Source organism: Corvus hawaiiensis, chromosome 26, assembly GCF_020740725.1.
Source record: "Corvus hawaiiensis isolate bCorHaw1 chromosome 26, bCorHaw1.pri.cur, whole genome shotgun sequence".
Classification (NCBI taxonomy): Eukaryota; Metazoa; Chordata; class Aves; order Passeriformes; family Corvidae; genus Corvus; species Corvus hawaiiensis.
In genome coordinates this window covers 39,678,201-40,174,331 of record NC_063238.1, presented here as the reverse complement: position 1 = coordinate 40,174,331, position 496,131 = coordinate 39,678,201, and the positions used below count along the sequence as shown (strand labels likewise).

The window sequence follows — 496,131 nt, the reverse complement described above, 5'->3', positions numbered from 1 at the left end:
TGGGTAAATGTGATGGTAATGAACAGGTGTTACAGAGGTCAAACATGTTAACTGGACCATGCAAATATGACATTTAATTCCTGTCATGATGGTGACTCCTTCATCCCTACAGATTCCTTCTCATCATGTGTGTCATGATGTGCCATGCTATGCATGGCATCAATTTCGGTACATTCTAGTGCACCATGAGAAGGCAATATACATAATGATGTTCTGTTAAGCAAATTTCAGAGTCTTTAACTCCTGTGATGTCATGGAATCACAGAATAATTTGGGTTGGAAGGGAACTCTAAGGGTTATCTCGTGCAATCCACAGTAGGTGAGATGGTGCAGTGGCATCCAGTTGAAGGAGATCAAAAGGGTTTTTTTGATAGCCCTTTTCATTTGAATGTCTGTGGGAGCCATTTCCAAGAGTCTGCATTCGGAACACACGGGACACACTTGCATCTTTAATAGCAATTGAAAAATCTTCATGAGTTAGGACTACATCTCTGAACATTTTCCACACATAAAAAGGGACACAGCCTAATTCCCTTTGCTCCAGCATATTCCCCAGCATACGGCTATCTGTTCAGTCTGTTCTTAGAGACACCCCAGACTGTCTCTGTGCCCTGAACTCACTGGGGGCCATTTCCCTGCTTTTTCTTAAACCTTTTTTTCTCTCCAGCCAGTTAAATGACATTTACCAGGCAGAATCTGTCACTCTGTTAGTGAGCAGAGTACAAGACATGAGCTGCAGACCCAGATCAAGACCTGTGTTTGCACTCACCCAGATTTTGGTCATCAAAGGGAGGTTCCTATAGCTGCCACCTCTTGCAGAAGCAAGCCCTACAGGAATGTGCCTAAAAAGTCACCAATAACAGGTAAGAATGGAGGGTGTATCTGGAGGATTTTGAAAACTGCCACAGTTTTTGCCTCACTCTGTTTGTATGTATTTGCAGTCTTCGGAAACGTGGTCTGAGATTACTTTCCAAAGTAGGTCTGCCATCTGGGAAGCCAGTAAACCTACAAGTACAGCCCTGGGCAAGGTCAGAAGCTGCCCTCCAGAAAATGCAGGTGCCTCTGTGCCTGAGCAGGTGGCTGTGTGTATTGTCTGTCCAGCGCTGTGCAAGGTGAACACCCAGGCAAGAGGTGGCAGGTAGGGCAGGGACAGTACTGGTGGCTCTCTCCTAACTGCCCTTGAATAAGGGAAAGTTGTGGCTTTGGAATCTCTGTGTTCCTGTCTCTACAACCAAGTGTTTGGTAAATCACCATACAGTCTGTTCACTGAGTCTGAGGTTTAAACCTGGGAATAGGCTTATTTTTTGTTGGATTTTGTGTTGGCCCTGTGGCAATGTTCTGTTAAAATTGCATTAGAGAGTCAGACAGTATATTATTCACATTTTTAAAAGGTACACATGAGATTTATGACACCACTGTCAGTTGCTCTTTTTTCTCCTTTTTTATATAATGTGTAAATTACTGTAATTATAGCAAACAGACCATTATTTCATTCAATTTTTTGCTTGTCAAATAAAAAAATTACAAAGACAGAAGAAAGTGGGACCATTCGGAGAAAATATTTTTTTTGGTGCTAAATTATTTAACACTTGCTACTTGTTTTCTAAACAGTTTTGAATTAGCTGCTTCTTGGAAGCTGTATAAAATGCCTGTGGGTTTTTTTCTTTTTTTCCAGAGAGACAATAAAAATTCTGTGGCAGCTAAGCCCAAAGTCTGTGCTCTGACCACAGAAATGGTTGGGAGACAAACACAGATTTTACATTCTGGGCAATTATTAAAAAACAAAAAAGTTTAAAAATTATATTTAAAAAAACCCCTAAAATAGAGTCTAGTGATGGTTCAGTCTTTTAATGTGGAAACTGGCCAAGCTTTTAAAAATTATATTTAAAAAAACCCCTAAAATAGAGTCTAGTGATGGTTCAGTCTTTTAATGTGGAAACTGGCCAAGCTTTGCCCGGTTAAAGATTGCATTTGACACCTTCTGTAACAGGACTTGGTGCCTAGGAATGGCTGGGTGTCACCATCCACACTGTGTGGGGCCAGAGACAGTGACAGGAACTGGCAGGTATGATGTAGGACCTAGGGAAGCCTTTCCAGAGCTTCAGTGGGCGACCCCGGAGAGATCACGTCAAATGATGTAAAATGTTTGTGTCTGGGTACATCAATCCTGTGCTCAGTCTCTCCCAGTGAGATTCAGAGTCACAGAACATAGAACCATAGAATGTCCATAGTTGGAAGGGACCCACAGGGATCATCAAAGTCCAACTCCTTGACTTTAAGGAGTCAAGCCTGGTACCTGCACTTTGGTGGCTCCAATGAGAGCTGGAGAGCCTGGAGATCCATTCAGTTTATCCTAAAGTATTCAGCTGCAGCATTCAGAGCTATGTTGCCTACATTAACTACATCTCCGTGGAGAAAAGATCTGGTAGCTGTCTTTATCTTCCACCATCAGTAACTCACATTTCCCCTGAGCTGGTGTGGGGAATGTTGTCGCCAGCAGCCAGGCTGTTCAGGGGGAGAGGGACAAGGTTATGGCAGGAACTTATACTGTCCTTGGGCCATGAAAATGTTCTTAAAATGACTGCAATAATTCAACAGTTATCATATAGACTGAAAAAAATCTACTACCACCCTTTCAGCCTCTATGAGTTGGAGCCCAGTGCTGGTGAGGGTTAAGGTGGCCGCTCCATGGCATGGCAGGAAGAGCGGCACAGGGATGAAGCCAGTCTGGAGTTGAAGGCAGGCTCCTGGCCCAGTCTGCAGCCCTGTGCAGGGGTGACCATCCATCAGAGACCACCAAGAGTCCTCCCTGCTGCTGTTTCTGCAGAGCCAGAGCTGATGGAGGAAGAGTCTCTTTATCAATTGCCTACCACATACTAAATTTGGCACCTGAAGTCCTTGGGGACATAAGGGTCCATCAGGGTTTGGATTTTTCTTTCAACACCTTTATAAATTATGAAGATGAATCAAGAAAAAGCCTGCTTAATTTCCTTGATTTGGTTTAAACCTGGAAGTCACATACATAGTAGATATTTGTCTTCTGACTTGTGAAATGGGAATAACTGATTAGAAAAGCATGAAGATGTGATGAAGAGGAGACTAGTTTTGGTAGTTGCTTTACACAGCAGATTTTTGTTGTAAGGGTTAACATCTGAATACTTTTTCGGGCTTGGCTCCATAATATTGATGCTGGCAATGTTGTTGAAGTTTGTCTGAACTGAGAATGAGACCATCCTGCTGGGTTTCTAGGGGATTATGTGTTGAAAATGTAGGCTCTTTCTTGCTATTTTACAGTTTGTGACATGAACTTTATTTAGAAAGCACAAGGGGACAATTAGGAACATTAATCATACTCTGACATTCCTGAGGAGCCAGCTATAAGCATCAAGAAGAAGGATGTCCTGCAAGATGGAGCAGAGAAGAACCTGCCACCTTTGTAAAGGAAAATACAGGGTCAAACTCCAGGCTTGAAAAAGTGCAGCAAGAGAACAGTGCCAAAACCCACAGAAACTACTTTTTGACCATAGCTTTGTCTTTGCATGACATGCTGTCTGAAAGACTCGGGTTTGGATTTGAAGAGAAAAGCATGTTCAACCAGAAGGCAGCACATAGAGCAATTTGGTTTATTTCACAGGACAGATGTATTTGACAATGTGTTCTTAGAGACACATTTTTCCCCTTAGCAATGTGGGGGATGGTTTTCACCCAAGACTGAAATTATTGTCAGTGCAATAACTTCTTCAGCACCTTCTTGATGGGAGTTGAGTCTTATTTTTACAGTTATTTGTGAGGTCTGTTGGAAAGCAACCTTCCTCTGCAAGTGAAAATCTCACTTTTCCTTGGCTGCTGCATTCAAGGCTGATGTACAGATATTTCTAAGTTATTGTACCCATTCTTGCTTATGAAAAATTATTAGACTCTCTCAAGTTCTGCTGAATCCTTTTCATGTAACATCCATCTCTGGAAGGTTTCAAGGCCAGATTGGATGGGGACCTGAACAACCTGGTCTAGTGGGTGGCATCCCTCCCCATGGCAAAGGGGTTGGAACTAGATAATATTTAAGGTCCCTTGCAACCCAAAGAATTCTGTGATTCTATCCCAGGAGCCTGTAGTGCCTAAGCAGCTTCACAGGCAAGTGATACAGTTTTCTCTTACAGATGCTGAAAATTTATCTGGAGGAAATCCCAGGCTTGATTTTGATATAGTTAGGATATTTGCACTCTGAATCCAAGTCAAGGGTGACAGCTGGTATATGCCAGGCCTGAAAAGCTGTATTTTCAGGGTAAAACCCAATTAAAAATCATTAGCATCTAGAATGTAAGCTCTGAGCGTTAAACGAGAATCCCCAAATCCTCTAGCCAGCATTGACCGCTACTACCACTCACCCCAATCTGTGCAGCCACACGCTCCGCTGGTGCTGGAACACAGGTTCCAGCAAATTCAGGACCATCCTGGCCTGAGATGATCAGAACTGAACAGATAGGGAAAGCAAAGCTGATGTGCAAGACCTGACCTTCACAAGACCTGACCTAGTAGACCAGCTTAGACTCTACCTCTAACATACTGTCTTCTACCTCTAATGGCCTGTGGGGTGCTGCGGAGACCTCTCTTCTTGAGAAGCATTTGAAATGGCTCTCTACATCACTCACTGTGCTGAGTAGCTTGGGATAAACCTGGCATTTTACACATCTCCTACAAAACCTTTGACATCAAGGAATAAAAATTTGCTTTTATATATGCCAGAGCAAGTGCAACACAAGAAAAATGGTACATCTATGGTGTAGGGGTTCATGCACTTAGCAGGAGGGAAGAGGACTTCCAGATTTCAAAACTGGTCCTTTATTGTGTTTGCTGAATGTTAGAGACACAAACTAACTTGAGGACAAGGTATGTTCATGGTTCCCAGTTCCCAGGCCACCAGCTATGGCTCTGTCTTCTTTTTGTCCCATTTACCATGTTCTTGTCCCATTTACAATGCGCCTTATCTACTCTGCCTTGCTGCTTCCATTGTGATCCCAGTCAATGTGAATTCTTCAGACAAAGGCACCCTTGATGCTCCAAGAAGGAGAGCTACTCACAAGCAGTGTTTTTAACACATCTGCTGAAAAGCAGAGGCAGATCTTTCCCTTTCTGACCACTGCTCACTGGTTGCAGCTGTGAGAGGCCATGTCACAGCCCAGGAGCTGGGTTTGTGTACTCTGCAGAGCAGGAGGGGAAATACCTGATCATATGAGAACACCAAATATTTACTCAGTGGGATGTATCTCAGCAACTCAGACACTCTGCATGTCTGGTGTGTTGGTAACGTGCCCAGCAGAGCAGAAAGCTGACAGAGAACCTTGATCCACCAAAAACCTCAGAGGCTGCCTGTGGAGCATGCAAGTAAGTGTGACTGACAGTTTCCATTCAACCAGCCACTGTTCCGGTGGGATATGGATGCAGTCACCTCTCCCAGATGTGCCTGTCCATGTCCTAATCCACTCTGGAGGTACCTTACAGAGTATGATCCAAAATATGAAGGGAAGAAGAAACTCAAGATCTCTGGCCAGAGAGCTGCTGTCAGTTCCCATACAGGTCTTTGGCTTGGACCAGATGCAGGTGCTGGAGATGAGCCTGGAATGAGAGAGCTGCTGGATGGAGGTACTGGATGGAGCTGCTTCCCCAGGAGATTGGCTGTCTGAGGAACCTCACCTGCCTCTATGTGGACTCCAACAACTTGAAGAAAATCCCAGCTGAAATTAGCACTTTGAGTCACTTGGAGAGGCTCACTGAGCAACAACAGCCTGAGCTCGCTGCCCGCTGAGATGGGGTCACTCCAAAGGCTGCACAGCCTCCACCTTGCCAACAACAGCCTCACCGAGCTGCCTGCACCCCTCTGCCAGCTGAGGAGCCTCACCTTTCTGGATGTAAGTGACAACAAAATAGATACCATCCCCTCCAGCATTCAGCATCTGGAGAAACTGGAGACGTTGCTATTACTCTTTAACTCACTGGAGAGCCTTCCTGAGGATGTCTGTCTTCTAAGGAATATGCACACACTTTGGTTGGGAAACAGCCATCTACAGTCCCTTCCAGCAGCCTTTGCGGAGGTGGTGAACTGGACTGGGGATACAACTACTGTTCATGCAACTTTGAGGGGAATCCACTGGAGAGTCCTCCCCCTGAAGCCTGCAGCAGAGACCCTGAAGGGATCAGACTATTTCTTGTCACTTCGTAGGATTTGGAGAGACTAAACCACTGGTGTCAGTCCTCTTGAAGTGACTGTGATGGATTTATCTGGAGCAAATCATCTGCACAAGCAAAATGTGTTTCAGACAGAAAGGCCTGGTGAAATCACTCTGTGGAGCTCAAAAGCTTCCTCTCTGCTATAAGGTGATTTATCTGGCCGTCTTCCTTTTTTTTTAAACGAGTCTTGAATGGTGTTGTATACCTTTCAAAAACTCATCCAGGGACAACTGTGATATTTTTTCTTATTTATAGTTGCATAGACTTATCTCAGGAAATGTTGCAGACAAACATCCAGTCTGAGAAAATGAGCAAGTCTGAAAGGATAGAGTCAGGTAAACAACTGGTATGTAAATTGCAATAATCTGTACTTTGTTTGCACACTGGGCTGGGGCTTGAGTCTGGACTTGAAGTAAGGGCAGGCTGAGATTTCTGGAAGTGTTTAAGGTCATACTAACTTGTGGATTTGGCTTTGCTTCAGGTAGCCCAGAATCTCATCATTTTCCCTGATATTTTTCATCAAACACACAGGTTGAATCCGCTCAGGCTTCTGTGTGGCTCTGGATAAAAAACAACCTGTATCCAGGTCCCACAAGGTATTGTGCAAACAATGTCTCCATTCCTTTGGCAGGACGTAGTGTATTTCTCTGGAAGAGCAGCATCAGCTGGCTCTGCAGAGTACACCGTCAGGGCTGTCACACTCTCTGGAGGCAGCATGGACCTGGACTTGATGTGCCAGCCCATCCAGAGCAGACCTCAGAGATACAGCTCCCTGGAGCTTGGTGATGCACAGGGGTAGCCCTAGAGCAAGCAGCACTAGCAGAAGAAGTTTCCACTTTTACTGAGTCTGGGAAAGTGTTCAGAGCTATTAAGATATAGTATGCAAACTTCCTGCAAGGGAACATTCTGAGGACCCCTGTCATATTCATAAAAGGCTTCATCAGTGTTACATTATGGAAATTTGCTGAGACTCCTTTCTGTTTCATTTTGCTCTCTCTTCCCCCTATCATCAACATTTTCCTCCCACCTCTCCTTAACTTTTGCTCTTCGTGGGTGTTCTCTCTGTGGCTACTCCCTCTGACATTTGTGTTTCATTATATTCTCATCAAAAGCCACTCATTCTCTTATAAATCCTTTTCTTTTCCCTCTGCATCCTTTGTTTCCTAGTTCTCCTTCGGCCAACACACAGAAAGATGCAGTTTTGTGTCTTTCCTGGGCAGAAGGGCTGAGTCAGGCCTGGTGGGAGCTGAGCATGTTCTTACAGCATTCACAGAAAAAAAAGGAGAATGGGCTTGAGATACTGATACACGGGCCATTAATTCTCTTGTTCCGTCATTTTCTTCTCCTTATAGTAAAGATCAGCACAAGGAGATCTGAATCAATGCTGAAATTTTTCTGGGTGACAGAAGCACAACTCCAAATATGCTTAACATGAACTGATTTTTACATTGCTCTGCCCCTGACCTCTGTGAATTTTTCAAACCAGCTGTGACGTTTTGGTGTCATGGTAACCAGATTCATTATATCAGTGGGCTATCACACAGAGATAAATGAGTGCATGGCAGTAACGGGCACACAATTACATCACACCAGTTCGTTCAGATTTCCTGCAGCTGATTATTTCTAAGATGTGTGACATAGGAAAGAAAGGAGTAAAGGGACCATAGTGCCTTGCTCTGTTGGCTCTTTCTGTGGAAGCATGGAGAACTGGAGAGGAAAGAGCAGGAAAGAGAAGGACAATGAACTGCAAGTCCTTTGCAATTCAGGGTTTTTTCAGAGGAGATTTGGGACTGTGTGTGAAGTAGCTCCTGAAGCTGATGCCAGCTCTGGCAAAGGCGGTATCAAGGTGACAACATTAAAGATGTTGAACGACTGTGGTCTTGTTCCTCATCCTGTCATTGATGCGTTCTTCAGACTCAAAGAGGTCTTATTTCCCCACTTTTTCTGCTATTTCCCCATTTCTGTTACCCCATTCAATATGTGCAGTCATCCTGCCTTTCTAAAGCTTGGCTGGTATAGGACATGAGGTTAAAGGCAGTATGAGCAGCGGGGCCCAAGTAAAGACAAGTCTATCACCCTGCTTTTGGACATGTGTGAGAATTAAATTCTAGTAACTGTGGTCTTTTTAGAGGATTGTGCCTAACACACAAAATCCTTCCAGGGCATCATCTTAACACAGGTGCCAAGAGGGACATTTTCTCATGTCCCATGTCAAACCCTTCAGATTCAATGTTGTTGTTTTTCTTCTACATTGCACAGGGTTTGAGCTTAAGGTTCCATTTCCAATTTTCAGTACGTTTCACTTCTGCATCTTGGCTGGTGATTCCTGAAAAGCAAGCTGACTTCACCTTCTTTGGGGACTACATCTCAAAGCTTTCACTTTTGGTTTTAGTCAATCAGGTTTCATGTTTCATTTAACTAATCCTCTCTCCAAACCCCACAAACATAATTTGTGAAGCCTGATTGTGTCTGTTAATAATATACCTGTCATAGCTAGGAGTGAATGGAGCTAAAAGGGGGTTAAAGAATGCAAAAAAAATGGAGTCTTTAAAAAGCAGTGCCAATATCTCCATTATAATTCTCTAGTCTGTTGGGAACAAGAGAAATTCTGTGAAACTAATGCAAGTGAGGGCACTTTGACCATACCATCAAGCTGCTTGAGCAGACTTAATATGTTACTCAGATTATGTCCTGACACTTTGCTCTCTGTTGCCCCTTCCTTTCAATTTGTCCTGATTGCTTCCAAAATCCCACTTCCCAAAGTGGAAAACCCAATAATTCATATACTCTGCAGTATTCTGGCATCTGTGTTAATGGCATAGTTACGCAGAGCAGTAAGTAGATCTGGTGTTGTCATTAAGATGTCATTAAAATCTAATCTCAAACTGCTTATCCTGTATTTGTTGTACTTTCTATATTGTTGCTAAGCATCCTTCTTTGCCTGTGCTCATTAAAACTTCAAGTGTTAATATCAGAGAACGGCAAACTGCTCAGATATAGGCCCCTGGTGAAGAGAGATGGATATAATCCATACTCAGGGGTGAGGGGGAGAAGGGAGAGGGGGGAGTTGTTAAACCTGTCATTCAGTATTGATGGGAGTTGTGCTTGGCATTTCCCTTTACCCTGTCTTGCCCTGCTGACAGCCTGGCCTAGGAGAGCACCATTCCCTGGAACCACACAGGACTTCCATCTGAAAACTTTGAACTCTTGCAGCAGAGCAATAATGAAATGTAAAAGCAGTGAGTGGAAATAGCTCCAAATAGAAATTCAGGGAAATACTATATATAAGGGCAGAGGGCTTTATAATTTAACATACAAATACATAACACTTCACAGGCTGGTAGCTCAAGCTGGACAAGTCCTGACTACAGATAAGCTGCATATTTTTAATGCTGGAGAGTTCACCTGAGGATATGGCAGAGTCTCCACTCCTTGAAATCTGTAAACCCCACAGTCTCATTCACCTGAAGGTATGACTGTATAACACTTGCCTTGTTTTATGCAAAGTCAAACTTGAAAAGGCTCCTTCTGTCTTTCAAGTATATGTTTACAATCTATGGCTACCATAAATCTAAAATATTAGATCCCAGCACTTAGTTACTTCTCCCTCAATTTGCCTTTACGTGAAATTCAGCTTTTTAGTTTTTAATGCCTACGATTGGTACTTAAAAAGTTGAAGGTTCTCAAGTTTCATGATCAGGGCTCCTGTGGTCAGTGATGGAGTCTCTGAGTTGGCAAAACAAAAATGAAAAAGCAGTTGCTGTTCTACCCATGCCCGTTGGAGTTGGCAGCAGGTTTCCAAGCTAACAAATGAAAGGCTGGTCCTAAATTCACCTTGAGTGGACTTTAGCATCAACCAGTTTTCCAAGACCTTGAAAAGTCTTGAGGTTGATCAATCAGACATATTGCATATTAGCAGACTTCAAAGGAAATGTGACTTTGCAGACTGGAAGAAAACAAAGGACAATGCATGTACTACATAAATTACAAACATATTTGGTATCTGAGAGTGGTAGCTTGTGAATGTGCTGTTGTTGGGGAAAAGGCCATCCCCATCAAGAGAGGCCACTGTCCCTGCTGGCTGGAGGGACCCCAACACCACATGCCTTTCTGTCTTCCTCTGGGCTCTGCAGCCTCATCTCAGAACCTGAGAGTCCAACTTCAGTAATGACAATTTTTGGGTGATGCAACACTGAGCCAGTGCAAGACATGAATCTGACATGAATCCAGAGGATCAACAAGTTTAATAATCATTTAATCAAATGATAAGTCACTGCCTGAGGAACCACATTCAGTGGAAGAAGTTTCCCTACACTTGGGCAATGGTACCACAGGAGAAACAAAGTAATCTATCATGGACAGCTGCCATATCATTCAGCACATTAAATTGCAATGAAAGCCTAAGTAGCATATCTAATGAAGATCACTCTAAGCCATACAAAGAATGGGTTTTGACTCCCCAGAGTGTTCTGCCCACAAACCAAGACACAATGGCGCTTAAATAAATGTTATGTCCAAGCCATGGATTTCTCGTGTTCATTAAAAATCTCAGCAGTCACCAAGAAGCTTTTTATTTTTCTACCACCCTATGAAAACTATGAAATGTGTTGCCATTCTCACTTCCATGCAAACAACTTTCTTTGAACAGTTCAGGCAGCAAGAGGAGGAGAGACTGATACCACAAGCAAAGCACAGATGGAATAACCCACATTGAGACTTTGTACTGAAACTCAGTGGGTTTTGTCAGACTTGAGACAGAGCCAGTCTGGAGCTCACTACTGCTGAGATTCCCAGAGATCCCATTTCCAGTCGTTTGGTGTGTGAAATTTATGAGGACTTGCTTTCAGCAGGATGCACTGACTCCTGCATCAAAGGTATTGATCCAGCTAAGGTCAGGCCATTAGCAAAGTTGTGTCTAAAAAGAAATCTTCCAAGTGCTTTGCAAGTCTCACTGTTGAAAAATTCAAACTGAAACTTCTAATTGTAAAGAAAGCTGCTTTTTGTTTGTTTTGTTTCCTATTCCCTGGAGACTTAGAAAATGGATTATTGTACTCCTGTTTGCAACAAGCCTTTTAAATACATGAAGCTTGTTGAAGAGCTTCTTGTGAGACTTACTAAAGTTAAATAAACACTGAGCCTGCAAGTCTTTCTGCTCTGGCCATGTTTTTTACATCTCAGGTAGTCCTCTTCTCCTCTGAACTATTGCTGCACACCTTTTTACTGAGCTGATACATTCAAAATGGAATATGACATGGTATCTGAAGTCTTTCTAGTGACAAAGGAAGGACTGTTGCACATCTTTAATGTTATAACCCTGTTTTTTCACTCCTGCATGGTGGCAGTTTCTTTTTTTAACAAGAATTCACCTTGTTATCCACACTTTGCTACAGAGCTGCTATTGGCAAGTTTTGGTATTTGTGTATTGTATAAGTTGAAGTTTGTGGCCTTGCACTTGTCCCTGCTGAATTTCAGCTTCCCCTTTCCCACCCCAGACATCTTATACAATTCTTCCAAATCATTCTGAATTCAAACCCTGTCCTCCTGTGCTTACGATGTCTCTGAGGTTTATGTCATCTGAAAATTTAATAACCATACTTTCTTTTCTATCATCTAATTCATTAATGAAAGCATATGCCAGGATTGTATCCAGAAGAGACCTGGCTGAACTCCATTTCTGCATCCTTCCACTCTGACAAAGCACCATTGATAACCTTTCTGATATGTTATCAAGCCAGCTTTGCACCCAATAGATCACAGTCTCATCTAGACCAGGCTGCTGGGGCTCACTTATGAGAATGTCACGTGCAACCCTTTTGAAAACCTTAGTAAGGGGGTAAGATTTGTGACAGCTACTTCTCCTTTATTCTTAAGGCCTGTTACATTGCTAAAAGTGGAGATTAGATCAGTTCAACACAATTTATTCTTGACAAATCCACATGGGCTACTTGTCCTTGCTGCTACATGAAGCAGCTGTTTCACGTTTCAAGCTGTGACTTACTTGTTATCTTCCAAGGGCTTATGAAATGTGCCTTTGTTCCAGAATCTGTGCAAGTCTCAAAGGCAGGTGAGGATCATTCCCATCCCTCTCTCCCAACAAGAAACTATTATTAATGCAACAGCCACTTGCTGTTTCAACCTCAGGAGAGAAATTCAGGGCTGGTAAGGGACCAAGACTGCAGCAGAGCTCAGTAGAGTACAAGCACATCCAGGCTGGAAGGATTTGGCAGGGTCTGTTGCATGTCATGGCCAGTCCTGATATGCTCTGGGTGGCCCCATAGTGGGAGTGGCGGGCTACAGCTCCTCTTGCAGTTAGGGAAATGCAGCTCAGAAACATGTGGGGTAACACTTATTTCCATTTGCCTACTTGGCTACTGTGCAGAGGACTTCAGCCTGGTCATGGCTCGGGGAAAGGCAGTCACTGGGAGGGGGAAAAAACACAAGTCTTGAGATACCTAACCCATTTTGGTCTTGTCCTATCAGCTGGGAGCTCTCCTTGACTTTTTTCCTGTGTCCTACTTTCAAATGGATGTGCTTAATCCTATTTCTCAGACTCAGAATGGGCCTGAGCAGCATGAAATTTCTCAGAAGGCAGCAGGAAACTGAGAGTTTTGATCCTGAAGTAACTGGCTTCAGTAGCTCACAGCATGTGTCTGTGTGTGTTCCCTGGGCAGCTGTGTCAACTGGAGGATATCTGCACCCTTCCACTTGTAAAAGGGCTCAGATCAGCTCAGACATCTTCTTTTGATCTAGATGAAAGGAGGATTCCTTTTTGTTCTCAACACTAGTGCTGCCTGCTAGGAGGATGTCCCTTTGCATTGGGTCTGTATGTTCACAGAAAGAATACAGGGAAAAAAAAGTCAGCTCACATGGTCTAAATATCTGCCAGACTGATTGCTCCTGCATCATTTTCACACATAAAATACTGTTGCACTTCAGCTATTTCTAAACATCCACACAGTGATAACAGCAGGGTTCTGTGTCTGGTTGCTATTGGCAAACTTTCCTTTTCAGGTCTAAAGTAGGTCTTACCCAGACTGAATAACTGATTTGTTCCTAGAGCACTAATGAACCTAAATTATCCTTTTTTTTTTTTTTTTTTTTTCCCCAGCTGTGTGATTCCAGCACTTTGGCTATGCTCTTGATCCACTCTTCCATTTGGTGGTGTCCAGGTTTGCACAACTGTGAAGGGAATATGGGACTGAGAGGCAGAGCTTCTCTGTAGACTCTTTCTGAGCTGACAACTCTCAAAAAATCTGCCGACTCTTCCAAGGACGTAGACTAGATGATCCTGCTTGTTCTTTCCAGTTCTGTGTTCCGAGTTATCTCTTTGTTTATTAGATGATGTTGTTTGTTGGGAACATGATAAACTGATGCTTTGTATATCAAGACTTTTTCTGTTTGAAATGTTGTTTTTCTTTGGCTTTTTGTTCTGTTCTTTGTATTGTACAGGCTGACCAGTTCTGCACAGTTCTGACACATTCTGCACAGTCATATACACTGGGACTTTTTGTTGTTGTTTCCTAGAAAACTTTTGACTGAAACTAGAAAACAAGTTATACGATTCCATGTATATGTGTGTGTAAGGATTCTGCATCCTTATTCTGCAGAGCCATTAGGCAGATGCCCAGTACAGATCCCGGTTCTTTGTCCTGTTCTAATATTCAAAGCACTTTATAGACTCTTCTGGATGTCACTGTGCTCATGCCAGACCTTCAGAGAGAAAGGATAATAATGGTCTGACATTATACAGGAAAACAAACATTTGCTTTATTTGACCTAGGTAGATTGTCACTGGAAATGTCTTGCATTTCAGACTGCTAGAAAGAGCATGAGCCAAAATGATTTTTCTGTCTAGAGAACAGCACATAGGATATTCTGCAATTAATTTTCAAAATCAAATGTGCTTTTCAGTTTAAAAATCTTCCCTTGCCCCCTCCCAAATAAATTTAAATAAGAACAGTGCTTTATTTCAGAATTATAAGAAGTTTGTCTGTAATTTTATTATTGCGAACAGTAGCAGCAAACCTGCATTTTTTTTTCTATGAATGTGTTTTTTTTTCTGTGGGCAGGTATGGTATGGCAAAATATAGAGGTTGTTGTTGAAGAAAAAGATGCAGATTTTTTTATCTAGTTCCTTGAATAAAAAGAGTGTGGCTACAGGCATAAATTTAAGTAGATGTTTTCAGAGCTGGAGCTGTTGAGCTGCAGCATCGTTCAGGAATCTGCAAAGACTGATTCCCTCCTATCTCCAGGACAGATTGTTAGTCTGTGACACTGTTTGCAAAATTTCCTTTGGCAAATGGCCTCAAACCATTCCCACTGAGGACCCTCCATGTGACAGCAGTGCTGCACATTGCCAGCCTTGTTGGTGCTTCTTGGAGAAGGTGAATTTGCCTACACATTTTTCTGAAAATTAGACTCCCCTACCCCCAAAATTCCCAACAGAGAAAAAAAGCTGTGTTGTATTACAAAAGGAACTCTGGCAATAATAATTTTAAACCCAAGAAAGCTCTGAGTGGGAAGGAACAAGTTCAAATTCATTTGTAAACACAGCTCTGTACTGGCAATCCCGTCCTTTATATGAGATTTGTTGTCTCTCCAGTATTTTTTCTGTAGTTTCTGGGATCACAGCTTACTGCACATGGTACCCTCTGGAGGGGTTTCTTTTCATCCCATATTGGTCCTGACTGCCTGTCTCTGGAAGAAGAACCATGTTGATTCAGATTAAGGGTTATCTTGGACCATCTCTGCAGCATTTGCCCTCTAATTAGGGCTGCACAAAGTAACCTTAGGAGAAATAAGATCAAGGAAAAACATTAAACACTAACCCTGTAAAGCTCTGCCAGTTCCTGAGTATTTATAGTTCAGGAGACACCCTAACCTGACAGAGCTTCTCTGCTTAACAGATAATCCTGGGATCTCTCTTTCAAGTTCTAGTCCAGTCTGTTTCGAGCCCACACAAACTTCGTGCATCCACACAATCTTTGGCAAGGAATTTCCTAGGTCTGAAGTCAATTTCATAAAGAGTGAGCTCCATTTGAGGTCTCCACTGACTTCACTTCATGGTACCCTGAACAGTCAGTTCCCATCCACCCTCTTTCTGTTGCTTGTGAGATATTAAGGGGGCTTAAAAAGAAGGAGGGAGAGGGACTTTTTATCTGGGCAGATAGGAAAAGGGGCAATGGCAGAGGAAGGAGGGCATGTTTAGATGAGATGTTAGGAAGAAATTCTTTACTCAGAGGGTGTTGAGGCCCCTGGCACAAGTTGCCCAGAGACGTTGTGAATAGCCCATTCCTGGAAGTGTTTAAAGCCAGGCTGGATGGGCCCTGAGCAATCTGATCTAGTGAACGACATGTCTGCCCATGGCAGGAATGTTAGAACAGGATTATCTTTAATGTCCCTTTCAACCCAAACCTTTCCGTGATTCTTCGATTTTACATGGGCACCTTCTACCTCCTGCCCAGGCTGCAGCTCCCTCCTGGCCAGGTTTCTTCTCTGCCCATTCTATGTCATCTTGAAAACTTTTCTCTTCCAGGCATGTTTAGTTATTCTAAGGAAGGTACAAGCTTCTCCCTTCTTAGTGCTTTTACCCGGCCAGGTTGTTGCATCCACAGCAAAAGGAAATCAGCTGGGCTTCCTTCTTACCCCTCACCAGAACCTTTGAAAGGAAAACACATAAACAACATGTGAGTTTTTCTCTCAGTGAGAAATTCTGAATCCCTTCACTTTTTTACAGCCCCCTCCACTCCAGCAGATTTCCTTGCTCTAAAAATAGAATTTGCTTTTCAATTAAAATCAACTAATTTTTGAGCTAATATGTTAATTAAAACTAAACATGTTTGAGACTGAATTACAAGTCTCTGTGGGATAAAGGGCACCCCAGTACTAAAAAGGAAAGATGCAAAGTCATTTGAGTATGAAAGTGCAAGTTTGATCTATAGTGAAGTCTGCTTTTGTTCCACTTGCTTCTGTACAACTGCAGCAATTTACTGCACTTGACCTTTACCGTGAGATTTAGAAAGGAAATGTTTGATATTCTACTCTGTTTTCAAGAAACCTATGAGGCAGATAAGTAATACTGCTGCCTTTTACAGATTGTTCCCTGAATAATTTCTTTGATACACAGTCAGAATTCAGAGACCTTGATTTCTTGCTCAAGGAACTCTTAGGAAGTAAGAAACTGGCACTGAACGCACTGAATGTTGACATCAGAAGTCCATACACTCCTGTTTTCAATGGGGGGAAATCTGCCTAGCATTCTGACTTTGTTTCCTCTGTAGTTTGTATGACTTGGGAATCAGCTATAATTTTCACATGAAATTACGTCTACAGGAATCCCATCAAAAACCCACACAGAATCTTCTGCACAGAAGTGGATCTTTTCTGCCCTGATCACTGGTGAGCTGTACTGGCTATATATGAAGTGGATGGATCATGGATGAGAAGGGCATTGATTTAATTCTTTCCATGTTCATTTTACTCTCGAATTTCAATATACATCTCTAGATACCTGCACAGAGCATTCCAGCAGTATTTCTGCCTTTTTAAAAGACAGGGTTGGAATGGTATTTCCAATTCCCATTAAAGCTTTATGTCCTGAGCTTTGCATCACTATATTAGAGCACTATAAAATATCTACCCAATATCTATCCATAAACAATTGGATGAAGCTCCTGTACTGGGAGTTGCTCTAAGAGAGTGCTGCAAAGCTGCACATACAGTGTTTTAGGCCATGATTCAGAACTAGGGGATGATGATGAACACTGAGGGAAAAGGACTGATTTTTAGGAAGGAGCCTTTTGAGGGTAGCATCCAGGTCTTTAAGAAGCTGAGTTCCATTCATGCAGTGAAGTACATAATTCCAGACTCCAGTCTGTGGTACGTAATTCCAGAATCCAGTCTGTGGTACTGGCCACTTTGTATGGTCAAGACTGATCTTTCTCACAGAATAACATCTCATTATTAATGAAGAACACAGGCTTTCTCTTTAACCCTCCTACTCACTTCTTTTTGAGTGATACTTACTGAATAAATCACAAACACATTTTTTTCATTATTATTTTGTGTCTGCTTTCATTCCTTGCCTACTTTCCCACTAAGTGAGTCCATGAGGCAAGGTGCAACCAACAGTAACCCAGGCAGTGGAGTTTCAGATTGGATTTTGTTGCACCTATTGAAGGATGCTTTTGTACACAAATAGCTTTTCCAAAATGGTCTCCAAAATGAAAATGAGATTTCACAACAGCAGGTATTCTTGTACCTCTGTATTACTGGTTTTTTTTTTTTTTTCCTAATGCAAAAGAATTTTTTGCAGTGTTCAGTACACATTATATTATGGATTCATAAACTCCCCACAGATAACAATGCTAGAGATAGCAGCAGGGATCAAGAGCTGCAGCATATTTGTGTGGAAAAATTCTATAAATGAACAAGTGCCATGAAAATGCAAGGCATGATTACATTGCAGCCTCCTCAGCTTTCAGATCTGTCAAAGGTCTCAGTAAATGTAATTACATCAGTCACATGCTTTCTCCATGCCATGTTAACAAGAGAGAAGGAAGACATAGAGTGGCTGATAAACTCCTTGATCCAGATTTAATTCTGTCATTCACATGTGGAAAATAAATTGCAAACAGAAGTATTTTTTGCTGTCTTTATGGTGAATTATCACAACAGTATGTATCCTGGGCCATTATGTATCTGCTTCAATAATGGAACAGAAAAACACACCCTTGCCTCCAGAAATTAAAATCAACTTAGTACAAGACTATGGTCAATGAGCATTCATGTTCACACTTGTCTGCCTGGGCTGATGCCAAGGGCTTTGAGAAAACAGCCAGTGCAGAGAAGATATCAGATTGCAGGGATTTCTGTTAAGTCTCTGCTTACTGGACCAAGGCTTGAAAAGTCATCAGGTAACATGGTGAAGAACAAGTCCAGCACAGTAAGGGTCACAGGATGCTTGTCTTTACTAAGGGAGAGGAGTGATGTGCTGAATTAGGTACAGAGGAAGACAAGGCAATGACATTACAGAGGCTGCTTGATTTAGCTGCTGTTCACTCGCCCATCAAAGGAGTCTCAGGGTAGACGAGATCCTGTATGCTGGCCCACAGCAGCATCTCATTTTATATAGATTTTTCTGGCTGCTGACTGTTTTTATCAACATCTCTAGAACAACAACAAAAAAGAGCCAAGTCAGTAAGATCGTGTGCAAGTTATTGAAGAAGCTTAAATCCTTTGGGTTAGCAGCAGTAGTTTCTATCCATTTTTTATATAATGACTGTGGAAGTTGTCTGTGAGCACCAGAAAGTGTTTTCAGAAAAGATTGCTTTTATCTGGTCAACAGTCTTCTATTTATAGTTGGCAAATATTTCATGGTTCAGGTTTATGAGCACACTAGACTTTGGTGTCATGGCTTCAGCTTAAGCCACTTACAGCCATGCAGAAGATTGCACATGAGGCTTTTTGCTGGGGGGTGCAATAGAGGATGCAGCACTTACATTCATTTCAGATATTTAGAGCTGCTAGCCACGAAGCCCAATAATGAAGAGAAAAATGTGTAATGCCTCAGAAAGTTAAGCTTAATACTCTGCTTTGTCAATAAATAACAAAAACAACAAAAAAATAGAAGTAAGGCACCCAAAAGCTGTGAGTGCCTTTGCTTAAATACATTCAAGTATAATGCTGAGGAAAAGGATCCCAAGCAGAAAGTCAACAGTCTACATCTCAAACTATGGGTCCTTGCTTACTCTAATCACTGATAAAGATGCAGCTATCTTTGGGATCTGTCCCATGGGATGCCTTACCCAGAGTACCAAAATACTGTTGGACAGATCTGGAGAACAATGACATTACAACGGTGTGTTCTTCCTTGGATGCAAAGCAATACTGAACTTCTGTGCCAGTCAGACCCCTAAGGGAAAAGAATAAAAAAAAAAGTGGCGTAAAACTTAAGCAATGTGGAAGGGATCTTTTTCAAAGCTGAGACAAGAATAGGGATGTGAGTTTTCAGTATTTCCCACTCAGAATTGCAGGGCTTTGCATGCTATCCTTAGTAGTGCAGGGAATACCTTTTCCCAAAGAGATTAAGCTGCACCTGCATCTGTCATTCAGATCAGTCCATTATTTATGACATGGGAGCTGTCAGGTTAGATCTTAGACATGTTCCCTGCAGGCTTAAGCCTTGTACCCCAGGCAAGCACACACAGAGAGTGTCACTGACATCCCACGGGAGTCGGGATTCACCTGAGATGGATTATAAGATTCTTTCAGAGTCGAGAATAAGGGATAATAAGGAGAATCATGATGGCAATCTTTGGAATGTGTATCTTACACATGCCTTGCACTCTATTTAATATGTCCACCTCTTTGGGAAACTTTCTTTGGGCTATTAATTAGTGTTGAAATAATCCCACCTACAAAGCTATATTAACATTTTTAAGGGTGGATATATAAAGCTTGTGGGAGTTTGCCAAGGGTAAGACAAAGTGCACCATAACTGTTAGTGTCTCTTGTTGCTGGAGTCAGTTTAAGAAACAAGGAGACAGGAATTTTTACCCTACTTCATTATCTCAGACTCACACATGCACTTTGCCACACAGTGTTTACATTCATCGGGATTCATCTTTCATTCCCTGCAGGGAGGTTGCTGTTGGCCTGGGATACTTAGGAAGGAAGTGATGTCAGTCTACACTGAGATGGTGCTCACACGTACAACCCGTGGGCGTCACTGGTGAGGTCCCTGGGAGTCCCCCTGGACTTGGCCTCATGCATCTTTCCCACCTCCAATGCCTCCCTCTATTATCAGGGTCTTTTCTCCAGTCAGGGTCTTCACCTTCTTCTTTTCTGGCCCCCAATTTCTTCTCAAAACCACTCATTTTTTCAGGTATAAGTCTTCTCTTCTTTCCAGACTGGGAGCCCTCAGTTTTGTAGTTCTGTACCTGGACCTGAATGGTCCAGGTACAGAACTACAGAAAGTGACCAGCCTCCTATCTGGTGGTCCTTTTTCATATCCCTCTACTGATAGGAGATTCAGAATGTGCCATTTCTGTTTAGATCTGAACTTAAAAAATTTTACAGCCAGCATCTACTGTTGCAACAAACAGGTTTCTGCTTGAGAGTTCAGTTCGATTTCAGACACAAACATAGAATCATGGAATGGTTTGGATTGGAAGTGACTGGAATCACTAGATGAGGAGTGTTGTCACTTAGGATGTTTAAGCAGTCTTAAACTGTTGTCCCCAGAAAGTATCACTAGAGTCAGGTGTTACCATTTTTGAAATTTCTGTGTATGGATTAATAATGAAGTGCATCCACTTCTATCCTCTCTGTTGCAGTGTTAGGTTTGGTTTAGCAAGCTGCAGCTTTCCCTGAGAGCTCAGCAGGGCTGCTTAGGGCAGTGTGACCATTTTGCCATCCCGTAGTCCTTTTCGGATGGCTCCGCGCTCTTGCTCGGGCCTGCTATCAGCTCTACAACCCAGTGATGGCAAGGAGGCGAGAAGGATCTCTCCATTGGGAACCTTTACTCTTTCAACTTGGTCCACTGGTTCCCAGAAGCAGAGTGACCTCATGATCTGGGGTCACAAGGGGGGGTTTCTCAGATTGCAGGGGCGGTACATGGGTGGAGTTGGGGTACAGGAACCAGTAGGGAGAACTGGAGGGAGTGGCCAGGACGAGGGGCAAGGGAAAGCAGGGGGGCAACAGTGTAGGATAAGAAAAGCAATGGGTGAACAGATCACTGCGCCTCTCATCTCAAAAACTGCTTAAATTTGATACTTCCATAAGTCCATCAGAGATCCTTCAAAACCAAACAGCCCTTACTCTTCTTAACTCAAGCATATTCTACTCCCTTTTTTTGACACACAAATTATGACAGGCACTGTTTTCCCCCATGCTCTGTGTTTTCAGCTACAGAACTGATATCTCTGACCATAATTCACTCACTTGTTGCTAGAAAGTTGAGCCCAGAGCAGGTCCTGTCCCACATACACTTGGAGAGCAGAAAACTGAGGAAAAGGCAGAAATCTTTGCTGATTTTGATTTTGATTATAAGCTCCTATAGACAGAGCAGAGTAGCATCTCTTCAGTTTGTTATTTCCACATATAGGAGCCTTGAAAATTATTAAATAATAATGGTTTTCAATATTGTGTAAAAGCTTTAAAATTGTATTAACTGTCAGGTTGTTGAGATGTTTGAGGGTGCGATTTCCGGCATGGAGTGGTTGGTCTCTCTGCCTTGTCCTCACTCTTCATTGGCAGCAGAGGCCAAATTGTTCAGTGTGAAAGTAAACATTTTAAAGTTCATAGCTCAGCAGCTAGTGAGTCACTCCTGAGCCAAGGGGAATGTCAATAAGAAGAGATGCTCTGTGAGAGGTGATTATTTCTGTAGAGAGATTCAGTGATTCATTATCAGGTCTGGCTGCATTTTAATTGCAAAGGTTAGAAAACTGTGTTTTGACCTAGGGATTAATAGGGAAAATAACACGTTTTGGATGACTGCAATGTCTTAGCTTAAACTTTTGCTAAGATCTGCTTGTAGCCATTAGTTGTACATGTCTTTCATGTCTTTTATTTGTATCTGTGCACTGGCATTTAAATGAGCCTTGTGCAGGGATTGTGTTGGAAAGCTGTGGGAACAGAACAGAACAGTGGTCTCTGACCCAAAAAGATACTATCAATGTAGAGCATGAAAAAAGATGGAGGTAACTAGGTATGTACAGGTGATGGGGAAGCACAAGCAGAAAAGAAACCAATACAAATCACATGGAAATCTCTGAAGGAGGCAAGGATTTGAGAAGCAGTAATGTGGGTCACACAAGGGTAACCTAAGAGGAGGTCAGATGGAATGAGTGGAATTCTCTCAGCTGGAAGAGATGAGAAAAGACTGACTTTTCATTTATTTAGGCAAGAAAAGCCATTTTTTGCTTTTAACAGTAAGGGATAAGAACAAAGAATAGGATTCTCTTTCCTTGAGAAGTCAGTGAAAACATAGAGGAGGAGAAAGAACTGTGTGTGGTTGATTGAAGAGAAGTTTTTATTATCGTAACTGAGCTAGTCGAGCCAGATAGGGTTAAGATTATGCAAGAATTGTCCTCATTTCTGTTACTTGTAGCTTTGCCAAATTTTAATTATCCTGGCTGATTTTTTCGTGCTGGGTGTGTGCCTAAAACTGAAGGGTGTGTACGTCTCTCTGTGTGTTTTACTATTTCAGTCATTCTGAAAACTGAGAACCGAAGAAATAATTTTTTTCTGTGTGAAACAGACACCAGCCTATTTTATTTCCTCAAGAAGCTCTAATGCACAGAGTACCTGAAAATCCAGTTGTTAATATCAATGTCAGAGATGTGTCTTTCGGCTGACTGGAAGCAGATATCCAAGTTTGTAAATTTTGGAAAACATGGTAGAAGCAAAAAGGTCTCGACATGGGAGCTCTCCCAGCACCACCATAAACAGGGGTAGCACCTGCACTCCCACACATTGAGCAGGATCTTCTCTTCATTGACCCTATCACAGGATTATCACAGGACCCAAGGTCTTTCTGAGAGTCAGCATCCATCTCAGTTATGTGAAGGTTCATCCAGAGAAGTGTTAACATGCACAGATAAACCTAGAGGAGAGATGAACTGTTCTCTAGGCTTGATTGACTAATTGGCCAAATCTCTGTTAACTTCAGGGAAAGTTGGACACCTACGTGTTGACATCTATATGTAGGTGCTTGAATCTGGAGTTCAATCCCATCCCTCCTATCTCTGGAAAACTGGAGATAAAGGGTGTTGACAGCAGAAGGTGTTGACAGAGAATGAGTGCTGACAACAGAAAGCCTGTGGCTTGTGTTCAGGGCTGCTTTTTGTGCAGGGACCATGATGAAGGGAAGGAGATCCTGGTAAAAGCTAGCAATGGAGGGTTGCAAGCCAATAAATCTGAGGGCATCGTCCAAGGACCCCAGGTACCAAGGGACGTCAGACTGGAGGGGGTAGAGTGACCTGAGCAAAGAGGTGTGGAAGGAAAGACAGTTAGAGTGAGCAGGCAACAAAGCAGATTAAAACAGAGCCAGTAGTAGAGGACTTTTTATTGAAGGAAACTACTTTCTAGAGAGAAGGATAGGAGCAGCTTTTTTTTTCCCCCCACAAGAAAAGCACAATAAGACTCAAAGGATGCCCTTGTATAACATGCCACAGAAACAAATTCCTAAACTTGAGAATATCTATGTCATAACCTCATTTCTTCATAAAATGAGGGACAGATGGAGGAGAAAATAACTTTTAGAATTGTGGGTTTCATTAAAAGCTAAACAGAAAAAAGATCATCAACAACAAAACATGAAAAAGTCTTGACAAAACATCTTTCACACTCTCCATAGCCACACAACACATGGTGCTCCCAGCTGGCAATGATCCTATGCAGGGTTTTGTACAGACAAAGTTCAGATCAGAGGCTGAGAAACAGCACAGATCTGAGCAACTCGTCCACTTATCTCTCCATCATTCCAGAGTGAATCTTTGGCCAATCTACATTTCTTTCTTAGTCTTTTGCAAAGAAATCAATTAATTTCATTAACTAGTTGTTAACAACTCAGCAAAGCATAAGCAATTATTTTGCTGAATTACAGCAAGTCTTACCTAACATTTCTGCAAACCCATTAGCACTTACCCAAAACTTGACTTCAGATAGCTTTGTGGAACCCTTACATTTTAGTGTTTCAGACTGTGGTTCATTCTAAATGTAAGAAAGTTACTGAGAAGTGCTTCAGCTTGTGTTTTTAGACTTGGCTTGTCACATAGATGGATTTTATAATTAGTATTTTGTAATGCCCAGGAGTCCTGGTCATGGATCAGGAACCCTCTTGCCTTAACAGCTGTACAAACACAGGCACAATGAGCTCTCTATCCTTGTGGGTAGCATCCCTTCCCCTTTAATAAGATGTAGTTTTGTTGAAGGCAGGTCAAACTCCGTTGTCAGCTACCCTGGAGTATATCTAAAGTCCCTTTGTTGTTATTTCAACAAAAACACAGAGTACACAGCAAGGTTTTCCCTTCAAAGTGAATGCCCTTCATCAGTGTGAAATTGCCTCCTACAGCAGAAACCTCTCTGAGCTCTGCTGCTGGATCTGCCAGGCACTGACAGTTGATGCACTTGAGTGCCAGCAGTGCCAACTGGCAGCCGAGTCCTTGGGTGGATTAAACCAATTACTACTGCTCTCTGTCTTCCTGCTTCGTGCTCTCCCCTGACTTCCCGGGTCTTTCTGTTTACACAACTTTATATGAATGCTGTAGAGTTTTGTTGTCTCTGTGTAAGGATGTTCAGCGTGGCTCAGTGCTCCTGCATACACCGTTGCTGTTGTGCAGACTGACCAGACAGAGGTTCTGGTGCACTGGAAGATGCCCTGTGTGTGGCTTTCTGCTTCCCTTCCTCTTTCAAAACCTGATGTTAGGTTGTTTTTCTGGTTCTGAAGGCTGAACTGCCCAGTGATTACTCTTGCTTGGATGTTCCTGCCTCTCTGGGTGTTCCCAGAGTCAGGGTACTGCTGAACGGGAGTGTGGATGTTTAAAAAGAGGTTGATTTCTGTGAAGGTTTTAGGTCTTCTTTTCACCTCTGGTGGGGAAAAAGGGGTGTTTCCTAGTGAGGGACTGGGGAGGGTGGTGTGGTCTGCCATTGTGTGTGCACTGCACTGGGCACCCTCACCAATTCCTCCTTATGATCCACTCACTGTAGACCTTCAGTGGGCAGAAAAATCTTCCCAGTAACACTTAGAGATGGTTTAAATATTTTAATATCTGAAAAAAACCTAGATTGGCAGAAGTATTCTGAAGAGTGAAAAATTAACTGGTTTATATGATAACTTCCATTGAATGCTACTGGGGCTGTTTTTCTCACAAATAAAACCAATAATGATCCTGGGACTGTGCTCTGCTTTAAATGAACATTTGTGCACTGGACTGTGCAAAACTAGTTTATATATAAAAAAAAAAAAAATACAGTATTCCATTGTATCTTCATTTCCTGTCTTCAAGGCATTATTCTGTAAGCATTCAGTTACACAACCTGTGGCTGAGCTAGAGAATATTAATGAGTTTATCAGTGCTACATCAATCTGATGTCTCTAGGCCTTCAGCAAATAGATTTAATCATGTTTGTAGGTACATTTAGTTGGAAAGACCAAGAAAGTTACTCCTCCAGCTCTCCAGCATGACAGTCTTCCAGAGCTTCCTGCCAAATGGAATGTTTTAACATTGATGAATCCTTGTGATTTAACATGAGCCATACCAGGTCTTCCAGAAGCAGCAGCAAAAACATGTTCCTGAAAAACCAGAATATTCCACCTACACATGTCCTGTGTCTCTTTGCCATGCAAATAGAAAAGTGAGGGCTCATACCAGACACAAATCCCACAGAAACATGAGAACTAATATTTCACACTTCTGAGAACTTATTATAATTTTTTTCACAGTCAAATCATTTTATCAAATGTTCTCCAGTGGACAGATCAAGGATTGGAGGGTTGGTTTAGAGCTGATTCTGTACCATCACTGCTACAACATGACCTCAGGATATGTCTTCATCCTAGCTCCTCCTTTTCCTAGATAAAAGTCATTTAACATATACTGCAGTGAGTCAATAAGTGCTGCTGTAATTTCGTATCTTCATATATGTGGCAACAAAATGGGGGAAAAATGGCATGATTCAGGATTTTTCATCAAACATTAAGACTTTTCAGGAGAATGTCCTACCTACAACTGTTATGGCTTACACATATGTAGTATCTTGTAGTCTTGTTAATGGGAGTAAAAATTGAGCAACAAAGTTCCCATGGCAGAGAACCAGGGGACTCAGGATTCATGATGGACCCTTTAACTTTACAGTTTCTACTTGTCTGGTCTTCTTCTTATCCCAAATGACCGCCCCTGTGGAAAAGGTGACAAACCAGGCAATGTTCCAGCTGAACCCACAAGTTCAGCTGTCATCTGTTTAAGCTCATGCTCCAGTGTACCACCACAGAATCATAGAGGGGCTTGGGTTGAAAGGGACTGTAAAGATCACCTTGTTCCAACCCCCTGCCATGGGCATGGACAACTTAACACTAGACCAGGCTGGTAAGAACCTCATCCAACCTGAGCACTTCCAGGTGTGGGGCATCCACAGCTTTTTTGGGCAGCTTATGCCACAGCCTCACCACTCTCACCCGATTTGAAGACCCCTGTATGAAGCACCTTTTTCGGCCACAACCTCTCCTCTCGGAGAGAGATGCTGATCTAATCCTATGCTTGGACTGCACATAAACTGCAGAACAAAGAGAAGTGAATGCATGACATCAAGGAGCTGTTAAAGTGATGGTACTGAGCTGGCTGGTGATCTTTTCCTCAGTAGCCTAATGACTGACAACAAGTTGCAGCTGTTCGTCAACATTTACAGGTGAGACCTCAGTGCAAAACATCTGAAGGATTTCCTCCAGGTACAGTAATTAGAGCACAATTAGAGCCATTTACAGAGGAAACATATACTGTTCTCTCCTTGGGAACGGGGAGATCTCTCCTCCCTGTGCTACAGCTCAGCTGCATCTGTCAGTGCAGGGGCTAGGCTTCTCATTGCATTTCTTTCCTATTTCTGACTAATTGTTTAAGACCTCTGCTGCACAGAGAAAATAGAAACATAAAAAATCTGGAAACATGAGATTGGCATCTCTCAGTCACTCCCCTTGCCAGGTGCTGAGCCTTTCCCTTTGCTCTGTGTCTATAGGGAAGAGGCAGCAAGTTTTCCATCTGTGCTAGCTTTAGGCCTCGTTAAATCATTTGAGTTCACTGTTTCCTGTATATATAATGAGTTTCCAAAGGAAATCCCATTAACAGTGTTAGCAGCTAAAACTAGAGGACCTCTTCCATCTCACCAAGTAAAGCCTCCTAGAACTAAATTTTTCTACTCTGGAGGTAGATTTCTAATCCAATCTCCATCTGGAGAAGACATCTTCTATGTTTTATGTGTTGCTTTGGTCTTCATAATGGAGGAGATGGGTGTTTTAATAGTCAAAAAACCTTCATCTTCAGCCTGATAAAATTGCCATACTTCCAGCTGGGGAAGACCAGAAATATTCCTGGTGTTGGTGAAGAGGGTGAAAATCACCCTGTGTTTTCATTTGCACTATAAGCACTCTCTTGCTTGAGGGTATTGGTCCTACACAATTCTGTTGGTGACATTTGCTAAATCCCTTTGAGTGCTCAGTGATAACAGCAGCTCTCTCAGCACCAAGAGTAGCCTGGGAGTTTTGTTGGGTGCCTTTTGATGATTAAATGGCTTTCAGTGTAAAAATGATCCTTTTTATTGACGTTTTCCTCACCTCAAATGTAAGGCAAAAACTTTCTGGAATATACTTCAGGGCAGCCTGGTACAGATTGCTCTTGCCCTTATCTAATTTTCACTTGACAAATTGTCTCAGATTTTCATTTTCCCTCAACCTTACCTTCCCTTCACTTAAACTGCCTAAGTCTCTTTATGCTTCCTCTCCATTTCATCCCTTGCAGGCCTTTTACCACCTGTGCTATGGATGATGCTTTATTTTAAGCTATTTTAAAACTTCACTCCTTCAGTTTCTTCAACTCTGAGCAAAACACTAGCATGCAGACATCATTAGCAAGATTAGATCAAAACTATCCTTTCATAAGGGGATGTTGCAGACAGAAGCATTCAGCTCCCTACATTTTTCAAAACAGGTACTACTTGAACATCAGAAGAGGAAGTTATATAAGGTGTTTTCCTTCTCCAACATGTTGCTTTTTCAAATATATAGCCCTGGCAGGCATGCTAAACAACGTGCACAGAACAGTATTGATTAGCATGTCATTAGTTTCACAAGCAGAGCCTGGGACTGCAGGTATGCTGTGAGTAAGCCCGGAGATGCTAATGACAGCTGTGAGCAGAATGAAGATGAAGATGGACCCTGCTCAAACATCAGCTCTCAGCAGCAGCAGTGGAACAGTTCAGATGTACAGCTGGTTATGAATGGGAGCCTGTACTTAATAGGACACACTGTGGCAGCCTGATTAAAATCTGTGCTGATCTGGAGCAGCCGCACTGAATTTAATGTACATGGAATCATAGAATCATTTAGATTGAAAAGGACCTTTAAGATCATTCAGTCTAACTATTGACCCAGCACTGCCAATTCAAACACTAAACCATGTCCCCAGGGACCACATCTACACATCTTGTAAATATCTCAAGGGTTGGCAATTCCACTATTTCCTTGGACAGCTTGTTCCAGTGCTTGACAACCTTTTTGGTCAAGAAATTTTTCCTAATATCCGATCTAAACCTCCCCTGGTGCAACTTGAGGCTGTTTCCTCTTGTCCTATTGATTGTTATTTGGGATAAGAGGCCAACCCCCACCTGTCTCCAGCCTCCTTTCAGGTAGTTTGAGAAAGCAAGAAAGTCCATCCTGAGCCTGTTTTTCTCCAGAGTAAACACCCTCAGCTCCCTCAGCTGCTCCTCATCAGACTTGTGCTCCAGACCCTTCCCCAGCTTTGTTGCCCTTCTTTGGTGTCACCTGAGATTGTTTGGTTGAAGGAGCTCTTTCCCAATCTCACCGTCTTCTCTCTCCTCACCCTCCCCTGTGCTTGGCTCTTGTAGGGAAGGTCTTCTCCTAACCAGATTAGATGCTCTATCTTCACTTCTGCTTTGAAATTTTCTGTAACAGGGAAGACCAGAATGCTGGAGTAAATAGGACTCAGCAGAGAACATTTATTAGACCAGGGAATAAGGCTGAATCAAAGAAAGAGAGTGGACCTGAGAAAAGACATGTCCCTTTGTTCTCCCCAGCCACAATCCTCCTCTCCAAATCTGCACACAGATTAAGGAGGTTAACACAGAGGAAGAAACAGAAAACAGAAAGTAACACTCCAAGGAAGTAGTAATTTTTGCTTTTTCCATGATGACAACTCAGACTAAAATATTTCAGGGATATCTACAGTGAAAATGATGGTGTTATTTCAGGTTTAGCCAAAGATGGCAACTATTTGTTGTGGTCTTTTGCACTAATTCCATGGCAATTCATCTTCCTGAGAGGCGGTGACAAGCCCTGCTCTGCTGCGGGGCGCTTACAGCACGTCAGCTGTCATGACAGGGGAAATGTATGCTTCCTACCTATCATTTAAGAAAAAACCAAAAAAAGGTGATAATTAGGTCTCTTTAGGAGGTCTGGGTGAACATCAGGTACCTTGTACACAGGCCGCTGGGAAGTTTTTATTAGGAACAGATTTAGTTCATGACTAATCTGAACCATACTTAAACCATGACCTCACTTATTCATTAATTTTTATCTCAATAGGATGCATTGGCATGAGGAAAATCATCCGTGTGCTATTTCTTCACATCACTTGTTTATATCTGCAATTATCTTTTATCATGGAAAGTATCAGCCTACAAACAAAAATTGTAGACCTTGAAAGAAACCCCAGCTGTAAATCTGAGTCTTGTGGGGCCATAGCGCTTTGCTTCCCCTGGAAGCACTTCTTTCCCTTTTTGGTGTAATCATGCAGGAAGTTTAACATGAAAACCAACAAAGGAAATCCTTATTGATTTATTCAACACTATAAAGGTGTAACAGCAAGCAAGAAGATATCCCTGAAGTGCCTTTTAAAGATGTACTCTGCATAGCAAATGGATTTTAAAGTGAAACTGTGGAAAAAATAATTAATTCAAAGTTTGTTCATGATACCTGAAATAGAAATACATAAAAGAAGAGAAAGTGGAAAAAAAAAGTTTATGCAGGCATTCCAGTGTAAGAGCTTCCTGAGCTTCCTGCTGTGGAGAAAAGGAAGAAATCAGAAATGGTAATATCCACAATCCAGAGTAGAATTTTATGATGGTTCATGAATTTACAGAAGTTTATATCCTTAAATCTCAACTGTAAAAATTAATGACTCATTTAAAAGTCCAGATTCATACTTCTGGATTTCAGATACTTACCTGAAACCACTGCACATGTCTGTTTGGCAAATGTTTCTTCTATAGAGAGACAGAATCTTTAGAGTAATTTATCCCATCCTGAGGTCTGGAGGACCCTGGCTTTCCTCACTTGCTACACAGGCTCCTTAGAGAGAGAACAGATCCATGTTTTTCTGCTTGTTAGATAGAATCTGGACCTCGGTATTACTCTGGGTAGTATTTTTAAGAGTTCACATATTAATCCCAGATATAAAGACATTGGTTGTGGACTGGAAGTATTCATCTGATAATGTGAAGTTTGTTTTTTTCAAGCCTTGATGTAAAAGTTACTCAAATAGCTCACATAGATCCTGTCAGATTCTCAAAATCACATATTTTCTAATGCAAATGGAGTCACTGGAGCAACTTATAAAGGGAAAAAGCAACCATAATGAGAGTGGTAACCTTTCAAATAAAACATTTAGCTTTATCTATTTGCTTTGGTTCATGGTAAGAACAGGTGAGTTAGAAAAGTAGTGATTATGAACCCCTGTGTGATTACAACTCTACCAGTGTTTAAATGCGATGCGATGGCACCTAGGCATAGCAGCACTGAGGAGCAGCAAAGCTGGATCCCTACTCTGGCAGCATCCTGCTCATCATGTCAGAGCAAGAGGTGGATGCCATCACTTGCAGGAAAGCTGGGAGCAGTACTGTACTTCCCTTACTGCCTTAGTGTTAAGTGGAGGAACGGCAGCAGAAATTGGTTTGGTTTTGAGATGTTAAAGAGACAGTTAAATGGGATGAGGCATAAATTATCAGTCTGCTTAAAAGATCTTGTTTCTGGTGTGTAGAGGAAGATTAAATGATCAAAGGGAGCTCAGTGAGAGCAGTGTGCCCAGATTAGCTGCAACCAGGTGAATGTGCAAAAGGAAACCTGTGGTAGCCAAAGAGCAGAAATGAGATGAAGAGAGGGAGGTTTTCACCTGTGTGCACAGCCAAGGGTGTGGAAATACCATTTGAGAGGGTTTTTTTAAAGAAAGAACATATTTAGAAGGAAGAATTTCTCTCCTGGCTAAAATTAAAAGGTAACAACCCTAAGTAGCAACCAGCTGAGCGCAGTTCTGCGTCAGAGGCAGGATGGAAAGAACGATCTGATCAACATTGGACCATAAGTTTAGCTGGGATCATTATGAAAAATGAATGATAATCAGCCTTATGGGATAAAACCTCAGTAAAGCATGCTTCTTAACACCATATCCAGCTTTCCTGGTGCACAGCTGAGAAGCTGCTTTCATTCCCACTTTCCCAGGACAGTCACATGGAATAACAAGCCAGTAAATACCACATAAATACTGCCAAATGGGTAGTAGCGTAAGGTTGCTCTTCATGATAGAACAGTATTTTCACTCTCCTCGGATATAAGGCAACTAGTGTAGAGATGTATTTCTGTTAACAGCATATAGCTACTTGAAATAAACCACAAAGGCAGAGGGACCAGCTCTGGAAAACTAGTGATGGACAGAGACAAGGGAACAGAAGGACTTTGGTGAGTAAACCTTGCTACCTGCTTGCTTTGGTGTGCCTGCTCAGTAAATCTCTGCTTAGCTCCCTTACTCTGGAAGTACCAAGGTTGCAGATACTGAGTTGCAGGAGGTAAATTACTAAGGCAGTCCCTACTCTTCTCTTGAATGTGTTTAGAAGCATCCCAGTTTTGTAAATCCTGATTTACTTATATGTTTAACAAAATCAACAGTCTCTCAGGGTGATCATCTCTCTATATCTCTCAGTCTGGTAGAAAGGCTTGGAGTATCCCTTACAAAAATGTCCTGGAACATGACATACAGAGATGTTATAACATCCTTTCATCCAACACATCAGTAGCTAGAGCACTCACAGAGGTTTGGGAGATTTAACTCCTTCTTCTGCCTAAAGGAAACAGAATCAGAACTCCAAATCTGAGGAAAAGAGCTTAAGCACCTGCTATTGCTCACAAAAGCACTGTGGAGTAGCTCCCCTTCTGTAGTTTACTGAAGCAGTTTCACTTTGATTTAAATAGTGATCAATTCTTTATGTTAAAAGAGAGTGAGTGTGATTGTTTTGCTTAATGGTAAATCTCCCCTTGGGACGAAGAAGGGAAAACCTTTCCATCCTATGTTTCACTGAGCACCTAAGGGAGAAGATATAAATTAATGAAGTGTTGGGGGCACGTGGACTGAAGTTCTGTGTAGTCATTGGGTTCACATAATGTTTTTTTAGGCTCTCTATTCCCAAATACTCCAACATGAGGTGCACACTACTTCCAAAGGTACTCTTAGTATTTCATGGAACAAAACCCTGTAGGCAGATTGAGGCAAGGAGATGTGGATTAAGATCAACAGAAGCAGGGCAAGGGAACTAATCTTGAGAGTCTGCCATGTGATTGTGAATAGTTTATTCATTGAGTTTTTGAATGAAAGACATCACTGTGACTGCTCCAGCTGTGCTTTGTAAGGAGCCTGGAAACAAAATACAGTTATGAAGTGCTTATGTTTCCCTTGTGTTTTCCCCATGAAAACCTCTTTGGTAACAATGGAAGATGAATTGCTAACTTCTGTGTCCTCCCTGGGTTAGATATCCTTTAGACGTTCAGCTACTGATCCCTCAAAGCAAAAAGCTGTACACAGGATACACATGATGCAGTGAGTTAAGTGCCTGGAGCAACTCCTGTTATTTCTGGGGCATCATGGATAAAATAGGAGCCAAAGAAGGAATTTGCAACTTGTGATTTTGGGGGCTCTCATCCTGAAATCCTGTTGGCTCACAGTAGAGCATATGCAAGCACAGAGCACATTGTTGGGAATTATATGTATCTTATGTCCAACAAAATACAGGAATGTGTAGGTAGCTGAAAGGAAATACCTGGTCTGTTCAGCTCAACCCAGCACTCTGAACACCAGGAAAGGTCACATCAGTGTTGCCTTTAGATGAGTGTGCAGAAGGTTTCTGGCATGGATGCAGTTGCTCTGATACACGTGTGCGTAGGTACACATGGCTGCACCTGCAGTACCGAGGTACCAGTGCCTGAAGTCTTCACGTGCAAAAGAAAGGGATCAGAGCTGGTGTTATCTTGAGCTCCTGCAGGAGGAAGGAATCAGCTATTGGAAAATACTGCTGGATGAGGCTAGCAAGAGCTTCTAGTTAATAATATGTTAGGCACATCTTAGCCATCAAAGATGGATCGTATGTAACTAATGATGGGTGAATCAGCTGCAGGGGACAATTTTAAAGAGAAAAAAACTGAGAAGGTACACAAGAGGAAGCCATGTGTGGTCCAAAAGTCATTCTGGAGTAATTCTACTGCTGCAGTGTAACCTGCTGCATTCCCCCACTCTGCAATGTCAGTGATAAAAATGCTTTTAGTTGTCTCTTGCTTGTTTCTGCTGTAGGCTCAACCCCACAAGATACGCAGGAGAAAATGACAAAATGGCAAAACTAATTAACCAGACCTAGTAAAGAAACATGCCACTTGAAAATAAAGTTTGATCTTTATAAAGTTTAATCCAATAGCAGCTAGAAAACTAATCTCCTCAAAGTTCAAGAACTAAAGTTAGATGTGTTCAACTTTGTGCATTGCACTGGGGTTGCTAATTTTTGCAGTAACAAAGTTGCATGAATTTTTTTTTTTTTTTTTTTGTCTAAGCAGGAAATGAGTTTTAGCTCTACCTTTGGGCATACAATTGATTTCTCACCATACTGGTGTTCCTATCAACCTGTGCTAATTGGCACCCTAAGAAGTCAAATTAAAGAGGGAGGAGGTTTATTCTGTCATGCCTGGGAGCAGTTTCCCCAGAATCAGACCAGACCCTGCTGGCAGAGCAGCACGATCGAGGCAGGATGTACCATGCCTGTGCTGTACCCGTTCTGAAGAGCTACAAGGTGGGTCCTCAGGGAGCCAGTATATTAATTTGCCCTGCCCTAAAAGGATTTCAATCTGTTTCAAGGTATTATTGATCTGAATGTTAAAGTCATTAGCTACAGCATTTAGCTGAGGATATGAAGAAGTACATTGAGGTTAACACCACCAGGTCATAGATACATGTGAGACAGAAACCACTTCTGGAGTTCCCATGAATTGATCCAAAAAAAGATACTATCTCTGCATTGAGTCCTTGGTTCCCACACGTCACACTTGTTCTATATACAGTCATGTCTCCATGGTAAGCTGCTTTGAATTTTTTTTTTTTTTTTTTACCAAGTCAGTAGCACGCTAATGGGAAACCAAGCAGGTGAGAAGTTTTGAAGAGAAGCTATTTTGAAGAGAAGCTAGAAATTCTTATGTCTGAGAGGCCAGCGGGAAACAACTGGATATAGTTTATCTTTTATTCTGGGCTTTGGGCTGACAAATAGTCATATACTATTGCTCATGGAAATATATTTTGAAGTAATGAGTAGCAATGTGTCCTGAGAACGTGCAGCTCTTGGATACTCTGAGCACAGGTACAGCATGGTTTGGAGCTCAACAATTCCAATTAGCTCAAGAGAAGAAGAGGCCCTGCCCCATTCATTTGAAACCATGGGGTAGGATGGAAATGTTACAATTAACAATTGAAAGATGTGAATATTTGTCTCTGTGAGCTAGGACTCATCCAGAGCCTGTAATATTTGGAAAGTCTCTTAAGCCCTACAGATGAGATTTAGTATCCTTTCTTAATATTTTGACAGGATGAATTATTTTAATTAAAAATTTTAATCATCAATAAAAATAACTGTGGATGCTTCTGATATCTGTGTAGATGTTCTGTCTAATTTAAAATTATGCCATTTTTTTGCCTCATCCCCATCCTGTAGCAATTAATTACAGTTTAATCACATGGGTGAATTAAAAATGACATTACTTTGATCTGCCTTTCATTCCTCACCTCTTAATTTCTTTGAACAACTATCTGGACTCATGAGAAAGGAAGAATCTTCTCCAGAGCTTTCATTATCCTATATTATTTTACCACATCCAGTCCCAGCCATCTGCTTTCTTAGATACAAAATTGCAGCCTTTCAGGGGTTAGAATTTAGAGTAGTCTGCAATGTCCTTTGAAAAAAATGGATCACTCACACTTGGAATCTCTTTTCCCATGAACAGAAACTGCTGTTATATTCATTGGTGAGCTACTGCATGTATTTGCATGCTGCTTTACTTTAATCTTCATGTTTCTCACTCGTCTGGGTCGTTTGGTTGGAAGGGATTTTGGTGCTGATTTACAGCAACACTGAGGCTGAGATTCTCTCTGATTTAGACGTTGGCTCTCATTGCCTAAACTGCTCATCACAATTTGCTATACCTCAGGCTTCTCCAGACGCAGAAATGGGAGTGTGCTGGTTATTTGTTTTTGTGCATAGGGACCTTCCCTGACAGAGACCTCCACTCCATAGCAGTGCCCACATCAAAATCAATGAAAAACCTTAAACAGAGCAAATGATTTAACTGTTTCTCTCCTTCCTGGCTCTGCTCCCATATGGCTGAGAAAACCTTAAATAAAGCCCATGACCCAGGAATTACTTTTAAAGCAAATGTTAAATCCATCACTTAATTCACACACACACCTGGAAGTGCTCAAGGCCAGGCTGGATAGAGCTCTGAGCAACCTGGTCTAATGAAAGTTGTCCCTGCCCATGGCAGGGAGGCTGGAATGAGGTGATCTTTAATGTCCTTTCAAACCCAAACCATTCTGTGAGTCTGTGATTCAAGTTCTATTATATCGCTGAAGGTTTGAAACTATGTAGGAATAGTGCCAATAAAAGGATGCTGTTGTGGGTTAGAGTATTGAGCTGTCACCAGCTGATTTGGGACTGTGAGTGGAGTTACTGTGGTCCTGCAGCTGTGGGATACAGAGCACCCATGATGTGCTTTCTTTTGAAAGCAGATAGTGTGGGTCTGGGCTGTGCCTGCTGAAGGATCAAGAACAAGAGAAGGAAACTGTATGGCTGCTTTCCTAAAACAGGAGAGCTCATCCACGCTCTTTCCCAGGTCTCATGTTAGATGGAGAGCCATGCTTCAGCCCTCAGTTATGGAGCTATGAAGAATAGGATGTGCAAATACACTAAGACAATTGGGAGTCTGAGACCTTGCTTAATGAAATTAGGGTAGAGATAACTGCCTATAAATATACTTGGAAGAAAAGAAAGGTAGCACCACAGAGGGAACAGAGGTATTTAAGCTAGGTAATAACACACATTAGTAAATAAATGTTGGAAGTTAGAAGGATGGGGTTTTGATTTCTTTTTAAACCAGTGAAAGTACACACAGGTAACCCTCTCTGAAATTACTCAGAAGAGCATAGTAATGAAGAAATTAAATCCTGCAGAGGGATAAAAATTGACTGATTCATCTTCTCTGTCCTTCTGTTTGTTAAAAAGAAAAAAAAAAAACACAGAACAAACAAAAAAAAACCCCAAACCAATCTGCTTCTATGTGACTGCAACTTGAAAAGCTAGGACAGGGATAATGAGGAGGGGCCAGGAAATTGTTTCAGGAGCAAAAATAGAAGAGCTAAAGGTTAAAAAAAAAAAAAAAAAGTTTGAAATACGCTTCTTTGGAAATATGACCTGCCCTCACAGCAGGGAACAGAAAGGAAAAGCTCAGCACCTGAGATTGGAAAATGCAGGAGAAACACAACAAATGGCAAGTCCTGACACGAGGCACTTGCGTGGTTCTGTGAAGAGAGGGCAAGAGGAAAAGTCACATTGCCCGGGAGCAGAGCAGCTGATACCATCGGTGTTTGCACATCACCTCATTAACACCAGCAGGTTCTTGCCAGGTGCTGTCTTGTTTCAGGGCTGGAGAGAAGGGCTGGATGCAGCCCTGTCACCACAGTGATATTTTTTCTGTAAACAGATTTCTGAATTAGAAAGGACTTCAGCTGGCAAAAGGTATCACATCTCTTTGATTTCAGGAAACACAGCAGCTCTCCTGATCCAGGTGCAACAAGCAGCTCTAATGCTCGTTTTATTCCCCAAAACCGCTGCACATTGTTGAAAATGCAAAAAATATTATAAAATACACTAAAATCTCAGTGTATTGTTTTATTGTTGGTTTTTTGGTTTTTTTTTTGCTTTTCCAGAGGAATGAATCACTTATAGCTCCAACTTCAGAAGTTAGACTTTCAGTTTCTCAAATATCAGGTCTGACACATAAACAGAAAGCAGAATAGTTCTTTTCCACATAAGAGAAAGAAGAAAAAAAACCCCAACAAACACACCTGAATGCCATTTTTCCAGATCTAACTCAGGCTGATAGTCACGGTGGTCATTTATATGTTTTACCAGAATCTCATTATTGCAAAATGTAGTTATCTCAAAACAAAATTCTATTCAGCACTATCCCCATTGTTCATTTCAGAAGAAGAAGCAAAACAAATCCAAGCTTCAGTATGATACACATAAATTAAATGCTTTGACATGAGCCAGCACCTGCAGCAGGACGAGCTCACCTAATGCTGCCAGTGATGCTGTGGGTGTAAATGAATATGTATGCACATGTTTGGGATCTTAGTCCTTCCCACCACTTAACATAATCTAGATTGTGGTGGAGCTTCTCCTATAAACACTCTGCCTCCTAAGGCACGTATTTTTATTTTTAAGAGACGCCACCCAGAAGAGCAAGCTTGCTGAAACTGGTAAGTTATTTGAACTAGGAAAGCATGAAGATAGAGAAAAACAGATTTAGAAAGGAAAAAAAAAAAGTTATTTTGCATTAGAATAGGATAAAGGGATAAAGTAAGGGTTGAAAATAGATGTTGCAGATCAATATTGTTCTCTGTGCAAGGAGACACCTCAAATCTCCAAGCTGTCTGTCAGTCTTGACGTTAGCTCATTATTGTGCAAAATTTTGGTTATTGTCTTCCTGTAATTGAAATGCATTGAAGACTCCTCTTTGAGTGAGGTGTCAAGATCAGCTGTCAAAAGCTGACAAAAAGGAGGTGAAATACCACATAATCAGTAACTTCGTTAATGTATTGTCTTCCCGTGATGATGGCATTGTGTTCTCACCATCCTATTGTTTAATTGTCTAGTTGAGACAAAGGTAACAGTGTAAGAGATTAACTGATAAATAAGGGTTTTATGGAACTTCCAAAATATTATTTCTTTTGTACTGCATGTGGAAATTGTGATGTTAGTCTGAGCTTTCCTTGAGGACCTTGGTATATTAGTATCCATAATGAGGCATGATGTAATAAAGCCTTGTTGAAACAAATTATTCAAACAAAATGAAAAGAGTAATCTGTTTGTTTATTTGCTGATTCCCTGCTTGACTTTCCAGCTCAGTGGCTTGTGTAAAGTTGCCCTGTAAGTTATGGGTTTATACACAGTTGTATTATGCTAATCATAGAAATGGAATTAGACTTTCTAATATGAGACTATTCAGATTTGTTTGGGGTTTTTTTCCCCTCTTCCTGGGAAAATTATCTATGTGTCTGCTGCTTCTGGAGCAGCAAAAGTTATTCCAGAGAGTAGCTGGAAAAGGAGGATTTCTGTAGTGGTAGATTGTAGTGAAGAGCTAAGGGAGGAATAATGATGCAGTCTGTGGAAGGGTAGGTTGTATGTCTTGGTGGTTGAATTTTTTTAGGGTGTTTTTGTATGGCTCATTAGAATTTCCTGGAGTCATGCTGGGAGAGCCATGGCAGAATCATTTCCAGAAGGAACAGAACTGTGGGCAGGTACTCGGATGGTTGTACAGGCTGGTTGTGTCAGCAGTGCTCACAGAGGAACAGGATGTGGGCAGAGGGGTGGGTGGCATCCGAAACAGACCATTAAAATGTTTTTATTGTGGAGGGGTGTCCCACAAGAGAGAGATGACCAACTCTGCTCCCAGGGAAAGCATCTTCTCACCTTCCCCTGCAGCAGAATGACTAAACCTTACATCCTGTTTGACTCACCTGAAGTCTTGGCCTCTGTGGAGCTTTTGCTTACCCTTTATCTGGCTTGGCTGGAGTCTAATGGTTCACTCATTATGGGTGAGCTCCTTGCTGCTGTGAACTCAGGTAACTTTTTCCACAGACCCTTCAATGTGCATAGCTCTTGTTTGCTGGACTTGGTACACACCCTTCTAATCAAAGGCAATGTCAGGGAGAACTTGCTGGAGTGTCTGTGGTGGTTTAAACACAGTGAAATGTGTGTGAAAGGAGAGACTTCAAAGGATGTTTGAACTGATGAATGTTTTGAGTGTTTACTGATGTTGTACATCAGAGAAACTGCCAGAGATGGAGGGGCATGGTAAGAGCTACTGAAGGAAGATAGAAGGTTCTGGGTGCCCTCCTGGGTGTTTGGAATGTCCATTAGTGAGCTGGGATGCTCTGGCATCTAATCTTCTAATCTTGCCTTGCTCTTTTTAACTCTCCTCTGGAGATCAGACCTTCACTGATAAGGTATTCTTTAGCCCTGCCATCTCTCTTGCTGATATTTATTTACAGATTCATTAAGTACTATTTTCCATCGTTAGCTTGATTGGGGACTGCTCAGCTCTGATAGAAGATTATATTAAAGCTTATATAATCCCTGCCTGGCTTATTTGTTTGCAGGATAATTCTCCAGTCATGTTAATGTAATAAGACATCTTTTAATATTCCGCTCCTCCTGTGTTTCTGTGATCCTAGTGGAAGGCTCTGCTGGGAAACTTGGCCAACCTGTGGGAAAAGAGACTGCTTCAAGCTCCAGATTCTTGCACTTGTTTCAGACTCTCTGCAATTTCCCTGTAACACTGAAATCAGTGGAATGGACCCTGATATTGGAAAGGTCCGGGCGCTTCCTAGAGATGGGATCTACACTAAGCACTTGGATAATTTTGGTTATTGCTTATTTTTATTCATGATATGTACTAGGTAAGATTTATGTGATGAAATCCTGTCATCTGAAGACTATTTATTGACTCTGGTAGTGGCAGATAGCATTAGCTCTCAGGCCCCTCACTTGGGGGTTGATTGTTCTGTGAGTTATTCACACAGAGCTGGATATGACACAAGAGCTGTAGGGGCTCTGATCTCCTCTGGAGTAACAGCTGGAGGCCAGCAGGGAAGCCTGGTGCATCTTCAGTGGCATCAGACATCTTCATGTAGGCAGGTGTACCCTGCCATGGGTGAGAACCCCTCTGATGTAAAAGCACTCCCTCTTTTGCCATAGAAGAATCTTGTATTAAAGCAAATTCTATCTAAATTCAGTAGCTTATATTTGAGATTGCATGCACTGTGAAGAACAGTGCTTCTGATGGCACTGTTGTGGGGACTAAAAGCCAACACAGCTCTTCTGGAAAAACAAAAATGTATTAAGATGTGAGGTTTTAATACCTTGACCAGAGTAAAATGTGTTCCAGTATTAAAAGGGGCTTACAAAAAGGAGGGAGAATGACTTTTTACACAGGCAGATAGTGATAGGACAAGGAAGGCTGGTTTTAAGAAGAGGAGAGATTCAGGTTAGGTATTAGGAGGAGGTTCTTTACTGTGAAGGTGGTGAGGCCCTGGCACAGGTTGCTCAGAGAAGCTGTGGCTGCCTCATCCCTGGAAGTGTTCAAGGCCAGGTTACATGGGACCCTGAGCAGCCTGATCTGGTGGCTGTCATCCCTGCTCCTGGCAGAGGTTTAAAACTAGATGATCCTTAAGGTTCTTTCCAACCCATACCATTCTATGACGATTCTATGATTCTGTGTTATTCGACATTTCTGTGCATGCCTTTTTAATTTAAAATAGCAAGCAATCGTATAATCAGAAGACTGTGTAAAATTCCTTTCTTATCTGAAGTTTCAGAAAAGAAAAAAAAACCCCAAACACATGGAAAATAATATGAATAAGGTAGGGGAAGCAGCTGAAACCCTGTGGAGTTTGTTTGTTGGAAGGCTTTCCCCAGGCACTATACTTTTAGATGCTTTCTTGCATAAGCATCTTGTAATGCAAGGTTGGGCTGTGTTGTCATGGAGACTTTCAGGTTACCTCGTCATTTTGCTAGAAAAGACAAATTTCAGAGTGGCTGTCATTGTACTAATTTAGTCACGGGACCTGACATCCCACTGATTCTATGCCTTCAGTCCTCGTCCTTGTTTACACTGAATCTTGTTTATGCCATTTCAGGCATAAGAGTGGTTGCATATTCTTTTATGAAGCCGTCTTCATGTGAATTCACAGTGCACAGCACAATAAATTAGTGTGAAGAGGGATTTATGGACAGGCTGAGAAAAGCCTGCAGAAAGACTTCAGTCTGAGGAATGGAGAAATTTGCACTGCCATTGTCAGAAAGCTGGTGGACTGTTTGCTCTGTCAGGCGGCACTGACTACCCAGAGCCTGGGGAAAAATCATCCAGACACTGTATATGTGATGTCTAAGCTAAAACCTGGATAGCATCATTATTTGTGTCTGTGGTGACTCCAGGTTCAGTACTGTGACCAAAGGATCTCCTACTGACACTGGAAATGATGAATTTGAATGCATTCTGTTGCAAAGTGGTTTGTGTGTATTGGGCTTTTTCTGCTCTCTGCCTACCTCTCCTTCAGATGGGATTTATCCTGCAGTTACGTGGCAAAATGGATTTTACTCCTGGTGTCTGCAGGGTTGGCCTCAGGCAGCTGCCCACCTAAAAGGATTTAAGAGAAAATCAACATCTAACCGCCACAAGCAGCTTCCAAGCATGATTTTTGCTCTGACTTGCTTTTCCACTTTTCAACTCCCCTCACCTCAAGGTTTCTGTAACATCCACCCCAACCCTCATTTTTAGGAATTCATCAATCCTTCCTTGCTTCATCCCCAGCTTTCCCTGCTCCAGCTTCATGCCCCCTTCAAACCTTCATGATGCTCTTGCTTTCTCTCTCTCTCTCTCTCTCTCTCTCTGTTTTGCCTGTCATCTCCCTTCTCCAGGAAACCATGGAGGTTATCAGATGCTGCTGGTATTAGACAGGTATGAAGAATTTGCAGAGATGCCAGTCTCTATCTGTGCCCTTCCCTGGGAATTATATGTAGGTGGAGGTGACAAATGACATGAAGCCCTCACAAGGCTATTTCAGACAGACAATGTGGGAAGAAAATGGACCTCTGGTTGTCTAGGTTGTTGTGTCCTGTCTGCTGTCCCTCAGATTTATTTCACCTTTGTAGGATATAAAAATTACGTGAAACCTATTTCAGGCTGATGTCCTGAAAGGACTGTTTGTCCCTATGACTGCTGGGGTTTTTTTGTTTTGTTTTGTTTTTTGTTTGTTTGTTTGTTTTTGGTTTTTTTTTTTGGGTTGCTTTTTTGTTGCTGTTTCCTTGTCTCTTTTTTTTTCCTGTCCTCACCTAGAGGCAAATCAAAATGTTTCTGGACTGTTGTAAATTGTCAGTGCACATCCTCATCTCATTTTTCCACGTCAGTTGATCTCAGGACTATATAAGACACCCCTACCCTCCTGTTTCATGGAGCATAGGGATTACACTTTTTTTATATATACTTGATAAAACAAAAAAGTCTCTGCTTTGCCCTTCTGAATGATATTTTCTTCCATGTTAATCAATTAAGGGGGAACCAATAAAACCCTAACTGACTCTAGAGAGATAAAAGGTTCTCCAATGGTCAAAGGCCCTTCCCTTCCTTTTTTGTCTTCTAGTCTTCTCTTTCAAACATTTCCCCAAATGTTTAATCCTCCTTTGGATTTTTCCAGCATCCCAGACACACCATGATGTAAGAGGGGAGCTGGGTTATTTGGTTGTGATTGCTGAGGTTGGAGCAACACCCAGATCTTCACTGTTCAGGGCTAAGGAAATAAGGAAAAATTTTGCCTGCTAAAGAGATGATACATTTTGTGAGTCTCCCTGTGGTTCCTTCTTAGCTTCAACCCCTGGTGCTGGATGCATTGGCAACGCTGAGGGAAACATCATCCTTAACATAAGGATCTAGGAAGACCCTGCCATTCTTGAATCTCGACTTGATAATCTCCCAGGAAATGACAAACTGCTATTAAGTCTTCTCAGATCTGCTGCTGGTATTCTCACACATAGTTTCCCACAGGTTTGAAATGGCACCAAATGCCTAGAGGAGGTCACCTCCCTGGGAAGGAGAGTCAGGTCTAAACTGTCAGACTGATTGCTTTTGTAGATCACCTTGACTTCTCCCAGCTTAAGTCAGCAGATACCTGTCAATTTACATTCCCTGGGAATAGATCCCAGAGAATGCCATGTTCTGCTGAACGGCCTCATCCCATTCATCTTTACATCAGGGTTCAGCTTCAAGAAATACAATGAGGTAGGAAGAGAAGTATTTGATATCTGTCCTGACTTGCAAGTGTGTTGTGCTCTGAGGTAGTGAGTTCCTACAGAGGATGGATCCCTGCATTTCTTCTCGAGAGTAACCAAAGAGCAATCCAATTACTATGTGTTCTCTCAGTAGTAGGATGCAAAAGATTTTATGCCTTTATTTTATTTTTTTGGTGATTCTGCAGGGATTTTCTAGCAGAAAGTGTTTCCGTTGCTGCTTTGCTGTCACATGTCTAAAACAGTGGTTTTCCCAAAGCCAAAGAACCGGATATACATCAACAAGAGGAACCGTAATGACTGGTAATGGTCTCACTGCAAGAATCTAGGCAGATTATTGAAGGCCTTTTGACATGATACTGTTGAAAAAGGCATTCTGATTTTAAATGCTTTGAATTCAAACGTGTTGCCAGTCCTTTGTCCCACTAAAATGCTTCTAGGTCTCAGGAAAGCTAGGCTGGGCTAAGTGCTTGGTGATTATTTTAAGCAATCTTCTGCATTTAGCAAGCTGCCATAAATCTTACTTAGAAATGCCAGCATACACGTTTGTAAAATACAGACACAATGAAGCAGGCTGCAGCTTTTAAGAAGTGACAGAAAAGCTACCTCATGTGGCTCTTTACCTGACCCTTAACACATTAACCAAATTATTCTACTAATGCAAGGTGTACGTATGGAATAGGCAGAGATATTTCATAACCCCTAACACCATTCCTCTGCAGGCAGAGATAAAAACCCCCTTAAAATATAAAAAATCCTGCAGTAATCTGTTTCTTTAAGAGATCTTTAAATCTCTTGTATGTAGTTATTGACTAGAATGTCCCTTTTGCCTGAAAAGAGCTTGGAAAGAATGGATTAAATGATTTTGTTAATTGCCCACCCTGCTTGGCTCAGATGGGTGCATATGTACCAGTTATAGTTATTTGGCAGGCGTTCCTTTCGTCTCTGTTCTTTGGACTTCTTGTTCCCTGCTCTGTTAATCAAGGCTTATAGAAAAATGAATAAATAAAAGAAATGAGTATGATGCTTGAGCACTCTGTACCAGCACAGCAGTGTGGAAGGTACACAAGGAGCCCTCAAGAGCCCTGAACATCTGACCTCTCCTTCAGGTGCTGCTGAACTCCTTGCTAGATAGGAAAGCTGAGGTGGAGAAATTAGGACCACAGCAATTAAAGGATTATTTCACACTCAGAGTTATTTATCTAAATGCAGAATTTAGGTAACATTTAGGTCATCATACCTATGCAAAACTCATTAATTTGATGTATGCTCTACTTCAGAGCATGCCTACAAAGAATAGAAGTTCTTTTGCCACATTTTTAAAGACTGCGTGTCATAGTATGTGACAGAGAAGTGGCTTGGCTCATATGAGCAAAGAAGTCTGGCCTGGGCTGGGATTCAGAGCTGTCTCTTGAGCAGTGAACAGGAAACTGCTACCTAGCAGATTGCCAGCTCTGACTTCATGTCATGGAATACGGCAATCAAAGCTAAAGATACCAGCCAAAGATCCTTAGAAACCCACTGTGAGCAGACACAAGTCCTGTGGCTCTCTTAAGCCACCTCTGCAAACCACTGAGTTACCAGAAACCTTGAGCAGAAGAAAGACAGGTTCAGGCATGTCTTGGGGTGACTTTATGATGTGTATTCCATATCGCTGTCCTATGCCCAGAAATTAATTTTTGTGCCTTTCTATGCCTTTAAACTGAGCCTGAGAGGGGGGAGGAAAAACTGAGCAAAACTTTTTCAAAGCAGTTTGCAGCTTGTTCAAGGTCACACAGAGATAGAGACTTTTTTTCAACTGCGGGAGGAGAGCGAGAGGGAAGGGAAACACCTGGCTTGCTTTTCTTTCCAGCCAGCTTTTGGCAGTTTTTTCCTCAGCTCTTTTTCCTTCGGAGAGTCGAACTTTTGCTTTCCTGGGACTTCATTTTTTTTCCTTTTCTCTCTGCTGGATTATTTCAACATCAGAATACATTGGGAGGACTTTCCAGCGAGGCCTTGGCCCTGGAGGTGGGCCCACCACCCTGTCCCAGCTCCAAGGAGGGGGAGAGAGAGACACTATGGAAGGACTCTGAAATTTTCCCAGGTTTCTCTCAGCAAAGTGAGAAGTTTTATTATTTAGCATCATTATCCCTTTTCCCATGTGTTTGTTAAATAAATAGTTTTTATCTCTTTCACTTTCCTTCAAGGAAAATTTATTTTTTCCTGAACCTGGTGGGGGAGGGGTGGTTATAGCCTGCCTTCTCTCAGAGGATATATTTCTAGATTTGGCCAAACCAGAACAAGGCAGGATTCGAAGAGTTAACTTCAGACACAAAGATTGTGATGAATGGGATGTGTGGATGAATCCCCAGATGAGTTCTGATTTTATTAGCCAGTGGTCTGAGACTTCACTATAGAGCACATGCAAGATCACAGTGTTGACTTCTGTCCTTTCCTTCCTTCTCTATTCCCAGGATGAACATATATCTGTAATTTACTGAGACAGGTGCTTTGCTGCCATAGATTATGGCAGCCCAAGGAAAGTCTTAGAATTGCATGTATAATACCAGCTTACATCTCCACAGCCAGCTCTGCCAGCTTGTGTGGGTGAGGGTTTGACCTTCTGTTTTGAGATGCCATTCTGGATGCCAGAACAGAACACCTGGGCACTGTGATCATCCTCAGCCTCTTCTGAGATGGAGAATAATCTTATACCCTCCTGTCCTTTGGTGAATGAAGCCGGCCAGACACTCTGGCTTCTGTCACCTGAAATCCTGGGAAGATTGCCATAACACACTCTGTTTCATCTTCCTTTCTAGCAGTCAGCTTTACTGCTGCCTGACATAGCACACAAGACACTTCAAAGTCAGACAGCTCTCAGGCAGTCACACTGGAGAAGTAGCAATGACATTTCTGTGGTCCCACTGATGCCCCTAACCTAATGATCAGTTTTTTGTGTGTCTACGTAAGTTGTTTTAAATATCTGATGCTATTATGAAACACCTACCTGCCAACCTCAGTGGGACATCATAAGGCTTAATTAAATGCTTGCAGTGTATTCTGCCATGCTGAGAGGCAAGGTACTGCAGAACGCAAAATATTATTACAAATAAAAAGTCTATCACAATCTGGAAAATGGATAAAAAAATAAAACCAGAGTCTAGTACAATCACTTTCTGTTGCGCTATGCAAGCACAGTGTAACTCATGAACTCGAAGAGATTCTCCCCAAAGGCAGGTCCTTCATTGATGTAAGAAGCTGTCTCACACAAAGCAAGTAAATTGTGAGTGTTAGACAGATACAGAGCCAGAAATTGGGAATAATTCTACTTTTGCGCTTTTTTTTTTTTTTTTTTTTTTTTTTTTTTGTGGTTTTTGGTTTTTTTTGTTTCAAATGCTTACCTTGCTGTGCTCAAGATCTGAGTGATCCTCTTAACCTCTCTCTCTAGCCAGGGCAGATAACTGAGTTCTTTTGCCACAATACCCCTGGCTGGTTAGGGCTCTTTTTTTAGAGCAATATGAATTTTGACATAGGTTGTAACTAGAAAAGTTTAGGCTTTCAGTTGTATTTGTACACATCTAAATAGTCTGTGTCTGGAAACATGGATTCAGTCAGCCAACAATGCCGTAGAAGGATTTTGTATCTGAAGTGTTCCAGTATGTCAAAATATCTTCAAAAAAGGTGAAATCTGGCTCATGCTGAGACCCTGAAGCTATCCTTATCTCAGCCACTGAGTCTGAAAATGCCTTGCACAGAACTTGTCACCCAGGACATGAGGTGGACATCAGTATGCTGCTCAGATAGTCCTGGGGTTTTTTTCTGCTGATGGAGATCTTCAGTTGTTGTACACCATATCAGCAAAATGCTCAGCTTGCTAAGGATGAGACCCATGGATTCTGCTTGTTCATTCACTCTCCATGCTGTGACTTGTTTTGCATTTGATATCCTTCTCTGGGTAAAGCAACTGGCACTTATGTGTCACTAAGTGGTAGGCATAAAGAAAATCAGCTACGCTTGTCTCTGCTGTCACCAGAGGGGAGAAATCCTAAAGGCAAAAGAAGATAGTGTGAATCATAAGAAAATAAAATGCCCATCTCCTTCTGCACAGTCTCCAGGCGTCATTTGTACTCCAGCACAATCACAGCCAGTGGGAAAACTCTAGATATTATTACCACTCTTGTTTTTATTAGCCACAATCGGAAATTAGAGCTGTAGGTAGTGCTATCTGTCACAGTGCTATCTGAGAACAAATTACAGGCATCATGATGGGACACCGGGGCAGATAAAGTGAGGATCATTTGAGGCATATCTCATGTGCTCTTGCTGGGACAAGAAAGCTTGTTTTGATCTTTAATATCTTTCAGGTATAGAAGCCAACAGGTTCATGTTGCTCAGAAGGCATTAAATGAAACTTTTTCCTATAGCAGCAGTGGAAAGAGATAATGGCTAAAATGGTGGGGTGTGTTAGGGGTAAATAGACTTGGACTAGTTGGTAGAGTCGGAAAAGCATTAAGATATGATGTGTGATCAGTGATGTTGAGCTCCTGTTTGTCCGGCACAAACTTCCTGAAAGAGACTTGATTTGAATGGGGAAGCTTCCTGATGTTTACTGAAAACTGATCTTACTAAATTAATTTGATTGGGTTTTATCAGAACTTCAAAACATCTGCCACTGTTGGCTCTACCAGTACTTAGGAGTTTTATAGGACAATAAAGGCACAAAAGCAATTAATATATGCACTAATGCAGAAGCTGTAAATGTTTTCAGTCCAGTCAAGGTAACTTAAATAGCACTTACAGCATTGCTCTTGGTGTTACTCCAAGAAGACAACTATAATTCATGTCAATAGGTGTTAAAAGCATCAGTGCTTTTGGAAGCATTTGGAATTATGATGATTTGTTCTTCTACCCTGGCCTTAATTTTCTGCTTTTTTCACTAGTATGTGTAGTCTAATCCAGAGTACCCATCCTATAAAGCTGCAAATCTTGCAGGTACAATGCAGGCTGGTGGGGCTCGATAGCTCTGCTTGCTTCTCCCTGCTTTTTCTTCCTGTTCTACCTCCACTGTTGTCTTCATTTCTCCAGGGAGGAGGTGGGACTGGGACTGGGAATGATTTGCTATGGCAGCTGTGCCATGTCCTCACGCAGCCCCCACCTCTGCTTAGCCAAACACCCAGCCCCCAGTTAGAGCCAGCCCAAATCAGGTGAGCTGGAGGTACCTGCAGTTCTGTGCTTTCTGTTCCTCTGCCCTCATCTCCACTGATATCCAGCATCACCTGCTCATTTTGGAGGTGAGAAGAAAACAAAGTGTGGAAGAGAGTTAGTGTTCTGGGGAGAGGATGTAAATCAGGAGATGAACCTGCTGAGACAGAGATGGTGGGAGGAATTGGGATGGATGGACTTCAGACTGATAGAAATAATGGACTGTTGGGGAGATTTTCTTTAAAAAAATTGGAAACCACTTTAAGAGTTTCTTTTTCCCACCTGGGATGTAGAAATATTCCAGTGGTGTGCACCATGAGTTTTTACCAGAGATGAATCTTTTTGTGAAAAATGCATAAATAGAGTTATTTTTCTTCTGGTCTGAGTGTTTGTAAAAGCAATCTTTTTTGACAGGTGTAGTAAACCAAATTTTTAAGCTCTTTGAGTCCTTCACTTCAAACATTTGTTTCTAAATCTCTTTCCTCTTTATCTTTGTGTTCAATTCAGCCTGTTCACACACTAACTGAAGTATATTTTATAAAGAGATGGATCTTATAAAAATGTTTTCCATGGTGTGTTGTGCATCCTCAACTTGGGACTGAACTGAAACTTTAACCATTTCAAGAAAAACTTGAGAGTTATTCTTAAGAGTTCATCAGTAGCAAAGACCAGCTAGCGGAGATGAAGGCAAACACATTGAAAAGGGACAGAAATCAATGAGCACATAGATACCTGTGTTTGTCTGGGGGGGGATTTCTTTTAGAAATAGTAGCTGTAATCAAATGCTCTAATTTCAGAGTGGTCAACATAAAGTGTTAAAAATTATCAGAGCCAAATTATCCTGGGTTCTTTTTCTATCTATTTTTTTAGAGATTACATTTGAAAGATTTTTCCCTACAAATAAGTATTAAATATGCTACATGAGAACAGAATTTTCACTTCAGACCTCTGTTTCTATAGTGGAGTATTTTAAGAAAAATGGCAAATATTGTCAGATTCTAAAAGAATATAGATAATGTGTGATAATAGTACTGCAGTTTGTTTGAATGTCAAGAAAATAATTACTAAATAATGCTAAACTATATGTTTCATCAGTGCCAGCTATTAATGATGCAGAGGAATAGCTCTCAATGAGAGTATGTGCATGTACAGCCATGTGCCCTGGAGACCAGCTGTGTCACAGTAATGACCAACACACGAGCTGTGCCTGTGGTGAGCTCAACCTGCATTTAAATAGTAATAGTTGCTACAAAGTTATCATGGTAGAAAAGCAAGTCAAAAGCTGAAAGCTTGGTTGAACATATGGATATGTGAACAAGTATGTGAATGAGGAAGACAGTCTTCTACACAAAATTTGTCACTGTGATAAAGGCACCAGTTCCTAACTTAATAAAAATAAAAATTAAAAAAAAAGAAGCCATGTAAACAACAGTACTTTTTTGATAGCTACACCTTCATACAAATTTGATATGACTATCTAATCTGTTCCAGACATCCTTTTATATTAAATGTCTCAGTAATGGTGATTTCCATTACTGCTGTGAAGATCTAGTACATAATCAATATGAAGTAAAAGCAAACCAATTATTAATGACCATGTTAATGAAAAAAAAATAGCCACAAATATGGAGATTGCAGGTGTCCATTTATTTTGCATGGATGCATCATGGAAGCATCTTTCAGAGTTCTCTGGAAAAAAAGGAATAGAAAAAAAATTGAGGGACTTGAATATGACTTGGGAGATTTACTATTTACTATAGTCAGTCATTCATAACTCCAACCCAGTCTCATTTTTGGGTGAGGAAGATGTTTCATTGTCTTATATCTGTGAGGAAGAAGAGTGGGGGTCATGGTTCAGTTCCAGGACATATCAGAAAGAGCCCCAAAAAACTTGATCCCTTTGTCTTTGTTAAATTGTTTGTTGGGAAGAAGTCATTATTAGAACCACAGCATTCCCCTTAACAACATTATTTTGCAAAGCTCAAAGACTAAGGAAAATGCTGACCAAGCATCTTTTTCAGAGTTAATCTGTCTCAGGAAGTTGTCTGGAATGTCTTTTCCCCATGGATTTTCTTCAGAACAGTTTTTTTGTGTTAGTTAACATATGTCTGCTTAGGATGAAACTTGGAGAAGCATTGAAAGGTCACTTGGAGCAGGAAGAGCATCAGTGGAGGAGGTTGGGAGTGATGTACTGGCTGTCCGTTCTGACTTTCCCCTTGAAATAACTTTCCTGTACAGCCCAAGATCTGACCATGGACAAAAGTAGGTAGTCTGGGAGAAATTTGCTTTTACTATTGCAGGCACAAGGAAGACACCGTTTTCCATGTCTATTCATAGAATAGAATAGAATAGAATAGGATGGTTTGGGTTGGAAGGCACCTTAAAGATCCTCTCATTCCAATCCCCCTGCCATGAGGGGCACCTTCCACCAGACCAGGTTGCTCAAAGCCCTGTCCAACCTGACCTTGAACACTTCCAGGGAAAGAGTGTTCACAATTTCTCTGGACAGCAACCTGCAGTCTTCTGATTTCATTGCATTGTATCTAAAGGTAGCAAGAGCCCCATTAGTTTCTATATTTATCAGAACTAAAAATGAGTTTTCTGCATTTTTGGGGCCTCTTTGAAATCATTCAGCTGTAGGTGTATCCTTAGTGAAATAAGAGTGGGTTTAACCTTACCCTCAGACTAATAGTTTGTATGTGATAGATTCTTTCACTCTAAAGAAGTATCTTTGCAGGGGGAACTCTTTTGAAAGAACTCATATTTCTTGCACAATTTTTTCATTGCATTGTTCTGGCAGGGGTTCTTTTACTACTGTATCTCAAAGGTCTTGAGAAAGTTAGTTCTAGCTGTATCATGCTCAGTGCCTTACCACAGGTGGTAATCCTGTGATAGCCTGAAATTCATAAGTCTGTCATGCACCAGCTTAACATACCCAAATATCATGGGAGTTCCAAGTCTGTGTGTGGGATAAAGAGCAGATGCAAAATGAGATGGTATCATTATATGTTTGTGTTGCAAGAACTCACACTGATATACAGGTGTCTTAGCACAAGGCTGTGTGAAAAGCAAAAACAGTTCTTGAAACTTCAATTAAAAAAAAATCCCCTCTTTTCACAAATTTACAGAACATATTAGTTACCTTGCTGTCGAGCCTAATAATCTTTTCTGTTGTGATTGTAAAATCAGCTCCCTCCTTGAACCAAAGCTAAAATCCTTCTCACAGGTGAAAAAGCATAAGCTTTAACAATATGAGAAAATTCATTTTGTATTGCCATCTGCTTCTGGGATGTGAAGAGGAAGGGAGTTGATGCTGTACGGACTCTGCCTTTGTGGTTTAGATAATCCTGCTGTGATAAGGTCCCACATCTGAAGTAGTGACTGTCAGCAGTTCCTCTGCAATAATGCACATTGAAAAGCAGGTGAACAAAAGAAATACAAAGCCAGAGGAAAATGAAAATGCAGAAATTTCAGTAGTAATACTGCATGTCAGGTTCCTGAGAAAATTAAACCTTCTCTGTTCTCATGCCCACTGCTGGTTTTCTACATTCAGTAGACTTTCATAGGAAATACAGTCCAGTGCTGTGTGGAAAAATGGGAGTTTGACTCATTTCTGTGTCATGGGCTTCTGCCATGACCCCTGGCTTGTCACTCAGGCCCTCTTGCTGAGGACAATGACTTAATTACCTTCAACCAGAATGAGATTTCATCAGCAGATTTGTGTCGCAGGCTTCTTCATCCAGAAAATAACAAGCCTGTGTATCCACGCTTAACCAGGATGCCATGAGATGCAACTGCCCAGCAGCTGTTAGGGGAGAGATATAGCACAAGTTTCTGTTATGTGCACTTAAACACATCTCTGTACATTATATATCTGGATCTCTCACATAGAGATATACATATAAGACCATTAAAAAGTATATTTTCTTCTTCCATGAAATCTGAACTGATTTCTGAGACTGTAATCCTTTGTTTCAGTCTTCCAGCCTCTGTGCAGCATGGAAGGAAAGAGTCACCACAGGCATCAAAAATTGTTCTGACTGTTGTGAGAGATGCTTGGCACTGAAATTTGAAAAGTCAGAAGCTTCATTCTTCTCAAGGAAAGCAGATGGCATTTTGGTCAAAGACAGGGCAAGATCTTGTGACAAAAAAGCTGAATTTTTATACCATTGTTTGAAGGTGCTGAACTTTAGTCTTCCTGAAAACTGCCACACAAACTGAGAACAAAAGATCATGAACATTTATTTTAGAAAGCTCTTTGTATGAAACACCAGACTTGGCTGGCCCAGATGCAATCTTAAATAGGGTCAGTACCATATCTCTTAGAAAATATTTGACCTAGTTCAATGACAGTTTAAAGAATTCAGAGGTAGGAATACATTAAAGAAAAAGGGTTTTCCCTGCTGCACCGAGTTAAAGGGTCTAACGTCATGGAGTAGCTAAGAATAGATGATTGCATTGTTCCTTCTGGTCTTATCTTGGAAACCACATATGCCTGCAGTGGGAGATCTGTGACCTTTGCTAAACTTTGTAATTCTCTCTTAAATGTAGCCTCAGAGTAGCTACTACTCTGTCATATTTGTTAATATTGCACTCAATTCCCATCAAAAAACTAAGTCTGTGTCAATGAAAAATATATTTTTAACAGATTGCAGGATCCTTGTGTTAACTCTTGTAAAGGTTAAAAATGCAGTCTTTGATAATCCAAGGACACCAAACTTTAAAAGTAAATGTGAATGTTTGGATGAAGGTTGACTTTGGACTGTCTGCCAGGCTTGTGTGCCCAGCACTGAAGACGTGCTTGCCAGCAAGTCTAGGCTGGGAGATGGTACCTGCAGCAGGAGACACTTTTGCCTAAACTGGAAAACATCTGAGCTTTTTGGGCATGCTGGGCCTCCTGTGTGAAGAGCAGGAGCTGGGAGGTATCCCAAAGTGCTGCTTGTCCTCTTGGATTTGAGCCTTATGGCAGAAAACCTTCAGTGCTTTATGGTTTCTAGTGCTCATGGTGACTGTGGGATCATGTCTGAAGTGTCTCTAACTGGAGCTCCGGCACAGCTGGGCACTCTGTACCTGGAAAAGGGGATTCCATATGCCTGGCTCTTTTAAATTATATAGTGTGGTTACTGGATAACATGAAACATAAATTGAAATAGCAATACATATTGTTAAATTGACACTAGAGTTGACTCAGGGTAGAATTCACAACTGAGGGCTGATTTAGACATCTTTGTGCCGTACTCTCTCTGTTCAAGAGACTGTTTCTACCTTAACCAGCAAAAAAACCCAAAAACTGAATGGTATTATTTGTTTCTTTCACTGGAAGCATCTTTCTTAATTTATTTTAACCAGTTGGTGTCAGATACTGTCCCTCTATAAGGATTGTGAAAGGCAATAAATATCTACCATGCAGACAGCCAACTCAGCCATGGCTGTTGATTTATTTTAAACAACAACTTTGATTTTTTCCTTCAAGATTTACATTGTAGTAGGAGGTGACACTGTTGTCTTGTGCTATTAGTGTTCTTCTCTTCCAGTGACACAGCCTGTTAATTAGAGAAAGGAGATAAATTCAGAGCCAGGTGGAAATCAATAGATCTTGATTTTAAAAGATTATTTTCTTTGTTTCAGGCTGAAGCACCTTTATTTCAGGACAAAAATAAAAAGAAGTGTGTTTTTTATAATTTTTGATAGCTGAGTTTCAATACTACTAATGTTACAGTAGTGTTTAAACCATCTGACCTCTCAATGCCTCTTATTATTTGGTCATGGTTTTTCTTAGGTTCTTTTTCTGACTTAGAGATTTCCACATGTTGCTTTATATTCTTTCAGTTTTCCTCACAGTGATTATTTTTCTAAAGCTGCCTGATTTTTTTTTTTTTCTTTTTCCTCAGATTTTTGAGAAGTGCAGGAACAAATAATTTGGTTTGACTCCAGTGGAAAGCATGAAATTCTGCTGCAGGTCCTTGAGGGTGTCTAGCTGTGTCTGAACCGAGGAATGTTATTTACTGCTCAGTGATCCTTTAGGTCAAGAGAAGATCTATCCATTTAAAGCTATACCTGAGCAGTAGTGTGAGAGCTGTGATGGGAGGAGGAAATACAGGAGCAGTGATCCAGAAATCATTGCTGCCCTGACTCATTCCTCCTTTTGGTTCGCCTCAGAGCCAGAATTAGCTGACCACTTGGTCAGAGCACAGAAAAGGATGATTGCAAGTGGGAGAAGGCACAGAGAGAAGGATTCTTGACCTACTGTGGAGACTTGGTTGTGTGGATGATTTTTTTGATGGACTGTAAGCTCTCATTTTCCAGCACATTTGACTCTGACAAGTTTAGTGTGCACACAGAGACTCTCCAAGCAGGCTGTGGGAAACTGAAGGAGTGCACAGCAACTCTTTGTTGGCTAATATACCCAGCAGACACCTGTTTAATGAGCTGGCAGGCTGAGCATTAATATGCTCACCACAGTGCTCCTGTTGGCCAGGCGCTCATCAGTCAGGAGGGGAAGGGCTCATCTCCATTGCTCCCTGGAACAGCCTGGTCCCTGCTGCTGCCATCTTCTGATTGCCCGTTTTTTAATTAGGGTCTCATACCTTTTTGGTGTCAATACTTTTTCCCTCTTGACTACTAGCACTGCTAGCTAATTAGCTATTATTTTTCTGTCTTTGTTTTCACCTTTCTGGTCTTGCATGGTTTTAACTCTTGGGTGTTCTCACCATGAGGATGGACTTATTCACTACCACCTCCCAGCACTTTTGTTAGGAACACAGAACCAGGGTTATGGACCTGTTCTGCACCAAGATGGGTCTTGGTTCATAAATAGCTGAGTCTTTCAGCCAAGGGCAATAAGAGCCATCAGGAAAAAAGGAAAAACCTGGCACTTATAAATTAGAATGGGTAAGTTTCTACAAAATCTTCTAATAGCTCTCCAGGCTGCAGCAGATTTTGGATAACTGAAAGAGAGTAGGTTTAGAGTAGATACTACTCTAAGGGTGGAGAGGCGCTCAAAGAGGTTGCCCAGAGAAGCTGTGGATGCTCAGTCCCTGGAAGTTCAAGGCCAGGCTGGATGGAGCTTTGACACTGGTCTAGTGGAAGGTGTCCCTGGCATGGCAGGGGGTTGCAACTGGATGCTCTTTAAAGTCCTTTTCAGCCCAAGCTATTCTAAGATTCTATGATTCTACAATTATATGATTTTACATTACAGTATTTAAGAATAGGTTATGGACAGATTTATAACCTGCTACTATTGGAGGTGCAGAAGAGGTCAGTGAACTCTAATTTATTTTAACATTTTGTGTGTGTACACTGCTTTATGGTCCATTCTTGCCACAATCAATTTGATGATTTGCTAATAGACTGCTTTTAGGGTTGTATCTGTAATACCATGGGATCCATTTGAGCTGTTTCTGTTCACTCAGAGCTCTTTGAAATTGGATCTTATAGAGTTGAGGAGTGGTTTCCAGTTGAAAAGGTAATTTTCAAGTTGTTCCTTTCTCCTATACCATCTGTCTTCTTGACAACAATCTAAAATGCTCTTTGTGTTAAACTTGGAGTAAATACTATGGATCTGATAGCTGTGTGCATAAATCCTTGCTGCTTTGCTGACTTGGATTTATGCTTGGAGTTACTGTATTGATCGCTTAAGATGACATCTGATTTGTTCTTTGAAAATATACTGTAAGAAACAAACAGAACTGGTCTGCAGCTAAAGGCTGATCTCTGAATCTGTGCCTCTGTCCTCTTCCTCTCAGCATTTTCAGTTCAACATGTATTAGGTGGGAATGGACTCACTGTAATGTGTTAAGAAACCATGCAGATACAATGCCTGGCAAAACAGCAGGTCCAATTGCACCCTGATCTTCTTTTTCTATATTTTTTTCATTTACCTTCACTTCTGATCACTGGATCCTGATGTGAACAGCAACTTAGTGCCTTGATTCTTGGCTGTTCCTGTGGCTATTTTAGTCTAGAAAGTTACACACAGTTTATCACAAATTAAAGAGGAACAGGGTCCACAGTATCATATAATGGTTTGGACTGGAAGGGACTTCAAAAATCATGTCATTCCAACCCTCCTGCCATGGGCAGGGACACCTTCCATACCCATGGTATGGAGGTTGGCATTAGGGTTGCTACAGCACTGTCAGAGTGAGACTCTTGGCTTCCAGAGAGCAGCCTGTATCAGCTCCAAAGCAGGAACTCCAAAGCCAAGGAACACCATTTTCACAGTGGGAAACAGATGTTTTAATACCTGTAATCCTATTTCTGCGTGTCAGAATTAGAACCAAATTTTGTGGCCTTAAATGTGTTTAGTGAGTTGGCAAAATGTTTAGAGCTACCATGTTGAGCTAAAATTGAAACCTTTTCATTGCTGCCCTGAATCAACAAATCTTAACAGGAGTAGAGGGCCCAGAGCTGTAAAATGGGAAGCAGAATTTCTACATAACAGATTAGAGAGCTGATGATTTCAAATACATCCAGAATGCACTGTTTTTCCAAAGGAGTGAGGAAGATGCACTTAAGCACTGAAGTTCTTGCTGACTTTCCTGTTTATGCCCTGGTCTGGCATCACACACATCTGAGGCCATGTCAGGAGCTCCCTGCAGGAAAGCAGGATCCTCTCTGCAGAAAGAGACCTTCTGTGAAACTAAGGTTATCTCTGAGATAATTCACCTTTTGGGTAATTCAGGGGCTGCCTCACGGGTTCTGCTTGGGTGCAAAGAGGCAGCTGGACTTTAGATGTGTCAAGGTAATTTGACCTTCCATTAATGAAATCCCTACATACTCCTGGAGGCAGAATGTAGGCATGAACCAGGGTTTGGTGGAGCTGCCCTAAGACTGTTGAACAGAGTTTATGATCTCTGTGCTGGACTTTGTGAAACTGAGATTTTTTTTGTTTCCTGTGAACTGGACGTAAGATAGTCAAACACTGGACAAATGCAGATTAAAGCACACTTTTCTAACAAGAAAGATACATTTTGAAAGGGGTGAAAAAAGCTATGGCTATGTAGTGCACCCTGCAAAAGCATTCACAGATGGGATATTTTGATGAAGCAGCTGTCCCGTCCAAATGTAGCTGAAGCAGTTGGTTAGTTCCCACTGAGACCAGAGACACACTTGGCAGGATTCTAACAAAATGTTCATGTATTGTGAATGTATCTGCCAGCCAGCCATTTGAACTGTCACCATTCTTTGTTACGGGCTGCAACACAGCAAGGGCAGGGCCACGGGCACTGAATTTCAAGGCATTTGTCAGAGCTGTCGTCTTGGTGCTGTCTCAAAGAAGAACTCACGCCAGCAGCCAAGTCTTGCTCAAAGGGAACATCCAACTGCATTAGTGTCAGCCTCTTTGCAGCATTGCAGGCTGGCTGTGCCTGTCCCTGGGTCATTTGCTGTCTGAGGAGAAGGCTTGCTCACAGGGAAGGAGGGACACCTGATGATCCCTATTTATTGATCTATTTTTTTAAAAGTTTTAGGCAACTTGTAAATGAGGAAGTTGTACTTTCTGAGCAGCAGTGATTTGGAGGAGATAAGAAGCACAGTGTTAGACTTCACTGGCTTGTGCTGTACAGCTATTAAAAGACTGGATCACAGCAGGAACTTGGGCATGGTGAACGGATGCATCTTGGAGAGGTGGAGGGGACCTAAAATAGGCACAGCATTTGATGCAGCTCTTCATGACACCCAAATTAGAAGAGTGGTGGGTGTGTGCCTGACAGGTTGTCCCTGCTGAAGATGTTACTGTACCACTGTCATCAACAAAGATTGAAACTAGGTAGAAAACCTGGAGGATAATTGTATTTTTGAGAGATGGCTGGAATGGCTTAAAGCCTAGGAGAAGGCCACTCTGGTCAGGTGATGCCATGTGCTGCAGGCATCCAGAATTGCTGGCACTTCCAAAGGGTGATTCCTCTGTTGAAATTTTACAGAAGTCTGTGTAGATGTGTCTCCAGTTGAAGTTCACTGTGTACTCTAATCCATGCTCTATCCTGTGGTGTCCTACAAGGTATTGCAACATTTAGTTTTAGCATGATCAGCTCCCACTGTTCCCAGAAATGAGACTAACCTTGATGCATAAATCCATGCTCATTTTATCTGAGCTCTCTAAAGCAGCATTGTTGCATGGCACCATATAATTTTTTAAGTACGCACCAAGAATGATTGTAATAATGATGCTGGTTGCTGCTCAAACAGGTAAAGAAAGCATGTTTTGTTGCTATTATTGTGGATATTGATTCAAAGGTAGGATGTCTAGGGTGAAGTAAATGTGGGCAGAAGAGCAGAGGCTTTGCAAAGATTAAGCAGTTGAATTTTGATAGAATAATTGCTTACCTTTTCTAAAAATGAGACTTATACATATGTATTAGGATTGAAGAATCCCTTTGTTGGAAGCATACTCAGGAAACTGAAATTACTGCAGTACTAAGGCTAACATACCTTCAGCAGTTACTAGTGCCAATATAACTAACCTCTTCTTTAATTAATGTTTGAATATAATTAAGCAACAGCAATGGGTAAACTTAATGGTGAATTTATCATTGAAGAAACTTTCACTTCCTTGAAGGACAAGAGCAGAGATAAGAAGAATAAAAAATATATAAGTCCTCTGAGGTTATGTGAGTGTATTAATCTGTATATTGCTTACCATACCTCCTTTTCTGAAACAACACCAACAGAAGGTTGTTTTCCTTTCTGTCCCTAAACACAGTGAGCATCATTAAATAGTTTGATGCAATTAATAAAGAAAGTAGCTTTATCTTAATCATTCTGTATCTTCACAAAATATCCTTTCAGTGTCATATGAATTGCCATTACAATATGGAATGAAAACCAGTGGGCACAAAACATGAAAAGTTAGGTCATGCAGCTTCTGAGATAGAAGTAGCAATATAGGAAAAATAAAAACTTGTGTTTTCAATTTTAAAAGGTCCTAGAAAATTCCTTTATGTGAGTTTGTTGCTAGTGCAGAGGAGACACCTCTCTGAAGGTCAAAATACTGTGAGTTTCAGGGTGTCTGCTTAAAAACATAAACATGTATTTATTTTAAAATAAAACATGGATCTTCTTTGACTCAAAGTTGTCATGTGTACTGTTTGGATTTGATTTTCAATTGAATCAGGTTATGTTTACAAGATAACCATGTTTATTGTGTTGTGTTCTTGTGTTTTTAATGAAGAAGATAGATAGGTATACACTCCCAGAATACATCCCTGTGGTAGAACACAGTGGGATGTCATGAGAATGATTCAGGAAGGAGCAGTGAAGAAAGATAGGCAGGCTCAGAGCTGCGGGAGCAAAAGTTTGGGGAAGAAGATAGAGGTGATGCAGGCAAAAGGAAGACCATATAAGTCAATAAAGAGTTTGGATGACAAATACTAAACTTTGGGCAGGAGATATGATTCTTACCTGAATGATTATTCCAAAACTGTTGAGCTGAGGTTTAAAACCCCAGAAAGAAGCAAGGCCTGCAGTAGCTGCAGTGATGGAGAACACCTGGCCAAATGCTTAACATGGAAGGTCCATGTTTCCAGATACTGCAAAATAATCAGAGAATTTAGATATGCCTCAGACATTTGGAAGGCAACACAGAGGATATTCCATCATGGCTGTGGAAGAAAAACAGTAATTAACAGACATTATTAGGGAGGAAAAGGCCATTAATGTACAAATTTAAATTTCATGCACAGAAATGCCCTTGATCGCAATCTATAACTATTTTACCCAGTTCCTGTCTGAGCTGCAATACACATCTTAGATGGAGATGTCAACTGATAATGAAAGAAGTTTGGAAAAAATAGTTGGGAGGCATGGGGTTATTTATTTTCTTATGCAATCTTGTTGGAAATTTCTACTGAAAATTATATTTGATTTCTCTGATCTTGCCACACAAGGCTGTAAATTAATCTGCCAGACATGAATGAAAAGTGTACTTCTTGTTAGATTTGGCTGCTGGATAGTCCCATAGAGATGTGACAGCAAAACTGGGCGAAGGCCAGTGCAGCTTTTGGGAACTGGCAGGTTGGGAGGCAGAAATGGATGCTGAGTGATTGCTTGTCATCAAAGGAAAGCCCAAACATGTTAAATAAAGGGGTGAAAGGAGGGCAGATCCTGGAGGGACATGACCAGTGGTGATATGTACAAGAAGACACGGGAGTAACAACACAAAACAACTGAATGGTGGTCCAGTGCAGTAGCTGAAGGAATTGTCACTACAGGCAAATAAGACCCATCCACCAGCAAATGGACCCATCAATATGATTGTCAATGGCAACAGAAGAAACCTGACTGCAAGGGTGCTGCTGCATTGCTAAATAAAACAGGTTAGGCATCGATCTCCAGCCCAGAGGTCAAATGGCAAGAGGTTGCTCCTCCTCTCCTTCCCTCAGCTCACACTGCCTTCAGGAAATGGTCCCTGGCAAGTGCTCATCCTAAACCTGCCTGAAAAGCTGCTAATTGGCATTCTAAATACACCCCAGCAAGCTTGTGCTAACAATTAAAAGCCAAGAACTACAGTTAACATTTAAGTCCATATTTTTATGTACTAACACATCTCACCCAATGAAACAGGACATTGAGGACATTAAAAATGCGAAACAGGTCATGCCATCAAAGTTTGAATGTAGGAAGAGGGGCTTATATATTCAAAGATGGGGGGTGAATAGTATGTTCCTGCTGTACCTGGGAGACAGGCAGGAATACAACAGGCATTAAATAAGGAGAAGAGAATTAGGCTGAAAATGAGCCAGTCAGAAACCCTGGAGTGATGGGGTCAAGAGGGCAAGCCAAAGAAATAGAGATCAAGGACAGGGGAGGCAGCTCTGAGTCAGCAGCACTGGAAGGAAATCAAGTGAATTTCTCTCTTATGGCCCGGGGTCCTTTTACATCATTTCTCTTCAGTGCTAGCAGCAGCAATATTTGCTGTAGCAGATGTGGATTTAATTAATGTACAGCTTCTTTCTTTCTTTTGGTCACTCTGAAACCTCAAGTGGAGGGCAAGAGTGTGTATGGGGAATTGCTTGCAAATATAGATGGGGTAAGGGAAAACTGTAGGGTCAGTCCTGGAAGTCAAGGGGTAAAGGAAGCAGTGACTGGTGCTTCTCACCCTCATCTCTCTGGTGAGGTCAAGAGTAGGAGTGAGACGGTTCTTTTTTCTGAAATTGGAGCTCTGGACACCATGGCCAGAACAGTCTTGAGGGACTTTTACAGCAGCTCATTAACCTCCAGACTGTCACGTTTGCATGGCTGTGCAGATCACAACAAAATACATTTTCCCCTCAGTTTTCCTGAACCCACAGAAGTCCCCTTCCTCAGGAGGTGTTTCTCGAGAGAGTGCTCTGTGATAGCAAAGAGATCTCACAGAAATTGATTGAAGGGTTAATGTCAGCAGGAATGGTCTACTTTTTTTTCTGCATGTCTCCCCCTTGTCTCTTGCAGGCATTTTGACAGAACTGCCACAATTGGCATCTAAAAATATGATTTTAAAATGATACTGGAAAGTTAAGACCCTGGGGGAAAATACTAAAATTTGTCATTGTCAAATTTTGTGGGAGTAAAAGGTCAATTTTTAGAACTATATGAAGATTCTTATTTTGACAGATAGACATATCTCTGTTGAATGGGATTGCAAAAAATTTTAATGGAAAAATTCACTGTATAGGAAAGGTTGGAGTGTACAGTGAGACTGGAATAAGCATTTCTATTTAAATGCCATTCCTACAGGGTCAATGTCTGATCTTCATGGCAAAGAAACTCTGTAGGCAATTCCATCTCAGAAAGGCTGAAGCAGAGGTAGCTGGGCTTTCTCAGAAGGGATTGAACATTTCAAATATGTTTTTGACTGATGCAAGATTGATGGAGTGTGGTTTCAGTTCATGTGTCACTGAATGGAAAATGACAGCAGCACTGCAGAATTGCTAAATAGGGGGCTGAGAATAAACTGGTCAAGTAATACCAGAAGTTGGAAACATTGATAAAGAGGGGACAATTCAGGATGAAGGCTTAGGTGAATCTGTAGAGGCAGTATAAGTGAAGATTCTTCTGATTCCTCTGCTTGTTACTGTCTGCATTCTTGACATCATTTTGCAGCTCACACTCCCTGCTGAGCCTGCTTCTGCTTCATAACCCTTCCATGATGACAGCAGGCTTTGGCCAGGACCTACAGATGTGCCTGCTAGCCCAGATCTATAGGTTCATAATCTGACATAGTGTAAAGGAAGCTTTGCAAAGTCCATTTCCAAGCTCTGATGTGAGGCTCCAAAGAGTGACTGATTACCTTCTTTTGCCAGTAACTTCATAAGGCACATTCTGCTGTAGGTGGTTGGCATAATAATTAGTTGGACTGAATTTGGCTTGGCTGATTTATAATAAGAGAAGACAATAAAGTATTTTGGCTCCAGCTATGGGGTCATTAGTTTTTTAATTCCCAAGGCAATGCAGAGCTGTCTCTGATAACTGATTTCTTGATCCCTCTTTCTTTCTCTTTAGAAATATCTCATTTGTTAAGTGGCTGCCCTGCTCTTGAAGCTCAGCCAGGTAACAACAGAGAGATTATATTGAAGTGTTCATATTAAAAGAAAGTACTTAGAGCTAAAAACACTGCCAAGGGCTTGTTCAAACTCCAGCTTTAGGAGGTTGATTTCTCAGAGAGGATGGGTTGTTCCCTATTCAGATCTCAAATGTGAAGCAACATTTATGAAACCCAAAAATGTCTAGCGTCAGAACAGAGAATATCAGTCCTACTTCATAGATAGAAATGAACTGTGTTCATTTTTAAGGACTTTAGGGACATGGTTTAATGCTGGTCTTGGCAGTTCTGGGTCAACAGTTGGACTCAATGATCTTAAAGGTCTTTTCCAACCTAAATGAATCTATGATTCTAAGACTGATCTTTATAATGAGGTCATTCATTTTGACGGTGGTTTTGCTATGGAAACTCCTCTCTAAGGTTGGAAAATATTTCATATAAAGAGAGAGAGATGAATTAGTATTACTTACCAAGATAGACAGCCCTCCAGGCACAGAATTCCTTTTAAAAAAGTGACTAAATATAAATTTGTGCCAAAGAGTTTCCTGCCAAGCTGTGAGGATACAAGTGGGTAGATGGATTGGAATGGGACACTGGACACAACATAAAGCTGAGACTCCTTTATGGCTAAGCAAGGACCCTTAGGGATGTTTTCAGGGCATCACCCACACCCTGGGATAGGTGTCCATGTCTTTCTATCAGTTGTAATAACACTAAAGTGACCCGGCAAGCACTGTAAAACCTGCTTGTCTTTGACAAAGCAAAGGTGCTTTACCTCCTCACTGGCAAAAGTGCTGTAAGTCCTAGAGGATCAGATCAGGGAAGATGCCACAGAGCAAAAACAGCTCTGTCCCTTTATTCCAAAAGTCCTTTTTACACTACCAGTTGGCTCAAGAGAAAGTTCAAATGCACCTTCAGTGTTCCATCCTCTTTTGTGAATGGGTCGTTCAGAACCAATTTTTCTTCAGTAGGTGCATCAGCCCTGTTTTTTTCACTCCATGTGTTGAAGTATCAGCCATTCACTAGACCCTCATAGTCAAGCTGTGCAAGATCAAAGGTTCTGCTGGGCTGAGTTTGAAGTGGATATCCAAGGGAGAATAAAAAGGGGTGAGTATCCTCGTGAAGTTCTTCCCTGAGGTTTCTCTCCCAGTGTTCTACTGCTTTCCCTGTCAGAGACTTCCTGAGTCACAATTTGTTGCTGTGCCTCCTCAGTGCATTTCTTTTCAATTGACTTATCTCACTTTGACACCATGCAGACTTGTGCACTCAAAATTAATCACTCTTTCTCTGCAGTTCCCAGTACCCCTGTTCAACATTATCCCACAAAAAAAAACAAAAAACCAAAAACCAAACCAAGCCCTCAAACAAACTCCTCACAGAATACAACAAACAAAACCCCAAATCCCAAATCCACAATTCTTTGCACAGACAAAGTAAAGCAACGTGTTTTCTAACTAAGATCTCTAAAAGTCTGGATTTTTGCAAACCAGGAGGGATTTTTATGAAAAAAGAAATCTTCAGAGCTGTAGGTGTTTTAAATCAACACCTTTGGCAACTTCCAGGACCTGTTTACCTAAGGGGTAGGAAGTGATATATTACAAAATGTCTATTGATGCTGTGTTCCCCCCTGCTTTGTTTCTTGGAAGCAGAGGGCAGATGGTGGCCAGGCTGGTGGTGAGAAAGGAGAGAGATGTTCCATTAGCTCTTCCCATTGGGTTGTTCTAGAAAATGGCAAAGAGTAAGAAGAAACAAATCTTGTCCATTTCGGAGAGAGTCTAGAAGAGGCTCCAGCACCACTCAGCTGCAAGCCAAGAAAGCAAGGGTTGGTGAAGCTTTGTCGTTTCCATTCTCAGTTAGTGTCCTGCACGGCCAGAGATACCAAGGAATACGGGATAAAATTTCTTCATTGAATAGGAATTGTGGCAATAGCAGATTACTTTTTGTGGGATCAGATGGAATTATACCTTTCTGTCAAGTTTTCCCAATTGGACAGTTCCTTAGCAAAGTTTGTGCTTATTTCCCACATACATTTAACTGGGAATGTTCTAACTTTTCTGACACATACAGAGTATTACAAAAAAATCCCAACAAATATTATGAGTGAGGAGAAGGTAAAATCTGATTGACTCCGTGGCTTTTTTGACTGAAGAACTTGATTCCAGTAGAAGAGATTTTTATCTTGGTAAGCCCTCAAGAAAAGTATCAAGTAATCAAATTGGCTGAAACAAAATCAGCATCTCCAAAACCCTTCTCCATTTTATTTCAATGATTTTTGGATGTTATAGCATTCTCAGGAATTTTTTAAACAGTTGCTTCTCTTTTATTCTCTTGAGAACTCTTCTGTTGCTTCTCACCAGATTTCTAAACTCAAGCCTCTGGCACTTGGGATCCTGCTCCAAAACAAAAGCATCCATACAAGCTGGTTTTACTCAACTTGCATGGAGATGTTTTCCACCTGCTTTGAACCTTTTCCAGCCTTGCCATCTCTTCCATACTGTGCTGTTAGTTTGTGTGTCTCTGGAGTTGTTTTTTTGTACATTTGAAATTGATGAAACTTCCTGAATTTTTGTTGTCACATCACAGGATGACTGTGAAATGCTCAAGAGACCAGAAAAGGCAAAATTAAACCTTTGCATACCACTTGGTCACTATTCTTTACTGAGCTGCCTGGTTGCCCAAGTTGGAGGACCACCAGTGTGTAACAGCGACTTTTCCTTTGTGGACACTGAAATTGTAAGGGACCAACTGTATCAGCTGTGTGTTCACAAGTCCAAGGGCCTGATGGGATTCATCCCAGAGTTCCGAGGGAGCTAACAAATGTTATGGCAGGACATAACATTCATCTGCAAAAGGTCTTGGGAGTCTGGAGAGTCCCTGTTGACTGGACACTTGCCAGTGCTATTCCAGTCTACAAAAAGGCAGGAGGAAAGACCCAGAGAACTACAGATGTGCTTTTCTAACCTCAATTCCTGTAAAAAATTTATGAAGAAGATGATACTGAGTACTGTTGAAAGGCATTTAAAGAATAATACAGTCATCAGGCACAGTCAACATGGGTTCAGAAAAGGGAAGTCCTGTTTAAATAATTTGATACCTTTCTATGTCAGTCACCCTCCAAGTGGTTGAGGGGAAGGAGGTGTTTTTGGGTCCTAGTGAGGCTTTTGATACTGTCACTCATAGCATCCTTGTGGGTGAGTTGTCCAGCTGTGGGATGAGGGGGTTCATGGTGAATTGGCTGAAGGGCAGAGCTCAGAGGGTTGTAGCGAATGTGGCTACATCTGGCTGGTGACTGGACACCAGAGGTGTGTTTCTCTGAGTTCAAACCTAGGTCCAGTCCTGTTCAATATCTTTATCAATGATCTGGATGCAGGAGTTGGATGTGCCATCAGCAAGTTTGTCTCCTCTCCTCAATTACATATAAAGGAAGAAAGTACATTGATAGTTAAGTGGCTAAGATTGGTGATACTTCAAATCTACAGGAACCTGGTGAATCATATGTTGCTCTCTTCTGACCTCAGCGGTGTCTACTATATCGAATAAACCAATACGTCAACTGTGCTGACACCTGGTTGTCCAATCACACAGGAAATTTGAATTACTCTCTTTCCTATCTGCTTTGCTTCATTGAATTGATAATGATGATGTAGCTGTTTGTAAAAAGTATCCGGTGGAGGTGTTGCTCGATTCTTTATAGTTTTCAAACTAGTGATGTATGAACCATAGCTCTATATCCAGTACACTCTCAGGAACAGGCTCTGAAAGATTTGTCAGCCTTTACGCTAAGCCAAAGGTATTGAGGATTAATTCAATGAGAGCTGATGATACCAGCATATATCTGAAGGTTGGGTTAGAGCTGTGGGGCTGGGTTTCTTGGAGGTCGGTTTCTGGAACATTTTTAAGAGCATTACACCTTCAGTGAGCCGAAGAGTTTGGAATATGCCTTAGCTGTGTGAAAGAACAATGAAGACTGCAAAAAAAAAAAAAGCTGGAGTCTTTGTCTTTCAAAAAAATGAATATAGCTTCTCACCTTCTCTGGCAAAGACATCAAGGCAACCTTCTATTTCTGACATCTGTGTTTACTGGAGAGTAGTATGAAACTGTAATTCTTGAATTGAGAGTTTTCTGTATTTTTCTGTATTTTTCTTTTCCTTGGTTTTCTAGAAGATATCAAATACTCTCTCAGTTTGCTAAGCCCATCCTGCAGGGCTTAGCCCAGGAACTAATTTGCCTATCAGTCACTCAGTCAGCTCTATATTTGTGTTTTCAATGGAGACTTGATTGCATAGACTCAGTGTGGGGTAGATGGTGTCTGGCTCTCAGTGATATACTTGGAAGGATTCTGTATGTGAAAGTATATTCAGTGGGTGATGAAGTGAAAATGCATGATTTAATTCCATCCTTGTTTGATTCAGTGTTTGAGTAAAATGGTAGGAAGTGTTGAATGCAAATCAGCACAAGCTTTGCTATCCTGGAAAATTCCATGGGGAGAAACATTTGTCCTACTCTGCTTCATTGGACATAGAAGGGCTTTATTACAACAGTAACTGTTATGTTAAAAAACCCCCACTGCTTATTATTTTAGAGGAGAAAGTGTGGCATTGGGATTCTGCATCCAGGGTTTATTGCCTAACCAGAAACAGCCTTGTTAGCTTTTCCCAGTGAGATGGAAACCTGATCTCCTGATGAATGCCTACTAAAGTTTAGACTGAACCCATGTGCCTGAAACCGGCAGGGTTTGGTCATACTTGGTACTAAAACAAGATAGTGTGTGATACTACTGCACAGTCCTTTGCTTTTAACATCATTCCAGATATTTCTGGGTTAAATTTGTCTCTTTAGTTCCTCTCTTTTGTTTTCAAATGACTAAAAGGGAATTCTCTAGAGAGCCAACCTCACTTACTCCATACGACTTCTATTTATCAAGAAATTCTAGTGTTTTGCTATGTCCTGCAAAATAGAAATTTTCCTTGGAGGGAAAGACTTCGAGGTTAATTGGAAAAGTATAAAGTGTGACAATAGCCCATGTGATACAGACTTGTTAGAGTAAAGACTGTCATGGCCAAGTGGATTACCCTTGTGTTTTCTGTAGCTTAGGAAGGAAAAAAGTTGGGAAGATGTGAAGCCTATGATCCATGAACAATGGGGCTGTAAAGGTTCATCACACCTATTTAACCCAACACTTTCCAAAGGGCAGATGGAAGAATTTCCCACCATATTTGTTTTAGAGTCCATTTTCCTGTAATTCTCCAAGTCTTGTTTTTAGGATTCAGGTGCCGTTAAGTCCTATGCTTTTTCTTCTAAACCATGCAATGTTTGTGAAGTGCTTGACAGAAAAGGAGGTATTTGAAGGAAAATAATGAGGTAGCCCACTGCAAGTTTCTGGAAATTTCCTTGAAGGCAGGAGCTCAATGGTAAGACGAGAAAACAACATTTGAAAACATTAGCAATTCTCACTAGCTCTGAATGAGGGGTGAAGTGAGGGAAGTGCACAAAGTGAGGTGAAAGGTCAGTGTTCAGACTGGTTTTGGCAAAAGAGGACAGCTTAATGAAACACAAAATAAGCCTGTGGCAGGCCAGGAAAATGTCCTTTGAAATCTCACGCCGAGCAGGCAATGAACATGGCAGGACTGCATTCCTCAGGGACAGGGAAAAGGCTGTTCCTAGTCAGAGAGGGATAAGGGGGGCAGGGGATGAGCTTTAGGTATGTGCAGATAGCAAAATTCCTGAGAAACAAACCTGCCAACATACAGACAAAATGTAAGGACCTGAATGTTTGCATTTGAGTTCAAGACCTTGCAAGATTAAACCCTGTGTTTCAGGCGGAGAAATTATTAAGTCCATAGTGATGAAGAAAGCAAAGGAGGTCAGACTTTTAGGGGGAGTTTGCCCCTAACTAAGCAGAAGCTTTAGGGCTGTTGACGTGTATTGCCACATTTTTAATATAAAGCAGTACATAGAGAAAAACTGTTTCTAAATGTATTTTATGATTGTGTGTTTTTACAGAAAAAAATTTTGGAAGGGATTCTGAAAACAAAAGAAATTATTAAATATTTTCAAACAAGATTTGTAATTAAAAACAGTAAAAACCAAACATCCCCTCTAATTCTCATAGAATCAAACACAGCCTTTTACAGTAACTGTTTTTTTCCTGTTTAAATCAACAGTCATTTGATTTGGGAGGAGCATGCAAAAGGAAAGGAAAAATGTTGGCTTTCACAGAACATTGTGTAGAAGTCATGGAGTTCAGGGCACTCACTAGATTCAGGGCAAGGATCTTCTAATCAGTCAATAGAATGAAAATAAAAATACCTTGATACTTCTATTTCTTTCAAAGCAGTTGGAATCAGACTATAACAAGACATGTTACAGAAGAAAAAACTAAAACTTAAAGTGATGGTGGTGGGGTTGCAAGAATTCCGTGTAAAGATCTCATTTAGAGACAGAAAGCCAAGATGACCTTCCCAAATAACATTCCTCTGATAGCTGAAATACCTATGTGAAAGATCCATGATGATTCTCTGAATGTATTTTCAGGCAAGACACTGTTGCTGTATTAAGTCCCGTAAAAGAAGCTCAGGGTTGAGAATGCAACTCAAGAAGTGTTTAATAGCTTTTTTATTATACCCCATGCGCATTGGCTGGCAGAACTCTCCCAGATGGATTGTGTTCAAAGCTGCCACAGGGCGCATTTTGCAATTTAGCAGTGGACTGAGCTGTACTGAACAGTTTCCTCTGCAGTTGGTAGTGTTAAATGCTCTGCCACTACTCTGAAAAAGCAGCTTTTGTCTCTGAGATGATCAGGACAATCGCATTTTTGTAACGGGAATATTTTTACAATCACTTTGTTTTTCTTATCTCTGGCTACTGTTGTGTTGTAGTGATAATGGTGTTAGCACTGACTTGGGAAGAATGCAGAAAGATGTTTGGGACAAAGGCAGTCGGTTGTCTGAGTAGAGTGAGTTAGCTCAGGAAAGATAAGCCCAGGCAAAGATCCTGGTCCTGGCTCTGCTGGAAGAACTGATTCTGATTGATATTTGAAAATCAGTCCTCTCAGTTGCAAAATTTTTCAGGAAAGCATTTACAGGTTTCCACGAGGCTGAATGCTTATGAGTCAGCTGCTGGAGAACTTTTCGTAACAGAGGCAGGTGAATTCTAGCAGTTTCCCCTTTCCCTTCCTCCTTTTCCTTTGCTATTCCATAAAGATTTGCTCTGGGAAGACTGACCAATCTCCTTCTTATCGAATTGCAGATGTATCAATATTGGTGTATCTGGGAGACTGGCTGCACCAAAGAGACTCTGCTGCAGATGATCTTTGCTTACCCAGCTCTCACTCACCTTTGACAAGCTTGGCTTTGTGGTCTCACAGCACGGCTCCAGAAATTGCAAGTGCTTATCTACTGTAAGAAAGATCCAAATCCTTCCAATTCTTCACTCTTAACATGATTTCAGAATCTTTTTGAGAAGATTATGGGAACCAGAATTAGTGATAAATATTTTTGCAGCCAGAATGGGGGAAGAACAGCATGGGGAAAATATTGTGGCAGTGTTGTAAGAAGGTCGAATTTGCATTTTGTTACTGTGAAAACTGCATTTTAAAATGGGAATTTAAAAATTAAGATGATATCCTCTACCAATTTTATTTGGAACTTTTGAAATTTCTGTTTAGAAAATATCTTAAATTTTTTGTCTTTGATATTTCCGTGACCTGCTTCTCTGCCACACACTTCTGAAACCCTAACACTGTAGGTTTATATTGTCTCAAGCATTTGTACTTGTGTGCATTTCTCTCTAGAAAATAATAATAAAGTAAATATAGGGATCGAACATTCTTACTGAAGCAGAGGTGCAAATGAATAACCCAGACAACCCGAGAAGTTTAAAACATTAGAATCATAGAAAGCCTTGGACTGGAAGGGATCTTAAAGATCATCTTGTTCCAACCCCTTGCCATGGGCAGGGACACCTTCCACAGAACAAGTTGCTCAGAGCCTCATCCAGCCTGGAGCATTTCCAGGGATGGGGCATCCACAACTTCTCAGGGCAACATTAGGGAAAGGGATTTTGATCTTTACTGATGGTGGAACTGCAAACATGAAGAATGATGCTTGTCACTTCAGGCTCTGGTGTGATAAAAGAAGAGAAGCAACCACAGGAGGTGCTGGTGAAAGCAGATAAAGTCAGACTTCTCTCCTGTTTATCATCCCATGGCTGGAAGGTGGCTCTTTCCTTGCCTGCCTCGGAATATCCTGGTCCCCCATCTTCATCACCTCCTAAATCCTTTGCTTGTATCTGTCCATAGGTGGAAGATGATTGCTTTAATTTCCGTGGTATGTGTTTCCCCTGGTTTGCTTAAGACAATATCCTGTGGCTTTCATGAGCTTCCACTTTGGATACCTCCTTGTGTTCACTGCAGCATTTTTATTTTCATATCTGCTGATGAAATATGTTGTCCAGAAGCTTCCTTAGGGAGTTTTCCATTCCCTACTCCTCATCCCACATTTTATTGTTGTTTTTTATGCCCGATGAAATTTGATACCCAAGAACATCCAGTTGTCTGTGTTAATTTATTGTCTCTCAGCCCTGAATACCCCAACAACACCACAAAGTATATTAGCAACTTTCAACAACCTAGGCTTTAAACTTGAGTTCTGAGAATTTGCATGAGTGTTTAACCATGTTATCTAACAAGTGGGTAAGAAAAACTTTTTAGCAAGACCACACTGCTGATCAGTTTTGTTTCTCTGCAGTACCTGAAGGCTTAGGACAATCGTGGTACTGTGCAGCTTCCTAAGGACAGTCTGGTTTGCAGGCCATACTTGTAATAGGGATGTATTTTTCCATTTAATTGGACTGATGAAAAAATAAAGAGCCAGGACAAGAGATTAAATTTTAATTTTCTTTCATAAGAAAATTAATTTCTCTTGGTACTTTTTGGTGATGAGAAGGGCATGTTTCTGTCTAATTATGTAGCAGGACTTCCATAATTACAATTTAGCCCTTCTGGCTTACATCAAAAACTATCCATCCCTCCAATGGCTCTTAACATTGCTTCTAATGGGCTTACAACCATGTTAGAAGGTTTGTCTTTTCCCACACAGATAACTTCTGCTGAACATGGGGTAAAACTCATTGCTAGTGCCCTGCTGCAGAGACCTTTGGCACATCCCAAAAGTCCAGTTCATCTAGAATCTTCAATCAATTTGCAGTTGAAACATAACAAATAATAATAATAATAATAATAATAATAAGTTGTGATTTCTTTATTTTGTTGTTGATGGGGATCTTTTGATTTACTATGGACGAGATTATGTCTGTGTTGATTTTGATTTTTAACTTTGATTAATTCCTCACTGTTTCCTTTCACCTCCACAAATGAACTCTCTCACATCTCTAAAAAGATGTCTGTTGCATCCACACTATTGCTATTTTTTACCTGAAAAGAAAGTTAAAAAAAAAAAAAAAATCAAATTTAGAGCTATGCAAAGAGGAAATAAAAACAGAAATCAAGATTAATTTTGTGCCCTACTCCTGGCAGTTAGCCTTTGGTTCCCACCTTTCTCTCAGTGCTGTCTACAGGCACTGTCCAAAATACAAACCTAAGAGAAAGAGATTAGAAGAGACAAGATGGGGGGAAAAATCACTTCTTTTCTTCCATTGGCTTCCATTATTCACATTCAGCAGTACACTGATGAGTTGCAGATTCATGGTTTCTTTTGCAATAGCTCAGGCTTTCACATGGAAAGGGAAAGATATTTCAAAAGCCAGATAATATGATTATGAAAGCATAAAGAGTGTCTGAGAGAATGTGCAGACAGAAGTAGAACTCAGAGTGATAGACTTTTTTTCCCCAAGAAGGCTGAATTTTAAAGTTTCCTTTTATGTTGTAACTGGAATCACAGTTGGTGTAGGGAGCATTGGAAATCAACTTTTACATGTATTTAAATGTATAAACAATATCTTTTACTTTCTTGAAAAATATCTCAAACAATCACTTGGTCCAAAGTGGGATGGTTATCATTATGTGGAGAGAAAAATGAGACTACCTTTACAGTTTTAATTGCTTCAGAATAAGTTTCATTGAACTAAAAACCGCAATTAGGTTTGGTTTGGTCAACTGCAGAGTTAAACAGCACAGCAGAAAAATACATGGTGTTATATATGGAGTGTGCTAGCGGTTTCTAAGAAAAAAAGTGCATTTTACTTGAGATACTATGCATACAATGATGCCTTATCTCAAAAAAGATATTTTAGACCTCAGATGAGTGCAAAGAAGGGTGATGACTCTAATATAAAACACTGTGAGGTCTTCTTTGAAGCAAAGCTATGAATTTTAATACTATTTTTAAAAAATACCACTATTTTTGAGGAAGTAGATCAAGAGCTTCTATGTTTTCCCTATATCTGAACATTTGGAGCTAAGCACAGTCACTGAAACTAAACAGGAGTTCAGATTCAACCAACAAAAATACTTTTTTCCCCAAAAGCTTGTGATTAGGATGTGCAAAGTCCTGAGAACAGCAGTGAAAGTCAATTAGAAAGGGATGAGATGTTTGTACAAGGATAACAAGAGGCTCAGTAATGTTGCTGGTGAGTTTTCTGAAGCCTGAATCTTGTGTTTTGGCATATAGAAAGCTGATTAAGATCAGGTGAGATGGATCAAATTTCCCCCTTGTGGGTTTAAGTGTGTCATCCCTTGGTCCTGGATGGCATTGGCTCTGTAGGACACAGGGGAAATTTCAGAAGCTGCCCCCAGAGCCTCCGTTTGCCCCAAACCTGCCCACACAAGCTCAGTGCAGTACCTGAGGCTTCCAGCTGAGTTGGCACATGATTCAGCAAACCACAGGAAATAAGAATATACTTGAAATTAAACACTTATCCAAATGTGTTGTTGCATAGGAATGTTTACTGCCTAGAAAATCTTCCTCTTCACAAAATGCTATAAGAGGAAGCTGTAAAAAAAATGAACGAAGTCAGCATGAAATTGAAGTTTTCCACTGAATGTTTTAAACTGCATATTCAGCCCTAATGCTTTTAAAGAATATTTCAGGCAGGCCTCAGGTTTCTTCTGCTTAGTGAAATGTTTTCATTGCTGCAATGGCCTCTCCATCACAACTGGCTGGTTGTATGCTTAATTCTTTTTTATCACAGTAGTTCTCACATTCAGGAGCTGCATTCTAAATAGATCTGCCCACATCTGTACCAAAACAAAACCTTCAAATGGCTTGTGAATACCTCTTGCTCCTTTGGTTGCAATTAAAACCTAGCAAACTTAATCCAAGGTGGGGATTTTTTGTGTCTAATTAGCTGTATGTAGTCCTGCTGACCCACCTCTATCTCTATGAAAATATCAATGAGCAATAATAAAGCTCAGGTGTTCAATTAACCTGGTGCCTGGAGTTTGGTACTGTGTGGATTCTGTGGGGCAGTAAAGAACAGTTTAAACTGCTCTAGGTTGATATGTGCCTTTTGAGAGATGTGGGGCTTCTTTTCCTGTTTGTACAGCATTTGATACAGCACAGCTACAGGCTGAAGCATGTACAAGTACACCTATATATCCTTTCTCTAGAAAAGTATAAAGAGGAGAAAACACATAGGAGGTGCTGTGTGTTGAAAGTATATTTCTGGATGCACAACTAATTTCTCTGGTATTTTATATTTTAGTTTCAACTTGAGGTAAATATTGTGGACAAGAAAAAATCCTTGATGTGTTTTTGCTCAAGAGCAAGGTGTATGCTCCCTTTTTAATGGATTCATAAAGGGATGGTAGCAGTGTTGTTTCAGCCTTTCCCAGAGTCCAAATCTTGATAAATAATTCAATAAAAGTCATCGCCACAGTGAATAGTAATTAGGTTTATGAAAGAAAGAACAGTTGCTTCAGATAAAAGAATGAGGGCCCTGTTTCTCACACTGCCCAGACAAACATCCATCACTGTTCACTCTCAGTGTAACAGCAGGTCACACGTTTCATACAAAGCAAGCAGGGAAGTTTCCACTTGAGAAAATTAAGGTTGAAATATATCCTTGTACTTTTTAGCACAACTGCTTAGTGTCAGTGCAGATAGCCTGTGCTAAAACCAGCTGAAATTTCAACTGTGATTACACAGGAACATGAGATTTACTATGACCAGCTCTTAGAAAAATGAATCTCTGACCTGTTCTCAGGTATTAGCCAACTTTTTCCAGTTTAGATGATTGAAGTGTTCAGAATAACTAATTGAATTTGTCCAGCTAGACCACACCAGGTGCTCTGTGCACTGTTAAGCATTTAAACAATGATCAAGAATATTTAAAGGCACAAACTTTATGAGAAGTTCCCAAACTTCTCATTTATAGCCCTGATGTGGGTTTGTCATTCAACCATCTACTTTTTTTAGCCGCTCACTTAAATAAGATGTCCCTGATTTGTAGTACATCATATGCTGTCCAGTTTCTTTGACTGTTTTGAGTAGTTCACAAATTTTCGAAGTTCACTGTGTTCTTGAACATCTACTGCTGTGGCTCCTTCTTTAGGCGGTCAGATGGAGGGCAACATAGTCAAATAAATTTTTGTACCAAAATAATTGGCATAAATTCTATTTAGTTTGTCCTGTCAAAATCCTTTCAACTTTGTGAAGATCTGCATTTCAAGGGATAATAGACCATAAAAAGACCTTTTTTTTCCCATCGGAAACATTAAATAAATAATCACAAGAATGAAAAATACTGCACTACACTCTTAACATTCTGCAACCCGCCTGACTCATGTGATTTATCAGTCTCTTACAACTCCTTTTGCTGCTAAAGGAACTGTTCCATGAACAATATTCTGTAGAGTTGGAGAGATGTGAGGAGATTTAGTTACATCTTATTTTTATGACACACATCAGTATAGATTCATTAAAATTGCAGAAAAAAAGCCCGCCAGTGACAGAAATCTTTCCTTTGCTTCCTTCCATCCTTATTTTCCACCAGGGTTCCCCACATGGGGACTACGCCCTCCTCTTTCCCTCTGAACCACTGAGCCCAGAGCTGCATGCCTGCAAGGAACTCAACGGTTTTCCTTGCTATACACTTAATATTTAATATGTAACATTCAGCTCCGTGTTCTAACTTAAATCGTTCAATAGATTATGTATTATTCAACAGAGGAAACTTAAAATGTTAAATAAGCAGGAATTTCAGATCCATTTATATGAGTGGGCCTGATTATGTAACATTTCCTTGCTTTATTGTAGGTTCGTTATCACTTTTAATTCTTTCACTATTTGATTAAGTTTAAAGCAAAGCAGTTTGCCATCCAGGACACTTCTAGCACTGACCTCCTTTCTTCTAGGTAAGTACAAATATGCAGTTAGTACTTAGCCCAAGTGCATAATGCATGCAAAATTAATATATGAGCAAGATTCGCTTGAGTGTTAAAAAACCAGGACAAATGAATGTGCTGGGATTTATTTTCTCCCCTCCATACAGCTTCTTGCAGAGGTTTAGAGGTACTTTTGAAGAGTATCCTTTTATTAAAGAGGGTGGAGGATTCGCTCCTGCTGGCACATGTGAATTACTTATGCATTCCCAGCTCCTGTTGTTATTTATCTCACAATAATGTGCAAGCACATACTCTGACTAAGGTGTCTTCAGTGAACCACAGAGCTCAAAACTGAGTCTAGAGAAAGGCCAAAGAACAGCAGCACAGATTTTCTATGTTATATTTTTTGACCAGGGATTTATGTATGAAAAAAAATTTAGGGCCAGTTTTACTGAGGCATTTGGTTGCCTCAGTTCCATTTAAATAAATGGGAATTAAGCACCAAATTGCTGCTTAAAAGACTGGCTGACAGTGATATCTAAAAAAACCAAATTATACCACGTCTTGGCTAGAGGCATAAAATGCCTTTAAGTTTTCTGACACCCATTCCAAAACAAACCCATTTTTTAGCACAATCACTGGGATAATTTGATGCCTGATAAATAATACTAATCTTCATACCTCCCAGTGTGAAACCTGGGAAGAGCTGCTATGATATGATTTCTCAAGAAGTAGGAGACGTGGCTGTTAGCACTTATCCTACCTTCCTGCAGCAGTAGAAATTCAATCTAACAAACTCCCTCTGAGATCTGAGGAAGAAGATGAAGTCGAGTAGTACAAAGAGAAGCAACTTTTTTCTTTCTTCAGTCCATGACAAACCTTATCAATCTTGCCTGGGCAAAACCACCATCCCTGGATTGCTAGAAATCATCTTGTAATTTTCCAACCTAAGTCTATTTCTGAACATTATATATCCCATTGATCTTGTGCCAGTATCATACTTAAAGTTAGCTAACTCTTCCATTGTCTTGACATTCAGCCTTTACAAGTATGAGTCACCATATCCTCCCACAACCTTTATATTCCTATGCCAAATTGAGCTTTTTGAGTATCCTTGTCCACAACGATCGTAGTCACCTTTATAGTTACTCCTTCCATTCCCTTCTTTTCTCTTGAAAACAGGTTCTTAGGAATTCTAAACACAATTCCATCTGATGCTACAAGCAGGCATTTTTTTAAAACCATGTGGGTAATTCCTTACCTATACTGAACCAAATTCAGAATGCTTTGCCATTTGTACCCGTACTGTGTCCATGGATTCACAGAATATCCTGAGTTCAAAGGGACCCACAGGGATCATCGATTCCAGCTCGTGGCCCCATACAGGACAGCCTCAAGGATCGCCCCAAGTGTTTGGAGCATTGTCCAAATACTTGAACTCTGTCAGGCTTGGGGCTGTGACCAGTTCTCTGGGGGGCCTCTTCAGTGCCCAAGCACCCTCTGGGTGAAGGAACTTTAACTAATGTTCAACCTAAATCTGACACGGCTTCATTGCCAACCCCTCTGGTCCTGTCACTCTTCACCAGAGAGAAGAGATCAATGTCTGTCCCTCTGGTTGTCCTCGTGAGGAAGTTGTAGAGTGCAGTGAGGTCTCCCCTCAGTCTCCTCCAGGCTGAACAAGCCAAGTGTTCTCAGCCACATTTCATAAAGCTTCCCCTCTAGACCTTTCACCATCGTAGCCCTCCTTTAGACACTCTCTAATAGGTATATATCTTTCTTATGTTGTCCTGTGAGGAGCTCACTCATGGGCTGGGCTCCCCCAAGCACAGAAATGGAGCTCGTTGGGCAAGAGCGAAGGTGAGGCCCATTGGAATGTGGTAACAAGGAAGAGCACGAAAGAGATATGTTAACTTTGAAGACACAAATTGTTGTTTATCTCATCTCTGGGGGATGCAGTTTTGTCCTTATCAGTACATGATTTATTATCCCCTTGCATTTAGGTCATGGAATGGAGTTTTTGCTTTCCACACTGACGTGTCACAATAAAAACTCTGCTGAATTCACAGCAAATTCACAGCCTTGGAGAGCCCAGGCAGCAGCATCTGTCCCCAAAGGGCTGCCGCCTGGGGAAAGGCTGGACCTGGAGCAGAGAGACAGGGGAGGAGGGAGGGGCAACCCGGAGAGACTGGGAGGGACCAACCACTGCCCCATCCCCCCCCTGTCAGGGGAGAGGAGTCAGGAGTGAAGTGCGGAAGGGAGGTCTGGTGAAAGGCTGGGTGGAAGGTGGTTTTTGTGCTGCTTGTCTTTCTTTCTCAATACCAGAATATATTTTAATTGTGAACAAATTAAATTAATTTTCTCCATATAGTCCTGTTTAGCCCATGACAGGAACTGGTAAATGAGCTCCTTGTCTTTACCTCTGTCCATGAGCTCTCTCATTCTGCTTTCTCTCCTTGTAGCTCTAAGGAGAGGGAGTGACTGTGTAGCTGGGGGGGGTGTTTGGCCCTTTAGCAGGAATGACTGTATTGTCTGGTTCTTTTAAGGCTTCTCAAAGGGAATTTTTCTGGTTCTCAATGTCCATTTTGTATGGTTGAGAGAAGTGTCTTGGTTCTCTAGAAGATTGGATGCATGAAGGTTGTGGTCTGCATTTCTGCATGCCTGTGAGAGCTGACCCTGAGCCAGAGGCTATATAGCATGGGTACATGTGTCTGCACCCCGAATTAGTAAGTCCTGAGAGCCCCTGATGTGTATCAGTTCAAGCTTTGAGCACCACTAATGCAGCTGCATGTCTCTGTCTATACACTCAGGCAGCAGAGCCTGGCTATTTTTGTTTCCCCTGCCAAGGGGTAAACAAAAATCCACAAGATACATTCTAGATGACCCTAGCCTGAGGTATGCCAGGAAAAAAATGTCTTGAAGAATAGCAGATTTGGTTTTTATTTCAGCATTTATGAGAAAGCAGCTTCCCAAAGCATCTAGGCGTGATCTGCATAGCAGTAAATGTTGTGTGTGTGAGGTACTGCAGAGGCTGTATTTGCATTTATGCTGAGAGAGCAATGCTGCACAAGGAGGTGTGTTTGTAAATAGTTCTGAAGCATCCCTCTGAATTACAGCAGTCTGCCAGGCTCCTGGTGGAGAGAAGAGACATGCTAAGGATGTGCAAAGGAGTTAAGCATGATTGCTTCATCCCAGGTGTGATTCAGAGGTTTATGTGAGGCCATGACTGACTTTTTAAAAAAGCATTTGCTCAAGCTGTCCTGAGATAGGAGTGAATTGTCTCAAATGTTTAGACACTGACTGTTCCTGGCAGCATGAGGGATGGGGGCTTATAAAACAGAGAGAGAAAGATTTTTTTACATGAGCAGATAGTGCTAGGACAAGGGGGAATGGTTTTAAATTAAAAGAGGAGAGATTTAGATTAGCTAATAGTAGGAAGAAATTCTTTATTGTGGTGAGGCACTGGCACAGGTTGCCCAGAGAAGCTGTGGATGCCCCACCCCTGGAAGTGTTCAAGGTAAGTCTGGGTGGAATTTGGAGCAACCTGGTCTAGTGGAAGGTGTCCCTGCCCAGGGCAGGGCATAGGAACAAGATGATCTTTAAGGTCCCTTCCAACCCAAGCCCTTCTATTATTTTATGATTCTATGATAACCCCTCTTATATTTGTAAATGTGTGTCACTTCTGCTGTGCATGTGAGTTCTGCCTCTCTACCAGAGGCTATCAATGGCAGGGAGTGACAGAAATCCCATCTTTTTCACCTAAATGCAGGAAACTCAGTGTGTGGGGTTATAGGAGGGGGGACATGTAATTGGACAGAGTGTTTACAGGGGTGGAAGAAACAAAGAACAAGACTGCAGTGAGGAAAAGCACAATAAAATGAGAGCCAAGCAAGTGAATCTCATTTTTAATACAAATGTATTAAATGTGTAGCCCTAGATGCTGGTCACTGTAACTCAGCGTATGTACCAGTTTGGTTTGCTCCAAAAATCCCTCTCTATATAGAGAATATATTTTTGCCATGGGTTATTTCCCACTGGCTGCAGTAACTAACAGCCCTCCAATCTTGAAGTCTCAATGTGATTTTTCTTTTCATGAAGATGAAAATCACATGCAATTATGACCATTGGCACAGATATTTTAAGTGAAAATAATCACAAATTGCTTGTAGAATGAAAAAACAAAAGAGTAAAAATTACTAGAAGAAAATTTTTATTTCAGAGACTGAATGATGAGGGATAAACTTGATGGTTTGTTTCTTATCTGCCCTCTAGTGTTCAGGACTCCTTTTCATCTGGTGCATGCTCATGTCCAAGGAGTTCTTTGAGCATGGGAAGTGAATAAAAAAAGAAAACGGCAAAACAGTTGAGTTAGTGGAAAAAAACTTTCTAATGTCCTTCACCATACGAGTTCAAAGGATTTGGTTTATTTATTTGATTTATCATATTAGAGAAACAGGAGGACAAATAAGTAATCAATCTCATTTCCAATCTCATCTCAAATTTCTTAGTCTTTTTTAGAAGCTGACAAAGTCCGTGCAAGTCTGTGAAACTGGAAAGATTGAAATAATCAGAGATAATTTTCCTTGTGATTGAAACAGATTTGTTGAAGTTTCACAGGAATGCTCTTTGGGTAATTGAAAATGTTAATTTATGGTAATTTAGAACTTGAAAAATATAAATACGAGAATATTTTAGAAAACAACTTTTTTTTTTGAAACTGAGCTTATCCCTTAGAGCCAGTGTTGTATTTTTTTAAATTTCAAATTCAAGAGGAAAAGAGGTTTTACATTAAAAATTATTAACTTATTCTGGGAACTTGGATTGAACCTTATTTATGCTAAATGTGCACTAAACCTGTGTGTAATTGGATTAGTTCTGTAATACCCAAAGTTATTTCTGCAGAAGCACACACACACACATAAAGTATCTTGCCAACATGTGATTATGCTCTAATTCATAGTGTGTGTGTGTGTATACTCACATATTTAATGTCTGTGTGCATTTTCGTAAATTCATATTTAAAGAAAGAATGTATTTGTGGATGTGTGTATGAATGTATATATATATGTATATATTCAAGTGTGGTTTTAGGTCATTAAAACATAAGGATTGAGGAAACCTGGACTTCTGAATTATTTTTGGAGCAAGGTGCTCAGATGAGTTTCCCACTCTGGCACTTAAATAATATTTAATAAAATTTAATTGACTCTCAGCACCTCCTGGAAGCTGGGATGTGCAGTGCTACTCCCTCTGTCCCAGGGGAGACCCTTCGGAGCCTACAGTGCCTCAATTCCCCTTGCCTGCAGCCTGCCCAGACAGAGGGTCACTGAACAGGCAGAGAGGTCACTGTCTTGGGTGAACACTGGTTTTGGTCTCCAGGAAAATCTCTTGGAAGCTGGGAGCCCTCACAGGCCTCCAGGGCAGAATTCAGTCTCCTTACGATGAAGTAGCTCAAAATGATTCTTAATGCTGATATCTTTCCTAGCTACTGCTGATACTAGGCTGGAGATAAACTCAAATGGGTGTCCTTTGAGGGGCATTTTGGAGACCCCCCAGGTCTCTGCTGGAGAGAGGGAGCTCTCCTATCTAAGCAGACTGAATTCCCTGCTGGGTTTTATTTTCCTCAGGGCTGCAGTGAAGATCCTGCAGCAGGACTAACCACAGCACACAGTCCTGCTGTTCAGGGCTGATATTGACAAAGCCTCCCTTTTCAATCTCTACCTGAGCAGAGTCACTTCCAACTTCTTGTGGGTGACACATCATTATTCTGCATCCACCATGACCCTGTTTGTTCCTTATGTCACAGCTATACCTCAGCAGAGGATTTACTAAAGTTCACCTGAAATGAGTAATGGTGCTGCTTGGTGACAGAACAGAGCTAAACAAAAACCACTTTTTTCTCCATTTCAAACAAAAATACAGGTGGTGGTACCTGGCCACATTAATGAATGAATCTGCTTTTGCCTGGAAGGGAAAGGTACAGCTGCCTTCTGAGGTGTGGGATCCTGGAGGAGCCCATGTTGTTCCTAACAAGACAAGGCAGGGTTGGGAAGATCCCTCAAGGTTTTCCCCACTGTGTGTCCAGTGACATGCAGCACACAGGGTGTTGTGATTTCTGGTAGGAGGCAGTGCTTGTCGTGGTCTGTGCTGTGGCCACTCAAACATAAGCATCCCATTAAAATCCAAACATCGTGTGCTGGTTTGGGTTGTTTCTGTAGATTGCAGAGAATGATGCTGAAACTTCGTTAACACAGAGGGGCTGTGTTAATGCAAGAAGGGCAAACAAGGGCCTGCTCTGTGGTGGGAACTGGACAAAACTACAGATAAGGGTTCATCTCTTCTCAACAGGCAGGCTGTGAGAAGAACTTCTGTGCTTTTCACCTCAATCTATTCCTCTTTTCTCTTTCGTATCTCTCATATCTGGGTGTTGGCAGTGAACTGGGTCATGCAGGCTTTCAAGGCAGAGGGAAATGTTTACTTTTCCCTTTGTGTTGAAGAGACTGAGCCTCTGTCTTGCCCCATTTAATTTCATACCTGGGTAACGAAGTCAATGGTATTGCTGTGTTTGTGACTGGAGAAGAAAGGATAATAAAAAGAATGTGATGTAATGCTCTGATAAATTCCATGATTATCTTTAGCCTCCTTTTCTTTTCCTTTTTATTGGCCTGACATGTACCTGCTGTGCCAATCTGTTAGCCAGGATGTCGTCACTGGGAAGTACACGAACATATAATCTCTGCTTTTCCTTTCACAGGCTGAGTGCAAGGGAGGCTACTAAGGGAAGATTTGGAAAACTGGGGAAGTGACTTCTGTAGTGAGACAGGTCACAGGTATCACAGAATAATCCAGAGGGTCTTTAGCTCAGTTCTCTGCTTCTGGATTATCTCTCCCAATAGGTAGTGGGGGGCTGCTGACCCTTTAACAGTCCATCCAAAGCAGTGCCTTATCAAGACTGAAGAATCTGGTCCTCCACTCTCTCCTTGCTTGGAAAGTTCTTCAGATCCCTTCTTCTCAGTAGTCCTCTATGCTCTGGTTTATCCAGATTCCCCTTGTCTTGAGGGGGGCAAAGCTGGGTTCAGTATTTAGGTGTGCTCCAAAGAGCACTGAGGCAGGGAAGGATAATCTCTTCCCTTTATTCACAGACTGTAACCTTGTTGGTACAGCCCTGGAGGATCATTGTCTTTGCTGCCAAGTCTCGCCTCCATCTCACTGTCCAGCAAGGACCCCTGAGCCTTTTCTGCAGTCCATCAGCCCCAGTGTTTCTTCCTTCCCAAACCCCTACACTGAATCGGGGATTCTGAGGGCACAGCAGTTGGAGCCACATTTTGCAGTTCTCCTCACTGGTTGCTGGATCTATATTTAACAACATTGTGGATGTTTTGCCATGATGTTGCTGTGGGTAATGCCAGGTGCCTCATGCTCCCATTTGCACTGTCTGTGTAGGCTGTGGTGTGTGCACGTAGAGTTTTCTTTTAGCACTTAGGTGGCAGGGAAGACCATAAAATACACTCTGGTGATGGAGCTGTGCCCAGGGTTTTGGCTCTGTTCAAGGCTTGGTTGCTGATTGTGTGTGTGGGAATTTTTTCTGCTAGGGTGGAATGGCAGAGGAGAAACAAAAACATGTTTCCCCTTCCTTCCCCCAGACCTAGAAAGCTGAGAAGGAAAAGAGAGTGCCCTTCCTTCTGTCACATGTGCATCCAGCCTTTGCAGTCATTCCCCGGACTCTGACCATGCTAAATTATATAAGGTGCTCTGCATCTGTTCCTCAAGAATAACTGGGGCAAGCTACAGGGAAAATCCTCAACAGTTTTCTTTTTATTCCCTTTCGAGAGGGATAATGTCTTTTCTTAACATTTTTGGTAAGAGCATGTAGAAGGATATTCTGCTTTGACTGAACACTGAATGTGAGTTTTGCTGGTGGGGTTCAGTTCACTGGGAAATCAAATCCCTCTCTGTTCCTGTCAAGCCTCCAGCTGAGAAGCTACTGAACACAAAGACCCAAATCCTCCCATCTTTAGTCATTCAGATCTCTATATCTGTCAATATCCTGGCTGTTTTGTCTCAGTGTTACAGACATGCCTCCATGGCTGGGACATGCAGTGAGTATGTTGTCATCATCCCAGATCAGCTCTAACTCCATATCTACTCAGTCTTTGTCCTCCCCCTTGACAGAAACCATTTGGTGGCTTGTGTTATCACTGACTTCTGCTGTCATACGCTTAATCGAGGCATTAAGAGGAGGAAATGTTTTTGAATTATTTACCTGTGGTCTTCAAGATAAATCCTCTTCTATCACAAATCCCTGAAGTCCTGCAATTTCTCTCTGCACCTGTGGTTCACCTCTTTAGATGTGTAGTAGTTCTCACTGTCTCTTCAATAAATAATAACCTTTAAGAAGAACAGCAGATGTCTACACAGGTGCTAAGACAGGGTTCCTTGATTTTTTATCCAGTGTAGTATCTTTCAACTTTCTTTGAACTACCATGACCCAAGAGCACCATATAGCTGGCATAGTCCCCTTTATGAAAATCCTTACTTTTCAGTTTATTTTAAAGTTACAACATGAGTATTTCATAAACACTCTTTGCCTTTCATTCAAAGACAGAAGGGGTTTTTTTGGCATTAAATCTACAAAGTAGGTTGGTTAATTTCTTCTGATTAACTTTTCTAGCCACCTAGAAGACAGGTGAGATCTGGTCCTATGTAGCCACAATCTATGGGATTTCAGAGGTCAGTAAGACTGAAGTTCTTTCCAAAGCAATGTAGACATGTCTCAAAAGTTTTCTACACTAAGCTCCTTCCATCTCATGAACGACCTATTTGCTGAAAACAAACATAAATGTGAGGTAAGGAAGTGTCCACTAGCAACCACTGTCATTACCTGGGGTGGTGGGAAGGCTGAAAAATATCCTATTCTGGTTTTGTTGTAATGAAGTCTATAGACCTGTGGCAAAAGGTGGGATTCATCAGCCTGGATAATGACTCTTTAATTTGTTTTGCCCAACTTTAAAAACCTGTTAAGAGCTTGATTTTTCCCTCATCTTATTCCTTCCTACCCTTGCACTTCAACCTTGAGCCAGGGAAGATTATAGTGCCTCTAGCAGTTTCTGTCTTTCCCATTTAAATGGGCTTTGGGGTGTCGTTGACCTAGAAAGCAAAATGGTGGTTGGAAGTTATAGGTCAGCACTTAGAGCAACTTTAAGTAGGTGTTCAAATCTCAACCATGAAACCTCCCTCACTCCTAAAAGTGCTGGTTTGCCACTCACTTGGGATTTGCCAACAAATTGCAGTCCTGTGGCTGAATAATTTGTTGCATTGAAGAATATCTTGGAGTAAGTTGCCTGCTCCCCTGTCCTTTTCCAACCTGTAATACACCCTTCTCCAAGCATATTTAGCTTTTCTGCACCATGGTTTACCAAGACACAAATGAAGATGATGTTTCTCCTCTCCTTGCAAGGCTGAAACATTGTGCTTATTGTAAACAATGCCAGACAAGGGTTTGGTTCAGATATTTTAAAATAATCTTTATACACAAACTCCAGTTAGTAGTTAGGTACTACTAGTACTGCCTGCCAGCTGGTATTTTGCATTGTAAAAAACATATATAAAAAAAAGAAGAATCTGAAAACCTCTAGGGAAGAGTCTTAAGCAAACAAGCCCATCTGGCTGTTTAGTGAATTAATATGTATTTTAGGTGGTAGTGATACCAGTGAGCGTTGTTAAGGTTGTCCAGCATTTCTTATAGTAACACCCTAGCTTTTATTGCTTATCATTTTGCTGTATCTTAATTGCTTGAGCTGAAACACTTTATGCAGGAGCATCTTCCTTGGACTGAATTAATTTGGGAACACTGCAGCCAAAATAGTTTAGATATTTCCATAGAGGAATCTAGGAGAAATAATAGGTTTTGCCTACATTAGAAATGGATCATATGCTCTTCTTTGGAAGACTGCACTTATGTGCTTACGAACAGATACTTCAAAGAGAAAAGAAATGGTCTTTCTTTTTGTTTTTTTGAGTCCATCTCTCAGAACTTCTATAATAAGACAGCTCTTAAATGTTTGAATAAACACAGCTGGTTTTGAGTGCTCAGCAGCAACTAGATATAAACAGCTAAGTTCCTCTGACATGATGAACGCACTGGATGTTTTCCAGTCAGTGTCAGAATTTCTTTGCAACTTTCCTTCCTTTTTCTGCGATGCTGTAGGTTAGGTCAGATCTAAGGTGAGACACAGGGTGGGAGATGCAACACTCAGGGTAAGAAGAAAGCTTGCACTCTGCCCAAGCTAAATAGGGGAGGAAGTCACCCTTATGATTTACTGCACAAAATTGGCAGAGGGAGGTCTCAGAGGAAACAAGGGGCCTAGGAAGGGTCCAAGTGATTTAGGTTTAGGATATTGTAGGTTGACTGGGATGGATGAGTGAAAGGTGTGACTACAGGTGTATGGCAATATGTTTGTGTGTGGAGGAAAAAGGATGTTGTGTGTAAAACCAAGGAAGAGGTTAGGAGTTGGTGAACTAAGGGGGCAGAGATCAGGAATCTGTGGAATGCATGCTGGGAGCAGTGGGGTATGGGACTTGTTCATGATTTCATAGAATGGGTCATATCAGAAGTCACCTTTTGAGATCACATCATCCCTGGCCCTGCCCAAAGCAGGATCAGCTAGAACAGGTTACAGAGGACAATGTTCAGTCAAGTTTTGAATATTTCTAGTGATGAAGACTCCACAGCTGAACAGCCTGTTCCAGTGTTCAGGGAGTTCGGCATTGACCTCCAGAAAACCTCAGCTGCTTGTGTGAGTGCCTCTGAAAAAGTCCAGGACTTGTTTTCTGAAATAGATGGCAGTGGCAGCCCTTTTTCCATAGGAGTGTTTAGAAAAATATTGATTGTGATTTTGTGAGGTACTGCAATAGTGAGCTGTGCTCTGCAGCTCCTAAGGCTGTCTGCAAGATGATGTTTTGGGCCCAGGCTATGTTATTCACAAAATCCTTCTTCTTTTTTTTTTTTTTTTTGTTTTGTTTTGTTTTGTTTTGTTTTTTGAACTTCTAATACTGCAGTAGTTCCTTCAAGTCCTATCAGATGTTTGTGTCATGTAAAACATTTGAAGTGTGCTTATTTACTCTCTATTTTTTATCCAGTATGCAATCTTCCAGAGCCCTGAATGAGAGGACTGCAACCTGAGGTTTCCCACTGCCTTCCAGGTAAGGGAAACACTGGTGGGTAAATGTAGATTTTTGTTACTTAAAGCAAAGCTGTTTAGTTGGCTGTAACAAAATGCTGGACTAAAACTGAGTGGTAGAATGAACAAAATATCGAATGGATGGCAAGTGAATGAGGACTCTGTGGCTTGAGGACAGGATAAATGTAAAGACTTGCAAGAAGAGGTGTAAGATTTTCTTGGATGCAGCTATTAAAACAAGCCAAGTCTTTATGATCCATTTTATATTATACTGTGTGGGTTTTGTGTGAAATACATACTTAGTAAAATGATAAATTATACTTTATACCTTTTCTAGTACTGTAGACTTTACCTTTAATTCTCCACTATGATATGTGAGAATACTGCATGATTTTAAATGCTGCATGATTTTTTTTAAATCCTGTATTATTTTAAAACACCTTTATACTGTGGTACTCCCTAAGAATCTGTTATATTTATTAGAATCATAAAATGGTTTGGAGATCATCTGGTTCCAAACTTCTTGCCATGGAAAACAATAACTTTCACTGGATCAAGTTGCCCAAAGCCCCTCCAATCTGACTTTGAATGCTTCCAATGATGGAGCATGACTGACTGTCAACAGCTGCATCAAAATAAATATTGATATATTTTAGTTGACACTTCTGGTTATATTTTTCTCAAATAGCTGTGTGAAAGGCATCTTTTGATCCTTTCTCCTGTTTTTCTCCTTCTTTTGCTTAACTGCTTCTCTGTTGCATAGCATGAAACCGGATTATGTGAGACTGTGTAATTCATACTAGAGGGTGTTTCAAATCCTGCTATAACAATATGGTGCATTTGCTTCCTAGAAGGGTCTTGCCATCTGAAGTCTCCTAGAGCACAGAGGATCCATAAGTAATCAAAGCCCCAAGACTGAGAGTTCTGTTTGTTTTTGTGTGTCAGACTTTCCCTTTGGACCTTACCCTTTCCTGAAATTATAAAGTAGAAAGAAACAGCGCCTGGAAGCTGTGTTGCAATCAAAAGTCAGATTCAGCTTCTCAGGTCATTGAAAGAGAAGCTTAACTTTCTCTGTCCATTACCTACAGAGCTGCTGTGTTCCTGCTGCTAGCCTGGAGCACACATTTAGCCCTTCCTTCTTCTCCCCAGCCATGGTGTGACCTGTTACACATCCACGGGGAGCTTTCACAGGGGTTTCCTGCAGCAAGCTGTGTCCCAGAGCTCGAGGAAAGCTGTTGCAGCCAGGATGAGGTCTCTGCCTGCAACTACTCATTGTGTGCTCCCGGTGGAAGCTGAGGGTTGTGGTCTTTCCTTGCTACGTGAGACACACTCACTTCCTTGCTCTGTGTGTGTGTTTAAATCACAAGCTTGTGTAAGGTTTTATGTGCTGACATTGAGATGTCAGAGGAATCACAGAATCATAGAATGTTAAGGGGTTGGAAGGGACCTTAAAGATCATCTGGTCCCAACGCCCTCTGCCATGCCAGGGACACCTCCCACTAGACCAGGTTGCTCAAGGCCTTTTCCAACTCGGCTTTGAACACTCCCAGGGTTGGGGCATCCACAACCTCCCTGAGCAACTTGGTCCAGTGTCTCACCACCCCCACAGCAAAGAATTTCCTCCGAATGTCTAACCTAGATTTGCCCTCTTTGTACGTATTACTCCTTGTCCTATTACTACAGTTCCTGACAAAGAGTTCCTCTCCTTGTAGGCCTCCTTCATATAGTGGAAGATTATGAATTCTCCACACAACCTTCTCTTCTTCAGGCTGAACAGCCTCAACTTTCTCAGCCTGTTTTCATGGGAGAGGTGCTCCAGTCCTCTTATCAACTTTGTGGCCTCCTCTGGACTAGCTCCAACTGTTCCATGTCCTTCTTATGTTGGGAGCTCAAAAACTGTGCTCAGAACTCCAGGTGGGATCTCACAGAAGCAGAGCAGAGGGGCAGATTTACCTCCTTTGACCTGCTGGCCATGCTCCTTTGGATGCAGCCCAGGATTCCATTGTTTTTTCATCACCCATCACCCCCAACTCCTTCTCCCAGGGCTGGTCTCAATCACTTCTCCACCCAATCTGTGGGTGTGTCTGGGATCTGTGTCTGTCATGACCCAGGTGCAGGACCTTGCACTTTGCTCTGTCAAACTTCATGAGGTTTGACCAGCCCCACCTCTCCAGCCTGTCCAGGTCCCTCTGGATCCATCCCTTCCCTCCAGTCTGTGACTGCACCACACAGCTTGGTGTGGTCAGTGAATTTGCTGAGGGTGCCTCAATCCCACCGTCCATGTCACTGACAAAGCTGTTGAACAGCATCAGCCCCAGTACTGACCCCTGCGGCACTCCACTCATCACTGGTTTCCATGTGGACAATTCACTGTTGGCCACAACTCTTCGTGTGCACCATCCAGCCAGTTCTTCATCTACCAAGTGGTCCACCCATCCAATCCATGTCTCTCCAATTTGGAGACAAGGATGTTGTGTGGGACAGTCTCAAATACTTTGCAGAAGTCCAGGTAAATGATGTCAGTCACTCTGGCCTACCCACCAGTGCTGCAGCCCTGTCATAGAAGGTCACCAAATTGGACCAATGGTCACCATTGGTCAGGCATGAATAGGCAGTAAGAAGTATGTAGTTCTAAGCTTATTTCAGTTATTTTAAGAATTTTTTTATTTAACCCTGCTCTTATCAGAATTTGTACAATTACTATTACTCTCAAGCTCTGGTAGTGTAGAGTAACAGACTGAAGTGGATTCTACAACTTGTAAAAATGTTTACCAGCCCAGTGTGTGCCCTGCAGCATGGACTGCTCCACTGAACATCTATTAGTTATCCTGCTACCTAATAAGAATATCTGTTTCGGGTTATTATTAAATAACCAGAGACTCCAGACAAAGAATCTGGAATATCAATGTTTCCGCCTATGATGGGATATAGGACACCAAGCATGTCCAAGGATGTCTGTGCCATAGGGATTCCAGCCAGTCTGGGAACATTCAGCAGCTAAACAGGCACTGGGGCGTCCTCATTGCTGAAAGCTCAGCCTGCTGTGGGGCTCAGGTGACAGTTAAGGGACATTTCCAGAAGGTATGTTTTGGTTTAAAACTTTGTTGACAGGCATCAGATGTCTGATTTGGTGGGATAGTTCTTCCAAACTGGAGTTAGGGATAGGATTTGCCTTTGCCTCAGGATGTTGTAGATAAATGCAACTAATTAAGTCAGCCCTCGTGTTTTCCTATGAACAGGGAGAGAAAAAGAGGCACAAGGGATAATTTAACTGATTTTTTTTAGAAATCTGTGTTAGGATAAGTTGATTTTCCTGTCTTTAGTATTTAAAGCAAGAAGTTAATCTAGATGTGACTAAACATAGGTCCCCAGTACCATCTGAGATTCCCAGAGGGGTCTGTAATTCCTTAGCAGGTCTGCAAGGTATGACATAGGTTTTACCCTTAAAAACTAATGCTGTGCTTAAAAACTCAGCCTTTCCTCTTGGCTCTGTCAAATACATCTGTGATGTGCCCTTTCTTTATTGAATCATATCTGCATATGAAATCAGCATGCTTTACATACTGTAACACCACTTATCTCCCTAGTGAATGATGCAAATCATCGATCCCACCACGCAGGACCTTCTTGCATGGCTGAGGGAAAACGAAACTATTTTACCTCTCTTTTTCTTTTTTTTTAAACTTTTTTTTCCTGTGCTTTGTTAGACTTTTTATATCCACTTTGTCCTCACTTGGCACAGTTGAAGATGCCTACTCTGCAGGGTACAGACAGAGAGGTATCAAAGCCATTTGTTTTAAAGCACTCTGCATCTCCTTTGAGGTGGGCTTTTCCTCAGTGTTGCAGCTTAGCACCAACAAGAGAATTAAGGTGGGCAACTCCTCAGTGGTGAAATACAGCCATGCTGAGCCAAAGAACATAAAGCTAGAGGCCACCTCTCTCCTGCTATTCTTATGTGTCTTCTTGAAATCAGAGCTGCAGCTTTCAAAAAATAGCCCCAATAAGCAAAGTTGGAAAACACAATCTTGCAAACTGGTTACACACACCTCAGCAGGTACATTTTGCAGTACACATCCTGATTTAGCAGAAATAAGATCTGTCTGTGGTCTCAGTGATCTATTCAGAATAACCATGGGGTTTTCTGTCAGGTAGATAATCATGGAGTGGGTGATTTAGATGTGCTCACCGTCATTACTGCAATGAGAACTTCTTGCCCTGCATTCAAAATTACAGAAGGGAATCTCATGCAGCAAATATTTTTTAGCTCTTGAGAAGGGTTTCAGGGTCCTGTCTAATTTTACATGCATTACATTTTTAAAGATTAAAATAGATAACATATTTCTTATTTCTTTTTAGAGTGCTAGAAAGTCCCTTTGAGTCAGCTATTCCATATAATCCCTGAGCAGACATCAAAATTGTTGCCTGAAAGAAGATTAATTAAAAAATCTTCAGGGATAATGGTTTATAAGATACATGGAGGCTGTGAAATCAGAAGCAGCTCCAAGGAGGTCTGACAGTGTATGCTGGCTGGCACTTTTCCCTCCTCAGTCAGGTAGTTCCAGGTTCTCCCACAGTCATGAGATATATAGAAAATGATTTTATATGAAGCAGATTATGACTCTGCAAATGAACATGGTGTAGAGACTCTGTCTTCTAGAATATCTTGAGAAATGCTGCCAACAGCACATCATAGAATCATAGAATTGCTTGGGTTTGATGAGGCCTTAAAGAACATTTCATTCCAGCCTCCCTGCTAGGGACGAGAACATGTTCCACTAAATCAGGTTGCTCCAAGCTCCATTCAGCCCGGCCTTGAAAACTTCTGGTGCATCCATAACTTCTCTGGGCAACCTGTTCCAGGGCCTCACTACCTTCACAGTAAAGAACTTTTCCCTAATATCTGATCCAAACCCACTCCCTTTCAGTTTTAAGACATTTTTCCTTTTCCTCTCACTACTTGCTCTTGTAAAAAATCCCTCTCCATCTTTCTTGTAGGCTCCCATCTTCTATAACCATTTATCCAGGTTTGATACTTTAATAGGAAATACCATCCAGCACATTTTCTTGGTGTCTCAAGCTCATAGATTCATATCATCTGCAGCATACAGGTTGCAAGCAGAGATCTGGCAGCAGGAAGCAAATCCCTTTAGAAAGTTTCCACCAGTGATTTTTCTTTTTTTTTCCAGTATTTTTTAGACAGGGTTTCACAATGTCCTGCAACAGTACCAGCTCCTGAAAGAACTGTCATGGCTTATGAGCATTACGTAGCTTTGCACTGACATTTTGGGATGGAAGTGACATCTGATTGTTGTGACCTTGTTGTGACTTGTGATGTTCCAGTGCAAAATGAGAGCATCACGACATGCCTCTTTGATAGATAAACGGCAGGTGAATGCCTTGATTTCACACACCTCTCTCAGTTAATACTCCTTTATTTTGATCATGTGGCACCCCATTCACCTGAGGTCTTTTTTCTTACTTATTATTTTCAGATCATTAGACAAAGGCAAAGTTCAGCTTGTTTGCTTCATGCATGAAAGAATTAGTGTCCTGTGCTGTGCAAGTGGGTTCTTTTCTGGAAGGATTTTTTCTCACTGTTTGGTGGTTAGAGGCAGTTCTCTCTCACACAAGGAATTCACTTCTAGGGAGATTTTTCTATGCACAAAAACCTTTACACAATAAAACAGTAAAATACCACTTGTAAGTCCCAATTTAAAGGCTGAGAGTTGGCCTTTAGTTTTAAAAAGAAAAAGTTTAAAATTGCATCACAGTGGCAACTTTCAAAGTCATTCCCTTCCTCAGCTTTGCTGTTTTGTTCAGTTCTTTATAAAAATGCAAGAACCCCCTAAAAAACGAAATTTCTGCCTCCTGGAAGCTGGTGTTTGACCTTTGCAGGGCTGCAAGCTCTTTGCCCACAAGTGCAGAATGCAAACATTTCAGATGCATCACTCCATCTGTTTTCCCAGAGCCCCAAAACCATGCCAAGGAGTGACCTCCATCCTCCCGGCTGCCACTTTCCCTATGGAGAGGGGCTCTGGGGTGACACCCCTGTGCCTGTACATCGAGGGCTGCTTGGCAGCCATGGGTTCAAGCAGATCTGGGTGCTGGGGCAGCTGTTGCTCTGAGCGGTGCTGCCGCCAAGTTGGGTAACCATGGCAACAGCATCACCGCCAGCATCCTCCTCCTCCTCACTCGGCTCTCCTCCTCCTCGGCATCATCAGGAGCAGCAGCAGCAGCAGCAGCCCTGGCAGGAGCCAGAGCCCGGCAGCCGAGGCTGCAGCCAGCTGCTGCCAACCCCTACCCGTGCCGGCACCCGGTCACAGCCCCGGCCCCACTGCTCCCGGGAGAAATAGGGCAGAGGGAGCTGAGGGAGCTGCACTGCAGAGGGATCCCAGACAACCCAGGTAAGAGCTGTGGGGCTGCTCACAAACTCCCCGGGATCGATGTGCTGTGTGCCTGGCGTGTGTTTGCGTGTGAGTGTTGGCTGCGAGTTTTCCGGCTCGCTCCTTCCAACAGCAGTGTGATGACAATTCCAGGCAAGCATGTTTTCCGGCTTGTGTTCCCCATCTCTGCCATACTGTCCCTCTCTCTCTCCTCCACTCAGATATGTAAGGAATAATAAATAATATTCTAAAAGGTTGTTAGAAAATGGGATGGTGGGGGGGCCCAATGTGATCTGAGTGGGGAACGGCTGTGCTTCTAAAATAAAAGTGGGCAGCAGCAGTGGAGCAAAGGTTGACATGGTAATTAATAACCCTTAAAGAAAAAAATTATGCGACAACGCACTTCTGTCTCTACCCACTCTACAAATAAATCTCTCTCATCATATTCAGCAGAGAGCTGTAAAGCAGAGAGGTATATGAATAGTCGAGACTAGAAACCTCACTATAGTCCACAACTGTCAGATTTACCTTAAGTGCTTTAAAATCAGACTAAATTATTACAATATCAATGCAGTCATACCTGAGATATATGTATGTATAGAATTGCAAAAATACTTCTCCTAAACCTTTACAACTCCTAAGAGGCAAAAAAAAAAAAAAAAAATTTATCCTAAAGATGTGGGTCTGATGGCCACACACTCAAAGGTGCTTGCTTCATCTGTTGTGAGGAAGCAGGTACTGGGTACATTCCAAAAGGTAGGAAGAATAGTTCTGATCCAAAAGCACCTGAGGACAGTCCTTGGCATTTTATAAACAGAAGAGATACAAAGCTGTGGAGTGTCCTTGTGGAGGCAAATAGATGTGGATGAGTGCGTATGTCTGAGGAGCACAAAGGGGGGGACAATAAGAAGTTTAAGCCAAGTGTTTAAGCTGTGAGTGTTTGCTATGTAATGACTGCAGAGAGCTCTTTCCACTTCCACAGAACTATTTTTATTTGTTTATTTGTTTGTTATTGTCAGCAGTAAGGAGAAAGAGATCTGACGCTGCTGCTGTCTCTGTCTCCTTCTCTAAAACCCTGTTCTTCCTCTCTGGTGTCCCTTGTCCTCTCCAAATCATCCTTGTCTGTGTAGCTGGAAATGCTTCCTAATTATAACATGGGGATGGTCTGGGTATGACCCAATGCAAGTACTGATATATTTGTGTGTGTATATATATATATATATATATATTTATTTATTTATATATATATATGTATATCCTTGTACATGTAGTAAAGGTTAAGAAGCACCTGTCTCTCATGTTCAACCTGATTTGAAAATCAGCATGGTTTTTGGTCCCAATCCTGCATTTTTCTATGTCTGTACATCCTCCTAAAATCAGCAGGAGATGGAATATAATTTAAGTTTATAGGTACAGAACAGACAGCAGAATTGCACCCACCTTTTCTCTATGTTTATAAACATTCTCCTCCTGCAAGCTATAGAACAAGGAATTTGGGTAGGCAGGACCTCATGTCCAGTTCTTATGCAGAAGTGCTGTAAAAATTACCTGGGAATTATGCTCCATCCCAAGGGAAATTGATAAGGTAAGGGATACAAAAGGAAGATACAGGCAGCTATTTGGCATCAGTGCTTCAATTTGAAAAATAATTTCTTGAGGAACTTGACCTCATCACAACAGGTCTTCTCTACAAGGGGCTCTTTGATCCATGGTAATAACAGTGCTCACAGACACCAAGTTTAACTGAAGAGGATGATTTTGGATACTTACATTAATTAAACTAAAGCACTGTAGGGCTACAGTCCTTAAGAGACTGGGCACATTGCATGGTGTATTTCTGCATGAGATTTGGTGTTTGCTTCAAATCCAGAGAATATTTAAATCTTGAGACTTCTTTGTAATAACAGAGAGGGAATAAAAGTGCCTGTCAAAATGCCTGTAAAAAGAGCACAAACCTGATCCTGTGTCTGACACTGAGACACCAGTAACAAAGCCACAATCCTGTTTACATGTGTTGCAGAGATGTAAAGTGCATAATCCAGGGGCAGCTCAGTGAGGCGCAGAGCAGTGACCCCTCTCATCAGCACAAGCAGATGATTGAAGGTGAAAGGGCTCTGGGTATTACACATTAACACCCTGCAAGTATTCCTACACAGTCCCACTTTGCTGCTAGCGGTGGGCAGGTGATTACGGAGAAGCCAGAATTCATACATGGACTTTTGATTGCTACAGGGCTGAAAACTTCTGTTAGAAAGGACTCAGGGTACAGCAGGGAAGCTCGATGTTTTCCTGAGCACTGCTTGGCCACAGAAACCCTCTGTGGAGGGCTGTTCATGGTAAGTCAGGGCTGATATCAGTGGAAACAGCAAGGATCTTCCCCACCTCAGATATCCAGTATTTAATGCTCAGTGTCCCCCACTCTGGCAGCTTTTTCCATTGCTTAACCTGGAAAGCTTAGGAGAGATTTTTTCATTTTGCCTTATGGCTCTTTCTATTGTATTTTATTAGTTTAGTAATGGAAGGGAACACAGTCTTTCTTTTGTTTTGTGCGTGGCTGTTAAGAGCTGCTCTCTCAATGCTCACATTGCTCACAGCATCATTCTAAGGGGAAAAATTTATATCTCATGATATAACTAAGCATCTTTTAAAATTTCGCTCCTTATTTTCATTAGTCACCCACTGTGGCTTTCAGAGCTCAGAACAAAAGAAGACTTATACAATAGTTGCTGTTCTAAAGTCAGCTTTTCCCAACAGGTTGAGGCAGGAATTTTGGAAATGCTGCAGCCAGGGTTTTGTGGTTTTGGTGTTGTATTGGTCTTTTTGTTTTGTTTTTTTGGTTTTTTTTTTCTTTTTTTTTTTTAAATAAGGAAAATGCTTTTTTCCAGATCCTGATCTGTAGTAACCTGAAGCAAGAGATGATTTGAAGAAGAATGTTGTACCTTGCCTTTAGTTTAACAATGCTATTCACTTTATTTTGAGCCTATGTGTACACTGCTGTTTATTATTCTATTCAATAATCAGTGTTATTTTCTCTCCTGCAATATTATGTTTTTTCCTTTTACACTCTGTTGTGATTGGCTAGATTCACTGTTTAATGAGGCAGACACTTAACCATGGAAAAGTTTTCCCAGTGAGGAGGGGGACAATGAGATCTTTACATTAGAAACTGGACACTTCTCTGTCTGTTTGGTTCCCTTAAAATTATGTACCCAATCCACAATTGATACAGAAATAACCATTTTTTTGCCAATTTTCATCTTCTTTCAGAGTCAGACTGGTCTTGGCAGTCTAAATGATACCCACGATGATGCAATGGGAACCTTTGTGTCCGCTGAGCAGATACCCCATCAGCACTTGGGAAGGTTATAATTCCATCCTGGTCTATGGGCTCAGGTGGTGTAAGCTTTGGGTCTCTTTACTCTGTAACCCCTGGGGTCCATCAGCTTCCTTGCTCATGGTTTGAAACCTTCTTCCCCCACTGGTGAGACAGTCTGAGAGTGCTTCCCCCCAACACAGCTCTGATAGAAGTGTGTCCACCAGCACAAACAGCGCAGGAGTCTCACTTTGTGTGTATTTCTTGTGGTGTCCCCTGTACCCAGTTCCCTCCCTTGCACGCTGGCAGTGCCTGACATGCTGCAAGAACCTCAGGCCTGTGATGAAGCATGACCTCTGCTAACACTGCTCACGGAGGGGATGGGCTGAAACCACCTGAGCAGTTGTGGCTGCTGGGCTGATCTGAGTCCTCCTTCAGAAGGTCAGCACTGTGACATGCCTGATCTCAACTTGTTGGGAGAGTGAGTCAGAAGCTGGCTTCCTCCAAATGTTCCAAATCCAAGAGGATATGATTTTATTCTCTCTCTAATCCTATTATTAGTGCCTGCAATGTTAAGGACTCTGTTATTCAGCAGTTTTATTTCTTCCCTGCTCCACTGCTGCAGATGGAGCATCCAAACAAAGTGTAAAAGGAAGACTTTCTTTTGTACATTCAGATGCTGCTGACATCCATGTGCTGTCCCATACTGAAAGAGAATAGCTTTGAGGGGGGTGGGTGCTCTCTCTGGTCCTCCTACAAATCTGCCAGAAATCTCATGGCATTTCTGCTTCTCTCTTGGGTCCAGACATGCCGTGGTGTGGATTTTTTGTTTCTGTAGTCCCCACACATCTGACCTGTGTATGTTTCAGTACTAAGATCATTTTCAGTGGTCACAGAGGGACCTACAAAGTTTACTTACTGCACACGAGGCACTCTAGGTAAATGCAATATCCTGATATGCTCTTCCTACCTGTTGTGTTTTCTCATCCTTCAGATCATGGGAATAACACAATCTAAGCAGTAGTTTGACCTTTTCCTGCTAGATATGCCTACCAAATTCTTGATTTTACAGCAGTGTATCTAGTGTATATATATATATATTTTTACATGTATATCTAGTAGTTACATTCATCATAATTTCTTTTTCTTTGTTCTTAGCTATGTGATGTTGTCATGGATAGGTAAGACCTTGTGCACCCTGTTGGAATTTAGAGGTGAAACTGCAGATATTAAACAACAGACTTGTACTGAAAATGCATAGCAATGGTGTGACAGTAAATTGATGTTTGTCTTATTTGCATGGAAACTTCAAATTCTGGCCACAGTGTGGCTTTTGAGGATTCACAGAACGCAGCACAATAGCAAGTGGGAGTTTCTTATTGTAACTTGGCTTGGTAGCGACCACCTGTGCTATTAACACCCTGATGCCACCATCTAGCAGCCTGGGGACGACCAGGCTCTTTCTTGGTCCAGCTAGTTGGGCAAAAATATCTCCCCTATTGTATTCCTATGCAGATCTGCATGACTGGGAGAGAATTCGGCTCTGCACCAACTTCTAATGCGTAATTTTGTTTTCTCTCATTGCTAACATTGCATTTGTTTCTGAGGCTGGCAAGCACAGTCCCATAACCTTTTTATGGCCCTAAAGAATGTGAGTATTACTTGGAGGATGTGCCTTGAGTGAAATGTTGCTGGTATACCTGTCAATTTGTCAACCCATACTGCCAAAACCATTGTGGCAGTAGGAAAAGCAATCCTATTGTATGAGAATGATTTCTTAAAGAACAGAGCAAAAGGACCAGCATTTCCATCCACTGAATCCTAGACAAGAGAGGTGTTTCAGTAAGAAAACCTCCATCTCTGTTAAATTATCTCCTCCTTTCCACTCATAGCCTCTTGTTCTGCTCAGTGGCTTTGACTTGACCTCATTGAGAGGAGATGATGCCTATAGATGATGTAACCTCATATTCTTGCTAAATAGGCCCTTGGCTTGTAAGTGTCAGCTTTGAGGTGTCTGCATGAAACCACTGATTGTATTTGCATGAAAAAGTCTCCCATTTGTTTCAGAGGTGATGGGGCAGCATGGGGCAACACCCACTTTTGGAAGATCCCTTTATATGCCACTTTTCTGGATTTGCATGCTCAAAAAAAAAATTGGGTTCTTACTGGTATTTTGGTTTCTGCAGAGAACTCTGGGCTACAGGTTTTGAGCTGGCAGTCTGCCAGTACCTGTAGCAACTGCTCCCCCTCTGTGTGATTGAGCACCTGAGTGCTGCAGGTACTGGCTCACATCTGCACAGCTCTTCTGCGCTATTAGGGCCCAACTATCCCACGTCATAGGACATGAGGATCTCTGTGGGACAAGGCAGATGGATTTCATTAGAGCTGAGCAGTGTCTGCTGCTGCAAGTGACTCTTCTTACAGGAGTTTACAGAGTACATTGCCCTGCACAAACCTGTTCTACACCCTGCAGTAGCCCAGCACTATTTTCTTTTCCTGCCTGTCTTGTTTTAAAGTCTAAGCTGAAAACTTCTCTTCTCTGTTTGTGCCTCGCTGTTTTCTCTCTGTTTCCCTCTCCCTTTGCAGCTGTGTTTAGGCTGAGCTGTATGAGGGTACAGTTTGCCAGGGTAGATGTTAGAGGAAATAAAGTCTCATTGTGTGATGTTCTAGAGTGCTTTGCTCTGCAGCCACCCAGCCCTTGCACCACTGGAGGCTGTGGGATGTTTGCCACTGACCTCAGGAACAGCAGGAGTCATCCCTGTGCACAAAAGTCTTTTCAGAAGGAAAGATAATGCACAAGGCTGTGAAGGGATTGTTGTTTGAGAAAGGCGTGGAAGCCTGAACCCTCTCGGTTGAAAAGCTTTTGTTGGCAGCCATGGATGGATCAAAGTCAAGCTGCTGTTTTAGCCTGGGATGTCACAACCACCTGAACATTATTTGTCTTTGCTTGGGGAACCAAGCAGCAAAGTCAGGGGCATTGAGAGGCAGAAGAGGGACAAGGCAGAAAGACATTATGTCAGCAAGGCTACTCTTTTTTGAAAGAAGTCCATATGGATGAATGGTTGATGTGGAGATGAATAATAATTCCAGAAGGTTACGTGAAAAGCCCTTAGATGTGTTCTTTCTTTTATGATGGGGAAGGGAGGAATAGATTTTGGATTGCATCAATTCATTTGGATTGCTTCAATTCTTTTGGATTGCATCAATTCTTTTGTCTGAAGAGGGAAGAAAGATTGTTGAAAAAAAAAAACAATGAAAAAACTAGTGAGGAATGATCAGCAGACTCTTGCTAATTTTTAGTAGCACTGTAAATTAGGCCTTGTTTTCTTTAGGTGCCTTGCGTTGGTAGCGGGTGACATTAGTGCTTTATTAAACTTGCCGTGCTGAGGAGCTCATCATCTGGTGCAGCTAATAATAATACCCTGATCGAGAAACAGAAGGTGGGATAGCTCAGCATCAGACATTGGAGTGCAGAAATAGTCGCTGCTAGTTGAACTAAAAATACCCACCAGCATAACCCTCTTGCCTACAGCAGCACATGCTGAACACACTTTGGGCTCTGGCAGTGGGGGGAATGGCTTCCCTTTGTTTTTGGCAACTGCTGGATCAGCAGTGCTCTGTGGTGATTCATATGTGTGACTGCCTAACGCTACCTTAGGTGTGCAAGGCCCCTCAGAGCAAGTTAATTAATATCCTTGGATATTAATCATTATCCAGAGTCATAAACAGACTTTATAGGGTGAAACAGGCTGCATCAGATGACTGTTAATCCAGTTTGTCCCAGGGTGGGACTTTGTGGTCATGGAATCACCCAATGACATGGCAGTGACCGGCAGCAGCGACCGAGATGTAACCATGGCTACTCTGTTCCTCTGCTCCCTGCTCCTGCTTGGGGACAAACAGCAGATGTCAGGATCGCTGCTGAATTATGAGCCTTGGAGTTACTGCTGCACAATGTGGTCAAAGAGATTTACCTAATTTTTTCCTACAGCCTCCCAGGGTTTACCCAGCCTCTCCACTTGGGCTCTACAAGGGTGAAATTCAGTTTAGCATGTACCTGTTTTTCTGCTATGAGCTACAAAATCTCCATGACAATAAGCTAAAAGTGGCCCAGATGTAGTGGGGATAGGGTACCCTGAAATAGGTTAGTTAGATGAAATTAGGACACCTTGAATGCCAGAATCAGCAGTGAAACATGGATATCTGCTGCACTGTCAGATGGTAGATCAAAGGTGAGGAACGCCTTGTACATGAATCATAGAATCATAGAACAATTTAAGTTGGAAAAGACCTTTAAGATCATCAAGTCCAACCTCTAACCCAGCACTGCCGAGACGAGGAAAAGTGTTCGGTGTAAAGAGAGAGTTAATTGACTGTGTTGGGCACAAGTGATGAGACATTGTCTGCAAATAAAGGATACAAACATGAAGTGCTGAGAGAGCGAAGACAAGAAGCAAGGCCTGAATGCTCTAATTTGAAATACTGCATTATGTGTAATAAAAGCCAGCTGTGGTGTGACTCCTTCACTTGTTTGAATACAGAAAAACCTGTGGCTGGGATAGGAGAAGGTGACGGTATGGCTGTAGCTACTTTGGTCGTCACACTTGCAGGCAGGAGGAATACAGGGGCTGCAGCATCACTCCTGCCTTGCTTCCCCTCTCAAAGTAAGGTGCCTGCTTCCTGTACAAGCACAGGTGCTTCCCTCAGAGCAGAATGAGCAGAACGTGTCAGGATATTGTATGAAGAAATGTCATTCAACAGAACTGGTTCTGTAAGATCCAACACAGAGGGAAGCCCTTCCTCAGTGCACCTGAGGTGTCTGTTTGTTTGGGGTTTTTTTGTGGAGTTTTTGTTTGTTTGTTTTGTTTTGTTGGGGTTTTTTTGGTTTTTTTTTGTTTGCTTGTTTGTTTGTTTTGGGATATTGGGGGGTTGTTTTGATTTTTTGTTTTGTTTTTTGGGTTTTTTTTGGCTATATTACAACCAGGAGATCCAAGGACATCAATCTCCTTTGTGTCTCCTCTGGGACTCTTTGGAGATTGAGGGCTCATCTGGAGACAGAGCAGGTAAAGCACAGAGGTTATTTCTCTTGGGATAGGTGTTTCTTGTACGCACTTCTCTGGGTTGAGGTTACCTTAGTAAAGGGAGCACCAGGACTGATGAGCTTCCCTGCCTGTCTTTCTTAGCCAGTCTTAGCTTCTTTCTGGGACTGCTATTGTACTTATTCTCTGGTGAAGGGAATAGCAAAAAGCTATTTTTGTTCACAGAAGTTTCATTGGATAATTCTGGTTGGAAGGAACATCTATTCCAATCACCTGCTAAAATGAGGGTCACCTGTAGGATCAGACCAGTCTTCTTAGGGTTTTATCTAGTCCAGCTTTTTACCCATCTATAACAGAAAGTGAGTGGCCTCTAAAATTTTCTGAATTGTCAGGACCAGGGTCATCAGGAGCTTTCAGAGAGAGTTTTGAGAGAGAGACGGGAGGTCTGGCAGCACGTGCAAAGAGCATTTCCATGAGGACTTCTGACCATGGAGAGATCCAGGGGAAACTGCCAGAGACTCTGAGAGGAGAGTGGTGTGCAGAGCATGACAGAGGTGAAAATGAACTTATCAAAAGCCTTCTTGGGCTGTCAAGGGCGGGTTTATTCCTCAGCATAAGTGGCTTCCTCTGGGGACCTGTGGAATACGAATTGCCGTGGGGAAAGAACTGACATTCACAGGGAAGAGGGTCTGGCTTGCCCTGTGTCTGTACATGGTAGATGCCTGTTCTGGGAGATAATGCCTCAGGTCAGTGATTTAATTATGTCTGGTTTGGAGACCTTTTACCATACCTGAGATAACTCAAGGCTTACAGGTTGGAGTTTGGAAGAATCACCTTGTTCAGCAGCAATAATCACCAATTACTAAGAAAAGATCATCTTACTTAGTCATTTCCCACTGCTCCCATCTTCCCACCAAATGCTCTGTTTATAAAAGCTTTGCTTTCAGAACCAGTGCCACTGATAACCAGAAGCCTCACATCACAGGAACATTTTAAAAAGAGTTTGAGGGCCAATTATATAAATGTTTCCTCTTTTGTAAAACAGCTTGGGACTTGTAAACATATTAAGTCCACACATATCTAAATAATTCATCATGATGAATAATTTAGTTGTGTAAGCTGTATTTTAAGTAAGGAAATATTTTTTTCCAAATAGGAGGGAAATAAAGATATTTTAGATAATTTTGAAATATGTAGATGCCATTTCACTCTTTTGCATTATTTTTTTTGTTCCAATTGATTTTTGTTATGAGTGTGTTCTTCAGGAGTGGCTGATAACAGGTCTGTAGTGTGTGAAGGTGACTTCCTCAGCACCAAAATCCCCAAAACCTTTCAACAGAATAAGGCTTATCAGAAATCAAGGAGTCCACTTCCTGTTGTAGACGTGCAAAGGGCACATTTTAGAACTTAGGATTTTAGAATCATTGTTTGTTTTCCAGATGAAATTGAGGATGGCAACTTCAATCCATGTAAAGTAAAGGTGAATGCTGTTACTATGGAGTCCTTTGTATGGTGTTTTTGGATTTGAGCCTTATTTGTGAGATTATTTTGACCTTTGTTCCTTTTATATATACACTTGAATGATTCTGTTGCATTTTATTTTCTCTCCCCTTCCTTTTCTCTCCCCTTCCTTTTCCTCTCTCAACAACAGAAGATTTTGAAGACAGCATGAATGAAACAAAATGTTGGCATGGTCTAGCTGAATTTCCTGACAAGATAAACATTAAGTTAAATGTGAGACATATGCCTTAGTGTGTGACTGTCATTTTATAGGTTCTTTTATATGTTATGGTTGGCAACAGAATCCCTGTAGCCTATTCTGGCTAGAAAGAACAGTATTTCTTAGTCTTAAGAGAGATACATGATCTAAAATCTGTATATACCACCAGCTATACTGTGTGAGTGCTGAAGAGTATCTTGGTTATAAATACTGTCCATTCCAATACATCTCATAATCAAGGATGGTTATTCAACCATGGTGCATTTGTGATGGGGATAATGTTCTTATCAGAAGTCCTCTTTTCTGCCTTCATCTCACCTTTGGAGTTAAACTGTCTGGAGGTGATGCACCTCCATTTGCTCTCACTGTGGAATGCAGGCTTGTGTTTGGTGAGAATATTTCCTCTGATGGCTGTACAGGTACAAAGTTGGAGGGATGTTGGCTCTAGCTCATCCTGTGAGACTTTAATTTGTGGAGCCAGACCATCAGAGGATAAATCCCATGCTCCTCCCCATCCCCCTTAATTTTGGGGACCACTCACATAATCTTGGAGTAGTTTGAACTGCAATGAAAATTGCTCATCCCCCTCACCTTTTTACACAAGGATCCCCATGCCCATGTGCAGGCCTAGGAGTGCATTTTGTCTGAGATCCTGATCATGAATGGAATTTATTTTCCTTTACTTTAGTAGAGTTAGATTCATGCAAAGTAGCCACCAGCTTTCTTTTTGTGGACAGGGCAGAGAAATAGATATTTCTAAGGCACTACGAAGATAACTCTTTTAAAATGCATGCTATAGGACAGAAAAATCATGCTCAAGCTTTGTCTTCACTGTCTGAACAGAAGCCTGGACAAATAGTTGAGGAACAGCCATTTACACTGTAGATGTCTGTCCTTTTACTGAGTGTAAACTTATTTATTGTCAAAATATGGAACAGTGGAGAGACATCCCGAGCCTTATCCCTCTTTTCCAGACACCCTTCCTACTTGTCTTTATGTCATAGTGATCTTTTTTTGCAGAAGGGATCATACACAGTCCTTCTGCTTTTGCCATTCAGGTTTCCAGTCTGTTCTGGCATTTTGCATGGCAAGACCACCTTTCCTGTGATCTGGCATCACGTTCCTCTGTGTGATGTCCCACTCTGGACTCCTGGCTCGTTGCTGGACTAGCACAGGGAAAAAATGGTGAAGCAATATTTTAGCATTGCTTCACACTATGAATACTAAAGGACTTTGGTTGTAAGAGACAATCATGGAATAAATAGCATATTTGGCAAAAATATAGCCTGTTCAGAAACAGCATTTGACCTTGAAAGATGCAAAGATCCATGAGCCAGCTTGGATAACAGAGGCACTATAACTTCCTTAGCCTGGTGCCCAGCTGCAGCAGGACATCACTGGGATGCACAGCTGTTGGGAAGGGTGCTTCAGCCCAAGCAGAGCAGCATCTGTTCCTTGCCCCTGCGAGAACTGGTTCAGAGATAGCTCATGCACACCTCTGCAGTGGTTCAGAGATGCAGTACCCTTTGTTTGGAAGAGTAATTTAGTGCTTTGTGTGGGTGCATTTATGGGAACACACAGATCCTCTTAAAGAAACAGACACGCTTCTCGTATTTGCAGAGGTAACGGCTGCACACTAAGAGAAAAAAAACTAAAACAAAACACATTTAGTGGAGGAAATTTCCATTATTCACGAGCAGTTCTTATTTGTACCTTAATAGCTTATTCTGTGTGGGGAAAAAGGAGTTGGAAGCTGATTTCCAAAAGGACACAGTATGTCTAGTACTTAGTAAATCAAAAACCTTGTGAAAAGAATTGCACCTGAAGGTCTAATTCCTACAACTGCTATTAGAGTGGCAGTAAGTGAGGCTGAGGATGTAAGGATATAGAGCTATTGGAAAGTGTCCAAAGGAAGGCCATGAAGATAGTGAAGGGCCTGGAGGGGAAGCCACACAAGGAGTGGCTGAGATCACTTGGCTTGTTCAGGCTGAGGAAGAGGAGGCTGAGGAGAGACCTCATTGCAGTCCACACCTTCCTCATGAGGGGAAGACGAGGGGCAAGCACTGATCTCTTCTCTCTGGTGACCAGCAATAAGGCCCAAGAGAACAGCATGAAGCTGTCAGGGGAGGTTTAGTTTGGATTTTAGGAAAAGAGTTTTCACGAAGAGTGTGGCTGAGCACTGTAACAGGCTCCCCTTGGAAGTGGTCACAGCACCAAGCCTGAGAGAGTTGAAAAAGTGTTTGGACAGCACTCTCAGGCACGTGGTGGGATTCAGGATGCCCTGTACAGGGCCAGGAGTTGGACTCAATTATCTTGTTTTGTTTATGAATCTTTGTCAAGTCTCAGCACATCTACTGTAATCTTCAAATCAGTGTTGAATACATCCTTTTTTTTTCAGATAATTGATTTAATGATCAACAAAGTAATAAAGATGGTAGGAAATGCAGAATTATTATGCTTAGGTGAGACTTGTGGCACCTTAACAAAGGTCTCTTTCAACTCAGGACATTCTATGATTCTGTGCTTCTATGAGGCTTAGCCACCACTGTCTCTATGAGGACTCTCCCAGAATTTGTTACTCTAGAGCCTGAACTTCCAATGTGTTTGGAGATTTATCCTGCCACATGCACTGCAAGTCTTTCTGACTCTTGCTGAAGTCAAGGAGAGGAGCAGTAGAATGCCAGGTGAATACCTAAAGCCTGAAGTGTGTAGAATTGAGAAAAAAAATTAAAGAATCCAGGGAGTAAACTAAGCCCCTGGCCCACAGCTGTCTTCCTCCACTCGACACACAGGCCTGTCACCCTGGATGATGTCTGTAGGACATGGTCGCTGTGCCTCTGTCTCCAGATCCTGAGTGCCACACACCAGAATGTCTCATGGCAGCCACTCTCCACCTGGGAATGTGCTGTGCCAGCCCAGCCTGTGGTGCCTTCACTGACTGTGGCTGGTGGTGCAGAGGGGTGCTGAGATGCTTTGCTGCTGCAGATGCTGACATGAGTGGCTGTAGCTGTCAGTGAAATTTGTGACCTTTCTCCAGCCTGTGATTAGACAGTCCTGCTGCATGACTGTGCTGGTCCTGCTGATCATCCAGTTGTTCCTCTCTGTAGAGGATGATGTGTTCTGGAAACTTCTTCCAGAAATTTCCTGTGTCCTCTTAGACATTGCTGACAATAAGTTAAGAAGACAACTCCAATGGTTGTTTCCTTCTCTCTCCACCACTGTGCAATGCACTGCCCAATGACTGGTGTTCACTTGGTTTCTGTGGTTGTTCTGGTAGGATCAACCACAGAATCCTAGAACAGTTTGAGTTGGAAGGGACTGTAAAGATCATCTCTTTCCAAACCCCAACACCTTCCACTAGACCAGGTTGCTCGGGATCTGCAGGTCAAGAGGGTGGGTTATCACCAGGAACCTGAACTATTCATTTAAGTACTGGAACTGCTGAGGCAGAAGACAAACTCCCCCCTTTTAATTTTAAGGGCAATATTTATCTTGTTTTGTTTATGAATCTTTGTCAAGTCTCAGTACATCTACTGTAATCTTCAAATCAGTGTTGAATACATCCTTTTTTTTTCAGATAATTGATTTAATGATCAACAAAGTAATAAATATGGTAGGAAATGCAGAATTATTATGCTTAGGTGAGACTTGTGGCACCTTAACAAAGCTGTCTGAAAGAAGATTAAATTCTGTTGATGAATACAAAGTAATGTACAATGGAAAGAACTTAAATGATTCATAGCCCTTTCTGGCTTAAAAATAATTTCTGACTACTTGAGAGGAAAGAAAACCTTCAGAAAACCTTTCTAGGTGTATGAGCACCTTAAGAAACAAAATCTGCTGTGAATAAATAGAATATTTGGTGTATGAGAACTGGGATTGTTGCCTTTCCCTGTCTTAAAATTAAGAACCAAACATGGTTTAAGGGAAAAGGGGTTTTTACCTCAGTATTTATTTAAGGATCTTTAAGGTGCGCAACTTCATCCAGGTGGAATACACCGAAATGCACACCCAAATGCACCCTGAAATGCACCCCGAAATGCACACCGACGATCGATCGCGCATACAATTCATCAACCTTCCAAATTAGCATACCTATCAAAGATTTCCCCAATGAGAGGCTCGAATGAACCCCCCCATCCTGAGGAATCCGCCCCTGGATGGGCCTTAGTTTACAGGATATTCTAGGGAAGACCTTAATTTCTCAGGATAGCATAGGATTTTCTGGCCCCAACTGCAAGGTCTCCAGGATGTTTGGTCTCCTGGCTTAATGGAATATTGAGTCTAAACTAAGTTATCAGACTTAAGGAATTACAAGTATGCATGCTAAAAGCACTGAGGATACATAAAAGCTACATAAAAGGGTATATAAAAGGTATATATATAAAAAGGCAAAAAATCATTATGGCATAAGGATGAAGATTATTTGTGAATATAAAAATTAATCATGCTTTTTTGTTTTCCCTACAGTAAAATATCTGGCTCTTAATTAACATGAACCTGTGGGAAGTATTGATCTAGAATTTGTTTAGGGAAAAATCTGGAAATTAAGGGATCCAGTTGGAAAGTTCAGGGTGTGTTTTGTTTTGAAACACTTTTTTTAAATGTCAAAATGCAATTGTTTTAGAAAAAAACCTATTTGCATGAAAAAGAAATCTAAAAAAAAAGTGTTGATTCCCTGAGGTGCAGTGTTTCTGGTCCATCAAAATATTTTTATTTCTGTCAAAAAGTTTTGGGGGAAATATAGGACTTTCATTTGGAGTCTGAACACAAACACACACCCACTCACAGCCTGAAATTTCTTGCTACAGGTCCCATGGGTGTGTTCTCCAAAACATTGCAATGTTTCACCAGGAGCATGGCCTCTCCTAAAGTGCTGCATTTTAATTTGGTCATTGGCTCCCAAGGGTCCATATCACAAGCAGGAGGCTGCAGAAGCAAGTGACCAGAATTCATACTGGTTTCTGTGCTTTGGATTTGAGCAAAATGAATGTGTTATTTCAGCTGAGAATTAAGGAAATGCTTAGCTGAAGGGTGAGGTACTCATGTTCTCAGTTTCTGAGAAGTTAATGGAAAAACTTCCCATTGGATGGGAAAGTTTTTCACTCCTGGTTTTGATATCAACAAGGTGGCAAACTGGCTGCAGTTGTGCTCTGCAGAACTAACTGCTGAGTACCTAGAATAACATAAGGTGAAACAATTTACATTTGTCTCTTTTATTTTCCTAAATATAGGAGAAAGATAGCATTCTGTGAAAGTCAAAGGCATTACTTTGAATGTAGATTAAAAAAAAAAAAAACACTTTTAAACCATGTAGCTCGCAAAAAAATAAACCAAATCAAACTAAACCTAAACAAACACCCCAAAAACTAGGAAAAAATATCAGAGGAAAATTTAAAAAAAGATGGAGAAGAGAGGGAAAAGTTCTCCATTTGTGGTTAGAGGATGAGAGGATGAATGTGAAATCAGGTTTTAAACAGAGGCTGAGGCCACAGAGGCTGAGAAAATGGAAAGATTCCCACCTGCTTCATTTCTGCATCAAGCAATATCTGAGGGAAATTATTACAAAAAGTACCTGCTTGGAAATACATTTTATAACTTTTCATTATCATAGAATAGCCCAGATTGGAAGAGATGTCCAAAGTTCATTCAGCCCAGCCTTTTGTGGGAAGGGGAGCCAAGAGGGGATCATGTAGGAACCTGCCCAGGCATATCTGAAAAACATCCAGAGATGGGGAGTCTGCCATGACCATGCAGAGGTTGTTCCAGGGAATGATTATTCTTACTGTAAAAACTTTCTCTTATACAGGGATGAAACCTTTTCTGGTGTGAATTGTCCATTTCCCCTTTCCTTCTCCACGTGGCTCCTCATATAGAGACAATCTGTCCTCTTTGTAGTTACCCAGGAATAGTTACTGGAATAATGTGATGAGATTCCCCCTCAGGCTTCTCTTGTCCAGGGGAGAGATCTCCTTTTGTCATTCCTCAGAGGTCAGGTCATGGCACTCCTTTGGAGCCTCTCCAGTCTTTCTGTGTCTTTCTTGAGCCGTGGGGACCAGAGCTGGACACACTCTGATCCCCACTCTCTGAGAGCAGCCTTTTAGCTGATTTCCTTCCCATCTTGCAGACCACCCACCGAGTCTGTATCTTGCCAGCTTGTCCCATAGATGCAGTTTGTCTAATTTGTAATTTCAGGATGATTTTCACCTTTTCATTGAAACCTCTGTCATTGGTACTGCAATGTGGTATTCGTCTCCAGTATTCTGAAGTGAAAAGGTGAACTCCAGCATCTATTTCTTGGGTCATGATCCCCTATCCTTACGTAGAGATGCTTCTAGGGTTTTATTTTTTTTATGTTTGTTTCTATCAGTACTGAAATTCTTAGGTCATAGTGCACGTAACACTAGGCTTTAGTACATAGAACACGATCTGTATTCTGCTTTGCTTTTTAAATGTCACAGTGCCTTCCTTGCTCAAAGCATTCAGAAAGCCTGGGTTTCGTGCTGCATACTGTGTTATGCAAGATTAGGGAAAAAAAAGAAATACTCAACCCAACCTGTTAATTAACTTACTTAGGATTTTTTTAGGCTTTGGGTTTTGGGTTTTTTTTTTTTTTTTGGTAAAAATTAAAGTTCCATTTATTCAATGTGTAAGAAATAAGAATGTTGAACTCTATGTGAAAAATAGAGGGGAGGAAACACAAAGGTACTGCAGAATGCCAGGGCTCAGTATATGCACAGAAAAGTAAGATACTTGTGACAATGGAAAACAAAACTGAAAATATTCTTTTCTCTTCTGTCTGCATGGCAAAATTGTCCTATAATGAATCAATTATTAGCAACCTCGTCTTCAGGGATCAAAGGAGAGCCATCTGCATTGCCACAGTAGGTTAAAGCAGTCAGTGTCCCTCTCAAGAAAAAACCCCATTGTGCCATAATAGGATTTAATATTTTCCATCACCGTGTAGCATGGTAGCCTGTTAACCCCCTGATCCTGTGATGCCATGTTCCCCCTGTTCCTTGACCTAGCCTTGGCCACTCCCTCAGTTTCTCCCTATTGGCTCCTGTACCCCAACCCCGCCCAGGGACCGCCCCTGGGCCCCTGACAAAACCACCCCACACCCAGACCATGAGGTCTCTCTCTCTCTGCCTCCAAGGGCTCTGCGACAAAATGTGAATAAAGCCATGTCACCACCCTCATGGAAGACCCTTCTCTACCTCCTTTATCACCACTGCATTGTAACACTGCTGGCTGCCACAGCCAGATCACAGGGCTGTCCGAAATGGACTCCGGGATGTGACTGATCGCATGGCCCTAGGAAACCCCCACTGTGCTCACAGGGAGCTGCAGCCTGCTAGGCAGAGTCCAGCGGTTACAACAGCATAGCTGTGATTGTAAAAGGTAATTGATAAAAGCCACAGTGTTCACAACGACAGGTTTAGAACAGGAAGGCTAAAAGTAGCAAAGTTCCAATGGGCATTTTCCTTTCTTTTTTCTTTCAGCTTAGAAACACCTCTTCACATCTTGTCCTCCCTCTTTCCCCTCTTTGCCAGCATCTTCCATGGCCTCCCCTAGGTCACATATAAAATGGAAGCAGAGTCGTGTAAAATACCTCTCAATATAATGGACTTCTCGTACTGCTTGGGCCAGTTCTTATCCTCAGGTCCCATAAACAGGTTGCTGCATAAACAAGGAAAATTGTTTCATAGCCACTCCCTGAAACCGTGTGGTGCTATTGCTGCTTTGTGTTAATGTGCCCAGGCATAATTTCTGACTGAACACGTCCTCAGTGGTGCTTCAGCAGGTTTGTCCTGCCCATCTCCAATTTCCTGGACATGTGCTGACCATTGCCTCCTGCTGTCTTGCATTCGTCTCCACTGTCCTTTTCTCTGCTGTCTCTGCATGGGAACCTGCCACATTTCTGTTACAACTTGGTGTCGGTTCCAGCAAACCATCGTGCTGACTGCCAGGTAATGCTCCCAGGGATTTGCCTTTTCTTTTCCCTTTCTTCCCATTAGCCAAGAACAGAAAGCTGTGGTGACCTGTCCCTGATTTTGGAGGGTAGTTCTTCCCTTTCAAAATTAAATCTCCTTCTCCCCTTTTGTTCAGTTTGGGAGGGATGTTCTTGAGCTGGGTCTATCCTTGTGCTTTTTTGGGTCAAAGAGGTTCATCTCCTTCCCTCTGTTGGTTAATGTGTCTGTCTCTGTAAGCACATTCAGCTCTGAGTGCTGCATAGGTCTGAAGTGATGCAGAAATAAATATCAAATCTTTGCTGAAATCTTTATCTTAGGTGTGCTTGAGATTGCTGTATTTTCTGGAAAAAGAAGCTGGATTGTCCATGTTCTTCTTTCATTCACTTCCTTCCCTCCCCATACCTTCATTCCCTTACCTTCCAACCTATAACCAATCTGTGTTTATCCAAAATCTCATCATCTTTCCTTAGGAAGGTGGGTTTTTTTCTATCCCTCTCTCTTCTCCTGTAGAGTTCTAACCATCCAGACCCTCTGGAGCCAGCAGGGCCCTTGTGGCCAAGAAGGCCAATGAGATCCTGGGGTGCATGAGGAAGAGCATTGCCAGCAGGTAGAGGGATGTGATCCTGTCCCTCTACTCAGCCCTAGTGAGGGGCATCCAGGGTGCTGTGTCCAGTTCTGGGCTCCTCAGGACAGAAGATACATGGAGTTCCTGGAGCAGGTCCAGTGGAGATAATGAAGGGACTGGAGCATCTCTTATGAGGAGAGGCTGAGTGAGCTGGGACTGTTCAGCCTCAAGAAGAGATGACTGAGAGGGGACCTGATCCCTGCCTGTCAGTGTCTGCAGGGAGGGCTCAGAGCATGGACCAGGCTCTGCTCCTGGTGCCCAGCAATGGGATAAGAGGAAACAGGCAGAAACTGATGCACAGGAAGTTCCATCTGGACTTGAGGAAGTACTACTTTATTGTGCAGTGACCGAGCACTGAACAGATTGCCCAGAGAGGGTGTGGAGTCTCCCTCATGGGAGAAATTCCAGAATTATCTGGCCACAATCCTGTGCCATGTGCTCTGGGATGACCCTGCTTGAGCAGAGAGGTTTGACTAGATAACCCCACTGTGGTTGCTTCCAACCTGTGATTTTGTGATTGATTCTGTACTGAGGTGGGGACCAATTTTTCCAGGCGGGAGCATATTCTTATCTCTGCTGCAAGCTATCTTCTGGAAGGACCCCATCCTCTTCTAAGCCAGGGAAAGAAGTGAGAGGAAATGGCAATATTTAAAATTGTTCTTGTCTAAATGGTCACAACTAATTATGAAGGCTACAGCTACTGTGAGATGAGCTATTAAATGCCTTGAACTGGTTTCTGAAGTCTGTACTAGAATGGGATGAGTCACAGTTGCACCAGCTGACTGCAAATGAGTGGGTGGGAGGGGAAGAGGCCCTGTACTTTGTACTGGCAAGGTAGGAACAAATAGCTATCCACAGGCCTGGGATATGATCCAGCGTGAGTTAGGACTGACAGCTCTGCAGCAGTAAGATGGAGGCAACAGAGTGCTCGTCAAAGAGGTAAAGCCTGGGCTTTCAAGTTAAATCACACCTTGAAACCATTCTGTCTGAATGAAGGAAGTGGGAGATCAGCAGAGGATTGGTCAGGCTGTGAGATGCTGTGTAGCATTTAGTCTCTGCTTCTTAGTCTGACTGCTTGTATATAGCTCCTCGATCACCAACATTAGGAAAAAGAATGTGCTGTGATTTGAGTCAAATCAGAAAACACATTCAAGCTTCAGTGTTTAAGATCAATATGATGGAACATGGGCAGATAGTGACAGGACTATCTGTTACTAGGAGTAACAATTTTAAACTAAAAAAGGAGAGATTAGATGTTAGGAAGAAATTCTTCACTGTGAGGGTGGTGAGTCATTGGCACAGGTTTCCCAGAGAAGCTGTGGATACCCCATCCCCGAAAGTGTTCAGGGCTAGGTTGCATGGGGCTCTGAGCAACCTGGCATAGTGGAAGGTGTCCCTGCCCGTGGCAGGGGGGTAGAAACTGGATGGTCTTAAAAGTTCCTTTCAACTCAAGCCATTCTGTGATTTCTATGAGTCTACAAAACTGTCTGCATCTGTGGCCTGTTACAGAGGCTCCAGATGCAAAATTCAATTCTGAACCTGGGTTTATGCCAAAGATTTGGTGAAATTGTATTGGAGGTTTCTTATTCGCCACCATGATCTTGCAGAGGCCAGAGTTTGTTGTGGCTGATTTACAGCAAAACTGTGTAGCTTTGAGTGAGGAAAACCCAGAATGAAGGAAACTGGAGAAATGATTTTGTGCACTCCATGGCAGCCAGATCCCCTGCCTTTCCATGTACTGCTGTTCAGCCCAACTGCTGCTTGTGTGTGGCAGCACTGGGTCAGAAAGGGTTTGTCAGCCCTGTGAATATCAGCCTTGGCCTCTTGTTGCTTTCTGAGATAGAGCAGGAAGTACCACCTGTGTGGACAACATCTTCTGCAGGCACTGCCCTGCTTATGGATGAAGCTTCTTGTGGGTCACAAAAGCAAGTGTCAGTTCCCCACATTCCACTGAAAATGGCTGTTTGTGCAGTGGTGTTTTTGAAAGATGAGTGCATCCCAAAGGATTTACAGGATTGGTTTTTACAGATGGCAGTACTGAAAATTGATGCAGGGGTTAGAGGGGTGACACAGGGCACACAAGATATAAATCTTATGCTTTGTCATTGAATGTAGTCTTAGAGTCTACAGAATCATTCAGGTTGGAAAGGACCTCCAAGATCATTGTGTCCAACAACTCAGCACTGCCAAGTCCACCACTGAACCATGTCCCCAAGTGCCACATCCATACAGTTATTGAATGCCTCCAGGGATGGTGACTACCACTTCCCTGGCCAGCCTTTTCCAATGCCTGACCACACTTTCCATGAAGACATTTTTTCTAATATCCCATCTAATCTTCCCCTGGCACAACCTGGGATCATTTCCTCTCATCCTATCACTTGTTGCTTGGGAAACAAAAGCAACCCTCACCTGGCTACACCCTCATTTCAGGTAGGTGTAAAGAGTGATAAGGTCCTGAATGATAAGACTCCTGAGTCTCCTTTCCCAAACTAAACGCCCCCAGCTCCCTCATCTGCTTCTCACCAGACTTGCGCTCCAGACCCTTCCTCAGCTCCGTTCCCTTCTCTGGACATGCTCAAGCCCCTCAATGTCCTTCTTGTCACCAGGAGTCTGAAACTGAATGGAGGATTCAAGGTGTGGCCTGACCAGTGCCCAGTACAGCGGCACAGTCACTGCCCCGGTCCTGTTGACCACATTATTGCTGGTACAAGTCAGTGCTGCTTATTTTGGAAAACTCACCCAGCCTAAACCAGGCATGGTGTTTTCTGCTCTGTCTGATGAGATAATGCAGGAGATAACTATTTTTGGCACATCTTACTTAAGTTTTTGAGACATCATCTGGCCTTTTGAGGCATGCAAATTGACTTGCTGCTTTCAGCATGTCATAGGCTAAACAAAATGGGATACAGCCTTGCAGGTGGATAGACAGGGGTGGATGGAGAGTCATGAGTCAGGTTTAGCATGGGGCCAACAATGAATATTGGGAAATCAGGAAACTGTGGGCAGCTCATGCCAGGAGGATGAAGATAGTATGAGAATGTGGTCTCCTTGCAGTATGAAAAAACAATCTGTGCTGACTGATCTAGTTAAAAAACCCCAATATTCTAGAGAGTTTTAAACAATTCAGCCAGACACATCTTCAATAACTGATTATTTGCAGCTAAAATTAGACCTGGAATTGGCATTTTGTATCTTAATTAAAACAAAACAATATTTATCAATGAGCTATGACAACTTTGAGCAGACGTTTCCTGGTGAATGTTAATCCCTCATTCTCTTTTGATTAGTAGATGGGATTACATTAAAATTGATCCTCCTTCCGAGGTCCATTTGTGTGCTCTGTCTCAGTATTGAATTACATGGCTGGCCCTGTGCCAGGCACAGGTTCCCCTTTGGGACAATGAAATCACAGCCACAGTGATGCTCATTTGTGTTTTACAGTATGCCATTTATTTATTACAAAGGGCTTGGGAAACTTTATGCCTTGATGAGATACTATTTAGGCTTCAGATCTCTGCCAAACTTTATTACTCTCTTCAGTTTGCTTTGCACAGAGAAGGCTTTTGAAGATAGGAAGGGAAAGGGTAGGGAAGAAAAACAATGTCATATTTTAAATCTAGCTGTAGTGGTATTTTTCCAGTAGTACAGGCTGTTCTAAGGGAATTGTTGAGTTTCAACCTGGGAGAAAAGATCACTAGACAAAACATGACTGTTCAAGCTCAGAGTAACAGGTATCAGTTTGGATCTGTGTGGATCTCGGTAAAACATGAGTCCCTCTGGCTCATAACTGAGCTTCAGACAGCCGAACCCTGAAAGAAGCTGTTCCTAAATTGTGCTGACCTGTTGCAGTTGTTCTCCGAGGGTCCCTATGAAGCTGGTAGGAGTCAGTGACATGATCCTTACAAAATTCAGGAGCAGAGAAGAACTGCTGTGTCTTTGTTTTCTGTTTCAATTTTCTTTCTTAGTAATTGGGAGTAATTAAAGCTATGAACAATTCTCCCCAGGGGAATTGAAAAAAAACTTCACAAAAAATAACAGAGAAGAGCTGTTGACAGTCTGAAAAGCTGGACAGCTTTCCGTTTAACTCCCTCCCACCTTTTCCATCTGTAGCTCTTGTCATCAGCCAGCAAGCCGGCCAGGAGACGGTGATAGATAAATGGTGTGCAGTCCCCTAAAGTTCCAGATTACATCTTTCCTTTCCTTCCCTTCTTTCTCTTATATCCTTTAATAGTCAGCTTTTATAAAAGGTGCTGTGTTCCTTGGCTTGTGCTGTTGTGATCAGGAAGCTATTTTCCATCATCTGACTGGTTCACTAGGGAGTTACATGAGCATTTTGTAAGAGTGTGAACTGATGCCTCAACTGAGCTAGTAAGCATCATTCTGAGCCTGCCAAGGCTCAAATGTGAAGTGGAAATGTGTATGTGTATATATATATGTGTGTGTGTGTATATATATATATATATATATATATATATATATAATTTAGGCAGAAAATATAAAACATTATGGGATTCCATACAGTGTTGTAAACAATATTCTGTTCCATTTTGCTTATGTGATTTGGCATTTCTCACAGAACTAATGCTCTGTGATAGCAGTAAGAAGGATGCCGTGCTTGAGTGGAAATAACATGGGATGTGGGTGATTGATGTTGCTTGAAATGAGAAATATAAGAGACTCTGGATTGCAGACTAATTAAGTTGCTTGTTTATTTACCCAAGGAAGGTCTCATTACTACGATTGGTGTCAAATGGAGACGAGGGATCAGTTATTCTTGTCTTGTTTGTTTATTCTTTCATCTGCAGGTCTTTGAATGTGTAGAGATGGGCTCGTAAGGGTTTCAGAGAAAAAGAGATGGATACAGTATGGCTATATTTTGTAAAAGTGAATCTGTGGGGAGGAGTCACCTTGAATCCACAAACCCACATTAAATTTCTTTTTTTCGGATAGTGATAGCCATACCCAGGTAGATTATCATCTTTTATTGTGCCTCAGCCAATATTTCTCCTGCAATGTCTCCAAGTTTTCCCAATACATGAAGTGCTACACAGCATTGTGTGCTTCTCAAAACTCTACGAAAAATTGGGAGATGAGGCATAGGTGCTGGAAGTTTTTTTTTTTTTTTTTCTGCAATCTTTCCACTCAGGAAAAAGCAGCCTTAATTAGACTGGTTAAGAACTGATAGCAGCCTTTATCAAGTGAAGTTGATGATCATAATTCTGTCTCAGAACTATAACATGAACATGAACATATGTAGCTTTAAAACAGTCTCCTGCCTTTGTAGTGCACTGAGACAAGAAACTTCTAGAGCAAATCTGAAAAAGAAACGTAAGATACCTCCAGTAGTATAAGACTGATTTAAAAAAAGAAAAAACCAACAAGCCCACTGATTGTTTTCTATAATTCAAATGTCTTCATAATGCTGTGGGGAACATTCATAACGCAGTTTCTTCTGTTTTATCTGGACATGTGCAACATAAGGAATGACTTCTCCATGCTGCTGTTTTCCTTCAGAATTAGGGCCTTTCCACCCTATATGTCCAAAGACACCACGCTGTCAGTTTGAGCTGTGTTATTTTGAGACACTCCCTTGTCTTACTCTGCTCAGGATAGTCCATTTTGTCGTGATAGCTGACCAAAAAAATGAGGAATAGTGAATATTTTTTTTTGCATTTTGAGTGTTTCTTCAGTCTCATGTGGCCAAATCTCTTTGGACAAAGGATTGATTCATTTTATTTAATTTAATTTCATTTTTCTAGTTGTTAGTGGCTTTCTCCCACCATAAAAGAGGCCTGTGCAAAGCAAACCAGTTCTGTGTTTTGCCTACCTAACTGCATGCAATCTGGAAGTTTCTTCTTTATGCAGCAAGCTCCCTACTGTTGTATTGAGCCTTGGAGAGTCTTGGCTTTCCATCTACCCAGGCTCCATGGCTGTGCTCCCCATGCTTCTATTACCAGAAGTGACTGTTAGACCATAATGCCTCAAATGCTGTTTTTCAGCTCTATGATTTCTTTGCATGCAGGGAGAGCCTGCAGATCGTTTGACTACTACCAAAAAATCAAATAAAGTAGTAGATCTGTATATATTTTTGAAAGCAAACTGAGCTGTGGTTTAAATTTGTTTAATTTTGCTAGAAATGTGAGGAAACGTTTTGGGAGCAATCAATCCAGCGGTACCAGCTCCAGGTTTGACAGACAACATGAAGACTTACCACAAAACAAAGCAGAGGGATTTGGAAGATGATGTGGGTAGAAAAGTCTAATCCCCTGAAGCTTTGTTTATATGGATTTAGGCACAAGTTTGCACTATTAACGTGTACTCTCTCTACCCTGGTTGTTGTGCCTTCAAAATCAGGTTGGACTGCAAATGGACTTGAGCTGCTGTGCATCCACCTTGACCTCAGTATCAAGATTTGTCTGGAAAAGCCGGTTTTGTTTTTATAGGTGTTTCAAACAGGTTCACTGTATAAATCCTCTGTACACAACCACTGAGACCAGTTTTTGCAGGTGGTACTGAGAGAGAACACAGAAGGCAAATCACACCACCTTTAATTAGGTTTTTTTCATTAGTGGAAGGGTGTTTTTACTTAATTCCTTTTCTAGAGAGACAGCATATCAGTTGAGCTCTCTGGTTCAAGTTAAAGAACAGGCTGATTTCTTCATGAGTTCTAGTAGACAACAGAAAATAATTCCCTCACACATTTTTTTACAGTGTCTGAGCTACAGCAATGCTGTTCTTCTTCTGTTGGTGGTACAAATAGTTAACCACTGCAGTAAACAAGGTTGATCCCATCCCAAGTCATTCTTTGCTGCAGGTCACTGTCCTCCATAGATCGATGCAGAATGGGGTGACAGAACTTTGTGGCAAATGGATTGCCAAAGAGACTCTAATGATATTAGAGGATATGAGACAAAGCAAAAATTTCAGGGCCTGCTTCAAAGCAAAAATTCATCTTGATTTGAAATATGAGTATATTCCAAAGAACATGATGAAATTTTAAAGAGTTTCCGCTAGTTCTGGGTATTTTAAGCTATTGAAGCTGATCTCCAAGCACAGAAGCAGAGAAGCCTTTTTTCATACCTGCCTTTCCCATAAAAAGTTGCTGAAGCCCATGGAGAGGGACATTTCACAAGAGCATGTAGAGATAGGTCAAGGGGCAGTGGCTTCAAACTGAAATGGAGGAGCTTTGGATTAGATATTAGGAAGACTTTCTTCACTGTGAGGGCGGTGAGGCACTGGTACAGGTTATGCAGAGAAGCTGGGGATGCCCCATCCCTGGCAATGTTCAAGGCCAGGTTGGATGGGGCTTGAAGCAACCTTGTCTAGTGGAAGGTATCCCTGCCCATGGCAGGGGTTTCAGAACTGGATGGTCTTTAAGGTCCATTCCAAATCAAACCACTCTATGACCCTATCTGTACATAGCCAATGATTGCAGTCAATCATTGTGTGCAGACAAGGTGGCTTCTTGAGGTAATAAAACAAAAAACAAAATCATCTCTCAGTGCCTAAACTCAGAAAAAATCACCATAAAAGCTAGTCTCTGTCCTTGTTTTGACTGGCATGGAGTAATTTTCTTCCTAGTAGCTAGTATAGTCTGAAGACAGAGACCCTCTGATGTCAGGGCAGTGTGTTTATTGTATTGAATAAGACCAGTGTTTCACCTGCTAGTTTTTCAGAACAAAGCTATCTCAGGCATACTGCTGTGTGCATTCAATAGCTGCTGCAAGAACAGTATCCACAGATGGAGGGTGAATAGCTCTGTAGCAATTTCAGATATGAAATTTTGGTTTTCAGTTTATCAACATTTAGCAATTTCTTAATTATAGTACTTTGAGCTCTTTACCTTTTCAAAGCACTGCACAATTATTAACAAATTAATTGCTGCCTCATTGCCCTGTGAAATATGATGATAGTTATTTGATTATCTGGTTCTCCAGTAAATGAAAATAACCATATTGCTTATAAGAGTACATATTTTAGATATGTCTATACATAGTAATATATATGACCTATATATATATATATATATATATATATAATTCAAAGGAAGTTTTGCTAAGTGAGGGCACTGAAGCCACCCATTATAAATTTGTTTATTGCAAAGGCTATTCAGTGCTACAGTAAAATTTCCTGTATTGTGGTAGATTATATGGGGAGAACAGGAAGAAGGAAAGGAAGTTTGTCCTGTTACGGAAGCAAAGAATCTTCTTTTGTTCATATGGGAATCCACTGTGGTGAGAGTGTGACTTAAGAGGCAGAGAATTATAATTTCTGCAAGCTTCTCCTGAGAAAGGGGAAAGGAAATAATATCATAGAATCACAGAATGGTTTGGGTTGGAATGGACCTTAAAGACCAGCCCCACTGCCATGGGCAGGGACACCTTCCACTAAACCAGGTTGCTCAAACCCCAGTCCAACCTGGCCTTGGACATTTTCAGGGATGGGACATCCATTTCCCTGGGAAACCTGTTCCAATGTGGGTGAAATGAATAATGTTTGAAGTATTTCAATTAGGGGGACTTTAACTGGACAGAAGATCTGAACTTTTTTTTTTGAGAAAGAGGATCTCCCATTTTGTTGATATTCTTTCTTTACCTTCTTCAAATTTAAGCATTTCTCTGTGAGAAACTATGATCTAACGTGAGGATTAATTAAACATCTAACCACATTTCTCTCCTTTACACAAGAGATCATTCCCTGATGGGGGGTGGGGGGAGAGGGAGGATAAAGGGATGTTTCGTAACAAGTAATGAAAATATGGCAATTTAGGGAATTAACATAGTGTAGTGGCTGACACAAATGTTTTTTCTATTTATAAGACTAAATATGTTCAGCTGTCTGAGCCTCGAGAGCTAAACATTGGGAATGATGGACCCCTAGTGCCAAGGCTGTACAAAGAGGCAAGGGGAAGGGTTACTTGCCAAGGGCAAAGAACGGATCTAAATGACATGGGAACTATTCAGTGCCTAATAAAGCTTCACTTTTTGCGTCCTCTTTACAAAGTCTACCTGTTTTTAACTGCAGGTGCAAAATATTAAATGTATTTATCATATTTAGGTATCTTTAGGGGTTCCTTTGATAACTTTGCTTAGTCTTTTTGAGGATTCAGGTATGTGTTTAGTCTTTGTGAGCAATGATGGAGGTATATTTAGACTGTTGGCATGAAAAGTCAGCTTCTCTGTCCAGTAGGTTTTTTTATGTTTCTTTGCTGTGTTGTCCAACAGGTCGAGGCTGATTTGGCTTAATAAAGTGAGGGCATTAGAAATCACCAGTTGTGAATTATGCAACCATACATTTATTGAAAGAAATATACTGCCTTTATACCTGTTTGACTTCTGAAGCCCTAGGAGAAAAGAACACATTCCTGTTTGAAAATTGCCCTCCTTTTTTTGTTTTGTTTTGTTTTGTATTTTTGTTTTGTTTATTGCCAATGTGTTGCGTGAACCACAACTTTGAGTTCCAAAGGTTCTTAAGGCAAATGCATTTGAGTGGTGCCTTGTCCATTTGATGCTGCTCACACAATTTTATTTTTCTTGGAGGTACAATCCTGTATCATGACACTTTCAGACTTCAGCTTTGTTTTTCTTCCATAGTTTATTCATGCTCATCTCAGGATCATGTTTCAACTTTTTGGGAGCCTCAAAGAAACTGAAGATTCAAAGTTTGCAAAGGAACAAGGGATAGGTCCTCTTCCCTGACAGAAAAGTACCTGGAGGTTATGGAGGTTAGAGAATAGCAAATGCCTGCTTAGTTCTCATCACTTTTGAGACTGTGGGTTCTCTGTGTGAGGCTGTGGGACCTCCTGAAGAGGACTTCTTATTTCCTTAACCATTCTTTTGTTCACTGCTCTCATTTCTTGGTGAATTTATTCACCTTCCTTGGATCATTTGTGCTGTTTTTATTTTTAAAACCAGGTTATGAATCTATTTTTTAATAGCATGTCCCTGTTCTCCAGGTTTTAGCTGGAGGTTTTTTGATAGAGAGACTGAGTCAATGATTTGGCCACTAAATTTTGGTGCCAGATTTGTCCCTTGCCATTGCAATAAAACTGGGAGCATGTGTCTGGGTTTTTTGATCTTATTTTTGGTTTTTGGTGTTTTTTTTCTTTAAATGAATTAATATTCCCAGCTGACAAAACCCTCTAGCAAAAAGGATTGTTAACCTGTGAGCCATGTTTATGCCTATGAAATTATCTCATTCTGAAGATGTAATTAATATTCTGCTTCATGGGGTTAGGAATAAAGTCCTGAAGGTTTTATTTATTCTATCACTTTAAAATTTAGCATTTAGAATCTCCTTTCAAAAGATTAGTGCAGTTTTGTTGACTAAATGGTTCAGTACATCCTTTTTATATAACCCTTTTGCTGGGCTGGATTCCAGATTGTCTTGATTTCATATGTTTTATATCTTCTCAAGAGAAATTAATTCTATGTTAATTACCATATTAGGGTCAGCTAAGTTAACAAATATGATTTGTGACTTATATAACTTTAAAAGCACTTTACCTAATAACTTTTTTGTTGAATTTGATGTTTGAATACATTTGAGAAAAAGTTAATTTTTTTTTTTTTTAAAGATAAATATTTTCACATAGTAATATAAAGATCCAGGCTTTAATACATGTTTTTTTATTCTATGGCACTTTGTTTTAGGGGAATTGCCAATACTGAAGTATTAATTCTTCAGGGAAGCTCAGAGACTACCACTGGCAGACTTTATTCTGGTTTCAAAGAGGTTACTGGAGAAATTAAGGGATTATAAAAGAATTTCAAAACTTTTAAACTTCATGGAAATAATGAGAGACTTAGAAACAGTCTACTCAGGTGACTGACTTCAATTCTGATTTTCCTGTTTTAGAGTGCACTGGAAACCCTCCAGTCTTCATCAATTCTATTGGCTGCAATGGGGAGAGTACCTAAGTGCAGACAGAGTCACCTAAATTCATAAGCACAAATATAGAGCCGAATCCCACACAAAGAAGTTCTTTCAGTGTCCTCTGCCATTGCCTGGTGTGCTTGGTGTCAGCCCTTGTGCTGGGTCTCAATGTGGTTATTGAGTGTGTCTTCCATGTTCACTCTCGCTGCCATGTTTTCTGGGCATTCCATGTGATCTTCATACCATGATGTGTCCAGTGGTCATCTCATCTCTGTTTTTATATTTGTTACATGTAAAGATCACTACAAACACAGTGCTGCATGTGCACATTCAGTTTTTTTGTTTTTTCTGAGAGGCTGATGGATTTTTATAGCTGAAAACACTTAATGGGAATGGAGTTTGTGACTCTTCTTTGAAGCTACTGCTGCTCAAACTCATTGTTTATCATCCCAGAGCCACTGGCCCTGGGGAACCTGCCTTCTTCATAAGGCACTCGGTTCCCAGTCTTTCAAAAAATAAAGTTCTGCTTTTTGTCCCTTCCTACCAGAGCTAGTCAGGCTGTATAGATATAACCATGCCATTCTATGCTGATCATTCTTTATTAAAATTTAATACATTTAACCTTTAAAATTATCTTTCATTCTTTAATAAAGTCGTTTGGTTTTGGTTGGTTTGTTTGTTCATTTGTGTTAAATCCCTTGCTCTTTGGCTGTGCTGTCAGGCAGAATCTATTTGAAAACTACAGTTGTAGCAAAAGTTAGCGTTAAGATCTCAGGCTAGATCTGCCTTTGAAGTGATAAACTGACCAAGTCCAGGATGTTTCCCAAAAAAGTCATGCCATGTGCAATATTTTGTATATATTTCACGAAAGGGACATGCAGGTTCCTGTCAGTCTACAGCTCCCTCACAGAAGACAGAGGGGCAGGCACTGATCTCTTCTCTCTGGTGACCAGTGACAGGACCCAAGGGAATGGCCTGAAGTTGTGTCAGGGCAGGTTTAGGTTCGATATTAAGAAAAGGTTCTTCATTCAGAGGGTGGCTGGACACTGGAACAGGCTCCCAGGCAAGTGGTCATGGCACCAAGCCTGCTGAAGTTCAATAAACATTTCGACACCACTCAGGCACATGGTGGGATTGTTGGGGTGTCCTGTTTAGGGCCAAGAGTTGAACTCAATGATCCTTGTGGGTCTTCCAACTCAGAATATTCTGTGATTCTATGAAGGCTTAAAAAAGAGGTAATACTTGATCAAAGCATTAAAGATTTGGAAAGACTCCTCTTTTCCACCTGTAATCATTGCTATGCAAAAAAAGTTTCAAAAATATTCAAGGAGAGATTTCAGGTTTAGACAAAAATCATGAGACTGCAGTAAGAATAAATGTGGGTTCGTAGTCATTTGCCAAGATCTTCAGCCAGGTTTCCTCTTTGCCAATTCTAAAGCTCTCTTGTTAAATATGAGCTAAAAAAGACCACTTGTGGCATGCAGTAGGAATGCTTGGTGAGCCTTTATGGAAATCAGTTCAATATCTGCAAGCTGCTGAAGTACAAATTGCCTGGTGTGTTGGAGGAAGAAGGAAGTATTTGAAATAGAATGAGAAAAACAGTATGTGAAGGAATTTGCTGGGATGTGAGCTTTAATGGTAGCCCTTGGGTCAAGTGAGTGGTATTGATTCTGTGGATTTGGGGTGAGTTTGGTTTTGTTTTTCTGTAAAGGGAGTAAAACCACAAAGAAACTAAAAGGTATCCAAACACAGAAACAAATGCAGATCACAACACAATCACAACGTTTCCCAGTGTACATGAAATCATTCTTCCACCTTGAGATAGGAGCAGGGTGCCAGGCTATTTTGTATTGAATAGATATCTATGCAGGAGTGAGACTGTGAAATGAAGTTTTGGAAAGGATACAGGGACCCCTGCAAGCACAGATTGGAAGAGCTGATCATGGTTGCTCTGGATCCAGCCAAGAGACAATTAGTGGCAAGATCCAAGAGCTAACTAGATAGGTAATTTCATCAAAATGTTTAGTGACTAGAGCATCCACTGATGTTCAGTGAATAAAAATGATGCTTATAGTAAGTCTCTGTCTCTTGACCAATTAGCCTGGCTGAAGTGACTGAAGAAAACAGGCAGAACTCATAGTAGGAAAATTCTTTTTAGAATTCATAGGGGAGTTAAACCTTTATGTAGTTTCATTTGGTTGGAAATGTGGCTATTTAATTCTTTGAGCAGTTACCCCAAGCCAAATGAAAAGCCGCTCTATACCCACAGGCAATTAACAGACATTAATTTAATTTCTTCTCAGATGAATTATGAAAATGTGGTATTTCTGTACATAAACCCTAGAAACTCCAAATTATACAGAACAGTGAAATATGTATCTTCAGAGATATCTGGCAACCAACCCCATGCATATACTTTATATCTTCTGTCCAAGAATATCTGAAACATTTTAGTCTTCAGTAGCATCAGACAACCACACCTTGGAGATCAGCTAATGATGATGAAAAAGGTAGTTTGTTGGACAGTTCTTCTGATCTGTTTGAACTCTATGGAATAAAAGCTCTTATGTGTGTAAGAGAGGAATTTTTCAGTGGAATTCCACATTGACCTTCTACAGGCAGCAAAGGGTTGACATATGTCTCACTGTTCTGTCTGTGAGAAATATTTGCTTTTAATGCTCTTTAATTCAAACAGTGACATGAATGCCTATTAAGGGCTACTTGAATGAAACATTAAAAAAAAAAAAAAGTCCAAAGCAAGAAATATTCCCTGTGATTCTGGAACAATAATCACATTTGTGAGATTTATGCTGGTTTTGAGGAGAAAGGCAGAGAGTCTGGTACTGACAAGGCTTGCTGCAGGAGCCCAGGCTTTAGGAGAGATGTACTTTGATTTCTAACTGATTTTTCTTCTATAACTTGTTTCAACATTGTTCATTTTTGTCAGGGTCATTAAACTTGAGGGTGCCCTTTTAAGGGGTTGGATGTGAACCACGATTTAAAGGGCTGCTCCCTCAGTGGCAAGTACCAAAGCTTGGTGAAGTGAGAGATGAGGCAACAGGCTAACAATTGGCTGCAGTTTGGAACATTTTCAGCACAAATGCCAAAAAACCAAAAAATTCTTAAAACTGCAGGGTCTGATTTTCAGTGTTGACGTACGTTTGTCATGTTTGTACAAGTCTTCATTCACCGTCTCTCAATGCTTTGGGAAAGCACTTGGGATATTTTCAGACACTCTGTGGCTGAGCTGTGGAACAAAACCCTAATGTTATCACTTCTGTCATGGGCATTGCTAGCTGTGCTCGTAAACAACAGGAATATGGTCCTCAAAACATTTAGATTTTGCCATTAGATATCATCAAAGCAACAAGCATGGAAATGACAAAGAATTCTCCTTCACTCACATTATGTAAATTAACGTGGGTGTATAATTTTGTTCAGGTGTACTTTTGGCTGTATGCACGTGTGTTGGTAGGAATATGGTGTGAGAAGCTGTGGCTGATCCATCCCTGGAACTGTTCAAGGACAGGTTGGATGAGGCTTTGAGTAATGTGGTCTGGTGAAAGGTGTCCCTGCCTATGGCAGGGGGTTGGAACAAGATGAACTTGAAGGTCCCTTCCAACCATTCTGTGATTCTACATTTCTTCCTTTAGTCTGTAACAAACAGACCTTGAATAAGCCTCATTCTCAGCCATAGCATTTCTTGTATTCCTGTGCCTGTGGTCTGTTGACTAAGGAAATCTTTAAATTCTAATGTATCTTCACATCTTACTTTCAATTTTTAAATACGCAGCTATTCTGTCTGCCTCCCGAGGACTGAAGAAGCAAACACTGTTTCCTATTAAAACATTTAGCCACCTTGTTGTAGTGACAGAACATTCTGGGCTGTTGACACGCAGAGAGGAATGAAGATGCTGACCTCACAAAGTGCAACACGTAGATCCCTCCTGTGTGCACTTCTTGCTGCATTAAAGCGTAATAATCCACTCACTCCACACAGCTGGAACTTTATATGTTTTAAAATATAAGAACTTTAGGTATTTTAGTATGAAAATCCCAGGAAGCAGGGGATGGGAGTTGCTTTGTTGCTTTCAGGTGTTGACTGTGTATGGAAAGATTAAGAATTTAATTATGAATTTACCTAAACCAGAATTATAGTGGGTACTTCAAGACAAGCTCCCTGATGTTCCATATCCCATATTTTCTGGTTAGATGCCTGAATTCATATCACCATATTGGCATTCCAGGTTGACACAGTGCCTGGTGCCAGGGCTAAGCTTGGCCTTCCTCTACTAAAATCCTGGTTGAAGCATCAAGAATGGATTATTGGGTTTGAGATTACAGATCAGGTTCAGTCCATGGCTGAATATTGATTTCTCACATACCAAATGCACTGAAAAGGAAGAATTTCTTTTTCTTTTCTTCTTCCTTTCTTTCTTTTCTGATTCATCTAGGCAAGAGGTGGCATTTCCTCGGGGTGGAGGGAGAATTTTAGCATGGAGAAAGGGGGAAACAACAACTCATTTCTACTCCCGTACAGAGCCCTTTTTACCCAGTTGTGCCATTTGTGTGCAGGCCAATAAAGTACAGCTCCTAAGGTCAATTTTCATGTGTACCAGAGCCAAAGAAGGATGATATCTTTCAGATCTTGTTCCTGCAGATCAGGCTGGGCCAATTTTCACATTTCCTGTTGTCTCCTGTTGTGTCGTCTTGGTCTGAGGGTTTCAAGGTGGATAGCTAGCAATTTTCCTGTCATTTAAAATACAGTGTTCATATGTAAGGGAAAGGTTGAAGGGACTTGAGTCAATTCCTTTAAAATCTTCATTTTTGGTGTGGTGCCTTTATTCTGTGATACCAGTTTGTCAAGACTGTGTGTGCAGCCTTCTGTCTCTCTTGTCCTGGAACTGTCCCTGCCCTCTGAAATCATCCATTTTCCTGAGAATATTTCTACTATGCTGGTAATAAAAGTATAAAAATGGTCTGAGCTGAAAGTCAAGAAGGGAAGAAAAATACATTTCTCAAAGTTTGATTCTGTAATGTATTATTTTCACATACCTTTTTTAATATTTTTGATTTCTAATTAGGGAAGTGGTTGTTTATTTTAATCTTTCATGCAGCAATAGGAAATAAAAAATAGGACTTAAAAATTGGAATTCTTTTATTAAAAACTCTCCAAAATGAACATTTTTTAAAAATTATTGGCTTTTCTTTCCTTTTTGAAGTTTTTTGTTTGTTTGTTTGTCTCCCATTAAACCAGATCTTTTTAGATCTTCAGATGGCAACTAAACAATAAGGAAACAACGATAACAGTAGAGCCAGCACCTCACAACAAGGAAACGAAAAGATGCTCCTATAATCCTGTTTGTAGTCATACAGGTAGTATGTAGGCATACAGGCTATAGATCACAGAATCACAGAATTTCTAAGGTTGGAAGGGGCCTCTGGAGATCATCCAGTCCATCCCCCCTGCCAAGACAAGGTCACCTGAAGCAGGTGACACAGGAACACATCCAGGTGGGTTTGGAATGTCTCCAGGGAGTGAGACTCCAAGACCTCCCTGGGCCATCTGTATCTGAGTTCACAGATGGGGGAATCATCCACATGTCAGGTAACACACTGTGCCTTTCCAGTTTCTCCTTTAGCCTTCTTCACTGCTCGCTTTAAATAAAAAAAAAAAAATATCTCTTTGTCTTTACCCTTGTCTAAAAAAAACCCTACCTATTTTTAAATAAATGTTGCACACCTAGGTAAGTAATCTACTAAGAAGTAAGGTTTTATATCATAGATCACGACTATATTAAAAGAGATGAGCCCCATGATGTTTGCTTTATGCAAGAAAAGTCAAGTTCAGCACTTTGCTCTGCATTCACAGCCCTTATCACTTTAATGTCCAGTGTTGATAGGAAAGTGCCAGTATGCTTAAAAATCCTGGGGGAATTTCTGCCTCCTGACAATGCCACAGATGCTTTCAACTCAGGTAAAATGAACAAACACATTACTGTACAAATCTGAAGTCATGAAGATCTCCTTAAAGCAGTTTCAAAATGCATTGCTAAGTGATCTTGGCAGCTGGGGAAACATGCAACAAGGAAATCTACCTTATGAAATATCCAACATTTGCCACGTGCAGGTACACATCAGTTGGAACAGAAATTTGTGCACCATCCTTCTCTTGTGCAGACACAGTAATGTTGTGTATGTTAGAGCTGATGTGATCCCACATTTGTTACGTAGGTAGCTACATGCCTGTTGTAATGAACATCAGTGCTCGTGCTGCGTTTTGAAAATCGTATTTTATTTCCTAAATGAGACTAATGGTGATTTATTGGCTGCACTAAAACAGCTCATTGGTGGATTTGTTTAGAACAAATGCCAGTTCAGCTGACTAAATAACATTGAACTTCTAATGGGAGGTTTTAACAACAAAAGAAAATATCTTCTATTGTTCCTTTGATTTAGACCATGAAGCTAGACAAAAAATCCACTGAAACATTATCCTCTTATTCTCTACCATGCCTGGTGCTGGCTAACAGTTGTGTTGATGTCCTCTTAGCAACAGTGAATAGCTCCTAAAATGGCTTCATCAGTATTTCAGTCTATTCCTGGCACAAAAATTATACAGAGGGGTGCGAGTAAGTTCTGAATTGGTGGGTTGTTTAAAAAAAAAAAAAAAAAAGATGTACTACAATATAATTTGTTTAATAGCTTTTTGAAAAAGCAGATGTGCAGATAGCATATTAAGCTAAATTGGATGTTGAAAGAGTGAGGCATTTGCTTGCTTGGTATTTCAGCAATAGAAGCCTTTCAGGCAGGCTGTATACAGGTGGTTTCCAGTAATTATTAGTTATTTAGATTATTAGTGACTTGCTGATGTTGAAGTACCAGAGTGCTTCATTTTAATGCACGTTGTTGTGTGGGCATTGGGGCTGATTTCCAGACTGGTTTGGCTTCCACAAATTGCAGTTAATGTGAGCTGCAGGTGTTTAGAAGCTCTTTAAAGGAGAGGTGAGCAAAGAGAGAGAAAAACTCTGCTCTGCCTGCAGTGCTCTTACAGCTGCAGCCCCCACACCTCCCCTCGCATTTAGAGTTAAGTAACATCAAAGCTCAAGTGCCATCCATGAGATTTTGGGAATTTTAAATTCTCTAGTCAGGTGGTTTGATCGCTAGGGAAGGCTACCCGGAACAGAAATTAATCTCCCTTCTCCCAGGAGAGAGGTTTGGCAGGGTTGTAGAAGGCTTCAAGTTTTAGACTGGCTTTTTATTGATTTAATAAAATTGTCCTGTCTTTGTATTTAAAAAATTAAACATTAATGACAGTGCAGTTGGAGACAATGTATCTTGTAACCTCTCCAAATTTGTTATTTTATATGAAATAAAGATCTTGCTTCTATTAAAACCTCCCTGGTGTAGCAGGTTCAGTTTGTAAACCGGGCAGAAACACCAATTTAGTGTAGTCATTTGGTCCAAAATACTCATTACTGTTTACCTTCTGTGAGATAAGAATCAGGAGAAAAGCAAAGCAGGCACCAAACTTGAAAGAATATACAGAAGTTTATTAATAGACCTAAGAAGGTCTATCCTAAGAAGAATTTCCTAAGAAGGAAAAAAAAAAAATTAAATCATACCACACCTTCAGAACACTTCTCCTCCCCCCACCTTTCTCCCTTCTCCCACTGACAATGTAAAAAGACAACCCTTGAGATGTTCAGTCTGTTTACCACTTCCATAATAACCTTGTTCAGTCCATTTAGGAAGTGGAGTCTCTCTTGTTCACACTATGGAGACATTATCATAATGAGACAGCTGCCCGGGTTGGTTCTCTGCTTGCGTCATGTGGGAGTCCCTTCCCACAACTTGCAGCTTTTCCACAACTGCTTTCGAAGGTCCAATCTTGAGCTAATGGGGTACAATTTTAAGGTTGAGCTGTTCAGAAACAAAAGTTCTCTTCACCCATCTCTGGGAGCATTTTATCTCTAAGAACAGAGGCCCTCCTCCTTCCCTGGGAGAAAAAGGGTTCTCATCATCTTCATCTATAAGACCATCTCTGGGAGCATCTCTAGGAACTGAGGTCTTCTCCTTTTCCATTTGGAGCAAAAGTCCTCATCGCTTCCATCTCTCCCTGTTCAAACTTCTCATGAAATTATAGCTGCTTCAGCATCTGCCTATCTCAGTGCAGGTGCTTTTGCTCACAAGTACAAGTTGAACGCTCCACCCCCCATGCTTTCATGAAATTACAACGGGTACTCTGATATATCACAGCTTTACAACAGAATTTTAGCTTTAAACATCTCCTCTTTCTCTTCCCTCAGGTTTTCAGCATCACTTCCATCTCTCCCTGTTCAAACTTCTCATCAAATTACAGCTGCTTCAGCATTTGCTTATTCCAGCACAGGTGCTTTTGCTCACAAGTACAGTTTGAACGCTCCACCCCCCATGCTTTCATGAAATTACAACGGGTACTCTGATATATCATAGTCCATCACCACCCATAGCTTTACAGCAGATTTTCAGCTTTAAGCATCTCCTCTTTCTCCTCCCTCAGGTTTTCAGCTCTTCACAGCACTAAAAGGGTTAATCTCACCTGGGTCTTGCAGCTGGAATTTCGCTTATCGCTGTTGGTCACATGATCTTTGCCAGGCAGCGGTGCAGCTTCAGCTGAATCTTCATCTTTGGCTGCACTGGAGAGGGGGAGCAACCTGTCTGCACATAGCAGGGCTGGGGGGCCATGGGTGGAACAGGGCCCATCGGCTCCAGGATGGCCGTGGCCCAGCCCAGCCTGACCTGAGCAGGTCCCGGCATGGCCCGGCAGGGCTGCTGGGCCCCACATGGGCCCAGCCCATTTACCAGTCCTCCGGCCAGCAGCAAGAGAGAGAGGCCCCCCGGGGTTTGTCCATTCTTAAATGTGGACCACAGAGGCAGTCAAAATTCTAAGTGGCTTAAAAAATGGTCCATATTCAAACTAGCCAGCTGATAGGTTCTGTTAGGTCACAGAGGAAGCTGTCAGAACCTCTTTGCAAGAAAATCGCTTCTGGGACCATGCTTGCTAACCCATGACACCTGGAAAAGAAAAAAAAAAAATCAGCTAGTATTTTTAATACATTGAGATATATTTTATATATTCCTATATGCAGTAAGAGTGGTGAAGGATAGGGTTCCAAGAGGAACAACATTTTCCTGTAGGTTGATCTTTATATTACCTAGCCAGGAAACTTATATCACCTTCCAGTCTTCTTATTCATCCTTCTTTAGACTCTTTGTTCACCCCTTTCACAACACAAATTTTGAGGATAACACAGGAGAAAGGTGCTGATCTTTCTGCTTCAAAGGCCAGCCTATAGATGTTAGCAGTGGAGAAAATAGTAAATTTACAATTAACATATTTAATCTAAGTTTTTATTCCAGAGATAATGCTTTCCTACAATTCAAAGCAAAGTTCTGTCAAATAAGGAAATGAAAGGTACTAGTCAGTATTTTTAGGTTTCACCTTCTCTCAATATTCTTTAAATTAGGCTGAAAAAGTAAATACAGAAAGTGCTAGAATACTGTGAAGAAGATTTTTTTTCAGGGCTGACCCAGTCTATTAACTTGTCCACATATTGCTGCAGTGTATAAGCAGCAATGGATTTAATTTTGCAACCCTAACAGTCTTTTTCTTCAGTCAGCCCTGCACCAATGACATCAGGACTTTCAGTCTCATTTCTTCCCCTCCTGCTCTTACTCCCTAAATTTGCATGGCTGACATGGGCAATATGAGGCAAGGAACAAGTTGTGTACCATGGATTGTGCATCCTGCAGTCCATCATCTCTACAGCCTGACCCCTGGGTCTCCCAGGCCAAAGACCCCTGTGCTTGTTGCAGAAGGGGGTCATCTCCATCCTGGGCACTCTCTGGGTGCTGCTTTATTTCCCCTCCTGCACCCAGGCCTGCAGGGCTGAGGAGCACTGAGAGATTCAGGTGGGTCTGTACCAGCTGTGAGTCACAGTGGGGAGCAGCTCTGTGTAGGTGTTTGCCAGGGCCCTGCTGTGAAAGCTCAAAAAGCTGCAGCGCTTCCACCTACTTCCCTCTTGAGACAGTACTTACAGCCCATCTCACTTGTCTGAGTGTTCTCAGGTTGTATTTGGGATGTTGCAGAGTCCTGGAGTATAAGGAAAGGACATTGAGGAGGTGGACCTGATAGCCTTTGTGTAACACTTGCTGATTTTTTTTCTTACAGTTATGACTGATGAGTTATTAATTTAATTTTACTCTGAAATATTCCTGCTCCTGTAGAAAGGGCCACAATAGCGCTGCTGTGGAATTTCTCCACAGTTGGTGAGTTTCTCTACAGTTGATGACATTTCTCTACATATGCCAGCAAATACAGCACAAATACCCTTTCCCCTTTTATTCTTCCTGTTGTAGCAACACAGATGTGCAGTTTTAAATGCCCTGATTTAGCTATGCCTCTTGGGAGGGGATCATCCTTATGCTATAGATTTACAGTCAGGCACCATGACTAGATTTAGCTGTCTGTCAGCATGTCATGGCAGCAAAGGACTGCAAAACTTCATCATATCATTATTAATTTGAGTTGGAAAGCACACCTGAAGAACTGGTCCATCCCATACCCAAAGCAGGGGGACCTTCGAAGATATACTCAGATGCACAGGCCCATGTTCTGAAGAGTTTTAAAATATCTCTAGGGATTGAGATTCCATCAACTCTCTGGGCAAGTTACTGAAGTGAAACCACCCAGAGTAAATATTTCCCTTACCTCTGATCATAATTCCTTTGCTGCATTTTATGCCTATTGTAATCTAAAGTAAATATTTTGGCTGATGTTACCAACTTTTTCTCATATATAAGATGATTCTCTGTTATTTATGCAGAGTTCTCAATGAGCAGAGAAACTTGTTGTAGAGAAGTTCCTTATTGCAGAAAAAGTGACAGAACTCTTATGTCAAGGATTTAACCTGCTTTTTGTATAAATCCTGAGCGTTCTGAGCAACACCTTAGTTAGACTAAAACTGTATTGGACACATACTGGACTACTTCCAGAAGCAGGTGCAGGTCTTTGGATTTGTCCATTAAAATCAAAATAACACAGAGCACCATGAAGAGTCACTTCAACTGTTGAATGCTCAGTCCTACCAAACCTAATGTAATTCCTCATCTGTGAACCAAGAAAGCCCAAAATATTAGCTTGGGGATTGTCTTGGGGCCAAACCGGAACAGGGATGTTGATATTAAAAAAGCATATGAAAAAAGCAGAGAGGGAAACAAGTGAGAAATGACTCTAGAGCTGAGTTGGAGTATAAGATGACTTTCCTATGAACGGTTAAGATGTGAATTCTTTAATGGAAAGAAGTGTCTGGTTTTGAGGGGTTGCTAGAAGTCTTGTACATTACATTACAGGTTTGGCCTTTCTTATATGTAATTGAGCATAGATCTGTTGATTTCATCTCCACTGCTTCAGGCCAGATGAAGATTTTGTTCTTAGTTTTTATTTTCATTTTCATTAAGTGTCCATTGTGTAATGATATCGCAGTTACTGAGCAGGCAATAGAATGCTGTATTGGGTTTGTGTGGTAAGGTTTTGGTAGCAGGGGGGCTTCTGTGAGAAGCTGCCAGAAGTTTCCTCCATGTCTGACAGAGCCAGTCCCTGGCAGCTCCCAAGATGGACCCACGGCTGGCCGAGTCCACCAGTGACGGTGGAAGCACCTCTGTGATAAGGTATTTAAGTGGAGAAAAGGCCCTATGCAACTGCATCCAGAGAGAGGAGCGATAATAACACGTGAGAGCAACAGCTCTGCAAACATCAGGGTCAGTGGAGGAAGGGGAGGAGGTGCTTCAGGTGCTGGAGCAAAGGTTCCTCTGCAGCCCGTGGTGCTGACATGGTGAGGCAGCTGTGACCCTGAAGCCCATGGGCAGCCACGGGGAAGGAGCAGAGCTGCACCCGTAGCTCATGGGAGGCCCCGCTCCAGAGCAGGGGACATGTCCAAAGGAGGCTGTGAGCCCATGGAGAGCCTGTGCTGGGGCAGGTTTGCTGTCAGAACTTGTGACCTCATGGGGGATCCATGTTGCAGCAGTTCATGAAAGATATGGAAAGGACTCAGGGTGGAGAAGGTCATGAAGGATGTCTCTGCTGGGAGACACCCCATGTAGCAGGGGAAGAGTGTGAGGAGTGCTCCCACTGAGGAGGAAAGAGCAGCCGAAACAATGTGTGGTGAACTGACCACAATTCCCATTCCCCATCCCCCTGCATCACTGAGAAATTGGAAGTAAATTTGAACCCGAGGAGAAAGGAAGGGTGGGGGTAAAGGTGTTTTAAGATTTAGGTTTTTTCTTATTATCCTACTCTGATTTGATTTGTAATGAATTAAATTTTTTCCCAAGTAGAATCTGTTTTGCCTGTGATGGTCGCTGGTGAGTGATCTCTCTCTGTCCTTATCTCAACCCATGAGCCTTCCATCTTAATTTCTTCCTGCCCTGTCCAGCTGAGGAGGAAAGTGACAGGCTGGCTCTGATGTGCCCCTGCATCCAGCCAAGGTCAACACACCACAAATGTGCTGAATAAATATTACAGATCAAGCTGGAGGAAAAAATTGTCAGGAAATATTTACCTATTGGAAAAATACTGCTTTTACCATGAAAGGTAGTAATATTGCAAGTAAGTGTTGATTGTGATTAAATTTTCATTTGACGGGGGGGAAATAAGTAATAGAACTGAAACCTACTGAAACACATCAGCAATGGCAGAATAATTTCTTAAAAAAAAACAGTAACAAAAACAAATACTCTGTACCTCTCAAAAAAGAAGAAAAACCTTGTCTAAGATTGCTCCAGGGAAAGTCTGCCACAGGAATCTCCTAAATTTGCCATTGATTTTGATTCAAAATCCAACTTTTTCTCTGCAGAATGACCTAATATTGCCTTTTGTGGGATCTAGTCTATGAAGAACATGGCCATGGGGACTGCTCAGGGTCCCTATTCAGCCATGTTCTTGCATATGTCTCTTTCTCTCTCTGTATCTCTAAATCCACAGGGAGAAATTTGGACCTGCAGGAGGGATTGACCAAATGGGTTTCCTTCTTGGAGATGTACACCATGCTTTGTAATTTCACCAAAGGTCTTCCAAGACACTTTATCATTTATAGACATAGAATCATAGACTGATTTAAGATAACTTCGAAAAGTCACCTAAAACCTCCTGCTTAGAGCAAAGGCACCTGCAAAACTACATCAGATTGCTCAGGGACATTTCTGGGTGATCTTCAAGTAACTCCATGGATGGAGATCCCACAGCCTCTTTGAACAACAATTCAAATCTTTGATCAAAATATATACATAGGAGTATATAAACACTTCTGTTACTTGATTTTAAACTTTAGAATTAAATAATTTTGTGTTTTACATAACCTTTAAAACTTGCAAATTTATTTTTTCCTCCTGTTTTACCTTTATGTACCAGAAGATGAACATTTCTATATCCAGTTGCATCTGAGATCTGTAATTTCAAGAAAAGAGCAAAATATTTGGAAATTAATCACATTTTCACCATTTTATGGTTTTTTTTTTTTTTTGTCCTCTCCTGTCTGTTAATCCAGGGTGTGGAATTTATCACTAAAAGAATGAATTCTCTCACCAGAAATATCTCCAGGTGAAATGTACAGATAAAAGAAACTGAAAAAAAACCACATCACAAATTCTTTCAGGCTGGAGAGTTATTAGAAAGACAGGTTAATATCTCCCCTTAAGTTTTGAACTTTGGCTGAGTGATAAAACAAGCAGAACTTTTTAGAAAACAGTTGAATCTCTTTTGTTGTTAAGGATGGCTTTGGCATCTTATTGCAGGTTCTTAACCACTTCAGTAAACATTTAAAATGTATTGTTTAAAAATTAATACAGCAGGCATCCCTGGTGAACTGAAATAATTGAGCCTCCAGGCACCCCCATCATAATGCAGCTAATTAGAATAATATCAGAGAAATGCAGACCAAAGAATAAACTTCTAATACTGGCTCCTTAGGAAATTATAATCCATTGGTTTCTTTGAGGTCCTTTGATCTTTCTTCAGATGCTGGAAGTACCCAAGCACCAAGGTGAGCTCTGAAAACAACAGGCTTGAAATTTTCCACTGCAATCATCTTCCATGTATGTTTTTTTCTCTTCTCACATGCAACTAGAGATAGGACAAAGGGAAATGATCTCACGTTGTACCAGGGGAGGTTCAGTTTGGATATTAGAAAAAATTTTTTCACTGAAAGAGTTGTTAAACATTGGAACAGGATACCCAGGGAAGAGGTGGAGTCATCATCTTGGGTAGTGTGGAAAGAATGAGTAGACCTGGAACTTTGCAATATGGTTTAGTGGGTATGGTGGTACTTGGTTGAAGGCTGCACATGACGATCTTGGAGGTCTTTTTTCAACCATGACGATTTTATGAGTTTTATCTGCTTTCTGTTGGAAAATTCAATTTCTCTTTTCATCAGCTAGGGAATTTGTTCCATTTCACTTCCTCATATAAAAGATAAAACCTCTCCAGATGTGGATGATGTTAGAGCTGTGGGTGCTACCTGCAAGGGTGCCACAGGTGTCACTTATTGTCACTGAGAGGTGTCTTGGGACAGATTTGCCTCACAATCACCACCTGTGTGTGCAGACACTGCAAGAAAGGCAGGTTGTGCCTTGGCAGGTGACACAGTACACCTGGTGATCCCAAATACCTGGTGATTGGAGTGAGTTGCAGTGGGTGAGGTACACAACCTCACTGAAGCTGGATCACTTTGCTAATGGCAATATTTTCCCCATAATTCTCAAGTAAGTATCAGGATATTTTTCTATCTCATCTCCAAGATGCCCTCAGCTTTGAAATATATATTTTCCATTTCTGGCTGGGAACATGCTGGCCCCGGTGCCCCATAGAGGGGAGGAGAATCCTGTCTTGTTCCACAGCTCTATGCCTCCAAGCAATCAATTCATTAATTCATCACAGCGGAGAGAACTCAGACTGGTGTCACAGCCCACATTCTGTTTATCCTTTTGGCCATAAAAATCCCATGGCTCTAGAGGCATATTATCTACTCTGAGACTGGATTCCCCCACCCCAGTAGTTTTTTTATTGCAAAGCCCTCTGTCTAAGATGACCTTGCCTAAGCAAGGACTTGCAGTAAATAAAGCAATAAATACTTAATGTGAACAGTCCCAGTGAGGTGACCCATGATGATTTTTTCTGGCAGCCCTATGGCATTGTGTGGAGATGTGGGTCTCTGCTCTCCCTACAATTTGGAAAGAGTGAGGAGAGACTCCACCAGCAGAAAAGACCCTCTGCTTTCCCCAGCCTGTTTAAGCAGGACTTCTGCTTCAACTCAGCAGCTTTTTTAGTGTAAGATGGGTTGCAGTTCTCCAAAAAGCTGATGTCTCTCCTGCCACCTGAAATTCCAGTCTCATCTGGACTTTTTTCTACGGTGGCAACATTCCCTCTGCATGGTCTGTTAAATGTAAGCTGGGTAGTTGGGAGATAACTGAATGTTTGTTATAGCAAATGAGGCAATAAATGTCTGATGTTATGATGGGCAGAAAAGTCAAGGTATTTATCAAATTGCCATGGGAAATAGCTTTGCCAAGCGTTAAGTAATAAACTTTCAATTATCATCTTTATGCTCCTACTGCAGAACACTTCTGAGATCAGATTTGCTTTTGGTCGTTCAGATAAGATCAGAGGTGAAGCTGTTTTGCTCTGTGGGCAGAGAGGTGATGCATGTCCCTGTGTGGTTATGTACTGTGCCTCTACAGCTCTCTGTTACTCTCTCTTTTTTTTCTTTCCCTTTATTTTGGTACTTCTTTTTCTTTTTGTGCCTGGGGACTTTCCCCAACTCTGGATTAGTTGACCTACATGCTGATAGTGAGGGTTTTAGGATAATCCACTAAATGGCTCTTTGAACGGTACTTACCTTTAGATTCTAAAAGATTATTGTACTTTGTTATTGTTGTTGTTATCACTGTAGTATCATCCTCTGCCTGGTATGTACTTCCCAGCTGTATATTGGCTTCTCTATCATATCTTCCTTATGGAATAAGAGAGGATTTTCCCTTCTGCTGACACCTGGTTTGACATGCTCTCTTGTCAAAACACAAGCTGTGTTTAATGTTCAACCTGTCCTTAATTTCAGTAAAAGTCAAGTCAAGCTCAGATGAACTTTTCTGTAGAAGCACAATTTCTGTGTCAGTTGATGAGGAAAAAAAAATCCTCAAAATCCTCAGTAGTTAACAAAACTAATGCTCTAAAGTGAGAAGTGGCTGGGGTCACTTGGCTTGTTCAGGCTGGAGAAGAGGAGACTGAGGGAACATCACATCACAGGCTACAGCTTCCTCATGAGGGGAAGAGGAGGGGCAGGCACTGATCTCTCCTCTGTGGTGACAGGGACAGAACCCAAGGGAATGGCCTGAAGTTGTGTCATGGGAAGTTTAGGTTGGAAATAAGGAAAAGTTTCTTCCCCCAGAGGGTGGTTGGGCCCTGAGCAGGCTCCCCAGGGAAGTGACACCAGCCTGACAGAGCTCATGAAGCATTTGGACAATGCTCTCAGGCACATGGTGGGATTCTTAGGGTTATCCTGTGTAAGGCTGGGAGCTGGACACAACGATCCTTGTGGGTCCCTTCCAAGTCAGGATATTCTAGAATTCTGTGATTCTATGAGAGTCTTTATGCATGAACATTCATAAATTTGCTCAGAAGAGGCCACACATGGTCAGTTGCTACTGACAGATTCCAGAGTCCTTTTAACCAACCTCCAAAATTATCTGAAGCATAGAAACTAATTTCTCTCCTTTTCAGAGTTTATACTCTTCCCATCTTATTTTTATACAGTGCTGTTGTAATTTTTAAGACCTGCTATATCTGGAATCAGCTGCACCACCTGGCTGCTTAGCCAGCAGTTCACAAACTAGCCTTGTAAAATCAGACTCTTTGAAAACATACTCGTTAAAAAGCAGGCTTCCTCACAAGCTTTCTGGTGTACTGAATTCCCACTGCAATCCAATGTGTTCTTTTATACCTCTGAAATGGCTGGTGATTTCAGAGGGAGTCTGTGATATGCTGGTTCTGTAGAATTACAACCCTAACAGCTGTAACATCACTAAAAGGATTATTCCAGAGAAAGGCTGTGTCGTAAATGAGGTGTACAAAGAGTGGAACTTGCAGCTGCAGCTTCCTAACTGTGCCTGCTGCCAAAAATGATACTCCCCAGGAAAGTCCTACTCTCTCCACATTTGTGGTTTTTCTTTCAAAATACCTCAATTTTAGAAAGTTTAGAAATAAAGGATACCAGTAAGAATTTTTGGTTTTGGCTTCTAAAGTGGTGGAGTTTCAGATGAGGAAGTTCCTGACAGATGAATGGCTGTAGTGAGATGTCTGAGGGTTAAAGACACAGTCATGCTCACATCTCCTCTGTCCCTCTGTGGGAAGCTTTTCCCCACCAGCCAAGGAGAGTAAGGCTGGGAGGTATTTGTGGTTCACTTCAGAATTCTGTTTATTAGACAAGATATTGATGAAAGTGACTTTTTTTGCTAAAAAAGTGTGTTTGAAACCCATAGCACACATATCTTCTGCAGCCTGTGCTCCAGCAGGCAAACTTCTGTTTGAGGGCTGAGTGTGACAGACAAGGCCTGCTAAACTGTCAGAGCCAAAAGAATGAATTTAAATTTAGGAGCTGCCAGGCAAGGCATAAGGTGGGGACATATAGTAGTATACGAGTGTTGACTGCGTTTAAGCCATGTATCTCCACACTGATGCTTGGGGTGTTTCCTTCAGTCCCCAAACCCTTTCCCTTTCCAGCCTTTGAAACCAGCATTTTGGGTTTGGAGTGAAAGCACTCCTAGACACTGTATTTCTGGTGCAGTTTGCTCTTTTCCATGTTCTCCAAGCATGTCCAGAAGATGCTTTTTAAGTTAGGACAATCAAGGGACATCATCAGAAGGCTGCACGTTTTGAAGTTGCCCTTTCCCGTTCCACTGAGAAATGGCAACATAGGTGCTCAGCCCAGCCAAAATTATGTCAGTGGGATTTTATCCAGAATTGCAGGTACCAAGAGAGCTCGGATGGTAAAACCTCAGGTAAGGCACTGAATGCTGTGGAAGGAAGCAAGCAAGTAGACTCATTCCTGAGCTTAATTTTAGCATAGTAGGGCTATAAATACCCAAGCAATTTTGGACGTCTGGATTTTAAATGTTTAAGAAATTTGGGCATTGTTTTATGCCAAAAAAAAAAAAAAAAAATCCATAAGAAACAAACTGAAGGTTAGTTTTTGTGCAGACGTTTCTATTCACATCAATCTGAATGGAAGAGAAGTTAAATCATGCCAATTTTTCTTCACAAGAAAATCTTGTTTGCTTCAGATTTGAAAGTGTTTTGTCAAGTTTCAAGAATTAATTACATATTGTTACTGTGTCTCCACAGGTCTTTTTACATTTGCTCTCCAACTGCAGCCTGGTACTCTCAAGACAGAAATTAATTTTTTTTTTTTCAGACAAAGACAAACTAAAAAGAAGAAAATGCATGTTTTGCAAATTCTTGACCAATACAAACTCCCTCCCATTTTTTCATCTATATGTCTAATGGTGGATCCATAACATACTTTAAAAAATAGCGGTTCATTTAAAAATTGTGTGGTTTTATATTTTTCTTAGTGCTGCTGTAGGGATTCGACTAAGGGAAGTGTATTGTTTTAGAGCACAATTCCAAATTGGCATCAAGTTGAAAGGATCAATAATAAATTCCAGCTCAATCTGTGAATCTTCTGATGCTTTTCTAAATTAAATCTGCATGTGTCAGGAGTACTTTTATCCCTCTGATACAGAAATAATGTTTTTCAGAAGCCTTGGCTGCAGAAATAATGGCTTATTATACAAAAACAGAGAAGGACAAGATATTTTAAACATATAGTGGAAAACATCCTCCAGTGGTATAAGCAGGTACCAACCCCCTTGATCTCAGTCAAACTGCACCAATATTCACTGCCTGAACACCTGACTGATGAGAAATATTCCACATGCCATGTTGTTCAGGTTCCATGCTGTTTGATAATTAATGTTCTTTGTACAGGATCAGCCCACAAACTCATTCGGCTTGACAGGTTCGTGAGAACACTCTTTGTAATTTTTCAGAGTCATTTGTATCTCCTTATCTTAATAGTGACATGTAGTCATATGCAAAAAAAATTGAAAATAGCCATTTTGCTGCGTTGGATGAGAGGGGAAACCTTTTTTGGAGAAAGTTTTAGTGATGGCCAAATTTGTAATGTTTCATAAGTGAGATGCAGAAATGAAGTTATTTTTTACTTTTACAGACACAGACTTTTTTTCTTTTTTTTTTCCCCCTGGTTTAGTATGGGCATGAAATAAGATTATGTGCAATGAGTAGGTTTCAGTATAATCATATCATATGTCTTAGTATATCCTTACTTTGACCATGCAAATAGAAACAAGCTTTCTATCCTGAAAAACAAACAAAAAATTGCAATTAGCACATAAGTTATTGAAAGTAGCTCTATCTAAGGGAGAGACAGCTGGAAAGAGGGGTAAATGTGAAAGTCTACATTGTGCCAAGGGTGTACAATGTCAAATGTGTTTATCCTGCAAAGATTCTATTTCTACAATCCTGAAGCTGCTTTTAAATTTCATAGGTATCGTATCAAAGTTCACTTGATGTTTCAGATGTTCAACAGCAAATTTCTGTGAGAATCTAGATCATGAAAATAATAATAGTATTCTGGTCTCTCCAGTGTACATAGTGTTGATAGTCTTAACACTGACCTCAGACGCAACTTTGAATAAGAAGACAGATATAGTGGTTTCTATTTTCTCATTTTTCTGATATCCCCAAATAGACGTTTAACATTCACAAAGCTGTTGTGTTGACACCAGTATAACCAGAATTTTACCCAACATCCTTACTTTTACTGCAGTCAGTATATTCCAGGAATCACTGGACTATTACTCAGTGTGTGATGTTGTCTTTGCTGCCAAAATTTTATCTCAGAAGACACACAGATGGCCCATTTCTGCATATAAATATGAAGTAAAGAGTTCTGGAGCAGCCTAAAGCATGTTCATCCTGCAGGAGCTGAGTCCTGCCAACAGGACCCTGCCCCACTCAACACTGACTCTCCTTTGCAGGATCAGAGTGAGATTCTAGACCAGGTGAAATGTCAATCCTGGCCCAAATCTGATTTTCTTGCCTAGCAGGCTGCGTGGTGCTCAGCTGTTACAAACCATGAAACACTCAGGAGCTGCTCTGCCATCATCTGTCTCTGCTGTCAGGGTGGAAACACGACTGCGTTTTCCTCATGACATGAGTGTAAATAGTTGGATCTCCTGTCTTCATCTGCTTCATAGTGATATTTATTCAAATGCAGAAGAACAGAACATTTCACAACTTGCTATTTATGGTCCAATGAAATCATGTGCCTGCCACAGTTGTGTGTTCCGTCAGTTTTCCTCATTTTCAGTGCTGTGTGAGAATTACATTTCATGGATGTCTGGCTGCTAATAGGAGGATGAAATCAGAAATCCAGGATGAATGTTTCTTCAATACATCACGTTCATGATTGTGATTAAAACTCCAAAGATGTGTTGAGAGTTTCCCCTTGATATCACACTATTTTTTCAGATTTTAATCTTTTGTTTCTTTTACAAAAAAGGGATCTTGTGCGAGGCACTGAAAACTGATGTTGATGATGATAACATGAGTAGGAGAAAATAAGCCTCTATATTTTCTTGCCTAGAATGACAGACCATCAGTCCTGGGGAAGATGTGACTTGCTGCTTTGCTACTTTGTTCCAACAATAATTCACATTTCTTTAACCCAGAGGAGCACCAAAGTGCTCTCCAGTATACATATATCTGATTACTTTCTATCAACTGAAGAAAGCAGATATTTTATAGCATCAAAACTGGAAACTAGTTTGAAACAGACTATGTGGCATCAGAAAATTATAGGCAAAAAATGCAATTGGAAGTTAGGTGAAGGGAACTTCTACCTGTAAGTGGACAGGACTCAGCTTCATAGCATAATTCCTGTTGCATCTGGGATCTTTTCTGATATTATTTAATCTTACCTTTCTTTTCCATTCAGTCCTTAGAAATTAGGAAGATATAAATACGATAAAAATTTCATTTAAACCTCTAAGAGTGATTAGTATGATATTCACCTCATGAAATCCCTACGTAAAAGTCTTGGATCCATTTTTAAATCTTGTTATTTATTTTTCTGCTTGAGGTATAAAATCTGTAGGTCAAAGTTGCATTTAGATTCCTAGCAATAGTTTTTTGTCTGATAAGTATATCATTTGAAATTCCAAGTCCTTCAAGGGGATTGTCTTGAACTGTGTTTTGGAGAGCAGTGTAATCTAGGAATTTAAAACTTAGAGTTCCAAATGAGTCTTAAGTGCTTGAAGATAGGTGTGGATATCTGGTGGTAATTCTGAGAGGCAGGTATCTACCTCTTGATCAATATCCATTTTCCAGAAGTGGGATTTCTCATCTCTCCTTAAGAAACTACATCAGAGATAAGCACTGAGATTCTCCTGCTAATCTGTGGAAACAAGTGGTGTGACTCATTGCAGTGTAAAATGGATGTAGAGAAATGGGTCAGGAGAATCTCTTTCTAAAGGTGCCTACTTGTTTTTCTTCCCCTTTCGTAGACAAGTAGCCCATATGTAGAAATAGTCAATGTATGTACCTAAAATAGGTGGGATAGATTTCAGTTTGGGAATGGGATGAATTTCCGTATTGAGGCACTTCCATTCTGTTAAGGCACTGTGCGTAGTCATCCAACTGTTCCATTACCTCTGAAATAGATGCAGTCAGTAGAGGCTGAATTAGTTCACTTGGGTGGCTGTTTCAGGCTAAGTTCAATCACTTTCTAGGCTTTGTTTCCTTGCAGATTTTAGAGGAAATACTCAGTTGCCAAATCATAAATGTGTGTTGTCATTTGAGAGGCTTTAAGATGCCTCATCTGATATTTAGCTGCTGCTTCCAAAGAAAGCAGGACTCTCCCACATTGTGGGTAAACTGACAGCTGGGAATAATTGTCTTATTTTATATCTTAGGGTGTATAAAATGACACTAGATCTCTATGTTTAGGCACTGGAATTTCTCCCTAGCTGCTTAATTGCTGTTGAAAATAGAGCTTTAATAATTTCATATCTGGTGTTATGGGTGAAAATAGTAATAGTTTGACACTGGCATTTGAGTCTGCAAGATGTCCTAAATTACCCTTTTCTCAAAGTATCTTACACAGATATAAACATTCTCAGGGGGCAAAATGAGAGGCAAAATGCCACTACTTTTAAAAAGGCAATAAAAAGACCTTGGAGGCCCTCTGTTCCTCGTGTTTTGTTGATTTTCAGATCAAATCTGAAATGTTTGCTTGCACAGCAAGCTAGTGTCTGAAATTCAAAGTGAGTTGCAAACATGAAGGTAGTTTCAGCTCTTTTTAGCTCTGCAGGCCCATCATCACTTCTACTGTGAGCTCTGGAAATAAAATTATGCCTCTCACAAAAGTCATATGGAATTTTTAAATTGGCTAGACTCTGTACAGCAGAGGTAAAATGAGGCCATAAGAAATCTGAGACATTTGCTGGGGTTTGTGAGGCTGCACGTAGCACTGAGTGCTCTGTAAGTGCTCCTGATGTTCTCTGTATTGATTGTATTTCTAATACAAAAACCAAAACCAATGAGGGTTAAGAATTTGATTGTGGGACACAAGGAATGATTAATCTGTTGCCAAGAACTAGGCTATGAAAATCCCACAGGAACAGAGCAGGTATTTGTACTAAGTAAACATTCTCTGAACAGGGATATTCACATGACAAGGACTTTCATTTAGATGTCGACATGCCTGTTTTTGTTACAGCTTTCTAGTTAACTACATTCACTTGACTTCATGTTCACACCTCACTGTCTTGTCTGGAGATGCAGGAAAAGCCCTCTGCTTGTTTTAATATAGATGATTTATCTGACCCTGACATTCATTAGTTAATTAGTGCCTCTCCTAAACTAAGTCTTCATTCTTAAGAGATCATGGATGTTCCCTATGAGGTATGTAAATACAGGAACTCAAAAAATTAGCAATGCTGGGATTTGGAAGCTAGTCCTCTATAGATAATGCAGTTAATTAGGAAATGCTGTCAATAATTTTCAAAATGACATTTTATTTCAAGCTGGTAAGAAGCAAATGATCTGGTAAGTTCCCATGTGGCAGTGGAAATCTGAACAGTATTGTTTGGCATAAAACTAAAAATTAGGGCTGCATCTCAGCCTTGTTTGCAAAAGATTCCTTCTATGAATAAGTGTTTCATACAAAATGCTGTCCCAGATTCAGCTTTAGTGATGAAATTTCCTCTGCTCATAGACAATCTCTCTGCTTCTGACTAGGTGTTTCATTCTTAAAGAATTCCTGGCCAGGAGCACCAGGAGCTGTTTTGGTTTGGTTTTTAGCTCAGCAGCTTGGTGTGAGATTGTGTAATTAGCATTGTACAAGATATTGGTGTGATATATATTTTCCTCAAGATATTCTTGTTCCTGGATGTGCAGTGTATTAGTGAAATGGGAGCAAAATTAACAAAATAACATCTTTGATGGCTGCAAATTTTTCATAGTGTTGGGTTCATTATTTCATTTCGCACAATGTAGAAAGGTTAGCAGAAAACAGTTTAATTTCATTTTTCTCAGGCAGAGTTGCACCTTTCCATCTGATTTTTTCTGGAACTTTATTAAAATATCTTGATGTCTTCATATAGTGTATTTTGCATGCATATCTAATGTTCTAAAGACATGAGAAAGTGTGCTGATAAACTTTCTTCATTCCTGAAATGACAAAGCAGGATTTTAGTGTGGGAAAGGCAAGTAACTGGGAGAATTACTCCACAACTTCCAAATTTGCAATATTTTGCCTTGGGAAGAGGTCTCATGTGATGGTTTCCTAGAATCTTTTCTCATGTTATGTTTATTTGAGTATTAATATTTATATGGGAAGTATTGGGGTTTTTACAGAATTGCAGTATTTGGTGTGTTCACAGTCTGGTTGTGGCTGCTGATTGAAATTGTGTGTCTGTATTACCTAGACCAAAAAGGAATTAAATAGAGCTCTAAGATCACTAACTTTAATCTGTACAAACCAGTAAAAGTAGTCATCATTGCCATATAGTTCAGTACCAAAACCACACTCAGTACTGCTATGTGGCAGTGACCAAAACCAAATTAAAAGTCTCGTAGTTTTTTTAAGTATCTCTCCAATAAGGCATAGAGTATCCCTGTGGGCACAGAGCTTTGACAAAGGAGGTTAAAAAACCCCAAACCCAAAACACCAATAAAACAGGTGATAAAGTTACCCCTTCTTCACTTTGTTTGTCAGGAGTAATAGTCTGACAAAAAAAATTAGAAAGGAAATAGGAGTGGATCTAAGAGGAAGAATTTCACTGCAATGTCATGAAGATGTGATATCAGTACAGCCTTGTCCTCAGAAAGTCTCCAGATTTCTATGCCTGATGGGGTTTCTTATATGAATGTTGACATGAAGTTTCTTTTACCAGCTACATCAGAAAACTGCAGTTCATTGCTGGTTTATGTACACCTGCAGTGTTGCTGCCTGTTCTGAGCTTCCCCTCCCCCTCCCCAAGACACTTGCCTCTGCCATGTGCTCTGAGCTCCTTTGTTCTAAGCGTGGGCAAAACCAAATGTAACTCAAACTCTTTAGCAGCAGTGTGTGATTGGCCGGTCACCCCGGGCCCGCCCCCAGTCCTCCCCTTTCCCCTTCTCCAAATAAAAGAGAAGATCAAGGGAGGCCCCACCCTCTCTTGGCTCTGCTGCCTTCCTGTGAGTCTCTCTTGTTGTCTGTTTCTTTTGAAAGCTTCTAACTGCGGGAAGTTGAGCGAGCAGGGAGCTATATTTCTCCCTCTTTGCTTCTGCTGGTGGTATTTGCTTTGCAGCTGATACAGGTACCGATTGCAGAGCTACTAAAGTGCTAGATTGCCCGTGCTACCTCTCTGGGTTGCTTGAGGCTTTCTAAGGCATTGAACTACAAGCGCTAGCCGGTAAAAAGCTGAAAAGATACCTCCTCACTGCAGTGTGCCATGGACATCCAGTCTGAGCACAGTCACTGCCAGGAAAGCAGAGCTTCAAGGGACATGGAGGTGACGTGGCAGGATGGTGGTACTGGTGCCTCAGAGGCTGCCTTTCTAGAAAGCTCCCTGTCTGTGTTGCCCAAGATTTCTTGGCTGGAAGTATTTGGGCACTAGAAAAGATTATTTCAGGGGAAAAGGCCCAAGCTGGATATCTTTATCATGTTAGAATCTCACCTTCTTCTTCAGACACTGTTTTACAAGTCAAGTACCTGTGTTAAAGACAACACCAAAGCTAACACTCAGATCCTGTAGAGAATCAGGAATGTTCAACTATTAATGGGTTGCCATTGCCCCCAGTACTCTAAAAGGAAATCCATCTCCATGTCCAACTGAACCTCAAAAGCTCACCATGACTCCTGCCAGCCTTTACTCATTTGAGAAGGGACCTTAGCTCCCTGAGATGACTGAGCAGCAGTAGCATGACAGGGCCAGCTTAAGGGACAGCTGTTCTGCAGCTGGAGTAAGAGCCATGGCCTTCAGGAAAAATTACAGCCCTTCTGTGAGGCAAATGTTCTTGCTGCACAAAACCTTTTGGAGGAGTTTGCCAAGATGCTGGGCTGAATTTGAGAAAGAAATATGTTTCCTGTTGTTTTGATAGACTCTGCTGGCCTCACTGTATTCAGCAGCTGTACCTCAGGTTCTGTTGTTTTGGCTTCATGTCTAGCAGTGGCGCAGTTGGCCCTTTCTATTTTTGTCACAGATCAAGCAGTGCCATGACAAATAAGTCAGCCTTTCCCTCTGTTTGTAAACCACTTAATTTAGCTTTTGCTCTATAGGAAAAACCTATTTATATCCACATGTCCCCATGCACTTAAAACAAGTCAAAATTCTGATTAAGGCTCTGCATATTTTATTGCCTGTAGCTAAATCACACTGCTCTAAAACAGCACCTGTTCCTCCCTTATCACATCGCAGTTTAATAGTTACTGCCTATCCAAAGAGCTGCTATGATGGAAAATGGTCTGGAGCTTCTTTACTTACTATAGTAGTCAATAGCCCTTGTAATAAATGTCTGATTCAAAGTTTATGTGCAATTTGTTAAATATTTTACAACTGAGGATGGTGATGAAAAAAAAATTTAACTTTTTTTTTTTCTGTGAGCCTTAAAGTAAATCCATATTGTATTAATTTCAGTATTGCAAATATTCCCTCTTCCAGTAATACCATCACCCTGGTTCTGCTGATGCTGCTCTGACCAAGCCTCTGTGTCAAGTTCCCTCACCAACATCCTTATCTTCTTAGAATCATAGCATTATAGAATGATTTGCATTGGAAGGGACCTTAAAGATCATCTAATCTCACCCCTGTTCTGTGGGCAGGGAGACCTTCCACTAGACTAGGTTGCTCCAAGCCCCATCCAACCTGGCCTTGAACACTTCCAGGGACATTTTCCCACCCTATCCCAGCCTTTAAGCATTTCTGGTGATGGTAATTGAACCACAACAGCTTGTCAAATTTTCAGTGCTCTGATTTCTGCTCTTGTTCTGTGTGTGAGAGTACGACACCTCCCTCTTGTTGTGCTGTTCTCTTTTGGTCCAGTACTGCAATCACTCAATTCAATAGCTCCTTACAAGCATCAATAGCTCCACTGACTCCACATGAAATCTTAACATCTGCTGACAGTGTCTCCTTTCTAGCAAGTTCAGATAATGGTATTGAATAAAAAGGGTCACATTAAGAGCCTTTAACTTGCTCAAAACTTGTATCAAGAGAACAAGACAACAGAGAACCTGACTTGGTAAATATGCACATATTTTCTTGGATCAGCAGAGTCATCTCTTTTTTACAGTCTCTTATCTCCCTTATAAGAAGTCTTTTGAAGTCTGAAAAGCCAAAATACCTCATCTGTAATGTCCAGATTAATTCCCCGACCTTGTGTGTCCTGAACACTGCAAGAGGCAGAAGTGGTTTTGATCAGTGTCTGATTGTAACATGATCCATGTGCATTAAGTAAGGCGATGATGGAAACTCCGTGGCCGACCTTATCTGTGACATTTCCTATCTTCTGAGTGCTGAGGACCTTTTCATCCAGTGATAATCTGACTGTCAATTCCAGCTGGATGTCTCTACATGTATGATAAAATGCAAAATGTTTTCTGGCAAAGAAAGGAAAAAGGCTGTATCATTAGGTTTTGAGGATTTGCTTTTTTATTTTTTTTATTTTTCCTTTTTAAACACATATAAGAATCATAGAATCATTAATGTTAGTAAGACCTCCAAGATCATCAAGTCCAACATAAGGTTTAAATGTATTTAGAGATACACACATTCTACCTCTCTTATCCTTTCCATGAGTGATTCTATAGACACATTAAAAGTCCCGTTTATATGTGGAATTTTGCTATAAATTACATTCATCTAACTAGATGTGGACTTGGGTCATATGTCTACACCTGAGAAAGTTGCCTTCAGCTCGCTTGGAAGCCAGCAATGGTCACACGAATCCTGTTGAGGGCATTTTCTATATCCCTATTGACTATAGTGCAACTCTGAACACCTCATACATTTGAAGACATTTCTAGTTAGTGAGATGAATCTCATGGGCAAGAGCCTGTGCTTTAAATTTTTCACAAACAAGGATAATCAGTGCAATTAATGTGAAGTATGTGCTCATTTAGAATGTCCTCAGAACATCTGAAGGAGACTATAACTTGTCCAAGAAACTGCAGTGAATTTGATCACGCAAAATGCAAAATAAGCATTAAAGGTCTGACAAGGACAGTTGAGTTTACAGCACAGTTAGACAGTGCTATGAAATTTTTCATGACCAGAAATGGAAATGCAGTCAGAACAGTGCCAAGAAAACACATAACTCAGTAGGCTTTCTCTGTCATAACTGTCACTAGTTTATTAGCTGTGACTAGTTTGTAGCATCAGGCTGATGTTCAAGGCCCTCTGTTTCCTATCTGGATTCTTTGGTGATGTCTATATGGACATGATAGTTTGTGCTCCAAAGCAGAGAGCTCCTTTACTCATGCATCAGGCAGCCCCATATCTCTTTCAAGAGGATGCATCTCGCTCATCTTCTTACCTCTCCTTTGCAGCCCTACGGAACCTGATACAGGATTCTTTACAGGGAGGATCTTGGTCAAGTTGCTGTAACATTCAGAATTCAGAAGACAGACAGAATTGACCTTTAGCTGTTGCTGAAGTTTTGTATGTGGCCAAACATTCGGATAAGCTACCCAAGACTTAGTACAGACCTATGTCCATGCAGTTTTGATTTCAGTCAGCTATGAACTGGAGTAGGACTTTAAAAAAATAATTACAAAAATAAATTGTGGGGCTCTTCTGTGAGTACATGAAAATAACATAAAGTCAGTCCCCCAAAGAGCTCTAGTTTCCTGTATGAAACCAACAAAAAGCAGAGACTGAGAAGAATATATCTCCTTTTACTGGGAAGAGGAGCACAGTCAAATGTGAGAATGATGGATAATTCTATCTGCATGTCCTAAATAGGCTTCAAATAACTTGCAACCTTTTGATGCATTTTGTGTTTCTAAGACTGGCAACAGAAATATCAGAAAAAAAGACTCAGGTGAACTGTGGGAATAAGACAGAAAAACTGCTGAAGATTGAAGACAATGATGTTCTGAGGAGTCTGAAATTTTAGCTCTCAGTTGAGAAAAAAATTTTAAAACATCTTTTTCTTTTGAAGGTCATAAGAAGGAATATAAGTCAGAGAAGGAACAGGTAGGGAAGGAATGAAGAAGAGAGGATTACATAGCAGTGGAAAGCTAGTGCAGGAGGGGGAAGTTTGTATTATCTCCTTTTTCCTTCTGTTTTGCTCTCCCTCCTCTTCTGTCTGGATTTCTCCTGCTGCTTCATTTTTTGCACAATACCAACAGCAGGTTACTATTAACTGGTGTAAGCAGATAGTGATTTGTGCTGAGCTGAACTCAGCACTGGTGTCCTGACAGGCACATACTAACAGAGGACAAATCGAGGTTGCTCTTCGTTCTTTTTTTTTTTTTTTTTGAATGATCTGACCTAAATTTGCACAGCTGTGTTCACATTTAATCCTGTGTAATAGCTCAAAGGCTTTATATCTCATAAGAGTAGCCTACTGGCACCTGACATTTATTCTGGCCCTCTTCAGATCTGCCCTAAAAATCCTCTGGCACAACCTGGTGATTTTGGAGTTCTCCCTTAGTAGATTTATTCCTTTATCTAAATACCCTTGAAATGACCAGTTTATGGAAGGTGTAATCTAGACTTTCTTCTCAGCCTTCTTGGACCTGGTGACCTGTACAAAATCACTAGTGTAGATTGGTCTCACAAACAGAATATGAAAGAAATTGATATAAGTTGTTGGCTTGTCTTCCAGAGTGATTTTCTTTGGATCCTTTAGTTACCCATGTGGTCTGTGTATTTGAAGCTGTTGATCTAGAGTGAAAGTTTTCAGCTGTGGAGTTCCAGTGGTTTTAATCTTAACTCTAATTTTGTTGCTGGAGGTTGAATGGGCATCTACCTCCAGTGAACTGGGTACTGCTGGTACTTTGTGAATTCCAGCTGTAATGGTAAAAGACAAATCACACTGGAGTTTGGAAATGCAAAAAAAAAAAGCCCATAAAATAACCCAGATCCTTTCTTATTTGCTCCACTCTGAATACTCATTGGGCTTTGAGTAATTTTTTTAAGGGATCATTTGATATTTGTCTCTGTGTCTCTAACTCATTACATTTCAGTGGTAGCAACCAACGAACCTTGGGAAAAGTGATTCATTGTGTTGCACTCTGTGAACATATGTCTAATGCATCTGAAAACATTTCGAATATTGATTTTCCTGAGAATATTAAACAGCAAATTTTTTTTTTTTTTTAATATAATATTAGAAGATTATTTTCAGGGTTTGCATCCAAACTGAGTTAGGTCTTCAGAATATAAAAACTGAATTAATCTCCTTAAATTTAAACCGGGATAAATGCTTATGCACTGGATAAAAATCACACAGACGTGACTGAGTAAGATTATGTGCCTTGTATTTGTTTTTACCTGTATCACAAATCTTTACTTTGGCTTCCATATTGGAGAAAATATGCAAAGGATTACAGCAGACTGGAAACCTAAAAACCTTATCAAAAGAGTGGCAAGGGATTATTTGCGATGCTATCTCATTCTGTAAATTATGCTGGGTAATGTTACGTGGTTGTAAAGACTGGAGATCATACAAAGCAATCCCTGAAACTTCCATGATTAAGAGAGCATTAGAAGGTTTCTCATGGTGGAAAATAACTTGGTTTCCAAGTACTTGAGACTGAAGTCTTGTAACACATATTAGAACAAACAGAAAATCACAAACATGCATTGACCCAAAAGTAAGTCTTTGGGCTGTTTTATGAGTTTTTATGAGTTTTACATCATAAAATCATAGAATCATTTAGGTTGGAAAACACTTTGAAGATCGTTGAGTCCAACTGTGTATGTACAGTGCATCCTGTGCTGCTTTTAGCTGGGAGAGAGTTAATTTTCTTCACAGTAGCTGGTATGGGGCTGTGTTGGATTTCTGCTGGAAACAGTGTTGATAACACAGGGATGTTTTCATTACCACTGAGCAGAGCTTACACAGAGTAAAGGACTTTTCTACCGTTTATACCACCCCACCAGTGAGGAGGCTGGGGGTGCACAAGGAGTTGGGAGGGGTCACAGCCAGGACAGCTGACCCCAACTGACTAGAGGGATATTCCAGACTATATTTCATCCTCCTCCACAGATAAACTAGAAAGATGTCCTGGGGCTGTTGCTCAGGGGCTGGCTGGACATTGGTTGATTGGCGATGAGCAATTGTTTTTAATTTGCATAAACTTTCTTGGGTTTTATTTCACTCTTTTTTGTTTTTATTTTTTCCTTTTCAGTACTCTTATTACTATTATTATTGGTTTTTGCTAATATTATATTTCAATTATTAAACCATTCTTGTCTCAACCCACAAGTTTCCTCATTTTTACCCTTCCAGTTCTCTTCCCCACATCCTGCTGGGGCTAAGTGAAGGAGTTGTGTGTTTCTTAGTTGCCAGCTGGGGTCGAATTACAACGCTTCATTTTAGCACCTTTGGAGCTTGAAGAGTTTGAGATGATCAATTGATCAGAGAATATGAGAAATGTTAACATTTGTGGGTCACAATATTGATTAATCTGTTATTGATATTAGTTTCTGTGATCTGCACCTTGCTCTTTTTTTTTTTTTTTTGCATTACCTTTTAAAGATTGGTGTTGGCTTTGCAGTTTGCTGTGCTCTGTAGTGATTAGTGATGTTTTGCCTGGGAGGTTTGTTACTAAAACACTGATCTTGAGTTTAATCTGGTATCTGGACTCTGACCTGAAGCCATGATTGTACTTCTGGTACCCTCTTATGGAGGCAATTAACAATTATACTTCTTCCTGAGAGGACTTTTTTTTTTGTGGAGGACATACAGAACAGCACCTTGCATGATGTTTTCTTACTCCTTACAATAACTTCTCAGTACCTTGTACATCCCTGGGTGGTTACAATACTGCTATTTCTTAGAAGTTGCTTCAGTTTTTTCTAAGGTAAACATGCAATTTAGGAATGTGACCCAGGCTCCACAAGGACATGGATGGTACAGCATGTGGAAGAATATAAGTGGGTCATTAGAGAACTTCTCACCTCCAGTGATCTGGAGCTTCACCCCTGAACAACTCAGGACACTGAAAGTGGTGGAATGCTTGAAAACACTCCTGTGCCTCTTCCAAAGAGACACAGTTTGCTGCTCTGTACTGGGCCCTGGCCGCTATCTGCCAAACACTGGTTGGTATTATGGAGCAGCCTCAGGGAGCAGAGAGGGAAAGAAAACCGAATGGCACCATAGCTAAACAAGACACTACATCAGTTGCTTCCATAACAAAAAGAAACATTGAAGCAGAAGTCACTAAGCACATTAGCAAGTGGTGAAGAAGTTTCTCCTAAGAGAGAGAAGTAGAAAACCAATCAGAAGAGGCAGCCTGTTCTGCAGCAGAGCAATCACAAGAACCAGAGGAGGAAGACACTGAAATCATAAATGAGACAGAAATCACCAGATCCCTATGCCTAAGTGAGCTGCAAGAAATGTAAAAAATTTTTGCTGTGAACCAGGTGAGCTAATTCTCAGCTGCTTGCTCCAGTGCTGAGATATTGGGGCCAGTGGTCAGAAGTTACCAGGTAAGGAAGCCTGACAGCTAGGATCTCTTTCTAAAGATAAAGCCATTGATGTATGAACTGGAAAAAAGGCAGGAGTTGTTGTGGTGGCTAAGTCCACTTTACACCCCTCAAGTTGCCCTAAAAGTGGTCTCTCCTTATAACACTGTGTTCACCCTTTGTCTGGATTCTGCTGGTCACTGGCCCTTTCCCCCTCCCATCCCTTTTCCCATTGGCCTCTGTTATGTCATTCAACCTTGCCTCTGCCCCCTAGCCCTCAGACTATAGGTTTTGGATGCTCTGCCTGCCTTTGGGAGTTTTCGGGATAAAACTGGCACAGGCTTTCAGTTTGGCGGTTCTTCTTGCCTCTGCTCTCTTCGGGCGTGTTGTCATTAAACACCTCGGAATTGCACGCAGAGAACGTTCGTGCACAGACTGTGTGTGTGAGCGGCTGTTCGCGACCACCTGCAAAGGTGAGGTTGTGTGCATGCGTGGGTGCTGGCAGAGCGCCGCCTCAGCGGTCCACAAGGAACCCAGTAGGAATAAACACGGCATCGATCCACCTAAGCTCTTTTACAATAAGGAGTCTCAGACTTTGGCAGGAACAGTTTTCCTCAAGGAAAGCCCTGCAAAGTCTCAAAGGAAATGGACACACATGGAGGGAGACATCCAGGATCTGAGGAAATCAGCTGTGCTCATTGGTGATCTATAATGATCTGACATCCAGAGACCAGGGTGAAATCTGGTGCACACAGTCCATGTGTGAAATTTTCACGAGATGTACTGACATCATACACCCACAGCCAGATGACAATGAGCTGGAAAGGCACCAACTATTGATGAACAGGTCAGAAAACTCAGAGAATATGACAACTGAGACTCCTTGGTGGAGGACACAGTTTGTTTCACATGGAGGCATATCCAGTACACCTGGACTTGACTGCCCCAAGGATGGAAACATACTCCTACCATTTGTTGTGGATTGATACAGACTGCACTGGAACAAGGTGTATGTTCCCGACACCTGCAGTACATTGGTGACATCATTTTGTGAGGCAACACAACAGAAGAAAGGGTTTAAGAAGAAAAGAATAATCCAAATTATTTTGAAAGCTGTTTCTGCTACAAAACAAAGTACAGTAAATGGACCTGCACAGGAAATTCAATTTTTAGGACTAAAATGGCAAGGTAGATGTGATCATATCTCAAGGGGTGTGATCAACAAAATAACAACTAAGAAAACAGAAACACAAGATTTCTTAGGTGTCATGGTTTTTTGGAGAATGTGTGTTCCAGGTTATAATCTGATCTCTACCGGTTATAGTCTCCCTCTCTATTGAGTGACCTGGAAGAATAAAGACTTTAAAAGTGGTGCTGAGCAGCAGCAAATATTTGAACAAACTAAATGGGTGATATTGTAGACCAGTCCAGACATGGCAAGTTGTAAAAAATGTGCTTTATGCCCCAGACAGGGATAATGGCTCAATCTGGAACATCTGGCCAAAAGAGCCTGGAGAGACTCTAGGTTGGCCTCTAGGGTTTAGAAATGGGGGATATGGGGGATCTGAAGCCTATTACACTCCAACTGAGAAAGAAATATTAGCAACATATGAAGGAATTTGAGCCTCTTCAGAGGCAGTTGGTACTAAAGCACAGCTTCTTTTGGTATCTGTTATCTGGAGTCAGCTGGATGTTCACAGAGAGGGTGCCCTCCAGGCATCATGCAGCTGATGCTACATGGAGAAAGTGGGTTGCACTGATGATGCAACAGGCTCAGATTGGAAATCCTGAGCAATGGAAATGTGGATGTGATCATGGACTGACCAGAGGGTACATGCTCACGTACCCAAGACTTGTTACACTAAAGAACTTGAAAACAATGGGTGGGTGGACCAGGCTGCTAGAATTGAAGTGGCTCAGGTGGATCTGGATTTGGAACATATGAGTGAGCTATTTATAGCTCAGTGAGTCTATGACACATCAGGACATTTAGGAAGAGAGGTAAAATACAAATGGACTTGTGATCAAGTGGTGGACTTGACTATTGATGCCATTGACAAGCCTTGTTACTTTTTGTATCTTTAGTGTTGTACTTAGATTGGCTCCTTTTAAGGTGTAAAGGAAATATCTTACTGCCACCCAAAATCTTAGAAGATAAATACTGGCTTGATATATTTTAACAAAATGAGGTGCTAACTTTTGAAATCACCTTGAAGGTGAAGACCTCACCTCTCTCATTTTGCTGATGTGCTGGCAGGAAAAACTGACAGGTTCTGTAAAGTGGAGAACAGCTAATGACAGTGTTGTAGTGAAAGGACTTACTGACATTTGTGACTGCTTTGTCTCAGGAAATTAATGTATGCTCAGACAAGGCTACTGAGATGCAGTCACTGTCGTAAGAACGGGGATCCAGTTCAGCTGCATGAGGTGAGCAATTAAAAAAGAAAACAACAATGAAAAAGAGATTTGGTCTAATGAGCTTTCTTCTTCTAATCCTTTCATCTCAGAACATATTTGTGTCTGTTTACTGTCCTCCTTGTATTTTGTTCCTCTTACTTTTCTTACTTAGAAATACAGTGGGTTAAGGCGTTAGTGGAGAGGAGTTATCTCACTTTGATTTTATGCACCTAATCAAGGAATTCTTAATAAAGAAATAAATAAATGGATATAAGGGCCTAGCTTGAAACAAATGCCAGCTTCTGAAAAAAATTGCAATAAAATAAAAGATGCTTTAAAACCAGTAAGGACAGTGGTGGTATCCTGCAGATAGTATGTGCTGTGTTTCTCAAGAGGTAGCTGTATTCTCCTAAATGAATGCTTCTAGGTTCATGAGTCATTGCCCTTGGTCACATGGCATTTCATTCTTTTGTCCTTGGTGTTTCTTATTTTTTTTTTTTTTGTGTTTTTTAAGCCTAATTTCTGAAATGGGGATGGTTAAGGATGGTGGAAACATTAAAAAAAAAAGTGGTTTATGTTTAAAAACACGGTTTATTTTTTGCTTGGATGTAATTGTGCAAATGCTAGAAGGTTCTTGGACTTTTAGATTATGTAGTGTCCTGTCCTTCTATCCAATGTGCTCTCTTCCCATCTCACCTTCCTTATCTCTCTTCTTTTGGGGTGGCAGTGATTTCTATTTCAGTGGGGAATTGTCAGATTAATTTTTATCTTCCAGGTGTTTAACAGTGGTGTGTGTGGTACATAATCAACTAATCAATTCCTGGCAGAGGGCTTGATCAGTTGACTGGATCCTTAAAATGTCATTAAGTAAAAATATTGTAAGTCAAAAAGGTTGCATTTAGCCAGTATAATTTCTTGAACAGTCTCCAGTGCAGAAGGTATCTCCACTGACAGCAACGGAGATGTGGGGAGTAAAATCCAGCCTTTCTTTAAAAATGCAAGTGAGAGAGTCTCCCGTCTTTAAACATATAGATTTTCATAGGCTTTATTTGTATAAAGGATTGTGATTTTCAGTTAGTGTGTCCTTGCTCTAAGTCAAGTGACAACTGAAATTGACTGTCTCTTGCTAGGACACCGACTCTAGCTGGAAGGACAAACTGTCACACTGGTGACCTGACTCGTGCCACTGGTGCGTGTAGGACAGCACAGCCAGTGTCATCGGCAGCACCATCTGAAGCAATCCAGTGATTCGGAGTGACGAGTGTGACCATGGGCACTGCTTTTGCAGGAGCATATGGCCAAAACACTTCCCATGTTGCTTTATTAGCTTTGCATTCATATTTATTAGTGTTGTCTTAAGGTCTCTTCTGAAAAATGCAAGGAGTTTGATATAAAAACAGATATTTTGGAAATACAAATGTACTAAAGCCTTCCCAAGAATGACCTCCGTATTTTTCTTTAAACTGCTTATTAGATAACTGATGATACTTCAATACTGGCAGCATTCCCTATTGTGTTTACAATGCTGATGTCATGGCAACCTTCAATATTATTTTTACCAACTATTCCTCTATTTATAACCCAAGGTTGTCCCACACAAGGGTTGATCAGAGGTCCTTCATGAGCCCTGGATTTTGGAGGGTTATGATAAGGTTCCTTTAAGCAGGGACCTGGTACAGAAGTTAAAAATTAGTGCATCATTTTAATGGCTTAATATTTTCCTGATCCAGTGTTGCCTGCAGCTGTTTTGTCAAATTTCATAGTTTCTTGCATTGAAGAGTGGTAGCATGTGTCTAAGCAGGATTCTTTGAACTTTGCTAAGTGCCATGAAAATAAGGTGCACTAGAGGCCCCTTTGAGTACTTGTGAGGTGTTCCCTGAAGTACCCAGCTGTAGTGCTGGGGGTGTAGATCTGTGTGATCTGATCTGTGAGTGGGGTGGATGGAAGTTCAAACTGGTGCAGCAGGTGCTTACACTTTAATTCTGGTGATCAGTGAGGGAAATAAAATTACAGAACCAGATTTTTTGTTTGCTTGTTGTTTTTTGTTTCCAGGATAACTCTTCTAGATTTGTTTTGAAGAGGTGTAAAGCTTGAAAAATATAGTGCAAATACAATGAAGACCTATGTGTGTATTTCCATGTATTTAATTTTTCTTATACCTTAGTTAATCGTAACTTCATGTCATTGTTTCTATCTTTGGCAATACTGGTACTGGTCTGAACTATCTGGCCATCCATTCACACCTCTCCTTTTTAAGCTGGTGTCTTCAAAAGCATGGAGTTTCCTTTGATCCCGAGCTTTTGGTTTAGGGAAATATGCCTCAGCCCAACATGCAAATATATTGCCAAAGGCAATTATTTTAATTAGCACTCTCCTCAAGACTAAATACCTTGTCAGAGTATTGCTTTGTGGTTTGCATGGTTTCCTGCTAGCTTCCCACACAGTCTGCTTTTTGACTCAGGCAAGACTATCACACACAGACTCACACGTAACCTGGTGGATATGTGATATTCATGACTTATAAACTACATACAACTTCCTAATCTGTGCAGAAAAGCAAAAGGACAAAGTAATAGTTTCATTCCTGTTGAAATGGGGGACAAAGAAAACAAAAAGTATTACTTTTCTTCCCCTGGACTCAGCACTGCTTAGGCCGTACTTTGAGTCCTGTGTCCTGTTCTGGGCTCCTCAATTTAGGAAGGATGTTGAGATGCTGGAGTAGGTCCAGAGAAGGGCAACAGAGCTGGTGAAGTGCCTGGAACACAAGCCTGATGAGGAGTAGCTGAGGGAGCTGGAGATGTTTATCCTGGAGAAGAGGAGGCTCAGGTGAGACTTTATCACTCTACAACTCCCTGAAAGGAGGGTGTAGCAGATGGGGATCGGCCTCTTCTCCAGGCAGCAGCAGCAGGACAAGCGGACACAGCCTTAAGCTGCACCAGGGGAGGTTTAGGCTGGATATTAGGAAGAAGTTCTTCACAGAAAGAGTGATGGGGCATTGGAATGGGCTGCCCAGAGAAGTGGTGGAGTCACTGTCCCTGGAGGTGTTTAGGCAAAGACTGGATGCAGCACTCAGTGCCACGATCTGGTTTACAAGGGGATGTTTGGTCATAGGTTGGACTTGATGATCTCAAGGGTCTTTTCCAGATTAGTTGATTCAGTGTTTCTGTGACAAGTAATAGAGTTTGAATATACCTTCAGCACACCCAAATCATGGACTGACACAAGCTAATGTAGAATTCCTTACCTTGGAGGCGTATCAGATGCGTCACTTAGCAATTCTCTTTTTGTTTCTCACAGTTACAGAAATACATTACATATACTTTACATCACATTCTTGTCATTCCAAAGTTTGAGGATGGTGAATGAAAAATTAATAACCTTTTAATGGGATTGGAATGGGGTCTTTTTGAAAAACTGTAGCGCTTGAGAGGATAGCCAGAAAAAAACTTAGTTTAAAATAATCAGTGTAATAAACCAGTCAGTTGGAAAATTACTAATCAGAAGCAATCCTTGAGAAAGCTAAAGCCTAATGCTTATCTGAGGACTTCATGTATCAAAATCCTCTTCACTCCTGCTTCATTAAAGGACTTGGTCGAATCTATGAGTGCCATGAAAATTATTGATTAGCACCTCTATAGAAATTTTTCACTTTGCATCTGAGCTACATGTCCCCTTAAAGCCCTGTATGTCTCAGGAGGGGGAATTGTTAAGAGCCCTGACATGGGTCTTCCTCAGAGACTGCACTTGGCTGCTGTCAAACAACAACTAAAATGTTGCTTATGAATACATTAATGGAAAAAATTTAATCTTTATCCTCTCATTGATCCTACAGAAAATTTCCAAGCAGCTTGGCAGATTGCCAGAAGTACACTTGCAGGGGGGAAAACAGGAGAAGAAGGGCAAAAAATAATTGAAAATCTGTCCAAAAGCTGTAAAAGTCCTTGGCTTGCCTCTGCTATAATTAGGGAAATGTTAAGGCTCTACACTTTTGTATTAAATAGGGCTGGTTTGGAAACTTACTTCCTCGAGTGAGGCATGACCTCCTGAGGTCCCTCCCAACCTGAATTATTCTGTGATTCAATAAGCACATGAGATGTTAGATGTAAATGGCTGTAATGCTTCAAAATCTTGATCTGACTGTTGTGGTCTATTAGGTGCCATGACTGTCAGCATTTTCTTTAAAAGAGTATCTTTCATTCATTAATTTTAAAAATATTCATATTCCCTCAGAAGCTTCCCTTCTGGGACTTTATTTAAGTCATAGAAGGGGTCAAAAGCAAGAGAAATCTGAATTCTGCTCTCATCTATCTGTGCTTCTTGTCTTTTTGGCCTGTGCTTTTACAGAAATGAGCTGTGCTGACCCTGGAAATCTGCCATTTCATAAAATGAGATAAAAAAAAAAAATCAATTTCCCATATAAGAGCAGCGAGTTAATTAAAATTTGCTTTGAGATTCTTGCACATAATATGTTATTTACTTTTTGCTTCTTATACTTTTCATAATATTATCATTCTGTCCTCAGGCTTAATTAGACTTTTTACCTCTCTTAATTACTGCTTTGATCTGGCTTTTAGCGAGTTTTCCTGAAGATGGAGCCAAATGATGTCATTGGAAAGATTCCAATTGATATCAGTTGATTTCAAGCTTTGCATGAACCCCAAGATGATGACTAAAATGAAATAATCCGTTCATGGATTTGTTAAGCAAAACACTTCGAAAGCTTATAATGTCTTTATATATGTGTTATTTAGGTGATGACCTGAAAAAACCATGTCTGAGGTTCAGGGAACGGTCGAGTTTTCTGTGGAGCTTCACAAATTCCATAATGTGGACCTCTTCCAGAGGGGGTGAGTTGATGTTTCCATTAATCTGCAGCTGACAACAGAGGAGAAGCTTACAGAGAAGAGTTAAATTGCAAAACAGGTTCTTTTCTGCCAAATGCAGTTATATTTCATGCAATTCCCAGGGCAGAGAAGGATGTCATTGGGCTTTCATTGCTGTCAAGGAAGATCAATGTACATTACTTTCGCTATAAACTCAGACTGACTGACTTATTTTTGCAGTACAATGTTGTAATGCTCCAAATTATTTTAAGCTCCTGTTCAGATATAAGTACAATGGCTGCTTTAAATGCTTCTGGAGTGGTTTTCAGTCTCTGTGGTAAATGATCACTGCATTGAATTATAATGCAAACATTTTCATTTTAGGGCCATAAATGTAATGACTATATTCTTTTAATGAAATTTAGCTGAATCCCACCATTTCAGAAGGGAAAATGAATACTTATGTTTGTCTAAAGCTCTGCCTCTGGTGGCCACACTGAGTTTTCACATCCCCATAAATTAGAAGAGCCCATCAAACTTTTGCCTCTATTCTTTTTGCACCACTCTTCCTAGTAGTTTTTATGACAACCTGTTGGCTGTGAAGAAGCCTGACCAGATGTGAGTTGTTGCTCTTCTTGCATATTGCACCCCACAGATGTTCTTCAGTGAAGAAAAATCAGATAAAGAAGCACTTTTGGGGGAGACCAGGACACTCAAATAGGTCAAAAGAATATACCAAATGGAAAATAGTGGGTCTAGAGGAATATTATTTTCTTTCACCTATCACAACTGATGTTTACAGAACACTACATATTCTCTTTCAAGCCTTAGCTTGGCACAGGGATGGTTCACAGCTGATTTGTCTATCTCAAGCACCATTTGCTTCACGAAAAACAGGGAATTGTTTCAGATGTTGGGATGGATTAGGTAGAGCTGTTTCTGTCAGTACAGAGGAATTTTGTCATTTGATTTACTTTGATGAACTGTGTGGGAAAAATGCTGGGAACTTGAATGAAGGAAACACAGCTCTATTTGGTTTTAACAGCTGGCATCTGTCATTCTGTTGCTCTCTCCAAGAGAATAGCCACCAACTTTATGTTAGAAAGTATTCTAACTCTGTCAAATACTGATGTCAAACTGAAAAAAATTCTCTATGCTTGACCTGTTGGGTTTAACCAAGCTATAAAAAAAAAAAAATCTCATGACCATTGTGGTCCTTATGATAACAGAAGACAGCCCTAGCTATAGATTTTTTTTTTTCCTTGACTTGTGGTGATAATTGTAATGTCTTTGATCTTCCTCACAACTGAAATCCACACCCATCTGTGGGCTGATCTTTTGGACTTAGACAAGAGGATATTCGGAGGTTAGCCAGGAATCTTTCCATGTTCCAGTGTGATGACCTGTCTGTTTTTTCTTGTATTGGTCTGATTTTGCATTCAATCATTTCTGTAAAATGCTTTCGTTGGCTTTGACAGTCAGATCAAATCTCTGGTGTGGGGGGATAAGCCTAGCACTAACACAGATAATATATTCAGCTGTCACATTAATGAGTTCCTAATTATCTTTGCTTTTTTCCCCACTGGTACTTACCTTGCTTTACTGATTAATATTCTAAACACATGATGCTATAGGTTATACTGCATTAATTTGTTTGCAGTCGTTTTTCTTTCTATGTATCCTGCACAATATTACGTTTGCTTTCCTTCCATCATTTTAACCTTTACATTTCCAGCAAAATCTGTGTGTCTCATATTTCTGGTCACTATCCTCCAGCTGACTTCATCTGCTCAGCAGGCCCTTTCACTATAGCATGAATATGTGAAGAGAATGAGTAGGAGAGCTTGCCAAATTTCATTTTAACTTGGGCACTCTTTTTATTTTGCCATTTTTATATTGCCGTTGTTGATATTGACTATAGGCATCTGGGATATCTTGGATTTACATGGTCTCTACAGGGGAGAGTGTGGTAGAATTAAGAATGATGTGTATTTTCTACTTAACTAAAATTTTTCTTCTCTGCGTGACTTGTAAATTGGGTCAATACCATTCTGTGCTGCTGAAGGTCAGAAAGGTGATTTATGAAGGGTTGTCTATCAGAAAAGCAGAGAAATTGAAATTCATCTTAATTTCTGTGGGAACCCAACATTCTGTGTTTTTTTAACCTCAAAAGCAGGAACAAAAATGAAGAGTATTAATAATAATTTATATAATCTACTTTTCCTCTTAATATTTTGGTACAAAAACAAAACAAAAAATAATAATAAAAATCCTGAATATGTATCTCCAGAAATACAGAATAGTCCTGCTCCTGTATGCCTAACTGACAAGGTTGAAATTTCTGGTTTGGAACTAGGTAATTGCAGAAATAAGGGCAGTATTTCCCAAAATGCTTCGTCTTGGCTAACTGTCCTTCTGAGGGCATTACCCTTTGGGACAGTGTGGCTGTGCCAACTGTGAGTCTTTTCAAGAAGAGCACTCTGTTCAAATAAAGGAATTAATAACTCAATGTGATTTAGGAAGAAAATCCTGGGTAAATCAGCCCTTCTGGAACCATTAGGTGATAAGTAATAATCAAGCTTGATTAAGGACATGATCTGCTGTCCATAAGTCACAAAGTGCTTTAAAATGTTAGGCTGCTGGTAATGGCCCTGTTCTATTTTTGATTTTACTGGATGCTATTTTGAAATCTATATGCATGCACAGCCAGTTGCCACCTCTACCCCCCCATGAGAAACAGTAGCTCCTTTAACTTTTTTAACAACAACCTGTGATATTTTAATCATGTTTTTTTGCCTGTATGAATAGTTAGTACTGAAAAGAGATTGATACAAAAATCAGGATTTTTTTTTTTTTTTGTGAATATTCATCATGGTTATATGATTTTGGCAAATATATATCAGGAACAGTCAGTAAATTATGTGCAGGTAGTTTGTAACAGTCAGTTACTGGTAAATTTATCTTCTGGAGCACAAATATAACTGTGTCAGTATTTATAGACATCAAAGGTTAAATGCTGTGGGTGCTGCTATAGGGGAAGAAAACCTTTTCTTTGGTCAAACCAAAGGATTTGCAATGCTGCTTGATGCCAGACTTCTAAAGGTTGAGTAATAAGTAATGCAATTTCTGGAAGGAAAAACATTTTTGAGTTTTCTGTCTTTAATTCTTTCCATCATGTGCTGCTTAATAACTGGTGACATTTTCTCTAGTGAAATTAGCTAACTGATTCTGATTTTCCCTAATAGAGTAGGAAATAAAATTATCCTTGACTGCCAGAGATCAATTAATTGATTTGTCTGGTTCTGTCAGAAGCAATCCTTCTGCACCTTTTTTTCTTAAAGCTTTTCAAAATCTATTTGACTGAGGAAAAAAAATGAACCCCACAACTACTGCATTCAGAGGCTGAGTAATATTTGGAGTTTGTGAGGAAATAGAGGAAAAAGAAGGTGAAATAGTAACTGACTAGTGGTAGGATTCTGGCAATGATGCATTATGAAACTAGGACCAATGTAAGTCACTGGTTACCGATCACAGTGCTGAATCAACTGCTTATCAGTCTTCTCAATCCTCAAATTCCAGGCTGCAATTTGTAAGCATGTAACACTTACACTGGTGGTTTATGTGCATGAGGGGTGGTGGTGATTAAAAATGAGTGGAAAAATGAAGTCCAGTTTCTTCTAAAAGTAATGCTTCATTGCCCTGAAGAAAGGATTAGTGGTCTCAGAGCTTACAAAACCCTACAAGGATCAGACCAAGGATCATTAGCATTCAGAGCTGCTGGAAACAAGATCTTCTGACTTAACAGACTAAGCTTTTATGTGGCAAAACATCCCTGTTAACTACTAGATGGACAACAGGGCTTCAGTGTACTTAGCCACGAAGTCACTCCTTTAGAGACAAAATGCAGCAGCTCCTTTTCCCAGCAAACTGGGGTTCAGCAGTCCATCAGTGCCTTTTTTGTCAGATGGGTACCTGAAAAATACACATTGTATTCAGAGGTTCAGCCCTTATTTCCCTTATTTCCCAGAGTCTTTGAGGCACAGTGTCAGAATATATTTATATATATATAAAATATAATTTGAAAGTGTAGAACAGAAGTAAGTCTTGTTATTTTGTTCATAAAAATATGCATTTCTTCAGATTTCTCACATGTAATGAAATACAACTCACTTTTGGACTGTAAATCTATGTCATTTTGAAAATACTTACCTAGTTCATTTATGATGCATGAATTCTCTTTAATAAAAATGAAGAAAAAAAAAAGGGGGGGAAATAAAAGGAAGAGGGCTTATAAGCATAGTGAAGTGATAGAAGTGATGCCTTTTTGGAATAATAAGTGCTGTCCCTTGGAACAGATGCTTTGACAGAACTGACTTTTTTCTTGCCACGATGACATATCACCTTCACTTTAATGCAGCATCCAATATTGTCAAAAAAAAAAAAAAAAGAAAAAAATGCATAAAACCCCTCAGGAGTAAGAAGACAGGTACTCCACATGGTCATGCAGTGATAGCTGAGAACCTACTGCACTGAAATGACAAGACTGGACTTAGTTTAGCACAAATCTAAAGTCATGAAAGTAGCTGAAGTGCAGGCGTGCAGGAAGCTAAACATCAATGTCCTGAAGTGTACCAAGTGGCAACTTCAGGAGAATCATGGATGATGGGTTATTGTCATGACAGCTGGTGAGGACAATTTTCTCATTTGGCTAATGAGTATAGCCGTCTTTAATTTCTAGGCACCCTGTGTCTGCTGAAGAGAGCTGGGATTTCCTGTGCCAGTGGTAGGGAGGAAACATTGAACTAAATGGAGTGGAGCCTAAGAGGTGAGACTGCTCTGCAGGTGAAGAGCAGCATGTCAGCAAACTCCATTGACTGGTAATTGATTAGTCAGTGGAAAGTAAGGTATTCTTGTGTCTGGAAAACAGATTTCACCTTCAAATAAGCAATACTCAGGCTTACCTGACCCTAGATACATCAGGTTCTGTGTCACTTGGTCACCTATAGACAACAGAGCTAAAGGCCAGCTCCAACTCTCCTAAGAGGATGGCTAACCAAGGCAATACCACAGAATTAGTACAAATTCAGAAATAAGGGGCCTGGATGGATACTATTCAAGGCCTTGAGATAATGCTTTACATGCTAGTTCATGATTGTTTTCCACATAAATTTCCCAGCAATCATTAATACAGAGCTAAAACCACGCATGTGCAACGTCAGAGGGAAAATTCTGGACAACACAGTAATTTCGAACAAACACATGTTGGAGAGCCCAGAAATGTTACAGTAATTTGAGAGCTTCTGAGAACTCCAAATGTCGTCTTGCCACTCCTCAACCCATATGGTCCAGCTTCACCACTTGTTCTGCTCCCATTTGGCACCCATGTAACACAACATGAGTTGACTGAGTCATATGTTGAGAAAGAATGTGCTCAGTTTACTTCAGCCACCCTTCACACATGGGATAGCAACTGTTACTTTCTTGGTCATGAACACTAGAATGATAACTAGTCATTAAAACAATTTACTTAAAACTACACACTGCACAACATTCAGCAAATTCGCCTCTGCTCATGGGCACATCAGAGGAAAAAAAAAAAAGTATATTCTAGTGAATCAATACATTTACTTCCTAACTCTCTTTCTGATCCTGGTCTTGGTAGAGTTGTCTTAGGTTTTCCCCACCTGCAGAAAATAAACAACTGGGACTTAAGAAAGACATTTTTAAGGATCAGTAAATGTTGCAAAGCAATTTCTGATCCAAAGATAAAAGGTGGTGATGCTTACAGAGAGAACAGTTTGGTATAGATACTCTGGCATCCAGGTGGAAAGCTTTGTACACACTGGGAAAATCCATAAATCAAAGGTAAGGATACAGACAGAGAAGGCATTCTGCTTGCTCCTGGAAGACAAACGTTAAAATACATCATATAGACAGTGCTAGCCAAGAGGAATGTCATGCAAACAGATGGGATCCACTCTCCTAGGAAATAAAATGCAAGCTGTGATGTCAGATTAAAGTCTTGGGCAAAACATTAGAGTTAACAAGAGAAGAAAAAACCAAAATGAAACTTTTGGGATTTAGCCAGCTTTTAATGCTCATCAGCCATTAGCCTGGAAGACAGCTCATTCTATCATCTATAACATTAAAAATTGACTATTACAAGATTTTCTTCAAAGCTCTTGATGTATAATTTGGCACTGCCTTTCCTATTTTTATGAATCAAATTCATAAAATAAAAATATTTCTATAAGCAGAGACCTTAAATTTAAAGTATCATTCCCTAGAGTATCACAGAGCGGCTTTGATCCCCCTTAAGTTCTGCTAAGCAAATGTATTAATTTAATGGACTAAATGCATGTCTTTGAGGTGAATTTCTACTTGAACCAATACACTTTATACAAAAAGTGGTTGCTCTTAATTCATAGGTGTTTTAGAAGTAACTGTGATCTTCATTGATGCACTTGGATCTCTATCTCCTTAATGAATTGATGACACAAGCCCCATAAATTCTTAGAATCATTGTGTCATTAAGTGCAGTATTGAAAATTGAGCTCCTCAGGATGTGACACACTTGTTGAGGAACTGGACACAGTGACATCAAGACTTAAGGCATGGAGCATTCCATACAGCTGAAAAGCAGAACCTAATTTTATTAGCAAACTGCATTTCTCAGCTAAAATCACATTTTAATGATAATCAAGTCAACCTGTTTTGTTCTGTAAGCTAAACAGCCAGGGGAGTTACTGGAGACCACCATGCTGATGATAAATCACTAAAACAGTGTTTGCTGCATGGGTTGAAACTGAGTGCAGAAAGAAGCTGCACAGCTTCTTTGTTATTTCTGTGCTGAGGAACACTATGGCCACACTCACCCTAGAGCCAGGGAATCGTTCATGCTGGAAGGGAATTTGCCTGATCTTAAGCCCAATACCTACTTAAAGCAGGACCAATTATTGAATTCAGACCACGTTACTCAAGGGCATGTCCAGTCCAGTCTTGAAAACTTCCAAGGATAGAGGTTCTCCAGACTCTGGGCAGTAAATTACAGAGCTTAAGTATAATCGAATTACTTTTTCCCTTGCAAGGACCAGGTCTAGTTGTTGTCCCAACAGCTTGTCCTGTATTTAAAGACAAGATTTGCTGCTGGTGATCACTCTGTGCTTTCCCTAGGGATATGCACACTGTGTGTCACAGAGCCACAGAATGGTTTGGGTTGGAAGGGACCTTAAACACCATCTAGTTCCAACCCACCTATGTAACCATGTGATAACACATTCCAAATACAGATAACTTCAGCTGCCTCTATTAGTTGCTGTTTGCAGAGTGCTTTAGGGAGGAAAAGTGCCAGAAGAGCTAGAAATACCAGAATCATCCTCACATGAAAATTTGGAGAACAAATTCTCGTTCTCTGAAAAATTGCACACAAGGAACACAGTGGATTTTTTGAAGCATTTCATATTTTATTACCAGACCTTCTCATTCACTAATTTCTGGCACTCTCTCTTGTTTAGAATAATTGCCCTGACACAGTCTATGCCGATGCCATGTTTCTGGCCAGTTCTAGTTAAGATCAGTGCTTTAAAACTGTGTCACTTCACTTGTTCATAAGTAATAACATCTTGCAGCACATACACATAAATCCTTTCACAAGCCTGAGGGCTTAGGCTTCCTTACACTTACATAAACAGAGAGGTGAGTGATTCCAAGCATCAGACATGGGTCCATCTGCAACTCTCTGACTTAGGAACTCTAGTCAACATCTCAGGTATAGCTGTGTATAAATATAAATCATGTGAGGTGAGATCAAAGCTACTTTCTGACATAATTCACTCAGAAAATCATCAAAGCAGCAATGTAAATGTCACTTGAACAGAGGTGATATTTGCTCAGAGGAGAACATATGTAGATATTAAGGGGCAAAGGTTTAATTTTTGGCCAGCCAAATGCAATATTTAGCCCAGTTTGTTGTTTGTTTTTTGTTTTTTTTTTTTTTTTAATAAGGGCTTGCAAAGAACACGCTTACTTTCCACTCCTCTATCACTGATTAACAACAATGAATTGTTTAATAAGTGAATGGAACCAGAAGTTAGTATTTTTTAAATATATATTTTTTAAACTGTTATGTATTTAATTATTTTTGGAGCTTTGGAGTACAACCTGCCATGGTTTTCAAAGCAACTGTGAGCATTCAAGGATTAATTGTAAATAGTACAAGACTTTCTTGTCAAATTGCCTCACTCCAGAAAATATGGTTTTAAAAGAAAGGGGAAGGATGGGCATACAAAGCACAGACATTACCAAAGTCTCAACTGCAAACTATTTATTTACAAACATGTACATAAACATGCACGTAAACACACCAGGTGACAAGTTTTATTTTAAATCCCATTCTGTATGAGATTTTTATATGATACTCATCACTAACATCTGAGCAGCCCTCAGTAATGTTAGATGAAGAAAAAAAACCCACACCAGTATTTTCTCTCACTGTTATCTACTTGATGCACATTATTTTCACAGAGGAGGCACTGCCTCATGTCAGGAGATGTGGTTCAGCTCTACTTGCCTGTCCCACATTTGAAACAATCCTGTCCCTTGGCCATACTGTTCATACACTTCATTGCACTTTTGTAAGGTAATTTTGCAAGGCATTTTAACGTAACATTTCCAAGCTGAAATAAAATATCTAACTGTTGCTATTTGTTGGAATGAGTAGTGAGTTTGGGAAATTACTTGAGGTGGGCTTGAATGATCTTTTAGCTCATCAACTATTATCTACAAACATGGGAGTAGTAATAATATCTTACAAGATTGTTCCTTATAGGGTACAGTTACAGATGCTCAGATGCTGTGATAGTAGAAAATATAATTGTGTCTGGGAAAGGCTTGTTCTGACTTTCATTTTTCAGATATCTTTGTATTCAGCTTAAAATATCCCGAAGTCTAATTTTCAGAATGGAAAACTGCACACAATCTCTTGATCAGATCCTTTTAAGATGGCTTATACTGGCAACACAAAATAATTACTCTTTTTTTGACACTTAATCCTTTAGAGTTTCCTTGCTATATTAACTGGTTTTGGAACTGTATACTTTAAATTAATGGTTACAGTTAAGCTATACGGTGTGTATGCTGCAGACAGGGTGCACTTGAGATGCAAGGAAAAAAACAGTTGTCCTTTGTCCTTGCATTAATGGAGTTCAGTATATTGTGTGTCTGGATGGGAAGATCTCTTTTAGCACTTTAATTACTTAATGCGCTTGCTGCAGCAAAAGAACCTTACCAAACACAAATCAATTTCTCCCATCAATCCATGTCCACTTTGTTATGGTGGAACATTAATTCATTTGTGGGGATAACATCTGCCAATAGAAGGTATTACAAATAAAATGCATCTGAAAAATGAACTGTTGTTTAGTAATCTCTTGTTCCTGTTTGGCTATGCATGATAAATCTTTATAAGGATGTCTTGCAACAAATGAAAAGTCAGTTTATAATGCGACTGTTTGGAGTGATGTCTGCAATCAAAACCCACCAAAAATACCAAGAAAGCTGTGGATTTTTAATTTATTTTGTAATTTTTTTGTTAACCAATTTAAAGTAATCTCTTTGGTTTCGATATTTCCAGGACTCACATGTCCTTCTCACAAGATAAACTTTGTGAAGCAGTGGAAAGGGATAAATTGATGCAGTAGGCCTACTAGAGCTTGAGAAAAGTGACTGGGTGTGAAGATTCTCAGATAAGAGCAGCCCTGGATAGTTCAATCACTTAAAACTTTATAAAGTATAAAGAAAGAAGGCTAAATCATAGAATAGTTTGGGTTTGGGACCTTAAATCTCATATTTTTCCAACTCCTATGCCATGGGCAGGGACACCTTCCACTAGACCAGGTTGCTCAGAGCCCTATCCAACCTGGCCTTGGACACTTCCAGGGATAGGGCATCCACAACTTCTCTGGGGAACCTGTGTTATGGCCTCACCACCCTCTGAGTAAAGAATTTCTTTGTAATACCTAATCTAAACCTCTCCTCTTTAGTTTAAAATCCTATATCCTGTCACTATCTAGTGATGTATAAAATCCCTCACTCTTGTAAGCCTCCTTTAGGTACTGGAAGGCTGCAGTGGGGTCTCCTGGAGCCCTCTCTTCTCAAGGCTGAACAATTTCTATTCTGTCATATTTCCAGTAAAAAGTCATTAAAATTTTCCCCTGTTCTCAGCTCCTAATGCTCCCCTCCTTGGACACAATGCTGGATTATTCTTGACCTGTTGCTCTGTTTCAGGACTCTGCAGAACTTAGTTGATGGTCAAGCCTCTTAGGATGGTCCAGTTCCAAGATTTGCATGGTGTCAGATAACATCCTTTACTTTTCAAGATTCTCTGCTAGCCAAATTAGCAAGGTACAAAATCCACTGAATTCAGGCACTGAAAGTCCTGCAAAAATTAAGGATAGTAAAGGAACTGTTAAAGGAAGCCAATGAGACTTTAAGGTAGAAGGAAAATCCATAAATGACCTGGATGATCAGATTGACTGAACCATCACCATGTTTGCTGAGGGCTCCAAGCTGGTGGTGAGGTGGACATGTCAGGAGGGAGAGATATCTTACAGAGAGACCTGGACAGGCTGGAACAGTGGGCAACAGCAACTGTGTGAAGTTTAGCAAACACAAGTGCAGGGTCCTAGCCCTGGGATGACATAACCAAAAACCCAATCTCTGAGGAATGACAGAAGGAAATCTCTTCTGACTGAAGGTTTTGTCTCCCTGGAGAGGAGAAGGCTCTGGGGGAATCTCATCACAGTATTCCAGTAAGTATTCCAGGGTAAGTACAAAGAGAACACTCTGTCTCTTCACGAGGAGCCACCTGGAGAAGACAGAGGGCAATTTAGACCAGAAAGGATTTCATCCCTGTATAGTTTTTACAGAGAGAATAATCATTCACTGGAACAACATCAGGGGTTGGGTCATTGTAGAGTCCCCATCTCTGGAGGATTTCTATATGCGGCTGGTCTAGACAAGGCTGCTGGATGATCTCCTCCTGGCTTCCATTCCTATGAAAGGCTGAATTGGATTATCTTTTGAGGTCACTTCCATTCTAGGCTATTCTGTGATTCTGTGACTCTATGAAGAGTGCTTTTTCACGGATCATGATGGAAGATAAGCGTGGGTTTCACTTCTAGCTGTTTTGGAAGTAAGCCCCCTCATACCAAGAGCAGATTTGCAAACAGCTTGGAGGCTTTACTGATGCAAAGATAAGTGGCTGCTAATTCTTGGTGTTTCCAGAATTTGGTGGCAGCTCAGGTAGACACATCATCATTTGTCTCTGCTGCTGTGTTGTTCAGTATTGCTCTGATTCTATTTTTCTTTCTGTGAATAATTTCTTCTGGGAGAAAATTTCTGAAACACAAGGTTTTGTGAATTCTTACATTATTAATACTAACATTTTTAGGATTAGTTCAAAAATGAGATCAGAGCTTGAGCAGAGGGGACAGGTTCATGATACAATTGGGAATGAAAACTCTTTTCACCTCTCTGTATAGATTTTCTGTAACGGACTGAGGACTCATATTGACAAAAACATTGTGAAGAGGTTTCACTGTAGTTGTTAGTACTGAATCCATTCAGCAGAAAATGGGATTTCCATCTCTAGAGCTGTCAGGCTTGTGCCAACACTGAGTGTACTTTCAGAAGAGAGTATTCATCCTTCTTGGTAGAGGGGGAAATGTCCCTTCAATGCTGCCAACACTTCAATGAGAAATATAGGTGGATTTTGGTAAGATCCCACATTTAGCAGTTAGTTTTGTTTCTGTGGAGTGAGTGGGTAGACATAGAGATGAACCATTTCTTGACAAAGGTTAGGAAAGAAAATGTAAAGCAGACATTGTATCATGAATCTCTCCCTTGAAACTGTTTGTTGGAAAAGGAAAGCTGAAGGGTCACTGTAATCAGGGGGGTCGGGTGTCCCTGTGCAGGTACTGGAAGCAGGGAAAGCAGGGAGGGGTCTGTGGGGAGAGGCTGGGGCTGCACCATGCTAGACACAGACGGTCCCAGGGGCAAGGAGCTGGAGGACCTGGGAATGAAGGAGTGAGGTCGAGATTGGGAAAAAGGCAGGGAGACGAATCAGGAATCAAAGGGTGTGACTGTCTGAGCTTCAAAAAAAAGGAGTCGATGCAGGGAAAATGGTTTAATTTTGTTTATCATCAGCCTACTCTGCTTTTAAATATAAATAAATATTTTTTCCCAAACCACGTCTGTTTTGCCTGTGATGGTAAGTGGTATGTGCTCTCCCCATCTTTATCTTGAGCCAAGAACTTTTTTGTTTTCCTTTCTCCCGCTGTTCTTTTGAGGCAGGGGAGTCAGGGAGCTGGCAGCTGACAGAGGTCAACCCACAGCACGCAGGTCAATCTCCAGTTTTGCATCCTCTGACCAAAGCTGGGTGATGGTGGAAGTCCTGTGCTTTTCCTGCATCTCTAACTGTCACTTCAGCTGTAATATCTTCTCATTTTTACTGATCATATTATCTCTATATTGTTCTATTTGTTTTAATAAGGCTGCAATCTCTGTTTTGTCACTAGTGCTTCCTGTTCTGCCTCCAATGGTTCCTTCAGCACTTGATCAGAGATGCCTTCTGTAGGTAGCCTTGCCTTGTATCATCCAATTTAAACTGTAAAGCAGACATCTGAATCTGGTTATTGTACTGTTGCTGTTGTAATCTTTCTTCATTTTCTTTTAATTCTCTTACTACTTTCTTAATTCTTTGTAGTTGTTGTTCCAAGCAGCTTACAGTCTCTAAGACCTCATTACTTCTGCTCTCCCGTTCTTGCATCTGTGCTCTATTTCTTTGTCAGAGGCTGTAAATTCTTGCTGGTTTTGTTCCTTTCCTAATAAAAACTTAGTGTATTCATCCATCTTCTATTTTATTTCCACTTGCAAAAATTCTACCTCATATTCTTTATGCATTCCAGAACTCTTTGATGTTACTCCTAAGTTTTAACTGTTCTTCCAATTCCTTAATTTCTTGCACTCCATTAAATTTTCCTTTTTACAGCTTGTTTATCCATCAATTGCCACTGGTTTTCAAGCTATTTTTCAAGGACTGGAATTTGCTTTCTTAGATATACGGGCTCCAATAATTACTTAGCTAAGTCCTGGTTTCTATGCAGTTGTTCTCCATGTTCTACATCCTATTTTATCATTTGAGAGGGCAAGCTGAAACGGTCCTTTCCTGCCTGGTGCTGAAGCTCTAATTTGTCCTTTGCCAAAAATTCTACTTCCAGTCCTAGAAAGTAATTATAACAGGAGCAGAGGTGTTACAGTTTTGTGGCACATCATTTTCTTTTGTTATGGACTTGTGCTGGATGTGTGAAACATCAAAAAACTGAAGTTTTGTACAAACATATATTTTTTGCTCCATGTTCTAATCTGAGACTGAAAAGTGTCCACATTTCCTAGCTATTGTTTGAGTGGTTTTTTTCTGATTCTGTACTAGGATCTTTACTGTTTCAGAATAAGGAATGCTGCTTTTTTGTTTGTTTTTCTATTTCTTTATTTGCTACATGTATGACACAGTCATGTTTTAATCTGTTTACATCTCATAGGGGCTGCCCTCATAAATAAAGCTGTCTGTCTGAATTAAGAGCCTCATTTTGAGAAGAAATGGCCCATTGCAATCCCTTTCTCTTTAACGGGAGAAAACTGTGTTGTAATGAGTTCTAGGAATTGGGTTCCAAAAGAGAACAGGATCAAATTCCTTTCTGAAACCCACCTGAGACATCCTAGGAATGGCTGTCGGCGTTCAAGGAGTGTCTGGACGATGCTCTCAGTCATGTGGTTTAGTTTTAGTTAGTCCTGTGAGAAGCAGAGACTTGGACTTAATGACTGCTTGGACCCAGTTATGGGTCCCTTCCAACTTGAGATACTCTATGATTCTGTGACCTGAATGAAAAATCATACTCCCCTCAAAATACCTCAGAACAAATAAAGCTGCACTTCAGCAGAAACCACTGAAGCAGTGTCTTTGTACCTCTGAAATAAGTTTCTGTTTTCTGACCTTAAGAATTGAACTGGACCCAGATAGAAATGCTGAATTCTGTGTTTCTCTTTGCTGTGGTACTAATCAGCCATCCCTGGGCTCAGTTTCATGCAGCTCTGCATTCCCTTGGGAATGTCCTGTGTGCTATTGCCAGATGCTCCCACCTTGCACCTGCTGATGCACCTGAGCTGAGCAAGGACCTGTGTGTTGGGTCAGTGCTGTGAAGCAGGGCCTGTAACCCCAAATTGCTTTGGGAGAGAGGTGACAGTGAGTGTGAATTCCCCTTGGGCTCCTGTAAATGTCAGGCCTTAGTGGAGGCGCTTCCAGCTGCAGTCTGGTAATGCAGCTCCTTTCTTGTTCTGCCAGCCAGCCAGCAATGACTGACATTGAGTCCGGTGATGGCAGATGAATAATAGAGCAATGGCTGTCTGGGATCATGGACCAGGAGACCATCCTGCAATTGTGAGAGGTACAGGCATAGCCATGAGACAAAATGAGTCTGAGACCACACAACTTGACCTATCTGCATGGCTTTGTTCCACCACAGGAAATGTTCAGCCTGTATGAGACTTCCTGATATTTGAGCTGACCAATTTAGTGACAGCATAATTTAGGGATCTGCTGGATGGACTAAATAACGTGACTCGTCCTGGGATCGTGATTCACTCTGTGTCAGGTCACATTGCATCTCCACTATGCTCATTTCCCTAAACTTCCTTCTTTTGGAAACTAGTTCAGGGTCAACGGCTAGATGTCTTGGGGTGACTCAGCTTTTGTATTCATTTGGGATTAGATAATTACCAGGCTGTGAATAAAGTGAAAGTCTCTCCTTGCTCTGCTGGATTAGACATTGTGATCCCAGTATTTTGCATCTTTGTTTCAAGGTCACTTTGGCTTTCAACCTTCTGAGAAGTTCTGAGATATGAAAAAAAAAAAAAAAAAAAAAAAAAAAATTTAAAGCAACAGCTTCTAAGAAGTCATTTCATGGCTATCATTTTCATTTTTCTCCTTTTTCCAGGAGTGAGATACAAAACAAAATGTAGAGTAAATAACCACATCTCCAAACCTGTTTATCCATTTCACTCCACAAGCATTACAGAAGCACTTTAGAAATCTCATGAGACATGATGTTTGCCTTATTCTACTAAAAAAAAAAAAAAAAAAAAAAGTAATATAAAGGTTTGAATTGATCTCCAGGAATATTCATCTTATTTTATATTTATTAAATTGTTTTTATAGTCTCTTAATTGCACCCAGAACAGGTGAGGGTTAATTCTCTCTCTCAGAAAATCAGAGTGTAAGTTTTTCCAGGTGCTTCAGTTAGAAGAGCACAAAATCTCTCATCTTCAACTCTTCATATTATATAAGAACAGATTGGAAAAGGTTACTACTTGACTGTGAGGCTAAATTAAACTATGTTTTCAAGGTTTCCTTTGCTTTTGAGACAAGAATGTAAGTGATCATATCCTTATTGGGGTCCTAATTTTTCTGCCCTTTCCTTTCACTGCCTTTCTTTTCCAACAATAAAGCACATTTCTATCGTTTTACTCTCTGTTCACCGTTCTACTGCCCATTCCTCTTCACCCCTACCTTGCTATGATGACTGAAAGGGAAGTAAAGGGCAAATTGCTTTAAAAGTATGAATATGGGACTAAATAAAAGACAGCATTGCTACCTTGATGAGCATAAAAGGGCAAGAGCCCCTGAGGTGAGCATAAAAGGAGATGTAAAGAGAGCTGTTTGGTGTAATTGTCAGAGAACCGCAGGGTTTCATGGGCTGGAGATTTTATGGCTTGTGGGATTGCAAGTTTCTGCAGAGGAGAGATGATCTGATGAAACTACAAGAAGCAAGATGTATAAAAATTATAAAAGTTGTGGCTTACCTGGATCCAAATGAAATCCTTGCCTGAAAAGCATTGAGTGCCAAGCGTAGGCTCTCCTTCACTGAAATACTTTTGTGGACACTAGAGCTCTGTCAGAGACTGAAATATTATAGTTTATGACTTAAACATTTTCTTAGAGGACTTTTAAAACTGTATTACAAAAACTGCAGAGAAGACACCGAACCCTGAATGGGGCCCTGACTGGGGCCTTACACCGCTCCCTGATGAAGATAAGATAAAGTAACAGCTCAGGGCTGGGGACATTCACAAAGCACAGGCTTAACACCTGCAAGGTGGAGACCACAGCCCCAGGGCTATCAGCTGCCAGGCTCCCACAGACCCTCAAACCAAAGGGTGGAGAGAGGAGAGGCTTTGGGTGTCTTGGAAAAGCCTCTGGTCAGAGGCACAGTGGCTCCCATCCTCCACTGTGCAGAGGAGCCCAGCTGAGGGGTGCTCACTGGGGGGGAAGCTTATCCACAGCAGAAGGGGGTGACATGGCCCATCAAAGGGGCCCCCCTCAAAGGGGTCCCCAGACCCTGCACCAGAGCACCAGAGATGATGCAACAGACCCTCAGTGTTGCAAGGGACAGTGTCAAGCCAGCCCCTGCAAGGGAGACACGTGGGCGTTCCCACCTGGCCCAAAGCGTGTCTTAATCCACGGGATTCTGCACTCTTTGGCCTGTGGTGTGGTGGCGGCGTGGCCACGGCAGCGATGGGAGACCCTCACCACCAGCAGAGCAGATGGAGGGGAGCAATGAGACATCACTGGGACCCTGGGATGGGTGATCTGCTTCCACCTAACCCCTGTCACCTCTCCCTGTCCCCCCACCCCCCCCCCCCCCCCGCACACTTCTTTTTCCATTTCTTTCTTTCTTTCTTTTCTCTTCCTTTCTCTTTGCCTCTTTTACTATTAAATAAAACACATCAATTTTTTGGGCATCAACATCTAACGTCGTTTGGTTTTAATCTTGTTTCTGGGAATATTTTAAACCTTCTAAGTTCTTTCCGGTTTATGCACAGAGGCTTAGCTTTCTTTGCTTTTCTGGGTTTAAACCGGATTGTAACAAGCTCATCTGCCAGAAGCTGGGTATATTTTTTTCCACGTTATACCCAGAGCACTCAGCTCTTGAGAGCTTCCAGCCCTAAATCCTGGACTCAGGACATAAGTATCCATGTTTGATCCAGGGATATGCTGAGCACCTTCTGAAGATATTAAGAATCCTTGTGTACTGTTTGCTTGCATGAGAAGGAATCACACCAAGCACTTCTCAGGCCTGCAGAACTAGGCAGCATCTGGTTTTAAAACAGGATTTTGTATCATAATAAAAATAAGAAAAAATAAAAATAGGGTTGCCATTAATTTACAATTGAACAATTTCATCTTCTCTGTATGATGCAGACTCCTGGTAGGTGAAAAGTTTGCTTTCATAGACCCACTACATCTTTTACTGAGAGAAAAGTACATTACTTACTGTACTGCGAGGAGGGTATGGCTCGCCCTCCTCACACAATTAATTTTAGACTTCCCTTCATCAAACGTTAAAGAGCCTGAGAATAAAACTGGGATGAGAATTGTAGAAACTTGATGCGATAAATGGCTGTGGAGTCTTGATCAGAGTTCTGCAGCTGTGTCTGACTGACCTGCCCTGACGTGGCAGCTCTGGGCATCACAGAGGGAGCTGCCAGATAGACCTATCACCTTGTTCACTGTGTGTAAGACCAAGGGTTGAGGAAAGCCTTCCTCTCCTACCTCTAATAGACTCCAAAGTGAGTGTAAGATTCCCTGGGCTGTCTGAGGTGTTCTTCCTATTGCTAAAAAGGTGAGAAGAAAATGCTGATAATGGGAATGGTGATGAATTCTGTGAACAACCAGCTCCTGCCTGCTGCTAGCTCCTGTGTCCCACACTCACTCCTTTTTTTCTGGGCTATTCTAAAGCCTTCCAGAAGCCTGAGGTAGAGTTAGGTCAGAAAAGCTTCTTGAAGTAATATTTAATTTTAAAATGTCTGGATTTTGTAGATGTGTCTGAAACTTTTTGTAGTTATATTGTAGGTCTTCCTCATGCACATGGTATTGCACATTGTGCTTGCTTATATAGCAATGTGGTAGTTTTTCTTACATGTTCCACAGTCTGATTAATCTGTTTTCAATATTAGGTGTAAAATTATCACCTTTTCCCATGCTCTCCTATTTGAATAGCCAAAAAACCCACAAAATATTTATATACAAAACAGAGATGGATTTATACAGTGCACTTCTGTGTGACTCATGCACTTTAGAGATCCACGAAGTATTATTGACTCTATTAGATATGTAACCTAAAGCATTATCACAAACAAGGAAAATTCTCCACTGTTTTATGCAAACTTACAGAATTTTTTGTGGCTACACCTCTGATCTGCTTCACTGAAGGGAAAGGAGAAATAAAAAGGGTCTGCTTGTCTCCTTCACCCGGGCTTTCTCCCTATGCCTCCATGATGGGTATTGCTTTTCACTTTTTACTTTTTCAGAAGGAAGCTAACTTGTTAGAAAGCTTTATTTTTAAGTTTTGGTCCCCAGAGTTTTCATGGGAAGTAATAGTGTGTTTGGAAGATTATAGATTACTCTGTTTTTCTGGGAATCAGCCTGGATGGTCACAGATGTTTACTCTGTCCTGCATAAGCTTCTGGAATATCTATCAGGAAGCCCTCAGATGGTAACACACTTGGCAATCCTCTGCTGGGGATCATCAGTACAGGACAAAAAGGTGTCTTAGTGTTTCTAGAGAGAGAATGTGGTTTTTTTACATCTGAAGACCTTGAGTTCAAAGCCCATGAAGTTAAGTCTTGCAATGAGATTTGAGCTCTCTTCTATTGCTGTTTTCATGAAGAAATCCTTCTTTTTCCTTGCCTGTAAGGCTTTTTCTCACTGACTTCCAAGACAGTGTGCTGCAGTACTTGGCTCCCTGGAAGTAGTAATTCAGTGGAGAAGATTTGCTGATAGGGGCTCCTGGAGGACAACTCCAACACTAGTCTGAGGAGCAGCTGGAACTCCAGGCTGACTCATCAGGCTCAGCACACAGCTCATTTGTTTGCTGTGTGTATTAGCTTAAAAGTGCTTATTTAAATGCAGCCTAACCTGGGATGAAATTTTAAGCCTTGGAGCTGTTCAGGTATAATTCAAAGCAGGTGGAAGCTTTTCAGTTCTGAACTTGTCTGGCTCCTATGACACTGTTACTGAGCCACAAAGGTTTGATTTCCATGCTGCAGGAATGATCAGGGAGGAGCAGTCTGGTCTGTTAGTGCTCCTAGTGAGAGTGATCTGGTTTGGTGGCGTGATGCATCAATATTATCTTACAAATTGCTTCTCTCAAATCAGTCAACCCTTCTAAACCGGGGTTTTACAGTGTCATTAGAAGCCAATCGCAGGCAAGGACAAGTAGGCAGCAACTTGCAGGACTAGATGAGAGCTGAGATACTCTGATATTAATCTGAGGGAAGGAAGGAAAGGAAGGACAGAGTCCAAAGCATCAGTAACAGGGCTGCTACCACCCTGCACTCTGTTGGTTTTGATGTAAACCCTCTAGAATTAGGTACTGTCCTGTGGTATGGTTAGATCACCAGAGATGATGTGATGAATTATCTGTAGAAAAAACATTTTATTATTCTAACATTAGGAGAGGAGGTCTGAGCACCTCAGTGTCAAGAGACTGAGAGGTGCCAGCAGCTCTGCCCCGTGAAGGAGGAGGCAAGGCCAGGGAGTGTCACCCAGCACATCTGTTAGTGCAGCCAGGCTCCTGAGGGAGGCTCACATGTCAGCAGGTGAGGTGAGTCAGTGCAGGTCAGCAGGGCTTAATATGTGTCCAGCTAAAGGAAAACAAAGAAGCCACTCAAATTATTTCATTTTAAAGATTAGAAATTCACAAACAGTCAGTGAAGGTGGAGATGGCAAATTCATTGCTAATAGGGCTACCCATGCACTTTATCTTGCAAGAGAGAAGGAACTTGGAGTAGTATGCACTGCCTGCATAAATAACATTGTCCTGCAAATAAAAAGGATCCATGTCCTATAAATCATTTGGAAATGTACTGAGCTTCCCCTACAAACAAATTGGCTTTTTCATTCCTGCTTCTGTTAGAAGCTCTTTTTATTTTATTTTTTTTTAACAGTCTTGTTCCTTTGCCAGCTACAGTTTTTACATCTAAACTGGATTTATTCACGGGCAGTTTATATGTGTTTGTTCTTGTGCCAATGTTGTACTTTCTTGTACCTCAGTCTTCTTTCTTCCTGATTATTTTCCTCCCAATATATTTATAGATGGAGAGAGGATCTGATTGCTCTGTTTTGCTGAGTTAAGTGTACCAAGTCCCTTTAGGTCTTAAAATCAGCTTGCTGTTTCCTGATCTTCCCTTCACAGTGCCTGTACCATATTAGCTGGCAATTTTCCATGCTCTCTCTACTTTACTGAAGTCTAAATAAGCTTTTCTGCACTGCTCCTCCCTTTAAAAAGGGAAAAAACAACACACCACAAACCAGGTGTTTACTCAAAAAGAGGTACTGCCTAGCTTAACTCTAATGAGCCAGCCTCAGCCTAATTGCAGTAAAACAGGAATTGTACTGCAGTTTCTCATTTATTCCCTAATTATTCTTTGCCTTAAAATCTACTGTAAAGCCTTATGTATTTCTGGGGCCACACTCAGGGGGCCAAGTGATGTCCATTCCACTCCCTTTGCAAAATGACTGTTCAGCTTCTGCTCTTCACCAGCACTTCTGTAACTTCATGGATTTCTTGGATTCACTGTAAATCTGTATTACCAAGTGTCCAATTCACATGCCACTTCTACCAAGGTTCTCTAAGAGAAATGGCTTGTTATTTTTGGAGGCAATATCTCATTTATCATTACTGTAAGCTCCATATCACTACCAGGTAGTTCTTTCTTACACATTTGTGGTGGGGGACCTCCTGTAACTATTTTGGTGGCCTTTGCAATGTCTACCTCAGTCTGATTCTCTGGTTTTAAGTATAGCTTTTGATCTCCACACCGTGTTCTGTTCTTTGTAGTTTGTATGTTCATGCTTTACATAATTTTGGAGATTGTCACTCAGATGGCAAGAGATAAAGTTGTCTGTAGGATTTCTTCCCAAGCCTGAAATTCAGAGAGCAGCTACTTACACAAAGAGGGAGAAGCCATGTCCCTACAATTGCCCACACCCAGGCAGCATCCCACCCTCAAGGCTCTGCTCCTGCAGTATAATCACAGCAAATGTTCCTCTCAGGTGAGAACAGATTATGCCAACTCTAGGAGAGCTCAGGAAACAAAACTGATCCCTCTTTATCTTGAGGGGATTGGAAGAGTCTGGTGAGGATGAGCAGACTATGAGGCTACTCCTTGATGAGAGTATTAAGAGCCAGCTGGAGATGATTCACTTGTTTTGAGGAAAACCAGGCACACTGTATGGTCAGGTGTACCTGTTGCTTCTCAGCATGATTTATGTCATTTATAGGATTTATGTCATTTATAGTTCAGAGTGCCTCACTGGAACAGATGAATAGTTTTAGCACCCCCAGGAAACATTTTCCTTCTGCCATCCTATTAGAATCATAGAATGGTTTGGGGTGGAAGGGATCTTAAATATCTTGTTCCAACCCCCTGCCAGGGAAGGAACACCTGGAAGACCAGGTTTCTCAGTTGCCCACATCCAACCTGGCCTTGAACAATTCCAGGGATGGGGCACCCATAGCTTTTCTGGGCAACCTGTGCCAGGGCCTCACCACACTCACAGTAAAGAATTTCTTCGTAATATCAAATTGAAATCTACTCTGTTCTAGTTTGAAGCCATTCATCCTTTTCCCTTAGCAGGGACTGAGGGCAGTATTCAGACATCCAACAGTGTGGTTTTTTGCAGAGGCACTGAGTAAAGTGTTTTATTTGCACTCATATTAACATGGCTTTGTTTTATATGTTGGTCTCAGTGTCACTCAGACTGGCACAACAGAGAGGTGTGGGACTGTGGGATGGGGAAGTGGAGACATGTATCTGTGTTTGCTGCTGAGGAAATTGTGTGGGACTCTGCATCTTGCAATGTATTTTATAACATATTTTATTTCCTGTATTTTGATCAGAAAAATCCTCCTCACAATGCACAAGCTATTATGAGTAACATCCAGCTTCACAGTGGGGGAGCAAGAACCTTTATATTTTTGCTTTTGCTTGGTTATAAAGTCACTGTTTGGCAATTCCTCCCTGCTTACAAAGGCTTAGAGGAAGCTCTGAGGAGGAACGGATAATGTTTGCCTGTCTAATGATTTAAATATTGATATGTGGCTTAAAAATAGGAAAAAACAAAAACCCAACAACCAGCAACCACACAACAGGTAACAGGTTTTATTCAGTTTCCTGCATGGAGGCTGCTTATTTTAACTGGACAACAACCATTCTTCTGAAACTCAAATAAGGATGTCCTTGGGTTTTTCTGGCCACCCAAGGGGAAGCTGTTCTTTGCTTATATACTGCTTGTGATATTTATCTCCTTTATTTACCTCCTCTGGAGCTGTTGTTAACATTTTGCCTGAAACTGTCCCTGAAAATATTTTCAGGAGAAATATTCATTTTTTTAAAGAATAAACTGATAAATTATGAGCACTAGTATTTCTATGTAATTTTTAACTCAATCGACCAATTTGAGCCTCTAATATTGTCACTGCCCAGTGTGTTCTTTTCCATGAATGTCATTGAGGTGTTGGGGGAATCTGAGGTCCTCTACATCTCTGTCCTCTGCCATTGATCCAACTGAGCATCACTCTCATTACCTCAAGGTGCAAGTCTTTGCAATGCACTCATATACACAACTGAACCAACAACAGGACCTTTAGAAGCCTCTTGTGTCTGCTGACTAGAAGACTATTCCCTAAAGTCTTTCTTTAGGAAGAATTATCTAATTCCATGATGATTTATACCAGAACTGCTTTATGCCATTGCATTATGAAGGCCAGACCTTTTGGTATTAGGTGCCAAACAATCTGCAATAAATAATGTATTAATAATTGTTTATTGCCATTCTTTTTATTAAGAACTAAAACATGCTTGGCCACCTAAAAATATGAGTTGCATTTTTGGCTGCAATCCTTAATAGTGCAGACCTTGCTAGTCTCTGGATTCTCTTTATAGCTGGATCTTCGGCCTCAGAGTTTGACCTTAGTCTGAGAGTTCCTTGGGTTTCTATGACTTTGCTATGCATTTTTTACTTTGACCAGTTCAGTTTAGTGGGTACACAGGAAGATAACTCTTTGTGACCCCTATAATATCTCTGCCATCCAAATGAATTTACCAAAATTTAGGGGATGAATAGGGAAAGGTTTAAATAAGATGAAGACCTATTTCTTTTATGTCCCAGCACCTAGTCCATTTGGCAAAGGACATAAGGAAGGCTGGAGCTAACCTTGTTATGAAGTCACCAGTACTGAGGTATCTTCATGTGTTTCTGATATCCAAGGCAGTGTTGTCTGGGCAATGAGGAAAAAAGGTCTGCCCAGCATCCTCTTAGGAGCTGAAGGTCTCTGAGTCTTCTGAGAATTTTGACTGCCTGGCCATCATTGCCCAGAAAGGTTTTGGATGCCCCACCCCTGGAAGTGTCCAAGGCCAGGTTGGATGGAGCTCTGAGGAACCCAGTCTAGTGGAAGGTGTCCCTGCCCATGGCAGGGGGTGGAATGAGATGGGCTTTAAGGTCCCTTCCAACTCAAACCATTCCATGATTCTATGATTCCATTATATGAAAGTGTCATCCTGGGTGCCTCTGTATAATCTCCCCAGCTTTAGGTGGCTGTAGCGGGTTCAGTTCATATCCTGGGCAGAAACACCAATTAAGTGTAGTGGTTTGGTTCAAAATATCCATTACTTACTTATTTTGCTTCTGTGAGATAAGAATTAGGAGAAAACAAAGCAGGCACAAAACTTAAAAGAATATAAAGAAGTTTATTAACAGACCTAAACGAAAGAAAAAAAAAAAATCAGACTAAACCTTCAGAACACTTCTCCTCCCCCACCTTTCTTCCTTCTCCCACTGACAACATAAAAAGACAACTCTTGAGATTTTTTACCAGTCAGTTTACCACCTCTATAATAATCTCTTTTTCCATTCACTTAGGGAGAGGAGTCTCTCTTGCTCATGCTATGGAGACATCTCCACAAGAAACAGTTCTCTCATGGCTTCAATGTCACAGCAAGGTAGCTGCCCAGGTTGGTTCTCTGCTCACATGTGAGAGTTCCTTCCCTCAACTTACAGCTTTCCCCACAACTGCTTTTGAGGGTTCAATCTTGAGCTACTGGGGTACCATTTTAAGGTTGACCTGTTCAGAAGCAAAGGTTCTCTTCACCTATCTCTGGGAGCATCTACATTTCTAGGTACAGATGTCTTCTTCTTCCCTGGGACCAAGGGTCTTCATCACTTTCATCTCTCTCTGTTCAAGCTTCTCATCAAATCACAGCTACTTCAACATTTGCTTATTTCAGCACAGGTGCTTTTGCTCACAATTGCAGTTTGAACTCTCCATCCCCCCATGCTTTCATGAAATTACAACGGGTGCCCTGATGTATCACAGTCCATCACCATAGCTTTACAAGAGAATAGCAGCTTCTAGGTTTGAAGCATCTCCTCTTTCTCCTCTCTCGGGGCTTCAGCTCCTCCTTCTTTACTGACTTTGGTGTCTTTATGGTGTTTTCTTCACGTACCTTCACCTTTCCTCTTCCTCTGACTCAGGAGAGGATTGATGTCTGCAGGCTTCATCTGTTCTGGAGAATCTTACAGCACTAAGAGAGTTAATCTCACCCGGGCCTTGCAGCTGGAATTCGCCTTTTGCTGTTTGTCACCTAATTTCTGCCAGGTGGTGGCCAGAGCTCGTTTCAGTGTAGCATTTTATTTCGGTAGCCACACAGGGAGGGGCTGGCTGAGCTGCGGGGCCACCCGCACAGAGCAGGGCTGTGGATGGAACAGGGCCATGCAGCTCTGGGGTGGCTGTCTCCCGGGTGGCCTGGCTTGCACTGAGGGGTTTGCGCCGGGTGTCCAGCGAGCAGAAGCAGCTGAGATCTTCAGCCAAGCCAAGCCGCACTGCAGCTGACCCGGCCAGGCCACGCTGAGCAGGGCCTGGCCCTTCTGGGCCGCGCTGAGGGCCCCCAGTTACCTGTCTGGGAAGCAAGAGAGATTTCCCAGGGTTGATTTGTTCTTAAATGTGGATCACAGAGGCATGTCAAGCTTCTCAAGTGGCTTAAAAAAGTTGCCAATATTCAAACTAGCCAGTTGATTGGTTCTATTGGGTCTAGAGGAAGCTGTAAGCACCTCTTTGCAAAAGAATCACTTCCGTGGCTGATGGAGCCCTCTTTAACTAAAAAACCAAACTATGCTAAACCATGACAGTGGCTTAATCAGAAGCACCAGCCAAGCCACTGGAAATCAGTTTCCTAATGGAAATATTAAGGGCTGCTTGGGATGTTTCTGAACATGAGACACACAATGAGGGAAGGCTGACATTATCATAGTGTGGTAGTAGGTACCCAGTTAGATACTCCCTGAAGGAACTGCAGCCTGTGGAAGCATCTGCACTGGAGCAGGGAATGTGTGAAGAGGAGGGACCAGCTGAGAGGTGCTTTTATGGACTGACACTAACTCCCATTCCCATCCCCCTGAGCTGCTTGGGAGGAGAGGAGTCTGAAAAAGTGAAGCCAAGCCTGGGAGAAAGGGGGTGGGCTGAAGAGAGGTTTTATTTTAATGTCTGAGTTTGTCTCTTACTACCAAATTGTGAATAAATTGAATTAATTTCCCCAAAGTTGAATCAATTTTGCCAGTGGCAGTAACTGGTAAGCGATTTCCCTGTCTTTATCCCATCCTATTTTTCAGCCTATTTTCTCCTGCTGTTCTGCTGATGAGGGGGAGGGAGAGAGCATGTGGTTGGGAATTTGGCTGTTAGCCAAGGAAAATCCACCACAATTTTGAGCAGCAAAAATCTAAAAAGAAGTGGCCAGACAGTTACAGAATATTATTCTTTGGAACTGATCTAGTGGAATGGGCACATGGTAAATCTTCAATATTTGCATATGGAGGAGTGTCCTGTTACACTAATGTGTAATACCACTTTAACACCCTATTGCTCTTATTTGGAAGTTATTAGACTTTATGAATAGTCCACATAGGGTATTTTTGTCAATTAAAAAATTGCATTGCATAAAAATGTAATGAGAATTCAAAGGGTCCTAAGGCATAATTCTTGCAATTGCTTTAGAAAAAATCAGGATCAATACCATCAATTAAAAACTCCTGCATAGTGCAAGAACAGCATAAGGGAGAAAAAGATCAGGTAGCTTAGATTTGGTTGCTGTTATGTTTAACTAGATACTGTGTGTATTTAGAATATGAACTGCTTTTATTTTCTTCTCTGAAAACTAAAATGTAAACAGAGAGTTTTCATGCCCAAGATCTTGACTGAAACAGATACTTAGAAATGTTAAAGGTTGTGCTGGAATTATATCCCAGTTGGGAAGGAGCTGCCAGTTGGAGCAGGCAGAGTAACGTGGGCTTTCAGCTGTGAAGGACATGGAACAATTGCCTCTGGAGTGGTGCTTTTTTTGTTTTGTTTGGTTTTGTTCTGTTTTCTCCCCATCAAACTCCTTTCTTCAGCTTTTAACCTCAGAAAGACAGATCTAGTTCATTCATTATTACACATCTAGCTAAGTTTTTATTGCTAAGTGTAGCCTGTGTGAGATGTTGTTCACAGGAGTTCACAGAAAATTTGGTGTTTTCTTACAGTTATAGTGATGCCTTAGGTTTTAGCTTTTATATTTTCCAGATCCTGTACTGCCTAGTGTGTAACTCTGAAACTTCATATAGCCTGTTAGCTACTGTTCTCATGTTTTGGTTAGACATAACAAGCGCTCTCTGGACCTGAACTCAAGGACACCTTGTTGTCTCAGGCCCTGAAATAAGTAAACTGAGCCTCTGGACAGGGGGAGAAAACTTGGGTTAATTACGTCATTACTTGAAATTATAATTGGAGAATTAACCCTGGTATGCAAATGGACAAAACTTATAAAAGTGTGAAAAACCTGTGACCTAGGGTCCATCTTGGGTAGAGCCTTTTGACTGCCCAAGGTGTACCTTTGAAGGCCCTTCAAATAAATACATGCTTTTATTCTCTTAATCTTGTCTAGCCTCTGCTTTCAGGTAGCCACTTCAAGGCATCAATAGAATGGTTTAGATTGGAAGAGACTTTTGCATTTAGAGACTGGGACAAAAATTGGGCCAAACCTATCTGCAGATAGTAGTGGGTCAGAGGAATTTATAAACAAAGAGACCAAAGGAGGGAAAATTCAGAAAAAGGGAGACACACTAACATGGTGTTACAGGAGGTCAGTGGGAGGTCTGCAAAGAGCTGGAGGTATCCTGAGATACAACGTCCTGGATTGGATACTGTACTGAACACTGCCTCGTTTTTCTCATCCATGGAAGTGGTGATGAAGGAAGACTAGGATGAGTTTTTTCCTTTGTTTAGACTGAGCTCATGTTTTGGGCACTGGAACAGGCTCCCAGGCAAATGGTCACAGCACCAAGCCTCCTGGAGTTCAAGAAATGTTTGGACAGACAACGCTCTCAGACACATAGTGGGGTTTTTGGGGTGTCCTGTGCAGGGCCAGAAGTTGGACTTGATGATCCTTTTGGGTCTCTTCTAACTCAGGATATTCTGTGATTCTATATCTAATTTAAACCAGTGAAATTGCTGATGTTTTCTTTTTCTATCTTCCTTCATCTAAAGCAGGGATCCCCTATGGGATAACAACCAACCAGAATACAACTGGTTTAGAGATGATTAACAGAATCACAGAATAGAAAGGACCACAGTGAGACATCTGATCCAACCTGCCTGCTCATGCAGGGTCACCCCAGAGCACATGGCACAGGACTGTGTTCAGACAGTTCTGGAATATCTCCAGTGAGGGAGACTCCACACCTTCTCTGGGCAAATGATTAATGCTAACATTTTCTTGATAAGGTAGACTCGACATAGAACAGCAGAGTGATAACTACTATGTATAATTTGAATGTTCCTAGATATGAGATTAGCACTTTTGTTGTCTTTTCACTGGCGTTTCCTCTTTTTTTTCTTTTTTTGTTTTGTATTAAATTTTTGTGATTCCTTGTATGATCTCACTGCTTTTTATCATAGATGTTTCTCTACATCTCTCTCTTACAGGAGGCCAGGTGCTTTTCACAATTCTTCCTCATTATTCACACATCAGGCCATAATGTCCACTCTGCCTGGTGTAAAATAGGAGGGGCCAGATTAAACCCACTTTAATTAATGCTAAAAAGCAGAAGAAAAGATCCTGAGCATGCCTGTTCTCTTGAGCACTTTTGAGTGCAGATGCCCAGGATGTGCTCTCACAGAATTTTAGGTTGGATCAAGAGGTCACGTCTCTAACGGTGTGTAATTTTTAATCCTTTCTCTCCAGGTATTACCAGATAAGAGCTGGACTGAAGATCCCATCCAGGATTCCCCACAGGCTGTTTGCTACGGTTGCAGGACAGACAGGTAAGAAGGTGCCAGAGGAATGTGACATGACCACAGCTGGGGTAGGATGGAGAAGGAGAGTCTGTGTGGGGAACAGGTGAGCCTGGATTGGGATCCAGACCTGGTTTTCCCTTATAATCAGTAGTTGTTCATCTTTGTTCTGGTAAGGGTTTGTGTCTGGTATTGGGCTTGTGTCTGTCAGAAAAGGAGAGGAAATTCTCACCCTCTTATCTGAAAGCATCTCTCTTATATGTGGCTCCTTGCTGACAATTTTTCAGTTTAAAATTATGTTATGTATGTAAGGTTCTCTTTTTATTTATTTTTTCTTTTATAAATAATAATAAAAAAAGTATTGTTCAATTTGGAAGTCTGATTCAATTAAAAGGTAAAATTATTAGACAAGTTTTATAAAACACAAATAGTTATACCAAAATCTGAGGGAATCACCTAAAAAAAAAATCCCAAATTCAAAAGCTGAATAAATAAATTTCCTTGGAAAATCAATGAATATATAAATAATTTAGTCTAGACTTGGAAAAACATCTCGTTGTGAAAAATCCTCATGGAAGAAACAAATTTATTTTACAACATATTCCAGTGTAATTTGACTCGGCATATCCAGAATCCCCTGGAGTTTCTTTGATCTCTGGAAATGTCCTTAAATTACAGCAGTTTCAGGCATAAGTAGTCTTATACTAATGAAATAACCTCCTTTGAAGACAGCTAGAATTTTACTTTCTTGGGGCAAAAACTACTCAATAACAAACAATAAAAAAGCCAAACTACTCCTGTTTGGAAGAAACTGGTTTATACTTACTTTTTTTCCAGAAAAAATATTTTCTTTTCCTTCATACACCTTCAGCATCAAGAAAATACTGAAGATTCTTTCACCTCTTCTAGAAAAAATTCACGCAGACACATGGGCAGGGGAGAGGCGAGGCTGGCAGTGCAGTTACAGGATTAGCAGTTGACTTTCATAGTGCTAATGCAATCCAGACTGGGCTCTAATAGCTTTATAGGGCTAACATCAAGACAAGGGATATTTAAGCCATTAAGGCTTTAAACAGTTTCTCCTTGGCTATCTTTGCAAGTACTTCCTAATTGATTTCATACATCTGCAAGAGAGCATTATTTAATGGGACTGAACTTAAAAGTACACAGGCCATAATGTGGGTTTTTTTCATGCCACTGATCTCTCTCAGTATGTGGATAGCTGGAATAGGGCTAATTAAATTGCTGTGCATGTTTCAATAAGACACTCCTATTAAAATAGCATTACAACAAAACAAGGGTGATTTAAAATAGTGAATAAACTCCTCCCTCACCAGCAAGAACCACTATAAAATAAGTGGAATTCATGAGTTTGGTTTAAATGAAGTATTTTTAATCTTTCCATTTTCAGGTTTGTAGGATCTCTGAAAACTGAGAATATATTTTGGAAATTATTATGTAAATTCATAAAGTAAAAACTGTGAATATATGCAGTAATAAAATGTATAAAATATGTAAGTATATAAAATAAAAAAGAGGGAGTATTTATCTTCCAATGCACATGGCTTTTTATTTTTATTAAATGTGCAGGATTTACAATAAAACCTTGGAAACTGACAGCATTAGCAATGTTTTCTTCCCACTAGATGTTTTCCGCAACAGAGGCAAAAAACCTGCAGTTTTCAATAATTCAACAGAGGGAAAGCTGAAGTCTGACTGGGTAGTCCCTTGGTGGTGACCAACTAGGTGTACTAGAACTCCATCCATGGCACAGGACTGGCAGGTTGCATGGGAAGCCTTGGTGACCTACCACGTGGTCCACAGTTTGTCCACATCTTGTCTACAATTTAGGAAGACAATGGGCTGTGTGGCTTAATCAAATCACAGGAGAGCTGTGTTGGAGCCCAGGAGCCCCTGTGGTGTGGTCACTCATGTCCTCAAAGGCTGACTGTTAGCTTGCATTGAGTCAGGGTGCATGAACAGGAATATGCTGTGAACATAAATATATTCATAAAAACATATACATTTCATTCATACTCCTGAGCATTTTTAACAAGGTGTGTTTCCTTATGGACAAGACAAGACTGGTGGCTGGTGAATTTTCACAGAATCATGCAATCATAAATTTTGGAAAAGACCTCCAAGATCAAGTCCAACCTTAGGTCCGAATACCACCATGCCCACTAAACCATGCAGTGGAGTGACGCTTCTACTTGTTTTTTGAACACTTCCAGGGATGGTGACCCCACCACTTCCCCAGGGAGCTTGTTCCAATGCTTACGCACTCTTCCAGGGAAGAAATTTTTTCCTTATATTCAACCTGAAACACCCCTGACTCAATTTGAGGTAATTTCCCATTGTTCTATCACAACTTGTCGGGGAGAAGAGACTGACCCTCACCTCCTTTCAGGGTGCTGTAGAGAATGATAAGGTCTCCCCGAGTCTTTTCTTCAGACCAAACCACCCCAGCTCCCTCAGCTGCTCCTCGTAGGACTTATATTCCAGATTAAGGTCCTCATTTTTGAGCAATGAAAAGGAGAGAGGGAACAAGGCTTGTTGTGTACAGTCTTCAGTTGCTGTCATGCAGGTTTTGTACCCCCACAAAATTTAGCCTCCTGCTTTTAAATAGATACCATGACTGAAGCCTGATTTGGGCTTGTGAAGAACAAATTATGCTCTCTGCTCATTCATGTGCAGCTTGTAACAGCACAAACTCCATTGCCCTCAGCACCCCTCCTACAGGGCTGCGTTAGTGCAGACATATCCTGAAGTTAAACTCTAGAAATGCCTTTCTGAGTGGATTTATGGGGCTTTGGCCTCGGATGCTCCTCAGCAGCTTGGCTTGTTAACATCACCATGTGATGGTATCTGCCTGCAGCATACAGTGGGCTGAGCCTGTGGGATCCAAGCACGAACAGCTAGAGGAGCAGGGAAGGTGAATATGCCATCTCACAATTATAATTTGTATAATTAGCTCCTTGGCTGAGTTGTCATATGACCCACTAAGTGTCTTCCATAAGATTTTAAGCTACTGTATAAATTTTGGGGCAAGGATTCATAGAAGTAATAAATATGCAGTCATTCACTGATTTCCAGGCTACAGGCACAAGCTGAAAGACTGCAGGAGTTTTTCTTAAAAACCTGTATTTAAAACATTTTTTTTTTCCCTTAAGCATGCAAGATCATTCCTCAAAACACTGGGAGAAAGAGCACTGCTAAGAAACAGTTAGGATTAGCTGTTTTATCTTCATTTTCTGCACTGTATGAAAGAGGGGAAAATGGAGACCAGAGCAGTACAGAAGAAGACTAGTTAAAGAACATGGTATGCATGGGATAAATCTTGGCAGCATTATTGCCAACAGAGGATATGAGGGTGAATTACATTGTTGAAGATGCCTGATAAACCCAGTCTCAGAAAGAATATAAATTTCCATTTCATCTGCAGTGTTTTGCAGTAGTCTACACACCACTTGAATGCATGACTGTTTTGAGAGAGAATATTCTTTAGTAGTGAAAGTTGCAATTGGGTTTTTTTGTAAGTTTTCAACCCACTATGCCTCACTCCCATGTAGTGCCACCAGGGATACTTGTTTGCTACCAGCTTGCCTACTTGTTTACCTTACAGGCCAAGGAAATTGTTTTGCTGGGTGAACATTAAGAAAAAAAAGTATTTTGCATGGCATATAACTAAAGAAATTACTCAGGACTGTTGTGTCCTGATCTCCTTTTTACTCCACCCAGAAGTACCACATTACCAATTCTCAACACTCTAAATAGACAAATGTTTTTGAAAACTTGACCTGAAAATGTAATTACAAGTAATACAAAGTGTGTAAGAAAAAATTATCACCAGCTATGCTAATCTTTATTAGACTGTAGAAGTCTTCCATCTAATTTTAGTCAATTAAATTGGGTTATTGTTTAAAAGTCCAGAAAGCCAAGGACAGCCAGGAATGTGGTTCTTTCTTAATTTTTCTCATAAAAGGCAGGGGAGATAAGATACAATATTTTTTCCAGACAAGTCAGGAAAAAGTAGCTGTGATTGCCATTACACATTAACTCTTTTTATTGGTGATGTAAAGGTGTTTCATGTACCCACAGCCTTATGCTTTGTCATAAAATGGAATACCTGACTTTAGGTGACAAGAAGAAGCACAATTTCAATTGTGGTATGCAAAGAAAAATAAAAAAGTGGGACCATCAGAAAATCATGTATAAATATAATCATTTAGGTTAGAAAAGATCTTGAAGATTGTGTCCCACCATTAACCTAACACAATAAAGTCCACCACTAACCCATGTCCCTAAAGCAAAGAACATTGCTGTCACCTCTGTCTGAACTATACAAGTTCATGATAATCCACACTGAACTCCTTTTCCTATAAATTAAATTATATTTAATTAAATTAAGTTTGTGGCTACCTTGCACCTAAGACATAATTTGAAGGGGTTTTTGCATTTCTGATATGCTCCATAATTAACTGGTTTTGCCTGTTTTTAATAAACAAGGGTTGATCTTAATCTCCTCGTTAATGTTTGACTATCTCAGAGCAGTTCTCAGTGAAGGAATTCTGCTTCGATTATTAAACAGAAACCTTTTCTTGTAAATGGCTTCTTAATGGAGTCAAAACAAACAGTTGCAGTTAGTTGCTCATTAGAGCAAGGAGAAACAGCACCATGACTTGTGGAACAGTATGAAATTGCAGTCATTAGTTTCAATAACTTTTTGAAAGGTAATTTCTTCCTCCATTAAGTGAAGGTAAGGTTACTGTTTTTGAAGTATGAGGAAAAGGGGTAGAAATTTATGCTTTAGGAAACACATGGGTTTGTTTTCAAAGCTTATTAAAAGTAATCTGAAAATAAATATGCATTTTCTATATAAAATAAAGCATACCTTATAAATACAAATTTTATCCAGAAGGGACTTCACTGTGAGAGAAGATGTTTTGGGGATAAATTGTCTTAGAAAACTTCAGCTGTGAGGTCATAAGAGATGACCCCATCCCTGGAAACATTCAAGATCAGGGTGGATGGGGCCCTGAGCAACCTGGTCTAGTGGAAGGTGTCCCTGCCCATTGCAAATGGGTTGGAACAAGGTGATCTTTAGGTCCCTTCCAACCCAAACCATTCTATGATCCTATGGTCAGACATTTTAAGAATTGTTGATTCACAATCTAAACAGAACTAATTCCATGATATTCCAAGAGAAAAGGAGAAAGAAACAGAGAAAAAAATAATGAAAAGGAGTAAAGAGAAGATCTTTCTGACTGATGTGATACTTGTGTGCATGTCTCAACCGTCTTCCAGTCAACACCTTTCATAAATGCCTCAAAGGATGGAAGCTGAAGAGTATTTGTGGCTACAAGAATTTCCATGGTAGACTGTCAGCTAAGCTGGAAACCCTCACTTTCCCCCTCCAGAAGCTGGGGCAGATCACTCAGATGAAAATGGTGTAGACCCCACAATGTTGGAGATGCTGAACAGCATCCCAACCCAAAACTGAGACCTGGTCAGTGTAGAAAGCCAAAACTGGGAAGGGTCTGCAAGCACCAGCACATGCCATGAGTCTCTTCCCCTGGACAGTGAGTCTGAAACACAAAACTTCAACATCAGTGGCCACCTGAAGGCCTGGCTGAGACAGAATCCAACTGTTCGTATGCAGAGAGCCAACACAGCATTCCTGCTGCTTGGGCCCAAGGATGAACTTCAGCTTTGGCGTTAAATCAGCCATGCAGCTGTTTCAGACCTACCACTCCAGTGTGATCTGGCCTTCACAAAGCTCTCTATTTTTCCAGGTTCACTTACGTGCCTTAAATTTCCCCACACAGTGATTCTTGCTGCCTTCACTCTGATGTAAGGTTCAGTCTTGAGATTCCTTTAAAATCCAGTACTGCTCTAAACATTGGAGAGTCATTTACACCAATTCAGAAGATAAATTCCACCCAGACAACACTTTCCTTCTTTTCTGCACTGATGAAAAATTATGTGGTGTCCTATTGTAATGTCCCGTACTTTACTCAGAGAATTTTGCTGCCTGAATTAATATTTGGAATAAATATATGGAATGTCAGCTACAGACCTATATAAACACAACAAATTAATATTTGCTCACACAAATTTCCAAAGAACAGAATTCTTTTCAGATATGAATTCTCTGACTATACAAGGCTCTTAGGCAACTAGCAATGAGTTTAGAAACAGAAATAAACACTACAAAAATAGATTCTGTTTGTTTTAACAAAGCATTAATCATTTAAGAAAACTTTCTGCTGATCCCACGCAGGTCAGTTATTCTATTGTCTCAAATTTCAGCAAGTCTGAGAAATGAACCATGGTTTATAGAACAAATCAGTGATAAGAGACTATATTTATGTTAGGATCCTAATGAAGTGAGGGCTTCAGTGGATTGATGCCACATTTGTCCCTACTGGGTCTCTCATGGACCGCTTAGGTGGCATTCTCCTGGCACCTACGTGTGTACACAATCTCCCCTTCGCAGGTGGTCGCGAACAGCCGCTCACACACACAGTCTGTGCACGAACGTTCTCTGCGTGCTATTCGGAGGTGTTTAATGACAACACACCCGAAGAGAGCAGAGGCAAGAAGAACCGCCAAACCAAAAGCTTGCACCAGTTTTATCCCAAAAACTCCCAAAGGCGGGCAGAGCATCCAAAACCTATAGTCTGAGGGCTAGGGGGCAGAGGCAAGGTTGAATGACATAACAGGGGCCAATGGGAAAAGGGATGGGAGGGGGGAGAGGACCAGCGACCAGCAGAATCCAGACAAAGAGAGAACTTTCTAGCACAGTGTTGTAAGGAGAGACCACTTTTAGGGCAACTTGGGGGGTGTAAAGTGGATTTAGCTACCACAACAGGATCCTTCGTAAAAGGAAATTAATAAGACATCTTGCTTTTATCATCACTGAATCTGTGTATGGGTAGAGAGGTAGTTTTATATAATTCTTTCCGTGAGGCTAATTCAAAATATCAAAAGGCAAGTTTAAGATAAAGGATTCATCTCAGAAATGTGCACCTTCAATCAAAAGTCACACTGAGGGAGAAAACATCCTGAACTTTTTGATCAAGGAATTTTAAAATTATGGTTTCTCCTTTAGAAATATAACATCCCAATTTATTCTAAATATAAATATGCTAAACATAATATTTCAAAACTAAAACAAGTCTCTTCAAAAATTTAAATATGAAAATGATTATGCACTGAATGAGTTCATGCCTGAAAAATGTTGTCTTTGCACTTTCCAAGTAGGCTTATTTTAGCCCTGGAGGGTCTGCATGAGTGTTGCTCTGCCAAAGAACGTGTATTTTCAACATTCAGCAACTGGGTTTTCGAACTTTCTTAAAAGCAGATTTGCGACTCACTACATGAGGCATATTCAACCCTGGTTTCTTGATTTCAGACCCTAAATTTTCAGAAGTCACTGCTTATTAGTATAGGTTTGGTTTTTATTAATTTTTTTGTTCAGTCTGGAACACTAAAGTTTCAATAGAAAAGTACTTGAAACTAGGATATCAAAATGGGCAAACTAAATAACATATCACAGCTTAAAGTCTGCAATAAAATCTAATATTACCTCTTCACTGAGTGCCAAAAAGGTGATAAAAATGGACAGCTTGAAACAAATTATGCAAATCTTGACAATTGACTGCTACAAACTAACATATAAAAATTTTATATATATATCACAAGAAGAAAAAAAACCAGAAAATGTACCCAGAATTCTGTGCAGGAGACAACTCTGTTTTATCAGCAAAGCTCCTTGAAGTTTGTCATCAGAGCCAAAACCAGGGTTTGTCCTAGTGGTTCATGGAGCTGTAAATTCCTGTGAGCTTCAAGTGCCTGGAATGTTGGTGCAGCAGATTTAAGCAGGTTAAGATTGAAGAATGGGTGTATTGGTTTGGCACAGCCTGATTTTGGGTAGCAGGGGGCCCAGAAAGATGGCTCCTGTGAGGAAGCTGCTGGAAGCTTCCCACCATGTCCAGCAGAGCCAATCTCTGATGGCTCTGAAGATGGAAATTCTGCTGGCCAAAACTGGGCCAATGAGAGAGGTTGGTAACGCCTCTGTGATGACAGATTTAAGAAGAAAATCAAGACAAAGTCACAGGATTTTGGATTCTAGTCAGAGAAGAGGAGGAGGTGAGAACATGTGAGGGAAAACAACCTGGTGGCACCAAGGTCAGTGGAGAAGGAGGGGCAGGAGGTGCTCCAGGCGCCGGAGCCGAGGTGCCTCTGCAGGCCGTGGTGCAGCCCATGGTGAAGCAGCTGTGCCCCTGCAGCCCCTGGGTCCATGGGGGATGCAGAGATCCACCCACAGCCCCTGGGGATCCACGGGGGATGCAGAGATCCACCCACAGCCCCTGGGGATCCACGGGGAATGCAGAGATCCACCCACAGCCCGTGGAGGAGGTGTCCGTGCCAGAGCGGGTGGATGCCTGGAGGAGGCTGTGATCCAGTGGGAGACCCGGTGGAGAGAGAGGGCCCTGCTCCCAGGCTGGAGCAGCCTGGCCTTGGAGCACTGGACCCTGTGGAAGGAGAGAGCCATGGCACAGCAGTTTTGGGAGGGCTGTGTGCCCATGGGAGGGGCTCAGGCTGCAGCAGGGGCGGTGTGGCTGCTGCTCCTGAGAATGGACCCACGCCAGGGAAGTTCACAGAAAACTGTCTCCCGTGGGAGGGACCCCACAGCCTCACAGGGGAGGACTCCTCTCCCGGAGCAGTGGAAGGAAATCTTGGTGATGAACTGACCAGACCCCCATGCCCTGTCTCCCTGAGCTATCTGTGGGAAGGAGGGAGGGGCTGGGGAGGGAAGGTGTTCTAAGGTCTTGTTTTACTTCTCATTATCCTCCTCTGATTCTGTTAGTAGTAAATTCACTTTGCAACTTAAGTTGAACCTGTTTCACCCTTGAAGTGCTTCTCCCGGTCCATATCTCACTCATGAAGCGTTCATTATTTTTTTTTCCGTTTTCTCTCCTCTGCCCAGCTGTGGCACGGGAGAGTGAGCGAGTGTCTCTTGTGGGTGCCTGGTGTGGGGCCAGTGTCAAACCATGACAACAGGTATATTGTCTTTCTAGAGATATGATAGATAAACTGAAAGTTTGTCCTGCATCATTTGAATTCAGTGTGAATTCAGAGCAGTATCATGTGTAACTGGCAGCTCTAACAACTCATATTCCCTTGAGGAAGGATATATCAGAGGCAATAGGACACACTGAAAAGGGGTCTAGAAAACACTAAAAGATTCTGCAAAAGAGGCTCATGTGCTGGATTTATGTTAGCTAAGCAAGAGGTAGAAAACGGAATGTTTTCATAGAATCATTTAGTTTGGGAAAGCCCCCTGAGATGACCCAAGTCCACCACTAAATCATGTCCCTCAGTGCCACATCCACGTGTCTTTTAAATACCTCCAGGGGTGATGACTCAACCAGTTCCCTGGGCAGACTCTTCCAGTGCTTGGCAAACCTTTCTGTGAAGAATTTTTTCCTAATATACAATCTGAACCTCCCCTGGCTCAACTTGAAGCCATTCTGTTTGTGCTACCACTTGTTACCTGGGAGAAAAGAGGAACTCCCACCTCACAACTTCAATGCAATTGAAGTCCATTGATCCAGCCTGAATAGATCGCTTTGTGGAGCCTTTCTACCCTCCAGCAGATCAACACTCCTGCCTAACTTGGTGTCATCGGCTCTTTTCTGCTGTCATCTTCCTGTTTTTCTAAAAGCTGCTTTTTACATTTTTTAAATAGTTAAACTCCTAAAAGAAAGGGCACAGGCATCTTTGTTGAAGGCTGTGAATCACCAGTTAAGGGATGATCTATGGATCTAAAATGCGGAAGGGAGTGCGGGATTATATGAAGGAGCATGCAGCATGCCTGTATCCAGGTGTTGGAGGGGCTCCCCAGTAACAAGATCATTTATTGTGATTTTCATTTATCTCAGCCTCTTCTATCTTACTTTCATATTTAGCAGGTAATTCCGCAATAAAGAATTTGTTACATAACCAAGGTGATAATAAAGTGTCAGCAGCATTCAAAATGAAAGACTGGCGTCTAGTAGGAGCTAAATTATTATGATTTCAGAAAGGGGCAACTGTATTTTTGTATGGGGACTACATTTAAGACTTTCTTAAAAAAAAAAACAAACTTATGGATGGTGGATTATATCCCAGTGTTCTGCTTGGCAAATCATTATGGATTACAGACATGCTGCAGGGAGTGATGGGTCCTTGAGAATACAGGTGGTCAGGATTTCATAGTGACTATGGGATGCAGAACATCTTAAAAATTAGGATTTAAGTATCCTGAGATCTATAGATGACAGTTAGATGTTGGTTTAAATAACAGTTGTTAATTAAGAAGTCAATATTAATTCATTAGAACATATGTATATATACTCTTACCAGCTAGAGGTAATGATAACTCTGCCCTGGGGAGTGTGTCTTGCATGATTTATATATTAGCTTTCTAACAAACCTTATTTCACCAAGCTTTCTATACCAGCAGGAAACAGTTGTCTTGTAATGATATGTTAGGCTATATTCGAAGGGCAGGGAATAAATCATCTGTAACCTGAGTTATGGCTGTGAGGTGGAAGAAGCCTTGGAAATCTGTGGCTAAGGGTAAAAATAATCTTATCTAAGTGCTGAAATCTGTGCTGTGGGTGTCTCTACCTAAGCTAATCAACCAGTCTCCTTTTATAGCCAGAGGAGAGAAACAGGTAATTTGAGGGAGTAATTTAACATACCTATTTTAATATTAGTTGAATCACACCTATTTCTGTCCTTTTACTATAAAAGAAGTTGCAGGAACTTTCGCAAAGACACATTTCTATTTTGCTTGTAAAAGACTTGGCACAAAAAGGCTGTGATTGCAGCCTGTGCCTTCATGTATGTATGCAAATTAGGCAAGTAATAATAAAAGATAGGAGAAGTGACATAGTCAACACAGAAAGAAGATGGTGCTCTTGTCTTTCCCAGCAAATAATCAAAGATGGCATCTTGATTAAGGATTTTACATTATGCTCCTGAAGGGTTTTCTCAGGGTAAAAAATAAGAGAAAAGAGAAGATTCCAGTGTGATAACAACTTTCTTATCCTTTTCTTAGAAATTCTGTCTGGCACTAATTGAAAAAAATCCACTGTATTATGTAAAAAATGAATTAACATTTTCCTTCCGTAATGCAATTGTAATTTATTAATTGAAAATGAAATTGTGGAAGTGGGGTAGTTTGGTATTTATATTTTCTAAGACTAAAACTATGACTATATTTTCACCATAAATTTCATAAATGAATGAAAAATGTCCTGGGAAATAGAAGCTGGGTTTGAATTTTGACAAACCGGGAATTTAATTTTAGGTTCAGCAAAGCATTCTGTACTATTAACAGATCTCTAGGACATTACTCTGTGGTCAGTACCACTGAGTTTACACTATGTATGAGACATGACCATAAACTAGAAAAATTAGAGAATTTTCTGTGCCTTCCAGTGTATATATAGGCCTTTTACAAGAATTTGCTTTATTTAGTATTCCAGCCAAGGAGTACTGGTTGGTTTAATTTCCCGTTGATATCACTGACAGGGAGTGCTCTGAAAATTCCTATAGTCTAGAGGTTAAACCAGGGAACACAGACAGCAGGACAAAATGTGTCTTATCTGTAAAATGATGGCACTGCTTCAGAGATGCAAATATTTATATAATTTAATAACCTTCCAAACATGTAAGATAAGTAAAAGCATTCAAAATAGCTAGAGACATACACCCTCCAGCAGCTGCCTCAAAATATTCCATCTGAATAAAAGCTATGTCCCAGGTAAGACAATGATGCCACAACAAGAGGGAGAAGTTATGCTGATTTGCGCATCAATTCTTTTAGGTCCAGAAAAGGCCATTTTTATAGCTATTCTGAACTGCTCTAAACCTAAGCCATAGAGCTTTAGCCAGAGCTTTGTGTGCAGGGCACAGCTCCAGTAAGTGAATTGTGACATATCTTTGTAGAAGTATGTTCAATATTAATTTTAGAAGAGGCAGGTGGTTTGGGGCTATTGTTTTTGGGTTAGGTTTGTCATTTGTTTCAGTTTTTCTTTTCCATTTCCACTTCAGAGGAAGGATTGTCCTGCTTTGTGTGAATAACTTTTTAGTGGAAACAATTGGAACATTCACTGCATTTCTAGCAGCTGCAGTCAGAGACATATGATGTCCACTCTTGTAGCTTTAATTAGTATTCATCTACTTTTTCTTTTTTTCATTGCTAAAATAAGCTAAAAAATTCAGATATAATCAGTTAGACAGGGCCTTTAGCCACATAATCTAGTGAAAGATGTCCTTGCCCACAGCAGTGAGGTTGGAATTAGACGAACTTCAAAGATACCTTCCAAATCAAACCATCTTATGAGTCTATGATTTTACGCATGAATTGCCATGATCAGACTGAGCAAAGAATATGGATTTGAATTTTGTTTTGAATTTCAATTATGTTTATAATTGCCTTATATACCCATTAAGTGTGTGAAGAATGTGTTAACAAATTGGTCCATTTATGTTGGGGCCCTCCCCCTGCCGTGGGGTCCTGGGAGAGGGGCCCTGGGGGGGAGACACGGGGTTTCCCTCGCCCCTGGTCAGCCTCCTTCCCCATTGGTTGTTTTGAACGGGCAAGAACCCTCGGGTCCCGTGATTGAGCAGTTCCTCGGCAGAGCTCCGGCCATGCGGCTGGAGAAATAAACATCTCTCTGAAACATCTATCAAGAATCGGTCCTTATATATTTCTTTTCCACTGGCCTCGTTGTTTGATACACGTGTTGCAGTATCCCCACTGTAACAAATGGTAGAGAAATGCTGGCAAGACACCGATCCCTAAGGACAGAAAATTCATGAGTAAAAACCACTCTAGATCTTTCCCTTCTCACCTTGGTTTGGATATTCTCTCTAAATTATGGAGGAACTGTGGAAAGACTCTTGGCTCTCCGAGCTGCATATGGACATTTATCTTAAACTTGAAAAGATTCTTGAACAACGATTTGTAAATTTTAGCTTGATTCAAGCTCAAAAAGAACTGAAACACTTCCTGGCATGGTTGTTTAAGAACTTTTTGTATGTTTCTTGGGATTTAATTCTTACCAAAGACTTTTGGAATACTGTTTGGACACAGTTAATTTTTGAGTCAAAATATGTGCCGATGGAAGACTATTTCCGTGAATATTATTTAATTACCGAGACTGTTGAGCAATGTCAGCTGTGTCTTGGCAAAGGGAAGCATGCCTCAGAGTCTGTGTGACCCAGGCCACATGGACCGAGCGCTCTGTGAGCAGCAGCGAGGCAGTTCCTGCGCGCGGGCGGAGCGGCGCGAGCTGCAGTGTCAGCAGCAGAGCGAGGTGCGGCGGGAGCGGGGTGACCCGGCAGTGCCTGTCTGGCCCCACGCAGCGCGTGGTGGAGCGAGCCCCGTGAACGCCTGACCAAGAGGGGCGGCGCATGGGCGGAGGCCGGTGGCGATGGCAACACGGGGCCGCGCAGAGCCCAGACACGCGCTGGAGCAGCGCCGCTCAGAGGGCGCGGAGCAGCCGCAACGCAGGGGCCTGGCCGGGACATTGGAGATGGCGAGGCAGCAGCTACGTGGGACAAGCAGCCACGACAAACACTCAAGCATGCGATAGGAGAAGTTGTAGCAACAAAATCACAGGAACTGTGAAATGGTACAATGTAAAAAACAACTATGGATTTATAACATGAGATGATACAGGGGAAGATTTATTCATCCATAGAACTGCCATTAAAAGGAATAACCCTAAAAATTACCTGCAAAGTATAGGAGATGGGGAAGTTGTACAATTTGATATAGTGCAAGGAAAGAAGGGTTTACAAGCAGCAAATGTTACTGGGCCTGGAGGTATTCCGGTCAAAGGCAGCCGTTATGCACAAAATTATAAACAATATCCATCCCAGCAACTTCCCCACCCACAACCTACTTTCCCCTTTTACCCTATACCCAGTATGAGCCCTTTCCTAAATTTACCCCATCCCCAGTTTATTCCTAATCCGTTTTTCACCCCATGGTTTCCCTATACAATTCCCTTTCCCTACAACTCCTCTCCGATGCTGAGGGGGGAAGGAAAAGGGAGAGGGAAGAAATTAAACCCTCTCCTGCCTCAGTTTCCCCACAAAGCATGCCCAGAGAGTCCTGTCTTCCTTAAGATGTTCCAGAGAATCTGTTTGGACCTTTAAAGACTCAGGAGGGTGTTGCTGCCTGTTCTGAGCTTCCCCTCCCCCTCCCCAAGACACGTGCTCCTGCCCATGTGCTCCAAGCTCCTTTGTTCCAAGCGCGGGCAAAGCCAAATGTAACTCAGACTCTTTAGCAGTGTCTGATTGGCCGGTCACCCCGGGTCCGCCCCCAGTCCTCCCCTTTCCCCTTCTCCTAATAAAAGATGGTTGAGGGGAGGCTCCGCGCTCTCTCTCAGCTCAGCTACTTTCCTGTGAACATCTCTGGTTGTCTGTCTCATTTGAAAGCTTCTAACTGCAGGGAATTGTGCGAGCAGGGAGCTATATTTCTCCCTCTTTGCTTCTGCTGATGGTATTAGCTCTGCAGCCGATTCAGGTACCGATTTTAGAGCTACTAAAATGCTAGATCGCCCGTGCTACCTCTCAAGGCTGCTCGAGGCTTTCTAAGGCATTGAAATACAAGCGCTAGCCGGTATAAAGCTGAAAAGATACCTTCCACAGGAGGGTGGCTTGTTATGTTTTGAAACTGTCCTTGTTGTTTTCAATGTTAAGTTTTAAATCTCTTTTGTTAAAAATAAACGGGTGAAATGTCGGGGTCCCTCCCTCTGCCATCTGGTCCTGGGAGAGGGGCCCTTGGGGAGAGACACGGGGTTTCCCTCGCCCCTGGTCAGCCTCCTTCCCCATTGGTTGTTTTGTGTTCCCCTGTGTGGGCAAGGACCCTTGGGTCCTGTGATTGTCTCAGTTCCTTGGCAGACCTCCGGCCACGCAGCTGGAGAAATAAACATCTCTCTGAAACATCTATCAAGAATCAGTCCATATATATTTCTTTTCCATGGGTGTCATTGTTTGAGACGCGTGTTACAGTTATCTGCACTGTAACAAACATTTAGGCATAAGAACTTTTTCTGGAATCAGATTGTCCTTCAAGTGCTTACATTTAAATCTGATGTTTAAATTGAACATACAGGGGGGTGTGATGGTACAGGACTGTGCCTAGATGCACTGGTCAGCCCTGGCACTGGACCATTTGTCCCAGGGGGAAAACCCCAGTTTTGCTTTAGTCTTTGTTGCCTGGTATCCATTTTCACAGAAAGTGAATCTGGTTGGAATGACAGCCTTGAGCCACTTGCTGCCTACAAGACTTGATCTTGCTCCCTCTCTAACAAGAAGATTGAGGGAATGTTTGGGAAGTCAATGGAACTTCAACAAACTGGGCAAGAGGCAGAGGCCCGAGGTGAGTGACACATCAGGTACTTGTGCAACATATTGAAGAATAGGAGAATGATTCAGACTCTCTTCATCCTCTTTAGACTTGCATTCCCTGTTGGTGTGACACCACAGAGCCTGCGGCCAAAGCTGAAACTCAGCACTTCCTTTCCTACAGATTTCACATGCAGCAGTAATACCTGTATGTTTATATATTTTCTTAAGTACCCTTTTTGCCTTGGGTTTCATACAAAGTTTTCACCCCTTTCATGAATTAAAAGCCTGAGCAGGTATTTACAATTTCCATTGTCTTTGCACTTGCAGAAATGATGGGATGTACTTGAAGCACGATAACAAGCCAAATGCCTCAAACAGGTGCAAGGTTTGGGCAAACCAAACCACATTTTGTTTTTTGATTTCTTCCTTTCTATATCTAGGGTCATGTAAATTTGGGTCTGCTTTCTTGTGCCATGAACAAAAAACTTTCTCCACCCCATAAGTAACCTAATATTTGTGAATACAACCTAATCTGTCAGAAGGAGGCACTGTTTGCGGTAACTGATGTAAAATCCTGTGTATAAAATGCTGATTTATAACTTAAAACTTAAAATCAATCCCGTTATCTTAAATAGATCCTGCTTATTTATTAGATAAGCTGCTGCTTAAATAGCTTATCTTGTTTGATAGATTGGGGAAGAATGTTAGGAAAACTCATGGTTTCACCTTGATTTTAAATTATGTAGCTGGTAGGATAAAAATGATGTAATAGGAAACAGGAACTAAGGAAGTTCAAAATTACATACTTGGCTTTTACAAACAGGTGGTAAAAGCTCACATTCTACTGCAGATGATGTGCAACTTACTCTTCCCCTTGCATATCTGTGTGGGAAGTCATAATGAGTAGTAAAATTTGCTACCACAACCCCCTCCACTGGTAAGATTATAAAACTCCCTGAAATTACACAGTGCCCATTTAAATGTTCCTCCGAGGGCTGCATGTAAAGTGGGAGTCCATTGGAGTAGCTGACTCACTACATCTTTCTGTGTCAGAGTAGAAAGTGATAAAATCAGTCTCCAGCAACTCTGGGCCATAATTTTTTTACTCTACTATTGTAGGCTATAGCTTCGAGAGATCCGTTTCACAAGAGTATTTTATAATGCTGTAGATAATGTAGAAAGTGTAGCATGACAAGAAAAGCGTGTAACTGAGGGATGGTACTCTATATTCTGGTTTTTCGTCTTAAAGGAATGATATTGCACATTACCTAACAGGCATCAGCTTTTAGTATTAAAAGCTAATACTCAAACAAAAAACAAAGTTAATTAGAAAAATCATACTGGATATAAAAACATTATCCCTTAAGAACAAGAATAAATCTTTCTCATTATGTTAGAAGAAACAGTCATGAAATTGTTACTCATATTTAAGTCCCCGAAAATTATTTCAGGATTTGTTGCTGTTACAAAAGAATCTCAACTGTAAGCATAGTGTAGAGAAGATTCCTGTGTTACTGACATTTTGTTTGGTTAAAGAACACACAAAAAAAGGAAACATATGTATATGCCCAACAGTCCACATCCAATCCCCTCACTCAAGCCAGTGAATATCAGAAGCAGAATGCCAGGAAAGAACTTACCAGAAACAAAAAACTCTAAGTCTTTGTAGCATTGACCTATGTCTGAGTGGTGTGTGACAGCTGGAGGAATTGAGGACCCATGAGGATTTACCAGTCCTTAATTCCTATGATTGCTGGGCTCTTTTCCCCAGCTCTGATCCCCATATGTGCAATGGGGTTAATTGTAGCTGTATCATACGGGTATTGTGAAAATTAATTACTTAATACAAACAGCTTTGATTTTTTTTGGGATATGTGACAGTGCAGGAGAGTAGATAATTATCTACGGTTTTGAAACATTTAATGGTTAGTTCACATTTTAGGGAGTAAAGCAGTGGATCTAAAGACGGAAATGTTTGACCTACTATTTCTACTACACACTGTGTAATGAGTCGCAGTGATAACAGTAATCTGGGAGTCTGTTAATGTAATTAAAACCACTGACTTTTCTTCTAGGTGGGAGGTTTTTAAATGTGTCTGATTTCCTAAATGGAAGTATGCTGCAACTTCATCATGATGCCATGAAGATTTTTGCCTTTTCTTTTATACCCCTGTTATACCCCTGTTATACCTTTTTACAGCTTCTGTATTCCTAGTGCTTTTTGCCTACATTCTTGGACTTGTTAAGCTAAGAGACTAAACATTTTAGAAGCTTCGTAGCTAGGGATCAGTGTGCCCCAGACCCCAAGGTCCTCTCCAGAAAATATTCTGTAAACCAAGATAGAACCATCCAGGGGAAGATTCCTTGGGGAGGGGGGGCTCACTTGAACCTCTCATTGGGGAATCTTTGATAGATATGTGTCTTGGGGTGACCTTATGATGTGTATCCCATATCGCTGCCTATGCCCAGAAATTAATTATTGGCCTTTCTATGCCTCTGAACTGAGCCTGAGAGGGGGAAGAAAAACTGAGCAAAACTTTCTCAAAGCAGTTTGAAACTTGTTCAAGGTCACATAAAGATAGCAGGGGTTTTTTTCCAGCTGGGGCAGGGGGGAGCGAGGAAGCACCCGGCTGGCAGCTTTTCCAGTCAGTTTTTTGGCCAGTTTTTTTCCAGTTCCTTGTTCTCTGGAGAGAGGCTGAGAGCTGAACTTTTCCTTCTCTGGAATTTCGGATTTTCTCCCTTTTCTACTGGACTGCCTGATTGCTGTAACATCAGAGCACATCGGGAGGACTTTCCACCGGGCACAGAGGGCCTGGCCCTGGGCCAAGCCCCAGCTCCGAGGAGACCAAAGGGAGGACTCGAACACTTTCCCAGGTTTTTCCTCTACAGCGAAAGATTTTACCATTTAACATTATTTTCCTTTCCCGTGTGCTTGTTAAATAAATAGTTTTATCTTCTTCACTTTCCTTCGAGGAAAATTTATTTTTTTTTCCCGAACCTGGTGGGGGGAGGGGTGGTTGTGCCTTCTCTCAGAATATATATATATTTCTAAATTTGGCCAAACCGGAACAATATGCTAATTAGTAAAGCCTATAATGTTATACCCAGTGTTGGGGGGGATTAGGAGACACGGGAAGAAGAGAGACACAGAGACACAGGGAAAGACTCGGTGGGGTGCATCTCGATGCATATGACCTGGACGTGTACACCTAAGGATCCTTAAGAATAAATACCAAGGTAAAATCCCTTTTCCCCTTCTGACTGTGTATGCCTCTTGATTTTAAGACCAAGAAAAGGCATCAATCATAGCTGCTGTACCACATCCAAAATTAGGAAAATAATTCTGATGGTGAACATATTTTTCCTTGAACCTTTACACATTAACATGTCAGAATTTACTAGTATGCTTCTGGAAAATCTTCAGCAGTGAACGAACTTCTGCTTTTGACAGCCAGCAGCTCTGGAGTTTCATCAGTTCTACGGTCCTTCACGGCAAGAAATAAGGGACAGCATGGCAGAAGGTGTAGGCCCTCAGCACTCCAGTGTGGGTGACACAGGAAGGGAGTGGAGGGAGGCTCTAGGACTTGTTCTCTTATTATGTGTAAAGCAAAATATAAAACTACTTCTTTTACTTGTCCACTAAAACTACTGTCATTCACCTGCACTCCAACATGGGAAACTCCTCTGAGAGAGTCTGGTGTGTGATGGACACCTCTGGATCCAGGTCCAGAAGATGAGTCCCATGCTGGGCACAGATGAATGCAGAGCTGCCTTGGAGCTCAGGCTGAAACCCCATGAGAGGAGGCTGCACTGCCTCACTTGCTCCAAGACCCTCTATGTCCATCAAAGCTTGGGTGCACAGCTTGTGGATATGAAACAGACACCAGCTGAGATGAGTGTGCAGTTAAGGGCTGTTAAGAGGAAAGGAGTTTTAAAACTCCAACACCAAAAATCACTTCCCCTAGCAGCTTAGTTGCATCCCTTCTGCATAGTACATGAGTAGCACAATATATGCAGCCGGATACTACTTCAGTGGAAATTTTTCTTTTTAATACCTTTTCTACCTTAGGGCTGCTCTTAGTCAGATGACACCTTCCTGTTTACTGGGCAATGCTCTTCAATTTTCTGGGAAACTTGACTTTAATGCCTGTTGTGTATAGAGGAAGATGCATATTTATGTCTTCAGAAGCATCAGGGCAAACCAATTAAAATGCGGGGGTGAAACTTTTAATTTTAAACACCTGAGATACATTGATTAATGATATTTGGTATTTTCTCATTAACAGCTACTAGGTCTTGCCACTTCTGCGTAACACTTTCCATCTGCACATCTCAGCATGTCTTGTTACTGTGAGTTAACTCAGCTTTGCGGCCAAGCTTTTGTGAGGTAAACAGGAGCTTATGTCTGTACTGCCAAGCACAAAAATATATTGAAGATCTTTAGCCTGGCTCTGTCCTGGTGCATTCTGTGACCTAATAAACACCTTCCCTGAGCTAACTTGCCTCCTGAGAGCCTGCACTTGTGCTAAATGTCTCTTTGTCTACACATTTCACATTACTCATCCTGCCTCTTGCTCTGAGAGAAGTTTGCTGGCTCTTACCTTAAGGAGGATTGGTACCATTCTCTCTTGTGCAATTATTGGTATAATGCCAAATATATTTCCCATAATTTTCACCCCAAAAATACCCACACAAAGTCCTGCACAGATGTTGGCCAATGATGATATCGTTTTGCCTGCAAGCCTTCTCAGGAGATGGAATACCAGATGGTATAACCAGAGGTCAAGTTTTATCCAGGGGAATAATGGAAACTACAGAGTGAGGTCTCTCTGAAACTCCTCTCTTCCCCTGAATAGTATAAGGTTTTCCAACAGTATTGGTGCTTTGGTGAAGGGGAAGGTCTCAGCAAGTGCAGCCAAGTTGTGCTGAGAGTACTTCCAGTCATGGAGACTAATATCATCTCCTAATTTCCTGGATTTGTCTATTTATGTCAGCCCATCTGTTATCGCTCATCTCACACTTCACCTAGAAGCCATTTACGAAGGTGAATATCACTTAGCTCTTTAGGTTTGAGTTTTGCATATGTGGGGACGTTTTCTACCATACCCCTGATAGGTATGAATCATCTCTTGCATCTCTGTCTGCTGGTCTTGGCATTGGATTCCCAATCTCAGGAGGAGGAATGAGAGCTTCTCACATAAACTTAGCAATAATTACAGACTTGGGTAGTCTTGGAGTCAGATTGAGGAGCCTAATGTTGTAGTGCAACTTTCCCTCATAAGTAACACTGGAAGGCCTTCCTTCCCCATTTCTGAAGGATCAGGTTTAGGTTACAGTGATTCCTGCTATTAGGTCTTGATTTCTTGCCTCTGATATTAAAACAAAAATCGACTGAAATTAGTTGCTTGCCTTGCCTGTGACCAAAATGAGACAGATCCCACCCTAAAGATTTTGTTGAAGGCTAGTGGGTGCAACCGAGGGGCAGTGCCGATATGAGGTGGACCTGGAGAATCTCATCAATAGTCTCTCAGAAGTATGTGGAAGTCAGGATTTGAGTTTTCCCCATGTGACATTTTCAAAAATATCAAGGGTTAGTTGCCTCTGTCTTAGGTAGTGGAAAGTAGTGTAATAACTCCATTCAAACACTAATGAAGTAGTATTATATTTGTGGGAGATGAAAAATCTCTGCTACATACAACAGAATAAGGATTTCTGTGTTACTAGGCATAATAATATGTGATTGAAAATACACTCACCAGAGTTAAGAGGCTCAAAGCTTAGATTGGAAGAGACTACAAAGGATTTCTGACAGGATCCAAGGAAAGACTGTGTGGTTCTGTACTAGTGTTACACACTGGAAGCAAAAGCAAAGGTATAGACTTCTATAATTAATTTCTCTTGTTTGTGGATTATAATTGGAACACTGTGGGTTTTTTCTATTTTTTTATTTTTTGTCATTGAATTGAGTTTTAGGTTTTAATGAGACCAAATTAAACTTCAGCTTTGAAGTGTCAGTTTTTGAAAATAAACTTCTTTTTGGTTTTTGATTTCCAATAATAGAAGTTTCTACAACACTAGGAAGAGGGGAAAAGGGAGTTCATACTGTTGCTGAACTGTGAAATGTGACTTCTATTTCCCACTCTCCAATGCTAGGCACTTAGATGAAGGTCTTCAATATCCCTCAAAGGCCTAATTTACATTGACTTAAGTTGAATACTCCTGAGGAAACAGGCCCAAGTCAAGCTCTGCCTCAGTTTCCCTGCTTTAGAAGAGACATGAACAGTACCTGCAATTAGCACTGTGAGGGGTAAAGGTGGAAAATTCACAGTGCGAAGATGTAAAGGCCATAAAAATGTTCATGTGATGCATTACCTCCGAGCCATTCAAAAATTTTGGAGGCTTTCATGTCATGTCAAAGAGATTTAATGTAGAATGTTGGTCACTGTTTATGTTGACGGTGCCTGGTTTTGGCAGCACTTAGCTGCAACAGGAAATTGAATGACTACACACAATGAAGGAAGCTCTTTGAATATTATCTAGAAGTGGTATTTCATATTTTTATTGTTGTCCTTTTGGGATGAAGGGGAAAGCCCATTTAAAATTTTCCTCTTTTTTTTTTTTTTTTTTTTTTGGTCTGGGTAACCAGTTCTTTCCCCAGACTGAAATGAAAGTTTTTTAATGTTTTTCTTCTTTTTAATTGTGAGCCAAATAGAACCAATAGAAGTTATCAGGAACTTCACCTTCATTTACATAATTACTATGTGGAAGGGGAAATTGGCTTATGCAAGGTAGCTGAGACCCATTAGTGACAAGCATCTTTAGGAGAGGGAGGGCTCCTTGCAGCTCCTTCAGCTGAAGGTTGTGGGGGTATCTGAGGAGACGTATTCCCGTTATCCAGCCAGTTAATGAAAACTCCAGTGAATTGAATGGAATCGAGGGTTTGCCTGTTTCTGTGATGTCACCTGCCTGGTGATTGCAAACAAAATCCCGATCACTTGCACAGCAAAAGAAGATGGTGAATGCACATTTGGGGAAGTGTAGGAAGAGGTACTTTGTTTTCATATAGGGTGATCATCATAGCACTTAAATAAGTGCTTTGTAGTGTGAGTTGTGATGTAGAATATACTCATAGATAAACAGGATAAAACCCTCTCCTGGATCTTCAGGGCTTTAAGTCCATCAGCAGCCTGGGGAAAAGGGGGAATGCAGACACATGAGGCAGCCAACCTATTCCTGCACAGAAGTTTGATTGCATTCACTTACACTTCTTGATTCAGATGGCTGCTCCAACATGAAGGACTGGGTAAAATAGTATGTTGGTGGTGATTTTGGACAAATGAGAAATTATCAAATCCTATTTCACCAAAAAGTTTAAGAAAGAGCAACATCTCTATGGGAATTAGTCATAACATACTTTATACTCCACTGAAAAGATTATTCTCCGCTGACCCAAACCTCACATTTAAGGCACTGATTTTGATATCACTCCCATCTCTGCCAACGTAGCTCAGCACAGGCCAAGGGGACCTCAGCAGCGTCCTTGACTTAAAAGGTCAGAAGTGGAGTTAAGTGAAAAGCTAAAAGAGAAGTAACAGCTGTGACAGGATGAGTTGGTCAAAGTGTCTCTTCTTTTTCACCAGATCCTTGCTGCAAGCCTTGAGACAAACTGAGTGCAAGGTAGACCTTAATATACAACTGCTGCTGCATGAAGGGAAAAGCCATTCTCAGCTAGGAAGGGTTCAGTCTTACAAAACATCTTAGATAATTGTAGCAGGAAAGAAACAAAATCATTCTAGTAGGCAGTTTTTGTTTTTTCAGCTCTGCAGGCTTGAGTGGAAAACCATCTCTTTTTGGTATATTTTGAGAGAGTTCCCAGAAGTGACCCAATGGCAAATGACTCGAGAGCGTTCTCAAGCAGGAAAGGCACAGCTGCACTGAAGAAAGAGCTGCCATTCCAGCACAAGCTCTCTTCAGAGGTGCTGACCCAGCTTTACACGAAATCATCTTGAAACTGGTGCACATGCAGTTCTTGCCTGACAGAGCATTTTCTCAAAAAGACATCAAAGTCCATATTAAAAGTATGAAAGAAAACCAGTTGAATCTGAGTAATTTCAGCCAGAGAAATGAAGAAAATGGCAACAAGATTAAAGAAACATTTATCAGGTGTTGCTGTTAGTGTGCTTTAAATTATTCATCCAGTTGTAGAAATCAAGATTCAGTCAGCTGTTCAGCTGTAATTCTGGCTGATTTAGACACAGTTTCTGCAGGATTCAATTTTGGAAAAGACCTCCTTGCCTTTATACTATGTAGAATTTCAGCTGCAACTAAGAAAAAACAGAGGAAGAATGTTTTTTTTTTTTCCAAAGAAAAAATGAGCCTTTTATTTTTTTTTCCAATTACTTAACAGATTACTTTTCCAAAACTCCTGAATTTCTGAAAACCATCTCTTGCTCCAGAAAGGTCTGCTGACTGAATAATGCTTCAGAGAACTGGGAGACCTTGCCCAGATTTGGGTATAGAAGAGTACTGGGTGATTCTGTGTGTATTAATGATCCTGCTTTAGGAACATGAAGCCAGGATTTTAATCCAGTCACTTGTAATTTACTCAAAACCCCAGACCAAGTAACTGATAAAGCTGTAATAGTTGTGTCTACCTTCAAGTTTAGTGCTGAGGTCATTGGAACAGGGTTAGAATTTGGCCCATGGCTTTATGTTGTCCTCAACCCTGTACTTTTTAAAATACATTGAGGAGCACAAAATCCTCTCAAAACAATGGTGTAAACACCTTATCTGACTGTGCTTGTCTCATATTTGAAGTTTATTTAGTTAAGGGGTTTCACAATAGCTCCCACTGTCACTTTCCAGCTCTGATCATTGCTACCAGGGCTGGCTCACAAATAGGTAGAGAGTTAACAGGATGGAAAATCTTGAAAAATCTGTCTGCAAAAAGTTTGTCTTTTTTTTTTTTTTTCTGCATGAAATGTTCCCCTCAAGTCTTTAAATTCCCTTTATTAATTTTGAATAAGTACAAGCTAACTCTTAGTCTCTTCCCCGTGATTCATATCCATGAGCTCTTACATGATTTCCCATAGCTCTCATTTTCAAGGACAGCTGACATTGCATGGACATTGGCATGTGGAAAAGCCTTACTCAAAGTGCACTGTAATATTTTTCTGCATCTTAATATCTGTAAAACAAGCTTAACCTAAATCACTATTCCCTGGGTAATGGAAAACAACATCTTGGCTTAAGGCATTTGTAAAAGCACTGAAAAGAGAAGAGACATTGTTTCTACTGGATTTGAATCTTACCCTTCTTTACATGGGTAGTTTCCTAATTAGTGCAATATTGGGCTGGCAGTGTGTCCTGTCATCCAGGAGGGCCAAAGGTATCCTGGAGTGCATCAGGAAAAGTGTGGCCAGCAGGTCGAGGGAGCTGATCCTGCCTCTCTACTCAGCCCTGGTGAGGCCACACCTGGAATATTGTGTCCAGTTCTGGTCTCCAAGGTACGAGAAAGACAAGTGGCTGCTGGAGAGGGTCCAGTGGAGGCCACAAAGATGATGAGGGGTCTGGAGCTTCTTTCTTAGAGGAGAGACTGCAGGAGCTGGGCTTGTTTAGTGTGAAGAGAAGACTGAGACTCAATACAATCAAATATCTCCAAAGTGGGTACCAGGAGGATGGTACCACACTCTTCTTTGGTGGCCAGTGACAGGATGAGGAGCAACGGCCATAAACTAAAACACAGGAGGTTCCACCTCAGCATGAGGAAGAGCTTCTTTACATTGAGGGTGGCAGAGAACTGGAACAGGATGCCCAGAAAGGTCATGGAGTCTCTGTGGAGACATTCAAAACCCGCCTTGATGAGTTCCTGTGCAACCTGCTCCAGGTAACCCTGCCTTGGGGGAGTGGACTAGATGATCTCCAGAGGTCCCTTCCAACCCTAACAATTCTGTGATCCTGCAATTCTGGGAATATTTTCTACTTAGGATCTCCAGTATTTGTTCTTCTCTCAGACCTTCCTACCATTGAATTCTCTTTAACTACAGCAGCAGAAATGATAATTTTTTCCCAAAGTTGTCATTTTAATATATACTATTCCTACTATCATTCTTTGGGAAAGAGTTTAAAAACTAGGAAGGGAGCTAGCTGTAAGCAGCTGCAACACAGTCTCTCCTGTTGTCTTCTGTAAACTTTGTAAGAAGGTATAATGCCTCCAGGAAATGGACTTCAATTTAAACCTTGCAAATCATGTCCTGAATATTTTCAGCTTAAACTTGTCTCCATGGGCTGCACTTGGAATCGTCACTCTCAAAATTATTGGGAATGTTGATGGATAAATTTAGACAAAGAAAACTATGATTGTCACTAGGCAAAAATATCTAAGGAAATATTGGCACAATTTATCCTGTGTGGGAGCCATAAAGGACTTGCATTCCAGGCTCAGCAGTATTTCTCAGCCAAGGTAGATACAGCAGCTGAAAGCAGTGTGGTAAATACTGAAGTAACATTCAGCTCTCCAAGTGCAAACTGGTTAAATGGGAGACAAAGCAAAGGAGAAGTTAATAGGTGGGAAACTGAGGCACAGAGCTGCCTCATTATTTGTTCCGTGTCTCTCAAGAGGATAGCACAGGGATCCAGATCTCTCTGGAGATCTGAGTGCTTTGAGATCCCTTCCAACCCAAACCATTCTATGAGTTCCTTCCCAGCTTTGCCATTGATTTTCAGGATTAACTTGAGCAGCTGAGCATAACTTTGTGCAAGATTACTGTCTATAGTGGCTATAAGGCCTTTTTTACATCTTTGTTTCACTTGGAGAGGTAAAGGCATTTAAAATTTTGAATGCAGGGTAAGTCATATGAGATATTTTGGATCAACAGGATTTAGCCCATTTCAATTATTTCAATTCAAAGTCTTAGATTTTTTTTTTTTTGTGGAAGGCAGGTGGGATTAGGTTCAAGGCACTTTATTTTATGGTGATTACTCCATTTAAGAACTCACTGCAGAACTATGATGTGTATGCAAAGTTTATGCCAAATAAAACCCAGACTGCTCAGAAAGAAATAACAGATCCTTTTCCTGAGTGACCCTTAACTCAGACTGAAGGCAATGAATGGTCTTACAAGAAAACAATCCAAAGAAAGAGAACAGCTAATGATACTTTTGGCACATCACAGGAAAGGAGAAAAGTAATGCAGTTTAGTGAAAACCTAGACAGAAACCCAAATGGCTCTTGCCTGACATGCTTTGACAAAGAAGGATCAGTCTCTTGCTGATTTATATCTGTGTGATACAGACAAAGATTGAGGATTTCAACTGAGATAATGTACATAACAAAAAAAGTTAAAAAAAAATTAAAAGTAAAAAATTACCAATGCAGTGACTGAGGTTTATGGAATCTAATTGGAGAAACAATGGAGAAGCAAATAAATAAGAAAAAACCAAACTATTGTATTTTTGTACTGAGCTGTATAGACAGCAATTAAATCACTAATCAGGCAAGAGTTGGCTGACCTAGGAAAGGAGCGATTTCATGTCTCAGCTGAATAAGAAGTTAAAATATCTGCTCAAAGGCATACTTAAGGATGCAAAACAAACAGAAGAACATTCTGGGTTTCAATTAAATTTATGGCTTATGGAAACAGTTCCTGCGATAGGTTAGCAACATGGTTTACTTATTTGGAAGCTACTTCAGAAGGATATTTGCTTTACTTTTAACAGAAATTGTTTCACACCAAAAGGAAATAAAAATCGTTTTTGTGTGTGTGTGGGTTAGTATTTAGGAGAAATTTTTACTCCTTTAGCCTCTTTAGAAAGCACATAAAATAGTCTTTATAGAGTTTTGCTTGAGTATCTAAGTATCTGACACCTGTCAGCTTCAAGGTTGTGATGACACTTGTGCTGAAAACATGAGGACTTGACACAACTTACCTGTGTTCTGACTCTGCCAGTCTCCATCACATTCACTGCCTTTCTGGAGGCTTGAGACACCTTGAGAAACCACTGCTGTACATGTGAAATGTCTCCAGAACAAGGAATGTATTGTAATTTGTAGAAGGAATTTGCATCAGAGGAGCAACATCTAATTTAGAGCACATTATCTTGACCTGGGAACTTGTAGAGTTCTTCCAGCTTTTTATGGGCATGTGAGGAGCCGGATGTGTTTCTACCCTTTCTCCCATTGTATAAAAATACCAAATCTAGTGATCAGAATCAGAGACCACCTGGGAAGTAGGATCAGGTCTCTCATGAATGAGCAAGGGGTCTGTACAGGTGCAGTGGAATGTGGAGGAAAAACATCATATGGAGGTATCCCTTTGCAGATGTGGGTGTGACAAACTCACCTTGGACATCACACTGTACATTGAACTGGCAGGCTGTAGAATGAAAGACCCTCAGCTGCAGCAGAAGCAGCTACAGCTGAGAGATCAGGTTTCTTGTATCTAAATTAACTCTGAGGATTAATCATAGAGAAGATATGAAATACCTCATTACTGGTATTGTCCACAGAGAGAAAAAAATCTGTAGGGCCTTGAAGCCTTTTTTGTGTATTTAGTGATCCAGAGTTGGTGGCTTCTTCCAGTGGAAGTCTGAAGTCCTTCACTCTGAATCCTCAGGGTTTTATTTTAGAGTGTAATATTAGGAACTACATCCTACCTCTGACAAATCAGATTTCTTCTCATATTTTTTATTAGACTGTCACAAAATGTTTTACATGTTCAATACAAAGTAATTTACCCTCTGAGTAAAGTGCAACTGGCCAAAGTCCTGAAGATAAAAGCTTGGTGAATGTACAACTTCCATCTATCACCTTCTTGAACACAGGAGGCATTGAAAAAGCACATTAGGAAGCATTTAGTTCCCAATCTGTACCATTAAAAGAGGACTTGACAGTGTTACAGACACATCAGGGAAATCTTTAATTTCCAGTTTCACTTAAGATCTGGGATTTTAACTCAGGACCTTTTTTTCTGAATCTGTAGCTGTTGTGTTGGTGACATGGTGCCAGATACACTGTGAGACACTGGGGGAATAACCAGTGGATTAATGCAATATATATGCTTGTCTGTAAAGTACAGATAGTCACACTTTTATATATGCATTTCAACTGTACATTTCTGGACCTCTAAACATTTGTGGTTTCCCAGCTGCCAAAGCATTATGTGAATAGTGGTGAGAAAAGTGGAAGAGAATCTTACCACTGGTAGCCAGAGGAAAAGACTAGTTGGAATGAAATTCTGGAAGTGATTTCTTTCTTCTGTGTGCACCACTCATTCACACAAGGAGGTTTTGGTGATTATAATGGGAAATAACTCTCTACCTGATGGGTGGAATGAATTAAAACCATATTATTTTAATTTCTCTTTCATTTTGTTTTCTTTTATTAATCTTAATTTCTGCTAGAATAGATCTTAACTTCCTGGAAGGTCAGTACAACAGTCTGAAATTGCCAGTCCTGTGATGCTGAAAGAGCTATTTAGTGTTTGGGGTTTTTAAAAGGCACTTCAACTGTTCATTTGCCATATTTAGGACTGGATTAATTTTTATCCTTCAGTGTTTTCACATTACACAGCAATGCAGAATAACATTGACACTGGAGGCAGTTATTCTGCATTTGCCTGAATGGTACAAATTGACATTTATACAAATGGACATTTATACAAATGCTCATTGGACATGAAAGTGAAGTCTTGCCCTTTTTGAGCTCATTAGGACATATATTGTTCTCTAAATAGGCTAGAATCTCTCTTCCAGAATTTAATTTTAGTATTGGATCTATCTTTGCTCCAGTTCTTCAGTGCTAAAAGCCAGGTGATTTTGTGACAGGGTTGTTTCTTTCCTCTCTTTCACTCACTGCAGCAGCACAGGGGCAGTGAAGGAAAACCCAAATCACCAAGAGCTCTGCTACAGAATGTGTCAGTGGGTATTTATTAGACACAGTCATTTTCTATCCCAAACTCAGCCCAATGTGCTTGGTGGCAGATGTGCTTTGGCTCTTACTACTTCCCCAGCTTCTTACGAATAACTCCCATGTCTTAACACAGACATGAGTGTGACAGCTGTAACTGCTGTGTACCTAAGTCCAGAAAACCAGAGAAAGGCAACCCTCTTAGAGCCTGATTTGGAGGGATTTTTATCAAGGAGAAATGAAAATTCCAGCTGAAGTTTGCAACAGTTGCCACTATTTGATTAGTATTTGTGGAGACCTATAATTAGCACTTATTTAAGAAGGCATATGGCTCCAACAGATGGTAAAGGAAAAAAAGAAAGTTAGATAAACAGGGATATTTGCACTAGGTTTTCTGATCTTCTTTGCTTGTATTTTGCAGCACAGTGCTTGCTTAGTTTCTGGCAAGACGGCCTACTGTTCATATGAAGAATACTTACATGTCTTAATTTTCTCTAAAAATACCAAAATAGTGTGACCTGCAAGTATTTAAGAATTCCAACAATAGTAGAAGACTTGAGATGACAAGGAAACTTAGAAAATCTGTTCTTTTTTTGTAGGGATTCTGAGCAAGAACCAGCTCTGCTTGTGAGGTTAGTGGGAATTTCAGATAGTAAAGGCCAAGGAACAAGACAGCATGAGGATGGGTGGGTGAGGGAGATGGTCATCCATGAGATAGATTTGGGTTATGTTTATGGCAGTACCAACCAGGATGTTGTATGCTGTAGAGATCACTCCAATTACAGGTAGGTGGATTACAACTAGTCCAAACAGATTTGAAATGCTTTGGGGAGACCTCATTGCAGCCTTCCAGTACTTAGAGAGAGAGACTTTTTACACACATAGAGATAGGACAAGGGCAACAGTTTTAATCTAAAAGATGAGAGATTTAGATTAGATGTTAGGAAGAAATACTTTCTTTCCTGTGAGGGTGGTGAGGCTCTGGTACAGGCTGCACAGAGAAGTTGTGGATGCCACATCCCTGGAGATGTTCAAGGCCAGGTTGGATGGAGTTGAAGCAACCTGGAATAGTGGAAGCTGTCCCTGCCCATGTCAGGGGGTTGTAACTAAAGGGTCTTTAAGATCTCTACCACCCCAAACCATTCTGTGATTTTGTGATTATTTTATGATACTCTCTCTACCTGTTTATTGTCACCCTCCCTGATCACCACTGTTTAATTGACTGTGTGATTTCTTCCAAGTGGCTCCAGGGCAAGACATGTAGCTGGGTTCAAACTGCCTTCTGCTGGGATTTACCAACAGCCGGTTTTCCACAGAGGCATATTCAGAGAGATCACATGAACTGCTGACACCACATGGCAGTGTGGGCAGCAACATAAGGTTCGTGGGCAGGAAAGTTTCAAAATGTTCACAGATCATTCTCAAGTGAGTGCCTTGCAGTGCCCTCTCTCCGTCTGTGCACGAGTGACCTGGGAGAATGAACCCATCTGCCTTTAAAGGTATCATCTGCCTCTGGGATTTTCCTGTGTGGAAACACAAGTATAAAGGCTATGACAGGCTTCTTGTGGCCATGAATTAGGCTAAAATAGAAATGTTTAAGTGTGCACTGTTATTTATAAAGAAATATTTACAGTAAAGCTCTTTTTACAGCTGCAGTATCTTGATTTCCCTACATTATTGAAGAGCATCTCTTTCATTAAAGCAAAACTTAGCAGAATCCTGCTTTTCCATTTATCTGAATAGCAGCATAATAATAATGCTTTTCCCAGATAGCAAGAGAGATTCAAGAAGTTGCCAGCATTTGAGTAATTATCTAATTTCCAGTGCTGTAGTCATAAAGACATTAAAGAGGCTAGATCTGAAGCTAGATCTGTTTTCCATATGGATTTTTCCTGACTGTATAAGCATTCCCTATTTATTTTAGATCTCTGACACAGTGCTCATGAAACTGCAGAGAGCTAATTCTAGAGAGAGCTGGTTGCAAAACTGAAGATGTCCTTCTAAAAGGCCAGGAGTTGTAATTTTATATTTAGAATTTAAAAAAAGTATTACTTTCTTTGTTCTCTGCCTTGCACTGGGGATAGGAAGCAATGCAATGTTTTCAGCAGCAGCGTGTAGTGACTGAATTGTCACAGGTCCTCCTTCCTTACTTTGAAAAAGTAGTAACTAATATTACTTTTATGGGCTGCAGAATAGAGGACAGAGTTCATGTAAATCCTGTCTCTGCTCTTCCTTTGTCAAACCCAGAAGTTAAACTATACTAAAAGAAAAACGTACAGAGGGGTATAAGTGTGTTGTTTCCCCCTGAAATTCTCATCATTCTGTAGCCAAGACCTATAGGTTTAAAAACAAAAGTTGTGTAGGATAAAATTTGCTGTGCAGGAGGTTTTAATGTGTTTCCTTTGGAGAAACAAATTTTTCACTTTTCATTTAAGTCTCACACTCCTTGTTGTGTGGAGAAATCTAACACTATTAAAAGTTATTCATAGTAAGATAGTAAACTTTAAAATAAACCAAAGAACGAGTTCCAAGGCTTTCTTCATGCTTCTAGTACCTGTTGGAAGCAGAGCTAGAAAGTAATGTGAAGTGAGGTAATGAAGGATTTTTAAACTTTCCTTTTCTAGCCTCTCCAAAGCAAACTGTCTTTCACTCATGGCTTTCAAGGTATCCTCCTATCAGAGGAGCATTCCCTCATGCACTAGTTCTTCATTAAGGGCTGTGCTATGAGGAATTTATATGTTTTCAAGCCTTGAAAAAATAAATATGAACAAACCTCCATTACTTCTCAGAGGTTAATACTGCTGGGCAAATCTGGGTTTGCAGACTAGGGTGCTTACCATCCTTGAAAAGGTTGTTGGTTGATATTCATTCCTTCTTTGGCAGGTAGAGACATCATGAGGAAGCACAATTAAAAATGTAATTATGGAAAGATTCTAGGTGGCGAGATTGGGGCACTCCAGTCACTGACATGGCAAACAGAATGCAGAGGGCATACGAACCAGCCAATTCTATTGCTTTGCAAACAGCAAGGGCTCATGTTACTCTGGTGGCTCTGGGAAAACCATTCATCATCAAGTTGCAGCTACACCAAGACTTTGCCATTTCAGAGTCTCTCCCTGGCAGAAATCAGAGGTTGAGATATGCATGTGTCATTGTTTGCTCCATGGGAGAGTTATTGATACAGAACAATCATGAAACTTCTCAAACCATTTTTATAGCAGTTAAAAAAATGAGTGGAGGGTTCAAATAAAGGAACTTTGAAGGAAATTGATATAATTTAGGCATGATGAAAGCAGAGAAATTATGCTATAAATGCTCAGAGTTGAAAAATGTGTAATTTGGATTACCTGGAGAAAACAATTGGGATAACTGACCACTGGAGTTTGAGAGGAGTGCTACTCTATCTGGTGTGTGTACTAGGATTACAGAAAGTTCAGGGGAACAGTTCTGACCTTCAGAATATTATCACCACCTTCCATTACTTTTCCCTAGAAATGTTTCCCTCTCCTCACAGTAATGGGAGTGGTGTGAGGGTTCTCTTGGGGGAAATGACACAAATGAGAATATTTGAAAATCAGGAAAATTTGAGTCCCTGTCACAGCTTTGCACCAGCTGAGGGATGCTGCCAGTCTGGCCAGCAACACTTTCAGCTGATGCACCAGTGGGGATTTCAAGTAGAAATGTCAATTGTTCTGGCATATCACACTCCTTCAAAACACAAATAGCACAACAGTCAACAGAAGATGATTATCATTATCAACTTCATCAAATTATACCTACTGCCAACACTCAAAGCTATGGTTAAGTGGGTTTGATCAGTGGGTTTGCCACATATTTCTGTATAAGGCTAAGGTTTCTGATGGTGTCCTTCAGGTTACAGTGCTTTTTCTAAAAGATGTTCAAACACTTTCTTATCCATTGCTTACTTCTTTCTACATTCTTCTCATCCTCTCCTCTCCTCTCCTCTCATCTGCCTCAGACATCCACCAACCCAACCCACCTCAGTGCCTTTGTCCTGGCAGTGGTCAGATTAATATGGTTTCTATTCTCACTAAATTAGGTTGTAAATATGTAACAAAATTGTTTACAGGTCAACTATCCATCAATTCCTTTCTTGTAAGATTATCTGGAAAGAATTTTTCAGGGGCCTCCAGGATCTAAATAACCTCTCTCTGAATCTTTAAAGAGATGAGTAATTTCTGTATGATGTGCTGCAATAATATTTAGAAACCTCCATCTATAGAAACTCCCAGATGGGAAAGTTAAGTTAGGTAGACTAGAGTGTATATGGGGAAGCTTGGAAGATTGCATATGGAGAGAGTGGGAAATCAGGACATGATATAGTGGCTGGTCTGTGCAAGTACCCTGTGTATGAAAGCATCCACAACTGCAAAGAGCCTTTTTCCCTTCCTTTTTAAAAATGCCATTCTTCAGTAACCTGTGAAGGAATTTTTAGGAATGATGGTGTGTTGGGGAAGATGAAACAGGAAAGCCTTGGAAATATGATTGCCTGACAAAAGATTTTGGGAATATGAAAACTACAGGCAACATCGAAATGAAAGCCACTTTTGAAATACCAGGTCTTAGTTACTGAACAACTAGAAAACAATGGTATGGCCGACTGAAGTAATCCCCTCTTGATGGAACAATACCCTCTGCTTGCAAACAGGTCCAAGGGTCAGAGCAGACCCTACTAGCTCAGCAGAAGGGGTCCAAAGAGTAGTTTTTAGAAGTTAAGATGTAACACTCTATGGTAATATAAGAACTCTTATAGGCTGTATGTAAATGCTATAGGATTTGTATCTTGTATTAGATTGGTTAGTGACAATTAGAATATTCAGTACAGAAGATGATTTATTGTATTGTAACCAGGACTTCAGACATTCTCATTCTCACTCTCTCTCTTCTACTCATTCACATTCTCATTCTCTCTCTTCCACTTCCACTCATGCTCCTACTCTCTCTCTCTCTCTCTCTCACCCGTTCACTCTCTTGCTCTCTTGGGCCTGCTCAGAGCTGAGTCTACCAGCTCTGAGCAGTGCCCCAATACCCACGCCCTTTACAATAAACCGGCTGTGTCCCAAGACCTGCCTATAGAGATCTCTCGTCTCCATCCGTCACCGTCTACGTCCGGCCGTCCCGACTGGACCCCAGAACCCCCACAACCTACAGTCTGGCGCCCACCGTGATTGCCGAACCCACACCCGTAACCTACAATGGTGGGATGGCATGGTAAGAATAGTAAGAGAAGGATGCATAAACAGGCTTTTCTCATTCTCTGAATGCCTGTGGAGCACAACTCTCCTCTTCATACTTACCATGTTTCTCACAGCCCTGAGAGCTCTTTTGCTTTCCAGATAAATTAAAGAACTATTCAACCCAAAGACAATAAGCAGTAAATGGAATAGACATTTAGGAAGAGGAGACAGGAAAACAGGATTCCTTCTAGCTTAAGGAATACTGTACATGTCCCAAATAAATCTCCTGACAGGTAAATTTACTGATCAAAAATTCACTACCACAAAATTAGAGTTCTTTTCTGTATTCACCAAAGCTCAAGCCTTTGAAACTGTAGAATAAATGCAGGTCAGTAGACTCCTAGCTCCAGGTCTCACCTGGGAATGGGAGCTCCCAGCAGTGTCTACTGATTGTGCCTGTCTCCTTTGGGCTGCCTGTGAGTGCTGAGATGTTTGCTGAAGTTGTGCTAGAAATAGATGTGGGAAAACCTATGGTTCTGATCTTCTGTCTCACACCCTCCTCTGCCAAAGGACAAGGCACTTGTGTGAACACAGGGATGCACCTGCTGTGTCTTCTGCCAGCAACCCTCTCTGAATGGTGGCAGCTGTGACAAATGCCAGCCTTAGTGCCACTGTCTGTCAGCAGACATGCCTAGGGTTTAGAGAGACATAAGTTTCAGAAGGAATCCCAGGAATAGGGGAAGTTTGGAAAAGGTTCTGGGATGATGGTGCTTTCATGGAGTAGGCTAAGGAAGGATATGTTTGTAGCAGCAACCACTTCTAGTTAGTGCAAGAAGCTCAAGCAAAGTGATGTAGCCTGGTCCCTGTCTGTACCTTAAAGCACAGAATTCACCAGTAGGTGCTGCAGCCTGAAGGAAAACATCTGTAGAGATGTTGTCATTCCCCTTTGATTTGAGAGGCAGGATCCCTGCATTGCTGTCAGCACTGCCAAGACTGCCAAGCTCTCCTCTGAGGAAATTCCTGCTGCAGCCTTAGGTCATACTCTAAGAGGGAAGAAACTGCCTGTGGCCGTTTGAGTAGGCAGGGATGGATGAGTTTAGGGGAGGATTAGTCACTCATCTGCTGTAGTTCTCTGCCAGATGTCTGCAAAGTAGGTCTCCCTGCTTAAACCAGTGATTTTTGGCCCTGTAACATCATACTCTGATTTGAGGCAGCCCCAAACACTGTAGTGTGTCATTGGCTTTGACCTTTCCAACAAGAGAAATGACTCCTTATGCCACCTTTCAAATCCAGCTCCTAAAGCAATTACACATGAGGAGTGGTCTGCTCAGGAGTGTGTTTGAAAAGAAAATGAGATTAAGCTTTCCATCTGAGAAGAGTGCCAGTATATCAGTATCCAAATCAAATAACATAAAGTTTCCTTTGTCTGCCAGCTAGGAAAGAATGCATTATACCTCTAATATGATTTTTGCAGTGTCTGTAATATCATGAGGTTTAAATTAAAATAAATATGGCTGCATGCTTTTGAAGAGCTAATCAGGCTGAAACATTCTAGCCTAACTGGTGTAGCACATGAAAATAAATGTTTATTTATCTAGGCTGCCTGGATTTATGCATAACTATTGTGCAGGATGGGTGATGGGAAGAGCAATAGCAGGAAGAAATACTTGGGCTGCTCCTGGGTGTGCTTGATAAAAGTCAGTAATAGGAAAATTATTTTAATATAGCCTGGATGACATCACTATGCTTCTGCTAATTAATTAGCTCAAGTCCTATTGGTCTTATTGGCATTTAGTCAATTCTGCCCCATATTATGTGTTTGTTTGTTTGTTTGTTTGTCTTTTTTGAGATATTTCTGTGTCCATGCTGTTCCAGTTCCAGCAGACTGGCACCACAAAATTAATAATTATAATGACAAAACTCCATTCACTTGTATACTTGTCTTCAGTACCTTTTTCTTTGGGTTTTTTGTTTGTTTTGAAGTCCTTTCTATTCTTCTATTTTTATTGCCTCTAACCAAAATTTATCTCATAAAATATTTAATCCTCTGTCAGTTTTGACTCACTGACCTATGACTGCAAATTATGTACAAACCTCAGCAGAATAGACTTGTCCTGATTTGAAACTCCTGACAAACCAGCAGCCCCTGGACTTTTATCTCACCACAGCTGGGGGATCCAAAACAATTCTTCAAAGGGGAAAATTCCCAGAAGTACCTTCTGAAAAACTATACTTTCTAAAAAGCATGTGCCTTCTGACTTCCTGATGATGATCACAGATCTGTCTCTCTCTGAAGGACTGGTTCAGGTACACCTTTTTTTAAGCACCCCTTGTCAGGAGAGTTTGAAAATACCTTTTGCTAAAGGATTATATTTCAAAAACTCAGATTCCTACAGGAAAGGGACAAAACCAGCTCTAAGTAAATTTTTCAGACCTTTGTTGCTCTGGGGTTACAAAAGTAGAATTAGCAGGGGATTCTGATTACCAGCCAAGACACACCTTGGAAGTGCCTAGCTCTGGTGCCCAGTTGTTCATTTAAAAGTCACACCATCATTGCAGGCTCCTCTGGAAGGGATTCACTGTAGTACAAATTGTTGCCTCCAATGTGGGTTTGTACAACTCAGCAAGTCACAGTTTTACTGAAAGGGGAATTGCTCAACAAGCAGTAGACTTGAAGCAAAAATTTGGCTCAGTATAAAGCATGAACTTATTTTTTTTTTAATGATATCCTAAATTCCACAGGTTCCATTGTAACCAAAATAAAATACATACACTGGAGGCACCTGAAAGTTAGGAAGGCTAAATCCCATCTGAGTTTATTTGATGTTTATTTGTGATGACGTGATACATCAGCACACAGGTGAAGCTATTGGCTGAATTTGATGTGGAGAAGCTACAGGGTTTTGGTTCTTGAGTTCCTCAGATTTATCTCAGTTTTTTGGACCAAATTGGCATCTCTCACATGTGCCAAGGACCTGAAGGATTACAAAGGCATCTTGAAAACAAAGACTATGTTTTTATATTTCTGTGTTTTAACAAGATGTCTCTGCACTTCCAGTTTCTACATTCAAGAGCTGCTATTGATTATGGTCCCCCCTCCCAGGTAGTAACTTCTGGGAGAACCAGAGATGACAAGAAAACTCCCTCTTCTGAAAGATGCCCATTGCAGATAAAAGATGAAGTTTCACAGGTGAACACCCACAGTCCCCATGGTGCTGGGTGCACTGAGTTAAGCATTTGATGCTTTAGCTTTTATTAGAAAGAAAGTTAATAGGATAAGAGCTGTCACAGGATCAAGTATTCTCATTTTGGAATCCACCCTGCCTACAGTTTAACATTTGTTTTCTTTAAATATATGTCTGTGAACCTGCAACCCACAATAACAGTCTGCTCTACTACCATTAATTATTGAGAATGCAAGTGTTTATTACAAGTACTACCTAGGTAACCCTGGAATGAAGTCATAGGATAAAAAATAATCTCCCTGCTGAAATTACACCAGGAGTCTGTCTGTGTTTTGTGCAGGTGATTCCAGCCTTTGCTCGGCCTGCGTTCATGAAAACAACGTTTACAGCAGAATATTTCAGATTTTGTACAGAAATGAAGAGATCATTCTTAATGAGTCGATGAACTTCAGAGTGCACCTGCTTCTGGATGGTGAAAGGGTGAGTTGTTTTGGGATGCACATAAAAACCAGCAGGGTTGGGATTCCTCTTACTTAACTTCAGGTGTGCATTGCACAGGTATGGCCATTTCAGAAGTTGTGAAGAGCTCCGTGTGCTGTCAGAGGTCTAATGAAGGCAGCTGGTGGAGGGAACAACATGATTTATCTGACCAATGCAGCAGCAGCTGCATTAGAAGGAGATTGACTGTCCTGTACCCATCAGTACCTGTGATTTATTTGTTTGTAAATGCTGACACTATAAACCTCTGCATGAGGTCAGACAGACCCTCTGCATCGTGCCTGCTTATGAGGAGCTGAGCCAGATCTTTCTCAGTCCAGAAGATTTCCAGAAGCCTTGTCGTCCCATCTGGGGTGCCAAAAAAATGATGCCTTGAGGTGGCCATCTAAAAACAGAGACTAGACAAAAATAAGAGCATAAAAGTAGGTATTTATTTGAAGGGCCTTCAAAGGTACACCCTGGGCAGTCAAAAGGCTACACCCAAGATGGACCCTGGGTCACGGGTTCTTCACACTTTTGTAAGTTTGATCTATTTACATATCAGGGTTAATTCTCCAATTATAACCTCAGTTAATGATGTAATTACCCCAAGTTTGTCCCTCCTCTTCAGAGGCTTTTAGTTTACACATTTTGGGGCCTGGTGTCCTTGAAGAGCAAGCCTAGAGAGGGTTTGTTATGTCTAACAAGCACGAGAGAACAGTAGCTAACAGGCCACATGAAACTTCAAAGTTACACACTAGGCAGTACAGGATTTGAAAAATATAAAAGTTAAAAACCTAAGGCATCACCTTGGCTTTCTAGTGGAATAAGATGTTGACATACACTGGTAAATCAGTATATCAGAAACTCAAGTGTCTCGAACATAATTTGTCCTTTGTGCACTGGATCACTCATTTTATACAGCTGTGCCTATCAGCCCCACCTGAAAAAACTGGGAGTCTGCTGCTTCTTTCTAGGACCAGCTACTATTGCCATCCATTATTATTACTTTTTTTCTCATCCTCTCTCTTGTGACTGAAATTTTCTACAGCTACCCAGTCCCTTTCCACCCCTCAGAGGTTTCCTGGACTTTGTCCTTGGTGCTCCTGACTGCAGGAGTCCATGGGAGAGCTGCTGGGGAGCTCTCCCTTCTTTAAAGTCCGTGTACAACCCCTTTGCTTTCTGTGGTACCTCAGCTACAATAGGTCCATCCTGAGACTCTTCTCCCCTTTTTCCGTCCACTCCTTCAGCCAATAGGAGCACCCCCACAAGGTAAGAACAAGATCTGAGACACCCATCTTGTAGAGCACCTTTAGTTTAATCTTACTGATGTGAAACCAATGTCTTCCAGCTATAATTCCTGTTCCCAAGAGCTACACGGGTGGAGCAATCTTGTTTCACAGAGAGCACTGTTTTACTGAAATCTTAAATAGGAAGGGGAGAAAGTATCACAGTAGAATGGCATTCAGGTGTGTCCAGTGTGCCATCGCCAGGCTTTGCCTGCCCAAGGACTGGTACAAAATGTATGGCATTGGTACTTGCTCTCAGTGGTGACAAGAAACACAATGTCAGCATCTTTGAAAAGTCATCTTGCCATCAAAAAGAGACCCTACGAGTTACACAGCCAGAGTGTATCATGTGCTGTGTGTTGAACTTAGAGCCAGAGATACTCACCTGTCCTTTGTATAACTTTATACTTGATCATGATGTGATTTAAAATTTTTTTTGCCCTATTTCAAAGCATATATATATGTGTTATATATAGATCTAGATTAAAACAGCTTGAGAACCTAATTTAAGCTTAACATGCTTCCTTTTCTCTCCCACTTTCTTTTTGCTGGTTTGGTTTGGTTTGATTTTTTTTTAAGATAGTGTCATTGATTTATTCCTCCCTAGAATTGTTGGTTTGTGCTTACATGAAAAATTACTAAATGCAAGTCTATCAATATTTGTTTGGAAAATGTCCCAGCATGCTTTATCCAATATTAATTCTATCCTTCCTCTATGGAATATTTCTGACTAAATACTCCTCCCCTCAAATTACAGCAGTTTCCACTGTGTTGAGCAGGGATGATTTCTGATGATTTTTGCATTATTATTTGAGAAAGTTGTACACTCACAAAATGGAAAATAAAAAACAGCCCACAAGATTCGTCACAGCTAAAAGTCCTTGTGACTCTTGATGTGCTGCGTGCAGCACCACTTGGCTTTCCATAGGAGATCCCTTGGGAAGAGGACAGCTGCCCAATTCTGTACTTACAGAGAGGTTTTGCACATAGAAAGTCAGCTTTCTCTGTATGATGCAATAGCTTTGGGTTTTCATGGATGTAGAATAAGAGGATAAACAGGTTTGTTGTTCCAGGTGAGTTGCTGAAGGCACTCTAAAGAATCAAATACAAAAACAAAGATCTGTAAAAATTTGTTTGTATTGAGCAGATTAGCACAATTCACTTCTGTTTAATGCTCTTAGGCTTCTTTTTTCTGCCTTGATGTCTTGTCCTCCACAGCTTTGCAAATCTGATATAAATGTGGGAGAGACCGAAGTGTGCCACTACTATATCCACAACAATTCAGTGACAGCTTTATATCTTTGTCGCATAATCTCCTATGTTGGATGAAATCCTTGCAATGTGGTGTTGGCAAGATACCTAGAGATTTTTAAAGTGTTTTAAGTATCATCTACGTTCATAACTCCTAATTTATTTAGCACACAACAGATGTGAATCCTTTTTTGTGCCTCTTGTGTGCTATGGTGATTTTTCTTGGTTCAGGGTGAAGGTTCTGTTCACTGTTTTTTTCTGTGGATGGAGGAAGTTATGATAAATAGACAAAAGAGTTAGTCTGGGTAATGGAAGTATCGAGTTCATACAGTCCATGCAGTTTCTGCTGTGAGAGCTGGAATTATCCAATATTATATTAAGGGAGCATTGTTCCTCCTGGTGCTCAGGTGGTTTTTCTGATGAGATGTTTTGCTGAGATGATAGACAAAAAAACCCAAATAGACAAAGACAACCAAACAGCAAAACAAATGTTAATGTCCAAATTAGGTAATTTGCTATTTTTTTTTTTATTCTGCCCTTCCTCCTCTAGCATAAGCTCCAGATAAGCTTAAATATGTAAATACATCTCTTTTTTTTTTGTTAGGAATTAAATGTAAGGAAGTGCTATTATTTGCTTTGAAGTGGCACTGAACATACTTTTCACCATATAAATGGTGCTTTAAAACTCTCTGATTTATTGGATGCCTTTTTCTATATTATCCCAGCATACAAAATTTTTTGAATTCAAGGGAAACCATATTGCAGGGCTGGGGCAGCCTTTGTCGCTACAAAGAACTCTAATTTATTTTCATAAGCTTTTGCTTTCTTTTTTATCAGAGAAGAAGCTTTGCCTCTTTCATCAAACATTGGAACAGGTAACTTGTCTGGCTTCTTTCTTGCTGGCCCTGTTCAGGGAAAATTTAGCAGGGAGAGGACAGAGTGAGGCAGGCTGGAATATGACAGTATATTAGATTGCATATTTTCCAGAGAAATTTAAGTGAGCGGGGACATTCAGATCATTCAGTATGACAGTCTGGCTAAATGGTTAAATATTAGGGAGATACATCAAAAGGATGCAGGAAGCTTCAGTTATCAGTATTATCACAGCTCTTAAAAGCTAAACCAAAGATGAAAAAATTAGCATGCAAACGTGAAATTATGCATTTGATTCCAGGCCAATCCAACAGAAATTGGAGTACTTTGCTTTGTATATACTTTTTATTGTATAAAATAATTTTACTTTTCATATGCAAATACTTCCTATTGTACATATTTTGAACAGCATTTAATAAAATGCATTTCCCTGTGAGTGCAGGGCTTTGGCAAGATAGTCAGAACTTAGGAAACAGCCTGAACTCTTGACATCACCTTCTGTAAAATTATGTGTGCTCAGAGATGAATATGGGGTATTTTTGCACATGCTATGAGGCCCAAGGTGGGAGTTTAGGTGTATAGAATATTACAGAACAGAAAAATATTCCTTGTTTAGTATGAATGTATTTCTACAAACACAGATCATAGAATAACAGAATGGTTTGGGTTGGAAAGAATCTTAAACATCACCTAGTTCCAACCCTCTGGCATGGGCAGGGTCAACTTACATGAGACCAGGTTGCTCAAAGCCCCATCCAGCCTGGCCTTGAACACTTCCAGGGATGGATCTTTATTTTCTCTTTCATGAATTGTGATTTTTCTTCTAAAAGATCAAAGAAGTATTAAAAAACCCCACTGGAATACCCTTTACAGAATATCTGAGAGGACACTACTTAGCCTAGGCATTCAAACACTAATTATATTTCAGATAAATTTTTCAGAGTAGTTTTTTATGGGATTTGATGTGAAAATTCAAAACTCTTTTTCAAGAGAAAAAAAAATCACATAGTCTATCAAACTCTTGGAAAATTGTACAGTCTGTAAAGAATAACTGTGGACAGAACTATAACAGTCTCATTAATGCTAAAATAAGCAACCAGTATTTCATTTAAGGACAATATTATTTCATTCAGGAGGTCAAGGAATGAGAGAAGTATCAGCTGCTCTTCTGTATGAGCTACGAAAAGACCATTTTGTTGTTTTCCTGTGTAAAGAGTCTTATGTCTCTAATAAGTGGAAAAAAGTAAACCAGAGGAAACTCCAGCAGGTATCAAAGCTGTATAGTAACATGCTAAGTAGTTCCTGTAAGTAATTCTGCTGTGTCTCAACCTCTGCATAAGCCTTGTAATGATATTCTCTCATGAAGAATCCACTTTTTGATTAACTGTCCCATTTTCACTTAATATTTTCACCCCCAATAGAAAAGGGAAAACGTTACCTCTGTAGTGAGAACTGTGATTGATTTTAGGTGGGGTTTTGCACTATTCTGGTCAGTCTGATTTCAATACAGTTTGGGGATTAAAAATATCCAATTCATGCACCTTACTGCATGACCCCATGCAGTGAAGAGTATCTCTTGGTCTCTCAGGCATCTGCTCATTGCCTCAAGGTGTTTTGGGAGAGTGTCACCAGCTACGGAACTTGTTTTGAGCACCCGCTCAGATCTCAGTTGCAGTTGCATGTGCTCAGCAGTGTTGGGCACAGACCCAAAATTTCATCCCTTTATTTGAAGGAGGAGGAGGAGGAGGTTTGCTTTGTCTGAAGCACTATACTGAATTCCTGGTTTAAATTCAGAATGTAGCTTCACTAATGATTACTTTCTTTGCCACTGCCAGAAACTGTGATTTTTAGTGACAACAACTCATTAAAAAGGAAAAAATCTTCTAGTTTTAAATTTTTTTTTTAATGAAAGGCATGCTTCCAGGTTTTTTGAGACAATCATAAAAGAGAAAGCACATTTTCAGTAAATAGAAGTGGGAATTTTCCCCTTACATCTCTATGCCTGTGCCCATGCTAGAAGAAATGCCACATTACTTCAGAAGGGATTAAATTTAACATCTTTCAGGATTTTGTCAAAGCACATCACATCCTTGGCTCTCAATTTTCTTATTTCAACAGGAAAATATTGTACATTGTCGATGCAGTTACACCATTGGAAAACCTGGCTTAACACGGTTTATGTTACATATTTTATGAATCCTACCCGTCAGAGCAGGGTAGATGCCTCTGATGTTGCCTTCAGTGCATTTTTAGTGTAGTCTGTGGTCTGTTGTTAAGAAGATGATGATCAGCTTTGGAAAGCAGAGTTCATCTTGCCTGTTTAAAGCCATCTAAAATGCAAGTGTATCTAGACCAAGATACTTCTCTAAGCTATATCTATGGTCAGTGGAAAGAGACAGGCACAAACAGAAATTAATTGCCCTTCTCCAATGGGTACCTCAGGATGGAGCAGGTACTCTGCTTCTTCTTGTTGCTTGTCACTGACAGAAGACAGAACCATACATCTCACCTCACCTTTTTCTGGAAAAAATTGAGTAAAAATAAGTTGTACTTATAACACCATATCCACAGAGAATACCTTCATTTTTCCACCTTTATTTCTGTGCACCTCCTGTTGTATTCTGTCATATGTTTGCGTTCACACAAAAAGACGTGTATTTTTTTGCTCATATTTCCATTTAGGTTGTTAGAAATTTATTTTTTTATTCTACTAAACCTATTTTTCTTGGCGAAGAATTGACATTTCAAAGGAGTGAATGAGAAAGTGCTGGACAGCTTAATCCTCTTCCCTTCTAATTTATTTATTTCCATTGATTACAGTTTTAACTGTGCCAAGCTTGGATGTGTTATCCAATTTAGTTCTTTCCAGGTGAAGCTAATGAACTATCAGATCCAGCACTGTCTCCAAAAATCCAATCAAACTATTTTATTGACAAGAAAAGAAGGGCAATTTTACTGATGGGACCTGTTAGATGAGTTAGAATGGAGGTACCAGTGAGTCACACATGATTTCTTCAGTGGTTTTGATGAGCAGAATTGTGCCACATGCTCAGCCATGCAACAAGTTAAACTTCTGTTTTAGTTCTAAAAACAACAAAGGCCTTAGAATTTTGGAAGGAAAATGGTCTACCTGAGAATCCATGACAAACTACCTCCATGAATCTGCTAAGGGCCTGAAAGAGTGACCGGGGGGCAGGAAAGCTTTGGTTTGCTGGGACATAAACTCAAAGATTAATGATGAGTGATAAGAAATTTCCAGAATTATTTGAGCCATTTCTGAATGTTTTAAGCTGTAAAGTTTGAAATGTGTGTTAGTTACAGGAAGGTAACCACAAGGATTTGTGGCTCTTTCTCATCCAAGAAAACCCTTGATTTCTTTCAGCTGACAAGACAACCCAAACAAAGGCTCACTCGGGGAGGGACAGCAGCTACAGAAATGCTCCTCTCCCTCCTGGTGTGCAAAGAGCAAGTATCCAACAAATGCAGAGCTTAATGCTCTCTGTTTCCTCATCTGGAGTGATTTTTTTGACATGTCAGGGCACCTGGGGGCAGATAACACCTCTGACTGCTCTGGTTCCCTCTGACTCCTTCAGCGATTATCTCGACTCACTGTCACATTTGCTTCTTTCTGTCTCTGTGCTGTCATACTGCTGTTGCTGTGTGGTTTTGCCTTTGCTCTTATCAGACAAACCCACCCAGCTTTGCCTTCTGTGTTGTAGGTGCCAACTTACAAAGGTAACCTTGTCTCTCTCTTTTTGCAGGTGGAAGATGCATTGAATGAGGCAGACTTTCAGCTCAAGCTGGACCTGCACTTTACTGATAGTGAACAACAGTAAGTGCTGGTTTAAAGCTCAATTGGTAATGTGGGGACCCGTTCAATTGGAAAATTACTTTGATGAAATGAGTCCTTTTTAAAAAGGGAGAGCTTTAATAAGGCTTCCCTTTGCCTTAGTGTTGAAGTTTCCCTGTTTCTCCTCTCTGTATTTGAAGAGTGTATCTCATATTCCTCTTTAAAGGAAAAACATTTTTTCTCCCTGAAGTGTGAGTTTTTCAAAGGTTCTAAGTGTTGCTCTATCTCTGCTGCTGTTAAAAGGAATATCATCATAGACCTCCATGTGGTCAGGGTCTGTGACTCAGGAATGCATTTATCTCAGGAGGCGATGAAGTATTTTCTAGGTGAAGACAGGAGTATGAACATGATAAGTACTCTTCTTCTACTAAGAACCGGAGCTGCCTCTATGTTTTAGGAGGAAAGAGTTTTCCCATTGAATTTGATTCCCTCTAGCTGAATTTGGTTCTGTGATCTCAGGTGAAGTGGGAGTAGCATCCCTTCCTGAGACACAGCAGAAAGTGTGATCCCAGATGTTATTTAGCCTCCCTGAATCAGGAAAAAGTGTTCCAATGACTGGAGCAGCATTTATGGGGAGTGGTAGAGCATGCAGAGAAAGCATCTGAGCTGTGTTTCATGCTGAGACTGTCCCCATGGGATTTTATTCATACCCACAGAGCACCTAAACAAATTTCAAGAACATCTTTCTGTTATCTTCAAGATACGAAAAGAGAAAACTTGTTCTCTCAGATGAGGGGTACTTGACTGTCTTATGGGTCTTGAAGAAAGAAAAAACAAACATTAAGTTACAGCCAAGAATAAAAAGAACTGAAACATTTAAGTTATTAAATTGTGCTCTAACCCATACACTTAATTTCTATTATCACCTGAAAGATTAGTGTGACTTACTATAAACTAAAGTAGTGACTTTTAGAAAATTATATTCTGCAAATATAATTGAAACATTTCTTGGGGCTAACCATGCACCACTCAACCATCTCTTCTTAGGTTTTCTTAGCTTTGGAAAAAAAAAAGGCTTCAGAAGTATCTTTAATGCTGTAAAATAATTCCTCTTTCGAAGTTTCACTTGCCTTGGGAGGATGTGGTTAGGCATGCTCCAGCTTTACAGCTCAGTCTCCTGTCTTACAGATGACTCAGATGTCATGTGGTTGACTGCACACTAGGATGGTTATTCTGGAACAGTTATAAACAAACTTTAAATTAAAGTCTTGACTTTTATTTACTAAAAAAAAAGAAAAAAAATGGAGAAGCTAATCCAACATGTACTGTTTCTCTCAGTTGCTTCACTTTCTCTTTTGAGTTTTGACCTCTTCCAAAAAGTTTTTTCAGATTGACAATCTGGAAAGGTATTCTGAATGTTTTCAGCTGTGTCTGATACAGGACTGCTTCTAACTCTCACAGATTGCTTCAGCTGATTGTTGGAAAATCACAAGCAGTGTGCTGTCCCTCACTCAAATAATCTGAACTGTTTGCTAAATGCATTCCCTTCTGCTATTTAGATCTTGATGTCCCTACTAGTGCATAGCTGGACATCAAGGGCAACCACCAGGGAAAACCAGAATTGTGTCACATCTGTTCTTCTTTTATACCATACATTAATATATAACTCTACATATATTCTTCATTTTTTGTATTTCTATTTATATTAATTATATCTATATTAGCATTAATATTTCTGTTTGGCACAAGTACAGCACAAGATGCTCTTCAGTTATGTTAACCCGTATGAAGGTAGGGAGTGATAAAATCTCACCTCAAGCTGTCTCTGTCTGCTGCCTGTAGCACCTTACAGGCTGTGACAGCTCAGCCTTTCCCTAACCCTGGTAAACCCCTTTCCCTTGCAGGCTGAGGGATGTCCCAGCGATCCCCGTGATCAGCAGCCGCACGCTGTGTCTGCACTTCCACCCCCGCAGAGGGCTGCACCACCATGTTCCTGTCATGTTTGACTATTTCCACCTGTCCGTGGTCTCCGTCACGGTGCATGCGTCCCTGGTGGCTTTACACCAGCCTCTGATCAGGTAATGGGCACAGGAATATCTGTGGAAAGGCAGAGGAGGTTCCTCTGCTGAGTTCTCTCATACAATTTGCTGATTGGGTGGGAGAAGTGGAGAGGATCATTTAATTTCAAGGTTTTTGGTCCTGGGCTGAGACTCTGGAGATTGGGGTTTGGAGCCAAACTCTGACAGGCCTCTTCCTGGGGGTTGGATCAAAAAGTAACAAGCTTTTGGGAAAGAGGTTAAGAATTTGGATTAGTGTTGATCTCTCTATTCCCCATCTGTAATGCGGAAAGTGCAAATTGTGTTCTCCTTGGTTGTTTGTCCTCTTTAGTCTAAAAGGAACTAAAAGCATTTACATTTTTCCTCTCTGATTATTTGTAAAGCATTCAGAGCAGCTGGATTCATCCATGGCCTCTGTGCATGAGCATAGTTTATAATGTGGTTTCCAAGGGCAGAGGTCAAAACCAGTGTTGTTCAGGGTGGTAAAATTCTTCAAAACAGGCAGAGAAGTATTCTCTGCACTCTGGGTTCCCACAGGAGGAGGCACACAGGAGTCAGTGCTGGATAAGGCTCCACTGGATTTTTCCTTTGCAGCATCATCTGGTTTGGCTGTGCAGCCCTGTAATAGCAGCTGCCATGGGTCTAGGTGTGATTTATGATATCTGATTCATAATGACAAGAAAATAATTAAGAACTCCTTCAAGTAAAACAGGGCTGGAGGTCAATATCCTCTAATATTTAGAGCAGGTGAAGGGAAGCAAAGGTCTTTCTGGCAATTTACTTAGTGCCCAATCTTATCAGACCGTGGGATAAAGAGACCTGAGAGGGAGGGAGCTCCTTTGGTCTTGAAGCAAAATACAGTGTTCAGATTTGTTCAGCTTCCTTTAACTCCATCAAGGTCTTGTTTCCCGAATGACCAAGAGATCTTAAGTTTGTCAAATATTGTGCAAAGAGCACAGTGTCAGAAAGGAAGATGAACCTGTAGAATCTATTTTCCTCAGGTTTTGTGTTTTGACTTAGTACTTTGCTTCAGTTCTCCTTTAGTGTAAAGGCATTGCTTGAACAAGATGCCACAGATTGAATTGGGATTGTAAGAGGTTGAGCCTGAGGTGAGAGGTTGAAAAGTTGTAGATGCTCCATCCCTGAAACTGTTCAAGGCCACACTGGATGGGGCTTTGGGCAGCCTGGTCTAGTGGAAGGTGTCCCTGCCCATGGCAGGAAGGATGAAACTAGATAACCTTTAAGGTCCCTTCCAACCCGAACCATTCTAAGGTTCTGTGGTTCTGTGAGCTGTGGCTGGGATGTGTCTCATACCAGCAGACCAGACTGACATATCTGTGTTCTGCTGATGTGATACAGGTAACTGCTGTATCTCTGATTTCCTATGTGTTGACTTTTTAAACAGTGAATTAGATTATAACAGACTGCTTCTAACCAGATAGTTTTGATCAGATAATTTGCTCATTGTTCTACTATAGACAAGGATGAAAGAACAATAGCTCAAGAGGCTTAATGACTGTTTTCAGTTGTGTATTACTCTCTAATGAATGGGGTTGCACAGCCTTGTTACTGTTATTAGGCATAAATCACATGATGAGCAACTGTTCCATAGTCAGATTACTATAGCTTTTAAAATACTATTTTGTGGACATTTGTGAAGTATACAATGTATTTATTGCAGTGGAATGAAGATTTTTGACAACACAATATACAGTCTCATTTACTTAAGCCCATAAAATCATTTTAAAGTGCGATAGTGAGGATTTATCTTCTTCTTGATAATATTCCAAACCTGAAGAGTTTTTATATTATGCGTTCTCTAAGTATGAATCAGGATGAAGACAGCAATGTAAAAATAAATGGCAGTTCCAAGTACTCTAAAACAAAACCAGCCAATTAAAACTTATTTGAGTTGCCCACAGCTCAGAACTTTCCTTTTTATCATTAATCACTGGAGTTTACTAGGAACATAAAAAAAAATTACCTATAAAATCAGTTTTATTTTTAATAACACAATAGAACCTGAATGACTAGAAAGTCTTTTTTTTTTTTTTTTTTCTGTCACATTGAATAGAGAAAAATAAACCCCAGTTCACAGAATCACAGAATGGATTGGGTTGGAAGAGACCTTAAAGATCATTTAGTTCCAACCCTCCTGACATGGGCAGGGACACCTCCCACTAGATCAGGCTGTTCAGACCCCAATCCAGCCTGGCCGTGAACACATCCAAGGATGTGGGGTTATGGTGGAGAAACTGCAACGCGCGTATCAGACAACGAGGCCCATGGAAAAGAAATATATATGGACCGATTCTTGATAGATGTTTCAGAGAGATGTTTGTTTCTCCAGCCGCATGGACGGGGCTCTGCCGAGGAACTGAGGCAATCACGGGACCCCAGGGTCCTTGCCCGTGCAGGGGAACACAAAACAACCAATGGGGAATGAGGCTGACCAGGGGCAGGGAAACCCTGTGCCTCCCCCCCAGGGCCCCTCTCCCAGGACCAGATGGCAGGGGGGAGGGCCCCAACATTTCACCTGTTTATTTTTAACAAAAAGAGATTTAAAACTTAACATTGAGAAAAACTGGATAAACACGAGATAACAAGGACAGTCTCAAAACAAAACAAGCCACCCTCCTGAGTCTTTAAAGGTCCAAACAGATTCTCTGGAACATCTTAAGGCTGACAGAGGGAGACAGGACTCTCTGGGCATGCTTTGTGGGGAAACTGAGGCAGGAGAGGGTTTCTTCTATTTGTACCTGTTGGAACTCTAAACAACAATAATTAATTTCTTCCCTCCCCCTCTTCATCCCCCACTCAGCATTGGAAAGGGATTTTTGGGGAAACAATTGGCAAAGGTATGGTTTTGTGAGGGAAACCATGGGTGAAAAAATGGATTGGGAATACACTGGGGGTAATAGGATATAGGATAAAAGGGAAAGGTGGGATTAGGAAAGGGAGACTGTAGGGGGGGCTTATAATGGAGATATTGTCTAACATGATTACAATTTTTAGCATATATACTGCCTTTCACAAAAACACCATCAAGCCCAGTGACCTCTGCTGCTTATAACCCTTTTCTACCTTGCACAATTTTGAATTCCACCACCTCTCCATCTCCCAAGCTTGGGATGCATTTTTCAGGGCTATTCTTTTTCATAGCAGTTCTATGAACGAATATATCTTGCTGGTTGTCACGTCTTGTTATAAAACCATAATTTTGTTTAACATTATACCATTTTACTATGCCTATAACCTTAGCTACAGTGATTTTTTCCTTTTTTCGAGTGGTTGCTGTTTTCTGTCTTGCTGCGTTTTCACTTTCTCTTTCGCTTTCGCTCACTACCGTGTTGGAATTGTCAGGGCTGCTCGTGCCTGCGCGCTCTTCCTGGGGTTGCATTCTGGGACGCACAGGCTGGGCCGGGCCGTGCCGCTCAGCTCCCCACCCACCATCTCCTCTGCTCTCAGCTGTGCTGCTGCTGCCTGGCGCCACGCCCTCATCTCAGCCGGGCCCCCGAGCGGCGGCCCCCCCACTCCCTGCTCCAGCGCGCTTCTTGGCTAGGCACGGATCTACTTCGCCGCCGGCCGCCGCCCGCTGCCTGTGCACCGCTTCTCTCACAGGGCTCGCTTCACCACGTGCTGCGCGGGGCCGGGTGGGCTCCCGCCGTGCCTCGCTCCACTGCCAGCACTGCAGCTCGTGTCGCTCTGCCCGTGCGCAGGAGCTGCCTCGCTGCTGCTCGGAGAGCGCTCGGTCCACATGGTCTGGGTTGCACGGACTCTGAGGCATGCTTCCCTTCACCAAGACACAGCTGACATTGCTGAACAGTCTCGGTAATTAAATAATATTCATGAAAATATTCTTCCATCGGCATACATTTTGACTCAAAAATTAACTGTATCCAAACGGTCTTCCAAGAGTCTTTGGTAAGAATTAAATCCCAAGAAACATAGAAAAAGTTCTTAAACAACCATGCAAGGAAATGTTTCAGTTCCTTTTGAGCTTGAATTAGGCTAAAATTTACAAATCGTTGTTCAAGAATCTTTTCAAGTTTAAGATAAATGTCCATATGCAGCTCTGAGAGCCAAGAGTCTTTCCACAGTTCCTCCATAATTTAGAGATGGAACAGCAAAAGAAAAACAAGAAGAGAAATCCAGAGTTTACTCACAAATCAGTCGCTGTCCTTAGGGATCGGGGATCTCTCTGCCCGTATTAACCACCATTTGTTACAGTGGGGATACTGCAACACGTGTATCAGACAACGAGGCCAGTGGAAAAGAAATACATATGGACTGATTCTTGATAGATGTTTCAGAGATGTTTATTTCTCCAGCTGCATGGCCAGAGGTCTGCCGAGGAACTGAGGCAATCACGGGACCTGAGGGTTCTTGCCTGCACAGGGGAACACAAAACAACCAATGGGGAATGAGGCTGACCAGGGGCTAGGGAAATCCCGTGCCTCCCCCCCAGGGCCCCTCTCCCAGGACCAGATGGCAGGGGGAGGGCCCCAACATGGGGATAGTTATATTATGATGGAAAAAATATCTATGCAGTGTTTCACTGTGGTTTCATTTGCTACCTTGAACTGTCCCATCATGATACATCGTGTGTGTATACATATTATTTCTACACATATCTATAGACGTGTAAAATTGCAACAGTTCTAGACCTACCCTGGAAATAATTATATAAAATTGCAATTCACTGCTGTATTGAAGTTTTCCTGAAAACCACTTTGCCTGAAGCACATCTATCAGCTCATATATGCCCTGTGGACTCAGCTTTTCATGTTTTGTCAGCTCTGTTGACAAAGTAGATACTCTTGTTCAAATTCTTCCATATTGTCTATATTTAAAGAGGAAAGCCAGCAAGACCAATTCAGGCCTTTCCCTTCAGGGTAATGCATACTCACAAATAGCTCCTGCTGGGGGAACCTTTGCAGGGTGCCTCCATTACCTCCTGCTTTTTTGACAAGTGAACATTTTGATATTGACGCTTGTCCTGGTTAAAAATTCTGATATAATAAATATTACATTAGGTTTGAGACTTTGAAGCCCTCACCTTTTACCAACCTGAGAATGAGTGAAATTCAAATTTCTGGGATCCTTTGCAGGCTTCTGGATGGAAATTTTGTGATTCGCCCTTTCTAAAGAGTATAACCCTCAGCTTTGTGATAGGGTCCAAATTCATGGCAACTGCTAAAGGCTTTGTGGATTTATTGAGAAGGTGAGAGGCTGGGTAGGAAGGTGGTGAGGTAGATTTTGAATGAACTTATCTCCAGCTTTGTTATCACAGAATCATAGAATGGTTTGGGTTGGATACCTTAAAGATATTTTAATTCCAATCCCCTGCCATGGTCAGGGCCACCTTGCACTAGACCAGGTTGCTCAGATCTCCATTCAACCTGGCCTGAACACTTCCAGGGATGGGGCAGCCACAGCTTCTCTGGGCAACCTGTGCCAGGGCCTCATCACCCTCACAGTAAAAAAATTTCATCCTAATATCTGAAATAAATCTCTTTTTCAGTATAAAGCCATTTCCCCTTGTCCTATCACTACATCCCCTTGTCAAACATCTCTCTCCCTCTTTTTTATAAGCTGCCCTTAGGTACTGAAAGGTGGTGCAATGTCACCCTGGAGCCTTTTCTTCTCAACGCTGAACAAACCCAGCTCTCTCAGCCTGTCCTCAGAGGAGAGATGCTCCGGCCCTCTGATCACCTTTGTAGCCTCCTCTGGACCTGCTCTTAGAGGTCCACAATATCCCACAGTTTCCTATGCTGGGAACTCCAGAGCTGGATGCAGCCTTGCAGGTGGGAGTCGCAGAAGGGCAGGGCAGAGGGTCAGAATCTCCTCCCTTGACCTGCTTCCCATGGTGCTTTGGATGCAGCCCAGAATGTGGTTTACTTTCTGAGCTGCAAGTGCACATTGTTGGCTCTTCTCCAGTTTTCCATCCACCAGAACCCTCAACTTCCTCTCCACAGGGCTCTGTTCAATGAGTCTCAGTCTGTATTCTTACCTGGGAATGCCCAAACTCAGGAGTGGCACTTGGATCTGTTGAACCTCGTGAGGGTTTTGTGGGCTGGAAGCTGCCCCATTTATCTCCAGAGCAGTCATATTTGCTGTTGATGTGGGATGTGGATGACCAGATGTTGTGTTGATGTTGATGTGGATGACCAGAAGCATGGTGTGATGCTTTGGTGCTTGGATCGCCGCCTCTCTTGGCTCCTTTGGCAGCTGCATCCCTCTGCAACAGGGTGGGGACTGCTTGGCTTTTACTTGTCCTTACAGAGCACTAAGCCAGATCTTGGTTAAAATCTCTTACTTTAACCCTTAGAGTTCTTTGACTTCTCTAAAAAGCATTCCAGAAGTGGTCAGGAAGCTGGAGTGCCTGGGACCAAGTCCAAGACTTTGCTTTCCAGGCAGGAGTGCAATTACAGGGGAGAACTGGCATGTAGGCCTCAGTGGTTGTGACAGCTGTTGTCTTGACCTGAAACACTGCTTCCCTCACCTGTGTCTCGCCCTAAACCCAAACCCTTCAACCAGGCACAGCGGGGCACTGTGACACCAGGGCTGGAGCTGTGCTGTGGAAGAGCAGTGACAGCTGCTGTGCTGGCTGTGGTGTCTGCACTGAGTGCTTTTGGCGCCTGCAGATCATGGAGTAGTATTTCAGGCTTTTGGGATGTGGGAGAAGCAGAGCAGAACCTACAGCAAGAATTGGATGCCACATCTCTCCTAATATGATACAAGAGACAGTTCTCTTTGGAAAGTTGAGGGCTTGCCTCTGGCAACCTCATTTTACCCAGGGTGGCAGGAGATGAGCACACTAAGCCTGTCAAAAGATAACCAGAAAAAGGGAACAGTGTTCAAGCTTGAGACTGCTCCCGTGCTGAGGCACTGGCCTCCATAAACAGCTTAAATACCTTCCATTCTCTTACCTAACATCCAGAGGCTAAATGTGAGCAGACACTTGTAAGAGGAAGGTGAGGAGGAGGAGCTGGGGATTTGGACTCGAGTTTTCTCATTTGTATGGATGAGTTTGGTTTCTGGCCCGAGGCATTGACTTCTCCCTTATCTCCCTGTCACCGGCCTCACAACTGCTCCTGTAACTGCAACCCGTGCTTATTAGCTCAGCTTCAGCTGTTAGGAAAGGAACTTTGCTCCAGCATAGCTCAGACTTCAAGAAATATTTCTGGTTTTCCCACAGGAAAATCTGCAGGTCGGTGGTGTAGAAGTCTACCTAGTCTCAGGCATGCTGCACAGTGCCTTACTTATGCTGGACTCACTTAGGAAGCAAACAAGAAACATGGTTCATTAATTCCATAAATCTCTTCACTGCTTCCCAAAAAAGTAAAAGCCCAAACCACAAAGGAAATTTTAAAAAGCCAGTCTTGAAATCACTGCAGATAAGCAGATCCACAGGCAGCTGGCAAACCTGTTTCCTCTTGCTTAGACAAGAAAGGGGTTTATTTTTCTCAGCTTTCTAGATTCTCCTCAACTTTCTATTCCTTTCCCCACTTTCACACGTAAGTTTATGTGAAAAAACAAAGTAGTCTTTCAGGATTTTACTTATTAACATTGAATTCTTAATTGCCCACATCCAAGTCACTGGTTCAGAAATAAGAAATCTTGGTGGAATCTGAGATGGGGAAATAATATACTATAAATTTTGTTGATGGAGCAACCAAGACACAGACACTCAATTTTTATGTGCCTTTACCTTGTTCTTTCTGGAAGAGGAAACAGAATCAAAAGGACACAGAGTATTTAAAGATTGCTGATCTAGCCCTGATCTAGTTCTCTGCTTCACTGCACTGAGGAATTAGGCCAACCCTGGGCATTCTTGAGCAGTTTTATCTCACCTAAACTCATTTATAATACTTCCAGGCATCCTCCTCTTCCTCAAAAGCACAACTGATCCATCTATAAATGACACATACACTCCGCTGCCTTGTGCACCTTGAATCTGGGTGCAGATTACACAGGTCCATTTTCCTGCAGGTGGAAGTGTAGCTGACTCCTACTCATGGGCAGCTTCCATCTGAAACTGCACAAATGTAATACTGGGGACTAAACTTCTTCACTTATTTTCCCTCTCAACCCTGTTTGCAAATAAATTAATCTGCAGAAATAAAATGGAATATTTACGCAGTAAAGAGCTATTCCTTCCATAAAATATTTATTAGAAGAATACTGATTTATATTATTGTCCTTTTAGAACTCATCTATAATAACTGGATGATTTTTCCTTTGAATTTTCTTTTATTTGGTAGTTTGTTATGTATCTGCAAAGATAAACCTCCACTTTGACATGCCATTCTCCTGTGCTACCAGCTGAGAAGTCACATAAGAAAAACATGACAATATCTGTCAAAAAAAATAATTCCACTCAAAAGTAAATTAAATATCACCACATGGCTTTATCTGCTTTCAAATTTTATAGCAACTAAGGTTAAGTTCAGGACAAATGAGCCAGAATTTTCCAGCAGTCAAAATCACTAAAGATTTCAAACCAGATTCCCCCCCCTGCCCCAACTCTGTTGGGGACCTAAGCAGAGATATCTATTTTCATTAAACTTTTATTATAATAAATCTTATCAGTTTTACACAAAATGCTCAGAACATTTTACAGTCACTGATTATAACCTTAGTGAAACTTCTTAGGTAAGAGAGAACCATGTCTAGAGGAGCAAAATCTGTAAACATGCACAGATTATTCTCAAAAATACATAACAGATCCCCCATGTGCCCTATGGCCTTGTGCCAGTAGTAATTTGCCAAAAGCTATATTAAAGTTTTGAGTTAAAACAATGAGGGAAAGGAGTGTTTTCATTACAATTTTCCTGATCTGTGGGAAAAGGAAGTTCCTGGTGAAATGCAAACAGATGGTAGTGGCAACTGTGAGGGTTTAATTCTGAGTATGCTATTTCTATGAGACTGACTTAAATTTTAAATTTTTAAAGCAGTAATATTTTATGTATAAGGGACTGAGAGAAAATAAGTGGTTTCTCCAAGGATCTGGCCTAAATGGGATACAAGTTAATTTCCTGAATTTCCACTCCTGATTTACTCACAAGATTATAATTTCTTGTCATTAGAAATGTGATGATTGTTAGTGGGGGGGCATTGTTTGGGGTTTTTTTTACAGTTTGATCATTTCATCTAGAGCAAGAAAGGGTTTTTTTTTTCCAAACAAGAATCAGATCCCAATTTTTTTTCCCCCATTCTCCTAAAAACTTCAATTCATTAAAAGATTGTTTTGCTTACCAAAAAAAACCCCAAATAACCAAACCCTCCCCCGTCCCTAAAATAAAAATTCTCAAAACCCCAAAACAAAATTAAAAATTAAAGAAAGGTATTTCTTTTTTGGGCAGTTTAATCTCAAAGAGACCATGGCTTTCTATTAAACTGCCCTAAAGTATTTTTTCTGATTTGATTCAATAACACATCTGAATTCACATTTATTAAGGCCATTCCATCTCTTATGCTAGGAAACTGTCATTTCATTTATATGTAAGAGAATTGTCCACAGAAGATAAAAATCCAGGGAATGATTATTTAATATTTTGTGCTATACGAGAACCTGGTGGTGCCACGTTCAATTCTGCAACATCAAGTTTAAAAGAACCAGAAACTTCAGCACTTATTACAACATGCAATTCATTCCAAAAGATGTTACAGAGGCCAAAAGTATAAATCACAAAGTCATGGACACCGATTCATAGAAGGTAACCATGACTGCTGGGAATAATTGCTTGAATATAACCTCTGAGTCAGAAAGGTCTTAAATTTAAATTGCTAGAATCTTGCAGGCTGTAACAAAGGAAAAAAAGGACTTTTCAAGGCAGTTTAGTGTACTGTGTAATAATTTAGACTGCTTTGAAGGAAAATGGCATAAAATCATAGAATATAGAATGGTTTGGTTTGGAAGGGACCTTAAAGATCATCTCGTTCCACACCCCTGCCATGGGCAGGGACACCTCCCATTATCCCAGCTTGCTCCAAGCCCCATCCAACCTGGCCTTAAAAACTTCCAGGGATGGGGCATCCACAAATTCTCTGGGCAACCTGTGCCGTGGCCTCACTACTCCTGGTCTCATGCATAAGATCATCAAAAGGCCAGCTCAAAAATATCCCATAAAACATTTCACTGAAAATATTAATAGTTCTGCACCCATGGTAATCCTCCTGGACACACATGTTACCTCTTTTAACCTTTTTTATCCTGATTCCAATTAAAAGCTAAGGTTATCATACTGGATAAGGATCTAAATGTTGATATTAAATCAGTGCTATTAAATAGATAGTCCAAATGGACACATAAATAACTAGGGTTTGTGATTCATACAAATGAGCATGTTTACATAAATATTTAGAAGAAATAAATACAGAAAAAAAGAAAAAAAAAGAGGTCGCAAATTAACCTGTTATTGCTAATAAAAATTTTCTTCAAGCAATATGTACTTCAGAAAACATTGGGGGACTCAGCGGTTTGTAAGCCTTTCACTTAAACTTTCCCTCAGCAGACTGATGATGTTTTGGCATGTTTCCCAAAAAAAGGTCTTTGTTATACAGTGCTATGTGAAATCACTTTCCATAAAACCAACAGATTAAAAATCCTTCTCTGTTGTAAAAGCAACAGATAAATAAACAAAAAAAGGAATTAAGAAGTGCTCTCCTTTCCCTTTAAACCTTTGAAAGCTTTGCTCATATTCAAATGAGGAGTTTTTCATGTGCACACAATATTTATTTAAGCTTCTCTCTCTGATACCACAGCAATCATTTTTTATTTCTGTTTCTTGAGCCTTTCCAGCAGACCACAGCAGACAACATCATTCAGTAACAGCTGAAATTACTCACAGCAGTGTATAGCTCTTGTCTGTTGGAAATAACTTTATTTATTTATTTATTTATTTATTACTTTTATCTTAAATGGTGCATGTAGGAAATACATGGAAAGGCTTCATGCTGCTTAGCAGCAACCAGCTGGAAATTGCTTTGATCACATAAATTAAAGTATACATAAGCAAGAACAGATATTTGCTAATTTCTTTTCCTCCATCCTCCCTCTTATGGAATGGCCTTTTTGTAAGTATTTATAAATAATAAGCAGCAGGTTTTTTCTACAGACAAGACATGGATTAGCATTAAACCTTCTGAAACTGGTCCAATTTGTAATTTTGCTTGAGATTCTCTTTCTGATCTTGCAGAAACTCTATTTCACACCAGAACCTCACCTTTTGTATGGATATTATTGAATGTTTCTTTCATCTTGTACCTTTAATATAAGGATCTTTCCATAGCTCAAGAAGCACCTGGACAATGCTCTTGGGCACATGGTGTGATTCTTAGGGCTGCCCCGTGCAGGGTCAAGAGTTGGATTTCGGTGATCCTTGTGAATCCTTTCTGTTGTGGGATGTTCTGTGATTCTATGATTCTCTGTTTTCTGTGTGTTTCTGTACAGCACTTGGCACTTTAATCTGTCCTTAAAAACTGAACCAGGTGTGGATATCAATGATTTAGTTTGATCTGAGCTGATGCGGCCATGTGATACACATCTACATAGAGGAATAACCTTGGACTGGAAAGTCATTGCAGCAGGAATGGCACTTTCCTGTGGCTTTTCTGGCACATTATGGTTTTAAGATTTTTTTTGTGCTCTCCATCCTGGAAGTTTTTTATTCTTTCAAGGAGACCAGGTCTCCTGGGTATGATGTGATTTGGGATGCCTGGGTGGGCATCAGATGCCTGTGGATGCTGATCCCAGTGTGGAAGCTGTAGAACAAAGCCAGTGGCATTACCTCTGCAGTTTGTTTGCCTTTTTCTCTGCAGATCATTATTTCAGTTCCACCTTTGCCTGCCTGTTTTTTAAGAACCCTTCTTGTTGCTTGCATCGCAATTTAGCAATCACGGTTGGTGATTTGACTCATTGCATTCCCCACAAGTAGCCTGATTTCCTTCTTGAAATCTTGATGTAGTTTGTGTACAGCACTTGTTATCAGAGGAACTAACAGTGGGGTTATCTCATCTACCTCCAGTTGTTGATGAAGCAGTCATCCAGCCTCGCTTTACAGTCCACAATAAGAATTAAATACTTGGAGGGTAAAATTCCTCTGATCTGTTTGATATCACTGCTTCAGCAAGAGATGACTCATATGCTGGGAATGCCAATTCCTCTCCAATGAATATAAAGGCAGCCCACATCATTAACTGGGGTGTAACTACTGCTCAGTTTAATCCAAAGTATGACCCCTGGCTGCACATCAGTACTCTGGTGGGCTTGATGCTGAGTAGATTCTAGACAGGATATTCCACCCTTAATGGGTTCTTGGTCTTCAGTAGGAAATGTACATATATAGCCAGAAGGAAGCACTGACCACAGGAGTCAGCACTGAGAATGAAGCAACTTACATTCTGTCATTTTTTTGAGGAAGAATTTGGATAACAGTGAAATCATGTTGCACCCGGAAAAAATAAATGTAGTTTTTTGGCTGAAGTCTTATCCTTTTGGTGCTGAAAGCTAATGCTGTGGGAGAGTGAGAAATGGGAACCGAACTTCCAATCTATAATAATAAGTTTAGGATAAGCTAAAAAAGATACTGGTAGTTAGGAGAGATCATGCACAACTCAGAGAGGAAGGGTGATGTGGTTAAAGCCAGGGAGAAAGATGTTGCATCCATCAAGGTGCAAGCTGATGAGAATGTGATCCCTGTGGATAGATGGAAAGGTTGTGTTGGTGAGATGTTTTGCTGGAAAAAGATCTGTAAGACAGCAGAGAAAGGAGTGAGTGAAAGATAACACTCAAACCACTGGACTGAATGCCTAGAAAACAAACTTCATCCACATTGCTTGAGCTACTGCACACAGGATAATGATCATTTTCAAGGAAAATATTAATTTACAGTGCAACTTGAAAGAAACAAAAGCAAAACCCGCCAAAATTGTAAATCTTTTCTAAGCAAGGAAATTATACTGGGACAACAATGATTCTTCCCTAACAATGCTGCTATGATTACTTTTTTCTTAATTTTTCTCCTTATAGTTTCGCTCGTCCAGGGAAAGGTTCATGGCTTGGTAAAGGCAACCTGGAGGCGGGACCAGACCAGTCCAGTATGTCATTAGAAAATCTAGTGTTTGGAGCTGGCTACTGCAAACCCACTTCTTCAGAGGTAAGGAGGATGAGAAATGATGTCTTCAATTCGATCACACAAAGTGTCCACATTATCTGTGGAGAACATGTCATGGTTTTATATTTCCTGTAGAGGGATTTTGTTGGAAGAAAAACCCTTCAAACATTTCTGCATGAACCACCTGACACTTGGGCACACAATTCCTGGGTGTTCAGCCCCCACCTGCATGGACCATTTCATGGTTCAAGATGTATGGATATATCCCCCCACTGACAGTGACACTTTTAAGAGGGGATTCACCTGAGTAGGTGTCTGCTGTAAGGTGAAGTTAATTATTCAGGAAAAGGTCCTGGCTTTCGGGTCTGATGTATGACAGTCAGAGGACATGAGTCATTATTAAGGATGTTGTGAAAGAAGGTTTTGTGTCCAGAGTATTGTGCATGTAGGTGGAAGGGTGTTACAACGCCTTACTCATGGCAGGTCCCACAGTTAGTGTGTGCCGTTGATCTTGCTGCTTACCGCAGGTAAAAAGGAGAGCTCTTGGTGCAATTTTTGGTAGAAAGTTGTTTGTTTTAAAAATAATGATTAATTGGTTTTTTGTGGTTTGTTCTTTTTTTAAATTACTTTTTAATTTCTTTAAGTGCTAGATTTGGAATGTTTGGGGTTTTTTTTCTTTTTCGTCAAAAATGTTTCCTCAGATCTAGAAACTCACCCCGGAATATTGCAACCATTAACCTGTTAAGAAACTGTGATTCAAGGCTTGATTCATTCAAGCAGCATGATTAACATGCTGCCCTGAGCTTCCCTCAACATTTCCTGTCAAAGCTTTTCTGTATAAACATTAAAAATATGCAAGCCTAGAGCTCCTGGTGCAGAGGAACTACCAGGGAATTAACGAGGGCTGAGAGAAAGTTTGGCCTGAGGCTGCTATCCAGTGTATGCTTTTGGCAAACAAACTGACCTCAACCTCTGCCTCTCTGGTAGACAGTCACACCATAGACATTTAAATAGCTGTTTGTATTTTAGACTAATCTCTGTACATCTCTGTACAGCACATGATAGAGGCTTCTTTGAAGAGTGGTGCCTATTTTCATTATCCTCTGGACAAGTCTCTGTTGTAAGAAAGAGAGATGGAAAGGCAAGCTCTCCACTCCCATTTTTGCTTTTAGTCTCCATGGAAAAATCTTAGTCTGTTGTAATTAGAAAAAACCTTGTTTCCTTCCCATATTTTTCCCTTAGATGGAAACCCTTTCTTCTACCTATCTCTGTAATTTTTTTTTTTTTTTTTTAATTTTAATGATGGTATAATTTTGATGAGTTTACCTTGACTGGAAGCCAGGTGCTCACCAAGCCATTCTATCATTCCCCTCCTCAACAGGACAAGGTGCGATAGAGAAAAATTGTGGGTAAAGACAGAGTAAGTTTAATGTGCAGAAACAAAGAAAAACAAATGATTTATTCTCTCCTTCCCATCAGCAGGTGATGTCCAGTCACTTCCTGGGAAGTGGGGCTTTGGTATGTATAGTGGTTTCTCTGGAAGACAAAAGTTGTAATAGTGAATTCTCCCTCTTCTCCTCCTTTTTCTTAGCTTTTATTGCTCAGCAGATATCCTATGGTATGGAATATCCCTTTGGTCAGTTTGGTTCAGCTGGCCTGGTTGTGACCCCTGCCAGGATCTTGCCCCACCCTACTAATGGGGGAATATTGGAGAGACAGCACTGGTACTGTGCCAGCTCTGCTCAACAGGAGCCAAAACACTGAGGTGTTACCAACACCTTTGTAGCCACCAACACCGAGCACAGAACTGTGAGGGCAGCCATGGGGAAAGTTAACTCCATCCCAGTCAGAACCAATACAATTATTATTATTATCCAAGCAGGTGACCTATGAAATACCAAAAAAACCTGCTCTACCAAGAACTGGCTTTAGCACACTGCTGCCCTGCAGTCATCAGAATGCCACACACCAAACCATCATAAATATAATGCTGCACAGTCCACATGGCCAGATGTGCATTCGTTCAGCTTCAGAAACCTCCATAAGTCATGACATCTGTTCTTGAGCTGAGTGTTTTAATTTAATAGACTCTGATGGTGTTTTTGCTATGCATGCTGTATGATAATGAGAAAAGGCTATTTCTCTTGGCTTAACATAAAAAAATAAAAATTCAGAGCTAGAAAATAAACAGTTGTGGGTGTAGACCTAACTCCAAGCAAAGGCCATGTGACTGACTGCTGGTTTATATGGGAGTTTATATCAAACCATAAAGGATTGAAGGAAGAGGAGTAGTATTAGTTCTTACTGTGCTGCAGTACTTGGCACTGAGTCAAGTTTTTCCCTTTAAAACTTGTAGATACTATTCCAGGTTGTTCGAATGTGTTTGTTAAACTTCCATTGGTTTGGAGAATTTTGCATCATTGCCAGTGGGCATGAGAATGGATCCTACCCTTTTCAATAAATAAAAAAAAAACCCCCAGAACCTGCAGACCTCTCTGATTACATATATTTATTTTTGTTTGGACCTTGCCTACTGCATGTCTGAATTAGTAACTGTTGAATACCAGAACTCAAAATATACCACACATATTTCTGTTTGTAAACTGTTCTGATTTGATGAAACTGGCTAAAGCTAGGGTGGAACATTAATAGATCTGGTCTTCCAAGGCTGACAAAGCTTCACTGGGAGGCAGGACATGGGAAAATCAATTTTATAGGGACATTGGTTAGTTCCTTTTTATGTCATAAACTGCCATGAAACACTTAGTGTAGGTCTATCCTGTTTTTAATTTTGTTTAGTTCTGTTTTCATCTGCTTCTACATTTCATGTGCATTTCTGTGTTTTCCTTGATCTAAGAAGTCTCCAGGCTTAGCTCTTAAAATGCACCTCCTGGGCAAGTGCCTTCTGTTTAGTATCTTTTCTAGGGAACCAAATTTGATTATTCAGTTTACTGTAAGACTGCAAACAGTCAAGACTTTTCTTGTTTTAGCTTTAGCTATTGTGAGTAAACCAAAAAGAACTTTTTTTTTCCCCTGACAGCTGCAGATAGATTATTTTTCCAGAATACTTCCCAAACTATTACAAATGAGCAGAAGTTTGTAAAGGTAGGAACTCTAAATGATTCCTATTGCATCCTTTTCCTCAGGTCTAGGCATAAAACCCAAGGAAAGTACTAGTTTGTGGTGTCTGAAGCACTTAATAACTCCACAATTTATTCAGTTTTATAGGTTTGGTATAAATCCTACAAAGTCAAGAAGCAGATTGTCTCACAAAAGTAAATTTTGTCCTCACTAGTGTCATCATATGCAACAGATGGATTAGTGGCACAGTGTTTTGGGTTTATGTGCCAAGGTTTTTGGTACCAGAGGGTGATGGAACCAGGGGAGGCTTCTGTGAGAGGAAGGAAGAACCTTCCCCTATACAGACAGGGAAAATTCCAGCTGGCTCCAAGGTGGACCCACTGCTGGCCAAAGCTGAGCCCATCAGCGATGATTGCAGAACTTCTGTGATATTTAAAAAAAATAAAAACAACTGTCCAGCAGCTGTGAGTGAGAAAATGGGAAACAAACAACTATTCAGGCACCAAAGTCAGTGAAACAGGAAGAAAAGAGGTGCTCCAGGTGCCAGAGCAGATTTCCCTTCAGCCTGTGATAAAGACCCTGGTGACAAAGCCCTGGAGAGCCACATGCCAGAGCAGGTGGCTGTGCCTGGGAGGAAATGGCTTTAGATTTGTTCTTATATCTCATTCTACTCTATTTAATTGGTAATAAATTATACTAATTTCCCCGAGTAGAATCTGTTTTGTCCATGACAGTTGGTAAGTGATCTCCCTGTCCTTGCCTTGCCTCTTGAGCTTCTTGTTGTATTTTTCTGTGTTATTGAAGAAGGGGAGTGGCTTGGTGGGCACCTGATGGCCAACAAAGGTCAGTCCTTTTCTGAACCGTACATGGTTCAGAAAAGATTTGAACACAGTAGAGTAGTGGCTGGATTTACAGTAGTCTTAAACCCCAAGAAAAGCCAGAATTGTGCTGAAATATGATGATAAAACTACCAAGTTACGTTTTCCAGACATCTCTTGAATACAAAGTAGAAGACTCCTACCTTGATATATCATATATAGATAATGCTTCCCATTTCCCCTCTTTTTTCCTGATAGAACTTGGATGCATCAGAGAGTTAATGCTCTTTTTAGGCCCACAAGTTGACTGTGGAAGTGCTCATCCAGTTTATGTCACTGGTTTGCTTTTTCCTTACTGAAAAACAATTGACTGCCTTAATTTCTAAAGATAGTCTGCATCAATCAGCTCTTCTTTCCACTTCCTGACCTAATCTTCTGTGTTTGGGTTGCTGAGGTGCCAGTGCTTAATGACACATCCTGAAGGCTTCTCGTTCTGCACTTCTGACTTCTCACTGTGGAGACTAATTAAATGCCAGCAGCTTTGGATTGTACATGTGCATTTTCCCTAAATCTCCCCAAGTGGCTTCTGGACATCACTGACACTTTCCTCATCTCCTGGCTTAGCAGAGTAGTTATAATAATTAATCCTATTTAAACCTTGTTTGTTTGGGGTTTTTTAAAGTTTTCCTGTCTCTTCCCATTCCTCTACCTAGCAGAGATCTTCCCTTTCTTCTTTCCTCCTTCTTCACTCTCTAATATTTTCTCTCTATCTATACTGCACTTTTCCTTTCAAGCACAATTAAGACAACAAAGATATTTATTATTGAAAGAAGATATTTTTTGTGTAAAAATAAAAGATAAATATGAAGGAACAAAAGGCCAGATAAATATGAAGGAACAAAATTTTGTGGTCAACAAACTAGAAGAGAATAATCTACAGAATAATAAAATCTACTAAATAATAAGAAGTGCTAGGACTTCCTCAAGTTCTCTTTAGCCCATAACCTATAGGGAATATATATCACAGTAGATGTGTTCAAAATAGGATCATATCTACTGCAGTCTTGGGAGATCCCAGTGGGATGAAACAGCCTCATGAGCTGTGTGTGACTGGTTTCCCTTCAGGGACCCTGAATTCCCCTTTGTGTCTGCTAAATTGCTTTTCTATGTGAAGAAATTCAAGGGTTTGTTTGGGATGTACAAGGCCTGTATCTCAACTCCACACTGACTCTTTCAGGTGATCTCAACAGCCCTAAGAGCTGGATACTGGAAAGCTTCAGCAGCTTTATTTATATAAAATAAAATAAAATAAAATAAAATAAAATAAAATAATATATTCCTTGCAGATCTGAAAATTGAATGGTCACTTACACTTCAGGATTTCTGTGCCTTATCCAGTAGCATAAACCTCCTCTGTATCCACTGTTGTCAGGCTGGCTTAATGTCTTTGTAATATTGTGCATCACATGCCTGCTGTGTTATAATCAAGTTGAATCAATGACATACTGAGGATTATTAATAAACTGTACTCACAGTAATCTTATTTTCATTTGGCTAGCAGTTGCACTACAGATAAATTGACTTCTAAGTAATCAGATTGATTAATCATATGATTTCTCATTAATAAGGCACTGGTGTTTGATGAGAAGTGTTCTTCTTTTATCTAGCATTGATGTAGCAATCTCAAAAGACATGAGGTTTATGCCTGGCATAACACAAGAACCAGGAGTGTTATTCAAATAAAATTTTGTTGATGCTAAGAGTTCTTTTCCACAGACAGTTTGCTAATATTTTCATCTTTTCAGCAACATATGCAAAAGCCAGGCTGTTCTAGCCTGGCACCCAAACATTATTCAAACCCACATTTTTATGTCTCATAGCAGTCATCTGTGGTTTAGTCTTCTTTTCTTCTCTATAGTTATGGTTCTTTGGCCAAATAGTTAACCTTTTCAGCTCTTGAAGTAGGAGGACCCTGGATCATCTCAGTTCATTGGAGCATGGGGCTAATAACCCCAAGGTTGTGGGTTTGATCCCTGTACAGGCCATTCACTTAAAAGTTCAACTTGATGATCCTTGTGGGTCCCTTCCATCTCAGAATATCCTTTGATTCTGTGGTGATTGTGCATCAGAGAAGAGCCCACGTAGGCTCCATTGTGGGAATTGTAATGTGTAATATGATTCTGTGGTTCTAAGACAGGTGATACATATTATTTATGTTTTTTAAACCCATTTTTAAAAAATCCCAGTATTTAAATAGCTTTTACTTATAATTGTTCAATGTAGCTAATCCAGACTGCAGAAGTGTCGTTTACATCAGAATTTCATCTGGAATTGTTAATTTTACATGGAAATGCCTTTAGTTTTCATCTCGGACTTCTCTGCTCCGGTGTGAGTGTGTAATGGCAAAGACTTCTTCTGTGTGTAAGCATGTGTTGTAATGGGTGGTTTTAAAAGATTCCTTGGGTGTCTTGCTGGTGCAAATGATGATTAGCCGTGACTGGGACTCCAGCAGATGTCCAACACATAATTATTCTGAAATAGGAAGAGAGCTGATATACTGCTCTTTATAAGGTACAGTGACAAGTATCTTTAATCAGTATGTTCAGGGTACCATTTGTTATAATTACTGATGAAGTCTTTAATCTTTGGTTGCCTGAAGATAAATGGCTGATCTCTAGAAAGAACAAAATGATTTCCTAGCTGTAGCAGAAAACATGTAACTAATACTGTGACAGTAACTGGTTTCCTTAATCACTGGAATATTTCTTTTCTGTGGTTCTAACTTTTTGATGTGACATATGCAGAGTATAGCAAAGCAATGATCTGAATTTTTATAGAGTTCAAAGCTGAGATTAATTTGGGTTTAGGCCCTGAAATATGGTGGTGAAAAAGCCTTGCAATGTTTTTGCTATGGATCTTCAATGCAAATGTTATGAAAATAACTGGAGATTCTTGTGAGACTCCAGACAGGAGGGTGATGGAGACTTGTTATGGAGAAAATCCTTGGGAATTGCTCATATTGGACTGATAATTTATTCCTTTTGTTAAGCAATAGAATTTGAATAGGAAGTTACTCTTTTCATACATTTTTTTTTGCTGTCTTTCTGCATTGTTTATGTATTGGAAAGAATCAGATTGCTGCATTCTTTTTCCTAATCTCTCCTAGACTTATATAACTGAAAGAATTTTTATTATGGCTAATTTAGAGAGTTGTGAGTAGTGTGGTAAAAGGCAGACTAAGCATGGAGGATTTATTTCTCTTTCACAACTACTATTACAGTTATATACTGAAGAATTTATTTGGCTTCCCTCACCGTAATTTCTCACTTTGTCTGAATCCATTTATGTGGTTTGTACAGTCATTCACTTGGCTGACATTCTTTCAATTCAAGGTTTTCCTTTCTGGAGATTTCAGCATTGATTTTTCAATAATTTTAGAGGAAGGGGCTTGGATGATACCTTTTTCTTTTTTTCTCTGTTCCCTGTAGTTAAGTGCAGGAGCAGCAGGAACAGACTTTTTACTCCTCACTTCAGGAATTGGACTTGGCTGCTCTTTACCTTTTGAAAGAACACTTTATGATTCGCTTTTTCTTTCTTAGTTTTTTTTCCACTGATACTTTGCTTAAAAACCATGTTCATATCCCTTAGGAACACTAATGCTTAGCTCCTAAGGAACAATAATTCCCACTGACTGATGATGAGAGTTCCTGAAGGGAGACCAAATCAACTCTCACAGCTTCTGAGCTGACGGCCTTTCCAGCACGAGTGGAGATGCCAACAACAGCAGAGTTGAGATCCATCATCTGAAAGCCAACCCTTTGCTACTGGCAAGTGTCCCAGACAGCAGCTCAGAGACTGGGGAATGAGAAATAAAGATTCCCTCTTTTTCCAACTACTTTGTTTCCACTTGTTTTGTGGAAACAAATCTCCAAGTGACAGAAGAAGCCTACACATCTGTTCACAGCTATCCTGTCAGTCGTAATGACCCAAGAAACAGCTTCACAGCTGATAAGAATTAAAAGTCTTGGTGCAGTGCTAGGGAGGAACACTTAGAAGTGCAGCCCCAGCAATATCAGTTTGTGCAAAACCAACTGACCCCACTCAAATGGTCTCGTATTTTCTCCAAGGATCAGACAAGATTCAGCAGTCTGACAATCAGAAAAGAGTAGACTAAGAGAAAGAGATGGGTCAGTGTGTTATAATTTGCAAAAGCATTGCCAGACAGAGGTCAATAGCATTAGACAAAAGTTTTGCCAACAAAGCACTTTTTTGTAGCTTTATGGCAAAATGAGAATACTTTTAGAAGCTCTTCAGGACAAGAATAACTTCTTCTGAAGATGACATGACTTAATCACATATCCAGAATCTATATTCAAGTGTTGTGATGAGTGCCAGAAAAAAAAGATATTTGGATCAAAATTGGGTAATGCTTCAAGGAAGCTCTTTGCATAACCAGGAAAAGTGTGTGAATATTCATGCAGTTACACATATGTGCAATTACACATACTTGGGTGAGAATATAGATCTAAAGACTGATTTAGGGTAAGCCAGACACAGTCAGAGGCAAATGAGCTTACACTACTTCTTTGACTGGCATAAACCTTGAGAAATCAAGCTTCTAGTCAGCCTAGTTTTACAATAGTATTTTACTCTACTGTTCCCAGCTTCACAGTATGGTATTCAAATAGGGTCTGATGTATTGTTAATATCTGTGCACTCAGTCACTGCATGATCCCAGGTTAGCTGGGTGTGTCATGAAATGTGAAGGAGCTGCAGTATTGTTGGTCTTTTGCGTCTGGTTGCTAGCAAATCAGATAAGGCCAAGTCAGATAAGCCTCTTCCCATCACTTTTCTTCTTTATCTTCTTCAGAGACTCATAGAATGGTTTGGATTGGAAGAACCTTTAAACATCTAGTCCAAACCCCCTGCAATGAGCAGGGACACCATCAACAACATCAGGTTACTCAGAGCCCTGTCAAACCTGGCCTTGAGTGTTTCCAGGAATGGTTCATTTACCAGGTCTCAGGGCAATCTGGCCCAGCATCTCAGCACCCTCATCACAAAAAATGTCACCCTTATATCTAGTCTGAATCTACCCTCTTTTAGTTTTAAACCGTTACCTCTTGTCCTATCTCAACAGGCCCTGCTGAAAAGTCTGTCCCCATATTTCTTTTCTTATAAGTTGTCCTTAACTATTGAAAGGCTGCTATAAAGTCTCCCAAAATATTCCCAAACTCTTTCCAAGGGCTGGATAAAACCATAAAGTTTGTTGAAGGCACCATATATCTACTCTTTGATGACCCAAGGCAAAACTGCCATCTCTCAGGTTTTCGTTAGGCCTAGATGCAATCTGCAATGTCTCTGCTGGAATTAGGTCTTCCTGGCATTGGCAGACAGAGTTGGCTGATGAGAAGCAGGGGTGAAAGGCTGAACAGGACAGCGGGGCACCCCCAAGGCAATGTTAAATAATGTTCATGTAGGCGGTAAAGCTCTGGATCTGCTCTAGATATTGTGTTTCTTTTGTAAACAAATACAGTTCAACTCTCCAGAGCTGTCAATCAGTCTCTTTCTCTGCTACTGAACTCATTAGAAGTATTTTATTTAAAACCATAAAATTATGGCCTGCAGAATAAATGGTAAGCTACCCAGAGCTCATGAAATTTTATTGTCTTTGAGTGTAAATTACTTGAGGGCTGGTATATGTGCTATGCATAATACAGGAGGTATCTATGGGGCTGTGAAAATGAACCTGTGAAGATGTAATAGTTATGCAAATTTATACAGTTCCAGCTATTCAGAAGTTCCCTATTTTGTTGCACTAAATTATAACATATCAATGTAATTGCTTAAAGTAACATACCCAGGAAATATTCTTATTAGCCATTATTTCAGTCTCAGTGTTAGAACAGAAACTGTGGATTTCTGCAGTGATAAAAAGGACTGTATATTATTTTATCATTGGCTTTTCCATTTGATGTATGTTTGCATGCATGTGAAAGACCTATAAATGATTCATTGCCTGAGAGTGTCATAAGTGAAGACTTCAGGAATGTGGCATAATCACAGGATTAGACATTGCGCTGTTTCCTGGCAGCAAAAGGCATAGAAGCCACATCCCCCACATCAAACAAACCAATCCAGCATTACAGCACCTGGGCCAAAGAGGAGCAATTTTTGTGCAGACCAATTTTTTGCAAGAAGGAGGGTACCTTTAAGCCCAGCTGTAAATTATTTTTCTGGGAGTGATTCTGGGGTTGAAATAAAATAATACTGATTAAAAACAGGTTTTGAAACATTTCTAAAAGAAAAATCTAATGGATCTCATTGGGTCACTTCGATTACCTGAGTGGTGGGACTTTCTGAGCCGCAGAATTATCTTCAGCAAAATAAGTAGGGAAGTAATGGAAATTGATTTGACTTGGTTTTACAACAGACCTTGGAATATATTATTGAGACAGATTTTCTGTTGATTATTTTTCACAAAACAATAACGGACAAAATTCAGGTAACCTGAAAAATAGCACATTTGGACCCAATAAAAGGATTCGTTTTCTCCCCATTTCTGTAGACCACGAGAGAGCTGGGATAACACGTTGCTGGAAGGCGCTTCTGTGAACTTTGTAGGATTTGACACAATCGTGCAAAATGACAGCACTGACAATTCCTGCAGTCCTTGTTCTGAAAGGATGGGAACTGTGAGGGCTGTGATATAAACCAATATTTGGGTAATTTGAAGAAGACTTTGCTTGAAGGCATTCAGTTTCTGAAGCTGTCAGGGCTTAGGCTTTTATTTTGCTCTCTTTGTTTACCTGTCTCCTCCATGAGTATCAAATACTTGACTGTGATTGCCTGCAAAACACAAGACTTGTTGGATTTCTCTTCTGATCTGGTTTGACAAAGACTATACAAGTCAAAATCTTTTACTCACCTCTCTGGGGAAAAATGAGAAGTCAATCACGAACCAAGTAGAAAGTCTGGGATACACAGGAGCATTTACAAATAATAATAAAAAATAACAGTCCTGTCAATAGGGACATGATTTCTTTTCACTTGCATATGAATCATAGGAACCTACTTGGTAACACTTGTGGCTGTGTAACAGACTGAAGGAAACAATAAAATCAGAACTCTGCCTTGGTAACGAAATGTCAAACTGCTTAAAAAATGAGCTCATAAAGGTTAAAGTAATTTGTCACTGTCAAAAGACAGTTAAATATTTCCTCTTTAGCCATTGTTTGACATTGTTGCTAATGTTTAAATTTGCCAAGATGAGGAAAAGATCAGAAATAGTGTTGAGATTGTTTTATATTTTATCTCCATTTTTTTGTGAAGACAAAGGTAATTAATCAACATGCAGCAACTTCTCTGATTATAGACATTTCAACAGTGAATTCTGGGCAAAGCTCTCAATAAATTGATTTCAGTGGGCATGGTTGGCACCGTTATCTCTTCCCTCCTGTGAGATGCTCTGTGATCAAGAATCAAAATAATCCACTAGGAACATATTTTTAGATCTTACCTATAATTTCAGAAGCCAAGCCAGGGATAGCAAAATGACAAGATTCAGTGATCTTGGCCACCTGCTGTAGTAGCCTGGAAAGCAAACAGTGCAATTCATAAACATCCTGCTAATAGGCAGGAGTATCAAAAATCCCAAGGAGCTCATGTCTATACCCTTGTTATTAAAATAATTCACAGTTCTTGGTTTCTTGATGGCACCATGCCATGCTGCAAGACAATAGATGTATGTTCCCCACAAATAATACCAGTGAGTGTTGATAAAAGCAAAGGCTCAGCCTGTCAGATTGATGTGGAATGTAGTCAAATAGACTTTTTTTAATGTACATGGCCTCTTTGAATTTTAGGTTTTCCCAGAAAAGGAAACATATCCTATTTTTTTATTGTATTTCTATGATGCATGAATAGTGGTCCCCAGATTTTGCTTGTGGCAGCATCTAACTCATAAAGGTCTTTTCTACAAAATGTGAACAGAAAATGAGGAATTCGACCTCATTTAAGTGAGACTTACTTTTTATCATCTCTTTAGTATCCCTTCTGCACTTTTCTTGCGTCTGGTTCTTTTTTTATTCCTTTCTTTGGACAGGAGGATCTCTGTCTTTGCCTTTGATTCTTTCTTTCTGCACAAATGGTGCTTCAGTGTTTGAAGTAAACAATTCTTCCTCCATACATGGACATATTTGTAGCTGAGAAAATTTTATCTTAAATTTTATTTTAAGAGAGTAGCAGGATGTCAAGTGGTTTGATTTTTGGCTTAAAATGGCAGCTTTGTGTGCTGTTGTCTCAAGGTCTTCACACAACTCAAGCACAGTTTGTTGGGAAATTTCAAGTAGCCCCAGATAAGTTTTCATTTTCATGACCTGCTGCATAAACAGAGCGAGATTGGCCGCCATAGGGACATTTCATTAATGAGACTGTTCACTAAATCCTGTGCTTAGGGGCAGGATATGAGTCAGGATAACCCTAACCTGTCTGATTCCAGTGATAATATTGTACCTTAGAAAAAGAACCCATCAAATATTTGATCACTTTGATATTCAATTTTGAGGCAGTTCCTGTCAACATTTTGGAAAGGTAAAAAAGAACCCAAATTTCAGAAAGCCCATGTGGAATATCAGTGGAACAATTACAGTGAGACTTGGCTTATTTCTAGAATCTTACCGATGTGTAGAGAATGCAGTGTCAGCCTGGTTCTCCTCCTGTATATTGTAGCCCACTGAAATGCCATTTTCCTAGCAAGAGAGAAACCCAAAACACTGTGGTCAGAGACAGGAAGGAGTGGTGTGGCTGCTGAGTTCAGTCCACCACCTCTGTGAGAAACTGAAATAGGCATATACTATAATAGGTTGGAATATGTTTTCCATATGAACATCCTCTCTGCATCCTACTCCTTACTGTTCCCCACATTAAGTAATTGCTATGGCATCCTGTGCTATGTAACATGACTCAGCACATGGCAATTTGTCTAACTTTGCAGTGTACAGGTGAGTTTAAGGTATGATTTAATTTGTATCTGTAGCTCATTAAGAGGTTGTAAAAGGTTTGTTGTGGTGCTTAAGTGACAAGTCTTGAAATATGAAGTCACAATGACTAGATAGCTTGTAATTGCTAAGAAAAAGGTCTTGGAAAAAAAAAGGAGAAAAGCCAAAAGAAGGGTGTTTCATTTCACTTTGAAGAAGGAAATACTTCTTAAGCTGACTTAACATGTTCCGTTTTTCCCCATTTGGGCACTGAACTGCAAAATCAATTATTCCTGTAGCTCTTTTCATACGTGAACAGAGATCCAAGCCTGAAGTCACTTTCTTTCTGGCAGTGACTGTCAGTACATAATAGACCCTGGCATTTCTAAATAGGAAACTGCAGTCGTTGTTGCTTTTATTAAATGAAGAGCATGTCAGAGTGACCATTTGCTTCGGGTCTGTGCTTCAGAGGGCAACACAGAGCCGAGTAGTTTGGTACATGGCAGTGTGATAGAAGTTCACTGTGTTTAATAGCATATTCTGCCAAACACCATGAGAGAAATGGAACCTGCAAGAGAACTGAGTTTAATTTGTTTGTTAGGGCCAAACCAGCCCACATGCATTGGCAAAGTACCTTCAGCTGGCTCATGTGTCAGCTGTGGCCATTCTCTCTTGTAAGGACAAGATGAGGCCTTCACATCCCTGCACACCACTTCTATCTCAGGTTCCTTCAGCTCCTATTTTTTCCCTAAGAGGATTTCCAAGTTCACATTAGACCCAAAAATACATGCTCTGGGACTGATTGTCAGCTTCTTGGAGTCAGCAATTACTGCTGATTGAAGAATCCAGATCATCATATCTGAAACATTTCTCCTCTCTGAAGGAAGAAAATACCTATTTGAATTCAGGATGCTCCACATTTATTTTTCTCTGTTCAAAACTGTGTGAAATATTATTTTATATATATATTTTTTAATAAGCACTGGGGTGGAACTTCTCTGCCCATCTCTGAATTTTCTACATCTGAGCTTCTAGTTTAATTTTCCTTCATACAAAATCTGTGGAAAGCAAGAAGAATTTCTTGGGAATAGTGCATTATAAGAATGCAGAAGAGGGACTTTCTGCAAGGGCATGAAGTGATAGGACAAGGGGGAATGGTTTTAAGTGAAGGAGGGTAGATTTATATTGAATATTAGGAAGACGTTGGTTCCTGTGAGAGTCATGAGGCACTGGAACAGGCTGCCTAGAGAAGCTGTGGATGTCTCAATCCTGGAAGTGTTCAAGAGGAGGTTGGTTGAGGCCCTGGGCAGCCTAGTCCAGTGGAAGGTGTGGCAGGGGTTTGGAACGGAATGACCTTTAAGGTCGCTTTAAACTCAAACGATTCTGTAATTCTATAACATCAAGATCTGAAGTAGAGGGGATGAACTGTGCTCCAAAAATTCCTGTTTCTCTCTGTGTGCTATGAAGGGAGACCAGGGTGATGAGCTGAGATGGACATGTTTATGATCTAAATATAAGAGATTTGCTAGACACTAATCTCACCATTCTTTTGTAAGCAAACTAGGACATTTATTAGAGTTTGATCATTAATCCCTATGTAATTCACTGCACATTTTTGTAAACAAAGCCAATAATGTTCTATAAAATCCCGGGAATTTTCTTTTTTTAATTATTTAGCTATTTATTCATATACCTAATATCAGACAGTATACAGCATTGATATAAAGAGAAATACTCTGCCACCTTCTAACCTGTAGGATTACATAGCATAAAACCATCTCCACCCCAGCCAGAGCCACAGCTGAACACATCCTTCTGTGTTGCTAGGCATAAAAGTTGTATCAAAACATTTTTGACATTTTCTGATGTCCTGAATGCCAATTGTAGTGGCACAGTTGTGTTAATATCATTGAACAAGGTCTACCTTTTTTTATATGTGTGTGTACATACAGGTGGGAGAGACAAAAAGATGTTAACAAGTGTTCTTCTAAAAACTGACTGGTTTTATGCTGCTGCCTGCAGTGATGAGTAATAACAAGGCAGCTCTTCAGCTCAGGGGTCCTTGTTTGATCACAGAAACAGGAGTGGATTTGCTTTCCTTATCTGTGAGTAGGCAGCATGGACTCCCTGTAATCAGAAAGGACAATGTATTAAGGAACTTTTTGATGTCTCCACTGTGTTATTTTTGTTTAGGAGATCAGAATTTGCACCATAAGTGTGTATGTATTAATAAATGTTTAATTTAAAATTACATATAAAGACCAGCTTTAGATAGATAGGAAGATATTTATATAAATCTATGTATCTAATCTGCCCCCCTTTTTTTGCATAAAAAATTATTCTCAAGTATTTTGGGTTTTTTTTCCCCATAAAATTGTAATTATTCAATGTTGCTGTACCATCTCTTAGCCAAAGGATATCTCAGTGTCCTTTGTGAATGTTCCCTACACAGACTCTTAGTAATAACAATTTGAAGATATGGTCTAACATGTCATTTTCAGACATAGATGTACCAGAGGGAAAGAAAAGCACGCCCAAAGGATTGTAGTGAATAGGGTGACATCAGGCTGGCAATGCAAATAGCGGGATTCTGCAGGGCTCCATCCTTGTCCCAATTCTCTTCAGCATCTTTATTAACAGCTGGAATGCAAAGCTCAAAGGAATACTAAGTAAATTTGTTGATGACACTAAATTGAGAGGAGCTGTTGACTCCCTTGAGGGCAGGGAGGCCCTGCAGAGAGACCTCAAGAAATCAGAGATGGGCAATAACCAACTGTATGGAGATTAACAAGGGCAAATGCCAGATTTTCCACCTGGGATGGGGCAGCTCTGGATGTAGGGACAGACTGGGGAATGAGAGGCTGGAAAGCAGCTCTGGGAAGGGACGTGGGGGTCCTGGTCAATGGCAAGTTGAATAGGAGTCAGCAGTGCCCTGGCAGCCAGGAGGGCCAACCCTGTCCTGGGGGCATCAGGCACAGCATCACCAGCTGGGCAAGGGAGGGTGTCCTGCCCTGCTCTGCACTGGAGTGGCCTCACCTCAGGTTCTGGGGGAAGTGTTGGGTGCCACAAGGTGAGAAAGATATAAGGCTATTGCAGAGTGTCCAAAGAAGGGTTATGAAAATTGTGAAGGTCTATGAAGGTAGTGAAGGGTCTAGGGGGGAAGATACATGAGAAGCAGTTGAGGACTAGGAATTGTATTCAATAATCCTGATGGGTCTCTTCTAAATCAAAAGATTCTATGATTCTATGACACATGATTCATACAACTTTTCTTGTGCCAGATGATTCAGTGCTCATCTTGGAAGAAGGATGCCTCGTGTCAGACACTGCTCTGACTTTCATGAGACATTTTCCCCAGTGCTTAATTTACTGCTAAAGCAATGTTTTTACAGCTTTAATTTTCTGTATAGTGATGTATAACCCTAGAGATCAGGGGGAGAAAAAGGATTTTTTTGCCTTCTTATTTATCATAATCAGAATTTTTCAAAAACTTCAATAGAATACCCTATTTGTGCTTTTATATGAAGAACCATTGTGATTGCAGACACTTGTGATTATACATAGGATGTAACATAACCTCCAGTCACTAGGTTCAGTTTTTAAAGTGATGAGGGAAATAGGCTTCAAACAATTGCATAGAAATTAAAAAAATGTGTAATGTACCCTAAAGGAAAAATCTGGAAAAAACCCCACAAGAAACCAAATCATCTGTGCATGAAAGAAAGTATTTTGGGGTTTCTTTTCAACCTTTAAATTCTACAATATATTGCTATATGAACTTTATCTTGATGAAAAAGAAAATAAGAAAAAAGCCAGAAATTTTTTTTTAAATGAAAAATCTTTTTTTCTTCTAGGCAGGTCAGTATGAGACATTTGGAACATGGTCAGTGTTTTTTCTCCTAGAATAACTTTAAGGGAAATCAGTGTAATCTGTGAAACATTTTTGCTTTACTAGAATTGTATTTTTAGATGGTAATTTTCCTGAAAAATACTCTCCTGGCCACTTCTTCCTTGGCCAATTGTAAGTAATAAACCTACAGCCTGCATTTAGAACAGTAACTTATAGTATTGAAACAATAATCATTAGAGCTGACCAGGAGAATTCTCTTCTACCTGTTCAAAGAATGCTCTTTTTCAGGCCTGATGGTACCTATTTTTTAAGGGTATCAAGTAAAAAACTTCCAAACTGCTAATTTTCTACAAAGTGTAAATTATCACTGAACCTGTCACTAAATCTGACTGCAATGTCAAATATTTTTCCTACTGCTCTTTTATCCCAGGAGTTTTGACAAAATAGCTCTAACTTTTAGAGGTAATATAAATGTCAAATTGTATTTATGAAATACCAACCTACATTTTCTTACATAACAGATTTAGTGAGAGGCATAACATAAATAGTTCTATATATTGTCAATGCCTTTCTAATTATTGTCCTTTATTGAAGCTTTGGATTAGTGTTATTAGTGTCACTGAAATAGAATTTAAATATATTATAATGATTTTACTTTTATTTTAGAGCTTTGGATAATGAACCATCATAGCAAATACAGACTAGTAAATCAATACAGGCTCTCCTTTTCTATGCAATTTAATAAGTTGATAGAATATATACATTCAAGTGCATCCTAGTTATATACATCTATTTATCTTAAATGTTTGGTCCTTGGTTTTACTTTTTAAAATGGAAAATATTAATTTTCCTAGTTGTCCATAACTGTTCCTCCCATAAGCATGCTGTCTTCCTGTTAGTGAATGTTAGAGGAAAGAGGTTTACAGGAGCTGGTTTATGTGGGTGTCACCTACCCTCAAGAACGTTCTGTGTTCACATATCTGCTGTTGACAGATGAAGAACAGAGATGAACAGATTTTCTGCCAGATAGGACCAAGATTTGTGTATCACGTCTGTTATATGTAGTCTGTAGTTGCTTAATAAAAATAAAAATAATAAAAATATTCCAAATTCCAAAACTGGGCTGGGAAGAAACAGTGTCACCACAGAATGGCATCCACAGTTTGGCAACTGTGGGCTTCCATGTCTTTAAACTACAGGGGTTTTTTTAGATTTTCTGATAATTTTTCACTGCCTGGCACAGGGATTTAGAAAATGTTTGTATTGATGAATGAATTAATGAGGGGGAGTTGTTTGGGTTTGGCATTTTTTCATAGCTGAATGGAGATGTAAATAGACATATACATATACACACATATAGAATCGTTAGGGGTGGAAAAAACCTTTAAGATTATCAAGTCCAGCTGTCAGCTCAGCACCACCATCACTTTCATCATTAACTCATGTCCTCAAGTGCAACATCTACAGGAATTTTGAACACTTGCCCAGGGACAGTGATTCCACCACTTTCCTGGGCAACCTGTTCCCATGCTTGACAACCCTTTCCATGAAGAAATCTTTATTAATATCCAGTCTAAACCTCTACAATGATTACATGTGTATAAATTTGTTATATATATATACACCATATATATTTATAAAAAAATATTCTTAGTCAACCCAAATGCAGAATTTTTGCTTTGTTTTGTTTTGGTTTTTTGTTGATTGGTTGTTGTTTTCCTCATGAAATATCATCATTAAAAGTTTTTCATTTTAAATAATCTAGATTATTTTTTTCTCTTTAATATAATTTCTGTCATAAGAATGGCTCAAAAGATATTCTTTTCCTCTTCAGTTTTCTCTGAGTGTTCATTTTAACATATTTACATGATAACCTCTTTAAGACAAAAATAATTTCTGACATGCAACCAGTTTCAGAAAATGGAGTAAAAACTTGTCCTGCTCCCATCACTGCTCAAGCACTTTCACTAATGAAGTGGAAACACTAAAGTTTTAGCTCACGACATAACTGTAATTTAATTTCCAACCACCAAATAACAGGAAATCTCCTATCTTAGAAAACAGCATCCAAAGTAGAGAGTAAAGCCTTGGTCCTTGATTTTGAAGCCAGAATAAAATTTTCATCTTAGGTAATCAAAATGGGCTTGCAGGCAAATGGGCAGATGCTGTGGACTCAGAAACTGCATTTATCTTGGGATGCTGAGATTTATCCCTCAGTTTCAAGCAGTTCTCTAGATCTTTCCCAGAAGCAGGTAAAGTAGGGTAGCTCTCTCTGCTACTGGGAAATATTTGGAGACTGCAAAACTTGTCTGTTTACACAGAAATGGCTTTTTTGTATATTGAAATTCCTGACAAGCAATTCGAATCTGAATTGTGAAATGTGTTAAGAGTTAGATTAAACATGATTTCATTTACCAACTGTTAGTGCTACTGTTGAACATAGTTAACATAGTTCATGAAATTGCTTTAATACAAAACAAATACAAGCTACTTAACTGTACATTACAAAGCATAAAATTCAGTTGGTACCTTTTGATATTAGACAGATGTAGTACACTGGAAGTGAATATCCACAAATTGTTCTCTGCGTTTGAATAATGAATTGACGTGAACCTTATTTGATGAAGATGTTTGCTTTTTGCAAGTAATTTTCCTTTCTCTTGTTATAAAGGAAAAGTACATTTATAAAGCAGTACAGTCTAATTATAGGAGGAATCTGTTGACTGATAAGAGCATTGCACAAGTAACCCATTAATTTAAAAGGCTGATTTACTTAAATGTATTCAGCAGGGATATTTCCAGGAGTGTTTAGTTTGTTTAGGGTTGTTGATATTGAAGGCTATTTTACTTGTCTGGGTAAATCTAGCAGAAGACCAGCTTAGAGGATAGATGGAAAAGGGTCAGTGATGGTCTAGTGTTGGGGTCCAGCTTTGCACATCATGATCAAAGTGAACTGAAGCTTTTACATTTCCAAAACACTAGGAAGTAGTTTTTATCTTTCAATTGTCTAGGTTTTTCTTTATGTGATCATCTAGTGTGAGGTCTCCCTACCCATTGCTGGGGATTTGGAAATAGATTACCTTTAAGGTCTCTTCCAATCCAATCCATTCTATGACTGTGATCGATGGTGATCACAGTAAACAGGGAAATGGAGAAATTAGGCCTATATGCCCAGGATTCTTTGTGAGAAAAAACCTTCAGAGCTCTTTAGCTGGAGAGAGTTTATGACCTTTGGAAGAAGTTATAGGAAACTCAGGAGGACTACAAGGGTGTTGTGAGGTTATTCAGGGAGAAAATTAGAACAGCAAAAGCTCAGGTAGAACCTAACTTGACTACTGCTTAAAAAATGCAAAATATTTGTATGAATACATTCATAACAAAAGGAGGGCTAAGGCAAATTTCCATCCTGTATTGGATGAGTCTCTGGAATGCCTTTTTTTCCAATGTATTGACTTTTTGACCTATTTCCCTTTAATGATGTTGGCACAATGGAAGAAATTCTTTTGTGTCAGTACTACTAGCTTCTGTGCTGTCATCCATCTTTACTATCAGAGTACTTTTAGGTCTTAAGCCTTGAAGTGAGATTTGTCAGGCATTCATGTCCTACCAAAATTTTCAGAAATAGAAAAGGGCAAAAGCTAGAGATGCAGTCTACCATTACAGACAAAAGGGGTCTTGGAAAAAGAAATCTGCAGATGCGTTTTACAACCAGCATAGAAGAATCTGTCTACCTACTAACTAATGAAATTAAAATAACAGTAGGCCAAATGAATTAGCTCAACAGGTCACGAGAATCTTTACAAAGGAAACCAACATGTACTTTTACAATGGATATTACAAGCCCAGAGCAGCCATCAGGCTTTGTGAAAGGTGGGATTGTCAACTTCAGTATCATTTTTTGGTTTAATGAGAGTTTTGTCTTAACCAGAAGCAAACCAATATCTATCATCCTGAGTTGAGAAACCTGGAAAGCTGAGCACTTTATAGTTGCTTAATGGGTCAGAGCCACTGTTTCTCCTGAGTGTTGTTTTTACAGCAGTGTTTTCCCTTAGAGCAGCACGTGACATTTGTTACCAAACTTGATTTGTTGGTATTGTAGTCTGAGTCCCCGTTTCAGGCTATTGACAAGGAAATAGGGGAACACCTGAATAATTGCACAGAAGAGGAAATTAAAATAGCAAATGTGAAAGGTCTGCAATTTTTAGACCATCCCAAAGGACAACATTTCTTGACATTTCTCAGCTTACTGAGCAGTGATGGATAAGCTGATTTAGCTGCAGCAGTTTATAATGGCATCATCTGACAGATGCCTGCCCTGCTGGGGTCCCTGCAGATGAAGATGCACAGACCTTAGTTCACATTAGTTTAAACTGTCCCTGAGGTGGGTTTAATAATCTCTGTAATGTCCTGCTCTGTATCCAGAGATATGTACATGTGTATGTGTGTGACAACTTTCAGAAGAGGCAGTCCTGTGAGAGCAGTAATGTCTTTAAGTCACTGAAGAACCAGAAATTTGGAGCATGTCGCCTTTTTTCTGTCACACTCACTTTCCACCTCGACAAAAAGATTTTTCAAATTGGGATGGATGTTCCCACTAAACAACAGGGTTTAAAAGCCAGTCGCCATTTAATAGAATTTCATCAAAATGCTTAGTGATATGCCCTCTTACTCCTGCACAGCACAACCTGGTCTGTGCAGCGTGGTTCCTCTCATGCAATGGCATTCTCAAAGCACAGCACCTTTCTTTGGCACAGACACTCTTCCCAGAGAGCTGGAACAGGAAGAGGAAAGAGAGCTTGGAGCAATGTTTTCAGCTCTCTATTCACACAGGTACACCATCCATATCTTACAGTAATTTGAAGAAAGTTTACATTGCAATGGAGAGAAATGCTAGAGAAAATTTTTCTTGCCTGTTGTGGTTGTACTCAGTGCTCCTAATTCTGTGTCTACAGTGTAGAACATGTACAATTGTCCAGTGTAAATCAGCTGAGGACAAATTTTAAAAAGCACCATAAGATAGGAAACAAACGCTAAAGAATTTAACACTGGACTAATTGAGTAATATTTTGAATGCCTTTAATTCACACAAGTTTTGAACCCACTTGCAGGTGCATTTTCCTGTTACTTTTTAAGTTTATGCTATAATCTATGCCAAGGAATGGCTGAAAATAGACCTATTAAAGTGTAGTCATGCACAACACCATGTTATAGCATTCATATAAACTATGAAATTAACTCACTTTCTTCCTTCTGCTCATCAGTGTAGCATTTAAATGCCAGAATAATTTTTACCTAAAAAAAGTAATCAGCATTGGATAATAAAGGAGGGCATATTTTCATGACATTGTACATCAATCCACCTCCAATTTTCTATTGTTTTGAGCAGCATTTCTTTATGCTCCCTTTTTTGTTTTGGCCATGGTGAGAGTAAAAAATATTCATGCTGAGGCTGGAGATTTTGAAACCTTTGAAGAACAGCCAACTCTGTCAATTATCATCAGCTGTTTTTCTGCAGGTCTGGAGAGCATTTCCTTTTGTGCCTACCACAGAATTCTAGTTAACTTCTTGAAGATTTGCATGAGAAGCTGAGGGAAACATCCTGGCTCAGGCCAAGAGTTGTGAAATACAGGTTTTAGGGAAGTCAAAGGGAGAAAAACACAGGAGATGCACTGGTGTGTGGTTGGTTCTTCTCTGTTGCTCCTGGAGATGCATAGCTTTTGGGACCGTCCAGAAAGGCAGTCAGCACCTGGCTGGCCTGTAGGAATTGTATTCTTATCCCAGGAGTGATAAGCAGTGTACTAAGTTGCAAATTGTCCATGTTTCACAAACCCAGGGATTAATAAGTAGTTCCATTTTAAACCTAAGCAGTGTAGCTTTCAAGTATCAGTAATTTATACAAGCATCTTTTGACAAAAGTGGGAATTTCTGATTTATGGTACCCTAGTGAAAACTCAGCTTGCATTCTAAGTGTAAAAGTGTTGTTTGAGAAATATTTGTAGTAAACGTGCTGTGATCTGTCCTGTTACATTCTCCCACAAGAGATATACTAGCACAGACATTGATCCTGGAGTACAGAGTGGCTCATATTTGTTGATGGGATAGCAATGCCATCTACATTTGTTCACTAATATGGATAGCAAAGCATACCATGGTACTATCAAGCTATCACCTTTGCAGGAGGTGATAAGGAGGGAAAAGGAAAGTGAATGTAGCCATCTTTATAGGTCTTTCCACCCCTCCCCTCCAGCTGAGAGGGTGTATTTTGCACAGCACTCTCTGTGTTGTGGGGAGAGACATTGGCTCCATGGTGGGACATGTGGGATGGACAGAGATAGATTACTCTGTTGGATTGTTTGGTCTGAGGGTCTTTGCATGTGACAGCCTTGCTGAGACCTAATGGTTTTGTTATGGTTTGGGCAAAATGAACATGTAGAATGAGATACTGTTGGATTACACATCTAGCTAGTTGGGTGGCTGGGAGATTGGGATGGTTAAAATCTCTTTGGTGCCATCTGCTTGATTAGAATTGAAGAATCACAGAATGGCTTGGGTTGGAAGGGACCTGAAATACCATCTAGTTCAAATCCCTTGCCATGGGCAGAGACACCTTCCACTAGACCAGGTTAGTCCAGGCCCCATCCAACCTGGCACTGAACACTCCCAGGGATGGGGCAGCCACAGCTTCTCTGGAAAACCTGTGCCAGGACCTCACCACCCTCACAGTAAAAAATTTTGTTCCTAATATTGTGTGTAAACCTACATTGTTTTAGTTTAAAGCCATTACCCCTTGTCCTATCACAATATACTCTTGTAAAAAGACATGAATCCACATCTGGGTGGAGACTGTCCACAACTGGGTTTTTGTGAAAACCTGTTGCACAAATGGAGACCATGAATTTTAATTTCTGTACTTTATTTTCTTGACACTTTTGCTACACAGGGCAGCTTTTATGTCCCATCTGAAAACTGCATGCAACATGCATACAAGTGGCATAAGGATCTCTGTCTTCTGCTCTTGAATGCTCAAAGGGGTCTTCACACATACTACACCCTCATAATGAATGAGATTCCTGATTTACCACAGCTGAAGCTGGGTAAGTGAAAAGACATTTAAAATCATTGAATATTTTAGAGTGCTGCATTTTTAAACACACACTTTAGTACCAAAATTCTTGGTCTGTTCAGAGACTTCAAGGGATTTTCAGCTGTGTTGTCTGATTAGTGTTTATTTTTGCATGCTGTTAAAGATGACTGACTCCTCAGCTTATGTGAATCCTTTTATAGGATGTGGCCTGATGTGTAGATGGATAAAATATTTTGATACATTTCTCAGAATACTTCCCTTTCAGTGATTTTTGGCCTCAGCTGCATTTTGAAAATTGTAACTTCCAGTTCTGAATGGCCATGAACTCTTGGAAAGACTCTTAATATATTTTTTTCTCTTGAGCAAACGTTTTTTTATAATTGAAAAGAAAAATCTGAACGGTGATGCAAATGGGTTTCTTTGTAACTTGCAATATATTTCTCCCCTGCCAATTACAACTTGCTCTTCAAAATTATTCTGATTTCCTTTCTAATTCAATTTTTTAATAGATTTTCTGGTTTTTTGGCAGAAGGTTTTTTTGGCTGGTCAGGCCTGTCGGGTTTAATGTGCAAGTGCAGGCTGGCTGGATTTGCAGGATGGAGCTCTGTAATTTGTGTTTAGTAATCTATGTAATGAGAGCATGAGGACCTATGAAAATGAGACTCATTCCTGACTAAATCCTGCTTTCTCACCTGTTTCTTCGAATTAAAGGAATGTGGCTCATAATTTCACATTTCACATTGTGTCTTTGTATTTCTGTGGTGTGCAGGTTTTGAAGTTATCAGTTTTGTTATGTTGCAGAGATAATTACATTAGGAGTGTTGATTGCATTGGCCAGCAGGTTTTAAAAGGGAGTAAAATTTTCCAGTATAGTTCTTGTATATAAGAACTATCAAACACAATGCATTGTGCTTCACTCATGGACTTGATAGATCCTGTTTGCCACTTCATGTCTTGTTCCCCAACATCTATTTCCCTTCAAGACAGTCTAAAAGTCATAGGTAAGTGATACCCTGTGTTATTCAATCCAACTACAAGAGAAAAAAACCAAAAACCAACATTTTAATTTGCAGTTTACGAGCTCTGAGACAGACTAGAACATGCAACAAAACTGCTTTATGGATCTTGGTTAACAGGTATAGATAATAGATGATTTATGGCTCGCCCAGACAGGGTTATAGGTTGTGAGATAGCGGAGTTATGCATGGAGTCACCACAACTGCAGGACCACCCCAGAGCACATACTGATGTTCTAAACACCATTTGTCTGGTATTGAAAGGAACACTGGTACTGAAGCAGGCACTTCATTTGCAAATGTACTTCTTGTAATGCATGAAAATTTGCTAAATGCAAATACCCTTTTTAGCGTCTTCAGCAGAGTACTATTTGCATCATTTTATTCAGAGTCTGAAAATCTACTAAAGATTTGGTTTTAAGGCTGATCTTCTGACATCTGTTGCAAAACTCAGTAAAATTATGGGGTGTAAGATTCACGCAGTAAGACAAATATAAATCAAATTTTTATATCTGTGCCTTACGTTCATTAGGGTGAAACATCCCCATTTAAAAATATGTTATTTGACACAGGTAGTGCTTTCTAATTTGGCATGGCATAAACTACACCTTGTACTTGCTATATTTCTCCACTGACCAGGGGAAAAATGTAAATGACTCATTCAGTTGTACCATTTATATTGGTCATATTAATCTCATAAGTTTTTACAGAAGGTTAAGATAAATCCAAGAATATAAATCTCTGCACATTTCCTTAATTCTTGGTTTTTTTCTAGCTCCCTGAGTACTATATTTAAAAAAAAAGTAGCTTACTTTAGACATTAGAAGTGGGAATGGTTATTTCTCAAATTTTACCAGCTAAGATTGCATCCTTTCAAGGCACTTGGTCTATCCTTTCCCATTTATTAGTGCTATCTGAGAAGGGACATTTGGGGATTTGGAAGGGGATTGTTCTGTGAGTTATTCTGCTTTGTTCATGCTTTGTTTCTTTATGGACACCATTAGAAAAATCCGCATTGCAAAATCGAGCTGCCAAAGTTGGAGAGTTGATCAATGTCCTCCTTTGCCTGATAGTCTGCGGTGCATTTAATGTGGGGTGTCCCTGTGCTGGGTTGTCTCAGGAACACTTCAAAACCCTGCTGCTCACAGTGGTGAGGTAATTCCAACATCACAGGGCAGTACAGAGATGCCCAATCTTTTACTAGCCAGGATTTGATGTTGTTACACAGTCCGCAGGGACAACTGTTACACAGCACAACAGGGACAACTATTCCTTGGACATCATTTGCTCAGACTCTGTATTCAGTTCTACAGTTGGCCATAAATACCAGAGGCTAAAAATCAAACTTTTAGTAAAAGAGAGTAAACAAAAAGCCAAATTATGTTTTCTTTGTCGCCACAAAAACAACAGCTTCTACTGGTTTAGTGGTCCAGGTTGCATAAGCAGAAGTTGCACCTGCACCAGTGCAAAGTGGATTGCAAAGTGCCCATACCCAAACAGAAACTTGTCTGTCAGGCAAGGATACCAAATTACCAATTTCTCTCATGAATAAACAGCAGAGCATTAATATTTCACATCCACTGTTCTCAAACCTGATGTCTTTCTTTGTGTTTTTTCCCCAGAGGAGCTATCTGTGGAAGAGACATTATCCCAGCTTTGTATGGAGCTGCAGGTATTTCCTTCATCAGAACCTGCCCATATGTTTTTCAAGTCTATTTTTCAAGTGCTCTGAGACAGCCCAGTCATGTATCAGAGCAGGGAAAAAGGGAATTTGGTGCCGTCAGAAAGTTTGTTGACTGTTTCTCTTCCACCAACTATTTCACATAACTTTGATTGGTTCCGTATAAAATGTTCCTGTCACTTTTAACAAGTCACCAGCTGGATTGTTCTAACATCCTTCAGTAAGCCTAGCTCTGAGTATCAGGATGACAAAAAAAATTATTTGGGGTAGGTTGCAATTATAGCTTTTCTGCTGACAGGAGAAAAGATACTTTGGCAGGTTGTACAACCATATATTTTCAAATAAAAATACCTAAATATGTTTGGAAGCTCATGGGGGAAAAAAAAGGGATTTTGGCACAGAAGTGACAGAACTACTCTCTTGAACTTGCTTCTGCCAAGTTTATTTCAAGTGAGACAAAGATAAGTCATCAAGAGTGCCAGGAAGAAATGCAAGCACCTGCTGATCACTGGAAAAAGTGTTTTAGAATCAGAGATTTCATATATTTTATTTATCATAGGATCATAGAATCATTAAGTTTGGAAAAGACCTCCAAGATCATGAAGTCCATCCTTTGACTGAATATCAGCCTGCCCAGTAAACCATATAAATAAAGTGCCACTTACTCATTTTTTGAAAAATTCCAGGATTGGTGATTCCACCACTTCCTTGGGGAAGTGAATTTGGTAACAATTAATGGAGGGAAGATGAGTCCAAACCAAATGAGAAGTCCATTTACACTCCTGCTACAAATTGTGAGCTAATCTTTGTCAGCCATGGCTTGAAAACTGCTTCAAATGACAAATTTATTAGTTTTAAGTCCTGACTTGGACACTTTGAAGGAAATGTGATTTCATATAAAATTGACTTAGAGAAGCATAATTTACTGGGCTCATCTCTACTAGATTTAGAAGCTGTTAAGGTTATAGGACAGACAACGCAATCTAGAGTCTCCTCTAGACTAATTTTCAGTGCAGTAAGACTCTCACAATTAGAAATAGCCCCTTCTTTCCTTCCTTCCTTCCTTCCTTCCTGCCTTCCTGCCTTCCTGCCTTCCTTCCTGCCTTCCTGCCTTCCTTCCTCTATGACAAATTCAAATATTTGACAACCAATAAACTAGAAAAATAGCTATCACACACCTAAGATGATTTGCATTAATAATGCATCTCCCTTGAAGACTGAGTCTTCAGTTTATGATGTAAGGAACAGCTTACTGACTTAACAAATGAAAAATTAATGTTGACATACAGCATATAAAATTGGGTGCCATAAATAAAATCATGCCCTGACTCTGCAAAGGGAAATGTTTGGGCAGGATCTTTTGTTTCCCAGTATCCCCCCGGTTTTACCCGTACCAGAATGGATGCTGGAGCTTGCACCATTTTGGACAAGTGATTAAAACAGAACAGCATCCAAACAGTGTAAACACAGTGACAATATCTGTTTTATCCACACACAGATTTTCTCTGCTTCTCTCACACACAGACAATTTGCTTTTAATTGTGGCTTAGTTTGCAGTGTCACCAATCTGCTAACTACCTGCATAATAAAATGTGAAAAATAAGCAGGCTTTCGGCTAGAGTGCAGTCCTAACCAAAAAAAAAATGAAAGACCTGGTGAATAACATGGAGGTAAAATGCAATGTTGGTGTCTCATTAAAGCAATTAGCAAGTTGACAAGTTAAGAGAGCTGGGTTTGTTCTTCCTGGAGAACACTCCAGGGAGAAAATTTAACACCTTCCAGTACCTAAAGGGGGCTACAGGAGAGCTGGAGAGGGACTTTTTACAAGGGTGTTTAGTGTTAGGACAAGTGGGCATGGTGTTAAACTGGCAGAAGGCAGGTTTAGGTTAGATATTAGGTAGAAATTCTTTATGGTGAGGGTGGTGAGACACAGGCACAGGTTGCCCAGAGAAGCTGTGAATGCTCCATCCCTGGGAGTGTTAAAGGCCAGGTTGGATGGGGCTCTGAGCAACCTGGTCTAGTGAAAGATGTCTCTGCATATGGCAGGGAGTTGGAAGAAGATCTTTAACCCAACCCATTCTAGGACTGTATGATTCCATGAAATTGAGAAACCAGGAAGTTTGGTGTGCAGAGACTTTGCTTTCTCATACAACTTTAGCACAGAGCTGGAGGGCAAACAGAGCCCCAGCATGTTCTCGTGTGGGACATGGGCAACAGCACAGCCTGGGCTGTCTGTTTTCATCATGTGCTGAGGACGCAGTGTTTTGGTTTGAGGTTTCTTGTTTGGTTCCCCCTCAGTCAGTCATCTGTATCCTAATGTGACATGGCTGAGAGGGCTCCTTTTGCTAACAGATCCCGGCCATGGCTTATTATTTCAGAGCATTCAGCACCATCTGGTGGATAATTTGGAACCCACATGCTTTGATGTTTTATCCCCCCAGTTACTACACTTGCAGTAAAGTGTCTGCAAAAAATTATCTGTTCCCACTTCTTGCTCTCTAATTGCATAGCTGAGACCCTTTGCTCCAAAATATGTGATTTTAAAGAGGAAAAGAAAATGTCTCACCAGCTTTATTTGGAGTAAAATAACTGAAAATGGTAGCTTTAGTAATAATAGTCCTAAATCAAGAGAAATTTTCCTTGAAAAAATTCAAGAAATTTTCTTGTTGCTGTTGTTCCTAGAAGGACTTAATCTGATTTATGAACTGATTCGTTTTCGTAGTGCTTTTTGATCTCATCATTTCCTTTCTCTCCTCCAGCTGCTGAGCAATCCAGAGAAGATAGCAGAACAGATAAGCAAGGATCTCACCTGGCTTTGCTCTCACCTCCTGGCCCTATGGACCCAGTTCCTAGAGGTGGCAACACTCCATCCAGAAGTCACAGCTTATCTGACTCAGGAACATCACATGCTAAGGGTAATGTTAAGAAGTTAAAAACAAGTTCAGTAATGGTCACCTCCTGATAAACATCGGAGATTTATTTGGATATATATTTCCAATGCAATTCTGCCTCTATGACTATTTACATGGAATGGGGTGAGCATAACAACAGTTGAAGAGGAGGGGAAGAAGAGGTGAAGCCAAGGATTTGAAATTACAGATTTCAATTTCTGGAATAAAGACTGTTGCCTTTGTGTGACCCAAGATCCTATGTAAAATGAGTAGACTTTGAACACCAGGATCAGACACAGAACAGGAGGTGGGTGGGAAGGGGTAAATGTCACCTATACTTGATAGATATCTGTAAATCATAAACACTTGTTTTAAAAAACCCAAACATCACAGTGACTAATAAAAGGAATATGATTTAATCTCTACTGGTTTCACAAAACTAGCGTAAGGAATATGGGTTTGTTTTCTTCACTGTCATATATACAGCTATTTGCCTTTCTCACAGTACAGTGCACACAACAAAATATTAATATTGTTGATGTTGAAATTGCTTCTTGTACCTGGTAATAAAGACGGCACAAAACCACTTGTCATTTGAGCGAATGTTGTCAGATCTGCTTATCTGATTATTTCAGCGAGTGCTCTGTCTTCCATCAGGACGTTCTTGGTTATTGACCAGACACCAGTTCAGCACATCACCTGAGCTGAACTCAAAGTCTGATCTAATCATTAGAGAAGGGACAGTAGAGAAAAGGGCAGGATTCACCTTGCATGCATTAGGAATGTACAATATAGGTATCGACACCTCAGCTTTTTGTTTTACACCTGTCAAAGTCAGTTGAGGTCAGAGTGACCAGGACAAGTCTCCCCTGGAGCTTGCAAAAATAGGGCATAAAATTCAGGAAGAAGTGGCTGAGTGCCTGATGCTGAAACTCCCCTGGGTTGTGTGACAAGGTCTCCCTTGCCTCTGAGGGGACCTGGGTGGCTTTCAGCCAAAGGACTCAACTTTGTATGCTCCCAGCTCCAGCAAGGTGAACCTCAGCCTGTGGTTTGTTCCAGCCTCGACTGATGCCAACTATCTTTTTGACCTCTGTTAAATTACATAACTTTGTATGCTCTGGTTCCTGCCCATATAAACTGGGCGTAATTATACTTTTTCACCTCTGGAAAATGGTTTGAGAGCCCGAGATGAAAAATCCTACTGTTAGGACACAGTCTTTTTGAAGGGATGCTCGTCCTCTGTTCATAAAGGCTGTTTGCTAAAGCACAGCTGGGATTTAGGGAGATGCTGAGATGCTCTGACATATGCTTTTTGCTGCCATTTTCTGTCCCTGTAACAGAGGTCACTTTTACAATTATTATTAGGAATGTGTGGTCTGCAGTTTAACAGCTCAGTACATTTGATTGCATATTATGCTTGATTCATTTAAACTAAAAGCTTATTCCAGGGCAGATGACAGCACTGAATTTTTTATAGCTTATTTCACAGTCTGTGCTCTGCCAGCCACTTCAGATCCATGGCTTTTTTGTAATTGATTATCCAACACTGAACAGATCCAATGTCCATGAAGGGATTAGAAGAGCTCTCAGTTTATAAGTATCATGACATAGGCAGGTGTGTTTCTACTGTGATAGGGCTTATTCTTCTCTGCACTGATATGTAAGGCTTTCTTTGCTGTCGTGGTAGTTTGAGAGTCCCTGTGGATGTTCCCATAGAAGAGATGGTCAATTATGAATTGTTCTAATTTAGTAAGTCATTCCACTACTGCTTTTTGCACAGTGGGAAAGGAATAAATCTTCCCCGCTTTAATACTACAGAGGAAAATGGTAAATTTGACAGCTTTTTAGAAAAGTAGCCAGAGGATGCAGATAACCAAACTTTGACTTATTGTCAAGGGACTCTTCTTACCTCAGAAGTAAGAAGAAGTATTTTGTTGCATATTGCAGCAAAATACGCAACAACACCAGCTGCTTTGTGCTGGACTGGGAAAATGAAACAGAATTGAACTCTTTTTTAATGTCAACACTAAGGAATCTGGTCCTGATAATCACTGCTCAGTTCTTAGACTGATGGCACTTGTCACCCTTCAGCAGATCTTAGGTTTAATTTGTGTGTGTCTCTTTCTCTCTCTCAGGTGAGGAGATTCTCAGAAGCCTTCTTCTACACTGAGCACCAGAAACCTGCTGTGCTCATGTTCCAGGAAGGCCTGTAAGTAACCCATTAACACTCACCTAACTCTGGTATGACTAAAAATTTACTTTAAAGTATTTTGCAATCAATAATGTGGTCTGTTTCTTCAGGGTATGAAGGAGTTTGGTTTGGGAGAGGTCATTGGCTCTGTTTTAGCTCTGTATTTTAAACCTATTGAAATGAATTTCAAAAGTAAGTGACTGATCAGGCAGGCCTCAGAAATAATTAATTTCAAGCTTCATATATATACATTTTATATATATATATATACACACAGATATATACACACATATATAGCAATCTTCAATTAACTTCCTAAACCAAATACACCAGATCCAGCACTTGTACTTTTAATGAGAAATACCTGTTGATAAGCAACAGCATTTACAAATTAGCTTTTTACCATCCCTAATATAGATTTTGGGGTAGGCAGTCATGGGTTGTTTTATTGTTTAGTCCAGCCTTACTCTCTCTAGCAGAAGGGATATTTAAATGTATTTAATTAAATTAAATAAATTAAATGTAGACAGGATCATTAAACAGGCAATGCAAAGCTGTGGATGTTGACTATATGCAGCAGTGAAGGGCAGGAATGGGGAATAGCACCATGTTAGCTGGAGGAAACATGGGTGTGATGTGAGCTCAGGGCTGATAAATAATTGACCAAGAACCAAACATGCAAAACAGACCAGGAAAACAAACATTGCACTGGGCTGCATTCATATGAATATGATCTAAACCATTCCAAGGTAAGTATTTCTTTATGCTGGATGATTCCTACTTGTAACCAAACTGGGAAGTATGAGGAGCCAGTCTTAAAGCTACACCTGGGCAAATCCTGCCTTTGCCTTTCCTGAGTATCATCCAAGTGCTCCACTTGGGTTCATGGGCTAAAACCAGAGTTCAAAGAAAGATGCTCAGATTTGAATTTCTGAGTAATGAAGGTTATGCAGACTATTTGTCACCATGGGCAGACCACATTACCAGTGTGAAAGGGGCTGAGAAAGGCCATAACATCAGGTCCTGTCACAATGATGATTTTTAAGTGACACGTTTGCTTCTGACCTAGTGCAAAGGAGAAAATTGCTTTTCTCAGAGCTGTCATTGGGGACATTAAGGCTGATTCAGTGTTGATGGAAAGGGCCATAACTTCATTAGTGGCTGGGTTGTACAAGGCTGCCTTGCCAAATTAGAGCAACACCATGGCTGCAAGGGCCCAGCTGTTTCACTTGGTTCTCCCATGTCAGGATTTTAGTGAGCTATGTACAAGGAAAACCCCTTGTCAAGATCCTGGGGTGAGGACACAGACACTCATGGCCCTGTTCAAACAAATATAACCCTGCACGGGGGGACGCCTAATTCCATGATGTGATTCTATTTCTCCAGGCAGCCACAGAAGTAGCCCATTTCCTACAGACAAATATAATGTTTTTCTCAGTGATTATCAAGGAGAGTAAGTAAAAAAACCCCAACAAACAAAATAGTTAAAAAATTAATTGGTCTGTGTAGAACATCTGATCTATACAGGCCTTGTGGCAGAGTTACGTTTTCTTTCTGAATTTGCCAGATGATGTAGTTGGAAAAACAGAGTCTTGTCAGAGTATTAATATTGGGAGTGGTAGTAGGGATTATCAATTGGGTCCACACAGTGTCCAGCTGAGAGCAGTGCTCAGTGTAACAGTGTGCTCTACAACCACCTCAAGCAGCAAGGTTTTTCCCCCCGTTTATTTTTTTTCCTTCTTACTGGACAAGAGCTGTTTTTTTGCCTCCCATGCTGTTGTCAGTTTGTGTGAGGCTGTGCACGTATGTACCTGGCAGCATTTGACTGCTTAGGCAGAAGAGGACACACCATTTCCAGTAGGCTGGGTATGGCACAGGTGGAGGCCTCTAGCAGGTGACATACTCACCCTAGATTTTACAGACAAAAATATTCCTCCTCACTCATTTTAATATCAATTATTCATCTTTTTCACAAGGGTAAGTAATAATCAGACAAGGGGTAATGGCTTTAAGATGAAGAACAGATTTGCTTTCAGCTGACTGTCTATGAAAATCTTTTTGCCTTACTCTTTGTATTTCATGTTTTCTCCATTTTTTGAGACAGATGTTTAAATAGGAAAGATCATCAGAAATGAAAATTATTGTATTTATTATAGCCAAACATGTATTCATCTGCCAGTTTAATGTCACATTCACTGAGGAGAGCCAGGTAGAATTTTGAGTGGCCCAAATGATGGAAACAGATGAGGGGCACAAAAAAAGCCATAGAGGGTCTTTTTACTAGGACATGTAGTGATAGGACAAGGAGGAATGGCTTCTAACTGAAAGAGAGTAGATTTAGATTAGATATTAGAAAGAATTTTTTTTTTCTGTGAAGGTGGTGGGGGTCTGGAATGGGTTGTTCAGAAATGTTGTGGCTGCCCCATCCCTGGAAATGTTCAAGGACAGGTTGAGCAACCTGGTTTGGTGGAAGGTGTCCCTGCCCATGTCAGGGGAGTTAGAACTAAATGATCTTGAAGGTCCTTTCAAACTCAAACCATTCTGTGATTCTATGACTCTGCCAAGAGACAGTGGCTGAATTAATGTGCCTTAGCTCTTCCAGATTAGTACATGTGTAAGATACCGCAGTGCTCTGAGGTCTGGTACAAGTGAGATAGAGGACTTACCATGCATCCTTCTTGGCTTTTCTCCTTCCTGTACTGCACAACCAAAGTTTTGATTATTGCCTCCTGCATCTGGGTTTTGAAACCCTGACCACAGCCAGAGTGACAGAGCTCATTTCCTGACCAGAAACCAGCTGAGTGATCCAGTCCCAGCCATCAGCTGAGACCCTTGGGAGGACAGCAATGGGCTATGGCAGATAACAGGAGCCTGTGGCAGTGGGATGTGGAATAATTTCAAAAACGCTGAGATTTTTCAGGAAGGGATTGTGCAAGTTGTAGGTATTTCTAACTGAGAGATGGAAACCTTCTAGACTGCTCGGTACCCCCCATCATACAAAACCGCTTCCCTCTCCTTTTAAACACATTGGCTGTCCTCTGCCTGCATATCTGGGCTTGCAGGAGTAGTGGAGAAACAGCACAGTAACTACTCAACCACTCAATTTGTTTTGTACTTTGCTGCCAGGATCCAAAGCCACGCACAGATTTCTACGGAAATTCGTAATTCGGATTATTTCACCAGCATGCCCCCGCTGCCAGCAGAATGCCTGGACATCGATGGGGACTGGAATACGCTGCCAGTTATCTTTGAAGATAGGTACACAGACATACCTTGCACAGGTGAGTGAAACACCACAGGGCACAGCTTCACGAGACAGCTTGAGCTGAGAGAGGTACTTCCCCAGCTCAGGATAAGTGATCTCACATCGCTTGGGCTCATGAGCTCAGAAGAAAGTGGGACCCCTTAAGTAACACAGCTGAATTTTAGTGTTTTCCCTAACAGCAGAGTATTTCTTTCACATTTTTCATCTTTAAATTAAGCTGGTTTTTTTTAAGAGCTGGAGGGAAAAATCAGATCTCTTGGATTTTTGCTACAGTACTAATTTAAAGGAAAAACACTAGACTGATATCCCCAGTATGACATCTAGTGGTAAGAAATCTCAGAACAAAACCCCACAATTTCAATGTAAAGCTCCACACTCCCCTGAAAGGCAGCATTGCCTTCCAAAAAATATTTTGCCCTTCAAGTATTCAAATCAAACTTTTAATTAAGAAATTATTTAGTTCCAGAGCTACTTAGTAAAACCTCGTAGCCCTTACTAGCTTATTCTTTTCACTCAACCATTAAGATTATCAAGGAAGTAATATGTATTAATATTATAGGTGTCCATAGTTTAGTGAATATAGCCTGTGATACAAAATCTTCACTCTTCCACAGTTATTCTACTGCCTAAATTTTGACAATGCTCATCAAAGGTATTTAAATTATTAAACCAAGTATTAAACTGATTCAAAGTAAGAGCTATACTATGAACAATATTGAATGACACCAGGGGTACAGAGAAGTATCTATTTTGTTTTGCTTACCTATGCTCTAAAAATTAGCAGTATAGGTACAGTTATACCAAGCAAAGTTTATTTATTAATATTGTTTTCTTTGCCCTAACTATAACTGCTCAGTGAGTGTAATTCTAGTTAAATGCACTCTGGCATGTACATTTGTAATATGCCTTTAATGAATATATAAATTTTATAATATAAATGTATAGAATAATATTTTAGACTTTAAATCCCTTTTTAAAATCTCACAATTCTTTGGGGTGATTTGTTGTATTCTTATAGATAATACTACTATCTTTCTTTCTTTCTTTCTTTCTTTCTTTCTTCCTTCCTTCCTTCCTTCCTTCCTTCCTTCCTTCCTTCCTTCCTTCCTTTTTCTTCCTTCCTTCCTTTTTCTTCCTTTCTTCCTTTTTCTTTCTTTCTTTTTCTTTCTTTCTTTCTTTCTTTCTTTCTTTCTTTTTCTTTCTTTCTTTCTTTCTTTTTCTTTCTTTCTTTCTTTTTCTTTCTTTCTTTCTTTCTTTCTTTCTTTCTTTTTCTTTCTTTCTTTCTCTTTCCTTCTTTCTTTCTTCCTTCCTTTCTTTCTTCCTTCCTTCCTTTCTTCCTTCCTTCCTTCCTTCCTTCCTTTTTCTTTCTTTCTTTCTTTCTTTCTTTCTTTCTTTCTTTCTTTCAGATCAGCATTTGGAAGTTTTCCCAGATTTTGAGGTTCCTTCAAATACTCAAATGGATGTAACACAGGAAAATGAAGACTGTGCATCAGATGATGCCACTGCAGTAATGAAAGGAGATTTTGGGAAAGACACTCTGCTAATACATACAGACAGGATAAACAGGAATCCCTCATGCCTACACAGCAGTACTGAAGCTGCTGCTAAAGGTTTAAACCAGCACTCCACATCTCAGGTATGTACAGCAAACAAAGAAGGCCAAAGGAAACCTGAAAATATTTTTGTTTCAAGAGAGGAAACTATTTCTGACTCAGAGCCAGGCAATACAGAACACATGTCAGAAGACTTGAAAACATCCAAGGAAGTTTTTTTAAAAGATAATAGACTTGGGGCAGATATTACCTGTGGAGGCATGGAACCCAGCAATAAGGACTCTCACAAAAGCGAGCCTGTGTTAATTGTCAGTGCTCAGTATGATTGTGGAGCATGTGGAACTGATGGCTTGGAAGACAGGACTGAAGTACATGAACTAGATGAATTTGGTCATCCTGAAACTAATTTCACTTCATCTGAGGTTGGACTGAATGAATTGACCAGTCTTGGAAAACCAGAGGATGCAGACACCAAGGCTCATCTCCCTGTTTTGAAAGCTTTGCCTTCACACAGCTGTGAAGTGAAAGCAGTGACAAAGGAGCAACGGGGTGAGGAGAGTGAAGAATTTACCCTGATGTCAGGGGTCATAAAAAGATCTTCCTCTATAATATCTGATTCAGGCATTGAAAGTGAACCAAGCTCAGTGGCATGGTCTGATGCTCGTAGCCGGGCCCTGGAGCTGCCCAGTGACCGAGAGATCCTGCACCACCTGGTCCGGAGGCACGCCATCCACCGAAATTCCTTGGAAGGTGGACACACAGAAAGCAACACCAGCTTGCCCAGTGGTATCCAAGCGTCGCTCACATCCATCAGCTCTTTGCCCTTTGAGGAAGAGGAGAGGGAAGTGGAGCTTACCAAACTGACGAAATCTGTCTCAGCTCCTCAGATCAGTAGCCCAGAAGAGCCCACGGAGGAGGTGGATATATCAAAACACATTGAAGCCACCCCAGGAGATTCAGATCAAAACTTAAGAAGCTGCATGGAAACAGAGGATAGAGATGGAAAAATAATCATGGACTTTTCTGAGTGTCGAATCACTACTCAAAGTGGAAAAATAGAACCAAGAAGACATCCCAAACCCCTCCTCAAACACAGTAACAGTAACACTGAGTTACAAGGGGTGGAAGAGAAAGGTTTTCCAGAGACTTGCTGTAGTCTGGAAAATACAGGACCACCCATTTGTCCGAAGCAGCTGCAAGATAATGTCTCTGAGTGCCTGTCACTGGAGAGCAATGGTGAGTGCAGCTTAAAAACACCAAGGGCTTATAATTACTTGGACAAAAATATAGATAAGGTTGATACATGCATTGAGGATCCAAAGGATAAACTTAAGCCGGACAGTTCAAAAATACCACAGGGCTCCTCCAATAGTAGAATTTCAGGAGAGGAGAGTTTTTCACGAAGCATAAAGGTGGTACCAGATTTTTGCTATCCTGTTAAAGCTCCTTCAGAAACCTCCATTGAATTTGGCTCACTGCGAGGAGAACGTGGCAGCTCTCTCACTGATGAGAGCCCAGCAGTGTATGCAGAAATGCAGGGGTTGCAAGAAATTGAGCTCAATGACTCACCTGCCTCAGCAGACCCTGTGGCAGGGTCCCACCAGGCTGAACGTCCTCAGGAGCCCAACAGCCAAGAGAATAAACTTGTAGCGAATGGCACCGGGTTTCCTTTGGCCACGACAGAGGGAGTAGCCCTGGAAAGCAGAAAGGCTGCTGATGTGGTTAATCTGTCCGTCTCTTGCACAGCCACCTGTCTTCCCTTTTCTTCCGTGCTCAAAGAGACCCCTGCCATGGCGGGCTCCTCGGCAAAGCAGGCTGCGTTCCCCATCACACGCCAGCCTCTGGGCTCATTTGGAGTTGTCTGTTCTAATTCAAATGAGATGGATGAAGAGACCAACGAAAGGATGCTGAAGTAAGAATGACTAATTACTTCATTAATGTAATAGTAATGCCAAGAGACCCTGAAACAGTTCAGGACCCTAATGCACTAGGCATACAGGAGGCTTGCATTTGAGACAGGTGCCTGAGGAATTTCAGTATAAATAATACAAACAGACAAATGATTCATATAGAATGAATAATCTAAATAGACAGGAAGGATTAAAACACAGAGAGACCAAGATTGCCAAAGATATTAGGTCCTTAATTCTCATGACTAGCAGTGGGATTTAGGTGTCTAAATAATCTTTGAGACCTGACCCTCCTTCATGTAATCAAGACTATCCATACCAGAGTATCGATCCCAGATAGTCAGTTCACTGTGGCAATGTTACAGACTCTTTTTCTCTTCTGCTTTAATAGCTACACTCTGTAGCTACACTATGAAATGGGGAGTTCAGATTGGCTGGTATGTCTCAACTTCACCTTCTCAAACTGGAAAAATGGGAGAATTGGAACCATGAATAGCTGGAGAAGAGGCATTATTTTTGTTTCTTGCTTCATTGCTCAATGTGAAAGTGCCACATCATGACCTTGATGTCACAGGGGCCCATTTCACAGATTGGCACTCTAGCACTTATATTTTTCCATTATAGTTTGGTGTCTCTGCTGTGCTGAGGAAAAACAGTAGCACTGAAATTTCTCAACCCATTCAGCTGCCCAAAATGTTGTCTGCCTGCATGAACACTCATTTTCAACCCAAGATTTTATTTTTATTCTTTTGAAAGAAGCCTGAAAATTTTTTTATACACCATGCTTAATTCCTGGCAAATCTAAGCACAGAATTTGTTTCTTCTTTGTGAAACAGAACATTTGAGCATGTATTCATGCACATGACTCCAAGGCTTCCAGATTCATGTTCAAAAGCTATTTTTTTCATTCTTGTGTCCCTTAAAATTTGTTGGGCTGATGTAAGCGATTTCTCACCATTGGACTTGAGTATCTTAGAGGTCTTTTCCAACCTTAATGAGTCTATGATTGTATCAAGTGGCCTTAAGATATCCCCAAGCTTTAAAGGTTATATCTCCTGAGCTGGTCATCCCAGTTTTCTACTTTATTCTACACTTACATTGTGATTATTAATTCGTAAATTATCTGGATAAGTTTTACTAAGTCAAAAAGCCACTGAAGAGTTTGGCATCTGCAGCTAGAGAATGCTTTAGGGTGAATTCAGGTGTCAAATTTTAGACCTTTGGTAGGAACGTTGTTACCTTAATTCTTTCAGCATTGGGGTGCTCTTCTAAATGCTACTAAATGTTTTCAAAAGAAACCAAAACCAAATAACCCCAAAAATACCTACCATATGAGGTGCATCCTTTAGCTCTAGCTTGAGGAAGGGGGAGAACACCTTCTACCTCACTATAAGTGAATCTGGTGGTGGCAAAATTATACATTTTGCATTTCAGTACCTTTAAGGCCAATCATATTGTCAAGAGGCAAAATTGCTAATTCTGTATCTCAGTCTAATTTTATGAGCTACCAGAAAATTACTTTTTGCTACTCTTTCATTCCTCTGGCAAGGGCGAGTTGATAATGCACTTTAGTTCTTCTCTATATGTAGCCAAATTACTCAAAAACAGAGTTTCTTCTCTTCATTCTGGCATCTCTCAGTCCTAATAGATAAGGAACTGCATCCAGGTGTCTACTTGAAAGCTTAAGACATAATTTCTTGCAAAGAAAAGCCTCTTCATTTCTAGTTTGAAGGTTTGTTGCTGAACACCCAGTTCTATTGTGATTAATTAATGTATTCTCCAGTTTTTATCAGGCCAAAGAAAAATTTAAAAAAGAAATGAAGATTGAAGGATTTCTGTACAGTGACTTATCTGTACTAGCTTCTGATATCCCATATTTTCCACCAGAGGAAGAGGAAGAAAATTTGGAAGATGGAATTCACCTGGTTGTCTGTGTCCATGGATTGGATGGTAAGGCCAGGAAGAATTGCTGTTTGTAAGTCATTTTTGTGTAAATTAAAAAAAAAAAAACAAAAAACCAAACAGATGTTCATCAAGTATGAAAGAATGGAGAATCTAAGTATTTGTTTTAGCTAAGTATTTATTCCTTATGATATTCAGTCCATTGTAATAAAAGATCTAGGGGAATATTAAATATTTTTGCTAATACATTGGTTCCTGCTACCTATTTTTAGTTTTTGGTTTTGTTTTTTTTTTCTTTTTAAACAGAAATCTACACCAAAGCACATCAGCCCTACCATGTACAGGGAGAGTGCATTACAGTAATTCCTCTTGTCTTTCCACGGATGCTTGATTGTTTTGCAGTATGTCCCCAGGAGAAAAATGTTACTTAAATCCCCAAAACACTGTTATAGATTAGATAGTGGCTGACTTTAGAAAGTGAGAGAATAAAAATCATTCTTCACTCCAGAGGAAGCAGATCCTGGGATGTTTTTATGTATATGCTTTCTAAGCAGGAAATGGTTATGTTAAATGTGAACTCTCTCTTGACAAATTAATTTATATCAGTTAGAAAGGTGTAGATGTTGACACTGAAACTACGGAGAAGAAGTGATAGAGGCTCTGAAATCTCAAAAATAAAGAAAAACGCTGGCTTCAGCAAGGACTGTTTGCCATTGAATATCCCAGCGGCAGGAACACCCTTCTCGTGAGGTGGTGGTACCTCCTTCACCAACAAAATATTTCAGAAGACTTTGGAATTTCCAAGTACAGAATGAGGCATCTCTCAAAGTATTAGGAATCTGACAGTATTTCAGCACCACCTCTGATTGTGAATACATGAGATGGGCTACTCTGCATCTCAAGGCACAGCCCTATACCTAGCACAGGTACTGAGGTGTCCCTGCGGGCCTCACCTCAGCTTGTCTTTTTTTCTTACCTCTGCTGTTCAGCAAATAGAGGACAGATTTATTCTGGACCTGATCTTTGCTCTTTCTTCCCCAATATTTATGCAGTCCCCCATAGCAGCAGGTGAGGTCTAGCCCACCTGGGGCAGGCTGTGGGAATTCCTGTTCTTTTGCTGTTTCAATGCATGAACCTGAGGTGTGATAACCTTCTTAGCAGCACTTAGCAAGAGCTCCGTGGTGTCAAGGTTATTGTGTTAAATTGACTCTATGTTGGTTGTTTTTCTGTTGAATTTCATCTTATAAAGTACCATTTGTTCCTAGGCAACAGTGCAGATCTGCGGCTGGTAAAGACTTTTATAGAACTGGGACTTCCTGGTGGAAAACTGGACTTCCTAATGTCTGAAAGAAATCAGGTAGTACAGAGCTAATTTCTGTCTTCCTTTAGATTACTGAAATAGTGCCTTCAGCAAAAGCCTTTTCACCAGCCGAGTGAAACAAAAGCGCTGGGGAATTCAGGGCGTTTTATGTAGTATTTAATGCAAAGGCCTGGTTCTATTCCTGTCTAACTTGATAGGGTGTTCAAACCTATTGGAAAATATTCCTGGCATTAAAGTCAAAGGCAATGACATTAGCAGTAATAGGACTAGACCTAAGAGGAAGAAAATGGATTTATCCTGCCAGTTTGCAAACTTGGCAGCCTGGTGCCTCTGCAACACAGCACCAACAGAAAGCAGAAAGTTTAGTGATGCTAAATTTTCCAGAGGATGTGGAATATCCAGCAGGTGTTGTCAGCTCCCTTTGCTGCATCAGCCATTGTTTCTCCTGTTGCAGTGTTTATGGGATTTATTTCCTTGAATGATAAACAAATGTCTTCCAGAAAAATTGATTACTGACCTAGACAGAGAAACAGAAATGAATCCTGTGCTTTGCTTGGCAGTGGAGCTGTATTTATGACCAAAGGCCTAACTTTATGCACAAGATAAGGATTTCCATTGTGCAGTCAGAAACATTATTCTGATTTATGAGTACCTGAAAAATCTGAGTCAAAACTTTCCAACCTTTGTTCAACAGCTTTTATATTCTGAAGTGGCTGGTTGGTGTAAGTCTGTGAACTTGCTACCTTCTAGTGCACAGCTCTGTCAGCAGCAGACCTGCATAGTGAACGTAAGCAAGGTCAAAATAATGAGACCGCTTCATACTTCCATCAAGGCCTCTTCCAAGAGAAGAGAATGTTTTCAGAGAATGAAACATCTTACAACATCTGTATTTAAGATTATCCAGAACCCATAATAGGAACTATTTAGAGGTGTTATTGTCTGGGAAGGTGGGGAAGTTCTCACAGCACCCAAAGTGGAACCTGGTGTAAAGCATCCTGTCCCTGTTTTTCCCTTCTCTGAGAACCACACCGAAAATAACTCAAGAAATTATTCATTTAGCTGGTTTGCCTTATAGAGGAAAATTCAAATCACTTTTTTTAGGCATCCATTTGTGATGCATTTGGACAATCTCAATCAGGCTGAAATGATAGTAAAGGATGGAGATACAATCAGGTGAAATATGATGCTTGACACGTTTTGTTTATGATTAACATTCAGGCTTATATTCTTTCACTTTTAAACAACCTGAAAGGTTTGGGATAATGAGCCTAGGAGGAAATCATTAATTATCAATGCAGACAAAACAAACAGGCAGAAGGTTAGTGGACTGTTTGTAGTTTATGAGAACATTTATTTTAAGTCTGTATTGCAAAGTGAATATGCTCATGTTTTCCTTTGCAAGAGCTGCAATTAGCAAGATGAATTGTGTCACAAAAACATTAATTACTGATATGTTTCAAAAGCATTAATTACTCATATGTTTGCTCTGAATAGCTGTTCCAACATTTGATGATTGTTTTGTGGTATCTCATTAGTTACAAGTTTGATTTAGAGTCCTGCTGGATCGCCAAATTACAAAGTTCTGAATAAGATCTGTCTGTAATCGTATAGACTGGAAATGTATTGCTTTTTTTATTGTCTCACAACTGGCAGTACTGTTGCGAGCAACAAATTATTTGTCTGTCTCTAGCACTTATTCTCTTACTGATGACTGTTGAATAACAAACACACGGCATTTGATTAAGATGGCCAAACAATTTTGTGATGACATCCTTAGCATCAGCATAACCCTCATGTCAATGTATAATGCTGTAAAGTATTTTATTCCAGTAATCTGTTGAATCCTAAATGCCAAAACCCTTTCTTCTATGTGCAGAGCCTGGTATCTAGAGCAGCTGAGCATTAGCAGTTCTCACCAGTGTCAGGTCAGGCTGCTTTAGCATCAAGCTTATGATTCTGGAATCACTCAGCAACCTCTCTCAAAGGAGAACTTCAATTTAAAAGAGGACCCAGAGATTGATAAAAATACCCCTTTTCTCCCCCTTGAACATGTATAAAGAAAATTTACACTGATAATTACATTTCTGCTTCATTTGACTTTGAAAATAACATCAGTGCAATAAGTGTCATATATTTTAATTCGTCAACTCATTTCATTTTTCACCAGACTGATACTTTTGCTGATTTTGATACAATGACTGACCGATTATTAGATGAAATTATTCAGCATATCCAGTTGTACAACCTCTCCATATCCCGAATAAGGTAAGCTTTGTGATAGCTAATATTCTGTAACTGTTTGAGTTACATGAGCAACATCCAGTGAAATTAGCTTTTCCTAAAGTGCTCTGTGTCAAAAGCCATTGAATCAGTAGGACTAATTTTTACATTGATATACATGAAAGAGAATCTTGTAGGCTGAAAAAACCATGAAATGATAATTAAAGGATCTTATTGAAAGCCCTGATAGAGTCCCCCCCCAGACCCATTTGTGCCATCTTTATGTTTAATTTAAAGAAAACACAGATTGGTTTCATGTTAATGTAATTCTTTCTTTTGCAACAGTTTTATTGGACATTCCCTTGGTAACGTCATCATTCGATCTGTACTAACTCGCCCCAGGTTTCGCTATTACCTCAACAAGTTACACACCTTCCTGTCCCTCTCTGGGCCTCACCTGGGAACCCTTTACAACAACAGCACTTTGGTTAGTACAGGTAAGAGTTGATGGGAAAGCTTTGACTGGCTGTGGTCCATGGCAGAGTGCATGAAAGGGCAACACATGAAGGTAGGAATTTATCGTAGCATGACTTGTACATAGATGCTGCAGAAAATATTTGCTGAAGACTTCAAACCCACGCAGAAAAAACTGCAATGAGAGGGGCTTTCAGTATCTACAGCAAGGTCCATCACAGTGCTCCCTGGAAAGCCCAGGAGTGTGCAGCAATGAGAGATGACCCTTAGTCTCCACTTAGTCTCCCACTTCATTTCCCACTTCTTCTGGCGCAAATAAAGAGAGGCATCTGCACAGCTGAAAAAAACCCCATTATTATGGAAATGGAATGTCCCAGATTTCAGTCTTCCCGAGTGTTTTCCTGCTACCATGAGACAACCACAGAATCATAGAATAGTTTGGGTTGGAAGGGACCTTAAAGATTATCTAGTTCCACCCCTGCCATGAGCAGGGACATCTTCAATTAGACCAGTTTGCTCCAAGCCTTGTCCAACCTGATCTTGAATGTTTCCAGGGATGAAACATCAGCCATATCTCTGGGCAACCTATTCCAGTGTCACCACCCCCATTGTAAAGAATTTCTTCCTTATATATAGCCTAAATCTACGCTCTTTGAGTTTAAAACTTTAGACCCTTAGACTTTTCTCCCTGTTGATTAGGAGTAAAAGAATACACAAGACTTCTACTAAAATACAGTGCTATCCTTACTGTAGGCACATGTCTTTAACTCCCCTGCATGATGATTTACAAAGGAGAAAAATATGCACCAATTTTCATTCCAGGTCTATGGCTCATGCAGAAGTTGAAAAAGTCAGGGTCGCTTTTGCAACTGACCTTCAGGGACAACGCGGATCTGCGCAAGTGTTTCCTCTATCAGCTCAGCCAAAAAACAGGTGAGTAGGGCTTGATGTGCCTTTGTAAATACCAAGGGATGTCCCACTGGCTTGTGCTGGATTGGCATGTTCTCCAGGGAGTGAAGGAAATCTGCATTTTGTTAATGATCATTCTTTAAACATACTTTTTAGAAGGGCTGCCCTGTCTAAAATCTACTATCAATTTCATCTGTGCATTTTTTTCTGTGAAAGTTATCAGAGAATGTATTTGCCAAACAACATCAAATAAGACCTTCGTGCAGCAGTAAACATGCACCTAAGTTTATATTCTGCAAGCAAGAAACATCATTCTTGACAGGCCATCATTGCTTAATTTATGCTATGAGATGAAAACCATTTTTCCTTTTTTATTATTTTTTGTAAGTTTAACATCTCTTGTCTCTAGGAAATATGACTCTGTGAGATGAAGAGAAAATTTTATTCATGTCTATTCTGACACTTCTGTACTACAGAGAGAGATGTATGGCCTCACACTAGAAAAATGATATCTGAATAGAGAATCTTTTTCCCCCTTCTTTGGTCTGTCATGAATAAACGAAATAAATCTGGCTTTTCTTAAGAAAAGAAAGCAAGCATAATCCTTCTGTTGAAGCAGTTGTTTTCTTTTAGGAGTCATTTTTAATATTGTGTGTGAAAAAACTGGTGCTAAGCATGTAGTGACAAGGTCACTAGTTGATGTTTAATTTTTTCTCATACTTTTGTACACTACTAATAAGAAAAAAAGACTATGTTAATATGAATAGAACATCTAAATTCTACAGATACAAACTACATAATCAATGACAGGAAGTTGATGTAAATTTGTGTTATTTGAATTTCCCCTTTGATTCCCTAGCTCTTATTTCTGTATAATACAGTTGATTACTGCTTTACTACTATCAAGTTCAAATAATTTTGGGTCTACACAAAAAGCTCAAATTGTAACTTTCCAAGCAATGAATTCCCAAGCATGTGCTATGCGTCAAAGCAATTTTCTTCTTGTTAGCTTGGTAGACTGGAGATATAAGAGGCTACAAATTAAGGTGTTGTCCTTGAAAATGGAGAAGGCAGAAATTTAAATGTGGAGAGAGTTGTCTGTAAAGTCAGAATCATCCAGGTAGATGCTTAGGCAAAATATCTGAAGATGTAGATAGGTCCATATGTGAATGTATCAGCAGGCACTGATTCAATAGACATGTCCCTACTCTGGCACCCTGCTCCCAAAAGAAGTTGGGAGCACCTACAGAGGGAGAAATGCCAGAAGCAGTGTCGTGCCTATATTCCCAGATGACTCATTAAGCCTCCAGCAATTTCTGACTTTCTATTAAAGTAGAAGTCCCTGCTGCCACTTTTCTGTCTCTTTAACAAATGTTCCTCATGTTTGTCTTGAGAAAAAAAAACCAAAACAACAAAACACACAATAAAATATTTTTCCCTATTGAACCTCTTCACATAAAGTTTTAGATATGGTAACACTCACTGTTGCTTCTCCTACCTTTTACTTCAGACCAAAGTTGCAAACTCAGTTGGTTTGACTGCACAAGAAGAAAATGATAAACTGCTTTAGTCAGGTTTTGGAAAGGCAGCCAGCAGGATTTTTCATTGTGGTGATGATGGTCAGATTTTCTTTGAAAGTCTAGAAATCATAGTTATGGGATGATAGAAATACAGAAAGGGGCCTTCAAGATCACCTAGTTCCAATCCCCCTGCCATGGGCAGGAACACCTTCCACTAGGCCAGGTAGCTAAAAGCCCCATCCAACCTGGCCCTGGTTCTGGACCACTTTCCCGTAAGAGGGAGGGAAAGATGAAGGACAAACCCACAGCTCTTCTATGCTCAGGACACTCTCTGGACAAGTACATTAGATCATCAGTGTCCATTTTCGTACCTTTCTGTTAAATGTAAGTGATGGAGCACTCAAGAGACCCTAGACAGGTCAAACAGCAGGGGCTTGTTTCCACAACTCATCAGTCTCTCCATTACCTCCAGGGAAGAGGGAGGATTTGGGGTTCTTAGTTGATGTACCAGCAGTGTGGATTTATTAAGTGACTGCTGAGTTCAGGAACTGGATTGACCCTAAGGCTCCCTCAACACTGATTTAACGGTGTGACATCATAGCAATGACCTTTTCTTCTCCCTCTCTCTATTTTGTTTGAGAATTTTACTAATTTGTTGTGTTATTTTTAAATAGATCCTGTTTAAAGGTATAAATATTTGTAAGAATAAGGTTTAAATAAAAGCTTTTTTTTTACAGGCAATTCTTGCTTTTCTTTGTTGACATACAATTAACCTATGTGAGTGCTGATAAGTAAAAAATAGTTCACAGAAGCAGCAGAAATGTGTTTAAGCTGTTATGAATCTTTCTAAGATTTTGTTGCATGTTTTAATAATTACCATCTATTGCAGTGTAGATTTTCAAAAGCCTTTGAACATGAAATAGTCATGCTGACACTGTATGCATTTTCATCACTGTGCTTACTTGTGATTAATGTATTTAATATGTTTGCCACAGGTCTTCAGTATTTTAAAAATGTTGTGTTAGTGGCCTCACCCCAAGACAGATATGTACCCTTTCATTCAGCAAGAATAGAAATGTGCAAAAATGCACTTAAGGACAGACACACAGGTATGTTTAAGATCTTTTATATATTCCCAAGGCTGTTGAAAAATTGCATTTTTGTGCAACTGAGGTCATTACATTAGAAGGGTTTTTCATCAGCACAATGAAAACTCAAATGTTTATTTGATACAGAAGAAAGTGTTCGCTTCCCACAGGAAATTACTGAAATCAATAAAAGAAGCTTTTCAAGAAGCTCTTTGCCTGATGAAAACAAATTTCAATCAGGTCATAATCAAAGGTTTCTTACTGCTTCCTCCCATTCCCTCTAATTTTATTTTTTTTAAAAGTGCTAATAGAACTAGCTCTTGACAATGTTTTTCTGTAGTGTACTGATTTACTTGTATTGTCTCCTCTTTTTTACACATAATGAAATCTCTCTCAACACATCCAAAGTAGGGGGGTTTTCCCTTTGTTTTCAATAGTGTTTGAATGATTGCAAGGTAATTTAAGGGACAGATATAAAATCGTACAGGTTTGTAATAAAATCTGTAAAACACATCAGGACTCACCACCAGAGGCCTTCCTATGAGCTCAGGCTATGTGTGGTCCCAGTTATTGCCTTTGTTATTAGAAGTCTTCCTCATTTATGAAATGTTTCATGGCTTCAGTTTGATACCATGTCCAGGAATAATGGTCAGTGCAATTTCATCCCCATTTCATGTATGTGATTACCTAGAAATGGAGGTATTCTTCGGAAACAGAAAGAGACACACAGGCCCAATAATCAGTGTGGTTACCTTCACACCCCTTACTTAAATGAGAGCTCTTTCTATCCTACCTCAGACATGAATTAAAAGGTAATTCTTCAGCTCTCCTACAGTGGTTGTTCCTTGGGACATGTTTGACCAAGCAGGAGCCAGATCAGTACATTTATCTGTACATGTTTCCTGAGCCATTGTTTCTGCCCCTATAAACACCTCAGCTATCTACATGATGTCCTTCCTGCATTAGCATCCCCAGAGAAGCCCAAATGGGCCTGTGTCATGCCAGACCCTCTCACACTGGAATCCCCAGGCAGTGTGAGTCCAACCCCACTACCCTTAAAGAAACACAAGCATTTTCTTCACTGACAGAGAAAAGGTGACTAAAGGCTGAGCACATCCTAGTCCTCATGCTAAGAAGCTTCAGCAGATTCCTCCTCATGGCCAGTACCTCCATTAGATGAACACCACTCTGGCACTTGGCAAATCTTCAAACTGGGCTGCTATCTCTCACATTTATCTTGGCCTTGCTTCCATTTTCCTTCTCACCGCAACTGCAATTAAACAATACTGGGAAAAAAGATAAGATCTGGGAGCTTTGGCGTGCACATGTGATATCTCAACTCTTTTTCAGGTCCTGTTTACGCAGAAATGATCAACAACCTGCTCCAGCCTTTGATTGGGGCCAAGGACTGCACTTTGATCAGACACAACGTGTTTCATGCTCTGCCTAACACCGCCAACACATTGATAGGCCGGGCTGCCCACATTGCCGTGCTGGACTCTGAACTTTTCCTGGAGAAGTTTTTCCTTGTGGCAGGACTCAACTACTTCAAATAGTGCCTGAAGTATGGGGTAACAGAGGCCAACCTTTCCATTGAGTGGAGGAGACTCCCTTAGCCAAAGGAGTGCAATGTTAGAAATGAGAGCAGGTGGGACTTTCAAACTTTCTATTTCCATTTCTCTTTCAGAGAATAAAGTGCTATGGCTTTAAGGCATTCAAGCTTCCAAATATTGGTGCTTTTGGAAGAAATAAATATTCCTCTTCAGTTTCTATGTTCTTTGTCCACATAAAGACATGAGCCACTTCTGAAGTACAGAATCAGAATAAGAAGGATGATTCTCTAAATGTGATTGGACCAATATAATTCCTGTTTCTCCTGAATATTAAATCAGGAACTCGGCTGTCCTTGATTTACTGCTTATTTATGTATTAACAAAGCTCTACATTTGTAGCACTTTTGGGGTAGTTAACACACAAGGAAACAAGTGTATATGAACTCAGGTTAAAACCTTCTTTGTGATGAACTGAGAAGTGTGAAAACCATTTATGAAAGTTTTGGTCTTTCTGTTTATTGGAAGAAAATATTTGGATGGTTCCATTACTGGTAATAATTTGTAACATACAAATTGTACATTGAAATAATGGAAAGGAGTAAAATATTTTACATAGAATGAACAAATATTGATATTTGTCTTTAGAAAGAAACCCCAACTTTAGTTTGGGAAGAATTTTGTTCCAGTTAGACGCTGCCAAACCAAGAGGAGTATATTGGATTACTTATAAAATATCAGTGTCATCTGTTAGCATTTCTTCTGTTTACATTTATAGAGGATCATAACTGACTGTGCTTGTTATGATCTTAAAGGTCCATTTTTTACTTTTACATTTGTATCAAAGTCCATTTGTTCCAACAGTTTTCATTTTTTTTTTAAATTTATTACTCTGATACAGAATTCAAAATCTTGCCAGTTATACCCTTAAAAGCCCCAAACACTTGGAAAACAAAAGGCTGGAGATCTAGAATGTGGAAAGCTTAAAAAATATAAGGATGTCTTAAGATCCTCTGCAATATTCTATAAATGCTTTGTTAATGCCTATTTGCAGTGCTATATATAGTCCTAATTATTATACAGTTACAACTGGTTGAAATATTTAAAACTTTATCCATGCAATGATATGTAAGTTGTTTTTAAGTGTTTGAAAAAGAACATATTTCCCAATTTTTAATTTTTTCATCAAATTTACATTAAGATTTTTATCAAAAATTTATCAGCTTTAAAGTGACAATATTCAATAACTTTCTGCACATTTTCATAACATTTTGATAAATTTTCAATGTCACAGCAATTTTTTGAAAAAAGAAAAAATAATAATTCTTCAAAATTATTTTTGTTTGGAAGGCAGGCAATTTTTTAAATACAAATACAATTTGTTTAAAAATACAAATGAATAGGTCTCTATATCTTCTAAAAAAGATTGTAAAAAAAATTACAAAGTTGGGTTTAGGTGTCAAGACCTTCATTAGTAAACTAAATTCAAGATAGTGGAGATTTGTGAAACAAGAGAATACAAAATGAAAACAAAAAACATCACAGCCACAGGGAAATATTTGTACTTGCAAAAAGCAAAACTAAATTTTACTTAAAAGAAAAAAGTGAAAAACTTACACAAAATTAGTTCAAGAAAAGAGTTTTTAGCAGACTGGTAAATGCTGGCAAAAGAAAAAGACTGACTTGATAACTAATGCATGTTTTTAAAATAAGAAGGAGAAAGAAGGAATATACCAAAGGGTGAGGTTAGACCACTTGGAAAGGTGCATTGCACATAAAAATCTTGGGCCCTTACAGAGGTAAAAATCATATGGAAACAATTCCATGGTGTGATTCAATGCTGACAAATTTCTTAAACAATAAATATTATCTCAGTACTTGAATTAAATAGGTATATACTATTGTCTCTCTTTCTTTCTTTTTTTTTTTTTTTTTCCCCTTATAAATTGACTGTTACCAGTCAGTTTTACCCAGTTTAAAAATGAATTCTGTCAGGAAACCTGTGGTTTCCACTTGGTTGGAAATTCTTTCTCACTTTTTGGCCTCAGTAGTCCAGTGCCAGCTACACTGACATATCACAACTTCTTCCTCAGTAAATTGTCTAGAGCATTTTAAATATAATAGGACATGGAGGTTGAGTTGTTATATAGTCCAGCATTTTTGAGCCAGGACAAGTACTTCTTTACGGAACAACAGGAAAGAGAAGCAATCTCTAACCATAAGCAGCCTTCAGTGTGCTGTACGAGGGTCTTGTCCACATGTGGAAAATGTTCAGGAGTCTGCCAACTGAAAGTTTTGAAAACCATTTATAAAGAAGTGACTTTACACTTATATACATGCCTGATGTGTGTGTTTATATAGTCTATACAAAGAATTTTGCTTATTTCCAGGTCTCACACACCAGCTTTCTCAGTCCTGACACTGACAACAAACCAGTGTAGTTGTTCTTACACTCAGATGAGACATTCTTGCCTTGCCTTGATTGTTGAACAGCATTCCCAGCTTTCTGTTTGCCTGACTGTGAGAAAAGGGGCATGGGAAAAGGTCTCTGCATTGCTACAGAAGTTGGTGGGCCTTTCCATATGTTCACTTTGAAGTTCTGTACTCCTACCAGTGCTCTGAGATAAATATACCTAAAGGTTTCAGTGTTCCTATTCATACAGATCTCTTTGATGGCTCAGTCTGATTTCAGAGTTGGAGTTGGATGTTTTATAGAGTTGGATCAGGTAACTTACACCTTCTGGGATATGGAAGAAAGCTCCTGTGGAACCTCAGAAAAATCTGGGCAGTATCACTCCTGTCAAATGACAAGACACAGATTTTATCTTCCTTCTGCTGGCAGAACATTGTGGGATATATTGGCAGTAATGGTCCAGCTGAGCTTCCATTTTAAGGAAGTGAGCCTCCCTCACTCTTTCTTCTTTTATTCTTTTTGATGGGATGTTGCCTCTCAGTACTATAAAACCACTCAATTGTGTAAACTATATTGCAAAGAAATCTGCATCGTCATTATAATATAAATAATATCTAAGTTGTTGGACTTCATCAAACTATAGCAATCAGCATGGACTTATATTTTCAGATTTTTTATTTACATAGAGAGAAATATATATTAAGAATTATCTGCATTAAAATGTAGCAAAGTAAGTGTACAGTTAGCATCTTTGTTTCTGTCTCAACCCTTGGAATTATAATATATTGTCCTTTCAAATAAAGCCTTTAAATATATTTAAGCACGTTTGCAGTATTGCTGCAAGGATTTTCCCTGCAACCTGCACAAGCTCCACTTGGCTTCCTGTATCTATGGGGACAGGGCTTAAACTCTTCAGTGAAGCTCTCACATTCATAGAGGATAAGAGAGTTTTTCAAGACCATGGACAGAGGAGGGACAAACCTGGAGTTTTTTGTAGCTTGTTAATATTAGTGTCAGCTGCATTTGAAGTGAAACTCCGTTCAAATCTGTGGGATTCTTCAGTCAAGAAAAAAAACAAAGCCAGCATTCCAGGGGTTTTTTTTAGCATCTAAAAAGCTTAAAACCAACAAGGAGGATCTCCACCAGGTAAAGTGCATTTGGCTATTGAGGTTTTCCAGTGCCAGAGGTGAAGTATGGGCTATAGCCCAGATGAGCAAATACTCTGGAATAAAGGTGACATGTAGAAAAAGAGGAGCAGAGCCAGCAGATCTCAAGGCTTTGAAAGACAGAGACAGAGATAGGGGGAACGAAGGAAGACAAGAAGTTCCAGAAGCAGACTGTAGCATTTAAAAGGACTGACATTAAATGTTTTAAAAAAATTGAAGCACTTGAAAACAGTGCAGTTACAGCAATGCAATGGATATCTATGATTCTATGATTATGCCTTTATTAATAGCTATTAATAGCTGGATTAATTTTTCTCCAATATTCTGAGTCTCGTAGTTCCCATTGCACCCCACTTTTAAAAGAATTTAATATCTTCTGAAATGGATTTTTTTTTCCTTAGAGATGGATGGAAAGAAATTGCAATATTGACTAAGTGTGAGTAGATGAGGAACAGAACAGTGAGTTCTTTCTGTATCTGGGCTGAGGATTTTCGAGGAGTTGATTTTCAATCTCCTGGAAAATGAGAATCCAATCTCCTGAATCCTTTGGAAATGTTTCTTCTTGGAGAATTGTAGAATGTCCTGTTTAATTTCATCACATAATTGGTACTTAAAAATTTATTGTAAAATGAATTTGTTCTACTAAAATAAAAGTCTTAATTTCTCTCTGTAGTCCGTGAAGAGAGGTTGGTACTGCTGAAAGTCTGAGGAGTGATCCTGTTTTCTGCTTTCAGGGTTATTTACCTCTTTTCCTTGTCCAGGGAACTTACAGTAAGACTCATTTTCTGTGTGTCTAAGACATAAACTGGAGGCCCAGAATTTGTGGTGATGCCCTGATGATTTTTTTTGTCTTTTCTTTAATGCCGCTGTTATACCTTTTTACGACTTCTGTATTCTTAGTGCTTCTTGCCTACATTCTTGGACTTGTTTGTTAAACTAAGAGACTCAACATTTTAGAAACTTCCTAGTTAGGGGTTAGTGTGCCCCAGACCCCAAGGTGCTCTCCAGAACACATTCTGTAAACTAAGATAGAACCATCCAGGGGAAGGTTCCTTGGGGAGGGGAGGCTCATTTGAGCCTCTCATTGGGGAATTTTTGATAGATGTGCTAATTAGTACGACCTATAATGTTATACCAGATCTTTTGGGAGTGTGCATTGCAGTGGGCATTGAGGTGAATTCGACCTGGACGTAGTGCACCTAAGGATCCTTAAAATAAATACCAAGGTAAAATCCCTTTTTCCCTTCTAACTGTGCCTGACTCTTGATATTAAGACCAGGAAAAGGCATCAGTGGACTGGATGACATCTTCAGTTTTCCATACTTGGGTGCAAATTTTGACAGCACACCTTGACCAAAAGCAAACACTGACTATATGAATGAGGCTCCTTTAAAATCTGGCAGGAATTGTGTTTTTTCCCAGCCTCCAATGAATGCTCATTTCTTTTTAATGAAATTCAAAATTTATTTTCAAAATCAGGTCTGTCCACTGACAATAGAGGAAGTTGAAATTTCTTAGCTTTAAAGAATTATTATCTAAAGACTTGAAACCTTAGCACAGAGCTTTGGAATTACCTACACAAACACTGAGCACTATTTTACTTCAAAACACTTAATAAATATCCACTGACCAATCCTCTTCACTGTTCCCTTGCCAGGAAAGAGCCACACTTAAGAGAGAAAGCTATCAAAAGACAACGTGAAAACTGGGAATTCAAGCCAAAGTCTTCATTAGAATTTGTAGGGTTTTTTGGTGCTTTTTGCCTGCCAAAAAAAAAAAAAAAAGTTTTCTTGCTTTCTACCTCCGCATTTAAAATAGCTGAATGGTGATGAAGGAGAAAGGTGAGAATTTCTAATAACAGGGTGAGACTCTCGTGAGGGCTTATGCAAATATCCCATGAAATTTAATATATAATGAAGAGTCATGAAGCATTTCTGAAGCATCTCAGCATGTCAATATGTGTCAGCCTAGCTAAATGATTATTTTCTTTGTGGGCTTAAATTTCCATTTATAAATTATCATCAGAACAGCCTAATATATTTCACTCCAGCTGGTATTTAGATGCTAAAGGTCATGTCCATGGAGAACTCTTATGGAGAGCTTTTTTTTATTTCAATACATATGCTCAGCAATTTTGATAGTTAATGTTGTCATGTAATTGACAGTTTCTAGTTCAATTTGCCTCCTCCCCCAAATTTTCAGTGTTTATTTAATCACTGAATTGTTTTCAGGTTATAAACCAGTATAAATACAGGTCTATTGGAGTCAGTGTTTGTCTTCTTTAATGGTTGCTTTATGGGTGTAGTAGCAGGGTCACAGGAGAAATAATCACTGAATTAAAAATTACACAATTAATGTTTGGAGTCATAAAATTCATAGTGGGGGACTTGTTTAGCTGCAGTTCACTCTCCTCTTGTTTGGTTTTTGCCTTTTGGGTCAAACATAACCAGAGCAAGGTTGTGCCTCTGCCTCTGTTCATGGTTCCCTTAATTTGCTGTTCCTTTGAGATGCCTAAATTGCCCTAAACTACTGTTCTGCTTTGTCCAGACATTCCCACATTTGCTTGGTCATCTTTCCATAACCTGACTGTATCTCCTCCATATACTGTGAAGTCAGTGCAGACAGGGATTCACAAATACATCCAGCACTGCCATTCCATTTATCCAGGAGTGGGACGTAGTGCTCACGCATTCATTCCAGTCAATTTTCTCAGCCCTTTGTGAGGACTGCTATGCACCTATCCAGACATGTTACAGACGATAGAATATTTTGTTTCAGAAGGAACAGTTGGTAGTATCCCTGTATAATTCCTGTTCAAAGCAGGATTATCATGAGAATCGTGGTAAGGTCAGCCATATCATTTTCATGCTGGATATTGAAAACATCTGGTGATGGATATACTACAGCTACTCTGGAATACCTTCTCTGTACATCACTCCTAGGGAAAACAACCAACCATACAAAAATTGAATTTAAAAAAAAAGGCAATTTAAACTTCCTGAGCTGCAGCTTCTTTCTGTCACCTTTTTTTATCCCACCTTTTTATTCCATGGGGGTGATCTGTTTTCTGGTGTGGTTGTAACTCCCTTTTCTATGCTTTCAGACAGCTCTTTGTCACTTGGTGTCTTTTGTTCCAGGCTAGACAAGCCTAACTCAGCCCCTCCTCAGAAACTGTGTGCTTAGACTCCTCACTGTCTTGGCAATCTTTTGTTGAGCCCCATCCAGTTTCTCAACCCTGAACTGGGTTTAAGAGGCACCAGGAACTGGCAAACTTCCTTGCTGCAGACTGGTGCCTTTTTCCTGTTCAGACGGGCCTCAGTGGCTGCTGGCACTCATCACATCCTCTTCCTACCTGAGGCTCTAATCCGAAGAGCTGGAGCTGTTCTCCTGTTGCCACAACTGGAATCTTCCAGCCCACTATGAATTTATCTTTGTGCACAGATAGTTAGGAAGCCTAATGTGACCAGAGCTGCTGCTGTTTCTTCTCCATTTTAGGAAGACTGTATAATACATCTGCACTTCCCTAAGAGAAATCCATGCACTGAATAGAAATGCTTATGAGAACAGTTTAATCAGTGTTAAAGAGTTAAAATGCTTTAAATGCAGATGAGTCAGGCCTTCCCCTCATAGGATAAAAGCATAAAGAATAAATATATGTAAACTCTTCTTATGCAAAAGGTCAGACTAAATTAACTTCTGTTACAACCTTGAAACTTGATTTCTCTGCTTTTGAAAATTCAATTCTCTACTTTCACCCAAAGTGCTGCAAGATGCTCTTATCTGAGTAGCAACCTAACCATATCTGTCTGAAATGGATTTGCACGCATGCATATATGTTCTGTAAGTCCAATGTCTATATGCTAATTGCACAGAGCTTCATGCCTTCAAGTATCTTCTGCCTCTGCAAATATGAAACTGTGATACAGTGAGTTCTTACTGCAATCCGTCACGCCTTCCAGTCTTCGAAAGATATCAGCTACAAACACAAACAGCTTATCCAAAGGAACAAAAAAACCCTTCTCCACATGAAAGTCCAGTCTTCAGTAATTCTCTTTTTTTTTGGAATGGGTGTTTGGAATACTGTGATGGCCTTGCTGTTTTTATGCATCCCGTAAATGGGGTTACACTAATAAGTATAACTGCTTTTGGTGCTGAACACTCCAGTATTTCATGCAACTAATTTAAGAAGTTTATCATTCCTTCCTGAAAGCATTAAGTGCTAGTAGAAATCTACCTGTTCCAGCCCTGGGGACACTTACTCTTTCCTACTTTTATGTGTCTAAGACTATGTGCATCATTCCCAGCTGTGCAAAGAGGTCAAGGCATTTCTGATACTATCAAATATGCAGCCACGCGCATGGGAAAGGCTGAAAAAGAGAGTGGGAATGCTTTTGATGTAAAATGAGTCATCACTTTCAGTAAAAATGAAAATATAAAGTGTAGCTCTTGTATGTCATCTCTACCATATCATATATACCCTAAATACATATGTATACAGGAAGTGTCCTTTCCCATAGGAGCTGTATGTTATTCCCATATGTGGTGAACGTGTGTTCCCATACACAGTGTATATACACCACACCATACCCAGGAGGAAGCTGGTGGTGATCATTCAGCCTAGCAGGTTTCTGTTGCTTTTGGGGGCAGTTTACTTAGTTGTCCTCCAGAGCTCCTGTGTTTGCTGGCTTCATCCACCTCACTGGAGGAGAGAGATTGTTTTGTACAGTGATTTGTCAGCCTCTTGGCACACCATTAACTGACTAAGCTTATCTAAGCAGTCCTGAGTTTGATGTGTGTTATCTGCCACCCCCATGGTTTCCATGGTCAATGCAAAATGCAAAACTGAGTTGCCCTATCTCCTAAGACAGGAAGCTTGTCACCATCTTTTAATTTTCCTTGACATCCATCCTCTTCAACCAAACATTCATTTTTTAAGCTGGTAGATTGATGATTTATCAGCTTTGCCACTCTTTTTACTAATTTTAATGTTCCATATATTTGACTATGCATCGAGTTTGGGAAATTAGCTATTTCCTTTTTCTGCAGTTAAATCTTCTTATGAAATATGAAGGAGATCAGTCAAGAAGTCTATATAAGCCATGGTATTCCTTTGCCACTGCATATCTGGGAAAAAAACCCATACCACTGAAAACCCACTAGTATTTGTAGAGTATTCTATGTTTCTTTTCTACTCTGTTTTGCCAAGAAAAAATATACACTGATGTTTTGTCCTATTCCTTTTTGGGTCTCCAGGTGAGTCAGAGTCTAGATATAGCTCTGTTAGACTGAGGGGAAGGCAAAGATACACCCTCCTCCTGTCTAGGATGTGACTGAGATAGCAGTAATGACAGAGAAATCGAAAAGAACAACTTCCCAAATCCTATCCAATTCCTCAAAATAAATCACTCCAGAATATTATTGGATGTTTGGTAAAAGTATCAGGTCAAAACCAAAACACAGATCAGTATATTTCAAAACACTAAGTTCAGAAGTAAATTGAAATTTATGCTGGTGTTTTTCTACTTGGATTTTTTCTCTAATAATAAGATTCCTTAGAAGTAGAACAGTTTAACCTAAAACTTGTTTTCTTGGACTTGAACAATGAATCTACTTATTATTGAGGGTCTTAGGCCTCAATCATCTTTATAACTCCCTTAAAATATACTCAAGTCCTTTAAAAAAAAATCTGATCTTAAATTTCTATCTTTCAATTATGCTTAGACAATTAGCCACAGCATCTGAGACATCAGAAAATTAAACTGTCTCTATATACAGAATTACCTTCAATTAACAGTATAAGCCTTAAGTGGGAAAGACTTGTCTGCTGGGAGATCTTCCTTCTTGTTTAGAGGAAGTTTATGTTGATGAGTCTAATTTCATCAAATAAAGTAGGTGAATTCTGTCCTCTTTCTTAGCCCTCTGTTCCATGCTGCAAATTCAGGAACTTAAACATTCTAGTTTGTGTTACAAACAAAAAACATCTCTGAGGCAGGTTTTGATTGATGTCATGTCTTTCCCTGTATGCAATGTACAAACACAGTTACTCTGGTTTTGGCACTGGAACCATATTATTGGTTTAAGAGTCCTGGAAACCTTAATGGCACTCTCTTCAAAGTATATTAAAATTGTAGCCCTCAAAATCAGGGTTTAACTTTTTAATAGTTTAAGTTAGCAACGGCAGAAGTAACCACATTTTTACAGAATCTATTCAAATGGAACAATTTACACTGCTGGATTAATTCTCAGCTCAATGGTAACACCTAAAATTGGACCTTCACTGTTCCTCAACTGACATGTGGACTAGAATTCAATGGACAGGAGCATAGTTCTGTGCAGATCCTTATCCTGTGTTTCAAAGAGTTACCTTTTACTTATTTTATTAAATATTAAGAAAATACCTCTTGGAATTAAATCCTACTGTTCCCTGTAAATAATTAGCTCTGAAAGTGGTTTTATATATGCACACTTACAATTTTTAGTTAACAAAGGCAAGGCTAGAAAATTTTTGAAAGAAATAATATGGTTTGAGGTTTTTTCAGATAGGCAACTGCCAAATGCTATTGGGCTGAGTTTCAAATGAGTAATTTCATCTTGAGGCATTTCAAATTTATGGGGTTTTTAATCTTAAAAACCTGTACAAACTCAAGTGGTTGGCCCCTGAACTTGATAACCATTTGTACTCTTGCACAGTGGATGTAAAATAATAGCATTGGATACATGCCCATGTTTGTGCACACAGGCTGCAAAGCAAAGCATCAGAGATATATCCTTCTCCAAGTACTTCCTTTGGGGCTGATTGTTCAGGGCAAGCAATATGCATGATATAACTGGTGCATGTAACAGTAACTACAGCATTCTGCAAATCTGAATTTAGACAGTAACTTGATTCTGAGGCTGAGCTTTGCAGATGAGTAGTCTATGGTATTTTTAATTATAACCCTTTCTGTGGTCTGAATATGAGTACAGCCAATTCCATCATGGGACACTAGAGGTTGGACTTTTAAATGAGACATTATTATATTTGATTGAGGCAGTTATGTTTCTGAAGAATTATTTCAAATCAGATAGAAGAGGCAATAATTAGAGGCTGAGAGCTTAGAAAATCTGTACTATTTTTTTTTAAGACACCAAGATTTACAACACATGCTCTGTCTGCCTCTCTCTAATTTACTTCCCTTTCCCTAATGAACATTTGTCAACTGCCATACACTTCAATTTTCTTTAACTATGTCTGTCAAGATTTAAGTGAGACTTACATCAAAAAACCAAAACTAATCTCGCTAAGTGGAAACATGTGAAGTTGAGTCAATTCCATGATATTTTAGGCTAAATGCAAATGCAAATCAATTTTCTTGAAATGTAGGTTCAGACTCAACAGCACTTACAAGGTCTTTACTAAAGGTCTGATGCTGAGAAATGCTGGTCAAATGCACTCTTGGTATAATGGACAAGATCTGCAAGGATTAACTTGTTGAAGACCTTTATACAGCCCCAGGATCTTAACAAATGGCAACCAGCAGCATCCATGGCATCTCAAAGTCAGACCACCACAAGATAACAAATGTTCTGGATTCTTTTTAAGGCCGATTTTCCAGTTGGTCAAATGTGTTTTAAAAGTAACGTCTTTTTAGACAAATGCAGACCTCTCCAAGGGATCAAGTCAATGGATTAGTGTGGACAGATCCTTATAGGTTAAGGGAAAGGGCTTTTAATTTTTAAATCTACTACTTTGAATCATGACCATACAATAAAGCTGAAGAAATCTGACATGGTCCCTTGTATAAACAAGATCATGAATGTAAAGCTTATAATGCCACTGTGAAATTTTAATGCTTATTTATTATGGTTATGATGAAACCTGTATAATAAGATGATTATGATGATAATAATAATATAATAATAATGAATAGTCATCAGTGCCAATATGATTCTACTATTTTTCTACATCTGCTTTATCGTGGCATTTTGTGTAGCTTGTGTTCTGTGTAAAGAAATGTCAATAAAACCTTTGCTTCCTTTTGTCTGTACTTTCTGTGGTTCTTGTTTGTTAGGAAGTTCCCCAACCCCTTTTGTCCATGTAGCTCATGGCACACATGGTAAGAGTGATAAAGAGAAGTAGAATAAAAGATGCTCAAGTACAAACAAATTGATGAGCTATATGAAGGACTCTGGCTGGCGCCTCATCCCTGGAACTGTTCAAGGCCAGGTTGGATGGGGCTTTGAGCAGCCTGGTCTAATGGAAGGTGTCTCTACGCATGGCAGGGAGATTGAAACAAAATGGTTTTAACATCCCTTCCAACCCAAAATATTCTGTGATTCTATGCTTCAGACTGTCCTTCTGTTTGAAGCATGAAAACCATCTCTGAATTATTGAATAGATAATTATTAAAAAAAGTAATCATGGTCTAAAAGGCCTTGAACATGGAGCTCTTTTTGACCATTTAAATGAATGAGACCTTGAAGAAGCAAAACCTTGAATGCAGAAAATTAGTAAATGTTAGGACATTTTGTAGGTGGCTTTGTGTTTATTGTTTAAGAACAAATTTCAGGAATGCTATTTGTAAGTAGACTTGAGTTCCTCTGGCCCTGTATAATGTGACTGTGAACTTCCTTACACCCAGCTGCACACTGTTACCAGGAAGTTAAGGAAATTGTCGGGCTGGGGTTGCAGGGATTTGCTGTTTCTTCATGACTCTATGGCAATGCCTATACAAGAGAACTAAACAAGTACAGGACATTTCTGCTTTTACTCTAGTCAAAGGGACAGGGACTATAGCCATAAGTTCTGGTCTTAACTCATAATTTCCATAAAAATACATCTGTACTTAAAATTAGTCACAGCTGTACACCAGCAACACAATCTCTGCTTATTCTTCTATCAAGGATATATCCTTCTCTCTTTGTTTTCTTCAGAGATATTTACAGACTGTTGATGACATTGGTAGTGTAATGTTATATGATGGCATACAACCCTGTGTATCTATCTTGGGAAATGGAAAGGATGGAAGTGAAGCAGAGCAGAGTCCAGTTCCAGAAGTTTCCTGGTCCTGACTAGTGCTTTACACTCTTTCAGGCAATTCTTGTGGAAAAAGAGGTGTTCAGAGGTGTCTTCCCCAGAGACTCCAAAAGACAGAAAATTCATTGAGAAGCTGATGGAAGCCCTTAGACAACCAGAGAGGGAGTTCAAAATTTAGGGCATTGCTGCCTTCCTGTAGCAAACTGATTAGCAGTCAGCAAGGTCTGTGTTGTTGTGCCTGTGTCTGTATAGACAGTTTTTTTCCTGATGCATTTCACAATCATATCAAATGGCAAAGGGGCCAGCAGTAGGGAGGGCATAATTAGTGCATTGGTTAAACGCATTTTCCTTTCTATTATAATTAAATTCCTCTCTCACAGGCAGAAAATGAATTGACCTCACCTTAATCCCAACAAGTCATTTATCCATCCTCAAAATGTTACAGCCAGGAGTTGGCACATTCTCTGTGATTTGGCAGAATGCACCTGAAAGCAATCAGGATAAGCAGGTACTGTGGTCAGTGCCAGGAGAGACTCATCACAACTGTGCAGGAAAGCCAAACCAATGCCAGTTTTATGACATCTGGTCCAAACTGGTATTTTTAGTGCATTATTAAAAAAAATTGCTAAACACCCTTACTATTCGTCTGAATCTAATTGTGGTGATATCATAAACTATATCCTCCTCGGAATCTAATTTTGTGCTGGGGACTCCTAGTGAAGAAACACCAAGATTTGATGTAAGGGCTGTCCAAAATGAAGCAGGTGTTTTCCAAAAAATCTGTGGCACAGTCTATATCCTGGTTAGGTTTTAGTCATAGACACATGGGATTCCTAGACCAATAACGCAAAATAAGAGCAACACTTTTAGAGAAGGCCTCCATTTTCTCAAGGGCAGTAAGCAGGTGCCCATAAGGGGGTGAAGGCTTAGTTTGACCCTTTGAATAAATTCTTAGGGACGTGTAACAGTAAAGGATATGTGTGCCCTTGAGAAATGGGGGGAATCACAAAGAACTCCATGACAGGCGTGAATAATATGAAGTAGAGCACAGGTGACATGAGCTTTTATAGTCTTTTCAAGCCTAGGGACAGTCTGCTTTTTTCATTTGTGGTTGGAGAGCCAAATGCAAGTAGGCAATCTGCTAAAATATTACTCTGTATAACCCAAGCAAATCTGGTCTAAAGCCTTTCCAGCACTTGGAAGCAGTGTGTGTTCGCTGTGGTTCTAGCCTTTGGATGGTTGGGCTTTGGTCCTGTTCTTCCAGATGTAAACCATACCTGTAGCTGCAACCTGTGCCCCTTCCCATAATACTTATATTCCAGTCTTTCTCTCTTTTTCCTCTAGCCTGTGTTTCCTATACAAACATATCTTCATTCCCTGCTCGTTACCAAAGATAGTAGCCACTGTGATGCACAATTGACTTTAAAAGTCAGAAGACAAATTCAAAGAGAATTTGTGCAGATCCAAGCACCTATTTACACAATTAAGACTACAATCAGCAAACAAATAAGCCAAAACTGGTCTGCTAGAATTGAGGGTTAATTACTGAAGAAAAGAGTAAGTGTGGGTTTTCTACGTTTCATCCTTCTGGGTGTCATTGGTCAGACACTGATATGCACTGAGTGCTGGTTGGTGGCTTTAGCAACCTGTTCTTCAGCTTGAATGGTTCCTGAGAGCTTACACTGGCTTGAGTAAGTTTTTATTATTGTTCTCTAGAGAGGTTTCCTCTCTGAGTCAGAGAAGGAGTGAGACCTGCATTCATACACTGTCTCACACACGCACGAACACAGAGATAGTATCATTATACTTACAGTTAATTCTACTTGTACTAGTTTGATGGAGATCACAAGTCAGAATTATAATTTAATAGGAAAATTAAAATAAATGGAATAGTACAAGAACACTGGCAGAGTCAGGATACAACCTGACACCCTGTTAGTCACGGTGGTGATAGCAGTACAAATGAAATGGTTCTGTTGAAGTAGTGACCCTGTAGAAGAGTCTGGTCTTCACCCAGAAGTCCAGTGACGCTCCCATCCTCTGAAAATCCAGTAGGTAAGGGCTCCTTGTGCTATTCCAAAACCCCAGATTGTATCCAGGTGGGAATACTTGGCTCCTCCCCCCTGGGTGGAGCATCTCACAATGGGATGATGTAATTCTAGGAGTCATGCCTTGATGGCCCATTAACAGCGATAGCCCCAGGAGGGAGTGAGCAGGGATGAGTCATGGTAAGAGATAATGAACACTGCCCCACTTGCTTTAACAGTTTGTGAAGATGATCATAGAATACACACTTTTGGTTGCATCTTACATTGTAACCTAGAACACTACTGTAGGCAACTAATAAATTCACCTTCATGAAAAATTTCCTACATATGGAGACAGATGAAACCCAGCCTGTGCTTTTCTTCCTTGAGCCATGACATTGAAAATAAGAACCAACACCCTGACTGAAAATGCTTCCATCATTGCTTGCCTTTTCTCCCCCTCACTATGTTTTCTGCATTTTGCATTCAAATTCACCCATTAATAAATAATTAGTAGCAATTTTTGCACCTGCATCTAGGCTATATTCATCCCATAAGCACCATGAGGTGCTCATTGCAGGGACTGAAAAGGAATATATAGAAACATGAGAAGTCTGCCTTGCATTGTGCAGTAGGATAGATTAGCTCAGGAATCACTGACTATGCTCCATCAATTTGTTTTATACAGACCTGGTGATTTCTCTATCAAATTTCAAATTATTTTGGGGGACTTGGACATCAAATTCATAGAATTGTCTTGCTTTAGAGAATACAAACTCCTGCCACAAACATGCATCTTGCCCAGTTGTATAATTCAAAGCTGCCACAAGCTTTTTAGCTGCAGTTATTTATGGATTACCCTGTCTGATCTTTAATGTGGGACATATACAGCAATACCTCTCTAGAGCTGTGCACTACTGTACTAACCGTAAAGAAGCAGCAGGCAGCTCAGAAAGAGCATCCTTAAGAAGCTTTGATAAATCATAAAAGCAATCTGTACATGGCAGGGAGACATAGCTAGTCAAAAAGAAAGTTATTTTAAATCTCCAGTAACAGTAATTGCAGACTCTCCCTGTCTGGATCAGTCTGGGTTACATGTGAATATACCCAAGAACATTTTGTGGTTGCGTAACTGCATCCTGCCTCATCTCCTTCTGAATGGCTTTGACAAGCAAGATCTTTGGCAGGCCTAAACAGGCAGCACATCTTTGCTCCGATTCTCAATGTTAAATTCTGAGCCCAAGCTGGCACCTGCATGTCTGTGTCATTTCTTCCACAGCTGAAATGCCGCTAACTAGTGCACCAGAGGGCTCGCATTAACCGGCCCAAATAACCTGCGGACTCATTTAATACACAACAGGAAGGCCTTTGCCACTGGAAATATTCAGACGGAAAACAGGAGGGATGATTCAGATTTTGTTACTTTTATACTGGCTTCCCAAGCTGCAAACCATTAACACTTTTAAAAAATCACGGGGATTCTTACTCCTACAGGCAGTGGAAAGTCCCAAGGGAAGCCTGAGGAAGAGGTGTCTTGCCCTTGCCAGCAGCCACACGAGGTCAGTATTGGCTCATACAATTAGAATGAGCTGTGCATTCCCTTGAATGTCATTGTGCACCTGCCAGGGCTGTGATGGGCCAAGGATATGATGCTGGAAGTAACCCCAGGTAGATGTAACACCATGCCCAAGCACAGAACCAAGTGCACCGTGGAATGGTCACAAAGGCAAAGCTGTGTGTTCTTCTGATGTGCAGTGTTGCCTCTGGCAAATACTTTCTCTTTCCAGACTACCACCATGTGTCCTGGGGGTATGTGAATCACAGTTTCCTTATGTTTTTCCCATTGTTGATGACATAAATTGGAGATTCAGACCCAGCATGTGGCTTCGTGTCCATAGACCGCTTTGTGCTTTATATCATGACCTTTTTAGAAGTTGGACATTGAGTTCTCACAAATCTGTTTTTTTCTACAGGCTGTTCAGGACTCACTGTTTCTTGTTAACAAAACTGTGAGCTCAGATTAGGATATTGCACTATCAAAAAGCATGAGGACACAGAGCCTCTTGAATTTAACAGGAACATTTCAATAGATCAAGCTCTTAACAGAGGAATTGCCATGAAGCAGTAGTCAAATACCACCTTTGCTCTTCTTACAACTTACATTAAAATGGCCAGTGAAGCTTTGGTAATCTGAAGGCCTCCCAGAAATTACAACCATCTCTTCACTGGAAGGGTTTTCAAGCATTGGACCTGCCTGCCCAGGGGAGTGATGGAGTCACCATCCCCAAAAACATTCGAAAAACCTGTGGATAGGGCAATTAAGAGCATTGTTTAGTGGTGAACATGGTGGTGGTTCTGGGTTTATGGTTGAACTTGATGATCTTAGAAGTCTTTTCCAACCTTAATGGTTCTATGATTCCAGAAGAAGAGAATATTTTTTTGTCTGAAGTTAAATGAAAGCCTGGTTGTATTTTTCCACTGGAGAATATGCAAGTACTGAATTTGAAGCAGAACAGATCTAATTGGCTGGATTTCTGCCTTCAGTTTGAATATCCCTAACTATTTTAAGGAATGATGCTCTAGAGCTTGTGTTGAAAAATTTAATCCATTCTACCGGCAACATGTCAAAGCTCAGCTGAAAGCATAAGCTGGGTACATTCTGGAAACCTTTTTAGGTTTCTGGGCTCTTGTGTTCTACACTTTCTGTTCTGTGAGATGATTCATACAGAGAAAGATTAATTCTGCATTAGAACAACTGTTTTCTCTGTTGCCATATTTTTGGTGGTATAAACACAAACAACAAAAAGACAAATCATAGTTAAATACTATAATCCTCTTAAACCTCTTCAGCAGGAAGCCAGCTGTTGGTGGTGTTATAGTTAAGAAACAACTTTCTATTTTAGTTTAATTTTAGATTTGTTTGTTTGTTTTTGCATATTTGTTTAAAAGTCTTCCAGTGTGGTTGTCTCTGGAAAAAAAGATGCAGCAGCTGGACCTACTTTTCCCTGTAGCTCTGCTACACGTTGGCTGTTCTGTGAGGATATCAGAACAGCTACCTATGTGCTTGCTTCTCTTTTTGTTAAAATGGATGGAAATTAATAGATAGAAATTGATAGAAACACTGAGGTCTTTCCAATCCAGGGTTCTCTTGAAGCATTCTAGGAAACCCTTGCTAACTCTTCTGCTTGAGATAGAACAAGTCCACTTGTCTACTTTCCCAGCTCAGGTCAGATTCAAGTGCAGTAAATAGCTCTGCTCCAGAAATGAAATCCAGGGTGAAAATGTGTCAGAACCAAAGGGGAAGTGCTTCAGCCCTTCTGGCTTCCCCAGCAAATGACAGGATCACATTGTACTACTGTTTGTCCTCTTCCATTCCCTCTTAATCCCAAGGGAGTATTCAGGGCACAGACACTGCTTTATGTTTTATCCTGGGATCTAAAAGTAGAGTGAAATTACTTCTATGAGGGTGATCTTTCTTTCAACCAACCTAAAATAGTGAATGTCTCAGCCTCCCTGGGAAAGGCTTTCAAATGGGCATTTCTCATAATCTCATACAAGGAAAATGGAAGTTCAAGTCATGGAAAACATCCTCAGACAAAATTATCCTACCTTACTTTGAGCCTACTGCAATGCCATTCAGTTTCTCTTGGAAAAAAAATTTCCATAATACAGGTCCCATGACACAAACACCAAATCATACCCCCAACTCTCTCTTCCTCTTTGGGATTGCTCTTACCAGCAGCACATGCTGAATGCCCTCCTGCCCAGTGAACTTCCCCCAGGAATGCAAATTACTTGTTAATATAAATTTTCCAGTGGGGAACTGAAGCCAACTCGAGTCTAACAACTTTTTCTACCGAGGAGTTTATCAGTTTTATTCCCATCCTCTACCACAGGTTTATTGGAAGAAGGAGATCTAAGGAGTGCAAATTCCTCATGGTGGTCCTTGGTTTGCAGAAGTCTTTGTGGTACAACTTTAGATCTGCACTGAGAAAACTCTGTTTCCCTTAAGTTTTTGTGGGTTTTTGTTTGTTTGTTTGTTTGTTTGTTTGTTTTAATAGGTAGTCTTGTAGGTCCAGCTAAGCACATTGTCCTCAAGGGTTGGGTGCAGCCTCCATGTCAGATGGTAAATGGCTGAAATAAGGTATCAGAGACCAGACCAAGTACAGTCCTAATGTAGAATGAAACACACCAAGCAGTAGAAATTAATTAAGAACAATAGACAATAATAATAATTTAATAAAAAATTTAAAAGCCTTGTTGGAGATCACTCAGTCAAGACCTTGTCAGAGGCTTTTGAAGCTTCAGACTCGTTTATCAAGACTATTTCAGCTATCTCTGCAGTGCTCATCTTTCACAGAGGAAACAATGTAGGTCTGAAGTGCTAAGAGAAGCAAGCAGGAACAAAACAAACCCAATAACTGAGAGACCCTGAAAATGCTCATATCATGTCACCATGTTTTAACCACCTGATTAATCTTCATCAGGGCAATTTTGAAGCAATATTCCTAGTAGACAAGAGTGCTTATAAGTTTTGTAGTTTCAAGGCTTTTAACAGAAATTCTTCAGTGGTTCCTCAATTAGCGCAAATATTGACCCCCGGCTTTGAACAAGGCAAAACGGAAGAGTGAAATCAATTAAACATATCCTCTGACTGCCAGTCCAGGAAGGAGAGGTTTCCAATTGATCCTAAAGGAGTAGTGATTGGTGAAGAAGTATCACTGCTCCACTTGTTCTCTCAGGGTAAAGGGGTTTCAATATTCCGTCTGCTGTATTGTAGAATATTTTCTTGAGGAAATGGTGCTTGTAATGTCCTGCTAAGCATTTCAGCTGGAGTCCAATTTCATCTAAATTTGATGGAGAGATAAAATTCACTTAGGTATTAAATCCTCACCCCTGTGCACTGTGTTGGGTTGACCCTGAGTTGATGGACAGTCTTTAAGACCAATTACGCTTCTCACAATTTACATATTTAAACCGCACGGAAAGGTGGGACTTCCCCTTTTTGGTCGGAGCTCGCCTGCTGGAAGGTGGGGGGGCTCCGAGCCTCCCGGCCCCGCTGGGCCGGGCCGGGGCCACTGCCCCTTTCCCCCTTTCCCATCGCTGCGGCACGGACCCTGGGTCACTGAGGGGGACTGTCCCAGAGCCGCAGGCAGCTAAAACCAGCCATGGACTGCTCACAGCTAAACCCATCCAGCGCGGCTTCTGGGGACAGGCGGGTCCCTCTCCTCTCCATGCGGAGCCGGCGGAGCCAGCGGGAGCCGGCAGAGCCTCCTGTCTGCAGCCAGCACACTCCGTGCTGAACTGAAGAGGACACCATGCAGCCAGCAGCACAGAGGGAGCGAGGCTTTCCCCACCGTAAAGCCCGAACAAGAACACTCTTCAACATGGCGGCTTCAGAGTCAGAGAGAAAGAGAAGTGAGTCACGTGGGACGGAGCTGAGCATGGCGACAGGAGAAAAGAGGGCGGTGCCGCGATTCTGGCGCGCAGCTTAAAAGAAACCTTCTTGCATGCCGTGGTAAGAAACTGTAATACCACAAACTGTTTGTCTCTTTAATCCATTTGAAGAACATGGGGGGGGGGGGGGGTGGAGAATCAACGTGTGCCTATGAAGTTTGTGAAGAGTGCCTATGCCAGGCTATATAGAAGTAGTAAGAGGCTGTTAGAGACTTGTGGCGAAGAAAAGCCTCTGTGTGCAGGCCAAAATAACTTATCCTTAAAAAGATGAATAACCCCATGTGATGGCCCATGTTCTGTAGTGTGAAAGAACTGTGAAATTCTTCATGGGAGAGATGTTCTACACACAGCAGACTGTTTGTTTCCGGGCGGGTCTGCTATTGGTGGCAGTTTGGGAACCACCTGCAACTGAAGGAAAACCCTTTTTTCCTTAAGCATAAGAGAGAGACTTTTCAAGAACTGCAACACTGACTAACATCCCATGTTCTGTTATCCCTTGTGTGAGCTGGATAAAAGGAGAGAAGTGCTGGAAAGAGGGAGGGGGGGGAATTTACTTTAATTTTGTTTTGTTGTTTTCTCTTTACTTTTAATTCTGTTAGTAATAAAGCTCTTTCATTGTACTGCAACTGTTTAAGGTTTGTGCCTGCTTTGCTTTTCTCCTAATTCTTATCTCACAGAAGGAAAATAAGTAAATAATGAATATTTTGAATCAAAACCACTACATTTAATTAGTGTTTCCGCCCGGTTTCAAACTCAACCCGCTACATGCACAAGACAATACATCAGAAAGAAAAAACCAAAAAACCAAAACAAACACTGAAGTGCAAACTCGGTCTTTATTAGCTATGTTAATTTGCTCATTTTGTTTTAGCAGCAGAGTAATTCAGCATCAGTATAGACTTGATTTATAAGGATTATTTATTGCTTTTGAAAGTAATGACTAACACTAAGAAATCTAAAATTATTGAGTAGTTCCTGGAGTTCTTAAGTAATAAAGTTAATTCTCCTCTTGTTCTCATTTTCCCCTTTAAATTTTAAAAGCACATTTACCCAGTCTTGCTAGTAACCCAACAATATTTTCTTTTGCCTTCTGAAAGGAGTTAGCATTAATAACTGAGTGGCCAGTGTGCTCATCTGAACACTAAACCAACCTTAATCTACACTATAAATATTGAAGGGATTAAAATCTCATGATATTACAAAGTTAAAATTTATGTGTCATGAAGATAGAAGAGGTGAAAGTTACAGGGAAAAGACAAGATACAAAATTTTTCTCAGACTGATATCCAGTATTGCTGCCTTCAGTCTGGGCTCACAAGTGGCTGTGTCTCACTCTAAAGTGAAAAAAAAAAAGGGCAATAAAATTCACCAGGGCTCTTGTTCATCCACTCCATCTTCACCAGTGGCAGAGGTGAATGATGTTCTCACTTATCAGTGTGCCACATGCATGTTGTGAGGTTATGAACAACCACATCAAATGCAAATAGTAACAAATGATTCCCAAGGTGCCTGTCTCTCAGGGAACCCACTCTCTTCACTGCAGTAGCTGTGTGTTTTCAAATACAAATATTAAATTTGTACTGGAGAAGCTGATGGAAACCAAAATCTCATCTCACATCTGGTGTCACCACAGACACGTCAGTACTGTCAGATTTATATTTATATTTATATTTATATTTATATTTATATTTATATTTATATTTATATTTATTTATATTTCTTAGCCTGATGTATTGTTCCTTCCCACTGGGTTGAGCAGGTTTTGTCCTGGAGCCAAACTAGAGCTCAGTGACAAAACCCACTCTTGTTTTGTTATTTGGTGACTGCCAAACTGTAACTGATGCTTTTTGACAAAATGCCTGTGCCTGTTAGAGCTCCCAGATGCAGAGGACTCCTGATAACTCACAGCAATGGCATTAATGTAGTGGGCATTTTGTTCAGCTTTCCTGGCTGTTACTTACTGCAATACCATAGTGTGATGAATAACCAATTGTCCGTGTTACCCTCTCCCTTCTGAGGCTTTTTTATGCTTAACAATAACTTCTCATTCTGACAGAACTAGCTGGGACTCCTCTCAAATGAAATGTTATTTGGGGGAGGATTGTAGGTGTCAGGGCTAGATCTAAATTATATGGCATGCTTGCTTCAGCAGAGCAGAATATGACACTACCTGCTCTGGCCAGGAAGCAGAGTTATTTTGTCCTGCCCCTGCTGTTACAAGGACCATGTAATAATTATAATATCTAATCTGTTCAACAATCCCAGCTGGCCCTGGCCCTCATACTGTCAAGCTTCTTGCAGCCTTACCTTTGAATACAGTGGGAAGTTCATAAGTCATTCAGTGTCTGAGGACATGTAAAGTGTGACTGTGGAGCCAACCAAACCCCAAGGACTTGCTCTGTTCTGCAGTTTCCCTCACTGGGGATTCATGATGCTTGACCAAAACCTCTTTGTTTGTCCATGCCTGTTTAAAAGAACTATTCCAATGATTTTGACAAAGGGTTCACAGAGGGAAGGAAGGAAGAAAGAGACGGAGAGAAAGAGAAGAAGGTAACAAGGAAAAGTGAACAGATATAAAGGATTAGAGCAGATAACAAAGGGATTATAGAAACACAATGGTTTGGGTTGGGAGGGACCTTCAAGATCACCTTATTCCAACCCTTCTTCCATGGGCAGGGACACCTTCCACTAGACCAGGTTGCTCAGAGCCCCAACCAGCCTGGTCTTGAACACTTCCGGGGATGGGGCAACCACACTTCTATGGGCAACCTGTGCCAGGGCCTCACCACCCTCACAGTAAATTTCTTCCTACTATCTAATATTAGGAAGATTTTTCAGTTTAAAGTAATTTCCTTTTGTCTGGTCACTAGATGACCTTGCAAAAATCCCTCTCCAGCTCTCTTGCAGACACTTTAGGTATGTTATGTAAGGTTATCCTAGAGCCTTTTTTCCTATAAGGTTATCCTAGAGCCTTCTCTTCTCCAGGTAAAATATCTCCTATCCTGTGGGTATTACATTATAAAAAAGTCTAGAAGGATGGATGTATAAAAAAATCTTTTTTGAATACTCAGGCTGGTTTTGTAACAGCATTAGGTTCTCTTTTTCCCATGGGAACAGAAAGGCAGTGGGTGAGAAGCACCTGGCCCTTCTCTCTGGTTTCTTTTCTGGTACACTGCAGAGGAGCAGGTATGAGCTGCTCACAGACTGTACATTGTCCATTCATGTCTTCCCATGACAGAAGCAAGTCTGGAGGCAGGGAAGTAACTTTGAATATATACAGATCCATTCTGATTAGCATGCAATGTTTTAAGGATGAAGAATAAAGATTGTGGAGCTTGAAAATCCAAGATAAAATTCGACAGAAATCAACAAAAAGCCAAGACAAAAATAACACAACAATTAATTTAAAAGATGGGGGAAAGTCATAGATCTTATCTGTCAGACTAGGTACCAGTGAAATCTCATTTGAAGCTGAATGTACAGTATTGGCCACTCCTGTCCAATCAATGTTAAAAAATGATTAATTGACATAAGGAGATGAAGGAATGTATAAACAGACCAATATGAAAACAGAGAAGAAGAAAAACCTTTCAAAATCTAAAGAGCTTGGCTTTAGTCTAAAAGAAATAATCATGGTTAAAGGGCAGAAACCCTGCCTGTAAACAAGAAGGAGGTAACAGGGAGAAAAAGAGAAAAATGATAGAACACAAAAATCCCAAACCCTTATGAAGTAGCTATGAATATAATTTCACTGAATATAAAAGGCTTCCAGCCACCAAACACTATGGTCTGAAACAGCCTTCTGGTGGGAATAAAGGGAAGTGGAAGCTGAACTTGCCCCAAGGTGTTGGTCAGTGATTTTGTAACTGAGATTGCAGGACTCTCTTCTCTGCAAGCTAAGATATCCCTTTCAGTCAAATATCATACTTTTATGTGGACCTGTGGTTCCAAATAAAAATTTTATTCTCATTGTGTCTCAGAGCAGTGACCTTTTCTCCTTTCAGCAAATCTTGTCCACCTCTATTAAAATAAAGGTCAAGAATAGGGAATAAAAGTGAGAGTAGAAGCTGCTATTGACTATTTATGAAAATGGTCAGGGTCTGCTATGAGTGAAGAAGAAGGAACAGAAATACTCACAGGTACAAGCATAAGAAATTTCACAAGTAAGTTGAAATCTGAGAGTTGCCTCAAGAGAAAAGTAGGATTTTTTTTTTCCTGCAAAGATATTCATGGTTTAAGTTTGCAAAATACATTAATGATTTGTCGTAAATTTCATCTTCAAGAAACTTTGAAAATCAAAGTTCCATTTTCCTTCAAAAAGATCCAGAAGCCTACATCATTCCAATACCTTAAAAAGAAGTAATTTCTCATTTATGCTTCTGTTTCTAAGAGCATCTTGAATCAAGGACGAAAAACTGTGAATATGACTTGAAATATTCCTAATCCTATTTACACTATTGTCAACCCATACTAGGGCAGTACAATGCACAAAGAAGAAAATTACTGTTCTTGCTAAAAACGTACACACCTGCATGATATTGTGGTTTTTGTTCTGTCACTTAACGTGGACACTGGACTTGCAAGTTTCAGTCTTTATCTCACGATCTGAAAGATTAACCTCTTTTTTAAATCAATCATCAGTGAAGATATAAGATTTACTGCTCAGTCATACGTGCAATACCATTAAATTCAGTCTCCAAAGCTGAATTTTGGACTCATAGTAAAATATTATGCCCAGAACTATGGAGACTCTGCAGTGTATATTCTACCAACAGCAGAATTTCACTTGCTGCTGAAATGCATTATGTCCTAATTTCATCCAGCCTTGGACCACATTGTGTTAAACACTACAACTTAACAAAGTTACAAAGAATATCTAGCAGTTTCTGCCCTCAAGACCCTGCGATATCAAAGTGTGACCGAAAGGTAACCAGGAACTTTCAGAAATGGAACAATCTGCACAGTTGAAAACTGTCAGCTTTCATGTGCTAGACATGCAATTGAATTACCTTCTTGAGTTTGATTTCACTTCCCTGAGACCAAAACAGAGAGAAAAGCCTCATCAACACAATGAAATGGGAAAATAACCCTGAAAATAGTGCTGAGGTAAAAGCCCTTCCACTCCTGCTTATCCTTCCAAATGGCTGGGGGTGAGAAAGAACATGTTGCTAACTGTGTAATGAGGCACAGATTGAAAATTGCTTAAAAGCCTGTGCACAGTATCAGGGTGGATTTTACCCAGTGGCACTCCGAGAAAATTATTGTAATTTCACTTCAGTTATTACCAACTTGGTCTCCAGGACCTTGGTAAGTGCCATTAGACATCTGCTGTGGGACTATTCTCAGCAAGTAAAGAAGACACCAAGTCCTTAAAAAATATAAATAAGTGGGGAACACACTGGGTTGGTTGGGTTTTTTTTCCTTTCTTTTGTTCCTCACAAATAACATTCTGGTTTCTTTTTTAAACTTAAATATTATTATTATTGGTGCAGGTTGGCATATGTTATTTGCTGCAATAAGTACTTTCCAGGTGAGTTACATAGCATGTGGTCTACTCATTTTAACACTTATAATAGCTGAACACCTGATTAAGATGAATTTTCCAAACAATTAAAGAAACTTATGCTATAGGTTAATAGAAGTTGAGTATTTGACTCCTCATTTTCCAGATTTCACAACCCATATTTGCTTTACTTCTGCCATAGTTCTGCAAGGCTACTCTTGTAAAAAGAAGGGGAAATAGGTAGAAAAGGGATTGAATCCAGAAAATAGTGGATGGATTTAAAGAAAAAAAAAAATCTATTCCTGATCTCTTCACCGTACGAACAGAGTGAGAAGCAGGAAAGGCCTTGGTGATGTGCAGACACTGTTCAGCAATAGATAAAATGTGAATGTATTATCAGTATGGCTTTAATAACAAATGTAAAGCACACCTCTGTACCAGCTGCTAGGAAGGGTATCATAAACTCCAGCCCAACCAACCCTCTGCAAACATATTCATAAGGGAGCGCTCAGAGGGTGACATCCTGAGTACCAGGCCTTCTTTCACTGGAGGGCTCTCATATTCTTAGGGGGAATCTCAAAGCTATCCTAGAACGTGGACAGACCCTGGCTAGAGATGCTGCCATCCTACCTGTGGATGAACCTGTGCTACTGCAGTCATATTGATGCCTATGAATGCAAAATATATGGCTGCAGAAGGAAAATGGTATGAGAGAGCACAAGCTCCTAGTGAGAGTAATCAGCTGAGATGGGAGAAGTTTTCACCCCAGCTCTTGGATTATTTCAGTTTATTAGAGAGCCTGGGTAGGGCATAGACACAGTGGAACGGCCCAACAAGCCAAATGCATTTGCCCCCCAGCAGCCTGATTATGTGCTGTAGCTATTCAGGATTGCCAGGAGTCTGTGGAAAACAGAAGTTATTCTGCCCTGAATGGACCCACCTCAGTGGAAGTGGTTCCTACATGGACCCAACTTCAACAGTCCTTAGGCTTCAAATAGTTTATCAAGCCTGGGTTCAGCAGAAGACAAGAAGCCTCTCTTGAAGATTGAGTCTTCACCTTGCAATAATCACACTGCAGACAGTGCAGAGCTGGAATGGCAGGAGGACAGGGAGAGATCCATCCTTCAGAAGAGTCTTGTTCCCTCTCCATTTACACTCTCCTTTTTGCCTAGGGAAGACAAAAATGTAAGGCAACAGCAAATAATCACAAAGTGATACTTGCAGAAATCCTTGCTGTAGTGGTTTGGTCTAAAATACTCATTGCTGTTTATCTTCTGTGAGATAAGAATTAGGAGAAATGCAAAGCAGGCACAAAACTTGAAAGAATATAAAGAAGTTTAAAAAGAAGGAAAAAAAAAAATCATACCACACCTTCAGAAGTCTTCTCCTCCCCCCACCTTCCTCCCTTCTCCCACTGACGATGTAAAAAGACAACCCTTGAGATGTTCAGTCTGTTTATCACTTCCATAACAATCTTGTTCAGTCCATTTAGGAAGAGGAGCCTCTCTGCTTGCATGTGTGTCCCTTCCCCCCAACTTGCAGTTTTTCCCACAACTGCTTTCAAGGGTCCACTCTTGAAGTTTTTTGGGGTACAATTTTAAGGTTGAGCTGTTCAGAAACAAAAGTTCTCTTCACCCATCTCTGGGAGCATTTAATTTCTAAGAACAGAGGCCCTCCTCCTTCCCTGGGAGCAAAGGGTCCTCCTCATCTTCATGTTTAGGACTATCTCTGGGAGCATCTCTAGGAACTGAGGTTTTCTCCTTTCCCATTTGGAGCAAAAGTCCTCATCGCTTCCATCTCTCCCTGTTCAAACTTCTCATGAAATTACAGCTGTGTCAGCATCTGCCTATCTCAGCGCAGGTGCTTTTGCTCTCAAGTACAAGTTGAACGCTCCACCCCCCATGCCTTCATGAAATTACAACGGGTACTCTGATATAGCTTTACAGCAGAATTTCAGCTTTAAGCATCTCGTCTTTCTTCTCCCTCAGGTTTTCAGCTCTTCACAGCACTAAAAGGGTTAATCTCACCTCGGCCTTGCAGCTGGAATTGTTCTTATTGCTGTTGGTCACATGATCTTTGCCGGACAGCATTGCAGCTTCAGCTGAATCTTGGCCGCACTGGAGGGGGGAGCTGCCCGTCTGCACAGAGCAGGGCTGTGGGGGGGGTTCCGCGGGTGGAACAGGTCCATCGGCCCCAGGATGGCTGTGGCCCGGCCCGGCCTGGCCCGAGCAGGGCCTGGGCTGGGCCTGCCGGCCCCCGCACGGGGCCCCACAGCCATCTGTCCCAGCACTGGAAACGAGACAGAGAGACTTTGCCTCGGCGTTTCCTACTCTTAAGTGTGTATCACAGAGGCGGTCACAACTTTAAGTGGCTTAAAAAATTTTCCTTATTCAAACTGGCCATCTGATAGGGTCTGTCAGGTCACAGAGGAAGCTGTAAGCACCCCTTTGCAAGAACATCACTTCCGAGACTCAGCTTGCTAACCCATGACACTTGATTTGCTCTCCTCTTCTCTACATTGACTCTGTTTTCACATGTTGTAAATTAGGATACTACATGTAAACAAAGAGCTAACTCAAACTCTCTCACAGAAGCAGGCCCTCAGCCTCTTGCTTGTTCCTTGCATTTTTGTTTTCCATAAGGCCTCTCCTTGGAATCAAACACAAAGCTGCTCGTCTTCAGCTTTTGAGTCTTGGTAAGACAAAAGGGAGGGCCTTGAAAGTGAAGGTAACTGCAGAAGAGCAGGCATATGTTCACTTCACAGCAACCCTCTTGGGCTGTTCCCTGTGCTTTTTCTTCTCAGTTTCCCCCTGATCAAAGAGCAGGCTCCATTGCCTGCATAATACATGAAGCCACAATAGCTGACAGGATGCTCTGGCTCCGAGAGCTGGGGAGCTTTGGGAAGACTTTGACGTCTGCATGCTCTGAATGGCCCTGATGGAAGCTCTTCCCCTGATTGCCCCACACAACCTTCAAAACCCTGCTCAGGGGAAGAACTGAAGAATTACTGTTTCCTGACTTCTTTCACCAGGTTGGTCCGTTTATATCCCCTGAAAGAAACCACCCCGACTGGCCTATGTGGGGCCTAAGGAAGCAAGCAGAGGACAAGATTGGTATAAATATGGTGAGGGATGAGAGGAGGAGGAAGAAAACTAGTTCAGTGACACTGACAGAGATGGGTAAATACAGGGCAGTATCTCGGAGTGGAGGAAAACCCTTCTCCACCACTGCACGAAGGAAAGGGATTAGCTCCCTTTAGAACTGAAGCCATGCTTTATGCTAGGCTCCTACATGCTTTGAAGCACAAGCCTGAGAAATTGAAAAGGAAACAATCCTTAATCCTGCTTTTTCACGATTTAGTGATAAAGTCAAATCCACTTTGCTGTAAGTAGCTCAGCTGTTTTCTAGAAGCCAGGCTATTTCCTGAGATACAAGACTTTGCTTATATAAAGAGATCAACATTGTTACTGGGGCGAGGGGTGCAGAGGATCAGGCAGAGGTGTGAGGGAGAAGTTTGGATGCCCTTTGTAGAAGGCTGCCTTTTTTGATTTCATTATTGGCATTGTTACACTTTGTTTTTTGTATGATTCTGGGAGTGGTGTGTAAAATAGGAAAAAAGAAATATGAGAAAAGAAAAGTATTTTGTACATTTTCACCAAGACATTAACCTGACATTTCATTTAACTGGTCCATTTTTTTACTTCTCATTACACAGAATTTTTTTCAGAAAAGAAAAACATCTGCTGTTCACATGCTGTCCAATATGAATGATGTAGTCTTAATTACATATGACCCATCCAGCTAAAAAAGACAATCCACTTATTCCCTGAATGGCTGCTGAACACACAGGTTTTAGAAGCAACATGCCAGTGCATTTCAAGGTCTAGCCCAATGAAAAAGGCTAACTGCAAAAGAATAGAAAGCTATAAAACAATTAAAATTCTGCATAAACACCATTAACAATAATGGATCTTTTAAATCAGAAAGCTTTTACTGATTCATTTTGAGACTGGAGGTTTCAACACAAGAAAAAAGAGCTTCCAGCAAATATGAAAGGAAAAGCCACTAGAATTTATACATCCCATGATCATTCCACTCATAATTCTGCAGTTCTATTGATGGCACCAGGCTTATATTAGTCATCCAAGATGACATATGAAAAAAAAAAATCTTTATATTAGTTAAATAACATCACTTTTGTTAGTAATATCTACGCAATTTTTTAAAATATAGACTGGTAAGACAGGAATTAAATACATGGCATTTTACCTGCCTGAGAGCAGTGTGCATTCAGAAATATAACAAAAGATTGAGATATAAACTGTAAATATGGACATGCATTTTCACATTTTATCAAATATTCTTTATTAAAAACCCTCACAGTTATTGTTTTCATTTTGTAATTTGCAAGGACCTTGGACGAAGATTTCTTTCATAAGCAGGAAGCAAAGCATTTTAAATTTTCTGAAGTATTGCGTATTGAATGACCCAATTGAATGTAATACGCAATTTCTGCAGTCACCAAACTGCACCTGACAAAATGAAACAGCAACTTTTTACACAGCTTCACGTTACTGTTTATTGCTATCAGGAAAATGCAGTCCAGTCTCTTTACAGATACAGATGCTACAAATATTGTATTGGGGGAATGGCTTTAAGCTGAAAGAGTGCAGCTTTAGATTAGAAATTAGGAAAAAATTCTTTACTAATTCTGGTGAGCCATTGGCACAGATTTCCAGAAAAGCTGTGGATTCCCCACCCCTGGGAGTGTTCAAGGCCAGGCTGGATGAGGCTTGGAGCAACCTGGTCTAGTGGAAGGTGTCCCTGGCTGTGGCAGGGGAGTTGGAATGAGATGATCGTTAAAGTCTCTTCCAGACTGAAGCATTCTATGATTCTGTGAAACAGCAATTAATTAGCTTTCTCCAAACCCGCTATCAGTTTCCACCCTTGATGTTACCCTATCAACGCACTCCTCATTTCTCCCTTCCCTCCTACCTCCACGGTACCTCATCTCCAGGTATTTGTGAATCTCAGGGTACCTGAAAGATCAAGTGGAGCACATCATGCTCCAGACATCTATAGATCAGAGCAAACCCTTTCACTGCTCTTTGCATCCCTTATGTCCAAGACAATTTTTCTTTGCAAAGAAGAGGCAACACGTCACTTCTTACCTGTGTACCCCATGGCAGGCAGGCAGATGATGCACTTTTCTCTCTTTCATTACTTCCTCAGTACTCTGTGACCTTCTCCCAGTGTTGTTCCAGTCCTCAAATTCTCTCTAAGAAGGTGTCTTGCTTTTCTGTATATTGTTTTAAGTCAATCTGCTTATCTTTTATTGAAGCTGTTCCTTACCCTTTGTAAAGTCACATCTTAAGAGAAGTAACCCATTGTAACTCTGTAAGAAGCATATATGCCATCATAAGTAACTGAAAAATCAGCAGCAGGACTTTTGGAGACAGCATAAACACAGCAATGAAAGTTCTTTATTATTTTGCTGAGAATTCCCTCTACAGTGATGGTGAAACCAACAGTGATATAACATCACTAAATTTGATAGGTCATGTGTCAATAAGAGGTATCCTGGACTTCTGTTTTGTCTTAGGATTAAGACTCACCCCTAGAACGACCTTTCATTACTATTTTTATTACTTTGATGGATTTATTAAGTAGCCTACTTTAGGATGAGAGCTTGGTTGTATTGAATGAAGTGTGCAGTCCAAAAGTCTGTCACTGAGGCACATGAGAAATCAGGATGTGAGGTGTGCCTGAAAGCTGAGATACACATACCAGAACATACCTGAAGAACAGTAAAACAACTACAACAAACAACCCAAAAGGAAGCAAACCAAAATACTGCTAAGTGGTAATTTCTTCCTTTTGACAGAGAAGAGAAGCAAATGAACACAGAACCAAAGGGAGTGAGGGTGAGGATGCTTTATTGAAAACTCAATTTGCTCAATTTTTTAGTGAGTCAGCTAAAGAGCTGAAATGAACTGAAATATGTCAATACAGTAGGTGGGCTGGTGCTGTGGATGTTTCATTTCCTGAGGGACTGGGGGAAATCTATTAAAAAAACAAATAGTTGAAAAAAAGATGCTGACCAGGCTATTCCTTTTTATTTTATTGGTTTTATTTGTTGTGGTGGGTTACAGATTCTCACTAATTAAAATAAATGAGTGAATATTGCAGAGAGAAATTTTCTAAAGAAGGATTTAAAGGAAGAAGTCTTGGAAATCAGATTTCATATAATCATAGAGTGGTTTGCTTTGGAAAGGCCCTTCACAGATCATTTATGGGCAACCTGTTCCTGTGCCTCGCCACTCTCACTGTAAAAAAAATTCTTCTTTATGATCTAAATCTACTCTCCTTCACTTTAAAATAATTCCTCTTGTTTAATCTCTACATGTCCTTGTAAAAAGCACTTCTCCAGCTCTCTTGTAGACATCCTTTACGTACTGGAAGGTGATAGGAGTTTTCCCTGGAATCTCCTTTTCTCCAGGCTGCACAACAACAGCTTTCTCAGCCTGTCTTCATAAGAGAGGAGCTTCAGCCCTTTGAGCATCTTTGTGGTCTCCTCTAGACCTGGTCTAACAGATGAATGTGTTTCTTGTGCAGGGGACCCCAGAGCTGGACACACTACTCTGGGTGGGGTATCACAAGAGTGGAGTAGTAGGGGTGAATCACCTCCCCTGACCTGCTGGACATGCTTCCTTTTCAGCAGCCCAGGAAGCTGTTTTTATCCTTAATATTTACCTCTAAGATCTGTCAAGAGAAATCTTGATAGGGGAAGGAGAAAGACAGAATTAAATAGAAAAGATAAATTAAATTAATTAGGGAAACTCAAGTTGGACCTTAAATATAGGCCAGAACAACCCCGTTGAGTTGTGCATATTCAAAGAAAAGTAGGAGCTCTTTCATTTCACTTCCTTTTTTCCCACTGTCAGTCACTAACTTAAACTGAAAAACGAGATAAGACTTAACTGCAGATGAGACCACAGTAAATACCACCCCACCCCATCAGCAGCAGTTTGTTTTATGTCTCTACTAGTTTTTATGTTAAGTTATTTGTGTCATTGGTTTTTTACTAGAACTGTTTTTTTTTCCACCCAAATCCTCCCATCTTACCTTGGCCATAGCATAGGACAGAGCTGCACCTCAGTGTATGTTCTGCCTCTCCATATCAACTTGGAGGATGTTCCAGGGCAATACTGATCTCAATTAGAAACCATATCCTACATTAATACAGAGTTAAATGCATATAAAGTTATTCAGTCATTAATAATGTTTCTTCTCATACTCTGATTTAAAAGGACAAATGAAATCTCCTTCAATTTTCTTTGATAACACAGAAGCCAACCAAATCTTGGTGTCAGCTTCAGGATGGTCTGAACTGAAACTGAGGTGGCAGTGGCTGATGGAAGAAAGCAAATGCAGATTGATTATTCCGAAACATACTAGAATGAGATAATTGTAATAAGCATGTCTGTAGACATGCTTTATAACTGGAATGTGTTAATTTCTGAGCTAAAGCTAACTTCATGAGTAATTTCTGCCACTGCCTATAGGAAAAACATGGAATCAAAGAATCATAGAGTAAGTCAAGTTGAAAGGGACCTTTAAGGGTCATCAAGTCCAACTCCCTGCTCCTTTCAGGCCTGCCTATCACTAAACCATTTAACCAAGAGTATCATCGAGATGATGCTTGAACCCTGGTAGGTTTGGTGCCATGACCACTCCCCTGGGGAGCCTCTTCCAGTGACCAAGCACCCTTTGAGTGAAGAACCTTTTCCTATAGTCCAATCTGAACTTCACCTGACACAATGTCACCCCATTCCTTCAAGTCCTATTGCTGGTTACCAGAGAGAGGAGATCAGCTCCTCCTCCTCCACTATTCCTCTGGAGGAAGGTGCAGACTGCAATAAGGGCACCCTCAGCCTTCTCTTCTCAGGCTGAACAAAGTAAGTGACCTCGGCTGCTCCTCCTGTCTTGCCCTGGAGGCCTTTCACTGTCTTGGTCACCCTCCTCTGGACACACTCCAAGAGCTTTTTATTCTTCTTACATTGATGCACACAAAACTGCCCCAGGACTCGAGATGAGGTCACCCCAGCCCAGAGCAGAGTGGGACAACCCCCTCCCTTTCCTGACTGGTGATGCTGTGCCTGATGCCCCCAGGACAGAGTTGGCCCTTCTGGCTGCCAGGGCACTGCTGACTCATATCCAACTTGCCATTGACCAGGATCCCCAGATCTCTTTCTACAGAGCATCTTTCCAGCCTCTCCTCCAAAAATTATGCCTTTTGTCATATGTATCATTAGACTACATCATTATGTCAATGTCTTCGCCATTTTATACATGAAAATTATATAGGAAAACTTGATAAAGAAGTTTTCTCATAACTATGCAAAAAAATAAAACCATGCATTTTACAAACAGCATGGACCAAGCTTGTGACCTAATCCCTGGTCTATTCAATTAGGTCTTAGAATCTTCTTTTTAAAGCATAAAAAATCTGCAATTCAACTGAGAGCTGTATAGAGCATAAAAATGCATTTTCATGGCACATTTCATTAAGATATAATATACTATATTTTCAGGCAGGTGTCAGTGCTGTGAAATGTCAAATACTTTTTTTTTTTTCTTTTAGAGGGCTTTTAAATATTATCACAGCAAAAATGCTGTTTAATTGAAATTCCCTTTGCTGTCACTCAGACAAACAGAAGGATTAAAACATCAATTAAATGGTGATTATGGCACTGTGCTACTTTGCAGAATCTGAAATTAAATGTTTAATAATAAACTTTTGTTGAAGAAGCTGTTGAGGAACTATTTGAGGCAGCAATCCCAAGCTTAATATCTGAAAAAACTTATTTCTGAAATATCATTTTATAGATATTTTATGAAGAAAATGAATGCTTTTTCTTCAATTTTTAGAGTACCTGTGTACCAATAAAATATCATTAATTAAATGAAACAAGGAATAAAACTGATGAACAAAGTTTTCCCCTAAAGAATCTATGAAAATTCAGGCTCTGACCTCCAAACCAGAACTGAAAATAGATGCTCATCTTTGCAGGTCAGGCCATTCACTGGGAGTGCAGTATAGCTACTGGGGACAGAGAAGATGATGAATGTCCAGTACAGTTTAAAGCACAATTCTTCTGCTCAGTACACATAAATGTATGCTTTCATGTTCCATCTTGATGTAAAATAGACGTGGTCACTGCAGCACTGGGATGCAGAAGTCGCAGCTGATGTAGAAGGGAAATTAGTCCCTTCCCAAGTCATGTGTGGGTACATCTGTGATGATTTAGGCACAGCTCCAGAACAGAAGATTTTCCAAGAGGTGGCTAACTCAGCGCTTGAAATGTAGCTTTTCTGTTTGCCAGGCTGAGGGAAGGCAGGCTTTCTGGAAATCCAGGAAGCTCAGAACCATCAGCAATTTCCAATGTTTGCCATGAATGGTCTTAAAAGCTAAAAGTAGGGAAGGCTGGGGGAGGGTTTTATATTTGAGTGAGCTCCAAGATATGTAGAAAAAAAATTCAGTATTGACTGCCAGCCACGAAGAATGATCAAGTCATTGATTAAAATTTTGTCATTGAAGTCACATGATACAATAACAGGTTTTCAACACTTTTATCACAAAATCTTGGATAAAGCAGAATTTCCCCAAGTTGTTAACTGCTCTAAGCAATAACTCCTTTAGTCTGCACAGCTTTCTGTAACTTCATGGTGGGTTCCTGACAAGGACAAAGGTCTAGTCCTTCTCTGATGGGCTGGTTCAGTGCTCTGGCTTTCCCTGATAAAGTGACCAGTGTTCCTTCACCTCTCATTGTTCCTCAGTATATTAATTTACATTTTATTTCCTTAGCCTTTGGTCAGATAACATATCAGTGCAAACTCTGAAGAAAGAACTTCTTGGGTATTGGTAGCATAATGTTGTTACCAAACTGCACTCCTGGCTAATGCCGCTGGCTTGCTGCCTATTCTTATCAACTTCTTAAACAAGTTATTTCAGTGTCTGCTCTCAGCTGATAAAATGTGATGAATACAAATGCATGTAGTTTTCATAATGAAGTAATTCAGTTTCTAATCCATTGCTAATGTGCAAACATAATTACTAAGGTAAGTTTCTAATGTTTTGAAGACTGAAGGCACCATTTTTTTATTGCTGTTGCCTCTATATGAATATCTCAGGCTTGCATTGTGCTGCCTGTACTATTTCTGTGCCACGCTAAAATAAGTCAGTTTTCTCTAGAATTTTGCATCAACTTCTGTTCAGATTTGATAACCACTCTCTCATAATGCAAATGCTGTGTACTGCATGGGTGAGTGGAGGTATGTCAATTTTCTTCTTGCTGGAACAAAACAGGGGTGTATTTCTGATATGGATATGATAATAGAGGGGTGGTGCCTGCAAGTTCTTCTGTGTTTTCAGTCCATCCACACTGTGTCTGATAACTGTGAGAGAACAAATAATTTGGAAGCTTCTACTTCAATTTTCTTTGAAAAGAAATGCTGTCATGGATGTCTTAAGCTTAAAAAAAGAAATATGCCGTAGGGTAGAGTGGCTGTAGTCAAAGACTTTAATGACCTAAACATCTAGCAAGAGGGTTCAATTCTCAGAACCAGCTGTGAGTCTAAAACAGGGGAAGGATAAACAGTCGGTGGGGGAGAAGATAGGCTCGGGAGGAGAGCATCTAGTCCTATGATTCCTGTAGGGATTTCAATGACATAAATAAACGAGTCACAGACGTAGCTGCAGCAGATCCTCCCTAAGGGAATGGTCAACCCTGAGGAACTTTAAAGGAATGCATGTTGGTTTTTTTTCCTTGCCAACACAATTCATGTGGCAGGTATTTTGTTTCTATAGCAACACATATTTACTTCAAGAGACAGTTTGCACAAAAGGAGGCCAAAGGCTCCAACTCTCTGAGTACATTGATTTGCGTGGGCCATCCAGCATCTACTGCTGTGGTGGGTTGACCACCAGGTGCCCACCAAAGCTGTTCTGTCAGATGGACAGGGGAGAGAAAACATAATGAAAGGCTTGTGGGGTGAGATAAGGACAGGGAATGATCACTCATCAGTAGCCATCACAGGGAAACAGACTTGACTAGGGGAAATTAATTTAATTTATTACCAATCTAATCAGAAATAAAACCAAATCTTAAAACATTTGCTATCCAACCCTCCCTCCCCAGGTTCAATTTCACTTTCAAATTCTCTACCTCCTCCTCTGCAGTGATGCAGGGGGACAGCGAATGGGGGCTGCAGTCAGTTAATCACATTTCTGCTGCTCCTTCCTCTTCAGGGGGAGAATCCTCACAGTTTCCCTCTGCTATAGAGCAAGGTCCCTCCCACAGGAGACAGTCACCCATGAACTTCTCCAGTGTAAGCCCTTCCCACGTGCTGCAGTTCTTGATGAACTGCTGCAGTGGGGTCCCTCCCACGGGGTCAGTCCTTCAGGAACAGGCTGCTCCAGTGTGTGTTTCCCTCGGGGTCACAAGTCCTGCCAACAAACCTGCTCCAGGCCTCCCATGGGGTACAGCCTCCTTCAGGCATCCACCTGCTCCACCATGGGGTCCTGCAGAGGCTGGAGGAGGATCTCTACAGGGTTGTTTCTCTCACATATTGTCCCTCCTTTCTCTGCCTGCAATTGCCATTGTGCAGTAACTTTACCCCTTTTTAAATACATGATTCCAGAGGTGGTGTCACTGTGACTGAAGGGTGCAGCCTTGGCCAGTGCTGAGTCCATCGTGGAGCTGTGGCATTGGCTCTGGTGGACATGGGAGAAGCTTCTGGCAGCTTCTCACAGAAGTGAGCCCTTAGTGCTGAAACCTGCATGGAGCCTTCAGTCACTTTCAGAAAGGGCCATGGCCATAGTAAAAGACATCCAGGCTCCCACATGGTTTGGGTTCATTCTCTTTTTCTGGAACATTTTCAGCTATTTTTCAAATGACAGCAGTTGCTCTCAAGCAGAACAGGATCCCACAGCACGCCAAAGTCTGAAGTTAAACAAATACATCGTTTGCTATCTGAAAATACACAGGCTGCAGAATTTAAGGAAAATAATTTACTAACCTAAATTAGCAGTTACCTGTGAAAAGAGAAATAATTACCATGCTCAGCTGAGCATAGATGATTGAAGTATGTTAAATTCTGATATTTTTTGATGATTCTTTCAAAAATAATGTCCCATGGAGCCATAGAAAAAAATTGATGTCAACAAGAGTTCTGCCTGCCTTCTGCTCTCGGAAATCAAGCCTTTGGATCAATGCAGAACAAGGCATCCATGTCTGAGGTCATCCTGAAATCCATCTACATGGGTTCGCTATTTCTTTGCCTTTTCTTTTTTTCTTTTTTATTTTAATATGGTTTTCATTTTCATGACTTATTTGCCAGTATTTACACCAAGAACAGGCCAAAAAAGCTAGTAAGAAACTATTATTCCATACACTAAGCGGCACATGACCGATTTTACCCCATTCCTACTGAAACAATGCTCTTGACTTGGCAACCCGTTTTTTACCTTAGGGTATCTTCCAGGGTACAAGAGGGAACAGAAGCACTGATCAGAGAAGGTGTCTCCTCCTGGGGATCTGGGTGTGAAGATGAGGAGAGAAAGAAGAAAGATACGAAGCCCTGGCTGGGTCTTTTATTATCCTTCCTTTCCTATTTTTCATGGGGTCCTAATTCCCTTCCACTGGCTTGCTATTTTTTCAACAGCTTGATTTTCCTTTCTAAGTGAGTTATAATGAATGCTGGGTGTTCTGGTAACAACTGGCCCAATTCTGTCTACAACATGAGTCTAAATCTGTAATTGCATTAATGGTGTCCTTTTCTTTGTTCACAATATGCTCTTTCCTTAGTTTTAAATAAAAAAATGCTCTTTGGAATTGCCTTCTTTTTAAACTTTATGCATTCTTTACTCTCTTTCTCTCTCTTTTTCACATTCAGTTAAATAATTAGAATGCCTCCCTTCTCTGTCATTGGCTTGCTAATTCTGAGAATCTCCCAGTGATTTTACAGAATTTTAGCTCAGCAATGGATGTGTTGAAGGGCATTACCATCGCCGCAGTACTGCTCACACCTTTTGTAGATGCAGGTCTCTACCCTTGTTATCTCTGTTTTAAATGTCCATCATGGTCAACTTACCACCTCTTTGCTCTAAAATGAGCTTTGAAGTCCATCCTTGTAGAGTCCTCAAGTATGGTCCCGGTTAACCCACGCTGCCCTATCTTGTTTAACAATATTCTCATTTGTTATGAAATTTCTTGGTGATTTCAGTGGCATCAGACTATGCTCTGAAACTCCAATTCCACTCAAATAAATGGAAAATAAACTCTGTCCAGGACTAAATACAGGAAGAATGTTATGCTTGGGATTTTTTATTGTTTTTTTCCACTTACCTGTTCTTTTGTTTCAATTTCCCTGCATCAACAGCTTTCTGTGGTGGAATCATTTGAACTTGGTGATCTCCTTTTTTTCTCATTGTTATTCTCTTCCTTCCTCTCTGGCTTTTATTTTATACCGTGTGAGGACCCAAGGAATAGAGTGTCCTTTACCATTCCAGCACGAGGTTCTAGGAGAGATGTGTAGGTTTGAATCACGTGGTGTCACTGTAATTGCATGTGTGTTTGTGCACACTGTACCGTGCATATCACACTGTTCTTGAAGGAAGGATGGGAAAATGAAAAACCTAAATGGCTCATTTTGGTTTACATGGATGGTTTAAAGATATTTTGTGCTAAAAGCATCACTTGTCTGTAACAGATTAAAAAACCCAACCAGACTGGGCACAGGCACAGGTTTCCCAGAGAACTTGTGGATATTCCATTCCTGGAAGTGCTCAGAGCCAGGTTGGATGAGGCTTGGAGCAACCTGGTCTAGTGGAAAGTGTCCCTGCCTATAGCAGGGGTGCTGGAATGAGATAATATTTGAAGTCTCTTCCAACACAAACCATTCCATGATTCTAATAGTAAATATTAAGTTCTTTTTCTGCATTTGTGATCCATATCAGTTCCCGCCACTGCCCTCCATTAAGTTCTGTACACCTCCTTCCAAGCTGCTGGGACAGAGTTTGAATCAGGACAGCTGTAACCCTACTCAGCTGTGATTCAGTCTGGCATCATAGCTGAAAATGAGGGTAAGAGTCTTATAAAAAGCAAGACTTATGTTTGTAAATGCTCTCTTTCATGAGCTATCAAAGGGTAAAGAAATTGTGATGCTTGTAGTATTTTTTTAGTTCTGGGCTGAAGGTTTTTTCCTACAAATATAGGCAGGAGTAGAGACAAGCAGATAAGGTATTGATGGTGTGAATATATAAAAATGTGAATGTGCCAGATATTCCAAGTAGATATCTTTCTTTTTTTTCCCCAAAGAATAAGCAAAAGTGTAAGTTTTGTAATTGTAATGGCACATACAACCTTAATGAACTCAAACAAAGGTTGTAACCTTTCAGAATGTATTCTCCTCTGAATAAGAGGGGAATATAATAAACCCACTACTAATTAGACTAACCATATTCATCTGAAATGGCTCCAAAGAGGGTTTATTTTCAAAAACTGGATTTGATAATCCAAAGATACTGCATTATTGAAAGGATCATTATACTTCCACTCATAAAAACACATTCTGTGTTTACTCAGGTTTTTACTTATTTACAATTCCACTTTTTTTTTTTTTTTTTTTTGGTGACATTCTTGTTCCCTCTGAAGTCAATGGGAAAAGATGCAAGTCTCAGCATTGTGATACATTTGTACCTATGTAATATACACCTCAATCTCTCCATAAGGCATAGGAGGCCGTTGCACAGACTAAAAATGAAAACTAAAGACCATTGTCCTGCCTAGAGCCTTCTAATTTAAATATTTGGACCCTTAGATATGGTTGCTGGATGACTGTGAAAATTGTGTGGTATTCTTCTCACCTAACACAGAATCAACGAATGATGAGTGTTGGAAGGAACCCTAAAACCACCTGTTTCCAATCCTCTACCCTCAGAGAGACCTGCAGGTTGGAAGGAACCCTAAAACCACCTGTTTCCAATCCTCTACCCTCAGAGAGACCTGCAGGTTGGAAGGAACCCTAAAACCACGTGGTTCCAACCCTCTACCCTCAGGGAGACCTGCAGGGCATGGAGCACTGGTGGCAACCCCAGGCTAAGACAGGGGTGGGAATGTGTGGGTTTGAGTTTTGGCCTTTGAGACGCTTCATCGCTTTATTCTCCCCTCACCTCGAGCCAAGCAGGGCAGTTATATGTCCAGGAGTGTGCAGAGAGATCATATTCAGTCTCTTATCTTTTGATTGATACAGAAGGCAAGAGGCCAAAGCACAGGCATAGAGGAATCAAGTGCTCTGTGCTTTAGAGGAGTGACTTCATCTCTGTAGACATGTTTCACACCCACTTCTCCAAACAAGAGTGTCATCATGACAGCACATCCCTCTTTTGAAACCTGACACAAGTACTTTGAGACAGGCAGGGAACAACAGTTCCTTAGCACACATGTACACTGAGGGATGAGAACAATGCATGTCACAGAGTTGATGTGATACAGGCTTTTCCTACCAACCTATTAGTCTGATGTTCTTTTTGAAGAGCACACAAAAGGTGAAAACACGTCAAAGAACCCTGGATAACTCCAAATCTCCTGACATAATGGATTTGCCAAAGATCTCAAGAAAAAATAGATGGAAACTGGGGAATGAAGCTTTTTTGGGGGGCAGGGGATAGAGCCTGGTTCTCAATTTAGACTTCAGATAAAAAAATCAACTACAAAAATCTGCAGGAAATACAGGCAGATGTTTATATTTTTATTTAAGTGTTCAAGGCCAGATTGGCTGGGGTTTTGAGAAAACTGGTCTAGTGGAGGGATTGGAACTAAAATACCCTAAGGTCCCCTCCAACCCAAACATTCTGTGGTTCTCTGTGGCCTGTTCACTGGGGACAGAGGCAATGCTGATCCATACCAGGAAGGGAAAGGGAAGGCAATTGGTGCATGTGTCACTGCACAGCCTTTGCCACGACCCACAGCACTACAGTACCTCATGCAGATGTGATCCCAAACACATCCCCTCAAAGGAAAAAGTCAGGAAACCTACATCCAAAGGCTGCAGAAAAGCCAGATATGAAAATCCCAGATACTAGTGTGGGATCTACCTTCTCTGTTCTGCAAAGGCAAACTAAATTCTGCCTGACATCTCCATGTCGTGGCAGGTCACCCCATTCATAATTTGCTCTAATTGGCACAGTAATGCACTTCACCTGCAGGCAAATGGCAACTCAGAATGGTGTGAAATCTTCTGTCTCTTCTGACAAAACATCAGAGCTTTCAAACTGATCTCTGCAACCAAAAGACCCACTGATCAGGATAATTGAGAGGCATTTCTTTTGGGTACACATAACTGTTAAAACCCAAGCCCCCTGTGGAAAAAATTACATGCATCAGGGTGCGTGAAGTTTCTTCTGCAGGATCCTTAGAGGCTGCAGGACTCTGCTCAGTCACTGTGTGCCACATATATACATAATTTCCCTGCCTGAATCATGCAAAGAACACTTTGATCCTGCAGCTCCTCACTAGAGCCATGTGCTGTTCCTCAGACGAGCCTTTCAGACAGAGTCTTCCAGGAGTACATCTACTTTCTGCAATTTGGGGCAACAAATGGTGAGGGGAGAGAGAGAAATCGAGTCCCTGGATATATATCTCCAAGCTTTCTTTGATCGTATGCTAGTTTTGCAACTTGATTTTAAGCTAGATGCTGCAGCTATTTTAAGATTTAAAGAAAACTATGCCTCAAAAAAATAATAGGAAGGAAAACAATTTTAGAAGTAAAAGATGACTTGTGGGGTCATAAGTCCACTCCTCAAACTCACAGGAAACAATGCAATTAATGCTTGGTCAGCAAAACATACTTCAAACCCTGAGGCAAAAAACACTTTCAAAGAGTCTATGTGAAACTTAAATTTTACAGTGTGAGACCAAAATCTCCAAATATGAAGTGTCAAAGAAAAAGGCTGAGAGAGATGTTGGGTATTGCAAGTGTACTCACCTCCTGCAAAATCAGCAATGATTTAGGAAAAAAATTAAATAAGCAAACCGTACTTTACAGGTCTTCAGAACTTTGTCCTACAAATTGCCTTCTGCCTTCAGCCTCAGAAACATTTCAACCCTGAGTGCATGTTGAAGAATTGCCATCCAGATTCTTGAGGAAATTCTGTTTCACTCCTGTCACCAACACATCCCACCCTGCACCCCTGGGTAAACTATCATGTCAGAATAAAACAAGGAAACAAACAGACAAATACCACCAGTAACTAAAAACAGAAATAAATAATGAGCAAGGAAAGGAAAATAATCAGATTTTTTTTTACCCCAACTACTGGAAGTCACTAAGGGAAACTGCAAAGCATGAAGTACAGAATAAACACAAGGCAAGAAAAGAGCAACCAGGTCTCCTTTTAGACCTTTGACACAAGCATGTTTGTTCAAGCCCCTGGAAACCTTCTTTTAAGACTCACTTTTCCTGTCTTTCATTCAGGAAACTGAGAACAACTTTTATTTCTTTCATTCCTTCAGCTGTAAGAAGGCACAGAAATGTATCATCCAGCATCCTCCTGTAGCAGCTGGAATGAAGGATTTGCTTGGAATCTGGCTGCATAATGGTGCTTTGCCTTCTCATTAAAATAAATCACACAAAGTGTTGTCATTGCATACTCTGGGCTTAAGCAGAACTCCTCAGGTCCTTCATATATTAAGGGACAGGCATGAAGGCAAACTCTGAAAGGCACATGGAGACAGCACAGAGAAAAAGGTTCACAAAGGGAGTGAGAATAAACTTTCATTGTACCTACTTTTGAAAATTCAGCCTCTGGGGTCTATCAAAGAGTCCCTGAGATTTTACATGCAGTTGATTAATTTTCCATAGTGAAAAACTTCAAATGATCATGTATTTGGGATTGGCTACTCTGTGTATGTGTCCACCTGTCTTTTTCCCCTATTTGGGATAGAATAATGAAATACAGCCTCTGGTAACGGGGCTGCTAAATTTTGAGGATTCAAAAGATATTTATATATGCCACAGGGGAGAGACAGATGCTTCTATTTACAGATAGATGCATCTATTAATATTTTGTATATCTATATATTTATACATCTATCTATATCTATATCTATGTGTGTTGAATATATATATTTGTGGACTATAGGTGCATATACATTCCAGAAATATTCAAGAGCACCACAGTACCTTATTTCTTACCTCTTCCCCTTCTTGTATTTGCTAAGGAAAGTATCCTAAAACCTCACATACAGATCTCAGTGGGTTTTCTTTTTTTCCCAAGCTCTGGGTACTGACTCCTAACCTTTGCTCCCACTTCCAGGGAAGCTGTTAGCAGGGTGTGGGACTCTGCCTGCTTCTGGCACAGGTCGCCCTGACATATTATTAAATATTACACGAGATGTTTTATTCCTGGGGAAGCCCTGGAGCCCTGAAGCTCTGCCTGGTGGCTCTGACACACATTGTCTCCTACATCACTAGATGGCACTATTAACTTAAAATCATGGCACACTTTACAGGGAACCTATCCCCAAGACTCAGACATAGAAAAGAAATAGCAAAGGATCTCTCTGCAGGAGGAAAGGGAGGCAGAGTGGAGGCCGTTGACAAAATGTCTACGTTTTTAATTTTGCCAGGTTCTAAAACAGTTGCACTTCTGAAAAAGGTCTAGAGCACTAAAAACCACGTGAGAAAAAGCCCCAGGCTATTTTGGCTAACTTGGATCTGCTCACAGAAAGGTCTAAGTTGTATCCTGAATCCTGGGTGGGCTGGTTCCTTTCTCAGCTCCTGCCCAGGAGCCCGTGGAGTGTTTGCACCTTCGGAGGGAGGATAAACACGATGTAAGTTGCCTCATTAAGTTGTTACTGTCCTTAAAGCCTTGAAGCCTATGGAATCAGCCCTAGTTATTACTTTATAGTAATTAAAAAAAAAAAAAAAAAAGGTGCTTGTTGGGAAAATCGCAGTTAATTAAATTATGATCTGAAAGCGGCAGCAGTTTTCTGTCTTTTAGTGAGCTGATATTATTTGTCTCTTATGATTGGTTGGTAGGAGAAATTACATGCTGTTTGTTGCAGGATCCTTTCCAGTTTGGGTCAAAAAGCAAGGGGATGCACCAATTTGTTTATGTAATTACACTGTCGTCTGCTGCTCTCCCTCTGTCTGTGGCACATTCAGTCTCTCCTGCCCACTCTGTAGTGTTGGGCTGGTGCTGCGGTCAGTGGAGCTGTGAAATGGGTTTGAGAGTCCCCTTGCAGCCCCTGGGCTGGAAGTTTCTCAGCACTGAGCACAGGGCCAGTACAAGATGCTCCAGGCACATACAAAGTCAGCAGCAGAATTCATTGCTTACCTCTGGGAGCCCAGAAAAGGGAGGCTGATGCTGGTACCTCCTTATAATGGTGCTGGTGGTGTTAGCATGGGTTTGACCTACATTTCTGAGAAGTTTTGAGTTGAGTCCCATGCTCAATGCCTTTTTCTAGGCAGACACTGATGCCTGAGATGGCCACCTAAAAACAGAGACTAGACAAGAATAAGGGAATAAAGGCAGGTATTTATTTGAAGGGCCTTCAAAGGCACACCCTGAGCAGGCCAAAAGGCTACACCTAGGATGGACCCTGGGTCATGGGTTCTTCTGTAAGTTTGGTTCATTTGCATATCAGGGTTAATTGTCCAATTATAACTTCAGTTAATGACATAACTACCCCAAGTTTGCCCCCCTCTCAGAGGCTTTAATTTACACATTTTGGGGCTTGGTGTCCTTGAGGTAGAAACCTAGAGAGGGTTTGTTATGTCTAACCAGCATGAGAGAACAGTAGCTAAGAGGCCACAAGAAACTTCAGTTACACACTAGGCAGTACAGGATTTGAAAAATATAAAAATTAGAACCTAAGGCATCACACCAGTATCAGACAGCTTCTCTTTTCCTGGTACTGCCAAAAAGCAGTAAAACTCTGTCAGAAATTATGGATGAGCTAATATATTGTACTGCAATAAATACTTCTGGTACCCGCTGAAGTCTTAGCAATGATTAAATTGGTGTGTATTCCTGGCAAGGGCAGAGCAAAGGTGAAATCACTCCTCCAGGATTCTGCACAAGGAAATGAACACTGGAAACCTAAGAGATCCAGGTTCCCCAGCTCCTAAATTAATTCATTACCCTGAAGGAGATGCTTGGATTCCCTGCAAAGTGAAGATGAAGAGTTAGGAACATAGTAATGGGACATGCAAAAGACAGTATCTTGAACAGAGTGTAGTAAAAGCCAAGTGCTGAGAAAGGGGCTGAAAATACAGTTCCCTCAAAGATTTTGGAGTTTATGTCTGGGGTCCCCTGAGACTTCAATTTCTTCTCAGGGTTCACTTCTTTTGGCAATTCAGTGTTCCGAATCCTCCAACATACTGCAAGGAATGCTCATTTCCATGTCTAGCAGATAGAGACACCAGGAATTCCAGGAATTCTGCTATGCCTTCTCATGGAGAGAGAGAGAGAGAGACCTTTACAATAGTGTTAAGACTCACCTTGTGAAAGAGGGAATGCAAATTCAATTACTATGTAAATATTTTAATATAAAATACAAGAAATGAAACAACTGAGTTGCCCATGTCCTGCTCCCTTCTCCCCCTCCCTTTCCTTCAGGATACTTCATTCCCTGATGATTAAGGCTTAATCTTAGGAGATTAAAGATGGGATATTGAAATACATTTAGTCCTTCTCCATCCAAACTATGATAATGTCTAAGTGAAGAACACTGTGTGACAGTGAATTCCTTATTGGGGGGATATGAAAGGTATTATATGAAGGGCTTTATTTGCTTTTTTGTTGCTAGTTTTTATTTTCTCAAAGAAAGCTCTTTGATTCTGAGATGCTGGACGTTTTGTGCTATTTCTGTTGAAAGCTGCAGACCACAACCAGAGCAAACTGTGAAGAAATGAGTGTATGAGGAAATGAATAATCAAAAACCAAAAGGATTTAATAAAATGGAAAAATATTGACATGGTAAAGGCAGCAACTCAATAAAGAATGGACAATGCATGATTGATGATGCATGCTGTGTTGGTAAGCACTAATTCTGAGATCTCACTGTGAGGGAAAAACACTTTTCTTACAAGATACCCGGTGTGTGAGAAGGAGTAAGTTTTCAAAAGTCATGCTTAAAAAAAGCTTTAAGCAGAAGGAAGCGTCTTTTTATTTCCTTTCCATCCCTTGTACACACATGCACACACATACACAAAGCTGTGGTGAAAACAAGAACTATGTTATCCTCCTGTTTCTAATTCCTTTATAGATTTCCCCCACTTCTTTCTCTGCTGTTATTGCAGCCAAAGCCTTCTGACACTTTTGTATTGCTGTTACACCTGCCAGGAGAGGGGAGAAAAGAACAAATCCTGCCTTTCCCTTCCACAGATCTCGTGTCAGTTTTTGCTTTAGGAGAGCACAGCTGCTGCTTGTATGGTAGGACAAATCAGCCTGTTTTACCTTCCTCCTTGAGGAGAAGACACCCTGATGAGAGCAGTGATGTCTGCTTTCAAGACTAGGTTGACTTTTGGGTATGTTTTTCTTCGAAGTGGGTTAGGGGTGGTAATTTTACAGAGGAAGAAGCCACTGCAGAAGATGAAATGCATTAATGCCCTGGGTCTGTCGTCAGCCCAAAACATTTTATTGAACTTTGTCTTACCAAAAGAGAGTAAGTTACATTTCCCTTTTGTGTTTGATTGAAGACTGGTCTAATGAAGCAGATGCACCTATGATTAGGCCAGTTAATTTTCTCATAGTCCTCACAGAAAGTTTTTGAGAGGAAAAAAAAGAAAAAGAGCAAAAAAACCAAAGAGACTAAAAAAGCCCCAGCTGCATGTCCGGATTCATATCCAAGTCCTGCATCATTTAGCAGAACATTTTTTAGAGATCTCTGTTAGGGGTTGTTTGTAACTACTTTGACCCATGTATCACTAAAAATACAATAACTACGTGGCAGTTTCTTTCTACTGATTTCAGCTGAGAGCTTACAACAGGATTTGCAGGTAGAATAGACAGTGCAGCTCGTACATGTATACCTGGGAGGGAGAGAGTGAAGGGAGGGATGGAGGGAGGCAAGTGGGGAAGAGAAACAAAAAAAGAAAGACTGATTTATTTAGTAGAGTATAATTTTCTGTACACTCAATACAAGAGTAGAGACTTGTTTCTGAGAAATGATGAATCAAGTCAGATCTGGTGCTTGTGCAAGGGTGACAGCCTGGCTTTCCTCAGGCAGGAGAACAAAAATGGAAAGCAGCCGTGCGACAGCTGCTAATCCTCCTCTGCAAGACATCCAGCTGATATGATGACAGGGCTGGCACAGATCCCATGGAAAGGAGAAGGGAATAGCCCTAGGGAAAGTGTGCCCAGAGGATACAATGCAGCAAAGCAGAGGTTTCTCACCATGCTTTAGGTAAGCTTTTATTTCCACCCACAATACTAAAATTCACTGGAGCAATAAGTAAGTGTTTCATGTACTCTGATTTTTATGTTAAAGGAAGGCATCAAAGCTACCTTTTCAGAGTCAATAAGCTTAATGTTCTAGGAGTGACGCTCACTGAGCCATGGAAATGTTAAACTTTAATGTTCCTGGCCATGTAGGGGAAGGCATGAACTAGGCATTGGAGGCCTAAAATTGGTCTACAGTGGGGAAAGAACTAAGTCAGTTAATAGGAAATAGTGATGAGAACATGCAGGAAAGCCATCTTTCCTGTATATAAGGTATCTTTGACTTAAAATTTACTAGAAATTCCTTGTGGGGGGATCTGGATGGGGATGCCTGGTTAATTAATCTTAATTCCAGAGCTGGGAACAGTCCAGGGATGCTCAGCTCTGCCAAGGTGGTAACAGTTCTGGAACAAGTGAGACAAACCATGGCCAAGCACAAAGTGGTTGGGATGGGACCAATCTTGAGCTGTGGCCTGGACTTTGACTCCAGGTGAACATCTGGTATCTGGTATCTAACACTCCTTTGGAGCAGGTGTATGAGAGGGATAATGTCAAGTCTCCTGGGAATGTTACGGCTCTTTTTTAGACCAGCCTAACAGTGCAAAGTGCTGGTGTCTAAAGTTTAAGTCACAGACACATAAAAATCTAGCACCATGAGGAACCACCACTCCCACATTTTCTCAAAGGGAACCAAGGCACAGACTGACTTCAGACCAGGTTTTGGAAACCTAGCTAAACTCTGCTCGGCATGAAGGAGAGGTGACCCAAATCCAAGGTAACCTACCTTTAAACATGTTATCATATTAGCTTATGTTATTGTTGACTAAAAGGAAAAGAAGGCCCAACATTGTGCTCCCATTCCAGTGGAACTTTTGACAAGGTAAATTAGAGCCCACTTCCATGGCATGGTGGAAAAAGGATGAGGAAGGGGAAAAGGAAAGAAGGGGAAGAGAGGAGAAAAGGGAAATTAAGACACATAGCAAAGTGGTTTTACCTTCAGAAGAGGCAACATTTAGAATTACCTTGAAAAACTTTGCATTATATCAGACGGGTTTTGTTCCGTTGACTGGGGGTATTTAAGAACAAAAACAACTGAACAGATTTCAAGTTTTTCAGAAGAATTTTAAAAGCTTTTCCATAGTAGAAGCTTGATTTTATCTGCACTGGGTTTTTGGTGTTTGTTAAGGGAAGCCCTGTATTTGTGTGCAGTGACAGATGCTGCTACACCATTATACAAAAACATGAATTCCTTTTAACACCTGTTAGCTGTGTCAGGGTGCTCTGCCATGCAGGTATGAATAGAAAAGTGGTGATCCAGCAAAACACACGTTCCTCTCATGTTACAAAAAGCTCCCCCACCCCACCAGAAGTGCTAATGGAAGGAACTACATTTGTTATGGCCACATGGGAAATCCTTTTAACCAGGCATCAGTTTATATAAAATCCTGAAATACGCTATTGTTTACACAAAACAGATTTGTTGGGTAAATTGCTACTTGTGAGTTGTTTTTATCTTTTTTCTCCAGCAAACCCCATCTGATACTATTTAAATCACTAAAACATCACTTCAGTATCAATTTCCCTTGTGAAGGAAGCTGGATCTGGGAGAAAGACTCAGAACTGTAGCATGAATATCACATCATCCTCTCCAAGGGGTGTCAGTATAATTTCCTGCCTTGAAATCAAGGAAATAAAGTTATATTGATTACAGCAAATGACAGTAAGTTGTCTGGAAACAGTAAAACAAAAGCAAAACAGATAAAACCAAGCATGGTACTACATAAATGATCACCTCCTCTATTACTCTGGTATGCCACTCTACTCTCAAATTGGGGGCCAGCGATGTCATAGGATATGATGGCCCCTTCTCTTTAGGAATAAGCACTAGGACAAGAGAAAATGGCCTCAGGTTAAGCCAAGGGAGGTTTAGAGTGGATATTAGGAAACATTTCTTTAGTGAAAGAGTTGTCAAGTGTTGGAACAGGCTGCCAGTGTTCAATAACCTGGTGGTATTTCAAAGGTGTGTAGATGTGGCACTTGGGGACATGGTTTAGTGATGAACTCTGGTAGTGCGGGGTTAATGGTTGAACTTTGTGATCCTTTCCACCCTAAATGATTCTGAGATTCTATGAGTGACTGATCACAGTGTCTCATTTCAAGACTTCTATAGCCAGTGTCCAGTGTCTTCTGTTCTTGCTGCAGACTTTGGGACTGTGCAGGGGGGAGATTTTTCAGAAGCATCATCAGAAATCCTCTGAAGGGAATCAGTTTATAATACTGCAACCATCTGTCCTGTGGAGGGCTGCATCCCACAGGCAAACATAATGTCAAAGTGTAACCTCCCTAAATTATAATACACTTTGATTTAACTGAGACAACCATCTGGTTTTAAATTAGAAAAGAGGAATACAACCTAATTTTCTCTAAATCTTAACTTATTTGGGGAAGAAACAAGTGATCTTATAAAGAGCTGTTAAATGAAACCAGAATGAGAGATGGTTTGGCGCTAATGCAAAGACTTAACAGCTGATTCTTTTCATTTTAGAGGTAAGAAGAGGTAAATGAGCCAGTATAAAATATAGTTTTCCAGAAGCCTGAACAAGACCAAACTGATCTGTGCCCTCATTCACTTTGTCAGAAAAGTGGTGCTTTTCTACATATTCAGAAGATGGCTCATTTTCTCCAAAGGAAGATCTTATCTGCCCGTGGAGCATCATAGCATCCTCAGATCTCATTTTTCTGCTCTGGTGTTTTGCCTCAAGCCAAACGCAGATGTGAATTTAATTTGGATTGTGCAATTACATGTTATGCACACTACCGTTTTTTGTTGTTTTCTGCAGCTACACTACCATATCTGAAGTATCATAATATCACTAACTTTTAAAAATGTCTTATGAAGTAAATTTGTTTTCATCTCATGGTTGCAGGGATGCAATTTAGCAAATTGCTGGCATAGTGGGTTTGGTGGGTGTGATGGGAAGGATCGTGCTTTCAGTGGAATGGCTCAAGATGGCAGAAGTCAATCCACATTTTCAGGTCTGCATCTCAGATGACACCAACAGAGAATAAAATACTCAATGTTTCATTTTGATGATGACCGGTTTTTACCACACAAACAGACGGCTGCAAACAAAAAAGCCTTGTGGAGCCATAACATTTAAATGTATGAATCTCCACTGAGAAAAATATTTTAATATCTGCATAGCCCCTTGTAGGGATGTTCACAAAATGGCATTATTGAGACAATTACCTGATTGGTAATGAGTGTTTAAAAGCCATCAACACTCCTTCTCCACTGCTTCCACTTATATCTACCCTTGGCCTTCCAGCTAAAAGAGACTTGTCATCCATGACTAAAACATGCAGACAAAAAACCTCTTCTGAAAACAGGTATCTGTGTTTCCCCTTCAAGAAGTCTTCCAAGGTCATGTTGCAAACCCAGGTAAGAGAAGGATGGACTTCAGCAGACGCAGAAGATTTTAGCTCTCATTTTTTCTCAGACTCCTCATCTTTCTAATGCAACTGAGCTTGTTGAGCAATATGTCTGGTCCAGGTAGTTCAGCTCACAAGATGCAGATTGAGACTGTTTGGGATAACAGAGGGCATGAAGATGGCTGATGCCAGCCAGAGGAATGGAAGCTGGGAGACTCAGCAGGAGCAGGAATTGCTGATCTTTTGGATAAGAACTGGTATGAAGACTGGTGATGGACAGACATAGAGAGGGGACAGAAGCTGAAGACTCAGGAGGAAGAGTGAGACTTGTGCTGGGAGACTGCGAGGGTATAAAAACCCAAGGTTTCTTTGTTGGGGACCCTCCTTGGAGGCACCCAGCCTGAACTGTTTCTGTGTAATTGCACCATGATTAAATGGTTTTCTGGAATGAGACATCTGAGACTAATATGGGAAACCTGGCATTGAACTGGTAAGGTAGTGTGAGGGCAATTCGTAGGGAGTCAAGCAGGGATCTGTGGGCTCACTAGAGCTGCCCATGTGCATGGGCTTTGGTCCAAACAGTTAAAGTCTCTGGCATTGGGAGTGGGACTGCCAGAGAGTCTTGTGAATGGGCAGGCTGGGAAGTTTCCTTGACAACATCAATGCCATATGATAAAGACAACTTCTGATTGTTTTTCCTTGGTTTTAGTTTGTTTGCTTTATTTTTGAAGCAACCTGGACTTGAAAGCAAACCTTTAAATGAACCTGACCCAGCTGTTTATTCCCCATTTTCCAAAGTAATTTTCATTTGCATTACCCACCCCAACAAGAAAAATTGTCCAAAATGCAGCAATGCTGAGCTGTCCAGGCTGTTGTCAGAGAAATAACAGAGGTAAATTAGTTTTATTTGTATTTTAGATTCCCTTGAAAAAAAATCCCAGACTATAGGAAAGAGACTTTGAACATCCTAGACCACTGAGATCTAATGCTCTTGTTTTTCTCTCTTAATTTCTAAAATTAGCACTAAGAGGCAATAAAATAATACACCCATTAGATGGCACTGTTAGTTTCCACTTTTCCTTCCATCACACCTGATGAGTTTTCAGAGAGAACTGGGTCAAAAAAAAAAAAAAAAAAAGAGAGAGAGGAGAGCTAATCTGAAACAGATTTGGGCTGTGTGCAAGTCCTTTGGAGTCAGAGACAAACAGACTAGTCTGCACAGAGCCGATTTGCACAGATGCTTTGGGTTCCCCTGGCTGGAGCTGGGACCACTCCACACATCTAATAATAACCCCCTGTGATTGTCATTCCTGTCTGGGAGCTGTTTAGCTGGACAAACACGTAATTTCAATGGCAATTTCCGCACTCCTGGATGTATAGACATCTGGCATTTCCAAGATACAGACTGTACTATACAGCCAGCTCTTAGCTGGACTCAGTGGGATTATTGCTGCATTTTTCTATCACTTCCCTCTATGTGTGGCTGCCTTATATGAAAGGACAGCTGTTATAGAGTGTGCTTAAGAAGATATGAGCAATTTCCTGCTCTGCCCCTGACCCCCCTCACATCCCCCCCATATCCCCAGACAAATAAACAATAGAAATCCAGTGTCAATGCCTCTTTTTTCCACAGGAAATTTTGCCAAATACTGCCAATACATAGCTTTGTGAAGGAAAATTGGTGGGTTAGAACAAACCTCCAAAATACACAAAAGCAGATTGAACAGGGATATTTTTGGCAGCTGTGTGGAGGTAGAGTGGGCTCCGTGACAGCTGATTTTAAAAGCACTACAGTTAAGCACAAACAACAAAATTATCAGAAATAGATGGCCATCAGTTCTCAACTTTTCTCACAGAGGAAGAGAAATTCCTTTTCCTTACACTTTGAAACATTTTTTCTTTCCCTTTTTTTTCTTTCCTTTTCCTTTTTTTTAACTATATTCACCAGGAAAAAAAAAAAAAAAAAAGGAAAACGAAGGAACATAATGTTCTAATAATGCTGCTTTGCCATCCAAAATTAAACAAACAACTCCAGTAGTTTTGGAGTTGCAGAGTTAATGTGACACTGTTGGGGCTGCCTGAGGCAGCACAGCATCCAGCTGCAGACATCCTTGGTGTCAGCTGCAGCCTGCAGGGAAAGCTGGCTCCTTCGCCCTGCTTTCCCAAACAAAGATGATGTAAAAGCATCGATGGAGGCAAAGGAAGAGACAGGGGTCTTTGCATAGATTCCAGCTGAATTATTGCAGGTGGAGAGTCCAGGGACAAAGACCAGGGATAAGGGAGAAAACAGTATTTTATACCGGGGTGGAACAAAGGGAAACAACCAATGATGATGGACTGAGGAGGAGGAGACAACAGAGGAATATCCAATACGGATAACTTAAGGGAGGGAATTAGATGAGTAGACCAATGGGGCGTCAAAGAATGGAGAACTTTCCAGAACTAATACATAAGCAACTAGGGGAAATACATAAGCATGAACTTATACATAAAACTGGGCGGAGAACTCCTAAACCAATAAATTTAAAACATGTAAACTAAGAACCACTAGGAACATGAGAACTTGCCATAACCATGGGGTGGGGATTAGACCTTGGTGTTCTGGAGGCCTGTCCACCAGTTCTCTGAATGTTCTGCTGCTGTGCCACTGCTGCATGTACCACAACATTCATGAAGCTGTGTTCGGACTTGTTTCTCAGCTGACCAACCATTTAACAATAAACAGTTTTTTCTCATGTGTGTCAGACCCTTAATGTAGAGTTTGATTGTAAACTCAGGTTGCTGTGTTTGATTACAGAAATTTGCACATGAGAGGTTTTAGAAACAAAGTTATGAACATTTGAACTGCCTTCTTTGCTCAGATTGTTGGTTTTGTGTAACTTGTAGGAAAGTAAATATCTTTGTGATCTGTGTTTCTCAAGTGGGTTGTCAAGCACTGGAACAGGCTGCCCAGGAAAGGGGTGGAGTCACCATTCCTGGAACTATTAAAAAGCCTTGTAGATAAGGCCCTTGGGGACATGGTTTAGTGGTGGATTTGGCAGTGCTGGGTTAATAGTTGGACTCAATGACCTTAGAGATCTTTTCCAACCTAAATGATTCTATGATTCTTTTGAGGAGAAAAAAAGCCTGAAGAAGAGAAAAGGGACATGGTCTACTCAAGTGACTGAGCCCTGGGGAAGTTTCCTAATTTAAGCAAATACTTATTGGTATTATTCCAGCTGTAACATTGCTTTTTCACATTTCTAGATCTGTTACAGGGCTTAGAAAATCCCTTTCTAGTATGTTCTGTAAATGTTGATGAGGTGAGTTATAGGAAAGGTCATGTCTTTCCCTTTTTTTTTCTTCAGCCTTTCCACTCAACAACCTTGCTCATGCAAAAGCAATGCTGACTCATTCAATATAATCTAAAATATTGGTCTTTCTACACTCTTGAATTTCTTTTGTCCAGGAGGTATGAACTCTGACCAAACCTTTTCTTTCCATATGGGCATTGAGAAATCTTTATGTTTTATCCACAGCTCCCTGTAAGACTTGTAGGACTACAGACGTTTATGAGTCCTGTACCCTTTCAGTAAAGTTAGATGCCTTCAGCCATTACTCTTTATGTTATTGCTGAGATGAGACTGAAGGCACACATACCCTTTACATCAGGGCCATATAAGCAGCTAAAACCTTCAATTTAAACCACACACAAGTTTGAAGTGAAATGTTAGAATGAAGCTGAGGAAATTTTCACTACCTTTGTGCTCATTTATCACTCATAAGTGAAGTTTTTATTTTCTTGATACCACATTTAACTCCATGGTCCTCCTGATGAGAGTCAGAATTTAGACAGTTAGGCATAATTCTCCCTCCGTGCAGTTTCAATCAAGCTCTTTTTGGTAAATCTTTAGAGGGTTCTTAAATTTAACTCTGTCTGCATCCACTGTGTAATATCTCTTCTTGCAGCAGCTGCTGCAGTAATGGACCCTCTTCAGGGACATCTAGAGACAACAGCATCCTCAGAACTGCGAGGTTGGTTTAAATGATATGTTTTGATTTCCTGAGCAGCTCTGTGATGTTCAGGATGGAAATTTCAGTCTAATTTTACAGAGAGCAGTCATTGCAGCCCTAGAGATGGGACTAGATGTCTTTACAACTGCTTTCCCAGTTGCTGTCAGTGGTAATCATCCTGGTGGTCAAATCTGGCCCTGTCTGGGGAATTTTCAAGCACAAACACACAGAGTCACCGGCACACAAATGTATACGTAAGAAAATACATGAGAAAACACAATATATTACTATGATAACTCCAGGAAATTATAGGTACATTTAGGGGCACTGGGAATATGGAAATATTCACTGTAATTGCTTTTCACTTCAAATTCATTTCAGGAAGATGAGAAGTTTGAAATGAACTGCTCTTGTAAAGAGCCTATTCACTGGGAGTAAAAAAGCTAATTTTGTAGTAGCATCTCATCACTACACTTTCTGTCTTTAATATATTTATTTATTTTGTGGCTAAGGACAATACAGTGAAAATTCCCAGAACAATCCCATTATTCCTTTTTCGATTTCTCTAGAATAAGCATGGAGGATCTATGTATAATGCATATGTGACACTGCTCCAGAAGAAACTAATATCTCTACTGGCTTTTAAAACAAAACAAGTAGCCATCATTTTGGAAACAGCAAGAAACAAGATGCTTCAATGTTCTTTACTCTGGTGATGAAAAAGCAGGTTTAAAGTAAGTGGTGGGGCTGCTGATTCAAACTTTTATTTCGTGTAGGCAGATGTGTATATGGCATGGAAAGACAGACACACCAAACCTGTGCCCACCTCAGAAATTCCCACACTTCAATTACAGTAAGTAATTGAAATGGATCTGGTGGTAAAGCTTTCAAACACCTGTGGCCACTTTTAATGTCATCTTGGTCAGACAGAGAGAACCTTAATTCAGGAAACTGCATGTTTACAGCTAAACATTTGCTGTTATCCTTAATATGATGGACTTAAACCCAACAAACTCATTATCTCCTTTCATGGAATAATTCACAGGGACTAAATTCCTTTCATAAACTTTTCAATTTTGTGCAGATTTAATTATTTATGGCTATTCCTGAAGTATATACATTCATGGAACAGTGAAGATATTTGGGAGGAACACAGGAAAATAAACTCAAGGTATAAAGTTGTACAAAGGAAATGGGCAGCATTAGGATCAAGGTGTTGTTACTGTGTGGAGCCATTGTATGCAACATGTGCACATTCTCCCTGGGAAGATCACACAGTTGTAGTTCAAGGACTGGGGATCTTCCCTCTTAGATTTATACCTTTTCCTGATCCTGGTGGGATCAGGAATAAACAATGGCCAGCATAATTCTCCTAAGTCTTTTGAATCATGACATGGACATCCCCAGCCTGGGTGGACAACTCAGACATATGTATGATCTTTAGGTGCTCTTCACCCACATCCATGAAGAGTGAGCTGTCTTGTCTTAGAAGGTGTCAAAAGCCAACAAAGACCCCCAAAGTGCCCCCAGACTCATTTCTGAGGCTTTCCACCAGAGGATTGAAAGCTCCCCCTCCTCAGGGGAGGTACCTGGGCATTCACACTGAGCCTGAGCATTATTTTAACCCATCAGACTTCATGTTTCTTCCACTTGTCCCAATGGATCAACACCATCAGACCAACAGACAACTAAATTACAGCAATCAAGACTCATATTGAGATCCGCAGGTGATGATATGTTTTTATTCTTCAGGCATTTGATCAGTTGTCTTAGCCTCGGGAGCCCTAGATGTATGTGTGGATTTTCCTAAATTGTGTCCTTCAAGTCATGCAGTGGAGGTGTCCAAATCTCTTTCCATCAATTATACATGGAGTCAAAGCCCTAGCATTTCTAAGGCATTGATTTAATCTAAAACAGTCTGAACTTGTATTTATGCATTCTTTTGAAATTTTGCATTTCCTTGAAAAGTTAAGCAGCCACCTTAGACAACAGCCTTGTCCCTTCAAATTACTAACAGTATACACTCCTTTTCAGAGAGGAGAGTACAGCTCCAACTTCATTTTTCCTCTCTGAACATGAAGAACAGATACCTTATTATTATCCACTGAGGAGGAATGGAGACCTGAAACATCTAGAGACAGAATATGACAGTAGATGACTGGGGACAGCTTGGTACAAATGTTCACTCACTGACGAACTGATAAAATTACAGAAAATTGTGTGCTCAGTTTTCACAGTGAGACTACAGTTTACTGATACTTCTGGAGAGAGTTCTTACTGCTTGGAGATATTTAAACAACTACTTGGTGTGAGGCACAGCACAGCTTTGTTCCCATGCTGTGGCAGTAATTATTCTGATTGTTCTTGAGTGGAGATGAAGGGATTGACACACTAGGACACAATAGGTAATATTTATTCCTGTATTTGTGCTGAAAATTTTCATTAAAGGAACATGAAAAAGCAAATTACCACCTCTTGTGCTTGCCATTTGAGGATGTGGGTACAGCAAGAGATGGAACAGCAGATCAATTCCTTCAAGAAAAACCCTTTTTTTGATTTTGTTGTGAAACATGATTTCGTTTTGATTTCATGTTTGGACAAATTTAAAAAAAAACCCACAGCAAACAAAACTCAATGAAAACCAGTCAGTGTTGCTTCTTATTGTTTTTTAATTGTATCCCTTGACAACTTTACTAGAAATAACTTGTAACTGGAGTGAGTTCCTGCAGGGTATAAGCTTTAACATGGAAGTGGTGCATGTTCTGAGATTTTTGCTCAAATCTGCATCCTCTTGGGTTGCATGATGGTATGTCAGGAGATTAAGAAGGTTATCCTGATCAAGAAATCAGTAGATCTTTGGACTTTTATGTTCAGACATCCTATATGCTGAAATTTTGTACTACCTAGAGAATCCAACAGAAGCATATGTGTGTGAGGTCATAAAACCGTAGAACCATTAAGGTTGGAAAAGACCTTTAAGATCACGAAGTCCAACCATCAACCCAGGACCCGGACCACGTTCACCATTAAACCATGTCCTCAAGTGCCACATCTACTCACTGTTTGAACACTTCCAGGGATGATGATTCCACCATTTCCCTGGCCTGCACCAATGATTTACAGCCCTTTCCATGAAAAAAAATTTCCTAATATCTTTTCTAGATGTCCTGTGGTGAGATATTTACGAAGCGACAGGGACATTGCAAAAACGAGTGGACCAAGGACATGACCCACTCCTTACTGATAGCCCTGGGATCACCAAATAGAGGAACAGAGTTATGGTCACAAAGGCCAAGTGCTGATGTCCCTACAATTTCATACATAGCCCATTCCTTTGCTTAAGGCTGATGCAAAATGTGAAGGTTGTTTTGTAAAAGGTCCTTTTTTACCCAACTTGAGGTACACAGGAGTTATTTCTGGGGAGCATTTGGATCCTTCCAAATACAGGTTTGTATTCTCATTTTTCATCATCTGCTCACATTTAGACTTTTTTTCCTGTTTATAAAACATTTGCCATGCAGGTGTAACAAAATCAATTTGTAGCCTGCATTTTATGTTAGGATAAATAAATCCATAGGAATTACTGAAAAAGCCAGGAGCTTGGCATATTCCTAAACTCCTAGGCCCAAGAGCAGAATTCTGCTCATAGTTACTCCACCACCGTGCTGAGTAACCAAATCAGGATTCAGTATGCTGTCATCTAAACCCTACCAACGAGACAGTGCAATCATGGGTTACTATTATGTGCTCAGTTAGAGTGATTATGTGTGGGACTGAGTCCAGCTGAACAGCCAAGGCCAGATTTTGTTTATTTGCTTGTAAAGCTTCTAGCACATTTCAGTCATGATATAAAGAAGAACCATTGCCATTCCATTAAAGAAGTCTGACAGTAAAAAACCCTTTGCAAATTGAAAGTGATATGATTGCTACAGCATTAGATTGTTACAAAGTCCACAAATACATCTACAAAAAAAAAAAAAAGAGAAAAAAGAGAAAGTCAATAGTGAAATGAACTTCAAACCCTCAAAGTACTTGTTTATAAATCCATGACATCCTTACTTATTAAAACAAAAGAGGATGCTAAAAGTACAAAATTATGATGTTGTTTCAGTTCATCTGGCAAACATCTGCATACTCTTTTCAAATTCCTCGCTACACATGGATTTCTGTGACTGAATCAAGAGCAAAGAAAAACCATCAGGAACACAAGCATATGAATCTATTAACAAATGAAGGATGTGTCTGGAGCAATAAACAAGTGAACATATGTGTATTCAAACTAGTGAGCACAAGTTCCTGGGAAAAAAAAAGTGGAAGAAAAGCAAGTCAGCAAGTGATCTAAAGTGCTGGGAGATATATAGATTAAAGGAAAGAAGTATGCAAGCAATCTCATATTAATTTTAGCAGATTCAGTTTGAAGTATATTTCTAGCCTCTCAGGAGAATGGCTGGAATTTCAAAGGTGCTTCAGTGATAGTTCTGGCTGAGCCACAGTTTGGAATAGTAAGATGTGGGGTTATTATTTGCACAATTATATGTATTCAAAATGGTCCTCAAACTGAGCCCCCAAAAAACAAAAGCCCAATGACTATCAACAAAATCCAACCCCCAAAACTGATTATTGCACTGCAGCACTTATTATCAACCCATGACTCCACCTCCGAATCCTTTCTCAGACCTGCTCTGCATTTTCATTTGACTCTGCTTCTTGAGTCCACCTATGTCTTTACCTATATTGGAAATTTCTTTAAGTGAAGGCTCTTTCTTCACAGTTGCTTTCTCTATTGAAGAAAAATCTTTATTTCTGTAATGCTGTGCTTCCTGTCTCTCTTTCCTGAGCAGTTGTTGTACTTGGATTAACTTTGATTTTGAGTGGGAAGTTTCTAGCACTTGGTATGCTCTTGTGAACAACAGTTCATCCATTCTTCCATTTTATTTAAATCCAGCTGGGAAAAAGTTTATTATATTTCTTAAAATGGCACGTATTGCTTCCATTAGTGAATATGCAGGTAACATTGGAAAATAAGTACTACACTCTCCCCGTGCTCTTTCACACAAAGAAAAATACATTGAGACAGAATTCGCGTGTGATATCTGTGTAAATTTTAGTATAAGGTGTTAGTAAAGCCTGTTCATTTTTGAGGACAGAGTTTCCTAATTTTATGAACAGTGGTACTCAGAAAACTCTGTCAGAGATGATGGGATATGACTTCTCTACAAAGGTAAGTAACACATGCCTGAAAGCAGCGAGATTTTTCAGTAAAATTGAGAAGTCTTTGGGGCATCTGCTGACGGATGCCTGAACACTGTTCTGCTGTAAGTACAGATGGCAATCTATCTAATTCACAGTGCAGAGAGAAAGTAATCAGCTAAAACAGATGAAATTTCTTTAAAAGCTTTCTGGTTTTGCCCTAGAGACAAATTTTCTTAGCATATCCTTACAAATCACCTATCATTCTGAATATACCAATTCAACATTTAAATACCTTTTCATGTCATCCTTGCTTTAATTCTGCTGTATTTTCAGATGAAGTGTCTGAGCTCAGAGTTACACAGTGCTACTTGAGGCAAACAGGTAAGAAAAAGTTACCCAGAGAAGCTGTGGATGCCCTGTCCCTGGAAGTGTTCAAGGCCAGGCTAGATGGGGCTCTGAGCAACCTGCTCTAGTGGAAGGTGTCCCTGTCCATGTCAGGGGGCTGGAACTAGGTGATCTTGAAGGTCCCTTCCAATCCCAACCTTTCTGTGTTTTTATGGAACATGAAGCCTGTTGCAGTCCTATGGAAGTGGAAGGTGTTTGCTAAGCACAAACAGGTCCTTCCTAACGTTTCTTGGACAGCAAATCCCTGAAGACAAAATGTATAGATTATGGTGATGGAATTTACTCTGAAATTCAAACAATTTAGGTGCCTGGAAAGATTTGTGAACAATTCTGTTAGTGACTGAGGATACAAATCCTGTAGATGCTATGAGTGTTGCCACCATGGTAATGAGAATGAAGTTGTGGCATTATGAAGCACCTGAGTGCCTGGCAAGGGGCATTTCTTTAAACAATATATTTTTTAATACACCAGACTGAAAGGTCAGTGTTGAGGGGCAAGAAGTTTGGGCAATTCTTACTGCACAAGTAAGTACAAGGCAAATTTCAACACAGCAATTCTTCATTTTGAGACTAAATTAAAGAACATTAAAATTATCTTTTGTCATGAAACATACCCACCAGGTGTTTTTCTCCTTCTTTCTTCTTCCCAACAAGTGATACACAAGATCAGAACTGCTGACAAGGGATTCTTCCTCCTCAAACCCCTTGCTGTGGACGCTTTTCCTACCACAGTCCTTCACTTTCTGTGTTTGTGTTTCAGACCTCTTGAAGGTCTCTTTCATTCCTTCTCTGCTCAGAAATTCTCCAAATGTTCCAAAGGAAAATCTTCTCCCTCCTTCCAGCAGTTGCTGCAGCAGGCAGAATAGAGACCCCAGCAGTATTGTCTTCTCCTTCCAGGCACTACCTTTTAATAGACTATGTGTAGTATTCACTCTACCAAATCACTTGATAACAAATTAAATAGACAACTCACAACCACTGTCTAGAAAGTCACTTGTTTTATGGAATCTTCTAATACCTACATGTTATTGAACTGAAAATGCTTTGGAAGGTGAAATTGCTTGTCTATAGATACAGGGTCCCTTCTGGTCTTGAGAGCACTTATTCAAGATATCTCAGTGAGCACTTCTTCAAGATATCTTGCCTACATGGATATAAAGTCAATCAAATCAAGATAGGGACAAATATTTTGCAGTGTGAGTTTGCAGTTATAGCATTTTCTTTTTAAGTGTCTCTTAAGTTCTCTACACTTCACTCCTCCCTGCTTACTGAAATATGAATATTAATACTTTTGTTCATGTTTACCTGGCACACGTACTGCAAAAATCAATGTTCTACTTACAGCAATTATTCAGCAGGTATTAATGCTTCTTCATACAGTTCATATCCATTTTCTGTTGGATTTTTTTCATTTACAAATTGAAAATCAGTAGGAAAGTGTTTCAACTTCAATCACAGTTAACTACGAAGTTCAAAAAAGGAGAGAAAAAAAGAATTGAATTGCAATAATAGAAATCTGAATGCATGATGTGCTGAATGCAAAATTGGGGAGGGTGTCGTATGTCTGTGTGGGGAAATCAAACTGGTGTTGTTGTAAGGCACTTTGCCTCTGTCACTTAAATGGGACAAGGTGATAGAAAGAGAAAAGTATAAGCTGTAGTTCTTCCAAGCAAAATAAACACCCTTCAGAGCTCAGTGAAGCCACAGTGAGTCTTTGAAATTCTTACATGAGATTCATTTTCTTCAAGCACAACATGCTTCCATTTCAGCATAACATGAGCAGTAAACAGTACATGTGGCTTAAAACAAAGAACACTCCTAGAGCAGGGATCCAGTATGATTCCTGTGAGAGTAGACAATACCACCTACCAGGAGAAGAAGTCTTTCTCTGCTCTCAAGATGCTAAATTTGAATGCCAACACTTGAGCTTCATTGTTTAAAATTTTCTCTCAGCAGAAAAGTACAGATTGCTGCTCCTTTTTAAGAATTGTACAGTAGAAATACTGTACAATTTTTGTCCTCTGACATTATTTTTTAGGCCAAAAAAAAAAATTCTGGTGTGCCTTCTTAGAAAACAGAGGGGGTGTCAAATTACTCAGACCTGAAGATGATGTCCTAAATCTCTAAATCTAGGATTTCCTGAACTGGAAAGCACTATGCTTTATAATCATCTTTTCAGGGAGACAAGACACTTGTCATGGAAGAGAGTAAAAGTCTGAGGTAAGTTCTTTCTGCAAACTTCAAGCAGCTACACTCTAGCTAGCACAAGAAGTAAGCGAAGCCATGCAAAACAAGAGTTATGCATATGAGATTTTTGTCAGCATTTGAACTGATATTTGGATAGAGGGAAGTCCAAGTTACATACAATTCTTTTCTCCCTGTTTTCACTCCAAATTTCCTTTATAGTTCTTGTCTCTGAAATGGCCAGAATCATTCTTTTCATAGGTGTCTAGTACATAATATACAGCTTTCCTACCCATTCTCAATTCATGTCCTACTATTCATTTATATAATCCAGACTAAAACTACCTTGCCTAGGTCAATAGCACTTAATTCAGGATGTTCTTGCATTTGAAAGATGCATCTCAATGTCTAACACAACACCTATTACTTTCAGATCTTCTGTTAGGTATGATAAAGTCTCTGACTGCTATAGGAGGTGGGGATTAGGCTCAACATTGAGGTTGCAAAACAAAAAGAAAAGGACATAAATCTATTTTAAAAACCCATAATTTCTTCTCCTCGTAAAATTTCCCATTAGGAATGAAAACACAGCTTCCAGCTACTCATTAACCTGTATAATTTCCTAAGTGGAAATCAGAGTGGGGAAAAAAAAAAAAAAAAGAACTTTAGTCAGAGAGAAAATTCCTGGTCATTCATCTAAATGCTTCTAATTTTAAAGCCTAGCTTGACCATTTAAATACAGACAAGCTAGAGTAAATTTTTTTGTATAAAAGGCATTTTAGGCTTTCGTGACCAAAAATAAATGATGAAACATTTTATCTCCTAGACTAAAAACCACTTATTTATTAGCTAATCCCAAAGTATAGTACATTAGTACTAATGACTATGTAATTAATTGGTACCAACACAAATTGTTAGGAGAGGTCTACACTGAGATGTTATTATAAAATATTTTGGCTTTTTTTCCCTAATCTTAGAATTATTGTATGACCTATCTTCTGTATTTTACATGTTGAAATAACTTAATATAGCTACAGATTAGTTGGCATTGGTGATGGAGGACTCATTACAACAGTGTCCCACAGGCCTCTGATATGTACATCTAGTGGAAGGGCAATTATATAGCAAGTTTGAGAGAAAAATCCCTTATCACACATGACTGTGTGACAAGTTTCTCCACTCATGGCTTCCTCTCCCTGCCTTCCTTCTCCTTGGTTTCCCTTGGGTCAAAAGCCTCAGGAACATTTAGCTGTTAATAAGATTTTGGAATTGCAGCCTGCTCTAACTTAGGTGGATTTGGTGGTTACTACCCTCTTCAGGTACCTCATCTACTACCTACAACCTTCTTAAACAGGCAAACAAAATAATCCTCCTTAATTACTGAATCATAGAATCATAGAATTATTTCGGTTGGAAAGGATCTTAAAGATTAACTAGTTCCAACCCCCATGCCATGGGCAGGGACAGCAGCCCACACTGGTGCACATGATGGTACAGGCTACTGACAGGAGGCAGACTTTGCTGACCAAACAAGTCTTCAGTGCAGAGAAATGGAATACAAAATATTTCTAATAGTGATGTCTGAGATGGCCACTTAAAAACAGAGACTAGAAAAGAATAAGGGAATAAAGGTAGGTATTTATTTGAAAGGCCTTCAAGGTACACCCTGGGCAGTCAAAAGGCTACACCCAAGATGGACCCCAGGTCCTGAGTTCTTCACACTTTTGTAAGTTTGGTCCATTTGCATGTCAGGATCAATTCTCCAATTACAACCCTAGTTAATGATGTAACAACCCCAAGTTTGCCCTCCTCTTCAGAGGCCTTAGTTTACATATTTTGGGGCCTGGGACAATCTAGGTGTCCTTGGAGAGCAAACCTAGAGTGGCTTGTTATGTCTAACAAGCATGAGAGAACAGTAGCTAACAGGCTACAAGAAACTTCAGAGTTACACATTAGGCAGTACAGGATTTGAAAAATATAAAAGTTAAAACCTAAGGCATCAATAGTTGTATTCCTTTGAATGTTAACAACCGCATTGTCAGTAGTGTGTTTCAAAAGAGAGCAAAACCCCAATCTGGACATGCCCAGGTGCTAAAATATATGTAATCTCAGGGATGTAGATAAATGTAGATAATTATGTGGGGAGCAGGACATTGGTATGTGAAGCTGGGAACTGATGGAGAAATTTGAATAAGTACGGTGGTAAAAGGGAAATCTTTGAAGACTACTAAAATTTGGTTAATCAGACTAAATTGAGAGAAGAGGAGGAAGATCAGAGCAACAGCTTTGTTGGCACATCCATACACAGGATAAACTTCTGGAACCAGATGTCTTGTTTCACAAGAGATTTGTTTGCAGTTTACTCATTATGCCATAGAAAAGCTAATTCTGGGATATGCTGAGAAAAGCAGATTAAATCCTCATTGACACTGTCTGCCTGTCTCAAGAAACAATTGCCTTGACCAATATCACATTTTGGGAACAGCAGAGGAACATCCGGCACTGTCCTTAATGAAATCTTGATTTTCTTTATGAATAAAAGCAAGAAGTGACTTTGCTGAACTCTGTTCTGCTTTTTATTAATTACTATTATTTACTGCTTGGAACAATACATAATAGGAAGAAAAGGATTTTCTTTGCTTAAATGAGTTCAGAATTGTATTATCTTGTGTGGTAAGAAAGAAAGCAGCACATTGAAAGTGTGTAATTAACTTGTACCATGAATGATGTGGTGGAAAACAAAGGCCAGTGTACAGCTAATGTGGTGGATGCAAAATAATGTGTTCTCCTGCACAGCATTCCAGAGGTGTACATTATTCCCACCAGTCATTGTTTCCTGAGTCATGGTGTTATTTGGAAAATAATTTGAGCCAAAACAAAAACCGAGCCTAAATCATATGCTTTTGTGCAGGGGAAAAAAATCTCAGTGAAAAGGCAAATAGTGTTGTCCCCACCCCCCTTCTTTGTCTAGCAGTGCAAGGAATGTCAAGGATCACAGCATAGCAAATAGCCCATTTGCAGCTTAACTGCTTGACAATCCCAGGAGCCACTTTGGAGCCATCAACACAGCCACTCCGGCTGCATCCCATTGGTTTTCTTTAGCCCAGTCACTTTGCATTAACGATGTCACTCACGTTGTGCAGCAGGTCAGATGAAGCATGATGCTTTGTGTCATGTGAAGGAGCTGACAGAAAATGTTCCCTGAAAACCGTGGTGATTTTGTCCTTTCTTTTAGTATCTCAAACCAAAATATCCTCCCCATATGGCCTTTTATTTTTGATTTTTTTTTTTTTTTTCCCCTGAGGATTCCTGTGGCAGTTGTCAACTCTGACCGTGAAGGAATCACTGCACTCATCCATTTAATGCATGTCTGGGATGGAGAGTGGCAGACAACAGGCAGCAACAGCACGGGAGTTGGAGAAGGAACTCTGGGCCAAGGACACCAGGGCAGCTCTCTGCAGAGTTACTTTCTACAGAAGAATTCAAAATAGCCTGTGATAAATAGAGTTTTTTCCTCTTCTAATGCTTATCCAGAAGAACTAACTCACTTTCTACAGCATATTGGAATGGGAAAAGCCAGCCAGTTATATATACAGCCAAAATATTTGAAACTTTGAGGCTTTCAGTCTGATGAACACCTTCTGTCCTCACACCCTTTATCTGTATATATCCACTTCTGTTAAATGAAGTGTCTGCTTTGCATGTGAATGGTGACTACATAGAGAGCAAAACTACCAATTTCATAATGTTTCTTATTAAAGCATTGTTCAAAAAACATTAAAAAGCAGCCAGAAAATATTCTTCAAACACTGACAGGAGTCTCCAGAGTGTATATGACCCAAAAGACCCACACCAGAAAGAAAGTGAAAAACTACAACTTGCCTATCTCATTACCAAAACACTCCCTGGGACCATCAATACCAAGTATAAACAACAGTGAGAACTGGGCCATCCAAAATAAGAAGCAGCTAATTTTTTAGGATACAAGACCAAATAAAAGAGGAAAACAGAAAGATAACTCTGCTTTTCTCCTTTCTTTCCTTTTTTATAAGAATGGCAGTTAGGTTGTATCTGCCTCATCTGCTATGAAGACACTTGAGGCGGAGCAGAGATAACCCTGAGCTGGTTTCCACTCTCCAATTCTTACTCAACAAATATTTTTTTTCTGAGACCAGAGGTTCTTAGTATAAAACCATTGGTACCATGCTGTTACAAATAAAATCCAAGCCCAAAAAGGAAAGGGTCTGTCCTTCCTGTCATACTAGATTTGTGCTATGGAGGACATTACTTTGATGAATAGAGGCAGTTCTGTGTTAGACTTCAACAAAAATGCACACTTAACCCTTATCAAAATACCCCTTCAGGTGAGGAAAAAAAAAAAAAAAACAACAAACCAACAAAAAACCCAAAAGCCCAAACCAAAGCTAAACAAAACAGGCTCCCCCAAAACTAAACAGCAGATTTTTACTCTTGATCCAGATTGTGTTTGCATTTTTCATTTGCAACAGAAAGTAGAAGAAAAGAAAAAAAAAAAAAAAAAAAAAAGAGGAAGCCCAGCATGACCATCCTCATTAACAGTATGTGCCCATTTTCTGGGTGGAAAAGCTGGCTGTTTGGGCCCATACTTTTCCAGTCTTTTCCTCTGAAATAGTCAAGAGCTGACAGACTTTTCAGACCACAGCCACAACAGCAGGGCAGTTTTGATCTTAGCTTTCTGGAGAAGCAACCCAGGGTTTTCCCTCATACTCCACCTCAGGCTGTGGATCAAGCAAACCTTGGAAAAGTCAATAATTTTTGTTTACTGAGGGGCTGGTGAAGTAAAAAAAGCATTGGGCTTAGCCCATTTTTTATGAGCATATACTTAGGGCAGCACACATCTCTAATTCACGGCAGAAAATACAGGAAAATGCACCCAGATTTCTTTTGCATGTTATGACCTTAACTTGTATTCTGGATTTAGAAAGTGGGCCTGAAAACCTGTACACAGACATGCAGTCTCTTACCTTCTTTAGACCACTTAGAGAATACTTGGTCCTTACAACCTAGAATGAGTTTTTTAGCACCAATTTTTCCAAAGAATGAACTGTCTTCACGCTGGAAATTTGGATTGCTGTAAGAAGCTTAGTAGAATTAAAATTTGAAGTCCATCTCTCTCTTTTTTTCTCATAAAAATGTATATTATCTATAAAAAGATCAGTGATCCGGACAGTTCATTTTTCTTCCCTTTTCATTAATAAATACATGGCATAGGACAGTCTCAAAACCTCAAAGGCAAAGAAACTTTTATTGCTTGTCAATCCCTATACATTAGAACAGATTTTAATCTCCAGAGAAATAGTCCTTTGGCATTTTTAGATGCAAAATGGAGTGTGAGTTTGAGTAAAAAAGAGCCTTTGCCTGAAGGATTGCATTGGGGCTGGCTGCTAATGCTACTTTGCATTTACTTCATTATCAGCAGGGCACAAATTGGGTCACAGACTGTGTGTCAGTACAGCACACTGCTGGCACAGTGTGTCTGGCTGCTTTGTTTTCTGCTCCATCAAGTCACACCTTTCCCTCTCCTCTCAGTGGCGGGGCAACCAAGCAAAAAACCTGCATAGAAAAGGAGCAGGGTGAAAGAACATGCCCTTCTTAACTATGGTTGAGTTATTACCCATGTTTTCTCCAAGCCTTATAATGAGTATTTGTCCAGACTAGAAGACTGGCATTTTATTTTGCCAAAAATTTTAGTATCTAATCATACAACATGAGTTAGAAGATATGCTGATTTTGGGTCCTTCTTTAGCCAATGAAGGAGTGATTCCTTCAGAAACATATTTTTCCCTTTGACTGTAAAAGGAGCTTTATGTTCTTCACTTAAGTAAATATAATAAAAGGTCTTTGGGAGAAACCTCTGGAGGTCTTTAAAACAACTCTTCCATCAAAGGAAGTCTAACTCCAAAGTTAAGTTGATTTCAGTCAATCTTTTCCAGATTGTCTCCCAAAAGCTGCAAAGATGGAGACACAGCATTCGTCATTCTCCTGGGGAAAAATGTTTTTCTCATTTCCAGTCAGAATTTCCTTTCTTGAAGGAAGGCTACTGTCTCTAATCTTCCTTAATACTTCTAAGAGTTTGGATCTGTGTTCTTTAAAAGTTTCTTTTTGTGTAATGATGGGAGGCCTTACAGCCACCTTTACCTTTCTCTTCTCGAGGCTGCGTGAGTAATTCCATTTCCCTCAGTCTGACTTTATATAAAATGCTCTGTAGACCCTGATCACATTAGTGGCCCTCCACTGGTCTGTTCCCAAAAATAATGATAATAAGTATCATGAGATCACCCCAAAGATATCAGCATTACTCAGCAACTCCCACATATGCAGGCAAGTTCAATGGTACACAGGGAAATTAGCATTTGCAATTGTGCAGTTTCTTCCATTTCTAAGCTACGGCTTAGTACTGATGAAATTCTATGAAAATCACTGCTTTTCAGAACCACACTAAGGCAGTCTTGCCGAGACCATCTAGTTTATCCTCCAGCAAAATTATGCTTTAAAATTTACAAAATTATTCTTGCTAAAAACAAAATAAAATCCAACTGAAAACTAGGTAACCTGTTTTAAGAATATCTTCAAAGTGCAACAGAGCTGGAGAATTCTAAACATTGACTTTTGAATAAATCCTTTGTGTATATCTAATTTGATTTTTCACCATAGGTACACCTGTATAGCCAGTGAGTAGTAAGTTTGCAAAGCATGATAAATCAGAAATCTCTACATCTGCATAGGAATTTTCTAATTGTTTCTTAAGAAAGGCAGAAGAAGCCCCCCTCAAAACATATGATGCAGTATAGTATGACCAAGCAAACTCTTTTCCTTCCTGGGTCTAGTCTCACAATTATGGTTATCCAAGCAAACTTTACTTATCCGTCCTGTTCCACTGCATTTAATAGACTTAAATACATGAGAATGAGTCAATATGGGAAGAAATAAAGGTTATGATACTGAAGATTCAGTTAAGATGGAAACTAACTCCTCAGTAAAGTCAAACAACAATACTTAATAATAGAAATAGAATCATTCATGAAGTGCATTGCAAAAAAGGAAGGCTACCAGATTATCCAATTCTACATATTTTTATTTCTTATCTTGCTGAAGGAGGTTGTCTCAGATGTATATGTATATATATTATCTCTCTAATTTGAAATAGAAGCATGTTGTAAACTCTTTACAGTAGTTTGAAAGGAGACAAATACCCAACGCCTTTTATTTCTTTTTATGACTTGTGAGTAGTGATTCTCAGCATATTTTTTTATTATTTTCACATGAGAGAATAGTTTTACATATGGTTTTGAGCTATAAGCATGCTGACATGCACTGACATGGACATGCACGTGCATAAAGACAAAGAACTGAATACATTGCATTATCTTTCCCTCTCTTTTGGATTTCAGTGTCAACAAATAGAAACTCAATTATTAATATGAAGACAAGTTTCCCTAAATTACACCTTTAGCTATTTTTACAACAGTGCTGACAGTGTTATTACTGAATAGAAGAGAGCACCCTGCTGAACAGTATTTTCCTGCTTTTAGTATGAAACAAAGACAAAAGCTAGGGATAAAGAAGAGCTTTTTTTTCTATATTTCTTTTGAGATGTGCCTTTTATGCAAATATCTCACAGTTTTCTACAGTAATGGTACCATTAAATGCCTTGAGATTATTTGTAAGAGAAAAGCGTTACCTTGAGATTAAGACATAAAGTACTAAGTGCGTTTTTAGGAACAGAGAAGATTTCTCTGTAAAGAAGTTAATGTTCCAAAGAAAGCTTTGTTTATTTGAAAGGTTTTATGGTTGTGCTGTTTTCTTCACTTAGCACCTTAATTCTCATGAACCATACGGCTGTCCAGATGTTTAAAATAAAAAGCCCATTTGGGTATTATCAGAGATTACTGAGAAAAGATATACAGACATGATGTTTAGCCATGCAACATAAATTCTCAGAGCATGTAGTACCAATAAACACCCTATCCTAGATCTGATGAAACTGAACACATAAATCATAAAAACTAGGGAAAGGTCTTGTAATACTATTTACCTCTAGCCAGATGCTTTCTGAAAAGAATCTACTAGCCAGGGTGATCATCCTTTTCTATTTTCCTATTTATTTTCATTTCTTCTCACCAAGGCATTATTGGGAAATGTGCTTACCAGGGGTGAATATGTTTCTGCCCAACCCAGATGCACTTTTCAGATGTTCTTGTTGCTTGTAATGTCTTGAGAATAGGGTTGCCTAACATCTAAAATACATACATTCTCCTTATTGCCCAAATCTTTCATCTCCTCTCCTCTGGGGTTGCCTAATATGCTCACCAAGCTATTATTGTTTTGCTTCAGATAGCTTGGCTCTCTTGCCGAGTTTCATTTGCTGTCACACAGTCACAAATTACAGCATTTGCTTCACGCTACCTCCATTCCAAACTATCAGTTTGTGCTTGCTGAAGTGAAGAACATGATGATGGATCAAGGCACATTTGCGCTAATCCATTGCAAGTTGATTCTCCAAAGAATGCAGCACGGTAGTAGTCTCTGGCATTTTCTTTCCATTTTAATTTGCTTATGCTGTTTTCTAGTAATTGTTTGCTATCCCTGGATTTTTTTTTTTTGGTCACAGCAGTTTGCTCTCACTTCTCCTCTTTGGCTTTTGACAGATCATAAAAAATAAGCAAAGAAAAAAAGAAGGAAAACAGATGGAAAAGTGATTTTTTTTTTTACTTTCTTTTTACCTTCATAAACAAACCTTTAAAGCTAGCCAGGTTTTCTGCAGGTGTAAATCACTCTGGCTTGATTGTGCACACCATTTCATGCCAGCTGACACTATAATATGGTACTTTGAAAATGCCAGTACTGTAGCTGTTTTCTAGACTTGAGTTTCAAATGTAGATGTGGAACTCCTAAAGGAATCAATTACACCACATTATATACATTCACTGACAAACTGAATCTTCTGTTTTGAATCCTTTCAAAAATATTTCCTCCTTCATGTATGAGAATTCAAGGTTAAAGTGGTCAATCAATGGTTATTACATGAAAATCAATTAGTATGTGTTCCAAGAACAGTTCAGTAGGAAAATCCTGAAGGAATGGGTTGGCATTTATATACTTCCTTAGTGGGTCAGGGTCTGCCTTATGGACTACACTCCCACTGTGTAGCTGCTGGGTCTTCACATGTGGAGATACTTACAGCTTTTACTGGCTATGCTCGTAGTTCAATGCCTTAGAAAGCCTCGGGCAGCCTGAAGAGGTAGCACAGGCAATCTAGCATTTCAGTAGCTCTGAAAGCGGCAAATATTAGCTGCAAAGCTGATACCACCAGTGGAAGCAAAGAGGGAGAAGCATCGTCTTCAGTTGCCAATTCCTGCAATTAGAAGCTTTCAAACAAACAGAGGCAGATGTTTGCAGAAGGGATGCAAAGCCAAAGAGGGCGGGCCCCTTCTTGGGCCCTTCTTTTATTCGGAGAAGGGGAAAGGGGCGGACTGGGGGCGGACCCGGCCAATCAGACACTGCTGCTAAAGAGTTTGAGCTACATTTGGTTTTGCCCGCGCTTGGAACAAAGGAGTTCAGCGCACATGGCAGAGGCAAGTCCTGGCTTGTCTTGGGGAGGGGGAAGGGAAGCTCAGAGCAGGCAGCAACATTCACAAGACTACAAGAGAGCTCTCCCTTCTTGAAGAATCCATTTTGAATGCTAATTTAACACTAGGAATATTCAATCAAACAATCATAGGTAAATATCGGGTCCTGCACCTGGTGAGGAATGACCCCAAGTACCAGCACAGGTTGGGGGCTGACCTACAATAGAGCAGGTCTGCTGAGAAGGACCTGCGAGTCTTGGTGGGTGACAAGTTCACCATGAGCTGGCAGCGCTCTGGTGACTAGGAGGGCCAATGGTGTCCTGGGGTGCATTGGGAAGAGTGTGGCCAGCAGGTTAAGGGAGGTGATCCTTTCCCTCTGCTTGGCTCTAATGAGGCCATTTCTGGGCCTTAAAGATCATTGAGTTCCAAGCTCCTGACACAGGAAATGACACCTTCCACTACAGCAGGTTACTCAGAGTCCCATCCAACCAGGCCTTGAACAATTCCAGGGATGGGGACCCCACAACCTCCCTGGAAAACCTGTTCCAGTGCCTCACCACCCTCACAGTAAAGGATTTTGTTTTTAATATATAATTTAAATCTACTCTCCTTCAGCTTAAGGCCATTCCCCCTTGTCCTATCACCACATGCACTTGTGTACATGCCATTCAATCCATTGAAAATTGAAAAGTTGTTTATCCAGAATCGTCTGTACTATCACATGTAACTCAGCTCTCTATGCTTGGCCTACAGTCCCTGAGGTCTATCTTAGAAATGCGAAATGTGTAAGAGCGGACTGTGTTTCTGCTGGCAGGGTGGGATTAATTTGGATTTGCTGGACATTCTGTGTGGTTCTCCAGAGTCTTATTCTAGTGAAGCATTTACACTGGATTCTGAAGAAGTATCTTACCAAGTTGAACCAATCAAGAATTTCAAATATCATTCTTAATGAATAACAATCATAAGAATGTGTCATTTAACCAGTTAAATATTTAGGGGTTTATTTTTATTTTATTTTATTTTTAGAAGTGCCAGTAACTACAAAATCATCCACTGGACAATATAAAAATGAGAGATACTTAATAGAATAAATTGTGTTAATTGTAGGAGAGGTTGATAAAAGGACATTGGGAGTTATGACCTAAAAAGTAGTTAATGATTCTAGAAGTGAAGAAGGTGACAAAATAAGTAGAAATGGTTTGCTTTATTTTGAACAAGGTTCAAGTACATACACAAAAATAGCAGGATGTGTGGTTCAATTAGCAGACAAATTAGTTGCTTCTTCAGATCAATCAGATAGTTTCACAAAGGTTTGAGTTTGAAAAGAATCATTCCCAGCACTGAATGAAAAAACAAACACTGTAAGAATGTTTAAAACTTCCTGAGTCTTTGAATGCTGTGTGATTGACAATGTGGTGGGTACTGAGTGCTGGACCCCCCATGTACATCCAGGACACAATAGGCCAAATTTCTCTGCTTCTCTGGCCAAGATTCATCCTGTCATCAGAGGAAGGAGGATGACGACATCTCAGAAAGGCATTCACACCACAGGAAATCTAAGCTGGCTTCTGTAAAGCCTTGTCCACTGCATTGACTACAGAGAAATTGAACAGCAATTATAGCACTAATTTAGACTTGTTGGGTAACAAGATTTCAGTGAAATGAGTTGGGGCCTCTGTATCTAAACCCTGCAGTGCTTGCACACAAAGCTGTATTTGTGGGAGTAGGGTAGGTCATGGGTGGTCTGGGAAGATGAATAGGGAATGGTTTCCTTTTCTGTCTTCTCAGCACAAATTCTGCAATTCACCAAATGCAATAGTTGTCAGATTCAAAGCAAACAAGAGATGGTTCTCTTGTGTGATTCTTCACACAAGGTGAAGTTGAACTTTACCTTCAGAAGTTTTACTCTAGAGCTGGAGGCATCTAAATGCCACAGGAACTTTATTTACACATTTATCCAAGATTTTTCTAGCTGCTCAAAGTTCCTCTTCAACTTCACAGAGTACTTCTGTGCTGGCAGTGCTGTGATATTTTCTACTCAGGCCATTCTGCTTAATCAATATCCTTCCTGGAAAAATGTGGTACATTAAAGAGTCCCAGAAAACATCATCTCACAATGCAAAAGTTTGGAATGCCATTGGTTTCTTCTCTCCTTGAGAAGAAAAAAGCCTTGAGCTTTTTTTTTTTTTTTAATGTAATGACTCTCCTATGAGGTGGGAGAGTGCAGGTTGATATTCAACTCTACCTGTACAGATTCATTCCTACTTCTCTCATTTTCTGAATAAGCTACTTTGATTGTCTAGACATAGAACAGAGAGGGAGAAGGAGGGAATTTGTGAATATTTCTCATCCTGTACTCCCCTCTGACAATAGTAAACTACTAGATAGCAAAATAATTTGAGATTCATGAAACCCAGCAGAGCACAAGTGGCAGCATAAGTCTGTAGCTGAGTGATTAGGACCCCCTGGAGACCTAATTTACTCCTCTAATAATACGATTGAATGTAAAAACTGTTACAGAATAAACCACAAATACTCACTTCTTTTTCATTCTGCCCAAAACGTCCAGGTGTGATGTCCTTTCATAAGAATGAATTTTTTGTCAGACAATGGCCATGTATAGAGACAGGATTGGGGTCTAACATAATGGTTTGTAGCAATAGATTCTGGTAGTTGCTAAAGCCATTTTTTCTCACACAAATTTTGTGCTTTCCAGTAGTGAAAGAGCTTGTTCTGGACTTTACTCAAATCAGAAAGTTATGCTTGATCTTACCAAACACCTCAAAATGGCCAAGTAGTAAGGAGATTCCATGACCTGCTGAAGGTGCTAGGTTATGAAGACTTCCAAATAAAAAGAGCAGCAGCTTTCTAAATAAGGCTCCTTTAAAAGTAAGTTCTCCGCATTAACATATTTTGGGAAATTTAACATCTCCCCTTCCAAGCAGTTAACTGGGGCAACTGGCAGACACAACAACTGGTAGAGAAATACTGAAATATGGAGATGTCTATTCCTTGGCTAAGTGCATCTTTGTGGCTTCCTTCTCTTGTAAAGCTCCTCATGTTGTAAGGACTCCACACCTCCTCCAGGAAAGTTAACAGTGGCAACAGTCCATCACCGAATTGAAAATTAGACTTAACGACCTGCAGAGATCCTTTCAAATCAGTATTCTCATGGCTCCATGAAATCATTCCGCTGTTTTGAGAAGTTTTGCCTTGAAATCTAAGCTTAATCTTTATAAAATAGAGGTTGGTATTTCTTGTCATGTCCTACATTGTTGGGGTCTCCCCCCCTGCCATGGAGCCCTGGGAGAGGGGCCCTGGGGCATTTCCCTGCCCCTGGTCAGCCTCATTCCCCATTGGTTGGTTTGTGTTCCCCTGCGCGGGCAAGGACCCTCGGGTCCCATGACTGTAACAGTTCCTCGGCAGAGCCCCGGCCATGCGGCTGGAGAAATAAACATCTCTGAAACATCTACCAAGAATCTGTCCATATATATTTCCTTTCCATGGGACTCCTGGTTTGATATATGTGTGTTACAGTAATCCCCGCTGTAACACTACATGGATATTTCTTTCCTGTTTTCAGCAGCACATTGCCTACATGAAGGCTGTTACCAGTATGCTTCCAGTCTTTTCCTCTTTTGACTGAATTGTTTGATTTTTTTTCAGTCTTTTCTAAAATATGACTCTTTTCAGATATGTGATCACTCTCACTCCTGTCCTCTGGCTTTTGTCCATAGCTCTCTTTGATGTGTTGCTCTAGAAGTGACCTCCCCAGTGCTGAATAAATTGAAGGGATAACAGCATATGGGACTGAAGGTTATGCTACTGGTTTTACAGTCATGATGGAGGAAGGGGGTTGGAGGAGGATGCCTGTTCACTTATGACCCACTATAACTTCTAGACACTTCTCTGTGTAACGGCTGCTCAAGCAGCTGGTCCCCATTCTGAATTTTTACAGCTGATTATGCCTGTGAAGTGTTATATTTTGCATGAGTCCCTAATGAATTTCAGCATAGTTTTTCCAACCATATCTCCTGTGTCTCAGCATAATTTTGAATTCCAGTCTTGTTCTTGAACTTCTTGAAGCTTGTTGTCACCTGCAGATTTAATAAGTACACTTTGCATTCCATCATCTGGATCATTAGCAAAAGTATTGAAGAGCTCCAAAATGAAGGCAGATGCCTGTTGGATCCTGCCCAGCACTTCCCTCTGTTTTGACTATGAAACACTGACAAATAATCCCTGAGTACAGCTTCCAAATTGTCTTTCTACCTACTCTGTGGTAGCTTCATCTAGTCCAGATTTCTCAGGCTTATTTGGGAAAAAAACCACTAAGCCTGTGTCAGAAGTCTTTTTGAAGTATTTTTACCAAAGTAAAAATATGACATTACCAGCTTCTGCTCAATCCACAAACAATTTTATAAAGCAAAAAACAATTGGTTTGATATGTCTCGTTCATTACAAATATTGACTCTCTGTGGCTGGCTGATATTTCCAAGGTACTTGGAAAGAATTTGTTATATTTTACAGCTCTTTTTCACTGCACAAATCACAGTCACAAACTATTGCTTATCATTTCATATCTTCTTTAACCAAAGCAATGTTAGCTTTTTAAAGATGACAGTGATTAAAACTTGTCTTAAAATTATGTTGCAATGCACATGACCTCCAAGCTAATCATGCTTTAGTCTTTTGTGGTGAGAAAGAGCTATTCAACATAAATATCTAGATTTATGGAGATGCAAATCATATTTTGTATCTACGCACATATAGTACCTCAAAGAAATATGCCTGGCAGAACTGCAAGCATCTTTCAGTTACTGAGTCCATTGATGGAAAAAAAAGGGGAGGGATGTAAATGCACCGTGGATGTTCAGCTGAGGTGTTGACCTGTTGGAATGTGTTCAGAGGAAGCCACCACCACGGGGACATGGGGCTGGAGAAACGAGGGCTCCAGGGAGACCTTAGAGCACCTTCCAGTACCTAATGGGGGCCTCCAAAAAGGCTGGAGAAGGACTTTTCATGAGGACATGTAGTGATAGGACAAGGGAGAATGACGTGAGCGGAAGGAAGGAAGGTTTAGATTAGGTGTTGGAAAGAAATTCATTGCTATAAGAGTGGTAAAACACTGGGCAAGTTGTCCAGAGAGGTTGAGGCTGCCCCATCTCTGGAAGTGTTCAAGGCCAGGTTGGATGGGGCTTGGAGCAACCTGGTCTAGTGGAAAGTGTCCCTGTCCATGGTGGGGTCATTTGGAACCAGGTGATTTTTAAGGTCCCTTCCGACCTAAACCATTCTATGGTTCTGATTGTGATGGGTTGACCTTGGCTGGATGACAGGTGCTCACCAAGCTGCTCTATCACCCCCCTTCCCAGCTGGACACGGGAGAGAAAATGAGAATGGAAATGTTGTGACCCACCCCTGAAGGCAAGGGCAACCCAGGTTGTTGTTAATAGATCTTATGGGGTAGATTAGAGTGAAAAAACACTGAATGATCGGTGTTCATAAAGATATATATATATATATGTGTGGGATATGCCCAGCCACTGCCCTGGAGGGATGTCTGCTGAGATAAAAGATTTTGCAATCACCCAGCAGGACTCCCTGGAAAGGCGACTACTTTAGAGTCATGGTGAGAAAAAGTAGACCCACAATCCTTTGGGGGACCCTATGCAGATCATTCTGTAACCCACTGGTCTGTCCCAGACCCTCTGCAATCCATTGGTCCCCTTGCTGATCCCCTGTATCCCTATAAAAGAAGACCAATTTGCCTCTGTGGGGAGAGAGCTCGTCCCTGGCTTCCCTTCGCCGGAGGGGACCCATAATAAAGCTACCTTCGTGCGGAACCAGCCATACGGGCCTTCTCATCTCTCTCTCTGGTCTGGTTTGGCCTAGAGGCTGCCCTGCAGAGCTGAGCTGGAATCACGAGCTGATATCACTAAAGAGCTGACAGCTTCTGCAAGGGCTCCTCTGCCAGCAGCTGAGAGGAAGACACCGGACCCCGGGAAGGCGATTCCTTTCGGGACCATCTCCCTGGACTGGTCATCTCTTCCTGAGTCACAGCCTCGGACCCCACCACCAGCTGTAATATATATGTATATATATATATTTAGTAGGGTTTATTTTAGAACTGTTTGGTTGCAATGGAAAGCAGGTATGCAGCCATTTTGGTTGTTATTATTATTATCTATAGTAATATAGCAATATAAAAGCATAAAGTATCACTTAAGAAAATATATGAGGGAAAAGAAAGAAAAAGAAAGAAAGGATAAGAGTAGAAAGATATCACCATGCATGGGTCCCATGATGAGACTTGATTGTTGTGGAGTGATGGTGATCCATTGGGGATGGGGGATATCCATGAGACAGAGTTCAATCTGTTAATATATATCCAGGCTTGGTGGGATTGCCCAGGTATCCCCTCTGGCGGCGGGGGTAGCGTTCAGCCCTCTGGTGGAAGGTCTCAGAAATGTATTTTGGGGCACTTTGTGGATCTTTGATGGTTTATGACCCCTTCTAGGGCATGACAGCTGCCTCTCATGTCAGTGTAGTAGAGCCAGTTATGCCCCATCAGAAGGGATGAACACCCTCAGGCCTACATATGAATGTGAATGTCCTGTGTGAATGTGGCCTTCCTGGGGAACAGGGGGTACATAAGAGAGGACAGTTGGTATGATGAAAAGCACCATCCCACATCGCAGGATCTGCCTCTTATCTGGCTCAAAGCCCAGGCTGTAATCTCCAGAGATGGGTCTTCTCCCCTCTGCCTTATGCAGACCAAAGGCTTTGTCACCAAACATCCAAAAACTCATCTCCCTCTCAGGAGGTGGCAACTTGACTTCAACAAATCTGCTTCCACAAATGGGCATTCATTTTGAGTCATTAATCACTAACATTTCAGTCTCTCACAGGCTGACATAAGTAGTTTGCTAAAGTGAAGTTTGTGCACGCACAAGAAATGAGAATAAAGCCCCAAGGTTTATTCTCTACTTCCCATCAGCAAGTGATGTCTAGCTACTTCCCAGGAAACAGGGTCTCAGCATAGGCAGGGGTTGCTCTGGAAGGTGAACTTTGTAAATAATGAATGTCCCCCTTTTCTCCTCCTTTCCTCCTCCTTTCCTCAGTTTTTGATCTGAGCTGACAGCCTATTGTATGGAATATCGCTTCGGTTAATTTGGGTCAGCTGGCCTGGCTATGTCCCCTCCTAGGATCTTGCCCCATCCTACTGATGGGGGGAATGTTGGAGACATCACTGGTGCTGCGCCACCTCTGCTCAGCAGGAGCCAAAACTCTGGGGTGTTACCAACACCTTTGTAGCCACCAATGCCCAGCACAGCACCGTGGGAGCCATGGGGAAATGAACTCCAGCTCAGCCAGATGCAGTAAAATGACTCAATGATAGGAAGAAGAAAAAGCTTCATGGTTATTTCAATAGATAATTATTCTAATAACTGAAACAGAACAGCATGAAGAAAGTGGGTATACTTGGTTTTTTTGCAGATGGTTTTTGTATCGAAGTGTTATGATTCGGTTTAAACCTAGAAAAGCAAAGAAAGCTAAGTCTCTGTGCATAAACCGGGAGGAACTTAGAAGGTTCAAAATATTCCCAGAAACGAGATTAAAACCAAGTGAGGTTAGATGTTGATGCCAAAAATTGATGTGTTTTATTTAATAGTAGAGAGGCAAAGAGAAGGAAAGAGAAAAGAAAGAAAGAAATAGAAAAAGAAGTGTGCGTGGGGGGGTGGGGGGACAGGGAGAGGTGACAGGGGTTAGGTGGAAGCAGATCACCCATCCCAGGGTCCCAGTGATGTCTCATTGCTCCCCTCCATCTGCTCTGCTGGTGGTGAGGGTCTCCCATCGCTGCCGTGGCCACGCCGCCACCACACCACAGGCCAAAGAGTGCAGAATCCCGTGGATTAATACACGCTTTGGGCCAGGTGGGAATGCCCACATGTCTCCTTGTGGGGGCTGGCTTGACACTGTCCCTTGCAACACTGAGGGTCTGTTGCATCGTCTCTGGTGCTCTGGTGCAGGGTCTGGGGACCCCTTTGAGAGGGGGCCCCTTTGATGGGCCATGTCACCCCCTTCTGCTGTGGATAAGCTTTCCCCCCAGTGAGCACCCCTCAGCTGGGCTCCTCTGCACAGGGGAGGATGGACGGTCACTGCGCCTCTGACCAGAGGCTTTTCCAAGACACCCAAAGCCTCTCCTCCCTCCACCCCTTGGTTTGAGGGTCTGTGGGAGCCTGGCAGCTGATAGCCCTGGGGCTGTGGTCTCCACCTTGCAGGTGTTAAGCCTGTGCTTTGTGAATGTCCCCAGCCCTGAGTTGTTACTTTATCTTATCTTCATCAGGGAGCGGTGTAAGGCCACAGTCAGGGCCCCATTAAGGGTTAGGTGTCTTCTCTGCAGCTTTTGTAATACAGTTTTAAAAGTCCTCTAAGAAAATGTTTAAGTCATAAACAATAATATTTCAGTCTCTAAGTTTGGATGCTAAGCTTTGAATACTGTCAGTGTAGAAAACTAAGCTCTGAATCACCCCCTGAGAGGCTTTTTTCTTAGGACTCCAACTAGAAGTCTAAATCCAGGCTTAATTAACCTGCATTGTTCCTTTTCTTCCATTGCCTACCAATGCCACACTGGCCTAGGCTCAACCAACTGTCCATCAGTTTCACTTTTTCATAGCTCTTAGTGTCCAGCCTTAATTTCACTAATGTATACAAAATTGAATATATTGCTGTCCAAATCCCTGATTTAATTTCCCTTTGCTTTATTGTTACTCCCCCAAGCAGGATGAGGCTTAATAGTTCATCCAAACTTTCTTTTTTATCCAGATTTATTCTTGCTTCTTCAGGGAAATCAGGAGCCGTCAGGGCTTACTGCACTGCAGTTATAGGTTAAACTATCAGCAAGGCATGATCAAGTTTGTAAACATTTCTAACCATTATTTCCCACTGTTCTCTGTGCTGTTCATATGGCATTCGGCAGTGAGGCTCTTCAGGGGTTCCTCCTGGGATGCTCACCAGTGTTTCCTAATTGCTCCATGCAGAGGGAAATAACTGTACATGGCAGGACTCCATCGTTGCTTCAGCCTGTTTAACTCGTGGGGTCTTAAGTTGTAAGTGTCAAACCACAGAGAATGAACTAATGAGAGAAAGATTAGTCTAACCAGCCTCTAATGTGTTATCAGGAAGGCCCCTGCTATTGGATTAAGCTGTCTTTTTACAGACTAATTTCAACACATCTCTGCTAAACATTGATGGTTTCCTGTCTTGTTCTCATTGCTCCCTTGTGCTGGGTTCAACAGCAGTCCAGTCTGCTCAAAATGGCCATATATGTTATCCACCCTATTTCCCATCAGGAATTTGTCATGAACCAGCCAATGGTATGCTTTAGGAGTGGGAAATACCAACTTCCTCTTAAATTTTCAAGGCAGCAAATAAGAATAAATTTTGGGGAAGTCATAGAATCACAGAGTCATTTAAGTTGGAAAAGACCTCCAAGATCCTCAAAAAAAAGCCATATAAAAATTGAAAAACTGTTAGTTTCTTTGTGTGTATTTAACATATTTCTGTAATCCTGTAGTAGGATCTGATGTGGGACAATGAACTCTAACAGCAGCTCATGCACCTGAACAGAGGAGGAGTGGTGCAATTTTCCAGAATGCGTATTTCGCTTTTCCTTGTGTAGATAAATATGTTTATTAATGGGATCTGAGATTTCCTTTAAGAAAACAAATAAAATAACGAAGAGGGAGATGAAGGAGAATGAAATTAAAGGAAATAAAATGAAATCTCTTACACTTATGGTTGTCCTTTACACCAAAAAAAAATACAAACAAAAGTCAGAACATTTCTGTTTTTTCCCAGTTTGCAAACTATAATCCCTACACCTGCTCTCTACACATACTGCTCTCATGTAGCAAACACAGTTGGAATGGCTTGGCAGACACCTTGGAAGGTGACCTCTTCTGATGCTCTGTCGAAATCTGACAGGGACCATAAATCAGATACTTTATTTTGGTTTCAACCACCTTGTTTTACTTCCATTTCAAAATAAGAAGAGAAGATCCAAAATAATTACTGCACTCCCCATAAATTATATTTAAGCAGTGAATTATGGGATGTAAGTCTTACAAGAAATTATATTAATTTTTAGAGAAAACCATGATTTTTTTTTTGTTTCAACTTTAAAAGAAGGAGATAGTGTAGGCCTTAAACTTGTATCTTTTTGGTCTTGGTCAAAAGCTTTTATAAAAACTCATTCCTCAGAATAAGGCTACCATGCACTGATAAACTTGACCAAGTTAAAAACTGATCCATTCCCTGCTCATGTCTTTCAGAACAAAAACAAAGAAAGTGTTAATACGTAGGAATAGATTTTAGAATATGACTGCTACTTCATGACATTTCAGAAGTCTACAAATAATAATAATAAAGTTTCTTGATGAAGAACAAGTCAGCTTTCAAGATGGTCAGCATTTCTTATTTACTGTAAGCAGAAATTAACTTGATCTCTACTGACAAAATCAGCCAAATCCATGCTTGTAAAATGGTGATGGCAATATTTTTTTTATGTCTTCAAGGTGTATAAAAAGGACTGGAAGTGGTTTTGTGAACTATGAAAAATGCTTGGTTAAAACACATATACAGAGGCAAACCCCCACATATATTTCTGTCTAAAATATAAAAAGCAGAAGCTTTGGATTGAGGCAATCATATAATTAAATATTTATCTGTTCACAGTTTCATTTCATATGTAACTTTTTTCTACTGGCAAAATAAAATTAAAAGTTTAGAAAATATCAGATTGAAAACTAGAACTTGTCTTCAAAAAAACTTACATTTCAGCCATTGTAAAACTGTCCTTAGTAGGGAGAACTTTTAAAATTACCATTTCCTGTGAACAATTTTGCTTATCACAGTGGTAATTTATGATTAAAAACATCTGTTGCAAAATAGATATGAGCTTCTACTAATGGTCATGATTCAGTGAGGTATGGTACTTAAACACTAATGTTTCTGTACACGTCTGTTCAAATAATTTTCAAATGTTCAAAAACATTTTAAACATTACATTCAAGACTAAGATTTGTAAAACGGTCAGGTGTTTCCTAGTAGAATCATAAAATGGCTCGGTTTAGAAGGGAACTTCAAGACTATCTAGTTCCATCCCCCTTGTGGTAGACAGGGATAACTTCCCCTAGACCAGGTTGCTCAAGGATCCATCCAGCCTGGCCTTGAACACTTCCAGGGATGAGGTATCCACAGCTTCTCTTGGCAACCTATGCCAGGGCCTTATCACCCTTTTAGTGGAGAATTTCTTAACAATATCTAACCTAAATCTACTCACCTTCATCTTTCCATTTCCTCTCATCCTTTCACTCCACACCCTTGTAAAAAGTCCCTCTGCAGCTCTCTTGTAGCCCTTTTAGGTACTGGAAGGTGCTCTAAGAACTCCCCAGAGCCTTTTCTTCTCCAGGCTGAACAACTTCTCTCAACCTGTCCCCATGGCAGAGGTACTCCAGCCCTCTGATAATCTTTGTGGCCTCATCTGGATTTGTTCCAACAGGCTGATGCCTTTCTCATGTTGGAGACCCCAGAACTGGATGCAGCAGATCCAGATGGGATCTCACAAGAGCAGAGTAGAGGGGGTGAATCCCCTCCTTTGGCCTGCTGGGCTCAGATCTTTTGATGCAGCCCAGATGGTTTTCTGGGCTGTGAGCACACATTGCCAAGTCATGTGGAGCTTCTGGAGCGAAGAGCAGGTAACTATCTGGCCAGTAGATGTCTTTGAGGCTTCTTCTATTAGAAAGTTCAGTGCTGAACCTAAAGAAAGAACCAGTTTTGTTTGTGTCTGTGGAAGAAAGAGGGGGTCATAGTGGCAATTTGCTCATTGTATAAGGGACCTTCTGTACCTGTTCACAGTGGATAAAGCTGGTGTAACTAGAGCTAAGTCCTTCTTTATAATATTCATAAGCTTTTCAAAGAGTTCTCACCAATGATGTGCAGGTTTGCTCCTGAATACATCATTGTCACTGGACCATGAAATAAATGTATTAATCCATTGCAGAGTCTTCTAACTCTGAGCCTGTTCTATGCCAGGAATAAAGCTTTTATCTCTTAAAAGCTTTGACTCTTTAGCCAGTAAGGCAGCTTGTTGGGCAGCCTTCATCATACCCCAAACTGACACCCAAGATCTGGAACTACAAATAAAGAGAAAAAAAGGAAGAAAAAAAGAAGACAAGATCTTATCGGGCAAGTAGAGAAGCTTTTAAAATAGGAGTATAGCCATGACTACTAGAAATACTGATAAGATTCCATTACGGAACTTACTAATTACAGAGCAGATATAATTTGGTTTGTAAAAGTCTGTTTCCAAAGCATAAAGAGCAGGAAATAAGGCTTCAGTTAGGTCTATCAGACATTACAGTGGCAGCTCCAGGCACATTAAAAAGCTAATGTGATTTTAATAGGTCATAATCACACTAATAAAGTTTATAACCATTTTAGTAGCCAGAGTAATTTGACAAAACTATAACTTTTGTTCTTGGGGTTTGCTTCAGACTCAAGGTACAATTAATGTTTAACAGGGCAGAGTTCTACTTTAATGGAGTTCAGCAGCAAGAGACTCAGGCCCATGCCTTGTTAAATGGCAGTTGCAGTGAAGCTGGGGCTAAAATGTCCTTCTGCTCAGTGTAGATGTGCACAGAAAACTTCACCTCCAGTGAAAGGGAGAGGATTTAACATACGCAGGATGCATCTCTTGTTCTGAGACATTGTGGACCTCCTGGAGGTCACTTCAAAGACCTTCCCTGTCTGCCACAGCCAAGCCAATTAATTTTGAAAATACCACATTGTTCTGTGTGCTTTCTTTTTGGCTGAATAGGCTAGAAAATGTTTCCATTGAAGGGTAATTTTTATCCCGAATCAGCTCAAATCAATATACTCACCTTAATCTGAAAGATCACTGAGGTGAACCCCATAAAATAAGAAACATTCTCTGTGCCCATTTGGCACTGAAAGAACAGAGAACAACCTGGCCTAAACAAGACTGGAGATTGATATCATTAAATAAGATTAAAACTTATTTTGATGGGCAGTTAGGAAAGTAGTCAATAATGTTATACTTTCCTTTGAGTGATGCCGTACTCCCCTTGCCCACAGCAGAGGTATTTATCATTCAATAAAGTTGGCAAATCAAAGATGGATTGGTCCCATATCACTGCACAAAGACAGTGACAGCAGCTCCCCATTTTCAGAAAGGTCTATATTGCATGAGAAAACATCAGGAGACTGAAGGCTTTTGAAAGGCAAAAGAGTTCCAGTCATTTGAACTTTAGTTTATCTGATAGAAATAGCTGTCAGATATATTCAGCTTCTCTTTCTTCTTTTCAGTGACTCTGAGACAGAGCCTATTGAGATAAGCCTAAGAAAAAGGAAGAAAGGGCAGATAGTCAGCATAAAACAGTTGTATTGTGTAATGTGACAGAAAAGAAAGGTTGAAGAGCTCAGCTGGAAGCATGTAGTTAATGTTTTAAATATTATCCTATTGAGCTTAAGTGCTGGCCAAAGCAATTTCATGTTAATGACAATTCTGCTTTCCAGGCATTCTGCCTAAAAGGAAAATCATGCTGTTCATGCATTTAGCACTTCTTCAGAGTGAGTTGTGCCTCTGGAGGCCATGGAAGATAGAGGGGACTGGCTCCCTGGTCCAAAAACATGGGGAAATTCTCCCAGTAACTTGTGAGAAGTTCCTCCCCTGCTCAACAGATGCTGAATGATGATGAACAAAATGTTGAGAACAGATTATTCTGTTCTGGTTTACCTTAACACCAAGAAGAATATGATAATGTGATAATATATTTTACAGAAGAACATTAATTAAGACCTTTACAATCACCTTAAAGACACTCTGTAAAAAATAGCAGAAGAAAAAACAAATAGGAGAATACATATTTACATTTGAAACTCACAAATAAAATGTAAGAGATAGTAAAACAAATCAGGATACATCCTGACACTGTTCTGGTGGTATTTTTCTTGTATGAGCATAGCTGCTGTGGTTCCCCATATGCATGTGGGTTAAAAATGTTTACATAGCAAACATATAATTTGAACTTAACTTTTAAGATCTAAAGCATTTTAGATAAATGAGTGAAGCCCATCCTTTGCTTTTCCAAGTCTTGATTTGAAAACTTCCCTTTCCTTCTGCCAGGGTTAGCAGTACTGACTGTAGAAAACCCTTATACAATTCCAATAGGCTGGCCTTAAACTGTCCTTTTTCCCAGTACTCTCATTTTCAATTACAATACATGCTTTGAGATTTTTGCTGTTTCCTCAGCATGTATTTAAATGGGCAGCATTTAAATCTGGCTAATATTCAGTTCTTATTTTACGACAGACGTGTTAAAAAACCAAAAAAAAAAACATTTAACCAAAGTTCGTACACATTCTTAAATATTAACCAACAGAAAAAGAAACCACAATAATGAGCCAATCCCAGATTATGCCTAAAAACTTAATGATAGTTAATGGTATCTGTGTAAGGTATTTTCTTCTGGTCACCTGTCCTTCTAATGAAGGCTTGATCCTTTGAACTTGGTTCAAGTCAGTGAATATTTGCTATTTTGTTGAAGAGGTGATAGCAGAGGCTAGAAAACAGCAATTACTTCACAACAGTATGTTAAATTGCTTTTGCAGGTATTTGTGGATGATTTGCAGTAATGAAAATAGCTTTATTGTATGTATGTAACTTGTAATTGAATGTATAAAGCATCAGCTCTGAATACAACTTCAGGCATAAAGACAGAGAATTTCCTGGCTAAATGTTAGGTTCCACAGTACAGGTGTCTCAGTTTTGTAGAATCAATGGCTTTTTTCCCCCCTTAACAGTGCATGGAAACCTGGTCAATATTGCCAATGAAGTTTTTGATATGATTCAGTCTATTACTCTAAGCACCCATGGGTCAGCTGGAGCTGCATTCACTCTGCTTATTAGGTACAGTAGGAACCTGAGTGCTTTCTCAGACTGGATTTTGACATTCTGAACGTGCAGGCTTGTGGGAGATCAATCCCCCCAAAATACTTCTCTAATTTAGAGAATCAGATTCTCATACTCTTAGAAAACCATAAATGCAGTCATACCCCCAGATAAATTCATGTAGGTCTGTGGCTGGCTGAGCCTACACATTTGGGGATCATATTGTCATAGTAAGGAATAAGATTTTGGGATGAAGATTATTCCTTCTTATTTGTTGTTTTTTTCATTCCTTGCACAAAGAGAGCCTGGGCTACTACAACAGGACTCTGATCTTGGTGGTGGCACAAAGATGGTGTTTAATACTACTGCTCATTAAAAAATCCCCCCCTAAAAAAAAAAAAAAAACAAAAGCAAAAAAGACCAATTTTCCTTCAATTAAGAAAAGGAAATAAGAAGAGGACAAAGTCTTATGTTACTCAGATGAGATTTCCTTGGTGCACAGATGTGTTTGTGGTGAAATGAACAAATTTTATGTAGGAAAATCAAGTTGCTTTACTCCTGAGTTTGTCTGTGAGATCTAACGATGGCTGAAACAACAGAGCTTTTGAAAAGCGGGGGAATAATAAAAGACACTGTGCAAGACATGAATTTTTCCTCTTCCTGCCCTTTCATTTCATAGGAAACAGATGCAGGATCAGTTGGCAACCTGGCATTAGTCTGCATGGCTTGTTTTAAGACAGTCTATTGTTCATAAAATGTTAGGAATACAGTTGCACCACAGATGTGTGGAACTGAATTTGTTGTGACATCAGTTTAATGGCATCACATGAAAGATTCAGAGGACTTCTGATTGTGTTGCCTCATTATATGTGTGAATGCACGCAAAACCACTGGTACAACACAGAACCTGGGCAAATGATTCACCGGTGTTGGCTACTGGTTAAATCCACAGTTACCAAATATCTTAATGAAACCAAGAAGTAAGGACAATTACCTAATGTTGTCCAGCCTCATGAGACATTTTGATGCACTGCTGTTTGGTCTTTGATATTTCTATAGAAACATTGTTTTCTTTCAGCAAGAGAAGGAGGATTAAGAAGAATTTCTATCTTATTTGACATAGGGGAAATGATAAAGGAATAAGAAAAGGCTGAGATGTTTCATGCCACCTTTGCCTCAGCCTTTAATAGGTAAAACAGTGGTTGTCCAGGTACCCAACCCCTGAGCTGGAAGCCCTATAACCCAAGGGGAAATGGTCAGCAACCTGCTACAGCACTTAGAGATATAGTCTGTGGAGCAGGGTGGGATCCACCCCAGGGTACTGAGGAACCTAGCAGTTCTCACCAGATCATCTTCAATCATTTACCAGCAGTCCTGGTCAGCTGGGGAGGCCTCAATTGACCGGAAGGTAGCAAATATGATGGCCATCTAAAGGAGGGGCTGGAAGGAGGCTCTGGGGAACTCTAGGGCTGTCAGAATGACCTCAGTGCCAGGGAAGGGCACAGAGCAGATCACTGTGAGTAGCACAACATTGTCATGTATGAGGCAACCAGGTGATCAGGCACAGCCAGCATGGGTTTATGAAAGACAGGTCTGGCTTGACCAACCTGACCTCCTTCTATGACAAGGTGACCCTCTTAGGGAATGAGGAAGAGTCTTTAGTAAAGGCTCTGACACTGTTTCTCGCAGCATTCTCCTGCAGAAATGGTTTCCTGTGGTGAGGACAGTTGCACTGATATGAGGAGGTGCTTAGTCTGGAGAAAAGGAGGCTTAGTCTGGAGAAAAGGGGAGACCTTCTCTCTCTCCACAAATCCCAGAAAGAAGGTTGTAGCCAGGTGGGCGTTGGTCTTCTCCCAGGTAACAAGCAATAGGACAAGAAGAAATAGCCTCAAGTTGCAGCAGGACAGGTTTAGATTGGGTCTTAGGAAAAAATTCTTAACTTAAAGGGTTATTAAGCATTGGAACAGACTGCCCATGGAAGTTGTAGAGTCACCATCCCTGGAGATATTTGAAAGCTGTCTAAATGTGGCACTTGGGGATGTGGTTTAGTGGTGGACTTGGCAGTGTTGGGTTAGAAGCTGGACTTGACGATCTTTGAGGTCTTTTCAAACCTTAATGATGCTATGATTCTATATATACATCATATGCAGACACCAGTCAAGGGCTGGACAAGCCAGTGATCAGGATTTATTAAAGAACGGCATAAAACACAGAAGGATTGCATCACTTTCAGAATAGTTTCCTATTCTATTATTACTTTTTTAATGGGTAGAGTTTATAGTTGGGATCTTGATCATGCTTACAGTTGGTACCCTCTCTAACTCCTTTGCATCACAAATGGTACTTTGAGCAGCAGCAGCAGATTATAAATTCATTCCTAAATTCCTGAGCCACTACTGTGTGTCAATGGGCATTACACAGTGTTAGGTATACTGCAGTATATTTGTGTAGAGTTGTCCCGGTTTGAGACAAATTCAGAGGAACATCCAAAATGAATGTCCTCTGATAGAAGGCAAGTTTCAGCCATCCCTCCCCCACTAGGTTCAGGAAAAAATTTTCCTTGGAGGAAAGTGAAAGAAAAAAACCTATTTATTTGACAGACACAATGCACAATGGGAAAAGAATAATGTTAAATAATAACACCTCTCGCTGTGGAGAGAACCTGGTAAATTTCCAGAGTCCTTTGTGGGTGCAGCATTCTCCTCTTCAGAGCTGGGTCAGCTTGGGCCCCTCCAGGCCAAGGGGTAAGGTCCCCTGGCCAATGTTCTGGTGTTCTGAACAGTCCAGAAGAGAAGAATAAGAAACCGAAGTTCCAGGAAACAAAAACCAAAAAACTCTCCATTTCTCTCTGGAGAAAACAGCCGAAAGCTGGCTGAAAAGTAGGAAAAAGGGTGCTTCCTCCACTCTTGCTGCCACAGAAGCATGCAGAGGAGATAGACTGACCTTAGAGCACAAAGTGCTTTGAAAAAGTGCCTGGCTTTTTTTTTCTTTCTCTCACACCCAGTTTTAAAGACACAGAAAGACATAGGAATCATGTCTGAGCATAGAGCGGCAATAGGGGATACACATCATAAAGTCACTCCAAGACAATTGTTATGCAAATGTGTATGTATTTATATCTATATTTAGGCAGATAGGCAGGTATATAAAGTTATCCTGAAGTCATCAACCATCAGAGCGAAAATCTGAAGTCCATCCCAGTCACCTCAAAAAAGTTATACAATATATGCAGCAAAGCATTTCTTTCCAAATGTCCCTCTCTCATGAGTTGTTTGTCCAAGTAAAATAAATGCAAACCACTCTCATGTAGAACCAAGAAATTTTTTGCTTGGATTATCACTGGTTGCCATGTTTCATGGCACTGAATTGCAATGCCTTTGTCATCTATCAAAGTCTTGGAGCCTACATACAGAAGAGTTTTATAAAGGGCAGACAAGTCATTAGGGTTTTGGTTTGGTTTGGTTTTTTTCATGTTCACAAATTCTCCTTTCCTGAGCTTCTCATCCCTGGTTACCTTTGCTTTTGGCAGATGGTCTAGCATTGTTGGGAGCAGGGGGCCAAAGGGGCTGGACAGAAATGCACCTTAGTCCAAACCAAGCATTTGCACATGGCTGATTGAATTGAGATCCTGCTGTCTGAGCTGGCTTGATTTTTATGGGGTGTAAAGGTAACTTAGACACTGATTGCAGTTTTGAATGTCGGTATATGCTGAAATTAAGGAGAGTTCTTTATGGAACTAATTTTTTACTTCCAGTGTAAACCAAGGATTTAGTTACCTGCTCTGAGACAAATATATAGGAAAGGGGGTTTTATTAATATTATTTATATAAACATTATTCTAATCTTCAGAAACTACAGAGAAAAAGAAGAAGAGTTCCCAGGGTTTTTTTCCCCAGTTCTTCTTGTTTTCTTGTAGAAAGTCAGTGACAGATAACTACCTTTCACTTTTGCAAAGTGCTGTGAATACAGAAGCAGCATGCCAAGTGCTACCATCATTATTAAAAGCTGTATAGTAATTAAAAGAAGAATTATAGCATTGCCTGGAAGGTGAAAGTGCTAAATAATATTTATTTTACACAGGGCAAGTAATCTCACAGAAGCAAAAATATGTAGTATAATTACATGGACCCAATCAACATCAAAATGAATGAGTTTCCTTCTGCCTTCATGTCTGGGCGACTCAAACACCTTTTTCAGACTGCTGTAACCTTCCAGTTACTGTGCTCACACCCACTTTGTGGAGGGTGATGGGGACCCTAAACACACAATATTCACCTTCAAGGGAAACTTTGCTTAATGAATGCAGGCATGGGAATGATGCTACCAAGTGTCTTTATCTTGCCAAGATGCTGGTTCAGCACTTAGCTTCTACTTCTGATTGCTTAGAGACAGGAAAACAGAAACAGACCCCTCAATCCCCATCCCTAAAGAAGGCCCATTTGCTAGATTAATTGTTACTGTGCCTAATTTGTTTAGCTTGCTCTGAAAGAGAGATACCTCTTCTTTGCATGACATCATAAAGAAACATATAAAATTTCATCTGTAGGTCCTTCCTAAGCCCATTGCTACCTCTTCCTGGTACCTTGCCAGTTGGCTTGAAGTGCTCTTCTGTCTTACTATCTAGTGAAGATACTACCTATATATCCAAAAAGGCAAGATCTGGAGGCTAAAAAGGAAGGCAGCTGCAATAAATTCTAAATTACATTAAGTTTGTTGGTTAGGCCATTTAGCTAAGAAGGAAAAGAACTGGTGTTGTTTAATTGGAAAATAACTGGATAAATAGTACAGAAGTAATTTAGAAAATGGGAACGAGATTTCAGCTGTGCTCCTAAGTAAGGCACAAAGGTCTGCACTCTGAAAGGCAAACCTGGATGTGATTTCCTAGAGGTAGATGAGCTCACACCAAGGACAGATGTTCTTGGAATTTCTCCTGCTGTTGAACTATTGATTTCTTTTGAGTTGGTATGAATAATGAAAAAGGAGCCCTATCTCATCCTTCTTCATGGGGAACACTTAACCCATCTGTATGAACTCCTGTCAACCTTGGCACCTTCGTCTTGCACTTTTTATGACTGTCATAATGCCAAGGTCCCCTTGGTGAAGGCTTGCCAGCAACCCTCTTCAGTCTCCTGGTTCTCTTTTTTAGTTAATCAGTTGTGTGCCTAGATTGCTGCATGGACCTCTATAATTGTCCTATATGCTCACATACCTATTTCAGCAAAAACCTAACTGGAACTTCAGATTTTTAAAATGAATTTCACATATTGATTAGCCTAGTTTTAGGAAACTCAAGACCCAGAAGTTGGCTCAAAGTTCATTAGAATTCAGAAATTCAGGTGTATGGGTTTGTCTCAAAACCATGGAGACAGACAGGACAAACAGGCATCAATACTTAGGCTGGTCGACAACTAATTGTCAGCAGTTCCAATGAGAAATAGGCTAGTTTTAAAAAAAATCCCATTTGAATGCATGAGGTTTTCACTTCCAGAAAGTATTCCCTCTTCAGTTCTACTATTAGGGAAGAATCACAAGTACTAACTCTTTTTATCCTGTAGGACAAGTTTTGTTCTGTTAGTACATTATTGTACACTCACATAATCTGTTATTTTAATTGTGCAGCATCCCCCGGGTCTCACCAAGGGCAGGCACTTTATCAATAAAATGATAATTATAGCAACTTAATGAGGCCAGCTAGGAAACACAAAGAATCTTGATCCACTTGTCAGAAAAGCATAGATAATTTAGTGGAGCTTAGTCTGTTTCTGGATTGCAACCTGATAACCTCACATTCTGTAAAGCACGCTATGGCAACCCAGAGGCTTCATTCCTAACTGCTGACATCCTGACTTCAGAGCTGTCATCTGCAGGGTGAGATTCCCTTCCCTTCCCTTCCCTTCCCTTCCCTTCCCTTCCCTTCCCTTCCCTTCCCTTCCCTTCCCTTCCCTTCCCTTCCCTTCCCTTCCCTTCCCTTCCCTTCCCTTCCCTTCCCTTCCCTATTTCTCACACAAGTACTGAGGCCCCTGAATCTTAGCATGGATCTCACAAATCCCAGTGGGCAGAGCACTGAGGGCAGCAGATGTTGCATTGATCCATGGCCACCCTCATCCCTACCCAACAGCCAGAACAATGCCAAAGCACTGGAGCTTTGTTGTCAAGCTGAGGTTTGGAATTCAGCCCCTCTTCTCAAACACTTCACTTCTCCAGTCAAAAGTGGCCTCTCTTTGTGGTACACTCAGTAGCCATGACCCAGGCCTGACCCCTCGCACTGGCACAAAGGACATTGCTCAGAGGGCCACTTTAGAGAGGTTTCCTTGCACACACAGCTCCTTTCACCTCACCGCACAGTGACAGGGGAACCTCTTTGCTGTACAGTACAAGGTGCCTTAAGAGCGAAAGTGAGCATCAGCCAGGAGCTGGAGAAGGGGTTCAGAGTGCGGGAAGGAACATAAAGGCTGCCACAAAACACCTGTGATGAAGGACAAAGATATCAGCTTCAGTGGCCCATCATCACGGGGAGGAAGCCTGTGAGAAGGGCACACGTGTTCTGTCCTTCCTTCTGCCCTTCAAAGGTATCACACCGCTGCTGTTAAAATGAGAGAAGAAAAAACCCAACAATTTAAGCAGCCTTAACACGTTTTTTCAGGCAACTCTTAGTGGCATCTTCAGCAATTACATTTTACTGAAAACAATAGATAAGCTGACACAGTTTCCAATATGCCCCTTTATTTTCTTTTTCCCTTGTGCTGGCAAGTTTTGACAAGTCACAGCTGTTGGTCGAGGATACTGAAAAGGGAGAAGGAGATAATATGCAAATTTACCCAGCAGTACTGAACAGTGAAATGAAGCACATTTCATTTACATTTTAAAACAAAGTATGATTTTAGGAGCCGGTTACATTTATATAGGTTTGTTTGTTTGCTTTCCCTGGTCCTGAGCTTTCCTAATGCAGGGTGTTCTATTGTGGTTGCCGTTTGGAATTTTCATCCCATGCTTCTTAAGGTATAAAACAATTAAATTTTGACTTCCAGAGCTCTCTCCATAAAGACAAAGTATATCTTAGCATGTAAAACTTTCCATTTGGAAATTTACAATTATAACTGTGAGCTCACTGCAGACCTCCAGGGGAGGATTTATACTGAATATGAAATAGGTGTGAGGGTTTCTTTTTTTTTTTTTTCTAAATAGTTTGAATATGGAAGCACATTTCTGAAATAACTTGGACTTAAAGAGATATTTTTTTCCATGGGGCCAGAAGAACTGACTCCAAAATATTATTTTTTTCCTCAATAATTTTAACAATTTTACTTCATAAATTAAACACTTTTTAATACCCAGGCTTCCACTTAAAAGCAGGCTGGAAGGTCACTGCTCTGATTACCTCTTCATTACACAAATTTGTTGAGTTCTGAAGAATAAGTCTTCAAAGAAACCAGTTCATGTCTCTCATCCCAGGTTTGAGAACCAATTCAACAATGAATTAACTTTAAAATTATACATGTAATTTATGGATTCCAAAACTATTTATTATTATTATTATTATTACCATCATTCATTCTGGCCAGTTTATTTAGGACACTCATATGGAAATAGGCACAGTGACAGCCAACTGGTGCTTTCTTAAAATGCAAGATCTTAGAAGTGATGGACATTGAATGAATTTTGAGTAAGTTTATTTCAATAACATTTGAGAAAGATATTTAAACTTTCTTTACTGTGGTTACAGGAGATATCTGTAGCTTGACTGTCAGCAATATTTTTGAAGTGTTATAAATTAAAGGAAATTTGCTAGTACATAATAGTTTTATAACTTATGCAGTGTTAACTATTTTAAATAAATGAACAGATAAATAGTAATAGTGGCCAATGAGTCCAAAAGCCTCTGAATTTGGATGGCTGGGTGGTCCAAGCCACCAGCTAATGTTTCTCAATCAAAAAACTTTATGTCGTGGTATAGACAAACACATAAAAGCACTGAAAACATTTTGAATCTTCCACACTCTGGGTATTTATTTTATTCTATTTTTTTTTTTTTTTATTCCACCTCATTTGTGCTTTGCTTCAAAACAAGCAAGTTTAAGCTGTGAAAAATGGATCAATGCAACCCATGGTTTCAAGAGTGATAGTACAGAAGAAACAGAAACAGAAAAAGTGTGTGAGTCATAGAGCTGAGAACAACATCCATTTAACTTTGGAAACAATAACTATTTCTTAATAAAGAATCCTGTCTTGTGGGAAATGGATTTCCAACTTACAGGACTAAGAGCTGAGACAATAAAGCAAAATCCAAAACATATACAAAAATACATTTTTTTTCTGTTATGTTTCTCTATTGTCATATATATATGCACACATAGAACTATTGTAATATATATTGTTATATATATATATATATATGCGCACATACATAGAAAGATATAATTCCTATTTCTGCCCTTGCTCAGGTTTGTTTGACACTAAATTGGATATAACTGATCTTCTGAACTTATTGATTACTTTTCACATGCAAGTTTGTGTACCTTTTTCACTTTACTTATTTTTCATTTTACTTCTATATTTTTCCAAATAAGCTGTTCTGTTTCTGGTAAACTTATCATTTAATATATTTTCATTCCTTGGAAAGCAGAGTATTTATATTACAAGTAAGAATGGCATGGACTGGATAATAATGAGGAGAGATACTCCTAATTAGTGGGAGACAAAAATACTTTTTCTGTTTCATTGGATTAAAATTTGAGCACATTTCTCAAGAGACAACAACCAATGTCCTTCCCAAACTTTTTAATATGCAACAAAATAATTGTTGCAAATTACCACATTATCTCCATGCATGTCCTTTTATGTCACTTCTCACTACAGGAAAAGGTGAGTAATATGTTTTTAGCCCGAGAACAAAAATATCCAGAAAATACTTTTCAGATGTTGTTCCTATATTTTTAAAAATATTTTATGTCCCAAAAAAAAAAGAAAGGACAAGTCACAGAAATGCCCAGAAGTATTTCAAAATAGACAACACAAAAACCTCATGATTGAGAGATCCATGTTCACATCTTCCTTATTTCTGAAAGACTTTGAGCCCACATTACCCATTTCCCCAGAGAGTGCTCTAATCTTATGTGGTATTCTCAGTATCTCCTCTGACTTTATTCCATATTCAACTCTAATATTCACTAGATCAGTACTGCAACACAAATATGCCCTTTGGGCATACTGTTGGCCAGGATACAGAGTCATTCCTTCTACTGACTTTCTGCTGTTCTATCTCATGTTGGCTAAGCATGCTAACTAGGTGTAAATGAAGACATTTTGGCATCCACCATTTTGGGAATCTAGTTGGATTTTTAAATTTTTTTTTTAATGAATCTATTTCAGGAATGTCAATATCCTTTGAAAATTACTAAATGAATTGTTTTCAACATTTCCAAAAATACTGTCTTTTCTATTTATCCAGAATTGTTCAGGGGGTTTAAACTAAATTTGGGAATATGTCACATTATTTCTTTTTTTTTACTATGTACTTAATCAACCTAAGTCACTGATTTTTCTTTCATTGTTTCCATGAGGAAAAGAGGCAACAGGCAGATACTGATGCACAGGAAGTTCCACCTGGATATGAGGAAGCATTTCCCTACTATGTGGGTGACCAAGCACTCAAACAGATTTCCCAGAGAGATTATGGAGTCTCCCTCACTGGAGATATTCCAGAACTGCCTGGACACAATCCTGTGCCTATGCTCTGGGATGACCCTGCTTGAGCAGAGAGGCTGGAGCAGATGACCCCACTGTGGTCCCTTCTAACCTGACCCATTTGATGATTTTGTATGTGGGTTTTTTTTTAATGATTTAAGGAAAAAAATAGAAATCAATCCAAATGGATCTTTGTAAAAAGCTAAAAATTGTAAGAAAAGGAACAAAAAACAAGCAAAACCCCCACAGCCTGATTGACAGAGAGAATGATTTAATATCCCAAAAGGAGTTTAGGCTCTTAGATAAATAAATTTTCTCATTTCATCACAAGCACCAAATAAACTCAGCTCATTTTTAGCACACTGGTTATTTTCATCTTGTGGCAAAATAAATTCTATAGACAAGAAATATCTCAGTGAGTGCCATTGTATATTAACCTGGAGGTTCAGGGTCTTATTTGTTTATTTGCACAACAAACTGATGATATTAGTTTATCTTAGATACATGACCATGGACTGTAGAACAGATGAGAAATTTCAATTTTTGCTGTTAGTAATTCTAAGTGAATGAAATATGTAGCATTTAAATGGTATAAGGGTCAAACAATTTATATGGAAACAGGAGTTTTTCATTCGTCAGTAATTCATTTGTCGTGTTCCCCTCTGCCAGGCTCTCTGGTTGGGCTTTAGTCTTCCCTCCTTCTGCATCACTTTCTGACCCTGGGACATGTCCTGTGCTTGGGAACTCCCATCAAACACATGGGCCTATCAGGTAAATAAAATAAAACACTTGATGAACATCACCTGTACAGTACAGGCTGAACTGCAGCAAGTTTAACTTTTCAGTTATATATATATATATACTTTTTAAAAAGAGGAAGATGTGCAGAAAGCAGATTCTGTCTGAAATAATTTTACCTGTTTTGGGGTTTTTTTTAACATTCAAAAATCAGATACTGTTCTAATGGTTTTAGAGGTTTTAAGCCTCTAGTAACAGTGTAAGAGATTTTCAGTCTCCTCTGATCAAGGCAGATGCTGAGCCACATCCTCCTTAGTGCAACACCAACCCAACACCACACAGGGCAGGTCCCAGGTTCAGGTGTTTAACTAACCTGACAAGTCTATCTCAACCAACCTTATAGCAATATCCCAACCAGCTCTTATAATGCAACTCTCCTATACTGCTCTGGAGGAAGTGAGGGAGTGCAGTTGTGCACTTGGTCCTGGGAAGGGGGCAAGGAGACAAGAGGTGTTGCTTTTAGGTTTGTCTTTGTTGCTCATTACCTAAATCTACTTTAACTGGCAGTAATTTAGGTAATTTTAACCAATTTGAATCTGTTTTGTCTGTGAGAGTAACTGGCAAGTTTCTCTCTATCTTTATTTCATCCCTCATGCTTTTCCACACTGCCCACTTGAGGAGTGGGAGTGAGTGAGCAGCTGGGTGGACATTTGACCCTTAGCCAAGGTTAACCCACCACAGCTCGTCTTCATGATTTGTTTTCTTAGCACAACTGCATATCTAATATATCATCTGAATGTCTAATCTCGCTTCCGATGTCAATAACTGTATGTCAAACCAGGTCCAAAAAAGTTTTATTGCTTCTGTGTAGGTGAAAAAAACCCCAAAAATAGAATTTACTCTTCTCTGCATGACAGATTTTTTATATGCTTAACTGGTATAGGAGGAAGTGCCTAAAAACAATTTATTGTTTTACACCATACAGTCATTTTGGACCTCCTGCTGAAAGATATTTTTGAAACCAACAATTTAAATAATTTCTAACCTGCGGATGTTACTGTCATGGTACAAAAAGCTTCTGCTGAAATTTGGATCCTTTTAAAATCCTAGCTGCATCTTGCATTTGAAATGGCTCATTCAGTACTTCAGAGAACTGTAGCATCATACAAATGAGAACGTGGGTCTGTATTTTTCAGTTGCAGAGCTAAGCAGATTGGCTGCAACTTAAAAAGTTGTTTCCATAAGCTGTTTCCTGTTGGCACATAAACTTAGTCTGGGAGTGCCAGGGCCATACAAAGACATACAAGAAGTTTCATACTACTTGGTAGTGTAGAACTTAAAAAAGCTTAAACATTAGCATGACCAGTGAATTTCTATTCCTTTTGCAGAGATGATATCTACCCTGTTGAGATGAAAACATAAGTAGGATACCTTTGAGAAGGCATCCAGATTTCTTGTCAGGATAAACCTCTGAGGCACTGATGTATCATCAAATTGCGCAAAAATAAAGAATATGAACTTTGAAAGGCTCTTATTTTCTGCATGCAACACCAACAGATTAATTAATGTCAGAAAAAAAAAAGAGCCTCAGTAGCTGCTGTAAAGCTGCCTTTAGGCTGTAGAAATTCCATTAGTTAGAAAACACTCGATGGGGGAACCCCTGGAAATCAGGCCAGAGATCTTAAAATAGGGGATAAAATGTGTTGTAGCTCTGAAAAACTTCCTGAATTGCATAAAAGCTGTGGAAGTAGAAGACAAAACACACGGTGACTACAGAACTAGGGTTATGGAGAGGAGAAACTGTCAGTCTCAGCATGGACGACACAAAATTGCCTGAAGCTGTATAAAGCACTGTGAAGAGTAATGAGCCATCGTTGCACACAGGTATGCACAGCACAGATGCCAAGAGTGTTGTTCAGTGAGGGTAGCTCACTTTAAAAGCAGCTCTGTTTCTCGTCAAATATTACACAGATCCCTTATGAGCACAACTCACATCCCAAAGTTCTCCAGAGTGACCTCAGCAAAACAGGGTGGGTGGTTTCTACCATCAGGTCTTGGAATGAAAAACAAAGATATGTCACAGAGACAAGCTGAGGACTTCCACATCCTTAAGGGGACCTATCTGTGCAAAGCTGGCTTCTGGGACAGCCCGGTCTCCTGTGACAAGAGGAGAAGGCGAGTGATTTAGAGAATCATATCATTCTGAAAAGCGCAGTGAACTGGGAAGGATGGGTAGGTTTCTCTACAGGATTGCCAATTTACAGAACTTCTTGAAATTAAAATGGCTGGGGAAATCAAAAGTAAAAAGATTAAGGGGGTATATCCTTAGAGGCTTTAACTTTTCATTTAGTATCTGTTGGAAAAAATGTCAGCTGAGTCTGCCTTTTGAACCCTTGTTTCCTGTTCCAGACTCTTGTAGTTTTGGAACAATTACAGAAACTGAATGTGATTCTATGTAAAAAAAAAAAAAATCTTTTTGATTGTATTTTGGTTTTCAGACCAGAATACAGTACAGTTCTGCTTTATATTTCCTTTAATTTTTAACTTTTCTCCTCCAATTTCAGGGTAAACACAGTCACTGTATCTTAGCTCTGGCAGAAGCTGTTCCAGTAGACAATTTAAATATACCGTTCCCAAATTATTCCATCTCTGGGATAGAGAAAACCTCCAAGGGACCACTAGGTCAGCCCAGCAGTTTAGTTGAATTGTTACTAAGGAGACATTCTGGTGCCACAGGCCTTGATCACAGAATGGGCTGGGCTGGCAGAGTAGCTTGCTTTGCTGCCGAGATATGTGGAGAGACTGAGGGAAATACTGTTTTCATTAAAGGGTCCCTTTCCACTCAAATTATGCAAGCATTGACCTGATGACACAATCACATCCTGTGTGACTGGAAAGAGTTGAAAGAGCTACCACCAGTTAATCTGCTCTTAAGAAAAGGAGGATAAAGGCAAAAGATGGTAAAGAAAAGAGGTAGTAGCTAATTAGCACAGATGAGTTGGTTTGCTGGAAAAAAATATCCAACGAGTGTAAACCAAGAGTTGTGCAATTATTTGTATACCTCAGCTTAAGATATCTCTACAGGGCAGACAGTTTACGGGTGATTAACAACCATGACAAAAATGATATAGCTGTTAAATCATATGTTTGCCGAAGTTACATCCTAAACAAGACCCACTCTACAAGGAAGGATAAATTGGATTAACTCTACGTGTTCTGACTTCTTGGACTTGTTTAGTCACTCCCTGGCTGCTTCTCAGGTATGGACAGGACATAATGGGCCAGATAAAAGTGTACCTAGTGAAGCACAGGTCAGTTTGAGATCTGTGAAGGTCAGTCTAGATCAATGAAATATCCTCTGGTCTTCATTTCTAGGAAAATGTAGACCATATGTCCACTGCTTAATCCCCTAAAACTCTGCAAACCTTCTGTAAGAACACTTTCAAAGGCACACAGTCTGACCACATTGGTCTCTCAGTTTATTTGTACCAGTCCTACAGCCTGGGAATAGGCACATTCAGGAGAAGGAAAATGCCTGGCAGTGCCCAGTGCTTTAGGGTGTGTGAGGGTGCCCCTCTCTGCAATATCAGCAAGCTAAAGATTTTTTCTTCAGACACACATTCTGTCAAGCAACACATCCATATTACTTGCTAATGGCATTCCAGATATTTTTCTGGTATACCTAGAAATGCATCCTTTAGAATTTTGAAACATATTTATGTAAGATTGAATTTTAATAATTATTCTACTTTAAGTGGAGTTTTCATCTTTTTTTTTTTTTGTTAGTGTTTTGCTGTTGTCTGATGTTTTTGTTTTTCTGAGGGTTTTTTTTTTGGGGGGGGGCATGGGTGGGTTGTGTTGTTTCGTTTTTTACAAGCATTTTATTATTCTTGACCCTTTCCTATGTGCACTTTATGATGTGAGTTTGCCATGTGTCTGTTTACAAGTTCTATTTGACCTGGTAACTTTGGGATTCAGTGGCTACTTCTGAGAACACTGAAGAGGTGAGTATAAACCACAAAAAGACTAAGATATATTTTTTAAAAATTGGTGGCTGAGTAAGGCAGAGATACTGTTGTGGACTCTATTCAGCCTTTATTCTGTCCCCCAAGAGATGACTGAGATGCCAGCTAGTCACATAGAGCAAATAAATATTCAGATAGATCTGAGTTGCTCACAGTATTGCTACTAGTTGCTCAGCTGCCTTATGAGACCAAAAAATCCCCAAACATATATACAGGATGTGCAAGAAACTGACAGCCATCCTCAGCCATCCTCCAGACTTCAAAATCTTAGTCTTCCCAGCAGCTAATTGGGATAATGAATTTGTGACACAGTTGAGGAACTCAATTAGTTTCATATGCAACTCGCAGAAATATTTCAGCAGGAATGTTTCAGTCCTTAATGGTCTGGACCAGCTTTAAACTTGCAGAGAATGGCTCCATAAAGGCCCCATTTACCAGGCATTTAAACTGGCTCAAATTGTTGTTTTAAAATTTATCACAAGGATCTGGAAGTATATAGAATCATAGAATCATTTACATTGGAAAAGACCTTTAAGATCCTTGAGTTCAGCTGTTAACCCAGCACTGCCAGGTCCATCTCTAAACCATGTCTCCAGTGCCACATCCACATGTGTTTTGAACACTCAGGGATGGTGAGTGAAACACTTCCCTGGGCAGTTTGTTCCAATGCTTGACCATCCTTTCACTAAAGAAATTTTTCCTGATAAGCTCCCCTGGTGCAACTTGAGGCCATTTACTCTTGTCCAACCACTCATTATTTGGGAGAAGAGACCAATTTCCACCTCACCACAACCTCCTTTCTGGTGGTTCTAGGCAGCAACAAGGTCTGTCCTTGAACCTCCTTTTCTCCAGGCTAAACACGCCCAGCTCCCTCAGCCGCTCCTCATCAGCCTTGTGCTCCAGACCCTTCCCCAGCTCCATTCCCTTCTCTGGACAGGCTCAATGCACTCCCTGCATGTTCTTCTGCAGGAGTTGCCATGGAACCTGAGCCATGTCCTTGCCTCTTGTCCCATCAATTGATTATCTCTGTATATGTATGTATATATTACATATATATTTATATACATACACAATATAAATTTATATATATCGTGCATCCAAATATAGAAATTTATATTAAATCTGTTGGTTTTTTGTTTGGTCTATTTCATCAAATGAAATTCTCTATTTAAAGTCAAGGTACAGAACTTGTGTCTCAGTCCTTATGTTGGGGTTGGCTAACGATTCACAAAACAAAATTTTGGGAAGATTTTTTAGACTAGGATCATTCTGTTGTCCAGTGTCTGTGTCCAGAAAGGAAAGATGATTGCATTGAACATGCCAGATGGCAAAGACAGTTAGAGTGGGAAGAGGGCTGGTGCTCTGCCAGTATGTACTAGACAGCGCAGGAAGCCAGTAAGGCAACGATGTGGAAAAAAATGAAAGGTTATAGATAAAATCTCAGCAGAAAGGTGATCTTTCTACAGAACTGAAGGCAAGGAAATTTTCAGGAGAATGGTAAATCACAAGTGAAAAGTGTAATTTTTATTAAGATGCCAGATGTAATACACCACTCTGTGGTGAAGTGCAGAGAGCTACTATGTGTAATGGAACCACAGAAAAAAATGTGAGCAAGAAAAAGGAAATTCTGAAAAAAAGAGGAAGAAAACAAAAGTGAAGAACAGGAACAGAAATGGCAAACCAAAGGTCAGAATTAGGATAAAAGCCATAGGCAGCTCTGAAGTCCCTGCCTTTCTGGGAACAAAATCCTGTGGCCCATGGTTTCAGAGGCCTTGCAAGTATCTTATTCAGGGGAGAAAGCACTTTCCATTAATTTACATAAAAACATTTAAGTTTTTCATTCCTTCTTGAGAACAATGGAGGATACATTATCATGTTTTCTTCGGGAGGGAAGAACATCTCCCAGTTCATGAAACTTATTGTCTCATAAAATAATTAACAGGAAACACAAAGGCAATGTGTTCAATTTTTTTTTTTTTTTAATTTATACTCCTTATACCCCTTATAATACGTATAATACCCAGGCTGTCACTTGGCAGGGCTGAGAATGAGCTGGATGGGGAACAACACTTCTGTTTAATTTGGAAAAGAGGAATGCTCCTCTCAATCTTTTTATTCATGATGCATCCTCTCCTCTCCTCTCCTCTCCTCTCCTCTCCTCTCCTCTCCTCTCCTCTCCTCTCCTCTCCTCTCCTCTCCTCTCCTCTCCTCTCCTCTCCTCTCCTCTCCTCTCCTCTCCTCTCCTCTCCTCTCCTCTCCTCTCCTCTCCTCTCCTCTCCTCTCCTCTCCTCTCCTCTCCTCTCCTCTCCTCTCCTCTCCCCCCCTTACACAATAAAGAGGAAGAAAAAGATCCCAACAAAAAAGAGCAATCTAGCAGAACAGAGTGGGTATCAATGGCCAAAAATATTCTTCATTTTATACCTATTTTATATAAAAAGATATATGAGGCAGATACATCAGAAATTAATGGGTTAGATCAGTGGAAAAAAAATGCTACAGGCAAGTGCAATCAACATCATCCACTTGCAGTGCAGCAGTTGTGAATTTACAGATGCTGAAGGCCTGGACTATAATCTGTGGATAATGTGACTTTCAGGACTACACTGAGATTTATTCAGCCTTCTCCGCCTACAGTGATGTTGGCAATCAGGCTCCAGTTCTGAGAACTGATCTCCAAAGACTCATTTGAGCATTGTGCTCAGTAATCTTTAAATGGGACTTCTTTTTGTGCCAGAGCTGAAGTTGCAAACCTTAGAATTATTTACATGGTGCTACTGCTGCTGTTTTGTCCTGGAAGTGTGAATTTCCTAGGTACAGGAATCAGCAGAACCTTGTGGGGAAACCTTAACTCATTAACAGAGTGGAAGGAAATGTCACTGCTGGCACGCTGGAGAAATGCCGAAGTAATCTGGCCAATAAATGGAAAATTTCACTCTGTAAACTTTTGGTCTGGGACTTCATCAGCCAAAATCAGAAAATATTATAATCTATATGTGCTTGGCCTATCTATCAGTATCTAAGTGTGGTTTATTTATCATAATATATAATGTTTTCTTAAAGAAGAATATAATCAGAACTTTTTATTATAGAATGAGTGGATATTTCCCCACCTTAAATAGATTATTGTTTCAAGTCATACATACCTGACCTTTTTTTTTTTTTATTGTTCCCTTCTGGCTGATAGTGATAAAAAGTAGGTCAGGTTCAAATGCAATTGCTCTGGCTGATGTTTTTACTTATACATAGAGGTTACATGAAGATTGCACACTTCTCAATCCCTTTTTGGTGATGGTATCCACTTGCTCCTACTAGATACGACCTTTTTTCCAAGATCTCTTGTTGGGGAAGATGAAACAGGAAAGCCTTATAAATATGATTGCCTGACAAAAGATTTTGGGAATATGAAAACTACAGGCAACATCGAAATGAAAGCCACTTTTGAAATACCAAGTCTTAGTTACTGAACAACTGGAAAACAATGGTATGGCCGACTGAAGGTAATCCCCTCTTGATTGAACAATACCCTCTGCTTGCAGACAGGTCCAAGGGTCAGAGCAGACCCTACTAGGTCAGCAGAAGGGGTCCAAAGAGTAGTTTTTAGAAGTTAAGATGTAACACTCTATGGTAATATAAGAACTCTTATAGGCTGTATGTAAATGCTATAGGATTTGTATCTTGTATTAGATTGGTTAGTGACAATTAGAATATTCAGTACAGAAGATGATTTATTGTATTGTAACCAGGACTTCACCATTCCATTCCATTCCTCTCTTACTCTTCGCACACTCTTACACTCTCTCTCTCTCTCTTTCTCCTTACTTACTCGCTTACTCTCTTGCTCTCTTGGGCCTGCTCCGAGCTGCCAGCTGCAGCTCTAAGCAGTGCCCCTATACCCACGCCCTTTGCAATAAACCGCATGTCCTAAGATCTGCCTATAGAGATCTCCGTCCATCCCGACCGTCCCGACCGAACCCTCTGAGTCCCTACAATCTCTCTTTTAAATGACCAGACAGTAATATTTTCAATTTACTCAACTTTTTTTTGTACTTTTTTTTTGTTTAGGTGCATATCACAGAATGCCTAAACATTGTGCAACATTGAATCTACAATTATCTCCTACATGTTTTTACAACTGTTCCATGAACTATCTTTATCAATAATTTATTTTTCAGGTTTTTTTTACTGAAGGAAAGCCATCACTTCCGTTGTTAAAAAGTATATCAATAAGAAATTAATTTGTTGCAGGAACTCATGGAAGAAAGAGAAACACAGATGGAAATAACAAATATAAGCAGATCTCAAACCCAGGAAAGTGAATCCCTTGTTGCCCTGGAGGAGCAGCACCTCATGAAGGACTACAGACAGTCTGCTGGGGGGTTTCTTTTAGAGGGAGCACTGTAGTTGAGCTGGAGAGTTAAAGAAACCCTTCTTCTACCTCTTTCTTAGTAAATATAAATGGCATGTGAGGCATTTTTTACAGGTCACAGCTTCCACAGTCCAAGCCCTGGGTAACAGGACTATTATCTGAAATACTCCAGCCAGGTCTGAGAGCAGGCAAATAGCTGGATTGCAATCCATCATTGCAGGACACAACTCCTGCCATGCTGGGTCAGAGGTTCAGGTGTTTGTCAAATAACACTATAAATCATTTTACACAGGGGTTCCTTCAAGGATAGGAACTGGGTGCTGAGTCGAGTCTGGGAAACCAGAAAACAGCTGCTCCAGCTGTCAAAGGACCCTCGACAATCTCAGGTGAAAATAGACACGTATGATTGGGGAGACCATAGAATATTAATTGAACTCAGTGCTAGTTCAAGGCAGGACTGTGGGTAGCAGCTTTTTTGTGGTTGTGGTTCATGTGAAAGTCTCATTTCTGATTCACAGTCAGAACCCAACCTGAGAGCAATGCTGCTCTGAACAAACACATTTCAGAACGATCTTTCCTAACCATGTGTATGGATTCATTAACAAAATTCAGATCCCTGATACCATATCAAACAGATGCCAAAAATGTCTGGCTATGTATCTTGCTGCTTCTCTTGCTTTATTTTTTGTTTGGGATGATTATATAAAGCAGTTTGCCTTTAACATCTGCTGTTGCCTCTAAATGATGGACTAGGTTCCAGACACAATTTCTGCAGGTAACCAGCTGTGATACCCTGCAGTGATTCATAATACTAAAGTGTTTATGGAGATTTTTGAATTTACATGTTTATGAAGTTTACAGCGTGACATAAGACGAAATAATTGAATTGATGTTGTTTATTTTACTGCAGCCATGTCTCTGAAGTGCTCAATACAGTAAATTAAGTTAGTAGGTATTTCTCACTATATGGTTGCAAACCTCTACTCAACAGGACATATCTTATGGGGGGAGAAGTATGTGAGATAAAGATTTTTTACTCTGAAAGCCATTCACAATGAATCTGTAATACAATTTAGTCTACAGATCTAAATTGTTAAAAATAAAAAATAATCAGGCAGGGAATGGTTGTGTGTCTTTGTTACAGAATTAAGCATCTGTCTGGAAGTCAAACATTGACTGCAAAAATGTCTCACTGCATGAAAAAAAAAGTAACAGGTTCACTGGAGAAGATACCAAGGCAGGCTACTGTCATAGCATTTTATTGTAATTCAATATCTTCTCATCCTGCCTGTCATGAGAAACACACAGAGAGGAGGCCTCTGTTTCTACGTGTGCAATACTAATTATTGTGAGGGACTGTGTTTTGGCACAAACTACACTGATTAGGTTCAGCAGGGTTGTTGAGGTAAGGGCTGGCCCTTGGCTGAACAAACCCATAGATTTTGGCAGCATTGCTCAGTGTGTGACAGTAACTCAGTAGTTCTGCAGAGCACCATCCTGTTTCTGGTGTTCTGGTGGAAATCAGGGACTTTGAGGAATTCATGACCTGTGAGGAGGGTTAAATTGTACTTTCTTTCCTCCTTTTTCCTGATTCTTCCAACGTCCTCAAAGGATGATCTAATTTTCCCAAGGGTGGTGCTGGTTCCTTGGTAACACCATTGCATAGGATTATCTGTGCTGCACAGGCATCCCTTAATGGTGTGGGAGAGCTGGGATTGCCATGCAGCAGGAAGGAGGGCTATGGGAGATCCCCCGGCAGTGTGACAACCTGAACCCATCCCATCTGGGACACTTTCCCCTCCTGCAACATGGGATTCTTTATCCCAGACTCCAGGCTGGAACCCATGTACTTTATTGGGTCCTTCCTCAAATATTCAAATTGATCCTGTCTGTGTGATAGGTTTTCAGATTTTGCCTTAGCTCTTTGCTGGTAGGTTGGGAAATGCAAGAAAGAGTCAACATCTGGATGTAACTCTGAGAGGGAGGGAGGGAGGGAGGGAGGGAGGAAGGAAGGAAGGAAGGAAGGAAGGAAGGAAGGAAGGAAGGCAGGCTGGTTGAAATTGCAGACTGGATTTTTTGCTTGTAGAAGGGTAGAATCCTGTTTTGCTTTAGCAGTGTCTAAGCTTTTCAGAGGAAAGTCTGTACTAAATAATCACATCCACATGCAGTTCTCATGCTTAGTCTAGTTACCATTCCTGTGGCTAACCAATTTGCAAATAAAGATGGGAATGAAACAGTAGAAGGAACTAAAATTTAAAAACAGGTATAGATAATAAATATTTAAATAACACTTTAAGCAGCAATTATGGGATTAGGATTATAGAAGATGAAAACTCAGTTTGATACTGTGTAAAAATAAAAAAAAACCAAAACCAAGCAAAATATGAGCACTTTTCAAAAGCACTAGAAATAAAAAAAATGGAATGGGAAAAATTATTCTTCCATCCTTCACTTTCTTCTAAATTAGGAAAAAATAAATAACAATTATATGTAGATTACCATAATACTACTGCAGTGAATAAAACTTTAATTTAATCAATTTATCTTTTTTGAAACAACAATGTTGTCGACATTCTACTTCTAGAAAATGTTGGTTAAAATATATTGATAACATATTTAAAATAATTTTGAACCATTCTAGCTTCCTGCTTCATGCTTTAAAGCATTTTCTTAATGAAAATTTTGCAGAACTTGACAGAAAAGATCTAGCATTCAAAAATAATTCAATTTTTTACTTGAAACTGTAATTTGGTATTTAGTAGAGAATTAAATCCCTGCTATTGAATTCCATGACATGACTCAGACATTCTACAGAGAATAAACTTTTTCTCTATTAAGTGTCCTTAGGTTTTTAGAGTAATTTCTAGAGAACATCATTGATTATGTCACAATTAAATTCTAAACTACTTTACCACCAGTGTAAAAACAGTTAACATGAGGCAGATTCTTCACTGCTTGGCATCTCATGCAGAGTGAATGAAACATTCTTATGATGTGACATTATACACACATTTTCTATTTATTATGCATTAATGTAGAGGCCACAAAGTGCTCTTTCCTCTTTTTTTTTTCTAAAACTCTTCATTTTCAGGCTCTGTAATAGTGTCTCATGTGGTGCTCTCTAACACCTTTATCGTTTCAGTTGTGCTTCACTGGGTTTTTTCAATAGCTTGTCAATGTCCTTTGTGTACTGCAGGACTCATCTGTGCCCTCTACTTCATTGCGTGCTATGCCAAGGGAGGAAATGCTGGACACAATCCTTCACATCACACTCAAGTAGCTCCTATTAACCACTTTTGGTGGCGTACTCAAAGAAAGTTTCTAGGAATTGTATTGGATTCCTTCTGATCACCTTCCATCTGTTGAGCACTGCCTTTTTATGTTTGAGTTTAGTTAACTAAATGTAATTTGGTCTAATACAAGGAAACAATTCAGGTTACAATGCCTGTCCTGAGTGTATCATGACTGCTGCTACAGGTCTTCTACAATGCTAATTGGACTAAGAGGCAAAGATTGTTTACTAAAAGGAGAGGATTGAAGCAAAGCATATTTAGCTAGTCCAAAATTTCCCAATCTACTTGGCAAATATACATTTGGCACAGCCACATAAGATAAGCATCTTTATCTGGAAGGTAAGGGTCAGACTCAATACAAAAAATGCCGGACTCTGAATTTTTTTTTTCTGCTGAAAGTGGTTTTATAAGCAAAAAATATTACTTTATATTTTTGATGAGGAAGACTATAAATGTCTAGAGCACATGACAGCAAAGTCATTGTGGTAGCAAAAAAAAAAAAAAAAGTAGGGCATAAAAAGAGCCTTCTGGAAAATGTCAGAGGCTTGATGTAACATTTTATAAATTAATGTCATTGCAAAACAACAAGATTTCCCAAGAATTCTGAGTTCTCTAAAGATTTTTCAGAAATCAACATCTCAAATGCATTTTATAATATTTTTTTAAAAGCAAAAGCCAGAACATTTATTTACATGACTCTATCTTAATCCCTGGAGAATTAGCTACAGTTCTGTAAAAACAGACTACAGTGTCCTTCTACTTCAGTTCTGATAGGCTGGTCAAAAAGTAGTTAAATGGTATTTTGGAAATAAGTATGTTTTTTGAAGGGTCTCTTCCTAAAGCAAAATTCCAACTATTGATTAACATTCTCAAATCTGACTTCTGGTCTGTTTTACAAGATTTCTTGTTGAGGATAATTTAAAAGTAGGCATTAATATCTCAAGAGAAAATGGGATGCAATAATAAATTTTTATATACTTACAAATTACAAATAGGCCTTTAAGGTGTCTATAAACTAGGACAAAAAAATTCTCATCAATTTGGTTTATACTTTCTCTGCAAAGGTGTCAAAGAATTTTATTTGCCAATAAGAACTCAGTAGACCAGTACATATACCCATGGCAAACTGTACACCATGTACATTTTCATGCTATAATTAACTCCAAAATATTCATACCTGGGTCTGAGACAGACAACTCTGACAGATTCCCAGAAAACCTTGAGAGCTGCCAGTCCACCTCAAAACAAAGACTGAAACGGAATATTTTGAGATGAAGACAAACAGCTTTACAGCCAGGACAGAAAACCCAGCCCACCTAGAGATCAGATGTAGAAACAAGCACACATCTGGTGTGAATTAGGCAGAAGCAAGACAAATAGCCATTTACAGCCTGAGGATGGGCCACCATGTCTTTTGGCTCCCAAAGGGCTGCAGGCCCTACATATATAAATGAAAATTCAAATATTACTTATCTTTGGTGTCTTTTCCATTCATACTTTTTGATTATGCTTCTAAGGTATCTCCGAATTTTCATAAAACCAATTCCTGGATGAGAAGAGGATCCTAACCTTCAGTCTCGGACGGGAATGTTGGTGTTGAGTGCTTTTAGAAATCTCTGAAATTTGTGACATGGGATGGAGAATTCAGGCTTAAAGGGCAAAGAAATGCAGAGCTGGAAGAGGCTGGACCTGTAAGGCAGGTGGCCTTTATTCCTGTTGCCATGGAGTGAAATGGGACAGCTATTTTTTATATTGAAGAGTGATATGTAACAAGAAATCAAATAACTGTATAAAAAATAAACAAAACAAGACCAAACAAAAATGCCTACTGAAGGAAACAACTCAATTAGGTTTCTGCATTGCACAGAACTCTGATACAGGACTGAAGAATTTAAGATGGAAGAAGGCAAATATGGGAGTGAAGGGATGCATAAGTAGATGTGTTTACAGTGAGACAGATAAATGGATTAGATAAAGAGAAAGCAGCACTTTGATAGAGCTAGGAGTAAAAACAAAATCAGAGAGACTATTTTTCCAACCCCTTATTTTCTTCCGCCTTGGAAAAGCAGCTCTGCAAGTATCCACTGTATTATCACACCTGCTTATTTAATTTTGTGAGTTGCATCATTTCACCCTTTATTTTATTATTTTTCATTTGTTGGAAAATAAAAAAATGCTATTTTGGTAGTAGACAGAATTGTGAACTATAAGAAATAACATTGCTTGAGGAAAATATCATTTTCTCACAGTCTGACTGCAAATTGGAAAGACCTAGTGAACTGTTGCCTGTATATCTTACAGGATATATACTATCTTATAGTGGAAGAATATTTTATTCAGATAAATTATTATACATATATATATATATGTAAATGTAGATGTGTGTGTACATGTGCACTTGCATAGATGGAATGACGCAGAGGATAAGGAGAAGCGATACACCATTTAAGGGAAAGAAAATAAATCACACTGGAAAAAACTCTCCAGTCTTATTAAATATTTCTGTCCAGGCCTGTCTAAGGACAGCTAAATCTGTCCAGGTGGAGAAAACTCTCATATCACCCCTTACTCCTCCAATTTCTTTACCCATGCCTACAACTGAATTTCATAAAGAATTTTCTGTGGACATGAAATAACTGTCTGTTTCATTATCATGTGCTTTTGAACCTGGAAAAAAAAGAAAAAAATCCTGCTGGAAAATCTTTATCTGTGGTATTTCTGGTCATCTTTAGATTAGGAAGTTCCACCAGTTTTTAAAGAAAGGTTCAGTTTATGATATTTAGTAACGTCCAGAGGCTTGGGTGAGTCAGATAAGCTCCAGATAAACATCTGACCTTTGCAGGGTTTATCCAATGTGAAAGAAAGCTATTGAAGTGCACCTATTGCTAAACCTGCACTTGTTCCAAGCAGGAAATTTTCACTGATGTTAATGTGAGCTCTGTGCACTGAATGAGAGGAGATTATCCAACAGATATCCACAAAAAAAAGAAAAGGTAAGAGCAAATTAATTAGAAGACACAACAGTGACAAAAATTAGTTCTTGAGGTGTGTCAGGCAGTTTGCTTTTTAAACTAGCAATATTACCATATAAAACTAAATTGATTAAATTATGAACTGAAACAAACCTTTTGCTTTCAACATAGACATCAGCTTTCAAGATGCTTCTGTGTACATGTACATGCAAGATCTAATAGACAGAAAAAATTTTTTATCACTAAAAAGACCTTTCATACTTCATACACTTCTTGAAGTGCAGAAGTTAAAACTACTTTTCCTCTTGATTTAAATTCACTCTTAGCAAGCCAGAATAACACTACGTATTCCAGGATTGTGTTCCAGACAGTGCATTGGTCCATTTTATGCAAAACCAAAATTAATTACTCACAGAATCATAGAATGATTTTGGTTGGAAGGAATTTAAAAGATCATTTAGTTCCAAGCCCCCTGTCATGAGCAGTGAAACCTTCCACCTAGACCAACTTAGTCAGGGCCACATCCAACCTGACTTTGAATACTTCCAGGGAAGTATTCACCAGAACATATAGAAAATAGCACGAAAACTGGTGTGAAACACCCCAGTCAGAAAAATTGGCTGGATGCTCTGCTACTCCCATGCCTTGCAACCCTGTGAAGAACCAAGAAGAGCAAACACAGCCCTTTCTCTTGACTCTCTCAAAGCTCCATTACTTCTTGATTGGTCCTCTTGTGTCTTAACTTGAAAGAAGTTCAAGGTGGAAAGCTGCAACAAGGGGCTTGTATAACATAGAAAAGATGATATGAACCCCTTCCCACCCCAGTTTATTGACATGAGTTGCAAATTCTGGCTTGTCCAGTCTGCAGTGATTAATTCTCTCCATGTTGTTGGCCTTAGAAATCCCCTGGGAATATCTACAGCATGTTAAATAATGTGGCCAGGAACAGTTCAGTGAAATTTTACAAACCAGGCTATACTCCCCCAAAGTCAGGCTGCAGAAAATTAACAATGACTTTCGGCAAAACTAATGGAGGGAGATAAGCTATGAAAAGAGGCAACTCTCTGGAATTAATAATGCAGCTACACCAATTTATAGCAGCTGAAGATCCAATATTTTGCTTATCTTCTTCCCTGATAAAGCTGTCTCTCTTTCTAAGAGCAGAGAGTTTTATTACTTTTTTTGGTTATAATTTCTATTTTTCTGTCACTGGGTTGTTTGTTAATTGGAATGCAGAGCTGACCTCAGCTGAAAATTCACTGAAAGTCCTGCATGGCAATCCTTATCAACAGAATTCCAGCTAAAACCCCTGACCTATGTATTTTCATTGTCCTCTCCATAACTCTATTATAGTAATGATATTTTTGACAAAACACAGTGAAAGAACAATGCTAGAGGTGTGAATACATTTCCTTTCTCCCTCGAGCAAAATGAAACCTAGCCTGCCTCAGGCCTCCCTTGATGGAAAAAAGAGTTAATGCATTAAACATAGGACATACTCCGGAATTTTAATAGGATCTTAATCCACCAAGCTTGGGTATATTATTGTTAACATTTTGGTTTTAATTATGGAATGTTTTATGCTTAGGATACTCCAAAAGATGAACATCTGGTATTAATAACTTTCCAGCATAAAAAACTGAACAAAACTGCGACCTATTGCAGTTGGCAGATGGGTTACAAACACAGGAAGAGAAAAAAAACAACAAGACACTGGATAGATTAATCCACTGCAATGTAGATCCTGATTTAATTCAAACAATGCATAATGCATTGACTTCCCACAATAGGTGACTATTGTGAGCAGTCTTTTCATAGTTAGACATATTCGGTAATGATTATTCATGTAAACAGGCTTTTTGTTTAAAATTAGTCAGTGAATTGTTTTGACTGGTGTGTCGTTTCCAGCCTTGATGGAAGAGAGAACATGTGTGCTGTGGAAGGAAGAGCCTCAGAAAAGTGGAAACAGGCTCCCAGTTGGAAAGATCATGGCACTGAGTTTGCTACACTGGTTTCCAGAAGCAGAAAGAGACTACAATGAGTTGTTTTCTCCTTCACATGACTCTGCCCCTGAAGAATTAGAGTGGGTCATCATAGAATCATAGAATGGTTTGGATTTGAAGATCTTTAAGTTCCAACTCGCCTGCCATGGACAGGGACGCCTTCCACTGGACCAGGTTGCTCCAAGTCCCATCCAACCTGGCCTTGAACACTTCCAGGGATGGAGCATTCACAACTTCTCTGGAAAGCCTGTTCCAGTGCCTCACCGCCCCCTTTGTGTGGAATGTCTTTGTGTGGGATGACATTTGCCACCATTAAGAAAGGCTTACAGTACAAAACTGACTTGAGTTGAAGGAATTTTAATGAAGGGGAAATTACCAATAGCTATGTTGTCATGTCTTTCATTTGTAAAAGGCAGTTGAGGTTGACTTGACTCAGACTTGTCAGGTCTGCTAGATCATTAACTTTTGGCTCTCTGAATTTGCAAAGACTTGAGGGCCTTAGTTTGCAATTTCTTTTTTTCTCTCCTTTTTTTTTTTTTTTAATTTATTTTTTCCCCCCTCAATTTATTCTTACCAAAAGGACAAGGATTCATTTTATCACTTACAATGATGTTCACCTGGAGTGACTCCAGGAAGTGAAATAGATTTTCATGGAGATTTGTGTTACAGTGAATGACAAAATTCTAACTGTAGAGTTTTCACCTTGAACTAAGCCTGGAACTGTTCTGACATTACATTATGGACTTGAATAGTGTGAAGCAAGAACCTGCCCCATTAGAATTGAGTTATTCATGAAATAATATTTGTTCATTCTTGGGAGCAGAAAATGTAGAAATTTCTTGCACATTCCTTTCCTTTATAGTCACCCAAAAAAAGAGAGACCTGGTCTAGTGGAAGATGTCATTGTACCCTGGAGTGTTCAACATCAGCTCTTTGTTATAAAAACACCACTGTGCTGGGCTTCGACACAGTTTCATGTGGGAGAGGGGAAGACACAAACACAGATAGAAATAAGATGTCTCAAAGTCACAAGATGCCTCATGGCAATGAGGGCTGGCCCAGGGCCAGCTTTCATGTGGTACCAACCTCTAGATCATGAAATTTGGAGTCTGCTATTTCAAAGTATGGATGTAGCCCCACAGAGCCACAAGTCAGGCATTAAAAGAGTCAGACCACATCTTTCCCAATGCTAGAGCAGCAAATAAGCAAAATCTGTTCCCCAAGTCTCAGTTTTCTCAGTTCTGTACATATCTGGAATGATGTTAGCTAAGGTACCCTGAAACTCAAAGAAAGAAAAATTAGATGGATTACTAATCAGATTATGCTCACAAATGTGCATATTTAACAAGTCACTATGTAGGTCTCTTTTGCCTTCCTCCCATATAATTGCTTTTACCATCCTGTTCATATTGCAAAAAAACATTGGAAGTGGGACTCTTTCTTGTTACATAGCTCAATTGCATCTACTTCTGAATTCCAATTAGTGCCTGGGTGTTGTCCTGCTGAAAAGAACAATAAAGATTGCTGCTTGACAGCCTCCAGACTGAAATCTTTATGACAAAATGCTGGTTCAAGGGTCGCAGCTTTAGCTGGAAGGTGTTAATTTAGACTAAAAAATATTTTTTAACATAGCTTTTAAAAATTTTTGAAAAATTTCATACAAAAACAATAGGGAGCTGTAGAAATAATATTAAAAAAACCAACAAAAAAAAGCCCCCAAAAATGAAAAAAAACCCCACAAAACAACAAAAACAAACAAAAAAACCAAAAACCAAACAAAACCAAACCAAAAACCAAAGAAAATCCCAGAAAACCACACACAAAAAAGAAAAGAAAACAAAAAAACAACAAACAAAACCCCCCCCATAAATCAAGTTTTAATTTATCCAAACAAAAGGACATCACTGTTCAAAAGGGCTTTAATTTTGTGACATTTTTTTCCTCGTTTCAACTCGGGAAAAATATACATTTTCTTTTTTAAAATTTTTTTTTATAAATGAAAAGTTTGGAAGTGCCCAATAAATTTGCAATACTTTTGCTGACTCCTCTTAGACACATTAGCTGTTTGAATCAAGCAGTGCCATGTTTTCAATCTGGAAAGGCAGCTTTCTGTGCAGCTGCCATCCTTAAAGGATACCACTCTAAATCCCAGCCTATAATCACCTAGCAAAACCTATGCCATATGTAAATATGTAATTCACATGAGATTGGCTCCCAAGGAAATTCCTATTAGAAGCATGAGCTGCATTGAGAGTGACAGTCTTTTTAGTGCCATTAAGGTAAATGAGGTGGTAATGGGAAGTGCAGATTATACTAACTTCAATAATTTATTTCATACTTCCCATCAGGGTAGCTTTTACAAACAGCTAGTGTTAATTGAAATGTAAATGAATGATAAATTATGAAAAAAGGTATTAAAAAAAAGGAAAACAGGGTGAAATAAAAGGAATAAAACCAAGATTCCTACAGCAGAGGAAAGAAAAATGAGTTGACATGTTAATTAGATAGCACAAAATGATGTGAAAACAAGAAAGCACGCAGAGAACTGCCTGTGTGAATATGAGGCACACATATGCACGGTGTTAGTGCAGTCCTGCCTGTTGGTGCTGAGCACACATGAGTGGCAGAGTGCCCTCAGTCTCTCTGTCTTTGCTGACCCGCTGTCTGAGGTTTTCTGTGCACATCTCCTGACAGGAAGTTTGCAGCTCATGGCATTGTTCTACGTCGATGGAGTATGAACTACACCCTGACCCCTCTGAAAGATTCTGGCAAGGATTTCCAAGGGCAGTCAATGGTTTTGCCTGCTTCAGACCTGCTTTTTCATCATATTCATCTCAGGGTGTCCTAGCAGGCAGGATTCAGAAAAGCATGTTGAGTTAAAGCATCAAAATTAGTCTTCTGGTATAATTAGCAATTATGAAAAATCTTGGTATGTTCCACTGAAGGTGGCCCAGAATAACCCCATCCATAGCGTCCTAGACATGCTTTCTTCCCACAGAAATGTAAAAATAGGAAAATTTACCAGGCTGAGAAAATTTAATGGAAGTATGAATCATGTTGACTTGTACTGCTGCAGATTAGTTACAGTACGTTACCATTTTTAAACTATTTTAAGTTTCACCAACAGAGCCTGAAGAGTACAATTAAAGTGTTGGAAGGTTATTGATCCAGGCAAATACTGCCTACCAGAATTAAACACATACACCCCTGCCACTTCTGGAAATGTCTTTCCAGAAGTATCCCATGTACTTGTAGTAGCAATTGTCTATTTAATGATTAAGGAAATGCCAGGAATTTCAGAAAATATTTGTTTGGCTAAGTCATTTCAATAAATGAGCATACTGTGCCTTGTATTCCTTTAATAAGAGATAAATATACTGAAGACAGATTTGAAAACCAAAAGGCTGAAAAATCAGTAAGTGTTCAATTAGAAATGCATTTGTTCAAAAAATACCTGACCTAATGTAAGTCCTGAGTGATTAAATATAAATTCATTTTTCATTATCAATGTCATAAGACACATCAGTGTTAAAACTTTGGAAATGCTCTAAAGAATCTCTTACCAGCTTCACTACAAGAGTGTCTGGACCTTATTTGGCAAATCTACAGAAACCTTCACTGCACAGAAGTCTGTCATCTCACAAACCCTTGGAGGTCAAACCTGATGGATAGAGCAGTGCATGCAAACAGATCTCTTTATGTCACACAAAGCAGCAAAGAAAAGTGAGCCATTACTAACCAAAGTCTTTGTGTCTCCTGTAGAGACAAGCAACTGACTGATATACCAGCAGAGAAAATCACCAAAATGATTCTCAAGGGAATATTCTTTCCTGAAAATATTCAGTACGATATTTTGGTAAAGCCATGAAAATCAAAATTCTGGTGTGGAAACTCCATCAGTAGCTACAAAAGAAATGCCTTCAGCAAACAGTTAAAATTCATTCATGGTCAAAAGACAAGACAAACATTGTGTGGACATTGAAGCTGCTGGATGACCTGATCAGAGACATGAACAAGTGACAAACATTTCTACATTCACTCTTTGCTGGGCTACTTAGCCTCGAAATCTGTTAGGCCAAGGTATTTCTTTCACACTTCTGAAACACAGGGAGGACAGATGGGTGAATTTTTCTATCCTATGTACCACAAGGAGTCATGCAAGTAACTGGTGCCATCTCTATTTTATGTCCAAATGTAGGGTCTAACAAACATCTGTCCTCTATTTTAGAAGACAGATAATCTCTCAGGGATGTTGTGAAATGCCTGGGGAATCACTGCCACCAGGCTACTCCTGACACCCCAAATCATGGTCCTTGTAAACATTGGCCTTGAACTGCCTTGATGGCTGTGACAGATGTCATCGTGCCTCCAGGGCAAGGGCAAATGGATGAAGAGCAGCTGCTGAAGTGAAAATCTGACAACCTGCAGGCAAATCAGCCTGTCAGATAAGAGCTCTTAGGGATGACAGGTGACATGCTAAGCCTAACAGCCAGGGAGGGGGCTCTCTCCTTCCAGATTACCAAGCAATATTAAGATGAAATAGACCACTTTTTCTTTTGACTCAGGAGTTAAAAAGTGTTCTCACAACTTTAATTCTACTGAAAGCTTCAACCTTTCCTCTTAGTCCTGCAAATTGGGCTGCTGAACAGAAGTTTAGGGAAGGAGCAATATAGCTGTTAACAGACTGAAAAGGATGTGATGACAAATGTGTTTCAGGAAAGAGGATGGGTCCTGAGAAACCCTAGGGCCCAACAAACACTCTTGACTTTTGCCCCAGATGATTCTGCTGTAAGAGTTTGGGCTTGGATATTTGAACTAAGAAGTAAACACTAACTTTATCTTTCCAAGGGTAATTCTAAACTTCTACAATTGTTACTTGATTTCTCAAAGCTATCATCCTCTCATGCAAGCATGGCTTAACTGCAGTTACTGACATTCAGAACCTTACAGACAAGTCTTTCATGAACAAGGCATAAGCAATATTGAATAAGAACTCTCTTGACACAGAGGCTTCAGCTTGGAAAATGGTTTTTAAAGAACATTAAGTACTCAAATTCTGTGTCTAGGTTGCAATGATATAATTCAATAATTGAGTTTATTGGACGAAAATCAAAGAATCATAGAATCATTAAGGTTGGAAAAGACCTCTAAGATCATCAAGTCCAAGCATTAACCCTACACTTCCAGGTCCACCACTAAACCATATCCCTAAGCACCATATCTACACATAATAATTCAAAAAACAATCATAAATTTTCTCAAACTCTGGAAAAAAAAAATAGAGGAGCAATTGTGATACCAGAGATGGCTATAGATCTCATCACTTTTATTTTGCTATATATTTTTATCATATGTCATAATCTACTTTCAAATGAGACAAAATGCTTAAGATCTGTAGACAAAAGACACCTTTAGAGCAGGTTAGTCTTCAGCTCACCTGAAATGTATGACTAGATCTCTACTACAATAGCCTGAATCTATGGTGATGGGCTCTGCAGGCCCATGGATAAGCAGGAACAAGTCATAATTAAGTTTCTTGAGACATAGTTAAATCAGGTGATCCGTCCAGACTCAAGTTCTGTGTGACAAATGAAAGAGAACATCAATAAATTGGTAACTGCCTCTTCCCACTGTGTTGTTACATGTCCTCTCCTGTAAAGCTTTCCTTCTATTTAAATCACAGCATCTTATATATAAAAAGTAATGTAAGAGAAGTGATATGTTCTGCTTCCAGACACATCTTCCAGTGTTAGTTTTCCCATTCACTCTTTCTAAATTTTGTACTGAATATCTGAAATCAATAACTGATTAGGCTGTAGAAACAGGAAAGTGTTATGTACACCTCCTAATCACTTGGTATTATTTTTACCATTCTAAACTAAACTTGAATCTTTATTTTTCCACTATATTTGTCTGTACTTTTCACTTTCAGCTCTCTGTTTCATTCCAAGGTCTCTTCATTTTCCTTAGAACTTTTTCTTGTGTTCTACTTTAGTTAAGTGTCCTCTTCATTTTCCTCCATGTGTTTCACCTATCATTTCTCTGTGAAAAGAAAAAAAGGAATACAAGGTCACTTTGTCAACGAATCATAGCAGATATGCATAGAAGCTTAACTTTCAGTGAAATAAATCATTTGGATGTATCACTGCTTCCAAGACAAATAAAATGACAATTTTGGTTTCCCAAAATGATTTATAATTTTCATTACCTCTGCATTAAGCTCTTAGTTATAAACCTCTGTGAATGTAGCTAAAAAAAACCAATTAGCATTGAAATCAGGCCATTTTTGAAGATAAGCATTTGGTGATTTGCTTAATTGCAATATTCAGTAATTGATTTGATTGGAGGGTGAGACTTAAAATTGAAGGACCTCAGAAAATGAACTGATACAACTTTGATATTAGATTTCTCACTTGTGTATTCATATCTAATTAAAAGCAACTAATTCTGCTTATTTTGTTTAATTTTGGCTAATGATAATACCCAAGAACTGAGGGCCAATACACAAAAATCCCCTTCCAAACAATGCATCCTTTTTCATTTTCCTTACCTTCAATGGCTAATTGCTCAGCTTTGGCATTGACCTTCCACAGCTGAATGGAATGATAGAAAAGATGTGAGGAGAGAGACAGGCAGTTTCTCTTTGAAGGGATTATCCCATTTGTTGCAATGTTTTCCATTAGTCTTCAGTTGTTTCCTTTATTTCTTCTTAGATCTTTCTTTTAAGAGGATAAGTTTTACATATTTGATGTTGACTGCCCAGAAAATTCCAGAAATATCTCAGTAGGCAACTCAGTAGGCTTGAGGAAATGATCAGAGTGCATTTTCAGATTTGTATAAGGTTACCTAGTTTTCAAGACTTTTATGTTTACAGATAACTTGAAGTCTGGTGTAAGTAGCAGTAAATTAAGTGCCCTAAATGTGTCTTCTAAAGTTTGATTAATTTATGTCCATAAAGCATTTTTCATTGTTCAGACTAAAGGTCTGTAAGTGCACAGAACAAAACACAATCATTATTAATCCTGTATCTCACTGTATGGGTGTCTTGGTTTGAAACAAATTTGGAGGAACATCTGAAATGAATGTCTTCTGACAGAAGGCAGGTTACAGCCATCCCTCCCCCACCAGGTTCGGAAAGAATTTTCCTGGAAGGAAAGTGAAAAAAAAGAAAGTTATTTATTTAACAAGCAGAGTGCACACAGGCACAGGGGAAAAAAAAAGAGAATAACGCTAAATAATAAAACTTCTCACTGTGGTGAGAACCTGGGTAGATTTCAGAGTCCTTTGTGGTGTGGTTTTCTGTTGGGGTCTCCTCCCCCACCATGTAGCCCTGGCAGAGGGGCCCTGAGGGCACAGACACGGGGTTTCCCTGCCCCTGCTCAGCCTCGTTCCCATTGGTTGGTTTGTGTTCCCCTGCGCAGGCAGAAGGACCCTTGTTCCGGTGACTGAAACAGTTCCTCTGCAGAGCCCCGGCCATGCGGCTGGAGAAATAAACATCTCTCTGAAACAGCTATCAAGAATCTGTCTGTCCATATATATTTCCTTTCCACGGGACTCCTGGTTTGATATATGCGTGTTGCAGTATCCCCACTGCAACATAATGGTGGGGAATTGAGAGCAGAACGATCCCCGATCCCTAAGCGACTGATTTGTGTGAGTAAACCCTGGAAACTTTGGATTCCTCTTCTTGGTTTTGCTTTGCTATTCCATATCTAAACTATGGAGGAACCGTGGGAAGACTCTTGGCTCTCAGAGCCGCATATGGACATTTATCTTAAACTTGAAAAGATTCTTGAACAACGATTTGTAAATTTTAGCTTGATTCAAGCTCAAAAAGAACTGAAACACTTCCTGGCATGGTTGTTTAAGAACTTTTTCTATGTTTCTTGGGATTTAATTCTTACCAAGGGCTTTTGGAAAACCGTTTGGACACAGTTAATATTGGAGTCAAAATATATGCCGATGGAAGAATATTTTTGTGAATATTATTTAATTACCGAGACTGTTGAGCAATGTCAGCTGTGTCTTGGCGAAGGGAAGCCTGGCGCAGGGACCGTGCGGCCCAGGCCACGTGCACCGAGCGCTCTGCGAGCAGCAGCGAGGCAGTTCCTGCGTGCAGGCGGAGCCAAGTGAGCCGTAGTGTCGGTGGCGGAGCGAGGCACGGCAGGAGCCGGCAGTGCCCACCCGGCCACGCGCAGCGCGTGGTGGAGTGAGCCCCGGGAACGCCCGACCCAGAGGGGCGGCGCGCGGGCAGCGGCTGGCGGCAGTGGCGGTAGAATGGAGCCGCGCCCAGCCGAGACGCGCGCTGGAGCAGGGCGCGGGGGAGTCATCGCTCGGGGGCCCGGCCGAGAGACGTGGCTGCAGCGCCTGGCATCGGCAGTGAAGCTGCGACCAGAGGAGGCGACGCATGGAGAACTGAGCGGCGCGGCCCGGCCCGGCCCGCGCAGCCCCGAACGCGACCCCGGGAAGAGCGCACAGGCACCAGCAGCCCCGACAATTCCAACACGGGAGCGACCGAAAGAGACAGCAAAGACGCAGCGAGACAGAAAACAGCAGCCACTCGGAAAAAGGAAAAGATCATAGTACCTAAGATCTTAGGGATAGTGAAATGGTATAATGTTAAGCAAAATTATGGTTTTATAACAAGGTGTGACAACCAGCAAGACATATTCGTGCATAGAACTGCTGTTAAAAAGAATAACCCTGAAAAATGCATCCCAAGCTTGGGAGATGGAGAGGTGGTGGAATTCAAAATTGTGCAAGGTAGAAAAGGGTTACAAGCATCGCAGGTCACTGGGCCTGATGGTGTTCCTGTAAAAGGCAGTATATATGCAAAAAATCGTAGTCGTTAGACAGTATCTCCATTGTAAGCCCCCCCTACAGTCTCCCTTTCCTAATCCCACCTTTCCCTTTTACCCTATGTCCTATTACCCCCAGTGTATTCCCAATCCGTTTTTTCATCCATGGTTTCCCTCACAAAACCATGCTTTTGCCAATTGTTTCCCCAAAAATCCCTTTCCAATGCTGAGTGGGGGATGAAAAGGGGGAGGGAAGAAGTTAAACCCTCTCCTGCCTCAGTTTCCCCACAAAGCATGCTCAGAGAGTTCTGTCTCCTTTGTGTCAGCCCTAAGATGTTCCACAGAATCTGTTTGGACATTTAAAGACTCAGGAGGGTGGCTTGTTTTGTTTTGAAACTGTTCTTGTTATGTTTATCCAGTTGTTTTCATTCTCCTTTTATTAAAATAAAACAGGTGAGGTGTTGGGGTCCCTCCCCTGCCATGTAGCCCTGGGAGAGGGGCCCTGAGGGCACAGACACGGGGTTTCCCTGTCCCTGCTCAGCCTCGTTCCCATTGGTTGGTTTGTGTTCCCTGCGCGGGCAGAAGGACCCTTGGTCCCGTGACTGGAACAGTTCCTCGGCAGAGCCCCGGCCATGCGGCTGGAGAAATAAACATCTCTCTGAAACAGCTATCAAGAATCTGTCTGTCCATATATATTTCCTTTCCACGGGACTCCTGGTTTGATATATGCATGTTGCAGTGTCCCCACTGCAACAGTTTTCTCCTCTCCAGAGCTGGGGTTTGGCATGGGTCCCTGCAGGCCATGGTGTAGGGCCCCCCAGTATGTTCTGGTGTTGCTGAACAGTCCAGAAGAGAAGAAGAAACCAAAGTCCCAGGGAAAAAACTTTCTTGCCTCAGCTAGCAGACTAGCTGAAAAGCAAAGGAGTTTAACTCTTCATCTCTCTCCTGGCAAAAAGAACCAAGAGGTGGGAAAAGCAGGAAGGTGCTTTTTCTGCTCCACAGTAGCAGAAATGCAGGGGAGTGCATATCTGTGTCCTTGAACACAAAACGGGTTTTTTTTCTCCCTTTCTGTCGGACCCAGGTTAAAGACACAGAAAGGCACAGGATTCTTGTCTGGCATAGGGCAGATGATAGGGAATACAGTATCATACAGTCACCCCAAGACAGTGAGGGAGTATTGGAGAGATGCTTAGCCCAGGTACTCTAAATTATACAGCCCTATACTTCCAAATCCATCTCCCCCAGCCATAGCTCCATTAGCTTTTCTGATCTTTTCCTGTAATGAATTTGCTTTTTGCTAGTTTGATGTAGAATGAAAACAAGGGGCTATGCAATGCTTTTTACAGCTGTGTGCTTTGACACACAGAAGATATTTCAGCTCCCATGATGACAGCATGCCATTCTGATGAAATAATGCAGCAGTCACTTAATAACATGGAAGGAACAGATACAACCTAAACATGCAAATATGGTAATTACCAACCTCAAACACAATTATCTCATGTGCTAGTACTCATAATGAGAACAATATTTCTGTACTGTTTTTTCCCAGAGTCATTTGCAAAACACTAGCTCTGTCTGTTTCCTACCTTGTGGAAATTTGTCTCTCCCACAAAACTTCATTTTCTGTAATGACACAAAAACCACTGGTTCAGCGACCTTGGCAGCTCCTTCACGGGGCACATAACTTATGCTGTCTTTCCACCTTTGTATGAATTGTGTGTCTCAACTCCCACGAGCTGATCAGAGCGACGTGCTCCAGCCCAACACATGCATGGTTGAGGATGCAATTACTGGAACAGCCTTTCCGAGCTGCCCGCTGCAAGAGCAAGAGGTCGGATCCTCTGCGGATCTAAAACCTGGTCTAGATTCATAATGGTACTGGTGTGATTTATGCTAGGAGAGAGTTTGTGCTGGCTTGTGTGTCCATATCAAATTTGGTTTTATAATAAGACTCCTTTGAGATTTTATCCTTTAAAATAGTTACAGCTGTTTGGTAGTTCTCTTTCTTCAGCTATGATAATGCACTGGTTACTGCCCAGAGTTAAAAAGGTAAGGGACTACTGTTATGTGAATACAATATAACCTAAGGAGCAAATACAGGAGATTTGTTCCAGAGATTTGGGAAGTGTAAGTTGGGACGAAGTATGTACCAACAAAAGATGTTTTCTAGCTTCATGAAACTTTTCATCAGATGGGATTGAGTGGTTCATGTACTGATATTATCCCTGACAATCAAGTAAAAAAATGTAACACATCATCAGAGACTGGCATAAAAATTGCTGTAAAAATTATGGGGGCTCCTCAGAAGCAGAAAATAATCATAAATCTGAGTGAAAGTTTTCTGCAAGATTTTTGGCCTCTTTTCCTTAGACTATATGTTTGTCGGAACCTGGTTGGAGCTGGTTTCCTTTATGCTCATAAACACCCAGGTTCTGAACTCAGTGGTAGCTCACACACAGGGCACTTAGTTATTTCATATACCTGGGCTGACACAGCTCCAACTCAGTTTTTTCTGGAGGTGTCATGTTAAGACAGAACTGCTAGAGGAAGCCTAAGAAACTATTTCAAACTATCCTTTCCCACAGCCTCCTGAAAGGGTCAAACTTAGATCTATAGTTTTTTTTGCTTTGTTTTTGCTTTGATATTATACTTCAACATAGACTTGAAAATCACTTGGAGTGTCTCGCTTGTTTTGTATTTTGTGCCAGGTATCAAGGCAGAGTTGGCTTGCACACCAGACAAGTAATCTGTCACATGGGGCAATGAACTGCTGGGGACAGCAAAACACAGTGCCCTTTGAGAGGTGGTATCAACTGCTAGAACAACGCATATTGTTAGAGTCATCTGTCATCTCCTGCTTGTAGGTCTTTGCTGATGTTGTTTCATGTGGGGGCATACGAGAAATAAGCAGCTCTTTCTGTGAAAAGTGGCTCTAGCAAACTGTTGATGTTCTCCCACTTCAGGTATGGTGGGAGAGTCAAACCAATATTCATTAAAGCTTTGTCAGCCTCTCTGCCCAGTTCCCACTTTTCAGTGACTAAATGGCAAGATCAAGTCCCTCCCTACCCCACTATTCCAAGAGCTCTCCGAATAATTATCTTGCTGATTTTCCAGTTTGATAAAACTAGATACATATTATAATTTACAATTTTATTATTTAAATAACATACACATGATGTTATGGATCAGTGAGAATTTTAAAAGTCATCATAATATACTTTTATACAAAACAAGAATCTGAACAACATATATATTCTGTAATTCATTTGTTTGTGGCACCAAGAATCTATGCAGGCCAATAATAAATAATGAAAGTTGAAAAAATTACAGATAATTAATAATTATATAGATAGCAAAACTCAGTAATTTAACTCTCAGCCAGGATTATCCCCTTCATAGATATCTACTGAAATGATTTTCAATCTTCAACTCCTTTCTTGCAGCTATACTGTAAGAAACTCCATGGTTTTCATAGTATTATCCTTATTAAATTCTGGATGTCTGTAGCTCCATGCAATAAATTTAATGAGTGCAAGACCCACTCACATGAAAAGAGAGTTCTTTCATCGTGAGACTAGAATTTGACCCCATTTTTTTGAATGAGAGCTGCTTCATAGCTTTTCATGACAGAGCACAGTGAGGTTGGCTGAAAGCCACAGTGAGTTTGCTCTCCCCTAAATCGGTCTGAGGGGCAGGACAGACAACTGAGATGTGAACAGAGAGACTCCAGCACGAGCTGCCAGCCAGTGCCACACTCTGCTTTGAAACCAAAGAGGTGTCAAAGGCTGAGGGCTTGGGGTCCCTGAGCACCACCACTGCTGCATAGGCAAGGACAGTGCCTGGAGTAGAAACTCGTGGGCTTGACCCAGGATAGGATTTTATTCAACATAATGAGAGGCAACACTGCATGACCACACATACCATGGAGGCTCGGTAACTTTTTAGCCCAAATTTCATTACAGATTTTGACCTAAGACCTGCAGACAACACTGATGGTGGCAGAACCCTGTGTCCCATTGAAATTAGTGATACGGTACCCACAGTAAATTACTCTTGTACAAGCCTTCAGCCCCTAACCTCCAGCTGATTCTTGAAAGGTGACTTTCAGCATCACTGTAACCCAAAAACATTATCAGAAACATTGAAATTAGCATTTTTTAAATTTCCCATATAACATTTGAAAACTGTTCTTGCATGAGGTCTTACTGAAAATAAGAAAACATTTTAAGTTTGAATGTGAGTTACTTTGAATTTATGATTATTTTTCCTATACAGAGGTTACTGAAGACTAGAAAATTGAAGGATCCATTAGCTGAAATTCGTTTAATGCTTAATTTTTTCAAGGCAATGGGATTCTCAACACTATAATTAGAAATAATTTTGGTATCCTTTATTTTCTCTGTTTTAAAATCTTCCTTTTAGTTTCCTACTACAATATCTTTCTCCTACCTTGATTTGACAACTTGCCTTTCAACCAGAGTCTCAGTAAGTTTAGTAGAAATTTACTTCTTGATCAAGGCCTTACAGAAGGTATTACATTACATCTCATGACATTTTCATGTCCCACTTCTTCGGGTCATCTACAGTGTAGTTCATCTGAATAAATTTTGACATTTCCATTTAGGACCTCTTTCTAGCCTATGAAGAGCGATAAGTCCTTGCACGGTCTGAATTTAAACTTCTGAAGTAGGTCATGGGAATTGTACTTATTCACTCATGCCTTTTCTCTCAGCTGTCTACAAAGAAACCTGGGGTGACTGGCACAGCTGGAATCATCTACACTGAAGATCTCTAAAGCTGGATGAGGTGAATCCCGCCCCTGTTTCATAATAAAGGCAAATTGTGAATGACAGTGGCAAGTCTGATCTTCACTTGTTTGGCCCCTTGTTCTGAATCTTTGCAGAATACTATAAATATATCACCACTGACTTTTTACAACATTTGGGACAAATCTACTTATATTACAGCCTGCAATGAAAAAGAATGTTTTATTACTCTTGCTCAAGGAAAAGACTAAATCGCTCCCTTTGTTATAAAAGGCCTAAAAGTGTTTATCTGAACAGGAGACATTGATATTCTTTTATCCTTTTGTTGCAGCTGAGCAGCACACTGGGAAGCCCTGATGTGGAATTCACAGGGATTCCAAGAGATACTTAGAAGCTTGATTTTCATTTAACTTTCTTAAAAAAAATAAACCTTCAAAAACCTGAAACTAGGGTAAGAGAAGAAGGAAAAGAAAATGATGAATTATTTTGAAGAGCTTTGGATCCAAGCAGAGACTTGGCCTACTTTCATTATTTAATAGTCAGGAGAAGAATTTCCTCCCTCATGTCTTTTTTTTTTAAAGAACACCATCCCCCTAAACACTATTTCATGCAGGTATTATTTCCAGCTTAGAAAATGAATTTGCTAGTTAAAATAAAAATATCAAAAGTTGACACATAATTGAACTGTTTCTCTTTATCCATGTAGATCATGACGATTCTTTTATTTATTTAGGGAAGAGGCTAGGCACCTAGACTGGCTGGCAGATGCTGTTCAGCTACTCATGGAATATCATCACTATTGTTTATATTTCATTAAGTGGGCTATGCTAGTCTTGAATTCCAGAAAAAGGTAGGTACCTCTGCTGATATCCTTACAAATACTGAGATAAAAAGGAGGATGGAAATACCTGAAGTCCTTTAAGTCCTTTGGTGAGGAGCTTTTCCTTTCTGAATTTTCCTAGAAGATGATCTTTATGGTTTCTGTGATGCAGATATGTTTATTTTTAAACAGGAAAATACTCTCGGAAACAATTTACCTTGTAGACTATTAGGAGGTAACCGTATAGCCAATATGGATTTGTGTCCTACATACCCTGAAAGAGGAGCTCTAAACTGCATTTCCACTCCCTAAAGTCATAGAATCATAGAATGGTTCAGGTTAAAAGGGACCTTTAAATGTCATTTACTGCAACCCCCCCTGAAACTAGATCAGGTTGCTCAGCCCCTCATCCAACCTGAATGTTTCCAGGGATGGGGCATCCACCACCTCCTTGGGCAACCAGGTCCAGTGTTTCACCACCCTCAATGAAAAAATCATAAAAAATTTCTTCCTTGTATCTTGTGGTGGCCAATTAGCCTGTGGCACAAGGGACAGAGAGAGCTCTTGGTAAGACAGTCTCTGGTGCCAGAGACTTAGTGGTCATGATGAGGGAAAGAAGTCTCTCCCAGGATGCTTGTTCTGTTACGGTAATCTACCCCAGTTTGGCTTCCCCAGTTGGCTGTCAGCCTCTACCCCTTGTCACTCCCCCAGAGCTTCCCCATTGGTCCCGTTCCCTAATCCTGCCTTTTCCCCGCCCCTGGATAAAACCTCTGAGTTCAGCATTGTTCTCGCATTTGCCTCTGGAACATTTCACAGTGTGGAAGCAATAAACTGCTCCTGTGGAATGCCATGCACAGACCCTTCCCATCTCTTTTGTCACCTACTTTATACTGAAGCTAGCCATGCATTTGTTTGTGCATGCATGTGTGTGAGCTACGGAGCCGGACAGAGACAGCAGTAGTATCTAGACTAAATCTATCCACTTTTGAGTTTAAAACCTTTATCCCTTGTTCTATCACAACAGGCCATCCTAAAAAAGTCTGTCCCCATCTTTCTTATAAGACCCCTTCCAGTATTCAAGTATTTCAGTGTGTAAAGCCACAATGAGGGATCCTCAGTCTTCTCTTTTCCAGGCTGAACAACCCCAGCTCTCTCAGCCTGTCCTCACAGGAGACATGTTCCATCCCTCTGATCACATTCATGGCCTCCTCTGAACACATTCCACAAGGTCCACATCTTTCCTGTGCTGAGGGCCCAAAATTGGACACAGTACTCCAGGTGGGGTCTCATGAGGGGAGGGTAGACAGGGACAATCACCCCCCTCAGCCTGCAGGCCACGCTTGTGATGCAGCCCAGGATACTGTCGGCTTTCTGGGCTGTGAGTGCACACTGCTGGCTCATCTTCAGCTTTTCATCCACCAGAGCCCCCAAATGCTTCTCCCCAGGGCTGCTCTCAGTGACTTCATCCTTCAGCCTGTGCTGATACCGGTGGTTGCCCTTACCCAGCTGCAGCACCTTGCACTTGCACATGTTGTGGGCCCACTTCTCAAGTTTGTCCAGATCCCTGTGGATGGCACCTCATTCTTCTGTTATGTCAACTGTACTCCTCAACTTCATGTCATCTGAAAACTTGCTGAGGGTGCACTCAATCTCACTCTCTATAGCACTGATAAAGATATTAAGGAACATCAGACCCTTCAGGGACACCACTTGCCACAGATCTCCACCTGAACATTGAGCCACTTGCCACTACCCTCTGGATGTGACCATACAATTGTGCAAGTCATCCAAGTCTCCTCCATATTATTTGCACCTCCTTGTGCAAATCCATCTTTGTCTGGCTTATTATTTTTCCCTTTCTCTCCATTAATGGAAGTATTAGTCATTTTGGAGAGTGGGAGAAGAAGAGAATGGAATCTTGAAGATATGTTGCCACTGATTACACTTCCAAGTTGATGAAAAAGTGCTGTTCCCAAATTTAGTACTGTGCACTAGATTGCAAGGAGCAATGCACCATAAATTACTGTATTTATGACATGCAATACAATATATAGACCATTTTGTGAAATTTCTGTGACAAGTGCACAAGAATTATTGAAAAAATACCACCCCATTAGGTACCAAATTCAATGGAAATTTATAGCCACCTCTGTTTCCACACCTGCAGGCATTAGTGTCAACAGTATATTTCCTCTCCTCTCCCAGTCTTGAATACTTCATGCTGGTAGCTGTAGTGTGAAATAATTAGCATTTGTCCATTAGGTAAATAGCTCTGTGTGTGTGTGTGTTGAGGACAAAGGGATTTTTCTTCTTTTTCTTCTTTCTCTTTTTTTTCCCCACTATTGTATGTCTGTGCACAGGTTTCCCAGGGGACCAGGCAGACAGAGCAATTTGTGAAAAAGCCTGAATTAGGGAAAAGAAAAAACAGCTTGCTTCAATTTATGTGGAAGGAAGTCTTCTATTATATATTTATTAGGAATAGAGCATCCCTGTAAGCATGGCCACTGATACTTGTATCAGAGAGAGGTGATTTTCCCAATCTATGTTGCTGCTAACATCTGAAATAGCTTGCAAATCCTGTGGCACACACAATAATAATGTGTCACCTTTGTAAATCAAACCTTACATAAACTAGCAAACAGGATGAAAAAAGAGACAGTAGCTAATTGAGCACTAATTGTGCTTGACAAAATTCTCAGCCAGCATATGCTAATATTCCTAGTTAGGAGGCTGAGCTGGATCTTAGGAGACTTCACTTGTAATACCTAATATCCAATTCCTCACAGATGACTATGACTTGATTTTTAAAAGATCTGTTTAGGCTGCTAAATCCATCTGAATGCTCCCAGAGCCAGTGTTTAGATTTTTAAAGACCACTACTCAGTCACTACTGAAAGATTTCTGGCATTTCAGATTTCTCCAATATAGCCTAAAAGTAATGACTACCAGGTACACTCACACTTGCCTATGGCCATATAATTTTAGAGGGAAAGATAGGTCTGAGTGTTTGATGACCTGGATATTATGTCAAAAGCCTTCTCTTTAGGGCCAGTAGTCAGGCTTCATGGGATGCACCTGCTGGTGCTGGGTGTGCATCTCCTATACCTAAGGAAATTCAAGGTAGTCCTTCACCATTTTTACTACTTTTATAATGTCCATTTTGCTGCTGCTCTTTTCTTTTTTTTTTTTTTTTTTTTTCCTTTTCCTGAGTGGATTTGAAATCATATGCTTTGCCTAATCAACAAACTGGGATATTCTGTATAAGGCTCCCTCAATCCCTACTGCTAAAGCAGTTCCAGTTTGCATGACACTGTGAAATATTCTGTAGACTAAAAGCACTGGAATAGAAGCTGGAGTCAAAGAATAAAGGGGATAGGGTTATCTTAGGGAAATGTGGCTTTGTAAACCTATATAGGGAGATCCACTACTGAAATGCCTTGCAATTAAACTCTGTTTCCACCTGAATCCAGTAGTTGCTTTGTTGTAGTCACTTAAATTCTGTTCCTCAGAATTCTGTCTCTTAAAACAAGCTAATTGTATTTCCTGATACAGTTATCAGGGAAAACACATGAAGGACTTTGAGATGATCAGAAGTCCTTGTGGCTGCCCACTTTTGCGGGAAAAAAAAGAATAAAACAAGCAAAATAAAACAAAACAAAAGCATAACAACCCATCTAGAAAATGTAGACTTAGATCTGTGATTTGATCAGTCAAGCACTGATTATTATATATGTGCCTCTGTATGGTACTACATTGAAAAATGGGTCTGATTATGCTCCGTTTTCCTCCAAGTAAGCTCTGGGTTTTTTTTGGGTGGAAAAAGAAAAGATTAATCTCAATGTTCTCTCAAGGTCAGCAAATGACTTTGGGCATATATATCTAATACCTCTTTTCCAAGCATGAGTCTTTTATTCCCATTACACTTTTTCATTCTAAACATTATAAGTCCAGTTTCCCTGAAGAAAACATTGTAAAAGGAACTTTTTTTCTCCCTGACCATGAAATCAAAACACAGCATAAAAACATTACTTATTTTCTTATAGACTGATTGAGTCACTGTCCCATACTTTGTTCTGTATAACACTGGTGTATTGGGTAGCACGACCTGGGTCTTTCCAGATGAGTATAACCAAAAGATGTAAATGTTTGCCCGAATGGGAATATATTACAAGGAAAGAAAAATAAATTAACTTACCAGATAATACAATGTAGTTTATTTCTTCCAGAGAGCATATTTTCCGTGTAAACTTTATTTTAATAAACTTGTCTCATACAGTATTTCCCAGCACCACATTCAATCCAACTTCAAATGCATAACAGCTTTGGAATATAAATGATAGTTTACCTAATGCAACTTGAAGATTCAGCTCAGACTCGAGACTACTGATTAGTGTTCTCATTTGCAGAAGATGATGGGTCTGTATCTGACAAATTTTGAGACAAAATACTTATCTGCCTCTTGTGTCACAAACTGAGGTTTATTTTTGTCTCTTCTTGTGTTCCCTTCCTGTGGCAACTGAATAAACTTACTGTAAACCTCACTGGGCCTGAATAAATCATCAGAGCTAAGTTTTGTAACATAACTAACTAAATAAATAAAATAAAGGAAGAAGATTGTTTCTGGCAAAAAAGGATTCGCTGGAAGGTAATAAATAACAGTGGTATACCTTCAGGGTCCATTTGGTAAAGAAAATTCTCTTTAATACAGAGATTATTTTCCCTCTGTTTTGAGACTGCCCTAAATCCAGCAGAGAGTAGCCTGTCTTCTACCATCATCTATCATTACATAAAGTCATAAAATATGTCACAATCATAAAATATTATTGAGGTAATTTAAAAGGCAAAAAGATACCTTTCTGTTAGCAACACACCACATGTACTCTTTTGATAACACTCCCTGGCATATGAAAAGATTGTTTCTAAAAGAACCAAGCTCAGGTGTGAGCCACCAGGCATCTAGAAAGCTCAGATTTTGCCACTGTAAGTAATTTAGGGGCCTTCATGAAGAATAACTAAAACCTGCCCTTTTTTTGTGGCTTCAGTATATATTTAAGACTGCATTTCCTACATTCTGGAGGAATAGCTTCTGGTTTTCTGCACCTTACAATTAGCATAAATCCCTCCTGATGAGTTGAGCCCTGCAGGGTGTCCCAGAACCAGTAACTGTGCAAGCAGGCAGGATCTCTGACTGAAGGGAAAATTGAAACAAAATAATAAAGTTAATATCTCTTTGTTTTTGCTGGTTGGGTTGTACAATGTAACCAAAAGCATGCTATTTGAGGAGTAAAGAAAAAGAGGTGGGAAGGAAGGGAAAAGCAAAAGCTCTTTGTGGATAAGTGTGTAATTCACAAGGTTAAAGAAAAAACCCATGGGTAACATGACAGGCAAATCCATAAAACTAATAACTTGCTTGAAAAGGTGAATTTGACCTCGGTATATTTCATGAAGCAAAAAATGTTCACTCAGTATTGTGATCCCTGGAGTCTTATACAAAGGATTTGTTAATTTGTTACCCACTAGGGCACCTGTAGATGAATGTGCAGAGAATGCAGCTGACTACACTTCTGCTTTGTCATTCTACCTTCTCATGATCACCCCTGTTTTAGTAATTATGGAATCAGAGGAAATATTTGTCAATCTTTCATATGTAACTGGAATAACAAGGCAAGATGCCTTAATTTTAACCAGTGAGTATTGCATATTGATATTTGAACTTATAGAATTTCCTATAAAATATTTTGAGTTTTCCTGGGGAAATGTAATGCAATTGCAGGATCTGATCAGTAGAAGCTCCTGACAATGAAGCTCGGAAGATGCAAAGTAGCATTTCTAGTTATATCTGCTATTTAAACATGTTTTATACAAGTTTATTTAGTGTTGTATTTTTTGGTGATGCCATTCCTCCAGCTGTGATAAAAGCAGAGAAAAAAGTACACAATCTCCTGGAGGCAATGGTGTTCCTATGAGATTCACTGCTATAACTGATATTAATGTGTTTACAAAGCTTATCAGGTACAATGAGCTTAGCTGGCCTCAGCAGTAGAAAAGACACCTTAGATCTTGTTTGTGTTCCTCCACCAGGACATCCTGATCATAGAACAGTTTTGTTGGAAGGGTCCTTTAAATGTAACCTAGCTCCAACCCCCTGACATGAGCAAGGACATCTTCAACTAAACCAGGTTGCTCAGAGCCTTTGATGGAGGAAGGTTTCCCTGCATTTGGGAGAATGTGTTGTTTCCATCAGAAGAATGTAGTAAGTTGGATGTAGAAAATTGGTTTGATGCCATCCCCATCACTTGCACTGACGTCAGAAAATGGATACAGTAGGGATTGAGTGACATGATTCATACAGTGGAAAAAATACTTCTTCAAAGCAGGAATTGCAATCATTTTTGCTCAGGCAAGTAAATATTAGGAGAATACAGAGATTTTTTTTTTCCTAGCTGTAGTTGACTTTACAAAGAATCAATCTCATGTATGGGAATAACTTCTACCACCTAGCACTGGGCTGAAGGAGCATTCCAGCACTGCTGAGACCTTTGCATAGGAGTGGGAACTATTCCTCAATACTTCTTCATCCCTCAGATCAGGTTGCCTTATCAGTCCCTTTGAGTTCTCACCTGAACGTATGACAGACAATGACACAGGTCATGGGGAACACAGGCTGCAACAGCATCCTACTGCCTTTATTTGAGATATTAGTTTTATCAAGCTCTCATTTCCCTTTTTTCTAACTTTAAAATCTCAGCTGATTTCCTTTTTGAAGTTGGTTTTAGAAATGGAAGTAGAAATACAGCTAAAAACCGCAACCAAATAATCAAGCAAACTGAAAAATCCAGCAATAAATCCCAGTCTCTTGCTCTGTCAGTCTTGTTAATTGCCACTTTATGTAATACCTTCCTCTTCTGCTAAAGGTTATAAAGAAGGATGCTGAAGCCAGACACACTTACAGTCTGGTATTTTATGAGAGATTACACTGTGAGATTTTCATCTAGGCTCTCACATGAGGGACTCCCTCTGCTCACTGGTCCATAATGACTGACCTACATCTCTGCCAACCAGGGCTTTGCTGGATGACTGCATTACCCAGCAGAATTTGACTCCCCTCACTATATTCATTTGTCACAGCAATTAAATCCATGTGTTGATTTATTGAGTGCAGACCTGGTATGAAATGTAGGAATGCACAGGACTCGTTCTTTTCTTTCTGACATTACACTACCTCTGCCCAAAAGGCATTTGGCTATCTTCTTGTTGCTTTTAACTTGCCTAGATTTACTTTTGTCTTTTAGTGACAAATATTTAACACATCCCTTAATTTTTAATATCTCATTTTTTTCCCTCTCTCTTTCTCCTTCATATTTATTAACATTAGGTTCATTAATGTTGTGTCTTCCCTTTAATGTCCAACATGGAATTTACTCCATCCCTCGACTGCCATTCAGTTATGAAGATCTGAGAAAGACCCTGTAACTCTGGCTGGGGATCCAGAATCCCAAAAATTAATATAGTTCCAATGTCTCATCAATAAGTTTATCAATACATGCATGATCACTGTGTCTCTTGAAAATTAGGTTAAATGGTTTCACCACTGAGGACATGGGCTATACCTCTAGATAAAAAGGGGTAATTGTCAAACACACAATGAGAGAGAGGAAAATGAGGGCTAAGATTCATCTGATACTTTGGGTCCAAATCAGATAATCTGTGTATGTAGTGGGAAAACAGGGCTGGAAAGAATCTGGAGAGTGAAAATGTACTTAAACCTTTACCAAAATATTCACCCATGGTCACAGCACTTATGGCAAGGCACAGGAATAGCCTGCTACCCCAAACCAGTCAGTATGCACCTCATAGAATCATGGTACCATCAGAGAATGGCTTCAGATGGAAGGCACCTTCAAAGATCATTTTATTCCAAACCCTTGCCAGGGGCAGGGACGCCCTTCTACTAGACCAGGTTGCTCCAAGCTCCCTCCAACCTGGCCTTGAACACTTTCAGAGATGGGGCAGCCACAGATTCTCTGGGGAAGCCTGTTCCAGTGTCTCACCACCTTCCAGGACGTTCTCTTTTCCCTGCTGAACAGCTCCAACTTTCTCAGCCTGTCTTCATGGGCGGGGTTTTTCAGCACTGTGATCAACTTAGTGGCCTTTCTTTGGACTTGTTCCAACAGGTCCATGACTTTTATATTCCTCAAGGAAATTTAAAGGTTTTTTTCTTGGGAGTAAGATCTGAAAAGGTACTTAACCTAAAGAGTCTGAGTCGAGTGATGGCCTTCCTATCTTTGTTTCAGACTCCTTTCCAGCTCTCCTGATGCCCACACTGTGCAGACAATGGAGTATTTGACATTACTGTGAGTCAGGAGGCAGAAATTTTGCTTCAGACAGGGCTGAACAGTCCTGTCCTAAGGTAATATCCTGGTTCCTTGGGAGAAAAAAAGAGCCCTCCTCTTTTAATGCATGCCTACTTATTGAGGGACCACAGAAAACCTTTGACCATTTCTCTTTCTAGTTTAGCCCTGGATCAGGCAAGAGCAGTCCTGCTCACTGTTCTTCTTGCAGTAGAAAACTTATGTTTGTTATGGCTGCAGTGTTCCCTAAGAATTTGCACACCAATGGCTCAGTTCCTTCATGAAACTAAGTCCTAATCCATGGTTTCCCCTGTAGGAGAAAATCTTTAAAGCATGAGACAGAAGAGTGTAATATTCTGAAAAAGGCAAGTTATCCCTGTCATTCTGTGTATACTTGGATGCCAAAAGAGGCGACTTCAAGCCTCTATCCCAACAAGGTGATTTTATATCTCTCAGTGAACATTTTTACTTTTTTAGTGTTGCATTAAATGAAGAGAAACAGTGGGAAAAGGATTGAAGTTAATAATGCATATTTTCAAGTTTTTGCTGTCATATCATTTTCTAAATATAAGAACTCTGTGACTCCCTTCAGAAATGGGCTTGGGGCAATGAGAGGAATGGACGAAGATGTTTTAGAGTAGCCTTGGGAAAAATGTCCCAATACTGGCAAAAGGAGGGATCTAGAGCAACTTTCTAATCTACTTCATCATGATGGTGCCCAATGGATCCCATGATGGTGGGGTCCTTTGGGGAGACTGACTTGTCCCCCTCTATAGTGTGATCCCGGACAGGTTTCACTGGCATCTGCATGCTAGAGCAACATGGAGGTGAATCAGGACTATTGATTTTATGAAGGAATGTGCTTCACCATATGCTTAATAGAATATTAATTCAATGCAGAATAGAAACAAATAATACATTTTCTCAATTATTTGGCACATTATACACACAGTGTGTGGGGTTGACGTGGCTGCACAGAATTAAGAAAGCTCATAACACCAAGGAAACCTCTCATTTGCTTCAAGTACTGAAGCTCCAAGTGTTTATAAACAGGAAGTTCACACTCTTCCTTTCCACAAAACACTTGTCAATAGTTATATTAATTTCATTTTTAAACTCTTCTCCTTGGGATGACCTTACAACTTGTCACAATCTTAAAAAAAAAAAAAAAAAAGGCAAAAAAAAAGCAGTAACATTTGGAATTGAATAAAATATATAAGTAACTATCTCAAATCATCCCCTGTACAAGAAGAGATCCCCAGTGTCTCTCCACAGAGAGAGTCAGACAAACAGGATGAAATGGATAGCAAGGAGGGGTTTCCTTGGCAACATGTGCTTGAAAGGATCCAGAACTTCTACCATCCTCCTAAGACTCATTTTTGTATTTTTTTTATGTCTGTTTGGTTTTTTTTCCCCCTTACACATTTTTGTGTGGAAGGGAGGCAGGACTGTGAATCAGGCCACTGAACCTGGTCCTTCCCTGCTGCCAAAAGAAGTTGCACAAATCTGACATCTGACTCCATTAGGGCTTTGAAATGGCGCCTGCTTAGGGTGGACTTTGCCAGCTCTTGTGTGAAAAGCAAACTCTCCTCAATGTGCTCAGTATCAGCATTCATTGTTAGTCCTACTTGGATTCACACATGTGCAGGGGTGTTTTTTTTCCATGTTTTTCTTTTCTTTCCCTCAAAACTAAGCCAAGAAATGAGATAGGAACATTAGATCAAATGAGCAGCTTAGTATGGTTCAAAGATTTTGGATGATCCTGGTTAATTTCACCTTGTTTCAGATGCCTAAATGAAAAATGGCCACCTGAGTGGAATGACTGTACATTCCCACTGATCTGGCAAACACCCAGAGTAATTCAGATCTCTGTTGGGTTGTTTTGTCTTCTGCCGGCACAGTCCAGGTATAAGATCATAGAATCATAGAATCATTAAGATTGGAAAAGATCTGCAAAATCACCAGGTTAAGACTTCGCTGTTCATTCAGGGATTCTAGAAAGACTATGCCTCTCTCTTACGTGTCTCACTGTGTATCTGAAGGCCTTAGAAACTCTCTATTACTGTGAAAGCACCTCAAAGATCAGAAGGGTGCAAACTTACATCAGCTTCCAATCAGTCCTGCAATAACAACTCTGCTTTTCTTTCTAATAATTCCTCCAGATTTCCAAAACAAACAAATATTATCTGATAGTTTCAGGCTTCAATTTTTTCAGTTCTCTGAAACTACTCCAGACTTACACTAAGGAACTGAAATGAGCTAATTAAGCCTACAGACAACGCTGAATGAAGTGCAGAGCCAGGAGGTGGGCTCAATGATCCTGGTGAGTCCTTTCCAACTCAGCATATTCTATGATTCTGTGAGATGAGATTTTGGTCCCACTGAAGTCAATGGTCCCATTGGAGTCCATGCCATCCTGTTGAGTAGAGTTGTCATTCACAGATGTAATAGACTTGTCTTGAATGGGGAATCAACTGAAAATATGTTTTCTAGTTGATCTGATATGGGTAAGGAAGGCCACAGTAATATTCTTTTGCCTTGGTGTTGTTCCATTTATTCAAGCGTATTCTTAATTCTGCATCAGTTTTCAGTTCAGGCTGGTTTATAAAGTTTCATAGGAGAGCTTCTTGTCTGGACATCTTCAAGAAACTGTGACAAGGCAATTGAGGACTGCTGACTCTTTCCTGTATGTAGGACATAGGATGTGCATGGTAGGAGTTGTTAAATTGTGTTGCCTAGGTTTCTGTCCCCTATGAACTATTCTAACAAACTTAATAACAACACTATTTTGTGAAAGAACATTGTGTGTGGATGGAATCCAACAGTTACAGTCAATGGCCTAGTAATAACCTGCAGTGCTTTTATACTGGACACAGCCTCTTTCTTTGGAGTCCTATGACAGCTTTTTGTTGTTAGACAGAATAAAAAAGAACCTCAAAAGCGCCAAAGACAAGCAGCTTGGAGTCAGGATGAATTAAATTCAATATTGGAGTAAGGAAGCAGGGGGAACTCTGTGACCTTTAGTAGGCAGGAAGTCAGGAGATCAGAGAGTCATAGAAGAGCCTGTGAAATAGAGATGGAAAATACAGGCTTTCAGTGAGGAGCAGACGGGGACATAGGGCAAGAGGCCTTATTTACTCTCTCTGAGCTTTGATCTCTTTGAATTTAATATCTGGGGTATCATACAAAGCAATATGAAGCTTACACCCTCCTTTTGATTATTTGGAGAAAGATTACTTGGTCTTGGAAAGTAATTAGGGTATTTTGGTGGCAGTGCTTTTTGTAAACGGTATTCCACAAATTCACTTGTTTTCATAATAATTAATTTGAACAAACTCCAGAAATAGGTTTTAATACATCTGCAATTCCCTCTTGAATAAAGCAAATTGCATTTTTACATAAGAGGACAGATCAGTTACTCTTTCTTCTGGATGTGCTGGAATCATGAAAATAACTACCCACTGGGAACCTTGCAAGGCCTCAACTTCTGATTTGTTTAACCATAATTGCATATTTATAAATTAGAACAGACTTTTCTAATTAATTTTGTATCGTGCGAGTAACATTGGTTAGGAACAACCTGCTGTATTAGTAAAATCCTTGGCAAGAACATAGCAGTCTGGAGTCACATTCAGTTTGAAGGGAAATGAAAGGCAGCCAGAGCAGTGACTAGCCTTTTGTTTCACTCATGAGAGGTAATTACCAACTCCAAAATACAAAGATAAAGGCCTTTCAATAAACTGACACCTTCTGCACATTAAGTCCCCAAAATGTTTTTAATTCTGTCAGACACAAAGGAGATGAGCAAATAAAAACGCAATTTCCAGTCAAAGTAAGCAAAGCAATATTGTTTGGCAAAAAAAGGTGGTTATGATGGATTTCCTTTGTGCCTAAGCAGTCAGCATATGGAACATTGCACAGCTCCATCCTAAGATGTGCAGAACCATATTTGGTGACTCTGGATGCTCAGGTCTTTCTGCAAACAAACTGCTTTGATTTTGTAGGCAGGGCATAATTTGGGTATGAGCTGGCAGCAATGACACAGAATTTATGGGAAATCTGTAAACCACAGTAAATTAGGCAGGATGTCTCAAAGGGCATTAAATGCCTGTGTTTAGGTAACTGAATCTTTCCCTTGATCTCTACAAGTCCGTTGTACATGGTCTTTATTCTGCCTGAGATCAAGCAGCTTAAAAATCCCTTCTGTTTTTACAAGGAAAATCTTGTTAGGGCATCCAGTTGTCAGAGCTGAAAATTGCTTTTAGTGTAATTAATGTATTAACTTTTTAAGCAGAAGTACTACCATTCTTATTAGGCCAGGCATGTTACTATGCAATTACTGACTGGTTTAGACAAACTCTAGTATTTTCCCCCTTTCTTGTTATGTTTTTATAATTGGCCTTGCAGCTTCTCTCTGACTCTCAAGGTCAGTGTTGCCTGTATTTCCCAAGGAGGAAGGGATTGTGATGAGTTACCAATGTCCCAGGTTCTCCACCCATCTTCACAAGATGCTTGCAGTGAGGAAGTTCTTACTCCACACTCTGGGTACACTTTGATGTTTTCTTAACACAGTCTGCTTTTTTTCATTGGTTTCAAGATAAAGTGAAGCTTCACCATCACCTTGTCCCTCTTCAATTAACACAAAGACATGATATGTGTTTAGCAATGACTACTCAGGTTTGCGAGACCTTTCCACACATGACATTTAGAGATGAACTAAAAGGATTTAAGCTAAAATAATTTGATCAATATTCATTGAGCTGGGGAACTGTTATTACAACTAAAATAGGCTAAAATCGGCTCAGACTGAGACTAGGCTGGATAAATCCTCATTCCAGCTTTTGTGAGTTCTTCAGTGTTTTACATGATGTCATCACTTAAGTGACATACTGGAGCTGTCATACAGTGCCACAACCTGTGTGGCAGCTACATGTATTGTGAAAACCCTTCCAAGCCAAGGGTTTAGCCAAGGGTTCCTCTTCTGGAAATGCTTATTGGGGTCTTCTCAAAGACCTCTGAGAATAAAGGAATAGTTTAAGTGGATATTTAGGCCTGGAAGATATTTCAGTGAAAAGGTAGCTAGGGAGTCTCTGCTCAGTTTTAGTATGGACCTGAAGGTTTCCCTTGGGTTGTGACCTGTCAGGGGTTAGCAAGCATAGTCCTGGAAGTGATGTTCTTGCAAAGAGGTGCTTACACCTCCTCTATGACCTGACAGAACCTATCAGCTGGCCAGTTTGAATATGGACAATTTTTTAAGCCACTTAAAATTTTGACCGTCTCTGTGGTCCACATTTAAGAATGGACAAAGCCCGGGGGAGGTCTGTCTCATTTCCAGCGCTGGGACAGGTGGCTGCAGGGCCCATACGGGGCCCGGCGGGCTCAGCCCAGGCCCTGCTCGGGCCAGGCCAGGCTGGGCCACAGCCGTCCTGGGGCCAATGGGCCCTGTTCCACCCGCGGAACCCCCACAGCCCTACTCTGTGCAGATGGTGCGTGCCCCCCCCCCCCCCCCCCCCCAGTGCAGCTAAAGATTCAGCTGAAGCTGCCCTGCTGCCTGGCAAAGATCATGTGACCAACAGTGATAAGCGAAATTCCAGCTGCAAGGCCCCGGTGAGATTAACCCTTTTAGTGCTGTGAAGAGCTGAAAACCTGAGGGAAGAGAAAGAGGAGATGCTTAAAACTGAAAATCTGTTGTAAAGCTATGGGTGGTGATGGACTATGATATATCAGAGTACCCGTTGTAATTTCATGAAAGCGTGGGGGGTGGAGCGTTCAAACTGTACTTGTGAGCAACAGCACCTGTGCTGGAATAAGCAAATGCTGAAGCAGCTGTAATTTAATGAGAAGTTTGAACAGGGAGAGATGGAAGTGATGAGGACTCTTGCTCCAAATCGGAAGGAGAAGACCTCAGTTCCTAGAGATGCTCCCAGAGATAGTCCTAGAGATGAAGATGAGGAGGACCCTTTGCTCCCAGGGGACAGGGGGAGGGCCTCTGTTCTTAGAGATGAAATGCTCCCAGAGATGGGTGAAGAGAACTTTTGTTTCTGAATGGCTCAACCTTAAAATGGTAGCCCAGTAGCTCAAGACTGGACCCTCGAAAGCAGTTGTGGGAAAAGCTGCAAGTTGTGGGAAGGGACTCTCACATGATGCGAACAGAGAACCAACCCGGGCAGCTGTCTTGTGATACTGAACCAAGCAGAGAACCAACCCGGGCAGCTGTCTCATTGTGATACTTGAAGCCATGAGAGAATTTCTTGTGGAGATAGTCTCCATAACATGAGCAAGAGAGACTCCTCTTCCTAAATGAACTGAACAAGGTTATTATGGCAGTGGTAAACAGACTGAACATCTCAAGGGTTGTCTTTTTACATTGTCAGTGGGAAAAGGGAGAAAGGTGAGGGGAGGAGAAGTGTTCTGAAGGTGTGGTATGATTTTATTTTCTTTTTTTCCCCTTCTTTTAGGTATTAATAAACTTCTTTATATTCTTTCAGGTTTTGTGCCTGCTTTGCTTTTCTCCTAATTCTTATCTCACAGAAGGTAAACAGTAATGAGTATTTTGGACCAAACCACTACACCTGTCTTTGTAGTTTGCATACTTACCTTCTATAAACAACAAAATTAAAGTGAGGACTGTCTTGCACTCCCAGGGCAATGCTGCAGTGTGCTGCCTGGACATTAAAAAGGTCACCAAAATCACTGGCCTGAGTACTTCAGCTGACATTTTTTCTCCTCAGAAATGTGAAAATTAACTCAAGGTTTAAAGAAATTAATGCTAAAATTTGTTTCTCTCTTGAAGAAAGAATGAAATCTTGTAGAGCAAAGGATTTTTGCACACTTTTTTGGCTGATGCCCCATCTTCACTGTGGGATTTCCAATTATTTTTAAAACTTTTATCTTTAATAGTAGCACAAAGATGTGTGAACATGAAACACAGGTAAACAAAACTCAGTTTTTTTCCTGGAGAAACAACGAGAGAGTATGAATGCCTCATGACCAAAATTAATCACATAATTTGAGGTTCTGTTGGCAGGCATCCAAATATTGCAGTAATGATGGTGAAATAATAACTTATAAAGAGCACAATCATGCTAATTATTTGAATTTACACCTCTCTTGTCCATGTCATTTGCTCGATCAGTAGCAGATGAGTACAAAGGGTATTTGTAAAGCGATCTCAAATGCAAAGAGAAGTTTGGTGCTGTTGTTGCAAACTACTAAGAAATCTAGGTTTTAAAAAAGCAACTATATTTTGCCTATATTTTTTTAATTTGGCAAAGAAAATCTATGGGCTTCTGGGTCTATAAAATCTAATTCAGTCAGTGTAAATCAGTGTCATTGAAGTGCACTGGCTGGCCCTCAGGAAACACATGTATTTGGTGAAAACTGAGTAATAGTAAAAAGTTCAGTGAAGTTGGGATGCTATAAATGCCAGCAGAGAATGTGGCCCATAATGTTCCATTCTTGTGCTATTGCCAACAAGCAACATGAGAAACAGCATTTGTTCATGTTGCACTTATGTGACCATGTGCAAAGTGACAGTGGCAAAAGCTTATCCTACGCTGCTTGCACTTGGGTTTTTTTCTATTGCATTATGGCAGTTTCTGCATTCAAGATTAGCATTCCCAGTTTTAATGTGTTTGCTTACATGAAATGCAAGTTGTAATTAAATTTCAGGCTGCTTAAGTGTGCCTTCATTTGTATAAATTAGAAAAAGAGAAATTAAAAAAAAAAAAAAACAACACCTTTCATTTTCATTTCCCTCTCAATATTGTATCTGAATTAATAGTTAAATAAGAGGAAACAAAATATTTTTTTTTAAAGGATCAGTGTTAATTAGCATTTCCCAGCCTGGGAAGGATATGTTGCCACAGAGCATATATCACTTGCTTCACAAAGACAAAATGCTTCAATAAAATATTTTTCTGCCCAGGGAGTAAGAAATGAGCACTGGCTTAGCAAACCAAAATTCAAAGATTTTACTTCATCCTGCTCATTACAGGTAATTGGAGCCAGCTCTGAGAAGGAATATAGGCTTTTAAGGTAAGACTTAGGTAAATTTAAGGCACCTGAATCCAAAAGGACTTAGAAAATTCATTTACTTGGACTTAAGACACCTGAATTGATGGAATTGATTTTGTAGTAAACCATATCAGCTTTCAGACACCAGGCAGTCTCATGTTCTGGTGGGCACTCTCAGACCCTCAGGAATACACCAATACAATACACAGATAAAGTTGTGGATAACAGGCTGATACCACACTGTCTTCCCAGTAGCAGGTTTGCCCATGGGCATTGCTCTCCTCAAAGTATGCAAAACTCATGGCAAGCTCTTTGCTAGGGATGAGGTAACAAGGAAACAATGGTTGCTCTGTATTTCCTCCTTTGAAATTTTGCCAGTGGGAATTAATAGAATCATAAAATGGCTTGGGTGGGAAGGGACCTTAAAGGCCACCAAGTTGCAGACCTGTATTATCTTAATATCTATCTCAATACCTTGTACTGTCTTAATGCTTTGAAGGTATTAAGAAGAAATTCTTTACTGCGAGGGTGGTGAGGCACTGGCACAGGTTGTCTGGAGAAATTGTGATTGCTCCACCCCGGGAAGCATTTAATGCCAGAGTGGATGGGGCTTTGAGCAATGTGGTCTACCAGAAGGTGTCTCTGCCCACATCAGAGGGGTTGGAACTGGATGATCTTGAAGGTCCCTTCCAACCCAAACCATTCTATGATTGTCTGATTCTCTGAAGGGGAATATAGATACAAATTTTCTTGATGGAGAAAAAGCAAAATAATATCAAATGCTGAGAAAGGTATGAATATTCAATCAGCATTTACTGAGCCCTACTGATATCACTTTTAATTATTTATTTGTTGCTATAACTATGACAATTCTGGATATTCAGGGTATCCTCATAAATCACCAGTCTCTTATTAAACCAACCTGCATGTCATCTGGGCACCAGCTGCCAATGAGAGAGACATTTTGAGGTCTTCAGCAGATTGTTGTTTCCTTGCAGTGGGGTCTGAAATGAAGGAAGTTTGTGTTGATATTAGCCATGACAGAAGGTAAAGGTGAAGCTGGTTGTAAAGACCGAGCAGGACAGAAGGGCCTCACAGCAGTAAGGCACTACTGGATAATCATCTCTGTAACAAACATCCAGCAGATGGTTCCCTGTGCTGTGGGGATTGTCCTAGGAATAGGACATTGCCAGGACAAAGATTTTGACTCCAACAAAGGAGCACACACTGCAGGCATTGCTGTGTGCAGGTACCGCTAGCTCTGCCTTCTAAGGTTTTCTTGCCTTCCTCATTATAGTGAAACTAATGGGCACATTTGAGAGCAAACCAGCACCATGCACAGAGGTAGCTACTTTAGATGCAAAACAGACAGGGACTGCATCTTTGAATGTTTCCTTTGTATTAGCACTGACCTGGTTTGTCTATAACAAGATAGGGCTCATTCTGCATCGCACAGGGCTGGCATTTCCCCAGGCTGACACACACAGAATCTTCAGCAAAGTCTGTGTGCCAGGGCTGTCTCCCAGCAGTTAGGCCTAATGGTAGATGCTTGCTTAAACCCATGACATTCTGTCCCATTCTTTTCTCCTGTGGAAAGATGATCATACACAAAACAAGTTGTGAATGGATCAGAAGCTTTTCTACATCTTGTACCATGTGTGGGAATAGTGTGAGAATACACAAAATGGCCCATGCAGGGGATATTCCAAGGAGCATCACTGTTCCCAGGGACACCCTTTGGAACTATTTATCTCAGCGGGAAGATATGGCTGGAAAACCAAGATGGAGCCCTATGTTCAGTGACAGCAGAAAAAGTTGTTATTCACTCAGCAGTCACTAGTAGGTTAAAGAATGAAGCAGAGGGATTAATTAGTCTTGACTCTCAAATTAAATACATTTTCTTGGGTTTGGGGTGTGAAATATTGACAAAGGCATTTTTAATTGCCCAGTTACAGTCGAAGGTGACTGAAGTTAACAACTATTTATACTTATCTTTAAAAATAGGGCCTACATGAAAAAGGGGAATAACCCACCTTCCCACCTATTTGTTTCATATCAAAGTATCACAGTAAGGAGAACAAAAAGTTTAATCAAATCCTTCCTAATATATGCTTTCCAAGATAATCTTAGAAGGGGAAATAACAAGGGTTGGGAGGGGAATTAAATGCAGCCCTTTATAAACCCTGAGATTAACTGTTTAGGGTTCTCATGAAGTGGGAACAGGTTCTGCCCCTTTGTCCTGATTTTCACCTTTTCCATATCTGTCAAAAACTGAAGAGCTTCATCCGTGGACTTCCTCTGAGTTGTAAGAACTTCTTTAACTCCTGAAATATTTGTACTTCCAGTAACCAATTATCTTAGATGCGTAACCTTATCAAAAGCTTTTTGAAACTCAAAGCCTCTGGCTGCACATCTCACCATAGCAGGTATAACTTCAGAAAAGTGTTATCTGTTTCTTTGCTCTGCACATTCCATCCCAACACATGTGGAAATATGATGGCTATCATCAATAGCCTTTTATCTCTCTCTATTATAAAAGAAACAAACAAAGCACTCTGGTGTTAAAAAAGATATAAATTTCTTACCCTGGTCTCTGACTCTCCAGTAGCTTCTATATTGGTCTGAAATGTTGGGGTTTTGCTTCATCTTTTGTCCATTAAAATGTTTTGGGAGAATCACCTGCAGTTATTTAGCCAAATAAAAAGTCAAAGCCTATGGTGTAACTCAGTGATGAGTGAGGAGCATGTGAAAAAAGCAAAATGCTTCACTGGATATAAAAAATAAAAGAAGAAACAATAAATATTGGAGAAATAATTTTACTAATTAAATCTGAGTGTATTTTTTAAATATCCTGTCTAACAATATAGTGGTCATATTTAAGTCTCACCAATATTTTTCTTTCCAGTCTAGAGTTTTAATTCAACAGATAACACTTGCTTTCCTTCTTTCAATCACTGACACCATAAATGTCTGCCCTCTCATCCGCCTAGCTATCATTGCACCTTACTGATTCTTTTTCTGCTGTTACTTTTCTATAAATTCAAAGTGACCTTGACTTTCCTTTTTAAATTTTATTGGAATGTTGTAAATTTTTAGTGTCCCTCAATCTGTTTCTTTCCCTCTTTTGAGTATTTGACTTGTTACCATCTTGAAGTAAAGGTGGATGAACTACTGGATCATTTTAACTGAGATGCTTTATTGTCATAGTATTTATACTGCACTTCTGAGCTTTAGAAGGGCCATGGAAGCATCAGCCTCTCTCCTGCCCTCTTTTTTTTTTTTTTTTTTTTTTTTTTTTTATTAATCTAGATGAGAGGTTTGGAGGGCACTTCAGATTTATTATCTTTCTTTGAAAGGTATTGAGGTATTGGCTCATAACAGAAATAGATTTGAGCTAGTTAAACCATGGCTCCTAGTCATATGGGAAGCTTTTGGGGCATGTTATTTGTATATCTTTCTTGTAAAATTATGATTTACATATATTTGGGACAAGGATGAATTTTTCCTTCAAGTTTTTAATGGACTTGAAACAGTGGTAGTATCCTGTATTCTTTCAACAGTAGAGTCTAATTTTATAGACTCCTAGACCTTAGCCCTCATGGCATAAGAAAACTGTTCTTGATATATGTGGAATGAAGATTTTTGTGAGGAATTTCAATCAAACATCTGGTTGCCAATGACCCTGAGCCATACAGCAGTCCTGTGTTCAGCTAGTTATTAACAGTCTTATTCTGCTGTTCAAAACACAGACTGTGAATAGCCTGATTTTAAAATGACACACAAGATGAATAGGGATCAAAAAGCAGCTGGTCTCCTCATAACTCTAAGGACTGCCAGGTGGATCAAAACGCTCTTGGTAGAGTCCGAATGGTTCCCAGGTTCCTCTCACAGCAGAAAGTGGAGGTCTATTAGCAGAAGTTACAGGGCTGCAATGTTTTACATGTCCTTTTCTTTACCTTTGTCCTAGAAAACCCCCTTGAAAATGGAAATTGCTTTGCTGCGCTGGTAAGTCAGAAGCCTTGGTTAAAGAGCATATTAAAGCAGCTTTTCTGTTTAGTGAAGTTGTTCTTTAGACTACTTATTTCATATCTGGGTGTCTCAGTTCCAAGACGTTCCTGGTTGCAAAGATATAAATATTATTGATGGTAATAAGAGGAGACTGAGGGGAGATCTCATTACAGTCTACAGCTTCCTCACGAGGGGAAGCAGCAGGGCAGACACTGATCTCTTCTCTCTGGTGACCAGTGACAGGAACTGAGGGAATGGCTGGAGTTGTGTCAGGGGAGGTTGAGTTTGTATAATGAGAAAATGTTCTTCCCCCAGACCGTGGCTGGGCACTGGAAAAGGCTCCCCAGGGAAGTGATCACAGCACCAAACCTGACAAAGCTCAAGAAGTGTTTGGACAACACTGTCAGGCACATGGTGGGATTCTTGGGATGTCCTGCACAGGGCCAGGAGCTGGACTCGCTGATTCTTCTGGGTGCCATCCAACTGAGGATATTCTATGATTCTGTGATTAGTGGGAAAGGACCTTCCACCCCCACTAATGCAGAATGATCTCTACTTTTATTCAGAGAGGCATCTTGAGGATTAACTTACCCCTGGAAACCACCAGTCTTAGAGAGCATCGACTAAAATCCCAGAAACAAATAAGAGAGCAAAAATTTTGTTAGCAAAATTTTTGGAGCCTTTAATTCATCTACCTACACTCTCACCATGCTATGAGTTGTGTGGAAGTCTTAGCTCTAACTCCCTCATTACCCCTCCAATTTAAATGCTTTGAAAGATTCAGTTCATCAACCCAAAATGCAATCATCTCAGCCAGCTAAGTGAACACAACAGAGAAATCTATACTGTTTGCCATGCAAGGAAGAAACACTGAGATTGATTCACTAGTCTGTCTTTCTTATGCTAACCTGCTCAATCAGAAAGCACATCCTGTTGAAAATTTAAAGGACTTCCTGATAACTTCATAACAGTATGGAAGCAGATCCTCTCTGTCAGCCGGTTTAACTCTGTAGTTTTCCATTAGCTTTGAATTCCCTGGTACAAACCACTCCTCTAAGTTCCTCAGATGTTAGAAGCAGAGGGTCTTGAGACATGAAATCACTTATAACTGGTCATGCTTTCCCTCAAGGGGAAAAAAAAGGCAAAAGCAAACAAACTAAATTAATTCTGCTGCAGTATATTTAACATGAATAGACAATAAATGCAGTCTAGGGGTACCATGGATCATAATCTATCACAATCAGGATAATTTATTTACAGATTTCCTACACTGCAGATCAGAATAAAGAGAGAAATCTCAAATGTACAAGGACTTCTTGTGTACCTACTACCTTTAGTAAAAGTTTCAGCATTAATTTACAAACCCCAGACTTCTGTCTGGAGATGGGCATTTACTTAAAAGTGTATCCTCAAAGGTTTCTTCTCAGTTAATGAAGTGTGAATGGCTTTTAGAGAAGAGCACAGGGATTTTTGTATTCAAGTTCTCCATGAATAAAACACCCTGGTCTAGATAAATGGGCATTCTAATTTAAAGATGCAGTTACCCGTGTTGGATCATCAGGCCTACATCCTTCTAGCTCAGAAAAAAAATATTACCATAAGTTGTGAACTGTCCTTTTAATGCATGAACTGGTTGTTCAGAGTGTTATTGATTCACCAAAGAGCCTCTTCCCTGGTGCATCACTCCAGGGGCTGTCTAAGTCTAAGAGAAAGTAATAGTGCAGTTACTGTGAGTAACACACACTTGCAGCAGTGTATGCCAGCCCTCCTATATGTCTTGCTCAATGCTCCTGGACTGTGCAAACACCACAGTCCCTCTAACCTTATTAGTCAAACTTCAGATGCCTGTCATGGCCTTTATCACTATTAACAATCTAATATGAACAGTAGTTGAAAATTTTATTTTCTTTAGACTTCCTATATTGCATATTCAATTTTTCTGTTTGTATATATATAGTAATTTTTTGGTTGTTTTTTTTGTTTTATTTGTTTAGGGTTTAATTATTGTAATGTAATTGCTGATCTTCACATGATAATTCCTCCTGAGACTCCCTTCTGCAGGCATTGCCCATTCAGCACACTCAGTTTAAGATTTAGCTCAGGATTAAGGTGCTTCCATGTAGGATTCTGTATCTGTCTATATATGAGTGAGATATCCAAATTCCCATTACAGATCTAGTTTGCTGATTAACCAGGATGGATTGATTTTTTTCCTTTTTTTTTTCTCCCTAAACACAGACATTTTAGGGAGAAAAGTTCCATTTTAGATGTCATGGTGTATACAAGGCATCCATTTACATGTTTTATATATATACATATATATATGATGATTGCTGTGAGATTTGCAACCAGGAGTGGTACCCTATCCTTATAATCCAGGACAGAGTGAATTTCCATGTCTTATTCAGACACCTACAGGTAGATACCTATATGTAATGATCTTTAACTGGAGCTGAGCTCCATCCTAGCTCTACAGTAAAAGCAACAAATAAAAGCTGCATCTTTAATAAAGGTGGAACCAGGTTCTGTGTTCTCTTGAAAAGAAGACAAGTTTTCTTACCTTGTCCTGTGGTTTTAGTGTGCAAGTCCTTTACAACCACACACAAGATTTTCCCAAGAAATTAGGAAGGATTTTTACATGGCTGTTATGGTGGAGCAGCTGAGTTGAAGAGTTCTGTGAAAATAAAGGTATGTACGATTCACTTCATATGATTAAAAGGTGCTGTAGTTTCACCCCGGCCAGCAGCCAAACCCCAGGCAGACACTTGCTCACTCCCCCAAAAGCAGAATCAGGGAGAGAATCAGAACGGTAAACACTGGAAAACTCACGGCTTGAGATTACAGTTTAATGGGGAAAGCAAAAGCTGTGCACACAAACAAATTAAAACAAAGAGTTAATTCCCTGCTTCCCATGGGCAAGCAGGTGGTTAGCCATCTCCAGGAGAGCATGGCTCCATCACAGGTAACCATGACTTGGTAACTTGAACACCATCATTACAAACATCTCCCCTTCCTCAGTCTTCTCCCCACTTTATATACAGAGCATGATGTCACATGGTCTGAAATATCCCTTGGTGAGTCTGGGTCACCTGTTCTGGCTGTGTCTCCTCCCAGGCTCCCCTGCACCCACAGTCACCTCCCCAGCGTGGCCATACAAGAAGTAGAAAAGGCCTTGGCTCTGTTTAGGCCCTGCTGAGCAATAACAAAAACATCTCTGTATTATCAACCCTGTGTTCAGCATAAATCCAAAACCCAGCCCCACACCAGCCACAGGAAAGAAAATCAACTCTACCTCAGCTGAAACCAGCACATATGCCAACCAGATATTTTTTGTACATACATGTAGCAATGAACAGGGAGATGGAAAGGTTTGATGTGGCTCAGGGTTGTGTATTGTTTGATCCAATACTTTCCAAAAAGGTTGTCTGAAGTATAAACCTGTTTGTTAAACATTTGCAGCTTTCCCTATGTACTTGAATCCATATTTTATGTTTAAGGTGAGTTTGTTTCAGAGCTGCAAAAGCAAAGCTATTGCTTTAGACATCATAAAGCACCTGGTTAAGCACAAGCCACACATCATTAAGATTTGGTAGCATTCTGCATGTGCACATCATCTGAAAAACTAAATTAAAATTGAACAAACAAAACAAGCAAACAAACAACAACCAAAAAAAAAAAAGAATAAATTCTGAGGTGTAGGTTTCAGCAATTTAAGTCTCGTTCATCTTCAAACAGACTTAATGTGCTGTATTACAATCCAGCTAAATTACATTCAGATCAGCGTGAAAACAAATTCAGGTGCACAGTGGGCTTAATTATGCTATAGACAAGTGCATCACTAATAGCAGAAGGGGACACTAGAAATCAGCTACTATATTTTCTGAATCCGTTTCTTCTTTTGCAGTTACCTTAACATTTATAATATATATTGAAAGAAATGCATGGACATAGTCTCATTTATTAACTAGTTGCCTTTGCACCCTTTCCCAAGATCTTACTGGGATGTGCTGGGATGTACATCCCACCTTCAGCCTTTACCTTTTGTAACCGCTGTTCTCCAGCTGCTCTAAAGTTGCGTAAAAGTTGGCCACTTTAGCAGGCCCAGCAGGGGTAATTGGACCCTACAGCAGTTTCCTTTTAGTAAAATCTGAGAGCAGGCTTGCAGTGATGCAGAAACAAAGAATTACCTTCCAAACATAGTATTATCTATTTAGCGGAACAGAAGAACTTGGAGCAAACTGCAAAACCAGCTGAAGGGATGAAAGTTGAGTGCCTATAGCAGTACCCATACCTCAATGGGTATTGAACCTGGAAAGTTCTCTAGAAGCAAGAAGGATCACTATATCCTCTCAGATCAACATCTCTTTGTCTTTCCTATGGTAAATAGATCTTTATTGGCAGTTATATTCCACTAGTTTCAATGAAGAACTTTAATTATTCCAAGAGCTTGGTGATTTTCAGTATCCTTTGATTGTAAGCATGATCTTAGGAAAAGAAAACTTTTCCAAACAAGAGGCATTTAGAAAACAGTGGCTATCCTGTTATCCTAGCTGTTTTAAAGTTGTGCAGGCTTTTTATCCTGGTAATTATTACAATTTCTTTGTCTTCACTCAGTTTTGGCATTCTCTGGTCCATCACCATTCAAACACAAAAACAGGGAACTCTTCTTAGAGCCACAGTAAGGCTCTCTAACCTGAAACGCTTCTCTGCACAATACAGTTTCTCTTTTTTTCTTTCTTTGCTAATTTTACATGTCAAAAGACTCTATCCCTTTCTTTGAGAAGCCATAGACCTTTTCATGAACCAACAGGTTTTATAGCCAGAGACACATCCTTCATTTATTGTCTTTTGCCATCTGTTAGCCAAAATAAGGAAGATCTCCTACCCAAGAAGGCAATATAAGCTAAGTTTCATATTTTGACATATTTTGCTTGGAGCAACTTTGTCTAGTGGAAGGTGTCTGTGGCCATGACAAGGGGGTGGGAAGTAAATGATATTTAAGGTCCCTTCCAACTCAAACCATTCTAGGATGCTGTGATTTCTGACTTTTATTTAGCTCAATTTTTCCATTATTCAATTTAAAGCTAATATGCTTTTCTTTTGAAGAGAGACTCAGAAATCTTTCCTCTCCCAAGTGTCCTGAAATGGAATAAGAAAGGGAAGAAAATATGCTTTAAAAATTTATATTGAGGGGCTATGGTGGATGACACTGCAATTAGAGGTTAAGAAAATGCTAAAGGCATGTTGTCCTTTTAATGGAGGTTCCAATTCAGATCTTTTTTTCTCCCTGTGTAGAGGCAGGTATACAGGGACTTGGAAATGGATGCATGCAGGATCTGCTAAATGTGTTTCTAATTGTCTAAGTTTAATAATTGATAATATAGACAGAGCTCGTGAATTTTTCTTTCACATAAAAGATAATTGTGCCTGAGTTTTGCATAGTCTGAAATTAAATGTGTTAAGTGCTCCAGAGACCAGCATGCATGTTCCATGAAAGATCATTCCTCTTGATAAGAAGGAGTTAGAAAATGTAATAACTTTTATTTATTTGGTTTGTTGCAGCATTCAAAGAGCTAAAGCAGGGCTGGTGAGCCATGGTGACAGGTGATGGCCACTCTCCTCCCCCTAAGGAAACAGTAGATGTTGCCTTCATTCTTGTATCCTTTTCCTCTCATCTAAAAGCTCATAACAGGACCTCTGGCCATCCAGGCTACTCCCTCTAAGGTGATCTACCTTTCTTTTGTGCAGACCTCTCTTTTATCCCCTTTCTTTCAGTCTCCTGCACCTCAGGGAAGCAAAGAAGAGGCAGAAATGACTGCTTCAGATTTTTCCTATTTTCTACTCCAATTTGGAGGAAGAAGAAGGATTTTTCAAGGACTGAGAGTAGCAAAGGGCACAGGGCACATGAGTGATGTCTTAGGAGGATAAAAGATTCTTAAAGTTTGGAGAAAACAAAAGGTATGAAAAGACAGCAAGGGAGGTGAGGGCTGCACGTTTGGAGAATCTTCCAGGAAACAGAGGTCAGAGTGCATCAGAAGGAAAAGGGATAAATTTATGCTGAAATACGATGGATGAGCAAGATGAGACAGTGGGCAAGAGAATGAAGGAAATAAAGAAAGAACAGAGAACTATGAGTGTGTAAGACTCTTAGTCTTTGCTTTAGAAGTTGAATAATTATGCTAAAAAATGCACATCATCTTTACATATTTATAGAAAAAGAGATTAAACTCGTGGGCCAAAAATATAGGAAGAGTCTAGAGAACTGATAGAAGAAGAAAAGAACTGTGGGATACAGTAAAAATTTTTCTTTCTTCTAGATTTCCAGAAGAAGATATAAATGTGCAAAAGAAAGCTGTTACAGGAAGCAATAATTTTAGCCAAAAGGATTTATGTTTGTAGAGATCAGGCTTAGGTCTGAATAGAAACACAGCAAAATCTAGGTCATTATTGGATCAAGGGCTTTGGATTAGGGTTCAATGGACTCTATCTATTGAGATGCCTTATGAGAAGCGTTTTGGTTCAGCAAACGAACTGTACCCCAGCCTTATGAAGTTCTTGTTGTAGCTGAGACAGAAAAAATGTACTTTCACAACATTCTGGATGCAGTCAAGTGTCAACAGGTAATTTGGAGTATTCTCTGTGACCACAATGGCTCCCTGCAGTGAGCTTTGGTGAGGGGCTGAGAAGGGCAACCACTGACAAAAAAACCTCCTAAATGTTTTCCATGCTGCTTGCTAAACACAAAGATAATTTTGCAGGTCCAGCTTTCCTGGAATTGTTTGTTTTTCCAGGAGAGTAAGCAGCAAGACATCACCTTTCAAGAGGCAAAGTGAAGTTCTTTTGTCCCAGTATTCTTCGGTGTGATTTTGCAAGACTGTGCTCTTGGATCATCAAATAGACATGCAATGAATGTTCAGGAGACAAACTGAGTTCTTCTGGGCTTATTTTGCTTTGTAATGATGCTCTTGTATACTAGCCTAGACAGTACAAATAATACTGTGCTGGCAAATCTTCTGTGACTTTCTCAAGTGTGCCCGCATTGAATGCTTTTATGTCTTTGAAATCACAAGCTTTCATCTCTCATTCTAAGGCACAGCAGCCTTTAATGTGTGTGGTCAGGTGCCTGCAATTGCTTTCTTTCAGTACAGAGAACCAGAACTCCAGAAAACGAGACACAAATCCAATATATGGGAATAACTGGATGAAAATGACTCCTCTGTTGTATTTCTGTAGTAAAATGGGCTTCATGTAAAGATTTCTCTCCCCACTCACACCCACTTCCAAGGAAATCAAAGAAATTCAGTGAAGCACAGGAAAATGGATGCCAAATAAATTTTTAAAAAAAAATTAGTTGTCACTATTATGGCCATAATCCTTAATTTTGTAAAAATCATAGGCAAAAACTAGCCATGAAATTAAGAAATTAGAATGAAATACACAATGGTTCATTAAAATGCAAAACTGACTCAGGAAAAACACTTTTCCAGTAATGAGAAAATCTGTGTGAAATTACAGCTGTGTAATAAAGGACACTGGTAAGTGCACAGATTCTGATAGTGAAGATAAATGGCAGTGATGCAAAATACGATCCTAAAATGTGGATTAAAAAAACCACTACCATATTATAGCAGAAATAGATGATATTTGAAATGATTCATTTATGACAATTTAATAGTCATTAAAGCAAATCTAGAAATAAAACAGTGCTGGAAATATATTTGTGTTATATTAAAGACATGCTCATAAAATTTTTGTGAAGGGTTACTAAGTAGTTAATCAATTGCAGAAGACTGTTCCACAGTTTCTTCTTTCTCACTGATGTTATTATATCCTCAATAGAACATTATGATCCTTAGATCAAAAAGATTTTTAGATCATTGGTTTCTTTTTTGAGATAGTACTCTTTTTTCCATTCTTGAATTAGTCCCAGAGGTTGATGGTCTTACAAAGCTGAGCACAGAGAATTGTCACTTTGATACAATGTCATAGACTCTATAAATAATTACCCTATATTTTCAAATAAGGAGTCACTTAAAACAAAGGACTCCATGCCTTCATTTTTAAAAAATGAATATGATCTGTTATCAAAATTCAGTATTTTTTCAAGAAATGTGTGAACAAAGGAGACCAAGATATCCCTTGTAAATGTATATTTCCTAATAAAAGTGCTTCTTGAACATGGATCCTAATAGCAATATTTCTTCTATATAATTCATTAGCCATATATGATTGAGAAAAATTCTGTCATTTTATCTCCTCGAAGGATAAATATGGATAATGTGAAGTAACTGTGGGGAAAAAAATGGTCTTTCCTTTTATCAGAGGATGAAATTTCTGTATAAATACGAAAGTCTTTGTGCCATTTTCCACTGAAAACTCAATTGGGATATTCTGTGCAGTTGTGACAGGATTATGGGATTTAGGTTGTGAGTTGGAATTATGAAATTTAAGTTTATTCATTAGTTATAACAGTGGGATATCTGTTTTCAGAGGTGTGCCTGTGCACTCAGAATCCTGCTGGCATGGTCCAGACTGTCTTCTGGACAGATACCTGCAGAGGCAGGATAATGGATTGCCTGGACACAGCATCAAAAGTAAAAACCAGGTGACTGACCCAGCCTTTAGAATTACATATTGAACTTGTTGTTACAGGAGCTGTTCAGATGGGAATTTCAAACTACAAATTACTCCTGAGTCAGCTTCTGCTGCATCAGGACCAATTCATACATCTAAGTAGGCTGAGTGAACTCCTGGGTGAACTAAGCCACAGACTTTTTACATCACTCCTGCTACAGGAGTGTTGTGCATAGATAATGTCATTGAACATAAACAATAGAAATGTTTTCTTGCAGACCTGGTTGTGTAGGACAGTCTTTTGTATGCAGTTAAGACATTCAAGTAGGTTTTTTATGTAATTAAGGTGTATTAACAACCAAGAGTTGTTGTCCTGGGGTTCTCATGTCACCTGGGCCATCTGGCTTGTACAAACTGAGCAAAACAGTGGTTTGGGACATCTTTCTTGATTTGGGTGAAGATACTGAGGCAAGAACCCAGTCTTGTAACAGGAGTTCCCATCACCATCAGAAGTCATATAGTTGTTTGGCCAAATTAAATTATCATGGCATTACCTTCTGCCAGAATCCCAACAAATTTCTCTCTACTTCTAGCCCTTTCTCTCCTTCTCTGTCTCTTTCCATCTCTCTCTTTCTTTCTTTCTTTCTTGCTTTCTCTCTTCCTCTCTTCCTCTCTCTCTCTCCAGTTTTTGTATCTGTGTAACAGTTCTGATCATTCATGTGTAAATAAAAAGAAAAATCAATTCAGGCTAGAATAGGTATTGAGACAAATGATTGTACACAGGCAATGGGAAACCATACCTTGTGAGAGTGTGCTGAAAGAGCTTGGCTTATTTAGCATAATAAAACAAAGACTCTCAAGGAATATAATTGTGATCTATAAATATGCCAGGGGAGTAAACAATAGTGAGAGACAAGTACTGCTAAAGCACAATGTTTTTATGTAGCTACTGTAACATAGCTCTGACTAAACAGATTCTGAAAGCTAGACATTGATTCTCATGGAAGAAATGAGACATAAAGAATATTCTGGTAAGAGTAATATGGGTAAAAAATATGGGAGTTTTATACTGAAACTATAGGTTTATGTAAGAGAACACATGATGCATGCCTGGGACAGAAAAGCACTGGTTTTAGTGGCCCAGGAAGTTTCTTCCTTTCCAATATTCTATGTTTCTTTTTCAAACTGTTGGAGATTTAAGGTCTTTTATCTGTTGGATTATCTTTTCCTCCAGTAGGTTGAGGTGTGTAGTGACCACCACCACCATGGCTGTACTTTGTGATTTGTAACCTAAAACACAGGCCTACAGGCTCTTTGCAGTTTGAATAACTGTCTGGAGGCATCTTCCTGTACCAGCCATGGTGATTCCTACTAACAGCTGTGGTTCCTGCATTTGTGTACTGAGTAAAATAGGGTGGGTTCAGAATCATTGGAAAGCTGAAGAGGAGCATCTTTCAGTCCAAATTCAACCACATTCTACATAGCCTTGATCTACATCATTATATATTATAAAGTTTCAATAAGCAAAGAAATCACTGATTTCTGGTGCAAGGGTGCTATCCTCACTTATGTTGGTGATTGTCTTGGTTTTGAAAGACAGGTGTCTGCTAAGGAAGGCAGAAGCCTCCCTTGAAATGGCAGATGTAGCCCCTTTCCCTCCGAGTTATTATAATTTTGAAATCAAGGGCCTTTAGGCAAAGATGTGGGAAATAGGAATAACAGTTCTTTACTATTATATGTATAACCAAACAAACAACAATAACTATGGCAGTAACAGCAAACAATCACAAACCCAGTCCCAGCCCTCTCAGCTGTCAGGCCCTTTCCCCTCGGGTGCAGTTCCGCTCGCAGCCGGCAGGGGCGCTGGCGGCTCCCGGTGAGCAGGGCAGGTGCGATGGTTCCCCCGCGGCTGCAGGGGGCGCTCCGGAGCGAGCTCGGGGAGCACGCGGCACCGGTGGCCTGGGACCCCGGGGAAGGATGGAACAAAGGCCTCACAAATCCCAGACGGCTGGCCCCGGTGTCCGGCTGGAGCCTCGGGAACAGCAGGCTGGAACGGCAGGCTGGAGCAGCAGGCTGGAGCAGCAGGCTGGAGCGGCAGGGATGAGCACAAATCCCGGGTGGCAGACACAATATATCCAAGCGGGAAACCCCCCGGAGGTCCAGGCCGGCAGGACGAGCATGGCTACAGTGCAGCGAAGGCTTGAATCAGCGGCGAGGCAGGGCGGCCACAGCCCGGCCTCCAGCGGGACAGGGAAGGTGGGCCGGGGGTCCTGGGATCTTTCTCCGCAGAAAGAAAAACGGCCGAAAAGAACCAGGCTCCTCTCCCTGAGAACGAGAACGCTGAGAGCGAACTGACTCCACACCCAGGTGAAACAAAGGAGCAGCCAGGCCCACCCCACCCCCAATGGGCAGCTCTTTTGTCTTTCTTAAGTACAGCCATTTGTCCCCTAGCAACATGCATATGGGAAAAAATTCCTTTAACAGGAAAAAGAAACTAGGACTAAACTAAAACCCCAACAGTGATCCTAATTAAAAATGTATTCAGTGATTTTAACAAACTCATCAAATTACTTATAGGATTGATTAAGCTTCATCTGCATCTGATAACCCTTCATTTGGACATGGTTCCCAGTGCTCCATGAAGCTGCCCTGTTCTGTGCTCCAAGCCACTGTTTGTATGAGTATAGTGAACCATCTGCATAATGGAGAAAGCAAGACGGGAGTCTGCAGGTCCTGTCTGAGTGTTTTAATAATAGACTCATTCCTTATGCCACCTGTGAAGTGGGTTACATATGCAAGATGGATTTTTCAGGGGAAAAAAAAAAAAAAAGAAGTGTTGCAACTCTTTTTAAAGTAATTAAATAGAATTCCTGCTTTTTTGGCAAGATCCTTAGGCAAGAGGAAAAAATATTATAAATGAAATAAACCAACAGCTGAAGGTAATCACAAGTCACATGCAAACAACACTGTTTTTCAAAGAGAGTCTTTAATGATGACATTCACTCAGATTTCAGCAGGCACTCATCAACAGCATAGGAGTCTTATTAAAAGGAATCACAGGCTTTTTGCTCATCTCTCTGAACGCTTTTCACTTCAATGAGCTTCAGTTCAGTCCAATTAGCCAGTGCAATTTAGTTTGTTCAGTGCAAGTCACTGGGTTTTAATTGAGTCCAATAAGGTACAAATCAATAAACAATTCAAACTAATTGTCTTCTATGCAAATCAATAGGATTCAATTAAAATCAATGAGGGTCTTATTCACTCTAATGACTGACCTGTTCCCCCTCCTCAGTGATAAAAAGAGGCTACACATTGTTCAATGTGGGGGTCCTTGACAAGTATACCTCTTTTTAGTGAGGGATATAAATCATTAGACAAAGTATGGAGAAAAGGATATGTAACTGGGTTATCCTTTTCTCATTTCTGACTCTTCTACAGTGAATTTTCTGCAGTGAAATCTTCTCATTCAGATTATGCAGGGGTTTGAATGCATGTGCAAATTTAGACGTACCTACAGAAAAACTGAGCTATACAGTCAAGAACTTAAAAATTGATGAATGTATTTACTCTCATTCACAATGTTTATTTTTACCATAGAAATTACTCTTGATTTTAAAATGTGATTGTGATAAAATGTGAAATTTGTTGTTAGCCATGTGTTTAACTAACAGCAGCCTTTTGAGGAGTTAATCCATGGAATAAAAAAGTCTTTCAGTAAAGACCTTATTACATGGTTTTACAATGTGTATTACAAAGAAAGTCTTGCTATAAATAGAGGGGGGAAGGTATACACTGTGATAATCACACAGTCATTGAGATATGTACTGGTTTGGGCTGGAATAAAGTTAATATTCTTCATAGCAGCTCATGTAGTGCTTTATTTTGAATTTGTGACAAGGACAGTACTGAAAACACAGTAATGTTCTAGCCTTAAAAATACTGTTTGGCAAAAGCTGTGCACAACATCTTCCACCATTTGAGCATGCTCACCATTCAAAAGTGCAGGATTTCTTTGCACTCAGATGGAATTTGATGGGTTTTGATTTGTGCCTATTACCTCACATCCTGTCAGTGGGCAGAATCTGGTTCCTTCTCCTTCATTCCTTATCAGGTATTTACACATGGGGATAAGATCCAGCTGAACTTTCTCTTTTCCAAGCTAAATAGTGCCAGCTCTGAAATTCTTGATAGCTGTTTCAGAGATGTTTATTTCTCCAGCCGCATGGCCGGGGCTCTGCCGAGGAACTGTTCCAGTCACTGGACCAAGGGTCCTTCTGCCCGCGCAGGGAACACAAACCAACCAATGGGAACGAGGCTGAGCAGGGGCAGGGAAACCCCGTGTCTGTGCCCTCAGGGCCCCTCTCCCAGGGCTACACGGTGGGGGAGGAGATCCCAACACCTCACCCGTTTTATTTTAATAAAAGGAGAATGAAAACAACTGGATAAACATAACAAGAACAGTTTCAAAACAAAACAAGCCACCCTCCCGAGTCTTTAAATGTCCAAACAGATTCTGTGGAACATCTTAGGGCTGACAGAAGGGAGACAGAACTCTCTGAGCATGCTTTGTGGGGAACCTGAGGCAGGAGAGGGTTTAACTTCTTCCCTCCCCCTTTTCATCCCCCACTCAGCATTGGAAAGGGATTTTTGGGGAAACAATTGGCAAAAGCATGGTTTTGTGAGGGAAACCATGGATGAAAAAACGGATTGGGAATACACTGGGGGTAATAGGACATAGGGTAAAAGGGAAAGGTGGGATTAGGAAAGGGAGACTGTAGGGGGGGCTTACAATGGAGATATTGTCTAACATGACTACGATTTTTAGCATATATACTGCCTTTTACAGGAACACCATCAGGCCCAGTGACCTGCGATGCTTGTAACCCTTTTCTACCTTGCACAATTTTGAGCTCCACCACCTCTCCATCTCCCAAGCTTGGGATGCATTTTTCAGGGTTATTCTTTTTAATAGCAGTTCTATGCACGAATATGTCTTGCTGGTTGTCACACCTTGTTATAAAACCATAATTTTGCTTAACATTATACCATTTCACTATCCCTAAGATCTTAGGTACTATGATTTTTTCCTTTTTCCGAGTGGCTGCCGTTTTCTGTCTCGCTGCGTCTTTGCTGTCTCTTTCGGTCGCTCCCGTGTTGGAATTGTCGGGGCTGCTGGTGCCTGCGCGCTCTTCCCGGGGTCGCGTTCGGGGCTGCGCGGGCCGGGCCGGGCCGTGTCGCTCAGTTCTCCGTGCGTCACCTCCTCTGGTCGCAGCTTCACTGCCGATGCCAGGCGCTGCAGCCACGTCTCGGCCGGGCCCCCGAGCGACGACCCCCCCACGCCCTGCTCCAGCGTGCGTTTCGGCTGGGCGCGGCTCCACTCCACCGCCATCGCCGCCAGCCACCGCCCGCACGCCGCCCCTCTCGTTCGGGCGTTCCCGGGGCTCGCTCCACCACGCGCTGTGCGGGGCTGGGCGGGCACCGCTGGGTCCCGCCGCACCTCGCTCTGCTGCCGACACTGCGGCTCACTTGGCTCCGCCCGCGCGCGGGAACTGCCTCGCTGCTGCTCGCAGAGCACTTGGTGCACGTGGCCTGGGTCGCACGGTCCCTGCGCCAGGCTTCCCTTCGCCAGGACACAGCTGACATTGCTCAACAGTCTCGGTAATTAAATAATATTCACGAAAATATTCTTCCATCGGCATATATTTTGACTCCAGTATTAACTGTGTCCAAACGGTTTTCCAAAAGCCCTTGGTAAGAATTAAATCCCAAGAAACATAGAAAAAGTTCTTAAACAACCATGCCAGGAAGTGTTTCAGTTCTTTTTGAGCTTGAATCAAGCTAAAATTTACAAATCGTTGTTCAAGAATCTTTTCAAGTTTAAGATAAATGTCCATATGCGGCTCTGAGAGCCAAGAGTCTTCCCACGGTTCCTCCATAGTTTAGATATGGAATAGCAAAGCAAAACCAAGAAGAGGAATCCAAAGTTTCCAGGGTTTACTCACACAAATCAGTCGCTTAGGGATCGGGGATCGTTCTGCTCACAATTCACCACCATTATGTTGCAGTGGGGATACTGCAACATGCATATATCAAGCCAGGAGTCCCGTGGAAAGGAAATATATATGGACAGACAGATTCTTGATAGCTGTTTCAGAGAGATGTTTATTTCTCCAGCCGCATGGCCGGGGCTCTGCAGAGGAACTGTTTCAGTCACCTGACCAAGGGTCCTTCTGCCCACGCAGGGGAACACAAACCAACCAATGGGGAACAAGGCTGAGCAGGGGCAGGGAAACCCCGTGTCTGTGCCCTCAGGGCCCCTCTCCCAGGGCTACACGGCGGAGGACGAGACCCCAACAGGTTGTGATTCAAGAAAAAGTGATACCTCAACCCTTCAGGCACCCATGAAACTCCCTCTCTATTCTGGTAATGCTCTCCCTGACGTGTACAGACTGTCTGAATCCAGCAAATGTTGGGTCAAGCCCTGAGGCAAGGTGCAAAGTAGATGATGTTGAACCAGTGAATGAGAACAGAGATCTGCATATGCCACTAAAAAATAGGAAAGGAATGTAAAGCTGGATTGAATAATGAGAAATGGAGGAGAGGAGCTGATAAACCAGCAATGAAAATCTAGAACAACTGCACAGCAAGCCACCCCCTAACTCCAACAGTCAAGTAGGCATTCCTTCCAAAAGATCCATATCAATACTCCTTGCAAATGAGGAGAAAACAGGAAAGGTAACAGGTTAAATAATTTCTGGATTAAAAAGCAACTAATTATTAAGAAATTGTACCCTATTTCTGTTAAAAATCCACTTTAATTTTGTTGACTACTTTGAAATATAACATCTTGGTTTCATATGGTAGAATAGATCTTCACCTGGCAACGTTTTTGTGTAAAGATGAGATTATTTTGTAGCGCATTATTTTTATTTGTGCATAAGATGTCTTTATGTATTCCTCTAAAAACTAGTTTAAAAATAAAATTTTGTGGCGAGTTCATCAAACTGAGGTAGCTCTTGAACATGGAATAAGGGAGCAGAGAGACTACCTTAATTTCAGACTAAAAACCATGTTCAATTTTTTTTTAGTATATTCACTAATATAAGTTTTAAAAGTTCTAAATACTTGCATTTTTGAGGGAGATTTGAATTTTTTTTAATTGTATGAGTGATAACAATGTGTGTCTTGGGCAGTTTTTGAAGCTTGGAAATAGAATCTGAATGTAGACTAAAAACATATAGGTACAGCATAGTAGATTGATTCATTTTGGGCAGCTTAACCCCAAATTCTTTTTTTTTTTTGTGCACTTTGCCATATGTATATGCAATCAACATTTAGCAGACAGTAAAACATCCCTGATGTCAGTTAGATGTTTGACATAAATTAATCAGTTTATTCATAAAGAGTGAAGTTGTCCTGACATGGCATAAAATTGAAACAGGTTTCAAGTACAGAGTTCTGTCATCATAATTGATACTGTGATTAGAAAAAAAAAAAAAAGGTATATATAATGAAAGCACAACCCCACAATCTTTAAATGTGGAAATGTGTAGTTAGCTGGCTTCTTAGATTACAGCAGTGATGCCTTAGGTTTTAGCTTTCATATTTTTCAAATCTTGTACTGCCTAGTGTGTAACTCTGAAGTTTTTTGTAGCCTCTTAATTTCTGCTCTCTCATGCTAGGTAGCAAAGCCTCTCTGGGCCTGCTCTTCAAGGACACCTAGACCGTCCTAGGCCCAAAAAATATAAACCAAAAGCCTTTGAGAGGGGAGCAAGTGGAAGGGAATTTCATCATTAAACTGAAGCTTTGATTGGAGAATTAACCCTGATATGCAAATGAACCAAACCTATAAAAGTGTGAAGAACTTATGACCTGTTGTCCATCTTGGGGTCCATTTTTGGCAGTAGCCTGTGGCTCCCCAGGGGGTACCTTTGAAGGCTTTTCAAATAAATACCTACCTTATTCCCTTACTCCTGTCTAGTCTCTGTTTCTAGGAGGCCTCTCAAGGCATCAGCAGGACAAGGAAAAGTATTTAAAAATCTTCAGTTAAGCTCTGAAGCGCAGTTTGAAAAGTGTAGTTGGAGATGTAGTGCTAGGTTTGTGGAGTGGCTTTCATGTGGTATCAAATTGCAGTATGGGATCAAGCTACTTATGTCGGCACATTAGAGATGACATTATTAAAAGTTGGATCATATCCTAAACGGCTTTCAAGCTTGAAATAAATTAGAATGTTTTTTGTTTTACACAAAATGTAGTCATGAGTGGAAGCGAGATGAAAATTTCTGCCCTAAAGCCTCATAAGAAAAACAAAATGGTTTCCCAAATTTTTTCCCACCTGTACGTCCCCAATTTCAAACAAAGTACCTTGTTTTCTGTTATATAAATTACTTCTTGTTCTTGCTCATGCTGAATAGTAACTATTTCTATGTCTCTACTAATATCAACAGCTTTATATGTGATTAAAATACCACCTGACGTCCTGCAGGGATCATGTTATAACCTAAATATGAAAATTTAAAAAAAGTGTTCAAATTATTATGATTTCAAGGCATTTTAGGACAAAACAGGGAGAAGTTCTCTCTTTTTTTTTTTAAGTTTCTACTGTGGAGATATATTTATTAAGAAAGGGGAAGAACTGATAGAAGCTTTATTAACCTTAAATGTTGCCAGTGTTCCACCATTTCAAGTGCAGCCATGGTTTACAAGAGTCTATTATCAATTTGTAAACTTTTTGTTAAAGTAGATGCTCAAATGCACAACCCATTGGAGTTAAATGGATGTGGAGGCAAGATCTGTCCTAAATATTTCTTGAATTGATTGGTAGACTGAAAACAAATATAAAAAAAAGACACAAACTATTCCTGACTATATAATTCAAGAATGCACATAAACTTAGAAATAAGAGCTGGAGGAACAGCATAACAAAATCAAATTAATGCTTTATTGAAATACTATGAAAATTCATCCAATATATAATAAGCAATTTTATACTATATAAAAAGTGTTGCAAAAAGGGCAAAGTGCCAATTACTGGATTGTTAAAGAAAAAATCTGTTAGTTTTACTCTAGGTATGACTAGTCCAGGTTCTGAGCAACCAGGTGTAGTGGAAGGTGTCCCTGCCCATGGCATCTTGTTGGAACAAGATGATCTTTAAGGTCCCTTTCAACTCAAACCGTTCCATGATTCTATGACACTACAGTACTTATTCCACTGCCAAAGTAAATCATTACAAAGGGGTGTGAGTTGGACCAAAAACACGTATAACTTCATATCTTGTGTACAGAGAGGCCACCCCAGATGATACTTTCTCTGAGCAATCTCTCAGCTTCCAGGGGTTTGCTGCTGAGGATCTTCCTGAGTAATGGTGGCTACCTTGCTGCTTTACCGTCTGATGGATTTCTCCTCCGTGATCTTCAGCAGTACCTTTTAGTGTGTAGTCAAAGAGGTTCTTTCAGATTCTGCACAGAATCGGTCAGAATACAGTTCTTATTCCAGTGAGCTCCAATTACTCTTCATTCTCCAGAGCACTCCTATCAGGTAAGTGTGAGGTGATTTACTGCCTTCTGCACATCCTTACAAAAAGTTTTTAGTAATCGTCTCATTCCTTTGCTCAATTTCTCTACTTCTTACTAAATTCTCAATATATTAACCATTTTTTATACTGTCCAATCTATTTTCTTCTGTTATTTAATCCACTCTCTGCTATTATTTTCATGTTTCTCATCAGTCTTTTATGATGTATAACACATTTTGTTTCCTTGTGTTTCCCCTTTTACCCTCTTTGTTATTTGATATTTCTAATTAATTAGTGAATGAAAATGGTATTTTGAAAAAAAAAAAAAAAGTGCTCATTATTGGAGATGTTAAGGGAAAATATATATATATACAAAAGCTGCCCAAAACCTTCTGACCAGTTGAATGACCCATGAAGAGCGGATTTTAAAATTTCACTTTTATCTAGGGAAAAAAAAAATAAAAAGGGAGCGATAGCATATTTAAAGAAACTATCAACCAAACTGTGTTTGAGAGTTCATAGAGTATTCATAGAATCATGGAATGGTTTGGGTTGGAAGGAGCCTCAAAGATCATCCAGTTCCACCCCCCTGACATGGGCAGGGACCCCTTCCACTAGATCAGATTGCTTAGAGCCCCATCCAGTCTGGCCTTGAACAGCTCCGGGGATGGGCCGTCCACAACTTCTCTGGGAAACCTGGTTCAGCGCCTCACCACCCTCCCAGCAAAGAATTTTTCCCAATGTCTAATCTAAACCCACTCTCTTTCAGTTGGAAGCCATTCCTCCTTGTCCTATCACTCCAGGCTCTTGTAAAAAGTCTCTCTCCATTTTTCTTTTTGGCTTCTTCAGGTACTTGAATTTATGTCAAAATTATGTCACCCCAAAGCCTTCTCTTCCAGGCTGAACAATCCCAATTCTCTCAGCCTTTCCTCACAGCAGAGTTGCTCCACCCCTCTCATTATTTTGGTGGCCTCCTGTGGACTGCTTCCAACAGGTTGATATCATTCCTGTGCTGGGGACCCCAGAGCTGGATGCAATACTCGATTTTGTCACTGTGATTTCCTCATCCATAAATTTGCCTTAAAGGTAAGAGGATGTGTGCAGTAATCTTGAAAGGGTGGAAGGTGCTGTTCAACCAGAAGGAAGGGTGGGAGGAGGGAACTTTTCAATTTTCATTCTTCCAAAGCACAGTGTTTCATGACACCAGCAAACACCCTCTAAAGTTGTCTGTTATTTCCAATATTTCTCTTGAGTTGTCTTGTAGTCTAATGTCTTTTGGGTGTGAGTCTGAAGGCAATTTAGCTAAGGGTGGGAAGAGTCTGAAGTAGGTATATAACATTTTTTTAGAATGTTAGCAGATCAGAAGTGGAGGAAAAGTTGGCACTTAAAAAGAGTTTTCCATCTGTTCCCTGTTTCATAAAGAAAAGGAAACATTTAGAACCCAAGTTCCTGAAGACAGGAATGGAAATAACCACAACATTTACTGAAAATTTGGAAGTTTGCAATACTTAGAATTGGTAAAGGATTCAAAAAAAAGGCTTGGACAAAAGACTGAAGGAGAATGTATAGACAAATTCCACATGTACTGATGACTTATTTATTCTTTTCCCCTTAGAAGTTAGACTTGTATTATTAATAGTAATAAAGTTTCTGCCTAGTGTCTTAACCCCTTCAATAAATTTACTAGTTCTTTAAAGAATATCAAATTTCTCTAATGACTAAACCAAGGGAATAGGGAAAATTTGGCTGAAATGAGCATAAGTATTTTTCTGGAGCTGGACCATGAGACTCACTTTACCAGTAGCATTGCAAAGGTAGCTCCCTGCCCACTTTCTGAACCCAAATCACTGCCAGGTCCTCATAAACTATAGATCTCACACATCCAGTTTGTTTCCCTCTCATCCTTTTGCAGCTGGATCTATACTCAAGAGGAACAAGGTATGAAGTGGATTACACAAAGCCAGAATCTCCTCAGTTAACTCATTTGGCTTCTTCCTCTATCTTTTTTGATGTTTCAGTGGAACAAATGGGATGTTCTGGCCTGCACAGCAGTCAACAGAAGACATTTGTTTGAATTCTGATTTTGGCAAACATTGCTATAAATGTGGCTTGGACATATAAATGGTGTCTGGTAAAACCAGCTGTATTTTGTTAGGGTCACCTCCAATGGTGGAAACTGAGCTGGCTCCATTTAATAACTGTTTAATTCTCTTCCCCTTTAGTGTCACATTGAATCAAAAGTTCTCAATTTTATTTTCTTTATGCTTTATTTCAAAGCTAAATGGACTGTACATATTACTCGTCTTAATCCTTCATGGAACTAGTGCAAATTGACATTTTCCACGTCCCAGGGTAAGACAAAGATTAATTAAAACCTCATGCTGGCCTATTATTCTCCTGTATTAATTTTGTTTCTAATTGCCGTGAATTTTTAGCTAAATTTAAAAATACTCCTTTTCCAAATATGAATAAATCCGAGCATCAGGCTCTCAAAATAGAGAAAAACAATCAGGAGACACCCATGCATTGGTAATATGCATGACCAAGTGACGATAGGAAATTTCCCAAGACATCCAGCTCTCTAGCAAATCCCAGGCCAGTTTTGCAGTGTTCAGATAAATATAGATGAATGCCCAAACTTCTAATTGCTCATCCAATTAAAGATAGTCAATCACAGTTATATCCATTTTAAAGGATTACCAGGAAGAATAAAACAGTGGAGTTGTGGTGAAAGCAGAATGGGAAATCACTCTTACGGCTCCCTGTTTCCCACATACTACAGTTTCATCTTATATGGAAAGACATTTTATCATTTATTTGTGTGTGTGTTTTTGTGCATCATCTCAACCATAACAAACACACCCAATACAAAAAGTTAATTTGGTATGAAGGTTTTCACAATAAGGATCCTCCCTCAAGGAGAATTGAGGAGGTAGGAAAAGATGATGAAGAAATTTGACTGTTGCCACCTTGGACTTTTACCACTTTCAGTATTAGCCATAACTCTGAGAAAATTTCTTTTGCTTTTGGTAGTTATTATTAAATAGAAAAATTAGGCACCCTGAAAAGAACTGAAAAAATGATGCAAGTAAATAAATGATCCATAATAATCTGGAGGTTGAATTGTAAGTATATTCAATTCAGAATTGCTAGAAGCTTGAAGAACAACAGACAAAATGTATTTTCCTTGTTTTCCTTCAAGCACCTGACTGTACTAAACAAATCTTTACTTCCACTTTTGATAGGATTTTGTGTGTTCTAAAATACTCAAGAAACACTCAGAGGTGCCATCCCACCACTTTTTAAATCCCACCTGAGATAATATCCCTACTAAATATGTGGAAATGTCTCCATTCCCGATTGGGGTAAGTCCAACAAGCCCCATGCTTGGGGGGGGCTCAGTGTCACCACTTCTTCTCTAGTAACCGTGGGCAGATGGAGAAAATACAGATGTGGAATGGGAGTGGCACAGAGCTGTAAAGGGCACAGGTTCTTTCCTTCCGCATTGCAGGGGGAGACAAATAGTACTCACGGGGAAGGAAAACATGGGCCACACAGAAAGAGTCAAAAAGTTTTACGCTTTTCCACCCTTTTTTTTTAAATCTGTTTTACCTCCTACTCCCCATCACTACTTTCACCTTGTCCATTGCTTTCCATATCCACAGATGAGTGGCATGTTTTCCCTTTAGATTCACACTGCATAGGAGGAAAAAAAATCAAGATCTTTGTTCCAAAGAGGAAAGGGACTGTACTATCCAGTCCACCCCCTTGTAACTTGGCACAGAACTAGATTTCACCTTGTCCACATGCTCATACCATGTCCAGCTGCAGGAGGCAATGTCAGCCTTATTATTCCTCATGAAAAATCCAGCCATAACACAGCTATGGCAATCCAGAGGCAACTGTAATTTGTTGTAATTTTTTAGGGTTTTTTTCATGATAGTTTTATTCATTCACTGATTGTCTTTTCCCATCACTCTTACTGTCCTACTATATTAGTCTTTTGCTTGTATGACTTGTCACCCAGCAGCACTACCACATTGTGCTGTTATTAAAGCAAAAAAATGTTATAATTAGTTTAGAATAGAGAATAGAAGATGTAATTCTGATTGTGCTCACATTATGTCTATTGTAAAACTATGTGCTGAACCATATTGAATAATACAATTATACAAGATTTCTTGCAATGTAATTATACTCCCATGAAAAAAAGTCAATTTATACATCAATTTGTAGTGTTTAAAACAGTGAATAACTGTTTCAAAATACATTTTTATATTAAAAAACTCTGTAATCAGAAAGTCAGGAGTAGGAAAAAGTTATATAAATTATTTAATACTGTTATTCAATACTATTTTTTAATATGTTTTCTATACCTTTCTAATTAATAAAATATTTTCTTGTCACTATGCTGACTAGTTCATAAAAGGAGCAGACACAATTTTTTCTGTTACACAGGGCCACCAAAACACCTTATTCTTGCTTTAATTTACTCTATTCTTCATGGCAGAGCACCACTCTCTTATTGGGGTTTTTCTAGAAGTTAGTGAAGCAGTGTCATTAGGTCTTTCCAATGCAGAAGTCCCTACTGTATCTTTGTTCTCTTTTTTTTCTGAAAAAAATAAAAAAGGAATGGCATTAGGCAAAGGTATTTTTTGGTTAATTTGTTGTTAATACTATTTGGTTTTTAATACGAAGGATATGATCCAATAGGCCATTTCCCACCTGGAATGGAAAATTTCAGGCAGTCTTAAAGTTCTACTGGTAGAACCTGGAGAACTGTAATAACTCCCTGCCCTGCATATTCTGGCATTCAATTCCACCTACCCGCACAGTAGGACATGTGACCGGTGGTGCATGTGGGATCACAGGTTCTTCTTCTGTGCATGGAACAGTGGGGATACTGCAACACTTGTATCAGATAATGAGGCCCATGGAAAAGAAATATAAGGATTGTTTCTTGGTAGATGTTTCAGAGATGTTTATTTCTCCAGCTGCATGGCCGGGATCTGCCGAGGAGCTGCTCAATCACGGGACCCGAGGGTCCTTGCCCGCGCAGGGGAACACAAACCAACCAATGGGGAACGAGGCTGACCAGGGGCAGGGAAACCCCGTGTCTCCCCCCCAGGGCCCCTCTTCCAGGACCACATGGCAGGGGGGAAGGGACCCCAACACATGGACACAGCATTTCTTTAAGGAATTAGTTGGAAATTCGATGCTGCTGGAAAACCTATGGTCTTTCTATGCAGCATGGTAGGAATCTGCCACAGGGAAAAAGAAAGGGAATTGCATGAATAAAAATACATACAGCATCAGGGACACTCTGAATGACAAATGTAGCTTCAGAGAAACCAAAAAAAAAACCACCATAAAATCCCCAAACCACACCCACAAAATCCCCATAGATTGTTCAAAACCTTTTCCCTTTCTGTATAGAGAACCCTACTTTTCACTTTTTAAATTTTCAATTCCTTGGATAAATAAACTGCTTTTCTTGTTAATGCCTTTGTAACTCATTTCTTTCCTTTGTAGTAATTATTCATCTATATAAAATTTTGGAAAATCACAATAAAGAAGAGCAATGTCACTCGGGTGATGCTGCTTCAAATAAAAATGGGTTGGCAAAGAACAACACTGGTAAAATTAAAAGCACTGCTATTAATCAGCTGACCTGACTGTTATTAACTCCAAGTCACTTGTGAACTGGATAATCTAAGCAATTATTAAAGCATGAATGTGAATTTAGCTAATGCCGTTGTCCTCCACATCATTATCTTAGGCATAATCACCCTTTGGTCCTTGAATGTCTTTTTTGTCTGAGTGCTGAAAATCTCAGCATGCTGTTTTCTTTAATGACAGCAAGACAAGACAAAATTCCCAACTAACACAGATCCTATGTTTTCAAAATATTCCTCTGCCATATTTGTTATGCCATTCATTAAAAAAAAAAAAAAAAAAAAGAAAAAATATATAAACAATGCATTTTGCAATAGCAATTTTGCACTGAAATATTTTAGGTCTAAAACTAGACTTCTAAGTTCCTCATGTAAGCTGTGGGAAAAGAAGACTGCAAAGACAGATCTATTCCATCAGGGAAAATGTCGAAGGCAGGTTGGATAGATTGACCTCTCCCAGTGCCTGTCTCTTTTCAGTGACTGCAGAAAGTTCCATGAGTAGCTAAGGCTCGATATCTGTGCTGGATGTTGAACCCCCTCCCAGCTTGCACAGTGGGCTGAGTGAAGAGGCAAACACTGTGTTTGCATCCCTGGCAGTGATCCATTGTGCAAGCTGAACAAGGCACTCTTTGCAGTCCTCTCTTCTGTGTCTCTGGGACCTTGGTTTGTGAGGTTTTCATGGTAGGGACTTTTCAACTGTGTCTTAGTTCCTTTTATCACTGCAAGAATAATATCCATTACAGAGTTCAGGCTGTTCTGCTCTCCAGAAGCATTCTTTCTTAACCAATTAATGTTTCCTGGAATTCTACAAGATGAGATAAAAAAAGAGCTGCCACAACTATAGATACAGTAATGCCTTGTAGTTAAATTTATAATTACTCATATCTACATACATAAGTATAATGGCTGTTTGTGTGTGTTGTTACTGTGACTGTACACCTTGTGCATAACTGAGAAGTTAAATCCTTTTTAAATTCTGTGCTAGGAATTAATCGAAGTGTAATGTATGGGTTCCCATGTTTCTGTACTAGAAAAGAAAAAAACAAAAGGACAGGACAGGAAACGAAAGGCACGGCGAGGCAAGGCAAGGCAAGACCAATCATTACTGCCTTGGGTCTAGAGAAGTCTCATCTCCTGAAGGGCGTGTGGTAGTGCTACACATCACTGGGCCCACCTATGTCTTTTATCTGCTCTGATGTCCCAGGGCCCTACCCCAAGGGGGGATTTTTGGTGTGCCAGTTGCTTGGTAGCGTCTTTGGGGCTGGACCAGAGGCTCCAGTGGGTGTGGTATGCAGAAGTGCACTGAACAACCTATGCAGAACTTGCCCTGCCCTACCCCAAACACACACTTTACTTATTTTGAGCCATTAATCATCTGTCTGATCTCCTACAACAGCTCAGTAATGTATGGAAGAGGGCATTAATAAGCTACCTAAAATTAAAATAATAGAATCATAGAGCGGCCTGGGTTGGAAGGGACCTTTGAGACCACCTGGTTTCAACCCCCTTGACATAGGCAGGGTCACGTTCCATGAGACCAGGTCTCCAAGCCCCATCCAGCCTGGCCTTGAACACTTCCAGGGATGGGGCATGCACAACTTCTCTGCTGTGACATCATTTTTTGAGGAGTTTTTTTTAACATTAATGATTGCATTTCTCACGTCTGCTGACATTTGACATGTTCTGGGGTACACCCTGGTGTCTAGCACTTGCTATGGTAGTACAGTGTTCTTCTGCAAGTCAAACTGTATTTTGTACTCTCTTGGGGTGACTTTATGATGTGTATCCCCTATCGATGCTCTATGCCCAGAAATTAATTCTGTGCCTTTCTGTGCCTTTAAACTGAACCCAAGAGGGGAGAGAGAAAAAAAACGAGCGAACTTTTCAAAACAGTTATTCAAGGACACAGATACACCCTCCTCTGCGTTCTCCTGCTGCAGGGAAGAGCGGAGGAAGCACCTTCCTGCTTTTCAGCCAGCTTTCAGCTCCTTTTCTCCGGAGGGAGACGGAGAGTTGAACTTTGTTTTCCTGGGACTTTGGTTTTTCCCTTCTTCTCTTCTGGACTGTTTCAACATCAGAACACACCGGGAGAATTTTTCACCAAGGCCCTGGAGGCGGGCCCATGACCCAGCTCCAAGGAGGAGACAGACCACACCTACAGAAGGACTCTGAAATCTTCCCAGGTTTCTCTCCACAGCAAGAGGTTTTATTATTCAGTATTATTATTCTTTTCCAGTGGGTTGTTAAATAAATAGTTTTTCTTCCTTCATTTTCCTACAAGGAAAACTATTTTTTTCCTGACCCTGGTGGGGGAGGGATGGTTGTAACCTGCCTTCTGTCAGAGGATATTTTCCTCCAGTTTTGTCCAAACTGGCACATGTACTTACCAGTTCATATCTACCAGCTCAGGTACTACAGGAAATTTCAGCTGCTTTTTGATGCCTTTATTTGACAACTAAGCTTAGTCTCTGATGAGCTGTAACTTTCCAGAATAGTTGTTTAGCTTAAAAAAATTGAATTTCTGGTTTCCTTGTAATTGTCCCTGTCGTTGTTTTCTGTACTAAGACCCATCCAATAGCACTGTTAATAGTGTTATGAATTAAACCTAAGCAAGAGCCAATGACAAGCCATTCAGTGCAGTTTTTGAATCTGGGGAATAACTTAGCTGAGGACAGGAACTTTTTGAGATAAGCTATGGCATCTCACAAAGGAAGTCTATATTGAAATATGATTATCTAATGTGTTTTATGTACCACCAGATGTCTACGTCTGGGCAAAGGGATCAATTTCCTAATGTCAACTGTATAGATATTTGTATATGAATCCACCATCTATTCTGGGTTAACCCCAAGAGGCAGCTCAGCCCCACAAAGCCCCTCACTCCTCCCCAGGATGGAGGAGAGAATTAGAAGGGTAAAAGTGAAAAATCTTGTGGGTTAAATCAAAGACAGTCCTGCAGTTAAATCAAAAGCCATACTGTTTTGGTCATAAATCCAAAAAACCAGCATCATATGCGCTACCATGAAGAAAGTTAACTCTATTCCAGAGTAAATTAGTACGCTGTCCTATAAAATCTATGGAGAGGACTGATAGAGTGCAGTTGACACATTGAAGCTGAGGATTAGGATTCCTAACATGACCTGTATAAGGGGCCTATATAACTAAATTGTAGAAATATTTAATAAAGTGAAAATTACAATACATTGCATTTATAAACTATTTTCCCAAGTGAAGATGGAGCTACTGTGGTTCTGGATCACATCCACGTTTTTTATGTAGATTCATGAGTGTAGGTGGGTAGAACTGCATGAGATGTTTCTCTTTCAAAACTACAGAAATCTGGGTATATACATCTATTCACCTCCTCGAACTCAATTTTCAAACAGTGCAGAAGATTAGGTAAAAGTCTGCTGCCAGGATATCATGATCTGTGTTGAATTAAATAGCTTTTAGACTGTCTTATAAAGAGAGAGTATATAATCTCTATGTTATTTTTTGATTGCAATCTCATTCCCTTATACTGGTATTGCATGGTTCAATTTCATCTACAACTTGACTCCAAGGAAATTGAAACCAACATTGTCAATGGGATAGATTTTTTTAAAAGTCAGTTATTAAGAATTTATTTCATCAGATCAAAAAATACTTTTTGTATTGTCAGTTTTCCTTGGGATTTATTGACTTGCTCAAATATCACTTGAGAGAAAAACAAAAATGTTTCAGACCTACCAGTGATTTGGAATTAATAGCTACTTATATCGATCAGAGATTTAAAAGAAAAATGAAAACTGCAGAACAATAAAACAGTGGCACAAATAGCTCCTAACAACCTAAATGATTTAGGCTACAACAAACTGCTTGACACAATGGAGCATGTTACCAAAACTTTAAAAAAACCCTTCCACTTAGTTTATCTGTTGATGAAAAATGCAGATTTATAACCATTTCCTCAAGTCTACTATCCATTTTTGTCTAGAAAATCTTGTGCCTATTGTAGGTCATGTTTCTCATTAGCATGTCTAGGGTGGGTATCTGAGACGGGATTCTTGGAAGAACAGCACAGATACCTTATTTAAACAACTTACTCGTGACTCTCTGCAAAGGGCTTCTAAAATTAGTTTCTCAGCATTTAGTTGGTTGCATTCCCCCAGTTTTAAATGCCTGGAGATAATATCACTGTTGTGTTCAGTTGATTATACCATCCCAGAACATTATGAGCAACAAATATTGAGGAATTTGTACTGAGATTTAGAACTTCAAAGACATCCATTCGTACCCAGGTTTTCTCTTTTATGTCCATGAATTGTTGAATTGTGACTGAAAGTGTTCAAAAATTAGTTAGATGGTATTAAATGAATATCTTTGTCATTATCTCCAAACAACAATACAATACACCACAATTCATAGTGAATTGAAAGATGAAAGTGTGGTAAATCACAGTAAAGCTGGACTTGGATATCTCATTTGAACCATGATGTATGGCCATGGATTTCCCAAACATGGTACATCTGTGTAATATCTTCATCAATTTAAAGGCAAGAAGATGTACACTAAGGGAAGATATGGACCTACCAGCTACTGAAGTATTAATTAGTGAGGCAATGAGAAAGACTGAAAGCAGATTTAGTGAAGTGGACATTTATTTGGGTTGCTCAGTGGCTTAACTATGAAAGACTTAATGCAAGTTCTTCTCAGTTTGGGGTTTAGATGATGCAGCCCTTGCTCAGGTCACCAGTCATACACTTACAATAATTGTTCCAGAGGAAATGATCATAAATATAATTTGGTAGGATTCTTTGTGAGTAAGATGCTGATCTTTTTCCTCACTTTGATAGTCACTTTATGGTATTTATGCAATCATGGGAATTGAAATGCTTGTAGGGTGAACTGTTATTCAATGAGGATAAAATATCTGTGTTAGTGAAATCCTCTCCTTTGGGAATGTGACAGCATTTTTCTGTTTTCAGATAGCAATACTGTTCTGTGTTCCTGCTCTTTAAAGCCATCAATTCTATTTTTGTACATCACAGATGTCTGATCCTCATAGGGTAGAGACTTTAAAAGGTCCACGATTGATCAATCCTTGACACTTGTGCTCACAAGCTATCAGAGATATCAATTAGTGCTATTTACTATAGTGTTTTCTTGTGACAGGGACCTTTCCTAGCAGTATATTCTACTGGTAATCATTATTCAGGCTTAAAAACATACAGTTTTTTTCTGGACCTGGGATTTAAAGAGCCACTTGAGCTCTAATTTTATCTTGTATGATACTACTGCAATCAGGTCCTGGTGAGGCAATTGTATTTTAATTTATCAGCATTATTACTAATAATAATAGATTTATGCAATTTGATTTTTAATGAGGCACAGATCAGGCAGTTATTCTGTGCAATGCAACTTCTGGTCCCTGGATAGCTGCCTTTCATTTCCTAATCATGGAGAAGAAAATCCTAAATTCTTCTCTAATAAGCTTCCTTCTGCTCATTACAAATTTGTTTTTTTCATTTTCGAGAATACTTTTAGATTTCATCTCTTATTTTCTTACCATTGTGATAAAGACCTAACATTATGATCATATTCTTAAAATAAATATTAACTATTTGATTCTAGTTGCTAATATATTTCTGTACTATTCATTTTAATAGAGGTTATTAGTGACAATAATAACTAGCTGGGGGAAAACCTGAAGATAATAGTTGATTGGATGTCCATGGAAGTGGTAAAATCTGAAACAATAATTTTTCAAAAAAGTCATAATATTCGACAATTACTTTAAATCAGAAATAGGTGAAAAGTAAACAAAAAAATTAGGAAATTTTATGTAATCAAATAAAAATATCATGGGAAATAATTCTGAAAAAATATTGGGTACTTATGTAGTCAGTTGCAAGGGAATAGGGTATTCCCATGCACCCAGGAGGATCAGTGCTACTTAAACCATACCATTTGGAGCTTAATTTAACTTTTAATTCATGGTTGACTTTGGATACAGACACATACTTTAATGATAAGAAGTTAGGGATAATCCAAATTTAAAATAGAAAAAACCCCAATGTTCCAATTTAATTATATCAAATTATTTCAAAACACTGAAACTATTTCACTCTCCTTTTTGTATATAAAAAGAAAAAAAAAAGAGGAGTTAATGTTTTCTGCATGTCTATGAGAAGAGTGTATTTTGCCATAGCAACATTTTTTTTTAATGAAGAAAATAAATCTCAAGACATTATTTCTGAAAGTTTACTTATTGGCTTTAATTATCTCTGTGCTTTTAAGTGGGATTCTTTTGTCTTTTCTAATAGCCATTTCAAATTAAAAAAAAAAAGTGGTTAAGCAGAGAAGGTGAACTTCAAATTCCTTGAGACTATTCCTTGCTATTGTCTCTGCTTGGGTTCCAAAATAAGGAAAGTCATTGCCATTCCCTTCGTCACAACTCCTGTGAGCTGTTGGAGACTGGCTAGAAAGGTCGCTTTGTCATTGTGTAACAGGGCCATGTCCCTCTTCCTTTTCCAAGGAATATTCCAGGTCATTCAGGTCTATGAAAACATCTGCCTCTGAGACCCAGATTGTCTTTTCTCCCTCTCCCAAATTAGGCATTTTGGGAGACATTTTTACAAAACACCCTGTTAAAAACACCCCTGGAAATGGTTGGTCTGAGGTCTGAGCTCTGGAGCTCTGACTCTATAAACAAAACTTTTTTCTTTCACCAGAAAATTCTCAGGAATTGCAACTCCTTTATTTTATTAATGTTTAAAACAAAAGCACTTCTCCTGTGGTATAGTTCTTGTCTGACATATATCACATCAAACGAGCAGAGAGGCCTGGGTATTTAGAAGAAGGAAGACCTAAATTTCACATTTGCATGTGCAAATATGAAGAGTGATGCCTCTTTGGCGCTTCAGCTAAGCTTTACTTTTAGTTGTATTAGGACCTAAGCAATGTAGCCACATAAACAGTGATGCTAAACCTTCCTCAAACAAACAGCTGGAACCACAAACCAAATAAAGAAGGACTAGGGAACCATGGCTGAACATTAGATTTTCTTTTTAAATGGGCTGTTGATCTGCATTAAAATGGTTAAATCAACATTGCACCAGGAACATCACATAAATTCCTGTGGACTGCCAGGATGGTCAATCCGGATATACCTGCTTGCGACTACCAAGCTCTTCTGTCCACCTCACTACCTGGCAGCATCTCTATTAACTTTCCACCCCATTCTCTGCCCTCTTTTTTACAACACAAGCTCTTCAGAAAAGTGGCAACCTCTGGTGAAACATCTGCATGGAGCACCATATAATGTATCTGTATATAACATTTATATCAGGAGATATACAATCAGTGACTGACTGACCAGCAAAAGAAATGACCTAGGAAGGCAGCAATGAAGTAAATGTATTTCTGATTTATGATGGACACAGACCAATGGATTGAATTTTCAGTTTATTAGTTTTTCTGGCTTTAGTAAAATTTTAAAATATACAGGCCTCAAATTGTTCCTATTGGTATTAAAAAAGTAAAAAACGTCATCAACTGCTTGCTTTGTGATTTTCTAAATATAATGTTATTCAGTGTTTATACAATAACATATTTTTAGGTTTGTTTATTTAGTGTTTGTTTATACTAACAAAAAGGGGGGCATGTGTAATTTCTTGACCTAGGACAGCTCAGCAGAGATGTAACATCTTGCTTCTCACTGAAATCTTGCATTTCACCCAATTTTCCACCTGGGTTGACTAGAAGATATAAATCTAAAATTGATAATTACCAACCACTGTTTCTGTGCCTGAGAAATTAATTTCCAAGTTTCACTGTAAGACTGCACACACTCAAGAACACAGGCAAACAATAATATTGGTTTAGTACATCAACACTCACCTCTAACTGCTCTGCCTTGGATTTCACTTGAGAAATATGCAAATATAAGGTTGCTAAAGTAACTGATTGCAAAAATATGGGATCAGTAGAGGTATTAACCTTGCTGCCCTGGCTAAGTTCCAGTTCAGGTAATTAAATTCCACCTTCTTAAATTCTCTCATAGGTTTTATTTCTTCACTTTCACTTAAACTATAGATATGTGGCTTCTAAATAATGTGGCTTTGTCATGGTTCAGTGTCTCACTGTGAGCTATCTGCAAATAAAAATATTCATAGAGTTTTGTCCACATGGACAGCTTCCTTAATTTGTGATAATTATGGCAAAGAAATCTTGGTATGCTCACCTGTGGCAAATTAAATTTCCTTTTGATCTTAAAAAAAAAAAAAAAAAGCAACTGTGATATGAGTTTTCCAGGAAGACACATAATTCCTTCTCACCGGATATACAAAACAGGAAATGTTTGTATATTTTTCTATGTGAGGAAACAAATATGAGAATGCCCTAATAGCTGTACTAACCACTGGGGGTGAGTTTTAGGATTCAGAATGCAGGAATCAGGTGCTGGTTTGGTACAGATATAGAAAAAAAGGTTTTTGATGGTGTCACTAAGCTAATTTTGTGAAGTGGATTGGAAGAGTCTCATATTTTGATGCCAATGGAGAATAGCTCTACTATCTCTTCCATAACTGCATTGCTAAGAGGGGGATTTACCTTGTAATTATGTCTGGCTGCAGATACAAATCTATTTTAATATTCTTTCTCCCAACTCTATTCTTAAGAAATTCTCATCACAGATAAAGCAACATAGCTCTCTTAATTTTTGTGAAAGTATTGTGAAACTCATAAAATAACACCAAGATAATCAGTTTGATTCCCATATGGGCCAATCAGTTAACAGCTGGACTTGATGATCCTTGTGGGTCCCTTCCAACTCACAATATCTGTGATTCTAATGAAGAGTAATTAAAAAATATTAAATCAGAGAAAAAATAATTTGTTTGCATATTGATCATTTAGCTTTTCATCTATTTGAAAATCTATTTCTTCTGCTCCTACTAGAGGCATGGGAATGATATTGGTGCCACCATCTTAAATGGTTAAATACTCAAGCTCTGAATAGTGTAGAGCCAGGACACCCCAGACTCTCTAAAGATTTAAGTTTCATTTTGCACATTAAGGACCAAATTCATCACACCTTACTGTAAGTGTTGACCTAAATAGTGATTTCAGAATTTTAGACAGTTTTATCAATTAAAAAAGTCTGGAACTACAGAGATAAAATAAATTTGTGGTGGGAAGTATGACTGGAAATAACTGTACTTCTGCACTGGTACAGAGAAAATAACGAATTCTATACTTCACATAGGTCAATATCTAGTGACTGTTAGGAGCTATCTGAGTCCTCACCTGCAAACAAAATTGTGGACACTTAAGTGTGGGGTATGCCCAGCCCCTGCGCTGGAGGGATCTCTGCTGAGATAAGAGATTTCGCAATCGCCCAGCAGGACTCCCTGGAAAGGCAACCACTTCTTTGGTCACGTCGAGAAAAGACAGACCTACAATCCTTTAGGAGACCCTATGCAGATCCTTTGTAACCCACTGGCCTTCACCCATCCCCTGTATCCCTATAAAAGCTAGGCCTCTGCCCCTGTCAGAGAGAGCTCTCGTCCCTGGCTTTCCCCTTCGCCGGAGTACGGACGGACAATAAAGCTACCTTCCGTGGGGAACCAGCCACACGAGCCTCTCCTCTCTCTTTCTGGTCTGGCTTGGCCTGGAGGCTGCCCTGCAGAGCTGAGCTGGAATCATGAGCTGATATCACTAAAGAGCTGACAGCCTCTGCAAGGGCCCTCCTGCCAGCTGCTGAGGGAAGACACCGGGCCTTGGGAAGGTGATTCCTTTCGGGACCATCTCCCTGGACCGGTCATCTCTTCCTGGGTCAGAGCCACTGACCCCACCACCAGCTGTAATACTTAAGTACCTCCATTTAAAAAATGGCTTAGGTAAATGGGAGGATTTTTCTGTACAATAGCAATACATTGAAGCTCTATTCGTGAAATACTTTTGCTTTCAAAAGTGCCAACAGAATCCAGCAACTGAAACTGAAAAGATAATTTCTGACTACAAAAAGATTTAGGAAATTTTGGTTGTTTAACACGCAATGGCAGTTCCTTCTGGGAAGCTGCTTAACCCTGGATCATGCTCTTTGATCTAAAAGTAAATTTGACATTTGCATTTCTACCTGCAGTGAAGCTCAGACCAATTCCTGCCAAATTCAGGCTCCTTTTGTGTTACTATAGCCATGAAAAATATCTTTAAGTCTATAAGGCTCCCTTGTTTGTGAACTAAACTTCATGCTGAGTTCCCTTTAGATTTAGAGTCTATTAATTGTAATAAAACCAGTCTTAATTTGTCTATGCAAATAATATTACTGTCAGGTGCCACTGTTTATGAATACATCCAAACATAAGGGTAATTGTATGAACTTTCATTTCCATCATGTTCATGTGGCATTTCATTCTCCTTTATTTTTGCCACAGAGACATGCAAAATACAGGAAAATGAGGCTTGAAGTTTTCAGCTTGAAAAAAGTTGTAATAAAACCTATTTTTTGTGCCTTCACTTTTATTTACCAAGGCCATCAACTTTGTTATTGCTAGTAGATATTTTACTGTAGTTGGCATACTTAATCCATGGACCTCCTAATTCCAGCAATATCAACTTTTTACATTATAATATAGAATTGCAATAAATGTGAGAACTAATTGTCTTGAAAGAGTGCATTGGGAGTGTACCATCAGGTCATTAATCGGTGTCTGAGTTACTACAAATTAAAAAAATACTCTGCTGACTAGTAAACCACATCTGAATAATAAAAAGATTGGAGACTGGGCTGCTAAGGTAAAACTATTATCTACTTCTCATCCTGACATTTAAGGAATATGTCAAAAATTAAAAATTCCCTTGTACCAATGATATATTTATTCCATCAGGACTATCTTAGAATCTCACACTGTTGACAGTTTTCTGATTATGCCAGCCCTTTGCAGGATAAAGCTTCCTGTTTGTTATTCTGATCACTCTGGAGCAAAATAAGCCTGTTTGTTGCATATAAAGACTACTCTGCATTTTATTATTGGATTGGTTTTTTTTCTTCTATATTTTCAGTTCATACCTATTGAATTTTTGATAATCATTGCTTGCATACTTACAAGAGTACAAGATTTTTCTATTTAGGAATTTTTTTTTCTTTACTTATTTGTTAAATATAAATGGTCCAACAAGCTTTCCTAAGAAGGAGACAGATAAATTGTTGTTATAATGCTGCATACTGTGTGAAATAAACATTAATTTCTAATCTTGCTCCCTCCTTAAAACCTCTGCTGTCAGAAATCCATAATGTCTTGCCTTTTTTTGAGAAGTTATTTTCTATGTTTAAAAAAATGCAGATTGGAGTATTCAGGATTCTGCAGTGTATTTTTTTTTGTTAATTTCATCACCAGAATTCTTCCACATTTTTTTTCACCAAAAACTGCAAGATAATCCTCTAAAAAAAAAAAAAAAAAGGTATTTTGTGTTATTTCTATAAAATTCTATTGATTAGTAAGTGAAAACTGGAATTTAACATGTGTTTTTTTATCTTCCAGTGTCTTCATAGAGGATTTTGGACTTTGAAAGATAGTTCTAATGGCTTCCAGTTTTAAGGTCATATTGTGCTTGGAGGCCATTTTAATCCTGGTGCCTGTAAATTCATAGAGTCATAACTTGGGTTGGAAAGGCCCTTCAAAACCATCAAGTTCCAGCCCCCAGTCATGGGCAGGGACACCTTCCACTATCCCAGGTTGCCCCAAGCCACATCCAACCTGGCCTTGAACACTTCCAGGGGTAGCATCCAGAACTCTGGGCAACCTGTGTCAGTGCCTCACCACCCTCACAGGAAAGAATTTTGTTCCTAATACCTAATCTAAACCTACTAAGTTATAATGCAAATGGTGTAAGCAACCAGAGCAAACAAAAAAGAGTTGAAATGAGATTTATAAGGCTGTAAATCAGCTATAAACCAACTGTGTCTACTTCTGTGTGACAGCACAAGGATGCTCCCAGGTTTCTACATCCAGCAAACAGATACAAATACTGGATGTGTATCATCCATTCTTACTCCTTAGTTTTTATAGAAATAAATCCACCTGTTTACTTGAAGGTATGGGAGATGGTATTTTGTAAAGTCGGGCAGATGCCCAGATGGGAAAATATGGTGGCAGGATGCTGGAAAATGCACTTTTAAAGGTCCAAGTGCAATTTAGGAGACTAAGGAGGTGAAACTGGACACCACAACTGATTGACAAGGCATTAGGTCCTCAAGGTGATGGTTGATCATACGTCATTATTTTAGCCTCTAAAATAGCTGATTAAATGGTTTTTATCAGTCACAAATAATAACTTAATAGATACCAATCCTTTTTTTAATAAGCATTGGCCTGTGAAAGGCCTATCCATTTCTTTCATCAGAGTTGCAAAACAATATATTTTCCTGTTATAACCTATAACCGTGCTCAGAAAATTGCTGCTATTTTATCCTACTGTGAAGGCACCAACAGTAGGATAATAATTGGCATAACAAATAATAAGGCACAGTCTGAGAGCTCAGTTTAAGGCTTGGGATGTGTCAGGGTGTTAGGAAAAAACAGCACCAGTTGTTATGTAAAACACATATTAGTTATACTTGCTGACTTTCTTCTCACCTTTACTTGTTTGTACCTTCTGGTACTGCACCTGAAATGATCATTTGGAAAGATTTGAGGGAAAAGAAAGCAGTAGTTTTATAGAAAGTGGATTTTCTTTGACTATGTTGGAAACAAGTTCTTAAAGGCAAGAGTAATTTTGATGAAGTAGAAAGTTGTAAAAGATCTGTAGAGCAAATACTTCATGGATTTTTTTTTTTTTTGGGGGGGGGGAGGTAGGGGGAGTAAACTAGAATATTGTCTCAAAATTATCATGTCATGTTAAAAGGAAAAGGAATAGTAATTTAAATTAGATACCAAAGCAGTACTTTTTTCCAAAGCACATTCCTTTTAGAAGGTGGTGAAGATATTTACAAATTTGGCACTAATCAACAGCTTCTTCACCTAAGTTTCCAAAAGGATGCAGCTTAGAGGCAAAACTGCAGAGAAAGTAAAATCAGCAAGATTTTAGGGTAAGATAAAAGGGGATGAGCAGATGTTAAAGCATAACTCCAGGCAGTGACCAAGCACCTCACAGCTGCTCACTCACTCCCCTGGTTGGGACTGGGGAGAGAATCAGAAGGGCAAAAGTGAGAAAACTTGTGGGTTGAGATAGGGACAGTTTAACTGGTAAATGAAAAGCCAAGCACACAAGCAGAGTGAAAAAAGGAATTGATTCACCCCTTCCCATGGCTGGGCCGGTCTTCAGACATCTCTGGGAGAGCCGGGCCCCATCACACAAAATGGTAACATGGGAAGACAAATGACATCACTCCAAATGTCTCCTGTTTCTCCTTACCTCACCTTTACATGCTGAGTATGACTCCATTTAGTCTGGAATATTCCTTAGGTCAGCTGGGGTCAGCTGTCCTGGCTGTGTCCACTCCCAACACCTTGTTTCCCCCCAGCCTCCACACTCCACACCTCAACTTTGTGTGAGCTCTGATGAGCAGTAATGAAAATATCCTGTGCTATTAACACTGTTTTGCTCAGAAATCCAAAACACAGACCCATATTCACTACTGAAAAGAAAATTAACTCTAGCCCAGTCAAAACTAGCACAACAGTAAAATATGCTAAACCCCTTAAAAATAACATGAGTAGTTATAAATCCACAAAGACTGGTGTTTGGCTCACAGATACTGGTCCCTTTATGATAAGACAGTGTTGCTCTGTCAGTTTTGCTGGACAGTTCAAGTGACTCGCTTCACTTTCCAAGGGACAAATGTAGTAAAAACATTAGTTTTTTGTGACTATTTTTAAATTTTAATCCCAGGATTTTTATCTGCATACAACTGGATACAACCCTAAATTTTATCCAACTGGGAAAGCCAGCAATGGAGAAGAAAAGGACTAATTCACACCCTTCAAAATTTTGAATCAGCTCTTTCCTAGAATCAAGTGAGTGATTAGAGTTGGCACTTGAGTCTTTCCATGTAATCATCGTATCTTGGGGGAGAGCAGAGGAGTTACACTTATGTTGGAAAGTAAATGAGAGAAGAGTTCATCTCTGATCAGTAGTTTTGTAAAGTATATGTGGAATTAATAATAACAGAAAGATAAAGCAAAAGACTTAAGCTTTTGGTAGATGGTGAATATTAGATTACTTTCTCCTAACCCTGAATCTACTTTTCAGCTATAAAATTCTGCAGAGGCAAGTCATCCATCATTGAAATTCTTATCAGACATGAAACAATTAGAGTGTGACTGTTGTCCTGAAATAATGAGGCACTGATCATATGCTTCTGTAACTGAATAATGAAATATAGAAGAAAGAAAAGTGGGAAAAGAGAAAATGAAATGATTCCTAGCACAGCTCAGAGCTAGATTTTGGGTTCTGAGCAGCTACGGTAGAAAAGCAAAAGACTGAGCACATGTCACTCTAAAGTTGCTTTCTTGACCTTCATGTAATGGGGAACCTATTCTTCTAAAGTATTAATATCGCACTGTGTTTTGGTTGTGAAATGCAAACCTGCAGTGAAAACTGTGTACAATTCAAACTTGAACATATAGAGGTTCATGTGGTTTCACCTATAGTGCAAGCAGAGTTCCAGAAACAAGAGTTATCCTCATCCTCTATAAAATCCTCTTTTAGATAGTGTTGTAGTTTGACTCTCGTAAAAATAACCTAATTACTTCATGTGGAGGATCTGAGAACTGCCTGTGACAGTTACAAACTCTGCCTCCTTGTTTTCTTAAGACCCCAGCACTCTCTGTATTCTTCTGCTTGTTTTGTCCTCATTAAATTTTAGTTTCTTAATTTTTTTAACAGAGGTATTCCAGTATTATGTGGACAAAAGTCTTCAAATAAGGGTATAGATATTTTTTTTTGTTTGAAAATTCCTTGCTTCCTTTTAGAATTAAAATATTTCTGAGACTTTTAATATTAATAAGAAAATATTCTCCTAAAAATGTCAATATATGGCCATCACCACTGATTATACAAGATATTTTAATATAAGTGTCATGAAAATAAGAGGAAATGTTTATTAGAGGAGATGGCTGTACAACACCTAGTTTTAAGTTTAAATAAGGATGACTGTTATGTGTTATGACTCAAAATTACTGACCGAAGAAAAAGACTTGAGTAAGCAGATGAAGCTCAAATTCATGGGATGAATGGTGCTGGTTGCACTGATTTAAATTTAAGTTCTTCTGACATAAGTACAAGCACAATGCAGATTTCTGTATTCTTTGCACGATGCTCACTATAACATGCTGAATCTTAATTATTTCTAAATAAAACTGTAACGACAACATGATTTTTCTCCTGTTAAAAATGAATCAACTTGGAAGCAAATGTCCTTGCTTTTCTGCCTTGCCTGGTCATTGACTGATGGCTCCTTGATGGAAACATGTTCTGACCACCCACCTCTGATTTCATTACAGGAAGAAGCCTTCTCTTATGTGAGAATAAACATGAAATGAAACCTCCAGCATCATGAGCAGATGACTCAATATTTGACCTCCTATTAGGTTTTATAATGTGATAGTGTCCAACCTACCACAGAACTTCTGGATATCAGTCTCTCCAGTCTTCCACAACTCTTTGGGAATATATAATTTTATGAATCAGCATTAAAAAGGAGATTTTTTTATTTTACTTCATTTGAGGGGGAAAAAAAAAGAAAAACAAAAAGAAGAGAGGTTTCCTTGTGAATTCTGAGTGGTGAACATACTTGCAGGGAAGGACACTGATTGCAGACATATGGAGTTTTTAATAAGAAATAGAAATGCCTATTCTAAGGTTATAGATTCAACTTTAACAGTCTTGACCCTGATAATACAAAAATGCCCTGAATTTTTTTTTTTTTTTGTATCCTATATTTTGCACTGCTACAGACACATTTCTTCATGGGCTCTGGGAGCTTTACTCTCAGTCACATCTCCTGCCCGATGGTAAGAACCCTGTTGCTGTTGGAAAGATTTACTGCCTTAGCTCTCTGGTGGGTGGTTGCTACATGTGCATTGGTGTGTTATCTACACAAAATAAAAGCCATTGATTAAAGCAGCTTAGCATTAAGCCATTGATGCCATTAACACTTCTCATTTACCGTGAACTCTGATTGTGCACTAAGTCTTCATGGATAGGGCTCTGGTTGACCTTTTCCTGACAAGCTTGTAGGGGTTTTGGCCATTGACCACAAGTTTGAACTAAAGGTGATGATCACCATCCTTGATGATCACTGTGGGAAGAGGGATCCAGTGTGTGACTTGTCTGTTGACCAGTTACATCAATTATTTGTGCGTCTTTTTCCTCTGCTGCACAAACAAGGTTTTTAACACTCTCGTATCTCAGAGAGGCAATGATGTGACATTCATATAAAGGAGAGATGATATAAATGGTGGTTTTCTTATTCTTATCCTAACGTTCCATGGAAAAGAAAGAACATTCTCTTTCGTAGACTTCCTGGTCTCTCTCTCTCTCCAAGAGGTTAAATAAATAGCTTACAACTGTAGTGTCCTGAAACCTGTCAAAAAGAGAATGAAGCGTGGGTTATTAAAGCATTACCTTGTTTTTGTATGCTTCATTTGGGAAAAAAGTGCACAGTCTCTATCCCTGCCTGAAGTATGGAGGTACCATCCCACATCACCTAACTAAATAAGGTCCAACATGTATCCCTGGGTCTCAGTCTGCCCAGGAAATATTCCTGACAGTGAGAACTTCCATCACTGTGAAGGGATCAGAAACATCACCAAATAGAGGGCTACTTTGTCCTTTCTTCCTGTCATATGCTATTTTTGCTTTTTTTCCCCCTGCAAGTCTTTAATGAAAATAAGTTTAAGTAGGAAGCTTAATTTATTTACATTTCCAAACTACAAACAACTTTAAAAATATTTATCGGAAAGAAATTCTGGCTTCTTCTTTTAGAGGGCTTCTGGTAGCCCAGTTTCATTTCTAAAACCAGTGAGGAGAAGACTGCAGTAACTTTTGCAGGAAATCCCAGGGTCCTTACCACCAACTCTTACTGAGCCAAAAGAACCCCACAGCCCTTTTAATTTTGCATTTGAAAGGTTTGCTCTCAAAGCAAGATGCTTTGCTTCTTGTGTGAGCCCAAGTACCATTCCTGCTGTTAACATTCAGAGATAGTTTTTGCCATATGAAAATGGTTCTTTGGGCTTCTGCTCAAAATTTCCTGAAGAACTGTCACCCAAGCTCTTCTAAGATCACAATGCTTATAAATATTGCGACAAAATGACAAGCTATGCCTGACTTATTCCATTAGGACCATGTTCTAAAAAATGTCATTATGAGGTTATTTCTGGGTCAAGGCATCTCTAAACTGATAATTGGTGCAACTGGGGATGATATGTCTAGTCAAAACTTGGTGTGCTTGTGACTTTCCTGGGGTGTCTGATATTGGTAACTGATGAAAGAAAACCACCTAACCTAGACTGACCAATAGCTTAAATTGTTGATAATTTTCTTTACTATTTGGAATTGTTATATAATAAAAATGATAATCTTATAGGTTTTATGAATTCAAGTGATAATTACTTCTCCCCCACTCCTGCCGTATGTTTCAGAGCATCCTTCTTTCAGTATCTGGGTTTCAATTAGAATTTTTAAAAGTATTTCTCTTAATTTTGAATGGGAATTATTCAAAGTTGCATCAGGAGAGGTTCAGACTTGATATTAAGAAACAAGTTTTTGCTGACAGATCGGGTCAAACACTGGGACAGGCTTCCTAGGGAGGTGATTGATGTTTCTGGCCTGTCAGTGTTTAAGAGCCATTTGGCCTAGGTGCTTAACATGATTCATCTTTAGGTCAGCCCTGAATTTGTCAGTTAGTTGGGCTAGATGATTGTTTTAGGTTCCTTCCCAAAGAACTGTTCTATTCTATTCTATTCTATTCTTTTCTTTGTTTGGGGTTTTTTTCCTTCAAATTGAGTGTTGACATACATTTGAACAAATACAAAAGCAAAAAATGTCAGGATGGCACTTCTGAAGAGTATTAATTGCCATTTCAAGTGTTTTTTCATCCATTTTGAAAGAGGGTATTCTGTTTCTGAAATGACACATTATCAGGTAAAATAGCTTCTGCCTTTTGTTCAGTTTGAGTTTGTGTGTTGATGACTAAATTTACAGTTGCATTATCTTTATGTCTGTGTATTATAATAACTTAATGGAGCAGAAATGCATTGCAAATGGACAGATAAAGACTGCCCGTGAAAATGAGAGAGAGGGAAAGTGGAATGTCTTTGAGTAGAGAGTGTACTGCCCCAGAAGGTAGGTTGGTACTGAATATTAATATAAGTAGGGAGTGTTTTTAACCACATTTCTTTCCATATTCCATGTTTCACACATGACTTTGCAAAGATACGTGTTAGGTAAAGACAGTATGCCAGTTGTGAGTATAAATACAATGGGGAGTTTTCACTTTTTCATAGTTCACACAGACACAGTTATTGATTCTCATTTTTCTTATGTTCAGAAAGATTTTCCCTTTTACTTTGGGTTTTTTTGTGGTTTTGTTGTTGTTGTTGTTTGTTTGTTTGTTTGTGTTTCCCAAAGTATGTTGTTGGATCTTTATCTTCTGCTAAGGCATTTACAAGACAGGCAGGTGCAACATCAATATAACATCATGTCTGCCAGGATGACGCAGTAAAGGTGGGACAGGCACTGCTTTCAATTCTTGGAAGTGCCATGTCAGGGAGAAAAGGAAGGGAGCATGACAAAATAAAGGTCATAATTGGCTTTAATAGACTAAATTGTGGTAGGAGAGAAATTGGGAAAAAAATATCCAAATAACTCTGTTAGAGTGGCAGCTAAAAATCTCAGCTACATGATGAAGTAGTGGACTTACTGGGTTCTCTACACAGAGACATATCTCAAGACAATCTTTACAGGGTGGTAGATGAAGAAAGACCCAGAAGTTTCCACAAAATCAAAAATTTAGTAGAAAATATTTGTGATAGGAAAGACAGGACACATTTGCTTTGTGATATTATAGAAATCAAATAGAAAAGACAATTTAGGTTTCTGAATTTCTCTCTAGCATTCCACTAATTTATATCCCCGTGTATTAATTAATTGCTTTGTGTGGAACTGTCACTACACTTATTTCCATCAAGTCATGATTTCCTAAGAATTCAAGACCTTCTCAAAACTCTAAGCATATTTTCTTATATTTATGCCAACAGCAAAATCAAATAGCTGTGTTATATATTCACTCAGAAATTTCTTTTAATAGATACCACACGGGACCTGTTTCACAGTCACCTTGAGAAGCACATGGAATTCCCACTGACACTGTTTTTTAGCATTAAATAATAGTTCTTAATAACCAGCTAACATCCCTGAGATTTTTTTGTCTCTGAAGAAGGATAAATGGTCATAGGAGATGCATGAGAAGATTTGTTTGACTCATGGGCAGTGAGGATGGGTCATTTAAAAGACTACGAATTGTGTGTTATTGTAATCTTATATATGTTCACTTTGAATGACTTACAATACTTCCTCTTACAGCTCAACAACATTAAGTTTCACACTGAGATGAGGAGAGTATTCACACAAATGCTCTGAGTTTACTGATGGAAAAAAAGTTATTTCAATTTCTCTCTAAGTGATGTATAGTGCTCACTCCAGGGCTTGTCTGTGGTTTAAGGTAATCTTAAAAAGCATTGGTTTGACAAATTTTCTGTTAGAGAAAACACTTGTCTTATTTGTATGAGCAAATATTTTAATAATTTCAGGAACAGGAAATGAATAAATGTCAAGTGAATTCCACTGCTGAAGTGGTAAATTAGAGAAAAATTAATAATTATTGTGAAGAGTTGTCTTTCTACTGGCAGATCTCTGCAATTACTGCTGTGGCTAAAGAAAACTCACATATGAGTAGTGGGGCCAAGGAACATGTTGTACTCCAAGAAGTATTAAGAGTTTGTCATCAGGAACTTTGAATTAAATACACTCTAAATTACCTTATAACAAGTGAATGTGGCAAAGTCATGTCCTTTCGAACATTGGGACATATCAACATTTAACCAAATTGGCACAGAGAAAAAAATCTTTGTTCATGGAGTTTACTGCCAGGAGTGCAAATATCATCAAGATGGATAACAAATGGCTGATCAGGTCCCTGGGATACCAAAGGAGAGGAGAGCTGAGGAATTAAAAGGTGTTTTGTGAGATTTTGAAATTAGGTAGAAGATGACTAACTAACACTTCTGGGAACTGAAGGTCTAGGTTAGGTCTTCCGTAAAAAGTCTTTGCCCTGATCTTGATACCGAGGGAAAAAGAAAATAAAATTATTGCAAAGAGAACAAAAAACCTCTGAGGAACCAGGTTTATTTTTGGTGCAATTTTTCTAATCCAGAAAACTATGCCATGAAGACAATCACATGTATAAGAAAGTTTATTTAGGTTTAGAATTTGTCATGTAGAATTTTCTGCATTCTCTATATTTGGATGATGTAATTAATTAACAGAAACAACATTCATTTAAATATATAGTGGCCAAACTATTTATAAATAACAGCATATCTTTCGTACCACTGAAAGCACACAATATTCTCTCTCACTCAGTATAGGCTCAAGTAAATGGAGAAAATGAATCAAATTTAAAAAAGAAAACTGTAAAATTAAACACAGGCAACCACAGAGGTTTTCTATTATCATAATTTAAAAAATACTCTGAGGTGTTTATCTGGCATATGAAGGCAGTTTTTAGAATGTTTTTCAGAGGACTTGTGGTGAACAGTTGGATTGTGCATCACTTGTTCTTTTCCCTTTTTATTATATTATTATTAATATTAACATTATTTACCATTATTATTGTATTTTAATTTATTTTCAATTATTAAACTCTTCTTATCTCAACATGCAAGTTTTGCTTCAACTCTCCTCCCCATTCCATGTGGGAGGATAGGAAGAGAAGGGGTGGTTGAGCAAGTGGCTGTGTGTTGTTTCATCTCCAGCCAGGCTTAAAACTACAACAAATGGATGAAAGCAAAATGCATCTATGTATTATAAACATCAGCCATAATTAATAGATGGAAACACTGGTTTTCTGTGGTCCCAGCTCACTGCTGGGTGCTGCTGATGGCTGATAAACAAATCAACTCTTTTTCACCTCTAGTTCTGAGAGAAAGTATACAAAGGGACAGTTGAAACCTGAAACAAGTGAGTGGTTCAGCTCACTTGCAGTTTTTTGGCGACCCCAGAAAATATTTGTTCATTTCCTTCATACTTATTAAAAAAATAAACTATTCATTGCAATATTTTGTTAAGTGAATTCTATATGTAATC

At 40.2% G+C, this 496,131-nt stretch overlaps 1 protein-coding gene and 1 long non-coding RNA gene across 10 annotated transcripts; one reads left to right on the top strand and one right to left on the bottom strand.

Annotated features, from left to right (window-relative positions):
• Positions 1-31,527: 31,527 nt before the first annotated feature.
• Positions 31,528-304,525, top strand: FAM135B (family with sequence similarity 135 member B). Of its 9 annotated transcripts, XM_048286591.1 has the most exons (22): positions 37,758-37,790; positions 87,495-87,557; positions 162,910-163,005; positions 191,371-191,450; positions 229,473-229,612; positions 236,784-236,854; positions 238,717-238,890; positions 251,906-252,032; positions 275,658-275,811; positions 278,440-278,489; positions 281,258-281,413; positions 283,525-283,598; positions 286,707-286,861; positions 288,252-289,634; positions 290,145-290,310; positions 292,092-292,258; positions 293,476-293,567; positions 295,699-295,796; positions 296,097-296,248; positions 297,048-297,158; positions 299,650-299,763; positions 301,093-304,525. In XM_048286591.1, exons 3-22 carry the CDS (start codon positions 162,929-162,931, stop codon positions 301,296-301,298), a joined length of 3,747 nt encoding a protein of 1,248 aa, XP_048142548.1. In that variant the 5' UTR covers positions 37,758-37,790; positions 87,495-87,557; positions 162,910-162,928; the 3' UTR covers positions 301,299-304,525. The 9 variants fall into 9 exon arrangements, with proteins under 9 accessions (XP_048142542.1, XP_048142549.1, XP_048142545.1 ...); XM_048286585.1 differs by lacking the exon at positions 37,758-37,790 and adding an exon at positions 31,528-31,687 and having other exon boundaries at positions 288,252-290,310; XM_048286583.1 differs by having other exon boundaries at positions 37,757-37,790; positions 288,252-290,310.
• Positions 304,526-447,936: 143,411 nt separating this feature from the next.
• LOC125316956 lies at positions 447,937-453,659 on the bottom strand. Its single transcript, XR_007199921.1, has 3 exons — positions 453,577-453,659; positions 448,421-448,595; positions 447,937-448,012 (listed from the first exon to the last, which is right to left on the bottom strand). It is a non-coding gene; the product is annotated as an uncharacterized LOC125316956 (long non-coding RNA).
• Positions 453,660-496,131: the final 42,472 nt, after the last annotated feature.

Bases quoted from the DNA above. Each gene is read 5' to 3' on its own strand.
- FAM135B (XM_048286585.1), top strand. From the start codon at position 162,929: ATGTCTGAGGTTCAGGGAACGGTCGAGTTTTCTGTGGAGCTTCACAAA. The intron at 236,855-238,716 runs GTAAGTGCTGGT...TTTCCCTTGCAG, and splicing joins TTTACTGATAGTGAACAACA to GCTGAGGGATGTCCCAGCGA. The intron at 292,259-293,475 runs GTAAGGCCAGGA...ATTTGTTCCTAG, and splicing joins CTGTGTCCATGGATTGGATG to GCAACAGTGCAGATCTGCGG.